Source organism: Oreochromis aureus, linkage group 3 (genome assembly GCF_013358895.1).
Source record: "Oreochromis aureus strain Israel breed Guangdong linkage group 3, ZZ_aureus, whole genome shotgun sequence".
In the NCBI taxonomy this organism is placed as follows: Eukaryota; Metazoa; Chordata; class Actinopteri; order Cichliformes; family Cichlidae; genus Oreochromis; species Oreochromis aureus.
Genome location: NC_052944.1, coordinates 120,229,754 through 120,806,469, shown reverse-complemented (window position 1 = coordinate 120,806,469; position 576,716 = coordinate 120,229,754). Strand labels below are relative to the sequence as shown.

The following is a 576,716-nucleotide window of genomic DNA, read 5'->3' as shown; positions in this document are numbered from 1 at the left end:
TGTCTCTTTGGTGTCAGGCAGAACATCAGTCTAACACCTCATTATTTCACTCTGACCTCTATGTTGGTAGAACGTGTTAGTAGAAACATGTTGAGCTGTGTGGATGGACTCAAACGTACCGATAAGCCATGTATTAGAAAAAGATCTCTGTGTTAGTCTGTAGAGCTGAAGAAAGAAGACACAAAGACACCAACTGGGTGAAGTCCAGGTGTTTGACTTGTTCAGTGTAGAGCACTGTGACCTGGATGACTGAGAACCTACGCACCACTATGATGTTCTAGATCATAGACTATGGTTTCATTATGTTAGAGACTGTCTCCCAGTTTAACCTACCAGTGATGGACACAGTGGAAGTGATCTTGGTCCTGCTGATGTTACAGATGTCAGGCTGATCTTTATTATCACTGATGCACAGATTCATTTGGTTTTTGTGTCGTTCAGACTTCAGTATCACTGCTGCAGGTTGGATGAACTGTTATACTACGAAACAGGTTTGTGTTTCTTTTATTTGACATGATTCACCAGGAAGTTCTGATCAGTTTGTCTTTCCTGTCTCCTTTTAGTCTAAAAGAACTTGGTTTAAAGGTGGTTTTATTTTGGAGTCCCCTCTGACTATAATCATATATTTAATGTTATTGTTTGAGTGGAGCCTTTGAGTGGTTTATCTACACGGATCTATATTCATCAGGAGAAGAAAAATCCTTTTTTTATGACATTATTGTTCTTACTGATCAAACCAACAGAGTGAAGATGTTTAAAGGGTTTAGTGTGAAGACTGTCATCCAGGTCTGAAGGAGATCCACGTCACCGTCCTGTCAAACCTGTCGCTCACTCAGGACTAAAAGGCTTTTTATTCTCTGACATCACTTCCTTTGCTGTAAGTCCCGCCTCCCTCAGTTTGAGCAGCTCTGAGGTTAATAACACACATATAAGAGTCAGAGTTCAGCATCAGCCCACAGTCATGTTACAGGTGACTCCAGGCTGCCAGCAGAGCTGAGACACTGACAGAGGAGCTGTGAGTGTGAATGTGATGAAGCATCACTCAGTGTTTCACATCCATCATGTTAAAAACTCTCAGAAAGTGTGAGTGTGTGGCTGTGACGTTTACAACAGTCTGACATGTGCTGTCAACCAAATCATTTCATGTTTCTATGGTAACTAAATCATTAGGATTGAATCTGTTCTTGTTGAGGTGACCTGTTAGTGTTTGGACTCGTGATCACGTCACAAGATCACGTGAGATTTCAAACCACAGGAGAATCACTGTGGTTATAAGAGGCAGACACCCGCACACACACCACGTGTCTGCTGTTGTTTATTGTGTTGAACCTGTCAAAGATAAAAACATGAAGAAAAATCAGCACCAAGCCCTGTAATCATAGCTGCCCTACTGTTTTTAGAGAGCGTGGTGTCGCTGTGGTCAGCTCTGCTGCCTCACAGCAAGAAGGTCCTGAGCAAGAACTTTGTGCTGAACATTGGGGGGATCAACATCTCTGTCTAAATAAATAAATACATTTGTTTTAAACAGCAGAGGACCACGGGCATTTTTACTGTCAGCTCTCCACTGCTGTACTGCCAGATGGCAACAACACCACATGGTGACTCTGCTTATTTATATATTCAATCATTTACATCACTGTACTGACACCAGTAACAATATATTACATGATTGTGTTGCACATATTAACAACATTATTGACATTGTTAAATAAACATGGATGAATATATCGTTGCATTCTCACCTGATCATCTGTCTGACTGTTGTGAACCAAACACAGATCAGTTCAGACAGTGTGTGTTTGCACGCACAATTATTGTGTTGTTTTTACCTGCTCATCCATGTGCAGCCTTTCTCTCTTTGCTCATCTGACACACTGTCACCTCCTCCTTTCTCCTGCTCAAGCTCTGCACCTCCTGTGTCACCACCTTCACTCTCCTCTGCACCTCCTCCGTCACCACCTTCACTCTCCTCTGCACCTCCTCTTTTGCCTCCTCTCTCCTAATCTCTGCTTCCTTGTGTCCCTCTTCGATCACCTGCTCTGCAAACCTCTTGTACCTGATATAAAAAGCTCAGTTAATGTTTAAATGGTTTGACAGAGGTGGGATATTCACATGGTTTTGGTTTTTGCTTCCTGCAGATGTTAAAAGCATCTGAAACACCTTTTGCCTTTCCTGGGTATAAACACCAATTTCCTTGTTATTACACTTTGAAATGTTTCTACCTCTGAGGAAAACATTTATTATTTCATGATTTTATTGTGTCAAGAAAGGAGTTTTCTCAGTGGCAACTATAATGCTGTGATTGTAGCTAATCAACAAGCTAAATGTAGGAAATCCAATTAACATCAAAGTTTGCAGTGATTTATGGTGGCAGACGTCAACAAACAGGGCAAATATTTCCTTTTTCTTACATTACAATTATTTTACATTCAGTATTTCAGATTTTTTGCAGATAAGCTAAAGAACATCTAACCAGATGTTTCTGTTAATTCTCAGCTCAGCGTTTCAGTCATAGACTCCATCTTTGTGTAACTAACAAGCCTACAAACATGCAGCGTCATTCACCATAGGTCTGTGTGTGCAGGCGTGTGTGCTGGAAATGATTGGAGTCGTCTCTGAACCTTACTGTCTATGCTCTGAACTAACCATCAGCAGCTGGCTGTCAATGACAGAGTTAAGCAGGAGGGATGGCAGATAGCTAAACGATGCTAACACATGTGACTGTATTGTACCAAACAGCTACTTAAGTTACAATTCAGTGAAACTGACATTGATCCTAGACAGTCGGCTACATCACTGGCAGCCTCTGGCTTTTCCTCACAGGAGGCTCGGCTGGCAATCAAACAACTAATTAACCATCTCCAGTCAACAAATCATCAGCTAACTTAACAACACAGGTATTTACCTCCTTTGGGTCGGACTTTTTTTCTTTTTTACAAGCGGTTGGTCTCGACCAACAATTAAATAGTGTCGCCTGTCGCCTCTTTTCATGTCCGATGTCTCCACAGTTCTTCTTCTTCTTCTTCTTCAGTCAAGTTTAACGGCAGCTTGCATCCAAAACTGTTGCATTACTGCCATCTCCTGGCTGTTAATCGTCCATCACTCCTGAATCCTTAGATCCTCTTGATGAGACCAGTATTTCTCAAAAACCGAAAAACCGCCTCTTTCCCTTCACCATGACTTAACTTATTAACCACTTGTTCAAACGTAAGTTCCCTTCCACCACTCATTTCACCCCACATCACCCTCCTGTGACTTGCATACTTCCTACAACTAAGGAGTACATGCTCAACCGTCTCCATATCAGTGCACACATCACACAACCCAGTCGGATGTTTACCTATCCTAAAAAGAGTACCATTTAAAAACCAGTGGCCCGTTCGTATTCTACTGATAACAACCTCCTCTTGTCTCTTTAATCCGCTACTCCTCTTAGCTTCTATTGTTTTTTGCACCCTATATAAATGTCTCCCTTTTGTTTCATTATCCCATGCCATTTGCCAGAAGTTCTTACTTTCTGTCCAAACTACACTTTTCCCTTTAGATTTTGACAATGGTATCTGTACATCTATGTCGACTCTTTTAACAGCTGCTTTGGCCAACCTATCTGCGCTTTCATTACCCAAAATATCCACATGAGCCGGAGTCCACATTACTACCACATGTTTATTTTGGTCAGACAGTCTATGATGAGCAAAAAGAACGTCATACAGAATTTGCTGATGGGTAGTTGTGTATCCTTGTTCAATACTTAATAATGCGGACAATGAATCACTGCATATCAGGACTTTGGAGACTTTGCTGTCTTCCAGCCATTCTAGAGCCAGCAGTATGGAATACAACTCAACTGCATATACACCCAGACGAGTTGATGCTCTTTTCGCAATCTTGATATTTAACTCCGGAATTACCACTGCCACACTAGTTGCTTCAGTCTTAGGATCTTTTGACCCATCTGTATACACCTGTAAAAAGTCACTGTATTTGCTGTCCAATCTGTTATAGAATTTTTGACAAATATCTGTGGTCACTGTCCTCTTTTTAGTGTCCGTTAATGATCTGTCTACGTCAATATATTTCAATGTCCATATGGGTCATGAAGGCCACAACACTGTCTGATTGAAGTCTTTGTCATACACTTTAAAAGTTCTTGCTCTATCATCCCCAACCCACCCAAAACTATTTTTGTCTCCACAGTTCAGTTAGCAAGCATTTAGTTAGCACCAGTGACTGGGCTAACAAACATACAGCAAATAGTGAAGGTTTGGTAGAGAAAGCTGGTTGGGTAATACCAAGTATGTGGTGAAGGAGGGGGGGATTACATTACTAAATAATTAAACATGCAACTATTTTGCTGGTAAAAATTGAAAAAAATTACGAAAATCAAGCTATTTGTCATGGGTTATTTTTTGAGTTTAATGAATATTATGAAGTTCATTTGTCCTCCTTAATCATTTATGGTTGTGGTGTGATCTGCTCCTCGTTCTTCATTTCCCTGTGTGTTGTTGTGTCAGTTTTGCTGCCCTCACCAGGTCTGGAGAGTTGCCTAATCAAGGGGCTCTACTTAAGAGAGCAGTGGAATAGCAGTCGGCGCGGGATCGTTAAACTAGAAATACAGTTAGTGCGGAGCTCATGTTTTCAATACTCTCTTGTTGGAATGGTTAACGTGTTTAGTCGGCCAGTGTATGGAACAGTACTCATTGTGGCATCTCTTGTTTCCAGGGTGATTATGGAGACGTGTGGAGGGAGCAGTACACAGTTGAACACAGGCACCAAGGAGGACGAAGCACAACCACGTATCACGGAGAGGAATCACAGCACGGGAAATTTGGAAAGCACACACTGTGGACTGTTGGCACTGGTTTTTTTTTGTGTAAATAAACACACTTTCTCCATTCTAAAAGTCCAGCATTTGGGTTCTCCTTCAGCCAACCCTGAAACTATTTATGCAAGATAATTCATAATTTTATAAACTGGAATGATGGAATTATATTGGGGGTATTATTTAGGCTGGATCTGATTCATGGGGGGGTCATGACCCCCGTAACCCCACTGGAAATTACGCGCCTGGTTCTGAGGTCAAATCCACCATCTTTGTTTCAGTGCTTCATGTTCTCCCGTGTTTGTGTGCGTCCTCTCCGGTACTCCGGCTTCCTCCCACAGTCCAAACACATGCAGCTAGTGGGGTCAGGTTAACTGTGAATGGTTATTTGTCTCTCTGTGTTATTCCACCTTAATAAATGACTTCCTGTTAGCATTAAGTGCTTCTGTAGGACTAATGTCATTTTCATGGGTTGGATCCTTTAAATAAAGCTGGACTCAGATGCAGTAAATAAGTTGATTGATCATTAAATAATAAAGCTTGTCCATTCAGATCTGGGATGTTGTGGAAGTTTTCCACTTAAATAAAGCCTGCAGATGAGCAGTGAGCGGTAACTAACATTCTTTAATCAAAACACACAAAGAACAGACAACCAAGCTTGATGGAGAGCCTACATGACCATGGGGCAGGGTCAGCAGAGTCTCCCGAGCCTAAAATGGCTCTCAGTTAAATACCTTCTCCAGGAACAAAAGGCAGTACACAGCTGTTTCACACCTTAAGGTTCACACTCCCTTGCTACCTCCCAGAGCCCTCGAAGAGACAAAAGATTCCTTCCTGTGGAGTTGTCTGCTTCCCCCAACTTCCTTCTTACAGTATGGGTGTCAGACATGTTAAAATCCAGTGGCACCAAGGCATTATACAATAAAATAATGTGATTAGTACATAAGTGAAAGAAATTCCATTACAATCCCACCCTTTGATTCTTAAATCAAGAATCACATTAATACCAGAATTTCTTTCCCGACATTCTGTAATCACATCAACATTATTTTACACTTAAAGGAGTTTCACACTGTGTATCCTCACTTCACTGTTCTCCCACCACCCTTTGTTCATCTTTAATCTTCCCCACAATCTAAGCTCTCACATGCAAATGGCAACAACAATGATACAGAGGAAAGGCCTTCTCCATAGTGTCAAAGTACTTTGCATGGCAAAGTGAAACAGCATTAGGTGGTCATTCTCAGTCCCAGTCATGGCTCCTGGTGTCTGTGCCATTTACAGAGTCATAATTCCAACGCTGATCTCCCTCTGCGCTGTCACTTTTGGAGCTTGGCATGCTCTCTTCATCCCTCGATTTCTGTTCCAACGCGGCTGTAGATTAGGAGCAGAGCAAGTCGTACACTCCTGTAGTCTTCCTCAACGTCAACGTAGAAATCTCTTTCATTTTATTTAAGATTTTGCTGTTCAAAATCTTCTCGTGACAATCCTTTGGAAGCCCAGTGGTGCAGCCCACTGTCGTTTGTCTGCTGTCCTGCAGATGGTCCCTGCTTCTCACTGGTCCTGTTGAAGTGTTCTCTCCCAGTCATGGTCTGTATCTGCGTCAATCCTTCCATATCCCTCATGTCACGGTCTCTGCAATTTAAAAATGAAAGCTTCCCCGGAAAACCCTCTTTTGCCAAATGTTAGTTTAACACAATTAGACATGCACAATAAAGTTGTGTACTGTCACTTAAAAATTCCCAGGGATTCTCCCCTGGAGTAGTTTCACTCCAGGCCCTGTTGTAAGAAAAAGGTAAAACATTAGCCACCGGTGTGTCCTGCTGTAGATTATGTGATTAGATCATATGATTAACCCTCTGCTGTGGAAAAAATAGATGTTAGCGCAGCGCATCTGTATGTACACTTTCTCACAGTGACCTCTGCACTGTAAACAATACAAGGTCATGAATAACACACCGCTGGTAAATTCACAAAGACACAGAAAGTGGCAGTTAAAAGGTTAAGTCAGCACGGCCCAAAAGCTCATGCAACCTGTTGCTGTCACCTTTCTGCTCCTGTAAAAAGAAACATACATACATACATCCACCCTTTGGTCAGGTCAAGGTGGAGGTGCAATCTTGCATACTGGTGTCAAGTCAATGAAAGCTTTTGTCAGTCAAGTCAGTCCCCATTTTTTTTAATTTGCTGACAGTAGAACCTTTCGTGACGCAATAAGTTTATACTGCCAGCAATGACGTCATTTCAAAAAAGAAAAATAATTTAGACTGGATTACATCGCTGAATCCTTTTGACAGGGACTTGTTTTCTGATTGTCCCAAATAAGTGGCTTTCTCCCGAGCCCATTTTAATTTTTTGGAGAAACTCACTTGCGATTGTTCAACATGTTGTGTAGCGCTTTCGATCCCGATCTTGCAGGCCTGCTTGAAAAGAGAAAATTGCCAAACAAAAATCTCAGTGCACTGTTAAAAATCAAAAAATATGAAGGCCTCTTTTTAGAAGTTGTCTAAGCATGCTCTCTTAGAATTATAGAGCAAAACAAAACTAATTGGCAGTTTCAAAGTGGTACCAAAGGAAAATGCTGAATCCCCAAAACTTTCATCCACCAGTCACACCTCACACAACAGCAATATTCTATTAGATAATGAGTTTTGTTTTCCCCCATGTAACCAGATGTGTGTCATGATAAGACCTCCCCCACACATCAGAAACAAGAAACTCAATAATCTATTAGTCTCCACTCATCTGACCCCCCTGCATCATTCTGTTCACCCCTGCAATAATTCAATCATCCTTCCCCAAAATAATACTAGTTCACTAGTCTATGTATCACTTCTTAACCCACTAAGTGAACCGGACAAGATGATGATAACAGCAATGCATGCTTAAAATACTGTTTGGTCTTCATGAGCTTCATTGCATGTGTGTTTGTGTTAGTAGGATTAATGCATTTTTCTGTTTGTGTAATTTTTTGTGTACCTCTCCTCTTTGCGGTGCTCCAGACACTTTTCAATTCTCCACGCAAGGCAGTCGTTTTTTCTTCCCAGTTTCCTAAACCCAAATTTCAGTTCCCACACTAAAACAGCCATGTTCTCCCCTGCTCCTTCCACTGTGGTCTCATCTCATCTCTCCCCCCTTGCAGCAGTCCAGTGAGAGTCATTGTCTTTCAGCTTTGTCCTGTGTGTTCCACTGTCTCATCTTGCCATTTTGCTCCAAAAGTGGCAAATGTCCAGCTCAGGCAGTCTTTTCAAAGGTCCATTCACACACACTAAAGTTGCAGCTCGTTGGAAATGCACATCCATCCATCCAGTCATGATGATGCCATTTTTCTCCTTACTGTCGCTGTCTTGCACAGCTGCTGCTGCAACTTTTCTTCACTGCTCAGGATACTACTGTGAGCTCTTGATATCCATCTCGTTGTTCTGGAACTGCATTTCTAGTTTTCAGGGAGAGATTCTTGGAGCTTGTGTTCTCAGGGTGACAAACACATGGAAGTTAAGCTGTAAAACCATTCAACCAAAACTTGGCTTGAGTGTTTCTAATGATGTTAACCTATAATTTCTTGCGACTGCTGCACGTGGAAAATTGATCCGGGTCTGCTCTTCACCTGCAAGTGACACACTGAGACATTTTGAACATTGCTCTCATTGCTTAAAACAACACGTCTCCCCTCTCTGGTTCTGAACTCCCCTTTCTTAAAAACCCAGAGAGTGAGACTGTATATGGCCTACGTTGAAAAACACCAAACCCTCTTCCTATTTTTATTGCTTATTTTCCTTTTTTGCTTATTTTCATCAACAAGTCTGCGAAATTCTTGTGTGTCCATCCTAGGGGAGCTGGTCGCCTGCAGTACCACCTCTCCCGCTAGTTGGAAACAATTTTTACACACATTTCTACACTCCTCTCTTTTTTTTTTTTCCTTGTTTTGTTCCCCATTTTCAACATTTTGAACTTCATTTTTCTCTGTTTTTTTACACACACAACAACTTTTCCCACACAACCATTCTCTTTCATCTTACAACATACTTTTACCCACAGTTCTTAACATACAGTCACACATTGAGTTTTGTCCCTGGCCGCCTGGTGGAACGTCTGCCGCAGTCGCCTCTCGAGCCGCTAATCCGGCTCCGCTGACTGCCCCTGGAATCTAGATTCTCTTCCTACTACACGAGGCGTCCCCCGTGAGGTTCCTTGCCTTCTACGGACCAAGGAACGAACACCGCCACCCCCAGTCTCCTTTGAAGAAGTTAGGATCTTTTAGAAGACGCTAGAGATGTCACTCCGTGATTCTACACAAAGACTCTCCGTGATTCTACACGAAGACTCCCTCGGAGCTCTTGCCCTGGAAGGTCGTAACACACCTTCTTGGGCTCCCCGAAGGCTGCAACACGCTCAATTCTTCGGCCAGACACAAAACTCTCGTGACTTGTTACAAGTTAGCTATCACTCACCCATCTGCAGGAGTCCCCTCAAAGTTGATGGTCTCGGTGGTTGCTGACACACGCGGCTCCGTGACTCCTCCATTTCCTTTGCTTCAACAGCCGGTAGGACAAAGGTACCTTTTTCCTCAGGGGTGATCAGCCCGTCCACGGAACCGTTGTTCAGCGACCACACGGACCATCCTGCTCACAGCGCCATTCTGTTGTGGAAGTTTTCCACTAAATAAAGCCTGCAGATGAGCGGTGAGCGGTAGCTAACATTCTTTAATCAAAACACAAAGAACAGACAACCAAGCTTGATGGAGAGCCTACATGACCATGGGGCAGGGTCAGCAGAGTCTCACTGAGCCTACACAGCAAATTCAAAAGTGTTAAATGTATTGGTGTTAGTAGTCTTCTTGCAAAAGTAGAGTTAATTTTACTCTTAGTAGAGTCACATTCCTTTAATGTAACTCTGAGATGTAAAATTATAGTAGTTAAAACCGAGTGTTAAAAATGAGTGTTTCTATGTCAAATCTGGAGGTGTTACAATGGAAACCTTAACTCTTGAGCTCTTAACTCCGAACTCCTAGAGGGGCTATGACACTAATAGAGTAAATTCACAGACTCCGCCCCCAGCACCACAGATTCTGATCCAAGCTTAAGTGAAGCCGTTTAAGAACATTTTGCTCTACATATTTCTGAGTTGTTTTCCATGCTTGGTAAGTCATTTTTTCAAAGATTGTTTCACTTATTATTATTAGCTTTTACTTCTGTGGCTCTTTGGAGTTGAGACAAAGCTGTGTGAAAGGCATTAGCCGTGTTGCTCGGTGATAGTATGATATTCTGTTTTAGCTAGCTGAAAGGTATTGTTTGCGTGCAAATACTACAGCCTTGAAAAAAGCTTGCATGTGAATTTTCAGTCAAATTTTTGGTCAACTTAAATACACCTAAAACAATGTCTAGAATGTGAAATGTTGGTATAATGGTGCTACTTGAAGCCTGAAAACGATCTCCTATAAAAACAGTTTGCTCGTTTTTTTCTATATATGTCCTGACTGGGTTCTATGTTAGCATTTAGATCCCTCCAGAGTTTTGTGCACACGGTTTAGGTAAAAATGAAAAAGGTTGACGTTTTAAATTTGGTTCGGTATTACCTGTTGTCTGTGTCCTTGTCTTTTGGGAAAATACTTTACACAAGTAATGGCTCAAAAGTGATTCCTTTTTCTACAGTGCTGCAATTGATTACCGGATTATTTGTGCAATTAATTAGTGTCAACTAATTTTTAATCGATTTTTAATCAATCTCCACACAGAATATGCCGTGAATATGAAGGTGGAATATGGGGGAGAGCAGAAGTGCGTTGAAGTTCCACAAAGTGATGAATGAAGGACATGCATATTGTATTGAAGAAATAAGTGATGAGAATGCTGTTATTTATTTGCATTTACCAGCTCACCTATGTCAGACTTTTTGATAAACAAAATTCTAATGAAAGTGAGAACATGTACATTGTTACATCTTTCAGAAAATGTTTTGAAATTGTGGTGCACAGTTCTGAATAAATGTTTTTCAAAAACCATTGCATCTTTTTAATGTTTATTTCCAAAGGAATTTCTAGAATTTCAGAACAGTAGAATTTTCACTTTTTAGAATTAATTAGAAGATAACTCCTATGTAGTTAAACTAAAATACTCTTTGAGAGTTAATATATAAACTCTTAACACCTAGTTAGCATTAGTAAGTGTTAAATTATCAACTCCAGATAGATTTGGTGTTTAACACTGAATCAGAGTTAACTGACCAACTCTCCAAAAAGAGTTAAAATAACACTCTCTGGTGTGGACCCATATAGACACTTTAATAGTGTTGAAATCAAATCTGATAGTGTTAATTTGGACATGCTGGATTTGCTGTGTAGCATGGCTCTCAGTTAAATACCTTCTCCAGGAACAAAAGGCAGTACACAGCTGTTTCACACCTTAAGGTTCACACTCCCTTGCTACCTCCCAGAGTCCTCGAAGAGACAAAAGATTCCTTCCTGTGGAGTTGTCTGCTTCCCCCAACTTCCTTCTTACAGTATGGGTGTCAGACATGTTAAAATCCAGTGGCACCAAGGCATTATACAATAAAATAATGTGATTAGTACATAAGTGAAAGAAATTCCATTACAGGGACAATCAGCTGACTGATGATGTCACACAGACTGGGATGTGTTTTTCAGGAACAGTGATTCTGAACTGAGCCTGCTAGCTGACAGCAGACCTGATGAAACCACATATTCACATCTCTGAGGACAGACTGGACTCTTTGACTGCACCTTGGTTATCCTCAGAGGTCTGTACAGGAGCATGTCCACCCCCACTGAAGATCTCAGTCACTGTGAAACATAGAAACCTGCTATTATTTTCAAATGATGACCTTCCAACAATGAGTGAAAATGTAAGAGCATGTGGAGAGTTTGGAAACATCCCATTAAGCAAACAAGATGGTCCAGACGCCTTCCTGACCGCTCCGCACAGACTATGCACCTTTTTAGCTATTTACTTGTTTATTACCTTGTTATACATTCCAGAAACTTCTAGTTTTATAGTTTATGACAGCAGATCCCTTCTCAATATCTGTTACAAGTTTGCACATTTGATTTTGGACACTTTCAAACCTGACCCATCCTGGCTGACTGAGAAACTATGCGACACGGCCAACAACAATGAACAGGACGCTCACCCGAGGCGCAGAACAAAGAAACGCCGGGGGAAAGGTGCTGGTGTTTGGAACAGACTGAGACAGCAGGAGCACCATGCACCACTGCCTAGTATCCTGCTGGCTAATGTACAATCGTTGGAGAACAAACTAGATGACCTAAGAGCAAGAGTCACCTTCCAACGTGACATGAGGGACTGCAACATGCTGTGCTTCACGGAGAGATGTGTGATCTCTACCGTGCCGGACCGTGCCATAACTCCGTCGGATTCATTGTTTGTGCTCTGTGCGGACAGAACGGGAGAGTCGAACAAAACAAAAGGTTGAGGAGTGTGTTTCATGGTAAACAGAAAGTGGTATGACCCCAGGAGCATTTGTTCTCTCTCCACCGGCTGCTCGTCACATCTGGAATACAAGAGCATTAAGTGTCGTCCGTTCTACCTGCCCCATGAGTTCGCCTTGGTAATGACTACAGTGGTCTACATCCCACCCCAAGTGGAAACATGTATGGCTCTATCCGAACTACATGATGTGCTGAGTGCCTTTCAAAACAGGGATCCGGGCTCAGCCCTCATTGTAGTAGGAGACTTTAATAAAGTGAACCTCGGACAAGTCATGCCGACTTTTCACCAACATATCAACATGTCCGACGAGGGGAGATAGGACACTGGACGATTGCTACACACCATACAAGCAGGGCTACAAGGCTGTTTCACACCCGGCCTTTGGGAAATATGACAATCTTCCTCATGCCTGAGTATAAACAACACATTCGGAGGGATGAAGTAACCACGAGGGAGGTGAAACGCTGGTCGGCGAGTGGAGTCTCACTTCAGCTGGGGCGACACACGGAGCATGTGGCACAGACTACGCACAATCACAGATTACAAAGCCAGGGACACTGCTCCGAACAATGCCGACTCTGCATTTTCCAACAAGCTGAACCAGTTTTACGCCCGTTTCGAGGTTAGCCAGGTGGCTAATTCTAACGACTGCCTGATAACTGAAGCAGTGATGTCATCAGAGAGGGACCGCCGATCAGCATCAAAGAACACGACATCCAAGCGGCGCTGAGGAGAGTGAGCACAAGGAAAGCGGCGGGGCCAGATGGCATCACCAGCCATCTGTTGCGGTGCTGTGCTAACTAGCTAGCAGGTGTGTTCACTTTAATTTTCAACAAGTCCCTGGCTAAGTCTGTGATCCCCACATGCTTCAAAAGATCTACCATCATCCCTGTCCCCAAGAACAACAAGCCCTCATCCCTGAACGATTACCGGCCAGTTGCACTGACCTCGGTGGTTATGAAGGTGTTTGAGAGGCTGTTGAAGAAAACCATCTCCTCTTCCATCCCAGACACCACAGATCCGCTCCAGTTCGCCTACCGACCCAACAGATCCACGGAGGACGCCATCGCCCACGTCCTGCACGCCACCCTCAGCCACGTGGACAAGAAACAGGGTAACTATGTGAGAATGCTGTTTGTTTATTACAACTCAGCGTTCAACACAATAGTGCCTGGTAGACTGTTCACAAAGCTGAGGGATCTAGGACTCAACAGCCGTCTGTGTGCATGGGTTGTTGGACTCCCTCACTGGCAGAACTCAGGTGGTGAGGGTGAGTAGGTGCCTCTCCAACAGCATCACTATCAGCACGGGAGCGCCACAGGGGTGTGTCCTCTTGCCACTGCTCTACTCCCTCTACACTTCAGACTGTGTGGCCACCTACGGCTTCAATACCATTGTGCAGTTTGCTGACAACACAGTGGTGTTGGGCGCCATCTCCAACAACAATAAGGCAGCCTACATGGATAAAGTGAAGAATCTGGCATCGTGGTGCCGGGACAACCACCTCCAGCTGAACGTCGGCAAATACCAAGGACTTCAGAAGGAGTCAGCACAGAGACTACAAGCCCCCCAGATAGCAAGGAAACATTGAAACAATGTTGAGTCAATATCAGGCGACATCATTGAATCAACGTTGAAGTGTGATGTTGACCTAACGTCACTCTTGCACCCATTTTTAACGTTGAAACAACGTCAGGTTTTGATGTTGAATCAATGTTGAAACCTGACATTGATTCGACGTTATATTTTCTAATACTGTTGACATTGAAACAATGTCAGATTCTGATATTGAAACACTGTTGAGCTATGGTGTTGATTTTCCACCTCTTTCGCACAGTTGCTTTTTATTAAAACAACAGTTAAATCATGACTGGAAATCTACCTTTCTTTATAGGTATTTTAACCAATGCTAAACTACTGCATGTTTCCATCAATACACCACCTAAACACATAATTGTACTTAATCCTCAAACTGGACACCCTTTATAAAAAAAAGTCTCACAATGTAATATCCTAAAATAAGAAAGCATTGCATGTGATGTAACAGAGAAAAAAAAAAAAAAAAAAAAAGTCAATAGACATGTTTCGTTTGCTAAATACTTTATTAAAAGACATTTCCCTATTTACATTTATATGTTTCACATAAGTTTGTAATTTTTACTCCGGGATGGGGATGGATGATGTGCGTCCTGCGCCACCCATACGATCTGGGGCGTATCGGAGCCAATTCTGCACTGCTTGTGCAAAGACAAACTCGGACATAGAGTTCGCCCCTACCTGCTGCGTCAGGCCATCTAGGACAAAAATACAAACACACACAAAAAAAAAGTGAATTAGAGCACATGAATAAGCTCTTGTTAACTGTCTTCAGCGGGGAGAAAGTATGTAAACTCCTAGACTGATAAACATGAAAGTCACCAGGCGTAAATCTGCAAACTGCCGCATTTGATTCCCAAAGAGCTATGAGTGGAAAAAGTGATATGTCTTAGCATGGTGTGCCGTGCATCCTTTAAAACAAAATAAACATGGGGTCCTCGGGCTGTACAAACTACAACCCGAGGACTAAACAAGCTGAAGACCAAAGACTCCATCTCCAGATTAACCAGACATGAAAGTCTTGTTATTAAAAAAGACAAAGTAATATAGCAAAAACCGGACATAGGAAATGTGAAACACACCCAGCACATCAATTGATCCCTTTATTGTTCACTTTAGGCTTATAAAACTACAATAAACGGTAAAACTTACCAAATATGCGTCTGCACAACGCTGTATCTTTAAATGCCCTTTTTTCCTTTGTCTGGTCCTTGGTTTCTTCCTTGCCCAGTTGAGTACCGAGGCCAGCTCGGCGGACTTGCACCTCCAGTGTGGTCCCTCCAATCAAGGCAAAGCGTCTCACCTATAGACACATTTTAAGAGATGGAATTAGCGTGTCTCATGTCTTAAATGTGTACGCAAGTGCTTGTGTGTGTAATCAACAGGCCGTCGTTATGCATTTAAATAACATCTGACAGCTATTACACTTTATAGTTACAAAGTGTACATAACCTTTATATACTTACCATTGCCTTATTTGCCTCTTGTGATTGAAGAGCTGCATCCGCATTGTTTAGCTCCTCAATGTTGTGCAAGGGCAAATCCAGAGGCAGTACCCCAGCATCTACCGATTCATTGCAGCAGGGATGGCGGATGGCTCTGACCTCCTCACGGAGTTAACGTTAACTGCTCTGGTCCGGTCTGACAGCATATTTAACATCTTTTGTGAGGTCGCATCTGTTTCAAAGAACAATTCTAGAAAGATTAATGACTTAAGCAGTGAGAGTTGAAAAACTAAAATATCCATAAGTGATGGTGTAACATTCTGCATTCAAGTATAAGTTGTTCTAACTGCTAAAAGTGTTTGCTAGTTTTTGCCTGTCACATATATATGATATTTGTATAAGTAGCTGCCATCACCAGTGTGTGAATGTGTGTGTGAATGGGTGGATGACTGAATGTGTAAAGCGCTTTGGGGTCCTTAGGGACTAGTTAAAGCGCTGTACAAATATAGGCCATTTACCATTTATACCATGTAAAATCTGAAATTCCAAGATGTTCGAACTTGCCTTGTAATAGTGGCCTCACAGAGTCTCTGGAATCTACAGGGAAAAAAATCACAACAAGATGACATTCAGGAGTATAAACTGGTGTTTTGAAGATAAGTGCACAATGACATTGTGATTCAGCTTTAAAACAATTTTAAAAGCATACCATCTATAGGGAAGGCCTCGACATCAGACTCTGCATGCTGGGGAGATTGCAAAGCTGTGTCGTTTGGAGTGTTCTGCCGGAGTGGCGAAAGGTACCGGAAGCTGGGAGGGGCATTATGATGCCTGCTGTCAGTGGGCTGGGGGGAAGACTACGGAGTGGTGAGGGCTGTTTAGAAAAAGATAAATTTTTTAAAGTATTTAAGAATACAGACAACTTGTCCAAAAAGTCTCCATGTGTCACACACAGATATGTACACAGACACTAGACATTATTTTATTACCTGGTATTTTCACTTGAGGTGCCTGGGGAAACCGTTTTTTTGTGGGCTGCTCATCCTCTGAGTCACTATATGTGTACAGGGGATTTGGTCTAAAGAAATAAGTAGAAAAAGTTCATAAGTAATTACAAATGTGCTTTTGGCATATTTTTTCCTAAAGTTACAGTTTGATTTATAACAACACACACAGGAAACGGAGATGTGCAAGAAGGTACAGTATACAAGGAATTTTTGAAGTGCACAAGTGTACACGGCTTTGCATTTTTAAAAAGTTTACAAACTTACACTTTTTGTGGTTATTTTGTATTATGTGGTTATATTGCAGTATGCAAGCATCACAGATATGTACAAAAGACAAGATTATAAATTCTTAACAATCAAAGATATGTTTGTGAATAAAAAAAGTTTTACTTGTGCTTTGTTTTATGACTGGTCTGAGTTTCAGCTTTGGACTGAAAGTCAGACGTATCACAGTGTTCACTTAGTCGTATGTGTGAAGGGACAGTTACTGTGTGTGTATATGTAAGCATTTAAACACTGAATATACTAAAATTAACAGTATTTTGTCTAAGTCTGCCATTGCAGGAATTCATGGCACTGAGACAAAAACGTGGCGCACAGTGTGACGTCAAAATTGGCGCAGACCTTTGACGCTGCGTTTTCTCCGTTTTTCTCGTCCACACATAAATGCAAAAACTGAGTTTTCGAAAATCCACCCTGGCAGGCGTTTTTAGAAATCTCCATTTTCAGTGACCTAAAACGCTGTTTACGTGTGGACGAAAGGTGCAAACGCAATTGGTAGCTGAGCGTGCAACGTAAAGTTTGAATTGAGTGCGAATTGAAGCGGGTGCTCTCCAATCATTAAAAGTAACAAAGTCCTTGAACACATTTATACAGTTACCATTACGGTTATCAATCATATATCACAGATTTAGAATTTTTTGTAGTATTAAGCAACTACAGAGCGAAAGTCTGGGTCAAGCGCCGAGGCGACGGCAAGAACAAAGGAAACCTCGAAGCATTAAAGCTAGCTTTGTAAGGGAATATAACGAAGAAATTATGAAACGAAAATGTTTTCTTTGTTGATATACTTTGTTCGCAGTGCAATTTATTTGTTGCCGGATTGTAAGAAGTAGACACAATTTCGGGCTCCCACATTTTGTGGGAGCAACGTAAATAACAGTAAAAAACTTGTTAATGTACAACATTAACGAGTTTTTTACTGTTATTCAAATGCAAACATGGAAATAACGAGTAGAAAAAAAAATCATTCATTCTTACCTTATACTAATAGTGGTGCAGGCCAGTGCAGTGCATGAACTGATGCCTTCTCCGGTCAATTCCGCTGAGAGTAAATCTAATGTCCCGCTCTACTGTACAAGACAATGAATACCTGGGGGGATGTACCAATGTGAGAGGGGTGCTGCGGAATAGTCCAAGTGATCGCTGCTTTAATTTCCCAGTCAACTATACATAAATTGCACGTAGACACGATTTTTAAAGCTGGTGAACTAGACCAAGTCATTGATAACAAATGAACAATAAATCTACTTTCTCTGGTACTTTATACCCGATCAGTTGCAATGCAATTTAATGCTCAACTACAAATCGATGGTTTTTGATGGTGACTGGAGCCGAATGATCGTCAACTATAAATAGACGTTTTCTCGACGTTGTTGTTGTCACCTGGTCGACTACAAATAGATCAAATATCAATGACAAAAAAACAACGGTAAATCAACATTGTTACAACGTCCCTATAGTAAGATCGTTGGTTTACCACAGTATTTCAATGTTGTTACAACATTGGCATTTCAACCCCGACCATATACGACGGTTTGGATGAAAAATCAACATAGATTCAATGTCGTCTTGCTATCTGGGTTACTACTTTCTCTGGGAGTTGACTTTTGAACTCCAACAACACCAGCTCACGCAAATCATCCAAGGTTTTTACCTTGGTAGCGTAACACCATTTATCAAACAGAGTTTTCTTTTCCCTGGCAAACTCTACATAAGTCTGGGTGGCAGTTTTTCTAAGACCTCTAAATTTTTGCCTGTAAGCTTCTGGGACAAGCTCGTATGCACATAGGACAGCAGCCTTCACCATTTCATAATCCAAACTGTCCTCCAATGAAAGAGCTGTGCACACCTCCTGAGCTTTCCCCACCAATTTGCACTTGAGTAAAAGAGACCATACAGTCTTTGGCCAGTGTAGTGCACCTGCAATGCGCTCAAACACGGTGAAATACGAATCTACCTCAGTCTCTCTAAAAGCTGGGACTAATTTGATGTGCCTACTTACATCAAAGCTGTCCTCTGACTGCGGGGATGGTGACTGCGGGGCTGACCGAGGTGTAGGAGGACTGGCAGATACAGCGGCTCCCCTCTCTATCTCCAGAGCCCTAACCTTTAAGTGCATGGCATCCACCTCCAACTGCTGCTTCTGTAACTCAACCTCCCTTATGCGCAGTGTTAACTGCAGCTCTTCCGCAGAAGGGCCAGTTTGAGGAGGGAGATCTTTCAGTGGGGCAGGAATGCCAGCAACAGCTCCCACCTCAACTCGCTCTGCAGGAGTTGGCTCACCAAACAACCCCCTTTCATGCAGTTTAACACACAGGAGCTCTTTCAGCTCTTTCTTCTTCACATTCAATGGCACAGGCACATCAAAAAAGTTTGCAATGAGCACCAAATCATCCTTCTTACACCTTTCCAACTTCCCCTTAGTTGGACTCATGGTGAACTCCTCTAATTTAAACTCCATACTAACACACCCACTACAAACACCCTTCTCCCCACACAAGAAAAAATCTGCCAACCAGAAAAACAGGGTCAACAAAGGACACCGGTAACTCACCGGCGGCGACGACGATGGCAACAAACAAAGAACGAACGAGCCCACGCTCCAAGCCAACCCAAACGAGACGAAAAAAAAAAGGAACAGACGAGCCCCCAATTATGTTACACCCCAGCCCAGGGAAACCCGGCGTGCAACATAAGGAAAATAAAAATAAGGAGAACTGCCCCCACACTCCCTGCTCTCAAGGAAGACGAACCAAACAGCCAGTCAGTTTATTAAGGCCCAAAAGGTAGCGGGCGTCAGGGTGAGCATGGCCAAAACAACAAACCAAAAACTCTAGAAATGAAATGCAGCTGGCTTACCTTCACAGAAAACCCCAAAAGAAAATTACAGGTGTCTTACCTGCCTCCCTAACCAAAAACAGGAGAAAAGGTTCCCAAAGAAAAATGGCTTCTCACCCCTACAGCTACCGAGTAAAATTAAATATTGACAACTATTTACATCTGTTGGGTCTGTTCCCACAAACCCGCTAATTCTAGAGACTTATTCATCATGAAAGAAAACAAGGCAACAGCGTTCGATCGATTACTTGCGCAAGGGAGGCCTCATCTGTGTCCAGCACGAAAATGACCCCGACGATGGCCTCCTCCTGCTGCCTTTTATTGAGAGACAGTTCACACAGCAAAGCAATGCCCACATGGTTCTAAGACAAGGCTTTGTATGTATATGTGTGAACTTCTGTGTGTGTGTGTGTGTGTGTGTGTGTGTTTTGGGGGTGCGTTTGTGTGACCTCCTGATGACCAAAAGGGTCATAAAAGCTTACAACACAAGAAACAGATCTTTCAGATAGGATGTATCTACAATAAAACCTCCCCCAACACAAAGTGGTTACAGGTGCTCAGGATCAAAGGAATGGCTTTGATAATACTGCTTGAAATAAGACTGTACAAATTTAAGAAACACAATGGCAACATTCAACAATTAGACCTAACATTTCCCCCCTTTTTGTCATTGTATATACTTAAATTTCAACTTATGCACCCTTTGTTTGGACAGTGTCAGTGTAGATTTCATTCATACACAACTCCTCTTCATTCACCTTCTATCGATGCAAAAGTTCACAGTTAATACATGTAAGCAGTTAACCTGCTTCTCATTAATCTCATACACAGTAAACTATATCCTACACGTAAGCAAATCTGTGTCAACAGTCCAAAAACAGGAATTAATATTTTCAAAAGAAGATACCACCAAGGACCAGACATTAACCAAGCTCTCCAGCCTTGTGGTGCATCTACTCCTGTCATGTGATTCATTATGTATTCTTGCAAGTAAACAACTGAATGTAACAGTCAAACAAGAAGAATCAACATACTCAAAAATCCTATGTCACTACAATCCAACTCTATACAGACATAGACATTCAAACACATCAGTTGACTTTATTGTTTGTTCATGTGGCTCTCAGCTAACTTCAAAGCTGTAGCCTGGTCAACACCCTTCTTTATGACTCCTATCAACCCCCCAAATCTTCTCACTGTAGGCATCCTGTGGGGGTTAGAGTCAACTGGTGAATTATCCGCATTTACAACTCTTCTCCTGTCCTGTTGTCACCACAGGAAAAGCTTTGTAAAGGAAATTGGATCAAGCTGTTTTGATCTTCTTGGCTCACAACCTCAACCAGCTTAGAGAAGTGTTCATGATGTAAATGTAGACAAAAGGCTTCTCTGTTTGCATCCTTCTTGCAGAGGACACAAAGAATAGGTGATGTTGCACAAATTCCATGATAAATCTCCAACTTGGACTGACCCATTGCCCTTCATACACATAGGCAACTGGCCTGCTTCCAGTTCATTTAGTTGTTCAATGTCCTGCAGCAAGTCAGACACTTGGAGTCAGACTATCAGGTCTGTCGTACCAGAGCAGTTCACCGTCCCAACTACTGGTGAATCAACCATCCATTCAGGTTCAGAAGTTGAAAAGTTGGCAGTGTTCCAAGTATGTTTACTCCTCGATGTGTTGCCGAGGCAACCAAACAAACTGTCTCGCTCTCAGTGATGCTATATGGCCACAGTCCAGAAGAATGTGTAGCCAGTGGCACAAGCATAACCATTGGTCTCGTTCTTTATGTGAGCGGTTGTGTTCACAAACTGCCACCAGTAGTTGTTGAAAACCCCATGCGGGTACTGGGTGTGATTTGCTCTGTCCCAGTGCGCTCCTGTCATCCCACTCTGGGTCCACAGGCACAAGAAGGCGCACAGCACATTCCCAGCCATTCTGATGAGTACCTGTGGCTCAGTTGGTTTCTTCACCGGATTGAGACGAGAGGTCCTAGAGATATACTCCCCCCTTTGTACCCTGGCCAGAGTCGGCCAGGAAGTGTGTTACCTTCTTGCAGTGCGCTTGATGTATCCAAGTGTTTCTTTCAGCAATCTTCACTGCTGTGGTCGTCGTCAGCAGCACCCGATAGGGACCTTCCCACTGTGGACTGGACCAGTACTTCCTCTCCATGGCCTTATCAACATCCAATTTCCAGACTTCAGACTCTGCTCCTGCGGAGAAACAGAATCATCTGGCAGATCATTTGTTCTCAAGACTTCTTTATTTTTACACATTTTAAGCATCTAATCTGCTAATATGCTCTCTCTTCTGCTCTTCTATCATCACTACAGAAGACTAGAACTCTAAATGCTCTAACATATATAATCTCAATGAGTCAGACCATTCTCTGTTGGAGTAATCCTCATGTACATCTTAACTAATTCTATACAGTCTAACCATGTCCTGCGTCTCTTCCTAAGTCTTAACTTTACTGTTCCATTAGGTCTCTCTATCAACCCTGCACTTTGTGGGTGATATAAACAATGATGTTTTTAGTGTTATCCCTAGATGTTGTGCTATTAATCTAATCACTTCATTTACAAAGTGTGAACCATTATCACTAAACAATACTCATAGTTATTACAGCTGGACAGTTCTATAAAGTCCTTGTGAATAACTTGAAATGGGTGACTGGGTCTGGGGAATTTCCCTCTCTTAGGTCTCAAATTACCCCAAGAATTATGCTTGCAACATATCATACATAACTTGCAAAAAAAAATTTTAAAAGGTATTTAATCTTAAAGTATAAACTACTTATCATCTCCCTCCTGTTGTGACATGGCAAAGCCCATGGCGCAAAATAGCAACAGTCTTATACAAATTCTAAGGCTGTATTGGTTTATCACACAGATAACAAACACCATCCTGCAAGCTCGCTCCTACTGTAAGTCACAACTGTTTTCAACCCATCAACAAACCAAACCTTTCCCTCACCAAGTGGCACATCTAGTAAGTCATCCCTCGGCTTACACTCCTTCTCTACATGCCCTCTTCTTTCGTTGGCAAAAAGGTTTGACGGATTCAGAATTGTGCATCACTTTTTGGTAATATGTGGTTGTGAGAGTAACAGTAACATTAAAGACAAGTGTTTTGTAGGTGACAGAAATGTAATTTTAGTCTGCAGTAGTAGACATCTACCTCGTGTGGAACTAACAGTGTCAAAAAGGTGCAAAACTATATCCTGAAACATTGTACAGCATAAGCTGCTGCACATACTGATCTCACGCATGGAGGTAAAGCACAAGCAACTAGAGCTAATCTGTTAGGATAGTAAGTTACTGGCTTCACTTGTGGAAAAAGTGCTGTTAGTTATTTCACAGTCACCTGGCATTTGTGCTGTTCACAGAACCACAAGTCCATCGCTGGACCTCCTCTGCGCTGTCACTTTTTGGAGCTTGGCACGCTCCCTCAAGTTCTCATGATTCAACGCTGCTGAAGATTTTAAAGGCAGAGCACGTCGTACACCTTAGTTGTCTTCCTCAACGTCAACGTCGAAACTCTTTTATCTTATTTAAGATTTGGCTGTGCAGAGTCTCCTCATGACGATCTCCTGGAAGCCCAGTAGCACAGCTCTCTGTGTTGAAGGTGATCTCCGATCCTCCTGAAGACTCTCTCCAGGCCTCAGCTTCCATCTTGTGGACGATCCTCTCAGTCACTCCTTCTCGTCATGGCACCTCACGACATCTGCAAATTAAAATGACACTCCTCTCACCACATGGCTTCCGCCATGTGTCAACTCCCCAACGAGACATGTACAAGAATGTTGCACAGTCTCCCTAAAACAATCTCCAGGGTTTGTCCCTTGGAGCAGCTTCACTCCAACCTGTAACCCTGTGTAAAAACATCAGTCAGCAATTAAATGTTTAGCTTGTCTAACTCTCAGCTCCACCTGGAGCCTGTATCCTGGAAGACAAAGTCTTTAAATCAAACTTCACATTTTTCAACCAACTATAGATCAAAAGAATAATAAAGTATTCACCATAAAAGACAAATATCATGTGCAGGTTTTCTCCAGTCATTAAATCACTATTATTATTATCATAATTTGTCCCAAATCATGAGTCATCCCAGTTTATTCCACAATTTAATCGGTGACTTTCCTTAAGTTTGTCACTCCACTCATTTTTATCACTGTGAGCTCAATAGTGGCCAGCTAATGAGCCCCATGTTCAACTATTCTGTAACCACTGCACATTTGTTCAATTGTCACTTGTCTCTCTATGCTGAATCCTTTACAAGCACTCTTAAAGAAAAACAAACATTAGCCAAACACACGGTTCATCCTGGTGGTCAGGCGTCGGCCATCCAGATTCCAGAGATGCTGTAAAAAGGTCATAAAGTTAACACTCTGCTGTAAAAAGAAGTAACACTGGTTTCAAACAGTGTCACACTGTATTCACTTCTCCCTTGTAACATTCATATTTTCTCCACAACACAGTGTAATTTCATCATCAACACACAGCCTGTAACCACAGTTTTCTTCACACAAAATCTCAGTAATCCTGTGGTAGAAAAACATCATTAAATTGTGTCCTGCTATAAATCACATGATCGAATCACATGATTAACCATCTGCTGTGGAAAAAAGTGATGTAGATGTTAGCGCAGCGCATCTGTATGCACACTTTCTCACAGTGACCTCTGCACTGTAAACAATACAAGGTCATGAATAACACACCGCTGGTAAATTCACAAAGGCACAGAAAGTGGCAATTAAAAGGTTAAGTCAGCACGGCCCAAAGCCCATGCAACCTGTTGCTGTCATCTTTCTGCTCCTGTAAAAAGAAACATACATACATACATCCACCCTTTTGTCAGGTCAAGGTGGAGGTGCAATCTTGCATACTGGTGTCAAGTCAGTCAAGCTTTCGTCAGTCCAGTCAGTCCCCATTTTTATTTGCTGACAGTAGAACCTTTCGTGACGCAATAAGTTTCTACTGCCAGCAATGACGTCATTTCAAAAAAAGAAAAAGAAGAACTTTAGAATCGGATTACGTCGCTGAATCCTTTTTGGCAGGGACTTGTTTTCTGATTGTCCCAAATAAGTGGCTTTCTCCCGAGCCCATTTTAATTTTTGGAGAAACTCACTTTGCAACAGTTTTCTCGACGACGAGTTGTATAGCGCTTCTGTTCTAATCGTGCATATGTGCTCAAACAGAGATCATCAAACGAAACCTTCAGTGCACCATGAAAGTAACAAAATAAAAAGAAAGGAAAGAAAATAAAGGAAAGCAAAGGAAAGAAAGGCCTTGTTTAAGTCATGACACATGTTCTTCATGCCAGGGGGATAAATCATACCAACCCAATTGGCAGGCTCAACTTAGTAACAAAAGACAAATCAACAGCTAGTTTAATCTCAAACATTCATCCAATCAGCCACACACAACATACAGCATAACCCTGTTGTCTCATCTTAAAACAACACACACAGCTCTCTCTCTCTCTCTCTCTCTCTCTCTCTCTCTTTCTCATAAACAGAAAGTAGCGTTACAGCTGTTTCAGGCTGAGAAACACCAAACACTCTTCGTGCTATCATTCATCCACACAACTATTTTATTTCTTTGTCCACTGGGCAGGTGACCTGCAGAATCACGTCTGTCCCAGCTGGATACCTTTTCACACACACACCGTGACGTCAGACATGCTCACACTCACTTCTGCTTAGAGCACAATTTCACTTCATTCTGAAACCAAACCACACACCACGTGCTGCCCAATAAAAACTTTGCAGTGTGTTTCATCCTCTTTCAAGGCAGACTTAAACACCATATGTTTTTTTTCTGTTGTGTCAGGGATGGATATGTGGTTGCAACCTTTATGTTCACTTTCTTTCCTTTCTGTCTCCTCTCCTGCCTAGTCTGTTTTGGACTCAATGCTGCTCCTAATGCCTCTCCATACTCAGCCTTTAGTCTCTCCTCCACCTCTGCCTCTCACGCTCTTCTCTGGCTCTTCTTTCTGCTAACATTCTGGCTCTTTCTAATGCTTTTCTACGGTGTTGTTCTAGAGTAGTTGCAGTGGATTGAGCTGTGGTTTCATCCTCAGGTTTCACAACTACTGCTTATAATATTGCTCTTTTAACATTCTGTGCTTCTCTTCTCTTTTGAGCCTGCTCCATCCACAACTTAGCAACTGCTAACTGCAATTCCTTCCTCTGCTTAGCTGTCCCTGTTTAACCTGCTGCACTTACAGTTATTCTTTCTACAAGCATTTTACACTGAACTTCCAGTAATATCCCTTCAAATCCATATTTCTTACGCCAACAACCTACATACTGCATGCTGCCCGGTGAATATTTCTCCATAAATTTTACATCCCCTTCTAAGGCAGCCTTACACATTTTATTCTCACACAAAACAACAATCAGCCACACTCACGCAGACCACGTCTGGCCCGCACACACACAACATAGGCCTATCGCTTGCGTCTACACGCACAGCTAGCGCTCTCTGTTGAAAACTCTCAAACGCCCCATATGGCGGAGAATTCAACCGTCAGACACTCTCCAAATGCCCCAAATGGCGGAGATTCCGAACACTCCTCACGGCGGAGTCACCGAACCTAGGTTGTCTCCACGCCCCACACGGCGGAGAAGCCTGCGTCTCTCTCACGCGGCTAGCGTGCTCCCGTACCTGCGGTCAACGCAGGGTCACGTAGCCGCTCTCTAAGGCCTTCTGTACTTACTGTTCGTGTTGTTTCCGTTTATGGGAAGAGTCTCTGTATCCCGTCAATCACCATCCATCCTGAGGGGAGTTCTGACGCAAACTTTCCGGCCTGGTGACAAGCATCAAGGCACCAGGGCTTTCCGTCAATCATCCCAGACGTTGCGGTGGCGTCCTCTCCCTCTCCTCGCGGTGGATGCGATGTGTTAGGTTCCGGCTCCGAAGGACCAAATAAATGTTGGGTCTGTTCCCACAAACCAGCTAATTCTAGAGACTTATTCATCATGAAAGAAAACAAGGCAACAGCGTTCGATTGATTACTTGCGCAAGGGAGGCCTCATCTGTGTCCAGCATGAAAATGACCCCGCGATGGCCTCCTCCTGCTGCCTTTTATTGAGAGACAGTTCACACAGCAAAGCAACGCCCACATGGTTCTAAGACAAGGCTTTGTATGTATATGTGTGAACTTCTGTGTGTGTGTGTGTGTGTGTGTGTGAGTGTGTTTTGGGGGTGCGTTTGTGTGACCTCCTGATGACCAAAAGGGTCATAAAAGCAGGAAGCTTACAACACAAGAAACAGATCTTTCAGATAGGATGTATCTACAATAAAACCTCCCCCAGCACAAAGTGGTTACAGGTGCTCAGGATCAAAGGAATGGCTTTGATAATACTGCTTGAAATAAGACTGTACAAATTTAAGAAACACAATGGCAACATTCAACAATTAGACCTAACAACATCTATATACAACAAACTATTTACAACACGGAAAAAGCTTCCAGAATACAAATTCACACGCAGCCACATGCACAGTTCGTTGGGAACAGGAAGTAGGCGGGGGGCGTGCCAGTTGAGAAGGGTCCTCATTTATAGCCAGCCTCTCCCAGTCCTCCACCAATGGTCAGCCTCCACCTGGAACTCACATAGCAGCAATAACACAGGACACAAACTATGCCACCCTCTGGTGTGGCAGACCAAAAAACACAGTACAAAAATATCCATAACACTGAATCATAACACAGCATAATAATCTCACAACTGCTACAAGCACACCCTAACCCTAACCCGTGTCACAAATTTAGAGGATCATCATTTAGCCTGGAGAAATAGTTTGCTGCTTTATAAGAAAGCCCTCCGCAAAGCCAGAACATCTTACTATTCGTCACTGATTGAAGAAAATAAGAACAACCCCGGTTTCTCTTCAGCACTGTAGCCAGGCTGACAAAAGTCAGAGCTCTACTGAGCCAACAATCCTTTAACGTTAACTAGTAATGACTTCATGAACTTCTTCACAAATAAAATTTTTATCATTAGAGAAAAATTACCAATAATCATCCCACAGATGTAATATTATCTACAGCTACTCTTAGTACCATTGATGTTAAGTTAGACTCTTTTTCTCCAATTGATCTTTCTGAGTTAACTTCAATAATTAATTCCTCCAAACCATCAACGTGTCTTTTAGACCCCATTCCTACAAAACTGCTCAAAGAAGTCCTGCCATTAATTAATTCTTCAATCTTAAATATGATCAACCTATCTCTAATAATCGGCTATGTACCACAGGCCTTCAAGGTGGCTGTAGTTAAACCTTTACTTAAAAAGCCATCTCTAGACCCAGCTGTCTTAGCTAATTATAGGCCAATCTCCAACCTTCCTTTCATATCAAAAATCCTTGAAAGAGTAGTTGTCAAACAGCTAACAGATCATCTGCAGAGGAATGGCTTATTTGAAGAGTTTCAGTCAGGTTTCAGAGCTCATCACAGCACAGAAACAGCTTTAGTGAAGGTTACAAATGATCTTCTTATGGCCTCTGACAGTGGACTCATCTCTGTGCTTGTCCTGCTAGACCTTAGTGCTGCGTTTGATACTGTTGATCATAATATCCTATTAGAACATGCTGTAGATATTACAGGTACTGTGCTGCAGTGGTTTGTATCATATCTATCTAATAGACTCCAATTTGTTCAAGTAAATGGAGAGTCGTCTTCACCCACTAAGGTCAATTATGGTGTTCCACAGGGTTCAGTGCTAGGACCAATTCTGTTTACATTATACATGCTTCCCTTAGGCAGCATCATTAGAAGACATAGCATAAATTTTCACTGCTATGCAGATGACACGCAGCTCTATCTATCCATGAAGCCAGGTAACACACACCAATTAGTTAAACTGCAGGAATGTCTTAAAGACATAAAGACCTGGATGGCCGCTAACTTTCTGCTTCTTAATTCAGATAAAACTGAGGTTATTGTACTCGGCCCTGAAAATCTTAGAAATATGGTATCTAACCAGATTCTTACTCTGGATGGCATTACCTTGGCCTCCAGTAATGCTGTGAGGAACCTTGAGTCATTTTTGACCAGGACATGTCCTTCAACGCACATATTAAACAAATATGTAAGACTGCTTTCTTCCATTTGCGCAACATCTCTAAAATTAGAAATATCCTGTCTCAGAGTGATGCTGAAAAACTAGTTCATGCATTTATTACGTCCAGGCTGGACTACTGTAATTCTTTATTATCAGGATGTCCTAAAACTCGCTGAAAAGCCTTCAGCTGATCCAAAATGCTGCAGCAAGAGTACTGACAGGGACTAGAAAGAGAGAGCATATTTCTCCTGTTTTGGCTTCCTTCATTGGCTTCCTGTTAAATCCAGAATTGAATTCAAAATCCTGCTCCTCACATACAAGGTCTTAAATAATCAGGCCCCATCTTATCTTAATGACCTTGTAGTGCCATATCACCCTATTAGAGCACTTCACTCTCGCTCTGCAGGCCTACTTGTTGTTCCTAGAGTATTTAAAAGTAGAATGGGAGGGAGAGCCTTCAGTTTTCAGGCCCCTCTTCTGTGGAACCAGCTTCCAGTTTGGATTCGGGAGACAGACACTATCTCTACTTTCAAGATTAGGCTTAAAACTTTCCTTTTTGCTAAAGCATATATTTAGAGCTGGACCAGGTGACCCTGAATCCTCCCTTAGTTATGCTGAAATAGACGTAGGCTGCCGGGGGATTCCCATGATGCATTGAGTTTTTCCTTTCCAGTCACCTTTCTCACTCACTATGTGTTAATAGACCTCTCTGCATCGAATCATATCTGTTATTAATCTCTGTCTCTCTTCCACAGCATGTCTTTATCCTGTTTTCCTTCTTTCACCCCAACCGGTCGCAGCAGATGGCCGCCTCCCTGAGCCTGGTTCTGCCGGAGGTTTCTTCCTGTTAAAGGGAGTTTTTCCTTCCCACTGTCGCCAAAGTGCTTGCTCATAGGGGGTCATATGATTGTTGGGTTTTTCTCTGTATTTATTATTGTGCTATCTACTGTACAATATAAAGCGCCTCGAGGCGACTTTTGTTGTGATTTGGCGCTATATAAATAAAATTGAATTGAATTGAATTGAATTGAAACCGGCCTAAGTGAGGACCTCGGACTCTCCCTGCCTCAGCATTCTCCTTTCTCCTTCTCCTCGGTTCTCCTGCGCCTCGCTGTCGGACGCTTAGCTTTGCAGAGGGCAGTGTTCGCGTAAACTGGCTTCCATGAGGACCTCGGACTCCTCCTGCATCCTTGTCCTCCTACCTCCTTCTGCTCTGTTCTCCTGCTCCTGCGAGCACTTAGCTGGATGGGTCCCGGGTTACGTGTAAACCGGCCTCAGCGGGGAACTCAAACTCTCCCTGCCTTCTAGTCCTCCTACCTCCTTCTATTCCATTCTCCTGCTCCTCGCAGGCAAGCGCTTAGGCAGATGGGCCCCGAGTTACGCGTAAACCGGCCTTCACGACGACTGGGGATTGCTCTCTACTCCGCGATTACTAAGGGGTCAAAGTGTACCCACGATAGGGTATTTCGCATCCCTAATGCACATTCGTCAGTTACGATGGCAAACAATTGGGTATGGAGGGACGCCGAACCACCGGAGGAAACAACTCTCAACTTCACATCATCATCATCATCATCATCGTCGCCTCCTTCTCAGCAGTGTTCGCGTGAGTGAGGACCTCGGACTCTCCCTGCCTCCTAGTCCTCCTTCTGCTCCGTTCTCCTGCTCCTCACAGGTGAGCACTTGGCCTTATGGGCCTCGGGTTACGCGTAAACCGGCCTTCGCGAGGACCGGGTGTGCTCTCTCCTCCACGATTACTATGGGGTCAAAGTGTACCCACAATGGGGTATTTCGCAACCCCAATGCACATTTGTAAGTTACAATGGCAAACACTGGGGTCTGGAGGGACCCCCAAGCACCACAGCAACAACTGTCAACTTCACATCATCATCATCATCATCATCATCGTCGTCGTCTCCTTCTCGAGAGTGTTTGCATCAACCAGCCTAAGTGAGGAACTCGGACTCTCCCTGAGTCCCCGTCCTCCTTCCTCCTTCTCCTCGGTTCTCCTGTGCCTCTCTGTCGGACGCTTAGCTTTGCAGAGGGCAGTGTTCAAGTAAACTTGCCTCCATGAGAACCTCGGACGCCTCCTACATCCAAGTCCTCCTACCTCCTGCTCCTCGGTTTTCCTGCTCCTCGCAGGGGACGGCTTAGCCGGACGGGCCCCGGGTTACGCGTAAACCGGCCTAAGTGAGGACCTCGGACTCTCACAGCCTCCTAGTTCACTTTGCTCCTTCTGCTCCGTTCTCCTGCTCCTCGCAGGCGAGCACTTAGCCGAATGGGTCCCGGGTTACGCGTAAACCGGCCTTCATGAGGACCGGGGTTGCTCTCTGCTCCGTGGGTACACTGTGACCCCTTTGTAATCGCGATGGGGTAATTCGCAACCCCAATGCACATTCGTAAGTTACGATGGCAAACACTGGGGTCTGGAGGGACCCCGAACCGCCGGAGCAAACAACTCTCAACTTCACATCATCATCATCATCATCAATGTCTCCTTCTCGGCAGTGTTCGCGTAAACCGGCCTCAGTTGGACTTCGGACTCTCCCTGCCTCCCTGTCCTCCTTCTGCTCTGTTCTCCTGCTCCTCGCAGGTGAGCACTTAGGCGGATAGGCCCGGGTTACGCGTAAATGGGCCTAAGTGAGGACCTCGGGCTCTCCGTTGCTCCCTGTCTTCCTTGCTCCTTCTCCATCGTTCTCCTGCGCCTCGCTAGTGAAAGTGCAGCTGCTTGGCCTGCCTATTACGCGAACACCGCCCTCCGTTTGGACTCCAGACACTCCTTGCCTCCTCCTCATCCTTGCTCCCTCTACATTGTTCTCATGCTCCCCGCTAGCGTACGCTTAGGTCTGCGGAGGGCCGGTTTCGTGAACACCCCCTTCGGTGAGGACCTCGGGACTTTCCTTGAATGTGCCTTAATTTCACCTCTTTTTTCTTTCTCCTTTTCTTAGCTTACTGAAAATTTTGGCGACCAAATGCCGGATCCAGGGATGTGTGCTCCTTGTGCTACTCGCGTTATGTGGGCAAACTGCTCGCCATCAACGTCGATACAAAGGTATAGTGCAATCCCAGGGTTGTGTGCTGCTTGTGGTACTCGCTTTATGTTGACAAACTGCTTGCTGTCAACATCGATACAAAAATAACAAAAGAATAGCCTAGTGTAACGTAGTGTTTTATTTTTTATTTTTTTCTAGAATGATTCAAATGTTGCCATCATTTCCCCAACCCCGCAGGCTCTGCGACCCATGAAGAACTGAGACTCCTTCTGGTCGGTAAAACAGGATCGGGAAAGAGTGCGTCCGGAAACACCATCCTGGGGGATGCGTACGCTTTCAAAGAGGACGTTTCGCCCGAGTCTGTCACCGACAGCTGTCTCAGAAAAGAGGCAGAGGGCGACAAACTGGTGGGAGAGGATGTGATGAAAATCGGCCAGCTGCGGCTGGTCACAGAGTGTTACAAAGGAGATTACTGAGATTCGTTTGTCACAAAATGCTGTTTCTTTCTATGCACGCATCCTACGGTGATATTTTTATCATGTATTCACAGCACCGAGCGCCTGAAACACGGACAGTTTGTTGATATTTTTTCATGTAAACCTTTTTTTTTCATGTAAACCTGTTCTTGACATATCTACTGAGATTCGTTTGTCTTGAAAGGCTGATTCAACCCCGTTGTTGACTTTTATTTTGCCTTCCAGATTGCCTCAGTGTATCGTGAGTGTAATTTCAAATAAAATAAAATAAAACTCAGAAGCGTCTGTGTGTTGTATTCTTCTTCTACTTCTTCTTCTCATCATTATTATTATTATTATCATTATTGTGATCATGCTTCATTTTCATGTACTGGGGTATCAATGACCCCCACGCTGCCACAGCAGCTTCTGTGCGTGGTCCCCAAGTGCTACGTTTTCTTTCCCGATCCCATGACGAACCCATTAGAATCGCTCTGGGGCACTCTTCGACCCCAAATGATTGTTCTGGGGTTTTTTTACATTTTCATTCACCTGTTTCTACTGAGGGTGGGGAACTCTGGGACCCCCGGGGTCTGGGGCTGCCCCGAAGGGAAGCACAAGGGTTAAGCAGTCTGATGTTAAGCAGAAGAACATCATCTGCAAATTATGCCGGGCGACAGTAGTAGCGAAGAGACGAAGCACGTTTTAGAATATGAGAAATGCCAAAAACTGCCCCCTCCACAAACGCCCAGTCAGTCAAGTGGAAATAAAAAAAGGTGGCCCTACACACCAGCAGACTGATCTTTAGCAAAGGCACATTTTGCACTTTATTTTAAACAACTTAGAATTAAGTGTTGTACACATATTTTACTTGTATTTTTTTTATTCAAAACCTTTAGGTATTTATCTTCCTTTTTACTTGCTATTTACGAATTTTGTGTTACATCATTTGGAAAAAGTTCTGTTACATCTTAAAAATTAATTCAAACTTTTGCACAATAAATGTAAATGTTTTTGAAATGGCATTCTATAGTGTTCAGTCAATTTGACATCTATCTATCTATCTATCTATCTATCTATCTATCTATCTATCTATCTATCTATCTATCTATCTATCTATCTATCTATCTATCTAATCTATCTATCTACACAGAAGAAAAGAATATATTGCAATATACATTGTTACCCCCACATGCTTCAAGTTATATTGCAATATGGATTTTAGGCCATATCGCCCAGCCCTAGTGGAGACTGACGTTGGGGTTCTGTCAGTTTCCAGTGCATGGCCGGCTTACACATCCCAATACCTTGTACAAGCATACAGTTTGTACTGATGATTGTGGAATCTGCAGGTGTTTAGAAATGGTTCCCATAGGCATTCCAGTGTTGTGTAGATCCACAGTTCTCCTTTGCAGGTCTTCTCTGACTTCTTCTTTCCCATCGTTCTGAGAGTTGTTCAATTCAACAAATGAAATTTTATGTTGACAAAGAGAAGCTACCAGTTGTAGTCAATCACGATCTCTCACCGGGAGATAACAGGCCTTGGCCTTGTGGACTTAAAAGAGTTTGTAAAATCTTTGGCACCACTTATTAAAAGATTTAAGTTAGTGTTTTCATATATTTGAGCGTGTGTGCATAAGTTTGGCCTAACGAAAATTCAAAATGTACTGAAAGATATACACCCAATTTTTTTGTTTGTTTGTTTGTTTTTTTTGTTTTTTTGAAGATGTATGGCGTACGATCATTCCACCCTGGAAAAAGACAGTTCCAAGAAATGATTTGGAGCCCGAGAATAGCATCACATTCATGCCCACATGACTCAATTTGAGGGATTGCCTATGATCACAGAGACCAAGAGAAAACTTTGAATGAAATAGCCACAGTGAACCACATGCACAAAAACCACACACACACTCAGGCACTGACATCTCTAGACCTGTCTCATTACCAAATCTGTTTTAGTCAAACAGTGTTACTGAATGTGTAGGTCAAAGCATTTCAGATTGGACTATTAAAAATAAGACATTTGAATATATCGTGCAAAAATCCTGGCAGCTGTGAACTCTGAGGTATAAAAACTTTTGCAGAGCAACATGCCACGAACAACAGTCAACCCTGTCGAACCCGCTTTTCAGGAAGGAGAAACTGAAAGAAAACTCAACGTTAAACATTGTCAGTAAGGTTAAGGAGCTCAGGGTGTAAACTATGTAGGATGCTGGCATGAAGAAACTAGCAGAAACAGAAATAAACTTTGGCATTGTTCACTGCTCTTAGATTACAAAACATGGCCACTTGTATAGCTGCAGATACTGCACAAATTGGAGGTCTCCTCCTGTCAGTGCTGAAAATTACGAGTGCCAACTTTATGAGAAGAATTGAGAATAAACTGAACCTAGCACTGCTGAGTTATCGCCTGATTGAAAGAAAGATGTGCTTAAGTGGACTGTTTTGCTGTGTCAAAACTGGATGCGAAGACCACATTTACTCTCTAAGCAAACTTTCAAACTATTGCTAGAGATGCAGCTTCAAATTGCAAAACTACCTTCCAGAAAGTAACTTCCGATAAACTCAGAAAGCATAGACAAAAATCTGGTAAAGATAGTGGAGATTCTCCCACTGGGGTCAGGCCATAGACAAACCTGGACAAAAACAGACACACCGGGTTTTGGGGGCTCTAAGTTTACACAGCGGACATGCTAAGCACAACCATTCTGTAAATTTCAACTCATGATTACGTCTCGGGCAGGTGATTAACTCAAAACAATGTGGTTCTGCAATAAGAATGGTGTGACATCGGTCATATGCACTTGGTTTGGGTTTAAGCAGTCTGATGTTAAGCAGAAGAACATCATCTGCAAATTATGCCGGGCGACAGTAGTAGCGAAGAGACGAAGCACGTTTTGGAATATGAGAAATGCCAAAACTGCCCCTCCACAAACGCCCAGTCAGTCAAGTGGAAATAAAAAAGTGGCCCTACACACCAGCAGACTGATCTTTAGCAAAGGCACATTTTGCACTTTATTTTAAACAACTTAGAATTTAGTGTTGTACCCATAGTTTACTTGTATAATTTTTTATTCAAAACCTTTGGGTAATTATCTTCCTTTTACTTGCTATTCACGACTTTTGTGTTACATCATTTGGAAAAAGTTCTGTTACATCTTAAAAATTAATTCAAACTTTTGCACAATAAATGTAAATGTTTTGGAAATGGCATTCTATAGTGTTCAGTCAATTTGACATCTATCTATCTATCTATCTATCTATCTATCTATCTACACAGAAGAAAAGAATATATTGCAATATACATTGTTACCCCCACATGCTTAAATTATATTGCAATATGGATTTTAGGCCATATCGCCCAGCCCTAGTGGAGACTGACGTTGGGGTTCCGTCAGTTTCCAGTGCATGGCCGGCTTACACATCCCAATACCTTGTACAAGCATACAGTTTGTACTGATGATTGTGGAATCTGCAGGTGTTTAGAAATGGTTCCCATAGGCATTCCAGTGTTGTGTAGATCCACAGTTCTCCTTTGCAGGTCTTCTCTGACTTCTTCTTTCCCATCGTTCTGAGAGTTGTTCAATTCAACAAACGAAATTTTATGTTGACAAAGAGAAGCTACCAGTTGTAGTCAATCACGATCTCTCACCGGGAGATAACAGGCCTTGGCCTTGTGGAGTTAAAAGAGTTTGTAAAATCTTTGGCACCACTTATTAAAAGATTTAAGTTAGTATTTTCATATATTTGAGCGTGTGTGCATAAGTTTGGCCTAACGAAAATTCAAAATGTACTGAAAGATATACACCCAATTTTTATTTTTTTTTTTTTTTGAAAATGTATGCCGTCGATCATTCCACCCTGCAAAAAGACAGTTCCAAGAAATGATTTGGAGCCGAGAATAGCATCACATTCATGCCCACATGACTCAATTTGAGGGATTGCCTATGATCACAGAGACCAAGAGAAAACTTTGAATGAAATAGCCACAGTGAACCACATGCACAAACACCACACACACTCAGGCACTGACATCTCTAGACCTGTCTCATTACCAAATCTGTTTTAGTCAAACAGTGTTACTGAATGTGTAGGTCAAAGCATTTCAGATTGGACTATTAAAAATAAGACATTTGAATATATCGTGCAAAAAATCCTGGCAGCTGTGAACTCTGAGGTATAAAAAACTTTGTGCAGAGCAACATGCCACGAACAACAGTCAACCCTGTCGAACCTGCTTTTCAGGAAGGAGAAACTGAAAGAAAACTCAACGTTAAACATTGTCAGTAAGGTTAAGGAGCTCAGGGTGTAAACTATGTAGGATGCTGGCATGAAGAAACTAGCAGAAACAGAAATAAACTTTGGCATTGTTCACTGCTCTTAGATTACAAAACATGGCCACTTGTATAGCTGCAGATACTGCACAAATTGGAGGTCTCCTCCTGTCAGTGCTGAAAATTACGAGTGCCAACTTTGCGAGAAGAATTGAGAATAAACTGAACCTAGCACTGCTGAGTTATCGCCTGATTGAAAGAAAGATGTGCTTAAGTGGACTGTTTTGCTGTGTCAAAAACTGGATGCGAAGACCACATTTACTCTCTAAGCAAACTTTCAAACTATTGCTAGAGATGCAGCTTCAAATTGCAAAACTACCTTCCAGAAAGTAACTTCCGATAAACTCAGAAAGCATAGACAAAAATCTGGTAAAGATAGTGGAGATTCTCCCACTGGGGTCAGGCCATAGACACAAACCTGGACAAAAACAGACACACGGGTTTTGGGGCTCTAAGTTTACACAGCGGACATGCTAAGCACAACCATTCTGTAAATTTCAACTCATGATTACGCCTCGGGCAGGTGATTACCTCAAAACAATGTGGTTCCGCAATGTGGACAGTAGGGCTGGGAAGGTATAAACAGTATACGGTAGAAATGATATGAATTTAGCCAACGGTAGAGATTTTGACTATATCGCTCTACCGCGATAGCGCATGTTGATGATGTCATCAAGCTGTGCCTGTTTTGGAGGAAACCATCGCTGCGGCTGCAAGCATGGAGCTTACATGTGGGGAGGAAGAGGAGGTGTTCATAAATAAGAACGGTGTGACATCGGTCATATGCACTTGGTTTGGGTTTAAGCAGTCTGATGTTAAGCAGAAGAACATCATCTGCAAATTATGCCGGGCGACAGTAGTAGCGAAGAGACGAAGCACGTTTTGGAATATGAGAAATGCCAAAAACTGCCCCCTCCACAAACGCCCAGTCAGTCAAGTGGAAATAAAAAAAAGTGGCCCTACACACCAGCAGACTGATCTTTAGCAAAGGCACATTTTGCACTTTATTTTAAACAACTTAGAATTTAGTGTTGTACCCATAGTTTATTTGTATAATTTTTTATTCAAAACCTTTGGGTAATTATCTTCCTTTTTACTTGCTATTCACGACTTTTGTGTTACATCATTTGGAAAAAGTTCTGTTACATCTTAAAAATTAATTCAAACTTTTGCACAATAAATGTAAATGTTTTGGAAATGGCATTCTATAGTGTTCAGTCAATTTGACATCTATCTATCTATCTATCTACACAGAAGAAAAGAATATATTGCAATATACATTGTTACCCCCACATGCTTCAAATTATATTGCAATATGGATTTTAGGCCATATCGCCCAGCCCTAGTGGAGACTGACGTTGGGGTTCCGTCAGTTTCCAGTGCATGGCCGGCTTACACATCCCAATACCTTGTACAAGCATACAGTTTGTACTGATGATTGTGGAATCTGCAGGTGTTTAGAAATGGTTCCCATAGGCATTCCAGTGTTGTGTAGATCCACAGTTCTCCTTTGCAGGTCTTCTCTGACTTCTTCTTTCCCATCGTTCTGAGAGTTGTTCAATTCAACAAACGAAATTTTATGTTGACAAAGAGAAGCTACCAGTTGTAGTCAATCACGATCTCTCACCGGGAGATAACAGGCCTTGGCCTTGTGGAGTTAAAAGAGTTTGTAAAATCTTTGGCACCACTTATTAAAAGATTTAAGTTAGTATTTTCATATATTTGAGCGTGTGTGCATAAGTTTGGCCTAACGAAAATTCAAAATGTACTGAAAGATATACACCCAATTTTTATTTTTTTTTTTTGAAAATGTATGCCGTACGATCATTCCACCCTGCAAAAGACAGTTCCAAGAAATGATTTGGAGCCCGAGAATAGCATCACATTCATGCCCACATGACTCAATTTGAGGGATTGCCTATGATCACAGAGACCAAGAGAAAACTTTGAATGAAATAGCCACAGTGAACCACATGCACAAAACCACACACACACTCAGGCACTGACATCTCTAGACCTGTCTCATTACCAAATCTGTTTTAGTCAAACAGTGTTACTGAATGTGTAGGTCAAAGCATTTCAGATTGGACTATTAAAAATAAGACATTTGAATATATCGTGCAAAAAATCCTGGCAGCTGTGAACTCTGAGGTATAAAAAACTTTGTGCAGAGCAACATGCCACGAACAACAGTCAACCCTGTCGAACCCGCTTTTCAGGAAGGAGAAACTGAAAGAAAACTCAACGTTAAACATTGTCAGTAAGGTTAAGGAGCTCAGGGTGTAAACTATGTAGGATGCTGGCATGAAGAAACTAGCAGAAACAGAAATAAACTTTGGCATTGTTCACTGCTCTTAGATTACAAAACATGGCCACTTGTATAGCTGCAGATACTGCACAAATTGGAGGTCTCCTCCTGTCAGTGCTGAAAATTACGAGTGCCAACTTTATGTAGAAGAATTGAGAATAAACTGAACCTAGCACTGCTGAGTTATCGCCTGATTGAAAGAAAGATGTGCTTAAGTGGACTGTTTTGCTGTGTCAAAAACTGGATGCGAAGACCACATTTACTCTCTAAGCAAACTTTCAAACTATTGCTAGAGATGCAGCTTCAAATTGCAAAAACTACCTTCCAGAAAGTAACTTCCGATAAACTCAGAAAGCATAGACAAAAATCTGGTAAAGATAGTGGAGATTCTCCCACTGGGGTCAGGCCATAGACAAACCTGGACAAAAACAGACACACCGGGTTTTGGGGGGCTCTAAGTTTACACAGCGGACATGCTAAGCACAACCATTCTGTAAATTTCAACTCATGATTACGTCTCGGGCAGGTGATTAACTCAAAACAATGTGGTTCTGCAATAAGAACGGTGTGACATCGGTCATATGCACTTGGTTTGGGTTTAAGCAGTCTGATGTTAAGCAGAAGAACATCATCTGCAAATTATGCCGGGCGACAGTAGTAGCGAAGAGACGAAGCACGTTTTGGAATATGAGAAATGCCAAAACTGCCCCTCCACAAACGCCCAGTCAGTCAAGTGGAAATAAAAAAAGTGGCCCTACACACCAGCAGACTGATCTTTAGCAAAGGCACATTTTGCACTTTATTTTAAACAACTTAGAATTTAGTGTTGTACCCATAGTTTACTTGTATAATTTTTATTCAAAACCTTTGGGTAATTATCTTCCTTTTACTTGCTATTCACGACTTTTGTGTTACATCATTTGGAAAAAGTTCTGTTACATCTTAAAAATTAATTCAAACTTTTGCACAATAAATGTAAATGTTTTGGAAATGGCATTCTATAGTGTTCAGTCAATTTGACATCTATCTATCTATCTATCTATCTATCTATCTACACAGAAGAAAAGAATATATTGCAATATACATTGTTACCCCCACATGCTTCAAATTATATTGCAATATGGATTTTAGGCCATATCGCCCAGCCCTAGTGGAGACTGACGTTGGGGTTCCGTCAGTTTCCAGTGCATGGCCGGCTTACACATCCCAATACCTTGTACAAGCATACAGTTTGTACTGATGATTGTGGAATCTGCAGGTGTTTAGAAATGGTTCCCATAGGCATTCCAGTGTTGTGTAGATCCACAGTTCTCCTTTGCAGGTCTTCTCTGACTTCTTCTTTCCCATCGTTCTGAGAGTTGTTCAATTCAACAAACGAAATTTTATGTTGACAAAGAGAAGCTACCAGTTGTAGTCAATCACGATCTCTCACGGGAGATAACAGGCCTTGGCCTTGTGGAGTTAAAGAGTTTGTAAAATCTTTGGCACCACTTATTAAAAGATTTAAGTTAGTATTTTCATATATTTGAGCGTGTGTGCATAAGTTTGGCCTAACGAAAATTCAAAATGTACTGAAAGATATACACCCAATTTTTTATTTTTTTTTTTGAAAATGTATGCCGTCATACGATCATTCCACCCTGCAAAAAGACAGTTCCAAGAAATGATTTGGAGCCGAGAATAGCATCACATTCATGCCCACATGACTCAATTTGAGGGATTGCCTATGATCACAGAGACCAAGAGAAAACTTTGAATGAAATAGCCACAGTGAACCACATGCACAAACACCACACACACTCAGGCACTGACATCTCTAGACCTGTCTCATTACCAAATCTGTTTTAGTCAAACAGTGTTACTGAATGTGTAGGTCAAAGCATTTCAGATTGGACTATTAAAAATAAGACATTTGAATATATCGTGCAAAAAAATCCTGGCAGCTGTGAACTCTGAGGTATAAAAACTTTGTGCAGAGCAACATGCCACGAACAACAGTCAACCCTGTCGAACCTGCTTTTCAGGAAGGAGAAACTGAAAGAAAACTCAACGTTAAACATTGTCAGTAAGGTTAAGGAGCTCAGGGTGTAAACTATGTAGGATGCTGGCATGAAGAAACTAGCAGAAACAGAAATAAACTTTGGCATTGTTCACTGCTCTTAGATTACAAAACATGGCCACTTGTATAGCTGCAGATACTGCACAAATTGGAGGTCTCCTCCTGTCAGTGCTGAAAATTACGAGTGCCAACTTTATGAGAAGAATTGAGAATAAACTGAACCTAGCACTGCTGAGTTATCGCCTGATTGAAAGAAAGATGTGCTTAAGTGGACTGTTTTGCTGTGTCAAAAACTGGATGCGAAGACCACATTTACTCTCTAAGCAAACTTTCAAACTATTGCTAGAGATGCAGCTTCAAATTGCAAAAACTACCTTCCAGAAAGTAACTTCCGATAAACTCAGAAAGCATAGACAAAAATCTGGTAAAGATAGTGGAGATTCTCCCACTGGGGTCAGGCCATAGACACAAACCTGGACAAAAACAGACACACCGGGTTTTGGGGGGCTCTAAGTTTACACAGCGGACATGCTAAGCACAACCATTCTGTAAATTTCAACTCATGATTACGTCTCGGGCAGGTGATTACCTCAAAACAATGTGGTTCCGCAATGTGGACAGTAGGGCTGGGAAGGTATAAACAGTATACGGTAGAAATGATATGAATTTAGCCAACGGTAGAGATTTTGACTATATCGCTCTACAGCGATAGCGCATGTTGATGATGTCATCAAGCTGTGCCTGTTTTGGAGGAAACCATCGCTGCGGCTGCAAGCATGGAGCTTACATGTGGGGAGGAAGAGGAGGTGTTCATAAATAAGAACGGTGTGACATCGGTCATATGCACTTGGTTTGGGTTTAAGCAGTCTGATGTTAAGCAGAAGAACATCATCTGCAAATTATGCCGGGCGACAGTAGTAGCGAAGAGACGGCGAAGCACGTTTTGGAATATGAGAAATGCCAAAACTGCCCCTCCACAAACGCCCAGTCAGTCAAGTGGAAATAAAAAAAGTGGCCCTACACACCAGCAGACTGATCTTTAGCAAAGGCACATTTTGCACTTTATTTTAAACAACTTAGAATTTAGTGTTGTACCCATAGTTTATTTGTATAATTTTTATTCAAAACCTTTGGGTAATTATCTTCCTTTTACTTGCTATTCACGACTTTTGTGTTACATCATTTGGAAAAAGTTCTGTTACATCTTAAAAATTAATTCAAACTTTTGCACAATAAATGTAAATGTTTTGGAAATGGCATTCTATAGTGTTCAGTCAATTTGACATCTATCTATCTATCTATCTACACAGAAGAAAAGAATATATTGCAATATACATTGTTACCCCCACATGCTTCAAATTATATTGCAATATGGATTTTAGGCCATATCGCCCAGCCCTAGTGGAGACTGACGTTGGGGTTCCGTCAGTTTCAGTGCATGGCCGGCTTACACATCCCAATACCTTGTACAAGCATACAGTTTGTACTGATGATTGTGGAATCTGCAGGTGTTTAGAAATGGTTCCCATAGGCATTCCAGTGTTGTGTAGATCCACAGTTCTCCTTTGCAGGTCTTCTCTGACTTCTTCTTTCCCATCGTTCTGAGAGTTGTTCAATTCAACAAACGAAATTTTATGTTGACAAAGAGAAGCTACCAGTTGTAGTCAATCACGATCTCTCACCGGGAGATAACAGGCCTTGGCCTTGTGGAGTTAAAAGAGTTTGTAAAATCTTTGGCACCACTTATTAAAAGATTTAAGTTAGTATTTTCATATATTTGAGCGTGTGTGCATAAGTTTGGCCTAACGAAAATTCAAAATGTACTGAAAGATATACACCCAATTTTTATTTTTTTTTTTTGAAAATGTATGCCGTGATCATTCCACCCTGCAAAAAGACAGTTCCAAGAAATGATTTGGAGCCCGAGAATAGCATCACATTCATGCCCACATGACTCAATTTGAGGGATTGCCTATGATCACAGAGACCAAGAGAAAACTTTGAATGAAATAGCCACAGTGAACCACATGCACAAAAACCACACACACACTCAGGCACTGACATCTCTAGACCTGTCTCATTACCAAATCTGTTTTAGTCAAACAGTGTTACTGAATGTGTAGGTCAAAGCATTTCAGATTGGACTATTAAAAAATAAGACATTTGAATATATCGTGCAAAAAATCCTGGCAGCTGTGAACTCTGAGGTATAAAAACTTTGTGCAGAGCAACATGCCACGAACAACAGTCAACCCTGTCGAACCCGCTTTTCAGGAAGGAGAAACTGAAAGAAAACTCAACGTTAAACATTGTCAGTAAGGTTAAGGAGCTCAGGGTGTAAACTATGTAGGATGCTGGCATGAAGAAACTAGCAGAAACAGAAATAAACTTTGGCATTGTTCACTGCTCTTAGATTACAAAACATGGCCACTTGTATAGCTGCAGATACTGCACAAATTGGAGGTCTCCTCCTGTCAGTGCTGAAAATTACGAGTGCCAACTTTATGCGAGAAGAATTGAGAATAAACTGAACCTAGCACTGCTGAGTTATCGCCTGATTGAAAGAAAGATGTGCTTAAGTGGACTGTTTTGCTGTGTCAAAACTGGATGCGAAGACCACATTTACTCTCTAAGCAAACTTTCAAACTATTGCTAGAGATGCAGCTTCAAATTGCAAAACTACCTTCCAGAAAGTAACTTCCGATAAACTCAGAAAGCATAGACAAAAATCTGGTAAAGATAGTGGAGATTCTCCCACTGGGGTCAGGCCATAGACAAACCTGGACAAAAACAGACACACGGGTTTTGGGGGCTCTAAGTTTACACAGCGGACATGCTAAGCACAACCATTCTGTAAATTTCAACTCATGATTACGTCTCGGGCAGGTGATTAACTCAAAACAATGTGGTTCTGCAATAAGAACGGTGTGACATCGGTCATATGCACTTGGTTTGGGTTTAAGCAGTCTGATGTTAAGCAGAAGAACATCATCTGCAAATTATGCCGGGCGACAGTAGTAGCGAAGAGACGAAGCACGTTTTGGAATATGAGAAATGCCAAAACTGCCCCCTCACAAACGCCCAGTCAGTCAAGTGGAAATAAAAAAGTGGCCCTACACACCAGCAGACTGATCTTTAGCAAAGGCACATTTTGCACTTTATTTTAAACAACTTAGAATTTAGTGTTGTACCCATAGTTTACTTGTATAATTTTTATTCAAAACCTTTGGGTAATTATCTTCCTTTTACTTGCTATTCACGACTTTTGTGTTACATCATTTGGAAAAAGTTCTGTTACATCTTAAAAATTAATTCAAACTTTTGCACAATAAATGTAAATGTTTTGGAAATGGCATTCTATAGTGTTCAGTCAATTTGACATCTATCTATCTATCTATCTATCTATCTATCTACACAGAAGAAAAGAATATATTGCAATATACATTGTTACCCCACATGCTTCAAATTATATTGCAATATGGATTTTAGGCCATATCGCCCAGCCCTAGTGGAGACTGACGTTGGGGTTCCGTCAGTTTCAGTGCATGGCCGGCTTACACATCCCAATACCTTGTACAAGCATACAGTTTGTACTGATGATTGTGGAATCTGCAGGTGTTTAGAAATGGTTCCCATAGGCATTCCAGTGTTGTGTAGATCCACAGTTCTCCTTTGCAGGTCTTCTCTGACTTCTTCTTTCCCATCGTTCTGAGAGTTGTTCAATTCAACAAACGAAATTTTATGTTGACAAAGAGAAGCTACCAGTTGTAGTCAATCACGATCTCTCACCGGAGATAACAGGCCTTGGCCTTGTGGAGTTAAAAGAGTTTGTAAAATCTTTGGCACCACTTATTAAAAGATTTAAGTTAGTATTTTCATATATTTGAGCGTGTGTGCATAAGTTTGGCCTAACGAAAATTCAAAATGTACTGAAAGATATACACCCAATTTTTATTTTTTTTTTTTTGAAAATGTATGCCGTCGATCATTCCACCCTGCAAAAAGACAGTTCCAAGAAATGATTTGGAGCCGAGAATAGCATCACATTCATGCCCACATGACTCAATTTGAGGGATTGCCTATGATCACAGAGACCAAGAGAAAACTTTGAATGAAATAGCCACAGTGAACCACATGCACAAACACCACACACACTCAGGCACTGACATCTCTAGACCTGTCTCATTACCAAATCTGTTTTAGTCAAACAGTGTTACTGAATGTGTAGGTCAAAGCATTTCAGATTGGACTATTAAAAATAAGACATTTGAATATATCGTGCAAAAAATCCTGGCAGCTGTGAACTCTGAGGTATAAAAACTTTGTGCAGAGCAACATGCCACGAACAACAGTCAACCCTGTCGAACCTGCTTTTCAGGAAGGAGAAACTGAAAGAAAACTCAACGTTAAACATTGTCAGTAAGGTTAAGGAGCTCAGGGTGTAAACTATGTAGGATGCTGGCATGAAGAAACTAGCAGAAACAGAAATAAACTTTGGCATTGTTCACTGCTCTTAGATTACAAAACATGGCCACTTGTATAGCTGCAGATACTGCACAAATTGGAGGTCTCCTCCTGTCAGTGCTGAAAATTACGAGTGCCAACTTTATGAGAAGAATTGAGAATAAACTGAACCTAGCACTGCTGAGTTATCGCCTGATTGAAAGAAAGATGTGCTTAAGTGGACTGTTTTGCTGTGTCAAAACTGGATGCGAAGACCACATTTACTCTCTAAGCAAACTTTCAAACTATTGCTAGAGATGCAGCTTCAAATTGCAAAACTACCTTCCAGAAAGTAACTTCCGATAAACTCAGAAAGCATAGACAAAAATCTGGTAAAGATAGTGGAGATTCTCCCACTGGGGTCAGGCCATAGACACAAACCTGGACAAAAACAGACACACCGGGTTTTGGGGGGCTCTAAGTTTACACAGCGGACATGCTAAGCACAACCATTCTGTAAATTTCAACTCATGATTACGTCTCGGGCAGGTGATTACCTCAAAACAATGTGGTTCCGCAATGTGGACAGTAGGGCTGGGAAGGTATAAACAGTATACGGTAGAAATGATATGAATTTAGCCAACGGTAGAGATTTTGACTATATCGCTCTACCGCGATAGCGCATGTTGATGATGTCATCAAGCTGTGCCTGTTTTGGAGGAAACCATCGCTGCGGCTGCAAGCATGGAGCTTACATGTGGGGAGGAAGAGGAGGTGTTCATAAATAAGAACGGTGTGACATCGGTCATATGCACTTGGTTTGGGTTTAAGCAGTCTGATGTTAAGCAGAAGAACATCATCTGCAAATTATGCCGGGCGACAGTAGTAGCGAAGAGACGAAGCACGTTTTGGAATATGAGAAATGCCAAAACTGCCCCTCCACAAACGCCCAGTCAGTCAAGTGGAAATAAAAAAAAAAGTGGCCCTACACACCAGCAGACTGATCTTTAGCAAAGGCACATTTTGCACTTTATTTTAAACAACTTAGAATTTAGTGTTGTACCCATAGTTTATTTGTATAATTTTTATTCAAAACCTTTGGGTAATTATCTTCCTTTTACTTGCTATTCACGACTTTTGTGTTACATCATTTGGAAAAAGTTCTGTTACATCTTAAAAATTAATTCAAACTTTTGCACAATAAATGTAAATGTTTTGGAAATGGCATTCTATAGTGTTCAGTCAATTTGACATCTATCTATCTATCTATCTACACAGAAGAAAAGAATATATTGCAATATACATTGTTACCCCCACATGCTTCAAATTATATTGCAATATGGATTTTAGGCCATATCGCCCAGCCCTAGTGGAGACTGACGTTGGGGTTCCGTCAGTTTCCAGTGCATGGCCGGCTTACACATCCCAATACCTTGTACAAGCATACAGTTTGTACTGATGATTGTGGAATCTGCAGGTGTTTAGAAATGGTTCCCATAGGCATTCCAGTGTTGTGTAGATCCACAGTTCTCCTTTGCAGGTCTTCTCTGACTTCTTCTTTCCCATCGTTCTGAGAGTTGTTCAATTCAACAAACGAAATTTTATGTTGACAAAGAGAAGCTACCAGTTGTAGTCAATCACGATCTCTCACCGGGAGATAACAGGCCTTGGCCTTGTGGAGTTAAAAGAGTTTGTAAAATCTTTGGCACCACTTATTAAAAGATTTAAGTTAGTATTTTCATATATTTGAGCGTGTGTGCATAAGTTTGGCCTAACGAAAATTCAAAATGTACTGAAAGATATACACCCAATTTTTTATTTTTTTTTTTGAAAATGTATGCCGTACGATCATTCCACCCTGCAAAAAGACAGTTCCAAGAAATGATTTGGAGCCCGAGAATAGCATCACATTCATGCCCACATGACTCAATTTGAGGGATTGCCTATGATCACAGAGACCAAGAGAAAACTTTGAATGAAATAGCCACAGTGAACCACATGCACAAAAACCACACACACACTCAGGCACTGACATCTCTAGACCTGTCTCATTACCAAATCTGTTTTAGTCAAACAGTGTTACTGAATGTGTAGGTCAAAGCATTTCAGATTGGACTATTAAAAATAAGACATTTGAATATATCGTGCAAAAATCCTGGCAGCTGTGAACTCTGAGGTATAAAAACTTTGTGCAGAGCAACATGCCACGAACAACAGTCAACCCTGTCGAACCCGCTTTTCAGGAAGGAGAAACTGAAAGAAAACTCAACGTTAAACATTGTCAGTAAGGTTAAGGAGCTCAGGGTGTAAACTATGTAGGATGCTGGCATGAAGAAACTAGCAGAAACAGAAATAAACTTCGGCATTGTTCACTGCTCTTAGATTACAAAACATGGCCACTTGTATAGCTGCAGATACTGCACAAATTGGAGGTCTCCTCCTGTCAGTGCTGAAAATTACGAGTGCCAACTTTATGAGAAGAATTGAGAATAAACTGAACCTAGCACTGCTGAGTTATCGCCTGATTGAAAGAAAGATGTGCTTAAGTGGACTGTTTTGCTGTGTCAAAAACTGGATGCGAAGACCACATTTACTCTCTAAGCAAACTTTCAAACTATTGCTAGAGATGCAGCTTCAAATTGCAAAAACTACCTTCCAGAAAGTAACTTCCGATAAACTCAGAAAGCATAGACAAAAATCTGGTAAAGATAGTGGAGATTCTCCCACTGGGGTCAGGCCATAGACAAAACTGGACAAAAACAGACACACCGGGTTTTGGGGGGCTCTAAGTTTACACAGCGGACATGCTAAGCACAACCATTCTGTAAATTTCAACTCATGATTACGTCTCGGGCAGGTGATTAACTCAAAACAATGTGGTTCTGCAATAAGAACGGTGTGACATCGGTCATATGCACTTGGTTTGGGTTTAAGCAGTCTGATGTTAAGCAGAAGAACATCATCTGCAAATTATGCCAGGCGACAGTAGTAGCGAAGAGACGAAGCACGTTTTGGAATATGAGAAATGCCAAAAACTGCCCCCTCCACAAACGCCCAGTCAGTCAAGTGGAAATAAAAAAAAGTGGCCCTACACACCAGCAGACTGATCTTTAGCAAAGGCACATTTTGCACTTTATTTTAAACAACTTAGAATTTAGTGTTGTACCCATAGTTTACTTGTATAATTTTTATTCAAAACCTTTGGGTAATTATCTTCCTTTTACTTGCTATTCACGACTTTTGTGTTACATCATTTGGAAAAGTTCTGTTACATCTTAAAAATTAATTCAAACTTTTGCACAATAAATGTAAATGTTTTGGAAATGGCATTCTATAGTGTTCAGTCAATTTGACATCTATCTATCTATCTATCTATCTATCTATCTATCTATCTATCTACACAGAAGAAAAGAATATATTGCAATATACATTGTTACCCCCACATGCTTCAAATTATATTGCAATATGGATTTTAGGCCATATCGCCCAGCCCTAGTGGAGACTGACGTTGGGGTTCCGTCAGTTTCCAGTGCATGGCCGGCTTAGACATCCCAATACCTTGTACAAGCATACAGTTTGTACTGATGATTGTGGAATCTGCAGGTGTTTAGAAATGGTTCCTGTCAGGAGTTTCCTGTATTGCAACCCAGGTCGGAATAATAAGGCTCAGACAGGTTTACGTGTACACGGTCGAGACTCAGGAGACTCGCACCGCCGCAGTAAAAAGGAAGAGTCTTTATTCAGAGAGTACATACAGGAAGAGAGAAAATAGAACTGCAGGCTTCCTGTGTAACTTCCCCATTTAGGAGTCTGCACAGAGTTGCAGAGGTTAAGCTGAATACTGAAAAGAGCAAACACATTTAGATAATGAAACGTACTTTTAAGCATAACATAGTAAAACCCCAAAATCTCTTAACATTCCCTCCTGTTGTACATATGTATATGTACAGTTCATAGCTTATTGTATCAGTCTATGGCCACTTGTAAACACCATAAAACAGTGGGTTTCGTGAATATGTTATATCTAAGTGTCTATCTCATTATCATCTTCTTCATTCTGTGACAGGGTGATGTAAGCATGAATTGAAGCAGAATAACAGTATTATAACACCAACAAAAACAAGTCCTTTAATCAGCAGGGACTTCCAAGAGCCGCTTAAAAGCCACGTAAGCCAGTCTTCTGTGTTTGCGGCATAGTCTCGTTGTTGTGCACATTATCTGGAATGTATGTGCAACATGTGTTGCTAAAGAGAATTCTCCTTTCTCGGCGAGAATCATGTCCAATGCTACCCTGTGTTGCATTACTGCAATGCACAGAGCATCAATCTCCTGATCCCATTCGTCGTTGAATTTACATGAAGCATACAGAACCTTTTGTCTTTCAGTCCAAAGTTTAAATTCCTCTGGGACATCGGAACCCCATATGGAATCATGCTGCTTGAGGTCTGGGGTGCTTCGTCTTTTTCCTTGTTGTTGACGTTGAAGTTGACGTGGCGTCCATGGTTATCTTGAAAGTGTGGTCAGATATGAAAATGGGAGCGCACTGACCTGTCCAATTCCCAGGAAGGATAAAATAGGCCTGTTGGCCACAGATCCAGGCCATCCCTTGCACCCAGAAGGTGCCATTTGAGATGTTGTTGCTTTTCACGGGCCCTCCAGGAGCGTGTGTCTGTACTTCTTTGCAGTTGGTGGTGTTTCCCATTGGCGTGGATCCGTTCTCTTGGCGGTAGCATAGGCTGTGGCTCTAATTCCCATTGTTTCCAAGAAAGACTGGGAATGATTTAGCCTTACTTCTGTGCTTCACTTTCAGGCCAACCCAGAACCATTCGTCACATGTGCCGTTTCGTAGTCCTATCTGGAGAGGTTCCTCATGGTTGACCACGATTCCCTGGAATTGATGCCCACGGCTGGCGTAGCTTGCGGCACACTTTGCTTGAATTATGTCCATTCCCTTCGCATACAAGGTGGCGTATTGTGTCGTTGGGGGCATGTAGGAGCAAACATAGCAGTCCTTTCTGGGTGTGCTGTCATGTATATATCGATACCATGCGTTGTTCATCCATGGATGAATGTGGTCTTGTGTCATGTCACGAAGTGAGTTATCACGTATCCATCTTGTCTGCAGGTGGTGTTGTTCATCTCCTTTTTTTCGGGTGAGTGTTAATAAACTCACCAGGAGTGCAATACTAGCCACTAGGAGGACGAGCGTCTTCATGATGACCAGACGCACCAAGTCCTATAGGTGAGTAGACTAGGGGCGAGAAGAACAGGGCGGGATTCTACCCAAACAGCCCTCTCTCCACCTTCCTAGATCACCTACAGGCAGGGGCGTCGGCGTCTCTTAGTCTATGTTGTCACTCACTTTTTTGCAGTGGCTTTGATGAATCCAAGACGGTCTTTCTGCTATTTTGCAGGCAGTTGGTGTGGTGAGTAGCACTTGATAAGGACCTTCCCACCTTGGTGAACTCCAATTTTTCCTTTGGAGTACTTTGATCAGGATCCAATCACCTGGTTTCAACCTGCAAGATACTGGAGAGTTGTTTAGAACAATCTCTTTATTTTCAAGTAATTTAGTCATCCATTCGGCTAGTGTAGTTTTTCTTATTGACTTATCTATAGGCTCACTTGTGATTGGTAGTGGAAATAGTCTACCGTGAATGATTTCAAAAGGTGTGAGTTTCTGAGAACTTTGTGTCAGTCACATCCACATTTTTACCAGGCCTATACACTCAGGCCATGGTCTCCTGTTTCTTCCATGCATTTCCTCAGTCTCTGTTTTATTTCCTAGTGCTTCAGAGACCTTACTGATTACTTCATTAACAATATGTGTCCCATTGTCTGATCTTATCAGAGTGGGGATGCCATATATTGAAATAAAATGGTTGCACAAACATTTTGCTACTGAGATGGCGTCTGCTTTTTACTGGATAGATTTCTGGCCATTTTGAGATCACGTCTATGATCACTAGAGCGTATTCTGAGCCTTGGCTTTCATTTAGCTCAATAAAACTCATGTGGATTGTATGAAAAGGATGAGGTGGTGTGCATTATGCGCATTATGTGCATTATGTTTTTGGCGAATCATGCATGTTCCGACAAATTTCCGAAATTTTATCTACCACTCCTACCCCCCCTCCTGTTGACAATAATGCTGCTATATATGTGTAGGGACTTTGGTAGTATTGGTTTGCTATTGCAAGTCATCAAATCATTTTCTGGCTGCGCTCCACCTTTTAACCACCTCTTTTGTTCTCTAGTTGGTGCGGCTTTCTGTTCGTTTATAAGCACATCAAGTGGTATTTGCATTGAGGAGTCAGACATTAATGTGTCTACAGTTTGTTGTGCCGCTGCTTTTGCGGCTTTGATCTGCAAGTTATTGCCTTCAGTGACCTCTGAACTGTTTTGGCAATATAAAACTTCCAACAGTGTCTTTAGAAGATCTCAAAGTGTTGAAAAAACATACTGTCTGTCAGTGTATATATTTATATCTTGGCCTGCGTGTGTGAGGATGTCAACGGTTTCGCTTCTACAACTCTATCTGCTGTGGTTACTGCATAGCCTACACAGTTTCGTCCTAGGCTATTCTCGGACGCTGAACCGTCTACAAAGATACAACGACACCAGCCTGTGGGGTGCTGTGAAGGTCAGCGCGTGATACAGCATACAGCAATTCTGATGTGTGACAGTGTGAGCAAAATGCCTACATAGGAAAGTTGTCTGGCATGTGTCGAACTTCTGAGGTAGGAAAAACCTTGCATTGCTTACAGTTCATAGCTCACAGCTCTAAAACTAGGCATCAGCAAATTATATGCCCAAATCATTATGTGTCACTGTGATGACAATTATTATCACAAATTTGTTTTCCAAACTCATTAAGCAAACAAACAAAAATAAAACAAATTGCCTATGGCCTAAGGCTTTATGCTCATATTAATTGAGTGTCAGCTGCTTTCTTCATTGCAAGTGTTTATTGCCATAAGGTTTAATTCATGCATCATATCACTGAGTTCTAAGTTCAAATTATCTCTTCTGACCCTTTCCAAAAATAATTTCACATATAACAATTTGAGTATGTGTTGTCTATTCATTCTATTCATAGAGTCTATGGTAGTGTCCACATATTTAATTCAGCTTCTCATTAGTTGTTAGTATAGGTTTGCTCTTCATCCTAACGAAGTCTCATCTAAGATGACAGGTTTACAAGCAGGTCAAGTGTCTCTATGCACCTGATTAGTGTAGTTATTTCCTTATTTTCTTCATCTCGTATATCATTGTACTGAGTTTGAGCAAACCTTAAGCTTGAATCAGACTACTTTTAACAATCTTCCACCTCACATCATAACTGACTGAGGTGCCTCTTCTTATTAATAGTATGTCATTATTAATGTTATCATTGTATTGTTTTTCCTTTTTATAACAGCAATAGTATATTACAATACACTACTTTACTACTAATATACAATAGTATATTAGTTTATATTTTATTATGTATCCATCAAAGGCCGATGTGACCTGCAGTTTCACACCTTCCCAAGCTGGAGACATTTTCCTTGGCTGAACAATGACACAGCCTTAATATACCTTATGCATCTCTCTTTCTTATTTGATATATTTTGTGTGAATTATCTGGTTTCACGCATTCTATTCATTCAGCTTGGTTGTCTTCCCAATTTTGTTTCATTGTTAATACCAGTTTACAGGTTGTTAACCTTCCTATTATCTCCTATTATCATGCTTATCACTAGATAAGCTCTACTTTAAGTTAACCTTAATTTAACCTTTTGTTTATTCCACTTCATTCCACTTTCCATGCTTTAAAATACAACTGTTGTGTACTCTTTGTTTCCTTTTTAGCTTCCTTTTCAGTATTTATTGGAGGGTTTCTTATAGTTTAGTCAATGCATTTTCCCTCCCACGTGGGACATTTAGGTTTTCTTTGGATTTCTCCATCTATATGCACTAATTTGTCCGGCGCCTGGACATTTTTCTCTAACCACTGCTCGTCAGCAGTGAGTTTTGAAGCTTCATTACCCATTTTAATCCTTTTAATTTTAACACTTTGCAACTACACAACTGCGGCACCTTCTCTGGCATGAGAATCGAGAGAGAGGTAGTTGACACGGCCTTCTACTTTCAAGCTATTCTTGAAAGCGGTGTCACCTTTACGTGATGAAACACGACCTGTTTCTCTCTTGGGTGGCCAACAGCAAACAAAATAGTGGAATAGTTCAGCCTCCTTATTGTGCTGTAAAATCAACTTATTCCACCAACAAAAATAAAACAATACAAAAACAAAACATGGACACCGTGTGTCTACTCACGCTACCTTTTACCCCACTACGGGGAGCTACCAGTCCCTGACGAGCTCTATCTTTATTTTAAAACGCTACCAGCCCCTCTGGGCGAGCCTACTTTACCCACTATGGGGGAGCTACCAGTCCCAGACGAGCTCTATTTTATTTTACGCGAGGTGTCTCAGAGTGTTAATATTCACCTGGTTGCTGCCGGTCTCTCAGGTCTACCTCATCGACCCCCACCGCCGTGGACCACTTATAAGAACGCTGGCCAGAACCCGAATGTCACGTCTCTGGACTTTATATCCTCTACCTAGAGAGGAGCTGTCGACAGACTTCAGCGCGGGCTTCTCACGGCGTCAGGACTCGATGAGGCTTTCCTGTGGGGTCACACAAAAGTGCTGTATCCCATCCGGCTCGAAGGACCAAGAAATGTCAGGAGTTTCCCTGTATTGCAACCCAGGTCGGAATAATAAGGCTCAGACAGGTTTACGTGTACACGGTCGAGACTCAGGAGACTCGCACCGCCCGCAGTAAAAAGGAAGAGTCTTTATTCAGAGAGTACATACAGGAAGAGAGAAAATAGAACTGCAGGCTTCCTGTGTAACTTCCCCATTTAGGAGTCTGCACAGAGTTGCAGAGGTTAAGCTGAATACTGAAAAGAGCAAACACATTTAGATAATGAAACGTACTTTTAAGCATAACATAGTAAAAACCCCAAAATCTCTTAACAGTTCCCATAGGCATTCCAGTGTTGTGTAGATCCACAGTTCTCCTTTGCAGGTCTTCTCTGACTTCTTCTTTCCCATCGTTCTGAGAGTTGTTCAATTCAACAAACGAAATTTTATGTTGACAAAGAGAAGCTACCAGTTGTAGTCAATCACGATCTCTCACCGGGAGATAACTGGCGTTGGCCTTGTGGAGTTAAAAGAGTTTGTAAAATCTTTGGCACCACTTATTAAAAGATTTAAGTTAGTATTTTCATATATTTGAGCATGTGTGCATAAGTTTGGCCTAACGAAAATTCAAAATGTACTGAAAGATATACACCCAATTTTTTATTTTTTTTTGAAAATGTATGCCGTCGATCATTCCACCCTGCAAAAGACAGTTCCAAGAAATGATTTGGAGCCCGAGAATAGCATCACATTCATGCCCACATGACTCAATTTGAGGGATTGCCTATGATCACAGAGACCAAGAGAAAACTTTGAATGAAATAGCCACAGTGAACCACATGCACAAAAACCACACACACACTCAGGCACTGACATCTCTAGACCTGTCTCATTACCAAATCTGTTTTAGTCAAACAGTGTTACTGAATGTGTAGGTCAAAGCATTTCAGATTGGACTATTAAAAATAAGACATTTGAATATATCGTGCAAAAAATCCTGGCAGCTGTGAACTCTGAGGTATAAAAAACTTTGTGCAGAGCAACATGCCACGAACAACAGTCAACCCTGTCGAACCTGCTTTTCAGGAAGGAGAAACTGAAAGAAAACTCAACGTTAAACATTGTCAGTAAGGTTAAGGAGCTCAGGGTGTAAACTATGTAGGATGCTGGCATGAAGAAACTAGCAGAAACAGAAATAAACTTTGGCATTGTTCACTGCTCTTAGATTACAAAACATGGCCACTTGTATAGCTGCAGATACTGCACAAATTGGAGGTCTCCTCCTGTCAGTGCTGAAAATTACGAGTGCCAACTTTATGAGAAGAATTGAGAATAAACTGAACCTAGCACTGCTGAGTTATCGCCTGATTGAAAGAAAGATGTGCTTAAGTGGACTGTTTTGCTGTGTCAAAACTGGATGCAAAGACCACATTTACTCTCTAAGCAAACTTTCAAACTATTGCTAGAGATGCAGCTTCAAATTGCAAAACTACCTTCCAGAAAGTAACTTCCGATAAACTCAGAAAGCATAGACAAAAATCTGGTAAAGATAGTGGAGATTCTCCCACTGGGGTCAGGCCATAGACACAAACCTGGACAAAACAGACACACCGGGTTTTGGGGGCTCTAAGTTTACACAGCGGACATGCTAAGCACAACCATTCTGTAAATTTCAACTCATGATTACGTCTCGGCAGGTGATTACCTCAAAACAATGTGGTTCCGCAATGTGGACAGTAGGGCTGGGAAGGTATAAACAGTATACGGTAGAAATGATATGAATTTAGCCAACGGTAGAGATTTTGACTATATCGCTCTACCGCGATAGCGCATGTTGATGATGTCATCAAGCTGTGCCTGTTTTGGAGGAAACCATCGCTGCGGCTGCAAGCATGGAGCTTACATGTGGGAGGAAGAGGAGGTGTTCATAAATAAGAACGGTGTGACATCGGTCATATGCACTTGGTTTGGGTTTAAGCAGTCTGATGTTAAGCAGAAGAACATCATCTGCAAATTATGCCGGGCGACAGTAGTAGCGAAGAGACAAAGCACGCTTTTGGAATATGAGAAATGCCAAAACTGCCCCTCCACAAACGCCCAGTCAGTCAAGTGGAAATAAAAAAAGTGGCCCTACACACCAGCAGACTGATCTTTAGCAAAGGCACATTTTGCACTTTATTTTAAACAACTTAGAATTTAGTGTTGTACCCATAGTTTACTTGTATAATTTTTTATTCAAAACCTTTGGGTAATTATCTTCCTTTTTACTTGCTATTCACGACTTTTGTGTTACATCATTTGGAAAAAGTTCTGTTACATCTTAAAAATTAATTCAAACTTTTGCACAATAAATGTAAATGTTTTGGAAATGGCATTCTATAGTGTTCAGTCAATTTGACATCTATCTATCTATCTATCTATCTATCTACACAGAAGAAAAGAATATATTGCAATATACATTGTTACCCCCACATGCTTCAAATTATATTGCAATATGGATTTTAGGCCATATCGCCCAGCCCTAGTGGAGACTGACGTTGGGGTTCCGTCAGTTTCCAGTGCATGGCCGGCTTAGACATCCCAATACCTTGTACAAGCATACAGTTTGTACTGATGATTGTGGAATCTGCAGGTGTTTAGAAATGGTTCCTGTCAGGAGTTTCCCTGTATTGCAACCCAGGTCGGAATAATAAGGCTCAGACAGGTTTACGTGTACACGGTCGAGACTCAGGGAGACTCGCACCGCCGCAGTAAAAAGGAAGAGTCTTTATTCAGAGAGTACATACAGGAAGAGAGAAAATAGAACTGCAGGCTTCCTGTGTAACTTCCCCATTTAGGAGTCTGCACAGAGTTGCAGAGGTTAAGCTGAATACTGAAAAGAGCAAACACATTTAGATAATGAAACGTACTTTTAAGCATAACATAGTAAAAACCCCAAAATCTCTTAACATTCCCTCCTGTTGTACATATGTATATGTACAGTTCATAGCTTATTGTATCAGTCTATGGCCACTTGTAAACACCATAAAACAGTGGGTTTCGTGAATATGTTATATCTAAGTGTCTATCTCATTATCATCTTCTTCATTCTGTGACAGGGTGATGTAAGCATGAATTGAAGCAGAATAACAGTATTATAACACCAACAAAAACAAGTCCTTTAATCAGCAGGGACTTCCAAGAGCCGCTTAAAAGCCACGTAAGCCAGTCTTCTGTGTTTGCGGCATAGTCTCGTTGTTGTGCACATTATCTGGAATGTATGTGCAACATGTGTTGCTAAAGAGAATTCTCCTTTCTCGGCGAGAATCATGTCCAATGCTACCCTGTGTTGCATTACTGCAATGCACAGAGCATCAATCTCCTGATCCCATTCGTCGTTGAATTTACATGAAGCATACAGAACCTTTTGTCTTTCAGTCCAAAGTTTAAATTCCTCTGGGACATCGGAACCCCATATGGAATCATGCTGCTTGAGGTCTGGGGTGCTTCGTCTTTTCCTTGTTGTTGACGTTGAAGTTGACGTGGCGTCCATGGTTATCTTGAAAGTGTGGTCAGATATGAAAATGGGAGCGCACTGACCTGTCCAATTCCCAGGAAGGATAAAATAGGCCTGTTGGCCACAGATCCAGGCCATCCCTTGCACCCAGAAGGTGCCATTTGAGATGTTGTTGCTTTTCACGGGCCCTCCAGGAGCGTGTGTCTGTACTGCTTTGCAGTTGGTGGTGTTTCCCATTGGCGTGGATCCGTTCTCTTGGCGGTAGCATAGGCTGTGGCTCTAATTCCCATTGTTTCCAAGAAAGACTGGGAATGATTTAGCCTTACTTCTGTGCTTCACTTTCAGGCCAACCCAGAACCATTCGTCACATGTGCCGTTTCGTAGTCCTATCTGGAGAGGTTCCTCATGGTTGACCACGATTCCCTGGAATTGATGCCCACGGCTGGCGTAGCTTATGCACACTTTGCTTGAATTATGTCCATTCCTTCGCATACAAGGTGGCGTATTGTCGTTGGGGGGGGCTGTAGGAGCAAACATAGTAGTCCTTTCTGGGTGTGCTGTCATGTATATATCGATACCATGCGTTGTTCATCCATGGATGAATGTGGTCTTGTGTCATGTCACGAAGTGAGTTATCACGTATCCATCTTGTCTGCAGGTGGTGTTGTTCATCTCCTTTTTTTCGGGTGAGTGTTAATAAACTCACCAGGAGTGCAATACTAGCCACTAGGAGGACGAGCGTCTTCATGATGACCAGACGCACCAAGTCCTATAGGTGAGTAGACTAGGGGCGAGAAGAACAGGGCGGGATTCTACCCAAACAGCCCTCTCTCCACCTTCCTAGATCACCTACAGGCAGGGGCGTCGGCGTCTCTTAGTCTATGTTGTCACTCACTTTTTGCAGTGGCTTTGATGAATCCAAGACGGTCTTTCTGCTATTTTGCAGGCAGTTGGTGTGGTGAGTAGCACTTGATAAGGACCTTCCCACCTTGGTGAACTCCAATTTTTCCTTTGGAGTACTTTGATCAGGATCCAATCACCTGGTTTCAACCTGCAAGATACTGGAGAGTTGTTTAGAACAATCTCTTTATTTTCAAGTAATTTAGTCATCCATTCGGCTAGTGTAGTTTTTCTTATTGACTTATCTATAGGCTCACTTGTGATTGGTAGTGGAAATAGTCTACCGTGAATGATTTCAAAAGGTGTGAGTTTCTGAGAACTTTGTGTCAGTCACATCCACATTTTTACCAGGCCTATACACTCAGGCCATGGTCTCCCTGTTTCTTCCATGCATTTCCTCAGTCTCTGTTTTATTTCCTAGTGCTTCAGAGACCTTACTGATTACTTCATTAACAATATGTGTCCCATTGTCTGATCTTATCAGAGTGGGGATGCCATATATTGAAATAAAATGGTTGCACAAACATTTTGCTACTGAGATGGCGTCTGCTTTTTACTGGATAGATTTCTGGCCATTTTGAGATCACGTCTATGATCACTAGAGCGTATTCTGAGCCTTGGCTTTCATTTAGCTCAATAAAACTCATGTGGATTGTATGAAAAGGATGAGGTGGTGTGCATTATGCGCATTATGTGCATTATGTTTTTGGCGAATCATGCATGTTCCGACAAATTTCCGAAATTTTATCTACCACTCCTACCCCCCCTCCTGTTGACAATAATGCTGCTATATATGTGTAGGGACTTTGGTAGTATTGGTTTGCTATTGCAAGTCATCAAATCATTTTCTGGCTGCGCTCCACCTTTTAACCACCTCTTTTGTTCTCTAGTTGGTGCGGCTTTCTGTTCGCTTTATAAGCACATCAAGTGGTATTTGCATTGAGGAGTCAGACATTAATGTGTCTACAGTTTGTTGTGCCGCTGCTTTTGCGGCTTTGATCTGCAAGTTATTGCCTTCAGTGACCTCTGAACTGTTTTGGCAATATAAAAACTTCCAACAGTGTCTTTAGAAGATCTCAAAGTGTTGAAAAAACATACTGTCTGTCAGTGTATATATTTATATCTTGGCCTGCGTGTGTGAGGATGTCAACGGTTTCGCTTCTACAACTCTATCTGCTGTGGTTACTGCATAGCCTACACAGTTTCGTCCTAGGCTATTCTCGGACGCTGAACCGTCTACAAAGATACAACGACACCAGCCTGTGGGGTGCTGTGAAGGTCAGCGCGTGATACAGCATACAGCAATTCTGATGTGTGACAGTGTGAGCAAAATGCCTACATAGGAAAGTTGTCTGGCATGTGTCGAACTTCTGAGGTAGGAAAAACCTTGCATTGCTTACAGTTCATAGCTCACAGCTCTAAAACTAGGCATCAGCAAATTATATGCCCAAATCATTATGTGTCACTGTGATGACAATTATTATCACAAATTTGTTTTCCAAACTCATTAAGCAAACAAACAAAAATAAAACAAATTGCCTATGGCCTAAGGCTTTGCGTTCATATTAATTGAGTGTCAGCTGCTTTCTTCATTGCAAGTGTTTATTGCCATAAGGTTTAATTCATGCATCATATCACTGAGTTCTAAGTTCAAATTATCTCTTCTGACCCTTTCCAAAAATAATTTCACATATAACAATTTGAGTATGTGTTGTCTATTCATTCTATTCATAGAGTCTATGGTAGTGTCCACATATTTAATTCAGCTTCTCATTAGTTGTTAGTATAGGTTTGCTCTTCATCCTAACGAAGTCTCATCTAAGATGACAGGTTTACAAGCAGGTCAAGTGTCTCTATGCACCTGATTAGTGTAGTTATTTCCTTATTTTCTTCATCTCGTATATCATTGTACTGAGTTTGAGCAAACCTTAAGCTTGAATCAGACTACTTTTAACAATCTTCCACCTCACATCATAACTGACTGAGGTGCCTCTTCCTATTAATAGTATGTCATTATTAATGTTATCATTGTATTGTTTTTCCTTTTTTATAACAGCAATAGTATATTACAATACACTACTTTACTACTAATATACAATAGTATATTAGTTTATATTTTATTATGTATCCATCAAAGGCCGATGTGACCTGCAGTTTCACACCTTCCCAAGCTGGAGACATTTTCCTTGGCTGAACAATGACACAGCCTTAATATACCTTATGCATCTCTCTTTCTTATTTGATATATTTTGTGTGAATTATCTGGTTTCACGCATTCTATTCATTCAGCTTGGTTGTCTTCCCAATTTTGTTTCATTGTTAATACCAGTTTACAGGTTGTTAACCTTCCTATTATCTCCTATTATCATGCTTATCACTAGATAAGCTCTACTTTAAGTTAACCTTAATTTAACCTTTTGTTTATTCCACTTCATTCCACTTTCCATGCTTTAAAATACAACTGTTGTGTACTCTTTGTTTCCTTTTAGCTTCCTTTTCAGTATTTATTGGAGGGTTTCTTATAGTTTAGTCAATGCATTTTCCTCCCACGTGGGACATTTAGGTTTTCTTTGGATTTCTCCATCTATATGCACTAATTTGTCCGGCGCCTGGACATTTTTTCTAACCACTGCTCGTCAGCAGTGAGTTTTGAAGCTTCATTACCCATTTTAATCCTTTTAATTTTAACACTTTGCAACTACACAACTGCGGCACCTTCTCTGGCATGAGAATCGAGAGAGAGGTAGTTGACACGGCCTTCTACTTTCAAGCTATTCTTGAAAGCGGTGTCACCTTTACGTGATGAAACACGACCTGTTTCTCTCTTGGGTGGCCAACAGCAAACAAAATAGTGGAATAGTTCAGCCTCCTTATTGTGCTGTAAAATCAACTTATTCCACCAACAAAAATAAAACAATACAAAAACAAAACATGGACACCGTGTGTCTACTCACGCGCGCTACCTTTACCCACTACGGGGGAGCTACCAGTCCCTGACGAGCTCTATCTTTATTTTAAAACGCTACCAGCCCCTCTGGGCGAGCCTACTTTACCCACTATGGGGGAGCTACCAGTCCCAGATGAGCTCTATTTTATTTTACGCGAGGTGTCTCAGAGTGTTAATATTCACCTGGTTGCTGCCGGTCTCTCAGGTCTACCTCATCGACCCCCACCGCCGTGGACCACTTATAAGAACGCTGGCCAGAACCCGAATGTCACGTCTCTGGACTTTATATCCTCTACCTAGAGAGGAGCTGTCGACAGACTTCAGCGCTTCTTCTCACGGCGTCAGGACTCGATGAGGCTTTCCTGTGGGGTCACACAAAAGTGCTGTATCCCATCCGGCTCGAAGGACCAAGAAATGTCAGGAGTTTCCCTGTATTGCAACCCAGGTCGGAATAATAAGGCTCAGACAGGTTTACGTGTACACGGTCGAGACTCAGGGAGACTCGCACCGCCGCAGTAAAAAGGAAGAGTCTTTATTCAGAGAGTACATACAGGAAGAGAGAAAATAGAACTGCAGGCTTCCTGTGTAACTTCCCCATTTAGGAGTCTGCACAGAGTTGCAGAGGTTAAGCTGAATACTGAAAAGAGCAAACACATTTAGATAATGAAACGTACTTTTAAGCATAACATAGTAAAAACCCCAAAATCTCTTAACAGTTCCCATAGGCATTCCAGTGTTGTGTAGATCCACAGTTCTCCTTTGCAGGTCTTCTCTGACTTCTTCTTTCCCATCGTTCTGAGAGTTGTTCAATTCAACAAACGAAATTTTATGTTGACAAAGAGAAGCTACCAGTTGTAGTCAATCACGATCTCTCACCGGGAGATAACTGGCCTTGGCCTTGTGGAGTTAAAAGAGTTTGTAAAATCTTTGGCACCACTTATTAAAAGATTTAAGTTAGTATTTTCATATATTTGAGCGTGTGTGCATAAGTTTGGCCTAACGAAAATTCAAAATGTACTGAAAGATATACACCCAATTTTTTATTTTTTTTTTTGAAAATGTATGCCGTACGATCATTCCACCCTGCAAAAAGACAGTTCCAAGAAATGATTTGGAGCCCGAGAATAGCATCACATTCATGCCCACATGACTCAATTTGAGGGATTGCCTATGATCACAGAGACCAAGAGAAAACTTTGAATGAAATAGCCACAGTGAACCACATGCACAAACACCACACACACTCAGGCACTGACATCTCTAGACCTGTCTCATTACCAAATCTGTTTTAGTCAAACAGTGTTACTGAATGTGTAGGTCAAAGCATTTCAGATTGGACTATTAAAAATAAGACATTTGAATATATCGTGCAAAAAATCCTGGCAGCTGTGAACTCTGAGGTATAAAAAACTTTGTGCAGAGCAACATGCCACGAACAACAGTCAACCCTGTCGAACCTGCTTTTCAGGAAGGAGAAACTGAAAGAAAACTCAACGTTAAACATTGTCAGTAAGGTTAAGGAGCTCAGGGTGTAAACTATGTAGGATGCTGGCATGAAGAAACTAGCAGAAACAGAAATAAACTTTGGCATTGTTCACTGCTCTTAGATTACAAAACATGGCCACTTGTATAGCTGCAGATACTGCACAAATTGGAGGTCTCCTCCTGTCAGTGCTGAAAATTACGAGTGCCAACTTTGCGAGAAGAATTGAGAATAAACTGAACCTAGCACTGCTGAGTTATCGCCTGATTGAAAGAAAGATGTGCTTAAGTGGACTGTTTTGCTGTGTCAAAACTGGATGCGAAGACCACATTTACTCTCTAAGCAAACTTTCAAACTATTGCTAGAGATGCAGCTTCAAATTGCAAAACTACCTTCCAGAAAGTAACTTCCGATAAACTCAGAAAGCATAGACAAAAATCTGGTAAAGATAGTGGAGATTCTCCCACTGGGGTCAGGCCATAGACAAACCTGGACAAAAACAGACACACCGGGTTTTGGGGGGCTCTAAGTTTACACAGCGGACATGCTAAGCACAACCATTCTGTAAATTTCAACTCATGATTACGTCTCGGCAGGTGATTAACTCAAAACAATGTGGTTCTGCAATAAGAATGGTGTGACATCGGTCATATGCACTTGGTTTGGGTTTAAGCAGTCTGATGTTAAGCAGAAGAACATCATCTGCAAATTATGCCGGGCGACAGTAGTAGCGAAGAGACGAAGCACGTTTTGGAATATGAGAAATGCCAAAACTGCCCCTCCACAAACGCCCAGTCAGTCAAGTGGAAATAAAAAAAGTGGCCCTACACACCAGCAGACTGATCTTTAGCAAAGGCACATTTTGCACTTTATTTTAAACAACTTAGAATTTAGTGTTGTACCCATAGTTTACTTGTATAATTTTTTATTCAAAACCTTTGGGTAATTATCTTCCTTTTACTTGCTATTCACGACTTTTGTGTTACATCATTTGGAAAAAGTTCTGTTACATCTTAAAAATTAATTCAAACTTTTGCACAATAAATGTAAATGTTTTGGAAATGGCATTCTATAGTGTTCAGTCAATTTGACATCTATCTATCTATCTATCTATCTATCTATCTACACAGAAGAAAAGAATATATTGCAATATACATTGTTACCCCACATGCTTAAATTATATTGCAATATGGATTTTAGCCATATCGCCCAGCCCTAGTGGAGACTGACGTTGGGGTTCCGTCAGTTTCCAGTGCATGGCCGGCTTACACATCCCAATACCTTGTACAAGCATACAGTTTGTACTGATGATTGTGGAATCTGCAGGTGTTTAGAAATGGTTCCCATAGGCATTCCAGTGTTGTGTAGATCCACAGTTCTCCTTTGCAGGTCTTCTCTGACTTCTTCTTTCCCATCGTTCTGAGAGTTGTTCAATTCAACAAACGAAATTTTATGTTGACAAAGAGAAGCTACCAGTTGTAGTCAATCACGATCTCTCACCGGGAGATAACAGGCCTTGGCCTTGTGGAGTTAAAAGAGTTTGTAAAATCTTTGGCACCACTTATTAAAAGATTTAAGTTAGTATTTTCATATATTTGAGCGTGTGTGCATAAGTTTGGCCTAACGAAAATTCAAAATGTACTGAAAGATATACACCCAATTTTTATTTTTTTTTTTTGAAAATGTATGCCGTGATCATTCCACCCTGGAAAAAGACAGTTCCAAGAAATGATTTGGAGCCCGAGAATAGCATCACATTCATGCCCACATGACTCAATTTGAGGGATTGCCTATGATCACAGAGACCAAGAGAAAACTTTGAATGAAATAGCCACAGTGAACCACATGCACAAAAACCACACACACTCAGGCACTGACATCTCTAGACCTGTCTCATTACCAAATCTGTTTTAGTCAAACAGTGTTACTGAATGTGTGTAGTCAAAGCATTTCAGATTGGACTATTAAAAATAAGACATTTGAATATATCGTGCAAAAAATCCTGGCAGCTGTGAACTCTGAGGTATAAAAACTTTGTGCAGAGCAACATGCCACGAACAACAGTCAACCCTGTCGAACCCGCTTTTCAGGAAGGAGAAACTGAAAGAAAACTCAACGTTAAACATTGTCAGTAAGGTTAAGGAGCTCAGGGTGTAAACTATGTAGGATGCTGGCATGAAGAAACTAGCAGAAACAGAAATAAACTTTGGCATTGTTCACTGCTCTTAGATTACAAAACATGGCCACTTGTATAGCTGCAGATACTGCACAAATTGGAGGTCTCCTCCTGTCAGTGCTGAAAATTACGAGTACCAACTTTATGAGAAGAATTGAGAATAAACTGAACCTAGCACTGCTGAGTTATCGCCTGATTGAAAGAAAGATGTGCTTAAGTGGACTGTTTTGCTGTGTCAAAAACTGGATGCGAAGACCACATTTACTCTCTAAGCAAACTTTCAAACTATTGCTAGAGATGCAGCTTCAAATTGCAAAAACTACCTTCCAGAAAGTAACTTCCGATAAACTCAGAAAGCATAGACAAAAATCTGGTAAAGATAGTGGAGATTCTCCCACTGGGGTCAGGCCATAGACACAAACCTGGACAAAAACAGACACACCGGGTTTTGGGGGGCTCTAAGTTTACACAGCGGACATGCTAAGCACAACCATTCTGTAAATTTCAACTCATGATTACGTCTCGGGCAGGTGATTACCTCAAAACAATGTGGTTCCGCAATGTGGACAGTAGGGCTGGGAAGGTATAAACAGTATACGGTAGAAATGATATGAATTTAACCAACGGTAGAGATTTTGCCTATTATGAAAGATTATTTGTGTTCATGTTGTTAACTGCAAACTGTTTTTGAGTTTATAAAAAAAAAAAAAAATGAAACCTAAAACAAAATGGAAGTTATTGAGTTAGAAAATGTCAAGGTTCCAAACTCCCTCATCATTTCAGGTTTATCTCAGACAACTGCAGATGAGGAGATTTTTGATTATCTGAAACAGTATGGTAGTATTGCAAGGGTAATTAAGGTTGCTGCTTGCGGGGATGAGCCCTGTAACCAGGCCATTGTAGAGTTTGTATCTGGAACGGCTGTTGAGGCACTTCAGGAAGAAATACCCTTTGACAGACCCTGTGCTACAAACCCTGACATTGTCCACCATGTTGATGCTGTGGTCAGTGTTTATTCTTCTGAAAAGGGTAGAAGCATCACCTCTACCTTTCTGACTCAGCTTAAAGGCATGGCAAAACTTAGCGGAAAATCATTTGAGCATATTTTGCAGGACGAGTTAACCAGAATAACCAAGGTTGTTGGTGATCAAAGTCAAAAAACACAGGCTGAAGTTTGCAGTGAATCAGCTTCAGAGGTAATACCTAGTGAAACCTCTGTAACAGCGCTCCCTGTAGCTGATGCCAAGGAAATTCCTTCAGTAGTAGGGTTAGACCCCATTTCAGAAATCCTTAACCCCACTTTCAAAACATTTGAATCGTGCACAGATGATCTAGGCAAGTCAGCCCACAGTTTCAAGCCTTCACCTACTCACCTCAGCCCACCTGAAGTGCAACATGTGGTTGTTGAGCACATTGTGAAGAGTAACGATTTGTCCTCACAGTACCATTCATCATTCAAGCTCAGACGCTTCTCAGGCAAGGTCTCTTGTTCCAACTTTGAGGTTGATTATGACACTTGGAGAAGCAGTGTAGAGTTTCACCTAGTTGACCCTACTATCTCTAGTACCCAACTGGTGAGGAAAATTGTGGACAGGTTATTGCCTCCTGCAGCCAGTGTGGTGAAGTCTTCAGGCCCACACTCTGATCCGCAAGCCTATCTTGACCTACTTAATTCTGCTTATGCTTACAGTTGTAGATGGAGATGAGCTGTTTGCACAGTTTCTCAACCTCAACCAAAACTCACGTGAGAAACCATCTAGCTATATTCACAGACTGCACACTGTGTTGAGCAAAGTGGTGAAGATGAAAGCCACCCCATCTGGCGATGCAGAGAACCAGCTACTGAAACACTTCTGGAGGGGATGTTGGAACAATAGTCTGATTAGTACACTCCAGTTGGAGCAGAAGAAAAATCACCCCCCTACTTTTGCAGAGCTATTGCTGCTTTTACGCACAGAAGAGGATAAACAGGCAGCCAAAGCTAATAGAATGAAAAAACATTTAGGTTTCAGCAAACCCAAAGTTCAGCCCCAAGCACATAATGCTTGCTTCTCTGATAGCACTGACAGTAACTTACCTGGGTCAGTTGATGCTCCACCACCACCATTTGAACAGATCCAAAAGCAGATAGTCGATCTGCAAGCACAAATTGCTGCCCTTATATGCCTTAAAGAAGGAAAGGCTGACAAAAATAAGGCAACAAAGAAAAAAACCAAACCAAAAGAGGGAGCAGCTTCTGAAAAGCACCCACTAGTTAAGCCTGTCCCTGCCAAAAGACCCAAACCTTGGTATTGTTTTCGATGTGGCGAGGATGGACATATTGCTAACAACTGCAATGACCCCCAAAATCCCACACTAGTCAGTACCAAGAGAAAAGAATTAAAAGACAGACAGCGAATATGGGATAAAGACAACTTGACAGGCGACAACTCTTCTTTAAACTAAGAAACTGTTCCTGGTGAGGGACATATGGGAACAGATGAATGTAGAAGTCCCACTTCTCAGCACAATAACCAATCGAAATTGTCACTGAAGCAACACCAGCTTGCACAGACAAGGAAACCGCCAAAAGAAAAGAAAAAATGGTGATGTTCAATTGTGCGTGGATTACAGAAGTTAAACATGCAAACAATCAAGGATGCTTATGCATTACCCAATCTTGAAGAGTCATTCTCCGCGCTCAGTGGAGCACGATGGTTCTCAGTAATGGACCTAAAATCTGGATTGATTTGACCCTCTCGAGGGTTAACTTTTACCTAGAAATGAATCTAAATACTGTCTCTGTATGCAGGCGAGCATGCCTTGGCCTCACTGCACTCTGTCTCACCTTTCACCTCACCAGATAAAGCTTGTAACCTCTTACCAGACAGAAGGCCAACTTTTTCTAAGCACATTTCGCAACATGTATAATAACATGATTCAAACTATATGTGCAATATATTGAATAAACGTTTTAATCAAATGCCACTACTCAAAGCTTAATAAAAAGGATATAGAAGGATAAACATGATATAAAAATGATATAATTCCCACAGATCCCATATGTGTCAGGAGTATAGGAACAGTTGAGACGCATTTTTTCTAAACACCGGGTCTCTGTGGCTTTTAAACCCCAAAACATACTGCGCCAAAAATTGGTCCACCCCAAGTATCGGGACCCCTGACACAAACAGAGTAGTATAGTATACGCTGTTAAGTTTGAGGAGGATTGCCAGGATTTGTACATCGGGGAAACCAAACAATCTCTGGCAAAGCGGATGGCACAACACAGGAGAGCTACCTCGTCAGTCCAGGACTCTGCAGTCTATTTACACCTACAGGACAGAGGACACTCTTTCAAGGATGAGGATGTGCACATCCTGGACAGGGAGGAACGCTGGTTTGAGCGCAGAGTCAAGGAGGCCATTTACGTGAAAATGCCTCTGAATCGAGGAGGGGGCCTAAGGGTACATGATTCGCCATCTGACAATGCTGTGATTGGAGCTGTTACGGGTCCGAAATTGAGGACGAGAGTAAAACAATGATGGTCCAGAAGAGGTCGATCAAACAATTGATTTTAATGAATACACGCAGCGTGGGGAGACGTACACTGCAAAACATCAGTTGTAAATCCCCACCCAAAAATACACTTCAGATTGCTTTTATAACATCAGGGTATTATGATGCCCCCTCATGCGTTTACAAGCACATAATTTGCATCTTAAGAACATTGTTTGCCCCTTGTACAGACAATGATCTATTCTAAGAAATAAATGCAGACACAGAAGTTCCCCTTTCTGGCATCCTCTTTCAAATATGGTGATGATCTCAGGCCTTTGAGGTCCCCATGGACTTGTCCTCCTCTTTAAATCACCTGTTGCTAGGCAAACTCAAATGCAACAAGAAGCTGAATACATTCAGGCCTTTGCTCAGCTACTATTTTACTGTAACAATATACTCAGCATATGAGTTTTGATATATATATTTAACTCAATCATTTTAAAGTGGTTATAACTGCACCTGTAATAAACATGTCAATATTTGATTCTGATAACCCCTGTAATACAAATTATAACATAATGCCAGCAACTTCAATAAATGCTTGGATGAAATGATAATTAATGCAATGATAAAGATGATGGTTATGTAAAATAATCCCTGTAATTCCACAATTCCCTCTCTTGACATCTCTTCCCGAGACGTCACTACACCATTCCCAGGTCCACTGCCTTCGCTCTGACCCTCTCTAGCCGTCCCCTGACTCAGCAAATCAGACAATAACCTCATGTCATCTAGGTGGTCCAGTAATAAAACGCCAGCTCCCACTTGAAAACACTTCATGCTTAAGTGGTCTCTGCCCCTTTCCTGGGTCCCTCTCTAGTGGAAATCTAGTGGAATGGACCCTCGTCATCAATCACTAAGTAAACTGAATTGGCGCAGGTCTCAAATAAGAAGCAGAAGACACTTGGGCCCTCGCTCAGGCCTGCTACTAGATTTATGTGTATTGTAAGCATGCATGCAATTAACCTGCTATGTTCTCATCTTCCCTCAACATGTATCACCTGGACACTCTCACCAGTGAAGCTTAAAACCCTCTTGGATAGAACATCAACTCTAAACAAGCACAGATATGCAATGTGTATAAAATGAACTAAACCTGTGAATAGAATGAATGTGATGACAAACATATTCAATGCAATATGAACCCTGTAAACAATATTACTGATAAACAATGCTGTATAAAAAAATTTCTGAATCCCCACATTCCCTCTTCTGACATTCCGACAAGGAATGTCACCACACCTTATGTTGTATCACTCCCTGCCCCACTCTATGGGTTCTTAGTTCATCTAATAGATGCCCTCAACCCAGCCAGGGTTCGCAACCCTTGCCATTATCTTTACCAACAATCCTCTGACACAAGGAATGATACAACAACTAGCCATGACCAGTATTCCCAAAAATACAGTCAAAGAAAACATCACTGACATAGCCACACCTTTCCATTGTCCAAACACAGATGTCATCCAGGACCCCAGCAGATTTTCGATACCTGAGTGCTCATGCATGGTTTTAGACAATTCGATTTTGCTCTCCCGTCAGTGAACTCGGACCCAATTGTTCTGCGAACCCCATCATGGCGTCCCTGGTTTGGTTAGAGAGTCTCAGCAGGTTGTAATGAACATAATGCGGCCAACATTTCTATTAGGCGTTACCCAAAGAAATATACTCTCCAATCCTACAGCTACCTGACTTACCAGCTTGTACTCATTAGGAACTCCCCTGGGCACTCCTATGGAGTCTATCCAGGTCGGCGAGTTCAAACGAGGATCATATGCATGGGTACCCTGGGTCCCTCTTTTGCCCAGAATGTATCTCTTACGTATGGTAGCTAAAGTTCGCGTGTTATGTTGTGGAATAGCCTTTACCTGATTTCCAATAACCATGAGCGGAGCTCCCAATCGCACCATCGCCCATGTCCCTACGCTTCCCATAGGAACATGAGTATTTTCCCCACAGTAATAATAGAGCCCACTTCTTGCCCATGTTCCAATTACCGTGGTAGGGTCACTTACATTGTTGGTGGTTCGTCCCGTGAGTGTGACAGCACACCTAGTTGGGTCGATCTCTCCCACCTTGTACTTTTCATTATCTGTAGAAAACTTGAAACATGTAATTATCTTATTTTAGCATAAATGGTCCCACTGCTGTCTGCTTTGAAATGGGAGGGAAAAGTCTGGACAACAAAATACAGTTGCCAGTATTCACTGCACTTCTAGTTAACTGTAACATACAATCATAGCCCCACTCATCCTCTACTGCAATGGTGCGGGCTCTGTAAACAACCGTGACCTAGCTGAAGCACAGGCAACACAGTCAGATACATGTTGTTCTCTAGCATTTTGAGCCACCCAATCAAGCCAGAGGTTACTGTCCTTGAAACCCGTGGCGCGCTTTATCAACTCCTTAGGCTTCAGTCTAAAGTAATCTGTTGTCAGAAGTACTCTCCCTTTTGGTTCCTGTTCCTTTTGAGCTACTGTTCCTGAAATTACCATCTGATCAGTCAGAGTGGTGATTAAGCTTTCTGCGAGCGGCTTAGACTTTGCATCAACTAAATTTACCCTAAGCATATCATGGGGTGATTGCAGACCCATACATCATACGCTCTCCAGCTACTACTAGCTCCTGTACACTTAATGACGTCGCACAGATCAAATGTGAATGAGCTGGTAGACCCTTTACCATAATTCAACTCTATGCCATTATTCATGCTGAGACACTCATCACCTTTACCTGACACCTCGCGCTTTTGTCTTTTGTACCGATCCTGTTTTAGCAACTACAGTCTCAGGAAGTGCTGGGCTGGACTGGCCTCCGTGTTCAGACAAGTGGTCCGGAGTGCCCTGCAAAATATAGACAATAAACAACACAGCCATAGTTAATATCATTGCATACAATAAACATGTAGTTGTAAGGAACATTTCAATCAGTTTTCTCATTACGTGTCTCTGATTCGTGTGTTTGCATCATGTTATATAAACTTTGTATACTTTGTAGTGCATTATGCTAAACAAACCAACCCTTTCAATTCCCCAACCCTATCTGTCTCCTCAACGGGTTGTATGTTTTCAATGTTTCCTTATTATTTTGTCATAAAAATAAATCAAACAAATAACTTAAGCTGTGTGACGGCACCTTGCGTTTACGCCAGGCTGTGAGCTGCCCTAAATCTACTTGCTACACCCCCTTTTTTTTCACCTAGTTTAATTTTTTCAATCCTAGTTTAAACTATTCCTGACTTCCCTCAGTGCACACTATAAAGTGTAAAAGATACAATTAGCTTTCTCCTGGTAAAAAGTCCTACATGATTTTCTCAACCTTTGGAAACATCCTCTATCGAGTTAACCCATTTCATTTTTCAAACTTAGGCCTGATTTCTTCGCCCCCTTTAACGGGTAGCGCATATCCGGTCTGAACACTGTGTTTGGGCAATTTACGAATTGTTGCAGGATTTCTATGTTATGTAAAGTTCCTCTCATAAACAACTAGGTGTATTTGTGCTCTGTTTTTCTCCTTTCTCTGGTTGGTTCCGTTCGGTCTGGGGCTTCCAGGATTCTCGCCCCCCTATGGTCGCTGTGGTCCTGAAATCTTCTCCTGTAAAAGATAGAAAACAAAAAGCCTCTCTCTGCTACACCTCACTAATCTACTGTGTTCATCCAATGTTGCTTTAATTATTCAACCTTGGTTCACAATATCATGTTCTGGGCTTTATCCTTTTATTAACTTTACTTAATCTCAATGCTCTTTATGTGTGTGAGCAACGCTTTTAGTTTTATTAAACACAACCCAAGTAAAATATACACCATCGCCATGTCAGCCTAAATCTGCGCTGGAAAGCACGCTTCAAATTTTCTATCAGGATTTACGCCTCTTTTGCTTCAAGCATATACATAACATGCAAAAGTTACTGTTAATGCCAGTTAGACAAGTTTCCATTATCTACAACATTTTGTTTCACCCGTCTCACCCTCACATTTCCTTTTCACTTATTGCATACTTATCTTTAACACCGTCTGCCTCACTAGTTGCTAAGCAGAAACAAAGCACCATGTGTTCCACCTTTGCCCTATACATTAAATCTCTGTCATGTTTGTGTCTGTAAGCATGTTTTGCATTCATTCATTACACTCCACGCCATCCCTGCAAGTTAAGAGCTATACAGTTAAAAGCTACAGGCCTTTGGCCTCGCCTCTTTTAAATAAAGCAGGGGAGTTTCATTTTACTTTAAAAATAACTCTATTTAAAAATAACAATTTCTGCCTCAGTTTTACCATATCTAAATTATCAACAACCCCAAAAGTCATAACATGATCCTAGAACTCATTTCAAATTACCCCTTAAATACCCCCTTTATATTTGGACACACCAAATGTGTCCAAATAAATAAAAACTCAAAAACTCAAAATGCATCACCCGGGCTTAAGAAATTAAACGAAAACGGTTAGTCATATCATCTCTCCAAACTCCTCAGCCATCCTCCTCTCCGGTGGATCTGCTCCAGCCCTGTAAACCTGTGTTTAAGGAATAAAATCAATTTAATCATCATGTCAAATTTTCTCAAACTCCTTGCTCCATGCAAAAGTCTGGATCCTTGGAATTTCCTAGAAACAAAACCTATACTTTACATTTCATACTCAACTCTCCCCATTTATGATCCAATCTGTGTTGCAACAAAGACTAAACTTAAAACAGAACAGTTATCAATCATGTGTTTCTTCAGTTAATGGTAACATGAGTTATATCAAAAAATGTTTCCCCTTTAGCATCAAGCATTTTATAATGTAATAACATAATCCAACCCCAGTAAATAAAACAAAAATTCCCTCCAAGCAAACCTCAGCATCCCCAGAATTAAGTCTTCCACTCCTCCTGTTTGCCAACATTTTATTCATCCCCACCTTGGTCCAGTCACACACTCACTCACATGCATTAACATCAGGTCTTGCTGATAGTGTGGACTCCCTCGCAAATAATCAGAGTCTTCACTCTCAGCAACATGAGCTCATTCATTTGTTTTATATTGTTTTTAGGAAAATAGTTCTTTATGCTTTTGTCTGGATTGGCTCGCGGCAATCCTTTAGACAGGGACGTTTAATCTGATCAGGTCCCCACAGGTAGCCTTTCCTCCACCCATTGAAATCTGGAAAAGTCACCTCATATTTCTTTATCCGGAAATTTGTCAGCGCTGTTAGTTCACTTTCTTCCAGGCCTGCTTCAGAACAAAAATGAGAAAGAAAGAGAGCTGATTATTAGCTCATCAAAGTACAAAACAAAATCACCTGTCAGGTTCTTTAAGTGCACTATTACAAAAACTATGGGCCCTTTTAGACATGTCCATGTTTATTAAAACTCCCTCTATTAAAATGAAAAACAACAGCCCCAAAAAATCTTAAACGATCTTAAATGTCACCCATTCAACGCACTGAAAACCTCGTCAAAGCTGCACCGTTTTACACACAACAATGTCCCCTTTGACACTTCACCATACTTAGATTCAGCCTAAAATATAAACACGTTATAACAATGTGTCAACACTAAATTATAAATTTCTTGTCCAAATCTGCACCTCTGAACAGTCTACTTTGCTTCCCTTCCTTAAAGCCTCAATCACCCACACACACAGGAAGCTCCTCTGTTGTCACTCACTCCAGCTAATTTACATACTGAATCATATCTCCACAAGTAAACTTGGCAAGAGAAATACATGTTTAAACCTTATCACATTATTCAATTACTTTCATTTTCTTTCTATACTAGTCACTTGCTTTGATCAATCAGTGCAAGAGCACTCCTAAGTCACCCTTTTAAACTACTTTAATCACTTCTCTTTTGTTTTTGTTTTTCCATAACTCACTCCCTTGTCATACAGCTTCGTTTGAGTTATTCCACAACTCTATTTTATCCAAGTGTGTTTTAAGTGTATTTTCTTCAACATTCACACCATTTTAACACTCATGAAATTAACAAGCTGATTGAATTACATTTTTTTTTTTTTTTTTTTTTTTTTTTGTGTGTTCTTAGCCAGGTTTTAATCACTATCTGTGCATTACTCTTCATGAGCTTATCTCTGTAGGGTTAGTGCATTTTCTGTTTGTATGTGTGATTTTTATAAATGTCTCTTTGTGATCTTTGTGATCTTGTAAATGTTTCTTTTGCAGTGTTTCAGACTCCTTTAGACAGGGTGTGTTTTCTCTCTTTGGCTCATCACTGGTCATTGTTAATGACATTTCCCCTCCGCCTGTGCCCAGCGGCTTTACCCTTGGAGTCCCGTCTCCTCCAGTGACTCCAAGGTCACTCCGGGACTTAGGTTCAAGCAATCGTGACTGCGCCTTGCCTTAGGTTGTCCCAGGGTTTCGAGGTGGGATCTTACCCGTCATGGGCTGTCCAGCCTTCCATGCTCGCCTCATACAGGGGCCAACTGGGCAAGGGTGTTATCAGGTCTAGGGGACACACTGGTTCTGGAAATTAAAGGAGTGTAAACTGCTTTCTTTATTTCATGTATGTATTAACTTTCCAACAATAATTTCACATGTAACAATTAGTGTACGTGCATTTTCACTTCATTAATGTAATTGTTAGTTCATGTATTTATTTCTCGGTCTGTCTCTTTTCTAAAACCTGTAATTAATATAATTTTATTACTTTTTCTTAAAACATGCATTCGCTTCATCTTCTTAGAATTTAACTCCTCTGTCTATTTCTCTGGGAGCTCCCCTGACATCATCAGTCACATACACACCTTCCTCTCACAAACACAGCAGCACAGTATTTTCTGTTTCTCTTTCCTGTTTCTACAAATTAATCAAACCCTTGTTTTTTCATATTTACAGTCTACAAACCCTCTTTAGTTTTACTAAGTCTTGGTCTAAAAACCATACACCCTCTTCTCACACACACACTTTTAAATATACCAAGTTTTTTGCATTTGTCAGCTTTTGTGACATCATTCACCCAATACTTTCATAATCATCTCACACACACTGCCTCTTCTCTCAAACTTCTACTTTTTCACTCATTCTACTATAAACCTCCCTAATGTTATTATTACTTATTTACTATTTGGTACAAATCACACAGAGTCACTCAAATCAAATACTGACAGCATTCACACAGTTAAAATCACTCAAAATACGCTTTCCTAAGAGTCTTTTACAGGCATGCTTTTCAAACTCAGAAAGAGCAAATGAAATAAGAACAATTGAAACCTCTAATCATTCTCACAGCACACGCATAACTGGAAAAATAAAACACCACAGCCTTTATTTCTGAAGAGAGGTTACTACTGAAAGTAATATGTTAGTCTTAAGTATATACAATGCACTCCATATATATATATATATATATATATATAACTCAAAACTCAGTCAATTACTATACATCCACTACAGCAACTCAAAACTTTATTTATAACCCTCTAATAAACATAAATTGATTTTAATGAATACACGCAGCGTGGGGAGACGTACACTGCAAAACATCAGTTGTAAATCCCACAGTGTACGTCTCCCCACGCTGCGTGTATTCATTAAAATCAATTGTTTGATCGACCTCTTCTGGACCATCATTGTTTTACTCTCGTCCTCAATTTCGGACCCGTAACAGAGCCATTCCCCAATCAATGGTCATGAGAATTTGCATAATTAAGATTAAGGAACTGACCATCCAGTCCATTGTTCCTTAATGTGCTGGTGTCAGTCATTATGCAAATAATAATAATAATGGATTGGATTATTTATAGCGCTTTTCAAGGCACCCAAAGCGCTTTACAATGCCATTATTTATTCACTCTCGCATTCACACACTGGTGGAGGCAAGCTACAGTTGTAGCCACAGCTGCCCTGGGGTAGACTGACAGAAGCGAGGCTGCCATATCGCGCCATCGGCCCCTCTGGCCAACACCAGTAGGCGGAAGGGTAAAGTGCCTTGCCCAAGGACACAACGACCAGGACAGAGAGCCCAGGGATCAAACTGGTGACCTTCCGGTTACAGATGCGCTTCCCAACCCCCTGAGCCATGGTCGCCAAATGTACTATTTATAAGATTGGGGAAACCTGCAGTCAGCTGAGACAGAAGAAGTGACTTGGATGAGTGATGAAACATTTCTCCCACAAAACGCTACGTCCAGATGAACATAATCACCTTACCTCTATGCATGGCTTGGGCTCTGGAACCAGTCTCCTGGAGCGGGGCTGGACTCTCTCTCAGTCTGGAGTTGCCCCTGGTGAGAGGCATCGGGCTGGGGTGGGTATTCTAATAGACCCTCGGCTTCCTTCTGGTATGTTGGGGTTCTTCCCGGTGGATGAGAGGGTTTGTTCCCTGCGCCTAAGGGTCGGGGAACAGGTCCTGACTATTACATGCGCTTATGCGCCGAGTGGCAGTTCAGAGTACCCGGCCTTCTTAGAGTCCCCGAGTGGGGTGCTGCAAGATGCTCCACCTGGAGGCTCTGTTGTCCTACTGGGAGACTTCAATGCTCACATGGGTAATGACAGCAAGACCTGGAGGGGAGTGATTGGGCGGAACGGCCTCCCTGATCTGAACCCATGTTTTGTTATTGGACTTCTGTTCAAATCACAGTTTGGCCATAACAAACACCTTGTTCGAACATAAGAGTGTCCATAAGTGCACGTGGCACCAGGACGCTCCAGGACGCTCTAGGCCGCAGGGCGATGATCGATTTTGCAATCATATCACAAGACCTGCGACCATATGTTCTGGACACTTGAGTAAAGAGAGGGGCTGAGCTGTCATCTGATCACCACCTGGTGGTGAGTTGGATCAGGTGGTGGAGGAGCACGCTGGACAGACCTGGTGCACCTAAACGCGTAGTGAGGGTGTGCTGGGAATGCCTAGCAGTTCGGAGTTCGGAGAGGTATCGAGAGGAGAAATATTTTACTGCTATTATTTGCTGCTATTTTTATAATCATCATTACCATTTCATGTTAATAGTGATGTTGCTTTCACAGATGCATTCAGATGTTCAAATATATTGGTATTATATTAGTCTTTATTACAGGTTCAGTTATAATCAGTTGAATCTATAATTTAAAGGTTTTCGAATGTTTTTATATTCTTACACATAGTCTTCAGTGGGGGAGAAGCTGACTGCAGGGATAGGAAGTTACATGTGTTTGAAGTTGCAGGCTTTGCAAAAGTGAAACCAAAACCAGAGTCTGAGTTTGTATAATGAGTTTATACATTTTACATAGAAGTTAAGATCATTACACACAGGATGGCCTGAGCCTGGTTGGTTGCCTAAGTTGAGGTCAACTAAGGTGCAGAGAGCAGATGCACACTCTGTGCACGCACAGACAGACAAATAGTGAGAGGTCATGACACGTACGCAGTACATAGCATGCACGCGCCCTCGCACGTGCACACACACAGATATAAACTCTTACCTAAATGAGTTTTAGACTGCAAAGTTGTGCCTGTATGAGTGACATTTTCTACAGGAAGTGCACCTGATGGTCCAGGGAGATAAGCGACAGCGAAGGCGGGCTAACAGGAAGCATCAGCCGTCGACACGAAGATGATGTTCTATGTTAAAAGTCATTGTGGTTTTGGTGTGACGTAAATCTGCCTAGTAACAGAAAAGGGGGCTGTACAATTCTTAACCCCATAAAACAGTTGTCTGAATATGAGAAAGACAGTTCAACACTGATTGGGTTGTTGAACTCACACATGTGTTCATTAAAATGCCGTCTAATTTGCACCCGGCTGGATCTGTGGTTATTTATGAATTCCTCTCTCAATATTTGAACCTTAACATTTGGGGGCTCGTTCCGGTGAGAGAGAGGGAATAACCCCTGGGTGGGGTTTTGGTGAGATCCGGGGTCCGTGGTAATTGGACGGGCAGACGGTAATCAGTGGTGAAACTGACCAGGCATTCCCCGGGGCATTTAAAGGTAAGACACTGCCTGTTGAAATATATTTCCAAAAGGTGTCACATTGGGCATGTCAAATTAAAAGCCTGGTCACTGTAATTACTGGTGAATGTCTGTTTTGAGTTTGATGGGAATTTCATGAGCATGCTGGTTGAAGTAATGATAAGTGATAAGTAAAAGTACTGGGTTCAAGTCCCAAAGAAAAGGAAAAGAGTTAAAGTGAGTTCAAGTCTCACGTAGAAAGTAGGGAAATTGGTCATTTTGTGGGTTCAAGTCCCATTGGTTATGCAACCCTTAAGAACTTTCTCGGAGGTGACGCTCCCTGCTGGATAGAGAAATTTATCCTTCACCTAGCGATGACTAGGGATAGTTTCGGGCAACATCCGAAGAGGACTGGGGAATCTCTAAAACTGTTGAGGGTTGTCCTTAATCTTAATCCTGGTTTGGAGGTAGATTGTTGTTTCAAATTATTCTAAATTTTTCTAGGACGACAGCGGCGTCTGTTAAGAAGCGCACTTTTCTCCTTGGTAACGCTTGCGCCTGGGCAGGACGCTGACCCTTGACCTACCGGCGAGTAGGGATAGTACCGTCGACAGCGGGGGAGAGGTTGGGAAACTCCGAAATTGCTAGGGGTTCAAGTCCCTATTCTTGCGCTTTTTGGCTACCGTAAATTAAGTTAGGGCTAGAAATCTGGACAGAGCAGTTCGAGTCTGGTCTGTTAAATTGGTCGCAAAAAACCTGAGGTTTGCCCGTTCGAGTCGGTTATGGTAAATTTTTCGAAATTTGTAGGAGCGACAAGGCCTAAAAAATCTGTGCAGTTGTAATTAAAGACGTCTGTAATATAAAATATGAGATCTATGAGTAAGATCAGTCTCTGTGTCAGTAATGCACAGCCGGATGTGCACTGATGGTGTGTGTAAATGCAAATGAGCAGCAGTGACGCGCAGAGAGGGTGGTTTCAGTTCTCGAGAGGACTGAGCGCTTTGCTAAATGCCTGTATATAAGAGGTTGGTTTTGTTTATTATGAGAGTGTAAATACAGTTTGAATATATTAGTGTGGATGTATAGTAAATGACTGAATTTTGATAGATGTATATTTCGTGAGCCATAAATGTTGGTGTGTTTTATTTTTCAGTTATGTGTGTGTGGGGAGAAGCGGGGTGTGAGACGATGAGAGGTTTCAGTTTTCTTTTTCTTTTTTCTTTTGACTTGCTCTTTCTGATCATGGAAGGCATGTCCAAAATACTCGTATGAAAGCGTATTTCGTGTGATTTTAACTGTGTGAATGCTGTCAGTATTTGATTTGAGTGACTCTGCGTGAGTTGTCTGAGTGAGAGAAAAGGCAGTGTGTGTGAGACGATTCATGGCGTCTGAAAGAGGTTAGAACCTTTAAAAGTGTGTATGAAACAATGGTATGAAAAGGATATTTCTTTTGTGATGTAAAGTAGGATGTTCTAAAGTTTGAAAGTGCTTTTAATTCAAGAAATGCATGAGTGATGATATGAGAGGGTGAGTTTCTTTTCTCTCAGTTCAAAAACACATAAGTATATACACTTGGTTAATTGTTTGGATGTGTGAAAGAGCTCTGTTTAAATGTGTGTGAGTGAAAGGAAGGTGTATTGTTTTTAGACCAAGACTTAGTAAAACTAAAGAGGGTTTGTAGACTGTAAATATGAGAAAAAAAAAAAACAAGTGTTTGACTAATCTGTAGGAACAGGAAAGAGAAATAGGAAATACTGTGCTGCTGTGTGTGAGAGGAAGGTGTGTGTGTGACTGAGGATGTCAGGGGAGCACCCAGAGAAATAGACAGAGTTAAATTCTAAGAAGCTGAAGCGAATGCATGTTTTAAGAAAAAGTAATAAAGTAATAAAATTATATTAATTACAGGGTGTAGAAAAGAGACAGACCGAGAGAAATAAATACATGAACTAACAATTACATTAATGAATTGAAAACGCACGTACACAAACTGTTACATGTGAAATTATGGTTGGAAAGTTTAATAAAGAAAGCAGTTTACACTCCTTTAATTTCCAGAACCAGTGTGTCCCCTAGGTCTGATAACACCCTTGCCCAGTTGGCTCCTGTAGTAGGCGGGCATGGAAGGCTGGACAGCCCATGACGGGTAAGATCCCACCTCGAAACCCTGGGACAACCTAAGGCAAGGCGCAGTCACGATTGCTCGAACCTAAGTCCCGGAGTGACCTTGGAGTCACTGGAGGAGACGGGATTTAACAGGTAAGGCCACTGGGCACAGGCGGAGGGGAAATGTCATTCACAATGACCAGTGATGAACCAGAGAGAGAAAACACACCCTGTCAAAAGGAGTTTGGAACACTGCAAAAGAAACATTTACAAGATCACAAAGATCATAAAGAAACATTTATAAGAATCACACATACAAACAGAAAATGCACTAACCTTACAGAGACAAGCTCATGAAGATTAATGAACAGATATTGATTTAAAACCTGGCTAAGAACATAAGCATATGCAATGAAGATCTGGTGGCTGCTTGTATGAGTGAGAGAATGGTGTGAATGGTTAATAGAATAGATGGAAAGATTTAAAATAGATGGAAAAAACAAAAGAAAAGTGTTTATAAGAGTGACTCAGGAGTGCTCTCGCACTGATTTATCAAAGTAAGTGATTAGTATAGAAAGAAAATGAGAATAATTCAATAATGTGATAAGGTTTAAAAACATGTATTTCTCTTGTCAAGTTGGCTGTTGAGCTGTGGGTTTATGCAAATTAGCTGGAGCAGAGACACTTCCTGTGTGTGTGTCGGAGGCTTTCAGTTCAAGAGAGATCGGGGCTGATGAAGAGTATTTGGCGAAATATAATGGTAAAGTATCAGGATAGTTGATTACGGTGGTCAGGCCTGTTCAGAGGGGCAGATTTGGACAGGAAATTTATAATTTAAGGATGATATGTGGTTGAAATTGGTTTTTATCTTGTGCTGAATGAACACATGGCAAAGTGAGGAAGGGAGATATTGTGCAAACGGTCTTTGATCTTTTGACGAGGTTTTCGGTGTGTTGAACGGGTGAAATTTAAGATTGTTTCACATTTTTGAGGCTGTTGTTTTATTTCGAGAGAGGGAGTTTGATTGGACCTGGATAGGTCTGAGAGGGGCCCAGAGAAAAAATTTTTGTAGTAGTAAGTGCACTCAGGAAAAAACCTGTCAGGTGATTTTGTTTTGTACTTTGATGAGCTAATAATCAGCTCTCTTTTTTCATTTTTGTTTTAAGCAGGCCTGGAAGAGAGTGAACGGACGGCGTTGACAAAATTACCAAGTACGAAAATCAGGTGGGCTTTACAGAATTATAATTGATTACAATCAGAGACTGAGTGGCGGCGAGTCTCTGTCTAAAAACGGATTGTATCGTGTCAATCCAGTCAAAATATAGAGAACTATTTTCCAAAAAAGGAAACAAATGATTGAGCTCATTTTGCTGATGTGGAGCATCTGATGACGTGCGCAGAGGGCTGCAGTATCAGCAAAAAATATCAGGTGGGAATGCATGTGAGTGAATGTGAGTGAATGTGAGTGACTAGACTAAGGTGGGAATGAATAAATGTGGACAAATTTACCATGTGAGGAAAAGAAAGGGGATGCTTTGTTTTGCTTTTGCCATGAGCAGGACAAGTGGAAGATTTAATTCTGGGGATGCTGATGTTTGCTTGGAGGGAATTTTTGTTTTATTTACTGGGGTTGGATTATGTTATTACATTATAAAATGCAAAATGCTAAAAGGGAAACATGGTTTGATGAGATTCAAGTTACCATGAACTGAGGTAACTCATGATTAATAACTGTTCTGTTTAAGTTTATTTTGTGTTATGACACAGACTGGATCATAAAGGGAGAATATGAAATGTAAAGTACAGGTTTTGTTTCCAGGAAGTCCCAAGGATCCAGAGTTCGATGGAGCAACGAGTTGGAGAAGATTTGACATGATGATAAAATTGATTTTGTTCCTTAAACACAGGTTTTAGGTCTGGAGCAAAATACCGGAGAGGAAGATGGCTGAAGTGTTTGGAGAAATGATATGACTAACCTTTTTCCCTTTTAATTTCCTAAGCTTGGGTGGAGCATGTTGAGTTTTTTGCCACATGAGATGTGTCAAAAAAGAGAGGGGTTTAAGATTTAAGATTTAATTTGTTTAATGTGAAAGGGGTTTTACTAGGATTTTATAATGATTGGGGTTGTTTGATAATCTAGATATAGTAAAACTGAGGACTTGTTAAAAGAAAGGATTAAAATGAACTGAATTAGGTTTAGAAGATAAATTGCTGGTGTTAATAAGAAGTTGTACACCAAATTTAGAGGGAAACTGTGGGAATAAAGGATATGCTTTGGGGAAAATAGTGAACATTTTATGAGTAGAAAATGTGGGATTTCTTTTTGATTTTTAGAATAAGTTGTTATAATGTAGGCTTTAGAGACAGATAGTAAATAGATTTATTTCTGGGGTAGAGGAGAGTTTTTATGAGGATGTTAAAAGTGTTATGGACTCAAATGAATAATATTGGAGATTATATATGTAGAAATGATTTTTTCTTACACATTGCAATCGTGCTCATTAACAGAGTTGTGGTTCGGTCCAGTTGAAGGTCATAAGCTTCGATGAGCGTTATGTCTCAGTCGATATATTGTAGGGGACTTGGAGCAACAGAAGGATAAACAGCATTCACGCTTACAAACACATATGGTTTAAACATAGGTGAGGCCTAGGGCCTGAAATTCCTTTAGCTTTTAACTGAATTTGAGTTGGCCCAATAACAAATGACAGAAAGAGGAACTGAATAGGAGTTTTGCTTGTAACTAAACTGAGTGACATATAAAATATTGAGATAACAGATGCAGCTCTAACTTAGTCCTCTTATATAAAAAGCAGTTACAGAATACAGAAATACAGAAAACAGAAGCAAAGGGAGAAAGCTTATATATGTTGGTTAAGTCTGATAAAGTTTAAGTTAGAAGGAGTCATTACATTAAAAGCAGCAAAATGAAATAAAATGATAGATTCAAACAGGTTATCACCCAGGAAATGGGAGTTCAAAATACAGTTAGAGTTCAGTTTTTAGCTATGATGAAGTTTATCTAGGAGCAATTAACTATGTGCTTACACTTAATGATTAAAGTGGTTGTTTTTTATTATCCTTTTAGTAGAATAAGCCGTTATAATGATTTTAGGATGATTTTGCTTGTGAGAGGTGACTTTAGATGAGAGGTAGGCCCTTGCAGCAGTGACCGGTTTGGGTACAGGATGTGGGTGATCAGATAAGGAGCAAAGAGGAAGCACATGCAGAGACGTGCTTCCTTCGATTCTCTTGAAGGCAGTGCTTGAAGAGTTTTACAAATGCTGAGTACGGTTGAATGAGATATGAAAATAAATGTCGAAAAACCAAATACGTAATTAGGTTCATGTTTTGAGAACAATTGAGGGACATAAGGTAGGAGAGCCGTAGTAGGGAGAAAGTGTTTTCTATCCTTTACAGGAGAAGATTTCCACGAGAGAGGGACCAAGGACGAACCTGACTTTACCCATGGAGTGTTCTTAGGGGGAGCTGGCATTTCTAGAGAGGGTCAGAGTAAGGTTATAAGTGTGTGGTGACCCTCTTCGAGGGCCACCACAAGAGAGGGAGTATCGAGAGGAGAAATATTTTACTGCTATTATTTGCTGCTATTTTTATAATCATCATTACCATTTCATGTTAATAGTGATGTTGCTTTCACAGATGCATTCAGATGTTCAAATATATTGGAACTCACACATGTGTTCATTAAAATGCCGTCTAATTTGCACCCGGCTGGATCTGTGGTTATTTATGAATTCCTCTCTCAATATTTGAACCTTAACAGAGGCCATAGAAAAAGACTTTCGGACTGCCTCGACGAGATTTGGTCAAATCGTCAGGCGTCTCAGGAGGGGAAAGCGGTGCTCTACCTGCACTGTGTATGGTGCTGGCAGAGCGCTGCTGACTTCGACTGAGAAAATTGTCAAGCGCAGCCGGTTACCAAGATTACGTGAAGTACCCTCAGAAGGTCTGCTAGATGATGTTAATGTAGCGCTACGGATGATACCGACACTAACAAGCTGATCTACACTACGGCAGCAGTGATCAGTGAGATGCTTGGCTACAAGTTGAACAGCCACAAGGGGCAGTACCCTCCATGGAGAAGGAGGCTAGAGGGTGTTAAGGTTCAAAAATATTGAGAGAGGGATCTAAAAATAACCACAGATCCAGCCTGGTGAAATTAGACGGCATTTTAATAAACACATGTGTGAGTCCGACCGCTGTGCAGATTTCAGCTTCGAACTGAACTTACAATCATTAGACAACGGTCTTATAGGGTAGGACAACAAAGCATACGTCACTCCAAAACCACAATGACTTTTAACATAGAACATCATCTTCGCGTCGACGGCAGATGCTTCCTGTCTCCATCCTCGCTGTCGCACCATGAGCGCCTCCTTCTCTCCCCGAACATCAGGTGCACTTCCTGTAACAGACTACCACGTACGCCTCGACTTTGCAGTTATAAACTCTTACCTATATGAGTCTATCTGTGTGTGTGTGCACGTGCGGGGGCGCGTGCGTGCTGTGTACTGCGTACGTGTCGTGACCTCTCTATTTGTGTCTGTATGTGTGTATATGTCTCGTCTGTCTGTGCGTGCACAGAGTGTGCATCTGCTCTCTGAACCTTAGTTGACCTCAACTTAATCAACCCCAAGCAAAACAATTTGAACTTTCCCCTATCAGTGATCCCTCTAACTAAGTGTGTGTGTTAATCAACGATACATGCATAATAACACCCTGCTCTTAACTTGCAGTTAAACTCTGGTTTCAGTTTCACTTCTGCAAAAGCATGCCTTGCAGACGTGTTTCCTGTCCCTGCTCTTTGAGTGCTTCACCCACTGAAGACTTCAGTATAAGAATATAAGAACATTCAAAAGCCTTTAAAATTATAGATTCAACTCAACAGTTTAAAGTAGTTCTTGCTGGACTTGTAATAAAGACTTACTTGGGTGGCAATATGTTTAAACATTTGAATGCAATATCAATACCTCTTGCATACATACGTTTGCTATATGATTATAATGCAACAGTAATGACAGTAATCCCAATAATAACAAAATAATAAATCAAAATGACAAAACATAATACTTCCTCCTCCACAAGGGCAAGATCAAAGTAGCACGGAGGGAGGTTAGCCAACTAACGGAGTTGCAGAAAGGCGCGACAAAGAAGGTGCATAAGAAATACAGCAAGCTGTCCATACCTGAGGCCTTGGAAACTGCCAAGCAAAGACTCACAGCCTTGGCCAGCCACTTGAGGAGGTACACCAGAGAGATAGAAGGCAGGAGAATAAACCAGCTGTTCTCCACAGAACCAGCAAAGGTGTACTCTCAGTGGCAAGGGAACAATAACAGAACAGCACCACCAAGGCTGGAGACGGAGCAATACTGGAAGAGCATATGGGAGAAAGATACAACCCATAACGGCAATGCTCAGTGGCTAGTGGATCTGAGGGCAGACCATAGCGACCTCCCTGAACAGGGTCCAGTAACCATCACAGTGGCAGACATCCAAGAAAGGGTCTCCAGTATGAAGAGTTGGACAGCACCAGGCCCCGACATGGTTCACGCCTACTGGCTGAAGAAGCTGACTGCACTCCACGAGCGTCTGGCAGCACAAATGAACCAGCTGCTAGTTGGCGAGAGACACCCGGAATGGCTAACCGAAGGTCGGACGGTCCTGATCCCCAAGGACCTGTCAGGAAGAGAAATATTTTACTGCTATTATTTGCTGCTATTTTTATAATCATCATTACCATTTCATTATTAATAGTGATGTTGCATCCAGATGCATTCAGATGTTCAAATATATTGGTATTATATAAGTCTTTATTACAGGTCTAGTTATAACCACTTTAAATTGTTGAGTTGAATCTATAATTTTAAAGGCTTTTGAATGTTTTTATATTCTTACACTGAAGTTCAGACTTCAGTGGGTGAGAGACTGAGTTGCAGGCTGACAGGAAACGCCATGCTTCTGCAGAAGTGAAACCGAAAGCAGAGTCTCAGTACAATAATTCTGAGGAGCAGTTTTGATGATGCTATTGTTTTATTATGCATTTATCGCTGATTAAGCTTTGAGTAGTTGTGTTAGATTGAAACAGTTGTTTTATATATTTTACATATAAGTCAAGATCAGTACACACAGGATGGCCTTAGCCTGGTTGCCTAAGTTGAGGTCAACTAAGGTTCAGAGAGCACATGCAGCGTGCACGCACAGACAGACGAGACATACACACACATAGTTTCAGTTGTGCTGGCCTTCTGTCTAGTGGAAAGGTTACAAGGTCTAGCTGGGGAGCTGAGAGGTGGAACAAAGGGCAGCAGAAGCTGACACATACACACATATTAGATAGACGCATTTATATAGGCAAGAGTTTAATTATGTCCCAGAGATAAGCGACAGCGGAGGCGAGCGTCCGAGGATGGAGACAGGAAGCACCTGGCTTCGACGCGAAGATGATGTTCTGTTTTAAACTGTGTTCAAAGTTAACTGAACGTTTGTGGTTTTGCATTGACGTATGCTGTATTGTGTCTGAGAGGGGGGGGGAGCAGTATCACCCCCAACCCTATAAAACCTTTGTTTGACTATTGTAAGGTAGTTCGACGCTGAATCTGCACAGCGTTCGGACTCACACATGTGTATTCATTAAAATGCCGTCTAATTGCACACGCCCGGATCTGTGGTTATTTTGGATTCCACCTCAACATTTTTTAACCCTGACAGACCCCAAGAAGGGACCGGTCCCATCCAACTACCGACCAATAACCTGCCTCAGTACTACATGGAAGCTCCTGTCAGGCATCATATCGGCTAAGATGAACAGGCACATGGGTCAATACATGAGTGGGACACAGAAAGGGATTGGCAAGAATACCAGAGGCGCAAAACACCAGCTACTGGTAGACAGAACAGTCAGCCGAGACTGCAAGACCAGACTGACCAACCTGTGCACAGCCTGGATTGATTACAAGAAGGCCTATGACTCAATGCCCCACAGCTGGATACTGGAATGCCTAGAATTGTACAAGATCAACAGGACCCTAAGAGCCTTCATCAGGAACTCAATGGGGATGTGGTGTACAACACTAGAGGCCAACTCCAAGCCCATAGCACAAGTCACCATCAAGTGCGGGATCTACCAAGGAGATGCTCTGTCCCCACTGCTGTTCTGCATAGGCCTGAACCCCCTCAGTGAGATCATTTACAAGACTGGCTATGGATACCGACTACGGAACGGAGCGGTTGTCAGCCACCTCCTGTACATGGATGGCATCAAGCTGTATGCCAAGAGTGAACGAGACATCGATTCACTGATACACACTACCAGGATATACAGCAATGACATTGGAATGTCATTCGGACTGGAGAAGTGTAGTCGGATGGTAACAAAGAGAGGGAAGGTAGTCAGAACTGAGGGGATTGAACTACCAGAAGGCAACATTGCAGACATAGAGGACAGTTACAAGTACCTGGGGATCCCATGGCGAATGGGAACCATGAAGAGACCGCTAGGAAAGCTGCAACCACCAAGTACCTGCAGAGGGTCAGGCAAGTCCTGAGGGGTCAGCTGAACGGTAAGAACAAGATCTGGGCTATTAACACCTACGCCTTGCCCGTGATCAGGTACCCAGCTGGTATAATAAGTTGGCCAAAGGAGGAGATAGAAGCCACTGACATAAAGACAAGAAAGCTCCTTACCATGCATGGAGGGTTTCACCCCAAGTCCAGCACCCTGAGGCTGTACGCTAAGTGGAAGGAAGGGGGCCGGGGACTGGTGAGTGTCAGCACCACAGTCCAGGATGAGACAAGAAACATCCACGAATACATCACGAAGATGGCCCCAACTGACAGCGTGCTCAGTGAATACCTCAGGCAGCAGAAACCCAAGAAAGAGGAGGAAGGCGAGGAACCATCATGGAAGGACAGGCCCCTGCACGGTATGTACCACCGGCAGATAGAGGAGGTGGCTGATATCCAGAAATCCTACCAGTGGCTGGACAAAGCTGGACTGAAAGACAGCACAGAGGCAAGCTCTGAGTACAAGATCCATAGAGGCTGGGGTCTATCACACCAGGCAAGACCCCAGGTGCAGGCTGTGTAAAGATGCCCCAGAGACAATCCAGCACATAACAGCAGGGTGCAAGATGCTAGCAGGCAAGGCATACATGGAACACCATAACCAAGTGGCCGGCATAGTGTACAGGAACATCTGTGCCGAGTATAACCTGGAAGTCCCGAGGTCAAAATGGGAGATGCCCCCAAGGGTGGTGGAGAATGACCGAGCTAAGATCCTGTGGGACTTCCAGATGCAGACGGACAAAATGGTGGTGGCTAACCAACCGGACATAGTGGTGGTAGACAAACAGAAGAAGACGACCGTAGTGATCGATGTAGCGGTTCCGAATGACAGCAACATCAGGAAGAAGGAACACGAGAAGCTGGAGAAATACCAAGGACTCAGAGAAGAGCTCGAGAGGATGTGGAGGGTGAAGGTAACGGTGGTCCCTGTGGTAATCGGAGCACTAGGTGCGGTGACTCCCAAGCTAGGCGAGTGGCTCCAGCAGATCCCGGGAACAACATCGGAGATCTCTGTCCAGAAGAGCGCAGTCCTTGGAACAGCTAAGATACTGCAAGAGGACCCTCAAGCTCCCAGGCCTCTGGTAGAGGACCCGAGCTTGAAGGATAAACCGCCCATGCAGGGCGCGCTGGGTGTTTATATATATATATATATATATATGTATATATATATATATATATATATATATATTGAAATAAGATGAAGCTCAGTGTTCCAACATTCGAAAGAAGGGACTGCTCTCACAGCTAGAGATTGACGAGGTACAACATAAATGCTACAGCAAGGGGGAGCCAGGACGCCACGCCAGGGGGGAGACATCATCACCCCCACCCGAGATTGGGTACCAAGCCCCAAGTGCAATAGGAGAAGGATCGTTGAGTGCGAGAGGAACTGACCTGAAAGATAGGATCATGGCCAAACTTGAAACCTGGACCCCCCGTAGCCGGTTACCAAGATTATGTGAAGTACCCTCACAGCAAAGGCACCTGCGGGATGCTCACCTCACACGATAATCATCCGCCTGCACCGATACCAGATCAAGGACCTCATCATCCGAGAAGCTAGAAGGAGAGGGAAATTCGTCTACCGAGCTGTGCCTATCCGAATTGTGGAAGACTACAGTCTCAAGGTCCTTAATCAGCAGGCGCAGTACAAGGACATTATGTCGGAGCTCTACAGGCGAGGCCTGAGGCCGGCTCTTCTCTTCCCAGCATGGCTTTGCATAACGCAGGTCAGCGGCGGCAGAAAGTTTTTCAGCTCCGTGGACGAAGCTCAACAGTACATGAAGAATTATTACTAATAAAACAGTGACACCAAATGCAGGTACCAAAAATTGCATACATGTATAGAGGCACAGTCTGGATCTAAGTAAGGCATTGCTTTTCCCCTCCGAGTGCAGCGATATAGTTTGAATGTTATAGTACTGAAATGCTGATTGTTACTTTCATTTAACTACATAATTTTGTTATTTTTCTTTCTTTGATAAATAAGGAGGCAACCTCATTGACCTCTACCCATTGGCTAATGACCTGTAATACCTGTAATACCTGTTGCATGGAGATTCCAGCAATTACATTTGGACTTGGTGGCTGATACACAATTTCAAAACTTAACAGTAAGATAAGGGGTTTCAGCTTACTATCCTACGGCCACCGGAGCAGTGGTTAGATTGCTTCAACACCTAGGTTGTTGCTATCATAGGCAGGAGGAGTAACACTTTAAATATGTTAAATTTGAAGAGCTCGCTGCTTGTTATTCTTCTTTTTTTGGCAGCCATTTTCTGTTGTGGGGAGGGTTTGGGGAGGGTAAGGGTCACTGCTATGAACCTCATACACTGTTTTTTTTTTTTAACCTGTTCTGAACTAATTTCCACCAACTGTAAAGTTATTCTGTTCTTATCATCTAAGGTCAGTGTGCATATTGTATTTGTTCTATAAGTCAGATGAGTCTGCAGTTAAATTTTCTAAGCCAGAATGTTAAATGTCTAAATCATCCAGTCAGGGCAAGGAAGGTTTTCTCACATGTTAAACACCATAACACTGGCGTGGCTTTCCTGCAGGAGACCCACATCAGGGCCTCTGATAATGTCCGTCTCTTCTCACGTTGATAGGGCCAGTGTTTTCACTCAGTTTTCCAAGCTAGGGCATGTGGCGTCTCTAGATTGGTCAGACAGAACATTCCCTTTGAGGCCCACAATGTCATAGTCAGTGGGAAACTGTATAACATTCTTGTTGCCCTAGTAAATGTGTATGCTCCTAATAAAGATGACGAGAATTTCTTTAAACATCTATTCTCCTCTCTACCCAACTTAAATATCTACTCTCCTTTTCTGGGGGGTGATTTTAACTGCTGGTTAGACAAAGCCCTGCGCTCATCCACTAAGAGTAATGTTCTCAGCAGATCTGCTTCTGTCATTCATGCCCTTCTATCAGAATATGGAATGTGTGATGTTTTGCGTACCCTAAATCCTCATAAAAGAGATTACTCCTATTTTTCACATGTGCACCATACATATTCAAGAATTGATTACTTTATCATTTACAGTAATTGTCTGCAGCAGTACCACTCCTGTGCCTACCATAGCATAGTTATTTCAGATCACGCCCCTCTTACTCTGTCTCTGTCTCTTCCACATCCTCCTGTTATAGCTGTACAATGGCGTTTCAATTCAACCCTTCTGTCAGATGAAAATTTTGTAAAGTTTATCCAGAATGAGATACGCTTTTACTTTGCCACCAACTCTTCCCCAGAGACTTCTAGCCCTGTCATATGGGATGCCTTTAAGGCTTATATCAGAGGCCAGATTATTGCTTATTCAGCAAGAATTTAAAAAAAAACAGTCGACCCATGATAAGTTAATGCAACAAATTAAGGAGACCGATGAACAGTATGCTCTCATGAAATATTTAAAAAGAGTCATGAACTATTTAATAAGAGTGTAGAACTTAAGACAAGACTTGACCTACTCACAACGTACTTGACTGAACGTCTACTCTTACATGACAAATCCAACTTTTATATGCATCGTGACAAACCTGATAAATTACTGGCAATTCCTCTAAAAGGTTCTAGGGCAAGGCAAAGTATTCTTAAAATTCGACAACAACATGCCAACATAGTCACAGATCACGAAAAAATTAATGAAGTGTTCAGGGATTTTCACTTACAACTTTACACCTCAGAGTCCCAAACTAACTGCAATGTAATTAATAAGTTCTTAGCTAAACTTGACATTCCTGAAATTCCACCAGAACATAACACAAGGCTGGATGAACCCATCTCTCAGTTATAAGTTTCCTTGGCAATCTGGCAAGTGTCCAGGTCCGGATGGCTTTCTGTCAGAATTTTTCAAACACTTCTCTTCATTAATGTCCACGCAACTTAGTGCACCCCTCACAGATTGCATCAGACAAGGATCTCTTCCTCAGTCATTCTATGAAGCCTGTATTACACTTATTACAAAGAAAGGAAAAGATCCATTGGAATGTGCCTCCTATAGACCCATGTCTCTATTGAACACAGACGCTAAAATATAGACACAGATAAGATACTTACCCTTAGACTAGAAATAGTTCTTCCAAAAATTATTTCAAAAGACCAGACAGTTTTCATTAAAGATCAACATTCACATTTTAACATAAGGAGGCTAATTATCATAGTTTACTCTAGCTCTACAGACTCTGATGAATGTGTAGTCTCTCTTGATGCTGAAAAGGCCTTTGATCGAGTTGAGTTTGATTATCTCTTTGCAGTCGATGATAGATTTGGCTTTGGAGCAAAATTACTCTATTTTCAACCATCTGTTACAATACAAACTAACCTCCAATTGTCAAAACATTTCAAACTTCACAGAGGCACATGCCAGGGATGTCCTCTCAGCCACCTGCTTTTTGATCTGGCCATAGAACCCCTTGCCATTGCGTTCCGTAGTTGCAAAGATGTACCCGGCATTTGGAGAAACAATACAGAACACAAGGTCTCGCTCTATCCAGATGATCTCCTGCTTTTTATTTCTAACCCCTTAGCCTCACTACCATCTGCACTGAATCTGCTTAGTCAATTTGGTCAGATTTCAGGGTATAAAATGAACCTGAATAAAAGTGAGCTCTTCCGACTAAATAGCAAAGCAAGTATGTTATAAGATAAGATAAGATAAGATAAGACAAGATAAGATGAGTGTGGAATTACAGGGATTATTTTACATAACCATCATCTTTATCATTGCATTAATTATCATTTCATCCAAGCATTTATTGAAGTTGCTGGCATTATGTTATAATTTGTATTACAGGGGTTATCATAATCAAATATTAACATGTTTATTACAGGTGCAGTTACAACCACTTTAAATCGTTGAGTTAAATCTATAATCTTAAAAGCTTATATGCTGAGTATATTGTTACAGTAAAATAGTAGCTGAGCAAAGGCCTGAATGTATTCAGCTTCTTGTTGCATTTGAGTTTGCCTAGCAACAGGTGACGGAAGGAGGACAAGTCCATGGGGACCTCAAAGGCCTGAGATCATCACCATATTTGGAAAGAGGATGCCAGAAAGGGGAACTTCTGTGTCTGCATTTATCTCTTAGAATAGATCATTATCTGTAGAGGAGGCAAACAATGTTCTTAAGATGCAAATAATGTGCTTGTAAACGCATGAGGGGGCGTTATAATACCCTGATGGTATAAAAGCAATCTGAAGTGTATTTTTGGACGGGGATTTACAACTGATGTGTTGCAGTTTACATCTCCCCACGCTGCGTGTATTCATTAAAATCAATTGTTTGACCGACCTCTTCTGGACCATCATTGTTTTACTCTCGTCCTCAATTTCGGACCCGTAACATGAGATACCTTTATTAATCCCACGAGTGGGAAATTTCATGTTAAGGCTGCCGACCTATTGCACGCATACATACATTACACAAAAACAACACAGACAGGTCAGAGAATGCACCACATGAGGAAAGATAAGGAGAAAAAAACACAGTACATCCGGGCCTGCAGCGTGTGTGCTGGTCTCCCTAATCCACCGTCATCATCGGAAGGGAATAAGCGTCGAAGGCGTTTGGAGGGGGAGGGGGGATGAGTGTACATCTGTATGTGTATATATATGACTGTGTGTGTGTGTGTGGGGGTGTGTGTATATGTCCAGAGTTCAGCTGAGACAGTGTCCTTCGCCCTGCCAGACTAAGTAAACTATCTTCCAGCCAACCCAGGTGGCCTTGCATAGAATGGGGAGAACAGTCTAAACACAGTCCATTGTCTGGGTGTTGTTATTTAGCTTGAGACCACAGCTGGCGCCGAAGGGATAGCCGCATGAAGTGATGATGGTTTTTACTTTAGTGCGAACAACTCATGAGAATTTCAAAGCTGTTCTAACAGTCCGACACTGGTCTCTCAATCTCCCGTTGGAGAGCCGTGAGCTTCTCCATGATGTTATCAGCCTTACGCTTTGTGATGTTGTCATTCTTGTGGTCAAAGAGCAGATTCCGAGAACTCACGACCGCAGTGAGCTTCTCCAAGATGTGATCCATGTTGCGCCCAGAGATGTTATTCTGAGTGAGCCTCTCCAAGATGTAATCCAGTTTGCGCTCAGAGGTCTTATTCTGAGTATTCACGCCAGCCGTCAGCTTCTCCAAGATCTTATCCGTGCTGCACTCAATGAGCCCATTTTGAAAACTCACGCCTCGTCCCATCATTTCAATCCCAGCGGGCAGCCTTGTGGGGGTTTGAACAGCCAGTTCCGCTTTCTTATTTTTTTGATAAGCCAGGGCCAAGCCAGGTCCGATCAGCAAGAACCCTGTTTTCATGCTTCCGAATAGATAGATATCTTCAGCGTCTTCAATCGACAGTCCCGCCAGGCTCACGATCCCCCAGTTCTGCCACTCTTCCATTGTTTATCCGGCAGGGAAAGTACCTGCAGGACACTCAGGCTCACCCGAGCCCAGACTTGTCGTTGAGAAAAGGGTGTCATTTCCATTCAAGGACCAGTTGATCAAATCCATAATTCCTCTTTTAGGTTTTAGAGAACAGACTGTGAGAGAGTGTTCCAGGGAAAAAGTAATAAAAACAAGAGACTAGACAAGGACACAAGAAGCTAAGCAGGGAAGCTGAGGGAGAGGACGAGGAGTAGAGGAGAAAACTGCGACCGCCTTCGTCAAGAGCAAAAGAAGCAGACTTGTATATTTTACAAGCTTGTTCTTCAGAGTTGAAAGGAAAAAAAAAACATATTTGGGAATCACAGTGATAAAAACCCTAACCTTTTCAAAGAAAATGTGAGTGCATTGCTGAATCAAGTGAAGCGGCCCCTCACCCACTGGACACCACTCTCTATGTCTCTGGCAGGACGTATCAATTCAATTAAAATGACTCTTCTACCCAAATTTTTATACCTTTTTCAGGCCTTACCCATTTTCATTCCTAACACTTTTTTCAATGAGCTGGACTCTGTGATGTCATCTTATTTTTTGCAGTGTAAATGCCCAAAGCTTAATAAGATCCATCTTCAAAAATCTAAAATTGAGGGTGGGTTTGCACTTCCCAACTTTCATTTTTATTATTGGGCTGCTAACATACGATGTTTGGTGTTCTGGTATTTTTACCACAATCGGAGTGGTTGTCCTGACTGGGTGACTATGGAATTGCATGTTGACAACAGTATATCCTTACCGGCTGCACTTTGTTCTCCACTCTCATCCTCTTCATTCAACTCCATCCCCAACCCTGTAGTGGTACACTCATAAAAATATGGGCCAGTTTAGGAAATACTTTAAACTCTATGACTTCTCCCTTCTCAGCCCGACTGCATCTAACCATCTCTTTAAACCTTCTATCCAGGATGGTGGGTTTGTGGAGTGGCACAGAAGTGGAATAACTTGCTTTAAGGACCTATTCATAGCCAACAAACTAACATCATTTGAACAACTTGCTAATAAATATAGTCTTCCACCATCACACTTTGTCAGATACTTGCAAGTAAGGCACTTTATTTGTTCCCAGACTTCAGGCTCAAGCCCTCCACCAGAGCATACACTATTAGAAACTATCCTACAACTCAATCCAACCAATAGAAGCCTGATTTTTTTTCTTTACAATAAAATGTTAAATTTGACACATACCTCTTCATCAAAGCTCGAGACACTGTGGGAAGAAGACTTCAACATGACAATCTCTGGCGAAACATGGGCCTCTATACTCAAACATGTCAACACAACATCATTATGTGCCCACCACTGTTTAATCCAGTTCAAAGTGGTGCATGGAGCGCATTTCTCAAAATCCAGACTATCCCGTATCTATCCTGAAATCAATCCATATTGTGATAGATGCAAAACTGCTGAAGCCTCACTGATCCACATGTACTGGTCTTGTCCCAGTCTCGTTCAGCTCTGGACAGACTTTTTTGATATCCTGTCCAGGATTCTCAGTGTGATGCTATCCCCTGGCCCCCTTCTTAATCTGTTTGGCATCAGTGGGAATGAGGTGCTTCTTCCGGCCTCTAAAAAACAGGCATTAACATTCTGTTCCCTGTTAGCCAGGAGGGCATTCCTACTGAGGTGGTGGGATGCTGACCGTCCCACTCACAAACAGTGGTTATATGACCTCATGGCACGTCTAAAACTGGAAAAGATAACACACTTACTCCAGAACTTTACTGGGAAATTTGAAAGCATGTGGGGTCCCTTCCTTTATGCATTTCAAAATCTATAAGCATTTTTCAGCAAACTCTCTTATGTCAGGTGTGGAAATACAGTGCAGGTCTAGGGCAGGGGTAGCCAACCCGCGGCTCTCGAGCCGCATGCGGCTCTTTGCCTGGTTTCATGCGGCTCTTACGTTCATATCAAAGTTTCTGTTTGTGTTTTGGGTTTTTTTTGTGTTGTTGTTTTAAAATGTGTGCGTTCGCTTCGCTTGAGTTCAATACGGTATTTTCATCAAATGCATATGTGTGTGAGATGAAAATACGGCAAAGTTCCCAGTAGGAGCAAGTTCGCCCTTAAAATGGCAGGGAAAAAATGCAAAGCAAAAAGAAAATATGAAGATGAACACAGGACGTTTTTAACAGAGTGGGAGAGTTTACAGGGAGTGCAGAATTATTAGGCAAATGAGTATTTTGTCCACATCATCCTCTTCATGCATGTTGTCTCACTCCAAGCTGTATAGGCTCGAAAGCCTACTACCAATTAAGCATATTAGGTGATGTGCATCTCTGTAATGAGAAGGGGTGTGGTCTAATGACATCAACACCCTATATCAGGTGTGCATAATTATTAGGCAACTTCCTTTCCTTTGGCAAAATGGGTCAAACGAAGGACTTGACAGGCTCAGAAAAGTCAAAAATAGTGAGATATCTTGCAGAGGGATGCAGCAGTCTTAAAATTGCAAAGCTTCTGAAGCGTGATCATCGAACAATCAAGCGTTTCATTCAAAATAGTCAACAGGGTCGCAAGAAGCGTGTGGAAAAACCAAGGCGCAAAATAACTGCCCATGAACTGAGAAAAGTCAAGCGTGCAGCTGCCAAGATGCCACTTGCCACCAGTTTGGCCATATTTCAGAGCTGCAACATCACTGGAGTGCCCAAAAGCACAAGGTGTGCAATACTCAGAGACATGGCCAAGGTAAGAAAGGCTGAAAGACGACCACCACTGAACAAGACACACAAGCTGAAACGTCAAGACTGGGCCAAGAAATATCTCAAGACTGATTTTTCTAAGGTTTTATGGACTGATAAAATGAGAGTGAGTCTTGATGGGCCAGATGGATGGGCCCGTGGCTGGATTGGTAAAGGGCAGAGAGCTCCAGTCCGACTCAGGCGCCAGCAAGGTGGAGGTGGAGTACTGGTTTGGGCTGGTATCATCAAAGATGAGCTTGTGGGGCCTTTTCGGGTTGAGGATGGAGTCAAGCTCAACTCCCAGTCCTACTGCCAGTTTTTGGAAGACACCTTCTTCAAGCAGCGGTACAAGAAGAAGTCTGCATCCTTCAAGAAAAACATGATTTTCATGCAGGACAATGCTCCATCACACGCGTCCAAGTGCTCCACAGCGTGGCTGGCAAGAAAGGGTATAAAAGAAGAGAAACTAATGACATGGCCTCCTTGTTCACCTGATCTGAACCCCATTGAGAACCTGTGGTCCATCATCAAATGTGAGATTTACAAGGAGGGAAAACAGTACACCTCTCTGAACAGTGTCTGGGAGGCTGTGGTTGCTGCTGCACGCAATGTTGATGGTGAACAGATCAAAACACTGACAGAATCCATGGATGGCAGGCTTTTGAGTGTCCTTGCAAAGAAAGGTGGCTATATTGGTCGCTGATTTGTTTTTGTTTTGTTTTTGAATGTCAGAAATGTATATTTGTGAATGTGGAGATGTTATATTGGTGTCACTGGTAAAAATAAATGATTGAAATGGGTATATATTTGTTTTTTGTTAAGTTGCCTAATAATTATGCACAGTGATAGTCACCTGCACACACAGATATCCCCCTAAAATAGCTAAAACTGAAAACAAACTAAAAACTACTTCCAAAAACATTCAGCTTTGATATTAATGAGTTTTTTGGGTTCATTGAGCACATGGTTGTTGTTCAATAATAAAATTGTTCCTCAAAAATACAACTTGCCTAATAATTCTGCACTCCCTGTATATTTTTTTGTTGAACGCAATGGCAAGCCATTCTGCCTTATATGCCAGACATCATTAGCGCATTTCAAAGCTTCAAATCTTCAGCGCCACTTCAGCTCACTCCATGCTAACATCGACCGGGAATTTCCAAAAGGGACTGAACTTCGCAAGCACGAGCTGGCCACTTTGAAAAGTCAGGCAGAAAAGCAGATACATGTGAGTATTTTAGTTTGGCATTGGATGAGAGTTGTGCTATACAAGACAAGCCTCAGTTTGCAATATTTGCACGGTCTGTGCCAAACGATTGTGTGATCAAAGAAGAACTCCTGGATATTGTGGCATTAAAAGACAGAACCCGTGGGATAGATGTGAAAGAAACCATGATGGCTGCATTTGAAAACGCAAATCTGCCCATAACGAAATTAACTGCAATAGCCACGGATGGAGCACCAGCCATGATGGGATCTGTGAACGGGCTTGTGGGGCTGTGCAAAGCTGACCAAACTATTCCTGACTTTTGGAATTTCCACTGCATCGTCCACATGGAGCAACTCGTGTCTAAATCATTGAATTTAGATAACATCATGAAGCCTGTGATGGAAATCGTCAACTATATCCGCACACATGCGCTTAACCACAGGCAATTCAAGAATCTCATCGCTGAGCTGGACCAAGGGCTTCCAGGTGACCTGCCGCTGCACTGCACTGTGAGGTGGCTGTCAAAAGGCCAGGTACTCTCTCGCTTCTATGAGCTTTTGGATGCCATGAAACTGTTTATGGAAGAGAAGGACAAGGACTATCCCGAGCTCTCGGACCTCAAGTGGATTATGGATCTGGCCTTTTTGGTCGACATGATGTGTCACTTGGACAGACTGAACCTGACCCTGCAGGGTAAGTTAAAAATGCTGCCTGACCTGGTGCAAACTGTGTTTGCGTTTGTCAACAAACTGAAGCTGTTCAACACACATATTCAAAAGGGAGATTTAACGCATTTTCCCACTCTGCTAAAAGCCAGCGGGCAAGTCACCAGCGCTGCCCTGAGTAAGCAAAGAGCCAGATATGCAACGCTGATTGAAAACTTGCACGAAAGCTTTGTGACCCGGTTCCATGATCTACAATTGAAAAGGCCACAGATTACGTTCCTCGTTGACCCATTTAATGCAGAGACGGGCTGTTTGAAAGTCCCGCTAGTCACAGATGAAGCTGCGGCTGAGTTGGAGATGATCGATCTTTGTGAGGAGGACCAATTGAAACCTGCTTTAAGGGAAGGGACCATTGATTTCTGGAAAAGTGTGCCAATGGAAAAATACCCCAATGTCAAACAGGCTGCGCTTAAGATACTGTCAATGTTTGGGTCAACATGCGTCTGCGAGTCTGTGTTTTCTACCCTAAAACATGTGAAATCAAAGCATCAATCTGTTCTGACTGACACTCATGTTAAAGAATTGCTTCGAGTGGCAACAACGGAATACAAGCCAGATTTGAAGAGTATTGGGAGTAGAAATTATTTTGTTGCTATTACCATTGTACTAATTATTAATAGTGATATTGCATTCAGATGTTCAAACATACTGGTATCATATCAGCCTTTATTACAGGTCCAGTAAGAACCACTTTAAACTGTTGAGTTGAATCTATAATCCTAAATGATTTTGAATGTTTTTATACTCTTACACTGAAGTCCAGACTTCAGTGTGTGAAAGACTGAGTTGCAGGCTGACAGGAAACTGCAGGTTTGCAGAGTATGCTTTGCAGGAAATGAAACCGAAAGCAGAGTCTCAGGAGACTCTCACCAGTTTATTCTTTATTAGCTTTTATTCATTTATATCTTTGATTAAGCTTTTAGTAGAGGTTCTTGATTAAAACATGTATTCGATATATTACACATATAGTTTCAGTAGTGTACGTGCTGGCCTTCTGTCTAGTGGAAAGGTTACAAGTTTTAGCTGAAGAGGTGAGAGGTGAAAAAGAGTGCAGCAAAAGGTTGACACGTATACACACACCCACACACACACACAGTAGATAGACTCAGTTATATAGGTGAAAGTTTAATAATGTTTTGCTTGCAACTGCAAATTGTGCCAGCATATGTGACAGTTTGTTCCAGAGATAAGCGACAGCGAAGGCGAGTTGTGGGGAAGCACCTGCCGTAGAGACGAGACGATGATCTTTTCAAACTGTGTTAAAAGTCATTGTGGTTTTGATTTGACGTATGCGTGTATTGTGTTTATCTGACGCAAGAGGGGGCGTTAAACCCTGATGCTATAAAACTATTCTGGTGTAGTTGCTGGGCGGAGATCTGATACTGTCTGCGTACAGCGGACCATCTCCCCATGCTGCGTGTGTTCATTAAAATCATCGTTTGACTCCACCTGGCCGGATCAGTGTGTTATTCCGATCTCCTCCCTCTCTCTCTCCTTAAAATGAACCTTAACAAGAGGATTGTTCAAGGCAAGGAATGCCAGAAGTCCCACTAAACAACATGCATTGTAAAAGTAAATGCTATTGTAGATTATTATATTTTTGTTTGTGGACTTGGTTGAACTGAGAGTTTGTGTGTGAGACAGTGCACACAATGTTCATTGTTGAAAATGACTGGTCTGTGGTTTTACTGTAGGAGTCCATTTCTATCATTATCATGTAGGTGTGTGACATTTTCAATAAATCTGGCTGAGCAGAGATGTGTGTATTTTTGTGTGTGTGTGTGTGTGTGTGAGAGAGAGAGAGAGAGAGAGAGAGAAAGGGAGGAAAGGATGGGTGATGTTCATGTGCGCCCATGCGTATAATGTGGCTCTTTGCGGTAACACAGTAAAAAAAAAGTGGCTCTTGGTCTCTGACTGGTTGGCCACCCCTGGTCTAGGGCAATGACCTGAGTGGAAATGAGTGGGATTATTTTGCAGGGATTATGTTACTTTGGGATATATCACACGTTTATAATTATTTTTTTCTTTCTTCTCTTTATTTCCCTTTTTTCTGTTTCTTTCCCCCCCTTTTATTTCACAGCTGAAGATACATTTCTGAACTCATTTCCAGTGATGGGAATGACGGCGTTACAAGTAACGGCGTTACTAATGGCGTAACTTTTTTCAGTATCGAGTAATCTAACTAATTACTATTCCTATCCAGGGCTCGCAAAATCGCTAGCCCGACGTCCCGGGGCTAGCGATTTTTCCAGTCGGGCTACCAGAATCTATCCCTGCCCTGCCCGTCGGGCTATCATAGGAAGGAAAAATATATGTCAATGCTTTTGCATTCTTTCGGAAATGTAGCTGGGTAATTATGTCATTGGCATCGGTGAGCCACTGGCAATATGTGACTAGGGCTGCTCTATTAATCAAATTTTAATCTAAATTACGATCTGGGCTTTCAACAATCATTAAAAATGACTGAGCCGATTATTAGCACCTCCCTCGTGCTTTACTCTCGCGCTGCTCCGTGTGGCAAATCGAGCGCACCTCTCTGCGTTTCGAACACGCGTCACAACAATTAAGAGGAGCTAACAGAGGGAAGCTCGGAAAGCTAAGCAGAAGTTATTTGGAGAGGAGAGTGACTGCCGTTGGTTGAAAAGAAAGGTAAAAAAAACCAAAAAAACCTTCAGTGGTGTGGAAACATTATGGGTTCGCGGAGTCAGATGTGGATCAAGTAGACATAGTGTGTAAACTTTGGTGTCGTAGCTGCACCACAGAGCGACATGGCAAAGTTCACTAAACATAGATGTTTACATTTTATTTTTTATATTGCAAACATTTGCACTGTTATCAGTATTTGCACACTATTTTATACTATTTTTGACAATCTTCAAAGCCATTATTCAATACATTGTTATTGTTAAATAAATATCGTCAAATAATCGAGATCTCAATTTCAGTGAAAATAATCGTGATTATCATTTTTGCCATAATCGAGCAGCCCTATATGTGACATATTGAAATCGCATTTGAATTTGTGCTTGTTTTTTGCTTTCACTTTGCAATCGCGCGAACTGTGTATAGAGAGCGACAGTACTGATTGGTGAGTGACGATAATTTGCGCACCAATTCCTCTGACATCATCTTATCAATCGTTAGTTTACTATGCAAACCATACATATAGGATCTTGGGGGTGGGCACGCTACACGGATTACAATCACCATCAGGGTGTACACCTCACCCCTGGCGTCGCTGCCCACCTCTCAATTTTAAATACACGTAGACATTGAGGGCTAGCAGGAGGGGCTATACGCTTACCTGCTGCTCTGGCAGGTAGCTCCATGCCCTCCTGGGTTTTAAATGCACCTTAGAACACACATACATCAACACTACATATGAGCGGGTGGAGGGAGGTTGGGAGTCTTCCCACACCCCGTTCTCTGCGGCGGCCTGCTGGAGCGGGGGGCTAGGAGGAGGAGTTGGCCGTCCGACTGGGGTCTGGAATGTGGGGCCTCCCTGCTGCTGCGGAGTCGGGCGGTCTGCTTCTCTCCCACCGCAGGGAAAAGGGTAACACCACCTGGGTCTGGGCGCAGTTTCCCCTCCAGGGCAAGGGTACCCTAGACCCGGGGCTTAGAGTACGCTTGGGGAGTGTGATTGTGTGTACAGTGTCTCTTTATGTCTGTCTCCACGTTGGGTGAGTGTTGAGTAATTGTATATGAGAGCATGAGGGTGGGAATGGATGTTGGTATCTGTGTGTGCCTGTATGTCTGTGTCTATATGTCAGGTTGGGTATCAGACGCCACCTCTCTGGGGACATCTCAGGCCCTCCAAGGTTTGGAGGCCTATCTCCCCACCACTCCCCTGCCGGTGGCAGACGCCCTCAGACATCGGTGCATTGGTGGTTCTTTGTGTCCGGGGTGGGCGCCCAGGTACCCACCGGCTCACTCCTTGGCGGCTGCTTATCGGGGCCTGGAGCCTGGGGCTCGCTCGGGCCACTGGGGATGGGGTGCCCTCGGCCTCTTGGCCCGGGCTCGGTCACTCAGCACAGCTGGCTGCCGGGCGGAGCTCACGGGCACGTCACTGCAACCCCCTGGCTTCTGCTCCGCTGCTGCTGAGTGACCCCTCCTCTGGGACTCTCCTCAGCTCTTTCTGGGATAGTGGCGCGGCTGCCCCTCTGTTGGTCTTCCCTGGTCTCTTGTGTTCTGGGGGCCTCTGGATGTCTGGAGTTTTGATCTCCTCCATACCTGCTTCATGCCCTGGAGGACGGGGCTGTGGCCCCCCACACCCTCTAGCAGATCATTACATGAAGGAACCTTTTAAAAACAAGCGCGTCCATGCTCACAGGTGTACACACGGGTGATCACACACACAAACTACACCATTTTTGGCTCCTACCTCAAAGTACACTGTGCGCTGTCGATCTCACGTGCTGCACCATAATGTTTAATATTTAGATCTTGTTTATTACTCTCGTCTTCTTCTGCTTGCTTTCTTTTTTCTTTCTCAACAGGTGATCCAGGTGATCGATATATGTATTTTTTGTCTGCTTATTCTGTTGGTTTTTGTTTTTTGCCCCTTTTCCCCGTCCCTCTTCTCAGGTTTTTTTTTTTTATTTCCCTCTTTCTTTCTCCCCTTTCTTTCCACCAGTCAAGTCTGTCCCGTATTCAGCAAGTGAAAAAAAACAAAAACAATAAAAGGTGAATCAAATGGACCATTACGGCAAGGCTGGGATGGTCCATTTGGTAAAGTAAATCCGTTGGGCATCTTTCTTCGCCTTTAGACAATAATTCTGATGGCAAAAGAACCAAACGGGACAGGCAAAAAAAAAAAAAAAAAAAAAAAGTTTACTATGCAAACCTGACAAGTGAACTCTCCCGCAGGAAGCTTAAACATGTGAGAGGTTGATCGTGCAGAGAATCGCTGAGCGTTATGTGAGTGCGTGTGTAAAGGCAGCAGGATATATATTTTAGTTCTGCTGAGCCATATAAGACTGGTCAGGGTGAAGAAGTGACAGCCAAAGAAAAGCTTACCACAAAACGGAAAAGTTATGACAAATCAGACTATAAGGCAAAAAGAAAGTGCAGCTTTATGGTTTCATGGACAAAAGAATTTCTGTGGCTGCAATATGACAAGCTCAATAACCAGGGGTGCACATAAGTGGTCCGCAGGTGCGCATTCGCTGTCAAAATAAAAAACGCACAAGATAAGAAGTTGCAATGCGTGTTTGCGTACATTAGATTTTCTGGAGGAGGACAGACATTTGTTTAGAACTCTTAAAGATGTCGAAGAAGCTCCTTTAAGCAATTACTTTGGTGTTCCTCCACCTCCAAAGAAATGTCAGAAGGAGTCCGAACCACAAAAGAAGCGCGTAATCTCGGAAAAGTGGTTGCAGGAGGTGAGCTGGCTTCAAACAAATGATGAACGCACAGAGATTTGGTGCAGAATGTGCCGTGAAAATCCCACTCTAGCGGACAAAAACAGAGCCTTTTATATGGACGCAAACGCGCATTGCAACTTCTTATCTGGTGCCCGTCTTTTATTTTGACAGCGAATGCGCACATGCGGACCACTTATGTGCACCCCTGTAAATAACATAATGTTCTGCCGGGTGTGTTGTTGGTTTCCCTCGATTTCTGAGTCGACAAGCGCCTTTGTTACTGGGACCAGTAATTTTAACAAAGGCCCCCATTAGAACCCATGAGAAATGCATTATTGCTCAGTCTGCAAATAACATACTAAAGATCAACCTGAAAAATCTGTTTAAAACAGCGTACTATGTTGCAAAGAGTGAACTACCACTGGCAAAATTTAGCAGTCTTTGCAAACTTCAAAAAGCAAATGGCCTCGATCTTGGTTCCACTTGCCTCTTACCCGTGATTTCAGTGGAAATTTCAAATTCAGGATCTGACACAGACTGATTCATGTTGTACAGTTCTTACAAGTTCATAGAGATTTCTGTTCAATTACAACCAAGTATTTGAGTTGATGACTGTAATTTTTATACAATATTGTAATTTGTGTTTCAACAATTTTTTGATTAATGTTTTGTTTCCGTTACAATATTATACATTAAAGTATAATCTCCAAAAGTTGAATCTGTTCATCTGGACGTAGCGTTTTGTGGGAGAAACGTTTCGTCACTCATCCAAGTGACTTCTTCAGTCTCAGCTGACTGCAGGTTTCCCCAAACCTTATAAACAGTACATTTGCATAATGACTGAAACCAGCCCACTGAAGGAACAATGGGCTGTGAGGTCAGTTCCTTAATCATAATTATGCAAATTCCCATGACCATTGATCAACAATCACTGACCAAAACCCACTGATCAAAGAACACTGATCAATGGCCATAAGTACCATTCACAGAGTGTTGGGGAATGGCTGCAATCACAGCATTGTAAGATGGCGAAAGATGTACCCTTAGGCCCCTCCCTCGATTCAGAGATGGTCTTTCCTTTTTCACGTAAATGGCCTCCTTGACTCGCGCTCAAACCAGCGTTCTTCCCTGTCCAGGATGTGTACATCCTCATCATTGAAAGAGTGTCCACTGGCCTGTAGGTGTAAATAAACTGCAGAGTCCTGGCCTGACGAGGTTGCTCTTCTGTGTTGTGCCATCCGCTTCGCTAGAGTTTGTTTGGTTTCCCCGATGTATAAATCCTGGCAATCCTCCTGGCACTTAACAGCGTACACTATGTTACTCTGTTTGTGTCGGGGACCCGATCCTTGGGTGGACCAGTTTTTGGCGCAGCGTATTTTGGGGTTTAAAAGCCACAGAGACCCGGTGTTTAGAAAAAATGCGTCTCAACTGTTCAGATACTCCTGACACATATGGGATCACTACAGGTTTTCGCCTGGGCAGCGGTTGTCCTTCTCTCCTGGATCGGCTGGAGCTTTCTTTAGGTGCCTTCCCAGCTTTGACAAAAGTCCAGCTGAGATAACCACATTTACTCAGGGCCTTCTTGATGTGCTGTTCTTCTGCCTCCCTGGCCGCTGTGTCAGTGGGGATGGTGTTCGCTCTGTGTTGTAGCGTTTCTCCCACAAAACGCTACGTCCAGATGAACAGATTCAACTTTTGGAGATTTACTTTCCTGGATGATTGAGAATGCATCAAGACATTAAAGTATAATATTGTAACGGAAACAAAACAGGAAACAAAACATAACAAAATTGCTCCCTTTTTTCTTCGGGCTACTTAAATTTATTTTGGGCTACCAAAAACTGAAGAGTCCCTGCCGGAAGGGCTACCAGGGATTTTGAAATTTTGAGAGCCCTGCTATCGTTACAAAGCCATTACAGTTATTAACAAGAAAATGCGGTCCGTTACTATTTTTCAACAAACAGATAGTTGAAGCTGTGTTAATCTGGACGCTACAGCTTTGAGCAGCTGCGCGCGCTCACGTGGACGGTAATCACGACCACTGTCTAGCACAACACCTGGAGCTAAGGGGGCAAAATAATCGCATGAGTGCTGCTGTTTAACTGACGAAGAATAAATTGTGTTGATAGGCCATATAAAACCAGAGTCATGATAAACAATATATATATGTGGCGTTTTTCCTCAGTAGGTTCGTCACATTTACTGTCTAAAGACAGCACTAGCAAGCACTCTCTGCTTATGACCAAAAAAACAAAACAAAACAGGTTTTAGGAGTGATGGTGAGAGAGAGAGAGAGAGAGAGAGAGAGAGAGAGCAGAGAGAGAGCAGAAAAAGAGAGAGCGCGAGTTTTGAGATGTGAGAGATTTGTGACATTTAGCGTGTTTGGAGTGTGTAGTTCATGTGTTGTCTTGTGTAGTTAGTGGTGTTGTCTTGTGTGGTTAGTGTGTAGTGTTGTGGATAGTTTTGTGTTGTATGTCAGAACAATGAGGCAACTGCTGTCTCCAGATAGAAAAGGAGTGATACACCTGCTGCTGTGAGGCATCAGGTATCAGGCTGTGATGTTCTCCTTTATAGTGGACAGAAATTATGTTTTTGGAGTGGCACAAATAATTTGTGTGGCATCTTATTGAAGAACAGCTGATTGTTCTGTAAATATAGGGTGGGCCATTTATATGGATTCACCGTAATAACATGGGAATGGTTGGTGACATTAAAGTCCTGTTTGTGGCACATTAGTATATGTGAGGGGGCAAACTCCGCAAGATGGGTGGTGACCATATTGGTCATTTAGAATTCGGCCATCTTGGATACAACTTTTGTTTTTTCAATAGGAAGAGGGCCATGTGAGACATCAAACTTATTGGTAATGTCACAAGAAAAACAATGGTGTGCTTGGTTTCATCCATCCATCCATCCATTCGCTTCCGCTTATCCTTTTCAGGGTGGCGGGGGGCGCTGGAGCCTATCCCAGCTGTCATAGGGCGAGAGGCGGGGTACACCCTGGACAGGTCGCCAGTCTGTCACAGGGCCAACACACAGGGACAGACAACCATTCGCACTCACATTCACTCGCACATTCACACCTAGTGGCAATTTGAATTATCCAATTAACCTATCCCCACAAGTTGCATGTCTTCGGACGGTGGGAGGAAGCCGGAGTACCCGGAGAGAACCCACGCAAACACGGGGAGAACATGCAAACTCCACACAGAAAGACCCCGGCCTGATGGTGGAATTGAACTCAGGACCTTCTTGCTGTGCGGCAACAGTGCTAACCACCGTGCCACCGTGCTGCCTGTGCTTGGTTTCAACGTAACTTTATTCTTTCATGAGTTATTTACAAGTTTCTCTTTGTTCACAGCCATTGACATGTTGAAGAGGTTAACACGTGAGAAGCGGATCGAAATTGTGTTGATATCTGGTGAACACAGATATCAACTTTTGCATCATTGTCTAATCATTGCAGCAGATTTCAATGCAAGACACCCTACGAGACCACCCATCTCCCATGCTACAGTTAGCAAACTGCTTGCTAAGTTTCGTGAAACTGGTTCAGTGTTGGATTTGCCAAAATGTGGACCAAAGAAAACTGTCACTAATGAAGAAACATCAGTGGCTGTCCTAGCTTCATTCAGCAAGAGCCCACAGCGTAGCACTTGCCGTATGTCACTGCAGAGTGGCATTAGTCGAACATCCCTTCGGCGGATATTAGCTACTCACAAATGGCACCCTTACAAACTCCAGCTACTGCAGCATCTCAACGAGGATGACCCAGATCGGCGCACAGAATTTGCAGAATGGGCAAAACAAAAATTGGAACAGGACCCTCAGTTCACGCAGAAGATTTTGTTCAGTGATGAGGCAAACTTTTATGTGAACGCTGAAGTTAACAAACAAAACCACCGCTATTGGTCTGACACTAACCCACATTGGATGGATCCCTCCAAGACTGTTGGAACAACAAAAGTGATGGTTTGGTGTGGTATATGGGGTACAACGATAGTGGGTCCATTCTTCATCAATGGAAACCTCAAGGCCACTGAATATTTGAAATTACTACATGATGATGTGTTTCCCTCTTTATGCACTGAAGCTGGCACGTTCCCTGAGTTTTTCCAGCAAGATGATGCACAACCACATTATGGGTGCCAGGTCTGAGCATTCCTAGATGAACAGTTTCCTGGAAAGTGGATTGGTCGTCATGGGCCAGTTGAATGGCCTCCCGATCTCACCCTGTTACGACCCGGCTCTAACTTTTATCTTTGGGGTCATCTGAAGGCAATTGTCTATGGTGTGAAGTTACGAGATGTGCAGCACCTGAAACTACGGATACTGGATGCCTGTGCTGGCATTTCTCCTGCGGTGTTGCTATCAGTGTGTGAAGAGTGGGAGAAGAGGGTTGCATTGACAATCCAACACAATGCGCGGCACTTTGAACACATTTTATAAGTGGTCAGAAACTTGTAAATAACTCATGAAAGAATGAAGTTACATTGAAACCAAGCACACCATTGTTTTTCTTGTTGTCACGGTTCTGGGTCCATTGGACCCAGTATTTTGAGTTTATTATGTTTTGGTTTACTTTTGCATCATGGATTATTTATGTTCTCTGGTACTTGGTGTTTCAGTTAGGTGTTTTGGATTGTTTTCTCATTCTCTTGTTGTTATGATGATGATGATAGATTATTATTAGAGTTCCAGGTTTCTGTTTATTTGTGTTTCAGGATTTGTGTCTCATGTTTAGCATTTAGGTTCCATGTGTTATATTCAGTCTGTCTCTCAGTGTCAAGTCTGCGTCCTCATGTAGAGATCTCTTGTTTCCTGTTTTATTGTGAAGGTCTGCGTCTCATGTGAGTGTGTTCAGTTTTACCCCTGTCTCGTCTTGTTGATTATTCCCAGCTGTGTTCCCCACCTGTGTGTAATCTCCCTGTGTTTCTCTGAGTGTATTTAAGTTGTGTCTTCTGTGTTTGTAGTTGCTGGTCCAGACGGACCACCCTGCTTCATCTGTGTGTTTCCCTGCTGTCAACCACCGTCTGTTTCTGCTCGCTGTTATTCATGTTCAGGTCCGTGTTCTTGTTCAGGCTCAGTTGTTTAGTCTCTCAGTTTAGTTTAGCCTCTGCCCCGTTCGCCATTTTGTCCATTTCATTTTGTGTTTAATAAACCACCCTCACATCTGTACAAGTGCCTGCGTTTGGATCCATCCTTTTCTACACGGCTCATCCCACTCGCCGTGACACTTGTGACATTATTAATAAGTTTGATGTGTCACTTGGCCCTCTTACTATTGAAAAAACAAAAGTTGTATCCAAGATGGCCGACTTCTAAATGGCCACCATGGTCACCACCCATCTTGAGGAGTTTGCCCCCTCACATATGTTAATTTGCCACAAACAGGACTTTAATATCACCAACCATTCCCATGTTATTACGGTGTATCCATATAAATGGCCCACCCTGTAGTTTGAAATGGTTATTTAAAAAATCAGAGTTAAAGGTAAATAGATGTAAATAGCCTTGTTGTTTGCAAAACTTGTGCATAGGATTTTAAAACTGACAATTTATATTTGCATTTAAAGTTATGAAATATGATTCATTAAAGATGTTTGTGGTTGTTACAGTAAAAAATATAACTTTTTCTACTCTGATTTTATGTTTTTTGTCTGATTTTAGATCAATTGTGTTAATACAGTATGTAAAAATGAAAACATGACTGTAAATTCAGACACGTGAGGTTGTGCTGAAAAGGATGATACCAAACAAGGCAAAGTAAATAGTTTTTAAAGGGAAAATGTGGAGGGAAAATCAAAAGTAGCTAAAAATGGCCAATTATACCCTGGACCCTAGAGGGTTAAATGTTTTTTAAAGTAACGCAATAGTTACTTTTCAAGTAATTAATTACTTTTAAAATATTGTAACTCAGTTACTAACTTAGTTACTTTTTTGAAGAAGTAATTAGTAACTATAATTAATTACTTTATTAAGTAACTTGCCCAACACTGCTCATTTCACAGCCTAAATGTACTACTTAACCCGAATGTACAGATCATTTGTAACCCTTTTCTTTTCTCTCTGTTTATATGTTTATATTTGTATGTATAAAAAGAAAACCTCTTAATAAAAACACATTGTTAAAAAAAAAAAAACAACACATTTTGAGTTCTACTTGATAGAAAGGAATAAACTGAGGTCAGAAGTCAAGTGTGGCATGATATTTGGATGCAAACTATAATGCAGTATTTAGAATCCCCATATACCAGTATATTTTCCTAGAATTTGCCAATACAAACAAACAAAGTAGAATTTTAGGGATACTTTTAAAAATAAAATACCTTTTTGAATTCCCACGTTATTCCCCATATACCTAAATGTTGTAGGTACAAACAATAGCAGTAAAAGCATAGCTTTAAAAAGAGCTTTATTGTCATGGTCCCCAAGTCCTCCAAGCTGACTTTTCCTTCTCTCTCTCTCTCTCTCTCTCTCTCTCTCTCTCTCTCTCTCTCTCTATCTGGCTGTGTTCTGTGTGTGTGTACACAAACCACACCCTGTGTTTTAGAGGCGGGTCTTTGTCCTGCTTCCATCTGCCATTACCTGGGTTGATTACCTCATCTGTTTTTCACCTGGTGATTAGCCACTCCCTAAACTGCCTAGTTATTAAAGTCCTGGCTCGTAGTAATAATTTTCCTCATGTTTTTCTTCCCTTCAGACTTGACATGGTCTTCGTGCTCCTTTGTACAGACGTTACCTGGATTTCCCTACTTGGAGTCTGGTAAGCCTGCCTGTTTGAGTGAGTGTTGTGTGGAAGACAGTTGGATGTTTGTGGATGGATGTAAAAAGTCAGATTTCATAATTTATAGGGATGGGAATCCAGAACCCAGTAGTCTGCCTACCTCTTGCCTATTGTTGACGATCATTTTAAAGGATCTTTGTGTTAGTTTTCATCTTTGCTGTGTCTTGACTGTAGGGTGTCAGAATAATAATAATACATCTTATTAGAAAGCACCTGATTGTTCACTCAAGGACAGTGTACACAGCAGAAAAATAGAAAACAAGCATAAAACCAGGCAATTTACAAAACCATAAAATATAAAACAGATTTAAAATAGCCAAATGGAAAAGTTTATGTGTCATAAGCTCTTTTGAACAGGATAGTTTTGAGTCTAGACTTAAAAAGAGAGAAGGAAGTGATTTTTTTATATCAGGAGGTAGGGAATTCCGAAGTCGAGGAGCAGAGCAGCTGAAAGCGCTTAGGTGCATCTGCCTCCCATGCAGCAGCACTGCAGACCACGCCCTGCCACACACATTAACGACGTAAAATAAATATTTATCCAGATTTTTTGCAAATATTTATTTTTCATTTTTTAGCAGCAAGAGGCTGCAGTTACAACACTGAAAAAAGCTAATAAAGAGGAATAAAAGAAGTAAGAAAATAAATATATACTTAAGTGTCAGTGGATCAAGACAAGGTACAATTTAAAATTTACAAGTTAAGTTTGGAGTGGTTTAAACTAAACAGTGTAGTGGATTGTAAGCCTAATTTTCTTGGGAGTAAAAAAAATGTCCATTAAGCATCATTCGATTTTGATTTCAATCTCATTGTCAATGTAATATAAAAAGTAAAAATACTACATATTCAAAATATTCAAAGTATATTCTGTACAAATAGAATTTACCTATCATGTATTACATTTAAACACTGTGTATACATTGTTGTAAACAGCAAAGCAGTATCAAAAAACAAAAGAATAAACTAACAAATCCACCAACTTTACATTCCACCTGAAGTCAAAGTAGAGCTATCAAAGACTCCTTTATTCAGCACTTTATAATCCAGAGTTGTAGCAAAAGACTGCGGGGGTTGAAAACGACATGCCGAGAGTAAGGTGTTCTCGCTGGCTCTTATGAGCCGGCTAGCTGTCGAGCTGATTGGTAGCTGATGTCTCCGAAAACGTCAGAGCACTTTTGCTAATATGGGATGCCCTGATAAAACGAGCAGATATTTGAAGTTTTCACAGCTAAATTCTCGCCTGAAAATATCTTAAAAGTTTATTTTGTCATGAACCAATAGGTTCGCCCAGGAAAGTGGACCCAAAAATGCAGACAAAACATGGGCGAGGAATTCTTACAGTGAATTTTTAATCGAAAAAAGTGAACTAATGTGACAAGGGGGCTCAATCAGGCTAGTTGCCGGAACGGGGAGGAGGTCAGAGAGCCGCGGGAATATTCTGTAACAGAAGGAGGCTGCTGTGTCATCCCTTTGGGGCAGGGACTTCGGTGCTTCAGCTGAGCCTCAGCTGCGAGCAATCAGCGGGAGACCTACTTCAGCTCACTCAACCGGCTCCTCCATGCCAGTTTGTTCTACCCTTCTTGGTGCGGAGTTCCAATCCTGGCTTTCACCTTATGCTGGGCTCACACTGTGCGATTTTCGGCCCATTTTGAGCCGATTTTTGAGTCGCGCGACCGTTTTGGCGATCGGCCCGATTTCGGCCTTCATCGTGCGTCGTGCATCGTGTAGTGTACGTGGGGTAACGAGAAGCGATTAACACCTCACGACCAGCTCCCGATCATCAATCGCTTGGTCGCGAGGGTGTCACCGCAGCTTCTCATACTGCGCACGCGCAAACACAAATTTCAGCGAAAAAGACGGCGCAGCACGGCAGTGCAGCGTGTGATCTGGACACAAGCGATGAAGGCACAACTTGTACAACTATGGCAAGCTCACCCGAGCCTTTTCGATGTGGCCTCACAAAATTATCACGACCACAACAACCGTGAAAATAGTTGGATTTACACTGCTGCTTAATCACAGCTGCCTGATCAATGTTTTTCATTAGCAATTTAGCAAAGTTGATGGTGGTGGTGTGTGTGTCTGTGTGAGTGAGAGACAGAGAGGGAGAGCGAGCGACAAATTTTCCGTTATAACCTTCATTTTATGGACGCACAGTGTGAGCACTCAGGTCGCATCAGAGCATCGGGCCATATAGTGTGAGACCCTGCATCGTGACCTATGAACTTCTAACCCCTGCGAGTCAATCGTACAGTTTGAGCAGGAGCTGAATCGCGCGACTGCAAAAATCGCACAGTGTGAGCCCGGCATTACTGGGACAATCCCCGTCTCCCAGCCTACTCGTCCGCCTGCCCTCTAACCCCCATGCTTCAGCTTGGGACCCTCCAGACGCTTTCCACGGACCTCTCCTCTCCCCTCCCCTCAGTGATTCTAACCCGGACTGGCACAGTAAGCCTACTCCCACGGTCCATGACATATTTTAGGACCCAGAAACAGTAATTAAAGCAATATTAAAACTTAGTGGCATCCTATTGTTGCAAACTGCATTCGGCTGGGCCATGCTATGAATAGTGGGATATGGTGCTGACAGGTTTTCTCTAAGTGCACTGTTACAAGAATATTGGCAGGATGAGTGGTGAAGCTGTGAAATTTTCAGCCAAAACCTGGCCTGTTTGTCATTCCAATTATGTTAATCTATCGTTTTGCCGCTGTACTCATGGAAGAGGTTGAGCCAAGTCCATGGGCACCTGTATTAACAAACTAAGAAATTTATTTAATATCATTTTCATCACTAGTTATTAACACATTCATTCTCTGATTCTTCTATCTACATTTTAAAACGTCTCTCTCTCACTCGTTGCACTCACATCACTCAGTTTCCTTTCAGGGTGCATGCAGACATTTTCTCTTTCTGTCCCAGACACACACAACGGTTTTCATACACACACACACTTCCCTTGCTCCTCAATTTCAGCCACACAGTACTCTCTCCTCTTCACTCTTGTTACTTAATCACCCTTATGATATTAACAGCCACCCCATTAGCTTCACCCACGTTTCACACAACACACATCACAGTTATAACACAGCACAACAAGGCCTTAACCCTTTAAAGCCGGTCAGAGCAGGCACGCTCCGTTTTGCGTAGCTATTTTTAAATCCCTGTAGAACCGGAACCGCGTAAGCTAGCGCAATAACTTTTTTTGCATATGAAACCGGAGGAGTTGTACCTACATCTTATGCCATCAACTTGTCCTAGGTCACGGTTTTCTTCCACATATAGCTTTGCAAAAATTGCATTAAAAGCGCTTGCAGAAACAAAAACATAATATTCCAGAAACACGCTTTGCCGATCTGATCAGCTGATAGTAACACTTCCCACATTGAAACAGACGTCAGCGCGAACAATCGCATGTCTGCCATTTCCTGCCCGAAACTGGAAGTGACGTCATTTTTGCGGAAAATGTAGTTTTTACTTGTAGTCCTTTAAAGCCTATACTGGAGTTTTTATAAGTCATGTTTGGCTTTATGCTTTTCTGAATAGTTTCTGGATGCTTAGAACTCGAACTGCACTGCTGGAAATAGTTTATTTTGACGCACATGCTGTTTTCTTTGCAAATTTGCATCATAGGATTGTTTTTCGTTTTTCCTGCAGTATATAAAAATTGGTGTATCTCAAAAATAAAACTATGAAGACACTCGAAATAAATTTCCTGTTGTTGTAAACTATTTTTTGCAACTTTTTTGTATTTAAAGTTTTGAGGGATAAACCTCTTAAATTTCTCCAAGTAGAAATATATGTAAAAAAACAAAAAAACAAACAAAACGATTTTCAATTTTTTTGTAGTTTATTGCACTTTTTTTGCAATTAATGTAGTTGCTATGGACTTAATGCATACATATTATTAAAATATGGGCTATAACAGTTGTATTGATGCAACTTGAAATGCTCACAAAAATGGCACTACAGCATGTAAAAATATAATGTAAGCTCTGGCAGACTTGGTTCTATGGTAGGTCTTAAAGGGTTAAACACCAAAGAAGGAATTCACATGTCGACTTTCAACCATAAGTAAATTTAAAACATTACAGGGGACTCCAACCGCCCGTTGTGACAAATGCAGAGTCTAACTCTGTTGCCCAATAAGCGTGAGGCGAGAGGTCTTTTAATCCCTCGAAGTGGACTACACGGACACTGGTTATTGTCCAACAACCTGAGGAGAGAGAACTCTAACCCTTCTAACTGGACTAACTCAATGATGCAGCCACTAGCTATTTTACTGGTCCTGAGTTGGTAAGGTTTAGCCACCTGAAAACCACGGTTCGCCGCCAGTCCGCCAAGTCCGTCGGCTAGAAAGGGAGGATTTCAAGCCTGGAAATGACTCACGCTCCTAAGAGTACGCCGACTCTTGTCCTAATTAATTTCAGATAAATTTGGAAGCTTTATCAGAGACTCAACCCACATCACAGAAGGGCTTGAACGACCAGTTTTTTAATTGACGACCGGACCCTGTCCTATGAGACTTTATACCCATAAAACTGTTCCAATTATCTATCTCAGTTTCCTTTCTCTTGGCAAACAAAACACACTTAACACGCCACACTTAAATGTTCATCCCAATGTTTACAACACCAAACATTCAACAAACATTTTCTCCAGAGGGAACAATTAATTTTGTAAAGCAGAGACAATAATTTTGTAAATCAGAATTACCTTTTAAGTCTCTCGCTGTAATATTTCACAGCTACTGAGCCAATTTAAGAGTCAAGATTGTTAACTCAGAGAACAAATAATTTAGAATTCATCCAATATGCACACTTTGCTTTAACCTGCTGGTGCTTACCTTTAAATTCTATTGGACCAGTCCTCTGTTTGCCTCATTTCAAAATTACAAATAAAACAATAGGTCTGAATAATGACAGTGACATTGGGTGAAAGCCAGAAAAAATACCTACATTTTCAGGTGAAATTTGCGAGGGTTCAGAGAAAATTGAGCGAGTAGCAAGAAGTTCTTTGGACATGAAGATAAGAATGCAAAAGATCCAGTGAACACTCTAAGCCAATTGCATAGCAACCATAACAATGCATGTTTTTTCAGAAAAAAACAAACTGACGCAACTGAAGACTTAAAAAGCCATAAGATTAAAACGTAACAGACATGAGAAATCTGAATCATACTTGAATAGCCTGATAAGTTGAGAACATTTTAAAATTTGACTGGAGTTTCTACATGAAAGTATGAGGAAGTAGTTAAATTTAAAAAACGAGCTAACTTTAAAAGAATTTTGGAAATTTCCCATTTACCCAGTTATTATGGTTCCTCAATAAACAGTCCTGCCAGGCACACGGCGTGCCAATTCTGCCACCCATTCACCACGTATCCAGCAGGGAACATCCCTCCAGGACACTGGGGCTTTCCCAAACCCAGGCTTCTCATCGAGAAGAGAGTGTCAATTGTATTAAGCGACCAGTTGATCAAATCCATAATTCTTCTTTTGCTTTAGAGAGCAAGAACGAGACAAAGAGGCTTGTTGAGCCTTAGAGTTAGACGAGACTAGACAAGGACATAGAAGCAAGCAGGAAAGATAAAGTAGGGAGAGGGAAAAGATGCGACCGCCTCCATCAAGAGCCAAAGGGATGAATCTGATTAAACATTTTAATTGTTTGACAGCACTAATATATATTATATATTAGTGTATGCCTACCCTATTAGTATATAGGTTTTTTTAAAAGTATTCAAATACTTTTTGAATTTAAGCACAAATTCCTTGTGTTTATTCTGCATTTACTTCATTATATAACATAAATGTCAGGTACAAGCTTATATATAAAGTTGCAAAAACATAATTGCAACCAGGCTATTGATCAAGTAATTGCAAATAATTGCGATTAATTACATAATATTGTGAGATTAATTAGTTATTTTTAATCTATTCACACCACTATAAAAAAATGCATATTGAGGTGTAGTGAAACTGTCAAAAGTGAGGAAAGTATTTCATAAAATTTTGAGTAGACATTTGTTATACTAAGAAATTATTAATTACTTACTATCCCCAGTAATCTCATCTTGATATGAGATGTGGTGGTCATTTTATGAGCAGGAGTTCCAGAAAGGCACCTATTATAACCTCAGGATAATGATGCTCGGAAACTCAGAGCCTTCATCAGGATGTTTAATGACCACTTTCTGAGACATCAACAGTTAGTCACCTCACTTACAGGAACCTGTTCCCAACATAACATTCTGACAGGCATAGAACTGAAAAACTTTTGAAGGTTCTAAGGAGCAATTCCCCCAAACACACATTAACACAAACACTTTCTAACACAAACACTAAAGGTCAGTTTTCCCCTATGTTATTTCTATATCTGGGTCCACTTCCCACTCTGCACCATGAAAGGGCAGTGGTAACTAATATGTTCTTGGAGGTGTATAGTTTTTACACTGCAGACCAGTGGACACCCTTTAAATGATGAGGATGTACACATCCTGGGCAGGGAAGATGACAGGGGATTTCTAAGAATCACCCCGCAGTTTTTCAGCTGAGACACCTGAGTTAGAAAGCACAAACACTGCAGTTGTCTTTCACTCGCGAGGGCAGCCATGGACGCATGATCTGCGTCTCATCACTGTCTGCGTGCTTTATTTATACAAGTTTGCATCTGTGTGTGTGTGTGTGTGTGTGTGTGTGTGTGTGTCTGTGTGTACAAAGTTTACAAAGTTATTCTAAGAACTCTGAGCTGAGACTCCCCTTTTCTAAATCTGCATGTTCTTGTAAAGGAGCTGAGGTTTCACTTCTCTACTTCTAAATGTCAGAAAAACAGAAAGTGGTTAGTAGCTGGATAAGTTCATCACACAAGTTATTAGGTGAAAAGTCACATAGACATGTGCTTACTGATAAATGAAAGAATACATTTCATGTAGCTGATCACATTATACACAATTTACTTCTGACAGAAGAACACTGGTTTGAGTGAGGAGTCAAGGAGGCCATTTAAAAGGGAAATAAATCTCTGAATCGAGGAGGATTCATCTAAAGCCTAATGGTTCATCTCTCTAAATCTTATAATGCTCGGATTGCAGCCTTTCCCAAACTATCTGTGAATGGTACTTATGGCCATTAATATGTGGTCTTTGATCTATGGTTATTGATCAATGATCACTGTGCTTTGATCAGTGGTTGTTGATCAATGGTCATGACAATATGCACATTAATCATCAAGGAACTGAAATAACAGTAGAGATGTGCGATACCATTGATTTCTTTTCCGATCCGATACCAAGTAAAATTCAGGGTGGTATCGGCGATACTGATCCTATACGATACTTTGTACAAAAACTTATTTTATTTATTGCATGTTTTATTGTATCTCAAATTATAGCGTCATACTGATTACAGGACATCAGATTACTTGTTCTTATTGCTTGACAATTGTCGCGTGATCAGAATATTGAGGGTGAGAACAAAACAACCATAGTGTAAACGAGTTGGTCAAACAATCGATTTTAATGATCACACGTGCGGGGAGACCATTACTGCACACAATTAGCGTGGATCTCCACCCAAAAATACACTTCAGATTGCTTTTATAACATCAGGGTATTATAACGCCCCCTCTTGCGTTTACAAGCACATTATTTGCATCTTAAGAACATTGTTCGCCTCCTCTACAGATAATGATCAATTCTAAGAGATAAATGCAGACACAGAAGTTCCTCTTTCTGGCATCCTCTTCCGAATATGGTGATGATCTCAGGCCTTTGCTCAGCTACTATTTTACTGTAACAATATACTCAGCATATAAGCTTTTAAGATTATAGATTTAACTCAACGATTTAAAGTGGTTATAACTGCACCTGTAATAAACATGTTAATATTTGATTATGATAACCCCTGTAATACAAATTATAACATAATGCCAGCAACTTCAATAAATGCTTGGATGACATGATAATTAATGCAATGATAAAGATGATGGTTATGTAAAATAATCCCTGTAATTCCACAATTCCCTCTCTTGACGTCTCTTCCAGAGACGTCACTACCATTTTCTTGTGCCACTCCTCGACCCACTCTGTCACCTCTAGATCCAATGGCATCGTGGGCCCCGAAACCACCATTCCCAGGTCCACTGCCTTTGCTCTGACCCTCTCTAGTCGTCCCCTGACTCAGCAAATCAAACAACAACCTCATGTCATCTAGGTGGTCCAGTAATAAAACGTCATCTCCCACTTAAAGACACTTCATGCTTAAGTTGTCTCTGCTCCTTTTCTGAGTCCCTCTCTTTTAGGAAATCTTCTCCTGTAAGGGATAGAAAACAAACAGCCTCTCTCTGCTACACCTCTCTAATCTACTGTGTTCATCTAATGTTCCTTTAATTATTCAAAGTTGGTTCACAATATCATGTTCTGGGCTTTATCCTTTATATTAACTTTACTTAATCTCAATACTCTTTATGTGTGTGAGCAACGCTTTTAGTTCTATTATTGCAGAATTCATAATACAGAAATGAAAAACTGAAGTTGTGCGCTATTTGAACACTTTGCCTAAAGGACTCCGTGAGAGACGTCTGTACTGTTTATAAGGTTGGGGAAACCTGAAGTCAGCTGAGACTGAAGAAGTAACTTGGATGAGTTACAAAACATTTCTCCAACTGAAAATGTTACACCCAGATGAATAGAATCAACCTTGTGGAATCAACGTAGCTGGATGATTGAGCATGCATCAAGACATTGCATAGAAAGGTTTTTTTCCTTCCGGTTTTGATGATTTTTAAGAAATTTTACACTGACCTATGAATCATCAAAGCATAAAAACCCACCTAACTCATGGGGTTAACCAGTGCTGGATCTGAACATAACGGACAATAGAACCAATTTTACACAATATCTTTCAGCACTTTTTTTAAGTAGTAGCTTGTTGCAAAACACATCATTTGCTCATATATTTATTTATGTTTAATGTAGGAAAATGACAAAGATAACAGTTTGACAGTCGTAAAATAATATTTTTTTCACTGACAAAGTGATTCCTACAGCTTCTAGAACTTAGGATTTTTTCGAATGGTATGCTGTGCCAGTTGTGGTGTGTCCTTGTCAGGCACTTCCATTCAATCCTTGTATATTTCAATAAACTTCTACTATAAACTGCAACTATTTTTTTTTCTTTCATAGCAAAATAGAAAGAAGTGATTAGACCACAAGAGTTTTGCACAGTACAGCATGTACATACCTTAGAGCAGTAGTAAAAGATCCCCGTAATAAAGGCAAACAGATTATTTAGGCCTCATGTTATCTTAATGACCTCATAGTACCATATCACCCTATTAAAGCACTTAGTTAGTTTTTCCCCTCTCAAAAGGACTTGCTCATTTAATTCATGTAATTCAATTCATGTAATTTTTTGCCATGTTCTTTTTATTGTTGTAGGGTCTTTGCCTTACACCAAAACACCTTGAGGCGACTGTTGTTGTGATTTGGCACTATATAAATCAAACCTAATTGAACAGAAAGCTGTATCTCTGCTAATCTGTCACATTATTGCTATTCTGCAGGTATCTTCAGTATGAATAAAAGTGAAAAAAAAAGAAATAAGGTCAGAAACTCACATTAATTCTTCTGGATCTTCAATGAACTGTCATGGTTCACTACAAACAGTAATTAAAAACACTGATTTATCTACAGGATCCATTAGATGTTTCTGAAGAAATCTACACAATGAAAGGCAGTCAGAGTGAATCGGAAATACTACTCCAAAGACTTAACCTTCAAGACAAACATCAACAGAAGATGTCACCAGCAGACTTTCTTGAAATAGGTCCGCCTGTGAAACAGGGCCATGACACATCTGAGAGAGATTTAGCTCACACTTTTCTTCAGAGGTTGTTAATGTTAGATTACAGAGCCAGATATATTCCTGTAAGACAAGACAATTCTGATGTGAGCCATTCACAGTGGGTTGAAATGGGTGACAATGCCACAAATGATGATGACTTAGCTGCTCTTTTTAGTGAAAGCGTAGACTCTGATGAATCAAAAGACTTTCATCTACATCCAATGGATGTTCAGATGGCAGTATTTCACTGCTCAGACAGCTTTCTGAAGCAGAACCTGGTTACAAAGCTATCACAGTGTCAGTATGCCTTACCTTTGCTTGTCCCTGACCCAGTCACAAAAGATATTGAGTGTCCTTTGTGGACATTCAGGCAGATAAAAAAAACATGGAAGAAGACAGAAATCAAGGATAATTCAAATGTTGTCACTATGAAGAGTATGCCAGTCTGGAAAGCTGAAACACCAATGGTGTCATTCTTCTGCCTGGGGCCATTGTCTGTGTCTAAATCTCAGCTCATGAATACCATGATCAACGATCGCCACAGCACTTTCTTCCACAGGAACTGCCCAGGTAGCACCAAATCTCGCCATCTGATGGATGGTATGGCAGAGATTGCCTGGTACTGCCCTGCTGGAAAACCCAATGACTCCTTCACTGACTGCATAGCCTTCTGTAATCTTCATGGTGATGCTCTGTCATTTGAAAAACAGCGTGAGATACTGACTGAAAAATCATCAGTTAATGTTGTTCTTGTGCCAACTCTGAAAAAAAACACGACAACTACCAAAATAATCGAAGACCTTTTTAAGTCACCAAAGTTGCTCATTATTCTCATTGCTGACAATGATTGTCGTGCATTTCAAGTTAAAAAGAGAAAATACAAAGTGGGTCTGAAAGACCGAAGCCAGTCAGATGTTTCTGAAGAACTGAAAGGAATTATCAGACAAATTTTATATGAACCTCATACATCCTTCCAGCTTGAATCCATGGCCAAAGTCCCTGAAGTCACAGTGGATGAAGATGATACAGTCTGTGAAAAAGGGAAATCTGCTGCAATGAAAATGGTTAATATGGTTCAAGGGATGGAAACTTCAAAGATCAAAGATACTTTTCTCCCTTGTCAAGGCGAATTCTGGCATGAGTGGTGTAAAATAAATAAAGAACTGTATCACCTTAAAGGACACATTGAGCAGGAAAAACAGGAGAAACAAAAGCAGCTAATGCAAATACGAAAAAATCAGTGCAAAGCTTCATGTAGTGAAATGATGAAGTCATTCACAGAAAGCCTTTTGTCTTTGCCTTCGAAAGAGAAGGAGTATTTCCTGAAATGGTCTCAGATCTTAATAGATACCCTTACGACAGATGATCTTACTTCAATTCTTCAAAACTATGATGAAACGTGGACTAAGGTTTTGACTCTGAAAAAGAAACACGACAAATCTGATATGTTAAAAAGCAAACAAACTGAGCTTGAAGAAATATCCAAAACACTGCAGTCCGCAACCTTTGGCTTGGAGCACATCTTTAGAGAAATGGGACAGATTTATGAAGCCCATAGGGCAGTACAAGCAGAGGGTGGACACACTGACTGGGTTAAATACCCTGAATTGGCTGCAGAATTGATGATTTCAGGACATCCAGTGGAGCTGATGGATGGTGATGCAGGTCATGTCCCGTTAACATGGATCTCTAGTATTTTAGATGAAATCATCAAGAAACTAGGTGACCAGAGAGTTTTTGTGTTGTCAGTTTTGGGCATACAAAGCAGTGGAAAATCAACAATGCTTAATGCCATGTTTGGACTACAGTTTGCAGTGGGTGCAGGCAGGTGCACCAAAGGTGCCTTCATGCAGCTGGTCAAAGTGTCAGAGGATATCAAGGAAGACTTCCAGTTTGACTGTGTTCTAGTGGTGGACACTGAAGGACTTCGTGCTCTTGAGCTGGAAAGTAATGCTACTCTTCATCACGATAATGAACTGGCAACATTTGTTGTTGGCCTGGGAAACATGACACTGATCAACATCTTTGGTGAGAATCCAGCTGACATGCAGGATGTCCTACAGATTGTTGTTCAGGCTTTCATGAGAATGAAGAAAGTTAAACTTTCTCCGAGTTGTGTGTTTGTTCACCAGAATGTAACAGATATCGCAGCTGCTGAGAAAATCATGGATGGGAAAAGACGCTTGCAAGAAAAACTGGATCAGATGGCTCAGTTAGCTGCCAAAGAGGAAGTGTGTGATGCTGAGTGCTTCAGTGATGTCATTGCCTTTGATGTGCAAACAGATGTTAAATACTTTGCCCAGCTATGGGAGGGAAGTCCACCGATGGCGCCTCCAAATCCAGGCTACAGCGAGAGCATCCAAGAGCTCAAAAACATCATCCTGTCTAAAGCTAGAAAGTCTGCTGGGATCACTCTCACACATTTCAAAATCAAAATTCGTGACTTGTGGAATGCCCTGATAAATGAAAACTTTGTTTTCAGCTTCAAAAACACATTGGAAATTGCAGTTTACAGAAAACTTGAGACTCAGTATGGGAACTGGACCTGGGCCCTGAGGAGCAACATGCTGACTATTGAAAACCAGCTTCACACCAAAATTGAAAATGGAGAACTTGAAAAAGTTGAACGCTCTGATCTTTTCAAAGAAATGGGCAACACATATGAAGCTATTAAAAATAAGTTGGTGAGATACTTTGAGGATGACAAAGACAAAGAAATGTTGGTTCAGTGGAGAGGCCGATTTGAAAACAAAATAAAGGAATTCCAAGAGGAACTCGTGAGAGGAGTGACAAAAAAACTAGATGAAGTTATCCAACAGAAGAAAGCTTGTAAAAAGCTGGACAATAGGAAGAAAGAGTTTGAGAACAAGCTGCTACAAAAGAGCAAAGAGCTTGCTCATCAGTTAAAAGACAAAGCAAAAGATGATGAGAAACTTCAAATACAGTTCAACAGCTTTTGGAGTGATTTGGTTGAAGAATTAATTGCAGATACAAAACCCATTGAGGATATTAATCTGGAAGATGATCAAGCAAATATTCTGAATGACCTTGGTTTTGAATGGGATCTTATATTTAGCTCCAAAAGTAGTTGCAAATACAAAACGATGTCCAAGGTCGGTGATTACTCTGAATATATTTTATTCAGCAAGCAGCAAGACAAAACAGAGAAAAGGAAAGTCAAAAACCTACTTAAAAAATTTGAAGCTCTGGCTGCTAAAGAATCTTTCCAATTTGAAGATAAACAGTTGATCAGAGCCCTCATCAGTAATGTTGAAAAAGAATCGCTTAATATAGTCGAGAGCAAACCTGTAACAACAAGAGGCTACAGTCCGACTTACTTACAAGAAGTGGCCAAAAATGTTCAAGAGAAAATCACAGAGTTCAAATCAAACAAGAAATATGGTTTCAAAAAGGAGTTCACGGTTGATCTCTTGCTATATATATTTGACAAGGCATCCATTTGGCTTTCAGAATCCTACAAAAAATATAAAATGAAAAATGATGCCCTCACTTATTTGGAGACTAAGAAAATGCAATATTATAACATTTTCAGAAGCTTCTGCAAAGGAAACCAGTCTGCTGTTGTGTTTGGAGAAATGATCCGTGAAAAACTGGAAGTCTCCATTGTTGAGGCACTCTGCAATAAGACTGCCATTGATCTCGCTGGAGAGATGAGGTGCACTTTCCCAGCATTCAGTGGGAACAGACTGAATTTGGAGAAACATTTGTTGAAGTCACTTGCAGAGAAAGAGGACTTTGAGGGATTTGTCACTTACATCCGAAATCCAAGGAAGAAAGTAAAGGCTTTTATTGAAGAGAAAGTAAATGAACATATGACAGGAGAACACAAAAGTAAAGCACTGAATATACTCAGGCAAAATGTGGAAAACATGGATGAGTTTGTCCATCAAGCTTTATTTGATGCAACAAATAAAATCAAAACCCAGAAAGGAGACATAGACATGTGGGTAGAGGATTTTTCCAGTATCCTTAAAGATAAACTGACTCTTGAATCTATCTCTAGTCAAAACTTCATGGACATAAACAATTTTGACTTTCTTAAAGAAGAGATTGAGAAAGGCCTTATATCCATCAAAAAGGAGATGAATCAGCTTTCCTTGGATAAGATGAAGGAATTCAGAATGAAGCCTGATCAAATCCTCGTTGATCAGCTGTGTAACTGCTGCTGGGAAACCTGCCCGTTCTGTGGAGCAGTTTGTACCAACACTATTAAAGATCACCTTCCAGATGACCACAGTGTTCCCTTTCATCGATCTTCTGCAGTTATTGGTTGGCACCGCAGAAATGATGACCTAATGAGCATTGAATTCTGCACAACAAAGGTTGCAAGTGACAGAGGGTTTCACCCTAATCAAGATACAAATGAAACTATTCCTTATAAAAAGTACAGAACTGCCGGGCCAAGGTTTGCTAACTGGAGCATTACCGCTGATGAGTCTAAGCTGAAATACTGGATATGGTTTGTGTGTCGATTTGAGGAGGAACTGGAAAACTACTATGGTTTAAAATTCACAGGACGTGGTGAGATTCCCAGTGAGTGGAAGAACCACACAAAAGAAGAGGCTATTCAAAGTCTGGATGAAATGTTCAATACCAACTATGAGTGAATCAAAACGGTTCCAACTGCTGAAAATCACAACATCTCAAAAATTAAACCCTATAAAGTGACGGTCACATAATTTTACTGATTTAATTTTGTTATGTGGGCAGTCAATAGGTGATTAGAATGGTACACAGAAACCTGCTTTACTGAAAGGAATGCTCACACAGACCACAATAGTCATTTTGAGAATTTACATTAGACAGAAATAAAGGTAAACATATCAAGGTTGCTATTAAATCATGGTATCACCGCCAAAGGAATTCTGCATTAGGAAACAGTTTTCATAAAGGAGAATTTTGTTTTTTGGATATTTTTTAAAGAGAAGTGACTGTGTTAGAAATATTTTGTGATATGAATCAGAAGTTCTTTCTATATAACTATATGTTATGTATTCTGGCCAAATTGACATTTTGATGATAAGGTGTGTAAGGTTTGTTTCTTTGATAAATTGTGCATCTATTTCTACAAACCCAATTCAGAAAGTTGGAAGGCTACATAGATGAAAAAAGAATGCAATTGATTGCAAATTTCATGAAATGATGTTTTATTCATAAAAGAACATAGAACTCATATCAAATGTTCAAACTGAGCTGTTTTACTATTTCATGAAAAAAAAATAGCTCATTCTAAATTTGATGGCAGCAATCTGGCTAAAAAATGAAAGTTGGGACAGGGCTGTTTACCACTGTGTTGCATCCCCTCTTCTTTTAAAAACAGTTAAAAACATATGGGATGTGAAACCAACTGCTGGAATTTTGGGAGAGCAATGTTTTCCCAATCCTGTCTGATAAGAGAATGACGTTGCTTGACAGTCTTCTGTTCTTTTGTATTTTTCATTTCATGATGAGCCAAAATGTTTTTAGTTGGTGAAAGGTCTGGAATGCAGTCCAATACTGGACTTTTCTATTACAAAGTCATGCTGTTTGCTATTGTAAATGATGTAGTATAGAATTTAGCATTGTCTTGCTGAAATTTGGCCTTCCAAGAAAAAGACATTGTCTAAATGGCAGGATATTTTGCTTTAAAACCCTTATATATCTTTCAAGACTGATAGTGCCTTTCCAGATTTTCAAGCTGTCAATTCCAAAGGCTATAATGCACTCCCACGGTATCAGAGACTGTATTGCAGATGATGAGATGATGTATCATTTAAATGCTTAAAACAAGAAACATTGTTCTGAAATTGTTACACAATCTATATACACAGCATTTGCTGACTTGTGTCAGTCTCTCCCCATATTCTGAGAAAATAAGCCACTCTAAGATTCTCGTGTTTTACCCATGTTACTGAACTGTTGCCAGTTAACCCTAATTAGTTGCAAAATGTTTCTTTTAAGTACAACTTAATTTTAAAACCCTTTTTGCCCCATTCCCAACTTTTGTGAGAGATGTTACTGCAGTAAAATTTAAAGTAAGCCAATCAGTTTTATTAAAATTCTACATTTTGTCAGTTTAGAGGATCTACAAATGATTGGATTCTGTTTTATTTACATTCTGCTTTTATTTACATTTGTCCATCATCCAAACCTGTTCAGATTTGAGGCCATACATCATATCAAAATAATATTGTCTGTACTGTCATTTATTTTATTATGTGCATTATAAGTAATCATTGAATCCCTTTAACACACACACACACAGCAATTGAGACATATTTTACGATTCTGATGAATTTTAACTGTAATAAAATTGCTTGTTGAAATCCATGTTGAATCTATTGAATTTTAATTTTATATATATATTTATTTTTTCAATCTTATAATTTTTTGAAGTGTCAATCAGTGACAAGAGTAAACTTTACTAATGATAATAAAGATGTTTTTTCATGACCATACACACACCCTTTACCTTTTAACCACAAAGCTCTAAGTCTGATCATTCCAGTTGTTGAGCAAATTAAAAAACAAAGAAAGAAGCGTTTTTTGTCCCTGTTCATTTCATTCAGACTAAGAATCTGCATAAATATTTCCTTATTGCTTAGTTAAAAGCAAAATACAAGCAGCAGTGTGTCTGTGTCGATGTATCTGTTCAGTAAAATCTAATAATCCAATCTATCTTTATTTATAAAGCAGTTTAAAATACCCAGCACAGGGTGAAAGTGTTATTCAGTAAATAAGTTAAGAACAATAGCATAAAACAAAACAGCAAAAAATAAAACACATAATACATAGGGATTAAAACAGCCCTATATTTAAAAACAAGATAAAACAGCATAGAATCAACTAAAATAAAAATAAAAACCAACATCTCACTAGGAGTCAATGGCCAAGGTGAAGAGATGGGTTTTCAGGAGTGATTTAAAAATAGGCAGAGAAGATGCCTGTCTTATCTCTAAAGGCAGATCGTTCCAAAGTTTTGGAGCTGCTATAGCAAAAGCACGATCTTCTCTAAGTTTACACTGAGTCGTGGGTACATTCAGGAACAGCTGATCGGCTGACTTGAGTGAAGCAGCTCAGAGAGATAAGATAGGGCTGGGCCATGGAGGGCGTTAAAACCCAATAAAAGAATTTTAAATTGAAACCTAAAAGAAATGGGCAGTCAGTAAAGTGAAGCTAAAATAGGGGACATGTGCTCAAACTTACGATTGCCAGTTAAAAGACGAGCTGCAGCATTTTTCACCCTCTGTTAATGAGTAATGTATGAAGCACTAATCCCTATTTAATTCAATTCAATTCAATTTTATTTATATAGCGCCAAATCACAACAAAAGTCGCCTCAAGGCGCTTTATATTGCACAGTACGCTTTATGTTGTACAGTAGATACAGAGAAAAGCCCAACAATCATATGACCCCCTATGAGCAAGCACTTTGGCGACAGTAGGAAGGAAAAACTCCCTTTTAACAGGAAGAAACCTCCGGCAGAACCAGGCTCAGGGCGGGGCGGCCATCTGCTGCGACCGGTTGGGGTGAGAGAAGGAAAACAGGATAAAGACATGCTGTGGAAGAGAGACAAAGATTAATAACAGGTATGATTTAATGTAGAGGTCTATTAACACATAGTGAGTGAGAAAGGTGACTGGATTGTGTGTCCACAGGTGTTTGTACTTTGCGTCACAATAAAAATGACGGTAAAAGGCTCCGCCCACCACCTATCCATGTCTCGCCATGCAACGACTTTGTAGATGGACTGGAGATGTGTAGTGGAAGAGTCCTCCGTCAGGAATGAGATATGTGTGTTGACTTTTTATTCTCCCTCAAAATTATTATGCCATAACGCTGCCCAGAGCAGCTCTGCTAACAGGTTATGGGCCCAGAGCAGCAGATCTTGTAACTGCCAAAGGGAGGGCAGCGTTTCCTGAAATCGCAAGTTACCGGCAGGTGTTAAAAGTTTGGCACGATTGAGTGAGTAAGCGTTTTTGTGCATCATGAGTAAACGCACGGTAGAGTCGGGCAGTCGATATTCCCGTTTGCAATTCGATGGAGATGAAAGGAAATATGAGATATGGGAAACGAAGTTCCTTGGCATTCTCAGACTACAAGGTTTGAAAGATGTCATCTTAAAGGCTGAGGGTGATGAAGAAGCCGATGGTGAAGATGATGACAAAAATGCAGAAGCATATGCAGAGTTGATACAATTTCTGGATGACAAAAGTTTATCGTTAGTTATGAGAGATGCAGTCGATGACGGACGGAAAGCCCTAAAACTTTTGAGAGGTCATTATGCAGGAGTGGGCAAGCCAAGGATCATAAGTCTGTACACTGAACTTACTTCCCTCACAAATGAAAAGAATGAAAGTGTGACGGACTATATTATCCGAGCAGAAGCAATTATCACAGCGTTAAAAAATGCGGGTGAGTCACTAACTGATGGACTTCTGATCGCAATGATAATGAAAGGTCTACCAGAGACGTTTAAACCCCTGATTGTGCACGTTACACAGAGTGAAGCAAAAATCACATTTTCAGAGTTTAAAGTAAAACTCAGAAGTTATGAAGAAACCGAGAGAATGCGTGCGGCTGTAACTGATGACAACGTAATGAGGACAAAAGTGCAATCAGACCAGGATTCTACTTCATGGCGAGCAGATGACCGAAGATCAAAGAATAATGAGATTGTGTGTTTTAAATGTGGACTCAAGGGACACACTGCAAGAACGTGCCGATCCAGAGTATGGTGCAGTTTCTGCCGGAGTAATACACACAAAGATGCGACCTGTAGAAGGAAGCTAAGACGGGATGAAGCGAGAGGGGTCGTGGAGACGGACTACGCGTTCAAGACGGGCCCCAAACCCCAGAGGGTCCCGGATGGTGGCCAAGAGATGCTGAATAACCAGCTACTGGTGGATACGGGAGCGACGTCACATATCTTCACGAAGATTGAGAGTTTTAAGACTTTTGATGACACATTTCGACCCGAGGCTCATTGTGTAGAGTTGGCTGACGGAAGGCGGAGCAGAGGAGCTGCAAAGCGGCGAGGAGATGCTGAGATAAGTATGATCGACAGTAAAGGACGCAGTCACAAGGTAACATTGAAACAAGCACTCTACATTCCATCGTTCCCACAGGACATTTTGTCAGTAAAAGCAGCTACTAGTAACGGAGCCACTGTGGTGTTCAAACACGGGGACAGTTTTCTTAAACATGTTGATGGAACAAAATTCCCTATATATGAACACGAGAGACTGTTCTTTATAAACACTGTGCAGGAGTGGGAAGAGAAATGCAATGGATGTTTTGATATGCAAACGTGGCATGAAATTCTAGGACACTGTAATTATGAGGATGTTCAAAATTTGCAAAATGTCGTTGATGGAATGGAAATTAAGGGTAAAATCAACAAAAATATGCAATGTGAAGCCTGTATACAAGGGAAGTTTACTCAAACTAGGAACCGAGAACTAGATGAAAAGGCCAGGGCAGCATTAGAGTTGGTACATACGGATTTAGCTGGTCCGATTACGCCAAACTCTAAAGAAGGGTTTAAGTTTGTTTTGTCGTTTGTTGATGATTATTCAGGTGCAACATTTGTATATAATCTGAAACACAAAAGTGATACAACTCAAGCAACTGAAAGATTTATTGCAGACGTGGCGTCATATGGGAAAATTAAGTGCATTCGTTCTGATAATGGAACTGAATTTACAAGCAGACAGTTCAGAGATTTACTAAGTAGACACGGCATTAGGCAGGAAACTTGGCGCCATATTCGCCTCATCAAAACGGAACAGCAGAGAGGAACTGGCGTACACTTTTGACATGGCGAGATGCATGTTAGTTGAGAGCGAATGCCAAAGTCTTTATGGCCATATGCAGTACAAACCGCTGGAGTGATTAGGAACCGATGTTTTAACAAACGCACAGGTCAGACAGCGTATAAGATGTTAACTGGAAAAAGACCTGATCTTTCTAGAATGAAAAAATTCGGATCATTGTGCTATGCTTATAAACAAAATAGGGAAAGCTGGATCCAAGATGCGATAAAGGTGTTTTCTTGGGATATGACAAAATAGTCCAGCATATTTGATCTATTTCCCAAAAACCGGAAGGTTGAAAAGCACAGATTGATAAAAATACTAAATCCCGCGACAATGGATCAACAAACACAGAGTGATCAGATGTATGAAGATGAGGTTTATGAATCCAGAAAAGATGGTGAACCCAAACAGACGAAGGATGAGGACATTCCAGATGGTAGTGAAAGCAGTCAAACTGAGTCCGAGGTTAAAACTGAGGATAAAGTAGATGCTGGAGCTACACGTTATCCATCCAGAATCAGAAAGAGACCTGACTATTTGAGTGATTATATCACGGATGTGAAAGAGTGTGAAAATGAACAGATGCAAACCAGTGTTGATTATTGCTACAGATTGTTGTGTGAAATACCCACATCATTTAGTGAAGCTATTGTGTCAAGTGAGTCAAAAGAATGGGAAAAAGCGATGAATGAAGAAATTCAATCCCTTAAGGAGAATGACACATTTACTTTAACCACTTTACCAGAGGGTAAGAAAGCAGTGGGGGGAAAATGGGTTTATGCCGTTAAAAAGAACTCAGACGGATCAGACAGATATAAAGCTCGATTTGTGGCTAAAGGTTTTAGTCAAACAAAAGGAGTTGATTATGAGGAGACGTTTTCACCGACTGCTAACTTATCGAGTGTGAGAGTTTTGATGGAGAAAGTGGTTCAGGATGATATGTTGGTTCACCAGATGGATGTAAAAACCGCCTATCTACACGCACCAATAAATGAAGAAATATATATACAACAACCAGAAGGTTTTGAGACAGGATCAAGTGAGACTAATAAACTGGTGTATAGACTAAAGAAATCACTTTATGGGCTGAAGCAATCAGGTCGTAACTGGAACCAAACCTTACATGACTATTTAAGCAGTTGTGGATTTAGACAAAATGTTGCTGATCATTGTGTGTATTCAAAAGAAACTGAAAGTGAAAAAGTAATCATCATAGTGTGGGTGGATGATTTACTCATTGCAGCTAACAATGAAAATGTGCTTTCAGGCGTGAAAGAAATGCTCTCTTCTAAATTCCAAATGAAAGATCTGGGGAAACTTAACCATTTTCTAGGAATAGATTTTCTTCAAGAAAAAGAATGTGTCAAAATGTCACAGAAAATATATATTGAAAACATTTTAAAAAGATTTAACATGCAAAACTGTAAGCCAAGGTTAACACCCTGTGAACAGAAATGGACTCATTCTGATAAATTCGAGACATTACCAGATGTGAGGAGATATCGTGAAGCGGTAGGATGTCTTATTTATCTGAGCTATTGTACGCGACCTGATTTAAGCTATGTTGTTAGCAAATTGTCACAACACTTCAATGCGCCAACCGTTGATGATTGGACAGCAGTGAAACATGTTCTGAGGTATCTAAAAGGTAGTCGAGGAAAAGAACTGTGTTTTAGGAAATGTTCAAGTGGAAAACTAGGTCTACAAGCATATAGTGATGCAGATTGGGCATCCGATGTTTCTGATAGACGCAGTATGACAGGTTATTGTGTAAGCCTAAATGAAAATGGTCCTTTGATATCATGGAAAACCAAAAAGCAGACAACTACAGCACTATCAACTTGTGAAGCCGAATACATGGCATTAGCAGCAACAATTCAGGAATGTATGTATTTGACTTATTTGATTCGAGATCTTGATGAATTTAAGTATGAAGTACCTATGATATGGGAGGACAATCAGGGAACAATCGCTTTGTCAAAAAATCCAGTGAACAGACAAAGATGTAAACACATTGATGTGAAATATCATTTTATAAGGTCAGCTGTACATGAAAGGAAAGTGCTCATTGATTACTGTCCAACTGAGTCAATGGTAGCAGATATGATGACGAAACCAGTTTCAAAGTCTAAGTTAGACAAATTCTCTGTATTTGTGTTTGGAATGTAAGATGTTTTTTTCCGGAGGACTGTTTTTCCCCAACCTGTCTACAAGTGGGGGTGTTGGATTGTGTGTCCACAGGTGTTTGTACTTTGCGTCACAATAAAAATGACGGTAAAAGGCTCCGCCCACCACCTATCCATGTCTCGCCATGCAACGACTTTGTAGATGGACTGGAGATGTGTAGTGGAAGAGTCCTCCGTCAGGAATGAGATATGTGTGTTGACTTTTTATTCTCCCTCAAAATTATTATGCCATAACGCTGCCCAGAGCAGCTCTGCTAACAGAAAAACTCAAAAACCGGGAATCCCCGGCAGCCTACGTCTATTGCAGCATAACTGAGGGAGGATTCAGGGTCACCTGGTCCAGCCCTAACTATATGCTTTAGCAAAAAGGAAAGTTTTAAGCCTAATCTTGAAAGTAGAGATAGTGTCTGCACTCAAAAAAATCAACTAGGGCATGTGTTTGATTAACACTCATTAAATGATTCATTCTTTTTAGTTGAATATGAATCAGAGAAAAACTTTGATGAGTTAAATTCGTTCATGACAATCCAATGAGAATGAGGTCCATCAAACCAACAGCTCTGATAGTGTCATGTATTGCGCATGCTCCACGCCCACCGGATGCGGAAAGGTCCGTTGAGACGTTAACGAGCGCACGTGGAGTTACTTCTTTGGCATACCTGATAGTGAGGTAAGTAATTCACATATTGCTTGATATATTTATTTAGGTTAGTGGTGTGAGAGATAAATACTAGTAGTTAAAAATTTTTTACCTGTGTAGTGTGGTGACTTAGAGGAGCTTTATATATAGCAGGGAGTGTGTAGAGCCAAACATTTTTCAAATGTAAGTGGGTGAATTTGATTTTTTTTTTTTTTAACTTAACCAGAGTCGCTAATTGTTGCAACAGAGCAAAAACTGATGAGGCTATTTTGGTAAGTTCGTTTTTTTTGTTTCTGTCAACTTTGAATGAGGTGTGTGTCATGGTTATCTGCGTGGTTAGGACTGTTTTTTTTTCTCTGGAGTTAGCTAACTTTGAAGAACGGGAAAGCCGCGTAGAGTGGTATTGTCTTCGCATATAGCTCCGTGAATGACGGGTTACTTTCTGCTTAACCAGAGTTGGTGATTGTTGGTAGCAGTGGTAAGACTGACCGACATGGTTTTGGTGATTTTATGAGTGTTTTATGATGCTCTATCTAAAATTCCTGTTTTTGTCAGTGGAGTTTAGTGGCGGGCAACCGCATTAACTGGATTGATGAAAGGTTAAATTCAACTAAACCAGCGTTTAGGGGAGTTAATAACAAGAAGTAAGATAAAATCTGTCACAATAATTGCATGTGCATTTTCTTTTTTTGTAATATATTCACTTAGTTTTTGAATTCGTTATTATTTAGGTGGATAATTGTTTGGGTTATAGTTTCTCTGGTGCTCTGCATTAAGGCTGACGGTGCGTTCACACCGAATGCGATAGACGCCCCTAGGTGATCATGTGCACATTCGCGTGTTTTTTAGGAACCTTGCCACAACCAGTGTGAACTGGTTTTAAAATATGCAATTTTCACGCGCATGAAGCAGAGATCTGGGAAGAAGTAGTGCCAGACTATGTTATTAAAATGGCAGCTGTCAATCTAGCGTTTGAAGAAAGAGTCTCCCTTCTCTATTTGCTGTGGAGAGCAGAGCAGTGCATAAAGGACGTCCTCACCGTACCTGTGTCCATCAGGTCCTCCACAAGCGTGAGCAGTTTGGTGAGTTTCACCACTTGCTCAAGGAGCTGCGTCTGGATGACGGCCGCTTTCAGCTGTACCACCTTCTGTCCCTTGCCGAGTTTGAGGAGCTGCTGTCCCGCAGATTTTACCAGCTCGAGCGGTAGACGTGATAAGCGCGAATGCACAAAATGCACCACACAAACTGCAGCGCGTATTTTACTTTGCGCTTCAAAGGTGTCAGTCATGTGAATTGCGGTCTCTGCGATCTCTGAAATTAATGATAAAGGAACTTTAAAGGTCATATACTTGGATAGTGTGCAGTTGCAAAGTTTTACAGAAGATGGAGTGACATGTCAACCAGTGCGAAGTCCAACACATTCCTTTTCAAGCTCTTCAGCAGACACAGACAATATAAGGTCCGTTTCATCGTCAGGTTCATCACCGTCTACAAGACTGTCAGTGTGGCCAAGTGTCTTCACAGTCCCTCGTTTCAGCTATGAGGCTGAACTGCAACTTGAAAAGGCCAATGCGGAGTTCATTCCTGGTGGAACTCATTTGACCCCCTCACCAAAACTGAAATCCCACCTTTTAGAAAGGCTGGCTTAAGAAATAATAAAATTTAAAGTCTATCCAACTGACAATGACCTGAATGAAGTTGCAGAAGTCCTTGTCAAACAGCATCCTTGTCTGAGGGAGCAGGGATACTTCAATGGCTGTTATGGTTGGAAAATTAGTCTCAAGTATAAAATGGCCAATGTCCGGACCAAACTGAGAGGCCTGGGCTGTGCTGAGGTGTTGGTAAATTCACTAAAGAACAAGGCCCAAGACAAAAGTCAGGCAGCATTGAATGTGAAAAAGCCTAGAAGAGCAGAAGTCAATTGCTGTCCGCAGTATCCAAAAGGAGAAACCACTGACAGCCTGGAAAAAGAGAGAATTGCACTGCTTTCAGAGGTTCAGAAGAGAAACGATGACAATATAGTGACAATGAAAATGCAGAAGACTTTTTCGTACAGAAGGCAAGAAGTTTTTCAAGGACAGCCCTTCATTGCAGATTTTAAAAGCAGATGGCCAGCTCTGTTCACCGAGAAAGAGGTGCATGTCCTATATGTCTAGCTTTATGTCGCAAGAGTGTGTTTATGGTTGACCAGTTATTTCTTGCTTCACTAATATTGACATAACATAGTGATAAAACAGCTAATAATTCCTGGTATGTTCTTCCTCTGGTGCATATTGTAAGTGCATTGTTCATGTTTTTCAGATTGACAAGGAATTCCTGCGCATATCGACAGTACCGCTGCTATCTAGATTCTTTTATGAGCTAGACTTGTACACTCCACGCATGATGGAGCTCTTTCGAGGCAAAGGTGGGGTGGCTGGCAGAAAAATGAGACACATCATGGTGGCCATCTCCAAGGTGGGTTAGATCTGTGCTTAAGAACTTTTTATGCCCATAATGTGGCAATTTTATGAACAAAGATATCTATACATATGGTAGGCAAAAGTCCTAAGAGATTTTCATATTTTATACAAATTATATAAGCATCAGTCTTATATTAATAAGTAATTAATGAAATCGTATGGTTAATTTTGATCAAAATGGGAAAAAAACCATTAGTGTTTAGTTGCCTCATTTTTTGTCTGATTTGGTTTAGACAGATGTTTCGAGGTGGCTGTAGCTCAGGTGGTAGAGCAGGTCAGCTACTAACCAGAAGGTTGGTGGTTTGGTCCCAAGCTCCTCCAGTCTGCATGCCAAATATCCTTGGGCAAGATACTAACCCCATGTTGCTCTCCGATGCATTAATCGGAGTGTGAATGTGTATGAGTGTTAGACAGTAAGCACTAAACAGTTTAGAAAAAGTGCTTGTGTGAATGGGTGTGATTGGGTGAATGAATTGTTGTATAAAGCGCTTTGAGTGCTCCGAGTAGAAAAACGCTATATAAGAACCAGTCCATTTACCATGTGGCCTTTTGGACTCTTCCAAACTAAGGATTCCTTTTTCAAACTGCTGCCTAAAAGCTAAATATTGTCATTATGGATTCCCTTTTTTCTTAGGATGACACAATACATACAAGGCGAGCATGCATCCTGAAGTCCTTGTGTTCACCTGAACGAAGACCATGAGAAACTTGTGAAGGAATATATGGTCAGTTACATTCACAAGATGTTCTGTGTTATGTATGGGTAATTTCCACGTGTGAAAAATTTCTGAGGTGTAAAACCAGAGACATAGAATTTAGTAAATATATCGGCATATTCACACTGATTGCTGAATTCCTTTTTTTCATATCTAGACTCAAACAAATGTATTATTATATTTTACGTCACAGAACACTGAGGCCAACACTGAAGCCATGGAACAAACTGTGATGGGAGTGTACGTCATACAGCAGGAGGGTGCGGAGCCTGGAGATGACCCAGAGAACATCGGTGTCCTGATTGGAGGCGTTGAGGTTCTCACTGGTTTGAGGAGCATTGCAATTGCTTGTGCTCTGTTATTTGGACTGATATACTGTCTGAACCTAAGCTACCCACCGGAGCTCAAATGCACTTTTGAAGTCTTGCAAAAGATTATCATGAAGCTGGATGGGCAGAGGTTGTCATCCAAGGCACAGTTACTAAAAAAACAAGCTAATGGGGTGAATGAGCTTGAAACAGACTCAGGCAAGCCAGATATTTTTTTCAAGATTTCTGCAATGCAAATATGTGTTTACCGTTTTAAAGTTTAAAATTGTAAGTTATAAAATGTTCATATAAACTATGTGGTTTGCTCTGTGGCTATTAGACAAAGATTGTTCGTTCATAACTTAAAGTCTTATACACTTGAAGTGTAAACACTGATTTTTGCCAGATGGGCAATTGTTACAAAGGCAAATGCACACTGGTTTTCGCAAATTGTTTGAGTGGAGCAGTTATACTCAAAATTGAATGTTTTCTCCACACGTTAAATAGCATAAAGTCACTATTAATAGATACAGCCTGATTAAATGGAGGACTAATGTATGAAAGCAACATAGTAATGTTGTAATGTTATAGTAATGTTGAATGTTATGTCTGAGCTTTAAATTGTGTTAAAATTCATATTGTTGTTTGCAATGCATATTTTACTACATTTTAAGAAAGTTGCTTTGGGGATAATATTTTTTGTCTGCAAACTATTCAACAGACTTATTTCATTTTTTATTATTAGGGTTATTTTATTGTATTTTTTCTTTTAGTCAGAATGTCTTGATCTGGAAGTTCTGTGGTCTTAGTATGAGATGGTTGAAGGGGAGAAAGCTAGGCTGAACTGGGATCCTGCCAACTGTTTTAAGAATGTTCAAGCAAAATAAAAGAGATGGTTTTGCAAGTTATCATTTATGTATGTTTCGTTAATTTAATTAAAAGTAATGTTTACATAAGCAATACAAACATGATTGGTGTAAGTACTACAGACATAAATTACATTTGTTCATTCAACAAGATTAACATTGGTGTAACAAACAAATATTTTACTAGTTCATGTAACAAGACTGACTTTTGATGTGCCAAAGTGTTTAAACAATATAACATGAATTTAAATTAATTTAATTAGACCAGCTTGGTACAAACATGTTAACTGAATAAAAATCAAATTAACTGAATGTTAATGTTTAAATTATGTTACACTTACAAACATATTTAGTGTTGAAACAACACAATCAAGATGGATTAATATATCATGATTTGTTTAGATGGAATATAGGTGGCAAGATAAAATTAAGTTCATCCAATGAATTATTTTTTTGAGTGTGTCTCCCGAATCCAAACTGGAAGCTGGTTCCACAGAAGAGGGGCCTGAAAACTGAAGGCTCTCCCACCCAATCTACTTTTAAATACTCTAGGAAGAACAAGTAGGCCTGCAGGGCGAGAGCGAAGTGCTCTAATAGGGTGATATGGTACTACAAGGTCATTAAGATAAGATGGGGCCTGATTATTTAAGACCTTGTATGTGAGGAGGGTTAGGGTAGGGTAAGGGAAATGAAGCTCCTCCCTGCATGAGGAGAGCAGGAGCGGTGCACGGGCCATACTGTGACCCTTCTCAAGACCCACTACGTTATTGCCACTCCGTCTTCCGTGTCTGTCAAGAGATTTATTCTAAAGACACTTCTTCAGCTAAGAGTCTAAAGGTAGAAACACACAGACGCTGCAGCATTTACTTGTATACAAGGGCGATTCACAGAGAGCTCACATCAGAGTGGGGGCTCTGTGTAAATGCGCGCTCTGTTCTTGCACTTGTCTTTATTTATACACAAAAGTAATACAACAGTGAATACATCTATTCACACACAGAGGAATGTTAGTGTGTAGGGAGTGAAGATAACAGTGGTTCAGGTGTATGTGTGTGTGTTGTGGGATACAGAAAGACGCGGCCCCTCTTCTTGTTAAGGAGCGTCAGATAAGAGTGTCCAGCTCTCCTCATCCTGGCAGGAGTGAAATAACAACAGCTTGTTCAGCTATTATCGCTGTGAGAGAGAATTTATAAAACAGTCTTGTAGTGGACAACAGTCTAAGTCATAAAGAGGTCATCGTGCAGCATTCTATCACGAGTAAACTTATATCATTAAAAGTGTATACTGATTAATAAAAACTACAATATTCTATTGACAGTGTCCGTTACTCTCCGGTTCCGAATCAGGTAAGTACCTTCCTCATTTAGGCTTCCAGGTAAGTACCGTATTTTTATTATTATTGTTGTTTTTAACCAAATTGTTTTAGGGTTTTGTGTAAGAGCAGGCCACCAGCAAGCTCGTAGCCTGAGATGCACGGGCCATCAATGGGGCTGGGTGGTGGTGTCCCTGCCCTGGTTCAAAAAATTGCCCTTATCTAGGGTTTTAGTGCACTTTAGCATCACTGGGCCGTTCGCGAGGTTTCGGCATGTTTAGGGGTTAGGGTGAGGAAAAAGAACCTGTCCCTCCCGAAGGAGGAATAGAGCGGGCTCCAAGTCCCACATCCCTCTACCTCTATTTTTGGTTTGTTTTTAAATTGTCCAGGTAAGTATTGTCTTTTACAGGTTGTGCGTTTTCGTGTCCGTTATTTCAGGTAAGTATTCATTGTTGTTTTTTATGTTGAAAGGTAAGTATTTCTTTTTCAGGTTGTTATTTTCGTGTCCGTGACTTTGACTTGTTTCCAATAAACATTTTGAATTCCAATTTGCTTTCTGTGTGTTTTCTTTTCAAATTTAGTTTGAATTTATCTCTGATTTGAGTTTTTACGGAAAACCAATAAAATATGAATTAAAAGATTAAATAAAATCCCCCAAAATAACAAACTAAAATAACAAACTAACAGAAAGTAGAAAAAATTAAATGAGTATGCCCTTGTCTCGACGTTTCGAAGGTGTTGCTTCTTCCTCAGGCGAGGGCATACTGAAGAGCTCTGAGGACATCCCGTCCTTTGTTGTTCATGTTTCTGTTCTTTGTTTTCTCTCACTTTTTTGTCCCCTTTTTTCTTTGTTTTGTGCAACTCTTTCTGTGTTTGTTATACATGGCTTCTCGCTTTACTTTTTCTGTTTTAACGTGACTTCGTGTCTTTCTTTCTGCTCTTTGACTTTCTTGTCTTTCTTGTTTTTTGTTGTTTTTGTTCTAAGGACCCCCCTGGTTGGGGTTAGGATTTGTTAGAGGGCAGGGGCACCCCCAACCCCACGAGGCACTGTCTGGTTAGGGGTGAGTAACTGAACAGGCCACCAGCAAGCTGGTAGCCCGACGTGCACGGGCCATCAATGGAGCTGGGTGGTGGTGTCCCTGCCCTGGTTCAAAAAAATTACCCATGTCTTGGGTTTAGGGCACTTTATTGGGCCTTCGCGACGTTTCGGCGTAGTTTCACCTTCCACAGGCTGGCCCAATATGTTTTTGTCTGTTTGTTCTCTGTGTGCCTCTCTTGGCTTTTATACTTGTGTTGTCTCCTCCCACTTTTAGGTTTTCTGTTTGTGTTTTTTCAAAAATTCTTTCATAGTTTCTCACTTGTTTTTTCTTATTTCTTTTCTCTCTTTCTCTTATACAGGGAGTGCAGAATTATTAGGCAAATGAGTATTTTGTCCACATCATCCTCTTCATGCATGTTGTCTTACTCCAAGCTGTATAGGCTCGAAAGCCTACTACCAATTAAGCATATTAGGTGATGTGCATCTCTGTAATGAGAAGGGTGTGGTCTAATGACATCAACACCCTATATCAGGTGTGCATAATTATTAGGCAACTTCCTTTCCTTTGGCAAAATGGGTCAAAAGAAGGACTTGACAGGCTCAGAAAAGTCAAAAATAGTGAGATATCTTGCAGAGGGATGCAGCAGTCTTAAAATTGCAAAGCTTCTGAAGCGTGATCATCGAACAATCAAGCGTTTCATTCAAAATAGTCAACAGGGTCGCAAGAAGCGTGTGGAAAAACCAAGGTGCAAAATAACTGCCCATGAACTGAGAAAAGTCAAGCGTGCAGCTGCCAAGATGCCACTTGCCACCAGTTTGGCCATATTTCAGAGCTGCAACATCACTGGAGTGCCCAAAAGCACAAGGTGTGCAATACTCAGAGACATGGCCAAGGTAAGAAAGGCTGAAAGACGACCACCACTGAACAAGACACACAAGCTGAAACGTCAAGACTGGGCCAAGAAATATCTCAAGACTGATTTTTCTAAGGTTTTATGGACTGATAAAATGAGAGTGAGTCTTGATGGGCCAGATGGATGGGCCCGTGGCTGGATTGGTAAAGGGCAGAGAGCTCCAGTCCGACTCAGACGCCAGCAAGGTGGAGGTGGAGTACTGGTTTGGGCTGGTATCATCAAAGATGAGCTTGTGGGGCCTTTTTCGGGTTGAGGATGGAGTCAAGCTCAACTCCCAGTCCTACTGCCAGTTTCTGGAAGACACCTTCTTCAAGCAGTGGTACAGGAAGAAGTCTGCATCCTTCAAGAAAAACATGATTTTCATGCAGGACAATGCTCCATCACACGCGTCCAAGTACTCCACAGCGTGGCTGGCAAGAAAGGGTATAAAAGAAGAAAAACTAATGACATGGCCTCCTTGTTCACCTGATCTGAACCCCATTGAGAACCTGTGGACCATCATCAAATGTGAGATTTACAAGGAGGGAAAACAGTACACCTCTCTGAACAGTGTCTGGGAGGCTGTGGTTGCTGCTGCATGCAATGTTGATGGTGAACAGATCAAAACACTGACAGAATCCATGGATGGCAGGCTTTTGAGTGTCCTTGCAAAGAAAGGTGGCTATATTGGTCACTGATTTGTTTTTGTTTTGTTTTTGAATGTCAGAAATGTATATTTGTGAATGTGGAAATGTTATATTGGTTTCACTGGTAAAAATAAATAATTGGAATGGGTATATATTTGGTTTTGTTAAGTTGCCTAATAATTATGCACAGTAATAGTCACCTGCACACACAGATATATCCCCTAAAATAGCTAAAACTAAAAACAAACTAAAAACTACTTCCAAAAACATTCAGCTTTGATATTAATGAGTTTTTTGGGTTCATGAGAACATGGTTGTTGTTCAATAATAAAATTATTCCTCAAAAATACAACTTGCCTAATAATTCTGCACTCCCTGTATGTTTTTCTGCTTCTCTTATTCATTTTTCTTTCTTTATATTTCTCTTTATTTTCTCTTTGTTTTCATGGCACCCCCTACTTGGTTTGACATCCCGTCCTTTGTTGTTCATGTTTAGTGTTAGGAGAAAACAAAATGGGGGCTCGATTGCCGAATGCAATCGGGCACCAATGCGCAGGCCATTCTTGCTCCCGGCTCAAGGAACCATGTTCCTCACTGGGTGCCCTAAAAAAGGGATTATTTTAGCATCCTGAGTCTGAGGCTTCCGGATGAGGGAGGGAGGGGGAAGAGAGGGACAGAGAGAGAGAGAGAGGGTTTAGTTTGGGGTCTAGGGTCATCCCAGCATAGGGTTAAAAGTGGTTGGGTTTAGGATTGAGCTCAGGGTTGGGCTTCAGGGATAGGGTTATGCCCAGCACAGGGTTAGAACTGGTTAGGTTTAGGATAAAGGGTTAGGGGTTAGGGGGTTGGGGTTGAAGAAAAAGAACCTGTCCCTCCGAAGGAGGAACAGAGCGTGCACCGGCCATCAACCCCGATGGTCCACAGCCTCACATCCCTCTACCTCCATAAGTGTTTTTGATTTTCAAGGTAAGGATTTCTTTTACAGGTTTTTACAGTTTCTTTTCTAATAAGTATGGTTTTTGGTTTAAATTTTGTAAGGGAAGTATTTCTTTTTTGCAGTTTCTCATTTTTCATGTCCGTTACTTTGGCTTGTTTTCAATAAAGTGTTTTCAATCCCAATTTCTTTTTCTGTGTGTTTTTTTTAACTCTTGTGCGCCCGCCTGTTCTCGGGGCGTGGGACGTGGTGACCCCACGAGGGGCATGTGTGTCATTATGATGATTTTGATGATGGTGGTGGTGATAGGGTGGGGGGGGTCGCCATAACCCCCTCGGGGCATATGTGTTATGATGATGATATGGTGGGGGTCGCTAGGATCCCCTCGGGGCATATGTGTTATGATGATTTGTGTGGGGGGTTGCTAGGACCCCCGAGGGGCATATGTGTTATGACGATGATTTGTGTGGGGGGTTGCTAGGACCCCCGAGGGGCATATGTGTTATGACGACGTCGGCGGCGTCTGGGAAGCAGCGGTGCGTGAAGCGGCACAGTTGGGACAGTACGTGACGGCGCAGTTGTTGCACACGTGCACTTAGCACTCGTGGCACAGGACCTTGGTCTTGACGTCTTTGCTCCTGGGACACACGCGGTACCTTTGCCTCTTGACCGGAAAGGAGTCGCGCGGCGTAGCGTTGGCGGTGCGAGTAGTACTAGCATCGGCATCGTCGGCCTCAGTAGTAGTAGTACCTCGGGCCGCGACTCGGCCTCCTCCTCCTCGCGCTAATGTCCTGGCTTCGATCATGGGGCGCGCAAGCGCTTTGCCCAGTCGCTCGGGGAAGAGCCTTCGTTTGTTGAGTTTGCCCGCCATCCACTCGGGGTGAATTTCCCTCCACAGCACGAACGCATTGTAGGCCGCCACGTCGACCATGTTATGGAAAATGGCCACGGGCCACCTGCAGGTCTTTCTCCTGCAGCTGTATGTGCTCACGGCTTTGTCCAGGTTGTCGACGCCTCCCTTGGTGCGGTTGTAATGCAGCACCAAGGAAGGTTTGTCGCCGCTGCCGCTGGCGACGTCGCTGCTGCGGCGGCGACTAGGCCGGAGCTCGGGGCCGGAGCGGTGGTGGTGGTAAGGAGGAGCGGTTGTGAGGAGCAGCACGTTCTTGTTCTTTTTGGCCACGTAGGAGAGGATGATCGTGTCTGGCCCTCTTCCTCCTCCTGTTCTTGGTGCCGCGGAGCCGCCGAGTACTACAAATTCGACGGAGCCCACGGCCCTGCCCTTGACGCAGCGCAGCTCTCTGGGGATCTCGGGTCTGTTCGATCGCAGAGTGCTCAGCACGGTGTGGCCTCTTTCGCGATAGAGCCTGTCGGCGAGCTCGCGCGAGGTGAAAAAGTTGTCGCACGTGACATTGCGTCCCAGCTTCAATCCCTCGGTGAGGTCCACGACCACTCGAGTGGCCAGGTGCTTTTCGGGAGGGCCGCGCTTGTCGAGCTTGCCGGTGTAGACTTGCATCTTGCACGCGTAGCTGGAACGCGCGTCGCACGCCACCCATATCTTGATCCCGTACCTGGCCGGTTTGCTGGGCATGTACTGTCTGAACGGACAACTTCCTGATGCATGGAGAGAGGGAGAGAGAGAGAGCCATAGAGGGAGATAGATAGAGAGGTGTGGGAAAGTGGGAGAGGTTGGGGTAGTGTCGGGAGTGCTGGAATGTTATGCTGCTATTATTTGCTGCTATTTTTATGATCATTATTACTATTCCATTAATTATTAATATTGATATTGCATTTAGATGTTTAAACATATTGGCACCCACTTAAGCTTTTATTACAGATCCAAGAAGAACCACTTTAAACTGTTGAGTTGAATCTATAATTCTAAATGCTTTTCAATGCTCCTATAATCTTAAATGTTTCTGTGCAGACTGCAGGGACAGGAAATATACTCTGTGCAAAAGGAGACAGGAAACGCCATGCTTTGCAAAAGTGAAAGTGAAAGCAGAGTCTGAGTGCAAGCTAAGAGCAGGTTATTTTATTATGCATTTATATCTTTGGATTAAGCTTTTAGTAGAGGCTCTTGATTAAAACATTTACTCAACATATTACATATATAGTTCCAATTGGGGTATTACATGTAAGGATGAGCCTCTGTTCTGGTGAAAGGTCAGAAGTGCAAAGGGTGAGATGAGAGAGCATTTAAGGACGAGACACACATACACACACATAGTTTCAGTTGTGTACGTGCTGGCCTTCTGTCTGGTGGAAAGGTTACAAGGTTTAGCTGATGAAGTGAAGGGTGAAATAAAGGGCAGCAGAAGCTGACACACACATACACATACATATAAGTAGACTCATTTAGTAGGTAAGAAGTTAAGATGTGTTTTGCTGTAACTGCAAAGTTTGGGTGCGTACGTGTTAGTCTGTTCCAGGAAGTACACCAGATGTCCCAGAGATAAGCGACACCGAGGCTGGGGGAAGCACCTGGGTTCGAGCCGGAGACAAATGTTCTTTTTAAACTGTGTCAAAAGTTAACTGAACGTTTGTGGTTTTGGATTGACGTAGGCTGTACTGTGTCTGTTTTGCAAAAGAGGGGGCTTTGTTGTCTTACCCCTATAAAATCTTTGTCTGATTATTGTAAGAGCAGTTCAACACTGAATCTGCACAGTGTTGGACTTCACATGTGTATTCATTAAAATGTCGTCTAATTGCACCCGGCAGGATCAGTGGTCATTATTTTTGGTCTTCCTCCTCAATTTCTGAACCTTAACAGTAGGAATGGAAGAAGAGACGTGAGTTTGACAGGGAGCACACGTGCAAGCGCGGAAGATAAAGTCATCTAAAAGCACAAACGCCGAACCCGACAACAATGCCCAGAAAGCTCGTGTTGTCGTCGTTCCCACTCATCTTCCTCCTCTCATCCCCCAGTCATGCACACAACACACACGTCACGGACTTACGTACCTCTGAAAGGCACCAGTCTATCGTCGACGATGACCTCCGGTCCCAGGCGGTACATGGCGGGCAACCTCGCGCACCACTCGTCCCACACGGCTCTGATGGGGGCCAGTTTGTCGTAGCCGCCGCTGCTGCCCTCGCCTCGCCTGGCTCGTCTGGTCTGTCTGTCGTCGAAGCGCAGCCCGCTGAAGTAGGCTCGAAAGGTCTTGAGCGGCATTGTGGATCTGAACACGGACCTGCCACTCTCGGCTTCCCACAGGCTCTCGCAGGCCTCTCCCCGGGACCTGTACACGCCGGCGAGCACGAGCAGCCCCACATAGGCCCGGAACTCGACGCAGCCCATGTGCTTCCGTCCGTCGATGGCGGGCCTGCGCCTGTCCGCTTCCAGGTTGGTCCTCTATCTCTGGCGGAAAGTAGGCCATGAACGAGGAGGCCTTGTCTCGCGCCGCCGCCACGGCCTCTTCAGTGGGGCCTCGTCCTTGCGGGACGAGGTCGTTGTCGTCGTTGTCTTTATCTTCTACTTCTTCTTCATAGTCTTTATCGTCTTCTTCTTCTTCGTAATAATCATCGGCTACATCTGCATCTCGAGTTTCACCGACAGCGCTGTGCCTGCGATCGCGCCCAAGATCATGAACGCCACCTGCAGCACGGCCGGCGTCGTCCTTTTGCCAAAGCTCCCAAGTCCCCCGCCACGGTTCAGCGGGTGCTTCTTCCTCTTCCTCTCGGCAGTTCGACTTGCCTTGCGAGCCGCCATCCTGGCAAAGTTGCAACGGTATTTCGTAGCCGTGATCCTCTGCGGCCACATACCCATGGTCCGCCACCTCATCGTTTTCGTCCTCCTGATCCTCCGAGTAGTAGCGCTCCTCGTCTGCGAGCGTTCGGGCCATCCAGTCGTTATCCCCCTTGGCCTCTTGCTCTTCTTCATCGGTCTCTTCCTCGTGATCCTCCAAGTAGTAGTGCTCCTCGTCTGCGAGCGTTCGGGCTGTTGAGTCGTTATCCCCCTCGGCCTCTTGCTCTTCTTCCTCGGTCTATTCCTCCTGCTCCTCCTCCTGCTCAGAGTTCTCCTGCTGCTGCTGCTTTTGGTCTTCCTCGATCCCTAGCCCTCGATAGCGAAACGTGGCCGACCTTGCCGCGTACACCAAACGCGCTGGCGATGGTGACGGTTAGCAGGAGGAGGAGGAGGACGACGACGACGATGACACGGCCGGCGAAACCGGTCCGCCTGTACCGACCTTAGTGCTCTTTGGCTCCCACGGTCTAGTGCGTGACATTGTCTTCTTCGTCTTCTTCCTTCTCTTTGTCACCTTGTTGTTGTTGTTGTACAGCACGATCCCAGACACCACCTCTGCGACCAAACACCAACACGCTTAGTACGCGCCATCCACGCTCTTATCATCTCGCCTCGCGACATGCTGTGCTTTTGCCGGGGTGTTTCTCGAAACACCGGGTCTCTGTGGCTTTTAAACCCCAAAACACGCTGCGCCAAAAACTGGTCCACCCCAAGGATCGGGTCCCCCAACACAAACAGAATAACATAGTGTACGCTGTTAAGTGCCAGGAGGATTGCCAGGATTTATACATCGGGGAAACCAAACAACCTCTAGCGAAGCGGATGGCACAACACAGAAGAGCAACCTCGTCAGGCCAGGACTCTGCAGTCTATTTACACCTACAGGCCAGTGGACACTCTTTCAATGATGAGGATGTACACATCCTGGACAGGGAGGAATGCTGGTTTGAGCGCGGAGTCAAGGAGGCCATTTACGTGAAGAGGGAAAGACCATCTCTAAATCGAGGAGGGGGACTAAGGGTACATCTTTCGCCATCTTACAACGCTGTGATTGCAGCCTTTCCCCAACTCTCTGTGGATGGTAGTCATGGCCATTGATCAGTGTTCTTTGATCAGTGGGTTTTGGTCAGTGATTGTTGATCAATGGTCATGGGAATTTGTATAATTATGATTAAGGAACTGACCTTACAGCCCATTGTTCCTTCAGTGGGCTGGTTTCAGTCATTATGCAAATGTACTGTTTATAAGGTTTGGGGAAACCTGCAGTCAGCTGAGACTGAAGAAGTCACTTGGATGAGTGATGAAACGTTTCTCCCACAAAACGCTACGTCCAGATGAACAGACTCAACCTTTGGAGATTTACTTTCCTGGATGATTGAGAATGCATCAAGACATGGTAGAACAATATCTTTGCATCAACTGCTCTTTATTCCTCGTCGTCATCACATTACATTCTATTGGAAAGTAGCAAATGGTACGATGCAGACAACGGTGCACTCTCGACTCTTGACATAAGACATTACTCGACGTCCGCTGTCCCGTTCCACCGCTTTGGCGAGGTGCTTTGTTGGGGATAGCTGCGGCTGTTCATTGATTGTGATGGTGGTTACTTGGTTGCGGTGGATTTAAAATCCATTCGTAGTGCTGGAATACATGCCGTCTCATGGGTTACATCGGGAGCGTAGCGGGCGCTGTTTCCGGCATTGCACGCGGTACATATGCACGTCTTGTCGAACGGAGCCACGGCTTGAACCGCTGCGTTTCTTTTGTATCTGTCCCAGTACTTCTCGGGCGAGCCCTGCACTGGTTCGGGACGCTCTGTTGCTGCCCGTGTCGATCGCTCCTCCTGTACATACTCCTCGACTGTACCGTGGTCTGCTTGGGAGAGGCCGATCCTCTTCTTCTTCTTCTTCTTCTTCTTCTTCTTGTCATTGCGATCAACGGGAAAGTGGCTAGTAGTCAGCCTATGACACTTGGTCTTCATTGTTTCAGTACATGAGTTTTCCTCTAAGATCGTTCTCTTTCACTAAAAGACATCGAGCGGTCGAGCGTTGTTTGACCACGATTACTTTCGGATAGGTGGCCCTGATGATGGCTGTAGAACCAGTGCTCAGACACAACAACTAAGGAACGGGCTGGGTTGTGTTAAGGGTCCGAAACTGAGGACGAGAGTAAAACAATGATGGTCCAGAAGAGGTCGGTCAAACAATTGATTTTAATGAATACACGCAGCGTGGGGAGACGTAAACTGCAAAACATCAGTTGTAAATCCCCGTCCAAAAATACACTTCAGATTGCTTTTATACCATCAGGGTATTATAACGCCCCCTCTTGCGTTTACAATCACATTATTTGCATCTTAAGAACATTGTTTGCCTCCTCTACAGATAATGATCTATTCTAAGAGATAAATGCAGACACAGAAGTTCCCCTTTCTGGCATCCTCTTCCAAATATGGTGATGAGGTCAGGCCTTTGAGGTCCCCATAGACTTGTCCTCCTTCTGTCACCTGTTACTAGGCAAACTCAAATGCAACAAGAAGCTGAATACATTCAGGCCTTTGCTCAGCTACTATTTTACTGTAACAATATACTCAGCATATAAGCTTTTAAGATTATAGATTTAACTCAACGATTTAAAGTGGTTGTAACTGCACCTGTAATAAACATGTTAATATTTGATTATTATAACACCTGTAATACAAATTATAACATAATGCCAGCAACTTCAATAAATGCTTGGATGAAATGATAATTAATGCAATGATGAAGATGATGGTTATGTAAAATAATCCCTGTAATTCCACAGTTGCTTACTATGTACACCAGGTTCGCCATTGTCGATACCATCACCGTTGTGAATAGCACTACAAAAGCTGGGATGTGTGTCACGATTGTGCCGCAGTCATACATCTACACGACACACAGTACAACAGCACAGATAGGAAATATCCACAGGTTGGTGGCTGGCTCGGTTATTCTCCGCTGTTTCACTCCTACTCAGAACGGTATATAACCTGGACAGATCCACAACTGCGATCAGATGCTTTAAGTCAAAGGCTTGACAGCGGCTGTGTGTAACGGAGACACAAATACTGTCATGTCGCAGGTCTACAGCATACGTTTGGTGCTCCCGGACAGCGAGATACGCTGTGTGTGGTTCCTGTGCCGCCCTTGGGCTGAAGACATCATGAAAACACACATGTTATCTGCTAACACGTTGGACAGGATCAAATGCCCGGAAGAGTTGGCTGTGGTGGCACCCTGTCACATAGACCTCATGGACCTGGAAGACATGAGTGACATGTGCTTAGACGGCTTTCACATGGTGGACTTTTGGTTTCATTGTAAACTGGAGTTGTTCATGGCCGTATGGGCTCTTTGGTACGTGCAAGTGGATCGGGTGACTGGTGCTGGATGGAGTATGACCCTGCTGCTAGATGGCAAGGGCAAGATGGTGACGGACGGAGAGGTCCTCTCGAGGAAGCTATGGCTTGCTTACAAGACATACTTTGAATGGCAATGGGTTGTCAAGCAACCTGGGCGGCCGGGGGATACGCGTAAACCCGACATCATGTATGGGGAACACGAATACAAAAACCGACGAGATAAACTGCTGTGTGTCTCTATTGAGGGCGAGCGAGGTGACTTTGGACAAGTGGTTGACAATCGGATGACAGTGATGCCGCGTATGGGCGACGTTTATCGAACCGAACGTCACGAAGGAGAGTGTCTTCTGTGGTGTCACACCAACGACGCTGATGAGAAGCGAAAGGCATCGACGATTAGGCTGTGGTACCCACAAACAGTAGAAGAATCGACAGATTAGACCGCGGCTAGTGTACCGGGCAGCCTATCGTCGTGTCACACTCTCTGCTTTACGCTTCATTGTATTGCTGTTGTGTTTTTTCATCATATCCAAATGTTGACTGTAATAAAACCTGACCTGATGTGTGTCTTTTTCTGATCGCATCACAATGTTGATAGCAATATAACAAACGACCTGATGTTTTTGGAAGCCACGTAAAGGACTGCGGTGAACTGAGGGTTGTCACCGATGTGACTGTGTGCATTGTATCACCATTGCTGACTGTAATAAACTAAATAGAATGTTACATTCTTTTGTTCTGCGTGTGATCCTCTGTGTTTGGTCTCTGTGTTCTCTCATACATCGGCTACAAATTCAAGCGCATTCTATGTCATCTGAACGTAAGCTCATTTGGTACGGGGACAGGTACAGTAAGAGCTGACATTCGACCCATACTGCTTATGTGTGGGTATAGTTCACAAGCTTATGTGCACAATTGAGAATGAACGCGGTGACTTTGGACGGCTAGTCGACGAGCGGATGGCCGTCATCCCGCGTTTGGGAGAGGTCTTTCGGACGGAACCCAACAGCAGCGATTGTCTTCTGTGGTGCAAGACCAACGACACGGATGCGAGGCGAAAGGCCGCAACTCTTAGGCTCTGGTACCCGGAACAGCCAGTGATGCCGCAAGTGCACAGCATACGTTTGACGCACCCGAGGTTGGTGTTCCCGGGCGGAGAAATGACCGAGCCTTCCAAGTTGTATAACCCTTGGGCCGACGACATCCTGAAGATGCACATGTCGTCTGGCAAGATGCTAGAGAGGATCAAACCGGAGGAATGGGGCGATATGGCGCCCCATTACGTAGACTTTGTGGACCTGGAAGACCTGCGTGTGCTGTGCCTAGACGGATTTGACATGGTGCAATTTTGGCTTCATTGCAAACTGAAGGCTTTGCTGGTCGGATGGGCTCGTTGGTACGTGTACGTGGACAAAGTGGCCGCGGTGGGCTCGCGTATAACCGTGCTGTTACAAGACGAGGGCAAGGCGGCGGCGGACGCAGAAGCGCTCGCTCGACAGCTATGGCTTGCTTACAGGGATTACTTTGGATCGAGATGGGTCGTCGAGCAGCCTGGCTTGTGGGGTGACAGGCGCAATCCCGAGACCACGTATGACGACTGCGAATACGACAACCTACGGGATAAACTGCGGTGTGTCTCCATCGAGGGCGAGCGAGGTGACTTTGGACGGCTAGTCGACGAGCAGATGGCCGCGATGCCATGTCTGGGAGAGGTCTTTCAGACAGAACTCAACGACAGCGATTGTCTTCTGTGGTGCAAGACCAACGACACGAATGCAATGCGAAAGGCCGCAACTCTTAGGCTCTGGTACCCCGAACAGTAGAACGGGGGCAAAGTGTTCACTGTATTGTATTGTATCGGCTTGTTATCATACTGCTTGTAATAATAAACCTACATGAAATGTTACATGTTGTTGTTATGCGAGGGACTCTCATTTCAGTCTAGTCCGTCCGCTCTTCTAACACCACAAACACTGACTTACTCCACTGCGGCGAAACACGCACACCCCGCTTCTGCGTTTACCGTGCTGTACGCTCACCCTGCTTCTGCTTTTACCGTGCTGTACTTGTATATAAAATCACACACATTGGACAACTATAAGTGAGATACCTCTCAGTTACAGCGTTCGTTTCTTACAAAAGACCGACACACGTGGGGATGGCTAGGTCTTCGCTGGGTATATGTGGTCGATGTGAAACACGACACCCGGGGGTTGGATTGTATATAAATAAATTTTACTTACTTACTTACTAACCCACGGAAAACCTACACAACAAACTGGGCTAGACAACACTTAACTACTGAATACTTGGATAAGGGCACACAGAGTCGACTCAGCAAGCAGCAATGGTTTGGCGTTAACCTAGATGTCGTGATGACTCGGATGGGACACTCGGTGTCCAATGGGGATCTACATGTTCTACAGTGGTTACACGGATGTTACGGGGAAATGAACCACTCCGAGGAGAGGCTGCAGTTTGTCCGCGGGGTGGATAAGTACACTTACGATGGTGACGATTTCATGTCTTTTGATTATGTCACACTAAGGTGGTCAGCTGAAACCGAAGCAGCGAAAACCATCGCGGACAAATGGAACGCTGTGACCGTATTAACCGAATACACCATCGGCTACTTGTGTGGCGAGTGTATTGACTGGTTGACTAGGATACAGCAAACAGGAACTTAGAGAAAGGGCAACCGTCCCTGACGTGTACATGTTTACGCGGAAGACAAACGGCACTACTCTCACGTTGATTTGTCTGGCCTCTGGTTTCTCTACAAACACGCCTGCGATGAGACTGATGAGAAACGAGTTCTCAATACTGACGACGGTCTTAAGGTGTTTGACACTCTCCAAAACAACGACGACACGTTTCAAAGAAGGATCGCTGTGGATATCTTACCATCTTACGGGGAACTTCACCTGTGAGGTGTTGGAGGAAGACACGGGGTATCACGTTGTCAAACACCGGCGAGTGGGGGATCGCCAAACCCTTCGCGCACTTGGCTGGCCGAATGCTGTTTTGCTCTGGGCCTTAATGTCAACAATGGTGTGTTTGTGCACTGTAGCTTTGTGTCTGGTGGTGGTGTGTATCGTACGAAAACGGAGGACTGGACAAATTACAAATAAAACCGATTGTTGCCCGCAACACCACGGGCTACAAGATGAGACATCTTGTATGCGTGTATGTCTCAAGAAATGATCTATGTCTCAATAAAACCTCTAGTGTGGTGTTTATGTGTATGTGTGTGCGGTAAGTGTCCCAGATTGACTGTTGTATCAGTTATTGTGTTTGCGTGCATTACGACAAAACATTAAAAAAAAAGAATTCCAACTGACCATGGCTTGTTTCTTTTCTAACTCGTACATTAGCGGAGGAAACCGTAACGGTTGGAGTCAAGACTTTCTGAGGACTGAATGCCTCTTGGACGGCTAACAACATGTATGTGTTGTACGGTGGTGGTAACAGACACCATTCATTGTTACTGCACTTTATTTTCTAGAAAATAGCATAGACCGTAAACCATGACATCTGTGTATACAACACATTGTTTTCATAGGACTCTGCTTTATTTTACATTCTTCACTGCAACAGTATAACAACGTAACCGCTGATTGCATGGGAGTGCATTGACAACAATACAAAATGTAACAGTATAAAACACAGCATGAAATATAACAACAGTGTAAAATTCTACCCTTATCGCATAGGAGTGCATTGACAACAATATAAACAGTGACACTGGTGATTACATGTAATACTTTAGGGTGTGTGCATGATACAAACACATAAGCCAAAATCTTCAGTGTCATTCCTTCCCTAGGCTACAATGTTCATCGCATTGGCCTCCGTTGTATACAAACATGATACGAAAACACAAGAGTAAAATCGTGTACTAGTACATGGCACACACAATACTTCATGACCATTGGCATACTTTATATGGAATACAAAACCAATTGTAACAAACAATATTCAGCGTTATCATTTCTTACAGTGCTGTCATTTCTTACGGATTGTGCTGCTGCAAGTTATAGTCCACGTTGACCCTTTTCTTCTTTTTCAAGCACATCCTGCAGCATAGCACACAGCACACGCAGCTGGCTATTGCTACTATAACGACTACAGCGATAGCTATGTACAATCCGTAGGTTTCCAAGAACGAGTCTTTGCTGTCCTGATACAAGTCTCGCCCGCTCTTGACATGAGCAGCCTCTTCTTTCAGAGCAGAGAACACGCCAGAATACTCAACCTCGTCGTCCTCGTTCATGTCATTGTCGATAGTCTTCTCCTCCTCTTCGGTCAAAGGGTGACCCGTGAGCTCAGCCAGGGCTGTGAGTCCGCCTTTTAGATCTTTTGCGTAGAGGCTATTTCCCACTTTGATTATCTGCTGAATGGTAGCCAGTTTCTCCTGGGGCACCCCGACGGATCTGGCAAACTTGACGATGGCATCCTTGTTGCTGACCACAGCGGCACCTATGGCTTTAGCTGCCCCCTTTGCTTTATCGGACGTTGCAATGTTTTTGATGGCTTCCAGCTTCTTCTTCAGCTTCTCCGCCGTCGAGGCCTTTGTGTTGATCCTATACACACCCTTGGCTACCGCCACTTTGCCCAAGCTGACCTTCGTTGAGCCAGCGTACACCTCGCAGTTTGTCGAGGAACACTCTTGGAACAGCTTCACTAGGCACTCTTTCAGCGTCTGCGTGGTTTGACATTGAGCAGTCTGCAGGGTTTCCGTTTTGGGGCATCTATATGACACTTTGGCCTCGGTCAAGCCGTAACTCTTCAACGTCAGTCCTTCCAGGCTGGAGGTGAGGATTCTACTGTTGTCGTCCTTTTTGGAGTACCCCTTGAAAAGGTGTTTAGCTTATCACCTATACGAATACATGGAATCGTACAACAGACTGGCTAGTTGTATGTCACAACCCTACTGCGATCCCAACAAAAACTTTATGTACCAAAACAGTTCTTCCAGCCACACGTACGCCTTTTTTTTTCGTGGATGGACGGGATCCCATTACAAACATACAAGATCGGACTAAGAGAACACTGTATGCAATACGTTCAACAAACAACCCACCATTCTGTTCAAACGTGCACTTCCTTTCGACATACTGTGTACCGTGTTGGACTTCTACTGGAGACACCGCGGTTGTCTGCCAAAGAGGTACGCGTCCTAAATTTGCGAACGGGCAACTCATGTGGTCCAACACATACAAGCCCAAGTACAGTGTGTACAGCCCCCACCAACGGCTACAAAGTGTGTTTAAGCCCAGATTCTACTGCTCTACTGATGAATGTATCACGTGCATTGAAGGGGAACAGCCCGCCGTTACCCAGGCCCCTCCGCTTCTGTCTGACTCTGACACGAGGACATCAACCCCGGGGATTATCTCGGCTGTGTGTGTCGTGCTTGTGCTGCTGCTGATATTTGGCCTAACATTCAGAAACCACAGTGCGCTACGCGGTGTGTGTGTGTACGCGCTGGACATGAATGCCGCGTTGGACTATCGGCTGTTAACGACTGTATCACAGGGTTAGTTGGACGACTGAGTAGACCAGCTAGAGCACCTGCCGTCGTACTCACTGTATCGCATGCCGACAATGTCGTCTTGGATAAACCCAATTGCGAAGGACCGCTGAGTGACTATGACCAAGTACGTAGGATCGGTGCGCGGAGCGCGGAGTGTGCTGGTACACACTGCGACCAATGATACCAGCAACCAGATCAGATGCTGAATGCAGCAGGAACTGCTCATGTGTGGTGATCATTCAGTGCTGCTCCGGCAGGTTAGACAGTCCAAGACTGATATCCTGCCCATCTGAGAGTTTGAAAACACACATGCAAAGATTTATTTTGTGTTACAGTCAAAGTTGGATGTTCATTTTTGTCCTTTAAAATGTTTGTGTAATTGAAAGCATTTACATTTAAGGATGGCTCAGATCGTCTCTCTCTAAGAGTATCTCCTTTGAAAGCGGAGACAAGTTTACCCACTGATCCACGTCACTTTACCTGGATGATGACTCCTCTCTCCTCCGCTCAGAAACACTCCTAATATAACCAAGCAAATAAATAATACTAAAGATTTACTCACAACATTACAAAAACAGCAAAAACATCACCCTTTGATTCCATTTCTCCATTCCTGCTGAACATCAGGCAACAAATATCTCAGTGAATCACAGTAAAATGTAAAGCACATACTGTGTACAGTGTATATATATATATACACTGTGTATATATATATATATATATATATATACTGTGTGTGTGTATATATATATATATATATATATATATATATATATATATAAACACCCAGCACGCCTCAAGGGCGGTTTATCCTTCAAGCTCGGGTCCTCTACCAGAGGCCTGGGAGCTTGAGGGTCCTGCGCAGTATCTTAGCTGTTCCCAGGACTGCGCTCTTCTGGACAGAGATCTCCGATGTTGTTCCCGGGATCTGCTGGAGCCACTCGCCTAGCTTGGGAGTCACCGCACCTAGTGCTCCGATTACCACGGGGACCACCGCTACCTTCACCCTCCACATCCTCTCGAGCTCTTCTCTGAGCCCTTGGTATTTCTCCAGCTTCTCGTGTTCCTTCTTCCTGATATTGCTGTCATTCGAACCGCTACATCGATCACTACAGCCGCCTTCTTCTGTTTGTCTACCACCACTATGTCCGGTTGGTTAGCCACCACCATTTTGTCCGTCTGCATCTGGAAGTCCCACAGGATCTTAGCTCGGTCATTCTCCATCACCCTTGGGGGCATCTCCCATTTTGACCTTGGGACTTCCAGGTTATACTCGCACAGATGTTCCTGTACACTATGCCGGCCACTTGGTTATGGCGTGCCCATGTATGCCTTGCCTGCTAGCATCTTGCACCCTGCTGTTATGTGCTGGATTGTCTCTGGGGCATCTTTACACAGCCTGCACCTGGGGTCTTGCCTGGTGTGATAGACCCCAGCCTCTATGGATCTTGTACTCAGAGCTTGTTCTTGTGCTGCCATGATTAGTGCCTCTGTGCTGTCTTTCAGTCCAGCTTTGTCCAGCCACTGGTAGGATTTCTGGATATCAGCCACCTCCTCTATCTGCCGGTGGTACATACCGTGCAGGGCCTGTCCTTCCATGATGGTTCCTCGCCTCCTCCTCTTTCTTGGGTTTCTGCTGCCTGAGGTATTCACTGAGCACACTGTCAGTTGGGGCCATCTTCGTGATGTATTCGTTGATGTTTCTTGTCTCATCCTGGACTGTGGTGCTGACACTCACCAGTCCTCGGCCCCTTCCTTCCGCTTAGCGCACAACCTCAGGGTGCTAGACTTGGGGTGAAACCCTCCATGCATGGTAAGGAGCTTTCTTGTCTTGATGTCAGTGGCTTCTATCTCCTTTGGCCAGCCTATTACCCCAGCAGGGTACCTGATCACGGGCAGGGCGTGGGTGTTGATGGCCCGGATCTTGTTCTTACCATTCAGCTGACTCCTCAGGACTTGCCTGACCCTCTGCAGGTACTTGGTGGTTGCAGCTTTCCTAGCGGCCTCTTCATGGTTCCCATTCGCCTGTGGGATCCCCAGGTACTTGTAACTGTCCTCTATGTCTGCAATGTTGCCTTCTGGTAGTTCAATCCTTCAGTTCTGACTACCTTCCCTCTCTTTGTTACCATCCGACTACACTTCTCCAGCCCGAATGACATTCCAATGTCATTGCTGTATAGCCTGGTAGTGTGTATCAGTGAATCGATGTCTCGCTCACTCTTGGCATACAGCTTGATGTCATCCATGTACAGGAGGTGGCTGACAACCGCCTCCGCTCCGTAGTCGGTATCCATAGCCAGTCTTGTTGATGATCTCACTGAGGGGTTCAGGCCTATGCAGAACAGCAGTGGGGACAGAGCATCTCCTTGGTAGATCCCGCACTTGATGGTGACTTGTGCTATGGGCTTGGAGTTGGCCTCTAGTGTTGTACGCCACATCCCCATTGAGTTCCTGATGAAGGCTCTTAGGGTCCTGTTGATCTTGTACAATTCTAGGCATTCCAGTATCCAGCTGTGGGGCATTGAGTCATAGGCCTTCTTGTAATCAATCCAGGCTGTGCACAGGTTGGTCAGTCTGGTCTTGCAGTCTCGGCTGACTGTTCTGTCTACCAGTAGCTGGTGTTTTGCGCCTCTGGTATTCTTGCCAATCCCTTTCTGTGCCCCGCTCATGTATTGACCCATGTGCCTGTTCATCTTAGCCGATATGATGCCTGACAGGAGCTTCCATGTAGTACTGAGGCAGGTTATTGGTCGGTAGTTGGGTGGGACCGGTCCCTTCTTGGGGTCCTTGGGGATCAGGACCGTCCGACCTTCGGTTAGCCATTCCGGTGTCTCTCGTTAACTAGCAGCTGGTTCATTTGTGCTGCCAGACGCCGTGGAGTGCAGTCAGCTTCTTCAGCCAGTAGGCGTGAACCATGTCGGGCCCTGGTGCTGTCCAACTCTTCATACTGGAGACCCTTTCTTGGATGTCTGCCACTGTGATGGTTACTGGACCCTGTTCAGGAGGTCGCTATGGTCTGCCCTCAGATCCACTAGCCACTGAGCATTGCCGCTATGGGTTGCATCCTTCTCCCATATGCTCTTCCAGTATTGCTCCGCCTCCAGCCTTGGTGGTGCTGTTCTCTTATTGTTCCCTTGCCACTGAGAGTACACCTTTGCTGGTTCTGTGGAGAACAGCTGGTTTATTCTCCTGCCTTCTATCTCTCTGGTGTACCTCCTCAAGCGGCTGGCCAAGGCTGTGAGTCGTTGCTTGGCAGTTTCCAAGGCCTCAGGTATGGACAGCTTGCTGTATTTCTTATGCACCTTCTTTGTCCCGCCTTTCTGCAACTCCGTTAGTTGGCTAACCTCCTCCGTGCTACTTTGATCTTGCCCTCAGCCTCCTTCTCCATGGAGGGTACTGCCCTTTGTGGCTGTTCAACTTGTAGCCAAGCATCTCACTGATTACTGCTGCCGTAGTGTAGATCAGCTTGTTAGTGTCGGTAATCGTGGTTGTAGGTATCGTCCGTAGCGCTGCATTAACATCATCTAGCAGACCTTCTGCGGGTACTTCACGTAATCTTGGTAACCGGCTAGGGGGGTCCAGGTTTCAAGCTTGGCCATGATCCTATCTTTCAGGTCAGTTCCTCTCGCACTCAACGATCCTTCTCCTATCGCACTTGGGGCTATGTACCCAATCTCGGTGGGGTGATGATATCTCCCCTGACCTGGCGTCCCTGACTCCTCCTTGCCGTAGCATTTATGTTGTACCGTCAATCTCTAGCTGTGAGAGCAGTCCTTCTTTCGAATGTTGGAACACTGAGCTACTAGTTGTTTCGCCGTCATTGTGGATGTTGGGTATCAAGAATCCATAGGTCCCTCATCCTATTCATGTAACCCCTTCCGCCAGGGTTACTTGCGTAGTAGCATTCCAACAACGCCTGTTTTCGCCTCTTGCCCACCGATGCCTTCTTGTTCCAGTAGCCCACTTGTCGTCAGGGTGCCCTGGTTCCTCAACACCTGACGCGGACCTTGTTGATCCGGGCGACGTCCGAGCCGGCATGCCTTCATATTTATCTTAAAAAATATTGATATTTAGAAATAACAGCTTCAGCTGATGCAGCCTGACTCAATCTGATTCCAGATGTTCAGCACACACAGAGACACAGAGGTACTGTTTAAAGTTCAGTTGTATGATGTCCATGTCACTGTAAGTTTCTAGCTGACTCTCAGGTGTGACAGGTGTGCCAGCAGGACACCTAGTAATAATAACCTGCATCCTGAGGTTTGTCATGCAGGATTAAAGGAGCCAGGCTTTGTTCACACAGCTAGGATTGTATTTTACACTGACCCTGGGTCAGTATACCTGTCACCTGTCACCCCCCACTGACCATCGACGGCGCAGCGGTGGAGAGGGTGAGCAGCACCAAGTTCCTGGGGGTGCATATCAGTGAGGACCTCTCCTGGACCACCAACACAGCATCACTGGCCAAGAAAGCACAACAGCGCCTCTATTTCCTGCGCAAACTCAAGCGGGCAAGTGCTCCACCACCCATCCTGACCACATTCTACAGAGGAACCATTGAAAGCATCCTTTCCAGCTGCATCACTGTGTGGGGCGGTAGCTGCACTGACTATAACAGGAAAGCTCTACAACGCATTGTGAGAACAGCTGAGAGGATAGTTGGCGTACCACTCCCCTCCCTGCAAGACATCTACACCACCCGCCTCACCCGCAAAGCCATCACAATTGTCAACGATGCAACGCACCCCGCGCACTGTCTGTTTAGCCTCCTGCCCTCTGGAAAGAGATACAGAAGTCTCCGCTCCCGCACTACCAGGCTCACCAACAGCTTCATCCACCAGGCTGTGAGACTGCTGAACTCTCTCTCCTCCCGGCTCCCAGCCGGCAGAACTACCAGACTGGCAGGAGTATAGGAAGACAGACTGGACTCTACCCCCCACCCATGCACACTCCCCAACAAGGAAACACTCTCTGAACCAAGAACTGGAAAACACTCCTGACTGGAAACAACTACCTCTGCATTGCAATTGCACACACCTGCTGCTATATATTTTTAGTATTTTTTTAGCACTATTTATATTATTTATATTACTACTACTGCTGCTACAGTCTTATGCTGCACTAAAACAAAAACCCTTACCAACCACAACCTGGGACTACCTCAAGTAGACTAGTATACTACTTTCCAGGGCACACTGTTGGAACACTTTATCATATGTTAGGTCTTGTCTTGTTATATCCTGTATATTACCTAAATATAATGCCTTAAGTCTACCTGCACTTTTTTTTATTTAATATTACCTTATTGTTAGGACTGTTTTTGTTGTGCATCTGCACTTTATTGTTGTCAATGTTTACACATGGGACAGTGTGAAATGTAATTTCAGTTCCTTTGTATGGCAAGTACATTTGAAGAAATTGACAAATAAAATTGACTTTGACTTTGTATAAGTATCATACAGTTTAGACGAAGCACTGAAACTTGCACATATTTATAACAGATGCATTGAAGCTAATTGAGATATTTACTGTCAATCTGTGGCTGCGATTAATCACTTTACTGGAAACTTTATTAACTAGTAACTTCATCAGTCATGACAGAAGCTAATATTTCTGTGCTAACATCGTTTAAACAGTAACAGCTTTACTACAATATAAGCTAACGTTTACACCGTAACTTTAAGCTAGCACCATAAAGACGGTAAACACGTAATAATATCTACAAATGCATCTTAAAGCTGTTATATTAGCACTCGGTGTATTACTAACATAAGCACATTAACATTATTGACACTCGCTGACTTTTAATAGTCATTCTATAAATGCTGTCCGTTTAAATGGTCTTACCTGTAACACTGCTGTATCCACCGGATTCCAGCCAGAGTGGATTCTGGAGTCTTCCCACGCTCCAGTTAGTGATCCTCCATCTGGATGGATGAGAACAACCTTCTGAACAATCTAGCAGGTGGAGATGGCCCACATCTATGGGACTGATTTCTGCTAATAACGCCTGATGGACTGATAACATCCGAAGCGGGTGAATAAAGTCACCCAGTCGCTAGCTGTGCCATTACCCAGCATACATCACTCCCTCCATAAATGCAATAAACAATACAAAAGTAATAGCTGTATTTAGTTTATCTGCTGTATCTGCTGTTTCTCAGGTAGTTGCTTACATTATATAATATATTGTGTTCAGGATATGTCACTACAATGTGATTTCGGAAATGTATAAATATACCGACAACAGGCTCTTCCGCAGAAATCTCTTGTCGTCAATAAACAACGTTTAGGGAGCAGTATAGTATTCAATAAGACGACCCACCACGTCAATTCTCGACGCGAGGGGGGTACCCTGCACGTCGATAAGTGAAGCAGAGGGAGCCTGACCATGCGCCACACATTTGACGAGTTGGGAGTGAGAACGTATTGCTTTCTAAGGATTTCAGGTTTAAGGTTAGTTTTGTTTAGTGATTGGTAGATGAGGCCTCGTGAAGCGTTTCAACACATTCCCCAAATTGTATCGCTACTGTGTCGACACAGTGTTGCTGTTTTGCTCCATACTGACACCTGCTGGACCTTAAATATCATTGCAGGCAACTTACTTGAGACTCAACAGACACCTAGTCATACTTGTTTACACTGTAAGGTACAGTGGAACCCCGACTTACGAAATTAACTAGTTCCCGAGGGTCTTTCGTAAGTCGAATATTTTCATAAGTCGAAGCACCCATTGTGCGTTTTGAGTGAGGCGATGCTGAATGATAGGCTATAGGCTAACAACAATACTCTAACTAGAACAACAATACATCGTTCAAGTAGAACAGCGATGCGCAAGTACGGACGCCAAGGGGTTGTCTCCGAAAACATTAGAGCACTTTTGCAAATATGTGATGTCTTGATAAATCGAGCAGATATTTGAAGTTCACACAGCACCATTCTCGCATGAAAATATCTTAAAAGTTTATTATGTGACCCAGAAAGAGTAATATTTCAAACTCCACCACTCTGTGTTCCTCTGCCACTGCCTCGCTTGAGTTTTGGACGAAATGGATTCTGGGATATTGCATTTCGTCATTTCGGGCTGATTGGAGACCAAAACAGCCAATCACATTTTTTGCATCCAAGTCTGTGATTGGCTGGTTTTGTGGCACAAATATAACGGTGTACAGAAAGAGTTGAGCGCGCATGGGCAGAAATGTTGAGAGCGCAAGCAACACATTGCGAGCAAGCGCAAATGCAAAAACTGAGTAAGAGGGGCTGCTACTGTGTGTGTGTGTGTGTGTGTGTGTATGGATAATAGCAAACACTGAAATACAGTTTTTGCAAACAGTAATGAATTTTGTTCACTCCAGTTTAGCTTTTCTTCGATCGAAATAAATATCTCCTCAAAATGCAACACCTTTTTTTTTTTTTTACGTGCACTCAAATTTTTTTACTTGCGCTCAGAATAGTGGCACAAAAGTAACGCCATAGAAGACGGCCTTTTCAGTAGCTCTCCTTGAGCTGTTTCACCATCTCCCTTTAGAGTGCAGGTCTCTGCTGAGGGAGTTTGCAACACTTTATGGTGGAAACACTGTCTGACCTTTCTGGAGGTCATTTAATACTTTAAGTTCAACATTTTTCAGGATGAACAGTCCTTAAATGTTGACACTAAATCATATTTTCTACTCTTATGTCCACGGGAGTGGCTTGGTGATAAGTCTGTGAGGTGTTAATGATCTCCGTCATTGATACACATTAAACACAAATATTTATGAAGCTCGTAAGATGGTTCAAGATGCTGAGCTTTTAAAATGCTCTTAAACAATCTCCTGCTGAGTTGCTTGGATTTCACTTGTAAATGTACGTCAGTGTTTGATAAATCAAATCTTTTTACTTCTACTGTTTCTACCACAAGTTAACACGCTCTACAGAGCTCTGGGAGGAGAATCAGTTTCCCAGTTTCACCAGTCGAGATGCAGAACCTCAGCTGGTCTTTGTAACCTGTTTGATGATGGGGCAGCATGCCCAGCATGCCCAAAGGTTACAACTATTTATAGAAGTTCATATAATCATTTCAAAAGCATTATTGTTAAAGCATCATTAAATAAATGTGGCTCATGTTGAGTCGTCTCACTGATATCAACCAAGTTAATAATCCTGTCATAAGATTTGGTTCCATCAATGACAGAAATGGATGAACCAGTGTTGATGTTTGGTTTCAGACTGATGGCACAATGATTGTGAGCATGGACGCCGACTTTGGCCTTGGAAGAAAAAGAAGAAGTATTACTGAGCGCTTGGATGGAAACATCATGTTTGTAAGAGACAAAGATGTAGAGGAATATCTGCTGTCACATCCTGAGAGTCACTGCTCCATCACCAGTGAGGTGCTCTCCTAAATAAGTCATAGTTTTAAATGGATTGGTTATGTAAGAAAGAACATTTGAAGTATTTGTGATGGAAACAGATGTTTTTGAATGTGCACACACATCTAATTTTTTTTAAGTTAATTTCTGTCATGTTAAATTTATTATGGTTGATTGAGGACATGTATTTCCTTTTGTAATTAGGATTGTAGCAACTTCAAAGCCTGAAATTTTCTTTAGTCACAAAACCTGCCAAAAAAACTAGATGTAACTGGTGTAACTGGTGTAACTGGTGTAACTATTCCAAAGACGCCACATTCCAGTGGCCCCCAGGATTACAGGCCCGTGGCACTGACCTCCCACATCATGAAGACCCTGGAAAGGCTCATCCTGGACCAGCTGCGACCCATTGTCAGACCACATCTGGATCCCCTTCAATTTGCTTATCAGCCTCTTCCTGGAACAGAGGACACCATCATCTACCTGCTCAATCGTGTCTACACCCATCTGGACCAGCCGGCGAGCACTGTGAGGGTCATGTTTTTTGACTTTTCCAGTGCTTTCAACACCATCAGGCCGACCCTCCTGGGTGATAAGTTAGCAGCGATGCAGGTGGATGCTTCTCTGGTGTCCTGGATTGTTGATTACCTGACAGGAAGACCACAATATGTACGTCTCCCACAGTGTGTGTCTGACAAGGTAATCAGCAACACAGGGGCACCACAGGGGACTGTCCTCTCCCCCTTCCTCTTCACCCTGTACACCACAGACTTCAGCCACTGCACAGAGACCTGCCATCTTCAGAAGTTTTCTGATGACTCTGCGGTGGTTGGATGCATCAGCAGGGTTGATGAGACAGAGTACCGGGCTGTGGTCGACTCCTTTGTCACATGGTGTGAGCAGAATCATCTGCAGCTCAACGTGGCAAAGACCAAGGAACTGATCGTGGACTTCAGGAAGACCAGGAAACACTTGACCCCTGTTTCAATCCAAGGGGGTCAGTGTGGACATTGTTGAGGACTATAAATACCTTGGAGTACACATTGACAATAAACTGGACTGGGCTAAAAACACCACAGCACTTTACAGGAAGGGCCAGAGTCGTCTCTATTTTTTGAGGCGACTGAGGTCCTTCAACATCTGCCAGAAAATAATTTCCCCTAGGGATCAATAAAGTATTCTGATTCTGATTTGGAGCCTCCTGTCGTCATGAAATTCCCTTCATGTTTTTGAATATGATTCATGGAGAACGCTGAGTTGTTAATCAATGCTTAAGTCATTAACCTACGGTCAACAATGTCACCAAATGTTTCCCAAAAATATTATTTCTCTTATCGACTCAAAACCATTGACATGATCTGTTTTAAACAGGCGAGCAGATCCAGTGTCATCAGCGAGCTGGTGAAAAGATACCAGGACAAGAACATCAAGCTGAATTTCATATCTGACACTGTGCGTGTGCTGTCCTCACATATACATGTGAGTATCTTCTTTTACTATATGGCACAAGAACAACATTTACTGTTCATAAAACACTGTTTGGTGTTTATCAGACAAATGGAGGAGGAACACCTTGAGGTATTTCCCTGGCTGTCCATGTTTATGGACATAAACTGCAGTGCCAGCTATGATTTATTGGTCAATGTACACAAACTGACACACATCTCATCCTAATCAGTCCATAGGTTGATAAACTCTTGTACAGTAAACGGCATTAATAACAGATCGAGCACACGAAGGCTTCCTGGGTTTGGGCTGACAGATGGAGAAGGCATGGAGAGGTTCTGGTCCTTTCTCAGAAGATTTGCACAAGTCACAAAGAGATGACTCCATCACATCGACTGGATCTTCTGACTGATGCACTATTGCATTATGGGAGGAGGAAGTCATCGGATCTAGGTCTACATATTTCTGTATTAGTAGTTAAAATCACTCATTTAGATTCAAACTGAGAGAGCTGACAGTTGCTACTTATAGAAGTGCAGCTCCTTCAGAGATGGGACAAAGAGGAGAAGGTCACCAGTCTGCTGAGGAGGAGATTTCTGCCGTCCTGAAAGAGTCCCCAAGTAACCCGACTTTAATGGAACGTCTGTTTGTAGTCGCAAGTGAATTTTTTATTTTTCTCTTCCATGTTTGTCCAAGTGACTATTTCAGAACAAGACATACAAGAGTGGATGGAAAGAGAGACAGAAGCTGCCAAACCTGCACTTTTGAAAACGAGACCCAAAGGTTTGTTGATTTGGTCTGATTTGTTTCTTATTGGGTATTCAGGAGGCTGACAGTAGCTACTTCCTGTCTCTAGATTCTGTTCCCAGATGGAAGAGGAAGTATGTCATGAAACTGGTTAAATTCAACCAGCTCAGGTAGGACACATTTCTGTTTAAGGTCCTGCAACAGCCTCATGCATTAAACTATATTTAGTGTTTTGTTGACAGAATTTCCAACAGTAAGAGTTCAAATGTTAGCAAACATACAGGTTAACAGCTGTGCTTAGCTGTGTCGACTATATGATGGTAAAACCTTGCTGTCAGTTTTACATGTGTGTTTTTAAATGTAAATCCCTGAATCACGAGTCACCCACTGCAGACCAAACACAGGAAGTTAATGTGGACCAAAGCCAGAGAGTGCTCTTCAAACAGCTGACAGACACGACCACATTACAAGAAGATGGTGTGAGTCCGATTTGATGTTCCAGTCAACGCTGAGGGACCTTGACGAGGAACTCAATCTCAAAGAAAATATCCTAGTACTTGTTTTTTTTGCTGGTATTTATATTCATTATGGCCATTATAATGATGAGCCTTTGATATTAACAAGCACGTTTTCATTGTCACAGAGGGAAACGTTGTATTTTCTGCGTCTCTTCCTCACAGTAAAGATATTTGTACTCCTGCAAAGAAGATTCTGCAGGTAAACTGTTGATGGGACAATAAACAAATTTCACTTTGCAAAATGTTCTGCAGGGAAGCTGTGGTTGCTTCTTAGACTACCATGACCTGGATGACTGAGAACCTACGCAGACACATTCTGAAGGAAGGGCTCCACACTTATTGTACTGATTTAACTGAGCTTATTGTCATCGAGCAAAGTTTGCTTTAATGTGTCTCTATTGACAACACAAAGCATTTTTTTTTTCACTATTTATAAAACGTAGAAGTCTTAAAATATATCTGCAGTGTTTGGTGTAAATTCAGTGATTCAAGCACAGTTGGTCTTCATCGAAAATAAATATGAACAAATGATAATAATATATAATAAAAAAAATATATTATGTGATGTTGACATGTGTTGTTGGTGTTTGTATTTTCTGTAAATGTCTTTTTGAATGTAAATGCTTTGTTCCAGACGGACAGGGTGTCGCTATACGGCTGTCCAAGTAAATCCACGTCTGTGACAGATACTAAAGAAGATTGTAACTGAGTCCAACAGTCTGCAGTGGCCACCACAGGCCACCGTCTTCACATCACAAGGACAATTTCAACATGTCTGAAGTCTCCTTGCCCATGTACTTGTGCCTCGATGAACAAGTAGGTAGAGTTCAAATGTGGGTTTTCAGTGAGTTTATAAGTACAATTTACTGTTGCTGCTTGTGTGTTTGTGTTTTGTCAGGTTTGTTTCATGAATCAGACAGAAGAAGGTGATATTCCAACAGAGCTGAAAAGGAGAGCCGTCAATGTCTTACATTTGAAGAGCAGAGCAGCTGAAGAAAAGCTGTGACTCCAACGTGAGATGGACACTGTGATTCATCACCTCCACCAGCAACACACTGACCTGCATTCATCCATAGATGACACTCAGGACTCTGGTTCCACAGCTGTTCTTGTTCACAGCTGCATCCTGTTAGAGAGGAAACTGTATAATGCAATGATGATGTTCCAGCGTCATGATGTTGCTCCTCCTCCACATGCTTACCTGCCACAGTTTAACTCCGCCTCTCAGACAGTCATGTCACCTCATCTGCATGTTTTGCTGTACGATGACGTCATCTTGACGTTGACGAGGAGAAAAACTAGTTTTGTCCTGCAGATGGCGATCTTGCACCATGTTCAGAGAGCCGACACTTTGATGATGCTGCTCTACTCAACTTACTTTAGCCTGGGTTGGACTCTATATGAGCAGCTTCCACTCTGGCTTCACTGTTAAACACACTTGTTTGATTTCACTTGGAAAAGCTGAAAAATATTTTATTGCAAAATTATTTGTTGATACTTTTTTTTAGGGTTAAATATCCTGTTTGATTTCAGGAATGAACTGTTAAGGTTGAAAAAATGAATCAGGTTAAAATAGTGGTGCTTTAAATCAGTGCAGATGTATAATGTAATTTAACATGTTGATAATGGTTGTAGTGGGCTTGTAATGTAAATGTGTCTGATTAAATGTGACATTAATGGTGACGCTGCATAAACCTGATCAAACAGTTCTATTAGTGGGTCTGTGTGATCAGCATCAGTGGGTTAAGGTGAGGCCTTGACTAGTAGAACGTCATGTTGGTGTCTGACAACACATGAGCCAACATCAGACTCCGAGCGCTACGATGCTAAAGATCAGAAGATCCAGTGTGACATCATCGTTACCTGGCAACAGCAGCCCTCATCTGACTTTATTGGAGGATATTTACACCAGCAACACTGTTTAGTTTGATATGACGGATTAACAACATGCTGTGATATCCAGTTCATCTTTAATAGATACTGGATCTAATCAGTCAGCAGATATTTGATCAGCTTATTTATAACTATACTAGAAACAAACACAACTGTGTTGGTGATTCATGCAAACTTGCATATCAGCCTTTGAAGGTTTTGTAGCATTGAGAACAAAGAGGTTGTGTTAGGGCTGAAAACCCCGACTTGTTCTCCTCTGCAGGTCATCAAATGCACCACAGAAGTTTGTATTTGCACAGCCTGTATATGTTTGATGGCTTTATTATTCTCTGTTCAAAGACAATAAATGTGGAAAATGTCTCATGTAGTATCAGCTTCATTTAAAATGACTGCAAACATTTAGAGAACATGTGCTGCTGTTTGTCCTACATTTCAACACTGAATGAACCCTGAAAACGTGATGGCAGGTGGCAGATTGGAGTCCACATGAAATATCGGCTGTATGAAGACTGGAAAATATAGATGATACAAATATGCAGCCAAACATTTGTGGACATGGATAAACTCTCTGATCCAAAAAGCAGGAAGTGACACAGCTAGAAAATGAAAGTGTGTAACAGCTGAAGTCAAATGTAATGCAGAGTTGAATCTGCACTTGGATCCATGTGTGAAAGGTCCACATGTAGGGATCACATGAGTCCTGATGTTTGTCAGTCAGCTTGATAACTCCATCTACTGTGGGCTACATATACTGGGCTGGTAGCTCCATAGTGTTGGAAAGAAACTATTCAATGTGCAAATTTAAAATCAGAGGCTCTTCTAACACAGGAGCCATGTTGAGTTTAGATCACAGCGACCACCGGCAGTCTGAAATGGAATGAAGCCCATTGACAGCCAGCAGGTCTAAACAGGAACGCAGCCATTTGTATGCATGGCAATGATGTGGCTGCAGCTGACACAGGATTGGTTCAAACTAAACATCATTTCACAGAGTTCACAAATAAACTCACGTTTTTATCTTTGAAGATCATCATAAAGTAGAATTGATGGTCCAGCAGACAACAGCAGGAGGTTTGAGCCCTTCTGATGCAGCAGAAACAGGATTTGGAGGAAGATGTTAATAGATTAGAAAGAATTGTACACTGTGAATCAATGCAAGTCTTTCTAGATAGACAGATCTTTAATAATCCCTCAGGTAGGTTCCTCTGGGACAGTCACAGATAGAGACACCAATTCTGACGTCCTTTGAAAGTTTTCATCACTCGTCATGTACACAGATGTTAATTCTACATATTCCTAGTACTGAACTCTAAATCAATATGAAGAAAATGCTCCTACTAATCTGCATATATGTTGATATCAAATCCTTTTCCAGCACATGGATAAATCTCTATAAATCTTTCAGTCTGATCAGAATGGGCACAGTGTTGTTATTGCAGCACTCCCTGATGTTTGAAAAGCTAAATGTCCATTTTAAAGTGCTCGTGTGTAGGATTGTGTTTCCTTCCTTTGTGCAGTTCTTACAGTAAACATGTTTGAATGTTTCCTGTTCCCCTGATGCTTCTTCCTGTTGGATAAAGTTGGTTTGAATAACATGTTCTTATAGGTTTCAATGAACTTCAAACTGTGATCCACTTACAAAACTGTCTCATTTTATTGGAACGATCCACATTTGCATCCATTCACGGTACATTTGACATCTGAACACGTTTGTACACATGATGAAAGGACAGATGGTGTTTGTGTGTCCTTCTTAAACTTAGTGTGAATGTTTCATCATGTAGAACTACTTAGAACAAAGTCTTTGGGAACATTTGGAGAACACGCTTTAGGAAAGTAACATCCTGGTAGAACATTTTCTTAAAGCAAAGCAGAGCTGCAACATGACTGTGAGGATTCACAATAATAAAGTCACAATACTTTATTATTATGAAGACTAAAGTGCACCTTAATGCTGCCAATGAATACACATGTTCTTTGTGAAAGCATGAGCACAGCTGACATGCACCACACTGACCCCACTCGCCCATTTCTTCATCCACTTCTTGCTCTTGTGCTTGAAATGAGACGCAGACGCAGCAAAAGTCAGAGGCTCTAAAATCCACAAAAAGGGGCTTGTTAGATCAGGATATTGATGTGATCCATAGAAAACATGGATAATACACCACTTTATTTGAAGACATCTGTAGCACTGCCTCAGGATGTTTCCACAGACTCCTCTGTGCACCTAAAGAAAAGGTCAAAGGTCAGCTGCACATGTAGTTGGGACAATTCTTCATTTACAAACAACAGCCGCACAAACTACACAATTATTTTCCTCCAATGACGACTTTTCACTTGCAGAAATGGTCCTGTGTGATTTCTAGGCTGTGATATAAAAACTAGTTCCTAATGGCAGCGATTCACTCAGTAAACATGTGTTTCCTTCACCAACCTCACACACAGATCCAATAAGATCAGGAAGTGGGCAGTATAGTACAATATGTGTTATTTTGTACTGTACTGCCCAAACTAAAGATCTGCTGAAGTGTTGGAAATGATTCAGATGTTTATTTTGGACGATACAGCAGAAGATCAGACATGAAAGTGGAGATAACACAGAAGACCTGCAGCAAAGGGTCAGAGGTCAGACTGGGCCACGTGATTCAACAATGAGCCAATGATCATCAAGTAGTGACTAAAGCAGAGCCCTGACGTTCTGACATTTATCACACAGTTAGAACAAATGTCTGCTGATGACTTCATCTCATGAAATGACTGATAGATGTCAATTCATTGATCAGCTGAGCTGCTGATCTTCATCGTGCACAGAAACATTCAGCTTGTTTCAATCAGTAAATAACTCCCACTACTCTCAGTGTGAACTGTTCCCACTCAAAATGCTGTCAGAACAATGATCATTGTAGAACTTCACAAACATCACGTGTTGTTTTCCACATGGAAGATCAGCAAACATACAGAAACTTCCTGTTGCCACACACGGCCTCTAAAATCTCTTCCACGCTTTCTGTCTGAAGTCCACTCTCTGTGTCGGATCCACAGGAAACAACAAGATCTTATTAACATGGTTTTCAATGTGTCTCCTTCCAAAAAGTCCAACCAATGAACAAATGTGTATATTTGTGGAGGCCGAACAAAAGCATGACACATTTGTCTGTTTCTATAAACTGGTGTCAAACACAAATATGAAGAGTTTCATTGACAGACTCCAAAATGCCCCCGCAGTGAATCAGAGGGAAATCCTACAGTGTGCAGAGAATCTTAATGGCTCCAACATCAACACATCCACAATGTTGGATCCAGTTCTACCTCACAGAGTTACTAAGACACACCCTCTGCCAGCATTACAACAGCTCCACCTGCTTCACCTGCCTCCTCAGCCTCTGTACACCTGAAGAGAAAAGAAAGGCTCCAAAAGCTCAAATCTACAAAGGATTCATGAAGTTTCATCCAACAATAACATGTTTGCCTTCCACAGTGTGCTGTTAGACACCACTGTACCTCTGCCATTTCAAAAAGAGCAGCTTGGGAACATTTTGGCTCCAAACACTTTGTGTTTAAGTTCCTAATCTTTGTTTTCTTTGTGAACAACATCTGGAGCTTTTTGACTCATAGAAACATCATTTTGTTCTTTAGATGACAGCAGATTGGGACTGAATAATCAATCACTATCAAACCAATAAAGATGCTGATTTTACAGGAACTTTGTTGGAGAAGCTGTAAAGACATGAAACTGGTGGAGATCCCAAACCAGTTGATAGTGCTGATTATTCCAAATAAAGCTGTTTTCCATTTGAGATGAAATGACTTTCTGTCCTGATATATAATAAAGATGTTGGTTGTTTTTGAGCCCCTGTATTAAAAGTAGATCCAGTTTAAAGTCAGCTTGAGTTTGATGTCTTTATGTCAAAGCTGCTCATGATGTTGAGCTGCTGATGGAATAAAAACAGGTAAAAATCTGCCTCAATATAAAAGCATGTAGTCCAGACTTAAATGTAGCCTATTGTTAGCTGAGGTCCACACACAGTGTTTGACAGTGTAAACTGTGTGAAAGGGCTGCTGGTGGAGCTCACTAGGATGAGCAGGTGACCATGTGCCACGAGGTGGAGAGCAGCTGGCCTGGCTTTGATTCTGACCACGCCCCTTTCTCTCTCCTCTGCTTTGCTGTCACTTATCTTCACTGCTCTGTCCAATAAAGCTGAAAAAGGCCCCAAATCAAAGAAATCTGCTGCAGCCTCTGAAATGTCTTCTGTTTCCTTCCCGACGGCTTTTTCACCGTCAGCCCATCAGACAGTCCAGCAGCATTTATGATGATGTCATGATGTTGAAGAGACTGCTATGGTGGCCTCCCATGACCCCCAGCCTCATCTACACTGAGATGCAGACATTTGAAAAGCAGACGACTGAATAATAGTCCAACACAACAGTCTGTGTACAGACACACACTGAGCTTTCATAGAGTCAAAGGAGTCAATCAAACACAGCTAGTTGAGTCATTTCTTGTGTGAGTCTAAAGTGAATCTAGTATTTGAAAGTCCACTTCCTGTATTTGTTGTTGAAGACTTCTTCAGCTTCTTCTCAAGGACATCAGCTGCTTGTTTGGCAGCAGAGGCAGTTAAGAAGCTTCCTGAAAACACTGAACAGTGAGTTCACTGTGGCATATGACAAATTCAGCTTTCTATGTGCAAATGTGTCTGTGTCAACCTTTCAAATGCTGTTGAATCCAAAACATCAGCGGCTCCTTGGCTGCTCACTTCATGCACTTCTGTCTTTGTGACAGTCCAATGACATCACAGCTGTTTCCACCCCAGTGTCTCAGGACTGGACACCTTTAAACATGTGGAGGATCAAACAGCCGTCCAGCTAAACATACATGAAACTATCAAAGCTGACAATCATTCCAATAACATCTAATGCTACATATATATAGACACAGGACTACAAGGAAATGGCTCTCAGCATCTGGCTGTGGGAACAAATGATCCCTGTTTGTGTTCAAATTGTGTGCATGTTTTAGACGTGTGTCACATGTAGAAACACAAAAATCCCACAATGACACAAAGATGTGTTTGACACAACTGTGCAGCTGTAAGTTGTTTCTAATGATTCATTGAAGCTCTTCTAACATTCTGGAGACAATCAGTCCATGAATCTGTTCAACACCACAACAATTTGACTTCAATGTGAACGTTTGCCATTAAATAACCTTCTTCATCCAGCTGACAGCATCCTTCATTCTATGGTATGAACAGTTCCTCCTGTTGATGACAAACCTCTGACATGATCTGCTTGAGGAGCTTTTTCATGTGAAGCTCTCTGAGCTCAGGGCTAAGTTGCTGTGTTTCATCTTTAAGAGCTGCTGCCTCCTCGCCGTTCTTCTTCTCCTAATGACACCATTTCTGCTTCAGATCTTTCACTGGGCCTAAAACAGATGAAGAGTAGATCTACTGCTGTTCACTGTTTGTGTCAATATGGAGAAATATGAAAGACAAACACAGCACATACAGAGAAATGTAGACAGGATGTGCAGCCAGTGCAGTAAATGGTCTAAATATCAGCTCTTTAGAAAATGATCCTGATGAACATGAAACTAACATCCAATGAGAAACACAGCTTCCTTGTTTCATGTCCAATAACAATAAATGAAGAGCTAATAAAGAGCTATTCTATTGTAAAATGCTGAGATGATTATTAGACAGAACCCAGCGGCTCACCAAAAGCCTGCATTGAAAATCTATATGAAAGTAATCTATGCTCATATATGGCAAAATCCTTTAACGGTCACTGTGTTTTTCATCTGTGCTCTTGTTGGTTGGACAAGTTTGTAAATGACAAAGAGCTCAGTGGACTTTGCATCCATCAAATCCTGTTAGATGTTTGTTTTTCCTTCACAGCTTTGTGATGAAGGCTAAAGAACAGAGATATGAACTATTGCCAATATGAATCCTGATGCATGACGTGGGCACAGACCCACCAAAGCAACACTCAGCTCACCTCATTCCAGGCGCTTGTCTGCTGGAGACCATGAGCCTTGTTAGTCACACATTAGCACCGTGGTAGGAAACAGCCTCCATCATTTCATTAGATCTGAATTTGGACTGTGTCCTCTGGATGAGAACCAAGTCCGTCAAATCTATTGATCCAACACAAACTATCAAACACATTGGCTCACAGTCAGATTGGCTTTGTATGGATGGTGTAACAGGGGCTGGGAAAGGATGCTGAAAGCTGAATATAATACAGAACAATAACAGGACATATAATCATGTAGAAACATGATCTTCAACAGGCACACTTCTATTATTCATGATCACAAAGAACTTGTGCAGCCCTGATATCAGCCCTAATATATGAGTGTGTTTGCCCAAAGATTGAAACAGCATCAACATGACAGCTGTAAGAAATCTTCTCTCAGCCTTGTTTGGCAGAAGATCCCTGCAACAAAGATTGTAGCTGAAAGATGACGTGTGTAAAGTTTGTCTTTGGGAGGGTTGAGGCTGTTTTAGACCTTTGATAGTTTCAATCCAGTTCTGAAAGACAGAAATAAAAACAACATCATTAAGATCAGATCATGGAGCTGTTTCCTGCCTTGTTTCTAGCTTCACATTACAAGACTTTACTACAATAAAGATGCTAACATGTATCTGTAGGAACAACATCATTGAATCTAGAACAACTGGAGCCAAACCAGTGGCTCTGCTGGGATCACTGGTGAGCCAACACTTCCTTGTTGATGCAGATTTCAGGGCTTCCTGTTGCTCCTCCGTTACAACTGTTCTCTCTTCTCAACACATGATGACACAAAGGAATCAGCAGTGATGAAGATGATGCTGAAGAGAAGCACACATATCAATCAATCAATCAATCAATCAATCAATCAATCAATCAATCTTTATTTATAAAGCACTTTTCATACAGAAATGTAGCACAAAGTGCTTTACATGGTTAAAAGCAGCCCCCCCCTACACACACACACACACACACACACACACTTAAAGAGTAAAATTAGGCTGGGCAGACATAAGCCAGGTGAGGAAAACACTATTACAGGGAGCCGTCTGCACCGGGAACCGGACCCTCACAGCAGGAGGGAGGCAAAGAAGCCCCCCAAGCAAGGCTGAGAAGACCCACAGAGCCTCAGCAGCCACGGTCGATCACAGCCCTGGTGCAGAGAGCCCCCTCCGAGGAGACACTGGAGATATAATAAATATGCATAAAGTAAATAAGTGTTAGGTAAAAGCTAAATTAAAAAGGTGGGTCTTGAGCCTTTTCTTAAATACATGAACGTTCTCTGTGGCCCTGAGCTCCTCCGGCAGGTTGTTCCACAGACGAGGACCATACCACTGAAAAGCTGCCTCTCCGTGAGTATGTGTCCTGACTTTAGGAACAATCAAAAGGCCAGTACCAGAGGACCTCAGGGTCCGCGAGGGTTCATATGGTAAAAGCAAATGTGAGAGATAAGAAGGCCCAAGACCATTAAGACATTTAAAAACCAATAAAAGAACTTTAAAATCGATCCTGAAACACACGGGGAGCCAATGCAGCATTTCTAAAACCAGTGTAATGTGGGCCCGCCCTCTGGTCTTCGTCAGCACACGAGCAGTAAAAGTTGTAAAGGTGAAATATTCTTTTTGGGGAGTCCAGAGAGCAGGGCATTACAGTAATCAATGCAACTGGTAATAAAAGCATGCATCAGCATCTCCGTGTTGGCCCGAGAGAGAATAGGGCGGACTCTGGCTATATTTTTTAGATGATAAAATCCAATTTTGGTTACATGTTTAATATGTGGGATAAAACCAAGCTCAGAGTCGAAAATAACACCCAGGTTTTTCACTTGTAGCGAAGCACATAGTGAAAATGCCTGTAATTTAGACAAGAGTTTGATCAGATCATTTAAGATCATTTAAAACCTTTAGGAGAGCGGTCTCTGTGCTGTGGTTCACCCTAAATCCAGACTGAAATATTTCTAGGATCTGTCTGTCATTCAAAAAATCATTAATCTGAGTAAAAACAAGTTTTTCTAAAATTTTACTTAAAAATGGTAAGTTGGATACAGGTCTGTAGTTATTAAAATCATTGGAATCCAAATTGCTCTTCTTCAGAAGGGGCCTCACCACCGCCGTTTTAAAGGCAGCAGGGAAGACACCCAACTGAAGAGAGCAATTCATCATGTATAACAGCTCAGCTTCAAAAAATCCATAAAATGTTTTAAAAAGTGAAGAGGGGATTGGATCTAAAAGACATGTGGTGGGTCTCACTGTGGAGAAAACTTAAGGTTCTCAGCATTAACCAGGACAAAGCTGTCCAGTGTCTCCTTAGGTACAATCGAGCCCTCAGATGTGTTTAAAATCATAACACGAGAAGATAAAATATGACATCTGATGGCGCTGATTTTTCCCCTGAAGTGGTCTGCAAACTGCTCACAGAGTGAGTCTGTGGGGGTTCTTTGGGAGCTGTTAAAATCAGGGTTAAATAAGTGATCTATGGTGGAGAAGAGGATCTTGGGATTATTTTTGTTATTACTGATTATTTTGGCGAAGTATGAATTTCTTGAATTCCTTAGTGTATTATTGTAAATTTTAAGTTGCTCGCAAAGTATTTGATGGTTGATTTCATTTTTATTTTTCCTCCATCTCCTTTCTGCTGCCCTGCAATTTCTTTTGAGTTTTTGACTTCTTCGCTTTCTCCAGGGTGATACACGCTTTCGTTAATCTTTTGGTGGTGAGTGGAGCAACAGAGTCAAGGCTTTTCTTCAGTTTGCTGTTAAAATGATTAAAAATAAAATCACAGGGTGCAGGTAGAATCACAGGGGGGTATTCGTCTAAAACCCTGGTAAAATTTGCAGCCACTTCAGAGGTTAGATAGCGCCTCCTCACAGTTCGCACCGAGGTCTCCCGCTGAATAAAACCGGTGATGTTAAAAACACACAGTAGTGGTCAGAGACAGTTGTCAACAACAGAGGACACACTGGTGGACAGCCCATGGGTGATGACCAGGTCCAGAGTGTGTCCTCTGTTGTGAGTCGGCTGCGTGACGTGTTGGGTAAAATCCATACAGTGAAGAATGTTTAAAAATTCTTTTGATGTAGAGTCAGAAGGATTATCTATGTGCAGATTAAAATCACCGGTTAGAATTATCATGTTATATTTTGAGTGTATGTTTGATAAAAATTCTGAAAAATCCTTGATAAAAGCAGCACTGTCTTTAGGTGGTCTATAAATTGTGACAGATAAAACTGGAGGGCTGCTAAAAACAATAGCGTGGAATTCAAAAGTGGTAAAATGGTCAAATAAAATTTGCTTGGTGGTGAGTGTGTTATTGGTTAAACAGCCTTAAATAACTGTTGTTATATTTGTTGCAGTTTCTGCTCCTCTTGGACAGACGACTCTTGAAAAGACATTTTTGAATTTCAATGTGACTTTAACTGGATAAATATGGGATATATAAACGTCCCTCTGCAACAAACTGATTCCAGCTTCTACCTCATGATAGGAATGTTTTTGTGGCTCAAGATGACCTGATATCTTTCATGATGGAGACATTTGACACATGTTTCACATATTAGAGACCAACAAGTTATTCATAGCAGTTTAAATACGGGGAGTCACTTTTGGGCCCAGCAGATAAAACAGAGCCAATATTTCCTTCTTTATTTAAGTGACGTGTGTCACAGATGTGACCTAGTAAAGTGTAACTGAACATTAGTAACGTGATTAACACTCTCATGGCGTGCTTTGAAGTTAGCGTCAGCTAAAGTAATATACTAGCAAAAAACTATTTCCAGGCTTCCATCATACAGATGATGCTCGTGGCAAAAGAGTAACGTTCAGAAGCCTTTTCATTATAAAATCTGTTTCTGTTCATCAGGAAATAATATTCACACTGATTAAATAGGCATTTTTCAGTAATTAGCTGCTATGTATGGAACGCCAGGACTGCCATAATGAATTACTTAAATACACCATTAAATAATTAATTAAATGTGGCAATAATTAATTAAAATGGGAATTAATTAATTAAATACATAGTTATGACACATGTAATTAATTAATTATTGACACATTTAATTAATTATTTATGTATTTCACATTTTAATTAATTATTGACACATTTAATTAATTAATTATTGACACATTTAATTAATTATTTATGTATTTCACATTTTAATTAATTATTGACACATTTAATTAATTATTTCATGATATATTTATTTATTTCATTTTGGCAGTCCTGGCGCCTGGCTCTCACCATGAATTAATTTTATCTGTCAGCCTCACCCATCAAACTCAGGGGGTGGGGTTAACGCTGATCGACTCAAAACCATTGCTTTGGCCTGGTGGCCATTGTTTTTAGCCCACAACAACCGGCAGAACTGAACTTTGAAAAACCCTGTTTGTGTGTCACCAAATACCGTTTTAATATTTTTTTAGCCGAGAATGTAGTGGTTTAATCTTCATATGTCTGATCGGTTTGTCAAGATACAGCCTCTTTGCAAAAGTGCTTCGATGATTTCGGAGATGTCTGCCCAGTCTCACGGCAAAGCGTGGGATAGACCCGCTCGCCTTGCAAGCAATCGAGCTGTTGTTACCGCCGACAAAGCGCAGGCCCCGGTACACAGCTGTAATAACCCCCGCTGACACTGACTTCTTTTACTGAGGTTATATTTATCGGGGTGTTATTTCCTGATGTTCGTATGTGTCCTACGTGTTTCAGTCGCCAATTCTGAATTATAACTAACATTAAAAACATGTTTAAGGAGGAGAGAGAGCAAAGAAATTCGATTAACAGCTGATCTTTGGGTTTCTGTTCAGTAATCAGCGTGACCTGCGTATAAACGCATAAAAGAGAAAACGTTGGTGTGTCCGTCATGTAGTAACTGCTGGCTTTAACTGTACAAAGGTTTTTCGACACTATGAAACACATACAGACTTCATGATGTTCGGCTAATATTTTTATTGTGAATATTAATCATGAGGGTGACCTGTACACCACGGAGCAAGATCAGCATCTCTCCACGATATCTTCAGATCTCTGAGTTAACACAGAGTTTCCCAGCTGACTATCTAACTGTCATCTACGAATATGTCACGGGTCATATCAGTATGATTTTACAGAAAAGCATCCTTAATACTGCCAACTATTCCAGAGACGTGAAAATCTACAGCATAAAGAACACAAAATTATAGCAGTCTAACGCAACACTGTAACAGAGATGAACCGTCAGTTTGTCGCAGATCAAAGTGGAATGAAAGTGATTGGTTGAACAGGTGTTCGTGACCTGTGTTATCTGCATTTTCATCAGTGTAAGAGACTCAGCAGCAGATTAGACTAACAGTTATACATTTAATAAATTACCAAATGAATCCACGATCGAACCTGTTCCGACAATTTGAGTTTGTATTCCCTCAGCTGCAGACTCGCTGCTGTTTAAATGTTTGAGAGGAAGATTAGATATAAAGCAAACATCAAACATAGACTCAGTCTGCGGTCACATTTGATATGAGGCCAGGACGGATAGTGGCTGTGTCCTGTTTTAAGATCATACATGTAAAATTGTTGTCTGACCTCCGTCGATCCAGCCGCTCAGAGTCCGTGGTTACCATGGTTACTGCATAAGCAGCTATAATGTAAACATTACGCAGCATGGGTGTTTATGTTTTTCATTGCAAAAGAACTGTCTGAATGGTTAACTGACGTTAACTTGGATAAATTATAGTTAAGGAGTATCACAGATAACGCCCATGTGAGCTGCTGAAATCAGTAGGCTATTACTGAAATACACGTGCTATATCATAAACTACGATATAAATAGGGAGGTCCTATTAACATGTTTAGTTTTAAAGGACACCTTCCTGCCTTTAGTCTCATTCATGAGCAGTATTAGTTTTCTTCTAACATCCAGAAGTCTGCACGATGTGTTTCATAGTTTGTAACAAACCTTTACAGTTAAACATAACATGACCGAAAAAGCAAAAAAAAAAAAAAAAAAAAAGAGAGAGAGAGATCACACAAATTATATGTTAAGCTCATTTATTTTTAGTTAAGTAAACTCTAAAAATTCTAACATAGCTGGTGCTTAGAATACAGTTGAATACCTATTAAAAACAGATGATATAATATTTCTGTCCAGGTTGCAGTCTTCATCTTGAACATGCTGTTGCAAACTCTGCTCCTCTCGGTGGAAATGCGCCTTCTCTTTCCTCTTTGTATAAAAACATTTTAAAAGTCAGTTTAATCTCAAAATTCACTGTTAAATCCGAAACACACCAGATAAAGAAAAGCGAATAGTTCAGTCTAACACATGTGCCAGTGAACCATTAAACGTCTTTAAAACTCTGCAGTTATGAAACATAACTTTAATTTGAGCCAAACCGATTTGCTCAGTTGTAAATAAAACAGCGAAGTAAACGTGACCCGACAGACAAAACCTGAGTGAATTAAGTCCAGCGTTTAACCACTGAGAGCTAAAACTCAGGTGAGGTTTCAAAGCTGTGTGCAGGTAATTGGACATCAGCTGCCGATAAAGTGGCTTCGCCTATAAAGTCCTCTGTAAGGAAACAAGCTCCAGCAGCTCTGCGCTCGGGAAAAATACTATATTTACTTATGTTGTGCAGAAAAATGCGCTGACATAGCGTTATATCGAGCACCGGCTGCCCAGTTAAACTGTGACTATCACCAGGTAACGTGGGCGTGTTTCTTGAATTAACAGCAGGTGTTAAACAGCTGACAGGTGAGGAGGACGCATGCAGGTAAACTGAGGGCCTGCTGAGCTGATCGCTGGTGTCCTGAGAAACACGTCAGCTCGTTCTTTATGTTACAGAAGCACAGAGACACAAGACCAGGCGGAAAGAGACGATCGTTCGGTGAAAATGCGAATCTGCGAATGCAACATGTGGAACACGGAGAGTGGAATATGTAAACAAACCGGTTGACGTAACCCCTCGGTGCACTCTGCATGCTGACTGTTAGCAGAGCTACTGAAATCTCTGAAAACATCTGGGCACTTTTGCAAACATGTTCTATGTTGATAACCTGACCAGACATGTGAAGATTACAGCGCGACATTCGCGGCTAAAACACTGTTAAAAGTGTAGTTGGTGACAGAAAAACGGGGTATTTTAAAACTACACCACCACCATTGCTGCCTGTGATTTGAAACGCATTCTGGGATACCTGGCTGCCTCAAGTCTACAGAAGCAATCGATTATCTAGGATCGACCTGTTTTGACTTACATTGCACGGCAACCAATCAAATGTTAGAGAAGCTGCATGGGCAGCGTTAACCCCGCCCCGTGAGTTTGATGGGTGAGTCTGACAGATAAAATTAATTCATGATGAGAGCCAGGCGCCAGGACTGCCAAAATGAAATAAATAAATATATCATGAAATAATTAATTAAATGTGTCAATAATTAATTAAAATGTGAAATACATAAATAATTAATTAAATGTGTCAATAATTAATTAATTAAATGTGTCAATAATTAATTAAAATATGAAATACATAAATAATTAATTAAATGTGTCAATAATTAATTAATTACATGTGTCATAACTATTTATTTAATTAATTAATTCCCATTTTAATTAATTATTGACACATTTAATTAATTATTTAATGGTGTATTTAAGTAATTCATTATGGCAGTCCTGGCGTTCCATAGCTATGCGCCCGTCTCAGTGTGAAGTGAGTCTGTCTGTACTAAATCTGGATTCATCGTCATCCCTCCAACAGCGACACAGCGATCCAGCTCACGACCTACTGAGCCTGCTAACAGTCGCAGGAGGGCCAATCTGAGCCCCAGTTATGGGGCTGATAACTGCTAATAACGCCCATTGATGGACTGATAAAATGATGATTAAAATTCAGGCTCCCTCCAAAATAAGAGCTTTTTTAAAAACTGAGACTGAGGTTTTATTTTGAAAGCCAGAGTTTGTTGAAGCTGTTTCCTGGAGCAGGACCCTGAACAATTAGAAAAAACAGATTTAAAAACACTTCATTAAACTGACGTCATGCAGTTCATCTTCTCACCAGCAGAGGGCCACAAATCACCATCAATGAAGAGTTCAAGGAGATGTTAGTGACGTCAGAGCTGTACGTATTGATCTGATCAATATGGAAGTTCATGTTTCTTTGATTGGATCAGTTTTTAAAAGCAGCTGTTATTATAGAACGACAGAAACATGAGAGATGCTGAATGTCTTTAATATTTGATACACTGAGTACTACTGGATGTCCACTTATTCAGCCATGATTGAAACATCCCATTAAGAAAGAGAAATCAAACATTTTGATTGATTTTAATGAGCTCAGACTTGTTGAACATGCAGAGGAGCTGGTTGTGAACTGAGCTTCAGAGAAACACAACATAGTGAGATTCACTGTGAAGCTTTGAGTTGAAAAAGACAGAAAAACAACATGTGGATCCTGGAATAATGGGAGCTTCCATCGTTAAAGTCCTGAAGAGGAAGAAGTTTACAAGGAATCATTTAGAAGAGTTTCAAACATCAACTGATTGAATCCATGAATCTGAAAACGTGTTTGTGAGTGAAAGAGACAGACATGTACAGACTGAACTATCTGTTAAACAGTCAGAGTGTTTCTCTAACAGGAGACACTCTTTACACTCCACTCAGCACAGGGACACTGAGGAACCAGGAGACCAGAACCTAAACCCAGGATAAAGAGTTTGAGTGAATGTGGTGTTGAAGGTGTGGAGGTGGATCAGAGTGTCAGAGGAGACTCTGTAGAAGGACAGAGTGCCAGCAGGACAGTCCACATACACTGCTGCTCTGTTAGAGACAGAGGAGGAGGAGGAGGAGGAGGAGATGGATGTTTTTATCTTATTATGCCAGACACGAACAGGACCATCATCAGAGCAGCTCAGACTCCAGGACTGATCATTCCATCCAAACCTACAGTCTTCACTGCCTCCTTTCCTTCTGATTCTTCTGTAACTCACTGATATAAAAACGTCTCCTCTCCACTCGACCTCCCAGTAACAGCGACCAGTCAGACCATTTCTACACAGCAGCTGAACCCAGTGATCAAATCTGTCTGGATGATCAGGATATGACTGAACCTCCTCCACATGTGTCACCTTCCTGTTGTTGTCAGACAGTTGGAGGTTTGTGTGTACTGTGTTTGTGTCGATTGTGAGTTGACAGGAATCTGATGGAGAGAACAAACACAATTCAGCTGCAGTTATTGATCCATCATCTGTTCATTGATTGACACTTTTATGATGACTCCTGACATCAGCGATGTGAATGAGTGATGTGACAGTTTGAAAATGGTTGAATGTGTGCTGCTTTGTTTTCATGAATCCCATTAAAAACACACTTACACTTCCTCAGACCTGGTCTCAACCATCGGACTCCAGCAGGCTCCACCCTGAAAGGAGGAGGGGGGTCAGACCAGCACAGTCAGCATGCACACATGGACATTACATGGCTCTCATACACATAGTGTTAGACACTGATAAAGGAACAGTCCAACATTTTCACAAATACACTTGAAGGAGTGGGAGTCATGTGAATATTGTCATCTGAATGGTTTGAATCCTCTAGTCAGTCACAGAAAGAAGGCCCCCCCACCCCCCACTGCTAGCTAACAGCAGTCTAATATCACTAAGCTAATTGTATTGCTGTGGATGATTAGCAGCAAAACATAGTTTGTCCAACAACAATCACTCTCAGTTTAACTATAGGCTTTATTTAAAGTGTTGTCAGGGCTACAGTTACTGTGGAACAGCTCTTAGGGCCGTTAACAGTGTTAACTGCTCTGATTAGCGCAGTTTGCGGCTAATACTAATTGGATGTGAATTTGCATTATATGCTAATGCTAACACTGTTTTCCCTTCCTTTTTAACTATCTGAATAGCTAACGCTTATACCCTTTTCCATTGCGTTATTACAATGTGAGGAGTTAATGCTAAGTAGGCTGCCATTAGCAGCTAATGCTAATTTAAGGTGACAGTTCATTAGCAGCTCATGCTAATACCGTTATCCCTAGCTTTAATACAATGTGAGCAGCTAATGCTAAGTAGGCTAACATTAGCAGCTAATGCTAATTTAAGGTGAAAATTCATTAGCAGCTCATGCTAATTCCATTATCCCTTGTTTTATAACAATATGAGCAGCTAATGCTAAGTAGGCTGCCATTAGTAGCTCTTGCTAATTTAAGGTAAAAAACCATTAGCAGCTAATGCTAATTCCATTGTCCCTTGCTTTATAACAATATGAGCAGCTAGTGCTAAGTAGGTCGCCATTAGCAGCAAATGCAAATATGATGTGAATTAGCATTATCCGCTAATGCTGACACTGTTTTCCTTTGATTTCAAAAAATGTGAGGAACTAATGGTAAGTAGAGCGACGTTATCAGCTAATGCTGATTTGATGTGAATAAACATTATCCGCTAATGCTGACAATGTTGTCCTTTGTTTTCAAACAATCTGAGCAACTAATGGCAGAGCTGGCCGAGTGAGATCCTGAGGGAGAACAAAGGACGCGACGCGAAGCGGCGGCCTCGAGGGAAACAAGCCGGCGTCAGGAACAGGCTGAGAGCTCGTGCACACCGCACACCTCTGCCTAGCATCTTGCTCACCAACGTCCAGTCACTGGAGAACAAGCTTGATGACCTTAGGGCCAGGATAAAGTTCCAGAGAGACATTCGGGACTGCAATCTCCTCTGTTTCACCGAGACAAGGCTGAACCCAGCGGTGCTGGACCATGGCATCCAGCCGGCCGAGTTCTTCTCGGTTCACCGCATGGACAGGACACGGGACTCGGGGAAGTCAAGGGGAGGCGGCGTGTGTTTAATGGTGAACAACAGTTGGTGCAACAGTGCGAGCATTGTTCCTCTCACACGCTAATGCACACCAAATCTGGAACTACTGTCCATCATGTGTCGTCATTTTTTTCTACCTTGGGAGTTTACATCGGTCATTATAAGTGCCGTTTATATTCCACCACAAGCGGACACGGTCACTGCCTTATGCGAGCTGCATGAGGCACTAACACAGCACCAGACACAACACCGGGATCCTGCGCTTATTGTGACAGGTGACTTTAATAGTGCCAACCTCAAACGCGCAGCGCCGAACTTTCATCAACATATCACCTGCCCCACCAGGGGTGAAAGGACACTGGACCACTGTTACACTACGGTCAAGGACGGCTACAAGGCACAATCTCGCCCTCCGTTTGGCAAATCCGATCACGCTGCCATCTTCCTCATGCGAAAATACAAACAATGGCTGAAATAGGAAGTTCCGGTTCAGAGGAAGGTCGCGCCCTGGACGGACCAATCGGGGGCCGCGTTACAGGACGCACTCGATGATGCAGACTGGGACATGTTCAGAAACAGCTCCGATGATGACGTTAACGTGTTTACGGAAGGGGTTGTGGGATTCATCGGGAAACTAGTGGATGATACCGTGGAGAAAAAGACTATCAGAATGTTTCCCAACCAGAAGCCGTGGGTGGATAAAACCATCTGCAACGCTCTGAGATCCCGCACCGCTGCCTACAATACGGGACTCACGACGGGGGACATGGACCCGTACAAAGCCGCGTCATATAACGTGCGGAAGGCGGTGAAAGAGGCGACGCAGCGCTACTGGAGGAAACTAGAGTCATAACTCCAACAGAGTGACTCTAGGAGCCTGTGGCGCGGACTAAAGACAATAACGGATTATAAAGCATCAATAACCGATATGACGAACGAGGATGTGACTCTGGCAGACGAGCTGAACACTTTCTATGCTCGCTTCGAGACTGCAGCTAAAGACGCTAGCGATGCTAATGCTAGCAGTGCTAATGGCTGCAGACAGGAAGATACTGCCAATACCGGAAACGCGCTTATCATCTCCGAGCATGATGTGAGGAGAGCCTTCAAGACAGTGAACACCAGGAAAGCAGCAGGACCAGACGGCATCTCAGGTCATATCCTCAGAGTCTGCACATACCAGCTAGCACCTGTGTTCACTGAGATATTCAACATCTCTTTATCTCAGTCGGTGATCCCCACATGCTTCAAGGAGTCCATCATTGTTCCTGTCCCGAAGAAACCCCACCCTGCTTCTCTCAATGACAATCGCCCTGTAGCCCTCACCTCATTAGTGATGAAGTGCTTTGAACGCCTGGTCAGAGCCTTCATCATTTCTTCACTACCAGACACACTGGACCCACTACAGTTCGCTTACCGTCCAAATCGTTCCACAGACGATGCCATCTCTCATCTCCTCCACACATCACTTACTCACTTGGACACTAGAAGGGGGAATTATGTTAAAATGCTCTTCATCGACTACAGCTCTGCATTTAATACCATAATTCCCTCCACACTCACCACCAAGCTGGAGCACCTGGGACTCAGCTCATCTATGTGTCAGTGGATCAACTTCCTAACTGGCAGACCACAGGCAGTAAGGATGGGCGGACATGTCTCAGCCTCCATCACTCTCAGCACTGGAGCCCCCCAGGGGTGTGTTCTGAGCCCCCTGCTATACTCTTTGTACACATATGACTGTGTGGCCACTACCAGCTCCACCACCATCATTAAGTTTGCTGACGACACCGTCGTGGTGGGCCTGATCTCTGATAACAACAAGACGGCCTACCTGAAGGAGATTAGGAATCTGGAGAACTGGTGCCAGAGGAACAACCTCCTTCTAAACGCCAGTAAGACAAAGGAGTTGATAGTGGACTTCAGCACTAAGCAGGAGAGGAACTACCAGACCCCTGTCATCAACGAGTGCCCAGTGGAGAGAGTGGACAGCTTCAAATACCTCGGGGTTCACATCACACAGGACCTGTGATGGTCTTGTCACATCAACACCGTGGTGAAAAAGGCCCGACAGCGTCTCTACCACCTTAGACGCTTGAGAGACTTCCGACTGCCCTCCAAGGTGCTCGGGAACTTTTACTCCTGCACGATAGAGAGCATCCTGAAAGAAAACATCTCAACCTGGTTCGGGAAAAGCACCATGCAGGACAGACGAGCTCTACAGAGCGTTGTGCGATCAGCTGAGCGCACCATCCGCTCCGAGCTCCCTGACCTGCACTCAATCTACAGCAGGCGGTGCTGGACCAAGGCCAGGAAGATCGTGAAGGACCTCAGCCATCGCAACAATGGACTGTTCTCTCTGTTGAGGCCAGGAAAGCGATTCCGCTCCCTGAAGACCAACACAGAGAGACTGAGGAGGAGCTTCTTTCCGCAGGCGATATGGTCTCTCAATCACACCACCACATAGTACTGACCCACACATATGGTTTTTACACACACATTGGACATTCTGGGGGGATTCTTCCTTGGGGGGCTCAACCCAGGGTAGCGGTCATGGCCAATTAGGGGCTCTGTTGGCTCTTAGGTGACGGTTTCCTCGTGGCTGCATGCAGCAGGGCTAGGGGAGGGTCTGTGCTGACGGACGTGGGTTACTGACCTGGTAGCCTGCCTGGCTGCCCCTGGGTGGGTCCGGGACGGGCGTGAGGTTCTGGGGGCGCTCCGTCTCTGGGCTGGGGCCCTGACCGGGCCTCAGGGGCTTGGGTCCTGGTTGGTGTGTTGCCGGGGTTGTGGGCGGGTGTGTGTATGGGGCCCCAGTCCTGGCGCAGGGTGCCGCCGGTGCATCAAGCCACCTGGGGGGCTCTTCAACTGGTGGGGGAGGTTGTCACATCTTGCAGGAGCTTTCCTCTCTTCAGGAACTCTCTCTGCAGGAGGGGAGATACAGGAGAGGTGGAGGAAGAGCTCAGCCTGGGCGTCTATTGTCTTGTGTAGTCTGGAAGATGAGTGGATGATGGGGTGGGTGCAGTTTTCTCTGTGGTGGGGTCAGGTGGACTGTCCCAGGCTCTGTGGGGCCGGGCGGCGCTGCTGCACTGGTCCCCGGTCCGGATGGGCCTGGGCCCCCTTTCCCTGGCGGGTTGCAGAGTATGGGGATGCCTACTGGGGTCAGCAAGGGAGCTGGCCCCAGGGAGGGGTCACTTGACCCTCCCTTCCTTCCCTCCCCATCTCCAGCTGCCTCCCTCTTCCCACTCCACCACAATCACCCACACATGTAGGGCCTTGGGGTAGGGGTGTGTCACCAGAGTGCAGAGGAGGCCCCCCCCCGTCCCCTTCTGGCTGCCTCTGCCTCAATTTTATCCCACAACTTAGACATTCACATTACTACCACTCTCATTACACATACATATAGGATCTTGGGGGTGGGCACGCCACACAGAATCCAAATTACCATCAGGGTGTACACCTCACCCCTGGCGTCATTGCCCACCTCTCAATTTTAAATACACGTAGACATTGAGGGCTAGCAGGAGGGGCTATGCGCTTACCTGCTGCTCTGGCAGGTAGCTCCATGCCCTCCTGGGTTTTAAATGCACCTTAGAACACACATACATCAACACTACATATGAGCGGGTGGAGGGAGGTTTGGAGTCTTCACACACCCCCGTTCTCTGCGTCCTGCTGGAGCGGGGGGGCTAGGAGGAGGAGTTGGCCGTCCAACTGGGGTCTGGAATGTGGAGCCTCCCTGCTGCTGCGGAGTCGGGGCAGTCTGCTTCTCCCCACCGCAGGGAAAAGGGTAACACCACCTGGGTCTGGGTGCAGTTTCCCCCTCCAGGGGCAAGGGTACCTAGACCCGGTTCTTAGAGTACGCTTGGGGAGTGTGATTGTGTGTACAGCGTCTCTTTATGTCTGTCTCCACGTTGGTTGAGTGTGGAATAATTGCTTATGAGAGCATGAGGGTGGGAATGGATGTTTGTATCTGTGTGTGCCTGTATGTCTGTATCTATATGTCAGGTTGGGTTAGACGCCACCTCTCTGGGGACATCTCAGGCCCTCCAAGGTTTGGAGGCCTATCTCCCCCCACCACTTCCCCTGCCGGTGGCGGACGCCCTCAGACATCGGTGCGTTGGTGGTTCTTTGTGTCCAGGGATGGGCGCCCAGGTACCCACCGGCTCACTCCTTGGTGGCTGCTTATCGGGGCCTGGAGCCTGGGGCTCGCTTGGGCCACTTCGGAGGTGGGGTGCCCTCGGCCTCTCGGCCCGGGGCTCAGTCACTCAGGCACAGCTGGCTGCCGGCGGAGCTCACGGGCACATCACTGCAACCCCCCCTGGCTTCTGCTCCACAGCTGCTGAGTGACCCCTCATCTGGGACTCTCCTCAGCTCTTTCTGGGATAGTGGCGCGGCTGCCCCTCTGTTGGTCTTCCTTGGTCTCTTGTGTTCTGGGGGCCTCTGGATGTCTGGAGTTTTGATCTCCTCCATACCTGCGTCATGCCCTGGAGGACGGGGCAGTGGCCCCCCACACCCTCTAGCAGATCATTACAGATCAAGGAACCTTTTAAAAAAAAACAAGCGCGTCCATGCTCACAGGTGTACACACAGGTGATCACACACACAAACTACACCCTTTTTGGCTCTTATGTCAAAGCAAACTGTGCGCTGTCGATCTTACGTGCTGCACAATAATGTTTAACATTTAGTATTTACTGTCATATTTATTACTCTCGTTTTCTTCTGCTTGCTTTCTTTTTTCTTTCTCAACAGGTGATCCAGGTGATCGATATATGTATTTTTTGTCTGCTTATTCTGTTGGTTTTTGTTTTTTGCCCTTTTTCCCCGTCCCTCTTCTCAGCTGTTTTTCTTTCCCTCTTTCTTTCTCCGCTTTCTTTCCCCCAGTCAAGTCTGTCCCGTATTCAGCAAGTGAAAATAAAATAAACAATACAAGGTGAATCAAATGGACCATTACGGCAAGGCTGGGATGGTCCATTTGGTAAAGTAAATCCGTTGGGCATCTTTCTTCGCCTTTAGACAATAATTCTGATGGCAAAGGAACCAAACGGGACAGGCATAAAAAAAATCAACAAAAAAAAATCACACCACCACATACAGGGAGTGCAGAATTATTAGGCAAGTTGTATTTTTGAGGAATAATTTTGTTATTGAACAACAACCATGTTCTCAATGAACCCAAAAAACTCATTAATATCAAAGCTGAATGTTTTTGGAAGTAGTTTTTAGTTTGTTTTTAGTTTTAGCTATTTTAGGGGATATCTGTGTGTGCAGGTGACTATTACTGTGCATAATTATTAGGCAACTTAACAAAAACAAATATATACCCATTTCAATTATTTATTTTACCAGTGAAACCAATATAACATCTCCACATTCACAAATATACATTTCTGACATTCAAAACAAAACAAAAACAAATCAGCGACCAATATAGCCACCTTTCTTTGCAAGGACACTCAAAAGCCTGCCATCCATGGATTCTGTCAGTGTTTTGATCTGTTCACCATCAACATTGCGTGCAGCAGTAACCACAGCCTCCCAGACACTGTTCAGAGAGGTGTACTGTTTTCCCTCCTTGTAAATCTCACATTTGATGATGGACCACAGGTTCTCAATGGGGTTCAGATCAGGTGAACAAGGAGGCCATGTCATTAGTTTTTCTTCTTTTATACCCTTTGTTACCAGCCACGCTGTGGAGTACTTGGACGCTGTGATGGAGCATTGTCCTGCATGAAAATCATGTTTTTCTTGAAGGATGCAGACTTCTTCCTGTACCACTGCTTGAAGAAGGTGTCTTCCAGAAACTGGCAGTAGGACTGGGAGTTGAGCTTGACTCCATCCTCAACCTGAAAAGGCCCCACAAGCTCATCTTTGATGATACCAGCCCAAACCAGTACTCCACCTCCACCTTGCTGGCGTCTGAGTCGGACTGGAGCTCTCTGCCCTTTACCAATCCAGCCACGGGCCCATCCATCTGGCCCATCAAGACTCACTCTCATTTCATCAGTCCATAAAACCTTAGAAAAATCAGTCTTGAGATATTTCTTGGCCCAGTCTTGACGTTTCAGCTTGTGTGTCTTGTTCAGTGGTGGTCGTCTTTCAGCCTTTCTTACCTTGGCCATGTCTCTGAGTATTGCACACCTTGTGCTTTTGGGCACTCCAGTGATGTTGCAGCTCTGAAATATGGCCAAACTTGTGGCAAGTGGCATCTTGGCAGCTGCACACTTGACTTTTCTCAGTTCATGGGCAGTTATTTTGCGCCTTGGTTTTCCACACGCTTCTTGCGACCCTGTTGACTATTTTGAATGAAACGCTTGATTGTTCGATGATCACGCTTCAGAAGCTTTGCAATTTTAAGACTGCTGCATCCCTCTGCAAGATATCTCACTATTTTTGACTTTTCTGAGCCTGTCAAGTCCTTCTTTTGACCCATTTTGCCAAAGGAAAGGAAGTTGCCTAATAATTATGCACACCTGATATAGGGTGTTGATGTCATTAGACCACACCCCTTCTCATTACAGAGATGCACATCACCTAATATGCTTAATTGGTAGTAGGCTTTCGAGCCTATACAGCTTGGAGTAAGACAACATGCATGAAGAGGATGATGTGGACAAAATACTCATTTGCCTAATAATTCTGCACTCCCTGTATGTGGATTGCACAACCCTAGAAATTACATTTCTTTCATTACCATTTATTACTCGTACAGCTGCTCTTATTGTTCTATATTTCCTCATATATTCTTATATATTGTCTATATTGTGTATTTTGTTGTACAGTTATTTTATTTTTAACTTAAATTTTTATATTCTATTTTATTCTTTCCTTGTTAAAATTACCCTTTATTTTAATTTTCATATTTATTTCCTATCCTATTTGTAGTCTTTTATTTTAGGTCACGAGCAGTTGTCTAAGCATTTCACTCCATATCGTACTGTGTATGACTGTGTATGTGAATGAATTATTGATTTTAACACAGCCCATTAGCAGCATTAGCTTATCAGAGTTTACAGTATTTACGCTTCCATTTCCAAATGTTAGCTGCTCCTGTCTGCCTCTTTGTCACACACACAGACTGAAATGATTCACAGCCTTGTTTCATCCTTCTGTCAGTGTCACTGACTGTCACTGTGACTGTGGACATACAGCATGGGAAACATACACATGGCTGACACTTTATTAGGTACACAGTGGCCACTATCTCACGTACAGTACACCTGTGACCTAATAAAGTGTATCTAAAGTTACAAAATTTGTCTCTGTCCAAATATTTATGGACCTAACTGTAGGTCTACTTTTAATGAAACTTTCAACATGATTTATCAGTTATCATTAATGTTCCTGCAAACAGACTCCTTGGAGACCACCTACATAAATATCCATGTACTATCCAGCTAGACTAGTGTGTCTGTCCCTGAAAATATTCCTGCATGTGTGATTGTTCATGTCTCATCTGCAGGAAACAAACAGGAAGTGAGTGAAGGACACAGGAAATGTTTCCAGCTCTTCCTCCTCTATCAGACATTCTCTCCATACCTGAGAGTGTCCAGCCTCCAGCCTGGATCCTTCAGTCCAGCCGACAGCAGCTTCATTCCTGAGTCATCTGGATGATTGTAGCTCAGGTCCAGCTCTCTCAGATGGGAGGGGTTGGAGCTCAGAGCTGAGGCCAGAGAAGTACAGCCTTCCTCTGTGATCAGACAGCCTGACAGACTGCAGACACACAAAACAACAATCCATCTGTCAACAATCATTTTCTCTTTATCACAATAACATCTATCCATTAACATCCATTCAATGTAACTTTATTTATAAGTGACAATTCCCAACAGACACCAACACTCATCTCAAGCTGTTTAACAGTGTAAGGTAACAGCCTCCAATATTAGAGAGAAAGCCCCAACCATCAGACAATCGACTGTGAGCAGCACTTGGTGATGGTGGGAAGGACACAAAGATCCTCCCAGTGAAAACAGGCTCCAGGAGGAGCATCTACCATGACTGGTTGCAGGGTGAGGGGAAAGAGAAGAGATGAGCTCAGAGAGACAAGAACAAAACACAAACTAAGGAGAGAGAAGACAAAAGTTAAGGACATGCAGTAGTGACATATAAAAGCATCAGGAGTGAAAAGAGGGGAGTGGAGAAGAAAGCAGAGCATCATGGGAAGTCCACCAACAGCCTGAGCCTATAGCAGCATAACTAAGGGATGGTTCAGGGTCGAATGATCCAGCTCTAACCATAAGCTTTATCAAAAAGGAAAGTTTGAATCTGATCTTCAAAGTAGAGAGGGTGTCTGTCTCCTGAACTCAAACTGCGAGCTGCTTCCACACCAAGTCCAACATGGCCAGGCTGAGTCGTTAGATTAGTCCAAAGTAAAGTCAGAAAGTCACTATTTGTGTCACATTTTAGTGGAAATATAGAAAAACTATCCAAAAGTTATTTCTCAATCTGATATTAAACAGTTCAAATGGTGAAAAAAGCTGCAAAGAAAACAAAGAGTCAATAAAAGCCTCTTTAGAGGTTCACCAGTTTAAAACTCAGACATTTCAACTGCTGATTCTCCTTCTCTGCTCCATTTCCTCTCTAGACTTCCTGTTCCTAGGAGGGATTTGATGGGCTGAACGTCCTTTTAGCCTTTCTTTAGTTCTTTGGTGCTAATCTCTGTCAGTGTTTCACAGAATATCTTCAAAGAGTCATGATAGTGACCATTAGTGTCACTGTGGAGATGCTTATTTCAGCATCACTGACTTCATGGTTCCAGTTTATAATCACTAAGGGCTACATGCAGTGATGCTGCTGTTAGCCATGTTAGCATGTTAGCTCCAACAGGTGGACAGTGTGAGAGCAGAAGATGATATCAGTGAAGGAAGAGACTGTTGAAGGCAGCGAGCTGTGACTGCTGTGAACAGTGTTCTCACACTATTTTCTCCCTGTGTCAACATACATGAGGCTGTTTCAGCTGCTTAGTTATTCAGTGCAACACACCACAAACACCTTTATACAACTAAATATACTGAGAGCACACTGCTGTGGTTGCTGTGGTAACCATCCATATATTCAGCTGTTTGTGGTCGAGTCTGCTTCCTCATCCTTGGGGAAAAACCCTCAAAGTTTGATGTATTTTTGACTTGAAGCTTTTTGGGATTTGGTTTTATTTGTTGTTCTACACACTGTGAAACAAAGCTAGAAGCCACTGTGGTACAGTGGGGGACTCAAACCCAGGGCCCAACCTGCTCCAACAATGGCCACAGTCAGAGGGATTGTATTAAGTCTCATTTTCTCTTCATTAGGAAAAAAATAATATTGAAGAGCACATGTTTATAGAGGCACATTCAGACCAATGACAACAGTCCATTCACACTGACCTCCACCTTTTTAAATTAAATGATTCCATAATTCCTCTTCTACTCCACTGCAATCGGGAAATATAAAATATTTAGGTATTAATGTTTCTCCCAAGCTTGCAGATCTAACTAAATTAAACCATATCCCACTTTTAAAGAAAGTAGAAGGTGATCTGGCCAGGTGGAAATGTCTACCCATATCACTCATGGGAAGGGTTGCCGCTATAAAAATGATGGTATTACCAAAAATAAATTATTTATTCTCAATGATCCCAACTAAACCGCCGCAAGATTGGTTCAGATCTCTAGATTCATATATGTCCAAATTCCTTTGGAAAAATAAGCCCCCACGTATAAGCTTAAAAACACTACAAAAGACCAAGGATAAAGGAGGATTAGAATTACCTAACTTTCAGCACTACTTCTTAGCCAACAGGCTTCAGTTTATCTCAGGATGGCAAAAACATACCCTCTTAGATGAACCTTGGCTAGATGTAGAACAAGCACTTTGCAGTAATCTAGAGATTTCAAATCTACCATTTATCAGCTCAAACATCCAACGACATGAATGCTTCAAAAGCATCAACATCAGCTCTTCTCTGACAGCATGGTGGGAGTTTCTGAAGTTGACAGAGTCTTCATTAATCCCATGCAAACGCACACCTATCTGGAACAACCCTGACATATTACAAAACAATAATATGATAAACTTTTCAGATTGGAGTGGTAAAGGAATCAAATATTTAGAACATATACTAGAAGGAACAGAATTTATTTCATTTGACAGACTAGTTACACAATATGGGATCAGCAAGAAAAGATTTTAGAATATCAACAAATTAAATCCATAGTAAAAAGAGAGATTTAAACCAGGTCAAGAGGAACTACAAACACCACCAAGTGTGGTTCAATTTCTGACTCTTAAAACCCCAAATTACTGTCCAAAATATACAGAATGCTTTCTAAAACAGATGAATCAATATCACTTCCTATTGCAAAATGGGAAGCGGATTTATCAGTTAACTTTGACCAAAACTTCTGGTCTCAGATTTGCTCAAAAACCTTTCATCTAATTAGAAATCCCAGTCTTCAATTAATTCAATACAAAATACTACATAGAGTGCACTATACAGGTCATCGGATGTTCAAGATGGGCTTTACGTCTACCAACAACTGCTCACACTGCCAAACCAATTCACCGGACAATTATATCCATGCTCTTTGGTTCTGTCCACCAGTTCAGAAGTTTTGGCGCGAGATATGTGAAGACTTATCAAAGTGTCTGAAATGTAACATTCCAACTTCGCCTTTAGTATGTTTGTTGGGCAGCTTAGATAATGTCACTACGGAAAAGAATATAGCCCATATGGTTTTCACTGCCCTATGCATAGCCAAGAAAACAGTCCTCATGAACTGGAAAAATAAAAATAATCTTAATTCTAACCAATATAGAAATTATCTATTAGATTACATTAGTCTTGATACAGCCTCTGCCACCACATCAGATCAATTTCTCTGGGCTCCTTTGATCAGCTCCATCACCTAGTGGGGTGGGGGTCATAGTTTGGTCCCACCTTCACTGTTGTGATAGGTGTGGGGTAGGGACAGGCTTAGGGCATCGGGGGTTCCCCAGGAGCATCTTCCTTGGGGGCTCAACCCGGGTAGCGGTCATGGCCAATTAGGGGCTCTGTTGGCTCTTGGGTGACGGTTTCCTCGTGGCTGCGTGCAGCAGGGCTAGGGAGGGTCTGTGCTGACGGACGTGGGTTACTGACCTGGTAGCCTGGCTGCCCCTGGGTGGGTCCGGGATGGGCGTGAGGTTCTGGGGCGTTCTGTCTCTGGGCTGGGGCCCTGGCCGAGCCTCAGGGGCCTGGGTCCTGGTTGGTGTGTTGCCGGGGTTGTGGGCGGGTGGGTGTATGGGGCCCGGTCCTGGCGCAGGGTGCCGCTGTGCATCGAGCCACCTGGGGGCTCTTCAACTGGTGGGGAGGTTGTCACATCTTGCAGGAGCTTTCCTCTCTTCGGGAACTCTCTCTGCTGGAGGGGAGATACAGGAGAGGTGGAGGAAGATCTCAGCCTGGGCGCCTATTGTCCTGTGTAGTCTGGAAGATGAGTGGATGATGGGGTGGGTGTAGTTTTCTCTGTGGTGGGGTCAGGTGGACTGTCCCGGGCTCTGTGGGGCAGGCGGCGCTGCTGCACTGGGCCCCGGTCCGGATGGGCCTGGGCCCCCTTTTCCTGGCGGGTTGCAGAGTATGGGGTGCCTACTGGGGTCAGCGGGGGGAGCTGGCCCCAGGAGGGGTCACTTGACCCTCCTTCCTTCCCTCCCCATCTCCAGCTGCCTCCCTCTTCTCGCTCCACCACAGTCACCCACACATGCAGGGCCTTGGGGTAGGGGTGTGTCACCAGGGTGCAGGGGAGGCACTCCCCCCTCTGTCCCCTTCTGGCTGCCTCTGCCTCAATTTTATCCCACAACTTAGACATTCACATTACTCACACTCTCATTACACATACATATAGGATCTTGGGGGTGGGCACGCCACACAGAATCCAAATTACCATCAGGGTGTACACCTCACCCCTGGCGTCGTTGCCCACAGTAGTAATAAGATGGCAGCAATCCAAAATGGCGGCCAACCAAACCGGTTTGAGAACCGGTTTGACCGGTTTCGTGCGTGTGCGCATGCGCGTTCAGGTCCTGGGGTTATGTGAGTTCATGTGTGGAAACACACAGGGCGTCAGAGAGGTTATATGAGTTCATGTGTTTTTAACTTAATTTAATCAAACCATAGGGTTTTTAATTAAACTATTTTTTGTCACTTTGGCGTGTCTCAACATTCATTTATGCAGACATATGTGTCCTTAAGAGCAATTCTTTGTTTTTGCGTGTAGGGGTGGAAGCGTTTTTGTTCACAGTGCGCATTAACAAATGCTTTTTATTTACATCTAGTCAAAAGTGTTGGTAATAGTGTTTTAATCACACTAATTTTGTGATTCTGACAATATCTCAGCTCGCAGCGATGCAACCATTTTATTTTAAAAAACGGCACAAATGGGAATTTCTTCTGTACAGGTAAATTCAGCCTGTTCACAAGCGTTTCATTTAATAAAACCACTAGTTTTAATTTAACTAGTTTTTACGCATCTACTGGGGCTTCTTTCACGAAATGATGCGATCATTTTATTTAAAAATCGGGATTTCAGAATGTTGATCCAAGAGGGAGATGGAGCCAGCTAGTTTTTTCAACACCGTAAATGGTCACAAATAACATACAGCCCTTTTAGAAAATAAATGCTATAAGTAGGCAGTATCACTCTTTCAAACTAATTGTGTTTTAATCACACTCATTTTGTGATTCTGACAATGTCTCCTCATGCAGTGATGCATGCCTTTTATTTTAAAAACGGCACAAATGGGAATTTCTTCTGTACAGGTAAATTCAGAGTTGGATGTCAAACATATGATAGACTCTTGAGCATATTTATATAGCAAAATTCACAGTGGTATAACCATAAACGATACCCAAATGTGCACCAATGCACTCTAATGCACGCCTTTAAACTGTATGTTGATAAGTGCATGAAGTATACCTTTACCTCTATAGCTGAAAAGAGTCTGTGTCCATAATTTGTGGATCTATTGATCTGTTTTTAATGTGGCCCTTTTTTTCACGAACTGCAGATGATGAAATCCTCTTTATTTGAGAAAGTGTCCCTAAGCTATTGTTGTTCATACTTACTGAGCGCCCTAGCTACTTCTTTACTATGTCGGTAAACTTTTTGAACAAGAAAGGTGTTGTAGATTTAAAGACACATCTTAATTGAAGCAAAGGCAAAACATCTGAATGAATTTTATGTGGCTGTTCATATTAAAGCCATCAAAGAGTGAAAATCCAAAAGCTGCTGCAATCCTTTGTATTAATGATCTCTCTCTCTCTCTCTGTGTGTGCGTGTGTGTGTGCGTGTGTGTGTGTGTGTGTGTGTTCGCAGAAGGAAGGTCAAGGCAGGGCAAGAGCTTTTTTTTTTTTTTTTTGCAAGAAGTGTAGCTCATACATTGCAATAAATGTATTCTGCTACATCTGCTAATGAGAGAACATGTTTTTCATCATAAAGACTGTGAAAATAAGCATTGTTAAAGTGTCACTTCAGTAATGCTGCTGGGAGAAACAAGTGTTGACTCATTTTTTAATTTTTTTTTTTAAATACATGACTTAAACACTAAACTCTAATTTCAAAGGTTTATTTTAAGTTTAAAGAATATAAGAGCTGGTAAGACGATGAGTTTTACTTCTCACTGTCCCTGTTATGTTGTAGTATCCATTATCATGTATGCTACTTTGCTCTGTGGACTGTAAAATGTTTCATTGTATTCATGAAATAAACCAGACTTTCAATGTCTGAATCTTTTACCGTTTTTCTGCTTTTGTTCACCCAAAGTTGACAAAACCCACAGACATCCAGAGTTAACTCACTAACAGTGTGGACCAATCTCAGTGTATTTGGCTGCTTTTTTCCTAAACACAATCAGCTGACTGAGAGAAATGCCTGTAGTCAACCACTTTGGTCATTATGAATGTTGAAGGAGATTTGTTCCATAGACACATTATACTAGTGTTTCCTGCACTTAATCCATCACTACTATGCTCTATTTAAATTCAGATTCCTTTTATAGTTTGCAGTGAAATTTGTTAAACCGTTGCTTAATGTGACAGAAGTACACGTCACTCTTTACTAACACATTGTAGATAAGTTTATTGCTGGACAACACAGCTACCAGTCTCACACACACTATAGATTTTTAAAGTTCTTGTGTACAACGGTTTAGCTACAGATATAACTTCTACTTTTGATAAAGATCACTCCGTCTGCATATTTGTTAAGAAATAAAGCATCTTTACTGGGATATTTATTGTCAAACTATGCAATTTTCCAAATGTGTGTGGTAAAATGTTGTCCCCATGAGTCATTCAGGATTAACAACACAAACTGTTTTGATAGCAGAAACAGTCTGCCCTATAGTTCCCATACTTTACCGCTAGTTTTACAAACACATTCTTCTTCATATGTTTAATTGGTTTTTATGAAACTGATTTTCAATAGTACAACCAACGTCTAACTTTTCCTTGCTCCCCAGTATAAATGCAAGAATTTTGCAGGATTTATTGAAACTGTCACAATTTAACACTCAGTGCCATAAACAGAGTTGATCCATGTCTCTATGGACACTGTTTCATACATCAACAGCTCTGAAAATCACTTTTAAAGTAATGTAGAACATGCTCTCTGTCACTCTCAGCGTCTCTAAAAAAAACCCAGCAAACTGACAATCACCTCTAAAGAAGGGGGTTAGTTTATAGGTTTTTTGCTTGTTTGTTTGTTTGTTTTGTTTTTTATCAGGCGCAACACCATGTAATGCATGGATGTTAGACTCTTTCACCAGACCATGCTGCTAGCCCAACCACCAGGCTCAGGGTCTCTGAGCTCTAACCCCGGCTGCCAAATGTGCCTCTGAGCCTCTTGTGCCTTTTCACCACCAGACTAAGTTTGTAGTCTCATCTCACCTACTAATATTATTTTATTACAGGACAATATTCAGCTAGGTTACTACTTTGACTTTCTTACTTTGAGCACATTTCTGAGCCCATACATTATCAAACTTTTACTTGAGTATTTCTGACACTAGCAGCTATACTTCTACTTAAGTAAAAAATGCCTGCACTATCGGTATAAAGCTGTCTGTAATTCTTTAACAGTTCATGCAAAATTATAAATTAAACCTGCACCACAGCTAACTCTTTTAATAACCAATAACAGGTGTATTTCTTAGATCTACTGATACAGCCAAAACACTCTGCTTGTATAATGCCATATTCTCTCCCAGCTTACCCTTGTCTCACAACAGGGTGATTCCCAAAATACGACTCAATAAACACAGACTCTAAAACCAGAACACAAAGATAAAGTTGGAAGATCAAAGATTAAGGTTTGTGTTTTTATAGCACGAAGTAAACTGTCCCCTTGTCTTCTAGGCCTTGGCGTGCGTACCTTAGAAGTCAGATTATACATTAGTCATACTTCCAAAACATTTTGAATTCCATTTATAACTGAGATGTCGAGCTGATATCAGACATCTTATGCTCACCTGGAGCATGTATCCCCACCTTCAAAACCTTACGGTGTCAAATTCACAAGCCCAACATGGGCTCCTTCAACACACAGGGCCAGAAGTGCATGTCACCCTTTACTGACACACTGTAAATAAGTTCAATACAGGGCAACGCTGACTAACAACCTTGGAAACGCTTTACATGAAATAAAACTTTTAGAAAACTCTTTACAAGAATAAATGTGATGATCTGTTTTACCTGAATCAAATGTATTAGTTTGTTTACTTGAAATAAAAGTTGTTTTGGAAACCCTGTACATGAAGTAAAAAGTATCATGTTGTAAGTCCTGGCATTAATATTTCCAGCTGATAAGGACACGTGTTGCATTTCAAACGCTTTATACAAAAGAGTTTTAAACATCCACTTTGTCTGTAACGACAGTATCAAGCTACATAGCATTGTTTTTACTAAAATTCAACTTTTTCAGATGAAAGTTTTTCTGCTTTTTAAAATTTTTTATTTTACTGTAACAACCTCTGAATGCCATTTTAGGATGATATTCTTGGAGATTCCATATATATATAGATATATGCTTTTGGAGTGAGGGCATCTAATACACAAGTTGTCACTGTGTTTTGTACTACCAGCTGTGAGGATCTGCTTTTACTTTGTCTCGTGAGTATGTATTTTTCAAAGGAGATCTTCATCAAGTTGATTTGGTACCGTAGTCTTGTTGACAAGATTAAAAGACATGTCCATTAGAGTTTAGCAACATTTCAGTTTGATTAAAATAAAGGTTTTTTTTAACTACACAGGGATTTATTTTCTCATCTGATATAGTTATCATATTGAACATGTCAGTGATGAAAGCAAGAAAATAAAGAAAAATAGTAAACGGCTGTCTAATTAAATTGTTCCTGTGAACCTTAAGCCCAAAACAGCCTTAAATCATCCTTTAATATATTCGGTGTTACAAACTTGAAGAACCACAGAAAATTAATCTAATCAGTTTTTCAGCCTTCATTCATATTGAAATGTTGAAATCTTTCCTGCTAGACCGAAACTCTACGGTTTTTGAAAATTGCTGCAACTCCTAACAGCCCTCTAAGATCAACCCACTTCCAGATCACGCCCCCTTCTGTTATTTAAAAAAGAAGACCGTCGTCTCATTCCTTCAAACCTTTTTTAGCTCAAAAACAGAAGTATGGCCTCTGCAGCCCTGCGCCACACTGAGGAGGAGGAAAGTTCTGCGGCCGAGGGCACAATAGTACCTGACACGCCCGGTTACTATCGTCCCTTGGAGAAGCAGCAGCAGCAAGCCGACGAGCTTAATGGTTGAGCATCTTCTTTTTTCATCGATACCGTGAAAACCGCGGTGTATCATCTAGTCAACCTAGTAATCAACAGGTACCTCACTGACGAATGCAATGGCTGTAAGTCCGATCATCCCCGTCAGAAACAGCACGAGTGTCTGCAAGTCTTGGAGGATGACTTTTACGCTGAAAATTATTACAGCATCAGAAAAAGACTCCTCACCCCTCGCTTCATTCCATCTATTCAACGGCTTCTGTTTGCTCGCAACATCAAAATGGACGACGTCAAAGTCCGCATGGTGGCGGAAACTCTCTTGCACGAACTGAAATCGGAAAGGAAAGTCTTTGACGCCATAGCCGAGGCATACACCAATCTGGTTGGGTTGGACATGGTGAAAATCAGACAACTACGGTTGGTCGCAGAGTGTTACAAAGGAGGCTGCTAATGTTTTCTCTGAAAGACTGATTTTTCTTTCTTAAAATGTGTAACCTGCATTTTACCAAACAATGTATCCTACATTTAGTGCATTTTTAAAAAAAACAAAAAAACAAAAAAAAACATGTACCCACGTAATCGGTGATGAATTGTGAAGTTACAATTCTTTTCTGTAAAAAGCATTTTTATTTTTGTATATAAATAAATGTTGATGTTGTGCGACGGGATTGTATGTTTCAATTTTACTTGTAATGTGTCGAATCACTACAGCAGGCGGCTCAATGCCGTCCAGAGTAAGGATCTTGTTAGACACAGTGTTTCTAAGATTTTTACATCCCGTTACAATAACCTCAGTTTTATCTGAACTTAGAAGCAGAAAATTAAAGCTCATGTATCTAAGACATCCCGGCAGTTTAACCAATAAAAGTGGGCATCATCTGCATAGCAGTGAAAATGTATGCTATGCCTTCTAAAGCATATATAATGTAAATAGAACTGGTATTTGCACAGAAGCCCTTGAAGCTTCATAATTAACCTCAGTGTGTGTGAAGAGGACTCTCCATTTAATAATAGCTGTAATAAAATGTTATGGTCAGCGGTATCAGATGCTGCAATTTGGTCTAGCAGGAAAGATTTCAACATTTCAATATGAATGAAGGCTGAAAAACTGATTAGATTAATTTTCTGTGGTTCTTCAAGTTTGTAACACCGAATATATTAAAGGATGATTTAAGGCTGTTTTGGGCTTAAGGTTCACAGGAACAATTTAATTAGACAGCCGTTTACTATTTTTCTTTATTTTCTTGCTTTCATCACTGACATGTTCAATATGATAACTATATCAGATGAGAAAATAAATCCCTGTGTAGTTAAAAAAAACCTTTATTTTAATCAAACTGAAATGTTGCTAAACTCTAATGGACATGTCTTTTAATCTTGTCAACAAGACTACGGTACCAAATCAACTTGATGAAGATCTCCTTTGAAAAATACATACTCACGAGACAAAGTAAAAGCAGATCCCTCACAGCTGGTAGTACAAAACACAGTGACAACTTGTGTATTAGATGCCATCACTCTAAAAGCATATATCTATATATATATGGAATCTCCAAGAATATCATCCTAAAATGGCATTCAGAGGTTGTTACAGTAAAATAAAAAATTTTAAAAAGCAGAAAAACTTTCATCTGAAAAAGTTGAATTTTAGTAAAAACAATGCTATGTAGCTTGATACTGTCGTTACAGACAAAGTGGATGTTTAAAACTCTTTTGTATAAAGCGTTTGAAATGCAATACGTGTCCTTATCAGCTGGAAATATTAATGCCAGGACTTACAACATGATACTTTTTACTTCATGTACAGGGTTTCCAAAACAAGTTTTATTTCAAGTAAACAAACTAATACATTTGATTCAGGTAAAACAGATCATCACATTTATTCTTGTAAAGGGTTTTCTAAAAAGTTTTATTTCATGTAAAGCGTTTCCAAGGTTGTTAGCCGCGTTGCCCTGTATTGAACTTATTTACAGTGTGTCAGTAAAGGGTGACTTGCACTTCTGGCCCCTGTGTTGAAGGAGCCCATGTTGGGCTTGTGAATTTGACACCGTAAGGTTTTGAAGGTGGGGATACATGCTCCAGGTGAGCATAAGATGTCTGATATCAGCTCGACATCTCAGTTATAAATGGAATTCAAAATGTTTTTGGAAGTATGACTAATGTATAATCTGACTTCTAAGGTACGCACGCCAAGGCCTAGAAGACAAGGGGACAGTTTACTTCGAGCTATAAAAACACAAACCTTAATCTTTGATCTTCCAACTTTATCTTTCTGTTCTGGTTTTAGAGTCTGTGTTTGTTGAGTCGTACTTTGGGAATCACCCTGTTGTGAGACAAGGGTAAGCTGGGAGAGAATATGGCATTATACAAGCAGAGTGTTTTGGCTGTATCAGTAGATCTAAGAAATACACTTGTTATTGGTTATTAAAAAGAGTTAGCTGTGGTGCAGGTTTAATTTATAATTTTTGCATGAACTGTTAAAGAATTACAGACAGCTTTATACCGATAGTGCAGGCATTTTTTACTTAAGTAGAAGTATAGCTGCTAGTGTCAGAAATACTCAAGTAAAAGTTTGATAATGTATGGGCTCAGAAATGTGCTCAAAGTAAGAAAGTCAAAGTAGTAACCTAGCTGAATATTGTCCTGTAATAAAATAATATTAGTAGGTGAGATGAGACTACAAACTTAGTCTGGTGGTGAAAAGGCACAAGAGGCTCAGAGGCACATTTGGCAGCGGGTTAGAGCTCAGAGACCCTGAGCCTGGTGGTTGGGCTAACAGCATGGTCTGGTGAAAGAGTCTAACATCCATGCATTACATGGTGTTGCGCCTGATAAAAACAAAACAAACAAACAAACAAGCAAAAACCTATAAACTAACCCCTTCTTTAGAGGTGATTGTCAGTTTGCTGGGTTTTTTTTTAGAGACGCTGAGAGTGACAGAGAGCATGTTCTACATTACTTTAAAAGTGATTTTCAGAGCTGTTGATGTATGAAACAGTGTCCATAGAGACATGGATCAACTCTGTTTATGGCACTGAGTGTTAAATTGTGACAGTTTCAATAAATCCTGCAAAATTCTTGCATTTATACTGGGGAGCAAGGAAAAGTTAGACGTTGGTTGTACTATTGAAAATCAGTTTCATAAAACCAATTAAACATATGAAGAAGAATGTGTTTGTAAAACTAGCGGTAAAGTATGGGAACTATAGGGCAGACTGTTTCTGCTATCAAAACAGTTTGTGTTGTTAATCCTGAATGACTCATGGGGACAACATTTTACTCCACACACATTTGGAAAATTGCATAGTTTGACAATAAATATCCCAGTAAAGATGCTTTATTTCTTAACAAATATGCAGACGGAGTGATCTTTATCAAAAGTAGAAGTTATATCTGTAGCTAAACCGTTGTACACAAGAACTTTAAAAATCTATAGTGTGTGTGAGACTGGTAGCTGTGTTGTCCAGCAATAAACTTATCTACAATGTGTTAGTAAAGAGTGACGTGTACTTCTGTCACATTAAGCAACGGTTTAACAAATTTCACTGCAAACTATAAAAGGAATCTGAATTTAAATAGAGCATAGTAGTGATGGATTAAGTGCAGGAAACACTAGTATAATGTGTCTATGGAACAAATCTCCTTCAACATTCATAATGACCAAAGTGGTTGACTACAGGCATTTCTCTCAGTCAGCTGATTGTGTTTAGGAAAAAAGCAGCCAAATACACTGAGATTGGTCCACACTGTTAGTGAGTTAACTCTGGATGTCTGTGGGTTTTGTCAACTTTGGGTGAACAAAAGCAGAAAAACGGTAAAAGATTCAGACATTGAAAGTCTGGTTTATTTCATGAATACAATGAAACATTTTACAGTCCACAGAGCAAAGTAGCATACATGATAATGGATACTACAACATAACAGGGACAGTGAGAAGTAAAACTCATCGTCTTACCAGCTCTTATATTCTTTAAACTTAAAATAAACCTTTGAAATTAGAGTTTAGTGTTTTAAGTCATGTATTTAAAAAAAAATTAAAAAATGAGTCAACACTTGTTTCTCCCAGCAGCATTACTGAAGTGACACTTTAACAATGCTTATTTTCACAGTCTTTATGATGAAAAACATGTTCTCTCATTAGCAGATGTAGCAGAATACATTTATTGCAATGTATGAGCTACACTTCTTGCAAAAAAAAAAAAAAAGCTCCTGCCCTGCCTTGACCTTCCTTCTGCGAACACACACACACACACACACACACACACACACACACACACACACACAGAGAGAGAGAGAGAGAGAGAGAGAGATCATTAATACAAAGGATTGCAGCAGCTTTTGGATTTTCACTCTTTGATGGCTTTAATATGAACAGCCACATAAAATTCATTCAGATGTTTTGCCTTTGCTTCAATTAAGATGTGTCTTTAAATCTACAACACCTTTCTTGTTCAAAAAGTTTACTGACATAGTAAAGAAGTAGCTAGGGCGCTCAGTAAGTATGAACAACAATAGCTTAGGGACACTTTCTCAAATAAAGAGGATTTCATCAGCTGGCGTAGGAACAGTCTGACAAGGACGTGTATCGGTTGAGGATGATGCTGCTACGCTACTAAGTCTTGCATGCAAAACTTGGCATTTGTTTACTATTTGCGCAGCCCACTGGTTATAACCCTCAAAGTCAAACCATTTAGCTCGAGTGGAGGTACCATCATTGTGTTTGAATAATTTACGGGGTGGGTCCATGGTGTGGATTTTAAAAGTCAACGATTTAAAAAGTGGGTACTAATAAGATCTAATAAACCCCAGGTACTGTTTATTGCCTGATGGGTACTAGTTAGACCACCAGCTATTTCATGCAAGTCGCCCTGTGCTGCTTCTTGATGTTGATTGAGTTTAGCTGCTATTTCTTGTAAGCCCGCCTGTACTACTTGTTGAAACTGGTTGAATTTAACTGCTATTTCTTGCACATCCCTCTGTACTGCTTGTTGGTGTTGGGTGAGTTTAGCATCGATCAAAGATAGTATATCGTTTTTTGAACCTATATGACTCTGTTCAGCAGACTGGGCGTCTGGAACCTTCATGTAAGCATCATACGCCGCTGATATTTGAGAGTCTGTTATGCCGTCTTCTTCAAAATCTATGTGTGAATCAACGCTATTTCTGGCACATTCTGGGGTGGTGGGTATATGAACTAGATCGAAATCTGATATACTATACTCAAAAACATCAGAGAAATCACGAGGCAGCCACTCACTCGGTGTTGTTGCAGGGCCGTTGATGAAGATCGGTTCTGACTCTCCACTGTTGCACGAAGCTCCGGGTTTTTGTTGTTCTGGGAGGTCGATACTCCTTAAACATTCCAAAAACGTTTGGGATCGTATGGTGTCCTGGTCATTATGTGGAGGGGTGCTGTTTTGCAGTCTGTGAAGATAGACATGTGTTAAAACATTTATACATGTACCCATTTCAAACAGAATAAGTGTGTATCCCTCTCTATCTCTTTTTATCTAATTTATATGCCTATGCTTACCTTGTAGTGTGCGTTATTCCGGACGGCCCTGGTTCTCCACACATACGGTTCTCTGGCGTGGCTCTGCATGTGTAAAACGGTCGGTTTTAGAACATTTGTAATTGTTTAAACCCCTTTTAAAAACAAACAAACAAAAATATCCCATTGTATACATACCTGATGTAAGGTTGGGCTCTGTGGTCAGGGCATCTGAATGTTTTCCTGCTCAATTTGTTAATCCTGGAACAAATCAAAGAAAAACGTTGTTATTACATAATTTAAAACAAACGCAACTTTAAAACATACATACGTTTAAAAATCGCGTAATTCTGTACACACCTTGTGCCTGTTAGAGAACTAGTTCCAGCTGTAAAAGCCCCCGTTTCTAAAGAAAAGGGTCCTGTGCCGTTCTCCCGAACTCCTAAAAATTAAGCTTTTGTTTTAGGAAAAAAAATAGTTTAAATATCCTATAATATGTTAATATAACACCTTTAAAAATACAATAATAGGTTTTGTTTTACTTACCGTTTACGATGTCCATGTTATGAAGAACGATGTTAGTTTTGATGATCTCAAAGGAAATGGTGTGCTCCGCAGCAATCTTGACGGATAAATGGCTAAGGGTTTCGGACTCTGAGCTTGTTTTATATAGGATGGGTGTTTCCAAAAAGAAAGGTGTGTCTCCAATCAATTTAAATGAGACCCTTTAGGGCTTTTGTCTTCTCAAGGAATTACAAACGAGCCGATACCAGCCACTTTAAACAATAGGCGGGGGTCCCGGCACGACTGGTACACCTGTCGGCTTTTACCTTTTCCTATGGAATCACAACAATTAAATGATACCCGCGGTGGGCTTTTGCAATCCTGAACAATTTCAAACAATTAACCGACTGTTGAAAAGACGGAGCGGGTCTGTGCCAGTGGTTTTAGAAGTATCACTGCAGCATTTATTTTCTAAAGGGCTGAATGTTATTTGCGACCATCTGTTGTGTTAAAAACTACTCTGAAACCGTGAAACCATGAAACCCCTTACGGAAGAAAATGATCCGTTTTTAAATAAATAAAAGGCATGCATCGCTGCATGCTGTGACATCAGAATCACAAAATGAGTGTGATTAAAACAGGATTAGTTTGAAATGAGCGATACTGCCTGCTTATAACATTTATTTTCTAAAGGGACTTTATGTTATTTGTAACCATTTACTGTGTTAAAAACTAGCTGGCTCTGTCTCTCTCTTAGTTCAACATTCCGAAATCCCGATTTTTAAATAAAATGATCGCATCAACCCGTCAAAGAAACCCCAGTACATGCGTAAAACTAGTTAAATTAAAACTAGTGGTTTGATTAAATGAAACGCTTGTGAACAAGCTGAAATTACCCGTACAGAAGAAATTCCCGTTTATACCGTTTTTAAAATAAAAGGCATGCATCACTGCTTGAGGAGACATTGTCAGAATCACAAACTGAGTGTGATTAAAATTTGTGCCGTTTTTTAAAATAAAATGGTCGCATCGCTGTCTGCTGAGACATTGTCAGAATCACAAAATTAGTGTGATTAAAATACAATTAGTAACACTTTTGACTAGATGTAAATAAAAAGCATCCCCGCTTTGTTAATACGCACTGCCAGGCAAAACGCCTTCCACTCCGCCCGCAAAACAAAGAATTGCTCTTAAGGACACATATGTCTGCATAACTGGATGTTGAGACATACCAAAGTGATAAAAATACTTTTAAATTAAAACTAGTGGTTTTATTAAATGAAACGCTTGTGAACAGGCTGAATTTACCTGTACAGAAGAAATTCCCATTTGTGCCGTTTTTTAAAATAAAATGGTTGCATCGCTGCGAGCTGAGATATTGTCAGAATCACAAAATTAGTGTGATTAAAACACTATTACCAACACTTTTGACTAGATGTAAATAAAAAGCATTTGTTAATGCGCACTGTGAACAAAAACGGCTTCCACCCCTACATGCCAAAACAAAGAATTGCTCTTAAGGACACATATGTCTGCATAAATGAATGTTGAGACACGCCAAAGTGAGAAAAAATAGTTTAATTAAAAACCCTATGGTTTGATTAAATTAAGTTAAAAACACATGAACTCATATGACCCCACCGTGTGTTTCCACACATGAACTCACATAACCCCAGGACCTGAACGCGCATGCGCACACGCACGAAACCGGTCAAACCGGTTCTCAAACCGGTTTGGTTGGCCGCCATTTTGGATTGCTGCCATCGTATTACTACTGCCCACCTCTCAATTTTAAATACACGTAGACATTGAGGGCTAGCAGGAGGGGCTATGCGCTTACCTGCTGCTCTGGCAGGTAGCTCCATGCCCTCCTGGGTTTTAAATGCACCTTAGAACACACATACATCAACACTACATATGAGCGGGTGGAGGGAGGTTTGGAGTCTTCACACACCCCGTTCTCTGCGGCCTGCTGGAGCGGGGGGCTAGGAGGAGGAGTTGGCCGTCCGACTGGGGTCTGGAATGTGGGGCCTCCCTGCTGCTGTGGAGTCGGGCGGTCTGCTTCTCCCACCGCAGGGAAAAGGGTAACACCACCTGGGTCTGGGTGCAGCTTCCCCCTTCAGGGGCAAAGGTACCCAGACCCGGTTCTTAGAGTACGCTTGGGGAGTGTGATTGTGTGTACAGCGTCTCTTTATGTCTGTCTCCGCGTTGGTTGAGTGTGGAATAATTGCCTATGAGAGCATGAGGGTGGGAATGGATGTTTGTATCTGTGTGTGCCTGTATGTCTGTATCTATATGTCAGGTTGGGTATCAGACGCCACCTCTCTGGGGACATCTCAGGCCCTCCAAGGTTTGGAGGCCTATCTCCCCCACCACTTCCCCTGCCGTGGTGGGCGCCCTCAGACATCGGTGCGTTGGTGGTTCTCTGTGTCCGGGGTGGGCGCCCAGGTACACACCGCTCACTCCTTGGCGGCTGCTTATCGGGGCCTGGAACCTGGGGCTCGCTCGGGCCACTGGAGGCGGGTGCCCTCGGCCTCGGCCCGGGCTCGGTCACTCAGGCACAGCTGGCTGCCGGCGGAGCTCACGGGCACGTCACTGCAACCCCTGGCTTCTGCTCCGCGGCTGCTGAGTGACCCCTCATCTGGGACTCTCCTCAGCTCTTTCTGGGATAGTGGCGCGGCTGCCCCTCTGTTGGTCTTCCTTGGTCTCTTGTGTTCTGGGGGCCTCTGGACGTCTGGAGTTTTGATCTCCTCCATACCTGCTTCATGCCCTGGAGGACAGGGCAGTGGCCCCCCACACCCTCTAGCAGATCATTACATGAAGGAACCTTTTAAAAACAAGCGCGTTCATACTCACAGGTGTACACACGGGTGATCACACACAAACTACACCCTTTTTGGCTCTTACCTCAAAGCATACTGTGCGCTGTCGATCTTACGCGCTGCACAATAATGTCTAACATTTAGTATTTACTGTCATATTCCCATAGATCATAGTGATGTTGTTTATTACTCTCGTTTTCTTCTGCTTGCTTTCTCTTTCTTTCTCAACAGGTGATCCAGATGATCGATATATGTATTTTTTTGTCTGCTTATTCTGTTGGTTTTTGGTTTTTTGCCCTTTTTCCCCATCCCTCTTCCCCGCTGTTTTTCTTTCCCTCTTTCTTTCTCCCCTTTCTTTCCCCCATTTAAGTCTGTCCCGTATTCAGCAAGTGAAAATAAAATAAACAATAAAAGGTGAATCAAATGGACCATTACGGCAAGGCTGGGATGGTCCATTTGGTAAAGTAAATCCGTTGGGCATCTTTCTTCGCCTTTAGACAATAATTCTGATGGCAAAAGAACCAAACGGGACAGGTATTAAAAAAATAAATAAATGAATAAATAAATAAATTAAATGTGAGTAAACACATCATGGTTCTGGTGCTGATGTGGTATCTGGGACAGGTGATGATGATGATTTTGAACTAAGTCTGAGGTTTGATTACACTGAACCTGCACTGCTTTCTCCTGTTTATGACACATTTATACCCACAGTCTCAGCTGGATAAAAAAGAACGAGGGAAAACACATTTGTTGAGAGAATTGTTAACAAATGTGGTGAGAGTGTTGTAATTGTTACAGACAGAACTACAGCTACATGTAACATATGTGTTAAATACCTGTGAATTTCACCCAAAACACCTTCTTTTGGATTAAATATGTCACTTTGCATCTCACTCTCCTACCTGTGTGATCTGAGTCTGTGTGCGTTCGTGTGTGTGTGCGCTGCGTAGTGACGTAGGCGCGTGCATGTGTGCCCCGGTCACAGCTCCTTTCAGCATGGCCGGAGGTAAGTCACTGCCATGTTGCTCTCATCTAATTAAAGTTTGTTCAGACCCCAAGCTGCAATGTAAATATAGCCGAACCGCCGCGTTTTTGTTTGCCGTTACGAGACTCGTTCGGGATAAGTTTTGTGGAGGGCGGAGTTTGGTAATATACTTTTTTAATGAGTTTTAGCCTAGAACGCAGCTGAAATGCTAGCATGCTAAGTTAGCCTTATCGCTAGCGGCTTGTGAGCGTATTTGCTGCAGTTTTTTTTAACAGCGTGCACTCTTTTTTTCCTTCGGCAGGAGAGGTGTACTGGCAGACGCATGACACACACAGATCAGACTCGTATTTCTGTGTTGCAGGTATGGAGATGTTCTTATGTTTTAGAGATGCAGTCTTTCGTTTATTGTTTTTATAAGTACAGTGTTGTATTGCCTGTTGGATGGCGGTTATTAATATGATTGTACTGAAGCATAATGTTTGAATTATAAGCACTAGAATATTGGGTCCTGGTTATTGAATTGTATTTATCTGACTGTTTATTTGTTTTTGAATTATTTTGTTTATTGTTCTTATAAGTTGTTTTTGATGATTTTTCAGTGACATATTATTTATTTTGTGCTTTTTGTTTTTGAGAGCTTACGTTAAGGTTTTAAAACAATTTGTTGTATTTGATTTATTATATTATTGTAGTATTAATGAAGCTGCAGGCACAGCTCCTTTCAGCATGGCCGGAGGAGAGGTGTACTGGCAGACGCATGACACACACAGATCAGACTCGTATTTCTGTGTTGCAGATGTGCAGTAAAGAGCCAAAGACCCAGTACTGTCTCCTGCCTCTTACTTTCACGCCAGAACACAATGCAACAGCAACAACAGGCGTAACACTTGAACGGGTTACATTGGTGCCGTGACCCTTTGGATTCATCAAGCATCGACGTCATCTCGATCACCGTGGGGAGCTCTTCGCAATTGCCCTTGTTCCAAGTTGGTTGCTTTTCTTGACTTGTGTGGGACTTTTTGAATGAGCTTGGACATTTAATCTGCTCAATTCTGATCCTGAATAACATTAAGTTTTTGCTTTTGTACAGTTACACTATTATGAATCTTGTGGTTTTTTTGTAATTGTGTTTTATTCATCATTATGGAGTCAGCATCTGGTTCAGAGGCAACTGGTGTTCCTGATGGGGAGGTTTCCTCTAATGTTGGTTTGGGGCGAGGGTGGTTTCTTGGGGATGGGTTTCAGACACCTAAAGTTGGTGTGTCATTTGCTCCCAAGTTTTGTTCCACTCGTCTCCAGGTTCCTCCCTGTGACATTCAGACCCCGCAGACAGCTGCCAATGCTGAGTTGAGTACGCTCATCTCCGATTTGGCCAATCAGATTGGTCAGTCCATTGTAGCCCAGCTGCAAGGTGATAAGGAGACCAGTATGCCTACTGAAGCCTCTAGGGCTGAGCAGGGACCTCCTGAGCTGAATTTGTCTGGGGTGAAACTTGTCTTGCAATCAATTCAATTCAATTCAATTCAATTTTATTTATATAGCGCCAAATCACAACAAAAGTCGCCTCAAGGCGCTTTATATTGTACAGTAGATAGCACAATAATAAATACAGAGAAAACCCAACAATCATATGACCCCTATGAGCAAGCACTTTGGCGACAGTGGGAAGGAAAACTCCCTTTAACAGGAAGAAACCTCCGGCAGAACCAGGCTCAGGGAGGCGGCCATCTGCTGCGACGGTTGGGGTGAAAGAAGGAAAACAGGATGAAAGACATGCTGTGGAAGAGAGACAGAGATTAATAACAGATATGATTCGATGCAGAGAGTCTATTAGCACATAGTGAGTGAGAAAGGTGACTGGAAGGAAAAACTCAATGCATCATGGGAATCCCCGGCAGCCTACGTCTATTGCAGCATAACTAAGGGAGGATTCAGGGTCACCTGGTCCAGCCCTAACTATATGCTTTAGCAAAAGGAAAGTTTTAAGCCTAATCTTGAAAGTAGAGATAGTGTCTGTCTCCCGAATCCAAACTGGAAGTTGGTTCCACAGAAGAGGGCCTGAAAACTGAAGGCTCTGCCTCCCATTCTACTTTTAAATACTCTAGGAACAACAAGTAGGCCTGCAGTGCAAGAGCGAAGTGCTCTAATAGGGTGATATGGTACTACAAGGTCATTAAGATAAGATGGGGCCTGATTATTTAAGACCTTGTATGTGAGGAGCAGGATTTTGAATTCAATTCTGGATTTAACAGGAAGCCAATGAAGGAAGCCAAAACAGGAGAAATATGCTCTCTTTTCTAGTCCCTGTCAGTACTCTTGCTGCAGCATTTTGGATTAGCTGAAGGCTTTTCAGGGAGTTTTAGGACATCCTGATAATAAAGAATTACAGTAGTCCAGCCTGGAAGTAATAAATGCATGAACTAGTTTTTCAGCATCACTCTGAGACAGGATATTTCTAATTTTAGAGATGTTGCGCAAATGGAAGAAAGCACTCTTACATATTTGTTTAATATGTGCGTTGAAGGACATGTCCTGGTCAAAAATGATTCCAAGGTTTCTCACAGCATTACTGGAGGCCAAGGTAATGCCATCCAGAGTAAGAATCTGCTTAGATACCATATTTCTAAGATTTTCAGGGCCGAGTACAATAACCTCAGTTTTATCTGAATTAAGAAGCAGAAAGTTAGCGGCCATCCAGGTCTTTATGTCTTTAAGACATTCCTGCAGTTTAACTAATTGGTCTGTGTTACCTGGCTTCATGGATAGATAGAGCTGCGTGTCATCTGCATAGCAGTGAAAATTTATGCTATGTCTTCTAATGATGCTGCCTAAGGGAAGCATGTATAATGTAAATAGAATTGGTCCTAGCACTGAACCCTGTGGAACACCATAATTGACCTTAGTGTCTGAAGAGGACTCTCCATTTACATGTACAAATTGGAGTCTATTAGATAGATATGATACAAACCACTGCAGTGCAGTACCTGTAATACCTACAGCATGTTCTAATCGCTCTAATAGGATATTATGGTCAACAGTATCGAATGCAGCACTGAGGTCTAGCAGGACAAGCACAGAGATGAGTCCACTGTCAGAGGCCATAAGAAGATCATTTGTAACCTTCACTAAAGCTGTTTCTGTGCTGTGATGAGCTCTGAAACCTGACTGAAACGCTTCAAATAAGCCATTCCTCTGCAGATGATCAGTTAGCTGTTTGACAACTACTCTTTCAAGGATTTTTGATATGAAAGGAAGGTTGGAGATTGGCCTATAATTAGCTAAGACAGCTGGGTCTAGAGATGGCTTTTTAAGTAAAGGTTTAACTACAGCCACCTTGAAGGCCTGTGGTACATAGCCGATTATTAGAGATAGGTTGATCATATTTAAGATTGAAGCATTAATTAATGGCAGGACCTCTTTGAGCAGTTTTGTAGGAATGGGGTCTAAAAGACACGTTGATGGTTTGGAGGAATTAATTATTGAAGTTAACTCAGAAAGATCAATTGGAGAAAAAGAGTCTAACTTAACATTGATGGTACTAAAAGTAGCTGTAGATAATGTTACATCTGTGGGATGATTATTGGTAATTTTTTCTAATGATAAAAATTTTATTTGTGAAGAAGTTCATGAAGTCATTACTAGTTAACGTTAAAGGGATTGTTGGCTCAGTAGAGCTCTGACTTTTGTCAGCCTGGCTACAGTGCTGAAGAGAAACCTGGGGTTGTTCTTATTTTCTTCAATCAGTGACGAATAGTAAGATGTTCTGGCTTTGCGGAGGGCTTTCTTATAAAGCAGCAAACTATTTCTCCAGGCTAAATGATGATCCTCTAAATTTGTGACACGCCATTTCCTCTCCAGCTTACGAGTTATCTGCTTTAGGCTACGTGTTTGAGAATTATACCACGGAGTCAGGGACTTTGGATTTGAGGCCTTAGTTTTCACAGGAGCTACAGTATCCAGAGTCGCATGCGTGTGAGGAGGTAAAATTATTAACAAGATAATCGACCTCTGTTGGAGTAGCGTTCAGATAGCTGCTCTGCTCTATGTTGGTACAGGGCATTGAAGATGATAACAGTGGGTGGATTATATTCTTAAACTTAGTTACAGCACTTTCAGAAAGACATCTACTTTGATAAAGTCTACTCTCCACTGCTGTGTAATCAATTATTGTAAATGTAAATTTTATCAGGAAATGATCAGACAGCAGAGGGTTTTCAGGAAACACTGTTAAATGTTCAGTTTCTATGCCATACGTTAAAACAAGATCTAGAGTGTGATTAAAGTGGTGGGTGGGTTCTTTTACATTTTGAGAGAAGCCAATTGAGTCTAATAACAGATTAAATGCGATGTTGAGGCTGTCATTTTTAGCATCTACATGGATGTTAAAATCACCCACAATAATTATTTTATCTGAGCTGAGCACTAAATCAGATAAAAGTCTGAGAAATCAGAGAGAAACTCTGTGTAAGGCCCAGGTGGACGATAGATGATAACAAGTAAGACTGGTTTCTGAGTTTTACAGCTGGGGTGGACGAGGCTAAGCATCAGGCTTTCAAATGAATTAAAAGTCTGTCTTGGTCTTTCGTTAATTAATAGGCTGGTGTGAAAAATTGCTGCCACACCGCCCCCTCGGCCTGTGCTCGAGATTTCTGGTAGTTAGAATGACTCGGGGTGTTGATTCATTTAAACTAACATAATCATCCGGCTGCAACCAGGTTTCTGTAAGGCAGAGTAAATCGATTTGTTGATCAATTATTAAGTCATGTACTAACAGAGACTTGGAGGAGAGAGACCTAATATTTAATAATCCACATTTCACTGTTTTACTCTTTGGTTCAGATGTGGATACTGTATTGTTCTTTCTTTGTGATTTTTATGTTTAAGTTGTTTATTGCTGGTTTTGGTTTGTTTTTTTGTCTTTTGGGAGCTGACACAGTCTCAATGGAGATGGGTTTTGGGGGTAGCAGGAGGAGAGAAGCTGCAGAGAGGCGTGTAAGACTGGAACTCTGCTTCCTGGTCCCAACTCTGGATAGTCATATTTTGGGGGTTTAATAAATCTGTCCATATTTCTAGAAATGAGAGCTGCTCCATCCAAAGTGGGATGGATGCCGCCTCCTAACAAGACCAGGTTTCCTCCAGAAGGTTTGCCAATTATCTATGAAGCCCACATCGTTTCTGGGACACCACTCAGACAGCCAGCAATTTAAGGAGAACATGCGGCTAAACATGTCACTCCTGGTCTGATTGGGGAGGGGACCAGAGAAAACTACAGAGGTCAGACGTCAAGGAGCCGCCAGTTTTCAGGGGTGACGGCAGTGATAAATTCTCCATTCATGAATGGGTGGAAATGATGGAAATGTACTTTGTAAAACGCAACACACCAACAGATCAGTGATCATGTGACATATTGGCTAGGTTGATGGGGAAGGCTAAGGATGTAGTGAAGGTCACCCTACGTCACAACCCCTCACTTGACCATGTCCAGGTTCCTGAATTGATCTTTGACATTCTGAAACAGCACTTTAGTGTATTGACTTACTCTTCTATGCCTATGGCTGACTTCTATAACACCAAACCATTACAACATGAGGGAGTGATGGAATATTGGATAAGGCTAAACAATGCTATTGACGTTGCTGACGAGTGCTTGCGTAGGCAGGGGCGTAATGTTGAGGATCCGGGACGTGAGGTCTCGATGATGTTCATCAAGTATTGCCCTGACCCCATCCTCTTGAACAGGCTCAGCATCAAAGCAGCTGAGGAGTGGACAACCACTGAGGTTCAAGAACGCATTGATAGCTTCCAGCGTGAACTCAGGGCACGCAGTCAGGGCAGTTTCCACACCTCACAGAGGCAAGAGGTTAGCCACAACTGCTCTATTGTGCCTCAGGAAGTGATGGCATCACAGCCTGTGCAGGCCAGTGTTGCCTTGCAGTCTCAGCCTACAGCACCGGCCTCAAACCTTGCTTGTCAGCTTTCGCCCACAGCAGCTTGCTTCACTCCTGTTCTGACTTATGTTTCGACAGCCTGTCTCTCTGGGACATCAGTGTCTTCTTGCCCGGTGCCTATGCCTGCTCCTCAGTTCCAGCAGTCTCCAACATGTCCTGTGACCACTCAGTCTAGTCAGCAGTCAGTTGGTTGCGAGCTTGGTTCGACTAACACCCAAGCTTTTGATGTGACTGGCATGCGCGCTCTGATCAGCCTCTTGGATCGCGTGATGGCATGTCAGAATGTGCAGTCTGCAGCCCCGGCGTCTGCACCTTCGCGGCGTTTTAACCGCGGGCCCTTCCTTAAGAAGAGTTGTCAGGTCTGTGGCAACACTGGTCATTCCACTCACATGCACTGCAGGAGAGAGAATCTCTGTCTTGCATGCTTTGCTCCTGGTCATTGGAAAAAGGACTGTCACAGTCATCGTGAGGGACGGGAGGCCGGAGCTGCCGCGAGGCAGAGTTGGCCTTCGGAAAACTAAATCACCCACACTTGGAGAGGGGCAGTGTGGGGGATGAACCTAATACCCTCAATCCTGATGAATCGGATCTTGAACTTCTTTATGTCAACACCTGTTCGACAACGCCAGAGGGATACCGTGTCGTGGTTCAGGGACCAGCAGTAGTGCCTACATTCAGTGAATTATTCTACACCCAAGTTGCAGTGAATGACAAGGTTAACTTGAGGGGCATGATGGATTCCGGGTCCATGGCTTGCACTATGAGTGAGGAGGCCGAGAAGTCGCTTAGAGAAGCTGGAGCTCTTGTGAGTGAACCGCAGTCGGCAGAACGTATTGTGCTGGTTGGCTGTGGTGGGAAGCAGACCCGCCCAAAGTGCGTTTATGACTTGACACTTACTGTCCACGGTGTGAAATGCATTGTGCCAGTTTTGGTAGTGTCAGACCAGCGTGATGAGCTCATCATTGGCTCCAATGTCCTCAAGTACCTGATGCGAGTTATGAAACATTCTGATGACTATTGGAAGCTTGTGTCTGTGGGGAGCAAGCACTCGCTCCTTGACTATGAGCACTTCTTGGACATGATGTCGTGCACCACCAGATGGAGGGGTGAGGAGGTTCCTGACAAAATTGGCACTGTGAAACTGCCTCCTGCTGTGACACTACTCCCACAGTGTGAGCATCTGGTATGGGGCAGGCTGCCCAGCAATGTGCCAGTCTCTCCAGGCAGCACGATCATCGTGGAACCTTGCACCTCTGGGTCTGGGCCGAAAGATGTTCTTGTTGGCCGGGTGATCACATCCATGTGGGGTGATCGGTGGGTGCCGTTGAAGATGACCAATCTCTCCGCAAAACCAGTGACCTTGAAACGCAACTCGAGGGTTGCTGTTGTTTCATCTTGCCTTGCGGTGGAGGACCTTGATTTCCCGCAGGACTCCTGCAAGATGGCGAGTATGGCCCAGGCACAAGTCAGTGGGCCAGCCGCTACCGAGGCTGACTTGAATGACAGGTTGTGTTCCCTCGGTTTGGGTGATCTTGACATTGACTCATGCCATGCCAGCTTACTTTCGAAGAGAGAGCTTGTTGAGCTAGTTGAGCAGTATGAGGACATCTTCTCTAGACACCCGCTTGACTGTGGCGAAGCTAAACGCTTTGTACATCGGATCCACCTGACTGATGAACGCCCATTCCGCATGCCTTACAGAAGAGTGCCCCCTGCTCATTACCAACAACTAAGGCAGGTACTCACTGACATGGAGGAGAAAGGGATTATTCGCAAATCCATCAGCGAGTATGCATCCCCCCTCGTCATGGTCTGGAAGAAGGACGGTGGATTGCGGATTTGTACGGATTTCAGGTGGTTGAATGCGCGAACTCTTAAGGATGCGCACCCACTCCCTCACCAAGCGGATTGCCTTGCCGCGCTTGGGGGCAATGCCTTCTTCAGCACGATGGATTTAACTTCCGGGTTTTACAACATTCCAATGTGTGAGGAGGATAAGAAGTACACCGCTTTCACAACGCCTGTTGGCCTGTACGAATACAACCGGATGCCACAAGGGCTCTGCAATAGCCCAGCTTCATTTATGCGCATGATGCTGAACATCTTTGGTGACCTCAACTTCACCAGTCTGCTCTGCTACTTGGATGACCTCCTGGTCTTTGCTCCCACTGAAGAGGAAGCCCTGTGCCGGCTCAGAGCTGTTTTTCAAAGGTTGAGAGACAACAATCTCAAGCTGAGTCCAAAGAAGTGTCATCTGCTGCGGAAGTCAGTCAAGTTTCTTGGTCATGTCATCGACCAGACCGGAGTCGCTGTGGACCCTGCTAAGGTGGAAGTGATTTCCAAGATGCCAAAGGAGGCTCTGATGGAGAAGGATGGTTGCACTCCTTCTGTGAAAAGGATTAAGTCCTTTTTAGGGATGGTCTTTTTCTATCAGTGCTTCATTCCTGGTTGCTCAGCCATTGCCAAGCCTCTGTTTGCTCTGACAGCTGGCCAGAAGAGGAAGGGACGGACTAGTCAGGCTGGGAGGGGTGCTGGCATGTTCAGGAAGTTGACTGCTGCAGATTGGAGCCCTGCGTGTGACAAGGCCTTTCATAAACTGAAGGACGACCTCCTTAACTGTGCCATGTTGGCTCATCCTGACTTTTCACGACCGTTCATTTTGTCTGTGGATGCTTCTCTGGATGGACTGGGAGCGGTTTTATCACAATTGCCTATCGACGGGGATAAGGCATGCCCTATTGCTTTCGCGAGCAAAGCGTTAAGCAGGTCACAGCAGAGATACCCAGCCCATCGCCTAGAGTTCATGGCCCTGAAGTGGAGCATCTCTGAAAAGTTCAGCCACTGGTTGAAGGGGCACGAGTTCACAGTGTGGACTGACAACAACCCGCTCGTTCATATATTGACCAAGCCCAAGCTGGACGCTTATGAACAAAGGTGGGTGGCCAAGCTGTCATCCTACAACTTTGATTTGAGGTACATCCCAGGTCGAAAGAATGTTGTAGCGGATGCACTCAGTCATGACCCCTTCACCTATTCTATTGGTGGCCGCTTGCTTCAGGAGCCCTACGAGCACTTGGTGCGTAATGCAGAAGGTGCGGCAGCTCATGAGGTGCAGGACGCTTTCAGGTTTGGTGTCCAAAATCTTCAGGTTGCCCAACAACCTGCTCCAGCTCTGACCTCAGAAGATTCCTACAGTTTGTTGGAAGTCAAGGCTACCTTGGTTCACCATGATTACTGGGAAACCGCTGCGGAGAATAGAGCTGTCTCCCTTCTCCACCTTGTTCAGCAGTTGCAACCAGTTGGCAACGATGTACTGCCATCACTTACCTTGCATGAGCTGGAGGACCACCAACTTCAAGATCCTGTCATCTCCGCTGTCCTGCCACTCATAGTCCGCAGGAGGCGCCCTTCCAGGCATGAGAGACAAGATATGGATTCCAGGGCACTGGCCTTATTGAAGCACTGGGAGAGGTTCAAGGTTCGGGATGGCATTCTCTACAGGGAGACGAGAGACCCTGTGAGCAAAACAAAGAGACTCCAGTTGGTGTTGCCAGCGAATTTACGGGCGCAGGCCTTGAAAGGTGTCCACGATTTGGCAGGGCACCAGGGTCAAGTTCGGACGCTCCACCTAGCAAGGCAACGTTTTTTCTGGCCCAATATGGAGAGGGATGTGAAGGAGCATGTTCGGTGCTGTGGAAGGTGCATACTCGCCAAGACTCCAGAGCCTGCAGCACGAGCCCCATTAGAGAGCATTAAGACCTCTGCTCCCATGGAGCTCACCTGCATTGACTTTTGGTCAGCAGAGGACAGAAAGAAGCGCTCTGTTGATGTGCTTGTGGCAACTGACCACTTCACGAAGATGGCCTTTGCTTTCCCGTGCAAGAATCAGACTGCCAAGCAGGTTGCCAGAAAGTTGTGGGACTTTGTTTTTTGTGTATATGGTTTCCCTGAGCGTATTCACTCCGACCAAGGTCCCAGCTTTGAGAGTGAATTGTTGTCTGAGCTCCTGCAGATTTCGGGCGTTGCCAAGTCTCACACTACTGCTTATCACCCTATGGGCAATGGTGGCACAGAGCGGTTCAACCGCACACTTGGCAATATGCTGCGAGCTCTCCCTCTCAGAGCCAAACAGGAATGGCCGCAGCAGATTCAGACATTGACCTTTGCTTATAACGCAACTGTTCACGAGACTACTGGATATGCCCCATTCTACTTGATGTTCGGCCGTGTCCCACGACTACCGGTCGACGTTATGTTCAAGTCTGTTTTGCATGATCCCATTGTGGTAGACTTTGACAGCTACTCCAAGCTTCTTCTGTCATACTTGTCTGAGGCTGCCAGAATCGCCCAGGAGCACACCAGCAATGAGCAGGAGCATCAGGCTCGTCAATACAATAAGAAAATCAAGGGTGTGTCTCTGAATGTTGGGGATCGCGTGCTGCTTGCCAATAAAGGCGAGCGGGGCAAGAAGAAGCTTGCAGACAAGTGGGAGCCTCGGGTTTATACGGTTGTGGAGAGGCATCCCAGGACCCACATTTACAGGATCAGTGACTCTTCAGGCCAGAATAAGGTTGTACACAGAAACCTTTTGTTGGACGTGAGTTTCCTTCCTGTTCAGGATTCATTGGGAAGTCAGTCCCTGGACGTTTTCTCCAGTGAGGGGGATCTCAGTGCTTGTGGGGATCTGGAGGACCCTGGCAGTCTAGAGACAGAGTCTACCGCAGCAAGAACTTCCTTGTGGGTCCTTTCGGATTTGAGCCATGGGGTGGATGTGGATTCAGTGGCAGGAGAGCATGCCTCACGGTCCACGGATCGTCAGCATGGTTCATGTGATGGTGCGGACGTGGACAATGCCTTACCTGACTCTCAGACTTGCACAACTCACACTTCAGCAAGCCCTTCTGGTCAGACCCAGCACTTTGCTCTTCCTACTCCGGTTGATTCTTCCGCTACCTCTGATGTGACACAGTCTGGCACAGTTTCTGCTCCAGGTGCCTGTCATGGGGACGCTGCTGATCCGCAGGCTGTTCCTGTTTTTGGCTCAGACATGAATCAGACCTCTGGTCGGCCGTATCCTGGGCAGCCATCCAACTTGCCAAGACATGACCCTGACCGTGCCAATGTTCGAGCCAGAGCGGTTACCAGAGCAGGTCGGGTGGTAAAGTCAGTAAACAGGCTGATAGAAAACATGGTCCAGAAGCCTATTACATGGGGCCTGCTACCGCCACGGGAGGCTCGGCCTCTGACATAGACTGTTTTTTGGTCATCCCATTGCGTATTATGAATGTGTATTTCCTTGAGGCATCATGATGCACTCACTGTGCGTGTTTAATGGGACCACGTTTGATGAGGTGTAGGCTGCACCTTTGTGTTCTGAAAGGGTTGGAGGCCTGATCAACCTATCCAACTTCTTTTAATCCGTTTTACGGATAGTTTTTTAACTGAACTATGGGATAAGATCCTTGGGTTGCCTGGTCCGGAGGTGATGGTAGTTCAGCATCGTTGTGCCTCTTGGTATTGCAGTACCATTCAGATGTGTAGTGATTTTGGTGAAATTCAGGGGGGGTGAATGTAACATATGTGTTAAATACCTGTGAATTTGATGATGATTTTTCAGTGACATATTATTTATTTTGTGCTTTTTGTTTTTGAGAGCTTACGTTAAGGTTTTAAAACAATTTGTTGTATTTGATTTATTATTGTAGTATTAATGAAGCTGCAGGCACAGCTCCTTTCAGCATGGCCGGAGGAGAGGTGTACTGGCAGGCCTGTGACACACACAGATCAGACTCGTATTTCTGTGTTGCAGATGTGCAGTAAAGAGCCAAAGACCCAGTACTGTCTCCTGCCTCTTACTTTCACGCCAGAACACAACGCAACAGCAACAACAGGCGTAACACTTGAACGGGTTACCAACATATTAAACATAAATATGTTCCAGTTACCACAACTTATATAACTTATACTGAGGGTTCATTATGCTCAGTGTCTCAATACTGGCATGTTGAATAGAAACAAAGATAAATATGTTGAAGTTAACCACTATAATGAATCAGAAAATAGAATAACAGTGATTCTAATAACAGCCTCACTTTGTAAGGAGTCTGACCTTGGATGTGTGTGTGTGGTGCAGGATGTGGGTGAAAGCTACACAGATTATGGGGATAAGAGCATCTTTAGGCCTGACTGTGCTCATCTTACCTCCAACCTTTTCTCACCACTAAATCAGCATTAGCTCAGAGTAGGTTAGTTAGATAATCAAAGTCATTTAATTAGTTTTTGTGATTTTTATCATTTGATTTTGCTTTGCTCCTGCTGGATTTCTTTAATACAAAGTCTTTAATTACAAAGACCACAAAAACACATAGCGGCGCAAATGCGCTAAGACAGAAACTGGCTTACCGTCCCGATTTCCTCCGTTATATTTTTGCAAGGACCCGATAGCATCGTGATTATCAGCAGCTACCACGGCTAACTAGCTGCATCATAGCCACATCCGTCAACAACTGCCAACTTCTGATTGGTTGAAGTGACGTGAACGTAGCATTGTTACTGTGATTCTATTGGATCAAACGATTAAAAAGGGTCAATCATGTAAACTGGCCAAAAGTAACCAAAGCTACAGTCCCTCAAAGTTTAAAGGGCCAGAGGCCAATTAAACGCTCCATGCACATGGCAGAAAAAGCCCATGTGATAGTGTGGTATGGGCAGAACTTTGTGCCATCACAAACTGAATTTGAATAAGTTAAATTAGAATGTGAATTGCTTAATTTGAAGAAAAGCTCTTAAAACTGAATTTGAATGAATTTAAAATTTGCTGTGTAAGATATAAATAAAGCTAAAATACAATGGTTTGGACTTTCATTTGTACAATTCCCAACTGTAGGTGTCTCTGCAAACATGCTGGGCTCTGAGAGAGTCCAAGATGACAAATGTGCAATTTTAATGGAAACAGTCGAACATGTTTGTCAAAGCTGAACTCAGAGCAAACTAAGCTAAATTAGTGTTTTTAGCTAACAGCTACAATAAGCATAACAGTTACTGTTAGGCCATCATTTGTTCAAATGACGCAACATAGCTCTATTACTTGATTATTCTGGGCTTTCATGAAGGACCCAGATGCATGACCCAAAAAACTGAATTTAAGAACTGAAATTGAATGGTGAGCAGTGAAACTGAAAGCTTTCAATTCAGTTCATATCAATTTTATTTATATAGCGCCAAATCACAACAACAGTTGCCTCAAGGTGCTTTATATTGTACAGTAGATCGTACAACAATAGATACAGAGAAAACCCCAACAATCATATGACCCCCTATGAGCAAGCACTTTGGCGACAGTGGGAAGGAAAAACTCCCTTTTAACAGGAAGAAACCTCCGGCAGACCCAGGCTCAGGGAGGGGCGGGGCCATCTGCTACTACCGGTTGGGGTGAGAGAAGGAAGAAGAAAGTATTCAATAGCTAAATTTAAAAAAGGATGGAACACAATTTCAAATTAAATGAATTCATTTTCAAAATATAAAATTCAGTTTCAATTTAGTGACGATCATTTTCAAACCAATACATTGGATTTCAAATTAGGCCAATTCAAATTCAGTTTTAGAAGCTTTTATTCAATCTGAGCAATTCAAATTTAAATTTAACTTATTCAAATTCAGTTTCTGATGGCACAATGCTCTGCAGATAGTGTGGTTAATTCTTCAAAAATATATATAAAAAAACAAGCATTTTTAGGCCTGTTAATGAAATAAAATAATTTCTGATCTTTAATACCTAAACAATTTGACTGATATATGGTGTCCAATCTGTGCAATGTGTGCCAAAATCGGCCTTCCTGTAAAACGTCTAGATATTTATGTATTAACAGTACTGGTTACTGAATTTCCGAAATAAAATGTGAACTGAAGTATATTTTTAAATGGGTTATAGTCTCAGTAACTTTGAAACAGTGATATCTGATGCGATATTTATACCTCTGATGAAATCTCACAAGTGTTAGCTTAATTTTGATACCAAGATCGTTCACACAGAGTTTGTAATTGCAGAGAAATACTATGTTTATTTTGGGCATTTCATTTTCGAGCAGGAAGCTCAGAAAACTTCTTTGGGGCTTAATAGGTTAAAGTACAATTAAATTGTGGACATTCACTTCTAAACCTTTTGTGAAACGATAAAACCTAAAAGTCTGAGTATTATTCTTTATGCAAACAGCTCTTGCAGGTTACCCCGGCCTTAATAATAATAATAACAATAATAACAATAATGATTATAATAATAATAACAATAATAATAATAATAATGCTACTAAACTTATCCCGGAAATAACAAGTGACCCCATCAATAGTGGAGCTACCTTTAACAGGTGGAACTGACAAAGATTTGTCCTTTAAGGCTACTCAAGGTTACTTCTTATCAGGGTTGGTAGGGATGACAGCTGGATGATTTCAAGGTAATTAGTACCGGGCAAGTCCCCTCCCCCAAGAAAAAGGAGAGACTACGAAAGCCACGGTGTTACAACGTGCACCAGCTGTTGGTCTCTCTGGAGACTACTGGACGTGGCTGGGTAACCATGGTTACCTGGGAGTTACAGTACCTGATATTAATGAAGGGTGGGAGCTGCGTTCACATGCTCTGACTGTAATGAAAACAGAAAAATTTGACTGAAACGTGAAAAACATTTGATTCATGTTGCACAGCAGTGGGACATTTGAAATAAAGTCAGCACACTCGGTACAGATAGTGCAAGAAATATGATGGCTGCTGCTAGACGTCTGCCTTTGAACACGTCCCCTGCATTTTTGTGTACATAAGTAAGTTAATGCTCTACATTCTCATTTGAATCTTTGATTCTTGTTTCTGTTGCAGGTCTGTGACTGAACGTTTGAGAGGAGAAAAGCTGGTTTCATGCTGTAATTTTGCCTGTATTTTGTCATCTCTCTCGGGTGATGGAGAGCTCAGATGGTAGCATAGCTTTGCATCTTTATTTATAACGCACTTTACATCCAACAATGTTGGCCAAAGTGCTACAAATATAAAACAGAGAGAAAACAGTTTAAATTACAAATAAAATATCTTAAAATTAAAAATAATATAATTAATAAGAATATTGTGTCTTAACATATTAAGAGACATCAACAAGTCCTGCTGTGCTGAAAGCCAAATAAATAAATATCTTTTAAAACGTGATTTAACGACAGATAAGGAAGGTGCCTGTCTAATATGTAAAGGCAACTCATTCCACAATTTTGGTGCTGCCACAGCGATCCCCTCTGAGCTTACGAAAGTTTCCTCAGTGCCAGCTGTTTAAATTACAGCTGCTTATGCAGTAACCATGGTAACCATGGACTCTGAGCGGCTGGATCGACGCAGGTCAGGCAACAATTTTACATATATGATCTTAAAACAGGACACAGCCACTACACATGCTGGCCTCATATCAAATGTGTACGTAGACTGAGTCTATATTTGACGTTTGTTTTCTATCTAATCTTCGCGCTCAAACATTTAAACAGCAGCAAGTCTGCAGCTGACGGAATACAAACTCAAATTGTCAGAACAGGTTTGATCGTTTCTTGCGTGTATTAATTTGGTGATTTATTAAATGTATAAATGTTATTCTAATTTGCTGCTGAGTCTCTTAAGCTGATGAAAATGCAGATAACACAGATCACGAACACCTGTTCAACCAATCACTTTCATTCCACTTTGATCTGTGACAAACTGAAGGGTTTATCTCTGTTACAGTGTTGCTGTAGATTGCTATATTTTTGTGTTCTTTATGTTGTAGATTTTCACATCTCTGGAATAGCTGGCAGTAATAAGGATGATTTTCTGTGAAGTAATATTGATATGACCCGTGAATTATTCGTAGATGACGATTAAATTAGTTTGATGCTGCCGACACTTTCATGTGATCCAGCTGGGAAACTCCGTGTTAACTCAGAGCTGAAGATATCGTGGATATACTGACCTCGCTCCGTGGTGTACAGGGCCGTTTACCCTCATGATTGATATTCACAATAAAAATATTAGCCAGACATCATGAAGTCTGTATGTGTCTAACGACCTTTGTATAGTTAAACCTAGCAGTTACTACATGATGGAAAAACCAATGTTATCTCTTTTAATAAAGTTTATGTGTATATACACAGGTCACACTGATTATTGAACAAAAAACACAAAGATCAGATGTTAATCGGATTTATTTGCTCTCTCTCCTCCTTAAACATGTTTTTAATATTAGTTATAATTCAGAATTGACCACTGAAACACGTATGACACACATGAACATCAGGAAATAAAAACACGATAAATATAATCTCAGTAAATGAAGTCAGTGAAGTCGGGGGTTATGACAGCTGTGTACCCGGACCTGCGCTTTGTTGGCGGTAATAACAGCTCGATTGCTTGCGAGGGAAGCGGGTCTATGCCACGCTTTGCCGTGAGACTGGGCTGGGCAGACATCTCCAAAATCATCGAAGCACTTTTGCAAAGAAGCTCTATCTTGACAAACCGACCAGATATCTGAATATTAAGCCACTACATTCTCGGCTAAAAATATTAAAACTAACACATAAACAGGGTTTTTCAAAGTACAGTTCTGTTAGTTTCCACATGCCAGTTGTTGGTGTGCAGACACGCCTTCTAAAAACAATGGCCACCAGGCCAAAGCAATGGTTTTGACTCGATCAGCGTTAATCCCGCCCCCTGAATTTGATGGGTGAGGTTGACAGATAAAATTATTTCATGGGGGGGGGGGCTGAAGGGGACAAAAGTGCCAAAATGAATAAATTAAATACACCGTTAAAAAATTAATTAAATGTGTCAGAAATATTTATTAAATTAATTATTTCCAATTTTAATTAATTATTGTCACATTTTATTAATTATTTAATGGTGTATTTAATTAATTCCTTATGTCAGTCCCGGCATTCCATACAGATTGAACATTTCAATGCAAATGAAAACATAAGGTGAACAAATATCACTAATCAATGATTTACATTCAGACATTTTTATATAGTTACTGTTTATGCAATAATATAAATCAGGTTTGAAATGAATTTTTAAATCCTGACCTGAGAGTTTCCATTTTACAATGTGGACTCTTCACCCCAGCAGATAGAAGCCTCACTCCTGAATCCTGCAGGTCAGAGTTACTTAGGTCCAGCTCTCTCAGACTAGAGGACTGAGAGCTGAAGACTGAGAACAGAGCTTCATGGCCTCTCTCTGAGAACTGACAGTGACTCAGTCTGAAAAATGAAAGATAAACATTAAACAAATACTGTTGTTAAAATATAGTGAGGGTGCACTGAAGTGTTGTTAGATTTAGCAATATGTAATCCTGTTTCTACAGGAATCCTACATTCCTTACTAAGATACAACAAACGAATGACACTGACAGACACTGGTTAAAATACACTGATCAAAAGAAGAAGAAAATATCAAAATGGTACTAATTTTTTTCAGGAATTCTTAATTTCTTACAACAACAAGTTACCTTTAATAGCTTAAATAAACCGTTAACAAAAATACACTAACAAAAATGGTAATCAGTAGAGTGAACGATCAATGCTGGTATTCTAGGGCAAATGCCAACTGGGCTCCATGTGCCGGGCAGTGAGGGCAGGGCATTAACACCAAAGCAGCTCACATTGATCAAAAAGTAATTAATTAATTAAAAGTAAATAATAAACTGACATGATGTTATACTTTGATTAAAATGTATTTATTATCTTCCTTTATTTAATTGAGTAGAACATTTTTATTAGTTAAATCTACTAATTTGATGAAAAACACAACATCACTTAATCTCACTTCAGCGTATTCAGTTTACAGTGTGGAATTGTCAGTCCGGCAGAAAGAAGATTCACTCCTGAATCCTGCAGGTTGTTGACACTCAGGTCCAACTCTCTCAGACTAGAAGACTGGGAGCTGAGAACTGAGGACAGAGCTTCACAGCCTCTCTCGGAGAGATGAGGCACACTCAGCCTAACGCAAAAGGAAAAAAAACGATTTGCGGTCAGCATTACTGTTTAAGGTTGACTAACTAACCTGAAATTTGAAAACATACTGGAAAACATAAACAATGAAGAGCTGGTAGATTTACTGACACTGGTTTAGTACCTGCTGGCACATCCATACACGGCTGTTCGGGTGTCTGCATCTCAAATTATCATTGGCTTTCTACTCAACCATCTCCAATTTGAATTGCATGCCAGTGTGTGATTTTGGCTTCATATGGAGGGATATTACCCCCCTTATGTCAAACGAGTGATTTATGACCCCAATAAAAATGATTTATGACGTAGGAAGTAATAAAGGGGGTAATAAAACATATGACAGTCATAAAAATATGATATTAATAAACAAAATGATATTAATAAAATTATATTTCATAACTCTTTAATTTAAAAAAAATCTGATTATTATATATATACAATTTTTATCATCAATAGCATTTTTCTAATTTTCAAGCCCCAAAAAAGTTTTTACTATTTTATCGCCAAAAATGCCATCTGCTGTGGTCCAGGGCATGTGTGCTCATGTGCGCGCCCGCGCCTGTGTGTGTGTGCGCGGCCCTGCACGCACCTGTGTGTGTGTCTGAAAATGTGTTAAACCATAGTGAAGTGCTTAGTTAAACTTGTGCTTTTCTTTTGTAACGCTCAGTATGGTGAGAGATACAGGTTGCATGCCCCGGTGGAAAACTTTATTTTAATTTATTTGCATTTGTTTAATCCAAACTAGGTAATTCAGAATCAAAGTCTGAGTCAGAAACTCTCATGATCCCGACGCCCCCCCCAAAATGCTAGACAAGTTATCAGGAAAAACTCCTGAAAAAACCCTCCATCTTCGTCCGAACTCGCAACCCCAATACCTCCTAACCCCAATACCATACAATACCATACCATACACCAATACCATACCATACCTTGTTAGGGACTTCCCTCTATCCCCAAAACCTTGTGTGTGTTAACAGGGAAAAATCCCTAAAAAAAACCTTAGTCTTTGTACACCACACCCCTCTTCTCACATCTAGCGCACAGCCTCAATTGTCTGTTTTACTTGCCCCGTCTCAGCTCCCGAATGATTTTTACCTCTTTTTGAAACTTTGCGCCCGAGACCAACTCCGCTTCCAGACTGCTTGGGAGCTCACACAACACTCCTGTCTCCAGCTAGCCAATCGGCTACAGGTCCAATTTTTATGATCTCCCGCTGAGGTTTAGACTTGCACCGCGCTCCTACAACACTCCTGTCTCCAGCCTGATCAACAACTGGCATCACTCGGACTGCTTGGGAGCTCACACAACACTCCTGTCTCTAGCTGGATCAACAACTGGCGTCGCTTTCCTTCTGTGCATATCAATAGGTAAGTGTTAATCTTCCTGTCCTGTTTTTTGCATTTTTTGCTGTCCGACAGCGACAGACATGATTTGTTGACCGAGCTAGGCCGTCCGACCCGTTGTTCCCTAGGGCTCCATGCTCCATCCGGCAAGCACCCCGACCAGCGTGTCTTCTCCACCGTCTCGCACTCGAAAGCCCCCGCGCTTGCTCTTGCGAGCCAGACACGGTCAGTCCCTCTACGTTCTAATAATTCTCAATTGTTAAACTATCCTTTGTATTTACCATAACTCACTTTTTTCTTTTTACCTTCTAATTGTTAGGTGTAGGCATTAAACGCCTCAGCGCATTCAATACTGTGAGCGCAAGGACCAAGAAGAGGACAAGGACAAGGCATAGCCAACAGCAGCTTGTTTCTCTGGCTCTTTGAGCAGTATGTTTCGTTGTTGAATTAATGTCCTTGATCAAATAAGAAATAAATAAGCTGTTTGGTTTTTAAACATTCTCCTTTTACATTCTTCTGCGTGAATAATGGATAACCAGGAACAGGATATTAGTGACCCATTTTTAGCCATAAACCTAGCTCTAGCTATGTTAAACCCAAATATCAATCAATCTCAAAATACATTTTCACAAAGCAGTGAGCACCCTGCTGCGATCAATGATAATGATCCTTTAGAATTGCTCAATTTAGCTCTCGCCCGATTAGCACCTAGTGAAACTCTTTCGCAAAATAGCTTTCAAAGTTCGGGTGTGGAGTCCGGTGAGATCCAAACAGTCAAACATTGCTCATTCTCAAATCTGCCTATCACAAAACATTTATTCTGAACTGTTCTTTGCTCTTAACCGGACTTTAGCTGCCTTGGCAGAAAGACAGGACAAGGTTCAAATACCCCTAGAGCTGTTAAGCCAGATAAATAGGTTAAATGAAAACCATTTCAATCACTCTCATAACCACCAACAATCGTCCGACTTTTCCCAAAACAATGTGCAATTACCCGCAAATGAACCACTCCAAGACAGCCCTGTAGACCATCATAGCGATCATTCCTTTCAACAAGCCAGTAATCCAGAACAGAGTTGCGTCAGCAATTCAACACAGCCCTCTATAGTTGTCAGAAAAAGATTTAATAACCTTGAAATTAGAGAAATTTTGAATTTCCCACCTCCAGACGATATACCCAATTATGCTCAATATTATCAAGGCATAATGGGTAGTGCCTGTGAAATAACAAACAGGGTTTTCGCACATGCACGACTAGGCGATGTTGTACAGTTAGAGCTCAGAGGGCAGCAGTTACAAAATAATGTTTCAGTCATTTTACGCGATAATCACAATTTGTCTGAATTTGAAAATTTATTCTTGAGAACCGTACAGTCAAACTGGTCGATAATGTGTGATGGATCACTTGAACTCACAGCTCAGATTGTTAGACCCCCGTCCGGTAGTGGAAAGTGAATGCTTAGACAGATATTTGAATTGTTAAAAAGAAAAATCGTTTTTTGTACGTGGTCCATAACCCTACAAATAATTTATGTTTTGCCATAAGTCTGGCCCACCTTCTGCACCCAGATTTTAATGAGAAATTCAGCGAAAAGCAGGTCTAAATAATGATACCAGTCAGCTTTAACGACATAAATATTTTTGAAAACATTCCACAGTGTGAAATTATTGTATTTTACCGTAATGAGCATAATCGCAATCTTTGTAAATTTCAAACTACTTCACAACCTAGCAAAAAAACTCTCTGTTCATTTTTATTCGAAAACCATTACTATGCTATTAAGAATTTAAAAGGTTTTATGGGCACAAAGTATGTATGCGATTATTGTTACACAGGATATAACCATATCTTAACCCGTTTCTGCCCTGCTCGTTGCTCGGTCTGTATGTAATCTGCGTGTAGTCGTGACATCCTGTCTCCTATTGTCTGTCCAAACTGCAATCGCACCTGTAGGTCTCCGCTTTGTTTCCAGAACTATAAAAAGGTCATTCAGAGGCGTGAAGACTCGCCAGCAACTGTCAGCTCTATAAAAATGTGTTAAGTGTTCGCTACTTTATTGTCTAGCAGCAAATGGCAAAACACACAAGTGTGAAAAGAGCAAATGTCGAATCTGTCGCCAGGAGAACTCTAGTGATCATGAAACACATAAGTGCTACATGCAGGTTTTAGAAAGCAAGACAAAACATAACAAGTTGATTTTCTATGATTTTGAAACATTTGCAATCATGGTGAACACACTCCTTATCTCTTGTGTACTAAAACATCACATTAGACTACCTCTCTTGAAGGGTTCTATCTTTATCGCTCATAATGCCAAGGGTGTTGATGCTTACATTATTGTCAGGGTTATGGTTAAGCAAGGTTTAAAACCATACTTGATCATGCAAGGATCAAAAGTGATCAGCTTTACAGACCCTGACTTTAATCAACGTTATATGGATTCATGTTGTTTTCTTCCAATGCCTCTCTCGTCAATCCCGAAAGCCATGGGTTTTTCAGACAGTGTTAAGGGCTTTTTCCCTCATTCTTTCAGCTCGAAACAAAACATGAGTTATGTGGGCTCTTATCCTCCCCCCTCCGCCTATAGTCTCGAGCGCATGACAACACAGTCTAGGAAAGAATTCTACAAATGGTATGATTCGGTCAGTTCCGGCACCTTTGATTTTATGAAAGAGGCCCTTTTATATTGTGAAAACAATGTTTTCACAAAAATTAGTTACATGGATGTTACCTCCTTGTATCCGTTTGTAAATAGCACGTGTCGGTACCCCTTAGGTCATACTCAAATAATTTTTCGAAATCTTCAGGACACAAAAAACTACTTTGGGTTTATCAAAGCAGTTGTATACCCACCCAAGGCCCTTTATTTTCCTGTTTTACCCTATAAAACCCAGTCAGGTAAGCTTGTGTTTACTCTCTGCCACACATGTGCTGAAATGAACAACCAGGAGGGGGCATGTAACCATAGCAACGAGGAAAGACCTCTCAGAGGCGTGTGGACGACTCCTGAATTTAACCTGGCCTTAGAAAAAGGTTATAAAATAGCTAAAATCATGGCGGTATGGCACTTGAGAGAAAGGGTAAATTTGGGCAGAGAAATAATCTCACAACAAGCAAACTGAGCAAACTTGTGAGTGACCCAGAGGAATTCTTTAACCTTATGTTTTCTCCAAAATACAAAGTGAACTATTTCTCTTTTGTCAGTGATGATGTGGCTCTTATTCAATGGTGTTATGGTGACCTCTGTACTCCACTCCCAAACTCCACAGATAACATCTTAATGCTTCATATGCGTATGAAACTGTAATGCTACTTGGATGAGTTACAGGAAAGAGCTAATTACTATGTTACTGATAGCGTTGTTTATCTCACTATACAAAATGAATCTGAACTAGAATTAGGTAGATATTTAGGCGATCTCACAAATGAGTTAGATCATGATGATTTCATCACAGAGTTTGTTGCAGCTGGACCTAAAAGTTATGGTTATATGACCAAAAACGGGAAAGTTGTTTTGAAAGCAAAAGGGATCACATGATGTCTGTGAGAGGGTCAACTTTGAATCTGTAAAGAACCTTGTTGACAATTACATAGATAACTGTCAAGCAGGGTCTACACTTGAGGCCCCTCAGCATGGTATTATCCGCAATAAAGCAGGTTTCTCACTGCAAAATTCATCATTCCTCCCAAAAATCTGGGTTGTTTATGACAAGCGTAGAATGCTACCAGGAGGTCTCACTTTATTATTATTTTTTTAAATTTTTTTTAAATGTTTCAGCCTGCTTTGATCGAGTTTGATCCGAGATTTCAAGTCCCATATTCCTGCATGGTTGTCAGCCCTAGTGGCTCAGGAAAAACTTTTTGTCAAATCTGTATTGGAAAACTGTGTACATGTTTTGAATAAGCTTGTTCAAAATGTTGTGTGGGTTTATTATCCAGAAGTGGTTCACACAGTACAGACACCATAAAAATATGAGTGTCCTGATGTTGACTCAGAATGTGTTTCTACAAGGTAAACACAGCAGAACGATCAGTCTGAACAGTACTTATATGGTGTTATTTAAAAACCCTTGTGATAAATTACAAGTTAATACATTAGCTAGACAAATTTGTCCAGGACGTCTGCAGTTCTTCTTGGAGAGTTTTGAAGAAGCCACGAAAGAGCCACACAGATATTTATTGATAGATCTAACCCCGACCTGTCCAGAGCAGCTCAGGCTGAGATCAGGAATACTACCTGGACAACAGCTTTGTGTTTTCTCACAACCATGCTACCCATTGTCGCGGATCTAGCTATAGGCGCCATTCGCGAATAAAAATGCAGAAAATGTATTTGATCTCACCTGAGCAGATCAAACGCTTACATGAAACGCATGGAAATGCGTCTCGGACAAGCATCAGAGACAAGGCTGAGGCTGATTTGGATAATGATATGAGAGAGATATTAGAGACTGAGGGTTTAAACCCAGATGAGAAAATCAAAAAGTATAATATACTTTTACAAAAGTATCTCGTGCTCGAGAAACAAAAACTGGATGAAAGCAAGCAAATAACGCTAAAGCTCCCCGCTGAGCGTGAGGGGAGACTGAGTGACAGGTCATATGCCAGTACCAGGAGGAAGAGAGCGAGGAGGGGGAGCAGCAGGAGGGGGCCGATAAAGTTTTGCATGAAGTTTTAACCAACATAAACCCTCGCTCAAAGAGAAACACTGAATATGTAATGCGTAGAATATTAGCATCAAAAGGTCACAGCGGATGGAGTGAGGACAGTGAATTGATGCATACAGAGAAGCCTATACCAGGGAGTCATATGCTCGACTTGATGAGGTTTTTAGCGAGTCCTCGGACAAGCATCAAACCAACAGGCTGGACTTTGCTTGCACAAACCTTGGCGGACCTAAAAGTTCCCCTTTCCACAATCGGTAACATATCGGCTCGAAGGGAAACAGCAGAGCTTAAACATTCACGAGAAACACGAGAATACCAGGCATCATCAGAGGAAGATGTTATTGAAAAGAAAAAAAAGAAGAAAAGCAAGACAATTGCCTTATCACTCGGTTAAATTTCTGATGTAATCAATGTAATCAAAACCAAATAAAACATGGTTTTTGTTATTTTTAAAGTTAATTATCTCTCATGTTTTTATTGAACAAAAAAAACCAAAACATTACACTACTTTTTTCCCCCAATACTTTTTTACTCTTTATTAAAAATAATTTTTAACACAAGTGACAATCATTAAAAGTTTTCAGAGAGCATGAAGTTTGGTTAAAATTTCTAGCTTTACATGTATCACGGACCAAGCTCTGGGGACTCGGGGTACGTGAGCAGTAGAGCAATGTTGTTGTTGTTATTATTATTATTATTATCATCATTTTGTGTGTTGTCTGCACTGCCTCTGTTCACATCTGTATGTTGGCAGGTATGTGTGTGTGTGTTGCCTTTTTTCTGTGGCCAAGTTACAGGCACCTTCAGTCCTGGGGGCGTAGCCTGGCTTGAGGACTGGCCACACCTGAAGTCCTTGCCACACACCTGCTCCTCATCTGGGCTCGTCGGGGGAAGCGCGATGGAGCTTCCACCGATGCTGGATTACTGCGTTTGACTTCACGTCAGTCTTCTAGCATAGTCGGAAAGTGTGAGGGTATGCCAGCTGGGATATAGTGTGTTTACGACTGCCTCTATTGTTTTCCTTCAGGAGGAATGTGGGACGAGAGAGAGCAGTGAGCACGGGGAGTGCAGAGACACAGGAGCAGAGAGCACTTCACTGGGACTTTTTGGGAAGAAGACACGACACGGAGTCTGGGACACTAGGGGATTTATTGTTGCTTACTTCACCACTTTGTAAATAAACACTGTTGCACTGAAGAGTCCGGCATTTGGGTCCTGTTTCCCCACCTCCCCACGGTCTGCCGACACAGACCGTGACAACATGTTAATACACATCTGATCAATCATTTTACAAAGCACGAGACCGTGGCATCATTTTTCTTTTGATTAGAGCCATATAAAGCAAGTACATTATCATAAGTCTTTCCACGGGATCTCTGGGCTAAAAAAAAATATACAGTGCTGACCGTATACTGTAGACAGCGTGGCTTGCAGCTGTCTTTGATGGAAAGATACACGGTCAGCATGCTTCTTCAAAAACATTACAAAGCATTTCGTTGCCCTGTATCTGTGACATGTGCAATGACAATAAAGTGGAATTCTATTCTATTGAATTCTTTTGGGGTAAAATGGATAATCTGGTGGGAATCTGAATGAATCATAATAACTTGCACCCCCATCTTCATCTAATGAAATTGCCAGCCAATGAGTTCCAGGTTTATTCCTGGGATCTGTATTTATGATCAGATATGATATGATATGCAAGCTATTTAAACGAACGTTTCAGCAGCAGCAGAAATTTGTCTGAGACCCAAAACCCCACAGAATCTGTCACCGACTAGCAGCCTCATGATACTCTCCAATTCATGACTGTTCATGATTAAAGAAAAAAACAGAAACCTATCAGTAATAATCAACCAAAACTTGTCCTTTTGAATTGATCTGAAATTTTAAATCATAACAAGCATAAAGGGAGCGGTGTTGTGTGAGGCAGCGGGACTCTGAAGCGCATTTCAAGTCTAAAGTTGCCATTTATTATTGGTGATAATGCTTGGCTGTCATCTGAAAGACTCATATTGAACACGAACAGAGTATCCTTCTTGAAATTCCTGTCTGTCAATGCACAAGGATAGATCTTTCAGGTTTCTTCCAGTAGCCGTGTACAGGCTGTAAAATTCCCTCACATACTGATTCTCAGCAAAATTGGGTTGAAAAGCTTTGGCTGGTATCTGTTTACTCTCATGACACAAAGCCAAAAGCTCTAAATTTTTATGCTGGAAATTGAAAGGGCATAATAATATCCTCATGTAAAAGCTTCGTGGTTTACCATGCCCATGACAAGATATCTGGGCAGTGAACCCAGAAACAGGTTTTCATGATGTGATATCCGGGAATTCTCGGGTATTGAAAATATTTTTACATTAATCCGTGAGATCGGATATAAGGCATTGGCATGCATGAGAGCAGATGCATGACCGACACGCACAGCGGGAGACACCATCACTTTTCTTACGAACATGGAGGCGCCATGAATATTCAGACTGTAATTGGCATTTTGACGCGGCATCAGGCTAAATGCATCGCTGGCTCTCATGAGCTTAACCCTTAAATCCATATTATTGAGCAATAATCTTTCACAGAAAAAAATGTCAGAGTGCAAGGGGCCCAAAACATGAAACTCTCTTGAATGTTCGCCATACACAGCTCTCCTGACTAATCCTCTGTTAGGGCCGTTATTAACAACATGAGAGTCATGGGCGCCAGCAGTATCTTTGAAAAAAAGACCTGCACTAAATTGAGTTTTCAGACTTTCTTCGGAGTAATTTAAATATCTCTCAATTATGGCCCTATATGGGTGAGTTGAGGTGGCTTGAGAAATCAACCTGTCACCCAGAGTCACATCAGATTGTGAGAAAATGGTATTTAAAGGGTAATTTATAATTGCAACATTAGCGTCTGCAGCAATATCACTGCCATCGGCGTTTGTTATTTTCAGCAATGTGTCATTTAAATCCAGGTACTGCAACCCGTTTCCAGGCACATAGAATTCCAGAGGTCCCCTATCAGTCAGGGCTGAAAAAATTTCTGAATAACATTTGTCTTCGATTGAAAACTGAGTCAGAGGTGCTGTAAACAGATCCACTTAAGGTACACTCGCTTGATCGTTCGTGAAGTATAGATATTCTTGCTTGTTCTTAGTTTAGAAAATATCTTGTTTAGACATGCGTCCTGTACGTCTGGCGGTTTTACCTGTTTGTCTCTTTTTGACACCCTTTCTTGGCTTTTTAAACTCTGTCAGTCTTTGACCCGGAGGACATTTTAAGGTCCTACGCAAAATTATGCTTAGCCCAGAACCCTCTTGACGTTCTGCTGTGTCCAAGTGATTGAACTTACTGACAGCTGTAGTCAGCACGTCCAAGGCTATGTCCTTGACAGCGGTCTTCAAATGAGGTTTTGCCACGCTCACACCCCGCTTTATGAATGGAGTGACAAATCTGAACAATTTTGAGAAAATGGATGCTATGCCGCGTCTGTTAATTAAGGGCGCGCCCGAAAATCCAGAGAGACCATTACCAGCTTGGGATTCATAATACTTTATAAATCTATTATTATCCATGTTGCTATGAGTTATAACAAATCCTTGACAGACCAGAAATGTAGCTTCACTATCGTTTTACCATACGTAAAGTTTACAGGTTCGTTCTGATCGGTTTTGATTTCAATATGGATATTTTCGATATGCTTCCGAGCAAGGGGTATGTAGTCTCGTTTGTTAAAGCTCTGTGTGATAATATCTCCGTAATTATCCTCTATTTTGACAGTAGGCAGCAGGGGCGAGTAGCTATCACCCACGAGCTGCAGCATTGCAATATCGGAATAACAGAACAGGTGATAACAACCCTTCCTTTATATCTGCTGGATATGGTGCAAATTTGCGCTCGAATCGCAGCCAGACCTCTGGCGTGACACCAAGCATATATGTAAGCGGTGGGAAAAACCTGAGATGATATAGCCCTCCAGATGTGAATTCAAACTTTTTAACAATTGGGTTATATTTTAGATAAATATCTGACTCGATAGGCCTAAGGCAGGCCTCAACCTCTGATCTCATTGGGCTTCTGCTCTGCATCACTCTTTTTCCTCCATTCAAAATAAGCCTTATCATTTGGGAGATTAAGCCATGTATAGAGATGAAATTTCAGTGAGAGCCACCTCCCAGGCCCCATCGAGATTGAGATGGTGGGCAAGATCCACACGGAAACTGCTACTGGTGTTATTTTTAAATACATTCAAGCTTGCATTTGAGGGTAGCGTTACGTAAAAGCCCTGTGACCTGACACTCATGCCATACCAACGTGAAAATGAGGTCCGGGGTTTTTTATGTCAGGTTTATAAGCTCACTGGCTTTAATCCAGCTATTAAACTTTTCAGGCCAGTTCCACCACTTCACAAGGAAATATATCTGTCCCCTCTGTTTATGTTTTGACAAAATTTTCTCTATATGATACAGCTTACCCTGAGCCAGATTGATTTTCTGCAGCTCATGGTCCTAAAAACTACTGATAATTGGTTCCCCGTCATAATCTTTGATTTTATAAACAGGAGGATCTCTAGGTATGCACTGGTCTATAGCAAATATCTCATCCGTGAAGATTTGCTTGTACCGCTTATCAAACACACCTCTAACTTTAGACAGCCTCACGTGATCTCCCTTTTTAAATTCCATGGGGGGATTTTTCTGCAAGGAATAGGAGAAGTACCATATAGGTTTTGAAATACTAACGTTGTGTGTTCTGAATTTACTTCATTCGGGGCCATTTTTATGGAACCATGATAACTAGTGTTATAGCTGTGTAATAAATCTTGTAACACATCGACATATCTACGTGTATTTGTGGTCTACCACTTTTTATGTCCGATATCAATACCAATATCATAAATTTGGATATCTGCCGATATAAACCGATATAGCGTATTTTATAATCAATAAAATGTTTTTTTTAAATATCTCGCTGCATTTTGTATAAGTTCATACTCAAGTTTAAAAAACAAAACATAACTAAAGCTATTCTGTTACACCTGTGTGCAAAAAATACACTGTACCCAAAATATGTCATAGATCAGCAATACTGATCAATCTAATAAACTTAAACCTACACCATCCTCCCTATTCTGGTATTCTAAGGAGTACTTAGCGGAAATATCAAGCAATCTAACTAATAGGGTTGCCAACTCCGAGCAAAAAAAAAAATAGGGAACCACCCCATGCCCTCCGCCTCATAATGCTTTATTGATGTTACTATATACAGTGATGGATTTCTATACATTTTATATCAGATGAAAATTTGGTTGTAGGATTCAGGTAATTATTTATTACTCTGAGCTCAAAGAGATAGGCCTGAGCAACGCCTCTGACTTGAGCCGGAGGTGGTGCGAAGCCTTCAAGGTGCAGAATTTGTAATAAGGTGCTGGTGAAATGTCCATTCCAGAATTTTTACAGAGTACATCATAGTACCAGAAAGAGTAATATTTTTCTAACGGAAAATACAAGAATGTCGTCTCTGCGAGGGTGGGAGATCTCACATCTTTGACAGACATCTTGTTGGTGTTTCTGGATTAGTGAATTAATTATGTATTTTACCGTTAGTTTAGTGAGTTCCAACACAGCGGTGGGGAGCAGACTTGCAGCCTCGTCGTCGTCCACGGCCGGCTATCCATGGCTCTCTCCGGGCTGGGGAGCGTTGTCTTCGGCTCTCGAAAACAGCTCAGAAGACAGGATCCCCAAAGTCCAGAGCTCCTTGGGCTTAAGCGAGGCATCAGACCCTGAAGACTCACCGGGGTCTGGTCTAGAGATGGACCGACCCGATATTATGTATCGTATCAGTCCGATACTGACCCATATTACTGGATCGGATATCGGAGAGAAATAATAAAAATGTAATCCGATCCGAAGTATCACAAATTCACCCCACAAAACGCGCCACTTGGCGTAACCCAGCTCAGCGCATAGGAGCAGTATGGGTCACGTGATAGAGCGGCTGTTGGCTGTGAGACCTGTCGGTGGTCTGTTGGAGCATTTGGAGCCTCGCTACATGCTTCCTAACCACAGCATTTCATCTCGGCGAAAACTATCCCAGAGAAGTAAAGCAAGTGTGTAAGTTCATCCCTGAATGTTTGCATAGTATTTCCACGTTAAGCTTAACAACTGATATATTGAGCCACAGCTGGACTGGCCATCGGAATTCCACATTGAGGCGAAAAGGAACCGAGTTATTCTGTCTTAGCTGCGCAGTTGCATCTACTTCTCTCATTCACTCCCCTTCCTCTCCTGCTATTACTTCAAACATGAAACTGATCAATGATCAGCTGATTGGCTTTTCTGCCGCAAGTCCCGTCTTTCTTGTTTGTTTATCGCCCACTTTGTGCTAGAAAGAGGAGATCAGCAGATAAACAACAGCAGCACGTTTAAGCGTGATAAGCTGTTGTTAGAATGTATTTAATATTACTTTCTAGTATCAGCTGAGGTTTGCTGGAGCCACGGCTGTAAAAGCTGCTGGTCATGATATCCGCTTGGATATGTGGTGAGAGGAAACATGAAGATGAAACCAGGAGATGTCCTTACTGAATCATCAGAGCTGAGCAGGTGATGGAGAAACAGGTTTACCTTTTAGGTGACATGAATGAGTTGAAGGGAAGTTTTGAACTGTTTCTGAGAGACAAATAACAACACGATCCTTTTCTAAGTAGCTGACAGCTGGTAACTGTGCAGGGGCGGGTCTAGCAAAGTTTTGTCGGGGGCCAGGTAGGGCATTAACAGGAAGAGGGGAGCACAAAGAAATACTTTTCTTTGTTATTTCATTTAAAAACTTTGAATTATCTGAATCTTACAACAAAAGTGGTCATCTGATTAAATGTATAGAAATCCATTATTGTATATAGTAACTAATAAGTCTAATATACACCCTAGTAAGCTATAGTACTTTTTCCTTTGGGAAGGTACCATCTGTGCAGTCTGCAATTCTGTTGAAGAAAGATGTGAATCTATTTAATTATTGTAGAAAAATAATTTATTTCTGTGCATTTGTTTTACACTTGCATTAAATTAAAGTTGATTACATCGATTAAGGGCAGGGGTGGTTCCTAATATTTTTGCTGGGAGTTGGCAACCCTATTAGTTAGGTAGCTAAGTACTCTTTAAAATACCAGAATAGGGAGGATGGTGTAGGTTTAAATTTATTAGATTGATCAGTGTTGCTGAACTATAAAATGTTTTGGGTGGAGTGTTTTTTTTTGCATACAGGTATAACAGAATAGCTTCAGTCTCTTGTTTTTAAAACTTGAGTATGAACTTATACAAAATGCAGCAAGATATTTATAAAAAACAGTTTTATTGATGACAAAATACGCTATATCGGATTCATATCGGTGTCGGCAGATATCCAAATTTATGATATCGGAATCGGTATCGGACATTAAAAAGTGGTATCGTGCCATCTCTAGTCTGGTCTGGGAATTGCCAACCGAGAGTTGCGAGGTGCGGGTGGCTGGGTGAGTTCCAGCCTCGAGGGGATAACGGCGGCGGAGTCTCTGCAGGCAAAGCAGCCAGATCTGGAGGCGGTGTGGCCGGAGGCGCCAGGCCAGATGTGCCGGAGGGCTTGCCGTTGGCGGCGTAGTGTCAGCGGAAGGTTCGAACCATGAATGAGCCGCAGCGGCAGGGGCTCCGAAGCTGTCCTGTGTGAGCATTGTCGGGGTGGTGTGGAGAAAAACTGAGCGTTGCGGTTTTTAAAAGGACTGGCGGAGGAGGCGGCGGGGGTAATGGGCCGGATGAGGGCGGTGCTAACTAGAGCGTGTGGGCGTTTATCCCACGAGAACCAGCTCCACCGAACTCTGGCTCAACTTAAAAAGTTCTAAGAATTTTCCACCCCTTTTGCCCACCATTTTCAACCAGTCCTGCTTGGGAATTCGCAGCATGGTGTTGAAAACACCAGACTGGCTGTTTGAAAAGTCCAAAACAAATTCATCTGTAAGAGCGTCTTGGGTTATCTGACGGCTCACTCTACAGTACCAGCGACAGAATGGCGTGCTCCGTGTCTCCCACTGGCTGTATGTGAAGATTTTTTTTCATCAAGTTTAAAGGACGCTGCTGCGTGTTTGATGGACGTATCCGTCCATCAAACACGGGTGTGTTGATATGGGTGTGTTGATCCCTGGTTCGCGATTGTTGCAAGCTCGTCTCCCGCAGGCTCTTCTGCATTTCGGTGTTGCAATGAGGCTCAAAACATCCCAGTCAGACGATGTTAAGGCAATCGTGGGGTTAGAGGGCCAAAACTTTCACCGCTTTCAGCTGGTAAAAATAGAGCTCGCTCTCTCTGAGGTTGAAGGCGTAGCCCCAAAATCCGCCGGAGCTGAGACGGAATCTCTCTTTCAAGGGGTTAACCGGTGCTGGCTGAACCCTGCAAAGATGCAGTCGTGTGACTTGCGCTGGAGTCGCGGAAGCCCTGTGGCTGGTTACAGGGGTCTGGGCGAGCAGGGTCAGGTTGGCAGGTCTGGGATCCATGTTGTTAGAGAAAAGATAGAAAGTCTTTTTTTTTCTTTTTGAGAAAAAAAAGAGCTAGGGTTGTTAATTAATTTATCAGTTAAATGTAAGCCTAAATGTTAGATTATTTATCCTGAGTCTGTGCCAGCCAGTGAACCTATTGTAGAGAAGGTAAATCGGACATGTAGCCTCGGAGGCGGAGTTGGTCTTGGGCGCAAAGTTTCGAAAAGAGGTAAGAATCATTCGGGAGCTGAGATGGGGCAAGTAAGACGGACAATTTAGGCTGTGTGCTGGTTTTGGGGATAGAGGGGAGTCCCTAACAAGGTATGGTATTGTGATTAAGAGTGGTTATCATATTCTTATGGCTACCATATGTTTTATTACTTCCTTTATTACTTCCTAGGTCATAAATCATTTTATTGGGGTCATAAATCACTTGTTTGACATAAGGGGGTAATAACCCTCCCCTCATATTTCAAATAATTTTCAAGATATATTGATTTTTTTGTGTGAAAAATAGCCTATCAAGCTACTTCCAGCATGTTTGCTCACACTTTTGATCATATTTGACGATAATTTTTTTTAAACCCTTTCACACATAGTGGTAACTACAGTGGACAGCTATTCAAAGGCTGTTTTCTTGTATTTGTCAGTGTTGATATACTTGCACAGAAACCACTACATTGGACACTGATGTGTCACTTCATACCCTGCTTGTTACCCTGGTTGTTTAATGTTACTATAGATGTATGACGTGTTTCATTGTAATTACTGTTATGTAACCCTGTTGTGCATGAATTATGACAACCTCAATCAGGATTTTTTTTGTTTTTTTTCTTTAAATAAATTTAAAGATAAAAGCATATATTGAACAACATTTTTCTCTGTCATAAGAATACCACCTGAAAACAACGTTTTTCATCTATTCAGATAGGACCATCTACTGGTATTTTTCTTTTGTGGTCATCTACATGTTTTATTTTGCATTATTGTAATTATACGGTGGAACAGTGTTTAGCACCATTGCCTCACAGCAAAAAGGTTTCTGGGTTCAAATCCACGACCTGGCCTGCTTCCTCCAAAGACATGCAGTTAATGGGGTTAGATACTTTATTCGTCCCACAAGGGAAATGTTTGTGTTACTGCAGTACGATAATGAGTAAAAATAGTACAGGTGAGGTTTGGTTAATTAGTGAACCTAAACTGTCTATAGGTGTGAGTGTGAATGATTCTCTGACTCTCTGTGTTAGCCAACTGGGATAGGTTCCACCCCTCACAACCCTGAACTGGGATTATGCCATTCAGAAATTGTCACTTGTTGTCCTTAACAATGTAAAGTTTTTATTAGCATTTGTTCATATTTTTTATAGCATTTTACAGAACTGTTCCTTTGCTAGCTGCCTGCTAGCATCTACCACCCTGTTGTAATGTGCTGGATTCATCAAACAGGAGTATCTTCAAACAGCCTGCACCTTAGAATTAAATTAGAGGTTCTGAATGTTGGTTTTGACTCATTTTCAAATAACTGCCCAACCCTGAACTCCATTACCCCCAGTGGGTCTGAGCAGTGCCAGAAGCAAAGAAGTGCATCACTATCATTATCATCAGCTGTGAGCTGAGCTGCAGTGATGAGTGAGGGAGCTGACTGACTGCACTGCTGAGGTGAAGCACAATAACAGATATACTTTGTTTTAAATGTGGGTAGTGGAAGGTTAGGGGAAGATGACTCCTCATTCTGTGAACAGGTGATAAGCAAGTCTGTAAGTACTCAGCAATGAGAGGGAAGGCTGGCTCAGATCCGGGTGAGTGAGGGTTAGTCACTCCAGGATAAGGTCAAGATATGATCGAAAGATTCTGGGAGACTGAACCAGTGAAGTTTAATAGAAATGATTTCTACTAAAGCAGATATAGTGATTAGTCCTTCTATCAGAGTTGTCCACAAAGCATGAGATAAAGTCTCAAGTCTCATTCTGCACAGTGTAAATGTCAGTGTCCTCTGGGTCCTCACTGATCATTGTATTCTGTCACAAACTGTCATGGTTTACAGACTGTGTGAAGACTGTGTGGTCAAGTCCCAGCCTATATTTCTGACCTTCTACAATCCTACAGCTCTTCTCACAGTCTGAGATCTTCCAGTCAAAGGCTGTTACTGGTCCCACTAACTCATTTATTCAGACTTTCGTATTCAGAGTGGCATTTAACTAGTTTTAGGCTGTATGATGTTCAGTGTTTGCTGTTTAAAGTTTTTATCTTCTGTGTTTTTTATTGCCTGTTTCTGTTGTAAAGCACTTTGTGGTTTTTGACCTGTGAAAGCTGCTGTATAAATAAAGTTTACTTACAGGATGATTCTGGATATGACTTTGATAAAAGCTGACACCCAGAAATGTTTAAGACACTCTGACATTTACTGCTGCTATCAAAAATTAAATAAAACGTACTTTATTTAGTGCTATAATTAAATATGTTTAAGCGGCCATCACACATTACACTGTTTATGTTATAAATAAAAGACTAATCACATATTTACTCACAGAGCTTTGTTGGAGGCTTTGACCACTGGCAGCAGCCTCAGAAGAGCCTCCTCTGAAGCAGAGTATTCCTTCAGGTCAAACACATCCAGATCTTTTTCTGATGACAGTAAGATGAAGACCAGAGCTGACCACTGAGCAGGAGACAGTTTATCTGTGGAGAGACTTCCTGATCTCAGGGACTGTTGGATCTCCTCCACTAGAGAACGATCATTCAGTTCATTCAGACAGTGGAACAGATTGATGCTTTTCTCTGCAGACGGATTCTCACTGAGCTTCCTCTTGATGTACTGGACTGTTTTCTGATTGGTCTGTGAGCTACTTCCTGTCTTTGTCAGCAGGCCTCGTAGGAGAGTCTGATTGGTCTGCAGTGAAAGACCCAGGAGGAAGCGGAGGAACAAGTCCAGGTGTTCACTTGGACTCTGTAAGACCTTTTCCACACCACTCTGGTGAAGAGATTGTATGTTTGGTTTGCTAAATAACTTAGACCACGTGGAGGGTGTTTGTTGTTCTTCCAGCAGATTGAGTCCAGAGTTGATGAAGGTCAGATGGACATGAAGAGCAGCCAGAAACTCCTGAACACTCAGATGGATGAAGCAGAACACCTTGTCCTGGTACAGTCCTCTCTCCTCTTTAAAGATCTGTGTGAACACTCCTGAGTACACTAGGCTGCTCTGATATCGATGCCACACTCTGTCAGGTCTGATTCATAGAAGATCAGGTTTCCTTTCTGCAGCTGATCAAAAGCCAGTTTTCCCAGAGACTCCATCATCTTCCTGCTCTCTGACTCCAGTGTGGATCTGTCTCAGCTCCTCCATCATACTTGACCTTCTTCACTTTGGCCTGAACCACCAGGAAGTGGATGTACATCTCAGTCAGGGTCTTGGGCAGCTGTCCTCCCTCTCTGGTTTCCAGCACATCCTCCAGAACTGTAGCAGTGATCCAGCAGAAGACTGGGATGTGGCACATGATGTGGAGGCTTCGTGATGTCTTGATGTGGGAGATGATCCTGCTGGCCTGCTCCTCATTTCTGAATCTCTTCCTGAAGTACTCCTCCTTCTGTGGGTCAGTGAACCCTCTGACCTCTGTCACCATGCCAACACAGTCAGGAGGGATCTGATTGGCTGCTGCAGGTCGTGTGGTTATCCAGAGGCGAGCAGAGGGAAGCAGTTTCCCCCTGATGAGGTTTATCAGCAGCACATCCACTGAGGTGGACTTTCTAGCGTCAGATAGGGTTCTAGTTTTGTGGAAGTCCAGAGGAAGTCGACACTCATCCAGACCATCAAAGATGAACACAACCTGAAGTCTTCAAAGCTGCAGATTCCTGCTTCTTTGGTTTCAGTAAAGAAGTGATGAACAAGTCCCACCAAGCTGAACTTTTCCTCTTTCAGCACATTCAGCTCTCTGAAAGTGAATGGAAACATGAACTGGATGTCCTGGTTGGCTTTGTCTTCAGCCCAGTCCAGGCTGTATTTCTGTGTTAAGACTGTTTTCCCAATGCCAGCCACTCCCTTTGTCAGCACTGTTCTGATTGGTTCATCTCTTCCAGGTGAGGCTTTAAAGATGTCTTCTTGTCTGATTGTTGTTTCTGGTCTGTCTGGTTTCCTGGATGCTGTTTCAATCTGTCTGACCTCATGTTCATCATTGACCTCTGCAGTCCCTCCCTCTGTGATGTAGAGCTCTGTGTAGATCTGATTCAGAAGGGTTGGGTTTCCTGCTTTAGCGATGCCCTCAAACACACACTGGAACTTCTTTTTCAGAGCAGATTTAAGTTTACGATAACAAGCAGTAGCTGAAAGTTCTAAATGAAAAAAAAAATCAGTTCACATTTTACACAATACTCATGACAATTTCAGTCCACCTAAGAAATTACTTAACACGTGATCCATGTCTTGAGACATTAGTAAATATTATGCATCATATTAAATCTTTAGAGAAATCCTCTTACTGCTCTGCAGACGGTCAGCCAGCTCCTCCTGCTTCATTCTCCTCAGGAAGTCTACTGTGATCTTCACAAATGCCTCTCTGCTGCTGCTCCTCTGACTCTCTAAGCATTCTGGGTAATCTGGACTCAGAACCTTCTGGATCTTCTTCAGCTCGTTCTTCACAAAAGTGATGATGTTGTCCTCCAGCAGCTGTAACAGAATACTTTTTGAATGAGCCAATCAGACTGAAATCATGGAGCCAAACATCATGTTGGACACACTGACAATCCACTGGTCTACAAAGAGCAGCATGGAGATGACTGTGAATAGAATAGATGTAAAAATAGTTGTTGTACATGTACAGACCATAAATATGGAGTCCAGGTGTGTTTGATGCTGCTGGGCAGACTGACCACTGGGAACCTCTGAGCTCTCCTCGTCCACTCTGTGGAGGAACCATGAAGAATTAGTTCAACACAGGATAAAGATCCAGCAGTTTCTGCTCAAATAACTTCATCTGAATCAAGTTTGTCAAGTTTTAAACTCTCAGATTCTGAAGATATATTTTCTGTTTTCTATGAACTTTCTTTTATCAGGGATGTAAGTGATGATGTTGCAGAAGCTCAGAGGCATTGTCATCGGTGGGGAAGGAAGCAAGACCATCGTCCACGTAAAAGTTCTTTAGAACAAACTGTTTTGCCTCTGCACTGTGGTCTTCCTGTCCTTGCAGAGCTGCTCTTCTCAAGCCGTATATGGCAACAGCGGGAGAGGGGCTGTTGCCGAATACGTGTACGGTCATCCTATACTCTGTGATGCGCTTGGTGGGGTCATTGTCCTCGAACCAGACGAAACGTAGGAAGTCCCGGTGATCATGGCGGACTTTGAAGCAATAGAACATCTTTTCTATGTCTGCTGCTACCGCTACAGGTTCCTTGCAGAAGCGGATGAGGACTCCTAAAAGTGAATTATTCAAGTCAGGGCCACTCAGCAGGAGTGAAACACCATCATGCTTAGTGCTGGAGTCGAACACTGCCCGTAGCTGACCTGGTTTTCGCGGATGATACACTCCGAAGATTGGCAAATACCAGCACTCTTGTTCACCAGAGGGTGGTGGTACTGGTTCAACATGACCTGCCTCAAAGATCTTCTGCATGAAGGTAATCATGTGTTCTTTCATGTCTGGCTTCTTTTCCAGCATGTGCCGTAATGTCAAAAGACGCTTAACTGCTTGGGCTCGGTTGTTAGGGTGTTTGCACCTTGGTTGCCTGAAGGGTAGTGGTGCCACCCAACTATTCGAGTCGTCCATGAAGACCTCATTGTCCATTATTTCCAGAAAGACTTTGTCTTACACAGACATAGCAGGCTTGTTGTCATGTGTCGTTTGGTGGAAGACCCCTTCATCAAGGCTATCTTTCCCATCAAACAGGATTTCTGATGTGTTAGCTACTGGAAACTGACGCTGCTGCTCTGGAGTGTCAAACTTCTCTTTGATAAGTAGACTGTTAGTGCAAGGGTTGAACAGAGATGTACGACCGTTATTCAGCACGTTGCACCAATAGACGTTTATAAACTGTAGTTTGTGGGCTCTTCCGAGTAAAACATCTCCCACAATCACCCATCCCAAGTCGAGACACAGGGTGTAGGGGGCATCGTGGGGCCCATTGCATCGCTCTCGAACCTTGTGTGCCTGTGGTACATCTCAATCGATCAAGATCAGGATGCTTGCTGATGGATCTATAGCCGGGATTTTATCCACAACCCGCTTGAAATGTGGATAATGTCTGGCAATGTCAGGTGTGAGGATTTCGGACTTATCGTCAGGGAGCATGTCACATTCGATTAAGGTGGAGAGTGGAATGTGAGTCTTACCATCTAATGACTCCATGATGAAATTGTTAGTTCGGCACCCTGTTGTTTCAATAACTCTTGAGGCGGTCTTCAAGGTGTATGCTGCCGTGCCCTCTGTAACTCCAAAGAGCTCAAAAGCTCTGTTCTTGCCAAGGACTTATTGCTCTGCCCATCGAGAACAACATACGCCTTAACAGCTTTCTCCCTCTGGCCGGCTGAATAAACTCTGACAAGAAAGATTTTGGAGCACGACCTTGCTCTGACGGTAGTCCCACAAATGTCTGTGCATTTTGCTGTGACAGCTCGAGGAGCTTCTTCTCCTCGCTCCCCGCCTTGCTCTCTTGTGGTTACAGGAGTCTCTGATATCCAGGGGGCTGGCCCTGGGTGTAGCGCAGTAGGTTGGTTCTCACTCTTGCACTCTCTGCACTGAACATTTTTGTGGCAGTCTTTTGCTAGATGAGTGAATGACGCACAGCACTTAAAGCAAATATTATTCTCTTTAAGATAAGCTTTCCTTTCATCTAAAGATTTACTCCTTAAACCACAAAAAGTTTCTGAGGGGGTGTGGTTTGTTGTGGAGTGGGCATTGTTCATCTGGTTCGGCCCTCCTCTTCCCTGAGGGGCTGGCTTGCATGCTTTTAGAGTTTGAGGAGACTTCTGTCTTTTTGACAGAAATTAGTATTTTCATGTTTTGTTTGAAGGAGTGTTCTGGCTTCCCTGTCTTCCAACCACCTGTGAGAGGGGCAAAGCTTAGATCATTGGGCGTTTTAGCTTGATCACAAACAAACTTTGCGAAGAAGGAGAACGGTGGGCAAGACACTTGGTGATTTTCTTTGTATCGAGATCCTAGAGAGACCCACTTGTCATGCAGGGAGTATGGCAACTTTTGGACGATTGGAGTGATGCCCCAAGATGTGTCCAGGTAACTGAGGCCTGGTAGGAACCCATCGGCTCTGGCAGCTTCAAGCTCCAAGAGAATGTCTCCCAGCTCTCTCAGCTTTTGATTTTCTTGATTTGAGATTCTTGGAAAATCACACACTTTCTTCAGGATAGCCTCTTCAATTGCTTCTGGTGATCCATAGCAGTCTTCCAACCTTTGCCATACCATTCTTACACCTGCAGCTGCATCGCGTGTGGACCGCTCGTATCCTCTTAGCATGCTCTGATGACTTTGGTCCCACCCATTTACATAGCAAATCTAGCTCCTCTCTTGACGTCAGTTTTAAGGCCTCTGTAGAACTGTGGAAGGATTGCTTCCAGGCCCAATAATTTTCTGACTGATCGTCGAACCTTAACAGCCTAGAGCTTATCATCTCTCGCCGTATTAGATACTTGGCCAGGTCTGTGGTCGATGATGAAGTGGGCTCGTCAGTTCTGGCAGCACCTTGTTAAGGTTCAAAAATGTTGAGGAGGAATCCATAAATAAGCACTGATCCGGGCGGGTGCAATTAGACGGCATTTTAATGAACACATGTGTGAGTCCGAACGCTGTGCAGATTTCAGCGTCGAACTAAACTTACAATAATTAGACAAAGGTTTTATAGGGTTGGCAGTCTTCCTGTTACCAGGCAGACTTAAACAAAGCATACGTCACTCCAAAACCACAATGACTTTTAACATAGTTTAAAACAGAACATCTTCTTCGGGTCGAAGCCAGGTGCTTCCTCTCAGCCCGCCTTCGCTATCGCTTATCTTCTGGGACATCTGGTGTACTTCCTGGAACAGACTACCACGTACGCACCCAAACTTTGCAGTTATAAACTCTTACCTAAATGAGTCTATCTAATAGGTGTGTGCGTGCACGTGCGGGGGCGCGTGCATGCTGTGTACTGCGTACGTGTCGTGACCTCTCTCATTATATGTGTCTGTATGTGTGTTTATGGGTGTCTCGCCCTTAAATGCTCTCACATCTCACCCGTTGCACTTCTGACCTTTCACCAGAACAGAGGCTCATCCTTACATATAATAACCTAACTAGAACTATATATGTAATCTACTGAATAAATGTTTTAATCAAAAGCCTCTACTAAAAGCTTAATACAGTTTCATATCCTACGCACAGTACTTGCATTCAGAGTCTGCTTTCAGTTTCACTTCTGCAAGAGCCTGCAACTTCAAAAACATGTACTTCCTGTCGCTGCAGCTCAGTCTTCTCACCCACTGAAGACTCCAGTGTAAGAATATAAAAACATTCAAAAGCCTTTAAAATTATAAATTCAACTCAACAGTTTAAAGTGGTTCTTCTTGGACCTGTAATAAAGACTAATATGATACCAATATATTTGAACATCTGAATGCATCTAAATGCAACATCACTATTAATAATGAAATGTTAATGATGATTATAGAAATAGCAGCAAATAATAGCAGTAAAATATTCTACCCCTCCGGACAACCTGTATGAGACTGAGGCGGTTGGTAGCTACTGTTGTATTGCCTCATATCATGTGACTGTGTCTGGTATCTGTACGTATCCTTGGATGGATTTAAGCAATGTGAATGTGAACGGGCCTGTCCTGCAGGGGCTTTGAGTACAAGGGTAATAGGGAGTGGCATCTTGACTCAATTTGGATGTTCTCTCAACAGCCAAGTCGTATTTCCTGATCTCATCACTGTCAACTGGTAGTTGGTGCATCAGAGTTGGCATGAGTTCTGGTAGTCCTGTGTCTTGGTGGGGTTCAGGACTTGGATTACGCTCAACGTATTCATTTTTCAGGTTAACCCGATCTAACTCCCCAAATTCGTTCCCAACAGCTGCTTCAAGAACATTTGCTTCAGCAATGGCAGCTGCAGCTGCACTCTCAAGTCTCAAGGTATGGAAACTGGCTTGCAGCTCTGCTTTATTTCTAGCAGCCTCAGCCGCTGCTTTTAGTTGTTCCTCCTCAACATATGCTTGTGCTTCAAACATATCTGCCTCTTTTTGTGCAAATAGTGCTTGATCACGTGCAGCCTCTGCTTTTGCCCGTGCTCTGGCTGCAATGGCACTGGCTGAAGAGCACTGACTGGCACGTGAGGTGCTGGAGCATATTGACCGCATCGCAAGCGTGTCGTTGTTACCATCCATTGCAGCTTAGAAGAAACAGAAGAAACTGTGTTTCCACCCAGGTCCACTTTTCTGTAGGTAGCCGTTTTGGGACGATGCCTTTTTACTATTCTGCCCTCACTAGAGTGTGAAGCTGGTTTCTAGCTTGGCAGATAGCTAACAGGTCCACAATAAACATCCAGGAGTCAGCGGATACGTTTTAGATGTTTACTGTTGAAGCACTGTAAAACTGGTACAGAAACAAAAATAAAATATTACATTTCTGCTGTAATTGCATTTTCTTTATGTGGCAGGATGAATGTTATCCCTCGGTCCAACCCACTTTCACCCTGGCGCATTAGGGGGCGCTAGTATAAATAGTGGCCATTTGAGTGTCCCTGGATCGCTTACCTGTGATCTCCTTTTTGGTCACCTGACTTCCCTTTGGTGTTGCCGAGATTATTTGCGGGTTACACTTCTGAAGCCTCCATCGCGGCTGGTAGGTGTTTACTCATTGTAGTGTGTACATTACCTTACTTGGTGGTAAACGGCTATTGTTTGTAGGTAGGTCGTAGCTGTAGAAGCCTCCGTTGAGCCATTCTGCTCATGTTTTATGATGCAGCTTACTCGGTACGTAATCAACTTTTGTTACGATCTCTGACTTTTTATTGTTCTTTTATAGTAATTACTTATTATGCTTTGCAGGAAGTGTGGGCCTTAGTTTTACGCCACGCTACGCGAACTGAAGTGCTGCTGTTTTGCTCTGCTTTGCTTTGCTGTGCTTTTACCGTCTGTTCCCGTTGCGAGATTTCTTTCCCTGCTGCTGCCAGCTTTTACAGTGGACGTCGGCATGGACAACGGCCATATGCATGCCGGTTATCGGAGTCAGCTGGTGTGCATATTGATTGACCGTTAACTTGTAGTCGTGTAGACGGCAAGTTGGAGCAATACGGCGATTCCGTTTGCTCCAGATTTTAGAGTTTTATTCAGATTGTATGTTGTTTTACTGTTTTTGATTTGTAGTTTGGATTTTTGTTACGCCACTGGTGGGAGGCCCTTTTTCTAGCTGTAGATCACCAGTGTGGTCCTGCATTTGGGTTATCCCCCAGCGCTACACATTAGTTTGTTGTAATATATTAAAATTTTCTTTGTTTCTTTTATTCAGATGCGGAGTGCCGACGTGGAGGAGACTAGGGTGCCTTGGTGGTGGGATCCTTTGCGTGTACACACCTGCCTTGTTTAGTTTATTAGTGTGAGTGTGTGATAGTGTGCTGCACTTGTGTCTTGGTGTGTTTTCTTTTTTTAGTTTGTGTGTGGCATCCCTGCCCCTCCACTGGTAAGCCTCAGCTCTGAATACCTTTTTAAGCATATTTGTACATGAATATTTATGATTGTGCTTTTGTATGGTGTTTTAAATAATTATTAATAAATTGTCAATTTGTTTATCATTGAACCTCGTCTCTGTACTGAGTATAGCGAACCTAAGTGCCTTTTTGGTGATTTAGTGTTACTTCCAGTATTCTCTGGGTGAAATTCCCAGGGTGGCGTTGTCTTTTTAAAACTGTGAAGAGTATTTACTTTATTTCCACCTCGTGCTGGCACATTTACAACATCAAACATCAAGCCATGCACTCCAATGTATATACGGTGGAACCCCGACTTACGAAATTAATTCTTCCCCGAGGGTCTTTCGTAAGTCAGAAATTTCCGTAAGTCGAAGCACCCATCGCGCCTTTTGAGTGAACGACAGGCTATAGGCTAATTGATAACTGCAACAACAATACATCGTTCAAGTGGAACAGCAAAGTGCAAGTACGAAAGCCAATGGGGTTGTCACATGATTCGGAAGGCATTGTGGGCATTGTAGGCATTCTGGGCTCAGCCAATCAGAGCCAGCGGATTTCGTTACGCGGGGATTTTGCTGTAACACGTGCAGAACTATTGCCGTTCATTGCCTTCGTAACTTGAATTTTTCGTTAAATGGGGTATTCGTTAGTCGGGGTTCCACTGTAACACATAAACACAAGCATACCCAGACCCCTTTGCTGGTTATTAGGCCAAGGCATATAGTGATTAGCTTAATGCTAACATTACAAGGGAAATCCCATAGACGGGCTAACATGTTAGCATCGCGGCCGTTTTTCACACAAAGGAAAGTTTCTCACACAAAACTCTAAAACTGCTACACAAAGCTTAGACAACAGATAACAACTACTTACAGACATGTGCTCTCTCAGACTCAGCAAGAAAAAGTGAACAAAAAGTGGAAAAGACAACAGTTTGGCTAAAGGACTGTTTTCACGAGAAGGGTCTGGCTGCAGCCACAGGGGAGCGTCATATTAGGATCTCCACAGTAACCGGAAACACGTGACCTCCACAGTAGGCAGAAATATGTTCCTGCATGGAAACCTTGCAAGTGGATCGTAAAGGTTGGGAGAGAGTCTTTCATGTCTAAATTTGCCGTTAATAATTATATAATTCTAGGAATCATCTAGTTTGCTTACACTGATTACGTTGGCACTTCGTTAGCGTTACAACAACGGTCATACCCCCGAGGTATCTAAACTTTAGTAAGGAATGTGTGTACTTTTGACACATCTGGTTAGCATTTAGTGGTCAGTTTCAAACGTATTTGATTTTTCTCTCTCTGTTTTAGATGCAAATATTAATTTGGAATTCTGCCTCCAAGCCAGAATTGCAGGAATGCACCACGTGTTGGCTGTTTCACCTCCCTCTGTGCCCCACTCTCAGCCCTACTGTAGCGGCAAACATTGAGCAGCATATAAATGGACACATTAAAAATGCTTTGCCTTTGATTGATTGATTGATTGAATCTTTATTTTGAACATGTTAAAAAAATACAACAACATAGAATTCAAAGAGACAAATAAATAAAGCAAAACAAAAGGAAAACAAGCAACCACAACTACAAATAACTTTCATGTTCAAAAAGGAGCAGGAAGAAGCATAAGCTTATTTAATCCCACCCCTTTTCCACTATCTAGTAATCAATAGACTACAGAAATACCCCTTGCAATTACATTATATGTTATGTGTATATATATATATATATATATTAATTTATTTATTAATTTATATATATATGTGTGTATATATATATATATATATATATATATATATATATATGTATATGTTTCTATCTATCCATACCTACGTATATACACATACACACATATACACATTTTCAATAACCCCAGTAACACCTCAAAGGATACACAACCTACAGATATATATACCCATACCAACATACCCGTGCACCCGCACACACATGAAAATATTGGAGAAGAACACCCTATCAAATCTCTACCTCCTCCCTGTACCCTGTAAAAACCATATCTTTAAACCGCTTTTTAAACTGCACCATGCTCGGACATTGCTTCATATCTTTACTTAGTCTGTTCCACAGCTTCACTCCACACACAGAGATGCAAAAACTTTTTAATGTTGTGCGGATACAAGGATGTTTTAAAATTAATTCCCCCCTCAAATTGTATCCCTGTTCCCTTTTAGAAAACAGTTTTAGAATATTGTCAGGAAGCAGGTTATTTATTGCTTTATACATAATTTGTGCAGTGAGAAAATGAACCAGATCTGTGAATTTTAGAATTTTTGATTTTAAGAATAGTGGATTTGTATGATCTCTGTAACCAGTTTTATGGATTATCCTTATGGCCCTTTTTGTAATATAAAGATTGATGATAGCGAACATTTGTAAGTATTGCCCCAAACCTCTGCACAGTAATGCAAATACGGTTCAATCAGGGAACAATAGAGAATGTGGAGTGATTTGTGGTCCAGAATGTGTTTTACTTTACTCAAGATTGAAACACTTCTTGAAATTTTGTTATGTATATGATTTATATGAGACTTCCAGTTTAATTTATCATCTATAATCACACCAAGAAACTTATGTTCAAGTACTCTTTCAATTTCCACACCATCTATATGAATCTGTGCTTGTGCATTTCTAAGGAATTCCCAAATAAGATTATTTTAGTTTTACTTAGATTTAGAGATATTTTGTTCCTGTTAAACCATTTTTAATTTTGCACATTTCTGAAGTAACTGTATCCAGCAGTTCCTTTAGATTCCCCGAGAACAAAAAAATATTTGTGTCATCTGCAAATAATACTAGTTTTAATATATCAGATGCCTTACAAATATCATTTATATAAATAATAAATAATTTTGGACCCAGTACAGAGCCTTGTGGAACACCACAAGCAATGTCCAAGCATGATGAGGAATGGACACCCAGCTTCACAAATTGTTTCCTGTCACTTAAATAATTTTTCACCCAGTGCAGTACAACCCCCCTGATCCCATACCGTTCTAGTTTATTAATTAATATGTCATGATTGATTGTGTCGAATGCTTTCTTGAGATCCAGAAATAGTCCAGCTGCATACTGTTTCTGATCTATAGCATTTGTAATCTCCTCAATTGATTCGATTAATGCCAGAGATGTTGATCTTTTTGATCTGAATCCATATTGACTGTCAGAGAGTAATTTATATTTATCTAAGAATTTGTCTAATCATTTATTAAACAGGTTTTCTAGGATTTTGGAGAATTGTGGTAGTAAAGAAACCGGCCTGTAATTTGTGAAGTGGTGTCTATCCCCAGTTTTATACAGCGGCACAACTTTAGCTATTTTCATTTTGTTTGGAACTTTTCCAGTCTGAAATGATAAGTTGCAAATATATGTTAGAGGTCCTACAATTCCTTCAATGACCTTCTTGATGATTATCATGTCAATATCATTACAATCAGTAGATGTTTTATATTTACACCTGTGTACAGTGTCAATTATTTCTTTTTCCTCCACTGCTGTGAGGAACATTGAGTTAGGGTTCCTATCAATCAGGCATTCACTACAGTCTACTGATGGCAGTGACTCAGGAATTTGTTCTGCCAGATTTGGTCCAATATTTACAAAATAATGATTAAAGCTGTTGACCACATCAGCCGTGTTTTCCATAATATTGCCATTGTCAATAAAATATTGAGGATAACTTTGTTGTCCAGAATGATTTTTAATGATACCGTTTAAAACATCCCATATTCCCTTCATATTATGTTTATTGTTGTTCAATGTTTTACTATAATACTCCTTTCTACATACACGTATAATATTGGTCAACTTATTTTTGTATTTTTATATATTTATTTTCAGCATCTTTTGTTCTTTGTTTTAGGAATTCCCTATAGAGTGTATTTTTCTTTTACATGCATTTTGTAAACCCTTAGTGATCCATGGTCTATCTGAATATTTGTGCTTTCTGTTGTATTTTATTGTTGGACAGTTTTTATCGTACAATTCCATGAATATTTTTAAAAATATGCCATATGCAATATCAATATCAGTTTCTTCGTACACGTTGTCCCAGTCCTGATTTAATAGATCGTTCTTAAGTGCATTCATAGTTTCTTCTGTCCTTACACGTCTGTATCTCAGTTGTTCTTCATGCTGATTTCTCTTATAATTAGTGTTATAAACTGCAAAAACTGGTAGGTGATCACTGATGTCATTAATTAATAATCCACTCACAATGTTGTTTTCCATATTGTTGGTGTGAAAATATTGTCAAGTAAGGTGGCACAATGTGGTGTAATTCTGCTAGGCCTGGTTATTTTAGGATGTAAACTCAAACTGTACATAGTGTTTAGGAATTGGTCGGTCATTTTATGCTTTTTCGGATTCAACAGGTCAATATTAAAATCACCACAGATAAACATAACTTTTTGATTAGTTTTAGAGAATATTTCTTCTATGAAGTCATTAAATACTTGAATACTAGAGCCAGGTGTTCTATATATACAGCTAATTATTACATTTTTCTCTTTTTCCTTATAAATTTCAATTGTTATACATTCTAATAAATTATCAATCGCAGTTGTCATACTTTCCACCACCTTGTAATTTAGGTTTTTATCCACATACACAGCTACTCCCCCTCCACTTTTGTTCCTTCTATTTACAAAATTCACATCATATCCCTCCAGTCCAAAGTCCAGTCCTTTTTCCGCATTGATCCATGTTTCAGAAATGGCAATAATTCCAAATGGATTTGTCAACTCATTTAGATATTCCCTTATATTGTTGAAGTTGGCATACAGACTTCTGCTATTAAAATGGATTATTGATAATTTATTTTCCGTGTTGATGGTGTGTTTAAACTGTTCATCAGTGAAGTAGCAGCAGTTATTGCTGATATTGTAGAAGAAATTATTTTCCGGGTCTATATCCTTTTCTAAGTCTCGAACATTATGGTCTGTGTATCGAAATGTTCTCAGTTCCAGATTATCATAAACAGAATTCCAATGAGTTATATTGATATTGTTGCCGGATGCAGATGAAGTTCTTTTAGACTGTGCCATGTGTTGTGTTGTGTGTCACGTCACGTGTGTATTCATACCTCCAGTGTAAGTTGAACCTCAGTATTTGTCCAGCTCCTCCATATTTCTGATGACCAACAGTTTGGCTTGTTCCGGTGTTCCATTTAGTTTAATGAATACTTTACAGTTGGTGGTCCATGTATTTTGAATTGTTCCCTGTTTCTTCAAGTAACGTGCTTTCCTGGCGATGTCCGCATTTCTTTTTGTCAGATGTTCATTCATGAAGACATCGGATCCTTTCAGTTTCTTTCCTTGTTTTAACAGTGCTGTTTTGTGTTTTCTGTTAGCAAATCTCACAATGATGGCTGGTTTGTCACTGTCATTTTTTCGGGGTAGAGGATGGCAAGCCTCAATGTTGTTATAATCCACTTCCACACCTTTGGACCGTAGAAAGGTAACCACTTGAAGCTCCGTGGAGTTGACATCTTCCTCTCCTGGCCCTCCTACATTGTCAGCGGCGACCGCCCGGGCGTATGAACGGGGTTTGATGTGAAGCCCCGTGATGATGACATCGTTTATCTGGGTGTACTGCTCCAAATCCGCCACTCTTTTCTCCAGGTACGCCAGCCGCCGATCCTTCTCGGCGTTCTGGATGCGGAGAGCCTTATAAACTCCTTTAATACCAACATACCTTTCAAAGTTATGTTGGTATTAAATATACCTCATAGTTAAAGTTATAAATATGCACTTCTTTTCAGCACCTCTGCAGTCTCTTTGTTGACTTAAATGTTGCTTTTCACATTGTACTATTCAGTGCATTCATCAGCAAGAGAAAAAAAGTGTGTTTTCATTATATGTATTTTTTTTTCCTGTTCACCACATTTCCTGACAGCTCTTGTGATCCACACCATTTTGCTGTCATTATTGAGGATGGCTTGGATATTTTTGTTAATATGTACAATCTGATTGTTAGATAAACTGATTGCATTCTATACAACTACATTTAAATTACATGTTGTTGTTTTTTTCTTTTTTTTCTTTCTTCCAGACAAAATGATATGCCGGTGCACTTTCACTGTCCTGTCTGTAACATGACAGTCATACAGCGTGGGGATGTGGCAAGTCAATTATTGTCATGTCAGCGTTTAGGACTGCTCCCCACTGAACTCCCTCAATATTTTTGAACCTTAACAAGCCCCATCTCCCTCTTGATGTCTTGTCTCCACCATCTAAACCATTTTCTGAGTCTTCGGTAGAACATTCATGTGCTCTCCCCTCTGTGCTAAATGAAACTGTGGCTTGTGGAAAGTCCATGAAAATGAAACGCCCTCACTGTGGTCTTAGTCTTCTTACAAAAAAAACTTCAAGGCTCACACGATGAGGAGGCATTCAAACAGATCAATAGATGTTTGCCTGGCCTGTCATCTGCAGTGTTTTTGTGTAGAGGAAATTCTTCCTCTTTGTTTTCAGTTTGCAGAGGACATGGAGCTCTTTTAAATGTGCTGACAAGCAGGGACTACAGGTCAATGCGATGTTTGACATTTAATGGACAGATGAAGGCCCTGGCTGTTTGTTTGTGTTTTTTATGTGTTGTTGTTTTTTTTCAGTGTACAGAATTCCACTTAAACTTATTATAAAATGTTGTTCACTTGTTTCCATGTCCATACTTATAGTAAAACATTTTAGTGTAAATGTAACAGCATTGTTTATACTTGTAACTTCAGAGTAAAAAGCTTATTGTTGATATTAACATTAATGTTTTACCCCGTAATCAATAATATTTTTTATACATTTTACGCATTAACCCTCTGGGCTCTATCCTGGCCATTTGGGGCCACTTCACTTCTTTTTTCTTTTTTTTTTTGACCACTACACTGCAGTGGATCAAAAGAATAACACAGGTTTGATCTTAAGGATCTAATAGTTGTGTGTGTTTGTGCATGACATTGCAATGCAAATATGTATTTGCAAGATAGACTGGAATAAATTATGACGCATCAAATATTACACAGGCTGCAGTGAATTTTTGTTGATACACACTCTAAGAAATGACACACTGATGTTGGTAGCATTATGTAAATGTTTCATGTTAAAACTAATGCTACCAATTGATTTTTAACTTTAAACACAAGTATGTTGTTTTGAATTTAATTAACAACATAATATTTCAATACAACAAAATGCAGTAAATTAAATCCAACGTAAAAAGTTCATTTAAAATGAAGAGCGCTTTAATTTAAAGAGGATTGTCCTAATAGGCTCTCCATACTTCTGAGTTTGCACATGTGCAGTGTGGAAGTTTTATCATCCGCCATTTTCAACTGAGACTTGCATATACTTAGTTTCCTGGATAGAATCCATCGCCATCTGAGGATTATTTGGTAAGTACAACAATTTAAGGATGACAAATTTGATTAATGTATACTAACTGATTAACATCTGACACTTTCGGGAATACTTTTGCATTTTTTTTTAAACAAATGATGCCTGGTAAATTTTTTAACACTCTAGCTTGTATACCTCTCTCACGTGTTAGAAGTATGAAGACATTTAACAAATATTGTTGAACCTGCTTCGGTGTAATTTTCCAAAAATCTTGAGACTTGCCTACTAAGAGCGACAGTTTTAAAATTACTCCCAACATCTACAGCACCTGCTCCCTGACATCAGTAATGACCACTGGGAGCGCCAGCGATCCTGTAGTTTGAAGAATGAAATGAATGTGTAGTGTATTTTAGAAATGTGCATCAATTAAGTTGCTACATTGTTTGAAATAATTCGACTCCATGTTGATTTCTGGTTTAGTGTCAAACGCAGGGATTTAAGCGATTAACACTTTGATTTGTAAAGTATAAGACATGCGTTCATCTGTTGTCATTGAAGTGCAGAATAATGTGTAATACTGTTATATATAATGCATTTAACTCCTTGTATCAGTTTCCATTGGTTATCGTCGCTACCGAAGACAGGAAATCATCAAAGACATGCCATTCATTGCAGAGGTCAAAAACAGATGGCCTGCCCTGTTTTCAGAGACTGAGGTAATTCTGACTAACTTTATTATTGCAAGTCATTTTCATAAGGACTTGTATTTGAAGAAGAACAAAGTACTGTAAATTTTGTATCTTTTAAAATTAACAATGTTTGACTGAAAGTTGTAACATTCTTGCATGTGGCCTCTAATAAAATTAATAGAGAATACTCTCTAGTTGTAATTTTTAATATGTTTCAGGTTGTTGCAGAGTTCACCCGCATCACCATGGTCCCTTTGTTGTCGACTTTCATGGCCAAGCTGGACCACTACGCTGACCACCTTCTTAGAGTGTTCAAAAAGAAGGGGGGAACAGCTAAACGCAATATCAACTTAATCATGGCAGCCATGGATGGGGTATGTATTTTAGTTGACCTTGATTGAGCTCTGAAATTATTTGAATGCTTCTTCAACTTCTGTGTCTGTCATTAATCAGATTTTTTTTTCAACTAAATATGTGTATATTTGAATATTTTGTAGATACATGTGAATCAGTGACATGCAGTCAAGTGTAATGAGAAGCAAAATACTAACAAAAGAGAAATTCAATTTGTACACTAGATTTTAAATTTGACGTTTCATCTCTCATCCGAGAAGCTTCTTCACTGAAGAAGCTTCACTTTTCTTTCCAAGCTCCTTAGACTATGATGACCTCGATGACTGAGAACCTTCACAGACTTATTGTTATTGCAAAAAATACCACAAAATGTCGTGATAAGATTTTAAGTCCATATTGCCCAGTTCTAATCTTCTATTTAATTTTAATATTTTTAGGGGCACAATTATTAAGTATATTGTTGAACAATCTAGAATTGATTAAAGCAAAAATGAAAGCTTTCACGTAATGTCAAAATTGACAAGCTTCTATTTTTGGGTTCATATATTTGTTGATCTGACACAGAGGAGTCAGTGCCTTACCAATCATGAACCTCACTGCACGTCACTGATGTGAGTTATGAAACATTGCTTAATCACATATCTGCATTATGTTTTAATATTTTTGACTTTGTTTTGTAAAGAGGTTGAAAGGAACCAAAATAGGAAACTTCCCTCATATTGAGTTCTTATCTCCACCAGAATCCCAGCGTTGATGTTCGACGGGAATGCATTCTGAAAGCTGTCTGTGTCTACTTAAATGAAAAGCCAGATGACCTGTTCAAGGAATTCTTGGTAAGTTAAAAAAAGAAAACGATCAGTTATTTTCCTTTTTTTAATTTGGGTTTGGAAATGGAAGGTGGACTTACTTGTCCATATGTATATGTATATGTATGCAATTAACTTATCTTTTTCTTTTATTTTTATTTAAAGGATGTGGATCTTGGTGCAAGCAGAGAAACGGAGCAGCTGACTTTGGGAGTCTATGTTGTCAGACATGAAGGAGCAAACTCTGCAGATACACCTGAGGACATTGGTGTCATCATAGAAGGATGCACTGTGCTGCAAGCTCTTAGTGATGTGGGAAAGGGTTGTGCCCTCCTGCTTGGACTAATCTACAGTCTAAATCTGAGCTACCCAAAGCACCTGAAATACACATTTGAATTTCTTCAGAAGGTGCTGATGGAGTTGGATGGGAACAACCTATCCATGAAGGTGCAGGTTCTGAAAAACAAACTGCTTGAGTGAAACAGCCTGCACTGAACTATAGAGGACACTGAACTTTAAGGTTCTCGAACCCTTCTCCTTGCACTTCATAAACTGTTCAGTTTGAATTGCTGCAAGAACTTCTGCAAGGCCTTTCACTTTTCTGCGTTCTTTGTTCTTGAACCTTTACCAACATCCAACTACACTGACAAAGACTGCTCCTAACTTTGGACTTAAGTTTAAGTTTTGAAGCAAAGGTTATTTTTCTAAATATGGACAAAAATGACACTAAAGTAATTTCTACCTGCTGTATTGTGGGATTTTCATTGTAGCCCAATCAAGTTTAAATTAAGTCATGTTAATGTTAAATGTTGGAATCACAACACTTTCCAGTTTTAATCATTTCAGTTTAACATGACATTCTGTATCTTGTCTTCCTGCACTTAAAATGCACTTGAATATATGTAAAGATTGTTTAAGAAAAAAGATCTAGAAGCATTTGAACTGCTCAAAGTGTGCTTCAACAAGTTTTACACAAAGTGTTATTAAAGTTAGGTTAACTGAATAAACTTGTTTGATTTTTTTAATTTACAAACTTAAATAGAGTAAGTTGCAATTCTGTTAAAGTGATTTAATCCTATAGTTTCAGTAGAGCATGTTTTGGGTGAGTAGATTTATCAGATTTACTTAAAATTTCTTGTTCAAATTAAATGTATCATACATTTTATATTTCACTAACCCAGTTGTGTGGAACCGGTTGACATAACTGGGTGGAGTAAATACAACATTTTATTTCTTAGAGTGCAGGTTATTGAGCTTTGAGGTTCCCAGTCAAACTTATCTTTGAAGCACATGCTAAAAACACTTTTACTCTTGTACATTTCATAACAAGACACTATAGCCAAAGTATTAACTCTCAAAAAAAAATTCAAAGCTGCAGCTGCAGCACATACATCAACAACTCCAAACTCCTGGAGTTTATGCAGGTGCAAAAAGTGCTACTGCTGTAAGTAAGCCTAACAGCTTCCAGATCACTTATATTTCTGGAAAGATGGTAAGAAGGGCATTCCTGCTCATCTCTACAATCTCCCAGATCTTGGAATACAATGCCTTTGTCCCATGAAAACCACTTCACAGTAGTAGGAGTCCACTAAAACCTACCTACAAATGAAGAGTGATCCTGGAAGAAACAGGGCGCACACTATAGTGACCTCAACAATTGCAAGACAGCCTTGTCCCCGATGCTTATATGAAAAAAACATACGAAGATTTATGAAACCATTAGGACTTTATCACTGTTTTATCTGAAAAGTTACTGGTAATATATAACCTAACTGGCATTTAAAGTGTAGAAAACAAAATGTAGATAAAAATTTTGGTTTTGCTGAAAAGGACTGGTGCTAATTTAAAGTGTCGGTTTAAAATTGGTAAAAGTAGATAAATGTTTTAATAAATATACATTTTACAGCATTTTGTGAACATACACAAAAGTGGCCATTTTTGGCAACGGACAAGCTGAGAGAGAGTTTTATAGTTTTTACTCTCCTTGACCAAAAATAATAGTGCACAATAATCAATGTTGATGTTAATCAATTAGATGCCCCAGACTCTACTATTAATAATACAGTGGTCCCTCGTTTATCGCAGGAGTTACGTTCTAAAAATACCCCATGGTAGGTGAAATCTGCGAAGTAGCAAACTTTATTTTTTACAATTATTGTAGCTGTTTTAAGACTGTAAACCCCTCACTACATGCTTTATACACTTTCCTCAGACATGCATGAACATTTTCACACTTTTTTCTTTTGTTTAAACACTCTTAAAGTTCAAACCTTCGTAGAGACACAAGTCCATTATAAAATGAAACCGTGCAAAACGTTTCATCGGCATTGTTGTGTTTGTCGGGGAGAAAACTTACAAACATACAGTACAGCACTTCAGAGTCACACAGCTAGCGATCGAAGATTTATATGAATTCGACAAACTAAACTCATTCTGTAGTGTACAGCAGCAGTCTCCAACCTTTTTTGCACCACGGACCAGTTTAATGTCAGAAAATATTTTCACGGACCGGCCTTTAAGGTGTCGTGGATAAATAAAACAAAATAAAATGATACAGACAAAGAAAAAACTGTGGTATTTAGGTAAATATAATAATAAACGCGAATTCACTGTGTGATTGTGTAACTTTATTAGCGGCATACTCCTGAAACCAACAACACTGGGAGCAACGTCCTCCTCTCTGCTTCTTAATGCTCTGGTCGCTATGGTAACGCGTAAATAGTTCTTTCAAAATAAGACACACAACTACAACATGGAAAAAGACCCAGGGAACCCGACTTAACGATTAAAAACCCTGAAAACCATAGACTTCACACCCGAGCCTCAACTCTCGCGTCCCGGTACCAAACGAGCCCGGGTGTTGGGGACCGCTGCTGTGCAGAAGACACGGCACTAGATTGATTGACAATGGTCTACAGCAATCAGAACGCACAAAACAATGTGCTGTTAAGAAAAAAAAAATCAGCAAAACAGCAAGTCCGCGAAAGGTGCTGATAAATAAATTTGATTCTAAGTGGGGGGTTTTTAACAATCTGGGTTAAAAACACTTAGAATCAAATTTATTTATCAGCAGCATCAATAGTAACAAAAATTCAATTTAGTTTTCGCTGTCAAAGTCGATTTAACTGAAGTTACGTGTTTCCGGTTAGTGTGGAGGTCGCAATATGGCGCTCCCCAGTGGCTGCAGCCAGGTGCTCTTGTTTTTCACTGGTGAGGTACTACGGCAAGTCTGCTGGTACAAAAAACACACACCCAAATTATCATGCCTGCCTTAAAGGGGCAGCACACTGCAACTTATGGACACCTTCAGTCATTCACTGTCCCACTTTTAACCCACGAGTTTGGCATATGTCATCTCTTTTAATGCGACATCTCCTGGTGATAAATAAAGGAACAGAAGCCTTTCATGTGTTTTTATTTAGGCTTAGATGTTTGACGGCTCGTAGCGATGTGAAATAAGAACGCCCCAAAAATATGTTAAACAGACATTAACTGTTATGGTCCTGGTCTCTCACCCAGTGTTTATGTGTTTTGTGGGTTAATTAATATTCTTTGATTTAGTGTTAATCATGGTTCTGTTTCCTTGCCTCCCCTTGTGTACAGTGGCGGTTTTTGATACGAGCGAAAATGAGCCGCTGCTCAGGGTGGCATCATGGTGGGGGCGGTGCCATGGGCATTGGCAATAAAGTTGCTTGCACCCATGCTGCCCCAACATCATGCCAGTGCATTTTTGTGATTGCACTGCCACCGAGCGGTTTTCTATTGCCTATTTATGGGGGTAAAAGCACCCTCATTTGCACAGTGCGTCCTGCTGCTTGCTGCACATGGATGGGGGTGGGGGGGTGGGGGTGTTCTCTGGCTGGCTGGAGCAGCATCTAATAACCAACTCGCAAAATAAGAATAAATAAAAATAAATCAACAAACACAAAAACTGTCAAGATCTGACGGTGCCCCGACTGGTCGACCGTGTGTGTATATATGTGTGCGTGTGTCTCTCCTCTCGCTCTGTCTTTCCCTTCCAGCTCCGCTGTTGTGTGTACGGAGGTAACCTAGCAACAGGGGACCTCCGACCCGGAAGTGCTGTCGCCTGGAGCTTCTGCACCTGCAATCAATTCACCAGCTGCTGCCAATCATCTACCATCTTGCGCAGGGCTATTTAATGGTGTGGCTGAGCGACAGTACATGTCCCATGTTTCGTCAGTCTGTGTCTTTGTGTGTGTTTCCTGTTTTATTCTGACAGTCTTGTGTCTCTAAAGGATTTTGTTAAGTTGTGCATTCTCCCTGTCTTGTTGTATCTGATTAGTTCCAGCTGTTGTTTAACTGAATTTCCAGGAGGAACCAACTCGAGGGATTAATAAAGTTCTCTCTCTCTGTTTCCCCTCTGTAGCCTCGTTACAAACACTACAACTAACAAGTGGATTTTCCTGTTTTAGCTCAGTCAGCAAACACAGCAGAACCACTTACTGCTGAAGAGACAGAGAGTGAAAGTTTTTAAATAAACTTCTTGCTGCAGCAAAGAGCAGCACAACAGTGAGACAGATTTTTAGCTTCAGTGTTCTTATTCTCCACCAAGTCATTGCTTCTGTCTCTAATTAGCTAACATAAACTAATCTTTGTCTATTAGCAACCAACCAACTCAAAGAGTTCATGTTAGTAACAGCTCACCTCTCTGCAGCAGACACAGGCTGGACTTTAAAATTAATGGGTTCATATTTAGAACGATCGCTCTTTAAGGACACACAGCTGGGTTCAGGTTCAGGTCCAGCAGGTCTCCCATGGATCCTATCAGAGAAGAAAATTTTGTTTTGAGAATGAGCAGAAGGAAACTCCAAACAGTTCACTCCAAATTAGATAAACTGACACCAAATAGTTCATCTTACTAACAGCTCACCTCTCTGCAGCAGACACTTTAAAATCAAAGATGGCATCTTTAGACGCGTCACTCTTACAGGACACAGAGCTGGGTGGAGGTCCAGGTGGGTTCCTGTGAATAATGATGGAGCAGTGATGTGAGTGCTGAGCTGTGACATGGAGAAGAGTCATGGACAGTTAGAGATGGTCATCTCACCTCTGAGCTTTGGTCTGGCTCTCATGTTCCCCACACAGAGTGCTTTTAGAGGAGGGACTCCTCCTCTCTGTCCTCACACTGATCCATGCTGCTCAATTCAGCTCACACACACTTTCTACCTTCACCTGCAGAGGAAACACAAATCATTCATGTGCACATCAACTGAGAGCTGCAGAGGTCGTGTCTGATGTGTTGGACTAACATCCATCTGAGACTCAGCTTTCATCAGTTCACTACAAAAAGTGTCACAGAGCCCAGTTCAGCCTCCAAATCCTCCATTACTGTAGTCCTACAAAGGTCAAACATGGCTGCAGAGAGCAGCTTTCTGTCAGTAACAATGTCCAGGACCAAGCTGACTGTAATCATGTGTCGTGCATCGTGTAGCACACACGGGGTAACGAGAAGCGATTAACACCTCACGACCAGCTCTTGATCAGCAATCACAAGAAAATCAAATCTGTTTGAAATCCTGGTCGCCCCTCGTGAAGGTATCGCACTGTTGAAGCAGCGCCAAGAGACGATTTAAAGTGACCTGTCACACTGCGCACAAGTAAACACAGAAATGGAAGTGAAACAGACGGAGTAGCATCACAAGTGATGGAGGCACCACTTGTAGAACTTTGGCTCATTGAGCCTTTTGTGTGACCTCACAAACTATCACAAACACAACATCTGTTAAAAGAGTTGGATGGATGTTGCTGCTCAGCTGCAGCTGCCTGGTAAGTCCATGTTCCTCATTAGCACTTTAGCAAAGTTGATGGTGGTTGTGTGTGAGTGAAAGACAGAGACAGATTTTGTGTGACAAGCTTCATGTTATGGACGCACAGTGTGAGCACTCAGGTCGCAGCAGAGCATCGGGCCGTATAGTGTGAGACCTGCATCGTGACCTATGAACTTCTAACCCCTGAGATTCGGTTGTTTGAGCACGAGCTGAATAACGCGACTGAAAAACTCCCACAGCGTGTGGCCAGCTTTACAGAGAGTTCATACTCTAACTGCTAGCAGCATTTAGTTACTCAGCACATATTTAATCCTTATTATCTGCTCCTCTCACCTCTGTTTACCTCTGACAAGAAGAACATTTAGCCAACAGTTTATTCCCAGATAGCAAGGAAACATTGAAACAACGTTGAGTCAATATCAGGCGACGTCATTGAATCAACGTTGAAGTGGGACGTTGACCTAACGTCACTCTTGCACCCATTTTTAACGTTGAAACAACGTCAGGTTTTGATGTTGAATCAATGTTGAAACCTGACATTGATTCGACGTTATATTTTCTAATGCTGTTGACATTGAAACAATGTCAGATTCTGATATTGAAACACTGTTGAGCTATGGTGTTGATTTTCCACCTCTTTCGCACAGTTGTTTTTTATTAAAACAACAGTTAAATCATGACTGGAAATCTACCTTTCTTTATAGGTATTTTAACCAATGCTAAACTACTGCATGTTTCCATCAATACTTAAACCACCTAAACACATAATTGCACTTATTCCTCAAACTGGACACCCTTTATAAAAATCAAATGTCTCACAATGTATCATGTCAATATTAATATCCTAAAATAAGAAAGCATTGCATGTGATGTAACAGAGAAAAAAAAAAACTAAACAACAAAAGGTAAATAGACATGTTTCGTTTGCTAAATACTTTATTAAAACACAGTTTTCTATTTACGTTTATATTTTAACATAACTTTGTAGTTTTTACTCCGGGATGGGGATGGATGATGTGCGTCCTGCGCCACCCAAACGGTCTGGGGCGTATCGGAGCCATTTCTGCACTGCCTGTGCAAAGACAAACTCTGACATAGAGTTTGCCCCTAACTGCTGTGTCAGGCCATCTAGGACAAAAATACACACACACACACACACACAAACAAAAAAAGTGAATTAGAGCACATGAATAAGCTCTTGTTAACTGTCTTCAGCAGGGAGAAAGTATGTAAACTCCTAGGCTGATAAACATGAAAGTCACCAGGCGTAAATCTGCAAACTGCCGCATTTGATTCCCAAAGAGCTATGAGTGGAAAAACTGATAAGTCTTAGCATGGTGTGTCGTGTATCCTTTAAAACAAAATAAACATGGGGTCCTCGGGCTGTACAAACTACAACCCGAGGACTAAACAAGCCAAAGACTCCATCTCCAGATTAACCAGACATGAAAGTCTTGTTATTAAAAAAGACAAAGTAATATAGCAAAAACTGGACATAGGACATGTGAAACACACCCAGCAGATCAATCGATCCCTTCATTGTTCACTTTAGGCTCATAAAACTACAATAAACGGTAAAACTTACCAAATATGCATCTGCACAGCGCAGTATCTTTAAATGCCCTTCTTTGCTTTGTCTGGTCCTTTGTTTTTTTCCCTGCCCAGTTTAGTACTGAGACCAGCTCGTTTGTGATGGCATAAGCCATTACACGGCGGACTCGCACCTCCAGTGTGGTCCCTCCAATCAAGGCAAAGCGTCTCACCTATAGACACATTTTTTTTTTTTTTTTTTTTTTTTTGTCTATAGATTTTTTTAAATCTATAGACACATTTTAAGAGATGGAATTAGCGTGTCTCATGTCTTAAATGTTTATGCAAGTGCTTGTGTGTATGCCATTGTTATGCATTTAAATCACATCTGACAGCTATTACACTTTATAGTTACAAAGTGTACATAAGCTTTATATACTTACCATTGCCTTATTTGCCTCTTGTGATTGAAGAGCTGCCTCTGCATTGTTTAGCTCCTCAATGTTGTGCAAGGGCAAATCCAGAGGCAGTACCCCAGCATCTACCGATTCATTGGAGCCGGTATTGCGGGTGGCTCTGACCTCCTCACAGAGTTCGTTAAGAGATCTCGTCAGGTCTGACAGCATAGTTAACATCTTTTGTGAGGTCGCATCTGTTTCAAAGAACAATTCCAGAAAGATTAATGGCTTAAGCAGTGAGAGTTGAAAAACTAATATATCCATAAGTGATGGTGTAACATTCTGCATTCAAGTATAAGTTGTTTTAACTGCTAAAAGTTTTTCCTATTTTGCCTGTCACATATAGATGATATTTGTATATGTAGCTGCCATCACCAGTGCGTGAATGTGTGTGTGAATGGGTGGATGACTGAATGTGTAAAGCGCTTTGGGGTCCTTAGGGACTAGTTAAAGCGCTGTACAAATATAGGCCATTTACCATTTATACCATGTAAAATCTGAAATTCCAAGATGTTCGAACTTGCCTTGTAATAGTGACCTCACAGAGTCTCTGGAATCTACAGAAAAACAAATCACAACAAGATGACATTCAGGAGTATAAACTGGTGTTTTGAAGATAAGTGCACAATGACATTGTGATTCAGCTTTAAAACAACTTTAAAAGCATACCATCTATAGGGAAGGCCTCAACATCAGACTCTGCATGCTGGGGAGATTGCAAAGCTGTGTCGTTTGGAGTGTTCTGCCGGAGTGGCGAAAGGTGCCGGAAGCTGGGAGGGGCATTATGATGCCTGCTGTCAGTGGGCTGGGGGGAAGACTACGGAGTGGTGAGGGCTGTTTAGAAAAAGATAAATTTTTTAAAGTATTTAAGAATACAGACAACTTGTCCAAAAAGTTTCCATGTGTCACACACAGATATGTACACAGACACTAGACATTATTTTATTACCTGGTATTTTCACTCGAGGGGCCTGGGGAAACCGTTTTTTTGTGGGCTGCTCATCCTCTGAGTCACTATATGTGTACAGGGGATTTGGTCTAAAGAAATAAGTAGAAAAAGTTCATAAGTAATTACAAATGTTCTTTTGGCATATTTTTTCCTAAAGTTACAGTTTGATTTATAATAACACACACAGGAAACGGAGATGTGCAAGAAGGTGCAGTATACAATGAATTTTTGAAGTGCACAAGTGTACACGGCTTTGCATTTTTAAAAAGTTTACAAACTTACACTTTTTGGACAATATTATGTGGTGATATTGCAGTATTCAAGCATCAGATATGTACAAAAGACAAGATTATAAATTCTTAACAATCAAAGATATGTTTGTGAATAAAAAACGTTTTACTTGTGCTTTCTTTTATGACTGGTCTGAGTTTCAGCTTCGGACTGAAGGTCAGACGTATCACAGTGTTCACTTAGTCCTATGTGTGAAGGGACAGTTACTGTGTGTGTATATGTAAGCATTTAAACACTGAATATACTAAAATTAACAGTATTTTGTCTAAGTCTGCCATTGTAGGAATTCATGGCACCGAGACAAAAACGTGGCGCACAGTGTGACGTCAAAATTGGCGCAGACCTTTGACGCTGCGTTTTCTCCGTTTCTCTCGTCCACACATAAATCCAAAAACGGAGTTTTCGAAAATATCCACCCTGGTGTGGCAGGCGTTTTTAGAAATCTCCATTTTCAGTGACCAAAAACGCCGTTTTCGTGTGGACGAAAGGTGCAAACGCAATTGGTAGGTGAGCGTGCAACGTAAAGTTAGGTGAGCATGCAACGTAAAGTTAGGTGAGCGTGCAACGTAAAGTTAGGTGAGCGTGCAACGTAAAGTTAGGTGAGCGTGCAACGTAAAGTTTGAATTGAGTGCGAATTGAAGCGGGTGCTCTCCAATCATTAAAAGTAACAAAGTCATTGAACACGTTTATACAGTTAACTTTACGTTTATCAATCATATATCACAGATTTACAATTTTTTGTAGTACTAAGCAACTACAGAGCGAAAGTCTGGGTCAAGCGCGAGGCGACGGCAAGAACAAAGGAAACCTCGAAGCATTAAAGCTAGCTTTGTAAGGGAATATAACGAAGAAATTATGAAACGAAAATGTTTTCTTTGTTGATATACTTTGTTCGCAGTGCAATTTATTTGTTGCCGGATTGTAAGAAGTAGACACAATTTCCGGCTCGTAAATTACAGTAAAAAACTTGTTAATGTACAACATTAGCGAGTTTTTTTACTGTTATTCAAATGCAAACATGGAAATAACGAGTAGGAAAAAAAAATCATTCATTCTTACCTTATACTAATCGTGGTGCAGGCCAGTGCAGTGCATGAACTGATGCCTTCTCCGGTCAATTCCGCTGAGAGTAAATCAAATGTCCCGCTCTACTGTAGAAGACAATGAATACCTGGGGATGTACCAATGTGAGAGGGTGCTGCGGAATAGTCCAAGTGATCGCTGCTTTAATTTCCCGGTCAACTATACATAAATTGCACGTAGACACGATTTTTTAAAGCTGGTGAACTAGACCAAGTCATTGATAACAAATGAACAATAAATCTACTTTCTCTGGTACTTAAACCCGATCAGTTGCAATGCAATTTAATGCTCAACTACAAATCGATGGTTTTTGATGGTGACCGGAGCCGAATGATTGTCAACTATAAATAGACGTTTTCTCCACGTTGTTGTTGTCACCTGGTCGACTACAAATAGATCAAATATCAATGACAAAAAAACAACGGTAAATCAACATTGTTACAACGTCTCTATAGTAAGACCGTCGGTTTGCCACAGTATTTCAATGTTGTTACAACATTGGCATTTCTATGGGCAGAAATCTGTGCCATCAGAAACTGAATTTGAATAAGTTAAATTTGAATCTGAATTGTAACTTGAATAAATGCTTTTGAAAACTGAATTTGAATTAGTCGTATTTGAAATTGAATTTATGGTTTGAAAATGATCATCACTAAATTGAAATTGAATTTTATATATTGAAAATGAATTCATTTGCTTTGAAACTGCATTTCATCCTTTAAAAATTCAGCTCTCCAATAATTTCAGTTTCACTCCCACCATTCAGTTTCAGTTCTACAATTCAATTTCAGTTCCAAATTTCAGTTTTTTGGGACTTACATCCGGTTCCGGTTCAAGCGCAGATTAATAGAACTACATTTTATTAGCGCACCGAACGTGTTACTGACGGGACTCTACAGCGTCTTGAGCTGAATTAAGACTTCAGAAGTCATTCGTCATGTCGAATGACCAGCGGATAAACTCTCAGGTTGGTAATAAATGTATTACATGTATAAAAACAAGCGTCATGTTAACAATTGATAGCCGTACAGTAACTTTTATGCTTATTGTAGCTGGTAGCTAAAAACGCTAATTTAGCCTAGTTTGCCCTGGATTTAGCTTTGACAAACAAATATGATCGACTGTTTCTAGTAGAATTCCAAAGTTGTCATCTTGTACCCTGTCAGAGCCCTGTATGCTTGTAGAGACCCCTACAGTAGGGAAACATGCAAAACGGTGTCCAAACCTTTGTATTTTAGCTTTATTTATGTCTTACACAGCATCCCAACTCTTTAGCTAACTTAATAACTTTAGCTAAAGTGAATAGTTAGTCTAATTCATTAGTGCAGCATTACTGGATCACCTCTGTTTAAAGTGATATAATATGATATACAACTATCACTGAAACAGCAAACTTTGTAAATAAACGAACAACACTTCTCATTCTCTGAACGTTTGGCCACGGCTGTAGATTACACTATCAGTGCTTTTTCACTCTTGACAATAATTACATTTCTAAATTCTCTTTGTGCATTTACAGGTAAACAATATCTAATATTTTATCTAAATGACTGCTTTGTCTTTGAAAAGGTGAAGAGCCTGAGGCGGTGACAGTCCAGTTCTACTCAAGTACATCCTTATGGTGGCTCACAGGACAAGGCCACATTCCTGTCCTGCCAGAAGAGAAGAGAAACTTCAGAGTCTTCATGCAGTTCAACCACACCTGTCATATTCCGTATGACAGGGGTCTCAAACTCCAGTCCTCGAGGGTCGGTGTCATGCAACTTTTCCATGTGTCCCTGGTGCAACACACCTGAATACAATTAGTAGGTTATTAGCAAGAGTATAGAACTTGACTGCATGCTGAGGTGGCAACCCCTAACCCCAACTACTCAAGTAAATGTATTTGGAAACATGTACTTCTAAAATACTTTTATTGCACCATGTTCATTCACTCATGAGCTGCTGTAACGTGAATCAAATGGCTGAATTGCCAACTCAGCATGCATTCAAGTTCTATACTCTTGCTAATGATCTACTAGGTGTGTTGCAAAAGTTGCAGGACAGCGGCCCTCGAGGACTGGAGTTTGGGACCCCTGTCGTATGGTGTTCAAGCAGTTTTCTACCCCACAGTTACAGCATGTCTGACTGCCTGTTCAGCATATGCAAAAATATATGATGAGTTTAAGCATGTGATGACAAAGGCCTTCCATTATGGTGTTTGTCATCACATGTCACAGACATCTGGATGATCATTTGGAATAAACAAAAAACTAAAAACTTGTTACTTCATCTTTTATCTTTATTATTATTATTATTGTTCTTATTTTACATTTTTCATTGTTAGGCATTAGGTTTATTTATAGTAGTCCTTTCCAACTTCTTTCCCTCTTCCATGTTACTGTGTCAGCATCTATTTGGGGTTGGGAGTGGAACAGAAAGTAAGGAAATCCAAAGTGCCATTAAAACCAGGAGAGGTTCTGATAGATAGATATTTCAGAAGAAGGGATTAATTCAAAAGAAATGACCTCAATGCCATATTTTATTTAGGAACCCTAGAGAGCACTTTGCAAAATAACACATTCTTATAATTTCACCCTCAGACGAGCCAAGCTACGACTGTCAGGGAAGGTGATGTAGGTACAGAGCATGTGAGAGTGGTTATGTCTCTTGTCTAGATGAAGGCACAAGAGGGATCAATGGCAAGGCGTAGAGATTCAGTATCTTCAGTCTTCAGTGGACACTCCATTTCTGGCACAAAACACCTGTAAAAGATGGTCGATTTAGGAGGTGACCCGACAACTTCAGCCTGTCAAACATAGCAATGGAGCAGTATGTTTAAAAAAAACAACTAATTAAGCATGCACTCAGTACCCTAAGAATTATTATGATAGTTAAACAGTGATAGTTGTATATCATATCATATCACTTCAAACAGAGGTGATCCAGTAATGCTGCACTAATGAATTAGACTAACTATTCACTTTAGCTAAAGTTATTAAGTTAGCTAAAGAGTTGGGATGCTGTGTAAGACATAAATAAAGCTAAAATACAAAGGTTTGGACACCGTTTTGCATGTTTCCCTACTGTAGGGTCTCTGCAAGCATACAGGGCTCTGAGAGGGTACAAGATGACAACTTTGGAATTCTACTAGAAACAGTCGATCATATTTGTTTGTCAAAGCTAAATCCAGGGCAAACTAGGCTAAATTAGCGTTTTTAGCTACCAGCTACAATAAGCATAAAAGTTACTGTACGGCTATCAATTGTTAACATGACGCTTTTTTTTTATACATGTAATACATTTATTACCAACCTGAGAGTTTATCCGCTGGTCATTCGACATGACCGAATGACTTCTGAAGTCTTAATTCAGCTCAAGATGCTGTAGAGTCCCGTCAGTAACACGTTCGGTGCGCTAATAAAATGTAGTTCTATTAATCTGCGCTTGAACCGGAACCGGATGTAAGTCCCAAAAAACTGAAATTTGGAACTGAAACTGAATTGTAGAACTGAAACTGAATGGTGGGAGTGAAACTGAAATTATTGGAGAGCTGAATTTTTAAAGGATGAAATGCAGTTTCAAAGCAAATGAATTCATTTTCAATATATAAAATTCAATTTCAATTTAGTGATGATCATTTTCAAACCATAAATTCAATTTCAAATACGACTAATTCAAATTCAGTTTTCAAAAGCATTTATTCAAGTTACAATTCAGATTCAAATTTAACTTATTCAAATTCAGTTTCTGATGGCACAGATTTCTGCCCATACATTTCAACCCCGACCATATACGACGGTTCGGATGAAAAATCAACATAGATTCAATGTCGTCTTGCTATCTGGGTTAGCTTTGGTGAAATTATGAACAGGCATCAGTGCGGTCACCTATACTGTCCTTTCAAGATTCTTTACTTGCCATTGGCTGTGTCCCAATTCAGGGTCTGCACGCTTGAAGTATGCATTTCAACTGCGAGTACGTCACCGCCACGCGACGACGGCTGTCCCAATTCAAAGTGTACTTCAAATGCATACTCCAAATGCGCCGTCGATTTCCTAAATATCAAGCGTGGTCCGGTGCACGCTTGCGGGCTCCCATATATCCCACAATCCATAGCGCAGCGGTGGGTGTGGATAATTTTGCCGCAAAATATGGCAGAAGGGAGCGGCCGAAGAGTGAACTGTCAAAAGTAAGTACTGAATATTATGTCACTTATTTATGTGCGAATGTTTAAGAACATTAAAACATTACTGTTGGCCACATGTCGGCAAAGTTATGTGACATTAGTGATGTTTGTACTTTCAGCGTTAACTTGGTTTTAAAGCCTCTACTTCTAAATACATATATATTGTCGACCTTATCTTACAGAGAATGTGATGATTTTATGGATAATTAAAGTCAGTCATATATCCACAAACACAACAAGCTGAAAGTCAGTGATGCTGCTCGGTTTGCAGTCCTGAATATGACGGCACAAGCAGGATTCACTGCACTGTTAATGTTAGCTATGTTATATTGCTGCCTCTGTTCGGTGGTGTCGAGCCAAACGGGCTTTAACGTGTGTTTGAACGAGCTGACGGTTCACTCGTTAAGCTGAAAGAAAGATGCTTTAATCACAGGAGTCACACATGTGTCCACTGGACCATCTGGGAACTCTTCTTGTTTAGCACTCGTAATAACACAAACACTAAATCCTCCTTCTCTTGTGCTGTTTTGTAGCAGTGTGTACACCTGAGACTGTCACCTGTCTGTCTGTCCTGCACTCTCTCTCTGTTTCTTTCTCTCTGATTGTGGAATAAAAGTATGAACATGTATTTATAAGTTACGCTTGTGTTTGAATCCTGCAGCTTATCACACATTTGATTTCCATGTGTGACAACTGCAAGTGTCCAGAGTGAGGACAGACTGAGGGACCCACTGCTGCACATCATCTGTGAGGCTTTGCACCCTGATGATCCACCAGGACAAACTCAGCAGTGTGTGAAGAAGAGGAGGAGGAAGAGCCAGCAGCAGCTGACAGATGGAGAGAATAGACAGACTGTTCCCTGTTTGTGAAGGACTGCTAGGAAAGTTTAACATAACTAATTGTCTGTCCTGAATCAGTCTTATTAGGTAATGTTCAAATAATGTTATCATCCCAGTGTTTTCAGTGTGGGAGAAAGTACTCAGGGCCTTCAAGTTACACACTATGAAAGGCAGCAACAAGTTTAATATTCAGAAACCTAAAGTATGTATCAGCAGCAGAATGGAGCTAAAAATAAATGTTTGTTTCACTTCTATGAAGCTTTGAGTATTTTGGATTAGTAGTACTGCTGTGTTTGTTGCATCATATTGCTGTAATTGTTTATATGCTTTATATATTCTGAGGTAAGTTGATCTATAGTGTTACATCATATTCTATAAGGATGTTATGTGTTTGTAGACTTTCTGCCCAGTTTGACCCATTTAGCAGAAGTCAGCCTGTTTAAGGCTCTGATATCTATTCTGTATGACTTAAAGCTGTTATGACATGGTCTGATTTTCTCACCCAATAAAGGAATATTTCATATATCAGTCTGATCTTCATTCTATCAGACACAGTTTTCACAGCTCGTACATTTTCTTTTTACACATATATGTAAGCATTGAGACAAATGTAATAATGCCAACATATTGAAAGAACAATGTTTGTCTCTTATATATAATACATCTGTATATACACTGTCAGAGATACTTGTCTTTGAGTGAAGATTTAAGGTGATAGGAAATATAAATAACCGCAACTTGAATCTTTGACCCAGAGTTCAAGCTCACTGCTGTAATATATCCTGTGATAAATATGTATATATATATATATACCATAATAATCTGACAATACATATAATATTGGCCATATTTTATTTACATTACCACAGTGAGATGATTTTAGTCTCATGAACAACATTAGCTGATTGTTATTTACTAGCTAATCTTAAATGACTGTTCAGTACAGAAATGAAGCCCAACTATCATGTTTTACAGTCCCGTGGTTTCAGCCTCAGATACTCAACTAATCAAAGTGATGTCATGACAAAAATGAATGACCAACAAAACATCTTTTTCTCCTTCATTTCTGTCACACAAAGCTGTATGACACGTTTCTCGCGGTTAGTATCATGGTTGCTAGGCAACCTGAACAGCGCGATGAAGGCTAGACCGTCCCATTTCACAAGCCTCTCACTTCCACACTTCCCGTACTTGTAGTACACACCGTCCGTAGTATGCATAGTGTGCGTACTTCAAGCGTGGAGACCCTGAATTGGGACACAGCCTTCGTCACATGCACAGTTATACAAGTACAACACGCAGTGAAATGTATCCTGACGCGCTCCTCGACTGTGCACAAAGAGACAGAACATTATATACATGAAGTGAATATATACAGGAGGACATTATGTGCAGTTAGTAGCATTTAGCTTTAGTGCTGAAGCGGCAGGACCAGTTCATCTGGAAAAAACAGGCGTTCATTGGCTCTTAAAACATTGGTGGCTTCGCCGAGCACCAAAGTCTTTGGACTGTCACTCGATATCAGTGCTGTTATTCAACTTATTGACTGTTTTACAGGAAAATGTATTGAACATGTTAAAGAGCTAAATCCTGACGTCACAGATGATACTGAAGCAAACAATCAGTCCAGACTGAGTTCTTCATCGTTGGTACCATTGCTTTGTTTTTAGGCAGCAGCAGTGAAACCTGAAGAAAACAAAGTGTAAATGTTGATGAAGTTTAAACTTTGCCAGCACGTCTCCTCTGCCTGCAAACGATGGAGAGAGATGTTAGTGAAGTTTAGACGTTTGACCCACAGGAAGGTTTTTAAAGACACAATGATCAGGTTAGTGAAGGTGAGCATGATAAACTGAGCTGATCAGTAATTGTTCAGGTGTTTGTCAAACATGTAATCAGACTGATTTGTGTTTGTGTTGGATTGAAAGTGGCATGTGTGAGTCCTCAGAGGTTACACACAAACTAATGCACACATTATAAATCTTAGTTTACACTGATGGATCATGTTGAACCCATTCGTAGCATTTTGGAGGCAGATTTCCCTCCATACAGTGGGGCAAAAAAGTATTTAGTCAGCCACCGATTGTGCAAGTGCCCCCACCTAAAATGATGACAGAGGTCAGTAATTTGCACCAGAGGTACACGTCAACTGTGAGAGACAGAATGTGAAAAAAAAAAATCATGAATTCACATGGTAGGATTTGTAAAGAATTTATTCAGTAAATCAGGGTGGCAAATAAGTATTTGGTCAATAACAAAAATACAACTCAATACTTTGTAACATAACCTTTGTTGGCAATAACAGAGGTCAAACGTTTACTATAGGTCTTTACCAGGTTTGCACACACAGTAGCTGGTATTTTGGCCCATTCCTCCATGCAGATCTTCTCGAGAGCAGTGATGTTTTGGGGCTGTCGCCGAGCAACACGGACTTTCAACTCCGCCACAGATTTTCTATGGGGTTGAGGTCTGGAGACTGGCTAGGCCACTCCAGGACTTTCAAATGCTTCTTACGGAGCCACTCCTTTGTTGCCCGGCGGTGTGTTTTGGATCATTGTCATGTTGGAAGACCCAGCCGCGTTTCATCTTCAAAGTTCTCACTGATGGAAGGAGGTTTTGGCTCAAAATCTCACGATACATGGCCCCATTCATTCTGTCCTTAACACGAATCAGTCGTCCTGTCCCCTTGGCAGAAAAACAGCCCCATAGCATGATGTTTCCACCCCCATGCTTCACAGTAGGTATGGTGTTCTTGGGATGCAACTCAGTATTCTTCGTCCTCCAAACACGACGAGTTGAGTTTATACCAAAAAGTTCTACTTTGGTTTCATCTGACCACATGACATTCTCCCAGTCCTCTGCTGTATCATCCATGTGCTCTCTGGCAAACTTCAGACGGGCCTGGACATGCACTGGCTTCAGCAGCGGAACACGTCTGGCACTGCGGGATCTGATTCCCTGCCGTTTTAGTGCGTTACTGATGGTGACCTTTGTTACTTTGGTCCCAGCTCTCTGCAGGTCATTCACCAGGTCCCCCCGTGTGGTCCTGGGATCTTTGCTCACCGTTCTCATGATCATTTTGACCCCACGGGATGAGATCTTGCGTGGAGCCCCAGATCGTGGGAGATTATCAGTGGTCTTGTAAGTCTTCCATTTTCTGATGATTGCTCCCACAGTTGATTTTTTCACACCAAGCTGCTTGCCTATTGTAGATTCACTCTTCCCAGCCTGGTGCAGGTCTACAATACTTTTCCTGGTGTCCTTCGAGAGCTCTTTGGTCTTGGCCATGGCGGAGTTTGGAGTCTGACTGTTTGAGGCTGTGGACAGGTGTCTTTTATACAGATGATGAGTTCAAACAGGTGCCATTCATACAGGTAACGAGTGGGGGACAGAAAAGCGTCTTAGAGAAGACGTTACAGGTCTGTGAGAGCCAGAGATTTTCCATGTTTGAGGTGACCAAATACTTATTTGCCACCCTGATTTACAGATAAATTCTTTACAAATCCTACCATGTGAATTCATGGATTTTTTTTTCACATTCTGTCTCTCACAGTTGAAGTGTACCTCTGGTGCAAATTACTGACCTCTGTCATCATTTTAAGTGGGGGAACTTGCACAATCGGTGGCTGACTAAATACTTTTTTGCCCCATTGTACATTTCACTGGTTACAGTTTGTTGTCCTATTAAACAATCTGCAGGTCTGAGCATTTAAAGAGTGTCAGAGTGAAAAACGTCACTGAGTGGAAACAAAATCCAACATGAATGAACAGCAGAGCGCTGACTGATGATGACTGCAGTAATGATGTGTTTGATTAAGTTTGAGTTGATGTTTAAAATAAATTGATAAACAATCTGGTTTGATTGGTTTGTTTTTCTAACCAGGACAGGAGAGAGAGGAGGAGGAGAGACCAGAGGAGATGGAGAGTGCAGCAGGTGAGCGTCCGACAGTTTAAAGGAGCCATTATGGCTCAATAGAAGCGCTGAAGTCAAACTGTCAACATGTCAGCACACAAGCTCACACATGACTGCTTCATCAACATGGAGCTCTGAGTGTTTATTAAAGGATCATTGTGTGAAAGACGCTCTAACACAGCTGACTGCAGCCTTTAGCTGTGAGCACACAGTGTCTCACATTCACATTCACTTTACTGTCAAACACACTCAATAACTTTAAACAGCTGCTGTGGTTCCAGGGCTGAGCCCCCAGAGTTTCCCCTGATCAGGTCTAAGATATCTGCCTGCAGGGCCCAGCTACAGGATCATGTTCAGCTCTAAATAGACTGCATGTTTTACAGGGACTGTCAACACTAAAGGAGGCTGAGGACAAACTCAACAGGACACAAACAAACACAGTTTGTTTATGAAGAAATCAGACTGTTTGATTCCAGCTGATCAATAATCTATAATCATGTGGATTTGTCTTCAAACACCAGAGTGATCAAAGTTTGTCCTGAAATAATAGCTGAACATTTCCTCCAAACATCACAGCAACAGTCAAACTGTTAAAGGAGGAAACAAAGCACACTTACAGTTTCTTCACACAGGAACAACAAGCTCCACCGTCTCCACCTGTCAGCTGCTCCAGCTGCTGCTCTTCTCCTGGACCTCAGACAGCAGGTGGTGCAGTCTCAGTGAACAGATGTTCTCTTCAAACTGGTGAAATCTGAACATCAGCGCGTCACAGCGGGACACTAAACACAGCTCTGAGCTGTTTAGGAGGACTCGGTGGTGTGGCGTTCAAAGACCGGTGACGCTAACATTGATGCGTTCAGGAACTTAGAGTTGTTCGGTAAATGTCGCTACAGCCTACAGCTCACTGATGACAGAGACAGCTGGCTTTAAACACACATCCAGAAATAATGTTAGCACTGAGAGCAGAGCTGAAAGCATCCGTCCAATCGTTGATGGCCGCCTGAAGGAGACTACAAAGAGCAGAGCTCATTGGCTGTGAGCTGTTTGTGACACTTCAGCATCTGCACCAGTTTCCCTGCTCGTTTCAAACGTCTCACTGGCATCAAATTTCAAGCATGTGTTTAAAAACAGGAAAGTTTCCAGTTTCAGAGTTTGAGCTGTTGTCTCTGTAGGATTTTACCTTCAATATCACTGCTTTTTGTAGACACTTTACAAACATCACAGCAGCCAAATCACAACAAAAGTTGCCTCAAGGCGTTTTATATTGTACAGTAGGTACAGAGAAAAACCCAACAATCATATGACTCCCTATGAGCAAGCACTTTGGCGACAGTGGGAAGGAAAAACTCCCTTTTAACAGGAAGAAACCTCCGGCAGAACCAGGCTCAGGGAGGGGCGGGGCCATCTGCTGCGACCGGTTGGGGTGAAAGAAGGAAAACAGGATAAAGACATGCTGTGGAAGAGAGACAGAGATTAATAACAGATATGATTCAATGCAGAGAGGTCTATTAACACTACAACACTACCAATATACAATATATAACAATATATATCACTACAAAACTACAGAAGTACCAAGGGCTCAGAGAAGAGCTCAAGAACCGCCCCTCTCCCCCAAGCAAGTTGCTCCAGCAGGTCCCAGGAACATCGTCCAAGATCTCTGTCTGGAAGAGTGCAGTCCTAGGACCAGTAAAGATACAGTGCAGGATACTCAAGCTCCCAGGCCTCTGGTACAGGACCTGAGCTTAAAGCATAAAGCCCGCCTGCAGGGTATTTTAACTGTTATTCTCTCTCTCATTCTCTCTCTCTCTCTCTCTCTCTCATGTGCATGAGAGTCTGTAGCTATCTAGACTTCACTTTACTTCACTGCTTCTATTTCTCTCTTCTTTGCTTTGTCCCAAAGATTCAAGTGTCCTGGTTCAGGTCTTTTCCAGTGTTCTCTGACTGGACTGGTGTTTGATGTGAGTCAGGAGGCGGAGCTTCTGTACAGGATTATCCAGTGGGATCAGAGTATTCTCCAATCAGCTGGCAAGACAGCTGCAGGGCCACTGTTTGACATCAAGGGCTGTGAGGATGCAGTTCATCAGCTCCACTTCCCACACTGCGAAAGAGCGGAAGGTGATGTATGCTGTATGCGACTGCTAGAAGCTATTACTGCCCCCTGCGGGCTGCAGAGTGTGTTACACAATCTGAAAAAAAGCTTCTGTCCCAATATCTTGTGGTATTTGCATCCTCTTCAGACTGTTCCGTTTTCTTAGTTGGGAACAGACCAGAAGTCATAAACAGAAACTTCTGCAGCAGCTGTATGATGATTGAGGAGAGAGAAGCAACTTTTTAGTGATCAGCTCTTCTGGCCAGTTCAAAAACTCCTTAGTGACGAGAGTGTTATGGAAATTTTCATTTAATAAAGTCTGCAGACAACTATGAGCAGTAGCTGGCATCTTTTAATAAAGTCCAAGCTTGAGTGAGAGAGAGCAGCCATAGCGGGCCACTGACCAGCAGTCTCTCCCAATCCCAGCACAGCCCTGGGTTTAAATACCTTCTACAAAATAAAAGGCATTACACAGCTGTTGTTTACTCCTTTGGTCTCCCCCAAAGAAAGAGTTCACAATCGATTATCAACTCTTACATTGGTTGATCCCCTTGTCTCTTCCCCCATCCTCCAAGAGAAAGAAAAACTTGACCACCTGTGCATTCTTCGCCAACACTGGTGCCAGGCTTTCTGTGTGAATGCCCCCATTTCCTGAGATAGAATCACCAGGCCCCCACCATCTGTGCAACTGTGTGAACCAGACATGGTAAACCAGGTGACATAAAAGTGCTGTTACTAAGAGAATACATCAACACATAAATGAAAGAAATTCTAATACAAGAGCAAACAACAAACTATATAGCAACATGCACATAGGCCATAGGGGGGAGGAGAAGACATGTAATAGAACATAGTGCAAGGGTCAAGTTACACCTGCGGGCTCAGTGGATTTTCATTATTAGACGGACAACAAAATGAATTTGTAACTCTCTATATTCTGTAAAGTAAAACTACTGAGTTTTTACTACTACTACTACTGAGAAATGCATTTGTATTTTTAGTACAATGTAGTACCATTAATTACTGTTCACTTATTTGCTTGAAAGTTCTAAAGTCCTGGAATAAGAAATTAAGGAAGACAATTAAGAACATTTTGTGAAGGATTTCCTATATTTGGCAAACTTAAACTTAGTCAAGTCAAATTAGGGCAAATAAAGTGACAAAAACTGTCTTGGTTTTCACAGCTCTACTTTCTGGCAGTTCACTGTCTGTCATCCACTTCTCTGATGATGGAATGAACATCCTTGAGCCGCTGAAGATCACAGATCCTCATGTGATTGTGGAACGTCCCCACTTTTCTGCCTTGGGCCTTGTGTGCCTAAAGAGGAATAAAACACCAGTTAGGGCCATAGTTTTATTGTTCCTCAGAAAAGTAGAGTTGGAAAAGTACCTTGATGTGTTTCTCCTGCCAAGCAACATCCCACTGCATGAGGTAGACACATACACAGTATTACAGCTTCATCTTCTTCCTTAGTGCTAACAGAAGCTCAGTATAGTATTTTTTTCTTCGAGAAGCTCATGAAATGTTGTGTATGTATAAAGTTTGTATATTTATGGATGTGTATGAATCAATAGATGGCTTTGTGTATATATCAGGCTTATATCATTCAAATATTTTGTTCTTGTTTTAGTATCGCCATTGTAAAAAGTAGCGTTTTTTATTTTCATCATGTGACGGCAACATCTGTGGGTCAGCGATCAGAGATTGAGCTGATGTCTCAGACTCTATTGGGAATGAAACTTCTAAATAAAATGCTGTCATGTTTCTTATGGTGAAAGCACAACATCCAGATTCTTACAACATCACAGTGGCTTCCGACTGTAAACTCATCAAAGAGGAGACTTACACTGTTCACTTTCAAACAGATGAAACAATCCGAATCAAGGTAAGTTCTTCAAATAGAAAAAAGACCAAACAGATGTTGATAATTTAGTAGTATAACATGAAAACTGTAGTAACCATCTGTATGTATAGAACACCAGGCTCTAAAATCAAGCATTTAATGACTTTGTTTGCGTTAACATTAACCACATAAATCCAAGCATAAAATTAATAACACATTTCTTAACACACAAGAAATCTTGCTGTGGAAAAAATCCAATCCAAATAAAAAAGTTTTTTTTGTTTTTCAAAGGCAGTGGCTAGTTTCTAAAGATGAACTATTCATTCTGTGTGTCAGTTGAAAAATGTGTGGGTGTGCTGAGTGTGAATTGATGAGTTTGTTGCTGCATGTCATTTTGTTTGTACCAGCTTAACTACAAGTCGACATTAACTGCTTCACGTCTGATGTATAAAACCATCACCTTACAAGCCAATAAACATTTTTTTTCTCAGTTTTTATTTCATTTGTTTTATACATATCATTTTGTTATAACGGTAATCTTTTTAAAAGAGGGACACACAGTTAGCATTTATATACATATATATATATAAAAAAACACCCAGCACGCCCCTGCGGGCGGTTTATCCTTCAAGCTCGGGTCCTCTACCAGAGGCCTGGGAGCTTGAGGGTCCTGCGCAGTATCTTAGCTGTTCCCAGGACTGCGCTCTTCTGGACAGAGATCTCCGATGTTGTTCCCGGGATCTGCTGGAGCCACTCGCCTAGCTTGGGAGTCACCGCACCTAGTGCTCCGATTACCACGGGGACCACCGTTACCTTCACCCTCCACATCCTCTCAAGCTCTTCTCTGAGCCCTTGGTATTTCTCCAGCTTCTCATGTTCCTTCTTCCTGATATTGCTGTCATTTGGAACCGCTACATCGATCACTACGGCCGTCTTCTTCTGTTTGTCTACCACCACTATGTCCGGTTGGTTAGCCACCACCATTTTGTCTGTCTGCATCTGGAAGTCCCACAGGATCTTAGCTCGGTCATTCTCCATCACCCTTGGGGCATCTCCCATTTTGACCTCGGGACTTCCAGGTTATACTCGGCACAGATGTTCCTGTACACTATGCCGGCCACTTGGTTATGGCGTTCCATGTATGCCTTGCCTGCTAGCATCTTGCACCCTGCTGTTATGTGCTGGATTGTCTCTGGGGCATCTTTACACAGCCTGCACCTGGGGTCTTGCCTGGTGTGATAGACCCCAGCCTCTATGGATCTTGTACTCAGAGCTTGTTCTTGTGCTGCCATGATTAGTGCCTCTGTGCTGTCTTTCAGTCCAGCTTTGTCCAGCCACTGGTAGGATTTCTGGATATCAGCCACCTCCTCTATCTGCCGGTGGTACATACCGTGCAGGGGCCTGTCCTTCCATGATGGTTCCTCGCCTTCCTCCTCTTTCTTGGGTTTCTGCTGCCTGAGGTATTCACTGAGCACGCTGTCAGTTGGGGCCATCTTCGTGATGTATTCATGGATGTTTCTTGTCTCATCCTGGACTGTGGTGCTGACACTCACCAGTCCCCGGCCCCCTTCCTTCCGCTTAGCTTACAGCCTCAGGGTGCTGGACTTGGGGTGAAACCCTCCATGCATGGTAAGGAGCTTTCTTGTCTTGATGTCAGTGGCTTCTATCTCCTCCTTTGGCCAGCCTATTACCCCAGCAGGGTACCTGACCACGGGCAGGGCGTAGGTGTTGATGGCCCGGATCTTGTTCTTACCGTTCAGCTGACTCCTCAGGACTTGCCTGACCCTCTGCAGGTACTTGGTGGTTGCAGCTTTCCTAGCGGCCTCTTCATGGTTCCCATTCGCCTGTGGGATCCCCAGGTACTTGTAACTGTCCTCTATATCTGTCACGGTTTGCGGGTGCAAGCCGTGTGGGAATAAATTAGGACCAGACAGCGGCAGCTCAAGTGCAGGTGGGAATTTATTAGCCGTGATACAAATAAACAGAAATGGCGGGTGACACTAACAGGTAAACCTAAACTGGGAAAACTAACAAAGCAAACCAGAAACGAAGATGCAGGGAGGTCTGAGGAAACACACATGGAGAGACTCAGGGAGACCGAAGGGAAACAACACAGACGAACCAGCCACGAGGACGAGAGAACACACACAATAAATACACACCTGTAATCAGGGGGATGGGAAACAGGAGGGAACACACCTGGGAGACATAACAGCTGACGAGGTGGGGGAACGTAAACAGGACACACTGACATAAGACACAGACCGTCACAATAAAACAGGAACTACACATACAAGGACACACACGGGCCGAACAGAGAAAACACTAAACAGAAGAACAGAACAAAAATCACACTAAATAGAAAAACACAAAACGCTGGGTCAAACGGACCCAGGATCATGACAATATCTGCAATGTTGCCTTCTGGTAGTTCAATCCCCTCAGTTCTGACTACCTTCCCTCTCTTTGTTACCATCCGACTACACTTCTCCAGTCCGAACGACATTCCAATGTCATTGCTGTATATCCTGGTAGTGTGTATCAGTGAATCGATGTCTCGTTCACTCTTGGCATACAGCTTGATGTCATCCATGTACAGGAGGTGGCTGACAACCGCTCCGTTTCATAGTCGGTATCCGTAGCCAGTCTTGTCAATGATCTCACTGAGGGGGTTCAGGCCTATGCAGAACAGCAGTGGGGACAGAGCATCTCCTTGGTAGATCCCGCACTTGATGGTGACTTGTGGTATGGGCTTGGAGTTGGCCTCTAGTGTTGTACGCCACATCCCCATTGAGTTCCTGATGAAGGCTCTTAGGGTCCTGTTGATCTTGTACAGTTCTAGGCATTCCAGTATCCAGCTGTGGGGCATTGAGTCATAGGCCTTCTTGTAATCAATCCAGGCTGTGCACAGGTTGGTCAGTCTGGTCTTGCAGTCTCGGCTGACTGTTCTGTCTACCAGTAGCAGGTGTTTTGCGCCTCTGGTATTCTTGCCAATCCCTTTCTGTGCCCCGCTCATGTATTGACCCATGTGCCTGTTCATCTTAGCCGATATGATGCCTGACAGGAGCTTCCATGTAGTACTGAGGCAGGTTATTGGTCGGTAGTTGGATGGGACCGGTCCCTCTTGGGGTCCTTGGGGATCAGGACCGTCCGACCTTCGGTTAGCCATTCCGGGTGTCTCTCGTTAACTAGCAGCTGGTTCATTTGTGCTGCCAGACGCTCGTGGAGTGCAGTCAGCTTCTTCAGCAAGTAGGCGTGAACCATGTCAGGCCCTGGTGCTGTCCAACTCTTCATACTGGAGACCCTTTCTTGGATGTCTGCCACTGTGATGGTTACCGGACCCTGTTCAGGGAGGTCGCTATGGTCTGCCCTCAGATCCACTAGCCACTGAGCATTGCCGTTATGGGTTGCGTCCTTCTCCCATATGCTCTTCCAGTATTGCTCCGTCTCCAGCCTTGGTGGTGCTGTTCTGCTATTGTTCCTCTGCCACTGAGAGTACACCTTTGCTGGTTCTGTGGAGAACAGCTGGTTTATTCTCCTGCCTTTGATCTCTCTGGTGTACCTCCTCAAGTGGCTGGCCAAGGCTGTGAGTCTTTGCTTGGCAGTTTCCAAGGCCTCAGGTATGGACAGCTTGCTGTATTTCTTATGCACCTTCTTTGTTGCGCCTTTCTGCAACTCCGTTAGTTGGCTAACCTCCTCCGTGCTACTTTGATCTTGCCCTCTAGCCTCCTTCTTCATGGAGGGTACTGCCCCTGTGGCTGTTCAACTTGTAGCCAAGCATCTCACTGATCACTGCTGCCGTAGTGTAGATCAGCTTGTTAGTGTTGGTAATCGTGGTTGTAGGTATCATCCGTGAGTGCTGCATTAACATCATCTAGCAGACCTTCTGAGGGTACTTCACGTAATCTTGGTAACCGCCTACGGGGGTCCAGGTTTCAAGCTTGGCCATTATCCTATCTTTCAGGTCAGTTCCTCTCGCACTCAACGATCCTTCTCCTATCGCACTTGGGGCTATGTACCCAATCTCGGGTGGGGTGATGATATCTCCCCCTGACCTGGCGTCCTGACTCCTCCTTGCCGTAGCATTTATGTTGTACCTCGTCAATCTCTAGCTGTGAGAGCAGTCCCTTCTTTCGAATGTTGGAACACTGAGCTACTAGTTGTTTCGCCGTCATTGTGGATGTTGGGTATCGAAGAATCCATAGGTCCCTCATCCTATTCATGTAACCCCTTCCGCCAGGGTTACTTGCGTAGTAGCATTCCAACAACGCCCTGTTTTCGTCTCTTGCCCACCGATGCCTTCTTGTTTATATATATATATATATATATATGATGTACATTTTTTTTCTTATTTTGATAAATTGTATTTATTTTCTGTTTCAGGATGTTTAGTATTTCTCTTTTGTCTTGTTTTTTTCTCCTGCACTGCTGCTGAATCTGCATGAACATGTATGTAAATATCAGCCTCTTAATGATCACAGAACACAGATATGTAAATAGTCTTTGAATGCTTGAGTAAATACAGTTTTAGTTCATAGCCTAAAATTATCAGACCAAGCAGAATTGCACCCCAGTGTGCCACCTTAATCTACAAAATTCACAAATTCAATTCAATAAAATTTTATTGATCCTGAAGGTTGACCCCGAAGGAAATTGGGTGACACCTGAAACAACATTTAGTGAATTAATCAATGGCGTTAGTGACCACCTCCAAGTTTTCGCAGTTTAAAAGTAGTATTATTTGCTGATGACACCAATATTTCTTGTTTTGGAGGGAATCAAGGAAGCTCCTGCATACGTTTATGTTTATGCATATGCTGCTCATGTAGTTCTGGGTCCGCTAGGTCCTTATCATGTCTCTGCGGCATGGTTCTTGTCATTTTGTCAGACATTCATGGATAGGATGTCGAGAAAAAATAGACCCAAATGCTGGATTTGCATGCCAGTAAAGAATGTGGATGACATTTATTATGATGACAGGATGAACAGAAAATCAGAACATCTGGCTGAAAGACTGAAGGGCTGCCTAAACTGAACTGAAAACTAACGCGGGATTCATGATAACAAGGAACTGAGGGCTTAAATAGACAGGAGTGATGATGATGATGAGAGACAGGTGAGTGCACACAGCTGAACTAAATCTAACTGATGACACAGGAAGTGGAACGGAACATAATGCACCCAGACCTAACAACTGGCTAACACAATAAAACAGGAAACGTGAACTAAACAGTGACCAAGTATGAACTGAAAATACTGGGTCAACGACCCAGGAACCCTGACAGGTGCATACACAAGAAGTCGTCATGATCAGTTACTAAATAGTGGAAAAGGAGTGGGACTAAATGTGAATTATTTCTTGATAATGATTCTTATTTTCATTGTGTTTTGTTTTCCTTGTGTTTTTTTTCCTTTGTTGTATTATTTTAACATGTTTAAATAAAGTCACATTATACATTGCAAAAAGGATACTGCCACATGGACTGTGGATGGAATCCAATGGAATAATGGTCCCAGCGGTAGCACCTGGTTCAGCCATGTATTCCAGCCCTAACCTTAACCCTAAACTTAACCGCAACCTTAATCTTTCCAAAGTGATTCATGATGAGAAAGTAAAATAAGTGTACATGTGCAGATTCATTCCAAACGGTTCTCATGTTTCCAAACACGTAACATACAGATGGGCTGAGTGGCCGAAAGCATAACATACTGACAATTTGTCACATAGCGTCTGTGTGTTACGTTATGGGATGAAAACATGTTGCCAAAAACAATGACACAATCAAACTTGTAGGTATTGTAATTCATTAAGAAGGACCTGAGAGCAGCTCTGTCCAGGTTAGTGAGGATGTCACATATGTGGGGGGACCCAAGAAGTTTTTAAATTAAAATCCAGGACATCCACCCTTAAAGAAAAGAGAAAAGAAACAAGTTAATTAAAAAAAAAACGTAGATACCAATCACTCATACTCAATCAATCACAATTACTGAGCACAATCATTCTTATATTACCTAATAAAACTGCTTTGGATAAAGGCACTGAGTCCCTGCTTCTGGTTTTCAGAGAGCTGAATTTCCTGTGGAGTTTGGACCAAACTACTTCCCAACCTATGTGATCCGGCTTCCTATAAACATGAAAGGATTCACAGTAAATTCACAGAGTGTGTGTGATAAATAGATAGATCGATCGACCTAGATATATGAGCAGAAAAGCCTTTATAGCAATCAAACACTTCCTATAATTTCAGACGAGCTTTTCTCCACAGGTCTTTATGCCCATTCATCTTTAGCAATGAGCTCCACCTCTTTCAGGTTGGAGGGCCTCCTTGCTGTCACCCTGATCTTTAGCTCTCTCCACAGATTCTCAATTAGATTCAAATCAGGACTCTGGCTGGCCCACTGCAACATGTTAATGTTTTGTCTGCTAACCATTTCGTCACCATTTCTTTTGCTGTGTGTTTTGGGTCGTTGCCGTGCTGAAATGTCCCACTGTTCGTGGGATTTTATGGTTTGTTTGATTGACTCTTGGTGGCGCTGTCACTTGGTGTTCGCTCGCTCTGTGGTAGAGTATTACTTCCTGTTCCTGCTCAAACACCGTGGTGTTTCTGAGTAGCTTCTCTGCTTAGCAATTTAATTAAAAACTTTTAGATACATTCCTTCTTCATAGTATAATCTTCACGTGCTTCATCTGAAGCACCCTTTCTGTGTACTCACTACCTAATTTATAGCCAAAGTATTCACTCACTGTCTCTGTACTGTTTCGCTAGCTTAGCTTAGCTCGTAGCCGACTCGTTAGCACCATGGCTACTTCACCTGTCCCTCCTGCACTTTCCTGCTCATTGTGTCAGATGTTTAGTTACTCCTCGGCCTCCTTTAGCAGTAATGATACCTGTAACAAATGTAGCATATTTGCAGCTCTGGAGGCCAGGATTACTGAATTGGAGACTCTGCTTCGCACCCTTCATTCACCCGTAGCTAGCCAGGCCCCTGTAGCTGGTGCAGCCAAAGATAGCGTAGGCCCCGGCAGACCCCAAGCAGCTGGGGAAAGAGGGCGGCTGGGTGACGGTGAGGAGGAAGCATAGTCTTAAACAGAAGCCCCAGGTACACCACCAACCTGTTCATGTGTCTAACTGTTTTTCCCCACTCAGCGACACACCCCGCCGGGGTCAAACTCTGGTAATTGGTGATTCTGTTCTCAGACATGTGAAGCTAGAGACACCGGCAACCATAGTCAATTGTCTTCCAGGGGCCAGAGCAGGCGACATTGAAGGAAATTTAAAACTGCTGGCTAAGGGTAAACGTAAATACAGTAAGATCATAATTCACGTCGGCAGTAATGACACCCGGTTACGCCAATCGGAGGTCACTAAAATCAATATTGAATCGGTGTGCAACTTTGCCAAAACAATGTCGGACTCTGTAGTTTTCTCTGGTCCCCTCCCCAATCAGACCAGGAGTGACATGTTTAGCCGCATGTTCTCCTTAAATTGCTGGCTGTCTGAGTGGTGTCCCAGAAACGATGTGGGCTTCATAGATAATTGGCAAACCTTCTGGAGGAAACCTGGGCCCGTATCCCTAAAGAATCTTTGTGCAAAAAGTGGCTCCTAGCGGCCAAATTCTAAGAAAATTCTCAGAGTCATGACGTTTTCTTAGAATTTCCCCTAAAAGTGACACGATAATCCCAGTTAATATAAAAGCTATTCCTCAAGATTCCTAGTGCTTAAAAGGGCTCCTAAGGCGAGATCTGCTAAGAGCAGGGAAGAGGACTTTTAGTGGCTTAAGAGTTCCCCTAAGCAGCTGCACAAAATGGCCAACAGAAGAGGCAGGAGAGATACCTTTATGTTCGTTCACCAACTGGGCCAGCAACAAACCTTGCTCCTCAGTCCAGTTCGGCTTACAGAGTCCTTTTTTCTCCATTTTCTGTGTTTGTAGGATATTTGTTAACAAGCCTTTATAAATAGACCAGCCAGCAATCACAGACATTGATAAAAGCTGAGCCGTGTTACCCTCGTTAAGACCACACTGGGACTTGTAACGTTGTGATTTCTACTTCATTAGGGACAGCCCCTTGAGATAGGCCATCTTGTTTTCAATGGGGTCCATATGGGAGTGAAAGTACAAAATATGCCAGCTAGGATATTAATATGAGCAAATAAGACACGAATCATTATTTGAACAGGGTGTAATGAGTTTAAGTTTTCACATATTTTAGATCCTAATGTTAGGCTATAACCCCTACAGCTTACTATTCATTTTCCAGATATTTTCTTGAATGTGAAATATTATTTACAATTACAGTCAGCATAAGATTAGAGTGTATAATTATGTTTATTGATTTGAGGGTACATCCTTTGCTCATTCTCACCAAAAGCTCATTTCCATCAAACTTGTAGGATCAACCAATCATGGCTTTTGAAATGATGATTCATACCTAGCAACGGGGTCAACCACACCTCCTCACTAAGATAGGATTTTCCATCCATTCCTTGCTCAGAGTTCACTGAAAATGTTCTGGAATCACTTCTAAGCTAAAACTCCTGGCAAGGAATTTTTAGGTTAAGTTAGGAGCTCTCTGAGAGGATTCTCAGAATCTTTAGGGATACGGGCCCTGGTCTTGTTAGGAGAGACGGCATCCATCCCACTTTGGATGGAGCAGCTCTCATTTCTAGAAATATGGACAAATTTATTAAACCCCCCAAAATATGACTATCCAGAGTTGGGACCAGGAAGCAGAGTTGCAGTCTTACACGCCTCTCTGCAGCTTCTCTCCTCCTGCTACCCCCCCCAAAAACCCATCTCCATAGAGACTGTGTCAGCTCCCAAAATGACAAAAAAACAAACCAAAAACCAGCAATAAACAACTTAAACATAAAAAATGACAAAGAAAGAACAATATAATATCCATATCTGAACCAAAGAGTAAAACAGTGAAATGTGGATTATTAAATATTAGGTCTCTCTCCTCCAAGTCTCTGTTAGTACATGACTTAATAATTGATCAACAAATCGATTTACTCTGCCTTACAGAAACCTGGTTGCAGCCGGATGATTATGTTAGTTTAAATGAATCAACACCCCCGAGTCATTCTAACTACCAGAAATCTCGAAGCACAGGCCGAGGGGCGGTGTGTGGCAGCAATTTTTCACACCAGCCTATTAATCAACCAAAGACTCAGACAGACTTTTAATTCATTTGAAAGCCTGATGCTTAGCCTCGTCCACCCCAGCTGTAAAACTCAGAAACCAGTCTTACTTGTTATCATCTATCGTCCACCTGGGCCTTACACACAGTTTCTCTCTGATTTCTCAGACTTTTATCTGATTTAGTGCTCAGCTCAGATAAAATAATTATTGTGGGTGATTTTAACATCCATGTAAATGCTAAAAATGACAGCCTCAACATCGCATTTAATCTGTTATTAGACTCAATTGGCTTCTCTCAAAATGTAAAAGAACCCACCCACCACTTTAATCACACTCTAGATCTTGTTTTAACATATGGCATAGAAACTGAACATTTAACAGTGTTTCCTGAAAACCCTCTCCTGTCTGATCATTTCCTGATAACATTTACATTTACAATAATTGATTACACAGCAGTGGAGAGTAGACTTTATCAAAGTAGATGTCTTTCTGAAAGTGCTGTAACTAAATTTAAGAATTTAATCCACCCACTGTTATCATCTTCAATGCCCTGTACCAACATAGAGCAGAGCAGCTATCTGAACGCTACTCCAACAGAGGTCGATTATCTTGTTAATAATTTTACCTCCTCACTACGCATGCGACTCTGGATACTGTAGCTCCTGTGAAAACTAAGGTCTCAAATCAGAAGTACCTGACTCCGTGGTATAATTCTCAAACACGTAGCCTAAAGCAGATAACTCATGAGCTGGAGAGGAAATGGCGTGTCACAAATTTAGAGGATCATCATTTAGCCTGGAGAAATAGTTTGCTGCTTTATAAGAAAGCCCTCCATAAAGCCAGAACATCTTACTATTCGTCACTGATTGAAGAAAATAAGAACAACCCCAGGTTTCTCTTCAGCACTGTAGCCAGGCTGACAAAAAGTCAGAGCTGTACTGAGCCAGCCATCCCTTTAACGTTAACTAGTAATGACTTCATGAACTTCTTCACAAATAAAATTTTAATCATTAGAGAAAAAATTACCAATAATCATCCCACAGATGTAATATTATCTACAGCTACTTTTAGTACCATTGATGTTAAGTTAGACTCTTTTTCTCCAATTGATCTTTCTGAGTTAACTTCAATAATTACTTCCTCCAAACCATCAACGTGTCTTTTAGACCCCATTCCTACAAAACTGCTCAAAGAAGTCCTGCCATTAATTAATTCTTCAATCTTAAATATGATCAACTTATCTGTAATAATCAGCTATGTACCACAGGCCTTCAAGGTGGCTGTAGTTAAACCTTTACTCAAAAAGCCATCTCTAGACCCAGCTGTCTTAGCTAATTATAGGCCAATCTCCAACCTTCCTTTCATATCAAAAATCCTTGAAAGAGTAGTTGTCAAACAGCTAACAGATCATCTGCAGAGGAATGGCTTATTTGAAGCGTTTCAGTCAGGTTTCAGAGCTCATCACAGCACAGAAACAGCTTTAGTGAAGGTTACAAATGATCTTCTTATGGCCTCTGACAGTGGACTCATCTCTGTGCTTGTCCTGCTAGACCTCAGTGCAGCGTTCGATACTGTTGACCATAATATCCTATTAGAGCGATGAGAGCATGCTGTAGGTATTACAGGTACTGCACTGCAGTGGTTTGTATCATATCTATCTAAAAGACTCAAATTTGTACATGTAAATGGAGAGTCCTCTTCACACACTAAGGTCAATTATCGTGTTCCACAGGGCTCAGTGCTAGGACCAGTTCTGCTTACATTATACATGCTTCCCTTAGGCAGCATCATTAGAAGACATAGCATAAATTTTCACTGCTATGCAGATGACACGCAGCTCTATCTGTCCATGAAGCCAGGTAACACACACCAATTAGTTAAACTGCAGGAATGTCTTAAAGACATAAAGACCTGGATGGCCGCTAACTTTCTGCTTCTTAATTCAGATAAAACTGAGGTTATTGTACTCGGCCCTGAAAATCTTAGAAATATGGTATCTAAGCAGATTCTTACTCTGGATGGCATTACCTTGGCCTCCAGTAATGCTGTGAGGAACCTTGGAGTCATTTTTGACCAGGACATGTCCTTCAATGCACATATTAAACAAATGTGTAAGACTGCTTTCTTCCATTTGAGCAACATCTCTAAAGTTAGAAATATCCTGTCTCAGAGTGATGCTGAAAAACTAGTTCATGCATTTATTACTTCCAGGCTGGACTACTGTAATTCACTATTATCAGGATGTCCTAAAAACTCCCTGAAAAGCCTTCATCTAATCCAAAATGCTGCAGCAAGAGTACTGACAGGGACTAGAAAGAGAGAGCATATTTCTCCTGTTTTGGCTTCCCTTCATTGGCTTCCTGTTAAATCCAGAATTGAATTCAAAATCCTGCTCCTCACGTACAAGGTCTTAAATAATCAGGCCCCATCTTATCTTAATGACCTTGTAGTACCATATCACCCTATTAGAGCACTTCGCTCTCGCTCTGCAGGCCTACTTGTTGTTCCTAGAGTATTTAAAAGTAGAATGGGAGGCAGAGCCTTCAGTTTTCAGGCCCCTCTTCTGTGGAACCAGCTTCCAGTTTGGATTCAGGAGACAGACACTATCTCTACTTTCAAGATTAGGCTTAAAACTTTCCTTTTTGCTAAAGCATATAGTTAGGGCTGGACCAGGTGACCCTGAATCCTCCCTTAGTTATGCTGCAATAGATGTAGGCTGCCGGGGATTCCCATGATGCATTGAGTTTTTCCTTTCCAGTCACCTTTCTCACTCACTATGTGTTAACAGACCTCTCTGCATCGAATCATATCTGTTATTAATCTCTGTCTCTCTTCCACAGCATGTCTTTATCCTGTCTTCCTTCTCAGATGGCCCCGCCCCTCCCTGAGCCTGGTTCTGCCGGAGATTTCTTCCTGTTAAAAGGGAGTTTTTCCTTCCCACTGTCGCCAAAGTGCTTGCTCATAGGGGGTCATATGATATGATTGTTGGGGTTTTCTCTGTATTTATTATTGTGCGATCTACTGTACAATATAAAGCGCCTTGAGGCGACTTTTGTTGTGATTTGGCGCTATACAAATAAAACTGAATTGAATTGAAAAATTATCCCATAGTCCAGCCAATGATGCGATTCACATTCGTATATATGCAGTGTTAAGGTTCAAAAATATAGGGAAGGAAACACAGGAGGAATGCAAGTAACCACACTGGTCCAAAGGGTAAAGACGATGATTTTAATGAAATGACACGCGTGGGAGAATGAGCGGACTCTATGAGCAGACAGCCCCAAAATCTCATCCTCCAAACATCAAAATACAGTTTTATATGCATCAGAGTATATTTAGTGACGCCTCCTCATTGCGTCATCACATACATCAGCTTCAAAACCACAAATGTTCTATTTGACAACTTGAGACACAATTAAAAGTACACTGGCTTCCATCTTCTCCCCGGTGGTTTCCCGTAAGCCCGCTCAGCTCTCGCATCGTGCATCTACTGCTTCATCAGTCAACTTTCACCTACACCCTAACAGTGTGTGTGTGTATGTGTGTGTATGTCTGTCTGTGCGTGCACAGAGTTTGCATATGCTCTCCGCACCTTAGTTGACCTCAACTTAGGCAACCAGGCTAAGGCCATCCTGTGTGTAATGATCTTGACTTATATGTAAAATGTATAACACAAATGTTTCAATCTAATACAACTACTTAAAACTTAATCAAAGCTTAATCAGAAATATAAATACATCAAAGATAATAGCATCATCGAAACTGCTCCTCAGAATTACTTGCACTGAGACTCTGGTTTTGGTTTCACTTCCTGCAAAGCATGTAACTTCAAAAACATGTAACTTCCTGTCTTATTTTGGCACAGAGTTACTCTTTCACACTGCAGTCTGCATATAAACATTTAAGATTATAAATTCAACTCAACAGTTTAAAGTGGTCATAACTGCACCTGTAATAAAGCTTAATTGGGTGCCCATATGTTTAAACATCTAAATGCAATATCACTATTAATAAATGCGTCAATGCAAATTCTTGTTATATGATTATGATGCAATAGCAATAACAAAATAATAAAAATGGAATTAATAAAATGAAATAATAAATGGAAATAATAAAAATAACAAAAAGTAATACTTCCTTTCCAACAGCAGCTATGCAATGTTTGTGTTTTTTTCCTGAATACTATCGTTGTTTATATTTACTGCGGGAAGAAACTGTAAAAATGGTGTTTATAAAAAAAGAAAGTTGTGTTTTCAACAGTTATTTTTACTTCCAATAGTGTTAACATACTACACAGGTCATGAACAAGATTTTTCATTGTAAGTGGGCTAAAGCAGTTCATTAAAAGTAGTCTAACATAAATGTAAATGCTGTAATTTGATTATTTTGATAACCCATGTAACTTGGATGGATTAAATGCTGGCGTGACCACAGTGCACACGTCTAATGTTGCTCACAGTGGTCCAAGGGATCGCTCAGGGAGTTTGTGCGTTCGCTGAGACACGTGAAACATTAGAGGGAACACTAGTGACAAGTACATTTATTTTTCTCATTTAATGAGTAATAAAGGTTTTATATTGCTGAAGACATTTATTTAAGACATTTCTAATACAGTATCAGTTAATGCTGTTGTTTCAGTTTGTTTTGCTTAGGTAGAATCATCTTATATTGTTTCCTTCATTTAATTTTAGTTTCTGTCAGTCTGGGCAACATTTCTCCAATCAGACTAAGTTCTTGATGAAACTCTTCATTGGAGCAACAAAAAGAGAACAGCAGACAGGAGAGAAGATTCTGAAGAAGTTATCATCAGTCTGCTCTTATCACACATTCCCTCTTCATGATGGTGACAGAAAGGAGCTCAATTCTACTAACAAATATCGTCTTGGGTTTCTGCTGGATCTGTACTCTCATGTGAAGGACTATGAGACTAAACCGGGTCTGAATCTTCTTCCATCATTACAGTCAGTTTTCCAGTCAGCTCCTGCAGTCTGGTCCATAAACCTCTCAGAGAGAAAGACCTCCATCATCCTGGAAGTGATGAAACTGCAACCAGAGAAGAAACAAGTGGAGCTGACAGACTGCTCACATGAAGAGAGTGAAGTGAGGAGTTTCCTGCAGTGTCTGCCTTATATCTCACAGCTCAGGTAAACGAGTCAAATGAAATCAGCAGAAAAAACATTATTCACCTTCACTATTGAGACAAAACATAATAAGGATGCATCTCTATGTCCAACATCCTTTATTGGTGTGGCCCTTAACTGGGGTCCCTAGACCACCAGGGGTCTGCGGACCAGAGGTTGAAGGTCTGCGAAAACACATAGTGGCACTTAACTACATGTGCGGCACCAAGGGTTGAGCTAATTAGCACAATGGGCAATTAATGAAGTCTGTCCACTTCAAGAAGTAATGGAAAATTATAACTAGCAAAATTACGAAGTATAACAATGGTTACCTTAAATTTGGCTTTTTTGACAATGAAGATGTAAGACCAAAATGTGTTGGCATCTTCAAGTGCTACCAAACGAAGCAATGAAGCAAGCCAAGCTAAAGTAACATTATGTGCATATTTCTTTCTGTTTCAGCTGTGATGCAGGTTTCTTCCAAACGATTTATACATCTTTTGCAGTCAAGTCCAAACAGGAGCTGCAGCAGATGTCCTCTTTGCTGCAGCTCCTGGATTTCAACCTGCTCTTGACTGGACAGTCACCCAGAAGGACCTGCAGGTCTGTAGGAAGAGTTCTTGGCCTCTGTGGCTCTAAAGTGAATCTTAGCCTCAAACCCAGAAAGATGTCTGCCAGAGGAGCCTCGCTGCTTTTTAAAGACCAAATATCAAATATCAAAAGTCTGAGGTAGGTGTCATTTGAGAGGTTATCTGTATTCTTTATCATCACTCTGTTGTTATGTTAATGGGTTTGCATAAACATGTGTCCTTCCTGGATTCATTTTGTTACTTTGTCAGGTTGAGCACAGAAATGGTGTTGTTGCTGTCCCGTTGGGTGAGAACAGACAGAGTCTCTCCGTCGTTGGTCATTGAAAAGCTTTCCATCATTGAAAGCTTGTCCTCCCTGTCAGACAGAGTGTTGCTCAGAGTTGTCAGTAGTGTTGCGTCTCTGCTGAGGGTCTGGACAGTCAGACACTTAGACCTGTCAGAGCTCTGCATCCCACCTCAGCATCTCACTGCGCTGCTGCTTCATCGTGGCCCACTGAGCATCAGGTAATCTGTCTGAAGTCACATCATGTTTAAAGTACCGGATTCTTCTGTGTTTAACAAATGTATTCATGAATGTTACTGTGATTGTTCTCCAGAGTGGAGAATGAGAACCTGCAGCAGTTTCCTGCCCCATGAAGTCCAGGACCCGGAGCTGACTCAGAGTTTCTTCAGTAAAGTAGGTGGAGACCTGACTTCCTGCTGTCTGACCTGGGAGGTTCTTTACTTTCTCTTACAGCACTCATCAGGTCAGACCATCACAGTCAACCTGAAAAAGGTCAGCTGTTTACAGGAAAACTTCTCACATCTGCTGCCCTTCCTGGACAGGATTGTGTTTCAAAGGTTGGTGTTTTATCTTAATGATATCCTCTGACTGGAGTCGTCCATCATGCCAGCGTTAACACTCTGAATGCTTTCAGGTCCAGTCCCAGCTTTGTGTTATCTGCCATCAGACACATCCATGAAGCTCACAGCAGTCACAGTGTAGCAGCTTTACTGAGGTCACTGCGTCATGTGATCAATCTGACCTGCACCAATGAACAAATGTGTATATTTGTGGAGGCCGAACAAAAGCATGACACATTTGTCTGTTTCTATAAACTGGTGTCAAACACAAATATGAAGAGTTTCATTGACAGACTCCAAAATGCCCCGCAGTGAATCACAGGAAATCCTACAGTGTGGCAGAGAATCTTAATGGCTCCAACATCAACACATCCACAATGTTGGATCCAGTTCTACCTCACAGAGTTACTAAGACACACCCTCTGCCAGCATTACAACAGCTCCACCTGCTTCACCTGCCTCCTCAGCCTCTGTACACCTGAAGAGAAAAGAAAGGCTCCAAAAGCTCAAATCTACAAAGGATTCATGAAGTTTCATCCAACAATAACATGTTTGCCTTCCACAGTGTGCTGTTAGACACCACTGTACCTCTGCCATTTCAAAAGAGCAGCTTGGGAACATTTTGGCTCCAAACACTTTGTGTTTAAGTTCCTAATCTTTGTTTTCTTTGTGAACAACATCTGGAGCTTTTTGACTCATAGAAACATCATTTTGTTCTTTAGATGACAGCAGATTGGGACTGAATAATCAATCACTATCAAACCAATAAAGATGCTGATTTTACAGGAACTTTGTTGGAGAAGCTGTAAAGACATGAAACTGGTGGAGATCCCAAACCAGTTGATAGTGCTGATTATTCCCAATAAAGCTGTTTTCCATTTGAGATGAAATGACTTTCTGTCCTGATATATAATAAAGATGTTGTTGTTTTTGAGCCCCTGTATTAAAAGTAGATCCAGTTTAAAGTCAGCTTGAGTTTGATGTCTTTATGTCAAAGCTGCTCATGATGTTGAGCTGCTGATGGAATAAAAACAGGTAAAAATCTGCCTCAATATAAAAGCATGTAGTCCAGACTTAAATGTAGCCTATTGTTAGCTGAGGTCCACACACAGTGTTTGACAGTGTAAACTGTGTGAAAGGGCTGCTGGTGGAGCTCACTAGGATGAGCAGGTGACCATGTGCCACGAGGTGGAGAGCAGCTGGCCTGGCTTTGATTCTGACCACGCCCCTTTCTCTCTCCCTCTGCTTTGCTGTCACTTATCTTCACTGCTCTGTCCAATAAAGCTGAAAAAGGCCCCAAATCAAAGAAATCTGCTGCAGCCTCTGAAATGTCTTCTGTTTCCTTCCCGACGGCTTTTTCACCGTCAGCCCATCAGACAGTCCAGCAGCATTTATGATGATGTCATGATGTTGAAGAGACTGCTATGGTGGCCTCCCATGACCCCCAGCCTCATCTACACTGAGATGCAGACATTTGAAAAGCAGACGACTGAATAATAGTCCAACACAACAGTCTGTGTACAGACACACACTGAGCTTTCATAGAGTCAAAGGAGTCAATCAAACACAGCTAGTTGAGTCATTTCTTGTGTGAGTCTAAAGTGAATCTAGTATTTGAAAGTCCACTTCCTGTATTTGTTGTTGAAGACTTCTTCAGCTTCTTCTCAAGGACATCAGCTGCTTGTTTGGCAGCAGAGGCAGTTAAGAAGCTTCCTGAAAACACTGAACAGTGAGTTCACTGTGGCATATGACAAATTCAGCTTTCTATGTGCAAATGTGTCTGTGTCAACCTTTCAAATGCTGTTGAATCCAAAACATCAGCGGCTCCTTGGCTGCTCACTTCATGCACTTCTGTCTTTGTGACAGTCCAATGACATCACAGCTGTTTCCACCCCCAGTGTCTCAGGACTGGACACCTTTAAACATGTGGAGGATCAAACAGCCGTCCAGCTAAATATCCATGAAACTATCAAAGCTGACAATCATTCCCATAACATCTAATGGTGCATATATATAGACACAGGACTACAAGGAAATGGCTCTCAGCATCTGGCTGTGGGAACAAATGAGTCCCTGTTTGTGTTCAAATTGTGTGCATGTTTTAGACGTGTGTCACATGTAGAAACACAAAAATCCCACAATGACACAAAGATGTGTTTGACACAACTGTGCAGCTGTAAGTTGTTTCTAATGATTCATTGAAGCTCTTCTAACATTCTGGAGACAATCAGTCCATGAATCTGTTCAACACCACAACAATTTGACTTCAATGTGAACGTTTGCCATTAAATAACCTTCTTCATCCAGCTGACAGCATCCTTCATTCTATGATATGAACAGTTCCTCCTGTTGATGACAAACCTCTGACATGATCTGCTTGAGGAGCTTTTTCATGTGAAGCTCTCTGAGCTCAGGGCTAAGTTGCTGTGTTTCATCTTTAAGAGCTGCTGCCTCCTCGCCGTTCTTCTTCTCCTAATGACACCATTTCTGCTTCAGATCTTTCACTGGGCCTAAAACAGATGAAGAGTAGATCTACTGCTGTTCACTGTTTGTGTCAATATGGAGAAATATGAAAGACAAACACAGCACATACAGAGAAATGTAGACAGAATGTGCAGCCAGTGCAGTAAATGGTCTAAATATCAGCTCTTTAGAAAATGATCCTGATGAACATGAAACTAACATCCAATGAGAAACACAGCTTCCTTGTTTCATGTCCAATAACAATAAATGAAGAGCTAATAAAGAGCTATTCTATTGTAAAATGCTGAGATGATTATTAGACAGAACCCAGCGGCTCACCAAAAGCCTGCATTGCAAATCTATATGAAAGTAATCTATGCTCATATATGGCAAAATCCTTTAAGTGTCACTGTGTTTTTCATCTGTGCTCTTGTTGGTTGGACAAGTTTGTAAATGACAAAGAGCTCAGTGGACTTTGCATCCATCAAATCCTGTTAGATGTTTGTTTTTCCTTCACAGCTTTGTGATGAAGGCTAAAGAACAGAGATATGAACTATTGCCAATATGAATCCTGATGCATGACGTGGGCACAGACCCACCAAAGCAACACTCAGCTCACCTCATTCCAGGCGCTTGTCTGCTGGAGACCATGAGCCTTGTTAGTCACACATTAGCACCGTGGTAGGAAACAGCCTCCATCATTTCATTAGATCTGAATTTGGACTGTTTCCCTCTGGATGAGAACCAAGTCTGTCAAATCTATTGATCCAACACAAACTATCAAACACATTGGCTCACAGTCAGATTGGCTTTGTATGGATGGTTTAACACTAGATTTACTATCCTGCGCAAATTTGCGTAACTTCCCTAAACCCAATACCCCCTAGAATTACTGACTTTTTTATTTTCTGGTGCAAGTCCCGAGGTGTTAAGCACCCCTGCTGAGATTTTCACTGGTCGTCAGCTTGTTTCTCCTACAGCTTTTGTTGTGCAAACCACCCGTTGTCCTTGAGGCCTGGCACATTTGCATTTGCTCACTCAGAGTTGCTCAGATCCAAGGCAGGCCAAACCTCTGTGTTACAACTTTCAGAAATGCCTGGTAGAAATGCTTCAACTTACTCATGAGATTTTGACCACATTTTTTGCGGAAGTCACAACTATACTGAATGCACGACCGTTGTTGCCAGCTGCAAGAAATGTGAAACACTTTGAAATAAAACAGACTTGTGTACCCATATATTGTGAATGTCTGTCTTTTGTATGTAGGTTGTAACACAGAGGTTTGGCCTGCCTTGGATCTAAGTAAACAAATGCCAATGTTGCACAAACACACACACACACACACACACACACACACACACACACACACACACACACACACAGCAAATCTGCATTTATTTGTCCCACAAGTGGAAAATCTGCATTGTCATTGCAAAAAAGTGGACAGAGCACGTTATAGAAAGTGCACTATACAAACAATCTGGAAACATAAATATGGACACGTGTATTCAAAAATATTGGTGTATATACACACACACACACACACACACACACACACACACATATCTATCTATCTACGTATGTGTGTGTGTGTGTGTGTGTGTGTGTGTGTGTGTGTATGTATATATATATATATACATACACACACACACACACACACACATATCTATCTATCTACGTGTGTGTGTGTGTGTGTGTGTGTGTGTATGTATATATATATATACACACACACACACACACATATATATATATATATATATATATATATATATATATATATATATATAGATGTGTCTGTGTGTATAACTAGACTTTATGCATATTATATAACGTGTGGCTATATAAATATATGTACAACTCTATGTATATATGTTTATGGCCAGGCATCCAATGTAGTGACAAGGATTGACAAGATCTAATATTGCATATGAGAAATATTGCACATAGAAACTACCATGGGGTATAGTGCGCTGCAGGTAAGGAAGGAAAGTAGCCTTCCAGGAAGGAAAGAATGGTCCAAGTCAGGCCAAACCTCTGTGTTACAACTTTCAGAAATGCCTGCCGTATCTATACAAAATATCCCACATTGACTGACCTGCAAATATAAAAGACACACATTCACACCTTCCTTGACTCTCAGCACAGATCTTCCATTGTTCCATCGTCACTGTGTATGTGTATGTGCCACTCCCTCACATACACAGTGACGATGGAACAATGGAAGATCTGTGCTGAGATCTTCCATTGTTCCATCGTCACTGTGTATGTGAGGGAGTGGCATTGCTTGCCTACAGCACAGTGCTGTGCATAAAAAGCAGACCGACCCAGGCCGGAGAATCATTTCTTGTTCGCATTTCTGAGAACGCACATCAGGATGGCCTCCGTATCACTGCCACGCAGGAAAAACCTCTCCACGCAACAGGCTTTGGCCTTACTTCGGGAAATGGACGAAGCAGATTCTGATGGAGGAGAGGTTTCATTTGTCCAGCAGGCCACTGATACCTCCTCAGAAGAATCTGAAAATGAGACGGAACAAGAACCCAACATGCCTCCACGGAAGAGGCCCCGTGGTACTGGGAAGCCCAGCCAGAACCACACGGCAAAAGACGGCACTGTGTGGGTTGAGGTGGACATTGGAATGCCCAGTGCAGAAGCAAATCGTTCGTGCTTCACTGCGCAAGCTGGGCCCAGAGAGTCTGCTGAGGTTTGTCACTGCCATATTAGATATGATATTTATATAAACCCATTTAGAGTGAGGTTCATGTAAATTTACCATTTTCTATTTGTTTATCTTCCGACAGCGTAAAGTTACAAGTGTGCTCCAAAGCTTCCTTTGCCTGTTAGACGTGGGAATGCTGCAGACCATCAGAGAGTGCACAGTACATCAAGCCCGCAGAACAGAGCCGGACTGGAATTTGGCAGTTCATGAACTTATGGCATCCATTTCAATCCTGTTTGTAAGAGCAATCATGTGTCCTGTTGGTGCCATTGTGGATTGCTGGTCAGAAAGTTTTCTGGTGCCACTAATCAAAGAGACAATGCCCGAGATAGATTCATTTCAATTATGCAACACCTTCGATTTGATGACAGGGACACGCGGGCAGAACGGGTGAAAACAGACAAATTTGCAGCGATCTCCGACATCTGGACACGCTTCAACGAGAACTGTGCTAAGAGTTTCACTCCAGGGGAACACATGACCATAGATGAACAGCTGTTCCCTACCAAGGTTCGTTGTCCATTCACACAGTATATGGCAACCAAGCCAGACAAATTTGGGATCAAGTTCTGGATGGCCACGGATTTGGACACCAAATATGTCTGCAGTGCATCTCCTTACTTGGGAAAGGACCCCAGTCGTCAGAAGGGAGAGAGGCTGGCAGAGAACGTGGTCATGAAACTGATGGAGCCGTTTTGGATGATGGAAGAAATGTCACAACGGACAATTTCTTTACTTCACTGTCACTGTCGCACAGACTGCTGCAGCGCAAAACAACGTTACTGGGCACGGTGAATAAAGTCCGGCGTGAACTTCCTCAACTTGCAAAAGATACTGCAAAGCGAGAGGTATTTTCCACTTCAGTGCTTAGAAGTGGCAGTGTGTCCTTGACAATTTATGCACCTAAAAAAACAAGACTGTGTGTGTTCTAAGTTCCATGCACCAAGACGTGACGATCGGTGACGGCAGAAAGAGGAAACCCAACACGATCACAGACTACAACCACATGAAGGTATGTGAATGTGTGTACAATTTTACACCAGTGCTACAATGTTTTCTGATGTGTGCTATACAGGCCTATAGAAAAAACATATACTCATGACTCTCTCTCTCTGATTTTACAGTGTGGTGTAGACGTGTTGGACCAAATGGCACGGATGTATTCTGTAAGATCAGCAACACGCAGGTGGCCAGTAGCGGTTTTCTACAATATGCTGGACCTGGCGGGAGTGAATGCCTACATTTTGTACAAGGCATGTACAGGGTGGACAGGCAAAAGAAGATTGTTTCTGCGTCTTCTAGCTCAGCAACTTCGTAGCCGATTCATGCAGCACAAGGAAATCTTAGCACAGAGGCAGGCTGCTGCAGCTGCTGTGCCAGGGACTGTAAAGACAACGCAGTGCCAGGTGCAAGAGAGCTGCAACAGGAATCGCAGCAGGTTTACCTGTGCAACATGTCAGAAATTCACCTGTGCCAAATGCAGGGATGATGGACACTGGATCTGCAAACGCTGTAAAGTTTGAAACACTTTGAAATAAAACAGACTTGTGTACCCATATATTGTGAATGTCTGTCTTTTGTATGTAGGTTGTAACACAGAGGTTTGGCCTGCCTTGGATCTGAGTAAACAAATGCCAATGTTGTGCGCACACACACACACACACACACACACACACACACACACACACACACACACACACACACACACACAGCAAATCTGCATTTATTTGTCCCACAAGTGGAAAGTCTGCATTGTCATTGCAAAAAAGTGGACAGAGCACGTTATAGAAAGTGCACTATACAAACATTTTATATATATATATATATATACATACATACATACATACATATATATATGTGTGTGTGTATATATGATATAGATGTGTCTGTGTGTATAACTAGACTTTATGCATATTATATAAGGTGTGGCTATATAAATATATAAATATATGTACAACTCTGTGTATATATGTTTATGGACAGGCATGCAGGCAGGTAAGGAAGGAAAGCAGCCTTGCAGGAAGAAGGAAAAACTTGAATCTCTCATGGTTAGGGGTTGGGGAGGTGTGTTTGCACAACAAAAGCAGGAGAACAATGGAGCTGAAGACCTGTGAAAACCTCAGCGGGGTGCCAAGAGGTGTTAAGGTCGGGGGGAATTTACGCACATTTGCGCAGGCCAGTAAATCTAGTAGTAGGGACTTGCACCAGGGAAAAAAGGCTCAGTAATTCTAGTGGTAACAGGGGGCTGGGAAAGGATGCTGAAAGCTGAATATAATACAGAACAATAACAGGACATATAATCATGTAGAAACATGATCTTCAACAGGCACACTTCTATTATTCATGATCACAAAGAACTTGTGCAGCCCTGATATCAGCCCTAATATATGAGTGTGTTTGCCCAAAGACTGAAACAGCATCAACATGACAGCTGTAAGAAATCTTCTCTCAGCCTTGTTTGGCAGAAGATCCCTGCAACAAAGATTGTAGCTGAAAGATGACGTGTGTAAAGTTTGTCTTTGGGAGGGTTGAGGCTGTTTTTAGACCTTTGATAGTTTCAATCCAGTTCTGAAAGACAGAAATAAAAACAACATCATTAAGATCAGATCATGGAGCTGTTTGCTGCCTTGTTTCTAGCTTCACATTACAAGACTTTACTACAATAAAGATGCTAACATGTATCTGTAGGAACAACATCATTGAATCTAGAACAACTGGAGCCAAACCAGTGGCTCTGCTGGGATCACTGGTGAGCCAACACTTCCTTGTTGATGCAGATTTCAGGGCTTCCTGTTGCTCCTCCGTTATAACTGTTCTCTCTTCTCAACACATGATGACACAAAGGAATCAGCAGTGACGAAGATGATGCTGAAGCACACATGTCACACATATAACAGAGCAGTGCAGTTACACACACCTCTGCTTGACATTAGGCCTCAAACAAAGACACAAAACACTAACTTGACTCTAAATAGAAGAAACTGGCAGCTTTTTCTGTTCTGTGCTTCTTTATATTTGACACACATGCTTCTCTTTGTGCAAACACACATCGCACTATAAGGGTAACCTAGCACACAATGATTGGACAGCACAGTGATGATGCTGGGAGATCCTATACTGAAGCAACACAGAAACACTGAGAACTTTAAACATTGATTATATTGAGATAAGCAGCCGACCCAGTCTAGATAAAGGCGAGCAGCTGGGACCGCTGCTGCACCAAAACAGGTTTCAGTGTTTCCATGTGTGTGTGTGTGATGTCTTTACTTATACTGGTCAATAGACTTTAGTCAACACATGATTGAAAGGTGTTACACATGAAATAAAAACAGTGTTTCATCTTTATTCCTCTGAAGCAGCTGCATTATAACCAATCTGCTCCTTTGTGGCCTTTAAAACAGCTTAAATAACTGTTGTTATATTTGTTTCTGCTCCTCTTGGACAGACGACTCTTGAAAAGACATTTTGAATTTCAATGTGACTTTAACTGGATAAATATGGGATATATAAACGTCCCTCTGCAACAAACTGATTCCAGCTTCTACCTCATGATAGGAATGTTTTTGTGGCTCAAGATGACCTGATATCTTTCATGATGGAGACATTTGACACATGTTTCACATATTAGAGACCAACAAGTTATTCATAGCAGTTTAAATACGGGAGTCACTTTTGGGCCCAGCAGATAAAACAGAGCCAATATTTCCTTCTTTATTTAAGTGACGTGTGTCACAGATGTGACCTAGTAAAGTGTAACTGAACATTAGTAACGTTATTAACACTCTCAGCTGGTCCTTGTTCCAGACCTGAAGATCCTCTTCTTTCATTCAGCAGCAGCTTCAGGTCTCTGATGGTCCAGGCTTGTTGTTGGGAAACAGCCCTGCTGGGATGATGGTGTCCTCACAGAAACAGTCAGTGATGCTGTTGATCTCCATCACAGAGCACGTCCCAGTCTGCAGTCTCAGTCCTGCAGGGCCTCGCTGGCTTCCTGACTCCACCCAGTCAACAACAGGAAGTGTTTGAAGTGCAGGAACAAACTGAGGCTGTGGTCAAACAGGAGTTTTTATCTCCTGGCTCTGACTCTCACTGCGGCCCCGATGCTGTGTCAACATGTGTTTGTGCTAAACAATGATGGAAAGTGTTATAAATGACTTGTTGGCCTCTGATCTGTCACAAACAGCTGAAACGTGTCTCTCATGAGTCACATGAAGGTTTCTGACAGAAAGGACAAAAAGTAGCTGCAGTCAGTTTGTGTCATTTTTATATTTATTCATCTGGGAGAAAAATCTGAGGGACATTAAAATGTGTTTTTCAACAGAGACAAGAACATAAATATAACAGAGCAGGTAAATGAACATATTTCAAGTAAACAGCTGGACTGATCAGGTCCAAACACAGAGTGATCAACAAACAGCTGTCATATCTTTATATATAAGCTCTTTATAAATCCTGTTCACTGCAGTCTATTTCCTAATAATGTCAAACTGTTAGAAACACAGAAACATCAGAATCGTCTTTGTTGACATAAACCTGTCTGGGATCCTTTGTTGTTCTTTTGATGCAGAGTTACATTATAAATATAAAGAGTTATTTCAGAGTCTCATCAGTTTTCCTGCATGTCTTTATTGAACACATCAGCAGGGCTGAAGCTCTCATGTTAAACACACACTGATCATGGACACGTTCATGTGTTTCTAACAGCATCATAACCAGGCTGTTATCAGCTGCACTAACATGATGTCACACACACTGAATGTAACAGTGACATCATCACACAATCAGCTGTGATTGTTTCACTGTCATCAAACTAGTCAACAGGAAGTAGAATCAATAGAAACCAATCATTTACTGACAGCATGTCTGATGGAAATAAGTGCAGATTATGTATGAAGTATAACTGCACACAGTAACTGTGTTACAATAAGGACTTAACAGCGCCCTCTGCTGGAGTGTTTCAGTACTGCGTTAACTAGAATACACCACCTCCTCCTCCTCCTCACACCACCTGCTACAGCTCTACTCTTCTATGACTACAGTCATCCACAGCACTGATGTGAGGTCACATGGTTCATATGTAAGGAGCACAGAGACGTCCTAGCAGCTGACCTCAGGTCAGTTTAATGACTGTGAGCAGCAGCTGTGTTCTTGTCACTGTGACAGGGAGACACTCTCAGACACAGCGCTCATGTCAGCTTGTTCTCATGCAGGAGGATCAGGAGCTCCATGTTTGTCTTCATGTGTGAATCATGATGTGTTTGTGCCATCAGAGTCTGTCATGAGTACTCAGGGTTTCACAGCAGCTCTTCTGAATGCTGACGAGGACTCCAACCTCATGTTTCACCTCTCTGAGCTTCTGATGTCTGTGAACACTCGTGTTTCTTCTCTGGGCTCATCTGGACAAAAACACCTTTCTGTGTTTGGCTGCAGCCTCATTCTGACTGACAGGAAGTGTGTTATCCATGAGCTTCTTTGTTTCCTGCTGTGTTTCCTGTCTGTGGACAAACACGAGTGTTTCAGCTGAGGACTTGGTTCCTTCCACCTGTCCATACAGGACATCACGCTGTCTTTTCTCTTTAAATGCAGCTCCAGGTCCTTCCACGTGCTGCTCTGTATTTGTGCAGTTTGTAGTGTGTCCTGGGAAACGTAGCACACATGGTGTTCTTCTGGTGTTTCCTCCTTTCACTGAGTGTGAAACACTGACGCTGTGCTGTTGTTCACAGAGGGGAGCTGATTCTAGCTGCAGCTGGACTCTGTCATCTAACTGAATGTGTTGGTGCTGATCACGGGGCTCTGAGGGGGAGCAGCAGGAGGACTCTGGATGCTGACGTCAGTGTATCTGTGGAAGCTCACACAGCGTCTCTGTCATTCAATATTGTGCTATATATTGTATCTATGCAAAGATGAACAGACTGTGTGTTCACTGGTCTCTGTGCTGCTGACTGCTTTGCTGCAGCTCTGATGTCATCATCACTCCCTCCTCCACCCTCAGCAGTCCCAGCATGCTGCTGTGGTGCACCCCACCCTCACTCTACACCTGAGCCATAGACCACACCTCCACCTCAATATACACCACAGTTTTCTCTGCTATGGAAATGAGATCAGGAGGAAATCATCATTATTATTATTTAATAAATGCTCACATTAATGTGGGCTTATTTGTTTCATATTAGAAACATTAGTTGAGTGTTTTTAGTATAAAATGGTGAAAGTCCTCTTTTGCTCCTCCCTCACCTGTGGATGGGCGGTGCTGTTACCGTGGTGACAGCTTGGATGTGTTTCAGTCCTGCCTGGTTATCACTGCAGGAATCTTTACTTTCACATTTATTACAGGTAATAACTCTGATTTTTCTGTGTATTATGAACTAAATGTATCCTGATACACACAGAGATGGATGAGCAGAGGTCACATGATGAAAGAACAAACATGGAGTCTTTGATTGATTTAGATATTTATTGATGGATGCAAATCAATGCAATCGTGTTTATTGGCCAAGTATATGTGCAGACACATACAAGGAATTTGGTTCCGGTAGATGGAGGGTCTCAAGCACAGCAATGCAAATCACACACACACACACACACACACACACACACACACACACACACACACACACACACACACACACACACACACACACGTGTCTATATATACATTACACATGCGTACACATACATACACAAAGCTGTGTAAACCAACTATAAATAACCAATCTAAACTTATATACATAGAATACAGAAATGAAATGAGGTGGAATGAATACTGCAGAATGTACATAAGGTGCAGTTGCAGTCTGGCAGTGGGGGCAGTGTGACAGGTCAACTGTTTAGAAGGGAGATGGTGAGGGGAAAGAAACTGTTCCTGTGTTGGGTGGTCCTGGTCTGCAGGCTTCTGTACCGTCTGCCAGAGGGCAGCAGATCAAAAAGTCTGTGTCCAGGGTGTGAGGGGTCTGTGATGATTTTCCCTGCCAGTTTCCTGGTTCTTGAGAGGTACAGATCCTGGATGGAGGGCAGAGGGGCGCCGATGATCCTTTCTGCTGCCTGTACAGTCCGCTGCGGTCTGCTCCTGTCCTGTTTAATGGCTGCACCATAAGTTGACCCAGACAACAAAGTAAAGCTAGTTTTCGGCTACGAGCCTGACATGAAACCGGACGTATTAGCTAGAGGTCCCTTTACTACGGTTCGGAACCATGGACCTGTTTTATATACGCGCGGAATAGTTTTCTGTACGAGATCGCTGCAAAAAGTGCAGCCTTACCTAATGTCCACCCTACTGTTACTCATTTTATATTAAGATTTAAACATCTAGTTGGTATTGGTATGGAAAGTAACCTTCAGTAGTAGTAATAAATCACACAGCAATAGCACATTCATGTAGTTGTAAAAAGCGTGACTATATATGAAGTAATCCAAAGTATTCAGAATACTTTACTCTCATTGGGTAATGTAACGGAATACGTTACAAAATACATTTTGAGGCATGTATTCTGTAATCTGTACTGGAATACATTTTAAAAGTAACCTTCCCAACACTGGTGACTCCTGTGATTAAAGCATCTTTCTTTCAGCTTAACGAGTGAACCGTCAGCTCGTTCAAACAAACGTTAAAGTCCGTTTGGCTCCACACCACCGAACAGAGGCAGCAATATAACATAGCTAACATTAACAGTGCAGTGAATCCTGCTTGTGCCGTCATATTCAGGACTGCAAACTGATCAGCATCACTGACTTTCAGCTTGTTGTGTTTGTGGATTTATGACTGACTTTAATTATGCATAAAATCATCACATTCTCTGTAAGATTAAGGTCAACTATTGAACGGCGCATATTTTAAAGTAAAGGCTTTAAAACCAAGTTGACGCTAAAAGTACTAACATCAGTAATGTCACATGACTTTGCCGACCTGTGGCCAACAGTAATGTTTTAATGTTCTTCACTATTAAACATTTGCACATAAATAAATGACATAATATTCAGTACTTTTAAAAGTTTACTCTTCAGCTGGCCCGCTTCAGCAATCTGCAAAAAAATATCCACACCTACCGCCGCGCTATGAATTCTGGGATATGTGGGGCCATGAAGTCTACACCGGACCCAGCCTTCAATTTGGGGAAATGAAGGGCGCATTTGTCGACCGCATTTGGAGTACACTTCGAATTGGGACGTAATCGGTCTACAAATGCGCACTCTGAAGCGTGCAGTCCCTGAATTGGGACACAGCTAATGTCAGATAGAGGAGGAACAGCTGGAAACATTTCCTGTGTCCCGCATTCACTTCCTGTTTTCTTCATGCAGACGTTGCATGAGATGATCAATAAGGGATATTTGAGGTCTCTAAGGAGAATTTCTCCAGGAATAAGTTGTGGATATCTCAATATATTCCACATTGATCTTTGTATGGAGTGGAAATCTATCTGATATAAAAAAAACAACAACAACACTAATTCTAGGGAAAATTTATAGCCTAGCTTTGTTAAAAGAAAAAAAATCATAATCAGAGGTGTGGTATAAGCTGATAACCATGGGGATACGTTTTCTGTACATTTAAAAGTGAGCAGCCCTGCAGAAATGCATTATATGTATTCCAGTGCTTTTCATAGACAAAGGTCACAATGTGCTTTGGAAAGCCAACAGACACTATAAAATAATGGAACTGAAAACAGTAAATAAATACATTCAGAGGTGACCCAGGTGGAAGATACAGAGGCCGGAAGTAGGTGACAGAAAGGAGAGTTTAGTGGTCCAAATGCGAAACTGAAAAATGAGGAAACACAAAGTTAAACAGAAATCCAAAACAGGCACAGGAAAAGAGGACAGTATATACACTGGGAAATTCCAGCAAACAGGAGACAGGTGGGAGGAATGCACAGGTGCAGATGGTGAGAGAGTGTTTGGTTGGTGACAGATGAGCTGATTGGATGTTGTGTACGTGTCAGGATTAGTGGCTTTTTAAATTGTTACTGGATGGTATTGCTGCTGTTGGTTGTCCTCAGATTAAAGAATATAGACTTCAGACATGTGAAGGACCGGTGGTAGGGGTACTGACCAACAGACTGTATAGGTCCGGACCGGTACCCTTGCCTGCTTCTCGAAGGTTCTGGGAAAGAAAGCAGCCAGTGCTTGTGACCAGGAACTAGAAGTGATGAATAGCGGGGTGCAGAAAGTGTTGCTGCTTTCTGGAAAGTGGGGTACCTTTTACCCCTTTTTTAATAACCATTTCAAACTATTTACATAACAATCAGGTGTTCAATAAGATTCCACACAAATTATTTGTGCCACTCCAAAAATGTGTCCACTATAAAGGAGAGCCTGATACCTGCAGGTCTGACAGCAGCAGGTGTATCACTCCTGTTTCTACCTGGAGACAGCAGTCACCTCATTGCTCTGACACACAACACAAAACTATCCACAACACTACACACTAACTACACAAGACAACACATTAACTACACACTACAAACATGCTAAACGTCACAAATCTCTCACATCTCAAAACTCGCTCTCTTTTTCTGCTGTCTTTCTTTCTCTCTCTCTCACCGTCATTCCTAAAACCTCCCCCTCTTCCTAAACAACTATATCATTTGTGTTGCCATATCATTTTTTGATTGGTCGACTTGGTGCATTTTTCCACCAACACGAAAGGGCTGTTTTTTGTTTTGGGTTTTTTTGTCATAAGCAGAGAGTGCTTGCTAGCGCTGTCCTTAGACAGTAAACGTGACGAAACTATTGAGGAAAAAACACGCATATATATTGTTTATCATGACTCTGTTTTTACGTGGCCTATCGACACAATTTAAAAACTGGTATATATCACCTTGTTGCTTTGTCATCTTGAAGTGGTCGTGTGATTGGCTTACCACGACTACTTTATTCTTCCTCAGTCAAACAGCAGCACTCATGCGATTGTTTTGTCCCCCTGAGCTACAGGTGTTGTTCCAAAAAGTGATTGTCGGGCAGAAAGTGATTGCCGTCCAACCACCAACTGCATCTCCCGCACGTGCCCACCCATTCTCATGGGGGCCTCCGACTCATCAATGGTGGCTGGAATCGCGGCACGGCGGAAAAGGGCTTTTTACCATCAGCGTGACAGCGCCGTGCCGCCTTTGCAGCTTTAAGGCCCAGGGAAACCAGTCCGCCAGCATTCTGTAGCGGCCGCAACCACTGGCAATAAGGAAAGGCTGCTCTTTATAGAGGACTCACGCTCGGGAAGACGTTTTCTCGTCAACTCCGGCTTCCAGAAGAGCCTCGGGAACTCTCGTGTTGTCTTTGCATACCTCCACAATGATATATCATTTAATCTTAAAAAAATTGGAGATTTCCCGCGTACCACCAGAGAGAGCCTGCATACCACAGTTTGAGAATCACTGGTCCCCATTATCTATGTCTTGAAGCACTGAAGCTTTGTAGAATACAAAGACTTTTGAAAGAGGAAGTTAAGCAAGGGTTAGATGAGAGTTAAATGCAGCTTAAAAGAAGCACAATGTTAAAAAAAAAATAAAAAAAATAAAAAGCTCAGCAGTGGTTAGGAAACAGTTAGGAAAACTAAAAGGAGCAAGAACATGAACGGAGTTAGGAAACAACAACAGTATCCAGAATTAGTAGGTCCCGGAGCTATAAGAAGTATGGATTGGGGAAAAAGCAGAGATGCTGACAAAAGAATTTGATCAAATCTACAGTGGGAATAATATGAGTGATGAAGGTAGATGTGAGAAAACAAAAAGGAATCATACTGAAATGTTAAATCAGGAAAGTCCTGGAGAGGAGGATAGTTCTAATGTTCAGTTTGCAATGTGTGAATTTAAAGCAGCTCTTAAACCCTTTAAAATGACATCACCTGGGAAGAATCAGGTGTGTTACATCATGATGGAGCAGTTAGAGAATAAATGCTCTGCTGCTCTTCTACAATAGAATATGGCAGGAAGCTGGAAAGATAACATCACATAAGGTCTGTTCTGTATGGAAATAAAATAACTCAATAAAACTAGACAATGTCGTTTCTGGAGAAATTGTGGTGGGATTGTTGCTATTGCTGGACTCTGTCTGTGGCTTGCTGCTGCTAATAAAAAGACCTGACATAAGAGAAAAGACCTGTACCTGAGATAGTGGCCACTGTGTACCCAATAAAGTGTCAGGCATTTCTATGTTTCCCATGCTGTATTTCAACAGTCACAATGACAGTCAGTGACACTAAAATATTTTGTTCTCATTCGGTTGTTTGACAACAACAACATAAAAATATGTAATCTGGAAATATTAAATATTTAGGTATTTATCTCTTTCCTTGCAGATTTAACTAAATTAAACCACATCCCACTTTTAAAGAAAGTAGAAGACAATCTGGCCAGATGGAAATCTCTGCCCATGACCTACCATTTATCAGCTCAAACATCAAATGAAATAAATGTTTTAAAAGCATCAACATCAGCTCTTCTCTGACAGCATGGTGGGAGTTTCTAAATGTTAAGAGATGTATTCTAAAACACTTCTTCAGTTAAGAATCAGAGAGGAGAAACACAGTTTTACTTGTATACAAGGGCAGCACAGAGCACCCGCAGTAAGAGTGAGGGCTCTGTGTCACGCACTCTGAGACTGCCCTGATCTTTATTTATACATCAGTGGGTGTTTGTTCCTTACATTGGAATGTGGATGTTTAGGTGTGTGTGTGTGTGTGTGTGTGTGTGTGTGTGTGTGTGTGTGTGTGTGTGTGTGTGTGTGTGTCCTCCTGCTGATCAAAGGGTCATAAAATGTAAAAGCAGGAGGAACATCCTTGGTCATAAAGAGGGTAGTCTCCCTCACACCCAATGTATGGTTTACCATAGGTAACACAGTGAAACCATACAAAGGGCAGGAAGTTCTACCCTAAAACAATAAGACAAGGTACAACCTCCCCCATGTTCCCAGGATGTGGTTTTGAATACCAGAGCACCCTGGGATAAACACAAAGCCTACTAAAGATCATACATCCTATCACTACACAATCGATTATACACCTCTAAGCATATATGGAAACTTATATCATTAAAAGATTATACTGACTACTAAGTACAATTTTCCATTGACATTCCCTCCTGTTGTCAGTGTAACTTTTAAGTGAGATATCAGTATGTAACATCTTGTTATACATTTTCTGTTACATCGTCATTAATCACACAAAGTCTTCACATTCCAACAGGTCGGGGTCATTATCATCACCTTTCACGGCTATGTATGCAGGAACAGTGGAAAATATTATGCGGTTAATCATGAGTTTTAGACATGGTAGTATACATGTTACAAAGACACAAAATAAAAGTAAAAATACTCCAATGAGTAGTCTTTTTAGCACCTGTAGCCAGGAGCCAGTGTAAAGCCAAGAAAACCAGTTACTTGTATCACTTACATAGTCCTGATTATGAGCCTGCTGGATCTCTCTCAAGGCATTCAAAGCATCAGTCATATTTGATGAGTGTACATTGTCTGGTATGTATGTGCAACAGATGTTGTTGAAGAGGACGCGAAGTCCCCCTTTCTCTGCTAGTAATCATGTCCAGGGCTCCTTGATGTTGCATCACTGCAATCCGTAATGCATCAATTTCCTGATTCTGCTGTTTGTTGATCTTGCACGAAGCGTTCAAGAAGAGTCCAAAACGGCAGAGTTTCAATCCTCAGCATGTTTTTTCCAGTTCCCACCCAGGGGAACAATGAATGGAGTACTTTCTGTCCAGTAGTCCATAATTTGAATTCCTCAGGTCCGTCGCTTCCCCATATCGGGTCATGTGGTTGAAGTTTAGGGAACGTTGATCTTCTTTTCCGGCGCGCTGTAGAAGTGGTGTTTACTGCGATCATCCTGAAAGTGTGGTCCAAGAACACATAGTGTGGGGTGTGTCGACGTGCTGGGCATATGAGAACAGACATAACAGTCTGTATTTGCTGATTCTGCCTTGATCATGTCGTGGATGTAGCGGTACCAGGCATTGTTCATCCACGGATGGATGTGATCTTGTGTCATGTCTCTTAGGTGGGAGTTGTCGTGCGTCCATCTTTTCTATCTGCCTCGTAGTTCAGCTGTTGTTGGCATCAGCTGGGGTCCTGTAAGAGTGAGCGTCATGGTCAAGGTAATCAGGAGGGTGCACCTTCCCATGGTTGCACACAGTTCCATCACACCCTGTCACTTGGCTACCCTAGAGTTGATCAGCAGCTGGAGGTTGAAGTGCGAGCAATTCCCTACGGGCGCCCGATCAGCACTTCCCCCTCACCACTGAAGCAATCAAGTGTGGGTGAGATTTCCCTAATATGCTTCCTCGGGGGTGTCGGAGTTTCCTGGGACCTCAACCTTTTTGCAGTGGCTCTGATGTATCCAGGAGGGTCTCTCTGCTATTTTGCAGGCAGTTGGAGTGGTCAGAAGCACTTGGTATGGACCCTCCCACCGTGGCGAGCTCCAATTTTTCCTTTGAAGAACTCGGACAAGAACCCAATCACCTGGCTTCAACCTGCAAGAAATAGGTGAAAGAGAATCTTGCGGCAGTTTATTGTTCAAAACAACTTCTCTGTTTGTCAACAATTGAGTCATCCAATCTGCCAGAGTGGTTTCACGGATTGATTTATCTAGTGGCTCACTAGTAACTGGCAATGGAAAAGGTCGCCCATGTATTATTTCAAATGGGGACAGTTTGTTATTTCCTTGTGTTATTCTCATCCACATTTTGACTAGGCCTACACATTCTGGCCATGGTCTGCCAGTTTCTTCCATGGTTTTCCTGAGCCTTTGTTTTATAGTGCCATTCGTTCTCTCCACTAATCCTGCACTCTGTGGATGATAGGCACAATGGTGTTTTAAACTGAAACCTAGTGCTTCAGATACTTTGCTGATCACGTCATTTACAAAATGGGTTCCATTATCTGATCTTATCAGAGTAGGAATACCATATGTCGGAATGAAATGGTTGCATAGACACTTTGCAACTGAGATTGCGTCTGCTTTTTTTTGGGTAGATTTCTGGCCATTTTGAGAAAACATCTATAATTACTAGAGCATATTTTGAGCCCTGACATTCATTCAATTCAATGAAATCCATGTGAATTGTATGAAATGGGTGAGATGGTGTAGGAAAATGTCCTCTTTTTGGCCTTAAATTACCTCGGGTATTGTGTTTTTGGCAAGTCATACATGTTCTCACATATTCTTTTGCTGAAGTTTCAAAATTTACAGTATAAAATTGTTGATTTATTATAAAGATCATCCCTCCGGTTGAGACATGGCTTAAACCATGGCTCACTAGAGCGGCTGTTTTGTGTAATGAATTGGGAAGAATAGGTTTCCCTGCTATTTTCATTAAGTCATCAGCGTCTAGTACTGCTCCGTGTTTTAGCCATTGCTTCTGTTCTTTTAATGGTGCTGCTTTTTGTTCATCCTGCAGTACAGACAGTGGGATGGTCTGATTTTCAAGAGTTGTTAGTAAAACTGTGGTTGCTATAGCTGCTGCTTTTGCAGCTTTATCAGCAAAATTGTTTCCCTTTGTAATTTCAGAGTCATCCTTTTGATGTGCTGCACATTTGCAAATTGCTAAATGTCGCGGCAGTTGTACTGTTCGTAACAGTTGTTTCAGCAAATCTGCATGTTGAACTGGGTTTCCAGAGGAGGTCACCATTCCTCTGTTATCCCATATTTTTGCAAAGTGGTGAACTGCTGCAAATACATACTGGCTGTCTGTGTGGATATTAATATCCTGTCCTTCATGTATTTCACATGCTCTAATTACTGCAGTCAGTTCTGCACTCTGAGCTGAATATGTGTGAGACAAGGCTTTTGCTTCCACTATAGTATCTGTTGTGGTTACTGCATATCCTACACAGTTACGCCCTTGTGCATTTTTTAAGGCTGAACCGTCAACAAAGATGTCAGTACGTGGTTTAGTTTCCTCTTCTAATTTTTCCACGCAGCAATGTGTTTTTCCCTCCATGGGTGTTGGCAACAATGTGCTAGGATTTAAAGGTCCACACCTCACTATGTTGATGTGGGACTGTGAAAGCAGTATACCGACATAGGAGAGTTGTCTAGCATGTGTTAAGAAAGGCAAATGTGCTTGTAGCAGTATAGAAGTTACTGCATGTGGTACTCTAACAATCAGAGTGTGTCCTAAAACTATGTCAGCAGATTTTTGCACTGCCTCTGCAGCTGCTGCACATGCTTGTACACAAGTGGTCATTCCTGAGGCCACTGAATCAAGTTTGTTTGAATAGAAAGCTAGTGGCCTTTGTTTTTCTCCAAATGATTGTGTCAATACTGCTTTCATGTATCCCTGTGTTCCATCTACATTTAAGTAGAATGGTTTGTCATAATCCGGTAACGCAAGCACAACATTAGTTTGGAGCATGATTTTTAGTTTGGTAAATGCTCTTTCTGCTTCTGGTGTCCACTGTATTTTATCTTTTAAAGCAAGATCTTTTCCATAGATTAGGTTTTGCAGTGGTTGCACCTGTGCCGCGTATTCGGGAATCCACGCCCTGCAAAAATTACATAACCCGAGAAAACTCATCTGTTGCTTAGTTTGTGGCTGTGGTGCATTTTGAATAGCTTCTTTTCTTGTGTTTAATAGTTTTCTTCCTGTGCCTGAGAGGGTGTGCCCTAAGTATGTTACTTCAGGTCTCCATAATTGGAGTTTACTCAGAGACACTTTATGGCCTTGCTCAGCCAAGTGACGTAACACAGCCATAGTATTTTGTTTACAGCCTTCCTCTGTGTGGCCAGTCACTAAAATGTCATCTACGTAAAGTAAAAACTGTCCTCCTGCTGGCAGGAGGCAGGACATCATTGATTTCTTTAAAGCTTCAGCATAGAGAGTGGGGCTGTTTTGAAATCCCTGAGGTAACCTAGTATAGGTGTATCTTTGTCCCTCAAATGTGAAGCCAAACAGATATTGTGAGTTAGGATGCAAAGGCACTGAGAAAAAGGCGTTTGATAAATCTATCACTGAGAACCATTGTTCTTTTGGAGTAACTTGATTCAGTATAGTGTGAGGATTTGCTACTACTGGTGGTATCATTTCAGTAATTTCATTTATTGCTCGCAGATCATGTACCAAACGATACTTTCCAGTATTAGCTTTCTTTACTGGGAAGATTGGAGTATTGCAGGTAGCAGACTTGATTTTTATTAAAATTCCTGCTTTCTCCATATCCTTTATCACTGGCCTAATTCCTTCTGTTGCTTCCTTAGATAAGGGGTATTGTGGTCTAATGGGCCTGTGGGATGAAACAGTCTGTACTGTTACTGAGTCTACGTTCTTTATTAATCCCACATCAGTTGGTCCATTCGACCACAATGTAGAAGGTAAACTTTTAAGTGCTGGCTCTTCTTCTAGCGAGAAAATTTCTCATTCTTGTGTGCTGTCGTGTAGATGAGCGTTGGGTGTAGTTCTTATCACCCAGCCAAGTGTGTATCTCATGCACCCTGTTCTTTTACCCTGTGCCCAACCCTCTTCCTCTGTAGGTGTATATTTATCATTTTCTACCTTTTGCAGGATATCACCTAATTGATACCATTGTGTACCTGCTGTTTTTGCAACTGATACATGGGGTTTTGTGATCCTGTTTAGTTTTTTTACTGGGTCTGGTTGGATCACTGAACATACTGCATTTCCGCTCTTTGTAACATATAAGTGTTGCAGAGTCAAATATGGGCTTTTTAGGCTGTGTACCTGTTTATCATACAGAGGGTCTGGGCCTGGGGTTTGTTTATAGCACAGGGTGTTGTGATACTCAGTTGGCTTCATTTTTTCGGCACTTAAGGGAAGATGTTTTTCAGCTGCTTCTTTGAGCTGTGTAAGCGGTGGCAAATCTAATGACCAGTAGTAGTTTGGCTCTCCTTTTCCTTCCCTCTGATAGGGGTCTTCCTCTGCTAACATTATTTCTGCTGTCATGCCTGTTTCTGTGGGGACAACTCCTATCCCTAGTTTTGTCATCACGTCTCTTCCTAATAAGTTTACTGGGCAGGTTGGGTCTACTATACATGGCATGTAACAGGAGCGTTGGCTAGGTTTATGCAAAAATGTCACTGGCACTGTTAGTGACTGAGTTTTTACGTGCCCTGACGCTGTTTTCACCATTATTACTTCTGTAGAAAAGGTTGTGCGTGGGGGCTCTACCTTAAGTACTGTTTTACAAGCTCCTGTGTCACACAACATTTGTAGCTTTTTGCCATTTACATAGACTGTAAGTGTTGGCTTTCCGTCCAGTAAACTTACTAGCTGATGAACGTTGTATACTTCAGCTTCATCCTGTTCTGAATTGTTTTGTTTGTTTGTTAATGCTTTTACTTCTCTTTTATCTATCTGGCTCTCCCTGTCATCTGTCTGGGTGGTTGCAGCCACAGTGGTTGCAGTTAGTCATTCTGTGTCAAGTGTGCTCTGTGTTTTACAGTCACGTGCAAAGTGCCCCCTTTTTCCACACTCCCAGCATGCAGTGTTAAAACCACTATTTGGTGTGTATCTAGACCTGCCTCTGCCTCTTGCTCCTCCTCTATACATTCCTCTCCCTCTCCTTTGACCTCTGAAACCTCCCCTGTAACCTCCATTCCCACTAAAAGCTGTAAAAGCAGTGTCAGTGTCTAGGGCAAAAACTGAGGCCTTCTTTGTTTTTCACTACTGTCTGAGCATGATTAGCATATTGAAGCGCCTCATCTACTGTGCCTGTATCTTGTGTTACCCAATATTTTTCTACATGAGACCTAATGCTTGGCAGTAATCCTTTAATAAAAGCACGTTTAAATTGTTGCTGATATGGTGATTGTGGGTCATCAGCATAATTTAGACCTGAGTTCTGTCTGAAAACTGGTCTCAGCCTGTCGATATATTCATTTGGGTTTTCTGTGTCACTCTGTTTAACTTGCCCTATTTTACCATAGTTGGCTCTTGGCGCTAGTTGTTGACGGGCCCTATCAAACACAGGTATTAATGCTGCTTGGAGGTCAGCATGACCTGGGGGAAACGCCCTACCATTTGGTAGGGAGCCGGTAAAGTCTCCCCTAATCCTTCCCCAGGAGAGCCCTAGGCAGTCCTGGAATAACTGCATTACCTCGTGACCGTTTAGATGCCACTGAGTAATTACTTCACGCACGGCAGCTTGCCATGGTTCATATCCTTCCTGTATTAGTGGAATGCCCTTTATTACATTTTGTCTGTCTTTATGTGTCCACGGGCGGTAAACAAAGATTGTGGGTCTGTCATCCCTGCCTCCTCCCTGATCATCACCTAGGAGTGTGCCATATCTGGGGTTTGCTACTTCAACTAATGGACATGCTAGTGTAGATGGCGGCGGTGGTGGGTCTGGACGTGAACCACAACCATTGCACTCTTCTTCAGAGCCATAATCCGATCTTCCTGGATGAAAATCTGTTTCATGTTCGGCTAACATTGTTTGTGCACCCTCATATGCATTGTCGAATTTAATTGTCATTGATCTTGTCACTACGGGAGATCGTTTGAGACTAGATTTTTTCGGTTTAATGCTGGTTATTTTTTCTGCGGCTGATGTGGAAGGTTTAACGGAGGGATTTAAAAGAGAGTTATGTGGGTCTGTCAGTGGAGATCTTTGTTCAGTACGTGTCTGCTTTGTAGTTTCATCATCAGGGGTTATTAAAGCTGCTGCTAATTGTTTTTTCTTTTCCTCTTTCCTTTTTTTCTTTTCAGTTCTCTTTTCAGTTTCATTTTCCCATGCTTGGAAAAGTCTGTACTCTTCCTTACGTTTTAATTTTTTCTTTGGGTCTTTTATTAATATAATTTCTTGTTTCAGGGCAGCTCTCAGCTGGGTAACAGCTGAGGGATTGCATTTCCCTTCCCACGTGGGACTTTTTATTTTCTTAGGATTTCTCCATCTACAAGCACTAATTTGTCCGGTGCCTGGACATTTCTTTTCTAGCCACTGCTCGTCAGCAGTGAGTTTGGTGGGTTGATTCCCCATTTTCACAGGAATGCAAAGCCTTCTCTGGCACACTGACTTGGGAGTGGTGGCTGACACGCCCTTCTACTCCTGCGCTATTCACGGAGCGGTGTCAGTTTTATGAGATGGAACTCAACCTTTCTCCTTTGTCACCAGTACGTGGGCTTTTGCAGGATACACAAAGATGGAAGTAGTTCAGCAACTTATTGTGCTGTAAAATCAACTTACTTCCAGACACATACACACATAGACATTTGCGCGCTAATTTATCACGAAGTATTTCGTCTAAAACCAGTCTAAACACAGTTCCTTTTGGTGAACGTAAACCTATTTTAATTTCTTTATCTCAACTCGTTTTAATTTGTCACGAAGTAATTTCGGCTACCTCTAAAACCAGTCTAAACACAATTCCTTTTGGCGAACGTAAACCTATTTTAATTTCTTTATACCTTTGCGGCTGTTTTATATACCAAAATAGTGTTTCTCACCCTCAGACGTCTCACTGGTGGTTTGGATCGTCAGACTGAATCCCACCGCCATGGACCAGACTAAGAACACCGGCCCGAATCCGAATTCACGGTCCGGGGCTTTCCGGCCTCGTCTAAGAGGGCTGTGCACAGACTTCGGTGCTGGCTTCCCATGGCGTCAGGAATCAGTCCGCCAGATCCTGGAACAGAGTCACAGATAACAATTCTGATGTTTCCGTTCCGGCTACGAAGGACCAAAACAAATGTTAAGAGATGTATTCTAAAACACTTCTTCAGTTAAGAATCAGAGAGGAGAAACACAGTTTTACTTGTATATGTCACAATCAGGTTGTAGGGACTCAAGCGCAGAGCGGTAGATGTCTCCAAAGAACAGTTTATTTACAACACCAGTGCACAGTATATACAGTGAAGGGGATCCAAAACTCCAGGGAATCACAGGGTAGCTCTCTCACACTCGCTCACGTCTTCTTGCCCACACTTACACACGTTCACACGGCAGGGAGGTCACAGGTCCGGGGAGGAAAGTCTGTAGCAGAAGAAAGGGAAGTCACTCACTAATCACGAATCACGAATCACGAATCACGAAGCACAGGTTCACAGGAGCTGGGAGAAACACTAACGTCAGTAGTACAATCATCCAGCGACGAGAGGATCTGTGCTCCAGCCTCAAATAGTGCTCCCGGTGATGACAGGTAATTGTTGTCAGGTGTGTGGGCCAAGGGCGGGAGCCCACAATGAGCTCCGCCCAGGCAGAGAGGGAAAGAGAGAGAGAGAGAGAGAACCAAAACAGCAAATGTAGCCTTGTGGGGCCGGCCGGGCAGGCACGGAGACCATGACAGTATACAGGGAGTGCAGAATTATTAGGCAAGTTGTATTTTTGAGGAATAATTTTATTATTGAACAACAACCATGTTCTCAATGAACCCAAAAAACTCATTAATATCAAAGCTGAATGTTTTTGGAAGTAGTTTTTAGTTTGTTTTAGTTTGAGCTATTTTAGGGGATATCTGTGTGTGCAGGTGACTATTACTGTGCATAATTATTAGGCAACTTAACAAAAAACAAATATATACCCATTTCAATTCTTTATTTTTACCAGTGAAACCAATATAACATCTCCACATTCACAAATATACATTTCTGACATTCAAAAACAAAACAAAAACAAATCAGCGACCAATATAGCCACCTTTCTTTGCAAGGACACTCAAAAGCCTGCCATCCATGGATTCTGTCAGTGTTTTGATCTGTTCACCATCAACATTGCGTGCAGCAGCAACCACAGCCTCCCAGACACTGTTCAGAGAGGTGTACTGTTTTCCTCCTTGTAAATCTCACATTTGATGATGGACCACAGGTTCTCAATGGGGTTCAGATCAGGTGAACAAGGAGGCCATGTCATTAGTTTTTCTTCTTTTATACCCTTTCTTGCCAGCCACGCTGTGGAGTACTTGGACGCGTGTGATGGAGCATTGTCCTGCATGAAAATCATGTTTTTCTTGAAGGATGCAGACTTCTTCCTGTACCACTGCTTGAAGAAGGTGTCTTCCAGAAACTGGCAGTAGGACTGGGAGTTGAGCTTGACTCCATCCTCAACCCGAAAAGGCCCCACAAGCTCATCTTTGATGATACCAGCCCAAACCAGTACTCCACCTCCACCTTGCTGGCGTCTGAGTGGGACTGGAGCTCTCTGCCCTTTACCAATCCAGCCACGGGCCCATCCATCTGGCCCATCAAGACTCACTCTCATTTCATCAGTCCATAAAACCTTAGAAAAATCAGTCTTGAGATATTTCTTGGCCCAGTCTTGACGTTTCAGCTTGTGTGTCTTGTTCAGTGGTGGTCGTCTTTCAGCCTTTCTTACCTTGGCCATGTCTCTGAGTATTGCACACCTTGTGCTTTTGGGCACTCCAGTGATGTTGCAGCTCTGAAATATGGCCAAACTGGTGGCAAGTGGCATCTTGGCAGCTGCACGCTTGACTTTTCTCAGTTCATGGGCAGTTATTTTGCGCCTTGGTTTTCCACACGCTTCTTGCGACCCTGTTGACTATTTTGAATGAAACGCTTGATTGTTCAATGATCACGCTTCAGAAGCTCTGCAATTTTAAGACTGCTGCATCCCTCTGCAGGATATCTCACTATTTTTGACTTTTCTGAGCCTGTCAAGTCCTTCTTTTGACCCATTTTGCCAAAGGAAAGGAAGTTGCCTAATAATTATGCACACCTGATATAGGGTGTTGATGTCATTAGACCACACCCCTTCTCATTACAGAGATGCACATCACCTAATATGCTTAATTGGTAATAGGCTTTCGAGCCTATACAGCTTGGAGCAAGACAACATGCATGAAGAGGATGATGTGGACAAAATACTCATTTGCCTAATAATTCTGCACTCCCTGTACAAGGGCAGCACAGAGCACCCGCAGTAAGAGTGAGGGCTCTGTGTCACGCACTCTGAGACTGCCCTGATCTTTATTTATACATCAGTGGGTGTTTGTTCCTTACATTGGAATGTGGATGTTTAGGTGTGTGTGTGTGTGTGTGTGTGTGTGTGTGTCCTCCTGCTGATCAAAGGGTCATAAAATGTAAAAGCAGGAGGAACATCCTTGGTCATAAAGAGGGTAGTCTCCCTCACACCCAATGTATGGTTTACCATAGGTAACACAGTGAAACCATACAAAGGGCAGGAAGTTCTACCCTAAAACAATAAGACAAGGTACAACCTCCCCCATGTTCCCAGGATGTGGTTTTGAATACCAGAGCACCCTGGGATAAACACAAAGCCTACTAAAGATCATACATCCTATCACTACACAATCAATTATACACCTCTAAGCATATATGGAAACTTATATCATTAAAAGATTATACTGACTACTAAGTACAATTTTCCATTGACACTAAAAATGACTGAGTCTTCATTAATCCCATGCAAACGTACACCTATCTGGAACAACCCTGACATACTACAAAACAATAATATGATTAACTTCCCAGATTGGAGTTGTAAAGGAATTAAATACTTAGAACATATATTAGAGGGAACAGAATTTATTCCATTTGACAGACTAGTTACACAATATGGAATCAACAAGAAAAGATTGAATGGTTTCTGTCTCTACTGAGGAAGTCAGAGAATCTCACTGAGGTGTGGATCAGGTCTGAGTGACCTGTGGAGGGACAGCTTTAAACAGTCCACAGGTCTCACGTCCTGCTCAGTCTGGTAGCAGATACCTCGTATTGTTCCAGATGTGCTGACATCACCAGCAGCAGCAGCAGCACAGCTGTGTGATACGATGAATCTCAGTTATTGATCCAACACACAGTAAATACAAAGATCAGGATTTATGAGAGTAATCATTATGAGTCTGAACACATGATCACTGAATGTTAGTCTCCACAATAATAGGCTAACACAAGCAAACACAGCTTTCAGCTCTTATTTTGAAACTTCTTTAGAGAGCTGTGATGTGAGCGTGCCTGGCTCTGAGGCACTTGGGTCAGCCTCTGTTGTTTAGAAGTGTTACAGACTGTGAATGACACAGACCTGTCAGTTTCATGTTTGTCTGTAACACAGCTCAGGGGCTCCATGCTGAACGCATCCATCCAGTGTTATTGATCCAGGACTAATACCAGCATTGGGATCAATACTACACAATCACATGTGTCCACGTGATGGATTTGACCAGCTTTATTCATTAACGATCAATCAATAAATAGAGAGTGAAGGTGGTGACAGAGGAGATGCAGAGGAGAGTGAAGGTGGTGACAGAGGAGATGCAGAGGAGAGTGAAGGTGGTGACAGGGGAGGTGCAGATTTTGGGCAGGAGAAAGGAGGAGGTGACAGTGGGTCAGATGAGCAAAGAGAGAAAGGCTGCACATGGATGAGCAGGTAAAAACAACACAATAATTGTGCGTGCAAACACACACTGTCAGAACACTGAACTGATCGGTGTTTGGTTCACAACAGTCAGACAAATGAGCAGGTGAGAATGCACCCACTGCACACCACAGACTGATCACTAAAACTACCTGATCTCCGTCCCGATGTCCAGATAGGACTGACTGTACTGAGATTCATGGATTCATATCAAATTGATTGATCAAACATTGCTCAAACATTGATCAAACTGGGTCAAACTGGGTCAAACTGGAGCTCTTGTTGGGGGTAGAGGAAGCAGAATGAATAAACCCAGTGTAAGTTCTCCGTATGAGGAGGTCACAGGAGGTTCATGCTGTGAAGCAATGCTTCAGCTTCTAACTGGAGATGCTGAAGAGGAGCGAGCATGAAGGGAATAATGTTTTTAAGTGGCAGGTCATTTTAAATGCAGTGTTTCTATCAACTATTCTATCGACAAACATCAGCAAACATACAAACTATTTGTTTGCAGTTTGTCTCAAAGTGTGTTGCAACTAAAGTTCCATCTGCTGTATTTCACAAGGAGAGAAAGGACAGAGTGTTAACTTCACAAGAGATAGGAGAGGAAGAAGAGAGCTTAAATTTAAACATGAGGACTGCTCATTTAAAACATACATGCCATATTTAATTGATGGCACTTTATAAGAAAGCTCTAAAAGACATTTGTAAACATACGGCAGCAGACCTGATGGTATTTTCATGCTCATGATTTTCAGCATCGTTTATTAGCACTCATGGTTGCTATCACAACAACAGCAGAGAGAGCACAGACTTTGAGCAGGCGAGGTGTAATGCGGCTGGTTAGGCATAGAGCGCTGCAGGCCTGGTCATGAGCCAGAGCTCACAGGCAGCTGGCGCGCAGGACCACACAGCACGCTGGCCTCTGGTGGAAGCACAGCCTGTCCATACAGCACACCGACTTCAGACTGGGTATATCCCTCAACTTCATCCGGCTCAGGCTGGCAAGTCCCTCGCGCACCCTGTTGATCTCCACCTCTGGCTGGGGAGGTGCCTTGACCTCCAGTTCTGGTTGAGGACACAGTGGCTGCTCCGCGGCCCTTCTCCAGGGAACCGGAACAGGTGAAGGCCCCTGCCGGGCACCAGCTGCTACCACCCAAGGAGTTGGGTCGCAGGCTGCATCGTGGCTGGTCGCAACCTAGGGCCCGACATGGGTCCTGGAGCGGTCTAGACCTCAGCCACTCTCACGCCACTGAGGAACGCTGGCGAGGGTGGCAGCAGTGTCAGTCAGGACTGGATCAGAGAGGTCAAATTCTCCTTGTCCTGGGGGTCTCCCTGTTGGCGGTGTGACACCGCCACCTGCTCCCGCTGTGTGGCTGCCAGCTTGGCCACCATTTGGGCAGGCTCGTCCCCTTGCTCTCCCTTTTGAGAAGCACTTGATGAGTTATACTGAACAGACCTAAACTTGCAAGCACACAGCACATATCAGAGTAGCTAAAGGCTGCTTGAGCTAATATGACATTTCAGTGAGTCTCTTTCAAGAGTAAGATTTTCTGTATGTACATTTTTGCCCATAAAGGTGTCGAAAGCATGCAAAATGCATCAACAGAGTATGGATGACATGTAAGAATAAAAAACCTTACATTTTTAAAAAAAAGACTGAAAAGAAGATTTTCTGCAAAACTCCATGCCACAAGCTATAACACAGCCAAAATGATCACCAAATAAAAAAAGAAAAATTGAAATAAGTGTACAAAAATGAGGGCATAAGCATTAACTGGATCCAGTTTATCTTGTTAAATTGCTCAGTAGTGGTAGATTTTTGTTTGGTGTGTGTTGGGGGTGGGGTTGGTATCTTCACTGCTTGCCTTTGTCTAGAAGTCACCACACACCACTGCTGTGATGTTGGTCTGTGGACGTCTCTCGTGTTCTTTCCGTCCTGCTCAAAGTTTGCTTTCACCTTCCTTGACTTTGTGTTCGTGACTGATGATGATCATTTCTGTGTGAAGCTCCATATGAAGGTAATGTTTTTCAATGTGTAATGTTTTCTTGGCTAACATCAGCTGTGTGCAGCTTAGCTCCAGCACAAACAGCACAAATCTGCTGCTCCATAGTTCATGGTAATGGACTCACAGCTGGACCAATGACCAGAGCATTGGACCAACCATTAAACACTCTTCCTCCTTTAAGTGATTGTGAGAATGTGTGTTTTAACATTAAATCTCTCTAAGCAGGTGTAAATGATCATTTCCACTCTAGACTATCTTCAGCCTGTGTATAAAAGATGGCTACAAACAGCAGGTTCATAGTTAATCTCATTGTTGAAGCATCGAGCTGAGTGTTTTGTCTTTAGTTTCTGGAAGTTTCAGCTGCTGTTTATAGAAATGTTTATTGTCCTGGTGTTTGTAGTTTGAAGCAAAAAAATGTAAATAATTTCCTGATGATCTGTAGAAAAATAACTGTTTAGTTAATAATAACTATGGATTGCATTTATATAGTGCTTTTCTAGGCACCCAAAGCACTTTACAATTCCACTATTCATTCACTCTCACATTCACACACTGGTGTTTTCAATACATTATGGAGTTTGTGGTTCAGAATGTGGGACATTTTCCAGATGTTTGAATGTTTGAAGGTAACAATTTTTTTTTTAACCTGTGCTATTCAGCAGTATTAGCAATAAGAATTATGGTCATAATGCTTTGTAGTGCCAGATATATTTACTCTCCCAAGAGAAGCACCATGGACACTCTATAGGATCCTCTTGCTAATGTTTCTGTTTGATTTATTTACTTTTTAAAAATGTTCATGTCATTATGTAGTGGAGACTATGCCGGAGCATACAGGGGGTAAAGAACAAAAAATAAGCAGAAAGCTGAGAAAAAGACTGGGATGGGGGGGAAAGTCATCACAAACCCCTGAGCCTGGCTACACTTACAGAAACTTCACAGATACTCATCCACCTCTAGCCCACCCTCTGAAGTGTGGATGGACAGGTGCCCTCCCGTAATTAGGAGTGATCCAGAAGGAAGCAGACAACCCGCCCCAGACCCAGCCAACCCCAGTGCCAGTTTTAAAAACGATGCAATGTAAAAATTCTTTCCAATGGTTTTCTGTTGTCTAAAAGTTGATTTTGCAGCTAAACTACATGTAGACTGAAATCCAGTTTTACAATGATTGTTTCTCTGATGTGATGAATGTGCAGCTGGAAACTATGATCAGCAGCTGGGCTGGAACAGCAGATTTGCTCTCAGCATTTCAGGGTTCAAAGACTTTTGAAGACTTCTGATCACTTCCTGTTAGAAATGTTTGACTGTTAACCTCTTGCTGAAATGATGCTGCTGATTTCAGAGAGGGTTCAGCCTTCACAGTGAAATAAAAGAGGAAAGATGTAAATGTTCCTATGCAGTGAGCTCCCTCAGACATTTGATTACACTCAGCAAACAGCAGCTTCACTGTATTTAGTTCATGTGTGTCTTTTTAGACACAATCACTGCTGTGTTTTAGTGTCTCTGCTGGAACTGCACAAAACTCCTTCATTCACCATCCCAACACTGAGAGGATGTTAGAGACATGGGGGCACCTTCACTCCTCCCCCTAGGTGAGCCCCTGGAGCTGAGAAAGTACCAGAACACAAACAGAAGACAAGATGTAATTTCAGGAGCTCAGAAGGAACCGCTTCAGTTTTCTTCCACTCGAGCAAAAAGAGCTAATCTTTGAAAGATCAGAAGTTAAAACATCAAATCTATCAGGTGTTACATGAACAAGAAGATAAACTTTGACCTGAGCAGGAAGAAGAGAACAGTCTGAGGTTTCTCTGTTTTATTCTCCACCTCATCCTGGTCTGTGTGACATCAGCACACATAGCAACAGCTTAGCAACCACATTTTCTGTTGTTTAACACCTGTATGGGCCCGTAAGTTGGACAAACATTTGCAGGACTACGATCACAGGAAGTGTACATATTCGGTGAAACCACATCCTCTTCTAACACAGGCAGAAATGCAGAGAAAGGTTTGCTCTTGGCTCTGTGGGTTTGTAGGTTTAGATCTGATTGGCCTGATTCTGACTTCCTGTGCAACTTGTTAGGACCCAAATAAAAAGTTCAGCTGTTACATTCTACAACACACAATACGGAAAAAGCTTCTATGTAACTGATTCTTCCAAAATATTCCTTAAATTCAACAAGTACATATAAGGTAGCAGTAACAATAACAAAGATATGTTTTCAAACAGTTTCAGTAAAACATCCTGTTAAAACTGTAACTGTATTTAACAGGAACATGGTCATTCAAAGCATCCCTTGATGCTCCTGTCTCTTGTGTCTCTACAGAGTTTGAAGAAGAGAGCTGAACTCTTCTTCAGTCAAATGATGTTTCTCTGTCTCTGCATCTGTTTCTCTGAGTACAGCTGTGTTTGAAAGAACTGGAAAGCCCAATTCTCCAACATGTTAACTCTGCTGATCGTCTTTGAATCCTGGATCAGGAGGTACAGCCAGTGAATATTTGGTGTTTAAGTAAGGTTTCTGTCTTTGACTTAGTGTACTTTAAGTCTACTATTCACCTATACTGTCCTGCTGGAGGACAGTATAGGTGACCGCGTTGATGCCTCTTCCTTATTTCACCAAAGTTTATAAACTGTTGGCTAAATTTTCTTGTTGTCAGAGGTAAAGTGAAGTGAGAGGAGCAGATTATAAGGATTAAATGTAATGCTGAGTAACTGAGGCTATGTTCACACTGCAGACGAAAGCGGATCAAATCCGACTTTTTTGACCCTATGCAACCCATATCCGATCATGGTATGACAGTGTGAACAGCACAAATCCGATATTTTCAAATCTGATGTTTCAGAAAGCAACTGCTGTTTGAATGGTCAAGTCGCATCAAATCCGTCTTTTACGTCACTGACACAAGTCAGACGCCAATTATCAGTGCTGGAGAAGCGCCCGATTAGACATCGCAAACGCTTCCTTGACATCCGGTGTAGATGTTAGTGAAACTGTTGGGAAGACAACGTTGGAGAAATGTGAACATTCTATTTGCACTGCTCCTCTCTAAAACAGCAATAAGGATCATTATTAGGCCATATGTAAATAACAACATAACTTTATAACTTAAAGCAAAATTGGGAAACAAAGTCGGAAACAAGTCTTTATATTAATTAATATTAATCAGTAAAACAGTACTGTTTGGTCTGGGTCTAAACAGAGCGCGTTGTGTGTGACGTCTTCTTTTGCGCATGCGGGCCGCTTTGAGGGTTCACACTAGAGCGCATTTGCTGTCACATTTTATTTGTAGTGTGAACAAGCAGACAAAAAATAGGATTTGATAAAAAATCGAATTGAGCATTAAGACCTGCAGTGTGAACGTAGCCTAAATGCTGCTAGTCTGTGACGCCACTCACAGCAGCATCACGTCATTTCCTTACTTTGACCTTATGTACAAATGTGTATATATATACATATATATACACACACACACACACATATATATATACACACACACACACACATATATATATATATATATATATACACACATGTGTATATGTGTGTGTGTATATATATATATATATATATATACACACATGTATATGTGTGTGTGTGTATAAAATACTCCAAATCACCTCCATCCCACCAGAGGAACCTGAGATAGTCTTGATGTTCCCTTGCAACATGGAACTGGTGAAACATTTTTTTATGTCACACATTAAGGCCATTGGACTGTTTCTAAATTGACAAAACACGTAAGCTACTGTGGTAGTCAGGTCTGGACCTGTCAAAAGATGGTCATTTAGAGAGGTTTCTTGGTAGCGTGCAGAACAGTCAAAAACCACAGGGATCTTGCCGGGTTTGTATGGATGGTAGACACCGTGTAGCATAGCATGTAGCATGCCAGTCGGTTATCTGGTTCAAACTGTGGCACCTTTTAATACCATTGCTTCGTTGTCATCACTTGCTGAATGTGACAAACCAACAATGATCCAGCCGAGATTAGTTCGCTATGCATATGGATGATTCTCATCACCAGACAGGATCTCTCTTGGGTGAAGGGCTCGTTGACAAGCCTACTTGAAAGGCCTACTTCGCAATCCAATTGTGGTGGAATCTTTTCTGACAGTTGCTCTAGATGTTGCCATTTCAGAGGCTGGAATGTGTAGCCCAGTGGTTCCCAAACTTTTTTTGCTAGGCCCCCCTTTGTTTTACAAGAAAAATGTTTGCGCACCCCCCCTTCTCGCGCACGCACAAACACATCCTCCAACCACACAATTAAGCAAATACAAGTAATCTGCAATAAATTACAGGTAGTAGTAAAAATAAACTACTAACTCTTTCACGCTACGTCCGCACCTACACTGAAAAAAAGGGATTGGCCAGCTCTTGGATTTATGTAAGCATCTTGCGTGTATTTAACACAATTGCCTCATGGTTTAAAGTTAAGTGTAACTATATAGTGTAGAAAATACATAATATGCAGAGCGGGTAGATTAAATTGTACATATGGTCGAGTGAAGTAAGTCAATGATATAGCAATGTTAAATCTCGCGACACTGCACGGGATTTCAGTCTCGCACGCTTTGGATCGTGGTTTGAGTCAAGTCGTACAGCCGCCTCTACTTTTTTTGGTATACCGAAAGAAGTAAATTGGGTGGTTGTTACATTAAAAAAGTCTAACTTGTAAATTGAACACTAAATTTTCTTGTTTCTATCTTGAACGTAATTAAATCATGTAGGATCTGTATGGAATTCAACAACGTTATTTGTTCTTGTTGAGATGACATGATACAATCTAGTAGGAGTGATTAATTGCTGGACTCGTGAAATTTACAAGATCACCTGAGATTTCAAACTGCAGGAAAATCACTAGAGTTATAAGAGGCAGATCACTACACACACACAACGTGTATGCTATTGCTTTTTATTGTGGTTTAACCTGAAATCATAGCTTTCCTACTTTTGTCAACCCTGGATTGGTGACATGGTGGTTAGCGCTGTTGCCTCACAGTAAGAAGGTCCTGAGTTCAAATCGACAATATGGCTAGTTTGCACTGGTTTCTCCCTGGGTATTGTGGTGTCCTCCCACAGTTAAAAATCATGCAGTTATTAGAGTTAGCTTAGGTTGATTGGTGATTCTGAATTCACCATGAATGTGAATGCAAATGGTTGTTTGTCTCTATGTGATTGACTGGTGAGCTGTCCAGTGTGTACCCTGCCTAGTAACCCAGCCCCCCTGCAACCAGGATAAAGATAGGAGGATGTTAGTTGTTGTAGATCCATTCAACTTTTATGTTAACCAGACTCTAGACTTTGTTGAAAATTATGTAATATGAAGACAACATGTAGTATTTAAGTGATCAAGTAGTATTTGGATAAAAGTTATTGAATAGTGTTGAAATAAAATGACAAAATTGTGAAGGATTAAAATATTCCAAGAGCTCAATTTACTTAATCTAAACATGTTTCAATCGCGTTTTATGAACACAAAATGCACAGGTTTATTGACTATGAATAAGTTGTGTTGATTTAACTCAGTTGTTTAAGTTTCTGCCAAAGCAAAACATTTGTGTGCAACCAATGTCCACTATTGAATCAAGTAAATCCAACATGGCCTTTTTTTCAGTGTACACGGGTACTTTTGAAAACGCAGCTGTTTTGTCCACACCTAAACGGCATTTCGAATCACCGAAAACTGAGATTTTGTTTAAAAGTCCTTTTTTCCCGCTTACGTGTGGACGAGGAATACAGAGTTCGTCACGCAACGTCAAAGGTATGTGCCTTTTTTCACGTCACGCTGTGCGCCACGTTACTGTTTACGTGAGATGAATTGCAGAATGGCAGATAGAGACAAAATACTGTTACTGTTAATCTGACTATCTTCAGGTTTTACATGCTTACATACACACACGCAGTTACTGTCCCTCCATTTAGAAAGGCAGAGGCGTTGCGGTGTGATTATTTTACTATAGTTGTTTTTTTCATGTGTAATAATATTCAACATTGCTATCAATGCATTTTTCAAAAAATGTGCAAAATTGGTTTAAAAACATAAACACCTGTGGGATACTGTTTGTCCGTGATTTGAACAGCCCAGCGTGTGCTCCCGACACAGGTAAAAACCAATTCTGCAGGGAGACCTACCTCGGCACTTGTGCAGGTGAGCCCAAAGGGAAGATATGCTTCACCATATTTTCTAGTCTTTGGCTTAGAATGAAGTTGGTTTGGAAACATATTAGGCTATGCTTCATCTCCTGCTTTGCGTTTCTGTGGGCGCCCCGTGCTAGCAGTGTCCAAGCGTTTTGCCCCCCCCTTTTTTTCATACCGCGCCCCCCCTGCAATGGCTCTGCGCCCCCCCTAGGGGGCGGGCCCCACACTTTGGGAAGGTCTGGTGTAGCCTGTTTACTGGGATAAACTGTTGTGTGAAAACTGCCACAGGCTGGGTCTGTGAACCAGCATTTTGCGTTTATTTTCTGTATTGTTGACTTATGTTTTTACTGAAGATATGTTTAGTTCTTGTGGCTTCTATTATTTGGATAGGATTGAGGTTCTTTGTAGCATGACATTATTTTGTTAGATTCATCTTGTTATCTTAAGCTCCTAATTTGCTTAGTCTTTAGTTCTGTTTATTTGGTCACTTTGTGACCAACTATTTGGTCACTTTGTGACCAACTAAACTAAACACCCAACTAAACACCTTCTGTGTTTAGTTTATCTTGTTAGTTCATGTCTTAAGCTGTCATGTTTCATGTCTGTGTGGTTAATGTTTGCCTAGCTCATATCATGTCTGCGTCCTGTCCTGTTTCCTGTTTATTTTGAAAGTTTTGTTTCATGTTTTGTGCTTAGTATACATTTCCCGTTGTGTCATTATATGCATTTGTGTAAGCTGTTTCCTCATGTGTTTTCCCCTGTGTATTTAGTCTGTTTCCAGTTGTTCAATGTCGCGTCATCTGTTACCATCCCTGTCACTTAAGCTACACGTTATGATTCGTAGTTCTCCAGACTCTGTTACTCGTCATGGTCATAATTATCTGCTCCTGTCATGTTTTCATAGTGTCATGAACTAGCTGTGTGCAGGCAGATGAGGACCCAAATGCAAAACTCACAGAGACAAAAGCTGAACTCAAAATCTCTGCTTTATTGCAGGCTTTACAAAGAAACAGAACTAAACTGGGAATGCTAAACTGAGGACCGAGGGAACACAGAGAAAGGCACACAGGTTCAGAGAAGAGACAATGATGACATGACACTGAACTGAGGGAGAAGTGGACATGATTCTCCACAGAGGGTTAATGAGGGAAGTGGGAGCACACGGGGAACACAGGTGACACTGATAACCATAATGAGACACGGCAGGAGCAAACACAACACTGACACACACTGACGGGAGACTATCATAGTAAAACAGGAAGCACACAGAGGCAGACCACAGGGAGAGAGAAAGCACGGGGAGAGCACAGACATAGCGGGCTGGGGAAAACATGCAATAAAACACAAGGAGGGCAAACGAGGACTTATAGATACACAGAGGGGCACACAGGGGGTAAAGTCACGAGGGGAAATCAAAGAAGCAACATCTTAACAGAACAACCTAGGAACCATGGCATAAATAAAGAACAAAATACAAAAACACACGAAAACTAAGAATGCTGGGTCAACATGACCCATGATCATGACACATAGTCTTTCATGTACCAGTCCAGAATTCCGTTCTTTGCCTTTTCATGTCATGTTCATAGCTCATAGTTATAGTTCAAAGTCACAGTCTTAGTAATTCTTAGTCTTTAGTTGTTTCCCAGTTTAGATCTTTGGATCTTTTGTTTAGGTCATTGCCATAGTTTATGTTTGGTTATTTTTGCTTTACTTTTTACCGGCCCTAATAAAGGCTTGCTTTGAGTTCAGTAAAAGTTTTGCCTCCTTCGTCTGTGTCCGCACCTAGGTCATCCAAACACCCTCCATGCGGTCTGCACCCGCAGATCGTGACAAAAACAGGTGGTAGCGGAATCCTTTTCTTTGAGTTTGATCCCCTCAATTGTAGACCTGACAGTTTCTGACATGGTACAACCTTTGACTAGGCAGACATTGTGGATATCCGCAGACTGATATTCTTTTTGGGTTTTTTTTTAAGTCTTGGGCTACTTCGTCTAGTATGAAGGTTGTATCGCTCTGCGTGTCTGAGAGTGCATAAACTAGCGGTTCTTGATCTGACTGCTTAGTAGATGATACCCAGACTGGCAAGAAAGAGGATGTTTGTGTGCTTACACCCTCTTGGATGACTCTGTTGGAAGTTGCTGTTGCAGCCCTTTCTGTGGTGTCTGCCTTGTCCTTTGAGATGTTACCTCCATTTTGGTGCATTGGCTTTTGACAGTCTTTGAACTTGTTATCATGCAAACATGTCAGATGTCTCCTTTGGCATTTCTCATGTTCTTTTGTTATCACATTTTCTTGAGTGATGACCAGTCTTCAAACATCCAAAGCAAAGCTTCTGTGTGTGTTCAAAAGTAACACGATCCTGAACAGTTCGGCATTTGTCTAGGATGTATCCTATCCTTTTGCAGAAACACATGATGGAATACTGCTTTATGCGTTGTGCTTGTGGTCAGAGTCTTTGCTTGAACTATTTGGATTCATGGATGCCTTGGTTTCTCACTTTCAACACTCTTGAGTGCTTGTATTGAGGAAATGGGATTACAAACAAGATTTGCTTCCTTTCATAGGAAGTCAACAAACACCTTGAATGGTGGGTACTCAGCCTTCACCTGTTTGACTTCCATCACTTTACAATTCTAGCTGGAAACCAACCAAAATGGAAAGTTAAACAGAATCCTTTGACTCTCAGTGCAGTCATTCAAACCTCCAGAATCTTAACATGGGGGATCGCAGCCTCACAGCTCTTGAGAAAGTCTGCACATTCTCATAGCTTGCGAGCATCTTTAGAATATATCTTTGGCCATGCATGCAGCTTGACTTCCCAATTAACAATGGGTCTCCGAAACGTTATATAAAAGCTTCCAGGCTAAGTCATATGTTGCTTCTCTGCCCAGTAGAAGAAATACTTCCATGGCTTTCTTTGCTGAGCTATCGAAGTACTTTCTTAGGTAATATCGTTTTTCAGTCTCTGGAATGTTTTTTCTTTCTGTTAATGTTTCAAAGGATAATTGCCAGTCTTTAAATTTCAAGAGTTCTCCTGTAAACACTGCAGGCCCTGATGTTGGGAGCCGTGTTGCACTCATAGCTTCTACTAGCATATTAACCAGATCTGAGCTATTCTTCTAAAACTGAGGTAACTGTTGTGGACAAGGAGCTTGACTTGTAACCGCTAGGGATTAAGGAATGAATAGGGGATTTGATGCATTGAGAGAATGGGTTGTGACTTGAAGCTCTGGTGGTATTTCAATACCATACAACAAATCAGTTGCTTCTATGTTTTCTTTAGCTTCATCATAGACCCTCACTCGAGCTCTAGCAGCATTGAGCTTCTTTACGTTTTCTGACCTGCAAGTTTTCTATGTGTGTCTTTGATTTCTTGCTGTCTGGCTAGGTTCTCAGCCTCGAACATTTGAAGTTCTGTTTCTTCCCTTTCTTGCTCCTCCAACACTGCCAAGACCTCCTGAGTTGCAGCAGCTTCAGCTACAGCCTCTATTCTTTTGACTGAGTAGCTGCTAGAGATAGTAGACCTATATCCTGACTGACGAGACAGTGGTCTGGAAAAAGAACCTGTTGAGCCTAGAACAGATCTAAAATTAGGCCAAGGTTCTTTGTCTTCTCTTTATCTGCTTTTTGACCTTTAAGCTGTCTCTCTGCTCTTTGAAAAATGAATCCTGAGAATAACATGCATGTATCAACCCTGCACCTCAGGTCTAGTTCAGGGGTTTGCACTTGACGCAACTCCTCATAAACTGTCCTTATGTCTTCATCTGTGTTCCTGATTCTTTGTCCATCTCTTGTTGCTTGAGACTGAATCAATTATTTCACCAGATCTGTCAGTTCATCCAGTCTATCACCATGGTTAACTTCTGCTGTAGTACCTTCACCATCCTCTGCCACTTCATTAACCCACTGGGGTCGCATCCCTCGACCCCAGTGGGCTAATTAAGTGGCAGAGTCAAAGTCCCATGACCAATTTAAGACAAAGCAACAAGATGCAGCAACCCAGAGTCTCCATTCGAAAGTGAGGACTTCAAACTATATACCAGTTTTTAAATTGTGTTAATAGGCCAGAATTATGATTAAAAAAACACACAATGTTTTTTTCTGAATAAAACAGTGGCATTTACTATGGGTAGAAACGGTAAAGGTGTTCTCGTGAGACATTAGCCCTCACACATTACACATGTACAAGTAATCCATTATAGATCAATCATCCAGATCATGAGCTTTACACAGAACATTGTTTAGCATCATTTGCAACTGCTTCATCAACATGGAGCTCTGAGTGTTTATTAAAGAATCATTGTGTGAAAGATGCTCTAACACAGCTCATCGCAGCCTTTAGCTGTGAGCACACAGTGTCTCACATTTACATTCACTTTACTGTTAAATTCACTCAATAACTTTAAACAGCTGTTAGCAAGTGAAAATAGCAAAGATTTCAGGGCTGGGCTGAGCCCCAGTGTTTCAACATCATAGTAACACCTCACACAGTCACAACTCATCAAAACTCATTATCATTAGGACAGATTTAAGTCAATATCATTTCTCATTTCTGTGTCATCATCCATCAAATGTTGATACATAGTGGGTTTGTCATTCTCTCAGCTGACACTAAGATCAAGCAGGAAAGAAGCAGCTGATATTTGGACAGCACACATGATGGAAAGGAGGATTTCAGTTGATGTGCACATGAATGATTTGTGTTTCCTCTGCAGGTGAAGGTAGAAAGTGTGTGTGAGCTGATGTGAATTGAGCAGCATGGATCAGTGTGAGGACAGAGAGGAGGGAGTCCCTCCCTCTAAAAGCACTCTGTGTGGGGAACATGAGAGCCAGACCAAAGCTCAGAGGTGAGATGACCATCTCTAACTGTCCATGACTCTTCTCCATGTCACAGCTCAGCACTCACATCACTGCTCCATCATTATTCACAGGAACCAATCTGGACCTCCACCCACTGTTTCATCTAAGAGCAAACGGATGAAGAATTTCTTTCGTGATTTAGGGCGAAAAAATACATTGGATAAAAAGTAAGTTCATGTCATTGTTAAAGTATCTAAAATTTTCACTTTATGTGTGATGAGGTTTTTACTGAAGAGCTGAACCAGGACTGTGTCCTTAAAGAGTGACTGGTCAGAAGAATGTTTAAATAATTTTAAAGGAAAACAGTTTTCTGCTACAGAAAGGTGAGCTCTTAGTAACATGAATTCTTGATGACTGTTTTAACTATTTGTTGTTCTATATAAGCTGCAGACACGTCATTCTCTTGATCCTATCTAAACTGTCTGTTTAAAGAACTTAAAATACACTTTGTTGTTTAGAAACATGAAATTAAATTACGTTTTTAAAAAGCAATCTGTAAAGCTAGCTGACGAGAAAACCCTGGTGTTTAACCTGCAGTGGGGTTGTTGGTTTTGAGGTGGTACTTAGAGTCGTTGACCTTGAGTCCCATGACCTTATTATTAGGGTCACATGAGTGAAGGCATGGGTGGGGGTTGAAATGTGTGGCCATGGGTCTGTGGACTCTGTTATAGGTGTCTGTGGTAACATGTATTTGCTGGACAAATAAACAGTTTTTGTAGTTTTGCATCTGTACATCACCACTGTAGATTAAAATCAAATAATCAATATATGATTCAAGTGCAGATTTTCATCGTTATCATAAGAGGGTTTAGAAAATCAGTTTTAACTAAATGTCCCTGGATAAACTAGCATTAACATCACCTAACTAATACAAGGGATGTCTCTTTTCCGTGTCTGTATTGACTTAATAAAGGTGCAGTTTAAATAACTACATATTTTCTGTGCTCTCTTGTTTCGTTTTGTTTCTTTTCTTTATGCCAGTGCGTGGTGAGAGTCAAAGAGTAGTTACTAGTCTGTGTGTGTTGTCTTCTTTGGCATTCAGGCTTTAATGAGCATAGTGCAGTCCAGGAATAATAACTTATTTTCTTTTATGTCCATCTGGTGAGCTTGATGGTTCGATCCAGTTTGTTGATGTGTTTGGTTAAAGCATGTAATTCTTCAGATGCTTATTGCTAGAATTTTTTTTTCCTGTACTGTCTGGCAGTGTAGTAATCAGAAATCTTGTCTGAAGGTTAAAAAAAATAAGTGCGATTTATTTTCCCAAATAGACCATTATGGCTTTTGCTTGGATTGTTTTATTTTGAGTTATTAAAATCACAATGGACAACAAAGTGGGACGGAAAAGAAAAAAAAAAGAGAGACAAGTTGGGGAGATATTTAACAGAAGAGCACAGAAAAATATCAAAGAAGCGGGCTAGAGGAAGAAAAGAAAATGTTCTCCAACACCTGCTGAAAAAAAAACAACAGAAAAAAACCCCCAATAACATCAAAACAGGGAAACCACAGCAACAACCAGAATAAGCATGAGTGACATTAAATAATAATTATTAAATGTTACTGAGCCACACACAGTATTAATGATACATGACCAAGATAGTGTGTGTCTGTGAGTACCTGTTTATACGCCTGTGTGTGAGTGCAGGTATATTCATAAAGTTTATCCACACAACTGTCTAAAAGATGCAAGATGGCGCTGGAGTGACGGCAGCCTTTCCAAGTAGCTCTAAAACACCATCCTTGTTTCTTAACTTTTAACTATCTTTAGACTAGTCTTTCAAACTTTTTTCACAACAATGTGTCACGGTGTCACATAGGCTGTGTTCACTGTTTCTTCTGGTGAAATCATCTTCTCATGTTTTTATAGAAAGATGATGAAAGAACCTGTAGAAGAACCACTAATCAAAGCAGCTTCATCAGCAGGTAGGAGACCAGTGGTTTGTGTGATGACATCTCTAGATATTAGGTAGATTCCTTTCCCTTTTTGTAATGTTTTTTGGAAAAATTGCCAAAGCATTTACACATCGTTATGTATATACAGTGGTTCTTTGCTAAATGCGGTTCAACCTTTCACGGCCTCACTGTTTTGCAGATTTTTTTCTTTGTGCAATTTTGCATGCTTTGTTTTGTTTTGTTTTGTTTACAGTGCATTGTGTTCTGCGTCTTGATTCGCTGTAGACCATTGTCAATCAATCTCGTGCCGTGTCTCCTGTACAGTACAGAATGCGTTCAGCTTGTCAAATTTACATAAATTTTTGATCCCTAGCAGTGTGACTCTGAAGTGCTGTTCTGTATCTTTGTTTGTAAGTTTCCTCCCTAAGTAATAGTCTTTGGTGCCAAAGAAAAACGATTACAGGTCACCAGAGAACTTCAATCTATACACCTAAAAACCACAAACCAGGCGCGAAATTTGGGTGTAGTGATGGATGCAGACCTAAACTTAGAAAAACACATTAAGACAATAACAAAATCAGCTTACTATCACCTCAAGAATATTTCAAGGATAAAAGATCTGATGTCTCAACAGGACCTGGAAAAACTAGTCCATGCATTCATCTTTAGTAGGCTTGATTACTGTAACAGCATCTTTACAGGTCTACCTAAAAAATCAGTCAGACAACTACAGCTCATTCAGAACTCTGCTGCTCGAGTCCTCACTAAGACCAAAAAAGTGGACCACATCAGTCCAGCTCTGAGGTCTTTACACTGGCTGCCTGTCCGTCAGAGGATAGACTTTAAAGTTCTGATGCTGGTTTATAAAGCTCTGAATGGTTTAGGACCAAAATACATCAGTGACCTCCTGACCCAGTATGAACCTTCCAGATCCCTCAGGTCATCTGGATCCGGTTTCTTATCAGTTCCCAGAGTCAGAACCAGACACGGAGAAGCTGCATTCAGCTTTTATGCTCCATATCTCTGGAACAAACTCCCAGAAAGCCTCAGATCAGCTGAAACACTCAGCTTATTTAAATCCAGATTGAAGACTCACCTATTCTCAGCTGCTTTTGAATAAATCACCAAATCCACACTTTTAAGCTTAAATTTCAAAACTTACATTTTAACTACTGACTTTATCTACTGTTCTGATTTTATCTACTGTTCTGATTTTATCTACTGTTTTGATTTTTGATTTTAAATACTGTTTTGTTTGTTTGTTTGTTTGTCTTAATCAATTTTAGATCATGCTTTTTATTTGTTTTTGTTTTTAATGTCTCTGTAAAGCACTTTGAATCACATGTTGTTGAATTGTGCTATATAAATAAACTTGCCTTGCCTTGCCTAACAAACACAACAATGTCAATAAAATGTTTTGCACCGTTAAAGTCACTTGCAGTAGCACCAAAAAGGCAGAGAAAGATGCTAACCATAAGCGAAACAAAACAGTCAGATAAGTCAAACTTTACTCAACTCATTCTTCTTGCTTCCTCCACTTCTGTACCATTGATTCATTAATGTTGAATTCTCTGGCTACTCTATTCTCATGTTCTGGACCTGAAAACAGGGTTTGATCTTTGGTTTAATTCTATAATACTGGACTTGTTTTTCTACCAAGGTTTGAACTTTATGTTTAAACAAGAGAGGAAAGTGTGAAAATGTTCATGCCTGTCTGAGAAAAGTGGATAAAGTGTGTAGTGAGGGGTTTTACAGCCTTAAAGCATCTATAATAATTGTAAAAACTAAAGCTGGCTACTTCATGGATTTCACCTATCGCAGGTTATTTTTAGAACGCAACTTCCGTGATAAGCGAGGGACCACTGTACTTGTCTTTAAAAAACCAACAAAAGCAAACAGTTTTTATGGTCATGCTGAAATGTGTTGCAAAATGTCTTAATCCTTCTTTGGCACATTTCCATTGCATGAGAACTGCCAGTCTAAGAAACCTGGAAAAGAAAGCAACTGGCATTTTTAAGAATTTTGAACCAACAGACCTAAAAATTCAGTATTTAAATATGAGATGATGGAAGATTTTTAAGATTCAGAGTTTCTACTTTTAAAACAGCAAAGTTTGAGTGGGATACATGTTCATGTCTCTTTCTTCTTCTTATAGAGGAGGAGCTTGTCAGTGTGCGAACAGCCTTTGTTTGGAGGGTGTCAACAGAAATCCTTAAACAGCTCCTTGAGGCCCTGGTAACTGATGGTGTCTTAAATGAATTAGAGAAAGATTCGATACTGGAAGGGAACCCTGTCAGAGCAGATAAGGCCCGCTGCTTCATCGATACAGTAAGGAAGAAAGGGGACAAAGCCTCCAGGATAATGATCCGACATCTTCAGATCAAAGATCAATCTCTTTTCTCTCAACTGCATTTATACTCTGATCCATCTGCTCAGCAAGGTAAGGTCACTTTTTTCTGTAAGAATGGTCTCTTTTCAGGGCTTGTTGAGATGTGACAGTGTAAAATCTCAGAGATCAATATAACAAAAAACAGAAGGCAAGAACTTAATTTTACAACATGCATTTGGATTTGTTATACAGTGCTGCTCACAAATAAAAAAAAAATCCAAAAGGTCATGCAGGACTATGGAGAAATTATTTCACATATGTGTTTGACTTAAAACAGACTACACAGATTAGTTTTAAACAGCTGTTCATCAAACTGGAACTTCTTAGCTGTATTGACTTGAGAAGTCTTATTTAGTTGTTAAAATTGATTGCCTTAAAAATGTAAGCATCATTTGTGTGACTTCTTGAGTGCTTTAGAATCCCTCGAAGAAAAATTGTTCCATTCTTCTGAGAGTCACAAGGCGTATATTCCCCTTTTCTAATTTAGAGTTGGAATTTAATGTGAATTATTGAATTCTCCTCATATGCTCTTTTGAAAACGTGGTTGTAGCAGTAGGGGACATCTTGACAATTCAATTTAATAATAGTTAGTGCCAAAATTTGGAGAAGAGGCTGTTGAGAGACAACGCCAGTCTCTCCGATTCTTTTGTCTTGGTAGAGATCACGCAGAGATGTTTCCAAGTTTTACACAATCGTTTTATTACCCATTTTCCTTACAGATGCATCTGGAGATCAGTACCCTGCATCCTATGCATTCCTATGCTAAAGGCTGATCTGAGGAGCATACCTCACACACGTTTATAGAGTAAGGGAGGCTGCCCTTTGGCACCCCCCTCAGTAGTCTTCCACTACTCTCTCTATTGCTTACCCTGGGGTTGCCCTCCCTCAGGCTTGTACCTGTGGCTTCCTGTCCTGGCCTCTGCAGTGGGGGTTGGCTGTTCTCCTGCCCTGCACCCCAGTTTTTTGTTCCAATTCCAAAGGATTTGAAAAACAGGAACCTCATTAGTGATCTTTAGCACACAAAGTGATATTGTGCCCATCTTTCATCAATGTCAGAAGCCTATTTGAAACCAAACACAAACATTGTAAGGGAGATGATGTTACTAGATATCAGTCATCATCATGCCTCCTGCCCTGTGTACAATCACTAAAACACACAGAGATGATAACATGAAAATATAAAAGAATATTTAAAATACATTAATCTGGTACCATAACCAGCTAATCTCATAGCATATTTTGGCAGAGATTAAAGTAGTAGAGTCAGAATAAAAATTAAAAAAAAATTCAAATCCAAGATAGAAAATGTGCAAAGAACCACCGACCAAAATGTAAAGAGTAAGAAACCAAGAGTTCACAGTGAATGATAACAAAAGTACCTTTTGTCCTTTTCCTCTGGGCAGATACCCTAAAATTGAAGCTTTTCAGTTTAGTCATAATGTGACTGAAAGCATTTTCTCTTTACCTTAATAGCAGGATGGTGCTGTTATAATCCATGACATTTTGTCTTTGTTGTAATGATTTTAGATCTACATCAGTCTGAGGAAAACTCAGAGAAAAAAGCGAGAAGAATTAAGTGTGTTTACTATTATTGTATATATTTTTATTTATTCAGAGGCTCTTCAAAATTGTCAGCCTAGACTTAAATCTGCTCTAAGGAAGAAGTTCCAGTGTGTGTTTGAGGGCATCGCTAAAGCAGGAAACCCAACCCTTCTGAATCAGATCTACACAGAGCTCTACATCACAGAGGGAGGGACTGCAGAGGTCAATGATGAACATGAGGTCAGACAGATTGAAACAGCATCCAGGAAACCAGACAGACCAGAAACAACAATCAGACAAGAAGACATCTTTAAAGACTTACCTGGAAGAGATGAACCAATCAGAACAGTGCTGACAAAGGGAGTGGCTGGCATTGGGAAAACAGTCTTAACACAGAAATACACCCTGGACTGGGCTGAAGACAAAGCCAACCAGGACATCCAGTTCATATTTCCATTCACTTTCAGAGAGAATGAATGTGCTGAAAGAGGAAAAGTTCAGCTTGGTGGAACTTGTTCATCACTTCTTTACTGAAACCAAAGAAGCAGGAATCTGCAGCTTTGAAGACTTCCAGGTTGTGTTCATCTTTGATGGTCTGGATGAGTGTCGACTTCCTCTGGACTTCCACAAAACTACAATCCTAACTGACCCTAGAAAGTCCACCTCAGTGGATGTGCTGCTGATAAACCTCATCAGGGGGAAACTGCTTCCCTCTGCTCACCTCTGGATAACCACACGACCTGCAGCAGCCAATCAGATTCCTCCTGACTGTGTTGACATGGTGACAGAGATCAGAGGGTTCACTGACCCTCAGAAGGAGGCGTACATCAAGAAAAAATTCAGAGATGAGGAGCAGGCCAGCAGGATTATCTCCCACATCAAGACATCACGAAGCCTCCACATCATGTGCCACATCCCAGTCTTCTGCTGGATCACTGCTGCAGTTCTGGAGGATGAGCTGAAAACCAGAGAGAGAGGACAGCTGCCCAAGACCCTGACTGAGATGTACATCTGTAACATAGTTAAATAGAGTCGAAGTTAAATCCCGCTAAATGGGACATTGGCGCCACCTTCTGTTGTAAAAGTCACCCTGCAGCATTCACAAAGGGCAAGGGATTCTGGGTAATCCTCAGAATAATGGAGAATTCCTGCGAGGTAAGGAATGCGCAAATGTCGTGGGGAAGAAAAATCATATTGCAGGTTGTTAAAGTAATACAGTCTGACCCGATTATTTTTGTTGTTTATACATAATTTGTTGCGGGTCATTTCTCCAGTCTTTATGTTGAATTGAGTGCACGTTTATGTGAGATTTCTTTATTGGGAAGAGAGGAAACAAAATGGGAGCATAGTTAGCTAACTCTGTTGTTGCTTTCCCATTTAGATCTTTTCTGATTGCCCACGACATTAAAAGAGAGCATTGTAACCATTGTCTTTTTGTTGTGAATGCAGGTATGTGACTGTGCCACACTGTTTAGAGAATTCACATTGTTTCATGTACAGCTTTGAAATATATTCCTTTCATTTGGGAAATTTAACATGCAATGTTAATGGTGTTGAGGTTTTTCTATTTTGGTTGTATAAATTTACCACTATACGATCACACTGCAAGTGGAAATGTAATCCTCAGAATAATGGAGAATTCCTGCGAGATCTTGTGCTGATTGCCCACGACATTAAAAGAGAGCATTCTAACCATTGCCTTTTTGTTGTGAATGCAGACCAGAGAAGACACTACACAGAGGTCACACATCCACTTCCTGGTGGTTCAGGCCAAAGTGAAGAAGGTCAAGTATGATGAAGGATAGGGCTGTTCGATATAACGATATATATCGGATGACGATAGAAAAACGTCTATCGTTTCATTTTACGCTATCGTTTGTTTCGTGGTGTCGCAAAATAAACTGTTTACGGCAATATTTTTTCATCATTTTGATGCTCACTGTAGTGGCTATATTAATTTCTTAAAGTTCTCTCTTTCTCTTATATTTAATATAACCACACTACGGATGGACAAGCGCTTGTTTTTTATGCGTTTTCGTTAGCAACAACGACGGTAAAACCACGGCGTGTCCGCTTGTTTATTTTCCACATAAACCTTTCACAATAAAGCTCAAGATCCTGTTGAGGCTTTTCAAAATAAAACGAGTCACGTGAAAGATGCAGAGTATTTACGGATGAGAAGCAAAAAAGAGCCGTCAGGTGCTAAAAAATAAACCTTAGACTCAAACGTTAGAACAGACTTTTCTCCGCAGCACGCTGTGTAATAAATACTCACAAAGAAAACAGCGGCCGTTACAACTTACGTCTAAAAATGTATCGTTTCATGCATCAGTTAAAACACTGGACTCCAGGTACGCGACGCCCAGCTGGAAACACTTCACGCAAGTCGAGCTGCCCGAGATTCACAGAATTTACAGGAAATGTTACATTTTTGTAATTTATATCGTTATATCGACGATAGATGTCTTAATATCGGGATATGAGATTTTGGTCATATCGCACAGCCCTAATGAAGGAGCTGAGACAGATCCACACTGGAGTCCAGAGAGCAGGAAGATGATTGAGTCTCTGGGAAAACTGGCTTTTGATCAGCTGCAGAAAGGAAACCTGATCTTCTATGAATCAGACCTGACAGAGTGTGGCATCGATATCAGAGCAGCCTCAGTGTACTCAGGAGTGTTCACACAGATCTTTAAAGAGGAGAGAGGACTGTATCAGGATAAAGTGTTCTGCTTCATCCATCTGAGTGTTCAGGAGTTTCTGGCTGCTCTTCATGTCCATCTGACCTTCATCAACTCTGGAAAAAATCTGCTGGAAGAACAACAAACAACCTCCAAGGACTCTGACACAAGAGAATCTGCAGAGAAACACTTCTACCAGAGTGCTGTGAACAAGGCCTTACAGAGTCCAAATGGACACCTGGACTTGTTCCTCCGCTTCCTCCTGGGTCTTTCACTGCAGAACAATCAGATTTTCCTGCGAGGTCTGCTGACACAGACAGGAAGTAGCTCACAGACCAATTAGGAAACAGTCCAGTACATCAAGGAGAAGCTCAGTGAGACTCTGTCTTCAGAGAAAAACATCAATCTGTTCCACTGTCTGAATGAACTGAATGATCGTTCTCTAGTGGAGGAGATCCAAGAGTACCTGAGATCAGGACGTCTCTCTAGATATAAACTTTTTCCTACTCAGTGGTCAGCTCTGGTCTTCATCTTACTGTCATCAGAAAAAGATCTGGATGTGTTTGACCTGCAGAAATACTCTGCTTCAGAGGAGGCTCTTCTGAGGCTGCTGCCAGTGGTCAAAGCCTCCAACAAAGCTCTGTAAGTATATCTGCACATTTAAAATTTTTATTCTGACCTTTAACTCGTTGCTTCTAAATGTAGATAGAGGTTATTGTGCTTGGTTCTTAAATTCCTAGCTGGAGCCTATCGCAGCTACCAAAAGGCAGAAGACAAAAGGCAGGGTACACTCTGGACAAGTCGACAGTCTGTCACACTCACACTTACATTCTCACCTATGGGCAATTTAGAAATATTAATGAACCTATTCCCACTAACTGCATATCTTTGGACTCTGGAAGGAAGCCGAAGTACCGGGAGAGAACCCATGCAAACACGGGGAGAACATGGAAACCAACCAGGGTCTTTGCCCCCAGGGATTCCACCATTTGTCAGATGTTGGTGGAAACGAACTAAGGACTTTGTTGTTGTGAAGCAACAGTGTTAATCACAGCACCACCATGCTGCTAAAATGTGCTGCTGAAAGGTGCACACAAAGGTGCTGTTTTATTGTTTAAAGACTTTAAGTCTTTAAACAATAAAACAGCATATTTGTAAAAATGATCAATAGATGGTCTTTTAAACTTATGAAACAAATTGTTTCATAAGTTTAAAACAGCAAAAAGAATTTCAAAATATTTTAACCATTATAATTTTACATTTTTACATGGATTTCAACTTTGATATTTTACCACCTTTTAATAAAAGACAGTTTAAACCTGGTTGCAAACAGATAAATTGATTAACTAAAATATATAAACCAGTTAAAGAAAAACAGGAAAATGTAAAAGTAACCAAAAACATTACACCTAACCCTAATTAAATCAATAGGCTAACACAAAATAAATCTTCTTTCTTTATACAAAATCCATATTCATATAAATTATGTTGATTACAAAATGTTAATATTTGTAAATTAAAACATATTACATTTATTAATCATTTAAATTCCCTTTCCTAGACATCCTTAGGACATCTAAAAACATTACTCAGTACAAAGTTCAAATGCTGAACATCACATTGACCTCCAAGTTAGGTCACATTTGGCTGGCCAATTCATGGACCTAGTTTAGACGTCATGTAGATGTTCAGAATTAGTCACGGACCAGTGGATCCAGTGTATCCACATGACATAATCAATGTTCACGGGATAATAGCAGACACTTAAAAGTTGATGTCTACCATAAACCGATGTATATGGATCGGAATTTAAGGTCTGACTCTCACTATCCACACATCCTGGACAGAGAGGAACGCTGGTTTGAGCGGGGAGTCAGGGAGGCAATCTACATGAAAAGGGAAAGACCATCTCTGTATCGAGGAGCGGGCCTATCTGTCACCATCCTACAATGCTGTGATTGCAGCCATTCTCTAACTCTCTGTGAATGGTACTCATGGCCATTGATCAATGGTCATAATCAGTGATCAGTGGTCTTTGATCAGTGGTTGTTGATCAATGGTCATGACAAATTGCATATTAAGGATCAAGGAACAGATCTCACAAACCCATTGTTCATTAATGGTGCTAATTTCAGTCATTATGCAAATGTACTGTTTATAAGAGTGGGGAAACCTGCAGTCAGCTGAGACTGAAGAAGTCACTTGGATGAGTGATTAAACGTTTCTCCCACTGCCAATGCTACATCCACATGAACAGAAGCAGCTCTTGGGTATTTACTTACCTGGATAACTGAACGTGCATCAAGACATTTTTGCTATAATAATATCCCTTTCCCACTAGTATCTACGAGGTTTGACTTGAAGCAATTTGACTCGACACATTTTTGGTTGTTATCCATAGCAATTGAGTACCACCTAATGAGTGTAGGGTATTTATAGCAATGTGGCTTAAGGTCCCATGGTGGTATTTGTATATGATACATTTGCCACAACAAAGAACATCTAGTCAGTGGTATATCTGCTGCTCAGTATATGAATTTGTGTCAAACAGAGGCAAGTTAGCAAACTATTGGAGTTGCAGAAAGGTGCAACTAATAAGGAGTCTAAGAAGTACAGCAAGCTGTTCATACCTGAGGCCTTGGGAAACTGCCAGACGAACACTCACAGCCTGTACCACTTGAAGAAGTATGCAAGAAAGACCATCCAAGAACCATCCAAGGTGCATTCTCAGTGGCAGGGGAACAATATGAGAACAGCCGCACCATGACCGGAGACAGAGCAGTACTGAAAGATTATATGAGAGAAAGCTGCAATCTATAACAGCCATGCTCAGTGCTAATGGATCTAAGAAGAGACCACAAAATATTCCTCTCACTGAAAACCTTACGCCTACATGAACAGAATCAGATTTTTTAGATCATAGCAAAAATTAATTTCACTAAATACATGCTTTTATGTCATTAGTTTTTGAGAGATATATGTTCAAACATTGCCTCAGATAAAGTATCTCTGACCAAATCTCTCAGCCCCAAACTGGTTTCCATTTAAATATATAAAATGTAATTGTGGTTTTACTGAACAAATACCAAATGCGCTAAAGTTGTCATCTGGGGAAGCAAATATACAAGATTTGATTTGATTATTGTGTTAACTATGAATTCTATTGCATACATAAATATGTATTTTTCTTGTATATATTCAGTGCATAAAGGTATAAAGAGATTTCTTTTCATTACAAACTGCATTTGTTGTTTCAGGCTTAGTGTTCCTAACCTCTCAGAGACAGGATGTGAAGGCGTGTCCTCAGTTCTGAGATCCCAGTACTCCAGTCTGAGAGAGCTGAACCTGAGTATTAACAGCCTGGAGGATTCAGGATTTAAGATTTTTTCTGCTGCATTGGAGAGTCCACATTGTAGACTGGAAACGCTCAGGTCAGATCTTGTCTTAATTTCTTTTCATTCATTTAGAAAAACAACCAATTCAAGGATTTGGCTAATAAAGTTCATTTGTATCTAATTGTTGTTGTTTCATAATATGCATGTCCATAATAAAGTAAACAGCCTTTTTTTCTAACTTTAACACAAAATAATAGGGATTCTTAAAAACAAACATAAAAAATAAATCAAAATTGAATATTGCTATTAGTAGTAGATCTTCACTATAACTTGATTATAGTTTGACACCAATATTTGTTTTGATGTTTGTGTTTTGTTTTGTTTTTTCAGATTCAATATTTGCAACCTCTCAGAGAGAAGCTATGAAACTCTGTCTTCAATTCTCAGAGTATTGGGAGTTGAGGACTGAGAATAGAGCTTCACAGCTTCTCTCTAAGGAGTTACAGTGGTCCAATCTGAAAAATAAAAGATAAACAATTAAACTAACTCAACTTTTATTAAGGTGCGGTGAGAAGTTACAAAATTCAGTAACATTCAGTCCTGATTTTTTTTTCTTCAGAAATTTCCTAGTAAGATGTGAACACAACAGACGAATTACTGCAAAGCAAAATATTACTTTATCTGACCTCAGAGTATTCAGTTTACAGTTGAGACTCTTCAGTCCAATAGACAAATGCTTCACTGCTGATTCATGCAGTTTATTGTTACCCAGGTCCAATTCTTTTAAACTAGAAGACTGGGAACTAATTTGAGAGGGCTGGACCTAAGTAACAAATCAAATCAAATCACCTTTATTGTCACGTCACATGTGCAGGTACACTGGTACAGTACATGCGAGTGAAATTCTTGTGTGCAAGCTTCACAAGCAACAGAGTTGTGCAAAATACAATAACGTGCAACAAGCAAAATATAAAAATGGTTAATCTAAAAAGTAATAAATATATGTACCATATATAAAGGTATATACATTACTGAATGTGTATACTAAATATGTTTTTCTACGTGTGTGTGTGTGTGTGTGAGTGTGTATATACATGTTTTACAAATGAAATTGAGTAAACAATAAAATAAGATATATAAAATATAAAATATACAGAGGTAGGTATGTGCAAAACAGTGGCATTAATGTACAGTATGGAGTGCATAATGTTGAAGTTCCAGTAGTGAGGGAGAGGTGTCTATGACGTGTTCAGCAGTCTGATGGCCTGGTGGAAAAAGCTGTCTCTCAGTCTGCTGGTTCGGGACCGGATGCTGCAGAACCTCCTTCCTGATGGAAGTAGTCTGAAGAGTTTATGGCTGGGGTGACTGGAGTCCTTGATGATCCTCCCGCTTTCCTCAGGCACCGCTTCCTGTAGATGTCTTGGAGGAGGGAAGCTCACCTCCAATTATCCGTTCAGCACACCGCACTACTCTCTGGAGAGCTTTGCGGTTGTAAGCGGTGCTGTTGCCATACCAGGTGGTGATGCATCCGGTGAGGATGCTCTCAATGGCACAGCGATAGAAGGTCCTGAGGATGCGGGGCTCATGCCGAATCTTTTCAGTCTCCTGAGAAAGAAGAGGCGCTGCTGCGCCTTCTTCACTGTCTTGTTTATGTGTACTGACCACGTAAGATCCTCAGCCAGATGTACACCAAGGAAGCGGAAGCTGCTCACTCTCTCCACAGCGGCGCCGTTGATGGTGATGGGGTGTGTACTCCTCTGCACCTCCGGAAGTCCACTATCAGCTCCTTTGTCTTTGCGACGTTGAGGGTGAGTTGGTTGTCTTGACACCAGTGGGTCAGGCGCTGACCTCCTCCCTGTGTAGGCCGCCTCATCACCGTTGGTGATAAGACCCACCACTGTAGTGTCGTCCGCAAACTTCACAATGATGTTGGAGTTGTTAGTGGCCGTGCAGTCGTGGGTGTATAGTGAGTACAGGAGAGGGCTCAGTACACACCCCCTGTGGAGCACCAGTGTTCAGTGTGATGGGGGATGAGGTGGTGCTGCCCAGTCTGACCACTTGGCGTCTGTCAGACAGGAAGTTAAGGATCCAGCTGCAGAGGGAGCTGCTCAGTCCTAGATCCTGCAGTTTCCTGTCCAGCTTTGAGGGAACGATGGTTTTGAATGCTGAGCTGTAATCTACAAACAGCATTCTCACATACGTGTCTCTCTTCTCCAGGTGTGACAGGGCAGCATGGAGTGTCAGGGCTATGGCATCATCAGTGGACCTGTTGTGGCGGTATGCGAACTGTAGAGGGTCCAGTGAGTCGGGTAGTGCGGAGTAGATGAAGTCCCTGACCAGCTTCTCAAGCATTTGCTCACGATAGGGGTCAGGGCTACAGGTCGCCAGTCGTTCAATGAGGAGATGGTGGAGGATTTGGGTACAGGGACGATGGTGGCCATTTTGAAGCAGGCTGGGACTACAGACAGAGAGAGGAAAGGTTGAAGATGTGTGTAAACACTCCAGCCAGCTGAGCCGCACATGACTTGAGGACGCGGCCGGGAATCCCGTCCGGACCAGTAGCTTTGCGTGGGTTCACTCTCCTGAAGTACTTCCGCACATCCTCCTCAGACACAGTGTGCGCACTGACGCCATCCATGGTGCGCACACTGTCCGGTCTCATGGTGTTCGCTGTGTCGAATCTAGCGTAGAATACGTTTAGATCCTCACACAGAGAGGCCGTGGTCTGCGGTGTGCTGGTTTTCCTCTAAAGTCTGTGATTGTGTTTAGTCCCTGCCACATACTCTGAGGGTTGTCAAACTGTTGCTCCACCCTGTCCCTGTACTCACGTTTGGCTGCTTTGATCGTCTTCCGAGTTGGTAATGTGCGTGTTTGTAGTCCAATGTGTTCGCGGAGGCAAAAGCGGTGCTCCGTGCCGCTAGCGCCGTCTGAACATCTCCGTTAATCCAGGGTTTTGATTTGGGAAGGATTTAACTGTTCTGGATGGCACGACATCTTCCACGCATTTTCTGATAAATCCACAGACTGAGTCTGTGTATTCATCGATGTCTTTAGCAGCCACGTGAAACATTTCCCAGTCCGCGTGATCAAAACAGTCCCGCAGCGTAGACTCCGATTGGTCCGACCAACGATGCACCGCCCTCAGGGTTGGAGCTTCCTGTTTCAGCTTCTGCCTGTAGGCGGGTAGAAGCAGGATGGAGCGGTGATCTGATTGGCGAATGGGGCGCGGGGAGGGCTTTGTACGCATCCCGGAAAGAGGTGTAGCAGTGGTCAAGAAGCCGGTCTCCACGAGTGTTGAAATGGATGTGTTGGTGGAGTTTTGGTGAGACTTTCTTCAGGTTACCCTTATTAAAGTCCCCGGTCGTGATAAACGCCGCCTCTGGGTGTGCGGTTTCCTCACTGCTGATCGCTGTACAGTTCCCTGAGTGCTCGGTCAGTGTCGGGTTGTGGGGAATGTAAACAGCCGTAATAATCACTGCTGTAAATTCCTCGGTAGCCAGAATGGCCGGCACTTAACCATCAGGTACTCAGGTCCGGTGAGCAGAAGGATTTGACCGGTGCACGTTCGCATAATCACACCAGCTGTTGTTGATCATGAAACACACACCACCGCCTCTGCTTTTCCCAGTAAGCTCCTGTGACCTGTCCGCGCGGTGCACAGAGAACCCCGGTAGTTGTACTGCGGAGTCCGGTACCTTGTCCGATAGCCAGGTTTCTGTGAGGCAGATCACGCAGCAGTCCCGCATCTCTCGCTGGAATGAGATCCGTGCCCGAAGCTCGCACAGCTTGTTCTCCAGAGACTGCACATTAGCCAGTAATAAGCTGGGTAACGGTGGTGGTCTGTTAGTGCGCCGTCTCAGTCGAACGAGAACGCCAGATCTTCTCCCTCTGCGTCGGCGTTTGCGGCCTCCACGGGCCCAGAACAAAGGCGTCTCAGGTGAGATGAATGGGGGGTCTGCAAACGGAGGGTCCGTGTTGCAAAACTTGAACTCCGGAAAGTGATGAGAAAGTCCGTCTTTTATGTCCAGTAAGGTTTGTCGGTCGTACACAAGGAGACATGTGCTACTCGTGAAAAAATAAAGAAAAAGTAAAATTAAACACCAAAAACAGCTGTTGCTTGGGGGAGCTCGCGACGAGGCTGCCATACTCGGCGCCATCTTGCTCTTTTGATGTGCGTGATTCAAAAGTGAATCGTCTCTCAGTTTCAGTGAAAGGTCCACATTGTAAACTGGAAACTCTAAGGTCAGGATTCAGACTTTTCTGTGATCACCTGTATAGATTTGTCAAATAATCTTTTATTTAATTTTGAGTTGAATTGGGTGGAAATATAAACAAAAGATTTTTCATATTCATATTTTTGTTTATCTGTTAAAAGAATTATTTCATGTAGTGGTCAGTTTAGAGATCTAGGACTTTTTTTAAAATTTATATTGCTTTTTTAAAAGAAAATGATAACTTTTATAGCAGCTTTATTCATAAAAGAAATGGCCAACTATTGTGGCTATTTATGTCTGGGGAAAAAAACAAAGAGTCAGGGCTTTGCTGAGCTTCCTGGAGCGTATTTTCATTGGCAGTATTTTTCTGTAAAAGTAATTTCTTTCTTCCCACCATCACCAAAACCTGCTCACATTGGATTGTCTGATTGTGGGTTAGTCTCTAACATTTTAAGGTGTTACCTATGAATAAAGTTAAATGAATTTGATTGGACTGAAGTAGTTAGCTGTTGTTATATCTGACAAACAGAAAATGATTGTTGACAGACGGATTGTTGTTTTGTGTGTCTGCAGTCTGTCAGGCTGTATGATCACAGGGGAAGGGTGTACCTATCTGGCTTCAGCTCTGAGCTCCAACCCTTCCCATCTGAGAGAGCTGGACCTGAGCTACAATCATCCAGGACACTCCGGAATGAAGCTGCTGTCGGCTGGACTGAAGGATCCAGGCTGGAGACTGGACACTCTCAGGTATGGAGAGAATGTCTGATAGAGGAGGAAGAGCTAGAAATATTTCCTGTGTCCTTCACTTACATCCTTAGTCTTTCATGCAAATGTAACAATAACAAAAATAAGTTTTTACTGGGCCATGTTAAAATAAATGTTTAGTTATTATTCTCTTGTTTGATATCAATAAGAGAGAAAATATGTACGAGAGATAATTTATCGTGGATTTAGCATTAAATGTAGATTTTGTCAGACTATGGGTCGTGGTGTGTGAAAGGAGCGGACTCGAACGCAGATCTCCTTTTGCAATGAGACAGTGAATTCATTTACAGTGTGAAATAATAACAGTCCAGGGTGAAATCCTTCGGCCGTGGCTCCCCGTGGTCAATTCACCCAGCTCCCGAAAGTGGAGTATGGCGATGGCAAAACAGGCGACACTCCGTGCGTTAATTCCCCGCTCATGATTCAGCTCCTGTGTTCTCCTCTCCACCTCCTGGTGCGAAAGACAAGAGTGAGAAGCAATCCGAAAGGGAGTATGAAAGAGCACACGATCAAAACACTACTAACGAGCTTAGTCTAATGATCCAGCGCTGACTGAAGCCTGGTCACAGCGTTAAATACATCGGGGTTTGATGGCAGATAATTCATGGCAGCTGGTGAGTGTTAATTAATTGGCGGTGTGCAGAAACTCAGAACGGAGTTACTTCTGTGTTGGTGGACGTGCCTCCGGGGAAGCGCGGCTCCATCAAAATAAACACAAACATAAACGATCAGGTTGCCCAGCAGGGCTGGTCAGACCATGACGCTATGTCATGGTTACCAAAATTTAGACAGAAGCAAAGCGGCTTTCCTAGCATTTACTACTCACTCAGCTAAAAAAGGAAGAGAATCAGCATTAAGTGTTGCTGAACTGTACAAGGTTTGTTAGACACTTTAATGTGTGGTATGCATGTCATGACATTAGTAAACAAATATTAAAGGTCATGAATGAGAACAAAGACAAGGAAACGTCCTTTCCAGCTAAACAGGAGAGGAAGATAAAGATAATGAAGGTCACAGTTTAAATTGGTCCTATTTAATTCAATATAGTGGTGTACTGGCAGATCCAGGACCAGGCCAAATCATCAGCAGTTTCACCGTTTTCAAATCCACGTATGGACTGAAGTGTATTTGGGAAACTGTTGTACTGTTCCTTTATCAGTGTCTAGTAGTATGTATATGAGAGCCATGCAATGTCCATGTGTTGATGCTGAAAGAGACTGTGCCGGTCTGACCCCCCCCCCCCTCCTTTCAGGGTGGAGCCTGCTGGAGTCCGATGGTTGAGACCAGGTCTGAGGAAGTGTAAGTGTGTTTTTAATGGGATTCATGAAAACAAAGCAGCACACATTCAACCATCTTCATCATGTCAGGAGTCATCATCAAAGTGTCAATCAATGAACAGATGATGGATCAATAACTGCAGCTGGATTGTGTTTGTTCTCTCCATCAGATTCCTGTCAACTCACAATCGACACAAAAACAGTGAACACAAAGCTCCAACTGTCTGACAACAACAGGAAGGTGACACATGTGGAGGAGGTTCAGTCATATCCTGATCTTCCAGACAGATTTGATGTTCATCCTCAGCTGCTGTGTAGAAATGGTCTGACTGGTCGCTGTTACTGGGAGGTCAAGTGGAGAGGATACGTTTATATATCAGTGAGTTACAGACGAATTGGAAGGAAAGGAGACAATGCTGAATGTGTGTTTGGATGGAATGATCAGTCCTGGAGTCTGTACTGCACTGATAATGGCCCTCATTCTGTCTGGCAGAATAACAGAGAAACATCCATCTCCTCCTCCTCTGTCTCTAACAGAGTAGCAGTGTATGTGGACTGTCCCGCTGGCACTCTGTCCTTCTACAGAGTCTCCTCTGACACTCTGATCCACCTCCACACCTTCAACACCACATTTGCTGAAACTCTTTATCCTGGATTTTATGTCTCTTCTGGTGCCTCAGTGTCCCTGTGTTGAGTTGAGTGTAAAGAGTGTCCTCCTGTTAGAGAAACACTCTGACTGTTGAACAGAGAGTTCAGTCTGTACATGTCTGTCTCTTTCACCCAGAAACATGTTTTCAGATTCATGGATTCAATCAGTTGATTTTTTTAAACTGTTCTAAATGATTCCTTGTAAGCTTCTTCCTCTTCAGTCCTTTAAAGATGGAAGCTCCCATTATTCCAGGATCCACATGTTGTTTTTCAGTCTTTTTCCACTTAAAGCTTCACAGTGAATATCAGTATGTTGTGTTTCTCTGAAGCTCCGTTCACAACCAGCTCCTCTGCATTTTCAACAAGTCTGAGCTCATTAAAATGAATCCAAATGTTTGATTTCTCTTTCTTAATGGGATGTTTCCATCATGGCTGAATAAGTGGTCATCCAATAGTAATAGTACATTCAGCATCTCTCATGTTTCTCTCATAGTATAAAAACAGCTGCTTTTAAAAACGGATCCAATCACAGAAACATGAACTTCCATATTGATCAGATCAATAAGTACAGCTCTGATGTCACTGACATCTCCTTGAACTCTTCATTGATGGTGATTTGTGGCCCTCTGCTGGTGAGAAGATGAACTACATGATTTCAGTTTAATGAGCACAGATGACATGAAGTGTTTTAAAACCAGCTTTTTCTAATTGTTCAGGGTCCTGCTCCAGGAAACGGCTTCAACAAACTCTGGCTTTCAAAATAAGTCCTCAGTCTGAGTTATCAGTCCATCAATGGGCGTTATTAGCAGTTATCAGCCCCATAACTGTGGCTCAGATTGGCCCTCCTGCACCTGCTATCAGGCTCGGTAGGTCGTTATCACCAATTGGTGATCGCTGTGTTGCTGTTGGAGGGACGACGATGAATCCAGATCCAGTACAGACAGACTCCAGTTCACTTCACACTGAGACGGGCGCAGAGCAGCTAACTACTGATAAATGTCTATTTAATCAGTTTGAATATAATTTCCTCATGAACAGAAACAGATTTCATAATGAAAAGGCTTCTGAACGTTACTCTTTTGCCACGAGCATCATCTGTATGATGGAAGTTGAGCCTGGAAATAGTTTTTTGCTAGTATATTACTTTAGCTGAGGCTAACTCCAAAGCACGCCATGAGAGTGTTAATAACGTTACTAATGTTCAGTTACACTTTACTAGGTCACATCTGTGAGACACATCACTTAAATAAAGAAGGAAATATTGGCTCTGTTTTATCTGCTGGGCCCAAAAGCGACTCCTCGTATTTAAACTGCAATGAATAACTTGTTGGTCTATAATATGTGACACAGGGCCGTGCAGAGACGTTTATAGGGGCGGGTGCTCAAAGCTAAAAAGGGGCACATTGAACCAGGCTGAATAACAACAACATACATTCATCAAAAATCTAATATGTAATCGCATCATACTATATCACTGTTGTGAGGCAAAGCAAACGTAGCCTATGTTTTACCTGATGGGTACAATGTTGCTGTTGAGGGGTTGCTGCTGCTCCTGCTGCTGATAGTGTTGGAGGGCAGGGCTGTGTTGATCTGAGACTGTAGACATTAAAAAGTCCATAGGAGAAATGGTAGCTGATTAAACAAGTGTCATGAGGTAATAACAAAATGCAAAGATTGGTGACAGCACTTGGAACCATAAGGCAACAAAAAACTGAGAAATAAACTAGACCCTGCCTGTGAATCACTCTTTGCTTCTCTTCCTCCTTCCATCTCCTCATCTCCTCTATCACTCTCCACTTGCTGTCCATCTGAGAACAAGGCACAACTTGCTATTGCAATAAACTATTATTTAATTATCCACACTTAACAACTCTTACACTTAATCTATAATAAAATGATGACAGAAAAATGTTATAGAAGCAAAACATTTCAGTTGTGCTTATTATTATTTTTATACTGGAATAGCTCTCCAACAACTGGTACATGTGTTAATGTTACCTGTGCTCTTTGTAATCCAGCTGCTGAGGGATCCACTGCCTTTAGTATCCTCACACAGCTCCTACTGTTTCCTCCTCATGTCCTTACCAGCCATGTCTGGACAATGTTATATCATGAGTAATAATTCAAAAATCCATATACATAAAACACACACATGCACACACAGTGACATTTTGGACCTTCTTCAGAATACTGTATATACTGTGGGCACAAGTTTCCATCATGGTGCTGATCCAGAATCCTTCCCTTATTATTTATTACTAGAGCTACAATAATAAAGCAATGAGGGAAAAAAAGTAATAAATTTATAATAATGTATTTATGATGATTCCATTTGTTTCACTATCCACTGTGTGCAGGCAGAAAGCTTATTACATTTTTAAACTGTAGAGATACAATAATTTTGCTGCTGTAAAATCAGCATTTTGTCTTATTTAAAATATAAATCTAATATAATCTGTTTCTTAATGTATGTTCTTTAAAATACAGTGTGTTTTTTAAAATATTATAATTATAATAATCCATTATTATGTGGACATGCATATTAGATCGTTTTAAGTGAAATATAATCCCTCCAGAAAGGCAGGAAAAGCCCTGTAACTTACTTTAAAACTAAATATGTTCCCTAAAACGGTGGACAGAGCTACAGACCCATGACAGCCTTACCCAGTCAGCCAGCAGCTATGACCAGCACTACATGTGCAGTGAATAAAAGGACAGGTAAAGTTTGTCGCGCTGTTGCACACACAGCACGCTCATTTGTTTCAGTTCGTCAGTTGCCACAAGACAGCTTACCAACGTGTACGTGATAAGCTAATACTCCTGTGTGCTGTAGACTACAGTGTGCCCTGTACACCTACTTACTGGTTTTGTCGCATCAGTCTGTGTCTCTGAGTTAATTTGTGTTTCTCCTACAGCTCCGGACCGCAAAAAATGGGTGTGCTCTTTGTGAGCTCGTTCCCGGCTCGTAACCAGCGCGTTCTGCCGTCAAGGGCGATCATTGGTTAATGGTGATCATGTGACTGATGCAAGCCAGATCCTTTTATTTAGCAAAAATGTGATTAATAGTTAAATATTATTGTTGAGGGGCACAGACAGGACTCCACACGCACACACACATTTAAAAAAAAATATTTAAAATTTTAAAAAAAATTGCCTCAACAAAAGGGCACTTTGGGCACCCATCAGGAAAGGGGCGGGTGCTCAAGCCCCTTCCGCCCCCCCCTCTGCACGTGCCTGATGTGAAACATGTGTCAAATGTATCCATCATGAAAGATATCAGGTCATCTTGAGCCACAAAAACATTCCTATCATGAGGTAGAAGCTGGAATCAGTTTGTTGCAGAGGGACGTTTATATATCCGATATTTATCCAGTTAAAAGTCACACTGAAATTTAAAAATGGCTTTTCAAGAGTCGTCTGTACGAGAGGAGTAGAAACTGCAACAAATATAACAATAATTATTTAAGGCTATTTTAAATGGCCAAAAAGGATGAGATTGGTTATAATGCACCTGCTTCAGAGGAACAAAGATGAAAAACTGTTTTTATTTTATGTATTACTTAGCACTTAGTTCCACAAAAACGATGTGGGCTTCATAGATAATTGGCAAACCTTCTGGAGGAAACCTGGTCTTGTTAGGAGAGGTGGCATCCATCACACTTTGGATGGAGCAGCTCTCATTTCTGGAAATATGGACCAATTTATTAAACCCCCCAAAATATGACTATCCACAGTTGGGGCCAGGAAGCAGAGTTGCAGTCTTACACGCCTCTCTGCAACTTCTCTCCTCCTGCTACCTCCCCAAAAACCCATCTCCACAGCGACTGTGTCAGCTCCCAAACAGACGAAAAACAAACTAAAAACCAGCAATAAACAGCAGGATGAACATGTTAGCTTAAATTAATCAACACCCCCGAGTCAACTACGAGAAATCTCGAAGCACAAGCCGAGGGGGCGGTGTGGCAGCAATTTTTCACACCAGCCTATTAATCAACGAAAGAACAAGACAGACTTTTAATTCATTTGAAAGCCTGATGCTTAACCTTGTCCACCCCAGCTGTAAAACTCAGAAACCAGTCTTACTTGTTATCATCTATCGTCCACCTGGGCTGTCAGAAGAATATGAGAGTCTCCGGCATGTTTGTCACAAATGGAAATAAGGGAAGTTGTTGTGTTTGTTACAGCGTAGAATCAAATAAATAAAAAGAGTTATGTATGCGTTGCATTGCTAAAAGATTAATAAAAAAAACATAATGTGTGTGTATGAATTAAACAGTCCTTAAGATATGAGAAAAAGGGGAAGTAATTTCTGTCTGCATGAAACTTAAGAGTTATTAGGGAAGTTGAGCTGCAGCATTGTTGGGTGGAGTGGAAGATAAGAAATGCACCGAAACTGCAAGTCATGCAAGTGCGTCAAAGGGGCCTAAAGAGGAACATGACATGTCCATAGATGGTGTTTCCATCTGGAAGATGTCTAGACATGTCTGGACAGGTCCATAGAGGTGTATAAAAAGGGGAGGCAAAAGCAGAGAGGGGCTTTTTCCTCTAGTCCCGAGCCGGTGAGTAGGTTGAGAAGAGACTGAAGATCCGCGGTGAGAAGACGAGCGAGGGACGGCAAGAGGAGAAGTCATAACCCTTCACCGTGGATCGACTGATTGAATTATGAGTTGTGAGCTGCCTACTCATGGTATGCTGAGTTAGGATCGGAATCAAGAAGGTGAAGTTGGGGAGCCTTGTACTGGGCTACACTTTATCTTTCCTTTGGACTTCGGTCAACACAGCGGGGAGCTGGATTCTATCAGTGCACATGATGATCCTCCTTCCCTCCTAAAAGAAGACCCACCTCAACAACGGTTGTAGTCATTTAGCAACAGAATAGTTAGGGTTTATAGTATGATAAATTGATTATTTGGTTTTGATTAATTAAATTGATTAAATTGCAATTAAGCTGTTTGCTAACCCCTGCTGAAATCTTGCTTTAATAAAAATTATCTATCTGCATTCAAAGTCAGAATTTTGGACATTCATTCTATTACTTCCTTAAAACAGTAAATGGTAAGACTTCATGTGTGTTAACTCATAACATCAGATTTAGGGTTCTTATGGGTTATTCTAGTCAATCATTATAACACGTCCTCGGGACCTACTGTCCAGGTCACTAAATTTTACTCAGCACAATAAAAAGTGCCATAGATCATTAGAGGACAGCTGCCGTTAATAAGTGTGGCTGACAAATATCTTTCATTAAGGTTGCCAATGAGAGCATAGAGTCAGAGGTAGTGCAGGGCGGGCGCTTAGACGAAGGCAGTTAGAGGCTGAGCGAGTCTCCTCGCCACCGGCTTAAACTAGTCTCAACATCACCTAACAGGGTAATACCCGTAGGGATTAAGATAAGATTAGATAAGATAAGATAAGATAAGATAAGATAACTCTTTATTGTCATTGCACAGTCATACATAGTACAATAGTACAATGAAATTGGAAAACTGTCCTACGTCGGCACTACATGTAACACAACACGACACGACACGATACGACACACCACAACGCAACACAAACAACACAACACAGTATAATAACTTAGTAATAAAAAAGAAGAATAAGTTGTTGGGAAATCAGTTTTACCCCGGTTCTTTTTATTCCTCGGGCCTCCAGAGATGGCACCGGACCCAGTAGTCATTTTTACAAAATCTTTATTCATCTTCATCTTTACTCATCTTCATTCATCTTTACTTATTCCTTATTCTTTACTCATTCTTTATTCTTTAAGCATGCCTAGAAGGGAAGACGAGGCCGGTGTCCCTCTGAAACAATCTTCCCCTCTTTGTTAGTTACACCCAGCTTTATAGCAGCGACCCCATCATAAATTCCCCACAATGTGATGCAAACTCTGTGTCTGTGTCTATGTGCACGAGCACGTGAGTGCCTGTGTGTGCGCGTACCCGCGTGTCTATGTGAGTGCACGTGAATGACTGTGTGCATGTGGATGTGTGAGTATATCAGTTAAAACACTGTGGGTATGTGTCTCTTCCTAGGGGCCATAAATACCATCTCCCCTCCAGACCACAGTTATCAAGTTACAAATATTGAGACCCCCACACAGGTATCCTCTGGGGAATTTCCACTCAGCATTAACTCCTCTTTGTCTTACTTTCACAGTTCAACTGGGGAGGGTCTCCTAAGATCTACTCCTAAGTTCATGACACCGTCAGGCCTTTATTTATATCCAGGGCAGTGTCAGTGTCTCTACCATAATTCTACATTCTATCTTAACACATTTCTAAACTCTAAAACAAACTAAACATTCCTACATGTCTAAACTCTAAAATAAGCTAAACATTTCTACAAAGTGTATTTGTATTGCACACTGTTATTATTGCACATTAATTATTATTGCACCTTGTTATAAATATAAATATTATTATTGTTATTGTTTTAAACATTGTTCCCTCCCCCTAAACAAATGTCCAGGCAGGTAGCCAATCAGGTCAGCTATTTGCATTGATTAGGGCTATTGCCCTGTTGTAAAAGCTGTCCTTTAGTCTATTTGTTCAGGACCTCAGCAGCCTGAACCTCCTGCCAGATGGCAGCAGCTTAAACACCCGGTGTCCTGGGTGTGTACCGTCCCGTAGGATGCTGCGTGCCCTCTTGAGACAGCGAGTGCTGTACAGGTCCTTCAGGGAGGGAAGAGGATGTCCAATGATTTTTTGGGCCATATTGATGACCCTCTGGAGTGCCTTTCTCTGTGCTGTGGTGCAGCTGGAGAACCACACACCGATGCAATATGTCAGCACACTTTCAATGGAGCAGCGGTTGAAGACGGTCAGCAGCTCCTTCTTCAGGTCCATTTTTCTGAGGATTCTCAGAAAGTGGAGACGCTGTTGGGCCTTCTTTAAAACCGCAGAGATGTTAGAGCTCCATTGGAGGTCTGTGTCTATGTGCACACCCAGAAACCTGAAACTGGAGACCCTTTCCACACACTCCCCGTTGATACTGACAGGCTGCAGCTCAGACTTCCTCCTTCTGAAATCAACTACCAGTTCTTTTGTCTTGGTGGTATTGAGGTCCAGGTTGTTATCTACACACCAATCTGACAGCCTCTGAACTTCAGCTCTGTACGCCGTCTCATCTCCCCCAGAGATGAGCCCCACCACGGTGGTATCATCTGCAAACTTGATGACTGCGTTGTCTGGGTGGGTACTAACACAGTCATGTGTGTACAGAGTGTACAGTAGGGGACTCAGTACACAGCCTTGTGGAGAGCCGGTGTTGAGGCTGAGGGCTGAGGAAAGATGAGGCCCCATTAACTCTCTGTACACGGTCTGAGAGGAAGTCTCTGATCCAGCGGCAGGTGGTAGAAGGAAGTCCGATTTCCAGCAGTTTAACTATTAGTCTGTCCGGGAGTATCGTATTGAAAGCAGAGCTAAAGTCAACAAAGAGCAGCCTGGCATAACGGCCCTGCACTTCCAGGTGAGAGATGGTGGTGTGGAGCGTTGTAGCAATGACATCTTCAGTTGATCTGTTGGCTCTGTATGCAAACTGGAGCGGGTCGAGGTTGGGTGGCAAGGGACTCTGACCCGAAGGATGGAGAGCCGGTCCAGACAACCTGTACAGGGGTAACTGGGATCTAACAGGGCCTTACACAGAGTTTCTGTCTGATTTCTCAGACTTTTTATCTGATTTAGTGCTCAGCTCAGATAAAATAATTATTGTGGGTGATTTTAACATCCATGTAGATGCTAAAAATGACAGCCTCAACATGGCATTTAATCTGTTATTAAACTCAATTGGCTTCTGTCAAAATGTAAAAGAACCCACCCACCACTTTAATCACACTCTAGATCTTGTTTTAAGATATGGCATAGAAACTGAACATTCAACTGTGTTTCCTGAAAACCCTCTCGTGTTTCATTCATGTGTTCTCCCTGCTGTCTATCGTCCTTTGCCTCTGTTCACCCTCCTTCTTGTTCGTGTGTTGTAGTTTAGTTTTCCCAGTTCACGTTGTCTTTAGTTCTGTATTGCCGTGTTCAACTTGTGTTTACTTTACAATAAACCCCCTTCGCATCTCCACTAGTGCCTGCAATTGGATCCTCCTTTTTTTTTCTCCACACAGCTCACTCCACTCGCCGTGACAGTACGGACCAGCCAGATATGGATCCAGCGGCATTCACCCCACCCAAGGAGCTTCAGGAGGTCAATATCGACTCTGCTTCAAAATGAATCAACCTGTGGCTTGAGCATGAGGGAGAAGCGTTTCTCTACAGTGTGGAAGCCAGGCTACAACAGCTTATTTCCGGTTACCCCTGGCTATTGGACTCACTGCACCCGCTCGTACAGGATTTCGTTCTCCACGAACTTCACCTTCACCCCTCCGCCGCTACCGCTTGCCTGCTCACTTCAACGGAGGACATGCGGTGCGAACTGCCGGACATGGAATTACCCAGCCCGTCGGAGCCGTCTCAGAGAAGGAAGCGACGTTCACGCCACCAGCGCGTCACCCCACAGCCGTATGTCAGCAAATGTAAACAACTGGCAGTGGTGAGTGAGAGGGACACTGTTTCTGCTTTGTCTGATACAAGGACTATTTTTTCTGTGGCTATTTTTTGTGTTTCTACCGAGAATACAAGCGGTTTTCTCTGTCTCACCCATGCTCCAAAGACTGCCTTTTCTGAGCCCACATTCAGGGTTAATGACTGTGTCCACTCTGTTGTTTCCAAGCCTGGAGTTACTGAGTCTAGCACTATGAATTTAGGGAATAAAAATGTTAGGGAAGCTTTTTCGTCTGCATCGGATACTTCAGGGAAAGCAATCAGCCTCACTGAAACAGTCTCTGCTGACCATATTCTCCCATCCACACCTCCACCTTTTTCTCCAATTGATCTTTCCGAGTTAACTTCAATAATTACTTCCTCCTGGAATGTGGGGCCTCCCTGCTGCTGCGGAGTCGGGGCGGTCTGCTTCTCCCCACTGCAGGGAAAAGGGGAACACCACCTGGGTCTGGGTGCAGTTTCCCCCTCCAGGGGCAAGGGTACCTAGACCCGGTTCTTAGAGTACGCTTGGGGAGTGTGATTGTGTACAGTGTCTCTTTATGTCTGTCTCCACGTTGGTTGAGTGTGGAGTAATTGCTTATGAGAGCATGAGGGTGGGAATCGATGTTTGTATCTGTGTGTGCCTGTTTGTCTGTGTCTATATGTCAGGTTGGGTATCAGACGCCACCTCTCTGGGGACATCTCAGGCCCTCCAAGGTTTGGAGGCCTATCTCCCCCCACCACTTCCCCTGCCGGTGGCGGACGCCCTCAGACATCGGTGCATTGGTGGTTCTTTGTGTCCGGGGATGGGCGTCCAGGTACACACCGGCTCACTCCTTGGTGGCTGCTTAACGGGGCCTGGAGCCTGGGGCTCGCTCGGGACACTTCGGGCGTGGGGTGCCCTCGGCCTCTGGGCCTGGGGCTCGGTCACTCAGGCACAGCTGGCTGCCGGCGGAGCTCACGGGCACGTCACTGCAACCCCCCTTGGCTTCTGCTCCACGGCTGCTGAGTGACCCCTCATCTGGGACTCTCCTCAGCTCTTTCTGGGATAGTGGCGCGGCTGCCCCTCTGTTGGTCTTCCTTGGTCTCTTGTGTTCTGGGGGCCTCTGGATGTCTGGAGTTTTGATCTCCTCCATACCTGCTTCATGCCCTGGAGAACGGGGCTGTGGCCCCCCACACCCTCTAGCAGATCATTACATGAAGGAAACTTTTAAAAAACAAGCGCGTCCATGCTCACAGGTGTACACACAGGTGATCACACACACAAACTACACCCTTTTTGGCTCCTACCTCAAAGCACACTGTGCGCTGTCGATCTTACGTGCTGCACAATAATGTTTAATATTTAGTATTTACTGTCATATTCCCATATATCATTGTGATGTTGTTTATTCTATTACTCTCGTTTTCTTCTGCTTGTTTTCTTTTTTTCTTTCTCAACAGGTGATCCAGGTGATCGATATATGTATTTTTTGTCTGCTTATTCTGTTGGTTTTTGTTTTTTGCCCTTTTTCCCCGTCCCTCTTCTCAGCTGTTTTTTCTTTCCCTCTTTCTTTCTCCCCTTTCTTTCCCCCCGTCAAGTCTGTCCCATATTCAGCAAGTGAAAATAAAATAAACAATAAAAGGTGAATCAAATGGATCATTACGGCAAGGCTGGGATGGTCCATTTGGTAAAGTAAATCCGTTGGGCATCTTTCTTCGCCTTTAGACAATAATTCTGATGGCAAAAGAGCCAAACGGGACAGGCACAAAAAAAAAAAAAATAAATAATTACTTCCTCCAAACCATCAATGTGTCTTTTAGACCCCATTCCTACAAAACTGCTCAAAGAAGTCCTGCCATTAATTAATTGATCAATCTTAAATATGATCAACCTATCTCTAATAATCGGCTATGTACCACAGGCCTTCAAGCTGGCTGTAGGTAAACCTTTACTCAAAAAGCATCTCTAGACCCAGCTGTCTTAGCTAATTATAGGCCAATCTCCAACCTTCCTTTCATATCAAAAATCCTTGAAAGAGTAGTTGTCAAACAGCTAACAGAACATCTGCAGAGGAACGGCTTATTTGAAGAGTTTCAGTCAGGTTTCAGAGCTCATCACAGCACAGAAACAGCTTTAGTGAAGGTTACAAATGATCTTCTTATGGCCTCTGACAGTGGACTCATCTCTGTGCTTGTCGTGCTAGACCTTAGTGCAGCGTTCGATACTGTTGATCATAATATCCTATTAGAGCGATTAGAACATGCTGTAGGTATTACAGGTACTGTACTGCAGTGGTTTGTGTCATATCTATCTAATAGACTCCAATTTGTACATGTAAATGGAGAGTCTTTTTCACACACTAAAGTCAATTATGGAGTTCCACAGGGTTCAGTGCTAGGACCAATTCTGTTTACATTATACATGCTTCCCCTAGGCAGCATCATTAGAAGACATAGTATACATTTTCACTGCTATGCAGATGACACGCAGCTCTATCTATCCATGAAGCCAGGTAACACACACCAATTAGTTAAACTGCAGGAATGTCTTAAAGACATAAAGACCTGGATGGCCGCTAACTTTCTGCTTCTTAATTCAGATAAAACTGAGGTTATTCTACTTGGCCCTGAAAATCTTAGAAATATGGTATCTAACCAGATTCTTACTCTGGATGGCATTACCTTGGCCTCCAGTAACACTGTGAGGAACCTTGGAGTCATTTTTGACCAGGACATGTCCTTCAGCGCACATATTAAACAAATATGTAAGACTGCTTTCTTCCATTTGTGCAACATCTCTAAAATTAGAAATATCCTGTCTCAGAGTGATGCTGAAAAACTAGTTCATGCATTCATTACTTCCAGGCTGGACTACTGTAATTCTTTATTATCAGGATGTCCTAAAAACTCCCTGAAAAGTCTTCAGCTAGTCCAAAATGCTGCAGCTTCCCTTCATTGGTTTCCTGTTAAATCCAGAATTAAATTCAAAATCCTGCTCCTCACATACAAGGTCTTAAATAATCAGGCCCCATCTTATCTTAATGACCTTGTAGTACCATATCACCCTATTAGAGCACTTCGCCTCGCTCTGCAGGCCTACTTGTTGTTCCTAGAGTATTTAAAAGTAGAATGGGAGGAGAGCCTTCAGTTTTCAGGCCCTCTTCTGTGGAACCAGCTTCCAGTTTGGATTCGGGAGACAGACACTATCTCTACTTTCAAGATTAGGCTTAAAACTTTCCGTTTTGCTAAAGCATATAGTTAGGGCTGGACCAGGTGACCCTGAATCCTCCCTTAGTTATGCTGCAATAGACGTAGGCTGCCGGGGATTCCCATGATGCATTGAGTTTTTCCTTTCCAGTCACCTTTCTCACTCACTATGTGTTAATAGACCTCTCTGCATTGAATCATATCTGTTATTAACCTCTGTCTCTCTTCCACAGCATGTCTTTCATCCTGTTTTCCTTCTCTCACCCCAACCGGTCGCAGCAGATGGCCGCCCCTCCCTGAGCCTGGTTCTGCCGGAGGTTTCTTCCTGTTAAAAGGGAGTTTTTCCTTCCCACTGTCGCCAAAGTGCTTGCTCATAGGGGGTCATATGATTGTTGGGTTTTTCTCTGTACCTATGAAGCGCCTTGAGGCGACTTTTGTTGTGATTTGGCGCTATATAAATAAAATTGAATTGAATTGAATTGAATTGAAAGTATTATACTAATAATATAGCATCCACCATCTCCTGCTTGCATATTTCTGAAAACTTCTTAGTGGTGTGGCAGCCACGAGTGAGCCCTGCAAAAACTGTGGATGGACGATGCAGTGGACAGTGGGAGGAAGCATCCTAAAGCTCTCTTTGCAGACCACCCTGTGTGATTCTCCACTTGCCAACCAGAAAAGACAAACCGCAGGTCTCAGTTGCAGCAGCTCATCCACGTCTGATCTTGCTCGGGCAGATTCAGCAACACTGCCAGAGACTTCCTGTAATTTATTACAGTTGTTACAGAAATGGTCCAGGAACAGGTCACTCAGGTTAACCCTGTGTGAACAACTGAAAATATTGTTTTTCCATCTTTACATACTGTGTATTTGATTATTTGATTATATTCTTGTTTAATTGTTATTGTTATTTACTTTATTGCTATCAAATAAATATCCAAGTAATATTGTTCAAAGTTAGCGTTATGATCATACATGTTAAAAATGCTTGTAAATCAAATTGAGTTCAGTGACAATTACTGTTTGTTTGAATCAATTTATTAATAACATAAAACCTTTAAACTAATGCAACACATATAACAATGTAACAAATATATTCAAATAAATAAATTTCTCAATGCATAACTCATTTTGGAACTAATCTTTCTAGAAGTGAAAACAGTCTGTCCATCCTCTCCCTGCTCTCCTCTCCTCAGCCTCTCTTTGCTGCCTCATGTCCTCTCTGATGAGGTCTAGCAGCTCATCATCTCTTTTCCTCTTTCTCCCTGTCGTAGGTGGCTGAGCCGCTTCGTCATCGCTGTCGTTTTGGTCACCCACTGCTGTGCTTGGCCCTGGAGTGTCCTCAGGGAGACACTGACCCCCTCTCCTGTATGGGCTCAAAATGTGGTCATAAATATTTTGTACTTGTAAATCAGGATTTGTATGTGTAAAAAAAATTTGTGTGTATGTAAAAAAGATTTATATGTGTAAAAAATATTTGTGTGTGCGTAAAAAAGATCTGTGTGTGTAAAAAGGATTTGTGTGTGGACTTAGCCAAAAAATGCCTGTGAAACTCTCTCACTTTAAGGTTCAACTTACAAGTATGAATTTTGACCCGATTTTTCTTTGTTTAAGCTGATTGGTCAATGTCATGTCAATCACAAATTAAACAATCCAATCAGAGAACAGATGGGTTTGGCTGTCGGGGCGCGGGGCTTTACGGACCTGGAAGGGTAACACAGTTTGAAGATGGAGGACGGCGGCGGTGCTTCTGCGGCGCAGGTAATCTTTAATTTATGGTTTACTGGAACAACCTAATTGTCCAGACATATATTTTTGAATATCATGTTCGGTTACTACACTGTAATTTTTCACGGTGCCAAAAGCTAGCTTAAAAAGGGCTCTCAACATTAGCCCTAGTGTTGCATGTATTCAAATAGTCTCCTGTGTGGCATGGCCTGTGTCTGCTTAAACATCAGCATCGTGGAGAATTATGTGTTCGGATTTAAGTTTAATCCCGATGAGATGTCGTTTTGGTAATAATTGGAACTGAAATGCTCTGACTTGACCTTAGCACTGGTCCCAGGTCACCCCCGAGTTTGTGTTAGAGTAATACTACAGTAATTACAGTATACAACAACTTTATCCTTTCAGCAGCTACTGAAAGTTAGGGGACCTAGCTTCAGTGAGCGTTTTGGGATTTATGACAGCTTATAGGCAGTGACATTAAGAAGTACTCTGTCATACAGATACCAGATTGACCAAGAATGCTTCTGTAGTAACTTCTGTAGTAACTGTAGTGCAGTGTCTGTCTGGTGTCAGTAAGCTAACGTCTGTTGATATTTGCTTTGCTGGATGTGTTGTGTTCAAAAATTTAAGAAGGAATTCAGGAGAAAAAGATTTAAAAAGATTGAATTTGCTTCAGCAGTTGAAATTACAAGTTTATATATGCCAGACTTTTGTGTGAACCAGCTTCCCAAAAAGGATAATGCTGAAACGGGCTTTACAGCTTATATACTGTGACAATAAAAACAGATGCTGATTCTAAGGCCCCGTTCAGGGCATCTTGTTCAGACTCCCTAACCCAGAGACTAATCTAACCATTATCGTGTGTTTGTAAGCATGCTGCAAAAACCCCCTCTGCACTCTATGTGTCTCTGCAATATTTCAAATACAGCGCTGAATGACGCTCTCAACCTTCAAACATGGAGTGCCATCATGCTTATGAGCACATTTGCATTGTGTACATCTTAAAAAAATAATGAAACAGCCTTCTTTAATAATTTTGTAAACTTGTAAATAATTTTTCAACCCTAACAGATGTCAAATGTGTTTAGGAACTTTTAAAGTCTTTATGTGTTTTAAAGTGTGCTATACTAAATTTGTGGGCCATCTGTGTCATCATGGGAATGTCCACGGGGTACTTCAGAGAGAACCCTTCTTAAATAGGAGAGTGTATGATACATCCATAGAGAAACATGTAAATCTTTGAAAATTGTCTGATTGTTTTGCTGCTTCATGAATTTCTGTATCCCAATAAATCGGGTTTAGTTTTTCCACACCATCTCTCCTTATTGAATTATTTCACAGATAAGTATTGAAAAATATTCATGAGGGGAAACATTAAGATGATCATTACATTTGAAGGACATTCTGTCACAGGCTGGGTCTCTGACCAAGCGCTCTGAGTACATTTTGTATTTGTCTCATTTTAGATTTGTGATTAGTTCATGTGTCATTCCTATTTAGCTTTTAGTTGAGGTTAAATGCAGTCATTATTTATTGTTTCCTTGGTTTCTGTGTTTGGGTTCTTGTATCGTTTATCACATGTTAGGTCTGTTAAGCTTGTGTTGTCATGTCTAGTTTCAGTGTTTCCTGTTTTATTTTGAAGGAGTCGTGTGTTCTTTGTTCATTGTATTTAGTTTCACTTTCCCTGTCCTGTCATTAGGCTCATGTCAGTCAGCTGTTTCCCCTTGTGTTCCCACTTCCCCTAATCACCTCCTGTGTATTTAAGTCCTCTGTTTTCAGTGTGTCATTGTCAGATTGTCTGCCTTGTTTCCAGGCCAAGAGGTCGTGTCAAGTTTTCTCATGTCAGGTCCATGGTCCTGTTGTAGGTTTTTATTTAATTTAGCTCACCCAGTTTAGTTTATTGTTAGTCTTGCCTTTTGTTTGCAGTTATTTTGCCAGCCTCAATAAACAGCTCGTTTTTGGTTATTCAAGTCACGTCTCACGTTTTGTTTCGTCTGCATTTGGTTCCACCCTTCATTCTACACACAGTCAGCCCCGCTGATTGTGACACAAACACACATTTACTGACAAAAAAGCAAGTTCTAAATCACTGATGATATGCAGTTATTAACAAAGACAACCAAAGGAAAACCCCAAAGCCTTAAACTGAAAACAAGGTATCTGCTTAATACCTGAAGCATTAAATTAAATCATTAACAGCAAGTATTACAGACACAAATCATGGCTGTGACATGTCACTGAGGATATCAACATATTTGAAAATGCTTTAAAACTCGGGCTTGTGAATGATTCCAACAGCTTCATGTGTCTATTAAACTCAAATGAAATACAAAACATTGAACAGGTTTTACAGAAATACAATAATAGAAGCTAAAGTAGTTAGTAGTAAAGACAAGCAAGTTAGCGGAGTGATGGTACATTATATAGGAGCCAGAAGCCACAGGAAAGATGATCCCTTAACTTCCCAAACTGTAAGATGTATTTTGTCTCCATGGTGACAGCTCTCTTATAAGAAACAGCAAATATGTGCAATATTTGTGAAACATATGAACACAACACTGTGAGAAAGCAACCAAGTTTATTTCATATCATAAATGACAAACACAAATAAAACAAAATGACCAATAAAAGTCCATGTTCATTATTTAGCTCATTCATCCAGCACAGTGGACAAGCTCTTTAACCAAACAATGTGATACAGAACATTTGCAATGCTATATAGGAACGTTTACACATTTCTAAGAACATTCAAAAAAGCTATTACAAACATACTGCAAAATATTACTGTTGAAAATGTCTCTGTGAAAAACACAAGACTAGTTTTAATTAATCAATGCAGCGTCTGCTGTTTATTAGATAAGCCACAAGCATTATGATCCCTCAATACAAACAAATTCTGCTTAGAACTGCATTCAAAACTATTGAGCCAATATTTTCAGCTTATATGGCTGAAATATTTTCAAATGATGAGCTTCCAACAATGAGTGAAACAGTAAGAACATGTGGAGAGTTTGGAAACATCCCATTAAGAAAGAGAAATCAAACATTTGGATTCATTTTAATGAGCTCAGACTTGTTGAAAATGCAGAGGAGCTGGTTGTGAACTGGGCTTCAGAGAAACACAACATACTGAGATTCACTGTGAAGTTTACAAGAAATCATTTAGAACAGTTTCAAACATCAATTGATTGAATCCATGAATCTGAAAACGTGTTTGTGAGTGAAAGAGACAGACATGTACAGACTGAACTATCTGTTCAACAGTCAGAGTGTTTCTCTAACAGGAGACACTCTTTACACTCAGCACAGGGACACTGAGTCACCTGGACGAAGAAAGTCAAACCCAAATCCAGGATAAAGAGTTTGAGTGAATGTGGTGTTGAAGGTGTGGAGGTGGATCAGAGTGTCAGAGGAGACTCCGTAGAAGGACAGAGTGCCAGCAGGACAGTCAACATACACTGCTACTCTGTTAGAGACAGAGGAGGAGGAGATGGAGGAGATGGATGTTTCACTGCTATTGTGCCAGACAAAATAAGAACCATTATCAGAGCAGTACAGACTCCAGGACTGATCATTGTGCCCAAACCAACAGTCTTCACTGTCTCCTTTCCTTCTGATTCTTCTGTAACTCACTGATATAAAAACGTTTCCTCTCCACTCGACCTCCCAGTAACAGCGACCAGTCAGACCATTTCTACACAGGAGCTGAGGAACATCAAATCTGTCTGCATGATCAGGATATGACTGAACCTCCTTCACAAATGTCACCTTCCTGTTGTTGTCAGACCGTTTGAGCCATTTGCTTACTGTTTTTGTGTTGATTGAGAGTTGACAGGAATCTGATGGAGAGAACAAACACAATCCAGCTGCAGTTATTGATCCATCATCTGTTCATTGATTGACACTTTGATGATGACTCCTGACATCAGAGATGTGAATGAGTGATGTGACAGTTTGAAGATGGTTGAATGTGTGCTGCTTTGTTTTCATGAATCGCATTAAAAACACACTTACATTTCCTCAGACCTGGGCTCAACCACTGGACTCCAGCAGGCTCCACCCTGAAAGGAGGAGGGGGGTCAGATGAGCACAGTCTCTTTCAGCATGCACACATGGACATTACATGGCTCTCATACACATACTGTTAGACACTGATAAAGGAACAGTCCAACATTTTCACAAATACACTTCAATCCATGCGTGGATCAAACTGCTGATGATTTAGACTCTTCCGCTTCTCCCTGGGACAGCTTCTTCTGCTGCATTCATTCTAAGCTCAGTGAGCTTTCAATAAATGTTATCTCTGTCCTCTTTAGAGTTTATCATTTGGCCTCTTTCCAACCATTTATCAAACCAACCCTGCTTCTGGACTCTTGGCTGCACCTCCAGCCAGTTCAAGAAAAAACTTCCTCCACCAGCTTTGTTCATCAGATCTTTATTTCTCAAAAGGTAGCAACTTTCTGCACACCACTATTCCTCGTGTCTAGTCCCAGCTAGTCACAAGCACTGGCTGCTTTCTTTGTCAGAACCTTCCAGAAAGACACAAGGGTACTGGTCCGGACCTATACAGGCTGTCGGTCAATTCAAGAAGCCACCAATCCTGACACGTACACACCGTCCAATCAGCTCATCTTTCACCAACCAAACACTCTCTCAGCATCTGCACCTGTGCTTTGCCCCTACCTGCCTCTTGTTTGCAGGTAGCTCCCATTCTACATACTGTCCTCCTTTCCTGAGCCTGCATTAGATTTCTGTTTTATGGACTTTGTGTTTCCTCATTTTTCAGTTTTGCAATTGGACCAATAAATGCTCCTTTTTGTCACTTCCTTCCCTTGCTGTGTCTTCCACCTGGTTGTCTTTAAAGTTATTTATTCCATTGTTTTTAGTTCAATTATCTGATGGTGTGTATTGGCTTTTCAAAGCACATTGTGACCTTGTGTCTGTAGAAACCACTAGAAATACATAAATCAATTTATGCATGACTGCTTACCTTTAAATGTACAGTCGTGGCCAAAAGTTTTGAGAATCACACAAATATTGGAAATTGGAAAAGTTGCTGCTTAAGTGTTTATAATAGCAATTTGCATATACTCCAGAATGTTATGAAGAGTGATCAGATGAATTTCATAGTCCTTCTTTGCCATGAAAATTAACTTAATCCCCAAAAAAACCTTTCCACTGCATTTCATTGCTGTCATTAAAGGACCTGCTGAGATCATTTCAGTAATCGTTTTGTTAACCCAGGTGAGAATGTTGACGAGCACAAGGCTGGAGATCATTATGGCAGGCTGATTGGGTTAGAATGGCAGACCTGACATGTTTAAAGGAGGACGATGCTTGAAATCATTGTTCTTCCATTGTTAACCATGGTGACCTGCAAAGAAACACGTGCAGCCATCATTGCATTGCATAAAAATGGCTTCACAGGCAAGGATATTGTGGCTACTAAGATTGCACCTAAATCAACAATTTATAGGATCATCAAGAACTTCAAGGAAAGAGGTTCAATTCTTGTTAAGAAGGCTTAAGGGCGTCCATGAAAATCCAGCAAGCATCAGGATCGTCTCCTAAAGAGGATTCAGCTTCGGGATTGGAGTGCCACCAGTGCATAGCTTGCTCAGGAATGGCAGCAGGCAGGTGTGAGCGCATCTGCACGCACAGTGAGGCAAAGACTTTTGGAAGATGGCCTGGTGTCAAGAAGGGCAGCAAAGAAGCCACTTCTCTCCAAAAAAACATCAGGGACAGATAGATCTTCTGCAGAAAGTATGGTGAATGGACTGCTGAGGACTGGGGCAAAGTCATATTCTCCGATGAAGCCTCTTTCCGACTGTTTGGGGCATCTGGAAAAAGGCTTGTCCAGAGAAGAAAAGGTGTGCGCTACCATCAGTCCTGTGTCATGCCAACAGTAAAGCATCCTGAGACCATTAATGTGTGGGGTTGCTTCTCATCCAAGGGAGTGGGCTCACTCACAATTTTGCAGAAAAACACAGCCATAAATAAAGAATGGTACCAAAACACCCTCCAACAGCAACTTCTTCCAACAATCCAAAAACAGTTTGGTGAAGAACAATGCATTTTCCAGCATGATGGAGCACCGTGCCATAAGGCAAAGGTGATAACTAAGTGGCTCGGGGACCAAAACGTTGACATTTTGGGTCCATGGCCTGGAAACTCCCCAGATCTTAATCCCATTGAGAACTTGTGGTCAATCCTGAAGAGGCGGGTGGACAAACAAAAGCCCACTAATTATGATGGACTCCAAGAAGTGACTATAACAGAATGGGTTGCCATCAGTTAGGATTTGGCTCAGAAGTTGATTGAAAACATCTCCCTGTAGTATCCCTGTATTTCATAAGGTATATGGAAATTTTTTTCTTTATATGGAAATTAATCCAAATGTAAACATTTTTGTCTCGAAATACAGCACTGTTAATTATTCTGGGATATATACAGTTTGTTCCTGTAGAGGTTCTCCTTGGAGATCTCCTACATTAATATCTTCTATTGATCAGTTCATGTCACATCTGCATGAAATAAACAGGAAGTGAGTGAAGGACACAGGAAATGTTTCCAGCTCTTCCTCCTCTATCAGACGTTCTCTCCATACCTGAGAGTGTCCAGTCTCCAGCCTGGATCCTTCAGTCCAGCCGACAGCAGCTTCATTCCTGAGTCACCTGGATGATTGTAGCTCAGGTCCAGCTCTCTCAGTTTGGAGGGGTTCGAGCTCAGAGCTGAGGCCAGAGAAGTACAGCCTTCCTCTGTGATCAGACAGCCTGACAGACTGCAGACACACAAAACAACAATCCATCTGTCAACAATCATTTTCTCTTTCTCACAATAACATCTATCCATTTACATCCATTCAGTGTAACTTTATTTATAAGTGACAATTCCCAACAGACAACAACAGGGATATCAAGCTGTTTAACAGTGTAAGGTAACACCCTACAATATTAGAGAAAGCTCCAACCATCAGATAATCCACTGTGAGCAGCACTTGGTGATGGTGGAAGGAAGAACTCCCTTTAAGAGAAAGATCATACCAATGAAAACATCTACCATGACTGGTTTCAGGGTGAGGGGAAAGAGAAGAGATGAGCTCAGAGAGACGAGAACAAAACACAAACTAAGGAGAGAGAAGACAAAAGTTAAGGACATGCAGTAGTGACATATAAAAGCCTGCACCTATAGCAGCATAATTAAGGGATGGTTCAGAGTTAAAATGGAAAGTTTAAAGCTACCCCCCCACCCCCAATGCTTTAAGCACTACATAATTGAGCTCATACCTGACGACGACAAAATAGGACAAGGATGCTACCATAAATGTAATCTCAGTCAAAGGGGTTACATCATATGAGGATATGAGACCTACAGACTCTCTGACATCTAACATACTTCTGGGGCTTTCCAGAATTTTCCCAGAGTGTTTCTTCATCTCTAACCTCTTTTTCCCCTCACCCTCTGTTTATACACCTGTGGCAGAGGGGTGTGGTCCCTGGCTCAGCTGCAGGGTAGAGGTGGAGCAGTGAGCTCAAGGGGCAGTGCCAGGGAAGATGATGGGACAGGTGTGTGATGTCTTTGGTTATAAGCTCTCTCTTACTGGATGATTTCTAGTGACGCCCGAGCAGAGAGTGTTTTGAAGTCTCCCGTGTTTTTGTCATTTTGTACTCTGATTTATGTATAAAGTTCGTTTGTTAGGCTTTAGTTTAGTTTATTCTATAGAGTCTCATCATCCTGTTTTGAGTTTCTTGTATTCCCTGTTTAGTACTCTGGTTATTTAGTAGTTTCCCTCTGGGTAGCAGCAAACGTTGGCCGTTTATCAATGCCCAAGTACGCGAGTACGTACTCGCGTGCTCGGTGAGTACGTACTCGCCGAGAACGCACGGGAGTACGTACCCGCCGAGAACGCGAGCACGGACTCGTGGGCCGTTTCTCAGTTCTCAAATACGCGAGCACGGACTCGTGATTTGTACAGTCGGAACACCAGCGTACGTGATGATGTCACAGGTCCGGAGTTTTTACTGCCGTCCCCTCCTAATTTAACTGTGAGTAACATGTTCTGAAGCTTAACTGTAATCACAGCCAAACCGGTTTACTCAGGAACAAATAAAACACTGAAATAAACCAAACATTAACATTTAGAAGTGATCTAAGTGACTTATATATCATTTTTAACCTCAGTAGTGAAACCTCTATTAATAAAAATAGTGTACATGTACATACGCGTACATACCTTAATAAAAACAAGCAGGTGAGATGTTAGAACGCTTTTATTTCTATTCTAGTGGACACTCAATACTATAGACAGCTGCTGGGGTTTCTGTAACCTGAGTAGTGAGAAGTCCGCGAGCGGGGGGGGGGGACGATGTGCCGGGAGTCCGCTGTTGAGTTTTGGACGAAATGCATTCTGGGATATATAGCTGTCCCAAGTCTACACCGATGCATGCTCGATAAAATGGGCGGATCGAGAACACATCCGGGACTTTTTCGCGTTCTCGGCGTGATGCGTACTTCGAATTGGAACAGTACTTGGTCTCCGACTGATGACGTATCACGAGTACACGAGAACGCAAGTACGCACAAGTACGCATATTGAGAAACGCCCGTTGTCTCCCTTTGTGTGGCTGTGTTTATATAGTTATGTGAGTTCTTGTGCTTTGTTTCCCCATCCTGTCATGTCTGTGCTCTCCCTCGTGCTCCGCCGTGTTCTCTCTCCCCCTCCAGTTTGCGTACTTCTGTGTACTTCCTGTTTTACTTTGACAGTATCTCGTCAGTGTAAAAGTCATGTTGTGTTTGCTCTTTCCCCGTCTCGTAATGATTATTCATGTCAGCTGTGTCCTCCTACATCTCTCGTTATATTCTGTGTATTTTTTTTTTTTTTTTTATATACTTTATTGATCAGTGGATTCGAACCCCCGACCTTCCGATCATGGGCCGACCACTCTACCTACTGAGCTATCCCTGCCCAAAATTTATGTCAGTGCTTTTCTCAGTTCCGTGTTGCGTCGTCCCTCATGGCCATGTGTCTCTCCTTATGTTTTTCCCTGTGTAATTAGTTCCTGGAGTTTCCCAGTTTAGTTTTGTTCTTTGTATCTCCTCGCCAGCAATAAAGCTGTGTTCTTTTGAGTTTACTTTCAGTCTCTGTGAAGTTCGGATTTGGGTCAGTTTCCTGAGTGGACACAGCTAGATCATGACAGAATGACACGACCACGACATGGACCCTGTGGATTTACCCGGGTAGAGCGATCTCTCCCGGGTCCTAAGCCTGGTTATTAGGATTACCCACACCTCGGATACAACGGCGATGACTGTGGGAATAAACGAGTGAGAAAGACTCTGTTTACTCTCTATCTGTGCCTGGAAGTGTTAAGACAGTGGTCTCTGGGACTGTTGATTGCAGCTCAGAAAATTTGAGGACTGTTTCTACTGAGTCTGCTAATTCAAGCTTGGTGGATGCTGTAGATTGTGTTTGTTTTGGTCCTTTTGAGCCTAGGATTGTAGCTCTTTCCGAGTTCAGAGCAACTAACTCTGAGTCAGTTAACCTTGTGTCTGTCTCTCTAGTGTTTACTAATACCGGTTCTGTAAATTTAGTAACTGGGAATTCATGGACTGTTCTCCCAGAGGCCATTCTTTCTGGCCTTATGGACTTAAAAGACTCTTTTAATGCTCTGTTTGAGTCTGGGACTAAAACAACAAATAAATTGCAGGCTAACTCGGAGACTGAATGTTAGGGTGATTTTGATAAAAGTTGTCATTGTTGTACTTAAAATTGTGGACCTTGTTTTAAACTGCATGATCAAAGACATTCTTTTGTTTCTATTCTCCTCCCTGCCTATTGAATGGTGGGAGAGGCAATAGTGTTTAACTGCAGGCACATTGTATGTAAGGTTCTGGTTTCCTTATTTGGTAAGGAATGTTTACTTCCTGCCCTTTATAGGCTCACCTGTGCTTCTACATAGTGGACCATTAAAGGAGTTGAGCCATAAAAAGGGGTGAGGGGAGATGACCCTTTTGTGATCAGCAGGAAGTCACACACACACACACACACACACACACATGCACACACGCACACACAAACAAACACACACACACACGTGCTGGCACATGCATACACACACAGTGCTTTTAACTTTCATGACACACCACAGGGGTTTTACAATGGGTGTTTGTGTAACTGGTTGTCACTGAATAAAAGGCGGCAAGGGGACACTGGGTTTTTGGAGTTGTCTGAGTGAGGGTGCAGAGCTTGCTGCCCTGAGATTCTGACCAGGCTCCCCTTGTGCAAGTTCAAATGGATTGAGATTTAACTGTCTTGCTTTGCTCACGGGAATAAGTCTATGAGTCAGCGAGGCCTGCAAGCGCAGACCAAACACTGAAAATTCAGAAACTGTGGTCGTAGCCGCTAAACTAGCATTTCTAGAGACTGACACTCTCTCCAGGACTTCCCCAGAGGCTAGGCTTAAGACCTCAGCTGTCTCTGGACTATAAGGCTAGTGCAGCCTGCTCTACCATCCACTGGCACCTCACCCAAGCCATCTCAGCCTCCTGAGAGCTCAGGCGAGCTCAGCCAGCCTGCAAAGGACTGTTTTTCATTTGCTCATTTAGAGCAGAGGGTTAACCTCACAAAGACTGTTCTCTCTGAGCCTGCTCCTCTGACTCTTTGTGCTCCAGTGCTCAAGACAGCTCTAGCCCAGCATTCTCCTGCACCTGTCTCAGTTTCCCAGGTGAGGAGGGCTGGGGCCCAGTTGGACCCTGCTCTGGTTTCCAGGCCGGCCAAGGCTCTGCTGATCCCTGCACCCATATCAGCTCCTCAAGTGGGGACAGCAGCTGCCCAGTCACTGCTGGGATCGGTGCCGACTCCTGAGATGAGGCCCGCCAGGACCCAGCCGACCTTCGCACCCGTACCTACTCCTTGGGTGGTAGCGGTTAGACATGGGTGAACGCACCTGCTGGACACTGTCTTCCCTGGAGGTTTTGGTGAGCCTGTCCAGCTGGCTAACCCTTCTTCTGAAGGCTCAAGAGAACCAACACCACCACCTATTCTACTTCCACCACAAACACCACTACATCCTGTAGCTCAGTCAGTAGCTCAGCCTGTAGCTCAGTCACCAGCTCAGTCTTTAGCTCAGCCACCAGGTCAGTCATTAACTCTGGCGGGACTTAGTTGGTTTTGTTTATTATTTTGGCCTGGGTTCACCCTGGAGCTATGCTTCCTGATACTAAATAAAATCACCTTTTTGTACTCATAACCGGTTTCAGTATTTTGGTTTGGGAACCAGGACGGGTACTTGCTTCTCTCTCCTCAAATCTTATGTCTCTACATGCCTAGACTAGGGGCGTAACACCTAGGTCTATTGCAGCATAACTAAGGGAGGATTCAGGGTCACCTGGTCCAGCCCTAACTATATGCTTTAGCCAAAAGGAAAGTTTTAAGCCTAATCTTAAAAGTAGAGATAGTGTCTGTCTCCTGAATCCAAACTGGAAGCTGGTTCCACAGAAGAGGGGCCTGAAAAATGAAGGCTCTCCCTCCCATTCTACTTTTAAATACTCTAGGAACAACAAGTAAGCCTGCTGTGCGAGAGTGAAGTGCTCTAATAGGGTGATATGGTACTACAAGGTCATTAAGTTAACGTGTGGACTAATTATTTAAGACCTTGTATGTGAGGAGCAGGATTTTGAATTTAATTCTGGATTTAACAGGAAGCCAATGAAGGGAAGCCAATACAGGAGAAATATGCTGTCTCTTTCTAGTCCCTGCCAGTACTCTTGATGCAGCATTTTGGATTAATTGAAGGCTTTTCAGGGAGTTTTTCGGACATCCTGGCTTGGTGGCGCTGTCACTTGGTGTTCGCTCGCTTTGTGGTAGAGTATCACTTCCTGTTCCTGCTCAATCACAGTGGTGTTTCTGAGTAGCTTTTCTGCTTAGCAATTTAATTTAAATCTTTTGATACATCCCTTTTTCATAGTATAATCTTAACGTGCTTCATCTGAATCACCCTTTCTGTGTACTCACTTCCTAATTTATAGCCAAAGTATTCACTCACTGTCTCTTTACTGTTTCGCTAGCTTAGCTTAGCTCGTAGCCGACTCGTTAGCACCATGGCTACTTCACCTGTCCCTCCTGCACTTTCCTGCTCATTGTGTCAGATGTTTAGTTACTCCTCGGCCTCCTTTAGCAGTAATGATACCTGTAACAAATGTAGCATATTTGCAGCTCTGGAGGCCAGGATTACTGAATTGGAGACTCGGCCGCACCCTTCATTCACCCGTTGCTAGCCAGGCCCCTGTAGCTGGTGCAGCCGAAGATAGCGTAGGCCCCGCTAGCTGTTCCCCGGCAGACCCCAAGCAGCTGGGGAAAGAGGGCGGCTGGGTGACGGTGAGGAGGAAGCATAGTCTTAAACTGAAGCCCCAGGTACACCACCAACCTGTTCATGTGTCAACTGCTTTTTCCCCACTCGGCGACACACCCGCCGGGGGTCAAAACTCTGGTAATTGGTGATTCTGTTCTCAGACATGTGAAGCTAGAGACACCGCAACCATAGTCAATTGTCTTCCAGGGGCCAGAGCAGGCGACATTGAAGGAAATTTAAAACTGCTGGCTAAGGGTAAACGTAAATACAGTAAAATCATAATTCACGTCGGCAGTAATGACACCCGTTACGCCAATCGGAGGTCACTAAAATCAATATTGAATCGGTGTGTAACTTTGCCAAAACAATGTCGGACTCTGTAGTTTTCTCTGGTCCCCTCCCAATCAGACCAGGAGTGACATGTTTAGCCGCATGTTCTCCTTAAATTGCTGGCTGTCTGAGTGGTGTCCCAGAAACGATGTGGGCTTCATAGATAATTGGCAAACCTTCTGGAGGAAACCTGGTCTTGTTAGGAGAGACGGCATCCATCCCACTTTGGATGGAGCAGCTCTCATTTCTAGAAATATGGACCAATTTATTAAACCCCCAAAATATGACTATCCAGAGTTGGGACCAGGAAGCAGAGTTGCAGTCTTACACGCCTCTCTGCAGCTTCTCTCCTCCTGCTACCCCCAAAACCCATCTCCATTGAGACTGTGTCAGCTCCCAAACAGACAAAAACAAACTAAAACCAGCAATAAACAACTTAAACATAAAAATCACAAAGAAAGAACAATACAGTATCCACATTTGAACCAAAGAGTAAAACAGTGAAATGTGGATTATTAAATATTAGGTCTCTCTCCTCCAAGTCTCTGTTAGTACATGACTTAATAATTGATCAACAAATCGATTTACTCTGCCTTACAGAAACCTGGTTGCACCAGGATGAGTATGTTAGTTTAAATCAACACCCCGAGTCATTGTAACTACCAGAAATCCCAAGCACAGGCCGAGGGGCGGTGTGGCAGCAATTTTTCACACCAGTCTATTAATTAACGAAAGACCAAGACAGACTTTTAATTCACTTGAAAGCCTGATGCTTAGCCTTGTCCACCCCAGCTGTAAAACTCAGAAACCAGTCTTACTTGTTATCATCTATCGTCCACCTGGGCCTTACACAGAGTTTCTCTCTGATTTCTCAGACTTTTATCTGATTTAGTGCTCAGCTCAGATAAAATAATTATTGTGGGTGATTTTAACATCCATGTAGATGCTAAAATGACAGCCTCAACATCGCATTTAATCTGTTATTAGACTCAATTGGCTTCTCTCAAAATGTAAAAGAACCCACCCACCACTTTAATCACACTCTAGATCTTGTTTTAACATATGGCATAGAAACTGAACATTTAACAGTGTTTCCTGAAAACCCTCTGCTGTCTGATCATTTCCTGATAACATTTACATTTACAATAATTGATTACACAGCAGCGGAGAGTAGACTTTATCAAAGTAGATGTCTTTCTGAAAGTGCTGTAACTAAGTTTAAGAATATAATCCACCCACTGTTATCATCTTCAATGCCCTGTACCAACATAGAGCAGAGCAGCTATCTGAACGCTACTCCAACAGAGGTCGATTATCTTGTTAATAATTTTACCTCCTCACTACGCACGACTCTGGATACTGTAGCTCCTGTGAAAACTAAGGCCTCAAATCCAAGTACCTGACTCCGTGGTATAATTCTCAAACACGTAGCCTAAAAGCAGATAACTCGTAAGCTGGAGAGGAAATGGCGTGTCACAAATTTAGAGGATCACCATTTAGCATGGAGAAATAGTTTGCTACTTTATAAGAAAGCCCTCCATAAAGCCAGAACATCTTACTATTCGTCACTGATTGAAGAAAATAAGAACAACCCCAGGTTTCTCTTCAGCACTGTAGCCAGGCTGACAAAAAGTCAGAGCTCTACTGAGCCAACAATCCCTTTAACGTTAACTAGTAATGACTTCATGAACTTCTTCACAAATAAAATTTTTATCATTAGAGAAAAATTACCAATAATCATCCCACAGATGTAATATTATCTACAGCTACTTTTAGTACCATCGATGTTAAGTTAAACTCTTTTCTCCAATTGATCTTTCTGAGTTAACTTCAATAATTAATTCCTCCAAACCATCAACGTGTCTTTTAGACCCCATTCCTACTAAACTGCTCAAAGAAGTCCTGCCATTAATTAATTCTTCGATCTTAAATATGATCAACCTATCTCTAATAATCGGCTATGTACCACAGGCCTTCAAGGTGGCTGTAGTTAAACCTTTACTTAAAAAGCCATCTCTAGACCCAGCTGTCTTAGCTAATTATAGGCCAATCTCCAACCTTCCTTTCATATCAAAAATCCTTGAAAGAGTAGTTGTCAAACAGCTAACAGATCATCTGCAGAGGAATGGCTTATTTGAAGCGTTTCAGTCAGGTTTCAGAGCTCATCACAGCACAGAAACAGCTTTAGTGAAGGTTACAAATGATCTTCTTATGGCCTCTGACAGTGGACTCATCTCTGTGCTTGTCCTGCTAGACCTTAGTGCTACGTTCGATACTGTTGATCATAATATCCTATTAGAGCGATTAGAACATGCTGTAGGTATTACAGGTACTGCGCTGCAGTGGTTTGTATCATATCTATCTAATAGACTCCAATTTGTTCAAGTAAATGGAGAGTCCTCTTCACCCACTAAGGTCAATTATGGTGTTCCACAGGGTTCGGTGCTAGGACCAATTCTATTTACATTATACATGCTTCCCTTAGGCAGCATCATTAGAAGACAAAGCATAAATTTTCACTGCTATGCAGATGACACGCAGCTCTATCTATCCATGAAGCCAGGTAACACACACCAATTAGTTAAACTGCAGGAATGTCTTAAAGACATAAAGACCTGGATGGCCGCTAACTTTCTGCTTCTTAATTCAGATAAAACTGAGGTTATTGTACTCGGCCCTGAAAATCTTAGAAATATGGTATCTAAGCAGATTCTTACTCTGGATGGCATTACCTTGGCCTCCAGTAATGCTGCGAGGAACCTTGGAGTCATTTTTGACCAGGACATGTCCTTCAATGCACATATTAAACAAATATGTAAGACTGCTTTCTTCCATTTGCGCAACATCTCTAAAATTAGAAATATCCTGTCTCAGAGTGATGCTGAAAAACTAGTTCATGCATTTATTACTTCCAGGCTGGACTACTGTAATTCTTTATTATCAGGATGTCCTAAAACTCACTGAAAAGCCTTCAGCTGATCCAAAATGCTGCAGCAAGGGTACTGACAGGGACTAGAAAGAGAGAGCATATTTCTCCTGTTTTGGCTTCCTTCATTGGCTTCCTGTTAAATCCAGAATTGAATTCAAAGTCCTGCTCCTCACATACAAGGTCTTAAATAATCAGGCCCCATCTTAGCTTAATGACCTTGTAGTACCATATCACCCCATTAGAGCACTTCGCTCTCGCTCTGCAGGCTTACTTGTTGTTCCTAGAGTATTTAAAAGTAGAATGGGAGGCAGAGCCTTCAGTTTTCAGGCCCCTCTTCTGTGGAACCAGCTTCCAGTTTGGATTCGGGAGACAGACACTATCTCTACTTTCAAGATTAGGCTTAAAACTTTCCTTTTGCTAAAGCATATAGTTAGGGCTGGACCAGGTGACCCTGAATCCTCCCTTAGTTATGCTGCAATAGACGTGAGGCTGCCGGGATTCCCATGATGCATTGAGTTTTTCCTTCCAGTCACCTTTCTCACTCACTATGTGTTAATAGACCTCTCTGCATCGAATCATATCTGTTATTAATCTCTGTCTCTCTTCCACAGCATGTCTTTCATCCTGTTTTTCTTCTTTCACCTATTGAGAGGAGAAATATTTTCCTGCTATTATTTGCTGCTATTTTTATAATCATCATTATCATTTCAGTATTAATAGTGATGTTGCTTGCCCAGATGCATTCAGATGTTCAAATATATTGGTATTATATTAGTCTTTATTACAAGTCCAAGAAGAACCATTTTAAATTGTTGAGTTGAATCTATAATTTTAAATGCTTTTCTAATGCTTCGATAATCTTAAATGTGTCTGTGTAGACTGCAGGGACAGGAAGTTACATGTGTTTGAAGTTGCAGGCTTCTGCAGAAGTGAAACTGAAACCAGAGTTTAACTGCAAGTTAAGAGCAGGGTGTTATTATGCATGTATCGTTGATTAACACACACACTTAGTTAGAGGGATCACTGATAGGGGAAAGTTCAAATTGTTTTGCTTGGGGTTGCTTTTAGACTATATTAGAGATGAGCAAACATATTAGCAGATCTGAGAAGGAAAAACCTGTGTTATGAAAATGATTTTAATCTTTTATACATGATTGCATTTGAGCATATTAAAGAGCTGTGGCTCCTGGTTAAGTGAAGGTCAGAAACTCTTGGCAGACACTATGATCAGCCAATACAAGGTGGGAAGAACAGGAGCTCTGAAAGGAATTGCCACACACCTGCTTACATGACATATGCCTGGAGTTATATCCTTATATCCTTATAAGAGTTAAGTTTGTGTGATTTATCACTTATATCCTTTTAAGTAAGTTTTAAGGTTCATTTATGTTTAGTTTAAGTTATGGTTGGAGTATTATCATTTGAGTGTGATATTTAGGTCAAAAGTTACTCATAGTTTAGCTGTATGAGCTCAGGCCTTTTTGTCTGGCTATGACAGAGGTGTGAGGTGAAGCTGGGGTGCAGGAGAGGTCATGACACGTACACAGTACACAGCACGCACGCGCCCCCGCACGTGCACACACACACACAGGTAGACTCATTTAGGTAAGAGTTTATAACTGCAAAGTCGAGGCGTACGTGGTAGTCTGTTACAGGAAGTGCACCTGATGAGGGAAGATAAGGGAGCGAGCGACAGCGAAGACGAGCTGAGGGGAAGCACCGACCCGAAGACAATGTTCCTTTTAAAACTATGTTAAAAGTCATTGTGGTTTTGGAGTGACGTATGCTTTGTTGTCCTACTCCTATAAAACCTTGTCTAATGATTGTAAGTGCAGGTCGACGCTGAAATCTGCACAGCGGTCGGGCTCACACATGTGTCATTAAAATGCCGTCTAATTTCACCCGGCTGGATCTGTGGTTATTTTTAGATCCCTCTCTCAATATTTTTGAACCTTAACACACCCCAACCGGTCTCAGCAGATGGCCGCCCCTCCCTGAGCCTGGTTCTGCCGGAGGTTTCTTCCTGTTAAAAGGGAGTTTTTCCTTCCCACTGTCGCCAAAGTGCTTGCTCATAGGGGGTCATATGATTGTTGGGTTTTTCTCTGTATTTATTATTGTGCTATCTACTGTACAATATAAAGCGCCTTGAGGCGACTTTTGTTGTGATTTGGCGCTATATAAATAAAATTGAATTGAATTGAATTAATGAATTACAGTAGTCCAGCCTGGAAGTAATAAATGCATGAACTAATTTTTCAGCATCACTCTGAGACAGGATATTTCTAATTTTAGAGATGTTGTGCAAATCGAAGAAAGCAGTCTTACATATTTTTTTAATATGTGCATTGAAGGACATGTCTTGGTCAAAAATGACTCCAAGGTTCCTCACAGTGTTACTGGAGGCCAAGGTAATGCCATCTAGAGTAACATCCAGAGTAAGAATCTGGTTAGATACCGTATTTCTAAGATTGGATTTGGGGGTAAAATGAATACGTTTCTGCCAGGACCACAGGCAGGGCCCTTCGGTGGTTGTTTTTGGGCCACATGCAGCCTATTTGAATAGGCTTGGCCTAAAGGAAGAACATATAATGAAAATAACAAGGGGCTTAAAACTGATCCTTTTGGAACACCACATGAAAATTTAGCTGCAAACTACAAAGTAATAGTGTTCTATCCATTGCAAATGCGGTGAACCATCTTAGGACAGATCCAGATATCTCTACCATGTGATTTAAGTGGTGGATTAAGATGATCAACGGTATCAAAGGTTGAACTAAGGTCCAATAGAACAAGGACTGAGCAATCACCTCTGTCTGCGGCTATCAAAAGGTCATTTGTGACTTTGAGGAGAGCTGTTTCTGTGGAGTGTAACTTTCTAACACCCGAATGAAAGTTATCAAGAATATTATGTGTCTCCAGTGCCTTCTTTACTTGCGACCAAATGACTTTTTATAACATTTTAGTAATGAAAGGAAGTTTTGAGATGGGTCTGTAGCTTGTCTGAAGTGCCAGATCCAAGTTAGGCTTTTTCAGCAGAGGTTGAATAACCCCTGTTTAAAGCACCTGATGACAGAGCCATATAGCAGGGGACAGTTTATCAACGTGACCACAGAGGGCCCAATGGCGTCAAAAACTAGAGATGTATGTAGAATATTAGCTGGACTCATTGAGGGTTTCATTTGGGTTAATGTTTCTGATAGATCTTTTAAAGAAACTGGGTGAAATGATTCCATAATTACAAGATGTCAAGGTGTGGGAGAACTCGGTTTAAGAGGCTAAGGGAGTTTTCTTTCCTGTTAGGCCACCAATCTCATCTTGGAAAGTCTTAAAAAGACATTGCAATCCTTATCTGAAAAAACAGGTGTACACGAAGTTGGGGGGAAATGATGCTATTCACTGTATCTGTCAGGGCCTGGGTCTAGCAAAGTCATGGTGTGGGAACAGGAGTTTTTGGAGTCGCTACCTTTTTCACCTTTCACGGACATCTGCACTGTGTGGGATTTAGGAAGAATTGCCACTGGGCCACAGTAATGGGATTTGTATATAGTTGTTTTTCCACCTTCTGTCAGTAAATCCACTGTCCATTATAAAGAGTCCTGCATTTTGGGTCCTATTTTCACTGCTACTCCACGGTCTGCCATCGCAGCCCGTGACAGAAGGATCCAGCCATAATGGGCCCAGCGGACTCAAATGTCGCCTCAGAGGAGGAGTTGCTCGCCCAGCTCTGGAGTTACTGCCGGACCATAATCCAGGCTGCAAATCAACATCAGAGACACATACAGGTAGTGTTTTTTGATACTTTCCTGTCATCAACTACCTTTTCTGTAAAATTTTTTGGACACTAAAAAACTACTTCAAATTGTAACCATTCTCAGGGCAAGCTCTAGCTTTGAGCTGTTTGGTTTGGGCAGTGAGGGGTCAGATAAAATGCTTTTGCCATTATGTAATCTGTAATTTCCATATAGTATGCTGATCAGTGTAATTTTCAATGATAAAATTGTAATAGAGACGAGCAAACATATTAGCAGATCTGAGAAGGAAAAAAACCTGTGTTATGAAAATGATTTTAATCTTTTATACATGATTGCATTTGAGCTTATTAAAGAGCTGTGGCTCCTGGTCAAGTGAAGGTCAGAAACTCTTGGCAGGCGCTATGATCAGCCAATACAAGGTGAGAAGAACAGGAGCTCTGAAAGGAATTGCAACACACCTGCTTAGTTATTACTTATATCCTTTAGAGCTAAGAGTTAAGTTTGTATCATTTATCACGTATATCTTTTAAGTAAGTTTTAAGGTTCATTTATCTTCAGTTTAAGTAAGTTTCCTTCATGGTTTGAGTATCATTCGAGTGTGACATTTAGGTCAAAAGTTAGTCATGGTTTAGCTGTATGAGCTCAGGGCCTTATGTCTGGCTATGACAGAGGTGTGAGGTGAAGCTGGGGTGCAGGAGAGGTCATGACACAGACATAGCCTGCACACCAGGCACACACACACTCACGCACACACGTACACACCATAGTAGATTGACTTGAGTAGGTAAAAAGTCAAGATGTATTTTTGGCTGCAAGTGCAAGTTCTGCCGGCATATTGTCAGATGCTTACAGGAAGTGCGCCTGATGTTTAAGAGATAAGGATGCGTACCTGGGGCAATACCGGGATGGAGATGAGACGTAATGTTCTTAAAATTATGGTAAAAGGTAACGGAACATTTTGTGGTTTGAATTGACGTAAGCTGTACTATTGTCTGTTTTGCAAAAGAGGGGGGCTTTGTTGTTGTCCCCATATAAAACCTTGTCTAATTGTTGTAAGTTCAGTTCAATTGCTGACTTTGCCCAGCTTGAACTCCACGCGTGTAATCAATAAATCTTCGCTTTGATCACATCCTCTGGACCAGAGTTGTTATTTGCCTGTGAGCCCTTCGTACTCCTTTCTCTAATTTTTGAACCTTAACAGCAGTCCAGGCAAAGAGGATGCGGCTGCCTCCCTTGGAGCCCTTGCTGCCTGGTTTTTTCTTCAACAGCAGACAGTTTCCCCACTGTCACTTGCTGCTTGCTTGTTGGACCCTCCACTGCAGGGAAGATGACTCCCTCGCCATCAGCACCCTACCCCATCTCCTCTCACTCCTTCAACGTCTGCTGAGTAACGTCTGGTTGTATCTCAGTTAGCTGCCCAGCCTGTAGCCCAGCCGCATTTATCCTCTGCTGGATGCTCAGAGGAGCTCAGTCGGCCAACAGAGGTCTGTTTACCTTGGCTGGAACAGACTGTCTGCCCTGCACAGCCCCAGCTGCAGCATCACGAGCCGGCTGTGTGCTCTGTGCAGTCGCAGCCAACATTACGTCGGCCAGAGGTCTCTACGCCTGGTCCCACATCAGTCGCTGATGGAGTGTCCCAGGAACCGCTTCAGTCGTCATCTCCTTCGAGATCTACAGCTGCTGTACCACCATTGTCTCGCCTGCCAGCAGCTTATACACCGCTATCTTCTCCACCACCTGCAGTTACGGCACCACCTGGACCTGCCGACATGCAGTCTGAGGGGCCCGCTCAGCCCGAGCAGGAGGTCAGTGAGCCAGAGGTCAGCGCACTGGAGGGACCTGCTTAGTCCGGGGTGGAGGTCAGCGTGACAGAGGGACCCGTTCAGTCTGAGCTGAAGGTCAGCACGAAGGAGGGTCCATGTCCAGCACACTCTGTACGTCCACGTCCAGTGCGCTCTGCACGTCCAGCGCGCTCTGCACGCCCACGTCCACGTCCAGCACACTGCACATCCAGTCCACGTCCAGCACGCTCTTCACGTCCACGTCCAGCACGCCCCGCATGCCCACATCCAGTGTAGCCTGCACTTCATGAATTGTTTGCTGTGCTATACCGTTGCCCCCCGGAGCTGCTATGGCGCTACCAGCCTGAATTGTTTTGCCGCCACTGGACCCGGGACAGGTCACCAGAACTGTCTCGCTGTTGCTGCCGGACTTGTGGCACGCCACCTAAAGGATCTCACCAACGTCGCCACCTGCCGGGTCGGCCAACTGAACTGTTTTACACCGCCGCTGGGAGCGGGGACAGGTATTTGAACTATTAGACTGAGACTTTTTTGTTGTTTGGCTGGAGTGTTTCTGGCCCTCCATCCTGTATCTCCCACCATCCACCCGGGGTTAGTTGGCCTTGCTTCTGGTTTTGTTTTTTGGGTTTTTTGAGCTGTCAGGAGCCAGCCCTTAGAGTGGGGTGTCTGTCAGGGCCTCGTTCTAGGGACCCAGGGCTCATGTATCTTTGTATATATGTTTATTTTTCCGTGTGTGGTGTTTTGTTTTCTCTCCTTTTTCTCCTCGTCTCTCCGTGTGTGCTTCCGGATGTTTCAGGTCACCTGAAGGATAGCGACCCCGGAAGTGTTTCTGCGCTAGAGGCAGCCACACCTGCGGGTCTTCATCCACAGCCAGCTGCAGCAGATTATGCTCGTCAAGGGAGCTGTATTGAAGACTGTGGCTGAGCTTAGGCCGACGCTGGATCCTTGAGTCAAAACTCGTCAGTACAGCCCTGGACTTTTGTGTAAACCCTCGTGAATTAAGATTTTCTGCTAACCTGAGTGTGTTTATGTGTTACCAGGAATTAGGGAGGGGAGTGTGTTTTTGAAGTCACAATGTGGGAACAGGAGTTTTTGGAGTCGCTACCTTTTTCACCTTTCACGGACATCTGCACTGTGTGTGATTCAGGGAGAATCGGCACGGGGCAACAGTGCTTGGATTTGTATGTAGTTGTGTTTTTCCACCTTCTGTCAATAAATCCACTGTCCATTATAAAGAGTCCTGCATTTTGGGTCTTACTTTCACTGCTACTCCACGGTCTGCCGTCGCAGCCTGTGACAGTATCGAATATAACCTTAGCATTCCTTTTTCCTGCTGCAAGTAGTTTAGAGAAATAAGTGACTCTTGTGTCTCACCATGTTGTTGAAGGTAGATAATAGTTCTTCTAAGTGGAGCTTATGAACGTCAAGTTTTGTAGCTTTCCACAGGTGCTCAGTTTCATGGCAAATTTGCCTAAAGCTGCGGATAGCTTCTGTGAACCAAGGCAGGGATTTAACAGTGCTGCCTTACCTTATTTTAAGAGAAGCCTCTTTATCTACAATTTTTAGACAGTGTGAGTTGAAGGAGGCTACGTGCCGTTTTATATCATGAGTTTCAGGTAGACTATTATCAAACAATTTCACAATTTCTTCCATCACAGAGTCAGTAATTAATCATAAATGCTTCACAGGGCAGGGTCTCGCAAGTAAAGGAGAAATCAAATAAAACATATTTATGGTCACTAATAAAAATGTCTTCACGACAAATTGGACCAATATCCAGACCCAGATAGAATCGCCCCTCTCGAGGAGGCTGGTTCCAGGAGCCTTCTATTCTCTTTTTAAATACCTTATGAACCACAAGTAAGCCAGCAGTCTGAGAATGAAATGCTCTATTGAAGTCATATGGCAATATCAGATTACACCTTTCTTTCAAAAATTCTTACAAACCTGGAACATTCTAACAGAATTCTATAAAGGTTAAAACATTTCTGGTTTCCTGGAATTCCATGTCTAAATGTGAAAACTGGTATTATTAAACACATAACATTTTTCACAATAGATATCTAAGCATTTAATTTGGACATATTCTTTATAAACATACAATATGGATGTTAATTAGCCGCAAATCTCTAAAATGACTAGTGGTTGAAATAATTTGTGTTAACAAATCAACAAAAATGTGAACGATGTTTAAACAGTAAATAAAATTCTAATAATCCACCAGAGGTAAATAAAAGGTCACCTGACAAGTCTATAAAGGTTAACTGCTTTTGCAATTATATAAAACAGAATTGAATTCAATTCAATTCAATTCAATTTTATTTATATAGCGCCAAATCACAACAAAGTCGCCTCAAGGCGCTTTATATTGTACAGTAGATAGCACAATAATAAATACAGAGAAAACCCAACAATCATATGACCCCTATGAGCAAGCACTTTGGCAACAGTGGGAAGGAAAAACTCCCTTTAACAGGAAGAAACCTCCGCAGAACCAGGCTCAGGGAGGGCGGGGCCATCTGCTGTGATTGGTTGGGGTGAAAGAAGGAAGACAGGATAAAGACATGCTGTGGAAGAGAGACAGAGATTAATAACAGATATGATTCGATGCAGAGAGGTCTGTTAACACATAGTGAGTGAGAAAGGTGACTGGAAGGAAAAACTCAATGCATCATGGGAATCCCCGCAGCCTCACGTCTATTGCAGCATAACTAAGGGAGGATTCAGGGTCACCTGGTCCAGCCCTAACTATATGCTTTAGCAAAAGGAAAGTTTTAAGCCTAATCTTGAAAGTAGAGATAGTGTCTGTCTCCCGAATCCAAACTGGAAGCTGGTTCCACAGAAGAGGGGCCTGAAAACTGAAGGCTCTGCCTCCCATTCTACTTTTAAATACTCTAGGAACAACAAGTAAGCCTGCAGAGCGAGAGCGAAGTGCTCTAATGGGGTGATATGGTACTACAAGGTCATTAAGATAAGATGGGGCCTGATTATTTAAGACCTTGTATGTGAGGAGCAGGATTTTGAATTCAATTCTGGATTTAACAGGAAGCCAATGAAGGAAGCCAAAACAGGAGAAATATGCTCTCTTTTCTAGTCCCTGTCAGTACCCTTGCTGCAGCATTTTGGATCAGCTGAAGGCTTTTCAGCGAGTTTTAGGACATCCTGATAATAGTGAATTACAGTAGTCCAGCCTGGAAGTAATAAATGCATGAACTAGTTTTTCAGCGTCACTCTGAGACAGGATATTTCTAACTTTAGAGATGTTGCGCAAATGGAAGAAAGCAGTCTTACATATTTGTTTAATATGTGCATTGAAGGACATGTCCTGGTCAAAAATGACTCCAAGGTTCCTCACAGCATTACTGGAGGCCAAGGTAATGCCATCCAGAGTAAGAATCTGCTTAGATACCATATTTCTAAGATTTTCAGGGCCGAGTACAATAACCTCAGTTTTATCTGAATTAAGAAGCAGAAAGTTAGCGGCCATCCAGGTCTTTATGTCTTTAAGACATTCCTGCAGTTTAACTAATTGGTGTGTGTTACCTGGCTTCATGGATAGATAGAGCTGCGTGTCATCTGCATAGCAGTGAAAATTTATGCTATGTCTTCTAATGATGCTGCCTAGGGGAAGCATGTATAATGTAAATAGAATTGGTCCTAGCACTGAACCCTGTGGAACACCATAATTGACATTAGTGTGTGAAGAGGACTCTCCATTTACTTGAACAAATTGGAGTCTATTAGATAGATATGATACAAACCACTGCAGTGCAGTACCTGTAATACCTACAGCATGTTCTAATCGCTCTAATAGGATATTATGGTCAACAGTATCGAACGCTGCACTGAGGTCTAGCAGGACAAGCACAGAGATGAGTCCACTGTCAGAGGCCATAAGAAGATCATTTGTAACCTTCACTAAAGCTGTTTCTGTGCTGTGATGAGCTCTGAAACCTGACTGAAACTCTTCAAATAAGCCATTCCTCTGCAGATGATCTGTTAGCTGTTTGACAACTACTCTTTCAAGGATTTTTGATATGAAAGGAAGGTTGGAGATTGGCCTATAATTAGCTAAGACAGCTGGGTCTAGAGATGGCTTTTTAAGTAAAGGTTTAACTACAGCCAGCTTGAAGGCCTGTGGTACATAGCCGATTATTAGAGATAGGTTGATCATATTTAAGATCAAGAATTAATTAATGGCAGGACTTCTTTGAGCAGTTTAGTAGGAATGGGGTCTAAAAGACACGTTGATGGTTTGGAGGAATTAATTATTGAAGTTAACTCAGAAAGATCAATTGGAGAAAAGAGTTTAACTTAACATCGATGGTACTAAAAGTAGCTGTAGATAATATTACATCTGTGGGATGATTATTGGTAATTTTTCTCTAATGATAAAAATTTTATTTGTGAAGAAGTTCATGAAGTCATTACTAGTTAACGTTAAAGGGATTGTTGGCTCAGTAGAGCTCTGACTTTTGTCAGCCTGGCTACAGTGCTGAAGAGAAACCTGGGGTTGTTCTTATTTTCTTCAATCAGTGACGAATAGTAAGATGTTCTGGCTTTTGGAGGGCTTTCTTATAAAGCAGCAAACTATTTCTCCAGGCTAAATGATGATCCTCTAAATTTGTGACACGCCATTTCCTCTCCAGCTTACGAGTTATCTGCTTTAGGCTACGTGTTTGAGAATTATACCATGGAGTCAGGTACTTCCTATTTGAGGCCTTAGTTTTCACAGGAGCTACAGTATCCAGAGTCGTACGTAGTGAGGAGGTAAAATTATTAACAAGATAATCGACCTCTGGTGGAGTAGTGTTCAGATAGCTGCTCTGCTCTATGTTGGTACAGGGCATTGAAGATGATAACAGTGGGTGGATTATATTCTTAAACTTAGTTATAGCACTTTCAGAAAGACATCTACTGTGATAAAGTCTACTCTCCACTGCTGTGTAATCAATTATTGTAAATGTTATCAGGAAATGATCAGACAGCAGAGGGTTTTCAGGAAACACTGTTAAATGTTCAGTTTCTATGCCATATGTTAAAACAAGATCTAGAGTGTGATTAAAGTGGTGGGTGGGTTCTTTTACATTTTGAGAGAAGCCAATTGAGTCTAATAACAGATTAAATGCCATGTTGAGGCTGTCATTTTTAGCATCTACATGGATGTTAAAATCACCCACAATAATTATTTTATCTGAGCTGAGCACTAAATCAGATAAAAGTCTGAGAAATCAGAGAGAAACTCTGTGTAAGGCCCAGGTGGACGATAGATGATAACAAGTAAGACTGGTTTCTGAGTTTTACAGCTGGGGTGGACAAGGCTAAGCATCAGGCTTTCAAATGAATTAAAAGTCTGTCTTGGTCTTTCGTTAATTAATAGACTGGTGTGAAAAATTGCTGCCACACCGCCCCCTCGGCCTGTGCTTCGGGATTTCTGGTAGTTAGAATGACTCGGGGGTGTTGATTCATTTAAACTAACATACTCATCCTGCTGCAACCATGTTTCTGTAAGGCAGAGTAAATCGATTTGTTGATCAATTATTAAGTCATGTACTAACAGAGACTTGGAGGAGAGAGACCTAATATTTAATAATCCACATTTCACTGTTTTACTCTTTGGTTCTGAGAGGAATAGAAATATTTTACTGCTATTATTTGCTGCTATTTTTATAATCATCATTACCATTTCATGTTAATAGTGATGTTGCTTTCACAGATGCATTCAGATGTTCAAATATATTGGTATTATATTAGCCTGTATTACAGGTCCAAGAAAGAACCACTTTAAACGGTTGAGTTGAATCTATAGTTGTAAATGTTTTTAATGCTTCTATGATCTCAGTGTTTCTGTGTAGACTGCAGGGACAGGAAGTTACATGTGTTTGAAGTTGCAGGTTCTGCAGAAGTGAAACCGAAAGCAGAGCGAGTGCAAGCCAAAGAGCCAAAGAGTTTATTACGCATTTATCTTTGATTTAAGCTTTTAGTAGAGGCTTTTGATCAAAACATTAATTCAGTAGAGTACACATATATAGTCTTGGTTCGGACATACACGTAACCACACGCACACTTAGTTAGAGGGATCACTGATAGGGGAAAGTTCAAGTTGCTTAAGTTGAGGTCAACTAAGGTTCAGAAAGCAGATGCAAACTCTGCACGTACAGACAGACAAATAGTGAGAGGTCATGACACGTACGCAGTACACAGCATGCACGCGCCCTCGCACGTGCACACACACACAGATATAAACTCTCACCTAAATGAGTTTTAGACTGCAAAGTTGTGCCTGTATGAGTGACATTTTCTACAGGAAGTGCACCTGATGTTCCAGGGAGATAAGCGACAGCGAAGGCGGGCTGACAGGAAGCATCAGCCGTCGACACGAAGATGATGTTCTATGTTAAAAGTCATTGTGGTTTTGGTGTGACGTAAATCTGCCTAGTAACAGAAAAGGGGGCTGTACAATTCTTAACCCCATAAAACAGTTGTCTGAATATGATAAAGACAGTTCAATACTGATTGGGTTGTTGAACTCACACATGTGTTCATTAAAATGTCGTCTAATTGCACACTGGACCGGATCTGTGGTTATTTATGGATTCCTCTCTCAACATTGAACCCTAACATTTGGGGGCTCGTTCCGGTGAGAGAGGGGAATGGTGTAGACGGAGAGATCCGGGGTCTGTGGTGATTGGATGGGCAGATAGGAGTCAGTGGTCTGAAGTGAGAGACAAGCCGGCTTAAACAAAGGTAAGGCACATACCTGTTGAATTTTCCAAAATGTGCTAGATTGGACATGTCAAATTAAAGTCTACTCACTGATAATTACTGGTGAATGTCTGTTTTTTAATTTTGGTGAAGTTTTCATGAAGTTTACCGGTTGAAGTAATGATAATGAAGTATAAGTGACAGTACTGAGTAATGAGAATAAAGGAATGAAAAGAGAAAGCAGTTGGACTGCTAAGTGAACTCTTAGAATGATAGGGAATTTGGTCATTGTGTGGGGTGAAGCCCGTTGGTCATTTGATCTACGTGTGATGGTCAGTTCGTGGGTTCAAGTCCCTTATGTCCACAACGGAGATCTGCCTCAATCTTGATCCTGTGTTGGGTGTAGATTGTTGTTTCAAATTATTCTAAATTTTTCTAGGACGACAGCGGCGCCTGTTAAGAAGCGCATTTTCTCGGAGGTAACGCCCTCCTGGATAAAGACGTTTATCCTTGACCTAGCGGCGACTAATGGGATAGTACGGTACGACAAACCGGGAGAACTGGGAACCTCCAAAATTGCTAGGAGTTAGAGTCTCCTATTTTTGCGCTTATTGGGTATGCTGGCAAATTAAGTTAGGTTTAGAAATCTGGACAGGACAGTCTGGGACCGCCCTGGTGAATTGAGCACAAAAAGTCTGGGACTGATCGGTTGGAGCCGTTATGTTATATTATCGAAATTACATAGGAGCTACAAGGCCTAAAAATCTGTGCAGTTGTAATTATAAAGACGTCTGTAATATAAAATATGAGATCCATGAGTAAGATCAGTCTCTGTGTCAGTAATGCACAGCCGGATGTGCACTGATGGTGTGTGTAAATGCAAATGAGCAGCGGGACGCCAGAGAGAGGTGGTTTCAGTTTCGACAGTATTGAGCATTTTGCTAAATGCCTGTATATAAGAGGTTGGTTTTGCTTATCACGAGAGTGTAAATACAGTTTGAATATATTAGTGTGGATGTATAGTAAATGACTGAATTTTGATAGATGTATATTTCGTGAGCCATAAATGTTGGTGTGTTTTATTTTTCAGTTATGTGTGTGTGGGGAGAAGCGGGGTGTGAGACGATGAGGTTTCAGTTTTCTTTTTTTTTTCTTTTGACTTGCTCTTTCTGATCATGGAAGGCATGTCCAAAATACTCGTATGAAAGCGTATTTCAAGTGATTTTAACTGTGTGAATGCTGTCAGTATTTGGTTGGAGTGACTCTGCGTGAGTTCTCGGAGTGAGAGAAAAAGGCAGGGTGTGTGAGACGACTCATGGCGTCTGAAAGAGGTTAGAACCTTTAAAAGTGTGTGTGAGAGGAAGGTGTGTGTGTGACTGATGATGTCAGGGGAGCACCCAGAGAAATAGACAGAGTTAAATTCTAAGAAGCTGAAGCGAATGCATGTTTTAAGAAAAAGTAATAAAGTAATAAAATTATATTAATTACAGGGTTTAGAAAAGAGACAGACCGAGAGAAATAAATACATGAACTAACAATTACATTAATGAATTGAAAACGCACGTACACAAACTGTTACATGTGAAATTATGGTTGAAAGTTTAATAAAGAAAGCAGTTTACACTCCTTTAATTTCCAGAACCAGTGTGTCCCTAGACCTGATAACACCCTTGCCCAGTTGGCCCCTGTAGTAGGCGGGCATGGAAGGCTGGACAGCCCATGACGGGTAAGATCCCACCTCGAAACCCTGGGACAACCTAAGGCAAGGCGCAGTCACGATTGCTTGAACCTAAGTCCCGGAGTGACCTTGGAGTCACTGGAGGAGACGGGATTTAACAGGTAAGGCCACTGGGCACAGGCGAGGGGAAATGTCATTAACGATGACCAGTGATGAACCAGAGAGAGAAAATACACCCTGTCAAAAGGAGTTTGAAACACTGCAAAAAACACATTTACAAGATCACAAAGATCATAAAGAAACATTTATAAAAATCACACATACAAACAGAAAATGCACTAACCTTACAGAGATAAGCTCATGAAGAGTAATGCATAGATAGTGATTAAAACTTGGCTAAGAACACAAACATATGTAATTAAATCAGCCTGTTAAGTTCATAAGGGTTAAAATGGTGTGAATGTTGAAGAAAATACACTTAAAACACACTTGGATAAAATAGAGTTGTTGTGGAATAACTCAAACGTAGCTGTATGACAAGGGAGTGAGTTATGGAAAAACAAAAACAAAAGAGAAGTGATTACTTAGGAGTGCTCTTGCACTGATTGATCAAAGTAAGTGATTAGTATAGAAAGAAAATGAGAATAATTCAATAATGTGATAAGGTTTAAAAACATGTATTTCTCTTGTCAAGTTGGCTGTTGAGCTGTGGGTTTATGCAAATTAGCTGGAGCAGAGACACTTCCTGTGTGTGTGCGTGTGTGTCGGAGGCTTTCAGTTCAGTTCAAGAGAGAGCAGTGGCTGTTGAAGAGTATTGGGAGAAATATATAATGGTAAAGTATCAGGATATTTGATTACGGTGGTCAGGTCTGTTCAGAGGGGCAGATTTGGACAGGAAATTTATCATTTAAGGATGATACGTTGTTGAAATTGGTTTAGATCTTAAAGTGAGGAAGGGAGACATTGTGCAAACGGTCTTTGATCTTTTGACGAGGTTTTCGGTGTGTTGAACGGGTGAAATTTAAGATTGTTTCAGATTTTTGAGGCTGTTGTTTTATTTCGAGAGAGGGAGTTTGATTGGACCTGGATAGGTCTGAGAGGGGCCCAGAGAAAAAATTTTTTGTAGTAATAAGTGCACTCAGGAAAAAACCTGTCAGGTGATTTTGTTTGGTACTTTGATGAGCTAATAATCAGCTCTTTTTTCATTTTTGTTTTAAGCAGGCCTGGAAGAGAGTGAACGGACGGCGTTGACAAAATTACCAAGTACAAAAATCAGGTGGGCTTTACAGAATTATAATTGATTACAATCAGAGACTGATTGGCGGCAAGTCTCTGTCTAAAAATGGATCGTATCGATTCAATTCAGTCAAAAGTATAGCGAACTATTTTCCTAAAAAGGAAAACGAAATAAAACAAATGATTGAGCTCATTTTGCTGATGTGGAGCATCTGATGACGTGCGCAGAAGGCTGCAGTATCAGCAAAAATATCATGTGTGAATGCATGTGAGTGAATGCGAGTGATGGGACCAAGAGGGGAAATAAATAAAAGGTTGACAAACAGGAGGAGTGGGAGACTTAAATCTGGGGATGCTGATTTTGGGATATTGATGTGTGCTTTGAGAAAATTATTTACTGGGGTTGGATTATGTTATTACATTATAGAATGCTAAATTCTAAAAGGGAAACATTGATGTAACTCAAGTTACCATGAACTGAGGTGACACATGATTAATAACTGTTCTGTGTAAGTTTATTTTGTGTTATAACACAGGTTGGATCATAAGTGGGGAAATTGAGTATGAAATGTGAAGTTCTGGTTAACACACAGGTTTTGTTTCCAGGAAATTCCCAGGATCCAGAGTTCAATGGAGCAACGAGTTGGAGAAGATTTGACATGATGATTAAATTGATTTTGTTCCTTAAACACAGGTTTTCAGGGCTGGAGCAAAACGGAGAGGAGAATTGCTGAGCTGTTCTGAGAAATGATATGACTAACCTTTTTTCCCTTTTAATTTTTTAAGCTTGGGTGGAGCATGTTGAGTTTTTTGCCACATGAGATGTGTCAAAAAAGAGAGGGATTTAAGATTTAATTTGTTTAATTTGAAATGGGTTTTAGTATGATTTTATAACGATTGGGTTTTTTGATAATCTAGAGATGGTAAAATTCTTTAAATTCTTTAAAGAGAGGATTAAAATGAACTGAATCCTGTTTAGAAGATAAATTGCTGGGGTTAATAAGAAGTTGTACACAAAACTTAAAGGGGAAATTGTGGGAATAAAGGATATGCTTTGGGGAAGATAGTGACGATTTTATGAGTAGAAAATGTGGGATTTCTTTTTGATTTTTAGGATAAGTTGTAACAGTGACATAATGCTAGAATGTTGTTATAATGTAGGCTTTAGAAACGGATAGTAAATAGATTTATTTCTAGGGTAGAGGAGAGTTTTTATGAGGATGTTAAAAGTGTTATGGACTCAAATGAATAATATTGGAGATTATATATGTAGAAATGATTTTTTCTTACACATTGCAATCGTGCTCATTAACAGAGTTGAGGTTCGGTCCATTTAAAGGTCATAAGCTTCGATGAGCGTTATGTCTCAGTCGATATATTGTAGGGGACTTGGAGCAACAGAAGGATAAACAGCATTCACGCTTACAAACACATATGGTTTAAACATAGGTGAGGCCTAGGGCCTGAAATTCCTTTAGCTTTTAACTGAATTTGAGTTGGCCCAATAACAAATGACAGAAAGAGGAACTGAATAGGAGTTTCGTTTGTAACTAAATGGGGTGACATGTAAAATATGGAGATAACACATGCAGTTCTAAATTAGTCCTTTTATATAAAATGCAGGTACAGAATAACAAATGCTTGTTGAAGTAAAAAAGTTGTTGTTTAAAACAGAACCAAAGGGAGAAAGCTTATATATGTTGGTTAAGTCTGATAAAGTTTAAGTTAGAAGGAGAGCAGCAAAATGAAATAAAATGATATATTCAAACAGGTTATCACCCAGGAAATGGGAGTTCAAAATACAGTTAGAGTTCAGCTTTTAGCTATGATGAAGTTTATCTAGGAGCAATTAACTATGTGCTTACACTTAATGATTAAAGTGGTTGTTTTTTATTATCCTTTTAGTAGAATAAGCCGTTATAATGATTTTATGATGATTTTGCTTGTGATAGGTGACTTTAGATGAGAGGCACTTGCAGCAGCAGCGACAGTTTGTGCACAGGATGTTGATGATCAGATAAGGAGCAACAGGAAGCACATGCAGAGACGTGCTTCCTTTGATCCTCTTAAAGACAACGCTTTCAGAGGTTCACAAATGCTGAGTAATGTTGAATAAGATATAAAAATAAATGTCGAAAAACCAAATACGTAATTAGGTTCATGTTTTGAGTAACATTAGGTTTGAATAAAGAAGACAACTGAGGGACATAAGGCAGGGAAGCCGTACTAGGGAGAAAGTGTTTTGTTTCCTTTGCAGGTGGCCAGATTTCCACTAGAGTGGGACCCAGAAGAGGAGCAGAGACCACTTAAGCATGAAGTGTTCTCAAGTGGGAGCGGGCATTTTATAACTAAGACCACCTAGATGACATGAGGTGGTCTGATTTGTTAAGTCACAGGATGCCAAGAGAGGGTCAGAGCTAAGAACAGTGATCCTAATGTCCATGACGTCAGGGGTGGACAGGGAAGCAGCTGAATGGGCCAAGGAGTGACCCAACATAATGTATGGCGACCTCTGGTGTGCCAGAGGTCGAGAGTGGGATTGAGAGGAATAGAAATATTTTACTGCTATTATTTGCTGCTATTTTTATAATCATCATTACCATTTCATGTTAATAGTGATGTTGCTTTCACAGATGCATTCAGATGTTCAAATATATTGGTATTATATTAGCCTGTATTACAGGTCCAAGAAAGAACCACTTTAAACGGTTGAGTTGAATCTATAGTTGTAAATGTTTTTAATGCTTCTATGATCTCAGTGTTTCTGTGTAGACTGCAGGGACAGGAAGTTACATGTGTTTGAAGTTGCAGGTTCTGCAGAAGTGAAACCGAAAGCAGAGCGAGTGCAAGCCAAAGAGCCAAAGAGTTTATTACGCATTTATCTTTGATTTAAGCTTTTAGTAGAGGCTTTTGATCAAAACATTAATTCAGTAGAGTACACATATATAGTCTTGGTTCGACACACACGTAACCACACGCACACTTAGTTAGAGGGATCACTGATAGGGGAAAGTTCAAGTTGCTTAAGTTGAGGTCAACTAAGGTTCAGAAAGCAGATGCAAACTCTGCACGTACAGACAGACAAATAGTGAGAGGTCATGACACGTCGCGGTACACAGCATGCACGCCCGCACGCGCGTGCACACACACACAGATATAAACTCTCACCTAAATGAGTTTTAGACTGCAAAGTTGTGCCTGTATGAGTGACATTTTCTACAGGAAGTGCACCTGATGTTCCAGGGAGATAAGCGACAGCGAAGGCGGGCTGACAGGAAGCATCAGCCGTCGACACGAAGATGATGTTCTATGTTAAAAGTCATTGTGGTTTTGGTGTGACGTAAATCTGCCTAGTAACAGAAAAGGGGGCTGTACAATTCTTAACCCCATAAAACAGTTGTCTGAATATGATAAAGACAGTTCAATACTGATTGGGTTGTTGAACTCACACATGTGTTCATTAAAATGTCGTCTAATTGCACACTGGACCGGATCTGTGGTTATTTATGGATTCCTCTCTCAACATTGAACCTTAACAGTTCAGATGTGGATACTGTATTGTTCTTTCTTTGTGATTTTTTATGTTTAAGTTGTTTATTGCTGGGTTTTGGTTTGTTTTTTGTCTGTTTGGGAGCTGACACAGTCTCTATGGAGATGGGTTTTTGGGGGGGTAGCAGGAGGAGAGAAGCTGCAGAGAGGCGTGTAAGACTGCAACTCTGCTTCCTGGTCCCAACTCTGGATAGTCATATTTTGGGGGTTTAATAAATTGGTCCATATTTCTAGAAATGAGAGCTGCTCCATCCAAAGTGGGATGGATGCCGCTCTCCTAACAAGACCAGGTTTCCTCCAGAAGGTTTGCCAATTATCTATGAAGCCCACATCGTTTCTGGGACACCACTCAGACAGCCAGCAATTTAAGGAGAACATGCGGCTAAACATGTCACTCCTGGTCTGATTGGGGAGGGACCAGAGAAAACTACAGAGTCCGACATTGTTTTGGCAAAGTTACACACCGATTCAATATTGATTTTAGTGACCTCCGATTGGCGTAACGGGTGTCATTACTGCCGGCGTGAATTATGATCTTACTGTATTTACGCTTTACCCTTAGCCAGCAGTTTTAAATTTCCTTCAATGTCGCCTGCTCTGGCCCCTGGAAGACAATTGACTATGGTTGCCGGTGTCTCTAGCTTCACATGTCTGAGAACAGAATCACCAATTACCAGAGTTTGACCCCGGCGGGGTGTGTCGCCGAGTGGGGAAAAACGGTTAGACACATGAACAGGTTGGTGGTGTACCTGGGGCTTCAGTTTAAGACTATGCTTCCTCCTCACCGTCACCCAGCCGCCTCTTTCCCCAGCTGCTTGGGGTCTGCCGGGGAACAGCTAGCGGGCCTACGCTATCTTCGGCTGCACCAGCTACAGGGGCCTGGCTAGCAACGGGTGAATGAAGGGTGCGGCCGAGTCTCCAATTCAGTAATCCTGGCCTCCAGAGCTGCAAATATGCTACATTTGTTACAGGTATCATTACTGCTAAAGGAGGCCGAGGAGTAACTAAACATCTGACACAATGAGCAGGAAAGTGCAGGAGGGACAGGTGAAGTAGCCATGGTGCTAACGAGTCGGCTACGAGCTAAGCTAAGCTAGCGAAACAGTAAAGAGACAGTGAGTGAATACTTTGGCTATAAATTAGGTAGTGAATACACAGAAAGGGTGATTCAGATGAAGCACGTTAAGATTATGCTATGAAAAAGGGATGTATCAAAAGATTTAAATTAAATTGCTAAGCAGAGAAGCTACTCAGAGACACCACTGTGTTTGAGCAGGAACAGGAAGTGATACTCTACCACAAAGCGAGCGAACACCAAGTGATAATCAGTGGAAAAGTTTAAAACCTCGCCTCAGAGTTTCCAGTGTACAGTGTTGGTTCTTCACTCCAACAGACAGAAGCTTCACTCCTGAATCTTTCAGGTCATTGTTACTCAGGTTCAGTTCTCTCAGACTAGAGGACTGGGAGCTGAGACCTGAGGACAGAGTTTCACAGCCTCTCTCTGACAAGTTACAGTGACTCAGTCTGAAAAATAAAAGACACAATAAAGAAACACTGTTGTTTAAGTATAATGGGGATGCAATTCTGCAATATTTCATAACGCTTTATACTTTTTCAGGAATACCTAATTATTCACTAAGGTACGATATCAAATGGATTGGTTAAAATATGTAACTGGTTAATTCTCCCAATAGATGGAAAACAAAATATGACCTAATCTGACCTCAGAGTTTCCAGTGCACAATGGGGACTCTGCAGTCCATCAGAAAGAAGCGTCATTGCTGAGTCCTGCAGTTTGTTGTCATTCAGGTCCATTTCTTTCAGTCTAGATGACTGGAATTTCAGAACTAAGTACAGAGATTCATAGCTTCTCTCTGAGAGGTTACAAAAACTTAGTCTAAAAAAGAAAAAAAATGTAAATAATTGTAATGTATCAAATCACATTTAATGACTCCCACTCTGGTCTCTTCGTGACCCCCCCCCCAACACACACACACACACACACACACACACACACACACACACACACACAACACCGCTTCTTGATCTGACCTGAGAGTTTCCAGTGTGCACTCTGATCTCTGCAGTCCATCACACAGTAGCTTTAATCCGGAGTCGTTGAGACTGTTGACACTCAAGTCCAGCTCTCTCAGACTACAGGACTGGGAGATGACAGACGACAGAGCTCCACAGCTTCTCTCTGAGAGTTCACAGACTCTCAGTCTGAAAAACAATGAGGTTGATTAAATGAAACAACACTATATGTTTAACCTATTCAAAAGACACAGTGTGCAATAAATTTTATGATTAACTAGTAAACGTGAAAATGTGATGGTATTACAACCTAGGTTGATCTCTGAGCAATATAGTAGAACTGCTGGACGTCTAAAGAGTGAGAAAAGTTGGCCTTGCTGTGGTTTAGGATCACCTGTTTCACCTACTAAGTGACAAAAGGTGTGAGTGCAATAGGGTGGAAGTCATTGAGGCTATAAGTGGTTTTTTATTTTATATATTTTTTTTAAATGGGTGCAGTGCCGCTGCATCTGCAATCACGCCTCCCCAGCTTAAAAGCTGAACTAGGTCCTGTATTGTTGTTGATGTGAATGTCGAGCTGTGAGTGGAGAGCTGCAGCTGTGGTGTGAACAGCAAACATGTGAGAGTTAATAAAAGTAAATGTTAAAAAGCACTGGAGTGTGGTCGAGTCCATCATTTGTGCCCCAGGTGGTTATAGGAATAGTTAAAGTAGATGTCAGGCAGGCTGGGACAAAAGCCTGTTGTCATGGAGAGACAGACACCAGACAGCTGGTGAGCACAGGCCCTATGCATCTTCCCAAGAACAAGGTCAGGTCCAGATCCTTTCCTCGAGTTAATTACTCTGAACATCTGTGTCAATAGAAAGTTGTACTCTAGTGGTCAGTATAAGCTTTTAATGATATAAGTTTGCATATGATAGAATACTGTATGTTGACCTTTTGATGACTTAGACTGTTGTCCACTACAAGACTGTTTTATAAATTCTTTCTCACAGCTGAACAAGCTGTTATTATTTCACTCCTGCCAGGAAGAGGAGAGCTGGACACTCTTATCTGACGCTCCCTAACAAGAAGAGAGGCCACGTCTTTCTGTATCCCACAACACACACATACATCTGAACCACTCTTATCTTCACTCCCTACGCACTAACATTCCTCTGCCTATGAATAGACGTATTCACTGTTGTATTATTTTTGCATATAAATAAAGACAAGTGCAAGAACAGAGCACGCATTCACAGGGCCCCCACTCTGGTGTGAGCGTTCTGTGACCGCCCTTGTATACAAGTAAATGCTGCAGCGTCTGTGTGTTTCTACCCTTAGACTCTTAGCTGAAGAAGTGTCTTTAGAATAAATCTCTTGACAATCTGCTTTACATCATGACCCGTTACAATCAGTTGTCGGGAGCTAGAAACTGGAAGTTGGAAGCTGGGAACAGGGGCCTCAAAGCATGAAGTGTGAAAAGAAGGTGTTCCATTTCTCTGCTAGTATGATACTTGATCTATGACTGTGTTGTTCTGTCTCCTGAAATTTGTATATGCTGGATGTATCGAGTTTTGCTTCCCCTTGTTTTGTAATGTTTGATTACTCCCATCAGTGCTCTCCTCCTGTGTCTCATTCTCTCGTTATCCCTCAATGTATTTAACACCAGTGTTTCTCTCTGTCAGTGTTGTTTTGTACCCTTATTCTGCTGTGTTTCTACCTGTGTGTTCCTGGGTAAGTTCTCATTCTCTGGTTTGTTTCCTAGTTTGTGTTTCCAAATTTAAGTGTCCAGTTTATTTTCTAATTTTCATGTTCAAGTTTTTGGTTTGTTTTTGTGAAGTTATTTTTTTATGGGAAGTCTCTGAGTCCTGCATTTGGGTCCTACATCCTGACTGCCACACCAGCACACCATGACAGACTGGTCTAAACATTGGGCATCAGATAGACATGCAGATCATGTCTATATTGGGTTGTTCAGTCCATGACCAATTCTAGATATATGTACTATATTTATACAAACTACTTCCTCAATTTGGACAGCGGACCATAACCCAACTTGGATGTCAATATGACGTTCAACATTTAAACTTTGGACTGGGTAATGTTTTTGGATCTCATATGATGTCATATGGTTGATAAATATAATGTTTTTTATTTTTATTTTTAAATAACATTGTTGTTAACAACATCATGCATATTAATAGAGATTATGTATAAAGAAGCACAATGTATTATGTGTTAGCCTATTGATTTATTCAGTACATGTGGGTAATTCTTATTTTCTTTTTTGTAATTTGGGAATGGAAACCTCAACATTAAAGTTTACTGGAAACACATAGACACGGACCAGTACCTCCTCTTTGACTCCACAAACTTGGAGTAATCAGGACCCTACAACACTGGGAATAAAATGTTCCCTCAAAGCCAGAAGGGAAAAAAGAGGAATGTAAAGGAAGGGTCAAGACCCATGTAAAGAAAGCTCTTAAAACATGTGTTTATCCTAACTGGCCTTCATCAAGTCAGTAAAGATGCATGGAAAAGAAGATCAGACACAAACTAGGGAGGATTGGAAAGACAAATGCAACAACATTGTCATGCCCTATGTTGCTGGTTTATCAGAAAAACTCAGGAGAGTCTTCTCCAAGCATGACATCCCAGTGTACTTCAGACCCAGCAACACAGACAAAAACTGGTTCATCCCAAGGACAGAACTCCTAAACACAACTGTCTGCCATCTATAATCCAGTTTTGAGATCCCTTCTTTTACAAAGTAAATATATGTTCTTAGTGCTTATTTTCTGTTTATGTTGTTTTATAGAGGCCAGTGTAGGAGAACGCCACTGTGAGTAGAATGTGTGCCAAAAGTACTGACAGGAAACTGCACGCTTTATGCAGAGAACAGGAAGCGGGGCAGACAGAAAGTGAAACTATGCAGGGTGTACTGCAGAGTTGTTTTGATCGAAACTGTGTGTGACGTTTAAGAGACCTATATATACGCATTTGGCTTGTAATGCTTTTAGACCTGTTGATGCTTGCTAGCGTCCACAGCTCTCCTTTTACAGAAATGTAGAATAAAGATGATTTTTTTTTAGTTTGACCACACTGAGTCAAGGTCCTTCTCTGTCGGTAAATAAATTTTAAAGAACCGAATTTAATACTTCCCAGACGCCTTAATGCCCATGCACATCCTGGGCCTTCTGACCGCAGGAAATCACATGAAAGGGTGGGGCTAGGTTTCACAATGAGTTCACCCGAAATCTTGGCTGATTGTAACCTACACCCGTTTTCACACATTGGCTCGTGTGATTAGGTAGAGGACCATTAGGGGGTCCGTGACCCTCTTGGAGGACACTCCCATGGGGCTTAAATCTGGGACTCTCCACCATTTGACCTTAGAATTGAAGAAGCTTCTCGGATGAGAGGTGAAACGTCTCCAAGAAACATAAAGAAGTCAAGATGCTTTTCTTTCCAAATTTCCTGATAACATTTACATTTGGAATCACTTCAACAACACACAAACCAAATATAAACCTCACTGTAGCACATATATAGTAATTTAACATTTCAAATCAAAAACAAAAACAGTACTTATTTAATTCAGTAACAGCAATAGTGCTCAGCTCAGATAAAATAATTATTGTGGGTGATTTTAACATTCGTGGGGATGATAAAAATGACAGCCTCAACATGGCATTTAATCTGTTATTAGACTCAACTGGCTTCTCTCTCAATGTAGAAGAACCCACCCACCACTTTAATCACACTCCAGATCTTGTTTTAACATATGGCATAGAAACTGAACATTTAACAGAGGTTCCTGAAAACCCTCTCCTGTCTGATCATTTCCTGTTAACATTTGCATTTAAAATAATTGATTACACAGCAGTGGGGAGAAAATTTCATCACAGTAGATGTCTTTCTAAAAACGTTCTAACTAAGTTTAAGAATATAATCCACCCACTGTTATCATCTTCAATGCTCTGTACCAACACAGAGCAGAGCAGCTACCTGAATGCTACTCCAACAGAAGTCGATTTTCTTGTTAACAATTTTACCTCCTCACTACGTACGACTCTGGATACTGTATGTGGTATAATTCTCAAACACGTAGCCTAAAGCAGATAACTCTCAAGGTGGAGAGGAAATGGCATGTCACAAATTCAGAACATCATCATTTAGCCTGGAGAAACAGTTTGTTGCTTTATAAGAACCCGGCCCCAGATAAGAGGAAGTAGCTGGATGGATGGATGGATGGATGGATCGATGTTTTAATGCAAAAGTTAACCCTTTAAGACCTACCATGGAACCAAATCTGCCAGAGCGTCTCTTTATATTTTTACATTATGTAGTGCCATTGTTGGGAGCATTTCAAGTTGCTATACATCAATACAACTGTTATAACCCAAATTTTAATAATATGTACGCATTAAGTCCATAGTAACTACATAAATTGCAAAAAAGTGCAATAAACTACAAAAAAATCGAAAATCGTTTTTGGTTTTTTAACATATATTTCTAGTTAGAGACATTTAAGAGGTTTGTCCCTCGAAACTGTAAATACAAAAAAGTTGCACAAAATTGTCTCCAACCACAGGAAATTTATTTTGAGTGTCTTCGTAGTTTTATTTTTGAGATACACCAATTTCTAAATACTGCAGGAAAAATGAAAATAAATATTATAATGCAAATTTGCAAAAAAAACAAAAAACAGGATGTGCATCAAAATAAACAATTTCCAGGTCCACAAAACACATCTAGTTTGGTTGATCAGTGTTCCACAACCAGCATGAAAACTGCATTGTTCCTCCTGTATCAGAGGTTTCACTGCTGGGAGTCCTGTGCCAGCCCTCTTTTATGCAGATCAAAGTGTGCCAGACCACACGGACGATTGGCTGCCTGGAGATCCCATGACACTCCAAGACCAACTGACTTGCTGATTGTCTGCACCTGGAAGTATAAAAAGGCTGAAGATTCTTTACACTGTGGGGAACTGCTGCTCTGAAGTGAACATGCAGTGTCCTCTTAGTCTGCCTAGCATTTGAACTGTGTTTGTCAGCCCTGATATACAGCTGACCTTAGTTTTATTAGAGTCTTGTGTTTGCTGGCTCTCCTTAACCCTTAGCTTTTATTCTTGCCTGTTCTTTTCTTTGTGTATTAATTGTTTGCCCGGTGGTCTGTTGAACAGCCCCGTCTGTTTTCAGTTTAACGTTAATAAAACCCCTTATTTTTATCGTGGGAGGGCTTGTGTATGTTTCTCCCCACCTGTCGCCTAGCAGAGGGGGTCGTAACACTAGCATCACCTCCATCATCAGCAGTTATATTTCTTTTACATCTCTCTTCAAGCTGGCAGTTATTCAATCCCTGCTGAAGAAGAACAGACAAGACTTCACTTGACTGTTACGGGTCCGAAATTGAGGACGAGAGTAAAACAATGATAGTCCAGAAAAGGTCGTTCAAACAATTGATTTTAATGAATGCACGCAGCGTGGAGAGGTGCAAACTGCAAAACAGTTGTACATCTCTACCCAAAATACACTCTAGATTGCTTTTATAACATCAGGGTATTGTAACGCCCTTTCTTGCGTTTACAAGCACATAATTTGCATGTACAGAACATTATTTGCCTCTTCTACAGACACTGATCAATTTTAAGAGATAACTACAGAGACAGGAGTTCCCCTTTCTGGCATCTTCTCCAAATAAGGCGATGGGGTCCCCATGGACTTGTCCTCCTCTCTGCGTCACCTGTTGCTAGGCAGACTCAAATACCACAAGAAGCTGAATACATTCAGGCCTTTGCTCAGCTACTTTTTTTACTGTAACAATATACTTAGCATATGAGTTATGATATATATATATATAACTCAATCATTTTAAAGTAGTTATACTGCACCTGTAATACAAATTATAACATAATGCCAGCAACTTCAATAAATGCTTGGATGAAATGATAATTAATGCAATGACAAAGATGATGGTTATGTAAAATAATCCCTGTAATTCCACAATTCCCTCTCTTGACGTCTTCCAAAGACGTCACTACACTATTCCCAAGTCCACTACCTTCGCTCTGACCCTCTCTAGCCGCCCCCTGACTCAGCAAATCAGACAACCTCATGTCCTCTAGGTGGTCCAGTAATAAAACGCCAGCTCCCACTTGAAAACACTTCATGGTTAAGTGGTCTCTGTTCCTTTCCTGGGTCCCTCTCTAGTGGAAATCTAGTGGAATGGACCCTCGTCATCAATCACTAAGTAAACTGAATTGGCGCAGGTCTCAAATAAGAAGTAGAAGACGCTTGGGCCCTCGCTCAGGCCTGCTACTAGATTTATGTGTTTTGTAAGCATGCATGCAATTAACCTGCTATGTTCTCATCTTCCCTCAACATGTATCACCTGGACACTCTCACCAGTGAAGCTTAAAACCCTTTTAGACGGAACATCAACTCTAAACAAGCACAGTTACGCATTGTGTATAAAATTAACTCAACCTCATGCTAACCTACATAAGTACCTGTCTTAGAGAGACCTCTGCACAGCTCAGACGCCAGTTGCAAGAGCTCTCTAACATTAGAATCATCAACTGTGACTTATATAGTGTTATTTCGGTACTTTACACTTCACACATTTTGAACGTTGTTTCTATGGGGAGTTCCTCTTTTTATGTCTATATTTATTAATATACCTTGTGCACTAAAGCTTCCTGTTTTTCAGTCTGGCTGAGCACTTGTTTGTGAGTATAAACTGGCCTCTACAAGCCTTCATTAGCAGATACACATTACAAATACTTCATATATACAGAGAAAAACCCAATAATCCACATTTCACTATTTTGTTCTTTGATTCAGATTTGGATTCTGTATTGTTCTTCATTTGTTATTATTTATGTTTAGATTGTTTATTGCTAATCTTGGTTTGTTGTTGTCTGTTTGGGAGCTGACATAGTCTCTATAAATGAACTTCTTTTGGTGGAGTAGCATCAGGAGAGAAGCTCCAGAGAGGCATCTTCCATGTTAAACACTAAAATATAACATAAGAGATCTTCTCAACGTGTTGTATATTTTTAATATTTCCTTATTATTTTGTCATAAAATAAATCAACCAAATAACTTAAGCTGTGTGACAGCACCTTGCGTCTACGCCAGGCTGTGAGCTGCCCTAAATCTAATGCTACACCCCCTTTTTTCACCTAGTTAAATTTTTTCAATCCTAGTTTAAACTATTCCTGACTTCCCTCAGTGCACACTATAAAGTGTAAAAGATACAATTAGCTTTCTCCTGGTAAAAGGTCCTACATTATTTTCTCAACCTTTGGAAACCTCCTCTATCGAGTTAACCCATTTCATTTTTCAAACTTAGGCCTGATTTCTTCGCCCCCTTTAACGGGTAGCGCATATCGGGTCTGAACACTGTGTTTGGGCAATTTACGAATTGTACTTAATCTCAATACTCTTTATATGTGTGAGGAATACTTTTAGTTTTATTAAACACACCCCGGGTAAAATATACACCATCCCCATGTCAGCCTACCTCTCCTCTAGAAAGCACGCTTCAAAATTTCTATCAGGATTTACACCTCTTTTTGCTTCAAGCATATACCTAACATGCAAAAATTACTATTAATGCCAGTTACACAAGTTCCCATTATTTACAACATTTTGTTTCACCCGTCTCAGCCTCACATGTTTCCTGTTCACTTATTACATACTTATCTTTAACACCGTCTGCCTCACTGGTTGCTAAGCAGAAACAAAGAAATAAAAGAAATCAAACATTTTCTACTCCTGAAATCCTCACTAGTTTTCCCCACAGCATATCTTTTCTTCAAAAATGTCCCGCAATTTCCCTTTAAATTTGGTGTACAGCTTCTCATGAACACCGGCATTTTATCTTTTAAACAGGATTCAGTTCATTTTACGTTAAAAATAACTTTATTTAAAAATAACAATTTCTGCCTCAGTTTTACCATATCTAAATTATCAACAACCACAAAAGTCATAAAATAATCCTAGAACCCATTTCAAATTACCTCTTAAATTCCCCCTTTATATTTGGACACACCAGATGTGTCCAAATAAATAAAAACTCAAAAAACTTAAAATGCATCACCCGGGCTTAAGAAATTAAAGGAAAAAGGTTAGTCATATCATCTCTCAGCACAGCTCAGCAATCCTCCTCTCCGGTAGAACTGCTCCGGCCCTGAAAACCTGTGCTTAAGGAATAAAATCAATTTAATCATCATGTCAAATCTTCTCAAACTCCTTGCTCCATGCAAAAGTCTGGATCCTTGGAATTTCCTGGAAACAAAACCTATACTTTACATTTCATACTCAACTCTCCCCCTTTATGATCCAATCTGTGTTACAACAAAGAAAACTTAAAACAGAACAGTTATCAATCATGTGTTTCTTCAGTTAATGGTAACATGAGTTATATCAAACAATGTTTCCCTTTTAGCATTTAGCATTTTTATAATGTAATAACATAATCCAACCCCAGTAAATAATTTTCTCAAAGCACACATCAATATCCCAAAATCAGCATCCCCAGATTTAAGTCTCCCACTTGTCCTGTTTGTCAACCTTTTATTTATTTCCCCTCTTGGTCCCATCACTCACATTCACTCACATGCATTCACACATTATGTTTTTGCTGATACTGCAGCCTTCTGCGCACGTCATCAGATGCTCCACATCAGCAAAATGAGCTCAATCATTTATTTCGTTTTCCTTTTTAGGAAAATAGTTCTCTATACTTTTGACTGGATTGACTCGCTGCAATCCTTACTTGGTAATTTGTCCGCGCCGTCAGTTCACTCTCTTCCAGGCCTGCTTAGAGCAAAATGAGAAAAAGAGAGCTGATTGTTAGCTCATCAAAGTACAAAACAAAATCACCTGACAGGTTTTTTCTAAGTGCACTGTTATAAAACTATGGGCCCTTTTAGACCTGTCCATGTTTATCAAAACTCCCTCTATTAAAATGAAAAACAACAGCCCCAAAAAATCTTGAACCATCTTAAATTTCACCCATTCAACTCACTGAAAACCTTGTCAAAACTGCACCGTTTTACACACAACCATGTCCCCTTTGACACTTCACCATACTTAGATTCAGCCCAAAATATAAACACGTTATATCAATGTGTCAACACTAAATTATAAATTTCTTGTCCAAATTTGCACCTCTGAACTGTCTACTTTGCTTCCTTTCCTCAAGGCCTCAATCACACACACAGCAAGCTCCTCTGTCGTCACTCACTCGAGCTAATTTACATACTGTATCATATCTCCACAAGTAAACTTGGCAAGAGAAATGCATGTTTAAAACTTATCATATTATTCAATTATTTTCATTTTCTTTCTATACTAATCACTTACTTTGATCACTCAGTGCAAGAGCACTCCTGAGTCACTCTTATAAACACTTTACTCACTTTATTAAACATTCACACCATTCTATCACTCATACAAGTAGCAAGCCGATCTTCATTGCGTATATTTGTGTTCTTAGCCAGGTTTTCAATCAATCTCTCTATGCATCAAGCTTTGATTAGACAAGCTTCATGAGCTTGTCTTTGTAAGGTTAATGCATTTTCTGTTTGTGTGTGGTATTTTGCATCTATGGCTTCGCAGTCTCCCAGACTCCTTCCCAATTCTCCAGTTAAGCAGTCAGTTTTTTCTTTCCCCGAATTACTAGCCCAAACTTTTGATTTCCCACCTTAAATAAAAGCACTCCTGGTCTTCAGCCAGGAGTTAGGGCTTGCTTTTCAGGTTCCTGGACACATCATTCTGTGAACAATTCAACCAGAAACTTGCCTTAACTTCTCCAGTGATGTCAACCTGTAATTTTCTTCCGACTGCGGCAGTGGAGAGTTGATCCGGTTCTGCTTTACTCCTGAAAATAACAAAACTAAAAGATTTTCATTATTATCACGGACGCCTAAACGACCCATTTCTCTTTTCTAGTCAAAAATACCAATTATGCCCTGTATGTAAGCGTGTTCTTCCTTGCGTTATGTGGTCATGTAAATGCAGTGTAAGCTGTTTTCTTCATTACATCCTTATGTATTTATTGCATTTTCATGTATTCATAGTTAATTTATGCATCTTTTCACTGAGCTCTAGATTCAAACTATCTCACTTCTGATTCATTTCAAAAATAATCTCACATGTAACAATTTGTATGTGTGTTTTCTATTCATTAAGGTAATAACAATTATTTTCGTTCATTATTCTTACCTTTTCTAATGTTTACCTCTTTGTTATGCTATGGTGGACATCCCTAAACAATTCATGAGTTCAGGCTTCAATTTTTAATCCAATTATATCCTATATTCTCGCAGTCACACTCGTCCAGCTTCATCTCTCACTGGTCCTCTCTGCACAATGTCCTGTTCGGGCTTCAAAGCTCCCGCAAACACAGTCTCAACTCAGCTGTTGTCTTCTTCTCTGTTTCTTTACAGTCTTTCTTTCAGATTAAGTCCCAGCATGGCAAAATATCACCAATGTCCAGTGCTCTTCCACAATTCTTTATCCCACTGTTCAACTGCCCAGCCTGTATTTTCACAGTACATGTTACATTACACTTACATGCTGCTGCTGGTCGTCAGTCGTCATCAGTGTTACTGGATCAGTGGCACTGCCGTTTGCCTGCTGTATTCAAGTCCACGATGTTCTATCGGTCTTCATCAGGCGATTAACTGTCCTTTGAAACTTCTTCTCCGCTTCAGGGACAAAGTGAGAGATCCAGCCGCACAATTTCGAGCCAAAAACTGGCTTATTCTCCCAATTCTTTTAATCTACTTTTCTGCTGCTGAACTCAAGATTGCAAAGTTGAGAGACGCCCACCTGTATTGACACACTAGAGCATACAATTAGTATTATATTCATTTTTTTTATCTTAAAACCTCGATTTGCTTCATCTTTTTAGAATTTAACTCTGTCCATTTCTCTGGGTGCTCCCCTGACATCATCAGTCACACACACACCTTCCTCTCACACACACAGCAGCACAGTATTTCCTGTTTCTCTTTCCTGTTTCTACAAATTAATCAAACACTTGTTTTTTTTCATATTTACAGTCTACAAACCCTCTTTAGTTTTACTAAGTCTTGGTCTAAAAACAATACACCTTCCTTTCATACACACTTTTAAATAGAGCTCTTCCACACATCATAACCTCACTCATGCGTTTCTTGAATTAAAAGCACTTTCAAACTTTAAAACATCCTACTTTTCATCACAAAAGAAATATATTTCACACTCCTTTAGTTCATACACACTTTTTAAATGTTCTAACCTCTTTCAGACGCCATAAATCGTCTCACACACACTGCCTTTTCTCTCAACCTCCCACTTTTCACTCATTCTACTATAAACCTCCCTAGTGTTATTATGACTTATTTACTATTTGGTACACATCACACAGAGTCACTCAAATCAAATACTGACAGCATTCACACAGTTAAAATCACTCAAAATACGCTTTCCTACGAGTATTTTGGACATGCCTTCCATGATCAGAAAGAGCAAGTCAAAAGAAAAAAGAAAAAGAAAACTGAAACCTCTCATCGTCTCACACCCCGCTTCTCCACACACATCACCATTCTTTAGGTCAGTTTTGTAGCATCAGTCACACAATCATTACACAATACCCTGAATCCAACATGTGTATTTACACAAACTGTTATAAAATGTTAGTCAAAAAACACGGTGTGATTACAAAGAGTCAATCAAACATGAGTCCTATTACTCTCAACAAGTATTACGTCGTTCAAGGACGTGTAAAGCAAAACCCATACTCCAATTCTACATGTATCATAAAGTAGTCATCATAATTAACAACCGTAATGCCAACAAAGTAGAAATAAAAACAATTCTTCCCTTAAAACACCAATATAAGTCGTCCTTAACCCAGGCTCTGCAGTCAGTCATTAGCCACTCATTAGTAAACAGGAAATGTCACTCTAAATAAGTCACAGGCATCTCATTTACATAGACACAGACACACAATCTCAAAATAACCAACCTTCTGCAGCCCCGTGGCAGACAGAGCCTATATACAAACATAGAAATTATAATACAGAGACGTCTGATAAATTAAATAATATTTACAAGGCCTTAAATTGCACAACCTACATAATTTAGACAACATTTGAATTAACCTCCAAGGGACAAACTCCAAGTTTTTATTGTCAATTACCCAGTATCAGGTCCAACCTGTCTCTGGTCTAATCTCTAAAATCCCTAACTCAATTTAAAAGCGCCCAACGCCCAAGCTCCAAGCTTTGCTACCCAAAAGTGCAAACACCGTTCCAAACGGTCAAGTGGTCCAACCACTAGCTTATTTCAGGATGCCCTGTACCCCACGGTCAAGCCAAACCGAGCTAATCCTATTTGCCAATAGGTCAACAATGTGCGTCCACATTGAGGAGGGATCGCAACGTCCGGCTATGCGCTTCTTAGCAGTCCAACTGCCGTTCTACAGAAATTTGTAATACTTTGAAACAACAATCAACACCTCAGAACAAGTGTATGACCGACGCAGGTCCAACCTTATAACCAATTGGGAGTGTAATCCACAAAACGACCAATTACCTATTATTCTAAATTCAGTAGTCCAACTACTTTAAATTCTCTTTCCTTAGCAGTCCAACTGCATTTAAATCCTCGTAGCAGTCCAACTGCTTTTCCTTTAATCAGTACTGTCACTTAACCTTACATTATCATTACTTCAACTTCAATTCTCATGAGATTTTCACCAAAATCAAAACAGACATTTAGCAGTAATTTCAGTAAGTAGACTTTAATTTCTCATGTCCAATCTGGCACATTTTGGAAATAATTCAACAGGTAGTGCCTTACCTTTGAATAAGCCGGCTTATGTCCACTCACTTCGACCACTGACTCGTGTCTGCTTGTTCGAGCGCCTCGGACCCTCTCAGTCTCAACCTCCAACTTTTCTCCCTCAACCTCGGCCAAATGCACCAAATGTTACGGGTCCGAAATTGAGGACGAGAGTAAAACAATGATAGTCCAGAAAAGGTCGTTCAAACAATTGATTTTAATGAATGCACGCAGCGTGGAGAGGTGCAAACTGCAAAACAGTTGTACATCTCTGCCCAAAATACACTCTAGATTGCTTTTATAACATCAGGGTATTGTAACGCCCCTTCTTGCGTTTACAAGCACATAATTTGCATGTACAGAACATTATTTGCCTCTTCTACAGACACTGATCAATTTTAAGAGATAACTACAGAGACAGGAGTTCCCCTTCTGGCATCTTCTCCAAATAAGGCGATGGGGTCCCCATGGACTTGTCCTCCTCTCTGTCACCTGTTGCTAGGCAGACTCAAATACCACAAGAAGCTGAATACATTCAGGCCTTTGCTCAGCTACTTTTTTTACTGTAACAATATACTTAGCATATGAGTTATGATATATATATATATAACTCAATCATTTTAAAGTAGTTATACTGCACCTGTAATACAAATTATAACATAATGCCAGCAACTTCAATAAATGCTTGGATGAAATGATAATTAATGCAATGACAAAGATGATGGTTATGTAAAATAATCCCTGTAATTCCACAAGACCAAGACCAACTGACTTGCTGATTGTCTGCACCTGGAAGTATAAAAAGGCTGAAGATTCTTTACACTGTGGGGAACTGCTGCTCTGAAGTGAACATGCAGTGTCCTCTTAGTCTGCCTAGCATTTGAACTGTGTTTGTCAGCCCTGATATACAGCTGACCTTAGTTTTATTAGAGTCTTGTGTTTGCTGGCTCTCCTTAACCCTTAGCTTTTATTCTTGCCTGTTCTTTTCTTTGTGTATTAATTGTTTGCCCGGTGGTCTGTTGAACAGCCCCGTCTGTTTTCAGTTTAACGTTAATAAAACCCCTTATTTTTATCGTGGGAGGGCTTGTGTATGTTTCTCCCCACCTGTCGCCTAGCAGAGGGGGTCGTAACACTAGCATCACCTCCATCATCAGCAGTTATATTTCTTTTACATCTCTCTTCAAGCTGGCAGTTATTCAATCCCTGCTGAAGAAGAACAGACAAGACTTCACTTGACCCAACACCTACCAACCTTTTTCTAATATTCTCAAAAATGAATTCTCTATCATTTCTTTTCCATAGTTATAGCACAACAAAGCCTTTAAAAAGTTTTGGTCAGGTTTCAGGCTGTTAAAGAATAAATATATATATTCTCTGTGCTTATTTTCTGTTTATATTGTTTTATGTAGGGCAGTATATTGAAGAGGCCACTTTTCAGTTATAAAGTGTGTTAAAGGTCACAAGTGGCGAGCAAGACTGAAATGCTGTGCAAGACAGGAAACTGCGCAGAATGAGACGCTTTGTGCAGAGAACAGGAAGTAGACAGGAAGTGGAACTAGGCGGAGTTGTTTTGATCGAAACTATGTATGACGTGGCAGCTAGGCTGAAGACGTTTTTGCAGCTATAGGGCAGACATGTAGTATTGAAATAGATCAAGTGACGGTTTAGTAGGGGAGGAGCGAGCGGATTATAACATAGGCGATATGCTTGTAATGCTTCAGATCTGCAGAGGGCTTAGCCTCGTGCACATCCCTCTCCGGAAAGTAATGATTGAATAAAATAATTATAAAGTTTTGACCACACTGAGTCGTGTTTTCTCTGTCCAGTAAAAGAATAAAAGAACTGGATTTGATAAGGCCCAACTGGAGCACAGAATATGCCCTAAAATATGCTAAAAGTACAATGTTACAATTGTGTCAGTTTACTCTGGGGACTGTGTCATCCTCATCCTTCTCAATCTAAGTGCTGCATGATACCACTGTTCACAACATTCCCTTGCGGCACCTGTACTGTCATGCTGGTACCTAGGTAAAGGAAAAATAAATCCCTGCGTATCAGTTTTGGAAACCCTTTTTCCTTAACAGCTATATTCTGTTGAGGGATACCTCAGTATTCCATTTTAGGTCTCATCTTGTTCTGAATGTTTTTGCGTCAGATGGGTTAAATCATCAGGAAACATATCCCCTTTCAGTCTTATGTGGATAATATTTAACTATATCTCCCACTTTTTAAAATGTAAAGGCTAGGTGGCATCACAATATGCATTAAGGGCATTAAGAAATGGATGGCCCAGAATTTTGTTCAGCTAAATGAGGATAAAACAGAAATTGTTTTTTTTTTTTTTTGTTTGGCTCCCATTTGTGATCAGCTTTCTAATATCTCCACCTGGACAGATAGGTGGAAATCAAGATGGTGCTCCTCCAATAGCCAACCAGTGGTGGAAGTGCCAGCCTCACAGAAATTGAGCTAAAGGACAGGCAGGTAGCCAACAGCGGTCTTAGACTTAGTTTCATCCACCTCCCATGCAGAATTCAAAGACTCAGGTATAGTTTAAAAAGAAGAATTTGACCACACAGGCTGATGCACTTCAAGACATTCAAGGGGCAGGGATAGCTCAGTAGGTAGAGTGGTGGCCCCATGATCGGAAGGTCGTGGGTTCGATTCCCCTGAACAGCTACCCTGAGGTACCCCTGAGCAAGGTACCATCCCTACACACTGCTTCCCGGGTGCCCAATGGCTGCCCACTGCTTCACTGAGTGAATGGGTTAAATGCAGAGAGGGATTTCCCCACATCATTATTATTATTATTATTATTAGGATCTGGCTGCACTGGCTCAGGCACCACAAAATGCTAAGCATTAAGCTTTCCCAGAAAGTGTAGGTACCCCAGGAGCAACAGGCTCGGTGGCCCAGGGAGAGAAGCCTGGGGATTAGCTAACACAGCAACATGAGGCAAATTTTTCGTGGTCATCAGCTAAGATAAAAGGAGAACAGACATCATAGAAGTTATAAGCATCTTTGTAGACTTTGGAGCGACCACTGGCTTTCCAGTTCTGTTGTCACATACTGGTTTATGCAGACTGACATAGGTACTAAGGAAAGAAGACAAAGTATGGTCCATCTATCACCATCAGAGCAGGTGTGAGGAGAGGAGATAGAGGGATGAACTGCACTGTAGCCAGCTAAGTGACCCCCAGGAACAAGACTGGAAGACTGGACAGCTTGGACAAGGCTGAAAGACTGGAACAGTAAAGACACTGTGGAAGAGTTGATGAGTATCACCTATGGTACCACTATAGGGTGTGTCTGAATGGTACTTTGATAAGGTGATTCTACACCTAGAAATATTAGAGAAACAAATATTAGAGAAACTGACAATGTATGTTCCACATGAAAGACGAATCACATAACTGTATTACATGGGCTAAATATTGAATGAATTCAGTATTGATGACCACTTCACTTAATAGTTTTATAGTTATTTCAGAGGCCAGAACCCCTTATGCTCTTTTGGTATTCAACCTGTTAACACCTACTTCTTTGTTAATAACATAAGGGATGAGCACATATTTACTTACAGAGCTTTGTTGGAGGCTTTCACTACTGGTAGGAGCCCCAGAAGAGCCTCCTCTGAAGCAGAGTATTTCTGCAGGTCAAAAACATCCAGATCTTTTTCTGATGACAGTAAGATGAAGACCAGAGCTGACCACAAAGCAGGAGACAGTTTATATCTGGAGAGACCTCCAGAACTCATGTACTGTTGGATCTGCTCCACTAGAGAACGATCATTCAGTTCATTCAGACAGTGGAACAGATTGATGCTTTTCTCTGCAGACAGATGCTCATTGAGCTTCTTCTTGATGTAATCAGCTGTTTCCTTATTGTTCCGTGAGCTATATTCTGTTTGTATCAACAGGTCTTGTAGCAGAGCCTGATTGTTCTGCAGTGAAATACCCAGGAGGAAGCGGAGGAACAAGTCCAAGTGCCCATTTGGACTCTGCAAGGCCTTGTCCACAGCACTCTGGTAGAAGTGTTTCTCTGCAGATTCTCTTGTTTCAGACTTCTGGGAGGTTATTTGTCGTTCTTCCATCAGATTGACTCCAGAGTTAAAAAAGGTCAGATGGACATGAAGAGCAGCCAGAAACTCCTGAACACTCAGATGAATGAAGCAGAACACCTTGTCCTGGTACAGTCCTCTCTCCTCTTTAAAGATCTGTGTGAACACTCCTGAGTACACCGAGGCTGCTCTGATATCGATGCCACACTCTGTCAGGTCTGATTCATAGAAGATCAGGTTTCCTTTCTGCAGCTGATCAAAAGCCAGTTTTCCCAGAGACGCAATCATCTTCCTGCTCTCTGGACTCCAGTGTGGATCTGTCTCAACTCCTCCATCATACTTGACGTTCTTAACTTTGGCCTGAACCACCAGGAAGTGGATGTACATCTCAGTCAGGGTCTTGGGCAGCTGTCCTCCCTCTCTGGTTTTCAGCACATCCTCCAGAACTGTAGCAGTGATCCAGCAGAAGACTGGGATGCGGCACATGATGTGGAGGCTTCGTGATGTCTTGATGTGGGAGATGATCCTGCTGACCTGCTCCTCATCTCTAAATCTCTTCCTGAAGTACTCCTCCTTCTGTGGGTCAGTGAACCCTCTGACCTCAGTCACCAAGTCAGTAAACCCAGGAGGAATCTGATTGGCTGCTGCAGGTCGTGTGGTTATCCAGAGGTGAGCAGAGGGAAGCAGGTTCCCCCTGATGAGGTTTGTCAGCAGCAAATCCACTGAGGTGGACTTTGTAGGGTCAGTTAGGATTTTAGTTTTGTGGAAGTCCAGAGGAAGTCGACACTCATCCAGACCATCAAAGATGAACACAACCTGGAAGTCTTCAAAGCTGCAGATTCCTGCTTCTTTGGTTTCAGTAAAGAAGTGATGAACAAGTTCCACCAAGCTGAACTTTTCCTCTTTCAGCACATTCAGCTCTCTGAAAGTGAATGGAAATATGAACTGGATGTCCTGGTTGGATTTGTCTTCAGCCCAGTCCAGGGTGTATTTCTGTGTTAAGACTGTTTTCCCAATGCCAGCCACTCCCTTTGTCAGCACTGTTCTGATTGGTTCATCTCTTCCAGGTGAGGCTTTAAAGACGTCTTCTTGTCTGATTGTTGTTTCTGGTCTGTCTGGTTTCCTGGATGCTGTTTCAATCTGTCTGACCTCATGTTCATCATTGACCTCTGCAGTCCCTCCCTCTGTGATGTAGAGCTCTGTGTAGATCTCATTCAGAAGGGTTGGGTTTCCTGCTTTAGCGATCCCCTCAAACACACACTGGAACTTCTTCTTCAAACTAGATTTAAGTTCGCCTTGGCTCCAATGGGAGTCCCTAATGAAAGTTTCTATAATAACCAATTGATAAAAATAAGATTTCATGGAAATATCAAATGCACATGTTTTCAAACAGAAAAAAATGAAATCCTCTTACTGGTCTTTAGAAGGTCAGCGAGTTCATGGTGCTTCATTTTCCTTAGAAAGTCTAGTGTGATGTTCACAAAAGCCTCTCTCCTGCTCCTCTCCCCACCCCCCTTTCGACTTTCTGGCTGTTCTCGGTAATCAGAGTTTAGAAGCTTCTGAATTTTCTTCAGTTCATTTTTTACAAAAGTGATGATGTTGTCCTCCAGCACCTGGAACAGAATTCTACATGAATACCTTAATCACCCATTAACATTGATTGCTTAGGCAGTGAAAGAAGACAGGGAAAACCTAATACAGAACACCTGAAAACCAGGAAAAAGAAAAAAGAAAAAAGAAAAACACACCACAAGTGATAGTAGACAAATTTTCAGGACATGTGAGATGTGTGCCTATTAAAAAGAGGACAATGGAGAAGAAACCTCAGTGCATCATGGCGAATCCGTCAGCAGCCTTAGCTTATAGTAGCATAACTTAAATAGAGAATAGTTTTAAATCATCTGCCCTAATTATAAGCTAATACTCACATTTTAAGTTTGAAGACTAATCCTAAAGTTAGTGAGTTTTTCCTGAATCCAAACTGGGAGCTGTTTCCAAAGGAGAGGAGCCTAGTATCTGTAGGTTCTGCCCCAATTCTGCTTTTGAAAACTTTAGGAACCACAAGTAAGCCTGCAGTCTGAGAGCGAAGAGCTCTGTAAGGACAAGAAGGTACTATGACCTCTGATATCCAGGTGTTGTCAAGGTGATGTGTCAGTTTACTCGAGCAAAATTGTATTTATACCATGTAACAGTTTTTATTATAACTGTCAACAGTAAGAGTTGGGATCATGGTAATTGCTGTACCCCAGTCCTTCAGTGAAAGATAAACTCTGGGCTATTTTTAAAAAATAAGTGTGAAAATGATCAAAAATATATCGATATCAGCACTGCACCTGTCAAAAGTGAGACGGATGCCAAGTTTTCAGTGTTTTCCAGTTATCTTTGTGGACCACATAATTACTGGACATTTCCACCACATGCATCGATTGATGGATAACATGGAAAATTAATCACAGATACAACAACATAGTCCAACATTGTTTTGGCCTGCCCAGCTGCAATTTTTACTGTTTGTTTTACATAGTGTCGAGTTGTGCTACCAATTTGTCCCACCACCAGTACTAGAAAACTAGTACTTTCGTATGGACCGTTACTGCTGAGGGCCAAGGATCAACTAGAAGTCAAACATATTATGGTACAATGATTAGATAAGGCAGAGGTATGGCCATCAACTTTTGTTTTTAAGGCTTCTTGACCTACAACATAAAAATGTCTGTGAAAGATGTCAAAGTTGTTGAACATGTACAGACCATAAATATGGAGTCCAGTTGTGTTTGATTCTGCTGGGCAGACTGACCATTGGGAACCTCTGAGCTCTCCTGGTCCACTCTGTGGAGGAACAATGAAGAGCATGAATAATAACAGAACAGTGGAACCAGCTACCTGTTGGTCTTCGATGTCCTAGAAAAACCACTCCCACCTGTCTTGATGCATGCTCAATCAACCAGGTAAGTAAATCTCCAAAAGTTGTAACTTTTGAAGACTCCCACCTGGCCCTCAGAAGCTTCTCTGTGGTTTATGAAACTAAGACATGTTAGTGGCTTCCTATATTCTCACCAGTACTCTTATTATCTTAACAACAGTCTAAGGAGCTTGGAAAGAAAAGCGTCTGGACTTCTTTGAGTTGCTTGAAGACGTTTCACCTCTCATTCGAGAAGCTTCTTCAGTTCTAAGGGTCAATTGGTGGGGAGTCCCAGATTTAAACCCAGTGGGAGTTTCCCCCCCAAAGAGGGACAAAGGACCCCCTGATGATCCTCTACCTAATCACATGAGCCAAGGTGTGAAAGCGGGTGGGGGTCCTAATCAGCCAGGGTTTCGGGTGAGCTCATTGTGAAAGCTGGCCCCACCCTATCATGTGATTTCCTGAGGTCAGATGGCCCAGGATGTGAGTGGGCGTTAAGGCGTCTGGGAAGGGAACTCAAAACTGGATTATAGATGGCAGACAGTTGGTGTCGTAAACCACTGCCTCTGTTCAAAGATGGTCACTCACAGTGGACGTAAATGGCTTCTTTCACTCCTCTTTCAAACCATCTGTCCTCTCTGTCCAAAATGTGAACGTTGGCATCCTCGAAAGAGTGACCTTTGTCCTTTAGATGCAGATGAACTGCTGAGTCTTGTCCCGTGGAGGTGGCTCTTCTATGTTGTGCCATGCGCTTGTGAAGTGGCTGTTTGGTCTCTCCGATGTAGAGGTCTGGGCATTCCTCGCTGCACTGTACAGCATACACCACATTGTTAAGTTTGTGTTTAGGAGTTTTGTCTTTCAGGTGAACCAGTTTCTGTCTGAGTGTGGGAGTCCTCCTGGGGACTCTGTTGTCCTACTGGGAGACTTCAATGCTCACATGGGCAATGACAGCGAGACCTGGAGGGGCATGATTGGGAGGAACGGCCGCCCGGATCTGAACCCGAGTGGTATCTTGTTATTGGACTTCTGTGCAAACCACAGTTTGACCATAATGAACACCATGTTCAAACATAAGAGTGTCCATAACAGCAGGTGGCACCAGGAAACTCGACACCGCAGGTCGATGATCAATTTTGTAATCATATCACCAGACCTAAGGCCATATGTTTTGGACACTTGGGTAAAAAGAGGGGTTGAGCTGTCAACTGATCACCACCTAGTGGTGAGTTGGATCAGGCGGCGGGGGAGGACGCTGGACAGATCTGGCCTGCCTAAACGTACAGTAAGGTTGTGCTCGGAATGCCCAGCATAAGCCCCGGTCTGCAACGTCTTCAACTCACACCTCCAGCAGAGCTTCAACAGCATTCCGAGGGAGACTGGGGACACTGAATCCGAATGGACCATTTTCAGCACCTCCACTGCCGAAGCCGCTGGACTGAGTTGCAGCCGCAAGGTGGTTGGTGCTTGTCGTGGTGCTAACCCCCGAACAAAATGGTGGCCACCAGAGGTGAAGGGAGCCACCAAGCTGAAGAAGGAGTCTTATCGGGCTTGGTTAGCCTGTGGGACTTCGAAAGCAGTTGATAGGTACCGACAGGCCAAGCGGAACGCGGCTCGGGCAATTGCTGAAGCAAACACAATGTTCTCTGACCAGGTTTTTGTCCTGGTCGTAGAACACTGGACCAGCTCTTTATCCTCTCAAGGATACTTGAGGGTGCACGCGAAGGGAGACTGGGGACATTGAGTACGAATGGACCATGTTCATTATCTCCATTGCCGAACTTGCTGCACTGAGCTGCGGCCACAACGTAGTTGGTACCGGTCGTGGTGGTATGAACCAAGCTGAAGAAGGAGTCCTCCAGGGCATGGTTAGCCTGTGGGACTCCGGAAGCAGCTGATAGTTACCGACCGGCCAAGCGGAACGCGGCGCGGGCAGTGGCTGAAGCGAAAACTCGGGTGTGGGAGGAGTTCGGACAGGCCATTGAAAAAGACTTTCAGACTGCCTCGAAGAGATTCTGGCAAACCGTCAGGCGACTCAGGAGGGGAAAAGCGGTGTTCTACCCTGGGGCCGAGGTCACTGAGGCAGTTAAACAACTCCTTGGTGCCAGAGACCCTGGGGTGGATGAGGTCTGACCCGAGTTCCTAAAGGCTCTGGATGTTGTAGGGCTGCCTTGGTTGACACATCTCTGCAATGTTGCGTGGAGATCAGGGGCAGTACCCCTGGATTGGCAGACCAGGGTGGTGGTTCCCATCTTTAAGAAAGGGGACCGGAGGGTGTGTTCCAACTACAGGGGAATCACACTCCTCAGCCTCACTGGGAAAGTCTATGCCAGGGTGCTGGAGAGGAGAGTCCTTCCGTTAGTCGTACCTTGGATAGAGGAGGAACGATGCGGTTTTCGTCTTGGTCGTTGAACACTGGATCAGCTCTTCATCCTCAAAAGACACTTGAGGGTGCATGGGAGTTTGCCCAACCAGTCTACATGTGTTTTGTGGACTTGGAGAAGGCATTCGACTATGTCCCTCGGGAGTCCTGTGGGGGGTGCTCCGGGAGTATGGGGTGTCTGGCCCATTGCTACCGGCCATTCAGTCCATATACAACCGCTGCAAGAGCTTGGTCTGCATATCCTGCAATAAGTCAGACTCATTCCTGGTGGGTGATGGGCTCCGCCAGGGCTGCCCTTTGTCACCGATTCTGTTCATAATTCTTATGGACAGAATTTCTAGGCATAGCCAAGTGGTGGAGGGCTTTCACTTGGGTGGTCTCAGGATCTCATGTCTGCTTTTTGCGGATGATGTGGTTCTGTTGGCTTCATCGTGTGGTGGCCTCCAGCTCACCTTGGAACGATTCACAGTTGAGTGTGAAGCGGTGGGAATGAGAATCAGCACCTCCAAATCTGAGGCCATGGTCCTCAGCCGGAAAAGGGTGGAGTGCCCACTCTGGGTCAGGGAAGAGTTCCATCCCCAAGTGCAGGACTTTAAGTATCTCGGGGTCTTGTTCACGAGTGATGGGGGAAGGGAGTGGGAGATCGACAGACGGATTGGTGCTGTGGCCACAGTGATGCGGACGCTGTACCGGTCTGTTGTGATGAAGAGAGAGCTGAGTGTAAAAGCGAAGCTCTCAATTCACCGGTCGATCTACGTCCCTACCCTCACCTATGGTCACGAGCTGTGGGTAGTGACCGAAAGAACGAGATCACGGATGCAAGCGCCGGAAATGGGCTTCCTCCGAAGGGTGGCTGGCCTCTCCCTTAGAGAAAGGGTGAGAAGTTTGGCCATTTGGGAGGGGGTCAGAGTAGAGCCGCTGCTCCTCCACATCGAAAGGAGCCAGTTGAGGTGGTTCGGGCATCTGACAAGGATTGCTCCTGGCTCTTCCTGGGTGAGGTGTTCCGGGCATGTCTCACCGGGAGGAGGCCCCGGGGCAGACCCAGGACACGCTGGATCGATTATATCTCTCGGCTGGCCTGGGAACTCCTGGGTGTACCCCCGGACAAGCTGGAGGAGGTGGCCGGAGAGAGGGAGGTCTGGGCTTCTCTGCTTGGGCTGCTGCCCCCGCCACCCGGCCCCAGATAAGTGGAAGAAGATGGATGGATGGATGGAATTTCAATAAGATGTAGAAATATAAAGAGAAATACATAATTGAAAAAGACAAAAAATATTACAGAACAGTACCAAATATGAAGTAAAATAAACTGTATACAAAATATATTTTAGGACAAGACACAGAAAAGTGTGTGTCTGCCACTTCTCAGTGGGTGCAAGTGCCTGAGTACCACACAGCTGAATGTGACCGGTTATATATATTATTTTTCTTGATGTGTAGGTGTTCAACACAAGCAGATTTTGAAAAACTTTGGGGGGAATTTAGACATCAGCAGCTCCTAAAAATACAGAGACTTTTCCCTGTGCTCACATGAACTACTCCTAATAACACTTCTTGGCTCTTTTAGCGTCAGTTGAAAGCTGAAGAAATGGTGTACGACTGAAACTCTATTACCCGGTCTCAGCTCTGCATAGTCAAAGGGTTCATGAATTTGGCATAAAGCACCAAAAACACATGAGAACAGAGTAACAGACTCTAACAGAAGAGCAACAGACCTCTTCAATAGACAAATAGACCCTGAACAGGTTAAAATGTGCCTGAATTATTATTTTAAATAAATGTATAGCTGAGACTGCTGTACAGATACAACTTACAGAGAAACACACAGACCTGAAGACAGTGTCCACACAGACACATGCAGATCACACAACTTTATCAACTAAAACTTTGCAACAGAAGCTCAAAATGCAGGTTTTGCACATCATGAGGAAAAATACAAAAATACTCCAGAGAATGATGACAGTTCATGAAACTGATCAAGAATTTAACATAATAGTGATTCTGATGGAAACTTATTTTTCTCATGTACTGATCACATATTTTAACAACATCACTTTGTCACTTAGTTATTTACACGTAGGACAGCACCACACATGAGTCTTTATGCTTTATCACATGTGTTCTACACACACACACACACACACACAGCGGGCCTTTGTAAGTTCATGGGACACATAAACAGATGGTGAGACTACTCCTCTTATCAGGGAGGAGGGAGGATTGGAGAGGTAAAACAAAGACACCTCCCTCTTTTTGAAGCAACGGGTTGAAGGATGAGCTGAGCTAGGAGGTACAGGGCTACGTGATGTGCTTTGGAATTTTCGTTGTCTCTGAGTTTTGCCACTTCATATATAAGACATGAGCGGGCAACGGCCATCTTTAGAGATCATTTTGACCAGAGCGCTCTCTCTGTGCTGAAGCAGGTGATTAAACCCATTTCAAAAGAGGCGTTCAGCAAGTGTTTGCAGGTTATTTGAGATTTCGGCAACAGTATCAAAGCAGCACTAACTAAACTGTTTGTCCTCCATCCAGCAACAGCTGAAACACCTGAGTGAAGTTCCCACTGTGTTTGAAGCAAAGCACAAAGGACACACCTGCTGGTGCAGCTCAAGTCCTACAGACACTCAGCCTCTTCACTACAGAACACCTCCTACATCATCCATTCTTTACACTCTGACTGCTGTTTGTTAAACACTCCAACACACACCGCTTCACATATGAATATAGAAATGTATGTGAAAAAGAGCTGAGCTGACATTAAACATGACAGAGGATTTATTCACAAACACTAAGACACAACAATATTTACACACACATTACCTCTCTGCAGGAGGACACACGCCTGATTTAAAATCTTCACCAATGCCCTTTGACCGATCACTCTGTAAGGACACACAGCTGGCTTCATGTTCAGGTTCATGATTACGTTTAGTTCCTCGTTTCTTCCTGTGAATAATGATGGAGCAGTGATGTGAGTGCTGAGCTGTGACATGGAGAAGAGTCATGGACAGTTAGAGATGGTCATCTCACCTCTGAGTTTTGGTCTGACTCTCATGTTCCCCACACAGAGTGCTTTTAGAGGGAGGGACTCCCTCCTCTCTGTCCTCACACTGATCCATGCTGCTCAATTCACATCAGCTCACACACACTTTCTACCTTCACCTGCAGAGGAAACACAAATCATTCATGTGTACATGTAACCACGGTAACGTCTGACCCCACTTCCGCCAATCCCTTTAATGTGGCGGGAATGAACCCTGTATAAGTTCCGGGTCGGTCAGTGGCATGTTCCCTGCTCCTCTGGCTGCTGTTGTCCCTGTGGTTGGCGTGCTTGTCAGATATTGACAAATTACAGACTACATACCAATTGACAGCATGCAATAACCCGGCCGATTCATTCACCTTTACACCCTCTCTCGATCGACTCAACGGTGAGTTATTTGTTTGTTTTGTCATAATGAATGAAAATGCGCATTCTAAACCGCCGGTAAGCTAATGCTAGGCTAGTGACAGTAAATGCAATTACTGGTTTTATTTATTGAATATTGTTGTTTTTGTTTATTTCACTATGGCCGAATGTTGAATTAACGTATCAAGAGTTGAGCGAGTGATTTGATTTTTGTAGTTTTGTCCGTTGTGGATGTTTTTTTGTTACTTTTCTGATTAAATACCAAAACGGCCTGTGGGACTTTTGAATTGAGTTAAACTCCCTTTAGACTATTGAATTTGTTGCGCAACACCTGTGATTAAATGTGTTTTGTAAATATTTGATTAACTTTGGATAATGTTTATTAGCTTTATTGCTGATATACTTTGATGGGACCCATGAGAATGTTTTTCTATAATAGTATTTTGAATGAAATTCATTATAAGAGATGACTATAATATGTTATGATTTGTTTGGTTATTGGTTTATTGATTGTTGTATAAAATATGGCATTAATTATTTGACTTTGTTATTTATGGATTTACTTATTTATTTTGTCATAGAAGTAGAATGCTGTTTCATTTTCTTCCGTGAATGATAGTTTATGTTTTTGACCTTGTTTAGGTCAGGTTTTTTTTTTTGTTTGTTTTGTTTTTTTTTTTTTTCTCCCGCGATCAGCCCTGATCATCGTGGGAGGGCGAGCCACCCGATAGGAATCGTGAGCCTATGAACTGAATTAAACTGTTGACACATGACCTATCACAGGTCCATGGAACTAAACTAGATCTCATACTGGACTAAACCTCATCCCACCTCCTTTTTGGAACCTAATAAGCTGTTTTGTATTGTCAACATTATTTTTGTTTGTGATATATATGCATATATTTTTTAATTTTTGTAGATCTGTCTATATGTTTCTCATTGACCATAACATACATAATATATATATATATATATATATATATTTTGTTTTAGCTCTATTTTGGTTTCCTGTGTTTTATTCACACACTCAGGCTCCATAGTCGAAACTACTTCTGATTGCTCATTATTTATTAAGCGGCAGTCAGGTGCCCTGGTCCTTTACCGCGTTACACACATCAACTGAAATCCTCTTTTCCATCATGTGTACTGTCCAAATATCAGCTGCTTTTTTCCTGCTTCATCTCAGTCTCAGCTGAATGCAGTCAGACAGCAGTGTGACGCAGAGGAAGCTGGCATCAGCTGCTCTACTTCTGCTATCAGTCCACTAGATGTAGCCATGAAGCACTCACGATGCATTCACTGACACACTATAGCTGTGTCCGAATTCAGGGGAAGGATGCTTCAAATGCCATATTTGGAGGCAATGCTGTCACAGCGAAGCGACGAAGGCTGTCTGAATTCAAAGAGTAATCCAAATGTGGCAACAAATGTGTTCTACTTATCCCCGAATTTTAACAATGGGTCCAGTGTATCCTTCGTGTCCTACCATATCCCAGGATTATTTGCGGGCCATTTTTTTTCTGATAACGATGTTGATCGAAGCAGGAGAGGAAAACGCTTTCAAATGTAAGTATATGAAAATCTGGTTGTACATAAGTTACATTGTCTTAGCAGTTGTGTTGTTATGCTATGGGCATCTGCATAGACATGTTTTTTTTGTTTTTTTTTTAAATTAAAATAACCGTAAATTAGCTTGTGTGGTGGGTTCCGCGTGAAACTTTACAATATTTTCACGGACCGGCCTTTAAGGTGCTGTGGATAAAAACAAAATAAAATGATATGACCAAGACAAAAACTGTGGTAATTTGTAAATGTAATAATAAACGTGAATTCACTGTGTAAATGTAACTTTATTAGCAGCATTCTCCTGAAATGTGCCAACATTGAGAATAACATCCTCCTCTCTGCCCCATAACGCTCTCTGGTCGCTATGGTAACACGTAAATATTTCTTTCAAAATAAGACACACAACTACAACACTGGAAAAAACCCAGGGAAACAGAGTTAACGATAAAAACCCTGAAAACCATTAACTTCACACCCGACCCGGTACCAAACGACTCACGGACCGCTGCTGTACAGAACCTGTGATGTCCAGACGGTATTCAATTCAATTCAATTTTATTTATATAGCGCCAAATCACAACAAAAGTCACCTCAAGGCGCTTTATATTGTACAGTAGATGCAGAGAAAAACCCAACCATCATAGGACACCCTATGAGCAAGCACTTTGGCGACAGTGGGAAGGAAAAACTCCCTTTTAACAGGAAGAAACCTCCGGCAGAACCAGGCTTAGGGAGGGGCGGCCATCTGCTGCGATCGTTTGGGGTGAGAGAAGGAAAACAGGATGAAAGACATGATGTGGAAGAGAGACAGAGGTTAATAACAGATATGATTCAATGCAGAGAGGTCTATTAACACACAGTGAGTGAGAAAGGTGACTGGAAAGGAAAAACTCAATGCATCATGGGAATCCCCGGCAGCCTACGTCTATTGCAGCATAACTAAGGGAGGATTCAGGGTCACCTGATCCAGCCCTAACTATATGCTTTAGCAAAAAGGAAAGTTTGAAGCCTAATCTTAAAAGTAGAGATAGTGTCTGTCTCCTGAATCCAAACTGGAAGCTGGTTCCACAGAAGAGGGGCCTGAAAACTGAAGGCTCTCCCTCCAATTCTACTTTTAAATACTCTAGGGACAGCAAGTAGGCCTGCAGAGCGAGAGCGAAGTGCTCTAATAGGGTGATATGGTACTACAAGGTCATTAAGATAAGATGGGGTCTGATTATTTAAGACCTTGTATGTGAGGAGCAGGATTTTGAATTCAATTCTGGATTTAACAGGAAGCCAATGAAGGGAAGCCAATACAGGAGAAATCTGCTCTCTCTTTCTAGTCCCTGTCAGTACTCTTGCTGCAGCATTTTGGATTAACTGAAGGATTTTCAGCATGTTTTTTGGACATCCTGATAATAATGAATTGCAGTAGTCCAGCCTGGAAGTAATAAATGCATGAACTAGTTTTTCAGTGTCACTCTGAGACAGGATATTTCTAACTGTAGAGATTTTGCGCAAATGGAAGAAAGTCTTACATATTTGTTTAATATGTGCATTGAAGGACATATCCTGGTCAAAAATGACTCCAAGGTTCCTCACAGCATTACTGGAGGCCAAGGTAATGCCATCCAGAGTAAGAATCTGCTTAGATACCATATTTCTAAGATTTTCAGGGCCGAGTACAATAACCTCAGTTTTATCTGAAGTAAGAAGCAGAAAGTTAGCAGCCATCCAGGTCTTTATGTCTTTAAGACATTCCTGCAGTTTAACTAATTGGTGTGTGTTACCTGGCTTCATGGATAGATAGAGCTGCGTGTCATCTGCATAACAGTGAAAATGTATGCTATGTCTTCTAATGATACTGCCTAGGGGAAGCATGTATAATGTAAACAGAATTGGTCCTAGCACTGAACCCTGTGGAACACCATAATTGACCTTAGTGTGTGAAGAGGACTCTCCATTTACATGTACAAATTGGAGTCTATTAGATAGATATGATACAAACCACTGCAGCGCAGTACCTGTAATACCTACAGCGTGCTCTAATAGGATATTATGGTCAACAGTATCGAACGCTGCACTAAGGTCTAGCAGGACAAGCACAGAGATGAGTCCACTGTCAGAGGCCATAAGAAGATCATTTGTAACCTTCACTAAAGCTGTTTCTGTGCTGTGATGAGCTCTGAAACCTGACTGAAACTCTTCAAATAAGCCATTCCTCTGCAGATGATCTGTTAGCTGTTTGACAACTACTCTTTCAAGGATTTTTGATATGAAAGGAAGGTTGGAGATTGGCCTATAATTAGCTAAGACTACTGGGTGTAGAGATGGCTTTTTGAGTAAAGGTTTAACTACAGTCAGCTTGAAGGCCTGTGGTACATAGCTGATTTTTAGAGATAGGTTGATCATATTTTATATTGAAGAATTAATTAATGGCAGGACTTCTTTGAGCAGTTTTGTAGGAATGGGGTCTAAAAGACATGTTGATGGTTTGGAGGAATTAATTATTGAAGTTAACTCAAAAAGATCAATTGGAGAAAAAGAGTCTAACTTAACATCAATGGTACTAAAAGTAGCTGTAGATAATATTACATCTGTGGGATGATTATTGGTAATTTTTTCTCTAATGATAAAAATTTTATTTGTGAAGAAGTTCATGAAGTCATTACTAGTTAACGTTAAAGGGATGGTTATATTCTAAGTGACGGCCTTGGCTCCCTGTTTTATCTCCTTCCAACAAGGGTGGGGGTGAAGCTCCCGTGGAATGTGCTCTGTCCTCTCTACTATCAGAACAGCAAGGCCCTAACTCTCTGCACACAATATTCTATCATGATTCAGCAGTATGAAATGTCAAGAAACAATGTAACACATTCAACAGTGTCGAGTAATACAGGTCAATCCAATAGATCTAAAGATTTTCACACTCTTTTAAGTCAGAAGTATAATGCAAACTAAACTACATACACATCACACAATCTAGACTAAGGGGTATAATATGACCTACAGCAGTATCATATTTCAACTACTTTGATTACAGATATAAGGTAACATATGATAGCATAATAATCTCACACAACAAAACAACCTCACCGGGCTAATTTTGACCTGCTTCTGCATCTAAGGGTTAATGGAGAGACAACAGTTTTGTTCCTGGAAATAAAAACACACGGTTTGTTGTGTGAAGAAATCAAACATCAGCTGAACAAACAGTAAAGTTCCTAAAGACAAACTGTTAAAAGAGGAAACAAAGCAAACTTACAGTTTCTTCACACATGGACCAACAACAAGCTCCACTCCACACCTGGACACTAAACATGGACACACAGGTGAGCTGCTTCCTGGATGGAGGTAGCAGGACAGGTGGGAGGGGCTCAGCAGAATTGTTGAGTTCATTTAACTGGACACTGGAATATTTCTCTGCTTTCTTCCTCTTTCATTTACATTACATTTGTATTTGATGTCCCCGTGTGTGTCTCTGTGTTCAGATGTGACTGACTTCTTCTTTTTGACTGTCCTGTTGAATGTTCATCTGTACTACAGACCTGTTTGTCACACACACAATGTCAACTTTACTGATTTGACTTTTAGACCTCAGAGATTATTTTTCTGCTCACACATAAAAAACATGAAAGTTTGAAGAGAATCAGTTTTTACCTCTTTACAAGCTGATGTTAAAAAACATAAACTATAATTCATAATCACTTTCTTTAACAACAGTAACTGATTTAATGAATGATTAAATGGATAGATGGAACAAGAAAGATGTTCCTTTGGTGAAGTCAAATCAAATCATTGCATTAATTTCACAGATGTTGATCAAAGTACAGACTTTACTGAATGTGTAATAAAATGTATTTGTGGTTTTTAATTCAATACTGGCTTCAAACTGGTCAGACTGGTTTAGAGTAAAGTTCCCTTTTTGACATGAAACCTTGTTATAGTTGCAGTGTGAACACACTGATCCCAGATCAGCTCTGAGAGTCACACTGTTTGCTTTGTTTTTATCTTTATACTGCAAAAATTCACAGTGAGTTTCTGTTTCCAGTCTATAGATCCAGTCACACTTTCTACCTTCACCTTTGCAGTAAAGACTGAGAGCAGAGCTGAAACCAACCGTCCAATCAGTGAGCATGATCAACACCTGAGCTTCATTCAAATGTAGTGACAGGGTGGGGTTATTTGCTCAGCTGCAGGGGAACTTGGCTGTCACAGCTGCGATCATTTAAATGTGGGTTTCCTATTTCACAGTAACATGCTGAGACTGAGAGTGTGTGTGATGAAGGAGGGTGGGCAGTAATGTGAAAACTCTGTGGTACAGAAATAAGGAATCACACAGCGGTCTGTGACATGATCCTGGGTCTTTTGACCCAGTGTTTCGAGTCTTAATTTATTTTGATATTCATGGTTTATGTTTAGGTGTTTTAGGTTTTCTAAGTTCATTTCTATAATGCCTAGGTTGCCATTTTAGTTTGTCTTTTAGATTCCCCTTGTGTATTCTACTTACTAGTTACATGGTAAAGGGTTTGGAAGTTGGGGGAAACCCTCAGAGTTTTTGCAGTGGCTCAGCATGGAGAACAGAATCACAGCTGATTTCTAATGTGAGCTTCAGTACAGGCTGTGATCAGCTGACCTGCTGCTCTTTGTTCATTTAAACAGCTGAACTCAACAAGATGGAAACAGATGTTTCACAGCTGCCTTGGCTGATTTCCATCCCCTACGCTGACAGCACATTATCAAATCTTTATACTAGACAGGAGAACGTTGGGATATAGATTGAACTGAGTGAATCAATGTAAGCATTATCAGCTGAAATGCAACAAATCTCTGCTACACTTGATGTAACTTAACTCTGGCCATGAGCACCAGTCCAACACAGCACTTTACTAAACACTTTAAGGCTCATGTAGCCCCATTATTTTATATTGCACAGCTGCCTCGTGGTTTATGTCACATATTTGTGTTTTGTTGCCCACAGATGTGCATCGTAGTATAGTTTTGGATTTGGACTGCTACACTCAGATACTAACAGACAGAAACAAAGAGAAGCTGTCTTTTCTGAAGATGGTCTGCCTGGACTCGTGATGACACCAGAAGGTCCAAACCTTTGAGACTGACTCTCCCAGAGAAAAACAGGCCTAGAAATTCTGCTGTTAGGACACGCCCCCTTCTCTAACTCTACAGGCCTGACTAGAGGACCAGAGACACGGTTGCTATGGTGATGTGAGAAGCAATGTCTCCGTGTAGGGAAAGGTGCAGGAGATGAAACGTGAGCCGTACATAGGTCTAAAGCAGGGGTCGGCAACTCTCGGCACGCGAAGGGTTAACTGATGGCACAACCAATGCTGGACTGGCCATCGGGCATTTGCTCGGTGGCCCGGTGACTTTTTTTTCCCTTTGTAACGGTATAAACAATGAAAGGTGGTGGTTTGTCCAGATGCTAGTCGGTGTGTAAAAATAACTCAGTTGTGTGGTGGTGGCTATGGCGGCGCTTCCTCAGATTCAGTAAAATTAGCAAGTGGTGGAGGCCAGCAGGTGGATGAGAGAAAAGGGAGGCAGGAGGAGGAGAGACCCGAGGCGGCCGAGTGTCAGGTGAACTGAACTTCAGGTAAGAAGTTATGACCTGCAGTCTATCTGGGTCAGATATAAACCAAGTTTAGGTGGAGTTTATTTTCATTGTGCTGACTTTTTACAGTCAGTTACAATAACTCGTACTGCGTGCTAGCTAGCATGACGGAGTTTATATACTGCTGGGTGGGTGCTGTGATGTTAGTGATACCATAGTGAACTGTATTTTATTCATAAGGTTAGTTAGTAGAGTTGCCTGTAAAAAGACGGAATCGTCCCTCATTCAGAGAAAATATTACGCGTTTCGTATTAAGCTGAAAAGGAACACAGTTTGTCCCGTACTTTAGCTAAAATGAAAAAAAAGACACAATGCTGGATTTATTCTGTCGTTACGCTGCACAGCTGCCTCTTCTTCTCTCATTCTCTCCCCCCTCCCTCTCCTGTTGCTACTTCAATCATGAAACGATCAATGATCAGCTGATCGGCTTTTCTCTCGTGTTTGTTTATTTGCACCAGAAAGAGGAAACCAGCGGATGTCGCGCTAAACAACAGCAGCACATTTAAGCTTGATCAGCTGTTGTTAGAATTTATTTAATATTACTTTCTAGTATCAGATGATGTTTGCTGGAGCCACAGCTGTAAAGCTGCTGGTCATGGTGGTTTGTATATCTGGTGAGAGGGAAACATGAAGATGAAACCAAGAGATGTCCTTACTGAATCATCAGAGCTGAACAGGTGATGGAGAAACAGGTTTACCTTTTAGGTGACATGAATGAGTTGAAGGGAAGTTATGAACTGTTTCTGAGAGACAAATAACACCAGGATCTGTTTCTAAGTAGCTGACAGCTGGTAACTGTGCAGGGGCGGATCTAGCAAAGTTTTGCCAGGGGGCTAGGTAGGGCATTAACAGGGAAAGGGGGGCACAAAGAAATACTTTCTTATTCTCATTTAAAATGTCTGGCTGTTATTAAATAATTATCTGAAGCTTACAACCAAAGTTTTCATCTGACATAAAATGTATAGAAATCATACATATAACATTGAAGTAGCTGGAATCCACGGCTGTGCGTGTTCATGGAGCTTGCATTGTCACCTGCTGGACATCACTACCTGACAAGTTTAACTGTCTTCAGAACATTGCAGAGGCCTTATTGACAGCATTTGGCTCTACATATCTGTGTGAGCAGATTTTCTCTCACATGAGTGTCCTCTGGTAGCCGTCTGAATGCTGGACACTCTGAGACCTGTGTCTCTGAGTGGGAGACCAGAGATCACATTAACATGTGTCTCTGTATTAACAAACATGCCATATTGGCCCAGTTTATTTTTCTTATCATTGTTGTGAGGAGACCATAAATAGCATTTGTATTTTCTGTATTTGCTGTAATGGAGTTCTTGTTATGGAACTTTTTTTTGTTTCCATCCATCCATCCATCTTCATCCGCTTTATCCGAGGCCGGGTCGCGGGGGCAGCAGCCTAAGCAGAGAAGCCCAGACCTCCCTCTCCCCAGCCACCTCCTCCAGCTTATCCGGGGGAATACCAAGGCGTTCCCAGGCCAGCCAAGAGATATAATCTCCCCAGCGTGTCCTGGGTCTGCCCTGGGGCCTCCTCCCGTGGGACATGCCGAACACCTCACCCAGGAGGCGCCCAGGAGGCATCCTTGTCAGATGCCCGAACCACCTCAACTGGCTCCTTTCGATGTGGAGGAGCAGCGGCTCTACTCTGAGCCCCTCCCGGATGGACGAACTTCTCACCCTATCTCTAAGGGAGAGGCCAGCCACCCTTCGGAGGAAGCTCATTTCTGCCGCTTGTATCCGCGATCTCGCTCTTTTCGGTCACTACCCACAGCTCGTGGCCATAGGTGAGGGTAGGGACGAGATCGACTCGGTAAATTGAGAGCTTAAGCTTTTACACTCAGCTCCCTCTTCACCACGACGGACCGGTGCAGCGTCCGCATCACTGCAGCCGCAGCACCAATCTGTCTGTCGATCTCCGGCTTCCTTCTCCCATCACTCGCGAACAAGACCCCGAGATACTTGAACTCCTCCACTTGGGGCAGGAACTCATCCCCGACCCGGAGTGGGCACTCCACCCTTTTCCGGCTGAGAACCATGGCCTCAGATTTGGAGGTGCTGATCCTCATTCCCGCTGCTTCACACTCGGCTGCGAACCGCTCCAGTGCGAGCTGGAGGCCTTCATCTGATGAAGCCAACAAAACCACATCATCCGCAAAAAGCAGAGATGAGATTCTGAGGCCACCGAAGTGAAAGCCCTCCGCCACTTGGCTGCGCTTAGAAATCCTGTCCATAAAATTATGAACAGAACCGGTGACAAAGGGCAGCCCTGGCGGAGCCCATCACCCACCGGGAACGAGTCCGACTTATTGCCGGCAATGTGAACCAAACTCTTGCAACGGTTGTATATGGATCGAATGGCCCATAGCAATGGGCCAGACACCCCATACTCCCGCAACACCTCCCACAGGACACCCCGAGGGACACGGTCGAATGCCTTCTCCAAGTCCACAAAACACATGTAGACTGGTTGGGCAAACTCCCATGCACCCTCAAGTATCCTTGAGAGGATAAAGAGCTGGTCCAGTGTTCCGCGACCAGGACGAAAACCGCATTGTTCCTCCTGTATCCGAGGTTCGACTAACGGACGAACTCTCCTTTCCAGCACCCTGGCATAGACTTTCCCAGGGAGGCTGAGGAGTGTGATCCCCCTGTAGTTGGAACACACCCTCCGGTCTCCCTTCTTAAAGATGGGGACCACCACCCCGGTCTGCCAGTCCAGGGGTACAGCCCCTGATCTCCACGCAACATTGTAGAGGCGTGTCAACCAGGACAGCGCTACAACATCCAGGGCCTTCAGGAACTCGGGCGGACCTCATCAACACCAGGGCTCTGCCACCAAGGAGTTGTTTAACTGCCTCAGTGACCTCGCCCGGAAATTGGCGGGTCATTCCCTCATCCCCAGACTCTGCTTCCTCCTCGGAAGACGTGTCAGTGGGATTAAGGAGGTCCTCAAGTATTCCTTCCACCGCCTGACAATTTTCTCAGTCGACGCCAGTAGCGCCCGCCAGCACTATACACAGTGCAGGTAGAGCACCGCTTTCCTCCTGAGACGCCTGACGGTTTGCCAGAATCTCTTCGAGGCAGTCCGAAAGTCTTTTTCCATGGCCTCCGAACTCCTCCCACACCCGAAGTTTTTGCTTCAGCCACTGCCCGAGCCGCATTCCGCTTGGCCTGTCGATACCTGTCGGCTGCCTCCGGAGTCCCACAGGCTAACCAAGCCCGATAGGACTCCTTCTTCAGCTTGGTGGCTCCCTTCACCTCTGGTGTCCACCATTTGGTTTGGGGATTACCACCACGGCAGGCACCACCACCTTGCGGCCGCAGCTCAATGCAGCAGCTGGCGATGGAGACGCTGAACATGGTCCATTCGGACTCAATGTCCCCAGTCTCCCTCGGAATGCTGTTGAAGCTCTGCCGGAGGTGTGAGTTGAAGATCTCGCAGACTGGGGCCTCTGCTAGACGCTCCCAGCACACCCTCACTACGCGCTTAGGTGCACCGGGTCTGTCCAGCGTCCTCCCCGCCACCTGATCCAACTCACCACCAGGTGGTGATCAGTTGACAGCTCAGCCCCTCTCTTTACCCGAGTGTCCAGAACATATGGTCGCAGGTCTGGTGATACGATTACAAAATCGATCATCGACCTGCGGCCTAGAGCGCCCTGGTGCCACGTGCACTTATGGACACTCTTATGTTCGAACAAGGTGTTCGTTATGGCCAAACTGTGATTTGCACAGAAGTCCAATAACAAAACACCGCCGGATTCAGATCAGGGAGGCCGTTCCTCCCAATCACGCCCCTCCAGGTCTCGCTGTTGTTACCCACGTGAGCATTGAAGTCTCCCAGCAGGACAACAGAGTCTCCCGGTGGGGCACCTTCCAGCACCCCCGAGGGACTCTAAGAAGGCTGGGTACTCTGAACTGCCACTCGGCGCATAAGCGCAGATGATAGTCAGGACCCTTTCCCGACCCTAAGGCGCAGGGAACAAACCCTCTCATCCACCGAAAAACCCCAACGCACCGGCAGCAAGCCGAGGGATATTAGAATACCCACCCCAGCCCGCCGCCTCACCAGGGGCAACTCCAGACTGAGACAGAGTCCAGCCCCTCTCAGGAGACTGGTTCCAGAGCCCAAGCCATGCGTGAGGTGAGCCCGACTATATCTAGCCGGTACCTCTCAACCTCACGCACTAACTCAGGCTCCTTCCGCACCAGAGAGGTGACATTCCATGCCCCTATTGCCAGTCTTGGCAGCCGGGATCAGTCCGCCAGGGCCTCTGCTCCTGGCCGCCGCCCAGCACACAATGCACCCGACCCTATGGCGCCTCCTGCGGGTGGTGGGCCTGCGGAGGATGGGCCCATGTCTCCTCTTCGGGCTGTGCCCGGCCGGGCCCCATGGACTAAGGCCCGCCACCAGACGCCACCCTCGGGCACCCTCCCGGGCCTGGCTCCAGGGCGGGCCCCGCAACCCTATCCCGGCAGGGTAAACTGTTCCTCGATGTTTTTCTTCATAAGGGTCTTCTGAATCGCTCTTTGTCTGGTCCCTCACCCAGGACCAATTTGCCATGGGAGACCCTACCAGGGGCAAAAGCCCCAGACAACATAGCCCCTGGGATCCCTGGGACACACAAACCCCTCCACCACGATAAGGTAGCGATTCACGGAGAGGCTTTTTTTTTGTTTTTGTTTCAAAATAGCTGATAACTATTTGCTGATAGCTGCCAACATCTGCGAACAAATATACTTCTATAAAGTTGTTCTATATAGTGTGTGTTAATATAGAGCGTTATTAAATTTATTGCTAATGCAATCATATGGCACACTGACTTCTGAGGAAATTTTAAGTGGCACTCGCCATCAGAAAGGTTGCCTACCCCTGGTCTAAAGGCTTTCCTCCAGCTGTTGAGCGATCACGTTAACATTCAGTTTTTACCACATGCAGTAAAAGTGTTTCCTGCCTGGGTGAGGCAGCCTTTGTCTCTGAGCCACAGAGATGGAGGTCCATGGAGCTGTGGAAAATTCATCTGAAACTCTGTTTGATCATAAAGTGTGAAAACGTCTCATTGGAGCATATTTGTCTTCTCTCTCACACATCATTTATCAAACACACCATATACAAATCCAATATGTCAATAAAACAATAAGGTGACTGTTAAGAGATTTCTTGGGATTTTGGGATTTTTACTATGTTATGCTTAAAGGTACGTTTCATTATCTAAATGTGTTTGCTCTTTTCAGTATTCAGCTTAAACTCAGCAACTTTGTGCAGACTCCTAAATGGGGAAGTTACACAGGAAGCCTGCAGTACTATTTTCTCTCTTCCTGTATGTGCTCTCTGAATAAAGACTCTTCCTTTTTACTGCAGCGGAGAGGCTCTCTGAGTCTCCCCGTGTACACGTAAAACCTGCTGTCTGAGCGTTTTATTCCGACCTGGGTTGCAATTCAGGAATACTCCTGACATTTCTTGGTCCTTCGAGCCGGATGGGACACAGCACTTTTGTGTGACCCCACAGGAAAGCCTCATCGAGCCCCGACGTCGTGAGAAGCCCGCGCTGAAGTCTGTCGACAGCTCCTGTCCAGGTACAGGATAAAGTCCAGAGACGTGAATTCGGGTTCTGGCCAGCGTTCTTATAAGTGGTCCACGGCGGTGGGGGTCGATGAGGTAAACCTGAGAGACCGGCAGCAACCAGGTGAATATTAACACTCAGACACCTCGCAGAAAAACGCCTAGGCTCGCCCAGAGGGGTTGGTAGCATTCCTAAAAGTAAACGCTCGCCTGAAAAAGTGGCTGGAAGCTATTTTAGGGGGATTTCTAAATGTAAACGCTCGCCTGAAAAAGTGGCTGGAAGCTATTTTAGTAGGGTTTCTAGAAGTAAACGCTCGCCTGGAAGGGGCTGGAAGCTATTTTAGATAAACCTGGTCCGTAAGACGTAGTGCGCGTTGAAAAGGTATTGTTGTTGGTGGAATAAGTTGATTTTACAGCACAATAAGGAGGCTGAACTATTCCACTATTTTGTTTGCTGTTGGCCACCCAAGTACTGGTGAAAAGAGAGAAACAGGTCGTGTTGACACCGCTTTCAAGAATAGCTTGAAAGTAGAAGGCCGTGTCAACTACCACTCTCGATTCTCGTGCCAGAGAAGGTGCCGCAGTTGTGTAGTTGTAAAGTATTAAAATTAAAAGGATTACAATGGGTAATGAAGCTTCAAAACTCACTGCTGACGAGCAGTGGTTAGAAAAGAAATGTCCAGGTGCCGGACAAATTAGTGCATATAGATGGAGAAATCCAAAGAAAACCTAAATGTCCCACGTGGGAGGGAAAATGCATTGACTAAATTATAAGAAACCCTCCAAGCAGAAATAAATACTGAAAAGGAAGCTGAAAAGAAAACAGAGAGTACACAAGAGTTGTAATATTTTAAAGCATGGAAAGTGGAATGAAGTGGAATAAACAAAAGGTTAAATTAGGGTTAACTTAAATTAAAGTAGAGCTTATCTAGTGAAAAGCATGATAATAGGAGATAATAGGAAGGTTAACAACCTGTAAACTGGTATTAACAATGAAACATAGTTGGCATGACGACCGTGCCTAGAATGAATAGAATGCATGAAACCAGATAATTCACACGAAAATATATCAAATAAAAAGAGAGATGCATAAAGGTATATTAAGGCTGTGTCATTGTTCAGCCAAGGAAAATGTCTCCAGCTTGGGAAGGTGTGAAGCTGCAGATTCGCACAGACCTGTGATGGATACATAACAATATATAAACTAATATACTATTGTATATTAGTAGTAAAGTAGTGAAGTAGTGTATTGTAATATACTATTGCTGTTATAAAGAAGGAAAAACAATACAATGATAACATTAGTAATAAGAAGAGGCACCTCAGTCAGTTATGATGTGAGGTGGAAGATTGTTAAAAGTAGTCTGATTCAAGCTTAAGGTTTGCTCAAACTCAGTACAATGATATAAGAGATGAAGAAAATAAGGAAATAACTACACTAATCAGGTGCATAGAGACACTTGACCTGCTTGTAAACCTGTCATCTTAGATGAGACTTTGTTAAGATGAAGACCTATACTAACAACTAATGAGAAGCTGAATTAAATAAATATGTGGACACTACCAAGCTAATGAGGAGCAGTGACGCGCATGGAGATGCTGGTTTTGCTCACTACAATTGTATAAATAGAGTTTGAATTCATTACTGTGGATGTACAGTGAGTGACCTCTATATATCTTGAAAAGCATGTCTGAGATACTCGTATGAAAGCATATTTTGAGTGATTCTAACTGTGTAAATGCTGTGAGTAGTAGGTTTTGAGTGATTGGGTGTGATTTGTACAAAAATAATAAAACATAAGTAATACTAACACTACAAAGGTTCATAGTGGAGTGAGTGAACAAGTGGGAGTTTGAGAGAGAGAAAAGGCAGTGTGTGTGATGATTCCTGATGACTGAAAGAGCTCAATTTAAAAGTGTGTGTGAAATAAAGGTGTATCGTTTTTAGATCAAGAGATTTAGATCAAGATTTAGCAGAATTAAAGAGGGTTTATAGACTATGAATACAAAGAGAAACAAAAGCGTTCGATTAGTCTGCAGAAACAGGAAGTATGTATATAAATATATATGTGTGCCTGTGGAGTGTCAAGACAGCCCACAGAGAGAAACAGAACTCTATGAATAGAATGAATAGACAACACATACTCGAATTGTTATATGTGATATGATGCATAAATTAAACCCTATGGCAATAAACACTTGCAATGAAGAAAGCAGCTTACACTCAATTAATATGAACGCAAAGCCTTAGGCCATAGGCAATTTGTTTTATTTTTGTTTGTTTGCTTAGTAAGTTTGGAAAACAAATTTGTGATCATACTTGTGGATCACAGTGACATATGATGATTAGGCACATGATTTAACAATGACGAGTTTTAGAGCTGTGAGCTTTAAGCAATGCAAAGTTTGTCCTAACTTAAAAGTTTGAAATATGTAAGATGTATGAATTCTTTGAGAAATAGGAATTGCCTAAAATGCCTTAAGTCAAAATGTAGTGTTGCATCTACAAAGAAGAAAGCGGAAGAAGCATTCAGTAACTTGAAGCTGGTTTCAGTGATGTTTTTGTAGATGGTTCAACGTCCAAGAATAGCCTAGGACGAAACTGTGTAGGCTATGCAGTAACCACAGCAGATAGAGTTGTAGAAGCGAAACCGTTGACATCCTCACACACGCAGGCCAAGATATAAATATATACACTGACAGGCAGTATGTTTTTTCAACACTTTGAGATCTTCTAAGGACAGTGTTGGAAGTGTTTATATTCCCAAAACAGTTCAGAGGTCACTGAAGGCAATAACTTGGCAAACCAAAGCCGAAAAAGCAGCAGCACAACAAATTGTAGACACATTAATGTCTGACTCCTCAATGCAAATACCACTTGATGTGCTTATAAACGAACAGAAAGCTGCACCAACTACAGAACAAAGGAAATGGTTAAAAGGTGGAGCACAGCCAGAAAGTGGTTTGATGACTTGTAATAGCAAACCAATACTACCAAAGTCCCTACACATATCAGCAGCATTATTGTCAACAGGAGGGGGGGTAGGAGTGGTAGATAAAATTTCGGGAATTTGTCGGAACGTGCATGATTTGCCAAAAACATAATGCACATAATGCGCATAATGCACACCACCTCATCCTTTTCATACAATCCACATGGGTTTTATTGAGAATGAATGCCAAGGCTCAGAATACGCTCTAGTGATCATAGACGTGATTTCAAAATGGCCAGAAATCTATCCAGTAAAAAAGCAGACGCCCTCTCAGTAGCAAAATGTTTGTGCAACCATTTTATTTCAATATATGGCATCCCCACTCTGATAAGATCAGACAATGGGACACATATTGTTAATGAAGTAATCAGTAAGGTCTCTGAAGCACTAGGACATAAAACAGAGACTGAGAAAATGCATGGAAGAAACAGGGAGACCATGGCCTGAGTGTATAGGCCTGGTAAAAATGTGGATGAGACTGACACGAAGTTCTCAGAAACTCACAACTTGAAATTATTTGAAAATAAAGAGATTGTTCTAAACAACTCTCCAGTATCTTGCAGGTTGAAACCAGGTGATTGGATCCTGATCAAAGTACTCCAATGGAAAAATTGGAGTTCACCAAGGTGGGAAGGTCCTTATCAGGTGCTGCTCACCACACCTACTGCCTGCAAAATAGCAGAAAGACCGTCCTGGATCCATCAAAGCCACTGCAAAAGTGGCTTCAGTGAGTGACAACATAGACTAAGAGATGCCGACGCCCCTGCCTGTAGGTGATCTAGGAAGGTGGAGGGAGGGCTGTTTGGGTAGAATCCCGCCCTGTTCTTCTCGCCCCTAGTCTACTCACCTATAGGGACTTGGTGCGCCTGGTCACCATGAAGACGCTCATCCTCCTAGTGGCTAGTATTGCACTCCTGGTGAGTTTATTAACACTCACCCGAAAGAAAGAAAGAAGATGGACATGACACATGACAACTCACATCTTCGTGACATGACACAAGACCACATTCATCCATGGATGAACAACGCATGGTATCGATATATACATGACAGCACACCCAGAAAAGACTGCTATGGGTATCAATTCCAGGGAATCGTGGTCAACCATGAGGAACCTCTCCAGATAGGATGTGACGAATGGTTCTGGGTTGACCTGAAAGTGAAGCACAGAAGTAAGGCTAAATCATTCCCAGTCTTTCTTGAAAACAATGGGAATTAGAGCCACAGCCTATGCTACCGCCAAGAGAACGGATCCACGCTAATGGGAAACACCACCATCTACAAAGCAGTACAGACACACGCTCCTGGAGGGCCCGTGAAGAGCAGCAACATCTCAAATGGCACCTTCTGGGTGCAAGGGATTGCCTGGGATATCCTTCCTGGGAATTGGACAGGTCAGTGCACTCCCATTTTCATATCTGACCACACTTTCAAGATAACGATGGACGCCACGACAACATCAACGTCAACAACAAGGAAAAGATGAAGCACCCCAGACCTCAAGCAGCATGATTCCATATGGGGTTCCGATGTCCCAGAGGAATTTAAACTTTGGACTGAAAGACAAAAGGTTCATGAATGCTTCATGTAAATTCAACGACGAATGGGATCGAGAGATTGATGCTTTGTGCATTGCAGTAATGCAACACAGGGTAGCATTGGACATAATTCTCGCCGAGAAAGGAGAATTCTCTTTAGCAACACATGTTGCACATACATTCCAGGTAATGTGCACTCACCAAACATGACTGATGCTCTGAAAACACTCAGACAACTTCGGGATGCACGACAACGAAGACTGGCTTACGTGGCTTTTAAGTGGCTCTTGGAAGACCCTGCTGATTAAAGGACTTGTTTTTGTTGGTGTTATAATACTGTTATTCTGCTTCAATTCATGCTTACATCACCCTGTCACAGAATGAAGAAGATGATAATGAGATAGACACTTAGATATAACATATAAAACATATAAAATAAAAATGTTTACAAGTGGCCATAGGCTGATACAATAAGCTATGAACTGTACATATACGTATGTACAACAGGAGGGAATGTTAAGAGATTTCTTGGGATTTTGGGATTTTTACTATGTTATGCTTAAAGGTACGTTTCATTATCTAAATGTGTTTGCTCTTTTCAGTATTCAGCTTAAACTCAGCAACTTTGTGCAGACTCCTAAATGGGGAAGTTACACAGGAAGCCTGCAGTACTATTTTCTCTCTTCCTGTATGTGCTCTCTGAATAAAGACTCTTCCTTTTTACTGCAGCGGAGAGGCTCTCTGAGTCTCCCCGTGTACACGTAAAACCTGCTGTCTGAGCGTTTTATTCCGACCTGGGTTGCAATTCAGGAATACTCCTGACAGTGACATTAGTGGAATATTGTTGTGAGCCCGTTGAGCTAATGTGATGAAATCATAACTATATGTTGATTAAAGTCTAATATAAGCACCGTGCTGGTGTGCAGGGCTGTTATATGCTGCTGACAGATTATAAACTGTTATGTCTGTATCAAGCTTTTAGCCTCATAATAAGCAGAGATATTTGTGTGTTTGTCTTCAACATTCAGATCCTTAGAGATGATTTGATGTGTGGATCAACAGCATCACTAATTGAAGCACTTTAAAGTGGAAAAATCTCCCTTATTTCAGCTGTGATCACACACTTTGGTTTTCAGAGGAACGGCCAATAAAAGGAAAGACTTGACTGAGTGAAAAAGGATCCAAGCTGGTGATGATCCAGTGCAGCTGGTCTCAGGGAATAAAGAAACAGCCTGATCAGCTTCTCTACAAAAACAAGGAGAGTTTCATGCTGTCCTTGAATATGTCTGTTACTTTAGTTATAAACTGCCTCTATTGGAACTGAATGCTGTGATGTGTCTGCAGCTCTACATGTATTATAGGAACATGAATGATGATAATCCACAGCAGATCTGAGCAAAACTAAAACTCTGTTCTTTCAATGGTAGTGTGTACAAATTCACTTTGTTTTCTAGTCATTTCCCACCTCACTTTTCTCAATACTAAACTTTGTACTTGGATTCTTTGGATTTGAAGTTAACAAAAAACAAACTTTTTCCTCTTTTGTTCCTCAGAATAAATTGTGAGCAGCTCATTGGCTGTGATGGAGGAGCAAAACAGCCACACGTTAACTGCGACTGCTGAAGTTCCTGTATGAAGCCAACAAGTGTGAAAATCCAAGGAAAAGCTGAGTGTGTTTTCTTTAAAGCTCAGATGGAACTTGGTGGACTAACATGCAAACTGAGGCTGTATTCAGGACTTTGTCACACTGGTATATGAAGAGTGGGACCAAGAGAAAGTGTGCACACACAATGATCACTTCATGCTTGCTCTTCTCCAGCCTCTGGTGTCACTTTGTCCTCACTTGTGTTGTTATTGTCTTATTTGTTGTGATTGAGGCTCCGTGAGCACAAGCAGAGGTTTTTGCTTTGGAAGTAACCGTGAGCTGGTTCTCTAACATTTAATGGTACTGAAATATGTGAAACTTTTTTCCTCCACTTTAACAACTGAGAGCATTTTGAGCACAGCGGAGAAAAAGGTGTGTATGAAGGATTTTGATGTTTAAGTGTTGTCACTGCTGAGGATTGGTGGACACAGATCTTCATTCACTTATCTCTTCTAATTGGACTTTGCTCTTAAGTGTCTTTGAAAAGCAACAAATCCAGTAAATGTACTTTGATCTTGAAGTTTGGTCTAAAAACGTCCTGTCAGCCCTGTGCTGAGAGGGCTGTGCTCATCCATCCGTCCTGTTCTAATAAAGCCACATTTCAGGAACACCTTCTTTAGATGTGTTCAGCTTTATTCATACAGCACCACTTAACAAACACATTTAGTCTCAAAGCTCGTTATATTGTAAGGTAAAGAGCCCAAAGAGTTCTTACTGGGATTCATTGATGAAGTGAATGTCATACATTTTAGGACATCCTCAGGTCTCAGACAAAAAGTCGTCAGGTATCAGGTATCAGGTGTCAGGTGTCAGGTGTCAGATGTCAGGTACAGTGGGATGCAAAAGTTTGGGCGACCTTGTTAATAGTCATTATTTCCCTGTATAAATCGTTGGTTGTTACAATAAAAATATCATACAGGAGACACACACAGTGATATTTGAGAAGTGAAATGAAGTTTATTGGATTTACAGAAAGTGTGCAATAATTGTTTAAACAAAATTCAGGCAGGTGCATAAATTTGGGCACTGTTGTCATTTTATTGATTCCAAAATCTTTAGAACTAATTATTGGAACTCAAATTGGCTTGGTAAGCTCAGTGACCCCTGACCTACATACACAGGTGAATCCAATAATGAGAAACAGTATTTAAGGGGATCAATTATAAGTTTCCCTCCTCTTTTAATTTTCTCTGAAGAGTAGCAACATGGCAGTCTCAAAACAACTCTCAAATGACCTGACCACCATCATGGTTTAGGGGAAGGATACAGAAAGCTGTCTCAGAGATTTAAGCTGTCTGTTTCCACACTTAGGAACATATTGAAAAAATGGAAGACCAGAGGCTCAGTTCAAGTTAAGGCTCGAAGTGGCAGACCATGAAAAATCTTGGATAGACAGAAGCGACGAATGGTGAAAACGGTCAGAGTCAACCCACAGACCAGCACCAAAGACCTACAACATCATCTTGCAGCACATGGAGTCACTGTGCATCGTTCAACCGTTCGGCGCACTTTACACAAGGAGATGCTGTATGCGAGAGTGATGCAGAGGAAGCCTTTTCTCCGCCCACAGCACAAACAGAGCCGCTTGAGGTTTGCTAAAGCACATTTGGACAAGCCAGCTTCATTCTGGAATAAGGTGCTGTGGACTGATGAAACTAAAATTGAGTTATTTGGGCATAACAAGGGGCGTTATGCATGGAGGAAAAAGAACACAGCATTCCAAGAAAAACACCTGCTACCTACAGTAAAATATGGTGGTGGTTCCATCATGCTGTGGGGCTGTGTGACCAGTGCAGGGACTGGGAATCTTGTCAGAGTTGAGGGACACATGGATTCCACTCAGTATCAGCAGATTCTGGAGACCAATGTCCAGGAATCAGTGACAAAGCTGAAGCTGCGCCGGGGCTGGATCTTTCAACAAGACAACGACCCGAAACACTGCTCAAAATCCACTAAGGCATTCATGCAGAGTGGAATGGCCATCTCAGTCCCCAGACCTGAATATTATTGAAAATCTGTGGTGTGAGTAAAAGAGAGCTGTCCATGCTCGCAAGCCATCAAACCTGACTGAACTAGAGATGGTTTGTCAAGACATCACTTCCCTCCAACCTGGACCCATTTCAGTTCACATACCGGTCAAACTCCTCAACCGATGATGCATTTGCAGCTGCCCCTCACTCAGCCCTCACACCTCTGGACACCAGAGACTCATACGTTAGAGTGCTGTTCATTGACTTCGGTTCAGCTTTCAACACCATCATTCCCCAGCAACACAAACTGGATCTACTGAGCTCACCTTATTCTGCTAACAAGTGTGAGATGAAGCTTTGACACGCGACACAGAGATATTTCAGATGCTAAACACACTTTATTGAAATAGAGACAATCATCAGAATAAAGTGATACAGAGCTAATCAAACAGATTGATTGTAGGATCAATGATCGCTGGTGGAGACAAACCTCTGAGATCACAGTGATTGAACATCATTAAAGAAAAAAAACATCATCAAACCTCTGGGTTTCTGCCCAGTGAGCGTGCTCACTTCTGTTACCATGACCGCTCTCACTTATGATAGCACAGGTACACAGGAGCAGCTCTGGGGTTGCCTGTGTTGAGGTTTTCTGGGTTCACTTTGAGCCCGTCATTCTCATACGCCTGCTTAGCTGCTGGGTCGGCGAGCACGGTGATGGCCTTGATGGGGGTGCTGCCACTGTCTTTCTTGTACCACAGGAACACCTCCTTTCCTTCGGTGCCCTCGTTCAGATCCTGGTTCAGGATTTCATAGCCTTGGTCTTGAAGGCTCTTTTGCTCGATGTCACCGGAGGAGATTTCCAGCTCACTGATGGCGTCCTTGGGGTCCGTGGTCTGACGGTACCAGATAAAGATGTAGGGCCCTCCTGCTCCCCTGTTGGTGTCTTAATCCACCCGGATGTAGCCATCATTGAAGTTGTCCTCATCTTCCTCAAATTTAGCAGTGGCCTTGATGTCACAGATGTAGGTGGAGTTCTCTCTCTTCAACCACAGATAGATCCAGTTTCCTCCAGCACCACGGTTCAGGTCACAGGCCAGTCTCTCCCAGCCCAGTTTATACTTGTAGGGTTCATCTTCTGCTTGTACAGACACATCGAGTTTCCTGATGGGAACATCGTACTTTAAGGAACCTTTGTAGTACCACAGGTAGACTGGGCCTCCACCTGCTCCCTCGTTGAGGTTTTTGTCGATCTTTTTGAACCCTGCACTGGACAGACCCGTGGACATCTCATCATTGAATGAAATCTGAATCCTGGTAATTGCATGGTCACCTTTTTTGTACCATAGGTACACAAAGTTTCCCCCGGCTCCTTCGTTCAGATTAACAAAGATTTTCTTGAAGCCTTGTTCACGGAGTGCAAACTCCTCGGCTTTGTTCAAAGACACTTGGAGCTCAGCGATGAAGGACATTTTGAGTTCCTGCATCAAACAGATTTGATGAAGAGTCAATCCAGATATAAAATGGTTTTAACAAGTGAAATCAGGACAGTATGTAATAGTAATAATGGCAACAGCCCCGAGTAAGAAAGGAAAAAATGCCAACAGATCAATCTGCACACAATCACAGTATTCATGTGTTTTTATGATATTACAGTCTTTACTCTAAGCCTGAAACCATTAAACTGAACCCAGAGGAACATGTGGGAAAAAATAGCTTATTACCACCTTTGATTAATAAGATGATATTAAAGTGTTAGGAGATCATTTTAACCAAAATAAAATAAAGAGCGAAATGAGGACGCTGAGTGAATGGAGACAGACTTACGTGTGTGCAGACGTGGTCGGCTAGATGAGGTTTGCTGGACGGCTGCTGATCTCACACAGAAACGTCCACATTTAAATACACAACAGACATGTGATTATAGTCACAATGTCAACACACGTGACTGATCATAATCTCAAGAAAATCATGGGAGCTATTTAGGATTGTAGTGGAATGACTGATGATGATTGTTGTGAGTTATACTGAAAAGGAAAAATAATAAGCGTTAAATAAACAAAGAGGGGTTCAAACATTGCTGATTATGTTTTTAAAGTTTTATGTGTTCATCATTTCTGTCTAATGAAAACAGTCCGAGTTTGGGAAATGAGGAAATGAAGACAGAGTGGAAAGAACTGGCACGATCAGCACTGTGGCAGCACAGCTGATCTTTCATTTCACTTTCATTTCTCACATGAACCTCCTACAGTTATATTATCACACACACACATCTACCGAATTCATGTTTATCTGTAGTTTTGCTTTAGAATGGGACTTTTCTGATTTTGTTTCCTCCTTCATAAAGTCCACGTTGTCCATTTTGGGTAACCACCATAAAAAAGATAACGATAACTTTGCTCTGGCATTGTAAAGTGAAGCTGGAGCAGACCTAACATTTCAGCAGACTAGCATACACAGAATAAAATGTGTGATTATGAAAGTGTTACCGGACTCGGCCGGTACAGAGTGTTGGACTCTGTACTGGTTTAGTTCTTTGGATAGAAGGGAAGCACTGGGAGTAGTGGTCACCAGAAGCGGGTTTCTAAAAAGAGAGGAGAGCAGTGTTAATCCAAGGTTTTCATGCAGGTGGGAGCTGAAGGTTACTGCTGGTGAGGTGGGGAAAATGCAAAAGGAGAACTTACTTGAGAGGCAAGAGTCAGGTTTCCGAGGGGAGGGTTACCAGGTTACCAAACTCTGAGCAGCCGGGGAAACAGGATGGCTGGGTGACTGTGAGGTGGAAGCATAGTCTGCCATCAGGGACATTTGGGACAGGTGGGTGGAGCACCTACCAGTTATGTACTAACCAGGCCCTGAGGTGACAGTTGATGAGCGCCTCGTTCCTTTCAGAGGTCGCTGTCCCTTTAAGGTGTACATTCCAAGCAAACAAGGGAAATATGAAATAAAGATCTTAGTAACATGTGATGTCAGGAGCAGCTATGCCTGGAATATGCAGGTCTACATGGGGAAACGCAGTACTGGAAGGGCTGAAAAAAAACCAGGGCATGTGTATTGTGCTGGACATGAAAACCGGTCACCAAGGGTGCAATATCACACGTGACAATTTCTTCACATCACGTGCTCTTGGTCAGGAGCTGCTGAAAAGAAAGCTCACCATGGTAGGGACAGTGAGGAAGAACAAGTCTTAACTTCCCCCTGCGCTAGTATCGACCAGAGGAAGAGAGGCAGTCTCATCAAAATTTGCACTGACACACACACTGTTGTGTCATATGTTCCCAAGAAGAATAGAAATGTCATCCTGATGAGCACACTACACAAAGATGCCGCTGTCAGCACCACAGAGGACAGGAAGCCCCTTATGATCCAGGACTACAACAAGAACAAAAAAGGCGCTGACTGCCTCGACAAGGTAAAGTTTCATCCATCATGCATTTTATTTTATTTATGTGAATCATAGCGTTTTGTGTACAACAGATTCAATTTTGTTCCCAATCTCTTATTTATTGTTCCTGTTATTGTATCTTACTGGTACATACACCTGCAAGGGAATGAAAGCAGCTGGCCCGTGGCACTGTTCCATGAATACACACACACACACACACACACACACACACACGCACGCACAGACGATTGTGCGCTCCCTTTCAGTCTGAACTCTCAAACAGAGAGTTCTGAGAAACAGAGAGGGTCTGAACACTCAAACCCATTAAAAAGCTGTAACTCTATCAACGTCGTACTGTTAAAGAAAACTTTACTCGTTTTATGTTTTAACCTCCTAGGACATGGCATCCACATATGTGGACATCACATTTTGGGTTATTTAGACCAAAATACTAAATTGTGCTCTACAAGGGCCTGATGTCCACTTACAAGTACAATACACTGCCTCTGTTTTATTGAAATTTAAAACGAATATCCTCATATGTGGCTCTCATTTTTCTTAGAAACAAAAATCAGGGAAAAAAAAACAAAAAACCTGGTGATTCTTTGTTTTTACATTCATCGGGTCCTAATATGCCCAAATATCAAAGAAAAATTAAAAATGCATGCCATGGAAGAGTTCGGGTCTTAGGAGGTTAAGGCAGAATTCCTCCTCCTTCAGTAACAATGATTTGAGGTCACTACCAGTGACCAGTGCTTTTGGCTCAATATACAATATACTGAAACATACCTGTGTTTTTCTTTACGCCAGAAGGGCTTTGATCACAACATCTTTGTGATTTGCAACGTTTTTCCCTCAAATCGGTTATTCTGCTTATTTTATCTGGTTTAATTAAAAACCGCTTGTTAGGCTTGATCTTCCTTGATCAAACCTTGAAATTTCTTTCACCTTAAAACTTCAGGCTAAAATTAAACCTTTGTTGAAAACCTTCTTACCAACTTATAATTCCAACTTTATGCATTAAATATGTATCTTATCATATAAACACTCGATCAGTGTGACAGAGAACTGTAACCGCTAACTGCTCACATTTTAATTTGGCTTATATCCAATTTTTCAGCTTTTGATATAACAGGCTCTGCGTACCTTTATTTTGAAGGCCTTCTGTGAGGGTGAATCAGTTTCCTCCAGTTCTGGCATCTGACAGCGACTCCGTCAGGAGCCTCTCCAATCCTCCTTTTCTCCTTTCAAACTGAAAAATCACGTCGGGTCACCGATTTGTTGTGTTCAGATTTTTTCAGAAGGAATTCAGGAGAAAAAGAATTCCTTCAGCTGTTGAAATGAGAACTTTACAGCGCAAATGGTTGTAACAGTGAACCTGTTACATGGAGGTGAACTCCAGCACCAGTTTACATCCAGTCACACCATCAGCTTTAATGGTTCATTTTAATAAAACTAGTCAACAGGAAGTAGAATCAATAGAAACAATCATTTACTGACAGCATGTCTGATTGAAATAAGTGCAGATTATGTATGAAGTATAACTGCACACAGTAACTGTGTTACAATAAGGACTTAACAGCGCCCTCTGCTGGAGTGTTTCAGTACTGCGTTAACTAGAATACACCACCTCCTCCTCCTCCTCACACCACCTGCTACAGCTCTACTCTTCTATGACTACAGTCATCCACAGCACTGATGTGAGGTCACATGGTTCATATGTAAGGAGCACAGAGACGTCCTAGCAGCTGACCTCAGGTCAGTTTAATGACTGTGAGCAGCAGCTGTGTTCTTGTCACTGTGACAGGGAGACACTCTCAGACACAGCGCTCATGTCAGCTTGTTCTCATGCAGGAGGATCAGGAGCTCCATGTTTGTCTTCATGTTTGAATCATGATGTGTTTGTGCCATCAGAGTCTGTCAGGAGTACTCAGGGTTTCACAGCAGCTCTTCTGGATGCTGACGAGGACTCCAACCTCATGTTTCACCTCTCTGAGCTTCTGATGTCTGTGAACACTCGTGTTTCTTCTCTGGGCTCATCTGGACAAAAACACCTTTCTGTGTTTGGTTCCAGCCTCATTCTGACTGACAGGAAGTGTGTTATCCATGAGCTTCTTTGTTTCCTGCTGTGTTTCCTGTCTGTGGACAAACACGAGTGTTTCAGCTGAGGACTTGGTTCCTTCCACCTGTCCATACAGGACATCACGCTGTCTTTTCTCTTTAAATGCAGCTCCAGGTCCTTCCACGTGCTGCTCTGTATTTGTGCAGTTTGTAGTGTGTCCTGGGAAACGTAGCACACATGGTGTTCTTCTGGTGTTTCCTCCTTTCACTGAGTGTGAAACACTGACGCTGTGCTGTTGTTCACAGAGCTGATTCTAGCTGCAGCTGCACTCTGTCATCTAACTGAATGTGTTGGTGCTGATCACGGGCTCTGAGGGGGAGCAGCAGGAGGACTCTGGATGCTGACGTCAGTGTATCTGTGGAAGCTCACACAGCGTGTCTCTGTCATTCAATATTGTGCTATATATTGTATCTATGCAAAGATGAACAGACTGTGTGTTCACTGGTCTCTGTGCTGCTGACTGCTGCAGCTCTGATGTCATCATCACTCCCTCCTCCACCCTCAGCAGTCCCAGCATGCTGCTGTGGTGCACCCCACCCTCACTCTACACCTGAGCCATAGACCACACCCTCCACCTCAATATACACCACAGTTTTCTCTGCTATGGAAATGAGATCAGGAGGAAATCATTATTATTATTATTTAATAAATGCTCACATTAATGTGGGCTTATTTGTTTCATATTAGAAACATTAGTTGAGTGTTTTTAGTATAAAATGGTGAAAGTCCTCTTTTGCTCCTCCCTCACCTGTGGATGGACGGTGCTGTTACCGTGGTGACAGCTGTGATGTGTTTCAGTCCTGCCTGGTTATCACTGCAGGAATCTTTCACATTTATTACAGGTAATAACTCTGATTTTTCTGTGTATTATGAACTAAATGTATCCTGATACACACAGAGATGGATGAGCAGAGGTCACATGATGAAAGAACAAACATGGAGTCTTTGATTTATTTAGATATTTATTGATGAATGCAAACAAACCCTGACACTGAACCATCGTCGAGCAGAACAAACCTGATCACATGACCTGCAAACAGTGAAAAGCTCCATGGCAACAACAACAAACAGCCTCACATATGTTAACAGAGGCTGTTAGAAGCACAGAGTCTTTACAGTCTTTCTCCTGTTTGTACACAGATCTCTGCACATCTTCATCACAGTTACTCACAGACGTGCAGAGTGTGTGGATATCAAAGCTAAGTTTCCACCATGTTTGTAGTCTGTACTGGGACTCATGGAGCATCTCTCTATGAGCACTCAGTGCTTTAAACAGTGAGTCCCAGTTTAACCAGCAGCCTTCACCACACCACACATCACACAGACATGGAAACTTCAAACCCTCAGACTGAAGTCACTGGCAGTCTCTGGCACCAGCGACTGCGCTAACAAACATACAGCAAACAGTGAAGGTTTGGTAGAGAAAGCTGGTTGGGTAATACCAAGTATGCAGCGGAGGAGGCGGGGTTACATTACTAGATGATTAAACATGAAACTATTTTGCTGATAATAATTGAAACGATTAAAGAAAATCAAGATAATTCATAATTTTATAAACTGGAATGATGAAATTATATTGGCTGGATCTGATTATTGGGGGGTCATGACCCCCATAACCCCCCTGGAGATTACGCACCTGGTCCTGAGGTCAAATCCACCATCTTTGTTTCAGTGCTTCATGTTCTCCCGTGTTTGTGTGCGTCCTCTCCGGTACTCCGGCTTCCTCCCACAGTCCAAACACATGCAGTTAGTGGGGTCAGGTTAACTGTGAGTGGTTGTGTGTCTCTGTGTTATTCCACCTTAATAAATGACTTCCTGTTAGCATTAAGTGCTTCTGTAGGACTGATGTCATTTTCATGGTTGGATCATTTAAATGAAGCTGGACTCAGATGCAGTAAATAAGTTGATTGATCATTAATGAATAAAGCTGGTCAAATCCATCACGTGGACACATGTGATTGTGTAGTATTGATCCCAATGCTGGTATTAGTCCTGGATCAATAACACTGGATGGATGCGTTCAGCATGGAGCCCCTGAGCTGTGTTACAGACAAACATGAAACTGACAGGTCTGTGTCATTCACAGTCTGTAACACTTCTAAACAACAGAGGCTGACCCAAGTGCCTCAGAGCCAGGCACGCTCACATCACAGCTCTCTAAAGAAGTTTCAAAATAAGAGCTGAAAGCTGTGTTTGCTTGTGTTAGCTTATTATTGTGGAGACTAACATTCAGTGATCATGTGTTCAGACTCATAATGATTACTCTCATAAATCCTGATCTTTGTATTTACTGTGTGTTGGATCAATAACTGAGATTCATGGTATCACACAGCTGTGCTGCTGCTGCTGCTGGTGATGTCAGCACATCTGGAACAATACGAGGTATCTGCTACCAGACTGAGCAGGACGTGAGACCTGTGGACTGTTTAAAGCTGTCCCTCCACAGGTCACTCAGACCTGATCCACACCTCAGTGAGATTCTCTGACTTCCTCAGTAGAGACAGAAACCATTCAGATCTGGGACGATCAGCTGACTGATGATGTCACACAGACTGTGTTTTTCAGGAACAGTGATTCTGATGTGAGCCTGCTAGCTGACAGCAGACCTGATGAAACCACATGTTGACATCTGTGAGGACAGACTGGACTCTTTGACTGCACCTTGGTTCTCCTCAGAGGTCTGTACAGGAGCATGTCCACCCCACTGAAGATCTCAGTCACTGTGAAACATAGAAAGCTGCTTGTGTGGCCTCTGCCTCACATGTAGATGCAGCTACAGGTTTCTCTGTCAGTCAGACTGAAACAGTGTCCTGATGCTGCATCATTCAGCTCTGTGCCCCAGTCAGCATCACTGTGTCTACCAGTGTCAGTGTTTCTTTTCCTGTAACACTCAGCACAGGCTCAGCTGGTATCCAGTGTTGGACTTTCAGCTGCTGTGATAGATCCTCTAACATAGATCAGCTCTGCTACATGTTGTTAGATCAGTGCAGCTGCCTGTCATGTCCTGATGTTTCTCTGGGTCAGCAGCTTCTCCATCAGAGGTTCACATGGAGCTGATCCAGTATCTCCAGTAACTGTGTTCTGTGCCTCACTGGTTCATCCTTCTGTCTGTGTGACGTCAGTCAGATGTTAAACTCTGTAATCTTCACTGTGTCACAGAGTTCAGTGAGTCCCGTTATTCACAGGATCAATCAGATCATCAGAGATGATCAGCAATCAGTGGTGCCAACAGCGCCTCCTGTGGTGAGAGGATGCAATAATGCAATGTAGCATTTTACACTGAACACTTCCAGTCATGGAAACTGTCTGTTGGATCTGTGTGACGTTGCTTTCTTGTGTTGCTTTCTTGGTTAGAGTTCCTCACAAATGTCCAGATTATTCTTCTAATGAGGCGTCGACCATGTTTTCAGTTCTTTGGAAGAAAACATCGCCCGTTGCCATCCTTACTTTTCTTTGACTTCTTCAAATGCAGCTGAACTCCAGCTGGTATTTTATTGGACTCTGCAGCTGTTTCTGGTCATCAGTTCATTCCTGCAAACCTCTGAACCTGAACAACAATGATGCTGCATTGCTGGCTGATCCCAAAAGCTTGATTCTGTTCATCTGGACGTTTTCACGTTTGCTCACTGATCAGGTGACTTCTTCAGTCTCAGCTGACTGCAGCTTTACAACCTTACAAACAGCACATTTGCACAATGACTGGAACCAGCAGCACCTGATATATATGATACTAATATAATACATATACATATATAATCCATACTGATGATGAAGGAACTGAGCTCACAGTGTTCATTCAGTGAACTACTCAGTTTATTTTGGCCTCAGAAATGCTCACTCTGTTTGTACATCACTGTCAGCAATAGACTCATTCTGCTGTGGACAGGAACACATGTGACATCACTTCCTGTTTGTTTGTGACTGAAGAGGAAGAAGTTTACAAGGAATCATTTAGAAGAGTTTCAAACATCAACTGATTGAATCCATGAATGTGAAAACGTGTTTGTGAGTGAAAGAGACAGACATGTACAGACTGAACTATCTGTTCAACAGTCAGAGTGTTTCTCTAACAGGAGACACTCTTTACACTCAGCACAGGGACACTGAGGAACCACGAGACCAGAGAAACCCAAACCCAGGATAAAGAGTTTGAGTGAATGTGGTGTTGAAGGTGTGGAGGTGGATCAGAGTGTCAGAGGAGACTCTGTAGAAGGACAGAGTGCCAGCAGGACAGTCCACATACACTGCTGCTCTGTTAGAGACAGAGGAGGAGGAGGAGGAGGAGGAGATGGGTGTTCCTCTGTTATTGTGATGGACAGAATCAGGACCATCATCAGAGCAGAACAGACTCCAGGACTGATCATTGCATCCAAACACACAGTCATTACTGTCTCCTTTCCTTCTGATGCTTCTGTAACTCACTGATATATAAACGATTCCTCTCCACTCGACCTCCCAGTAACAGCGACCAGTCAGACCATTTCTACACAGCAGCTGAAGAACATCAAATCTGTCTGGATGATCAGGATATGACTGAACCTTCTTCACACGTGTCACCTTCCTGTTGTTGTCAGACAGTTGGAGCTTTGTGTTCACTGTGTTTGTGTCGATTGTGAGTTGACAGGAATCTGATGGAGAGAACAAACACAATCCAGCTGCAGTTATTGATCCATCATCTGTTCATTGATTGACACTTTGATGATGACTCATGACATGATGAAGATGGTTGAATGTGTGCTGCTTTGTGTTCATGAATCCCATTAAAAACACACTTACACTTCCTCAGACCTGGTCTCAACCATCGGACTCCAGCAGGCTCCGCCCTGAAAGGAGGGGGGGTCAGAGCAGTCAGCATGCACACATGGACATTACATGGCTCTCACACACACACTGTTACACACTGAGCTCAAAGCTCGGCTCCACTGTTTGATTCAAAGAAATCTACATTTATTTATCAGCACATTTAAAAACAGGTTGAGCCAAAGTGCTGCACAGAGTAGAGATAAAATAGGAAACATACACAGTAATTACTATAAAGACTCGTCAGAATTGAAAGCTACAGAGTACAAATGTGTTTCCAACCGGTTTTAAAATGTCGAGTGTTGGTGACGACCTGATGTGAAGGGCGACTGTTCCAGAGTTTGGCTGCAGCCATCGATAAAGCTCACCTCTGTTTTTACGGCTAGTTCTGGTCAGAAGCTACTTATCTGCAGACCTGAGGGCTCCACTTGGATTATTTTGTTAAAGACAGATAAGATGGAGCCGATCCAATCAGAGATTTAAAGACAAACAAGATCTGGAAGTGGATTCTACGACGTACTGGTAACCAGTGGAAACAGCTGGAAAAAGCTGGTGATGGGTCGTCTAGCACAGAGCCACCGCTGGAACCAGACAATTCATGAGGGAGAGAACTGTGACAGCGCCGTTCCTTCACTTGACCTCAGTCGCTCTCGTCTGCTCCCTCGTAACACTGCTCTTTATTGAGGTTACATGAATATGCATAAGTTCATTAACATATGACGTCTTACACAGGTATGAACACAGAGTACCAGTCTGTGCATAGTGTAGGTGTGTGTGTGTGTGTGTGTGTGTTCCAGATGTGACCCTGTGACCCCAAAGCTGGTGCTAAGAGTCCAGCGGTCCCCCTAACAAAGGGCTCTTATACTTAACCAGACACAGAGTAGGTGTCCTCCTAAACCATAAATCAGTAAGAGAAGGTACGACCTCTCTCATGACCCCAAGTTGTGTGTGCATGCCAGAGCACTCTGGAAGGCACACAGAGTCTTTACAGACTACTAAGGATCAAACCTCTATCATTATGCAATCGATTATAAAACTCTAAGCATATATGAGTAAATATTTCTAAGCATAAATGACAATCAACAATATAAACCTTACAGCTGGTTTTAATAACAGAATTTGTTTCTCAAATGAGAAAGAGCTATCGAGAAACACTCCTAAATCATTAGTTCTGAACTTTTCCAGTGGGCCAAGGTCAACATTATCTGCTAATGATAAACAGAGATGGGCAGTAACGCGTTACTGTAATCTGATTACTTTTTTCAAGTAACGAGTAATGTAAGGGATTACCATTGCAAAAACGGTAATTAGATTACCGTTACTTTCACGTAGGAACGCTGCGTTACTGCGTTACTAAAACCGTGATTTTTTGCGAGTGTCTCATGACAGTGACGTAAGCGAGTGTGACGTTCCTGACAACAGCTGTCTGCAGATCAACAATGGATAATATATCGAGTGCGGGAGAGAGTATGAGCGTGCAGCGTTTAAAGCGTGGAAGTACTGACCTTACTTTGAATTTGATTCCATAAAAAGTGACAAAAACATTAGTGTCCACTGTTCACTGCGTGGGAAGAAAACTTCTTTTTAAACCCCTAAACTTCCAGGCAAGCACCGAGTGCGCTACGACGTAATGTGAAATTCACAGAGAAACTCGCGGATTCTTCCACTGACCGCTGCGGCACACCTGCACCAGGGTAAACCTCCGCCTACCCCAGTCCTGCTTTATAGGTGAAAATAGAGCAACAGGACCGCTAGTCTTTGATTTTATTTATTTTCTGCTGTGTTTTACTTGCATCTATTTGAAAGAGTGAGTGTAAACTAGGGCTGCCACGATTAGTTGACTAGTCACGTTTACGTCGACTATCAAAATCGTCGACGACTAATTTAATAGTCGACACGTCGTTTGAAGCTTTATAAGATCGCAAAAGACGCAGGAATAAGTAGTAGGATTTGAGTGCAATAACGGACTGAAACAGAAGATGGCAGCACTGCATGCACAAGGATGCCAGCTGCCGTTAAACCCCGAAGAAGAAGAAACTGTCCCAGAATTCATAGCGCGGCCCATCGCGGCCCTGCTCAGTTTCCAACAATGGCGGCAGCTAGTTAGTTTTAATGTTACTCTTATTATTCTTTCTGGGTCACAAAAAAACGTTTAACATATTTTCAGGCAAGAATGTAGCTGTGTAAACTTAAAATATCTGCTTAGTTTATCAAGATGCTCTAGAATATACTCCGGTGTCCTGTTATATTTTAGATAGCAAGGAGCAGACGGCTGCGTTTATTAAACTCCTCTGAAACAATCTGCAAATTTCATTTAAATTCAATAAACTATCATCTTGTCTTTATTTTTAGTTAGCACATACCTTAAACACTTAAAGCTATAAGCTAATGATAGTTATATAAGAGCAGATGCTGCTGGTGCAATAAGCTGTATGTTTTACGTTCAATGGATGCATGATCTGATTAGTCGACTAATCGCAAAAATAATCGGTGACTAGTCGACTATCAAAATAATCGTTTGTGGCAGCCCTAGTGTAAACACAAAAACATATTTTATTTTATGTGCTGGAATGTGCAGAAAATAGGTTTAAATGTTAAACAAATTTCTTCCAGTCAGAGAATGTTGCATATAATTTAATTTTTGCTTGATGCATAAAGTTAATAGATTAAAACTAATAAAACAAGTTTTAAAAAGAGACTTTTCCATTTGATTACATTTTGTATGATGAATTATGCAGAAAAAGTAGAATTGATCTGAAAGATCTATCGCTTTATTACCTATTCAGGTTGTAAATCGTGTTTTTAAAAAGTAACTAAGTAACTAAGTAATTAATTACTTTTGAAAATAAGTAATCAGTAAAGTAACGGGATTACTTTTTGGGGGAAGTAATGAGTAATTAGTTACTGATTACTTTTTTCAAGTAACTTGACCAACACTGATGCTAAATAGGCTGCCGTTATTAACTAATGCTAATTTGATGCTAATTTTAAGGCAAATACGCATTAGAACCTAATGCTCATATCGTTTTCCTTTGCTTTATAACAATGTGACCAGCTACTGCTAAATAGACTGCTGTTATTAGCTAATGCTAATTTAATACGAGTTAACATCATTTGCATTATAACGATCTGAGGAGTTAATGCTAAGTATGCTGCCATTAGCGGCTAATTCTAATTAGGGGTGAATAATTATTACTAGCTAATGCTAATATCGTTTTCTCTATTTCCTTTTAACAATGTGAGCAGCTAGTGCTAGGTGGGCAGATGCTAGCAGCTAATGCTAATTTGATGTGAATTAACATTATATTAGTGAGGAGTTAATGCTAAGTAGACAACCATTAGTGGCTAATGCTAATTTTAGGTGAATAAGCATTGGCAACTAATGCTAATACCATATTCTCTTGATTTCTAACAATGTGACGAGCTAATGCTAAATAGGTTGCCATTATTAGCTAATGCTAATTTATCCACTAATGCTAACAATATTTTTTTCTTACATTTTAATAATAGGATTAGCTAATGCTTATACTATTTTATGCTATTTAATAACTATTGCTTATTTGATGTGAATTAGCATTATCAAATAATGCTAACTATTTTCCTTTGCATTATAACGATGTGAGGACTTATGTTAAGTAGGCTGCCATTACTAGCTAATGCTAATTTGACACAACTTAGCATCATCCGTTAATGCTAACTTGCATTATAACAATGTGAGCAGCTAATGCTAATGCTAAGAAGGCTGCTGTTATTAGCTAATGCTAATTTGATGTGAATTACCCGATAATAGTAACACTTTTCCCTTCCCTTTAAACAATGTTTGCAGCTAGTGCTAGGTAGGCTGATGCTAGCAGCTAATGCTAATTTGATGTGAATTAGCATTATCCGCTACTGCTAGCAACGTTTTATCTTTTATTACTTTTTAACAATATCAGAAGCTAATGCTAACACTACTTTCATTTCAGTTAAGCCTATTTAGCATTAATTAACTTCATTTAGCATTAAGAAGTTTATGCTAAATAGGCTACTATTAGTGGCTAATGCTAATTTTAGGTGAATAGGAATTGGCAGCTAATGCTAATACCATATTTTATTGCCTTATAACAATGTGACCAGCTAATGCTAAGCAGGTTGCTATTATTAGCTAATACTAATTTGAGGTGAATTAGCATTATCCGCTTATGCTAACAATATTTTTTTCTTACTTTTTAACAATACGCCATTAGTGGCTAATTCTAATTTTAGATGAAAAAGCATTAACAGCTAATGCTCATACTGTTTGCTTTGTAAGAATGACAGCAGCTAATGCTAAGAAGGCTGCTGTTATTAGCTAATGCTAATTTGATTTAACTTTTCCCTTCCCTTTAAACAATGTTTGCAGCTAGTGCTAGGTAGGCTGATGCTAGCAGCTAATGCTAATTTGATGTGAATTAGCATTATATTAGTGAGGAGTTAATGCTAAGAAGATTACCATTAGTAGTTAATGCAAATTTTAGGTGAATACGCATTAGCAACTAATGCTAATATCATATTCTTTTGATTTCTAACAATGTGAGCAGCTAATGCTAAGTAGGTTGCTGTTATTAGCTAATGCTAATTTATCCGCTAATGCTAACAATATTTTTTTCTTATATTTTAACAATAGGATTAGCTAATGCTTATACTATTTTAACTTCAATTTCAACAATGTGATGTGTGTTACCGTTAATTACTATTGCTAATTTGATGTGAATTAGCATTATCAAATAATGCTAACTATTTTCCTTTGCATTATAACGATGTGAGGACTTATCAGAATCAGAATAAGACTACTTTATTGATCCCTAGGGGAAATTATTTTTTGTTACAGTGCTCCAGCTAAGTAGGCTACCCTTACAAGCTAAGGCTAATTTGACGTGAATTAGCATCATCCGTTAATGCCAAGTCTTTTCCCTTGCATTATAACAATGTGACCAGCTAATGCTAAGTAGGTTGCCGTTATTAGCTAATATTAATTTGAGGTAAATTAGCATTATCCGCTTATGCTAAGAATGTTTTTCTTACTTTTTAACAATACGAGTAGCTAATGTGAACCAATTTTTTTCAATTTTAACTTTTCCCCTGCGATGTGAAGAGTTAATGCTAAATAGGACGCCATTAGTGGCTAATTTCAAATTCAAATTCAAATTCAAATTTTTTATTTGTCACATACACAGTCATACACAGTACGATATGCAGTGAAATGCTTACACAACTGCTCGTGACCTAAAGAAAAAACAGAAAAGGCTATGAATAAGATAGGAAATAAATATGAAAATTAAAAAGGGGTAAATTTAACTAGGAAGGAATAAAATAAAATATATATATGAATTTGTTGAAAAATAAAATAACTGTACAACACAAATTAGAATGAAGGTTAAATTTAGCTGGGAAGGAATAAGATAAAATATATATGAATTGAATTTTAAAATAAAATAACTGAAATAACTGTACAGCAAAATACACAATACAATACAAATTAGAATGAAGGGTAAATTTAACTGGGAAAGAATAAAATAACTATATATGAATTAAAGTTGAAAATAAAGTAGCTGTACAACAAAATACACAAACAACAAAATACACAAGTAAATACACAATTCTTTAGATGAAAAAGCATTAGAAGCTAATGCTAATACCATATTGTCTTGTTTTATATCAATATCAGTAGCTAATGCTAGGTACGTAGCCAGTATTAGCTAATGCTAATTTAGGTGAATTAGCATTATCCACGAACGCTAACAATGTTTTTTCTTACTTTTTAACAATACGCTATTAGTGGCTAATTCTAGTTTTAGATGAAAAAGCATTAACAGCTAATGCTTATACTGTTTGCTTTGTAAGGATGATAGCAGCTAATGCTAACACTACTTTCAGTTCAGTTAAGCCTATTTAGCATTAATTAACTTCATTTAGCATTAAGAAGTTTATGCTAAATAGGCTACTATTAGCAGCTAATGCTAATTTATCCGCTAATGCTAACAATGTTTTTTCTTACATTTTAACAATAGCCCAGTCATGTCTGTCCCATCTGTAACAACTGAAAATAAAATAAACAATAACAAAAAAAACAAAACAAAAACCAAAAACAAACAAACAAACAAAAAAAAAACAATAGGACTAGCTAATGCTTATACTATTTTTCCTTCAATTTTAACAATGTGATGTGTGTTACCGTTAATAACTATTGCTAATTTGATGTGAATAATGCTATTATACTTTGGATTATAACGATGTGAGTACTTATGCTAAGTAGGCTGCCATTACTAGCTAATGCTAATTTGACGCGACTTAGCATAATCCATTAATGCTAACTCTTTTCCCTTGCATTATAACAATGTGAGCAGCTAACGCTAAGAAGGCTGCTGTTATTAGCTAATGCTAATTTGAGGTGAATTAGCATTATCCGCTTATGCTAACAATATTTTTTCTTACTTTTTAACAATACGAGTAGCTAATTTGAACACATTTTTTATTCAATTTTAACTTTTCCTCTGCGATGTGAAGAGTTAATGCTAAATAGGACGCCATTAGTAGCTAATTTTAATTTTAGATGAAAAAGCATAAGAAGCTAATGCTAATACCATATTTTCTTGCTTTATAGCAATATCAGTAGCTAATGCTAGGTACGTAGCCAGTATTAGCTAATGCTAATTTAGGTGAATTAGCATTATCCACGAACGCTAATAATGTATTTTCTTACTTTTTAACAATACGCCATTAGTGGCTAATTCTAGTTTTAGATGAAAAAGCATTAACAGCTAATGCTTATACTCTTTGCTTTGTAAGGATGATAGCAGCTAATGCTAAGAAGGCTGCTGTTATTAGCTAATGCTATTAGCATTAATATTAGTATTAGTGAACACTAATTATGTAGCCATTATTAGCTAATGCTAATTTAGATGAATTAGCATAATCCACTAACGCTAACAATGTTTTTGACAACTCTTTTCCCTTGCATTATAACAATATGAGCAGCTAATGCTAAGAAGGCTGCCATTATTAGGTAATGCTAATTTGTAATTTAGCATTAAGAAGTTTATGCTATATAGGCTACTATTAGGGGCTAATGCTAATTTTAGGTGAATAGGAATTGGCAGCTAATGCTAATACCATATTTTATTGCCTTATAACAATGTGACCAGCTAATTCTAATTTTAGATGAAAAAGCATTAACAGCTAATGTTCATACTATTTGCTTTGTAAGAATGACAGCAGCTAATGATACGAAGTCTACCGTTATTAACTAATGCTAATTTGATGTGAATTAGCATTATCCGATAATGGTAACTCTTTTCCCCTGCATTATAACAATGTCAGGAGTTAATGCTAAGTAGGCTGCCATTAGGGGCTAACTCTAATTAGGGGTGAATAATTATTAGCAGCTAATGCTAATGAGCAGCTAATGCTAATTTGATATAAAATTTGATATAAATGTATTGGTAAGGGGTTAATGCTAAGTAGGCTGCCATTAGCAGCTAAAGGTAATTTGAGGCGAATAAGCACTAGTAGCTAATGCTAATACCCTTTTCTCTTGTGTTATAATAATGTGACATTAATGCTAAACAGCATTAGCTTAGTAGCATTAGCTTATCAGAGTTTTCATCATGGTCACACAAATCCTTAGCAGAGCAAAGTGGCCTACTTAGCAATAGCTGCTCAGGCTGTAGAAAGCAAAGGAAAACAGTATTAGCATTAGCTGCTAAATGTGTACTTGAGGACAAATTTATTGTGAATTCAGCTGTGAATCTAGAGTTTCCAGTATTTAAGCTTCCATTTCCAAATATTAGCTGCTCCTGTCTGCCTCTTTGTCACACACACAGACTGAAATGATTCACAGCCTTGTTTCATCCTTCTGTCAGTGTCACTGACTGTCACTGTGACTGTGGACATACAGCATGGGAAACATACACATGGCTGACACTTTATTAGGTACACAGTGGCCGCTATCTCAGGTACACCTGTGACCTAATAAAGTGTATCTAAAGTTACAAAATGTTTTCTCTGTCCAAATATTTATGGACCTGACTGTAGGTCTACTTTTAATCAAACTCTCAACATGACTTATCAGTTATCATTAATGTTCCTGCAAACAGGCTCCTTGGAGACCCCCTACATAAATATCCATGTACTATCCAGCTAGACTAGTGTGTCTGTCCCTGAAAATATTCCTGCATGTGTGATTGTTCATGTGTCATCTGCAGGAAACAAACAGGAAGTGTGTGAAAGACACAGGAAATGTTTCCAGCTCTTCCTCCTCTATCAGACATTCTTCATACCTGAGAGTGTCCAGTCTCCAGCTGGGATCCTTCAGTCCAGCCGACAGCAGCTTCATTCCTGAGTCTCCTGGATGATTGTAGCTCAGGTCCAGCTCTCTCAGATGGGAGGGGTTGGAACTCAAAGCTGAGGCCAGAGAAGTACAGCCTTCCTCTGTGATCAGACAGCCTGACAGACTGCAGACACACAAAACAACAATCCGTCTGTCATCCATCTCTGGCAGCAGCATAACTAAGGGATGGTTCAGGGTCACCTGATCCAGCTCGAACTATAAGCTTTATCAAAAAGGAAAGTTTGAAGCTGATCTTCAAAGTAGAGAGGGTGTCTGTCTCCTGAACTCAAACTGGGAGCTGCTTCCACACCCAGTCCAACATAGCCAGGCTTTCTTTGCTGCTCTGACAAAACCTCAAATCCCAGTCAGCGATGATGAGCATCATCACAGTGATGATCATTTCTCTGTTAACCCAGGCTTTCTGCTTCAGGATCTGTGCACGCTCACAGAACAAGGAGACCTTTAAACATCATTTCACTAAATGGATGGACTGAGCTCAGCCTACAGATGAACTGGATAAATAAAGATTTGACTTCAGTGTGCTCAGTGTTACGGTCTATTCCTAACATATTCCTAACATGATAGCTGCACTTTAGAGCTCTAAAACTGGAACTGACACATATTTAAACTCTACATGTTACTCAGTACATTCAGTTCTGACACTCACAGTCCAACAAAGGAAACATGGAGATCACATCAGTTTGTCACCAAAGTCTAATTTGGAAGAAGAACACATGAGCTGTAGAAAAAGGAGAGACTACGAAAAGCCACGGCGCTACAACGTGCACCAGCTGTTGGTCTCTCAGGAGACTACTGGGCGTGGCAGTAGTAGAAGTATACTACAGTACTCTGATCACTGATAGGATAGTAGGGGTGGGTTTTAATAATCGATTTATCGATTAAAATCGATTCTGGCTTGGATAACGTGAAATCGATTCATTAAAATCCTGAATCGATTTTTTTATATAAATTTATTTTGCCCGAAACGCCAGAATCTCAGATGAAACCTCACAAAATTTCAACAACCACCAAACAGCTAAGACAGTAAATGAGAGCAGGTACACGGATTCTGCACAAAGACGTAAACACACAGCGCGGATCAGAATCAGTGAGATGTCGCCTTTTTCACCTGACGGCACGGACACGGTCGGGCTGAAAGCTGACAGCTCGCTGATTCTGATGTGTCGACGCGTCCACGCTTTGTGTTCACGCACTTTTTGCGCTGATTCTAAAGCTGTTAGTTTGATCTCTCTCCAAACAATATTGACCGAAACAGCAGCAAAAAAAGATCCAAACTGCGCTTCACATAAACATCGTCATGAATTCACTCTGACTTTTACTGTTTAGCTTCCACCACGATAAAATCACACTTCATGCACAGCTCTCTCTCTCTCTGTACTTCAAGAACAGTTTCCCGTCTAAAAATCTGTTTTCTTCTGAATCTGATGTGAATTATAATATTTCTGACTGTCAAAATTTCCCAGATTCAAATCGAATTGAATCGAATCAAACTGAATTGAATTAAATCGAATCGATTCAGGACCTTGTGAATCGGAAACGAATCGATTCTAGAAATCATTGACGATACCCAGCCCTATAGGATAGATTTATGTAGATATACACCTTTGTGTTTAACATTACTGCATTATAGTACTGTGATCTTTGTCCTTATATATGGTTATGTTTGCTATACTGACGTATGCATATAACTGGATATGTATCTTATGTATTCATCTTATTTGTCATGTATTTGCATTGTGTACTTCCTTTTTGTAAGAAACCACACACGTGATCACAGCCACAGGAATCAATCAGTGAAAGAATAAAGTGCCTCAAACCGAACCTTAAGCTCCTTATTCCACACGCTGGGATCATTTGGCCTTCAGTGGTGTTCTGGCTGACACACCGGAGTGACCGGACTGCTACAGAGTGAATCAGACACACCAGTGTCATCCCTGATATCTCCACTACATTTAATCATCCTTCAGCCTGTGGCTGCAGTTAGCTGGTCTGCTAGTTAGCCGCTGTGCTATTTAGCTGGTGTGCTAGTTAGCCAGTTCGCTAGTCAGCTGGTGTGCTAGTTAGCCAGTTCGCTAGTCAGCTGGTGTGCTAGTTAGCCGGTTCGCTAGTCAGCTGGTCTGCTAGTCAGCTGGTTTGCTAGTTAGCTGGGATCTAACTTACTAGAACATTTGATGCTAAACTGTCTAAACTGTGTGAGCAGCTTTTGTGGCTGCTCTGTGTTACTCTCCAGCCTCTATTTAACTCTGTCCTCTCAGTTTTTTCCTCCTTACAATCTAGAAAACCTTCTTTTTCAGCTTCTCCACACCTGAGCTGTGGCTAAGCTACCAGCATGCAGGCCCGGTGTGTTTCACTCAACAGTTACACTCGTCACCCAGACTAACAACACTCCACATGTTCACCACTAGGAGGTGCTAAAAGACCACATACAGTGAGATTATCACTGAGTGCTGTGTCTGACGGTGATTTGGGTTTTTACTAACTGGCTACATGAGCAGGATTAGCTGCAGTTCCATCTTTGTAAAAGAGACTCAGCAGCAGATTAGAACCAAACAGAAACATTTCTACTTTTTGTGCAGCAGCAGCTGAATGCATGGAGCCTAAACTCCAGTGACAATGTGACACATACAGTGTGACTGCTGTGACTTTACAGCTGGGCCTCATTCACTGACATTAGTCAGATATGACTGAATCTATATCACACTTAAAGCTTTCTGTAAATGAAAGAATCAGTGAAAACACAAACTCTGAACATAACCTGATCCAGACCAGGTTATAGGTTCAGCATCAGTAACCACGGTTATGTAGACAGGTAGACACCGAGCTAGGACAGAGACAGACAAACATTTATGCTCACAATCACTCCAGTTAACCCAGCATGCATGTTTCTGGACTGTGGGAGGAAGCAGACTGAAGACAACCTACACAGGCCACACTATCACCCTCATTTACAGAATTATAATTTAATTAGGTGATAAAGTAAAGAAAATAAATATTTTAATAAAAACATATTCATAAATGAACTATTATTCAAGTAAGTAAGTAAAATATATTTATATAGCACATAATCTCGTTTGTATAGAAATGTCTGCAGCTACTTTTTCAAAGAGTCAGTGGAGTCTAGACAGCATAAAGACAACAGCAGGGAGTTCCACAGCCTCGGTGCCTGGAAAGCTCGATCCACACGTGTGGTGAACCGAGTCCGTGGGACCAACAGTGACCTCTGACCTAAAGACCTAAGTGCTCGGGATGAAGCACAAGGTTTCAACAGGTCAGAGATGTACTGAGGAGCTTCACCATGTACAGCTCTAAAAGTTATGACTGAAATGTTAAAATGAACCCTAAAATTTAGTGGCAACCAATGAAGAGAAGCCAAAACTGGAGTAATGTGTGACCTCCTGTTTGTGCCAGTTAAAAGTCTCGCCGCAGCGTTCTGTACAGTGTGAAGCTCCAGAGCTGATTTGTTGAGACAAGTAAAAAGACCATTACAATAATTCAAATGAGAAGAGATAAAAGCATGAAGAATCATCTCAAGTTCTGCCTTTGACACCAGTCTGAGTTCAAACATGTTTAACACTAGATTTACTATCCTGCGCAAATTTGCGTAACTTCCCTAAACCCAACACCCCCTAGAATTACTGGCTTTTTTATTTTCTGGTGCAAGTCCCGAGGTGTTAAGCACCCCTGCTGAGATTTTCACAGGTCGTCAGCTCGTTTCTCCTCCAGCTTTTGTTGTGCAAACCACCCATTATCCTTGAGGCCTGGCACATTTGCATTTGCTCACTCAGAGTTGCTGAGATCCAAGGCAGGCCAAACCTCTGTGTTACAACTTTCAGAAATGCCTGGTAGAAATGCTTCAACTTACTCATGAGATTTTGACCACATTTCTTGCGGAAGTCACAGCTATACTGAATGCACGACCGATGTTGCCAGCTGCAAGAAATGCAAGGTTCGTTGTCCATTCACACAGTATATTGCAACCAAGCCAGACTAATTTGGGATCAAGTTCTGGATGGCCACGGATTTGGACACCAAATATGTCTGCAGTGCATCTCCTTACTTGGGAAAGGACCTCAGTCATCAGAAGGGAGAGAGGCTGGCAGAGAACGTGGTCATGAAACTGATGAAGCTGTTTTTGGATGATGGGAGAAATGTCACAACGGACAATTTCTTTACTTCACTGTCACTGTCGCACAGACTGCTGCAGCGCAAAACAACGTTACTGGGCACGGTGAATAAAGTCCGGCGTGAACTTCCTCAACTTGCAAAAGATACTGCAAAGCGAGATGTATTCTCCACTTCAGTGCTTAGAAGTGGCAGTGCCTCCATGACAATTTATGCACCTAAAAAAACAAGACTGTGTGTGTTCTAAGTTCAATGCACCAAGACGTGACGATCGGTGACGGCAGAAAGAGGGAACCCAACACGATAACAGACTATAACCACATGAAGGTATGTGAATGTGTGTACAATTTTACACCAGTGCTACAATGTTTTCTGATGTGTGCTATACAGGCCTATAGAAAAAACCATATACTCATGACTCTCTCTGCTTTTACAGTGTGGTGTAGACGTGTTGGACCAAATGGCACGGATGTATTCCATAAGATCAGCAACACGCAGGTGGCCAGTAGTGGTTTTCTACAATATGCTGGACCTGGCGGCAGTGAATGCCTACATTTTGTACAAGGCATGTACAGGGTGGACAGGCAAAAGAAGATTGTTTCTGAGTCTTCTAGCTCAGCAACTTCGTTGCCGATTCATGCAGACAACGCAGTGCCAGGTGCAAGAGAGCTGCAACAGGAATCGCAGCAGGTTTACCTGTGCAACATGTCAGAAATTCACCTGTGCCAAATGCAGGGATGATGGACACTGGGTCTGCAAACGCTGTAAAGTTTGAAACACTTTAAAATAAAACATACTTGTGTATCCATATATTGTGAATGTGTGTCTTTTGTATGTAGGTTGTAACACAGAGGTTTGGCCAGCCTTGGATCTGAGTAAACAAATGCCAATGTTGCACAAACACCCCCCCCACACACACACACACACACACACACACACACACACACACACACACACACACACACACACACACACACACACACAGCAAATCTGCATTTATTTGTCCCACAAGTGGAAAATCTGCATTGTCATTGCAAAAAAGTGGACAGAGCACGGTATAGAAAGTGCACTATACAAACAATCTGGAAACATATATATGGACACGAGTATTCAAAAATATTGGTGTATGTATACACACACATTTATCTGTGTGTGTGTGTGTGTATATATATATATATATATATATATATATATGTAGATGTAGATATATATGATATAGATGTGTCTGTGTGTATAGACTTTATGCATATTATATAAGGTGTGGCTATATAAATATATGTACAACTCTGTGTATATATGTTTATGGCCAGGCATCCAATGTACTGACAAGGATTGACAAGAACTAATATTGGATATGAGAAATATTGCACATAGAAACTACCATAGTGTATAGTACGCTGCAGGTAAGGAAGGAAAGTAGCCTTGCAGGGAAGGAAAGACCTGAATCTCTCATGGTTAGGGGTTGGGGGAGGGTGTGTTTGCACAACAAAAGCAGGAGAACAATGGAGCTGAAGACCTGTGAAAATCTCAGCGGGGTGCCAAAAGGTGTTAAGGTCGGGGGGAATTTACGCAAATTTGCGCAGGCTAGTAAATCTAGTAGTAGGGACTTGCACCAGGGAAAAAAGGCTCAGTAATTCTAGTGTTAATAAATTATTAACTTGAAATCTAAATATAAATGGTGAATTTTAATAATAATGGGTTGCATTTATATAGCGCTTTTCGGGGCCCTCAAAGCGCTTTACAATGCCACTATTCATTCACTCTCACATTCATACACTGGTGGAGGCAGCTACAGTTGTAGCCACAGCTGAGCTGCCCTAAGGCAGACTGACAGAACCCATATCGCGCCATCACTAAAAAATAAAACCCTGAAGTTTTATGTTGATATAAAATTGATGCAGGATCTGTAATTTTGGAGTGATACATTGAAGAATAGAGTATTGGCTACTTAAAAAATTTGTTCAAAAGTAAATAAAAATTTTAAATCTTGTCAAGTCTGTAGACAAAAATAAATATAAAGTTCATGTTGTAATACATTTTTTAAAAATCTGAATAATTCAGTTCGTCCTCCAACGTTACCTAAAGCTCTGCAACTTTGGCTTCTCTTTTAACTTGATGAACTTAATTAAAAATCGTAATATAATTAATTAATTAAAATTAATCAAAAACATTAAAAGTTAAGTCCAGGGCATAAATATCAGGTATCTGCTGTTAGATCCAGTGAAATAAGTTAGAAATATTAAACCAAAGAGATGTTCATTCATTAGAGCTCAGACTTTACTCGTACTGCAGAGCTGAGGCTAGAGACACTTTACTTACACTTTACTTAATAAAATGTCAATACATTCTAAAAACTCTGGTTTAAAATGTTTCTCTCTCGCCGTCATCCTGAAACTTCCCCCTCTTCCTAAACAACCAAATGTCATGTTGCTATATCATATTTTTGATTGGTCGACATGGTGCATTTTTCCACCAACAGGAAAGGGATGATTTTGGGGTTTTTTGCTCATAAGCAGAGAGGTCTCGCTGCGCTGTCCTTAGACAGTAAAAGTGACAAAACTATTGAGGAAAAAACGCCACGTATATATTGTTTATCATGACTCTGGTTTTACGTGGCCTATCAACACAGTTTATAAACTGGTGTATGTCACCTTGTTGCTTTGTCTTTAAGTGGTCATGTGATTGGCTTACCACGAATACTTTATTCTTCCTCAGTCAAACAGCAAAACTCATGCGATTGTTTTGCCCCCTTAGCTCCAGGTGTTGTGCCAAAAAGTGATCGTCTGCCAGAAAGTGATCGCCATCCGCGGGAGTGCATGCAGCTGCTTAAAGCCGTAGCGCCCAGATTACTTACAGCTACTTCCTGCAGCTGATAGTAACGCGACCGCACCAAATCCAATTCAGGATTTTGATTTCCATCACACCTCCACTGGATGCCCTGCTGCTCTCCTGTTATGTGATTATCATCAACAGAGAACTGGAGGATAAGACCGTGGTTCAGGGGGTTGGGAAGCTCATCTTGTAACCAGAAGGTTGTCGGTACAATCCCCAGCTCTGTCTGTCTTGGTCGTTGTGTCCTTGGAACACAGGACACTTCACCTACTGCCTACTGGTGTTGGCCAGTGGGGCCGATGGTGCTCAGTCTGTCCCAGGGCAGCTGTGGCTACAACTGTAGCTGCCTCCATCAGTGTGTGAATGAATAGTGGAATTGTAAAGGGTCTTTGAGGGCCTTGAAAAGCATTATATAAATGCATCCATTATTATTATTATTAAGAGCATCTTTAGGCCTGACTGTGCTCATCCTTGCGCCAACCTCTCCTTACCAAAGATAACAACTACATCAGTATTAGCTCAATAACAATTTCTGCAATTCAATTGTGGACATTCACTTTTAAACCTTGTGTAAAATGATAAAACCTAAAAGTCTGAGTATTATTCTTTGTTACTTCTTATCAGGGTTAGTAAGGAAGACATCTAGATGAGGTAGTTAGTAGTAGGTAGTTAGTACTGGGCGAGTCCCCTCCCCCACATCAGCACCAGAACCCTGCATTATCTACAGGGTAAGACTGCCTGTTTTATCAAACTATGGCTATTACTACTGTGATCATTTGCAGCCCAGTGTGCTGCTCTCTCTGCTGGGATGAACCACTGGAGCTCACCCAGTCATCCCTTTCTTTCTCTCAAGAAGAAGTGAAATAAATATATTTATTATGATACGAGTCTAATATTCTTTAAATCAAACTGTAATGAATAAATGAAGCACGAAGATATGGTGGCTCCAAGTGTTGTAGAAGAAAAGATAAACATCTCATTTTGAGAAGTACTGTAAGTACTCTGAATAAAAAACAAACAGCAAACCAATCAGTAGTCACCAATATCCTCCTAATTTTATTCCTAAAGAAATCAAATATATATATTATGGGCCCAAAGGAGCCTAAATCTTTAAATTAGGCAGTACAATTGAAGTACGGGGCGATCGTGGCTCAAGAGTTGGGAGTTCGCCTTGTAATCGGAAGGTTGCCGGTTCGAGCCCTGGCTCGAACAGTCTCGGTCGTTGTGTCCTTGGGCAAGACACTTCACCCGTTGCCTACCTACTGGTGGTGGTCAGAGGGCCCGGTGGCGCCAGTGTCCGGCAGCCTCGCCTCTGTCAGTGCGCCCCAGGGTGGCTGTGGCTACAATGTAGCTGCCATCATCAGTGTGTGAATGACTGGATGTGTAAAGAGCTTTGGGGTCCTTAGGGACTAGAAAGCGCTATATAAATACAGGCCATTTACCATTTATTTTTTTAAATAAACAAAGACATGACTATAGCAACTTTTGAAAGTAATTCAGAGTCCAATTATCCACTCAAATGTAAATAAAAGTTCACTTGACAGCTGTATAAAGGTTACCTGTCACATTTCAAATGATCATCTGTGGAAAGGTTTGAATCCTGACCTGAGAGTTTCCACTGCACAGTGTGAGCTCTTTAGTCCAGCAGACAGAAGCTTCAGTCCTGAATCCTGCAGGTCAGAGTTACTCAGGTCCAGCTCTCTCAGACTGGAGGACTGGGAGCTGAGGACTGAGCACAGAGCTTCACAGCTTCTCTCTGACAGGTTACAGCCACTCAGTCTGAAAAATAAAAGACAGTCTATAAAACAAATACTCATGTAGAGTTTGTTAACACATTTCACAACATTAAATGTTGACTTTCTATTTTTAAAGGAAACATTAACATACTAAGAAACAACATCATATGTTTGAACTTTAATTAATAATTCTAAAAACTGTTTTCTGATCTGACCTCAGAGTATTCAGTTTACAGTTTAAACTTTGTAGTCCAGCAGACAGAAGCTTCATTCCTGAATCCTGCAGCTTTCTGATACTCAGGTCCAGCTCTGTCAGACTAGAGGTCTGTGAGCTGAGAACTGAGGACAGAGCTTCACAGTTTTCCTCTGAGAGTTCACAGATGTTAAGTCTGAAGATAAAAACATGAATAAAGATTGTTGTTAAAGTGTAATCAGGGTGCAATAGCTTATTGTCTTGTGCTGAGCAGGTTAGTATAAGTTCACTTTAACTTAGAAATGAATAAAAGTGCTATGAAACAAGGATAACTGGATAAAGTTTACCTTTACTGGTTAAATTGTTGATTATTTTTGTCAGTTGATATAAACAAAAATAAACATCAAACATATAAACAAACAGAACTAAACAGAACACAAATTGATCTGACCTCAGAATATTGAGTTTGGCGTGTGGACTCTCCACTGCAGCAGACAGAAGCTTTACTGCTGAAGCCTTCAGGCTGTTGGTACTCAGGTCCAGCTCTCTCAGACTACAGGACTGGGAGCTGACCACTGACAACAGAACTTCACAGCCTTTTTCTGACAGGTTACAGCTGCTCAGTCTGAGAAAGAAAAGGAAAAGGAAAGGAAAAAACAAAGGAAAGGAAAAAACAAAAAACAAAAAACAATATATGTGATCAAATGAAATTTGTTTACATGTTAAACCTTTTTTTTAAACCTATGAGACTATGAGAGCTACCAGTCCAGTGCCCACTATTGGTACCTTGATGGTACCTTGCTCAGGGGAACCTCGGGGTAGCTGTTCGGTGGATTCGACCCCCGACCTTATGATCATGGTGCGACCACTCTACGTACTGAGCTAATAATTCTGTGTACACTATCACACAATATTAACTAAAACAGTTATTTTAGAAAATTTTACTGATTCAGTCATTATTATGCTCATTACCTGCGTACTGTGAGTAACACTGGATTTTAAACACTAGCTGTATAAAACTGTTCCTGTTAAAGGTGTGTATAAAGGAGATGAGCTGAAACAGACTTCATGGAGAATCTTTGCTGTCAGGAAATATCAAAGGCAAAGCACAGATCCATCCAGTCTCTTCCACTAAGCCCACAGAGGGACAGACAACCACTCTCACTCACACCTGCATGAAGTTTAGATCACCAGGTAATCTAACTGCATGTCTGTGGACAGTGGGAGGAAACTGTAGAGGACCCAGAGTGAACCCACTGTAATTCTGTGGGAACACTGCTTATGGCAGCCTTACAGTTAGATATGGTTACTGACAAGAAACAGGACCTGAGTGGCTATTTCAGTGATGAAGCCTGAGTTTTTCCCTCCATACTGGATGAAAACAGGACAGTGACAACAGAGATTTATAATAAAGAGAGTGTGCACTGAAAGTGAGACAAAAATCAAACTGCTGGAGTTGGAGACGTGAACAAGCTGAGGATAATAAATCTGTCAGAGGGGCTGAAGGATCATGTTCTTATTGGCTGGGTCTGGATTGTACTTTGATGAAAGTTACAGACAAAAATGTGTCCGAAATGCTGACACGTCCTGCTGGACTGAAAAAATATTTACTGAGTGACTGATGATCATTTAATTCACTATTTTTTATGTTTTTTACCTGTTCTTTAAACTCAGCATTTCTGATTTATTTCCCATAGTTTTAAGATTTTTATCGATTATAAGATGTTAAGCGATGAGTTCATGTTTACTTACAGAGCTTTGTTGGAGGCTTTGACCACTGGCAGCATTCTCAGAAGAGCCTCCTCTGAAGCAGAGTATTTCTTGAAGTCAAACTCATCCAGATCTTCTTCTGATGACAGTAACATGAAGGTCAGAGCAGAGCACTGAGCAGGAGACAGTTTATCTGTGATGAGACTTCCTGAAGTCCTGTATTGTTGGATCTCCTCCACTAGAGAACGATCATTCAGTTCATTCAAACAGTGGATCAGATTGATGCTTTTCTCTGCAGACAGATTCACACTGAGCATCTCCTTGATGTACTGGACTGTTTCCTGATTGGTCAGTGAGCTACTTCCTGTCTGTGTCAGCAGACCTCGTAGGAGAGTCTGATTGGTCTGCAGTGAAAGACCCAGGAGGAAGCGGAGGAACAAGTCCAGGTGTCCATTTGGACTCTGTAAGGCCATGTTCACAGCACTCTGGTAGAAGAGTTCAAAAATGAATTTCTTTCCAAATAATTTAGAGTTCTCAGAGGTTGTTTGTTGTTGTTCCAGCAGATTGAGTGCAGAGTTGATGAAGGTCAGATGGACATGAAGAGCAGCCAGAAACTCCTGAACACTCAGATGGATGAAGCAGAACACCTTGTCCTGGTACAGTCCTCTCTCCTCTTTAAAGACCTGTGTGAACACTCCTGAGTACACTGAGGCTGCTCTGATATCGATGCCACACTCTGTCAGGTCTGATTCATAGAAGATCAGGTTTCCTTTCTGCAGCTGATCAAAAGCCAGTTTTCCCAGAGACTCCATCATCTTCCTGCTCTCTGGACTCCAGTGTGGATCTGTCTCAGCTCCTCCATCATACTTGACCTTCTTCACTTTGGCCTGAACCACCAGGAAGTGGATGTACATCTCAGTCAGGGTCTTGGGCAGCTGTCCTCCCTCTCTGGTTTCCAGCACATCCTCCAGAACTGTAGCAGTGATCCAGCAGAAGACTGGGATGTGGCACATGATGTGGAGGCTTCGTGATGCCTTGATGTGGGAGATGATCCTGCTGGCCTGCTGCTCATCTCTGAATCTCTTCCTGAAGTACTCCTCCTTCTGTGGGTCAGTGAACCCTCTGATCTCTGTCACCATGCCAACACAGTCAGGAGGGATCTGATTGGCTGCTGCAGGTCGTGTGGTTATCCAGAGACGAGCAGAGGGAAGCAGTTTCCCCCTGATGAGGTTCATCAGCAGCACATCCACTGAGGTGGACTTTCTAGGGTCAGTTAGGATTGTAGTTTTGTGGAAGTCCAGAGGAAGTCGACACTCATCCAGACCATCAAAGATGAACACAACCTGGAAGTCTTCAAAGCTGCAGATTCCTGCTTCTTTGGTTTCAGTAAAGAAGTGATGAACAAGTTCCACCAAGCTGAACTTTTCCTCTTTCAGCACATTCAGCTCTCTGAAAGTGAATGGAAATATGAACTGGATGTCCTGGTTGGCTTTGTCTTCAGCCCAGTCCAGGGTGTATTTCTGTGTTAAGACTGTTTTCCCAATGCCAGCCACTCCCTTTGTCAGCACTGTTCTGATTGGTTTATTTCTTCCAGGTGAGGCTTTAAAGATGTCTTCTTGTCTGATGGTTGTTTCTGGTCTGTCTGGTTTCCTGGATGCTGTTTCAATCTGTCTGACCTCATGTTCATCATTGACCTCTGCAGTCCCTCCCTCTGTGATGTAGAGCTCTGTGTAGATCTGATTCAGAAGGGTTGGGTTTCCTGCTTTAGCGATGCCCTCAAACACACTCTCGAAGTCATCCTTCAGCTTAGACTTGAGTTTACGTTGACAACGTCCACTGGGAGTTCCTATAGAAATACAGACAAAAAGTATATATAATTTAAATATTTATCAAGGGTACATGACCATTTCTATCCTGCCCAAAATAAGTGCTTGTGGGGAATCAGGTCAAGATCTTGCAACATTATTAAATGTTTAGTTTTTCCATTAGCTTATATATTTATAGATATCCTCTTACTGCTCAGTAGATGATCAGCCTGCTTATTTAGCTTCATTCTCTTCAGGATGGTTGCTGTGATCTTCACAAATGACTCCTTGCTTGAATTATTATAGTTGAACTTTTTCATTTGTTTTGAATCGAGTTTAGGCTCACACTTTTGATATGACTCTAGAAAAACAAACAAAAACATAACAACAGATCCATCACAGCATTATTAAGCTGTTACGTGGTTTGTTTTTTGTGTGTCTGTTTTTTTACACCATCGTGTTTAACTGAAGCCTTTTTTGTATTTATTAATAATTCACCATCACATCATGTCAGATGTTTATCTGAGTTACTTCGTGAGAAAGTTTAACTAACTACATGGGAGTTAACGTAATGTTTTTCTGTATATTTAAAGAATGATGCAACTAATTAGCAAAAAAAGAAAGAAAGAAAACATGTTTGACATAAATTACATTTATTATTACAAATTACAAATTATATCCCCAAATCACAACAACTGCCACTTCAAGGCACTTTATATGGTATGATAAAGGACCAAAAACAAGAAGAAGAATTAAGAATTATAATTATACCACTACATACAAGTCAGGAGTACCTATGCACTAAGGGTTGACTGGGAATGTGAAAGTGGATGATAAATAGGTAAATGTAATCATCAACAGTCAAAAATAAAAACCAAACTAGAGAAAAAGTCGGTAGCAAGTAGACAGAAAGCTTTAGGCTATCCCCCTGTCTCATACTATCTAGAAGTGCAAAACCAGAAAGACATTATTTTGGTTTTAATTGACTTCTCTGCTGCCTTTGAAACATTACACCACAATATTCTAATATCTCGATTAAATAGCCTAGTGGGCATTAGTGGCACTAAACTTAAATGGTTTAGGTATTATCTGGCAGAGAGAACTTTCTCTGTGAAACGTGTTTTTTTTCTTCCTTTCTTTACATTTGTAATGGACTGATTTATATATACTGCTTCTATACTCTCCCAGAACACTCAAAGCACTTCTGTTTGGCACTGTCAGATTATTAACCCTTCGAGTGGCACTCAGTTTTCTGCTGTTCAATTCAGCTCTACATCCTATATATCTATATAATTTAATGTAAAGTAAATAGAGGTTAAAATGTTTGGGCCTAGAGGCCCATATGAGTCCTTCTCTGTTGCTTTGGGAAGTATATTTTAAACCTATTATTACTGACCTTGGGTTTTTATCATTTCAGGCATTTTAGGCAACAGGCAGCAGTGAAATGTTTTCTTTCAAGTTCAACATTTTTTATTTCTCACACACACAACCATACACACACAGTACAACATGTAGTTTCTAGGCAGCACTTTGAAACAGTGATCCATACTTTTATTTCATCACATCTGGACTATTGTAATTGACATTATGTGAGAGTCAGTCATTACTCTCGCATGCTCAGCTGGTTCAAAACACCGCTGCATGACCTCGCTCCACTGGCAGCCTGTATATTTTAGAATTCATTTTCAAATTGTTATGTTTAGTTTTACATTTTTCACAGTCTTGCCCTGCCTTACCTTCTTCACGCCTACACACCTCATCAGTCTCTCAGGTCAGCTGACCAGCTCACTCAGGTAGGACCTGGCCTTCTCTATCATTGTTCATAAGTTATGGAATGACTTGCTGTTACATGTTAGAGAGGCCCCTTCACTGTCCACTTCAAAAACACATCTTAAAACCCATTTTATTCTTTCTGACCCAGTGAGAATCTGTTTTAGTTATTTGATCTTTTTAATTGTTTTTTTTTTTATATATATCTCATGTATTGTTATTATTTAGCTTCAATGTACAGCACTTTGTGTCACCTATGGCTGTTTTAAAGTGTATTATAAACAAAGATACTATGGTAGGTAACTGCTGTTATACTTATTGGCAGCTGCTGGATCACTGCTACAGTTCTGGAGCACATGTTGACTACAGAGCAGAGAGGAGAGCTGCCCAAGACCCTGACTGACATGTACTCACACTTCCTGCTGGTTCAGACAAAGAGGAAGAAGAACAAGTACCACGAGGGACATGAGACGAGTCCACAGGAGCTGACGGAGGCTGACAGGGAAGTTCTTCTGAAGCTGGGGAGGCTGGCGTTTGAACATCTGGAGAAAGGAAACATCATGTTCTACCAAGAAGACCTGGAGCAGTGTGGTCTGGATGTGACAGAGGCCTCGGTGTACTCAGGAGTTTGTACAGAGATCTTCAAAAGAGAGTGTGTGATCTTCCAGAAACCAGTCTACTGCTTTGTTCATCTGAGCATTCAGGAGTTTCTGGCTGCAGTCTACATGTTCCACTGTTTCAACAACAGGAAGACTGATGTGGTGGAGGACTTCCTGGGGATAGACTGGTATGAAGACAGTGATGATGATGATGATGCAGGCAACTCTTTTCTTGGTGATTTCCTTAAGACAGTCATGTATAAATCCCTCCAGAGTAAAAATGGCCACCTGGACCTGTTTGTTCGCTTCCTTCATGGCCTCTGTCTGGAGTCCAACCAGAGACTCTTAGTAGGTCTGCTGGGTCAGACAGAGATCAGTCCAGGAACCATTCAGAGAGTCATCAACAACCTGAAGGAGATGAACAGTGATAAAATCTCTCCTGACAGAAGCATCAACATCTTCCACTGTCTGATGGAGATGAACCACCTCTCATTATTCCAGGAGATCCAAGAGTTCCTGAAGTCAGAGAAAAGATCAGAGAAGGAACTCTCTGAGATCCAGTGCTCAGCTCTGGCCTTCATGCTGCAGATGTCAGAGGAGGTTCTGGATGAGTTGGACCTGCAGAAGTACAACACATCAGAGCGCGGACGACTGAGACTGATTCCAGCTGTGAGGAACTGCAGAAAGGCTCGGTGAGTCCAGATGTGGTCATTAACATCATTGATCAGTGTAGATTAGTAGTTTAGTTCTTCAGATATACACAGAACTAAATGACTCTCATTAGTTTGAGTTTCTCAGATAAAATGATATTTTGTGTTGATCAGTAAATGTGTGTGCACTTAGCATGATCCTGCACTGACAGTCGTACGCTGTGTGTGGTAGACTCACATCTACATGTAGTACCTGTGTTGTGTCATTAGGGGGCAGTATTTTAAACCTGCTGCTGCTGTTGTTGGTCATTCAGACGCTGCTGTTAGAGAGACAGAAATAAGAATCTATGAAGAGCTTCTTTGTAGTGAAGTGAACTCTGATGTTACAAACAGAGACAAATATCCAGAGCAGTCACCGTCTGAGCTTCTCCTCTGACTACAGACAGAACTACAGACACAGAGTTTAGTGGCATAAACATGGTGAGTGAGGATGAAGGTGCTGAGGAAGACTCTGGTTTAGTGTGATTAAAGTGTGATGTACTGATGAGTGACAGAGCTGTGGGTCAGAGTGAGGCTCAGAGGTGATCCAGCTGTGCTCTCTTACTGCCCACAGTGGGACAAACTGAGTGAGAAGACACATCTGGACTGAACATGTGTCCAATCTGTGAGCTGATGTCACAGCAGCTCATGGACTCACTCTCATTCCTGCTGCTGATCCTAATGTCTGACTTCATGTCCTCATTAATCACAGAGCTGATTGTTCAGTGTTTAGTTGTTGCTGCTGAAATGTCGTCCCTGTTTTCTGCTGATGGAATTCACTGCTGTGTTTCTGGCTGCTGTTTACATCCCTGAGCTAACTTCCTGTCAGCCAAACGTCATGATGTCATCAGTGCTTTATAGACGGTGGGAGGTTCATGTTGTAACCACACAGTTTTTGTGTCCGTACGCTGCAACCTTCCACACCATCCTTTATTGTACAGACTCAGCAGCAGCTCCATGGATCCCAAATCCAAGAGTGGAGAACAGATTTGAAGTGTGTCACATCCATGCAGTCACAGCTGTTTCCACCATGTTTCCACTGATATTAATCCTGTTCAATGACACGTTTCATATCAGTCAATATGTTCTTTAGGACGTCCACTGACATGTTTAAGTGTCCTGCTGGAAATCACTCAAATCATCCATGAAATCCATGAAAAATCCTTTTAGTGTTTCTAACTTCACCCTCTGTCCTCTCTCTCTCTCCATCCTCCTCACTGCTGCTTTCACTGATAATCACACAAACATCGTATTCAGCTACAAAATAACACAATAATATCATCTGATGATCATTATTATAAGAGCAGGATCCATATTTGATATCAGAGTAACACACTGCTTGGTTATGTGCAGTCATCATCAGTGACTGTGGCTCAAACAGAAGCTCTCTGATTGGTTGCTGACCTTGGTCACCTGTCCACTCTCACCTGTTTGTGTTTGCTCTCTCTTTGCTGTCTCCATCCTCTCTCTCCTTTCTCTCCCTCTCTGTCTTTGTACCGTCACTCAGGTCCAATGGAAACAGTGACATTTACAAACCAATCAAAGACAAACTGATCCATGTCAGGTTATAACAATATTCAAAGTGAATACAGGCTGCTGCTGGACACAGACAGGTAACATCATGTTGACTTGCTGTCACCTGGATCTGGACTCATAAACACTGAAGCCCAGAACAGGAATACAAATCATTTTCTGCCAACTAGCGACACACCAGCAGATAATGGCTCAGAAAGCTAAAATGAGCCAATCATTTCTGTGTTTAGTTCCCCTGAAATCAGATCTGATATCAGCAGCTCTGAGTTCATTCATCATTATTGTCCAGTGATGAGATTTCTGCTCTGTTTGGTAACAGTCAGCAGGTTTTTCCTGCGTGTGGACGTGAACAGTCGTACCTGACAGCAGGTAGCAAACAGAGATCATCTTTCCAGCTGGAACTCTTCACTGAGCTGAACTCATTCAAAATGTTCTGGAGTCAAAACAGGAAACAGTCCAAATGTATGTCTTCACTCTGACTCTGGATCAGATCTCAGTGACAGACTGTGGACATTATGGAAGCCTAAATGTGACACCATCTTCCTCCTTCATCTGCAGATTAAAGCCAAACAAAGATTCTCATTAAAAGTCTGCAGGTCTGAGAGAGACTCAATCGTTGTGTCAAACACAGTAAGAGGAGCTGAAGCACAGATGTGAAGAGCAGATGTTCATCAGATTATGACGTGTTTAGTCTTCATATACATTCAGTCTGTGTTTATAATGCAGATTTTCTTCTGTTATAATAACACATTTTATATTTTCTATCATCACAGACTGACTCAGTGTCGACTCTCAGAGACTCACTGTGAAGTTGTGGTCTCAGCTCTGAAGTCCAACCCCTCCCATCTGACAGAGCTGGACATGAGTGAGAACAACCTGCAGGATTCAGGTGTGAAGCTTCTGTGTGCTGGACTGGAGAGTCCAAACTGTCGACTGGAGACTCTGAGGTGAGTTCACTGACTGCAGCTGTTGTTGTTTTTCTATATTTCAGATCTTTGATGTTTGAAACTTTCTTTAGTTCCTAAATGTTCAGGATGTGTCTGAAGACAAATGTGAAGAAGTTTGAGTGCTTTCAGAAATGTTGTGTCTTTCCAAACGACAACCCTTTAAATGAACCCTGCTGAAAACTGAGCAGGACTCTCAGGTCAGGATCCAAACATTCCCACTGCTGATCATTAAATGATATTATTGTATAAACAACCAAGCTTTATAGAATTGGCAGGTGACCTTTTCTTTATCTTTGGATTGCTTAGGAGATTCTTAATTACTGTCTGAAGATTTTTTACAGTCACATATTTTGTTTTAATGGTAAAACAGAATTATTGTTCAGTTCAATGAGCAGGTAGCTGTGAGATTCATAATAATGAGGTATATTTGTATTAAAGATGACTAAACTTGAACAGTAGCTGTGTGAGTTACTGTGTTTACTCATGTTGTGGGTCATTTAAGGCTGAAGTGAACTTGAAATGAGTTTCTGAAGTAAGGGTACTTGGAGATATTTATGTGTTTACTAAAGTCCAGGAGCAGGAGGCTGTGTGTAGCATAGAGGAACCCAGACCTCAGCTTTGTCTCCTGGTTTCTGTTGCTCCTGTTGCAGTTTCCCCTCATTGTTTCATCACTAATACTGATACAGAAAACATATTCTTAGTATCATTAGATGCTGAAAGGTTATTAATACCAGTCTCTGCACTTAGTAGAATGACACCTAACATTTTGTGATGTCTGAACTGTTTTTCCATGGCAAGTCACTAAATTAGAAATTCCCGGCCCCGCCCACAGTACTACCGGGGATTTCTAATTTGATCTTGTTTAAATACTAGCTACATTGGTCGGTGCTACAACAGCTACAGTTATTTGTATGATCTCTACTGAAGTCTAACACTGAAATAAAAATGGTATCATTGGCTTGTTGTGGCTGTGATAGCTGCTAACAGGAGAGTTTATTTTCTGGATGTTATCAGAACGAGTGTAACTGGAACATCAAAGTTGTTATCGCAGTGCTAAAACTTTAGCTCTGACCTAAAACTCTTTAATGAGTCCTCAGACTAAGTGTTCAGAGGTGAGCCCACCTACTGTTCCTCAATAACAGGATTGTCATGAAACAGCAGAAATGAGCTGAGCTTCTTTATCACTTCTACCTCTTCTTAAAGTCAATAAAGAGTTCTTTTACTGATGGCATGAAGTTGGCTTTAATGTTAGTTGTAAGGTCTTGGGGTTGTTACAGCTTCACCTTGATCACAAACTACGCCACTGTCGAACTAAAACATAACATAAAATTCAATGAAATAGCATGACGAGTGAAATAAAGACATAAAATGATCTATATAACTACAAACATACCTCGCTGGCTGACCCATGCTTTGAGGCAGAAATGAGCACTTTACAGATACTTTTAAAAAAGTATCTGAATTAAATTGGCTTCTCTTGCTTCAGCTTGCCATGCTCACACATCAACATGGGCGTGCATCTCCCTCAGGTGCACCAGTGGAACCAACATGCAGTACAATAGTTCCTACATGAGAATTTTCACAATAAATGACCTAATGGCATATAAAATATGCATAGTGCAAAACAAAATACATGAACTGAAAGTAAGGCAGTAAAATTCTTATTTCATCACAAACACTATTGTAGCTGGAGAGCATATTTGAATGTAGGTTAATGTAGGGGATCATCAACAACAACAATAACTTACCACCACCTCACCATTTGGGTTGATAGCTGTATGTTTATTGATGAAGTCATTTTCTTCTTCCTCCATTTCTTCCTTATTCACATCAGATAAAAAGCTGCACAGAGACAGGCACTGGACATGTTTAGTCTAGCTTAGTACAAGGACTGAACCCACGGGGGAAACAGTTCCCATTGCTGGATCAAAACGTGGAAAGTAAAGTTTTATTGAAGTGAACTGTGCTGGTGCCTGGTCCCACAACTCCAGCCAGTGCTTCCTGCAGAAGTTCTCTGATGATTCTGCAATAGTTGGCCTCATCACTGATGGGGACGACAAGGAGTACAGAGGACTGACTCAGGACTTTGTGGACTGGTGCCAGCTGAACTACCTCCAGATCAATGCCAGTAAAACCAAGGAGCTGGTGGTAGACTTCCGCAGGCACAAACATCCTCCACTGCAACCACTGAACATCCAAGGTATGGACATTGAGGCTGTGGACAGCTACAGGTACCTTGGTGTTCATCTGAACTGCAAACTGGACTGGACTCATAACTCAGACGCCCTCTACAGGAAAGGGCAGAGCAGGCTGTACCTGCTGCGGAGACTCGGGTCTTTTGGAGTGAAGGGCCCACTCCTGAAGACCTTCTATGACTCTGTGGTGGCCTCAGCCATCTTTTATGGTGTGGTCTGCTGGGGCGGCAGCATCTCTGCTGGGGACAGGAAGAGACTGAACAGGCTGATCCGAAGGGCCAGCTCTGTTCTGGGATGCCCTCTGGACCCAGTGGAGGTGGTGAGTGACAGGAGAATGGTGGCTGAGCTGTCATCCCTGTTGGACAACATCTCCCACCCCATGCAAGAGACTCTGACAGCACTGAGCAGCTCCTTCAGTGGGAGACTGCGACACCCACGGTGTGGGACCTCCCACACAGTCGACTCAAAACTATCCTTCGCAGGTCTTTCCTCCCCACTGCTGTCAGACTCCATAACAAAGACTTGTGCAGCTGATCAAACCCACACATGTGCAATAAGACTGCTATATGTGCAATTCTTTTTCTGACAAAGTTGTAGTTTTGTATTTTCTTTCTCAGTTGTATATAGCATTTGTATTCTATTTTATTCTATTGTATATAGTATTTTATTTTATTTATTTTATTGCATTCCGGTGTTTTCTAATTTCTGCTACATAACTTTGCACTTTTGCTGTAACGAAACAAATTTCCCACCTGTGGGACTAATAAAGGTCATCCTATCTTATCTTATATTATCTTATCTGATAACATCCAGTCTGTTCTGTGTGGAAATAAAATAACTCAATGAAACCAGACGAGGTCATTTCTGGAGAAGTTGTGGTGGGATTGTTATTACTGCTGGTCTCAGTCTATGACTTGCTGCTGCTAATAAAAAGTTGGAGGTAAACAGGTCGGCTAAAAAAGCTGAAGGGAGATGGCTCATAAACAAGTGACCGCCATTTTATTAGGTCACAGGTGTACTGTACCTGAGACAGTGGCCACTGTGTACCTAATAAAGTGTCAGCCATGTTAAATGTGTTTCCAAGAGGAGAAAACCAGCTGGCAGCAAAGGCAGGGAGGGGTCCTTTCCAACGAAACAGGAGAGGAATATAAAGATAATGAAGGTCACAGTTTGAATCAGTCATATTTCATTCAATATGTACTGTTGAATGATGTACTGATGTACTGATCTAGGATCAGTGCAGATCATCAGCAATTTGATCCACGTATGGATTGAAGTGTATCTGTGAAAATGTTGGACTGTTCCTTTATCAGTGTCTAACAGTGTGTGTATGAGAGCCATGTAATGTCCATGTGTGCTGCTGACTGCTCTGACCCCTCCTCCTTTCAGGGCGGAGCCTGCTGGAGTCCGATGGTTGAGACCAGGTCTGAGGAAGTGTAAGTGTGTTTTTAATGGGATTCATGAAAACAAAGCAGCAGACATTCAACCATCTTCATCATGTCAGGAGTCATCATCAAACTGTCAATCAATGAACAGATGATGGATCAATAACTGCAGCTGGATTGTGTTTGTTCTCTCCATCAGATTCCTGTCAACTCACAATCGACACAAACACAGTGAACACAAAGCTCCAACTGTCTGACAACAACAGGAAGGTGACAGATGTGAAGGAGGTTCAGTCATATCCTGATCATCCAGACAGATTTGATGTTGAGCCTCAGCTGCTGTGTAGAAATGGTCTGACTGGTCGCTGTTACTGGGAGGTCGAGTGGAGAGGAAACGTTTATATATCAGTGAGTTACAGAAGCATCAGAAGGAAAGGAGACAAGAAAGACTGTTGGTTTGGACACAATGATCAGTCCTGGAGTTTGTTCTGCTCTGATGATGGTAATATAAATAAAATAAATAAAATAAAAACATCCATCTCCTCCTCCTCCTCCTCCTCCTCCTCCTCCTCTGTCTCTAACAGAGCAGCAGTGTATGTGGACTGTCCTGCTGGCACTCTGTCCTTCTACAGAGTCTCCTCTGACACTCTGATCCACCTCCACACCTTCAACACCACATTCACTCAAACTCTTTATCCTGGGTTTGTGTTAGACTGGTTTCCTGGTTCCTCGTTGTCCCTGTGCTGAGTGTAAAGAGTGTCTCCTGTTAGAGAAACACTCTGACTGTTGAACAGATAGTTCAGTCTGTACATGTCTGTCTCTTTCACTCACAAACACGTTTTCAGATTCATGGATTCAATCAGTTGATGTTTGAAACTCTTCTAAATGATTCCTTGTAAACTTCTTCCTCTTCAGTCCTTTAAAGATGGAAGCTCCCATTATTCCAGGATCCACATTTTGTTTTTCTTTTTCCACTCAAAGCTTCACAGTGAATCTCAGTATGTTGTGTTTCTCTGAAGCTCAGTTCACAACCAGCTCCTCTGCATTGTCAACAAGTCTGAGCTCATTAAAATGAATCCAAATGTTTGATTTCTCTTTCTTAACGGGATGTGTCCAAACTCTCCACATGCTCTGACTGTTTCAGTCATTGTTGGAAGCTCATCATGTGAAAATGTTTCAGCCATAGAAGCTGAAAATATTGGCTCAATAGTTTGGAATACAGTTCTAACCAACGAGGTCAGAGAGCTCTGAGGAGAACCAAGGTGCAGTGATGTGTGGTGTGAAGGCTGCTGGTTAAACTGGGACTCACTGTTTAAAGCACTGAGTGCTCATAGAGAGATGCTCCATGAGTCCCAGTACAGACTACAAACATGGTGGAAACTTAGCTTTGATATCCACACACTCTGCACGTCTGTGAGTAACTGTGATGAAGATGTGCAGAGATCTGTGTACAAACAGGAGAAAGACTGTAAAGACTCTGTGCTTCTAACAGCCTCTGTTAACATATGTGAGGCTGTTTGTTGTTGTTGCCATGGAGCTTTTCACTGTTTGGGTCAGCAGGTCATGTGATCAGGTTTGTTCTGTGAAAGCTGGACGATGGTTCAGTGTCAGGGTTTGTTTGCATTCATCAATAAATATCTAAATAAATCAAAGACTCCATGTTTTTTCTGTAGTCATAGAAGGATAGAGCTGTAGCAGGTGGTGTGAGGAGGAGGAGGAGGTGGTGTATTCTAGTTAACGCAGTACTGAAACACTCCAGCAGAGGGCGCTGTTAAGTCCTTATTGTGACACAGTTACTGTGTGCAGTTATACTTCATACATAATCTGCACTTATTTCAATCAGACATGCTGTCAGTAAATGATTGGTTTCTATTGATTCTACTTCCTGTTGACTAGTTTGATGACAGTGAAACAATCACAGCTGATTGTGTGATGATGTCACTGTTACATTCAGTGTGTGTGACATCATGTTAGTGCAGCTGATAACAGCCTGGTTCTGTTAGAAACACATGAACGTGTCCATAGATCAGTGTGTGTTTAACATGAGAGCTTCAGCCCTGCTGATGTGTTCAATAAAGACATGCAGGAAAACTGATGAGACTCTGAAATAACTCTTTATATTTATAATGTAACTCTGCATCAAAAGAACAACAAAGGATCCCAGACAGCTTTATGTCAACAAAGACCATGTTTCTGTGTTTCTAACAGTTTGACATTATTAGTAAACAGACTGCAGTGAACAGGATTTATAAAGAGCTTATATATAAAGATATGACAGCTGTTTGTTGATCACTCTGTGTTTGGACCTGATCAGTCCAGCTGTTTACTTGAAATATGTTCATTTACCTGTGACGTTATATTTATCTTCTTGTCTCTGTTGAAAAACACATTTTAATGTCCCTCAGATTTTTCTCCCAGATGAATAAATATAAAAATGACACAAACTGACTGCAGCTACTTTTTTTGTCCTTTCTGTCAGAAACCTTCATGTGACTCATGAGAGACACGTTTCAGCTGTTTGTGACAGATCAGAGGCCAACAAGTCATTTATAACACTTTCCATCATTGTTTAGCACAAACACATGTTGACACAGCAGCGGGGCCGCAGTGAGAGTCAGAGCCAGGAGATAAAAACTCCTGTTTGACCACAGCCTCAGTTTGTTCCTGCAAACACTTCCTGTTGTTGACTGGGTGGAGTCAGGAAGCCAGCGAGGCCCTGCAGGACTGAGACTGCAGACTGGGACGTGCTCTGTGATGGAGATCAACAGCATCACTGACTGTTTCTGTGAGGACACCATCATCCCAGCAGGGCTGTTTCCCAACAACAAGCCTGGACCATCAGAGACCTGAAGCTGCTGCTGAATGAAAGAAGAGGATCTTCAGGTCTGGAACAAGGACGAGCTGAGAGTGTTAATAACGTTACTAATGTTCAGTTACACTTTACTAGGTCACATCTGTGACACACGTCACTTAAATAAAGAAGGAAATATTGGCTCTGTTTTATCTGCTGGGCCCAAAAGTGACTCCCGTATTTAAACTGCTATGAATAACTTGTTGGTCTATAATATGTGAAACATGTGTCAAATGTCTCCATCATGAAAGATATCAGGTCATCTTGAGCCACAAAAACATTCCTATCATGAGGTAGAAGCTGGAATCAGTTTGTTGCAGAGGGACGTTTATATATCCCATATTTATCCAGTTAAAGTCACATTGAAATTCAAAAATGTCTTTTCAAGAGTCGTCTGTCCAAGAGGAGCAGAAACAAATATAACAACAGTTATTTAAGCTGTTTTAAAGGCCACAAAGGAGCAGATTGGTTATAATGCAGCTGCTTCAGAGGAATAAAGATGAAAAGAGGCCACTGGTTTGGCTCCAGTTGTTATAGATCCAATGATGTTGTTTTGGTTTATTTCTGTCTTTCAGAACTGGATTGAAACTATCAAAGGTCTAAAAACAGCCTCAACCCTCCCAAAGACAAACTTTACACACGTCATCTTTCAGCTACAATCTTTGTTGCAGGGATCTTCTGCCAAACAAGGCTGAGAGAAGATTTCTTACAGCTGTCATGTTGATGCTGTTTCAATCTTTGGGCAAACACACTCATATATTAGGGCTGATATCAGGGCTGCACAAGTTCTTTGTGATCATGAATAATAGAAGTGTGCCTGTTGAAGATCATGTTTCTACATGATTATATGTCCTGTTATTGTTCTGTATTATATTCTTTTGGTGAGCCGCTGGCTTCTGTCTAATAATCATCTCAGCATTTTACAATAGAATAGCTCTTTATTAGCTCTTCATTTATTGTTATTGGACATGAAACAAGGAAGCTGTGTTTCTCATTGGATGTTAGTTTCATGTTCATCAGGATCATTTTCTAAAGAGCTGATATTTAGACCATTTACTGCACTGGCTGCACATTCTGTCTACATTTCTCTGTGTGTGCTGTGTTTGTCTTTCATATTTCTCCATATTGACACAAACAGTGAACAGCAGTAGATCTACTCTTCATCTGTTTTAGGCCCAGTGAAAGATCTGAAGCAGAAATGGTGTCATTAGGAGAAGAAGAACGGCGAGGAGGCAGCAGCTCTTAAAGATGAAACACAGCAACTTAGCCCTGAGCTCAGAGAGCTTCACATGAAAAAGCTCCTCAAGCAGATCATGTCAGAGGTTTGTCATCAACAGGAGGAACTGTTCATATCATAGAATGAAGGATGCTGTCAGCTGGATGAAGAAGGTTATTTAATGGCAAACGTTCACATTGAAGTCAAATTGTTGTCGTGTTGAACAGATGATAAGTCCCGAATTCTTTATTTGAGGTAGAGAACACATCACCAAACATCCAGATAGGTTCAGTCAAGACAATGATTTTATTAAACACATGCATGGGACGATGTACACTGTGGCAACATCAGTGTTGGGGAGTAATGGAATACATGTACGGTTGCCATGGTTACAGGGTGACGCTCTCTCTCTGCGACTGTGTGTTTCCTGGGTGAGTGAGCGCCTTTTTGTTGTTGTTGTTGTTGTGCTAAACTAATAGGCAGAATGCTACAGGTATAGCTCTAAAGAATGTAGCCTCATGGGCAGTGTAGTCCGTGCTGCAGGGAGAATGGACTGCGGTACACGTTATGTGTCTGTGAGCGCAAGGAGGGAGAAAAAAGAGGGTTGAAAAGTACGAGTTGTCATTGAGCAAAAACGGGAGCTGGAAGCATGTAAATATAATAATAACCACTGCAGCCAAGGTCAGTTTAGTTCGGAGCTGCGGACCTTCGGTAACAGTAATAAATCACACATCAATAGTACATTCACATAGTTGTAAAAAGCATGATAATATATTAAGTAAATCAAATTATTCAGAATATGTTACTCTTATGGAGTAACGCAATGGAATACGTTACAGAATACATTTGGGGTATGTATTCAGTAACCTGTAATGGAATACATTTTAAAAGGAATCTTCCCAACACTGGGCAACATCAGCATAGATCTCTGCTAGAAAGCACACTTCGAATTTCTTTTGTATGTCCGGGTTTACGCCCCTTCTTGCGTCAAGCAGATAAAATAACATGTATCAGTTACAGTTAGTGACAGTTAGATATATATCCCTTTATTGACAACCTTTTGACATACTCAGAGAGACATACTCTTACACTCCAGGTGTTTCCTGTTGATCTGTTCTCTTCATGCTTATCTCTGGAACATCATGAGCACATACTGTTGCTGTGCAGGCACATATGCCTTTCACCTAAAAACTCATATAACTCTTGTCTGTGTGTAAGCGTGTTTGCATTGACCTTTCTGCACTCTGTGTTACCTTTCACAATATGTCATCTGGACAGTCTCGCCAGACGAAGCTTGTAACCCCTTTGAATGCTAACTTCATGAGCACATTTGCAATGTGTATATGAAAATGATTATGACAACTTTATTTAATAAAAGTTTTCAGAAAAAGACACTACTTAAATCTTAATAAAAATGATATATTTCCCACACACTCCTCACTCAGTCACCACAGGCCAGGCTCACCACATCCAGGGAGGAAATCCGGGGCAGTTACATGATCCAGGAAGACCCAGGGTGCTGATGAGGTCATTGCAGCAGGTGATCACATGACTTAAGTCACACAAATGTTACACATCATTTCCATTAAAGCTGCAAACATAGTGGAAAGTGTGAGCACAGCTGTTAGAAAGGCCAAAGCCCAGAACTGTAAGAGCACTTTAAACTGCTCAGTAAGACTGGACAGACCTGCTGGACCAATAAAGTTTAGCCTTTCTTGAAAGTAGGAAGGAAAGACGATAGCAAAATGGCGGCTGTGCCACTTCAGATTTAGTATCTGTCTGTAAAGCACATGGTGGAGAACCTCAAGTTCAGAGCAGATGAATACTCTCCTCACCTGTGTGCAGTTGGGTATGGAGAGTTGAAAAATAACTGGAATGTGCAGAAGATTAGAGATTAGAGATAGATTAGATAAAACTTTATTAATCTCTCGGGTGGGTTAATCCGAGGGTCAATATCAGCCATAATACATTGAAGTTCAACATTAAAGGTCACTAACAACAACAATATATTCTTATTGGTGCAACCTGCCAGCAACGCAACTATCACCAGAGGGTTTTTTTCTCTCCCAGCGGCCCCAGATGCTTGTTGCTTTAAAAGAAACAAGTCCACCCCAAATAAGTACCAGCCCAATAGTGTTTTAGATCAGGCAATAATTGGTAGCACTACAATCATGCTTTATGAAACTTAATCACAGCAAATCCACACGGAGCACCTCTGCGAGACCTAATCTCCCTAAGGTAAGAGCCCAGCTCAGGGATTGCACATTGCCCAAATAAGGAGTGAAAAGTATTCAGTTGTGTGGTGATGAGTAATAAACAAGGAGGGTAAAACAGCTAAGGACCCGGTTGATTGGCGACCTGAACGCATCCAGGCATTTTCTGGGGCCAAGGCCGGACTGGCCAACGATGCCCTGCTAGCCCACCCGTTTCCGTCAGAAGAGATTGCGTTGACCACCGACACATCGGATGAGGCGGTGGGCGCAGTGTTAGAACAGCAGGTCTCCGGTGTCTGACAACCGCTTGCCTTTTTCATTCGCACACTGATTGGAGCCATCTCTTGGGAGATCGACGGGGCTCATCCAGGAGGCACAGGAGACCGAACCAGATCCTGGGACTGGCCCGCCCGGTTGCCTCTTCGTTCCTTCAGCCGTCCGCTCTCGGGTTCTCCAGTGGACTCACACCGCCCGTTTTTCATGCCATCCTGGGGTCCTCCGCACCTTATCGTTCCTCCGATGCTACTTCTGGTGGCCCGGCTAGGGACGCCAAGGAGTATGTGTCAGCCTGTTCGACCTGCGCCCAGAACAAGCTTTCAAACCACCGTCCACCAGGTCTTCTGCAGCCTCTCCCTACACCAGCCAGACCATGGTCCCACGTTTCTTTGGACTTTGTCACCGGTCTGCCGCTCTCTGCAGGTAACACCACTATACTTACCATTATTGATCGTTTCTCCAAAGCTGCACACTTCGTCGCCCTCCCAAAGCTCCCTTCTGCCTTGGAGACGGCCCGGCTCCTCACCTCACATGTGTTCTGACTTCACGGGATCCCCGAGGACATCGTCTCGGATAGGGGGCCACAATTCACATCCCGAGTTTGGAGGGAATTCTGCACCGCACTGGGAGCCAAGGTCAGTCTTTCTTCCGGTTTCCATCCGCAGAGTAACGGGCAATCAGAACGGGCCAACCAGGAGCTGGAAGCTGCCCTCCGCTGTGTCGCTTCGCACAACCAATCAACCTGGAGTGAACAGCTTCCATGGATTGAATACGGCCACAACAGCCACACATCCACCGCCACGGGCAAATCTCCTTTCAAAGCATCCCTGGGCTATCAACCACCTTTCCTCCCGGCCATCGAAGGTGAGCACTCCGTTCCCTCAGTACAGGCTCACCTCTGCAGGTGCCGTCATGCCTGGCGTGCGACTCGGGCTGCCCTACTCCATACTAAGGAGCGGAACAAGGCCCTCGCTGACCGTCACCGGACACCAGCTCCTGAGTATGCCATCGGACAACAGGTATGGCTGTCTACCCGTTTTGTGCTGTCGAAGAAGCTGTCTCCTCAGTTTATTGGCAATTTTCCCATCGACGCTATTGTGAACCCTGTGTTGAGGCTGGAACACAGATCCTCTCGTCGCTGGATGATTGTACTACAGACGTTAGTATTTCTCATGCGCTTAGTGATTTGAGATTCGTGATTAGTGTGTGACTTCCCTTCTCTTCTGCTTCAGACTTTCCTCCCCAGACCTGTGACCCTAAAGTCAGCTTGTGTCTTGATTATGTGCCAATACAGTGTATTCTTGATACTGGACACAGTGAAACTGGGAGTGGATTGGAAGCATACAATCCGTCTCACATAAGCATACAGTAAGTCAATTGTTCTGTTGCTCTGTGTGGAACAGTATACAAACTGGTGAAAAGCAGCCAGAGTAGAATCCGGTGGGACATGATTAAAGTCTCAAGATACAATAATGAAAGCCTCAGGGTGTTGTGTCTGCAGTCTTGCTGTAACTGTGTGTATTTTCTCACAGGCAGCTGTTGCGTTGGCCCTCAGAGAGATGTAAACACACACACAGCTTACATGACTGAACTCTTGAGGTGTCCAGGGTTACAATATCTGTTGTTAATGTAGACAATGAGTCCCCCACCCCTGCATTTTCCGCTGGTCTGTGTGTCCCTATCGGCTCTCATAGATGTGAATTCACATAGGTCTATGTTAGCCTGCAGCATTAGCTTGGTTAGCCATGTCTCTGTGAAGATAAACAAACTGCACTCACGGGGGGGGGGGGACCACAGAGCAGACAGTTCATCAATCTTACCCTTAACAAGTTCACATTGTCCATTATCACTGTCAGGATTGATGGTTTGAATTGCCTCCAGTGATATGCTTTTCCTCACTCCATCCTCTGTAGCTCCTCTTTAGCTCAGCTGTGATGTTATGTCTCATGCCGTTCTGTCTTTGTGTTTACTGCCAGCAGCTCTGCTCTTGAGTAGATGAAGGAGCTGCTTCCAGAAGTTTTAAAAAGTGTGTTATCCATGCTATATCTAGGAGGTAGAAAGTAAAGTAACTAAAGGAAGGTGGGAAAAAAAGTTTGAAAGACTAGTGTAAAACAGTTAAAAGTTAAGAAACAAGTACGATGTTGCAGAGCTACGTGAAAAGGCTGCTGTCTCTCCAGCGCCATCTTGGTCTTATCATGGCCTACAACATGTGCATATTCAAGCCGGATGAGTTAGCTGAAAAGCCAACAGATGTCAGCGCTGGACCCAGAAGCCATGCCATGTAACAGCAGTTGCAGTTCTCTCTGAGGCCTTCCCCAAACCGCAACTCAATTCATGTTTAAGCCATTCATCTTTATCTAATAAAAAACCTAAAATGAGGAAATGGGCCCAGCTAGTGAAAAAAAAGGGAATATTTAGGGTCAGATTTACTGATGTCTGCAGCAGCACAAAGACTTCCTTAGATGGTAAAAAGCGGCTGGATTTACTGACAAGTCAGTTTGTGACTGGAAGCTGTGGACAGAAGGATTTTTGTGGCCTTATGTGTTTGTAAGAGTTTCACTTTCAGGAGGAGAAGAGTCACATGAGTCACACAAACATAAACTACAAGGTCTGTGACAGACAATTTACTGAAAATTGCATGAAATCTGATCCTGTGGGGTGATTGTGGCTCAGGAGTTGGCAGGTCGTCTGGTTCGAGCCCTGGCTCCGACAGTCTCGGTCATTGTGTCCTTGCCCAAGGACACTGGTGGTGGTCAGAGGGCCTGGTGGCGCCAGTGTCTGGCAGCCTCGCCTCTGTCTCAATGACTGAATGTAGTGTAAAGCGCTTTGGGATCCATAGGGACTAAGTAAAGCGCTATACAAATACAGGCCATTTACCTGAAGTAATCCAGTCTTCTGCCTGCTGTGGCTGTGATACAAAGAGGAATACAAGCACTGATTGTGAGCTCATGTCTCATGTCAGCACCAACACACACATTTACAGTGTGTTGAGTGTGTGTCGAGAGAAGAAACCTCACTTCCTGCTGCTAGTGTTTCACTTACCGGCAATTTTTTTTCTCCATTTTACTCAGTGTGACAGATTTGATCATTAGTTTGACTTAAATGGCTTAAAAACTGCTGAGTGTCCCTTCTCTTCAACATATAAACTCAGACACAGCTCAGTAAGTAAGTAAGTAAACTTTATTTATTAAGCGCTTTTAGCAGACAGACAATCACAAAGCACTGTACACAGATATTAAAATGAACAATAAAATCAATAGACATTATACACAATGTAAAAGATCAAATGTAAATATTGTAAAAAATATAAAATATGTAGATCAACAAAAGGCTTGTTTGAACAGAAAAGTTTTTAACTGTTTTAAAACAATCCACAGAGTCAAGCAAACGTAACTGTAGAGGTAAATTGTTCCACAGCCTTGGTGCAACAGACTGAAAGGCTCTGTCCCCTTTTGTGAAGACAAAAGGGGGTACAGTCATGTACGGGGAACAACTAAGAGACTCTGAGTCTGTGAGCGGAAATGACGAGCAGCAGTGTATTTTATAAGAAGCTTGGATAAATAATCTGGGGCCATTTAGTGCTCTGTATGTTAAAACAAGAATTTTAAAGCGAATTCTAAACTCTATTGGGAGCCAATGTAAAGAATATAAGATGGGAGTGATGTGAACACGCTTGGTAGAACGAGTTAATAGTCTGGCTGCTGCGTTTTGTATTGCCTGGAGGCGAGAGAGAGATGATTTATCCAAGCTAGTAAACAGGGAATTACAGTAATCTAAGCGTGGTGACACAAATGCATGAATGAGTTTTTCCAGTTCAGCTGAGGGAACCATATGTCGCAGTTTAGAGATGTTTCTTAAATGATAGAAACAGGAACAAGACAAAGATTTTACATGAGAGTCGAGGCCCAGAGAAGAGTCAAATATTACTCCGAGATTTCAAATATTTGACTTGACAGAAGGACAGAAAGAGGCAAGAACCTGACTAATGTAAGAAGGGAGGAGCTATGATCATGATCTTGGTCTTGTTAGTATTTACTAAGCACTGGACTAGGGTGGACAGCCTATCCAGCTGATGAGGCTTAAAGGACATATGGAGCTGAATGTCATCAGCATAAAAATGATAAGACAGGTCGTTAAAAGATTGAATGATACCAGCTAAAGGAAGCATATAAAAAGAAAATAGTAATGGACCTAAAACTGAACCCTGTGGGACACCACAGGTCAGGGCCGCAATGTCAGAGGTGAACCTGTCAGTCCTAACAGAAAAGGTCATGTCTGATAAGTAGGAAGAAAACCAGTCTAGGGCAGAGCCAGATATACCAGCCAAAACCTTGATGTGTAATTTACATTAAAAAAAAAAAGAAAGAAAAAAAAAAAAGGCGACCGAGCGTGTCGGACAGTCGGGTTGAAGGCGCACAGCACATTCCCAGCCATTCTGATGAGTACCTGTGGCTCAGTTGGTTTCTTCACCGGATTGAGACGAGGGGCCCGGAGGCTTCCCCCCCCTTTGTACCCGGTCTTCCTGCCACTTACCCCGAGCTGGCCTGGATGTGTGTCACCTTCTTGCAGTGCGTTTGATGTATCCAAGTAATCCTTTCAGCAATCTTCACTGCTGTGGTCGTCGTCAGCAGCATCCGATATGGACCTTCCCACCGTGGACTGGACCAGCACTTCCTCTCCATGGCCTTATCAACATCCAATCTCCAGACTTCAGACTCTGCTCCTGCGGAGAAACAGAATCATCTGGCAGATCATTTGTTCTCAAGACTTCTTTACTTTTAAACATTTTAAGCATCTAATCTGCTAATATGCTCTCTCTTCTGCTCTCCTATCATCACTACAGAAGACTAGAACTCTAAATGCTCTAACATATATAATCTCAACGAGTCAGACCATTCTCTGTTGGAGTAATCCTCATGTACATTCGTATACCTCCTAACTAATTCTATACAGTTTAACCATGTCCTGCCTGTCTCTTCCAAAGTCTCAACATTACTATTCCATTAGTTCTCTCTACCAACCCTGCACTTTGTGGGTGATATGAACAATGATGTTTTAGTGTTATCCCTAGATGTTGTGCCATTAATCTAATCACTTCATTTACAAAATGTGGACCATTATCACTATAAATGGTCTCGGGAATCCCATGTTCCAAATGATATTCTTACATATTGCTTTGGCAACTGAAATGGCATCTGCTTTTCTAGTTGGTACAATTTCTACCCACTTTGAAAAAGGACACACTATCACTAAACAGTACTTATAGTTATTACAGTTGGACAGCTCTATAATCCATGTGAATGATTTGTAATGGGTGACAGGGTCTGGGGAATTTCCCTCTCTTAGGTCTCAAATTACCCCGAGAATTGTGCTTGCAACATATCATACATGACCTGCAAAACTTTATTTATTTTTTTTTAAGGGTATTTAATCTTAAAGTATAAACTACTCATTATCTCCCTCCTGTTGCGACATGGCAAAGCCCATGGCGCAAAATAGCAGCAGTCTTATACAACTTCTAAGGCAGTATTGGGTTAGCACACAGATAATAAACACCATCCTGCAAGCTCGCACCTACTGTAAATCACAACTGTTTCCCTGCAGTAGATGAGTGGCCCTGCATGTCTACCAGTGCATCCCGCATAATAGCCAACGTCTGCTGGCGTTGCACTGCTAAAACGTTAACACCATGTTCTCCTAAAGTTGCCTCTTTCGCGATCTTATCTGCAAAAGCATTCTCTAATGCATCTGGATCTTTCCCTCACATGTGTGCTACACATTTACAAACGGCAATCCTACTGGGCAATAACACTGCCTCCAGCAGATTTTGCAAGAGTTTGGCATGTTCTACAGGTTTCCCTGTAGAGGCTGTCACACCTCATCTCACCCACTGTACCACGAAGAAATGTAATGTAGCAAATGCACACTGGCTATCAGTGTATATCGTCACATCTTATTTCTCTGCAGCATTAGACACTTCCGTTAAAGCTAGCATCTCTGCTACTCAAGCAAATATAAAACATGCTAGTTGTCCTGCACAGATAACTTTCTCACTATCTACTACAGTAAACCCGTTTTAGTTTGTCCCTCTACTGTTGTAAAACTCAAACCATCAACAAACCAAACCTTTCCCTCACCAAGTGGCACATCTATTAAGTCATCCCTCGGCTTACACTCCTTCTCTACGTGGTCTCTACACTCATGAGAAGTGCCCTCTTCTTTCGTTGGCAAAAGGTTTTCAGAATTGTGCATCACTTTATGGTAATATGTGGTTGTGAGAGTAACAGTAACATTAAAGACAAGTGTCTTGTAGGTGACAGAAATGTAATTTTAGTCTGCAGTAGTAGACATCTACCTCGTGTTGAACTAACAGTGTCAAAAGGTGGAATAAACTATTTCCTGAAACATTGTACAGCTTAAGCTGCTGCACATACTGATCTCACGCATGGAGGTAAAGCACAAGCAACTAGAGCTAATCTGTTAGGATAGTAAGTTACTGGCTTCACTTGTGGAAAAAGTGCTGTTAGTTATTTCACAGTCACCTGGCATTTGTGCTGGTTACAGAACCACAAGTCCATCGCTGGACCTCCTCTGCGCTGTCACTTATGGAGCCTGGCACGCTCCCTCAAATCCTCATGATTCAACGTTGCTGAAGATTTTAAAGGCAGAGCACGTCGTACACCTTAGTTGTCTTCCTCAACGTCAACGTCGAAACTCTTTCATTTTATTTTAAGATTTTGCTGTGCAGAGTCTCCTCATGACGATCTCCTGGAAGCTCAGTAGCACAGCTCTCTGTGCTGAAGGTGATCTCTGATCCTCCTGAAGCCTCTCTCCTGGCCTCAGCTCCCATCTTGTGGACGATCCTCTCAGTCACTCCTCTCGTCATGGCATCTCATGACATCTGCAAATTAAAATGACACTCCTCTTGCCACATGGCTTCCGCCACGTGTCAACTCCCCAATGAGACATGTACAAGAATGTTGCACAGTCTCCCTAAAACAATCTCCAGGGTTTGTCCCTTGGAGCAGCTTCACTCCAACCTGTGACCCTGTGTAAAAACATTAGTCAGCAATTAAATGTTTAGCTTGTCTAACTCTCAGCTCCACCTGGAGCCTGTATCCTGGAAGACAAATCTGTTAAATCAAACTTCACATTTTCAACCGGCTATAGATCATAAGATTAACAAAGTATTCAGCATAAAAGACAAATATCATGTGCAGGTTTTCCCCAATCATTAAATCACTATTATTATCATAATTTGTCCCAAATCATGAATCATCCCAATTTATTCCACAATTTAATCGGTGACTTTCCTTAAGCAATGTCACTCCACTCATTTTATCACTGTGAGCTCAATAGTGGCCAGCTAATGAGCCCATATTCAACTATTCTGTAACCACTGCACATTTGTTCAATTGTCACTTGTCTGTCTGTGCTGAATCCTTTACAAGCACTCTTAAAGAAAAACAAACATTAGCCAAACACATGTTCATCTTGGTGGTCAGGCGTCGGCCATCCAGATTCCAGAGATGCTGTAAGGTCATAAAGTTAACACTCTGCTGTAAAAAGAAGTAACACTGGTTTCAAACAGTGTCACACTGTATTCACTTCTCCCTTGTAACATTCATATTTTCTCCACAAGACAGTGTGATTTCATCATCAACACACAGCCTGTAACCACAGTTTTCTTCACACAAAATCTCAGTAATCCTGTGGTAGAAAAACACATCATTAAGTTGTGTCCTGCTATAAATCACATGATCAAATCACATGATTAACCATCTGCTGTAAAAAGGAATGTAAATGTTAGCGCTGCGCATTTGTATACACTCTTTCTCACAGTGATCTCTGTGAGCAACACAAAGTAGTTAATAACACACCCATGGTAAATTCACAGATAGAGAAAATTTTAAACTAAAAGGTTAAATCTGCAGAGTTCACATAGTCATGTGACCCAAGTTTCCTCCTGTGATCTCCTTCTGCTCCTGCAACAGACACACACAGAGATACATCCACACCAACTTCACACAATGGTGTTAAGTCAGTCAGTCTTGTCAGCTTTTGTCAGTCAGTCAATTTTTCCACTCATATTTTATTTGCTGACAGTAGAACCTCTCGTGACGCAATAAGTTTCTACTGCCAACAATGACGTCAATTAAAAAAAGAAAAAAAAGAATTTAGACTGGATTACGTCGCTGAATCCTTTTTGGCAGGGGCTTGTTTTCTGATTGTCCCAAATAAGTGGCTTTGTCCCAAGCCCATTTTAATCTTTTGGAGAAACTCACTTTTGCAACAGTTTTCTCGACGACGAGTCGTATAGCGCTTCTGTTCTAATCATGCAGATCTGCTCAAACAGAGATCTTCAAACGAAACCTTCAGTGCACCATGAAAGTAACAAAATAAAAAGAAATGAAAGAAAATAAAGGAAAGCAAAGAAAGAAAGGCCTTGTTTAAGTCATGACACGTGTTCTTCATGCCAGGGGGATAAATCGTAACAACCCATTTGGCAGGTTCAACTTAGTTACAAAAGACAAATCAACAGCTAGTTTAATCTCAAACATTCATCCAATCAGCCACACACAACATACAGCATAACCCTGTTGTCTCATCACATAATAAGTTTCTTCTCATTTAACCAAATGTGTGCCATGGTAAAACTTCTTCACACACCAGAAACTCACAATCAGCTCACTCATTTAAGACCCCTCATCAGCATTCTGTTTTCCTCTATGATGCAGTCATCTGTCCTCCTATAATATTCAGTCCACTAGTCTATGTATCACTTTCATCTTACTAGTGACTTGGACAAGATGACAAACAGAATCTCATGCTTAAGATGCTGTCTGGTCTTCATGAGTATCATTTATTGTGTATGCATGTAGGGTTAGTATGGTTGATGTATTTTCTGTATGTTTTGTGTTCCTCTCATCACATTTCATTATTCTCATCACTGCTTAAAACCACACATCTCTCTCTCTCTCTCTCTTTTTTAAACTGTTCTTCTCTCCAAAACAGAAAGTAGCATTACAGCTGTTTCAGGCTGAGAAACACCAAACACTCTTCGTGCTATCATTCACCACACAACTTATGTTATTTCTTTGTCCACTGGACAGGTGACCTGCAGAATCACGTCTGCCCCAGCTGGATACCTTTTCACACACACCGTGACGTCAGACACGCTCACACTAGTAATGGGATTTCCGGCTCTTTTTAGAGAGCCGGCTCTTTCGGCTCGGCTCACTAAAAAGAGCCGGCTCTTTCGGCTCCTAACCGGCTCTTCAGGTTGTTTTGTTGCTTTAATTAATTTATTATTACAATAATATAAAATTATGCACAAAAGGAATTACTAATGTAAAAAAAGTGGTTTTATTTATATATGTTTATATTACTGTAATATATACAGTGGCCCCTAGAGACACGTACAAACTCCAAAAAGCACGTACAAACTCTAAAACGCATTTCTAGCGTTAACTGAACTTCCAAAACAGAGCTACCTAGATCACTTAAATTACACAATTGAAAGCATATGTATATTGTTTGTGTATTTATACACAAGCACTCATATACAGTATATTCAAATAATTCCGGTCGTTGGTACTTGCTGGCTTGTGTAGCCTCTAGGTAACAAAAGCTCAACACTGCGCCTAGCATTCTGGAGCACTTCTGTTATCTTTTGTACATGTTTTGGAGTTTTTACGTGCTTCTGAGGCTACGTCCACATGTACACGGGTATTCTTGAAAACAGAGATTTCGTTTTAAAAAATAATCCCGTCCACATGTAAATGCAGAAATGAAGGAAAACGCTGCTAGGAGCATGCCAAAGCAACAGGTGCCGATATATTCCTAAACGTGTAGAAATTTTGGCCAACCAGAAGTCTAGAAGCCTCGGTGGGAAATAGTAAACAAAGATGGGGCAAAGAAGCAGAACCGAGTCGTATGTGTGGAGGGACAGTAACTGTGTGTGTATATGTAAGCATTTAAACACTGCAGAGAGTACAATTAACAGTAACAGTATTGTAGAAATTCATTTCACCGAAACAAAACGTGGCGCATAGTGTGACGTCAAAAAAGGCGCACATCTTTGACGCTGCGTTTTCTCCGTTTTCCTCATCCAATGCAAAAACGGAGTTTTAGAAAATATCCACCCTGATAGGCATTTTTTAGAAATCTCAGTTTTCAAAAATACCCAGGTACGTGTGGATGTAGCTTGAGTTTTTATGTGTTTTGGAGTTTTTACGTGATTCTGAGTTTTTACGTATTTTGGAGTATGTACTGCTTCAGGGTTTGTACGTGCTTTGAAGTTTGTACGTGCTGCTTTGTCTCTAGGGGCCACCGTAAATATACTTTTATTTAGTCACTCCATATAAAATGTAATAAATAAATCATATAATACAAAAACCAACTAGTCACTGTTCAACATTTAACTATTTAAATTTTCAGCGTTTCAAATGAAACAACACAAAACACTGCAAACCACAACACAATTAAATATAAATTAAGATATGAAAAAGAAAATGCATATTCTCTGTCATATGGGCCTGCATGAATAAACTTTCTGACTCCTTTATCATCTGCAACTGAAAATAGTTGTGGATGATTACTATACCTTTTTAATGTGACGTTGTTGTCCCTGGCTCTCTTTTTCTCTCTCTCCCTCCCGCTCTGTTCCTCTGCTACTGCGACTGTAACTACCGCCCCTCCCCCCTCTGCCCAGCGCAAAGCACAAGGCTCGCGTGCGGAGTGAAGCGGGAAAAAAAAGTGCGAGAGAGAGGGCGAGAGAAAGAAAAAAAAAAAACCACGGCTCGTGATAAGGAGCCGGCTCGCGTCGTTCACTTCAAAGATCCGGCTCTAAGAGCCATTTCGTTCGCGAACGACCCATCACTAGCTCACACTCACTTCTGCTTAGAGCACAATTTCACTTCATTCATCAACGATCCACACACAACGTGCTGCCCAATAAAACTTTGCAGTGTATTTCATCCTCTTTCAAGGCAGACTTAAACACCATGTGTTTTTTTTTTCTGTTGTGTCAGGGATGGATATGTGGTTGCAACGTTTATGTTCACTTTCTTTCCTTTCTGTCTCCTCTCCTGCCTAGTCTGTTTTGGACTCAACGCTGCTCCTAATGCCTCTCCATACTCAGCCTTTAGTCTCTCCTCCACCTCTGCCTCTCACGCTCTTCTCTGGCTCTTTTGAGCCTGCTCCAGCCACAACTTAGCGACTGCTAGCTGCAATTCCTTCCTCTGCTTAGCTGTCCCTGTTTTACCTGCTGCACTTACAGTTATTCTTTCTACAAGCATTTTACACTGAACTTCCACTAATATCCCTTCAAATACACCAACAACCTACATACTACGTGCTGCCCGGTGAATATTTCTCCATAAATTTTACATCCCCTTCTAAGGCAGCCTTACACATTTTATTCTCACACAAGACAACAATCAGCCACACTCACGCAGACCACGTCTGGCCCGCACACACACAACATAGGCCTATCGCTTGCGTCTACACGCACAGCCAGCGCGCTCTGTTGAAAACTCTCAAACGCCCCATATGGCGGAGAATTCAACCGTCGGACACTCTCCAAACGCCCCAAATGGCGGAGATTCCGAACACTCCTCACGGCGGAGTCACCGAACCTAGGTTATCTCCACGCCCCACACGGCGGAGAAGCCTGCGTCTCTCGTCTCTCTCACGCGGCTAGCGCGCTCCCGTACCTGCGATCAACGCAGGGTCACGTAGCCGCTCTCTAAGGCCTTCTGTACTTACTGTTCGGGTTGTTTCCGTTCATGGGAAGAGTCTCTGTATCCCGTCAATCGCCATCCATCCCGAGGGGAGTTCAGACGCAAACTTCCCGGCCTGGTGACAAGCATCAAGGCACCAGGGCTTTCCGTCAATCATCCCAGACGTTGCGGTGGCGTCCTCTCCCTCTCCTCGCGATGGAGGCAATGTGTTGGGATCCGGCTCGGAGGACCAAATAAATGTTGGGTCTAAACTCAGACCCCGCTGTATCCAGGACTTATTCCCATGAAAGAAAAACAAGGCAACAGTGTTCGATCGATTACTTGCGCAAGGGAGGCCTCTCATCTGTGTCCAGCACGACAATGACCCCAAATCCGGCCTCTTCTCGCTGCCTTTTATTGAGAGACAGTTCACACAAAACACAGCAAAGCAACGCCCACATGGTTCTAAGGCATTGTATGTATATGTGTGTGAACCTTTATATGTAAGTAGGAATGTGTGTGTGTGTGTGTGTGAGACCTCCTGCTGACAAAGGGTCGTAAAAGCAGGAAGCCTACAACACAAGAAAAAGATCTTTCAGATAGGATGTATCTACAATAAAACCTCCCCCAACACAAAGTGGTTAGAGGTGCTCAGGATCAAAGGAATAGCTTTGATAATACTGCTTGAACTAAGACTGTACAAATTTAAGAAACACAATGGCAACATTCAACAATTAGACCTAACAACGAGATTTGGCGTTAAAAACAGCCTTAACTACTAAAGGTAATACGGATTATATGATCTATAAAGGCCTAAGAAATAAAGTAGTCATGGAATTGCATAAAGCTAAGAATTTATATTACACTCATATTATAGAAAAAGCTAAAGGTCATAATGTTTCCCTTTGGAAGCATTTAAACGATTTAATTAACAGATCATCTAGCAGGAAGGAAATTGAGCAAGTCAATATAAATGGCACAATTATTATAGATAAGGGTTCCATGGCATACGAATTTAACAAATATTTTATACAATCTGTAGAAGAATTAATGCAAAATTTCAGCTCTCCAGTGGTCACTATTAAAAACAGACCTATCGATTCATCAGACTCATTTTTTATTGAAGAGGTTAATGAAGCAGAGGTCATAGAGGTTATTAAGAAATTATCAGATTCTAGGGCAAAGGATATTTATGGCTTGGACACCTGTTTTATTAAAAAATATAGAGATTTCTTGACAAAACCTTTAACACATCTTATAAATTTATCAATAAGAAATAGGACATTCCCAACTGACTGGAAAAGGGCTGTAGTTACTCCAGTCTTTAAAGGAGGCGAGCGTGATTTGATATGTAATTATCGTCCAATTTCCATACTCCCTGTTCTTTCGAAGGTGCTTGAGAAGGTTGTGGCAGCACAGTTAATTGATTATTTAGAGACTAATCAACTGCTTCTGTAACAGAGTTAGAAAATAGCTTAATGAATTTCCTCAAAATTGATGTGCTTTGTGAATAGTTGGAGCCACCTGGTGGACAAATACCGCAACTGCAACTGTTAAGGTTCCAAGTTGCTGCACAGCGCATGCCTCAGCAAAGGAAAATACTCCCGAGCTGGTGGTAGGTGCTTGTGAGCGACACTGTTGTCAATTGTGTATGTGTATTAATGAAAACATTCTTATAGTGGTAATTGTCAACATGTATTTTGATTGTAAGTAGTACTAGCATGTATCCTGAAAGTTACAGGCATTTTGATGCATGGGTAGTAACTTTATTCACGAGTAGCATTTTTAGTTAGCATGCTAAGCTAAGCTAATACTCGTTAGCTAGTCGGGTGCTTTTTGACTTGTACTCAGCTCTAATATTTCTCTATGTGATTGTAATTGTTCTAATTCTTTTTAACAGAGCTGAATGTTGCAGTTGCTTTGCACAGTATTAATGACGACTGTGTGCTGTTTTCTTTGTACCAGGTAGGCGCTGTTAAGTATAAGTTTTAATTGATGCTGTTGTATAGGAAAAAAAATGATGATTTATAATACAAAAGCTGTTTTATATGTTGTTGTTATTGTTGGTTGGGAAAGGGGAGACATGTCTCTTTTCTCTCATTTACCACAAAGAGAAAAATAAATAAATAATACTGCCACTATACGGTCACAGGTTTGGTTTCAGCTAGAACTTTTAAAGAAAGACTTTGTTGATGTTGTGTTGTATCTTTTTCATTTGTTAAGTGTTATGTTTGGAAAAAAGAAAAAAGGAAAATACTCCCGAGCTGGTGGACTCAATGTTGCAGTTGCTTTGCACACTGTTAATGATGATTGTGCTGTTTTCTTTGTACCAGTACCAGTTGCCAGAATAAAGAGGGAGCCCAGAGTAAGGGCAAGTCCAGCGTTGCAGTGCCGTCCTTCCTACATGGACATTTCACACCACTTGCACGATAGACTACACAACAGCAACAGCTACACTTCATCCAATGCAGCTTGGTTTTAGACCAAAATTTTCCACAGAAATGGCAAATTGCTATTTTGTTGAAAATATTAAGTGTAATCTGGATAATGGTAATGTTGTGGGTGCAAATGATATTTTCGCATTTTTCATATTGTATGACAGTTTGGACTCAAGCAGCACCATCTACAATTCAGCCTGTGGTATCCTTATATAATCAAACCTTAAAAATAATGGATAAAAAATCGGTTCGGTGGCATCATTGTCACATTTTACAGAAATATAACTTATTTAGTTTTAAGAGTTTTAATCATTGGTGTTATCTTAAATTAGTTTTTAAATGTATAAATAGGATGGCCCCAGAGTGTCTTAATAGATACATTCAGAGACAAGACAGTAATCGTGTTACTAGGAGTAAGGTGAACGGCAACTGCAAGATATTATATCGCAGATCTACATTCAGTCAGTCAGCTTTTTCTATAAAGGCTTGCCATCTGTGGAACACACTTCCAACCGATATCAAACTGATTACAGACATTAGATCCTTTACATTGAAGGTTAAAGTGTGGTTAAAGGGAAATCAAAGTTGTAGTCATTTTATCTGATGATTTTAATTTTATTTTAAATTATTGTCTATTAATTGTAATTGTATTTATGATGTAATTTGGTTTTATGAAAATGTATGTTTTATTGTAATATGTATTTATTTAGACTGTAACCCCAACAAGGTACAATTGTTGAAAATTAGCAGTAGCTATAAACCTATGTGCGGTACATCAGTCTCATGTCTTGCTCTTGAACTATGTTAAACTGCACTGTCCCTTTTAAATAAATAAATTCAAATTCAAAATAAATCATTGCGTTATGGAGTACATGGGGACCTCTATATCTATATTACATTTACCCATAATGATCCATTCTAATGAAGCTGAGAGTTCAGTGATTCACCAGGTTTACTTATCTTTTTTTTTTTTTTTTGCCTGTCCCGTTTGGCTCTTTTGCCATCAGAATTATTGTCTAAAGGCGAAGAAAAATGCACAACGGATTTAATTTACCAAATTGACCATCCTAGCCTTTCCGTAATGGTCTATTTGATTCACCTTTTATTGTTTATTTTATTTTTTATTTTCACTTGCTAGATACGGGACAGACTTGAATGAGGAAAAGAAAAGGGAGAAAGAAAGAGGGAAAGAAAAACAGCAGAGAAGAGGGATGGGGATAAAGGGCAAAAAACAAAAACCAACAAAATAAGCAGACAAAAAATACATATATACACATCAATCTTAAGGTTTACTTATCTCCCCCAAGTTTAGGATGATATTATGAAATATGCTAAAATACATTTTATTAGTAGCAGACAGGAATGATGAAGATAAACATAGTGTGTTCATAGTGATAGTTTGTGTTGTAGTTCCTCACTGTGACCACCAGAGGGCGGTGAACCCTCATTACACTGTACAGTAAACAGCAAACCGAGCAGTTTCTGTTCTACACACCTCTGCTCATCACATTACATCAAACACTGTGCATTAAAATGACTTATGCTGGATGATACAAAAAATCAGTTTCATCATTTTCCTCTGAGGCCCTGGGGCCGTTTTGTGGCTTTTTGGATTTTCGGTTACAAGCCATTTGCACTGTGTTGAATGGAATATAGCCAAATTCTCTAAAAAAAAGTTTGGTATAATTTTATTTCAAAATTCAAGCCTGACTTCCTGAAATTAGCTTCAGTGGCTAAGCTACAAATACACATCCTCTTAGAGCCCTAGTGGCCGTTTTGTGCCCCATTGAAACCCATTATAAACGCTATTTTTCACTGCAAAATAATTACCGTTAATGTAATCGTCATGTTTTCACTTTCACTTTCACTTTGGACTAGGGGCCTTAGAATTGTAATTTTTTTATTTGTCCACCAGGTGGCGCCCTTTTTTCATTTTTGAATATGGCACAAAGTAAGGCCAGAAATTCAGGTTTTGAGGGCCTCTTTCTGATTTAAAAACTGGAAAAAAAGAGTGGTATTGTGTGTCACTATCGATGACCTTTATATCATTTTGAAATATAAAGGTCTTTATGCCTAAAAACAGAAAAAAAGACAAAAACACACTTTTTTTTCAAAAGTATTCAAAAATTATTTTCTCTCAGACGGCCACACTGCAGTACAAGCAAATTAAATATGAAACTATATACCAAAAGCAAATTATATTTAATTTTTCACCTTCAAAATAATTTTCTAAATAGAGCTGCGGCTGAATGAACTATGACCCGGAAGGTAATCATTGATGGAAAGCTAAGAAACCGCATTTCTAAATAGATGCGCAATGAGCTTCTCTCATCTCACACTGTCAATCGATCATGTAGGGACAACAATAATTTGCAAATTGTGAGCGAAGGGGAGACTGATGGGAACAGCCACGGGATCATTTCGACTAACTAAGGAACAAGGAGAGGCTCCGGAAGCTGCGTACAGCGTCTGAGTCGGCGTGCGTCAAATTGCGCACAGTGAACACTCCGCTCATGCTTTCTCAGATACGAAAAATTGTGATGTTTTCGTTTGAAAAAGTGGAAAATAAGTATCGCTACATGCGTTTGATGGTTACAACAAAAATGTATTTTTTTAAATCTGTTGACGTCACGACGACTTCCTTCCTGTATAGCTTTCTTTACGCCGTGTGGCTAATCCTGGTCCAATCGCCATGTTTTCGTCGTATAAAATCGTCTAGTGTTATAATAAACGACAGCAGATCACTTCTTTATGATAAACGACAGCAGATCACTTCTTTATGATAAACGACAGCAGATCGCGGTCGTGCAGCCTGTCCGCCTGCACGACCGCGGCCATGGGGCTGATCCACACGCACACGCTCCGGTGAGTAAACAGGCTCGGCTCTTTTTTTTTATATATATTTCAGTGCGTGTTGTATAACTATGCATGTGACAAAAAAAAAAGAAAGAATCTTTCTTGCTATCGTGCTATGTGACCTGTCGTGCCAACCGACACTATCCCAACGTTGCAGCTACTGGGACCGGGGACTGCAGATGCGGCGCCCGGGGACTTAGAAGCGAGCACCGCGGGGCAGCTGCCTCCGCCGGACGCACAACTTTCCCGATTCCCAGCTACATGCAAATGTTTATGTTCATCCTTGTAAAATAAATGTTTTTCTGGTTCAAAGTGATCTTGTATTTTTATATATTGTATTTTATATAAAATATTTCATATTTTTTATTTTATTTTAGAACACAACAAGGTAATTTTATTTAGTGGTAATAAGCAATAAGTAAATAATAAGTACTAATAAGCAGTTAACATAATCAAAAGTGAAAACATGATCACCATTATATTATATTTACTGTGCTCCTAGAAAAAACATAGTAATAGCGGGGACCCAACCAATATGCCCCGGGGCTGCTCGATACAGACCCGCGGGAGAGGCAGACTCCTCCCGGGGTGCTTGGAGCAGCTTGGCCGGCTGCTCCGGCGGGACCATTTTCTGCCCTTATGGCTTTTAGAGGGTGCATTTTTTTTAAAATCAACAGAAAATTATATATTTGTTTTCACGTGGTATCGGACGTGTGTGCTGGGGACAAGAACTATGCCCCGGGGCTGCTCGAGACAGACCCGCGGGAGAGGCAGACTTCTCCCGGGGAGCAGCGGCAGGCTGCAAAAAAAAATAAAAGTGGATCGAAATGAATGTTGGTGCCAATCTTTGGTCCATCTAAAGGCCTAATTATAATAACAAACGAATATTACTTCAAATGTTTTTTTTGGAAAATATTTAGTTTTTTTGTTTTTGGGGGCTAAAAAAATAGGGCGCTCATGTAATAAACCGGGGATTTAAAGGGTTAAAACAACGAAAATATAATTAAAACTTTATATGAATATTTCAGGGAGAAGTAGTTTTAAAAGACTGACCAATTTAAAGTGGAAAAAAATATGAATATATAATCTTTTTATTGCACTTTTTGGGGCGTGGCCGTTTTGTGGCCTTAGGGCCTTTAAAGGGTGCATTTTTTTAAATCTGCTCCTGCAAAAAAAAAAAAAAAAGTGGATCGAAATGAATGTTGGTGCCAATCTTTGGAACATCCAAAGGCCTAATTATAATAACAAACGAATATTACTTCAAATGTTTTTTTTGGAAAATATTTAGTTTTTTCGTTTTTGGGGGCTAAAAAAACAGGGCGCTCATGTAATAAACCTGGGATTTAAAGGGTTAAAACAACGAAAATATAATTAAAACTTTATATGAATATTTCAGGGAGAAGTAGTTTTAAAAGACTGACCAATTTAAGGTGGAAAAAAATATGAATATATAATCTTTTTATTGCACTTTTTGGGGCGTGGCCGTTTTGTGGCCTTAGGGCCTTTAAAGGGTGCATTTTTTAAGGGCCTACCAGTTATATCAGATAAAACATTTTTGATGAAGACATCACATCAAAAAGTGTTGAAACTCATTACACAAAGAAAATAAAAAAAACACTATTCAGCAGCTCTTCTATATTTTACAAAGTTTATAATGTTGACACAGTTTATATCTGAATAATAAGATCACATTTGTACCTGTGTTGATGTGAGGAAGAGGAAACTTTCAGTGTGTGAAGCTGCGTTAAGTTACTTAACCCAGGTTAAGGTTAAGTTACTCTGTTTCTGTTTCTGCTCTGATCAGAGGAAATGAGACCTGCTGAGAGCTCTGATCAGTTTCATTGCCTTTTATTTTTATAGCTCCAGAGCTTTTTCAAACACTCTGTGAGCATCTTCAGCAAGCTGATTGAGGATAACATTCAGAACTTTATAAGTTGTGGTGAAAGAGTGAACCATTGCTGCTGGGATTCCAATGAATGGAATAAATCTGGATGCTTCCTCTGCTGCAATTAATGTAGCTACACAACCAAGTTGGCTCATCACCTTCAGGAGGAGCTCTGTAGTTATTTCTGCTGCAGCCAGTGGTGAAATGATGATGGCACGTAGATCAGTGTATGGCACACCTGTTCTATGAGAAAGTCTCTTCAGAGACGGGATATCGAGACCAAACGCATGAACATAATGTGTGACAGCATCAACCAGCAAAGCAGCATCAACAGCAATAGAAAGACCAGGAACTTGATCATGTGCTCCAGCTGCAGATCCAATAGCGTAGTATTTTAATTTGGACTGAAAAGCTTTTTTCCTCTTGATGATGATCTCTGGGTTGAAGTTGGGCATGACAAACAGCAGAGCATCTCTCTTCTTCATAGGAAGTTCTCTCTCTAAGGTCTCTTGTAAAAGAAAGAAATCACACCAGTGCTGCTTAAAACTCGACACCAGGAAGACCCGTGGAGACTCGATGCCTTGTAGACCTGTGTGATAGAGAAACATGTTGACATGGTTAGATTTATAAAATAATAATATCACGGGATCCTGTGTGGAAGGAAGAGTCGTGGATCCAATATGCAGGACTCAAGAGAAGCTTTGATGCTGGATTTACAGGTCACAAGATAAACTACAGCAGGAACCTAAGAATATTAATCAGGAAAAAGGGAACTCTCCAAACAGAGCTCACAGCTGGAGCAGAATGATGACAACACGACAAAGAACAGTGGGAGAAACAGTAACTACAGTAGTTAACTGATGACACAGGAAGCAAACACACATGAGGGCACACACATGAGACTGTCAAAATAAAACAGGAAATAACACAGAGACTCTGACAAAGACACGTGAGCTTGACACTGGGACTGGGGATGAACAGACATGGAGACACATGACAGACTGGGTAGACAAAGGATGAAACACAGAGAGAAGAACATGGGAACAGGAAAGAGAGAAACAAAGAGTAGGACTAGAGACGTACTAACAAGACAAGAGAAGGAACACGGAGACACAAGGACACACCTGAGGAGGCCACGATCACAAAGGGAAGTAACACCCACGGCAGGAAACTAGAAGCATGGATAACTGAACGAGGAAGCACTAGGAAATAATACCAAGCAAACAAACTAAATAATGTAGAACACATAAATCTAGAAATACATGAGGAACTCATACAAACTCAAAACACTGTGTCACTGACCCAGGAACCAAGGCAAAGAATAAATAATTTAAAACTAGGATATGTTTAAAAAGTGAATCCAGATCTCACTCAGCTGTGATCAGACACTCACTGTGAACGCAGTCGTCTCTGATTACTTTGAGAGTCCTCTCTGCACTGAAGTCTCTCTTTCTCCTCTCAGCATTTATATCGTTGTCAATCTTTGAGCGAACAAAGTAGAACTTTTTCTTCATCCTCTGAATCTCCTGAGCGAGTTTCACGTCATTTTCTCTGAAGCGAGTGTCTGAGATGATGATGAAGAAGTCAAACGTCTCAAATCCAACAAGCTCCAGGTACTTATCAGCTGGAAACTTGGTGGTGCCGATACCAGGAAGATCCCACAAAGTAACACTGGAATAGTTGGGATGGGGGTACGGTGTGACCTCTGAGGTGGTTTGTTTCACACCAGTAGGAGCAGCTCCCTCATCATCATCACTCATACCTCTGAAAGCATTAACAAAGCTGGATTTACCAGAACCAGATTCTCCTGTGATGGCGATATTTAGTGGAATATTATCTTGTTTTTCTAAATGTTGTTGAATCTTTGCAGCTACTGCAGCAGGGTCTTTGTTCTGCAGGGCTTCTCTAACTCCAGGAATTTCTTCTGATTCAATGAATCCTCTGGCTTCTCCATGCTGATCCCAAATAAAAGAAAAATAAGGAAAATTCAAACATTATGTTGGACTGAAGAATTTGTAAATATTACATGTCTTAAGTTTATTTTCTTTATAAAGATAACTTACCGCTGCCTCGGAGAGCGTTCCATTCTCAGTTGTGCTAAGAAGCTGGTCTTCAGTGGTCTTCATGTTACTCCTCAGGTCTGAGGTCTGCTTAATGGCCAGAACCTCCAGTTTTCTGTACACTACAACTTCAGGTGTGTTCTTGAAACTGAAAACAAAGTTTTCACCGAGGAGGGCGTTCCACAGGTCCTGAATTTTGTTTCTGAGCTGTGAGAGAGTGATCCCAGCAGACTTTGAAGCTTTAGAGAGGATGGTGTTCTTCACTTCTTGGAGGCTCTCACTGTAAGCTGGATTAGGAGCAGCCATGGGTGGACTGCCCTCCCACAGCTGCCCACAGTATTTCACATCTTCCTGAACATCAAATTCAATGACATCACTGAAGTGCTCAGCATCACAAAGCTCCTCTTCAGCTGCTAGTTTGGTCATCTGGTCCAGATGTTCCTGCAGGCGTCTCTTTCTGTCCACGTTCTTCTCTGCTGCTGCAACATCTGGAACATCCTGAACAAACACACATCTGGGAGAAAGCTGAACTTTCTTCATCCTCATCAAAGCCTGAACAACAATCTGCAGAACGTCTTGGATCTTCAACAGATCATCTCCAAAGATGCTGATCAGTGTCACGTTTCCCAGACCAACGACAAATGTCGCCAGTTCCTTGTCACGGTAACGAGTGGTGTTACCGTCCAGCTCAGGAGCCTGCAGACCTTCAGTGTCCACCACTAAAACATAGTCAAAGTCTGTCTTCATCTCCTCTGATACTTTGAGCAGCTGCATGAAGGCACCCTTGGTACTCCTGCCAGCACCCACTGCAGACTGCAGTCCAAACATGGAGCTCAGCAGTGATGCTTTCCCACTGCTCTGGAGGCCCAACACTGACAACACAAAAACTCTCTGGTCCCCCAGTTTCTGGATGACTTCCTCTAAGAGGCTGGAGATCCATGTGAAAGGCAGGTGACCTGCATCCCCGTCCATCAGCTCCACTGGGTGTCCTGATATCATCAGCTGTGCAGCCAGCTCAGCGTATTTACACCAGTCAGCATCTCTGCTCTCTCTGTCTGTTGTTCTGTGGGCTTCATAGATGTGTCCCATTTCACAGAAGAAGCGTTCTCTGTGGAGAGAGCATCCATGAAGATCTGAGTCCATTTCAGGAAATACTCTCTGTCTGTTGGTGGCAGTGCTGAGAGGCTGTTGATGAACAGCTCCATCAGTTTACTGCAGGAAGCAGCACGTTGTTTCTGACGCATGTCCATCAGTTTCTGCTGCTTTTTACTTTTCTCCTTTTCACTGTTTCCTCTGAGATGATTCAGTTCTTTGTGTATTTTGATCCACTGATGCCACAGATGGTTTTGATAAGGGAGGAATTCCTCTTTGATCTTTGAGATATCCAGGTTATCCTTTGTAATCAGCTGCATTATTTCCAGAGCAGCAGATCTGCCTCTCTGACAGGCTGGGTCACTTTCATCCACTCTGACTCCAGAGAGCTCAGCCAAGGTTTCAAGCTGGAAGGATGGTTTCAAACTGGAAACTTCTACAGAAGATAAAACATCTCTAATGATCTTTTTCAGCTCTTCAGATACATCTGACTGGTTTCTGCCTTTGAGACCCATTTTGTATTTTCCCTTTTTTGTCCTGACAGCATCACCGCTGTCATCATCACTGAGACAAATGAGAGGTTTATGAGACTTAAAGAGGGTGGCTATAAGTGATCTGCTTTCTTCATGTTTTTGCAGGGATGCAACAAGGAAAACGTTGATGGAGGATTTTTCAATCAGTATGTCACGCTGTTTTTCAATCTGCAGAGCATCACCGTGAAGATTACAAAAAGCCATGCAGTCGCTGAAGGCATCAGTGGGTTTCCCAGCAGGGCAGTACCAGGCTATCTCTGCCACACCATCCATCAGATGGCGAGACCTGGTGCTTCCTGGGCAGTTCCTGTGGAAGAAGCTGCTGTGACGGTCGTTGATCAAAGTGTTCATCAGCTGAGATTTAGACACTGACAGAGAACCCAGGCGGAAAAATGACACCAAGGGTGTCTGAGCTTTGCAGACTGGAACACTCTTCATGGTGACGATGGGTGAGCCATCTTTGATCTGAGTCACAGTCCAGGTTTTTGTTATCTGTCTGAAAGTCCACAGAGGACACTCAATCTCCACTGTGACTGGGTCAGGGACCAGCAAAGGTAAAGCGTACTGACACTGAGAGAGCTTTGTGACCATCATCTGTTTAAGGAAGCTGTCTGAGCAGTGAAATACAGCCATCTGAACATCCATTGGATGCAGGTGAGTCTGTTCTGTGTCCACGCTGGTGTTCAAAAAAACCTCCCAATCACTGTAATGCTTCTCAGGGATGTCAGTCACCGGCCTGGGCTTTGGCTCTGTCCCCTCAGGACTGTCTGGTCTTACAGGAATATATCTGTCCCTGCAGTCTAACATCATCAGCCTGCGGAGAAACATGTGAGCCAGATGTTTCTCAGATGTGACATAGTTCCGTGTCACAGGTGGACGGATCTGAAGAAAATCCTCTGGTGAGAACTTCTGCTGCAGTTTGTCTTGAAGCTGAAGTCTATCAATCAGTGTCTCAGTTTGTCTTTGAAATGGATTCTTGATGAGTTCATCAGAAACCTTCACTGACTGCAGGAAACAAGCAAAAAAACAGTTTGTTAAGGACTGATACTGTCATAGAAACTATCTCTAAGATCTTTGGTATAAATTTGGACTTTCCTACCATGTTTCCACTCACGTCCTCATCTGAGGAACCTGCGAGATAAAACAAACCAGGAGAACAGATCATGTGACTGGCCCAAACCAATAAAACAGTCAAACTCCCACAGGTAACATGAACGATGCAGTCCTATATAGACTGAGTGAATCCAAACTGCTGTGCCGTGACAGACAGTCACCGTGTGGAGCACACAGGGCATCACTAGGTTTATGTTGTATGAATCATTACTGTGAAATTCAGACGTGAATCTGAGTCACTTTCAATCAGTTTGATGCACATTGATAAGTTTGTGTAACAGATGTGATATAGATACAGAAAAACTACATGACGTTTTACTGACAGTCAAACAGAGACAGAAACACAATTATTCACTGATTATTGAAATGAAACAGTCCTGCAGAGACACAGCATCCCCTCTCAGACAATAATAAAGCTGAGCGAGTAAATGTGTTCAAACCTTTGAGACTTTACTGAAGGTGTGAAATCAAACCTTGAGATTCTCCTGCAGACAGCATGTGTACAACAACATGATCATAGAAACACATTTTCCTGCTGATCAGGTGAAAAGATTTTAAACAGAAAAAAACAGAAAACAGGATCTGTGTCAGAGTTTACTTTAATGACCAAACTTTATTCATGAATGTCTGATTTATTACTTCTAATGACCTTTGTCAGGTTTCAAAGACGAGACCTCAGATCTGATCTCAGCCTCTCCTCCACCTGCTGCTGCTGCGCTGTGAATGTTCTCCATCTCATCTGCTCCTCATCCTTACAAAGGACCCACACGTCATCTGTTTGTTTTGTTATCTATCAAAACAGAAAATAGAAATAAAGAAATATTTAAAAGCGCTAAAAAGAGTCTGGGACCTGAGAGCAGACATCTGAGATCTTCGTGACCAGAAAGGTGAAAACATCAGAGCTCATAGATGCTGAATGGACGTCAGATCTTATATCTGCTGCTGACGTGACCGTGCTTCACATTTCCACCTCAGCACCTGATCTGTCTTTAATAAAAATATTCAAGCCCAGAAAAGATCAGATTTCTGTCATAGAAAAGAAAAACTGCAGATGAAGTCATTAAACTAGAAGAGCACTTTGATGAAGTTTCACATTTTCATTATGTAACTGTAACATCTGCTGTCATCAGCAGCAGTTTATAAAGACATGAAATTCATATTGAGGATAACTGAGTTCATCTTGTTGGTGCAGCGCTCAACAGCAGTCCCAGTTACTCATGTGACACCATGAGAAAAAGAATTTAATTAATTAAATGTTGAAGAGACATCAGTGGTTATGACATTAATATCAATTTATTTGAACATGCTATAGTAAAAACAGTTAAACACAATCATAGAGTAACTGAGTGATCATGAACCAAGTAGTTAAATTATTTTGAATAACTGACTCTGTGGTGGCCTCAGCCATCTTTTATGGTGTGGTCTGCTGGGGCGGCAGCATCTCTGCTGGGGACAGGAAGAGACTGAACAGGCTGATCCGAAGGGCCAGCTCTGTTCTAGGATGCCCTCTGGACCCAGTGGAGGTGGTGAGTGACAGGAGAATGGTGGCTAAGCTGTCATCCCTGTTGGACAACATCTCCCACCCCATGCAGGAGACTGTGACAGAACTGAGCAGCTCCTTCAGTGGGAGACTGCGGCACCCACGGTGTGGGACGGAGAGATTTCGCAGGTCTTTCCTCCCCACTGCTGTCAGACTCCACAACAAAGACTTTAACTGATCAATCACACACATGTGCAATAACACTAAGTGCAATACTCTTTTCTGTCATGGTTGTACTTTTACTCAGTTGTATAAAGCATTTGTATTCTACTTCATTCTATTTAATACTATCTATATAGTATTTTTATTTTATTCTGTTCTATTGTGTACAGTATTTTATTCTTATCTTACTTACTTATCTTTTTCTAATTTTGCTATGTATCTTTGCACTGTCCACTTCTGCTGTAATAAAACAAATTTCCCACGTGTGGGACTAATAAAGGTTTTCTTATCTAAATAATTTCCTTCATTTTTGTGTGGAAAATATAAAAGTTACACATCTAAAAGTAAATGTGTAGAAGTTTGAAATATTAAAAACCCAAAACAACAACAAAGTGATGATTATGTTTTCACGAGAAATGAACCACCTTTTAACAACCTCACCAGCTGTTTGTGCAGATTATTGCGTTTACGAGGCGCACTTAAATGCATCACAGCCGCTCAGGTCAGAGCTGTCACATTAACTTTTATCTTTAAATCCGAGTTTCATAACTGGATGGTTTAATGAAGCATTTACACACCACAGAAATACAAACTCATACCTGCGTGTCTCTCGAGCTCTTCCTGGTTTTCTGTTAAGTTTCGGTTTCTAAGGACGGTCGTCAGCAGCGGAACTTCCTGTGGACTTCCAACCAATCAGAGCCTGATGTTTTTATGGTACCGTGATCGTGTCCACTTCAAGGTTATTATAGTTTATTATAAATGTAAACTGAAAACTAAGACTAGATGTCAAAAACTATTCAGTTAACTAAAATGAAAAAGAATGTTTTTTAAAAACTACAATAAAGTATTTTAGTTTTTATTGTTTGGTAGAAATTTATTCAAACTTGCCTGGTGAAGCTTTCATGGATGTGTTTATGCTGGTTTTCCTAAATATTACAGCTGGCATATGCCCTCCATGCTTTAATAATTTAAAGGACGAAAACTAAAGAACCAAGAAAATCCACAGTGGAAACTCACTCAAACTAAACTGAATTAACAACAAAAAGTGAAATAAAAATAAAAGTGACTTAGAAAGTATAATAATTATGGTCCACCTGCCTGGGCAGAGGCTGTGTGGGGGGATTTTTAGGCTTCACAGGGATGGTGTGTGGGAGACAGGCTTATCTTTTTAACTTTTCCAAGGAGCCCAATCTCAAATGACAGGTACATCTGTATTTTATTGAATAGAGATGTCCCCTGAAGAGCTGCTTTTATCCTTCTTACTCTGAGTACATTTCAGAGCCTGTACTTTTTTACTTTTACTTGAGTAAAGAAGTTGGTCCTTCATACTATGTTCCTCTAGAGGGACTTCTGTGATTTAGGTGCTCTACTTTTGGGAGTATTCATTTATTTATGTATTTCATACATCGACAATTGGCATAGAAATTTGAAAATAATTTAAAGCTAAATATTTGTAATTATAATTAATATTGTAAGGTTTACAACATCATTAACAGATTGCATTGATGTGTGTGTCTGTGGATGTTTCACAGCTCAAAGCTGTTCAAGACTGCTTTGACTGATTGACATAGGATTTCAGTATTTGTTGAGGATAAATCAAAATACTTTTACGTTTATTTACTTTGTAAATAATTTTTACTTGTTGACATTTTGATGAGCTGCCCCTGAAATGAAGTAACTCGTGTTTAAAAATACAACTGAACTATATGTGAACGTCTGATGTTTAAATTCATATTTGCCCTGTGTCTGCAGTGATATGTGTATTGGCTGGCTCACACAAACATGTATACAATCACTTTGCCATTCATGCTTCACCAACAGGTTAGACGTCTGCTTATTTTCAGTGTTAAGCAACAAAGCAATTTATTTATGTAGCACTTTCAGATCAGCCCCCAGCTGAACTCAAAGTGCTGTACACTTGACATGCCAGAAATGATACATTGAACAAGTTAAAAAATGAAAAAAAATAATAAAAATAATATAAAATAAAGAAAAAATATTAAAAAATAAAAAATAAGATGATTATTAAAATGACATTTAAAATAATAAAATTAGCACAAAAAGCAAAAACAATGATAAAATAGTATAAAATGATAATAAGAATTACATTTAAAACAATAAAATCAGTGTCAGACTGTGTCATAAGCCAAGGAGTAAAAATGGGTTTTAAGACCATTAAGACAGAAATGTGCTGAATGTTGTTCCTCTAACGGATCATTTTCATATTTTACACATCTCTGGTATTCCCTGTGACAAGCTGACATCCGCCAATGATAAATGTATTTTCTACATTCCTATAGTTTAAGTAAACATATTAATTTGAGATTACAAAGACAGATACATGTATTACAGACATGTTAAATATTAGTTTCACCGATATAATAGAAAGTATAATTATTATTATTATAATTGTGTTGGTTTAACATAAGGTAACTAAATACACTCTGCATAATAAAATGTAAATGTAAACAAACATTTTATGATATTAAGATGAGAAAACTGTAAAGACTTCCAGTTTTTATTGCAGATATAAAATAGAAAACTAAGTTTGACTAAACGTGACTTTATTGTAACTGATGTACATATTTTTATTCCGTGCGATTGACCGACGATGTGTTTTGCCAAACGTGAAAATGGTTTAGATTGTTGGAGTGTCTTTTGCAAAGGTGACTGTGTGTTATGAAAAACTGTTTTGAGAGAGGTGAGAATTATTTTTCTGCTGTGAGAAATAAGTGATTAAAAAAAAGTGAAAGCATCTAATTTTTAAAGAGAACATGAAGCACCAGCAGATTCTTTAGAGTCATCTTAAAACATGACTAAAACTAATAATGAAATATCAAAACCATCAAATACCAGAATAAACTCAGCAATAATCAGAGTAAAAATGCAGAGACAGTTTACACCCCAGACTGGAAAAGGACACAGTCTGAGGTCCAAATGTTGTGAGAGTGAAAATCTCTCATATTTTCAAAGAATGAGAATTAAAGACATTTAAAAGTTGTGACAGACTATAGATTCATGGATGTTCACTAATTTCCTCAAGGTAATACTGTGTCCAACACCAACACTGACTACTGGTGAATAACTCTCCTTGTTTAAAAATGTTTAATTTAAAACACTTCTTAAATAGTGACATTAATGGTAAAATGTTTATCAAGAACAATTTATTTATAAAAGCAGGAATAACGTTGATAAACATTTGGATTCATATCTGTATTATTTGTGTTGTAGTTCCTCACTGTGACCACTGGAGGGCAGTGAACTCTCATCAGTTTTAGTTTTATTTCAGTTTTATTTTTTTATTTGTCATAAAATAAAAAACAGGGTCAACATTGCAATGAAATGTATTGCAATGTTATCATAATCTACAGTCAACAGGACAAAAACACCACAGAGCAGTTTCTGCTCTACACACCTCTGTTCAAACACTCTGCATTAAAAGTATTTATTATGCTGTAAGCTACCGTATGATAACAAAAAGAGTTTAATCACAAAGTAAATCAAACAAAAGAAGTTCAGATGATGATAGCTGTGTCCCAAAACCTAGGCAGCATCCTTCGAAGGACTCGGCCTTCGCGGTCGACGTCCTACTTTGGAAAAACGTCCTACTGTAAGTAGTTTATGCACATTTCTGCTGTCACAGAGTAATTCCAGCACAAATTTAAGTAGGTATGACAGTTTGCCACTTAACTTTGCCCATCAGAGTATACTTGTAGCTCATATTCATAAAGCCAGGACGGTTTGCCACTTCATTTTACCCGTTAAAGTATGGTTGTAGGTCACATTCACAGAGGTAGGACGGTTCGCTACTTAATTTCGTGTTGTGCGCATGCGCAGAAACAACGGGTAGGTTGTTTTGTCAGGTAGGATGGATTCCCAGAACACCGGGTCCTTCAAAGACCGAGAAGGCCTGAAGTGCGAGGCTGTGAAATGGGACAGTCTAGCCTTCAGATTTGCGTCACCAGCTGTCTCGGACTCTCAGTGGAGTTTAATAATCTCGGCCGTCTGCTCCTTGCTATCTAAAATATAACAGGACACTGCTGTAATTTCCCGTCCATCTCACACTTCTGTTTAATCAGGTTTAATCAGGAACTCACCCGAGGGAGTAATAAAGTTTTATTTAATCTAATCTAATAACTTTGATCTCAGCCAAACCGATTTACTCACGAACAAATGAAACACAGAAAAAAGCCGAACAAAAACATTTTTAAGTTATCCAAGTGACGTATATATCATGTTTAACCTGGGTAGCGACAGACCGCAGTGGTCTGAAAATGATAAAGCCGCTGCTCTTGCCGGTTCGAGTGACCTTTGACCCCCTGGTCAGCTATCGAGCGGGTGCATAACAGGCGTCTCCAAAAACGTACGCCACGAAGGACACACCCGACCCATCCTTCAAATGTGGGGAAATGAAGGACACATTTGTCGGCTGCATTCGGAGGAGTCTACGAATTGGGACAGCCTTCGTTGTGTCGCTATGACGTAATTGGCCTACAAATGGAGCCTCAGGAGGATGCAGCCTACGTTTTGGGACACAGCTGATGTTTCAGGAGTAACTATCACATCACCTGATCTGTAAAAACTGATGAAATCACCAAGTCAGACAAAGGGTTAGAAAAAAAAGTCAGTAGGTCTTCTAGCAGGTTTTATCTGAATAATAACATCACATTTGTTCCTGTATTGATGTGATGATGAGAAGAAATGAGACCTGCTGAGGCCTCTGATACATTTATCAGCTATAGTAGGATAATGGCTCAAATATGCAGCTGCAGCATGATTTGGTTTCAGTGTATTTATATTTAATGATTTAAAACAGGATCGGACATTCATTAGTGCCCTCACTGCTACACAAAACACTGATTACACAAGACAACACAACACACGAACTATACACGCCATGCTAAAGGTCAAAAATTTCTCATCTCTCAAAATTCCATATAGATATCGTGCTGTCTTTCCCGCTGCCGTCACTACCAAAACTTTTCCCTCTTCCGAAACACCAAATCCCACATCTTGCCAGTTTTTTAAAATTTTTCCACCAATAGGAAAGAGGTGTCTTTATTCTTTCTTTACTATTTTAGCGCTGCCCTTACAAAATGCTTTTTTTTAAAAAAAAACATTTGTTGCCGCACTAAACGTGAAAATAGTATTCAGAAAAAAACATTGCTTATATATTTTTTTTATCATAACTCTGGAGTTAGTGGCCTGTCATTAAAATGTAAAAAATTGGTGTGCATTCTGAAGTCCAAACTTCCAACACAGACTCAGTGTGGCTGCAGCTTGTTGCTCTGTCAGCTTAAATCGGGCCATGGCCTGAACCATTTGTTTAAGGTTGAAGGGGGTAACACTATGAAATATATTCAGTTTTAGAATTTATATTTAATTTGTAATCTTATTTTAATAAACAACACTGTTATATACAAAACTGGGGTGGCAAGTGATCGTTTTATGGTGGCACATGCCACCCTTGTAGATCTGCCCCTGATTTAAACTAATTTAATTTGTATGCTTTTAAGTTTCATCATCTTTAATGTTCAGTTTCACACTGATGTGTTCAGACTAAAGCTTTTTCAAACACCTTCTGAGCATCTTCAGCGAGTCCTGTTAGGATCAAATTCAGAATTTTGTAGGTTGTGGTGAAAGAGAGACCCATTGATACTGGGATTCCAATAAATGGAATTAATCTGGATGCTTCCTCTGCTGCAATTAATGCAGCTACAGACCCAAGTTGGGTCACAACCTTCAGTAGGAGCTCTCCAGTTATTTCTACTGCAGCCAGTTGTGAAATGATAACAGCACACAGATCAGTGTATGGCACACCTGTTCTGGCAGAAAGTCTCTTCAGAGACGGCATATCGAGACCAAACGCATGAACAAAATGTGTGACAGCACCAACCAGCAAAGCAGCATCAACAGCAATAGAAAGACCAGGAAGTGGAACAGCTGCTCCAGCTGCAGATCCAAGAGCGTAGTATTTTATTTTGGACTTCAGAGTTTTTTTCTTCTTGATGATGATCTCTGGGTTGAAGTTGGGCATGACAAACAGCAGAGCATCTCTCTTGTTTTTAGGAAGGTCTCTCTGTAAGGCCTGCTGCAAAAGAGAGAAGTCATACAGGTGGAGCTCAAAGCTGGACACCAGGAAGACCTGCGGAGACTCGATGCCTAATCTTCTGAGTCCTGGCACAGAAGAAACGCACATTAGGTTTATGTATTAAAAAAAAAATGCACATAATATGAAGACCGATATTAAAAAAAAAAAAAAGCTAGGGATGGGAATTTAACTTGTTAATTGCAATTGATTAATTTGAAAAAAAAAAAAACATGTTAAAAAAATTAACTAATTTAATCACACTTTGCACTCCAAGCAAAGAACAACTTTTGTCATTGCATGATTTCTTGGTATACCAATTACACTGATGCACACATCAGAGCTACAAAGAATGAGAAGAAAGTGCATTGCTAGGACTGATTGGAGGCAAATTTCATTTCAAAAGACTACCCGACACAAGCTTTGATAAAAGCTTGGTTTTGTGCAAACTGTGCAAAAAAAAAGTTTGCATACCACCGAAGCACCTCAACCTTACGGTACCATCTACATGCAAAACATGTTGCAGTGAGCACAGAAACTGTGGGAGCTGTTAGTGCTAGCAGTCCCAGTACCAACAAAAGGTGTCGGCAGCCCAAACTTGATGAAATGACTGGCTTCAGGACCAAAATTAGTAAGTCAACATCGGACAAACGTAAAAATTCTCTCGCCAGAGATATTATTTTTGTTTCTCTGTTTTGAATTGAAAAAGCAGATGAAGATGGATGGATGGATGTTTTGAATTGAAATGCAGTTTAAATTCTTTTTTCCCCATAAATTAAAAGCTTAAGTTTACAATATTCATGTCCATGTCTATTATTTGATTCTGTCACCCACTAAAACCCTTTTAAATTACAAAAAACATTTGTGCTTTGGAACAAATTTTCTTATGCGATTCAATGTAATAAATTGAGATTAATTAATTACAAAGCACTTTTTAATCAAGTCACACCCCTAAAAAACAAAAACAACACCACATCATTTAAAACTTGGTTCTGAATATGTTTAAAAAGTGAATCCAGATCCACCTCAGCTGTAAATGATCAGACACTCACTGTGAACACAGTCGTCTCTGATTTTTGTAAGAGTCCTCTCTGCACTGAAGTCTCTCTGTCCCCTCTCTCCTCTTATATCGTTGTCAACCTTTGAGCGAACAAAGTAGAACTTTTTCTTCATCCTCTGAATCCCCTTTGCGAGTTTCACGTCATTTTCTCTGAAGCGAGTGTCTGAGATGATGATGAAGAAGTCAAACTTCTCAAATCCAACAAGTTTCAGATACTTATCAGCTGGAAACTTGGTGGTGCCGATTCCAGGAAGATCCCATAAAGTAACATTGGGATAGTCTGGATGGGGGTACGGTGCAGGCTCTAAGGTTGTTTCTGTAACACCAGTGGGAGCAGCTCCCTCGTCATCATTGGACAGCCCTCTGAGGGCATTAACAAAGCTGGATTTACCAGAACCAGATTCTCCTGTGATGACGATATCTAGTGGAATATTATTTTGTTGTTCTAAATGTTGTTGAATCAGTGCAGCTGCTGCAGCATTGTTGTTGTTTTCCAGTGCTTCTCTAACTCCAGGAATTTCTTCTGGATGTGAATCATCCCCCATGCTGATCCTTAAACAGAAGAAGAAAAATTGAAGTTTTGTCAGGTTATCTTCAACTAAAGAATATGTTTATAGAGTATCTACTCCTATGTAAAGTTATCATAAAGTCAAATAATGTGTCAGATTTAACAGATTAATATTCATGAGTTTTGTTTATATTTTGGGGGGAGAATAAAACTGTCAGACTGTGTAAGTATTAAGCTCTGAATTCTTAGTGAGTAATCATCAGGAGTGAGTGTCCTGACTTACACTTTAATATAAACAGAGAGGAAAAGAAACCATTGTTTCAACTGAATTCAGATGAGGGGTGGGTTTAAAAAAAAAAAATTCTGATTATTCGAGCTAAAATAGATTTTTAAAGTGATTAATTAAATCCTGAATCAATTTTTAAATATAAATGTACTTTGCCAGAAACGACAGAATCTCAGGTTAAAGGTTCACGGACACTGATGTCTTACAGATTCTGAAGCTGCAGGTTTTGTCACTTTCCCACCAAAACTGACTGAACCAGCACCAAAAGAAGATTGAAACGTGAAACTACGGTTCATGTTTGAAAAACATCGTCATGAATTCACTCTTGCATTTGCTGTTTTGCTTCCACCACAATAAAATCTCACTTCCTGCACAGCTCTCTCTCTCTCAGTGTACTTCAAGAGCAGTTTCCCATCTCAAATGTCTGTTTTCTGCATTATTCGCAGGCCTATTACAGACCAGTCTTTGTTTTTTAAATGACCTCCAACAAGAAAGCCTCATTTCTCTTGTTCAATATCAAAGAAATGTATCTTTTTAAAATGGTGCCAAACTGCAAACCTTTTAGCCGTCCCTAATCAAACCTCAGTAACTTTGCTCTGCTTCACTTCAGCAGCATCAGGTCGTGTTCACATGTTGATTCATGGTTTTCTTCAGTTTTGACCTAGTGCCGAATATTTTTAAGGTTATCCTATAAAAAGCCAGGCCAGGAAAATCTGCTTCATGTTTTTCTGTTTTCCCCTCAGTTACTTTGACACAAAGGCCTCTGCTGTGATGCTGATGAAGTCTCACAAGCGTCAGTACTGATAAATGATCAGAATTACAATATTTCTGACTGTCTGAGGCAAAATTGAAACAAGTCTAATCATTTTAATCTGAATCTAATTGATTATAGAAATTGATACCCAGCTCTAATTCAGACCTGTGGACCAGTATGATCCTCCTGCCAGAAAACAAAGAGACTTTAATCAATAATCTCAGATATCAGTAATATTTCTTCTACTTTTTAATAGTGTATATTTTCTCCTATATTGCCTGGTGTTATTGATAGGTTATATACTACATTATTTGTTTATTAGTGGCTAGTCTACTCTGCTGCTCTAACAATGTGAATTTCCCAACTCTGGGACTAACAAAAGCTAATTTTAATGGAGTCCATCACAGCTGTCTGATGTTTCTTGCTCAGTTCATATTTTTATATTGTTTTTATTTTTTTATGTTTAAATTCAAAGTCAAGAATCGCAGTAGTGACCATTGTATCATTATTGTTTGCACAGATGTTTACCATAGAGAAGTCATATTAGCCTTGAAAGGTTTAAAACAAAAATACTATCAAGGTGCCAGAATTGACAGCTTCATATGTATATGAAATCTACAGACCAAAAGTGTATGGTCACTGGTGCTGAATACCGAAAGATACAAAGGTAACACGCGCACAACCTCCTTTTGTCCAGACACTGTACAGTCCTGCTATCCTACCAGAGCAGCTGGGACTGATTTGGTGATCAGTGCTGCTGTTTCAGTAGACAGCTCTGACCGGAGGAGAGTGCTGTACCAGGAACAAGTCAGCTGTAAAGCTGCACAGAGCGATCTCAGGAAAAAGCTGCTAAATAACACTAAAACAGTGTGTTAGTGTGGGTCCTTAGTGTCACAGTGGTGCTGAAACAAAGGCGCAGGAAAACAGACACGTGAACACTGCAGCCAGTGGAAGTATTGTAACAATGCAGAGATTGCCACCATGCGCTGGGAGCAGGCGGCGGTACATCAACATCAGCTCCAGTAGCTACAGGAACGGGCCACGCACCAGATGAGCATGTTGGAGAACATGGTCACTCACTAGGCTACCACCGTCATTAACCCCATCCTCGGCGGTGATACTCTACAGGATGAAGGAGGGGGATACCCCCAGGTATTCCTGGATGTCTTCCAGGCCACGATGGAAGCACGCTGGTAGCCTGAAGATGAATAGATTCTGTGGCTACTGCCTCTGCCGTCTAGGAAAGCCTAGACAGCAGCCCTCAGTTTGCCTGTGGTGTTGAGGGGCCATTTTGATGACGTTAGCTGGCAATTAAGGACCACCAGGGCCTCGTGCCTGAGGACTTAAGCTGATGCTTCAGGGAGGGCCGAATAGGACCAGAGGATCAGCCCTTCGTCTACACCAGGCAGCTAAGCAATGTCGAGGGTAGGTGTCCACAGCATGGCCACACAAAGGGGGAGGCTCAGCTGCTGGATCTGATCCTCAAGGAGTTTGCAGATGGGAGTGGGTCCACAGCACAGTGAGCCTTGACATTGCTGTGTTACTGACAAAGAAGCACCTGGTAGTGTAGCGCCACAGTTAGCGGTAGAATGTCGGCTCCGGGCCCCAAGGAGGAGGAGGAGGCTCCTTCGCTGCACTACCGCTTCGCCAGTAGCGAAGCTGCTGTCTTCTCACAGGTTCCAGCAACTAAGGGAGCTGCTCCCAACTCACAGGGAACTGCACAAATGCTGAGACAGGAGTGCCGGAGTTGGGCTGGACCAGGACACCGGCATTAGGAGTGCCCATTGACAGAGGTTTAGCAGGTGTTCTGACTTGCCGACCATCTGACACCATCCCCCGGTCCAGAATGGACCTACTGCATGCTAGTAAGATGCCAAGGATATACTCGCCAGTTAGATGGGCCTGACCCATCACATAATTCTGGGGACAGGTTTAATAACGTGCTGGAACAGTGTGCGGGGATGCGTTCACAACCTTCAGGGCGTGTACCGTCAGTGCTGCACTCAGTGGTGACCCGAGGTTGTCCAATGCTGACTCAGGGGAGGAGGAGACAGAAGGGGCTCCTTGTGAGGCCCCGCCTCCATGGGAGATTTCCCACTAAAGCAGTCTCATGAAACTCATGAAACGCTCAGCTTGTGACCGACTGATTAAAATTTAGGGTGACAAGGTGCATCCTGACAAAGCACTGACCTAGCTACATTTCATAATTATCAGAGATAAGTTGTATCGAGTGTGTCGTGATACTCACACAGAAGAACACCCCCAGTTGTTAGTGTCAAAAGGCCACCAGGAAATGATTTTCCAGGCATATAGGATGATAAATATATGACAAAACTCTGGAGTACAATGACCAGATTTTATTTGCTGGACATCTGGGTGAATGTGCGTTGATAGCGTGCATCCTGCTTGGACTGGCAGCTGGTTAACCAGCTGGCCATTCCAAAAGCACTGTGCCAAAGACATTCTAATCTTGAAAGTAGAGATAGTGTCTGTCTCCTGAATCCAAACTGGAAGCTGGTTCCACAGAAGAGGGGCCTGAAAACTGAAGGCTCTGCCTCTCATTCTACTTTTAAATACTCTAGGAACAGCAAGTAGGCCTGCAGAGCGAGAGCGAAGTGCTCTAATAGGTGATATGGTACTACAAGGTCATTAAGATAAGATGGGGCCTGATTATTTAAGACCTTGTATGTGAGGAGCAGGATTTTAATTTAATTAAATTCTGGATTAAATTAAATTTCTGGATTTAACAGGGAGCCAATGAAGGGAAGCCAATATAGGAGAAATGATTAGCTAAGACAGCTGGGTCAAGAAATTAAGTAATGGTTTAACTATTTGTTTATGTTATCTCTCTCTGTCTCCTGATTTAAAATTTTTAGTATAAATTGTTGTACTGATAATCTCAAAATTGTGTGCTGTAGTTCACTGTGACCACTGGAAGGCAGTGATCATCACACTCTACAGTCAGCATCACACAAACATTAAACCTGCTGATGTACCTGTGCTGAGACTCTGTGTTTTGATTTATTTTCTTCTACAGAAACAGCACTGCACCTCCTTTGGCCTCATCTCAATTTAAATTGCTTAATTCTCATCTTTATTTGTGAGATGTATACACATTCACAGCTTAACCACAGACCAAAAGACAATTTTTAAGAAGTGAAATTTCTCTGTCAACAAACTGACAGAAAATAATAAAATCTAACAATAAACTGAGTAATTCTCCAACAATGATCATTGATCCTACAATCAATCTGTTTGATTAGCTCTGTCTCACTGTATTCTGATGATTGTCTCTGTTTCAATAAAGTCTGTTCAGCATGTGAAATATCTTTGTATCATGTGTAAAAGCTCGGTGCGTGTCAAGAGAATCTGAAGAAGTGAGAGAAGAGAGCAGCTCAGCAGGATCACTACATGACTTCATTTAGCAGAAACTTCACTGTGTGGACATCACGAGTTTCCCTTTCATTATTCTCTGTGTCAGGGTAACAGGACAGCTAAAGAATGATTCACAGGTACCAGCCCCAGAAACACCGCCCCGAGGCAGCCACCACCCTGAAAGGAAGAGCAGCCAATCACCGATACTCATGAGCATGACAGAACTCTGTATTACTGGAGCTGTTAATGTATGTTTTACTGATATTTTACTTTTTATTAACATGAGTATTATCATCAGTGGGTTAAGGTGAGGCCTTGACTAGTAGAACGTCATGTTGGTGTATGGCAACACATGAGCCAACATCAGACTCCGAGCGCTACGATGCTAAAGATCAGAAGATCCAGTGTGACATGTGTCTTTAAATAATATTCTAACCCAGATGTGAAGAATATAATTTTAATTTGAAGTACAAATAAAACCTAAAAATTATGATTTATGATAAAAGTCGAAATCTTGTTGCTTAATCTGAAAAAAGATGATTCGTTTTTATTTCATGAAAATCCAAAAGTGACTCATGTCAGACTTCTTTTGGTTACTAAAGAATTATCAAAATTAAGTATGTTTAAAGTAAAACCCTGCATTAGGCAGATCAGGTTCTTGTTTTCAGATTATGAAGCTATAATATATTAATGTTAAACATACATATGCATATAAAAAAAATGTCATTCTCTGTTCATCTGCATCTGCTGCACTGAAACTGGCTCATTAGCAGACTGTGTGATGATGAAGTAACATCCAAAGCTAAAACAGGAAGTTTCCCTGAAAGAGTCAGATAAAGATTTTATTTTGTCCATATAAGGTCACATCAAGCAGACGGGGCAGGAACCTCACCTGTATAATTATTAAAAAGTACCAGATTCATAAGAAAATAGATTTTCTGTGACCTATCTTAAAAAATAGAAATGGTGACCAGAGGAAAAAAGTGACTTTAGCTTAATTCAAGAGATAAATTAAAAGAACTTACACTGGATTCCTGCTGAGGCTGAAAGTGAAGAGAGCAGCAAACTGCAGGTAGTCAGAAACAATGTGATCAGTGGCAGTTTGGCTTTGAGCTTTTGTGGTTAGTCACAGGAAATACTTGCACCCAAGATAACAACAAATGAACCAATCGGCAAGTCTTCAGTTAGATATGTAAACACAGCTGATTTACAAGAAGTCGTGTTTTCACAGCAGAACTCAGTGTACTGTACAGTGGAGTGAAAGAATGTTTTCCTTTTTTCCCCTCTTGTCACAATTTAATGTTTCAGATTATCACACAAATTTAAATATTAGAAAAAATATAACACAAGCAAACACAAAATTATGTTTCTAAATGAAGGTGTTTCAGTCATGAATCGCTGTGCAGCAGGCCGGAGATTGGACCCAAAAGCAGACTCAAGGAAGCAGCTCAAATGCTCAAACAGAGCTTTATTGCTGGAAAAACTGGTAAATTCTGAGGATCATTCACACAGGAAAACAAAGGGAGAGTGACACAGCTATAAGGGAGATCGCAACAACGAGCGCAGGAAGACACAGACACTAAAAAGCAATAATAAGGGAAGTGCGGCCACACGGGGATCAAAGCTGACATGAATTACCTAGACGCCACAGTGGAAGCAAAACAAGACATGCTGAACATGGAAACAACCTTCACAATAAAACAGGAAATGGAGGGAGAGGGAAAAGGGAGACAAAGACATAAGGGGAAATCTGATAAACAAAAGCTCAACAGACTAACCAAGGCAATGGGGTTCTTCGGGTGGCGCTGTCACTCGGTGTTCGCTTTCTCTGCGGTAGAGTATCACTTCCTGTTCCAACACACAGTGGTGTTTTTCCGTATCTGCATAGCAATGTAATTAAAAACTTTTAGATAACTTCTGTTTTCATAGTGTAATCTTCACACCCTGGCAGACTGAGAAAAATTGCTGCCACACCGCCCCCTCAGCCTGTGCTTCGAGGTTTCTGGTAGTTAGAATGACTCGGGGGTGTTGATTCATTTAAACTAACATAATCATCGTGCTGCAACCAGGTTTCTGTAAGGCAGAGTAAATCGATTTGTTGATCAATTATTAAGTCATGTACTAACAGAGACTTGGAGGAGAGAGACCTAATATTTAATAATCCACATTTCATTGTTTTACTCTTTGGTTCAGATGTGGATTCTGTATTGTTCTTTCTTTGTGATTTTTTATGTTTAAGTTGTTTATTGCTGGTTTTTAGTTTGTTTTCTGTCCGTTTGGGAGCTGACACAGTCTCAATGGAGATGGGTTTTGGGGGTAGCAGGAGGAGAGAAGCTGCAGAGAGGCGTGTAAGACTGCAACTCTGCTTCCTGGTCCCAACTCTGGATAGTCATATTTTGGGGGTTTAATAAATTGGTCCATATCTCTAGAAATGAGAGCTGCTCCATCCAAAGTGGGATGGATGCCGTCTCTCCTAACAAGACCAGGTTTCCTCCAGAAGGTTTGCCAATTATCTATGAAGCCCACATCGTTTCTGGGACACCACTCAGACAGCCAGCAATTTAAGGAGAACATGCGGCTAAACATGTCACTCCTGGTCTGATTGGGAGGGACCAGAGAAAACTACAGAGTCCCACATTGTTTTGGCAAAGTTACACACCGATTCAATATTGATTTTAGTGACCTCCGATTGGCGTAACCGGGTGTCATTACTGCCGACGTGAATTATGATCTTACTGTATTTACGTTTACCCTTAGCCAGCAGTTTTAAATTTCCTTCAATGTCGCCTGCTCTGGCCCCTGGAAGACAATTGACTATGGTTGCCGGTGTCTCTAGCTTCACATGTCTGAGAACAGAATCACCAATTACCAGAGTTTGACCCCGGCGGTGTGTCGCCGAGTGGGGAAAAAGCAGTTGAACACATGAACAGGTTGGTGGTGTACCTGGGGCTTCTGTTTAGGACTATGCTTCCTCCTCACCGTCACCCAGCCGCCCTCTTTCCCCAGCTGCTTGGGGTCTGCCGGGGAACAGCTAGCGGGGCCTACGCTATCTTCGGCTGCACCAGCTACAGGGGCCTGGCTAGCTACGGGTGAATGAAGATCAATCAAGATCTGCACAAATTGACAGAAACACTGAAGCAGCTCCACATTTTATTCTTATTGTCATGTATGTCCTATTTATCAGGTGACAGAGGCAGCTCTGCCATGTTGTAGCTCGGACAGAGGTGATGAGGCGAGGTCACAGGTGACTGACTGATGATGTGGTGCTATAGATTAACTAGTATTTATTATCATGACAGTTGTTAGGCTGCTGATGTAAATTGATTCATTAGTGTATATTTGACAAAGAATCTGAATTGACATGTCTCACTTTTTATATGGCACGAATCAATGTGGTATTTTATCAGGTGGCAACATGTCCTAGTGCAGTCAGAGGGGAGGAGCCAGGGCCAAAGGTGAGGCACATCAAGCACATAATAATAATTTTAATCTGAGGATAAACTCATGGGCAAACTCCCATGCACCCTCTTTATCCTCTCGAGGATACTTGAGGATGCATGGGAGTTTGCCCAACCAGTCTACATGTGTTTTGTGGACTTGGAGAAGGCATTCGACCGTGTCCCTCGGGGTGTCCTGTGGGAGGTGTTACGGGAGTATGGGGTGTCTGGCCCATTGGGTGAGGTGTTCCGGGCATGTCCCACCGGGAGGAGGCCCCGGGGCAGACCCAGGACGCGCTGGAGAGATTATATCTCTCGGCTGGCCTGGGAACGCCTTGGTGTTCCCCCGGATGAGCTGGAGGAGGTGGCTGGGGAGAGGGAGGTCTGGGCTTCTCTGCTTAGGCTGCTCCCCCCGCGACCCGACTTCGGATAAAGCGGATGAGGATGGATGGATGGATGGATCTGAGGATAAAACGCATGTACTGAGGCTGAAAGAAGCTTCAGTGCTCTCAGAAGACTAAAAAGATGGCTTTAAAAATAAGTTTAAACAATGCTGCTGTATGTCCACCAGGAGAGACTGGACAGTATAGATGTAAAACAAATATGCCAGCATGTCTGAGCAAATCTGAGCCATGAAGATTTAAGGCGGCTCTGAAGGCAAAGCAGGTCTGAGCCTGTGTTAGCAAGCTGTACTTAATAAAGTGGCAGCAAGGACTCAGTCAGTAATGATCAGAGCCAGCAGGGGGCGCACAGAGAGGTGAGGCGCTGTAAGAGAAGCAGGCTGACATCAGACTGGTTATATTCCATCATCTATACCTGAAATAATAAACAGGCACACAGCCAGAGGTTCAGCTCTCTGTTTTGCTGCAGGGTCCCTTTGTTCTTCACATATGCGTGTCGAGCTGAGTGTAAATCCCGAGGCTGAGCGGCCTTTGTACACACACACACACTTCTAAGCAGGGCAAAGCTATCAGCACAAGCAAGAAGTAAGGAAAAATCCAGGCAGCCGGCCTGTGTCTGTCCAACCAGTCAGAGAGCTCTTTACATGCCAAGTGTGGCTAATTTGCATTGCAGCAGGATTTTTGAAATAAAGTTGCTAATCTAGCTGCTAATCCAAATGTTAATCCCTGAGCTAATCTGTGATCAACAGGAAAGGGATTGAAATGAGGACTGGATTCGCCATTTTAAAAAACATTTTAAGAACCAGTTTTTTAACATGGAATTCAAAAATGAATTTACAAATGCCAAATTTATTCTACAATTCATTATTTAATCACAGAATTCTTTATTTCGATGCGCATGGTCCTCCATAAATTTCATATATACAATATTGTTTTTAATGAGCAGCTGCAGGTTTTCATCCTGTTCTTCTTCACTTCACAACATCATCTTCACATTTTAATGTTTTACAATAACAAAAGATCATAAATAATTACAGAGTCTGTGGGTGTGAAAATATAGATGTACAACTTGTAGACTTGTATTACTTCTATGTTTGGAACGTGACGCAGTTCAGAGTCTGAGTTAGAAAGTTGTGGCTCGTAACTTATTGTTCTACCCAAGTACGGATCTAAAAGCCCAACATAAGATCAAAATATTACATAATACATAACATACATAAATAATCTATATACGTCATGTCAATGATCTGTGTGTGTGCTGGTTGAAGGTCAGACATCAGTATCACGTCACCTGTGAGCAGCGAGCAGAGAACAGGTGAGTCTGTTTATATTAATAACCTCCACAGATGTTAGCAGGTTATGATCAGATTATGAGCTGGAACTAAATGATGATTCAAGTCCATTCATCATAAATCTGAGCCTCAAATATAGAAAAATTACTTTTATCATTTTATCTTCATCTTTACACTAAAATGTCCACAAACATGTCTAACACAATCAGCATTTATCATCATCTGAAAGCTTCAGGTGAACATTTCATCCAGCTGTTGTCGATGGTGCAGGCATACTGCTCCTGAAGATACTTCCTGTCAAATTTCTGTCCAGTAGAGTGATCACAGAGACAACCAGAGAAGTGAAGAGTGGCTTTAAACCTGGAGGAGAGGAGCACCAGAGACAGAGCCAAGGTCACCACAGAGAACGGGACGCTTTCATATTCCCGTCCTGGGAGGTTGAACGGGATGACGATGCGGTTCCTTCTTGGTGGTCCGTGTTTAGCTGAGAGAGACTCAAAGCTTTTCCACACTCCATCACCATCTGGTGAAAGGGGGCTAACCGTGATGTTTGGGACCATCTGTGCTCCAGCTTTCTTCAGTGAGTTCCAGTGATCTGGCAGGTTCACAGGTCGATGTTTGTCATCAGGAATGGTACAGCTTTCTTTATCATTGCAGTGAAAAACTCTGTGCTGAGGCCTCAGTTTTCCTGTAGCGATACCGTATGCTAAACCAGAAGTGACACAGTTCCAGGGAGAATACAGGAGCACGTCAGTGATGGTGGGCAGAGGCAGGTAACAGCTGGCTGGGATCATGAAGTCTCTGATTGAACTATGAGCCATAAAGGTGATGTGAACATCATCACTGTGGTTCTTCTTCTCCTCCTCATCAATGTGTTTCTTCAGGAAGTCAAACATGTCTGTGAGTTTGCTGAAGGTGTCAGATTCTGAGTTTTTTCTCAGCCACTGCAGGACGACTTCATCTGTGCAGCTTCTCATTGCCAGCTTTGTCAGTCTTTGTCAGCCATCACAGCTGCTCAGTCTGTCTGCTCTGTAGTGTTTAAATATGCGTAACCTCTGAAACAATTTGCTGAAACAGGAATTATAGAAAAAACATTTTAAGCATGGCAAACATTAAATCTGTCCACAGATGGATCCTGAAACAAAACACAGAGAAAATCTTCTCGTTTCATTTCACTCCTTGCTTCCAGACTTACTCCAGTTCCTCGTTTCTGTCCATCTCCTCAGAGGAAGTTCGACTGTCTTTAACGTTGTCCTTCAGGTGCTTCCTGTGGTCAATAATCGGCAGCATGTGGGTCAGATCTCAGGTACATAAATACAGACTCTTGGCTTATCTTCGGTATTTTGAAAAGCTTGCAGTAAAATTGATTTGAGTTCAGTTAAAGATTATTTTGTTGCTGGGAAACAAACACTCTTTGCACACCTGTGTCCTCAAACTGAAAGAAGAAGAACGTTCCTGCATCATAGACGTCGTTTATTTGTCTGATTTAAACCTGAATAAAATCCTAACAACAACTAGCTGCTGTTTGCATTCATGCTTCATGCTTGGTTGGTTAAAAACTGTTGATGACATTTATACCATAATGTATGAATGTGGAGTTATGGACCAGCCTGCTCATCATGTGGACAAACTAACAAAAGAACATTTCAGAAAGACATAAACGTCAGCTTACCTGCTCCAAAACGTCCACTCTGACCCTGTGCAGCCTGTGGAATAGAATAGAATAGAATAGACCTTTAGTCGTTTAGCCACCATGCTGCAGGTCTCTGATTGGCTGACTAAACAAGCTGTATGGTATGAAAGTACCTGAACAGACACCAAATGAAAGAAAAACTTGAGCGGGGATTCCCTAAATGTGAAAACAAAAGTAAAAACATGACTCAGAGTTTCAGTACAAAGAGCTCAGCGGGACCTCAGAGCCGCGGTCACATTCATGAACACAAAGTCGGGCCTCTACACCAACGTGACCGTATGGATTACATCTGCACATCACTGGTGGATTTAATAGCCCTTCCCACAGCCACAGGTGTCAGTGGCTCCAACTTTAGGGCCCACACCTTTGTGATTAACCCACAGCTGTTTGCTTCATCTTTTTTCTGTTTCATGTGGTTCTTTGTTTTCTGCTTTGGCTGTGAGAAACAGATTTTTTGTTATAAAAACATTATATACAGATGCTGCTATAAGTTTGTTTACAACCTCTCTCTCCCACAGCGTGTCTGTGTCCTGTCTTCCTCACCCAACCGCCAGCTGGTCGCAGCAGATGGCCCCGCCCCTCACTGAGCCTGGTTCTGTTGGAGGTTTCTTCCTGTTAAAAGGGAGTTTTTCCTTCCCACTGTCGCCAAAGGTCTTGCTCACAGGGGGTCATATGATTGTTGGGTTTTTCTCTGTATGTATTACTGTAGGGTCTACCATACAGTATAAAGCACCCGTTGTGATTTGATGCTGTAGAAATAAAATTAAATTACATCTTTATTCTTTCTTTTCTTTAATATTATTAAAAAAATTAAAACAAAGATGACGCAGTCAGCCATGTTCTCCATGTCCTGTTTTATTAGGAGCAATAAAAAAGCTGAGGCGTCGCCCTGAAGCCTGACCTTTGTGTTCATGTATTCTGTCATGGTCCTGGGTTGGTGTTTTTGGTTTTTGTACTTTTACTTGTGACATTGTTATGTATTATGACTGTTGTGTTTTGGTTTCCTAGGGTTTAGTGTGTGCTCCCTCTGTTTGGTGTTCCTGTCTGTGGATCCCCTCCAGTGTAGTCAAGTCTCTGTGTTTAGCCCAAGTCTCTGAGTCTGTGTCTTTGCGTGTGCATATTTTTCCTCTTTTACTTTGAAGGTCCGTGTTCACTTTACGTTTCCTGTCCCATCATGTCTGATTACTCCCAGCTGTGCCCTCCTTCTGTGTCTCATTCCCTCGTTATCCTTCTGTGTATTTAAACCTTGTGTCTGCCTCTGTTATTTGCTGGTTCGTCAGCGTATCTCCCTCTGTTGTCTCTGGGTGTCTCTCCATGTTTCACTGCATCTCCGTGTGTGTCTCTAGGTTTTAGGTTTGTTATCTATGCTTGGTTTTCCCAGTTTAGGTTTTACTCAGTTCTGCTTTTTGCCACTCTCGCCTTTGTTGTTTGAGCACGCTCCTTCAATAAAGCTCCCTCATTCAGTAATGTCTGCATCCTGGGTCCTTTAATAATTTACACACTGCTTGGCGCACAATCTGTGACAGGAACAGCTGTAAATGATTTGCAGGTCTGTGTGTCTGCTTCATGAGTCAAAAACCTTTGTGTGTCTTCGGTTCATAGCACCTCTGTGAGCAGCCACAGCTCAAGTTGATGTTCGAGTCACGTCAGGACACAGAGGTCATGACCTATTACCACCAACAGATATCACTGGAGCTAAAACCTGAGTCAGTTCTCTAACCTGGAACAGCAGGCAGAGCCACTTTCTTACCTGAGCACATTTTCATTTATGTCACGTGTCTGTGAGACTTTGGAGCATAAAACAGATTTAAATCACCTGATTTGCTGAAAGAAGTTTTCATGTGGTGATGTGTTCTTACATAATGCTTCTTTGCTGATATGTAAGCATCAGATATGTAAATAAAACCTGGGAGGTTTTATTTAAAACTCAATTTATGCCTGGACTAGCTCTAATCTTCCTTTAGGAAACAAGCTTAGTTTAGTACTATTTTATACCTTGTATAGCAGATTTCTGCAATCACCATCAATAAAGACTTCAAGGAGATGGTAGTGATGTCAGAGCTGTACGTATTGACCTGATCAATATGGAAGTTCATGTTTCTTTGATTTGATCAGTTTTTAAAAGTGGTTGGTTCTCTGTTGTCAGCTTCGCTATCTGTATTCACAGCTTACCCATAGACCAACAGAACGTCCAAGCCATCGTGCAGTGGCTGCAACCCACCAGCCTTAAACAAATGCAGGGTTTCTTAGGTTTCGATCATTTCTATTGGCACTTCTGGGAGCAAAAGATCCTTTTCTCATCTGGAAATACCATCTGAACTTAATACATCACATTTTCAGTGAATTCTGATCCTGATTCACATCAGAATGAAGAACTTTAAGAACTGGTTTCTAACATTTATTACAGATCTAACTGATCACTGACTGATAGAAACAGAAGAATATTCAGAATTGTACTCTGACAACGCTTTGAGATGTGTGAATAATATATGGATTAACTGCAAATTCTAATACGTCACTTAAAATTGAACAAAATCAGATCGTCTTTATATTTGAAATATATAATATATACTGATACTATCATTATGAATACTAATAATAGTAAATGATGGTGATAACTTTAAGAATATAATCCACCCACTGTTATCATCTTCAATGCCCTGTACCAACATAGAGCAGAGCAGCTATCTGAACGCTACTCCAACAGAGGTTGATTATCTTGTTAATAATTTTACCTTCTCACTACGTACGACTCTGGATACTGTAGCTCCTGTGAAAACTAAGGCCTCAAATCAGAAGTACCTGACTCCGTGGTATAATTCTCAAACACGTAGCCTAAAGCAGATAACTCGTAAGCTGGAGAGGAAATGGCGTGTCACAAATTTAGAGGATCATCAATTAGCCTGGAGAAATAGTTTGCTGCTTTATAAGAAAGCCCTCCATAAAGCCAGAACATCTTACTATTCGTCACTGATTGAAGAAAATAAGAACAACCCCAGGTTTCTCTTCAGCACTGTAGCCAGGCTGACAAAAGTCAGAGCTCTACTGAGCCAACCATCCCTTTAACGTTAACTAGTAATGACTTCATGAACTTCTTCACAAATAAAATTTTTATCATTAGAGAAAAATTACCAATAATCATCCCACAGATGTAATATTATCTACAGCTACTTTTAGTACCATCGATGTTAAGTTAGACTCTTTTCTCCAATTGATCTTTCTGAGTTAACTTCAATAATTACTTCCTCAAAACCATCAACGTGTCTTTTAGACCCCATTCCTACAAAACTGCTCAAAGAAGTCCTGCCATTAATTAATTCTTCAATCTTAAATATGATCAACCTATCTCTAATAATCGGCTATGTACCACAGGCCTTCAAGCTGGCTGTAGTTAAACCTTTACTCAAAAAGCCATCTCTAGACCCAGCTGTCTTAGCTAATTATAGGCCAATCTCCAACCTTCCTTTCATATCAAACATCCTTGAAAGAGTAGTTGTCAAACCGCTAACAGATCATCTGCAGAGGAATGGCTTATTTGAAGAGTTTCAGTCAGGTTCCAGAGCTCATCACAGCACAGAAACAGCTTTAGTGAAGGTTACAAATAATCTTCTTATGGCCTCTGACAGTGGACTCATCTCTGTGCTTGTCCTGCTAGACCTTAGTGCAGCGTTCGATACTGTCGACCATAATATCCTATTAGAGCGATTAGAACATGCTGTAGGTATTACAGGTACTGCACTGCAGTGGTTTGTATCATATCTATCTAATAGACTCCAATTTGTTCAAGTAAATGAAGAGTCCTCTTCACACACTAAGGTCAATTATGGTGTTCCACAGGGTTCAGTGCTAGGACCAATTCTGTTTACATTATACATGCTTCCCCTAGGCAGCATCATTAGAAGACATAGCATACATTTACACTGCTATGCAGATGATACGCAGCTCTATCTGTCCATGAAGCCAGGTAACACACACCAATTAGTTAAACTGCAGGAATGTCTTAAAGACATAAAGACCTGGATGGCCGCTAACTTCCTGCTTCTTAATTCAGATCAAACTGAGGTTATTTTACTCGGCCCTGAAAATCTTAGAAATATGGTATCTAACCAGATTCTTACTCTGGATGGCATTACCTTGACCTCCAGTAATGCTGTGAGGAACCTTGGAGTCATTTTTGACCAGGACATGTCCTTCAATGCACATATTAAACAAATATGTAAGACTGCTTTCTTCCATTTGCGCAACATCTCTAAAATTAGAAATATCCTGTCTCAGAGTGATGCTGAAAAACTAGTTCATGCATTCATTACTTCCAGGCTGGACTACTGTAATTCATTATTATCAGGATGTCCTAAAAACTCGCTGAAAAGTCTTCAGTTAATCCAAAATGCTGCAGCAAGAGTACTGACAGGGACTAGAAAGAGAGAGCAGATTTCTCCTGTTTTGGCTTCCCTTCATTGGCTTCCTGTTAAATCCAGAATTGAATTCAAAATCCTGCTCCTCACTTACAAGGTCTTAAATAATCAGGCCCCATCTTATCTTAATGACCTTGTAGTCCCATATCACCCTATTAGAGCACTTCGCTCTCACACTGCAGGCTTACTTGTTGTTCCTAGAGTATTTAAAAGTAGAATGGGAGGGAGAGCCTTCAGTTTTCAGGCCCCTCTTCTGTGGAACCAGCTTCCAGTTTGGATTTGGGAGACAGACACTATCTCAACTTTCAAGATTAGACTTAAAACTTTCCTTTTTGCTAAAGCGTATAGTTAGGGCCGGACCAGGTGACCCTGAATCCTCCCTTAGTTATGCTGCAATAGACGTAGGCTGCCGGGGATTCCCATGATGCATTGAGTCTTTCCTTTCCAGTCACCTTCTCACTCACTATGTGTTTATAGACCTCTCTGCATCGAATCATATCTGTTATTAATCTCTGTCTCTCGTCCACAGCATGTCTTTATCCTGTCTTCCTTCTTTCACCCCAACCGGTCACAGCAGATGGCCGCCCCTCCCTGAGCCTGGTTCTGCCGGAGGTTTCTTCCTGTTAAAAGGGAGTTTTTCCTTCCCACTGTCGCCAAAGTGCTTGCTCATAGGGGGTCATATGATATGATTGTTGGGTTTTTCTCTGTATTTATTATTGTGTGATCTACTGTACAATATAAAGCGCCTTGAGGCGACTTTTGTTGTGATTTGGCGCTATATAAATAAAATTGAATTGAATTGAATTGAATTGATAACCATATTAAGTGTGTGTCTCAGCTGGAAGTCGTTCTCCTCTCGTGGTTTTCTGTATCACACAGACCACAACAACACAAAGCATCACCTGCAGACCGCTGAGCAGGATCCACCTGACTCTGTAGGAGGTGGAGTAAACCCCAACGGGCTCTCTGTAGATCAGAATAGTTTTTCTGCTGACAAACAATGAAAAAAGTAAGAATAAACACACCAATACTCTCCTGCATCGTCCAGTGAGACATTCGAGATTACCAGGCTGTCATTGGAGCGAGTGATTCTGCTTTGATCATATTAACCCCGATTCTTTTGTCCCCATGATAGAACAGAGAAAATCCGACTCATAGTGGTCAAAACATTTTATATTCCTTTTTATTCAATCATCTTCCGGAAAAGAGAGACCCCTACACAGCCCAAACGACAGTTGCAGGATCTCTGCGCAATAATACACAAGCAGTTATTTTATATCATCAGGGTATTATTTATGACGCCCCCTCATGCGTCAAAGCAGATTCAATACATGCAAGTTACAAAACCACAAATGTTCTGTCAGCAACTTGTGACACAGTCAAAAAAGAACATTCTCTCAGTCTCCACGGCAGGTGCTTCCTGACGTGCACACTATACAGAGGAAACAAAGACAGGTTAGAAGTATACTTCCTGACTTATTCTGAGTCATCTGTTACCAAGCAAACTCAAACGCAGCAGGTTGCTGAATACACTCAGGCCTTTGCTCAGCTACTATTTTACTGTAAGATTAACCTTCTAAACTCCACGTCACTTACACTCTGCTTAGTTTCACTTTCTGGGTGCAAAAGCATGCTCTGCAGAAGCCTGCAGTTTCCTGTCAAGACTCTTGGCACAGACTGTACTCAGAGTTGGGCCTTTCTTATATAATCCAATATAATCAGCATATAAGCATTTAAGATTATAAATTTAAACTCAACAGTTTAAAGTGGTTATAACTTCACCTGTAATAAAGGCTAATTGGGTGCCGATATGTTTAAATGTCTGAATGCAATATCAATGTTGTAGATTATATTAATAATGGTAATGATGATGGTTATGAACAGTAGCAGTAAAATAATTTCCCTGATCCCCACAATCACCAGACTTCTCACTGTACACAATATTGCCTTCTGTTTGGATCGACTTCATTAACCAGTTGGGAAACATGTCAGTTATTCTCAGTGTTGGGTAAGTTACTTTAAATTAGTAACTTAGTTACATTACTAGTTACTTCTCTAAAAAAGTAACTCAGTTACTTCAAGTTACTCGTTACTTTCAAAGTAACTAGTTACTAGGGAAAGTAACTTTGGTTTTACTCAGAATTCTCTTGTTAATGTGTTGCTTCCGGACCTGGATACCCAGCCAGATTGCCAGTCTTCTAGCTTGCTTACTTGCCACACGTGCACTGTGCCACCTACCAATAGAAAGGAAAAAATAATGTGCACATTTCCACGAGAGAAATTCCACGCCTGGACCGTCGCTGACCGCCGCCATGATTCTAGCTAGTCGGTCCTGACATTTTAACTATTTTTAATAGCAGTCTCAGCTCTGGACTAGTACCAACTGGATATAAGCACGCTGTAGTGCAGCCAGTACTTAAAAAAACGAATCTTGATTCTTCTGTTCTTGCTAATTTTAGACCTGTCTCCAAGCTACCGTTTCTGTCAAAAATTCTAGAAAGGATTGTATTTGAGCAGCTACAATCCTTTCTAAACAGTCATAATATTTTTGAGAAGTTCCAGTCGGGCTTCAAAACCCACCACAGCACAGAAACTGCCCTCTTAAAAATCCTTAATGATATTTTATTAATCACTGACTCAGGAGACCCAGCTGTGCTCCTGCTCCGAGACTTAACTGCAGCCTTTGATACTGTATACCACAGCATTCTGATCTCCCGTTTGGAGCAATGTGGTATCAAAGGCATCCCCTTGGAATGGTTTAGGTCGTACCTCTCCAAGAGGACTTTTTCCGTAAGCCTTGATGATTTTAGTTCTTCCCCAGCTCCTTTTACTTGTGGTGTCCCGCAGGGATCTGTATTAGGCCCAATTCTTATTTCAATCTATATGTTGCCCCTAGGCCTAATCTTTAGGAAGCATAACTTCTGCTTTCACTCATATGCCGATGACACCCAGATTTATCTTCGGTTTAATAGAAACACCTCTACGCCCTTGGAATCGTTAGTTAAATGTCTCGACGAAGTTAAAACCTGGATGGCCTAAAATTTTCTTACCTTCAACGAGGATAAAACAGAGGTAATTATTTTTGGACCAAGCTGTAACTTCAATGCCCCAGATTTGGACTTATGTAACCTAACATGTGCTGTTAAAACGCATGTAAAAAACCTGGGGGTTTTCATGGATAGCAAACTTACATTTGAGAAACAAATTAATTCAGTTGTCCAGCGGTCCTTTTTTAAATTAAGGCTCCTATCCAAAGTGAGATCTTTTCTATCCTTTAGAAACTTGGAACGAGCAATTCATGCCTTTGTCTTATCTCAACTGGATTACTGCAATTCACTTTATGTGGGTGTCAATCAGTCCAGCTTGGCCCGGCTCCAACTTGTACAGAATGCTGCAGCTCGCCTTTTGACTCGTGTGAAGAAACACCAACACATTACTCCGGTGCTTGCTTCCCTTCATTGGATTCCAGTGCGTTTTAGAATTACATTCAAAATCCTACTTTTAACTTATAAAGTGCTAAATGGCCAGGCACCGGACTATTTGTCTGATCTTGTGCAGCTGTATACGCCCTCTAGAGCAGCGGTCCCCAACCTTTTTTGCGCCACGGACTGGTCTATGCCCGACAATATTTTCACGGTGTAATATTTAAAGAAATTAGGTCACTGCTGAACTGTATATAACCACCATCCTTAACATTCTATCATTTCATCAAAGTGTTTATTGAAGCTGCTGGCATTATGTTATAATTTATATTATAGGGGTTATCATAATCAAATATTAACATGTTTATTACAGGTGCAGTTATAACTACTTTAAAATGAGTGAGTTAAATATATATGTATCATAACTCATATGCTGAGTATATTGGTACAGCAAAATAGTAGCTGAGCAAAGGCCTGAATGTATTCAGCTTCTTGTGGGATTTGAGTTTGCCTAGTTACAGGTGACGGAAGGATGTCCAGTCCAGGGTGACCTCAAAGGCCTTAGATCATCACCATATTCTTAAGAGTATGCCACAAGGAGGAACTTCTGTGTTTGCATTTAATTCTTTAAATACATGAATGTTCTGTACATGCAAATTATGTGCTTGTAAACGCAAGAAGGGGCGTTACAATACCCTGATGTTATAAAAGCAATCTAGAGTGTATTTTGGGTAGAGATGTACAACTGTTTTGCAGTTTGCACCTCTCCACGCAGCGTGCATTCATTAAAATCAATTGTTTGAACGACCTCTTCTGGACCATCATTGTTTTACTCTCATCCTCAATTTCTGAACCCGTAACATTTGGTGCATTGGCCCGGGGTTGAGGGGGAAAGTTGGAGAATGAGACTGAGAGGGTCCAAGGTGCTCAAACAGGCAGACACGAGTCAGTGGTCGAAGTGAGTGGACATAAGCCGGCTTATTTAAAGGTAAGGCACTACCTGTTGAATTATTTCCAAACAGTGCTGAATTGGATCTGAAAACAAATTGAAAGTCTACTCACTGAAAATTACTGGTAAAGGTCTGTTTTTAATTTTGGTGAAGTTTTCATGACGTTTACCGGTTGAAGTAATGATAAGGAAGTATAAGTGACAGTACTGAGTAATGAGAATAAAGGAATGAAAAGAGAATTAAAGCAGTTGGACTGCTAAGTGAACTCTTAGAATGATAGGGAATTTGGTCATTGTGTGGGTTCAAGTCCCATTGGTTATGCAACCCTTAAGAACTTTCTCGGAGGTGACGCTCCCTGCTGGATAGAGAAATTTATCCTTCACCTAGCGATGACTAGGGATAGTTTCGGGCAACATCCGAGGAGAACTGGGGAATCTCCAAAACTGTTGAGGGTTGTCCTTAATCTTAATCCTGTTTGGGTTTAGATTGTTGTTTCAAATTACTCTAAATTATCTTAGGACGGGAGCGGGGCTCCTAGGACTGCATCAAGTTCAGGGTGGGAACCCCTCCCTTTTCAGACGTGGGAAAGGGTCCTCCGGCGTGAGGGTATCCCAGGTGGCCACTGCCAATGACTTGGGACCATTGGTTTAAAATAGCCCCTGGTAGTTTACCAGGTTGTCGTCCGGGGACGGCATTGTGCAGTTTTTGGTCAGTAGAAACCCGTTTCGGGCGTGAAACCTTAACTTAAAACTTCGAGAAAGCCTTGGCTGTGAGATGCCACAAATAGAGCTTCAGGAAAGTTTGGGTTGGTTAACGCTTTTAAATTCAGGTAGGACACTAGCAATCGGGCCACCGTCGGGGGACGGGATAATGGCTAAATTGGTCGCAAAAAAACTCAGGGAGTTTTCCATGAGGCGGTTATTATTAAATTTGTCGAAATTTGGTAGGTGTTTTAAAGGCCTAAAAATCTGTGCAGTTGTAAATATAAAGACGTCTGTAATATAAAATATGAGATCTATGAGTAAGATCAGTCTCTGGGTCAGTAATGCACAGCCGGATGTGCACTGATGGTGTGTGTAAATGCAAATGAGCAGTGGGGACGCGCAAAGAGGGTGGTTTCAGTTTCGACAGTATTGAGCGTTTTGCCAATTTTCCTGTATATAAGAGGTTGGTTTTGCTTATTATGAGAGTATGAATACAGTCTGAATATATTAGTGTGGATGTATAGTAAATGACTGAATTTTGATAGATGTATATTTTGTGAGCCATAAATGTTGGTGGGCTTTATTTTTCAGTTATGTGTTTGTGGGGAGAAGCGGTGAGGACGATGAGAGGTTTCAGTTTTCTTTTTCTTTTTCTTTTGACCTGCTCTTTCTGAACATGGAAGGCATGTCCAAAATACTCGTATGAAAGCGTATCTCGAGTGATTTTAACCGTGTGAATGCTGTCAGTATTTGATTTGAGTGACTCTGCATGATTTGTCTGAGTGAGTGGAAAGTGGATGTTTGACAGAGAAAAGGCAGTGTGTGTGAGACGGGTCATGGCGTCTGAAAGAGGTTAGAATATTTAAAAGTGTGTATGAAATATATTTCTTTTTTGATGTAAAGTAGGATGTTTTACGTCTCTGTGTTATAATTTCTATGTTTGTATATAGGCTCTGTCTGCCACAGGCACTGCAGCAGGCTGGTTATTTTGAGAGTGTGTCTGTGTCTATGTAAATGAGATGCCTGTGACTTATTTAGAGTGATATTTCCTGTTTACTAATGAGTGGCTAATGACTGACTGCAGAGCCTGGGTGAAGGACGACGTATATTGGTGTTTTAAGGGAAGAATTGCTTTTATTTCTACTTTGTTGGCATTACGGTTGTTAAATACGATGACTACTTTATGATACATGTCTGTCTCATTTTGCATGTGTGCGATTGGCTTTCAAATGTAGTTTTGTAATGTAACCTGTACACTCCATGGAGGAAACAGACCATGGAGTTTTGGAAGAAGATAGCAGAGATATGACTGGCTTTACGTTTAGTCTTGTGTTGACTCCAATAACGGATGGTCAGACAGGGCTGGTTGAAACAGAGGTGCGTGTTTGCTGTGAAATAGGGGCCACTGACCATGACTCAAAACACAAAGGCTGTGATATTAAAAATTACTGTGAGTAACGGTTTGACTTTTGACTAGGGAAATAATATGCTTGCTTTTGGGACTATGAAGATATTTGACTTTGAGTGATGTTATGAGAGGTTGACTTTATTTTTCTGTTTAAAAACACATAAGTATATGCACTTAGTACACCCACTCAAGAAATGATTGTGTGACTGATGCTACAAAACTGACCTAAAGAATGGTGATGTGTGTGAGTGAAAGAGCGCTATTTCAATGTGTGTGAGTGAAATGAAGGCATATGGTTTTTAGATAGAATTACTGATTATTTGTAGACTGATTATTAAAAGGAAGTCTCTGCAGAAGCTGTAGAAACAGGAAACCGTGTGTGTGTGTCTGGGACAGGAAATGCATGCCCATAAAAGGGAAGCTCACGGTGACAAGTGTGCACCCAGAGTAGAGAGAGAGATTTAACTCTGGGCAGATGAAGCAAAAGGGAGGTTTTAAGATAAAATGAATATGATACTAATTATAAGCTTTAGTGTGCCAATACAGGTGGACTCTCTCAACTTTGCAACCTTGAGTTCAGCAGCAGAAGAGTAGATTAAAAGAATTGGGAGAAAATAAGCCAGTCTTTGGCTCGAAATTGTGCAGCTTGAGCTCTCACTTTGTCCTTGACCCCGAGAAGAAACGCAAAGGACAGCCAATTTCCTGATGAAGACCGATAGAACATCGTGGACGTGAAGAAGTAACGGAAGCTAAAAGACAGTGCAGGCGAAAGCAGTAACACTGACAACGACTGATGAGTCCAGCAGCATGGGAGATAGCACGTGATGCAACATGCATGCTGGTGAAGAACAGCGTGATATGTCTGCTTGAAGGCACTGACTGTCATATTTGCCAACCTTGGAGCAATCTTGGAAGAAAAGACTGAAAATGAATGGAGAAGAAAACAGAGCAAATGAAAATAAGACTGAAGGAAGAGGAAATACTGAAAGATCAAAACAGAGAAGAAACAGACTGTGTTTGCTGGGGCTCTGAAGCCCGAACAGGACACTGTGAATGGAAAAGGACCAGTGAGAGATGAAGCTGGACGAGTTTGACTGCGAGAAGATAGGAGATGATTGGATTGAAATTGACCCCTGAACTCGGGATCGTTTAGGGATGTCCACCACATCACAACAAAGAGGTAAACAATACAAAAGGTAAAGATAATCAAAATAACTGACAACTATATTAATGAATAGAAAACACACATATACAAATTGTTACATGTGAGATTATTTTTGAAACGAATCAGAAGTGAGATAGTTTGAATCTAGAGCTCAGTGAAAAGATGCATAAATTAAATATGAATACATGAAAATGCAATGAATACATAAGGATGCAATGAAGAAGCAGCTTACACTCATGCAATGAAGAAACTGCTTACACTTAATTAAGATGATCACCTGGCATGCAATTAAGAAACAGCTTACACTTAGTGTATATTGACATGAATACAGGAGAATGTAATGAAGAACGCAATGAAGGCATGCAATGAAGAAAACAGCTTACACTGCATTTACATGACCACATAACGCAAGGAAGAACACGCTTACATACATGACATAATTGGTATTTTTGAATAGAAAATGAGAAATGGGTCGTTTAGGCGTCCGTGATAATAATGAAAATGTTTTAGTTTGTTATTTTCAGGAGTACAGCAGACCCGCACCAATTCTCCAGATCCAGGAGTCTGAAGAAATTACAGGTTAACATGAATGGATATGTTAAGGCAAGTTTCTGGTTGAATTGTTTACAGTGTCCAGGAACCTGACAGCAAGCCCTAACTGGTGGTGGAAGACCAGCAGTGCTGTGATTTAAGGTGGGGAAGTAAAATTTGGGTTAGTGATTCGGGGACGGAGAAAACTGACTCTTTAACTGGAGAATGGGAAAGTGTCTGTGAGACTGTGAAGCCATATATGCAAAATAGCACACACAAACATACGCAATGAAGATCGGCTTGCTACTTGTATGAGTGATAGAATGGTGTGAATGTTGAATAAACTGATTAAACTAGTTTAAAAGTGTGACTTAGGAGTGCTCTTGCACTGACTGATGAAAACAAGGGATTAATATAGGAAGAAAATGAAAATAATTAAATAATGTGATGAAGTGTAATCATGTATTTCTCTTGCCAAGTTAAATTGTTGAGTTATGGCTGAGTATGCAAAAAGTTTGAGAGCTCGTGTGAATGTCGACAGAGGAGCTGGCTGTGTGTGTGTGATTGAGGCCTTAAAGGAGGGGTAGATTGTTCAGAGGTGCAAATTTGGTTAAGAGGTTTTAAATTAGTGTTGACATATTGTCAGAACGTGCTTATTTGTTAGGTTGAATGTGAGTTTGGTACAATGCTTAAAGGGGGATATTGTGTACGAAACGGTGTAGCTTTTTACGTTTTGGGTGTGTTCTATGGGTGAAATATAAGAGTGTTGAAGATTTTGAGGTTGTTGTTTTATTTTTAAAGAGGGAGTTTTAATAATCATGGACATGTTTAAGGGGTTTTGTAACAGTGCACTTATAAAGAAAAAACCTGTCAGGTGATTTTGTTTGGTACTTTGATGAGCTAATACTCAGCTCTCTTTTTTTCTCATTTTTGTTCTAAGCAGGCCTGCAAAAGAAAACAATGGATAACGGCGCCGACAATAGTCTCAGGAAAACAAAAAATAAGGTGACCTTTTTCTGATTACAATGGGCGAAGGAAAGAGGCCACGTGTGGGGATCTGATCAGATTGTGAGTCCCTGTCTAAAAGGATTGCAGCGAGCCAATCCAGTCCAAAAGTATAAAGAAATATTTTCCTAGAAACGACTAAAAAGAAAATAAATGATTATATAAATTAACTGAGTTTACTGAAAGTGGAAATCTGATTATTTGTGCGGACGTTTACCACTACCAGATGTTAATGCGTGTGAGTGAATGTGTGGGAATGGACAGGTGAATGGACGGACCACGCAGACCATAGGTTGGACCGACTGGACCCTGATAAAAGACTGGACTCAGGTTGAACACATGACTGATAATTGTTCTGTTTTAACTTTTGTTTTATAACACAGGTGGGATCATAAGTGGAGAAGGTGAGTATAACAGGTGATGTTCTGGTTAACACACAGGTTTGAAGTTCTGGAGCATTTATACATAATGCGATAGGAGTAAACTTTTGCTTTAATTCCCAAACCTGAGTGAAGGATTTGGATTTTGTAACACATGAGATGTGTCACAAAAAGGGGGGTGTTAATATATGCGACTAGCTACATGAAATGTGCTGTTTTAGGGGTAATAAGCAAATGTCTATGTGACCTGTACCTAACAACCTTTGTGATGATAAACTTGTTTACGACTTGCTCTCTTGTAGAACATACAGACTTAGAAAAGGGGAACTTCAGCTCTGAGTTTAGAGCTTGAAATTAAATGTGGGACTTGAAAAGAGGAAGCACATTTGGTACAGGACGTACTTGAGATGATCAGACGAGAGAAGGAGAAGGTCAGGAATAGTTTAAACTAAGATTGAGAAATTAAATGGGGTAAAAGGGGGTGTAGCTTCAGGGCAGCTCACAGCCTGGCGTAAACGCAAGGTGCTGTCACACAGCTTAAGTTATTTGGTTGATTTATTTTATGACAAAATAATAAGGAAATATTAAAAATATACAACACGTTGAGAAGATCTCTTATGTTATATTTTAGTGTTTAACATGGAAGATGCCTCTCTGGAGCTTCTCTCCTGATGCTACTCCACCAAAAGAAGTTTATTTACAGAGACTATGTCAGCTCCCAAACAGACAACAACAAACCAAGACTAGCAAAAAACAATATGAATATAAATAATAACAAATAAAGAACAATACAGAATCCAAATCTGAACCGAAGAACAAAATAGTGAAATGTGGATCATTGGGTTTTTCTCTGTATATATGAAGCATTTGTAATGTGTGTCTGCTATGAAGGCTTGTAGAGGCCAGTTTTTACCCCCAAACAAGTGCTCAGCCAGACAGAAAAACAGGAAGCTTTAGTGCACAAGGCATATTAATAAATATAGACACAAAAAGAGGAACTCCCCATATAAACAACGTTCAAAAATGTGTGAAGTATAAAGTACCGAAATAACACTATATAAGTCACAGTTGATGATTCTAATGTTAGAGAGCTCTTGCAACTGGCGTATGAGCTGTGCAGAGGTCTCTCTTAAGACAGGTATTTATGTAGGATAGCATGAGGTTGAGTCCAACAGAAGCAAGGCACCCTAAATGTGCACAGCATGCAGCAGGGGTTGCCAAAATAATATAGGAAACAGTACATGTAGGGAGAGAACACTCATTAAAAGTTCTGACTACACATAGTGTGGTGGCTTATGTGAACTTGCAGGCGTTCACTAAGACATCATTAGCACAACAGCGACTGAGTAAAGTTTTAGATGCTCGAAATCTGACACTTACACATGAAGGAATCAATATGGCAGATTCAATGGGAACAGGAGGACCTAATTATTGTACTAAGAAAGCAGAATTTGAAGGGAAAGTCAGGGAAGATTTAAAAGCAGGACCTGTTGGGATTGGGGATTTGGAGATTCTTTTAATGCTATCATATAATCTGCCTTAGGATGACTGTATTAATAACGTGTTGTACAGTATTATTTTATGTTTGACATAACAGTGATGTCTCTATTTACAGGTCGAGTTCATTTTATACACAAGGCATAACTGTGCTTGTTTAGAGTTGATGTTCCGTCCAAACAGGTTTTAAGCTTCACTGGTGAGAGTGTCCAGGTGATACATGTTGAGGGAAGATGAGAACATAGCAGGTTAATTGCAGGCACGCTTACAAACACACATGATTTATATATAGGCCAGGCCAAAGGCCTGGACTTGATGCAGCTTTTAACTTTACGGCTCCTAACTTGCAGGAATGGCGTGGAGTGTAATGAATGAATGCAAAACATGCTTATAGACACAAACATGACAGGGGTTTATTTTACAGGGTAAAGGTGGACCACAGGTTGCTTTGTTTCTGCTTAGCAACTACTGAGGTAAAAGGTCTTAAAGATAAAATATGCAATAAGGGAACAGGAAGCGTGTGAGGGTGAGCCGGGTGAAACAAAATGTTGTAGATAATGGAAACTTGTTTAACGGGCATTAACAGTAACTTTTGCATGTTATGTATATGCTTGAGGCCAAAAGAGGCGTAAATCCTGATAGAAAACTTTGAAGTGTGCTTTTTAGCGGAGAGTCAGGCTGACATGGGGATGGTGTGTATTTTACTGGGGTTGTGTTTAATAAAACTACAAGCGTTGCTCACACACATAAAGGGTATTGAGATTGAATAAAGTTAATATAATGGATAGAGCCCAGAACATGATAATATATAAGTGAAATCAAATGCAATGTGTGATTTCACTTTTATTGGGAAAATAATTAGCCAAGAAATGTGTATTGAACTCTCCACATACATTGACACTGCGCAACTATGAGTGGGCCATGGAATCAAGAAACTGTTATATATCTGTTTTAAACTAGCCAACATAGACTCACCACAAAATGATGTGGGATGTTGCCCTGCAGTGGGGGCAGAAAATCATTTGCAAACCAGGGATCTTATGTTGATTATCATATCCTTACTTATGTACACACACACACACAGAAGGGGAAATTTCAAAACAAAACAAAAAACAACTTGGCTTATCCTGTCAAGCACAGGAGCAAAATAAAAATCTCTTTGGGCTCTATTAAAAATTTCTTTAGTAAAAGTGTAAAAGGCCAAACCCAAGAGGTTGGGCAAACAGGAAAGTCCCTCCAGTATCAGGAGTTAATAGTCAGGAAACATTTTACACACTAATGCCTTCTTTCTTAAAAACTACTGACTCATAAATGCCGATAGACATACAAGTCCACATACATCCAAATGTACATTTAGACATTAAACGTCGAGACGCATGTACACACACATTGGCACACAGGCACAGAGTCTAACTGAAGAGCTTAACAAAGCAGACGTGGCAGTAGGATTTATCATTTTGTCTGATATGATATTGTGAACCAACTTTGAATAATGACAGGAACCTTAGATGAACACAGTAGGTTAGTAAGGGGCGGCTAGAGAGGGTCAAAGCGAAGGTAGTGGACCTGGGAATGGTGTAGTGACGTCTTTGGAAGACGTCAAAAGAGGGAATTGTAATATTTAAAGAAATTAGGTCACTGCTGAACTGTATATAACCACCATCCTTAACATTCTATCATTTCATCAAAGTGTTTATTGAAGCTGCTGGCATTATGTTATAATTTATATTATAGGGGTTATCATAATCAAATATTAACATGTTTATTACAGGTGCAGTTATAACTACTTTAAAATGAGTGAGTTAAATATATATGTATCATAACTCATATGCTGAGTATATTGGTACAGCAAAATAGTAGCTGAGCAAAGGCCTGAATGTATTCAGCTTCTTGTGGGATTTGAGTTTGCCTAGTTACAGGTGACGGAAGGATGTCCAGTCCATGGTGACCTCAAAGGCCTTAGGTCATCACCATATTCTTAAGAGTATGCCACAAGGAGGAACTTCTGTGTTTGCATTTAATTCTTTAAATACATGAATGTTCTGTACATGCAAATTATGTGCTTGTAAACGCAAAGAAGGGCGTTACAATACCCTGATGTTATAAAAGCAATCTAGAGTGTATTTTGGGTAGAGATGTACAACTGTTTTGCAGTTTGCACCTCTCCACGCAGCGTGCATTCATTAAAATCAATTGTTTGAACGGCCTTTTCTGGACTATCATTGTTTTACTCTCATCCTCAATTTCTGAACCCGTAACAACGGCCTTTAAGGTGTCGCGGATGAATACAACAAAATAAAACTAGTACCGGTACCGAAAAAAGAAGATTTATTCATAACACACGTGAAAAGACCCACGAAAACCGAGTTAACGCTAAAAACGATAACAAAATAACGCTGAAAACCGATAAAAACCCTGAAAACCATACATTTCACACCTGAGCCTCAACTCTCGCGGCCCGGTACCAAACGACTCACGGACCGGTACCGGTCCGAGGCCCGGGGGTTGGGGACCTCTGCTCTAGAGCACTTCGATCAAGTGATCAGCTACTCCTTACTGTGCATAAGTCTAGGATGGTTCATAGAGGAGACCGGGCATTTGCAGTTGTGACACCGAAAATGTGGAACGATCTACCTCTCCACATTAGAAAGGCCCCAACTGTTACTCTTTTTAAATCGCATCTTAAAACATATTTTTTTACTCTGGCTTTCGAAACTGTAGGAGAGTTACCGATTCTTTTATCCTAATCTGCTTTTAATTTTTATCTGTTGTTGTTGTTAATGTCACTGTTTAATTGTTATGTTGTACACCACTTTGGTCAACGCCCTGTTGTTATTAAGTGTGCTTTATAAATGAATAAATGAAATGAAATGGGTTTATGTTCAATTCAATTCAATTTTATTTATATAGCGCCAAATCACAACAAAAGTCGCCTCAAGGCGCTTTATATTGTACAGTAGATCGCACAATAATAAATACAGAGAAAAACCCAACAATCATATCATATGACCCCCTATGAGCAAGCACTTTGGCGACAGTGGGAAGGAAAAACTCCCTTTTAACAGGAAGAAACCTCCGGCAGAACCAGGCTCAGGGAGGGGCGGGGCCATCTGCTGCGACCGGTTGGGGTGAAAGAAGGAAAAGGTCTCCTGGTTCCTCAGTGTCCCTGTGCTGAGTGTAAAGAGTGTCTCCTGTTAGAGAAACACTCTGACTGTTGAACAGATAGTTCAGTCTGTACATGTCTGTCTCTTTCACTCACAAACACGTTTTCACATTCATGGATTCAATCAGTTGATGTTTGAAACTCTTCTCAATGATTCCTTGTAAACTTCTTCCTCTTCAGTCTCAAACAAACAGGAAGTGATGTCACATGTGTTCCTGTCCACACAGCAGAATGAGTCTATTGCTGACAGTGATGTACAAACAGAGTGAACATTTCTGAGGCCAAAATAAACTGAGTAGTTCACTGAATGAACAATGGACTGTGAGCTCAGTTCCTTCATCATTAGTATGGATTATATATGTATATGTATTATATTAGTATCATATATATCAGGTGCTGCTGGTTTCAGTCATTGTGCAAATGTGCTGTTTGTAAGGTTGTAAAGCTGCAGTCAGCTGAGACTGAAGAAGTCACCTGATCAGTGAGCAAACGTGAAAACGTCCAGATGAACAGAATCAACCTTTTGGGATCAGCCAGCAATGCAGCATCATTGTTGTTCAGGTTCAGAGGTTTGCAGGAATGAACTGATGACCAGAAACAGCTGCAAAGCAGAGGCGGAGCCAGACATTGTATACACCCTGGGCTTATCCCTAAAGGGATTGGGGGGAGTGGGTTGGAAATGACAAAAAAACCTACTGTAAAGTTGAAGATTTATTAGGCTGTGTTGTAAGCTTTTTTTAAAAAAAAAAACAAAAAAAAAAACTTAATATGAGAAAAAAAAAATCACATATGCAGCTTAAAATAGTTTTTTACTTAAACAGCAAGTGTCGCGCTGACCTAGTAGGTGTGGCTGTTACTCTTCTCTTCCTCCTCCTGCCCACTACCTGCTCTGTGCTGCTGCTGATTGGACCTTGTGTGCAATCTACAACTAAGCACGGCCTGGTGTGCACTGCTCCGCCAGGTGACCTGAATTAGAGCAATCAAGGGCGGGCGTGCCTAGTAAGCCTTAAAATGCATGCAGCAGTCATTTGACTCGTGTGCGACATACTGAGAGGACAGCAAACAAGGCACAATTCACTTTGTACTGTGAGGAAGACTTTGAGCTAGACAGGCTATCGGTAAGCTCTTGGACTCATATTTTCTGCTTATATGTTTGGGACCTATGGAAGCTCAATTGTGTGTATTTATGCATTGGGAAATATTTACTGCATTTAAGTTTAAGAAATTATATTGATATTAAAATTAATGTTTAAGTTTGAATAAATTGTTATGTAGATGGTGTTTCCCACATATTTATGTTAATTAATACTAAAAATAGCTATCCCAAATCCTTGGTTAAATCTTAAAACTAGTATAAATGTTTGGTTTAATTTAAGGTAAATAATTCTTTCTAAAAGAGAATCCTTGGTTAAAGTCATTATTAAAGTATTTGCAAACTTTAAAATGTATACTTTAAAATGTAGTTGTTTATAAAAAGTATAAAATGAAAGGTGGACACATTTTGTGTATTTGGGAACCACAGTTTATTTCATCCTCGTTGTTTGAAATTATTCAGCTCTGTGATTAAAAACCAGTGGATGTAAAACTAACTTAAACTGGGTTAAATGATAGTTTAGCTTATGTTTATGTTAAATGGCTTTACTGAAGTGTATATATATTTTTGTTATGTATTCTGTATAATGCATTTAATTTATCTGAATAATTAATGAAATGTTCTGTATTTTTTTTGTGTTGAAAGGTTTTTCACCTATCTACCTAAGAAACTGGTCAAAAAATAAATTGAGTGAAATTCAAAGTCTGGTCTTTTTCAAGTGTGGGCACCTCACAGACAGAACACTTGACAGCAAGGCAGAACGAAATTAGGGCTGTTTCAAGATATGGGGACTAAACCCCAATTCAACCACACCCAGAACTGATCCGGAATTAAAACAGTAGAACAACAGTTCCAAATCAGGACTACTTTAGGACTTAACCAACAAAGAACCAAAATCAAAACTAGATGACAGTAGCACTGAAAATCATAGATCTGCACTACACTGACAACACCTCTTTATTGTGGTAACATGAGATTGCATCTTTGAGGCTTGAGTTTTGCTAACCTATCAATGACATTTTCAGGGTCAACATTATCCAGGTATTCCTTCTCAATAGATAATATGGCCAAATCATTCAGCCTCTCTTGTCCCATGGTTCTCCTTAGCCACATGTGGACACGACGCAAGGCACTAAAAGAGCGCTCACAGCTGCAGCTACTGACGGGAATGGTTAGTGCAATTCTAAAGATGACCTTCAGAGTTGTGAACATGTCCTCGTCAAGCAAGTGGAAGGCAGTTGTGATGTCGCGAATGTCCTCTTTTTCCATTTTTCTTTTCATGAAGTTTTTTGCCACAAGTAGTTTTTCAGGCTTTATCGTCACATGGTAGTGTGCCGCAATGGGTTTTAAGGCATCTTCGGAAAGGAATGTTGGAAATGCCTGAATGCTCTCCATTATTTTCTGTCCTGCCCCAGAAAATCTGTCTGCTAGCTCCTGCAACATTCGGCCCAAACAAGGAAAGAATATCTCGCACCTAAACTCTGCTGAGCTTGTGAGATCTGGTGTTGCACCACAGCTGGACTCAAGTACAAATCCTTAAAGTCTTTTCTGTTTGTGTCGTGCCCCCTGAGGAATCTGGATGTCGTAGCTTCCACAAATGTCCATGGCCTTCTCAAATATTACCTCAGCAGCAGCCTTTGTGCGCAGTTTACTTAGTGTATCAACTACCGACATCTTGTACTCCACAGCTTTGCCCATGTCTAGCCTTTCTCACTGCAGGTAGCGGTGCAGGCCTTCAGTGATGCCAAGCAGCTGTGAGAACATGATTAACATGTACACAGTCTTGAGGTTTGACAGCTTGGACAAGATCCCTTTAGCAATAGGAGTGTTTGTGGCCTCGAGAGTTGCTAAAACTGCAGAAATGTTGTTGAGAAGGGCTTTGACGGAATTTACTTGGCAGGCCCATCTTGTGTTAGAGAGCTGAACAAGCTCAGATGCAAACAGTCCAAGGTCCTTTTGCAGTTCCTTAAACTTTGTGTGGTTTACCAGGGAGGTGTTAAAAAATGTGTAGACATTTTCCAAAAGTCCAAAGAAGTCAGAAGCAGCTGGAATAGCCTTGCATGTATGGCAAAGGACAAGGTTGAGCTCATGTGCATAGCAGTGCACATATACTGCTTCAGGGTGTCTCTGTCTAAAACGGGCCTGCACACCACCCACAGCACCACTCGTGGGGCTAAATGATCACATGTTATCACAGTGATCATGAGGCTCAATGTAAAAGTTCAAATAGACTGAAACACTGTAGATAAAGGTCAGAGGTCACGTTGATGCCTTCATGTTTGACCACAGAACGGTCAGTCTGTGTAACAGACTCTGTGATCAGTGATCAGTGCTGTGGATCCAGATCAGAGGACATGTTGGATCTCTGATTCTTTCACGTCCATATTAAACAGCTGCTGCGATGAACTGTGACTGTTAGCAGTAACTCATTAAATATGTCTGCACACTGTGAGAGAGCCGTCCTCTATCAGTGAGGCTGACAAATGCTCACACTGGGAACAGGAAGCAGATTTCTGTCTGACTGACCTGATGGACAAAGGATGAAATCCTCTGTAACACAGTCAGCCTGTTACAGCCCATAATCCAATCCAACTTTATTTATACAGCACTTTAAAAACAACAACGTGACCAAAGTGCTTCCAATAATAAAACAGAGACAACAGTTAAAACCATCCATTAAGCAAACAATGAAATTAATATAAATAAAATAAATACATAAATAAAAAAGAAGAGAAATAAATCAGTGTGTAAATTAAATATTAAACCATTAGTAAAATAAAGAATAAGATTAACAAAATAAAAGCATTAAGAGTGGCCAACAGCCGACTACAAACTGACTACAAACTGACTCTGGTACGACTCCTAAAAAGCCTTTGAAAAAAGGTCTGTTTTTAAAAGTGATTTAAACATTTCAAGTGTTGGGGCCAACCTAACATGGAGGGGCAGTTTGTTCCATAGTTTGGGGGCCACAACAGTGAAAGCTCGGTCCCCTCGGTGTTTCAGTCTCCACATGGGGACAGCAAGGAGTGACTGGTCAGATGATCTGAGAGACCTTTGTGGAGTGTGTCGGTGTAGAAGGTCTGACAGGTAAGGAGCCATTTTAAACTTTAAAAACAAGCAATAACATTTTTAGATGAATTCTAAAATGGAAACCAGTTTAAGGATACAAGAACAGGGTCATGTGCTCACGTTTACGTGTCCCTGTCAACAGGCGAGCAGCAGCTTTCTGAACCATTTGCAACGTGATAGTGAAGCCTGCTCAATACCAATGTAAAGTCCATTACAATAATCAAGGCGGGTGGTCACAAATGTGTGCAAAACTCTCTTCAAGTCATGAAAAGAAATAAAAGGTTTAACTTTAGAGCTGCCTAAGCTGAAAAAAGCTTTTTCTCACCACTGTATTTACCTGTTTGTCCATTTTAAGAGCTGTGTCACATTTTACTCCAAGGTTGGTGACAATTGGTTTGACACAGGATGTAAGAGGACCCAAGTCAGATGGAGGGACACCAGGTCCACTCGGCCCAAATATAATGACCTCGGTCTTCTTTTCATTAAAGTTTAAAAAATTCAGAGTCAGCCATGCTCTGATATCCTTAAGACATGCTAAAATAGACCTGAGTTTCAGGGGGAGATAAATCTGACAATCATCTGCATAAAAATGAAATGAGACTTTATGTTTTTTAATAATATGGCCAAGGGGAAGTAAATAAATACTAAAAAAAAAGGGGCCCAAGGATGGATCCTTGAGGTACACCACATGGGAGGAGGGCGGAAGATGAATGAAATTTACCAAGTGAGACAAAAACTTCTGTCAGACAGGTCTGACTTGAACCACTCCAAGGCAGTGCCTCTAATTCCAACATGATGTTCTAGGCGAGAAACACTGTGATCTACTGTATCAAAAGCTGCTGTGAGATCCAAAAGCCAGACTTCCCAGAGTCTGCAGTTAGTAAGATATCATTAAAAACTCTCAAAAGTGCAGTCTCTGTGCTGTGAAGTGCTTTAAAACCATATCGAAATACCTCAAAAATGTTTTGACTCTTTAAAAACGTCTGCAGCTGTGAGCACACTACAAAGTTTTAGAACCAAAGGAAGCTTTGAAATAGGTCTGAAATTACACAACAAAGAGGCATCCAAGCCGGCGTTTCAGCAGAGGCAGAAAAACTTTGCAGTCAGCTCCTCAGTGTCAGCACAAGCTGAGAGCTCTGAATCAACATTAAAGGCTTATTAAAGGGTAGAAAACTGGGCGGCACTTGATGGTTTAAACATGCGAGAAGCAGTAGGAGGACACAAGTAGTGATATTACAGGGAAGAGAAGTTTCAAACAATACAGGCTCAGAAAAGACGACATCATAAATTTGAAGATTATAAACAGGTAAACCATGAGACAAAACCAGAGTGTGTCCATGTTTATGAGTGGGACCAGTGACAGACTGCAACACATTAAAAGCATCAGGTAGGTTTAAAAAGTCCTTTGCCAGTGGTTTAGTAGGACAACACACATGAATACTCACATCACCAGGATTAAACTTTGTCCTACTTTGTCATTATTTCAGCCAAGAACTCAGAGAAGTCATGAACAAAGTTGCTGTTATATTTAGGTGGACGGTAGATCAGCGCACAGAGAACAGGATGACCCAGCTCAAACATACTCAGGTCCAAACTGGAGACAGTGACAGGTGACAGTTGGCGACAGTGAAAAGTATTTCTGTAAACTGTGGCCACTCCTCCACCTCGGCCCGTAGTCCTCGCTGAGTTAAAATACCAACAGTTTGGCGGTGATAGTTCTGAGAAAGCGCTTAACTCACCGTCACTTAGCCAGGTTTCTGTCACACAGAGGAAATCCTTCAATATGAACGTTTTATCTGGTGACAGCCATCCAGGAACCGGTTTCAGTGGCCGCAGATTCTGCGGATTCACCACAGCGAAGACGAGGTGAGAGAAGGCGGGGACGCTGGATCAGCCGAGCCGACCACAGGTACCAGGTGCCGATAGGTTCCAGGAAGAGACGTGAGACGAAACGCAGGTGCAAAGGTCGGATTGCATTGGAAACTGTTCTGTCTGTGTCAGATGAAAGAGCTAAATATGGTTTCAGTTTCACTAACAGCCCGCTGCGTTTAAAGCGCTTCTTCTTATGAGATGGGGTCGGGCTGTAATCCAGGTGATGCGGGACTAAAGATAGTAGCGGAGGTGGAAAAAAGTCCATCAGCGCTAGTCCGAATATTTAACAGAGTTTCACGATCGTAGGTCAGTAGAGAGTCAGCGTGGTTCAATAAAAGTGACAAAAACAATAAAAACACGCAGAGCAAAAGTGGATCCGACAGCCGTGGACGGCGAGCCACGCATACCGGCGCCATCTTACACCATCTTATAATAACAATGAACACTTATTAAAATATGAAAGGATCACGTTAGATAAAACTGTTTTTAATAAAATATGTAAACAGATCCAACAACATTCACACAATAAGATCCAAATCATTAGTTCCAGCTGACATGGACTGGAGTGAGGACACCAGTGACTGAAAGAACCAGTGTTCCCATCACAGACTCATCATCATGTGTTATGTTAGTGTCTCATTCAGCACAGACACATTATTCCTGTTGGGTCCTGTCAGCTGTCAGCACTCTGTACAAGCACGACTGTGAACAACAGACTTCTTTTAAATGTGTCACAGAAACATTCAGTGTGGATTTGATCCAGATGTTTCTGCGTATGGAAGTTACTCAGGCATCAAATAGATTTGAAGTCTTTATGATCCTGAGCTGACTTCAAACAAGGAGCTTCTCAGACTAACAGCACGAGCACAAAACTGAAAGGATGAGAAACAAAAGTTTATTTTAATGCTTCACAGAAAATCTATTTGAATACGCTGCAGACTCATTTAGGTCACTGCTGTTATCTTTCACTCAGTGCAGCGTTTCTGAAATGTCTTTGTATTATAGTGAAGTTTGAGCTTTGCAGGATACAAAGAAGAAGAAATCAAAGATGTGCACACAGCAGGTAGTTGTACAGAGGACGTCAGCTGATGGAGCAGAGGGAGGCAGACTGTGGATGAATGAGGAGGTGAAGGCCTGCAGGCGGGTGGAGACAGAGGAGGTGATGGTCACTAATGACTTCAGAGCAGCTTCCACCTTATTAACATAGTTGTTTGGTCACGTAGTGTTTTAATTAGACACGCACAGTTTGTGGAGTGGACCTGGGGCTTTGTGTGTTTGTGATTAGTCTTGGTGTTGAGGATTTCTCATGTTCAGCTCCCAACCAACAAAGTTGGAGCTAAAACTCTTCCTGTAGCCACGTGTGCTTTGCATTCTGCAGCAAAGTTCTACAGATGTGCAAAGATCTGGGCGAGCAATGAGCTGTGACATCAACATGAACTTCTGTTTCCTCCAAAAGTCCACAGCACTTCCTGTTGTTGCTCAGATGTGACTGATAACCAGGGCTGGACTGGGACAAAAAATCGGCCCGGGCATTTTGACCAGAGACCGGCCCACCAGGTATTATAGGAAAAACCATAAATCCTTTGAATGAAAACAAACGCTGTTGTCACAGTGATGTACACTGTCTTGTTGGTATATATGTATCAGTCTAATAAACTTAAACCTACACCATCCTCCCTATTCTGGTATTCTAAACAGTACCTGAAAGTAGACTGCTTGGTCGAGTTAACCTCCTGAACTATCTACAACACATGGTGAAAACCTGAAATTAAGACAGAGAAGACTAGAGGTGAGACATGATCATTACTGATTACTGATGACAGATTTAGATATATTTTCA

General features: G+C 41.8%; 6 protein-coding genes and 1 long non-coding RNA gene across 7 annotated transcripts in view; 2 read left to right on the top strand and 5 right to left on the bottom strand.

The window, feature by feature from the left end:
* Positions 1-98,410: 98,410 nt before the first annotated feature.
* LOC120435194 (interferon-induced very large GTPase 1-like) lies at positions 98,411-127,476 on the top strand. Its single transcript, XM_039604270.1, has 6 exons — positions 98,411-98,918; positions 99,920-99,981; positions 109,287-109,376; positions 110,962-111,079; positions 120,657-120,697; positions 120,787-127,476. Exons 1-6 carry the CDS (start codon positions 98,411-98,413, stop codon positions 125,563-125,565), a joined length of 5,598 nt encoding a protein of 1,865 aa, XP_039460204.1. The 3' UTR covers positions 125,566-127,476.
* A 55,355-nt stretch (positions 127,477-182,831) lies between these two features.
* LOC120435193 (NACHT, LRR and PYD domains-containing protein 12-like) lies at positions 182,832-430,096 on the bottom strand (the record flags this gene model as incomplete). Its single annotated transcript, XM_039604263.1, has 12 exons — positions 182,832-182,839; positions 183,036-183,534; positions 187,004-187,054; positions 187,172-187,330; positions 192,717-192,882; positions 228,752-228,925; positions 229,491-229,637; positions 264,529-264,542; positions 289,047-289,059; positions 412,008-412,181; positions 412,710-412,880; positions 429,093-430,096. Coding segments are annotated over 12 exons (2,580 nt in total), but the record flags the coding sequence as incomplete, so codon positions are not given.
* Positions 430,097-486,666: 56,570 nt separating this feature from the next.
* LOC120435189 (NACHT, LRR and PYD domains-containing protein 12-like) lies at positions 486,667-488,515 on the bottom strand. Its single transcript, XM_039604255.1, has 4 exons — positions 488,470-488,515; positions 487,169-487,342; positions 486,822-486,913; positions 486,667-486,674 (listed from the first exon to the last, which is right to left on the bottom strand). The coding sequence occupies exons 1-4, from the start codon at positions 488,502-488,504 to the stop codon at positions 486,667-486,669; spliced, it is 309 nt and encodes a 102-aa protein (XP_039460189.1). The 5' UTR covers positions 488,505-488,515.
* Positions 488,516-524,774: 36,259 nt separating this feature from the next.
* Positions 524,775-530,340, bottom strand: LOC116317803 (interferon-induced very large GTPase 1-like). Its single transcript, XM_031736675.2, has 6 exons — positions 530,256-530,340; positions 529,593-529,624; positions 528,024-529,498; positions 526,872-527,976; positions 526,202-526,763; positions 524,775-525,397 (listed from the first exon to the last, which is right to left on the bottom strand). The coding sequence occupies exons 1-6, from the start codon at positions 530,338-530,340 to the stop codon at positions 524,778-524,780; spliced, it is 3,879 nt and encodes a 1,292-aa protein (XP_031592535.2). The 3' UTR covers positions 524,775-524,777.
* A 6,118-nt stretch (positions 530,341-536,458) lies between these two features.
* LOC116317804 (interferon-inducible GTPase 5-like) lies at positions 536,459-544,435 on the bottom strand. Its single transcript, XM_031736677.2, has 3 exons — positions 544,405-544,435; positions 538,449-539,008; positions 536,459-537,485 (listed from the first exon to the last, which is right to left on the bottom strand). Exons 2-3 carry the CDS (start codon positions 538,999-539,001, stop codon positions 536,863-536,865), a joined length of 1,176 nt encoding a protein of 391 aa, XP_031592537.1. The 5' UTR covers positions 539,002-539,008; positions 544,405-544,435; the 3' UTR covers positions 536,459-536,862.
* A 3,995-nt stretch (positions 544,436-548,430) lies between these two features.
* On the bottom strand, positions 548,431-550,218 carry LOC120437976. Its single transcript, XM_039608469.1, has 3 exons — positions 550,182-550,218; positions 549,705-549,776; positions 548,431-549,577 (listed from the first exon to the last, which is right to left on the bottom strand). Exon 3 carries the CDS (start codon positions 549,484-549,486, stop codon positions 548,728-548,730), a length of 759 nt encoding a protein of 252 aa, XP_039464403.1. The 5' UTR covers positions 549,487-549,577; positions 549,705-549,776; positions 550,182-550,218; the 3' UTR covers positions 548,431-548,727.
* A 25,638-nt stretch (positions 550,219-575,856) lies between these two features.
* LOC120437984 overlaps positions 575,857-576,716 on the top strand; it is a 3,615-nt gene continuing 2,755 nt past the window's right edge. Inside the window, exon 1 of the long non-coding RNA XR_005611557.1 lies at positions 575,857-576,035. This is a non-coding gene — a long non-coding RNA (uncharacterized LOC120437984). The remainder of the gene's footprint in view (positions 576,036-576,716) is intronic.

What these genes read in the sequence shown, in the direction of transcription:
- LOC120437976 (XM_039608469.1), bottom strand. Translation starts at nt 549,486, where the DNA reads ATGAGAAGCTGCACAGATGAAGTCGTCCTGCAGTGGCTGAGAAAAAAC.
- LOC116317804 (XM_031736677.2), bottom strand. Translation starts at nt 539,001, where the DNA reads ATGGGGGATGATTCACATCCAGAAGAAATTCCTGGAGTTAGAGAAGCA. An exon ending in CAGAGACGACTGTGTTCACA is followed by an intron (nt 537,486 to 538,448) that starts GTGAGTGTCTGA and finishes CTTCTGTGCCAG; the next exon opens with GACTCAGAAGATTAGGCATC.
- LOC120435194 (XM_039604270.1), top strand. Translation starts at nt 98,411, where the DNA reads ATGGCTGCATTTGAAAACGCAAATCTGCCCATAACGAAATTAACTGCA. An exon ending in TACAAGTTTTAGCTGAAGAG is followed by an intron (nt 99,982 to 109,286) that starts GTGAGAGGTGAA and finishes CTGTGTTTGTAG; the next exon opens with TTGCTGGTCCAGACGGACCA. An exon ending in GTGAAAAAAAAAGAAATAAG is followed by an intron (nt 120,698 to 120,786) that starts GTCAGAAACTCA and finishes ATTTATCTACAG; the next exon opens with GATCCATTAGATGTTTCTGA.
- LOC116317803 (XM_031736675.2), bottom strand. Translation starts at nt 530,340, where the DNA reads ATGGAGAACATTCACAGCGCAGCAGCAGCAGGTGGAGGAGAGGCTGAG. An exon ending in CTGCCACCAACAGACAGAGA is followed by an intron (nt 527,977 to 528,023) that starts GTATTTCCTGAA and finishes CTCTCTCCACAG; the next exon opens with AGAACGCTTCTTCTGTGAAA. An exon ending in GAACGCTCTCCGAGGCAGCG is followed by an intron (nt 526,764 to 526,871) that starts GTAAGTTATCTT and finishes ATTTGGGATCAG; the next exon opens with CATGGAGAAGCCAGAGGATT.
- LOC120435189 (XM_039604255.1), bottom strand. Translation starts at nt 488,504, where the DNA reads ATGCTGCCAGTGGTCAAAGCCTCCAACAAAGCTCT. An exon ending in AAAGCCTCCAACAAAGCTCT is followed by an intron (nt 487,343 to 488,469) that starts GTAAGTAAACAT and finishes TTTCTTTCTCAG; the next exon opens with ACTGAGCAGCTGTAACCTGT. An exon ending in GCCAAACTCAATATTCTGAG is followed by an intron (nt 486,914 to 487,168) that starts GTCAGATCAATT and finishes TTTTATCTTCAG; the next exon opens with ACTTAACATCTGTGAACTCT.